This window comes from Ornithorhynchus anatinus, chromosome X1, assembly GCF_004115215.2.
Source record: "Ornithorhynchus anatinus isolate Pmale09 chromosome X1, mOrnAna1.pri.v4, whole genome shotgun sequence".
Lineage (NCBI taxonomy): Eukaryota > Metazoa > Chordata > Mammalia > Monotremata > Ornithorhynchidae > Ornithorhynchus > Ornithorhynchus anatinus.
In genome coordinates, this window is record NC_041749.1 from 96,145,178 (window position 1) to 96,619,628 (window position 474,451).

Genomic DNA, 474,451 nt, shown 5'->3' on the forward strand with positions numbered 1-474,451 from the left:
ATGTCTGTGTCTCACCTGCCTTAAACGAGGGGGGAAAGAACAGATTCTGGACAACCAGGTCCAATGGCTTCCCTCTGGAGAGGCGAAGAATGAAGAAGATCCCTACTTCAAATTCTTCAAAAGTCACTGCATGTGCTCCTATTCTGCTAATTTCCGAATGGCACCATAATCCACCATATCACAAGACACAAGTAATCCCCACGAGATGAGCTTGTAACCTCTAAACCAAATTTGAGATGCTTACCCAGCCTAATAACGTTCAGTTATGGTAGCAGGCCAAACAGATGGCTACGGGATAAATATCAGGGGTGAGGAGGGGGTCTCAATTACTTCAGTCTTGTTTTGGATACTAATATATCAGGAGGGCTTTAGGTTGGTTTCTCTTGCCGCTTTAATGGTGTTTTCTATAGAAATATTCTGGAACAGCTTTGATTAGACTCTTCTTTCACTCCCCAAAATAGGAAGCAATGAGCTTAACCAGCCCTGATCGGAGCAGAAATCTAGCTGGATTTCACAGGAAACCAGGATCCGGGAACCTTTATTTTTAGATCTGGTTCCTTTTATAAGGGAATAAGTGATCCCTCATGTGGCATGGGAGGAAATGAAATCCATTCTTTCTTTTTTTTCCCTTCTTTTCTTTTTTCTTCTCTTTTTTCCCTTTCCTTTCCTTTTTTTCCTTTCCTTTTTTTCTTATTTTCCGTCTTTTCTTTCCTTTCTTGTGCTTTCTTTTCTTTTTTCTCTTCTTTTCTTTTTTTTCTTTTCTTTCTATCAGACCCCTAGTCCTGATCTCGATAAATTCAGCCCCACCATCCAACAGGCGGCACACATACTTTTCCCTTGGTATCTGGGACCCTAGCCACTCTGGACCTCAGTGTCCCCATCTCCAAAACAGAGTCACCCTTGGGACCAGCTGAAAGTGTTGTGATGAGTTGCCAGTTCACTTTTCAATTTGAAAATAGAAAAACCTTATTTAATCAGCTCCAAACTGCCTTAATCCACTGTCCCCCCTCTACCTTTCAATTTCCTTCCCACTGGACTTTCTAATGTCATCCCATATTTCTTAGTGGGCTTCAAGGAGTTTGGTTGACAAGCCCTATTTATGGGTCGAAATGCTGCTGAAAGACTTGCTGTCGTGTTATCCCAAGGCTGTGCCAAGCCCTGCCTGGGGATCGGGTTTCTACTGAAAGGGTGCCAGGCACGTCTGCTTCCAGGAACCAGCAGCCGTATTTAGCCTCAGGCTGCACATGAAAGCCTGCAGTCGGAAACGTGACATTGTGTCAACATTTGAGGCAGGTCAGAGCTGGGTGAGACCATCAAAACAAGCCAAGGGAACTCAACACACCCTGTCTGAACAGTATGAGATCAGAAGCGTTGAGCAAGCCACCGCACTCACAGACTGATCCTGTTTAGTTGCAGCGTTCCCTTGACTCCTGGGAGGTTTTCTTTAGTCATTGCCAGGGTCTTTTTTTCTTTTCTAATCTCCCCATTGTAAGAAGCAGTCGAGCATGAATGTTGTAGCAACATTTCATGGAAACAAAGGGAATAAAGTACTTAATATTTGCAAGGTGTTGGCTATTGTTTAGGAGCTAACCCATACTACCCCCATCAGGCCAGTAGGAGTTGGTCATTCTCACATTCATTTTCCCGGGAGCCGTCCAAAGCCCACAGAGGTCATGTAACTTGCCTCCACGTACCTGGTCATACAGCAGCAGAGCTAGCATCACACTATAGATCTTCAGAGACCCATCCTTTGCTTAACCCCACAGAGCCATAGGGGTCACAAGAGTCATTTCATGGGTACATTTCCAAGGCAAATCATATCATCGAGGCACCCTGTATCTTGCCTAACAAGGAGAACAATTTATACTGGAAAAACTTCTTCCTATATTTTGTATTTTTACTTTAAGATGCACACACACACACACACACACACACCCCTCCGCCCCCCCCCCCCCCAGGATGCAATTCACCTCAACCATTAATTTCCATCAGTATTTTCTATGAGATAGTGATTTCTTTCAGAATATATTTCCGGTTCTATTGCACTGAGCCAAACCTGAATTTCTTGCACAGGTTCATCAGTACTCTGTAGAGGAAATAGGGAAGGTGATATTGGAAGGAAATAGTCATTACCGGTGCCTAGCAGTTGGTGTATTTTCCGAGCATTGGCTCACAAAGGCCGCTTTCCTTGCTTGGGATGTGACCTAGGAAAGTGCTTACTTTGGCAGGAGGCTTCATAAGCTGAACCGTGGCAACCAGAACACTGATGATCACCGTCTTGGAAAATATTTAGGGTTTTCTGATGGTTGGTGTGGCCTGAGATGCTGAAAGTCCAGACAAAAGAATGTTCCCCAGAACCGGGTTTTAAAACATTGTGGTCGCAGAAATTCGCATTACAGTCACTGAGCCAGTTTACTAAACGTACTTTCTTCATATCTCAAAAAAACAGAGCATGAGATTAAAGTACACCGATAGACCAGAGGTGTCCACCGTTGCTTCTGATCGCGGGGGCAGAAAAAATGTGAAGAGGTTTGGGGAAAGGAGGAATGGGCAGAATGGGACTTCTGAGACGCAAGAAGTTTTAGAAGAGCTAAAAGATTAGAAAGATATGATTTTGGAGGGGGAGGAGAGTGTCTCAGATCTTGGTGGAGACCTGGGATGAAGGGGATTGAGAGTCCAGCACGGAGTCCTGGGTGGCAAACACAGTGGTTTTGCCTCCACTGCAAGAAAATCACGGGGCCAGTGGTCCCTGTCGCTCCCAGGGTGTTGCACCTACACAATATGTATTTACACACTCAGGTTCTGGGTGTTCAGAAAGAATGAGAAAAAAAAAAAAACCCAACCACATAGAATATGTCCTCGTGCAGGGAGAGGAGGGGGATTTAAGAGGTGCATTTTTAGAGATGAGGCTTATAGAGGAAAGACGTAGTCTTCCCATTCTAAATTAATATTTCATAATCAGCTAGTATTTATTAAACCCCTACCGGGTCCACGGCACTGCATTACGTGCCACAGAATAATTTTCGGACTTGGGCCTTCTGGCCGTGCCAATGGACTAAGCAATAACTCACTTTTCCTTGATGTCAGGACAGACAACACAAATGAACAATACTGGCAATAGTTGATTGAAAAATGCTTACCTCTCCGGTCTATTAAACTCTTCCTAGCCGACCACGTGATCCAGACACTGAATTATAGTCTGAGAAGATAATCAGCTACAACCTTTTATTATATAGTTGTGACCTATTGATTAAATGGTAAAAGCAAAAGGAGACACCCTTATCTTCCACAGGAAAAGGATGATTTTTATTAAGTATTTTAAAACGACTACTTAACATTGACTCATAGATAAAAATATGTACAATTTTCCTCCTTCAGTAAGGTTCCAAAATATAAACACTGTACCTCTCCCTAGAGAAAATTATTCTCTTCAAAAACAGGAATACATTCATAGTTCTCACTTTTTGGATCAAGTTATTATACAAATAAACATCTGAAACATTTTACTTTTTAATATATTTATATATATAATATATATTTATAACAGTTTTACAAATAAAGGCAACAACTTTATACCAAAAAAGAAGTTAAAACACAATCTGCAATCAAGCATAGTGCATCTCAATAGCTGGTGCAGTGGTAGATGAACAATTCAGAAAACAATTACTCTGGACACAATATCTTTGAAAAATAAGGAGATAAAATGCTCTTTGTAGTTAAGATAGTCTCTTTAAGCCATTGGACATGACAATTATCACTGCAGAAACAATCTTGTTTTGCTAGGATGAACAGGCCTTGGGGAGCTAAGATTGGTTAATAGGCATTTTAGAAAAAAAAAATGAAACCATGTCCAACTTTGCTTAAATTAGCAGCAGCTCACTACTTTGATTTGTGAATTTATATGCTTCGCAAGTGGAAAAGCTGGCCACTTGGACTCAAGCAGGTCACACAACGTTGCTTTTCAGCTGTTCCAGGCTCGGGACACCTGTGCAGCTGGAGTAACAGAGGGCTACAATGAAGCATAGAAGAGGAGCATGAAGCTCTAAGGATCACCCTTCCCCCCCTCCTCGGCAGTCCAGCTTCTACACGAGACCCCATTTCAGTTCCTCAAATGAATTGACACCCTATAAAGCTTAAGCAGCAGCTATCCTCTTTGTTTTTTGTTTGCTTGAAATTTAGGCAGAGGAGTGGGAGAAACCCGTCTTTAACCTCCCTGAACCAATATTATGTGATGCCAATGACTGTTACTCTGCATCTCTTTAGTGGAGTTAATGCCACTGTTCAAACAGTCCTGCATGGGTGTGATGGGTGGAGTAGCATCAGTTCAGCTACAGCTTTTGGCAGGGAGCCATACTGTGAAAGTCCTCATAAGACGTACCATATTCTTGGATATTCCATGTATTCCTCCCACAGATGCCTGGCTAACTCAATAGTATTTCCTGCTTTTTGAAAAATCCATCTGATAGTTACTCACTTTCTGCACTCTAGGTGGGGATGATAAGCACAGGAGTTTTAGAAACTTCTAAAATGACTAAACTGGATCCATCCTTCATGTCTCTCCTAAGCTTTCTGGCAGTTGGAACAAAGAGGGCTTACATGTCCTACAAATACACGCACACGCACAGACAGACACACCCCACACGCCAACCCTAAACTGTACACTTCGGTTTATTGGAGAAACAAACTGAAACAGTCTCGCTCGACTTGAAACAAATAAGAAGGCGGGTGGGGGGGGGGGAAGGGCGGTCACATCGTGTTTAGTCTTTGGTTTCCAAGTTTAAAGGCGGAATATGCTTCAGCGCTTGCAGCAGAGCTGAGGAGTCGATGGAGGAATGCATTGGCAACGGAGACGGGAGTCTCTGGGGCATCAGCAACGGGGGAGAGATTTTATCTGGGTTCATCAACCCTGTCAGAGCTGCAGCAGAGGTGGAGAGCCCTGGGTACAACACCGGCACCGAGGTGGGGTACCAGCACTTCTCCAACATGGGCAGATAGGCTGTTGCAGAGGGTGGAATCAAATAAAAAGGCAGGCATAATGGAGGCTGGTGAGGGTGAGGACCCAGAAAGGGTGATCCGATCAGATCACTACTGAAATGGGCTTCGTCTTCTGATATTTCCATCCTGGTCCTTTTAGCCGGCGGATCTTCAGATTCTTGTTTGATAGAGTTAATTCTTTCGCCCACGGTACTACATTTACGATCATTATCATGTTTTAAATAGGGTTGATCAACTTTAGAGTCACTTTTCTCCGATTCCCCGCCGTAGCCGCTGTCGGTGTCTGTATCGCTGCCGCTCTGCTCGCCACTTGAATTTGCAAAAGTCCTCTGGATGACGGGCACGCAGTTTTTCCCATGCCCTTCGGGGGCCTTCGTCAGAGAACTGGGCTTTTCTTTGCAGTCCATGATTTTGGTGCCGGAATCTCCTGGCTTTCTGCCGGCTCCACCCTGAAGGACCTCAGAGACCATTCGGTGGAGGTGGTTGACGAGCGGTGAAGATTTCAGATCTCGGCCGTTCTCATGTTTCGCCAGGTACTGCAGCACCTCCCTGGCACAGGTCTGGAAGCCAGAGCGGAACATTTCCTGACCCGCTTCCAGGTTTCTGGACGACAGTTCACCTGAAAAAACACAGGCCAAAGTCAATTGCAGATGGGCTTAAGGGGTCTTTTATTTGCACCGGCCACACACCGTCTCAACCTTCTACAGGATAGTTAACCTTCCCTAATTCAATGCACGTCCACTCTGCCACAGGCACAGTTACTGAGTGGGCAATCATGAAGTATCAGGCCCAGATGAGTAAAGCGAGTTGATGTCCAGTGAGCTCCACATAATGTCATTTTTTAACTACAGAACAACCTGGCCGTCTCTGGGTCCTCACAAAGCCCCAGAAAGATAGATAAGGAAGCATCGCTGTTGCCAGTTTGCAATGGGATAGACTCAGGAAGACTGGTTAAGTGAAGCGCCTCAAATCATCGAGGAACTGGGTAAGTGAGTGGAGACTCAATCCTGGTTTCTAGTCCTGTAGCTAGGGCATTAGACAGTGCCTACAGATGACTAAAGGAAAAGAGCAAAGGAGTGGAGAGAAATTGGCTCATCAACCTTCAGAATGTTATTTGCAAGGGACCTTGCAGCTCCTGCTCTCTGAAAGCCAGTGAAAAGGGGATGATAAATTGTGGATGGTTTAATGAGGCTGGATAACTCGCCGATACGTCTAGTGGCTGTTCAGAGAGCGGCACGAAATACCTGGAAAATACTGGTATACAGTGCTCTGCACACAGTAAGCACTCAATAAATGCCAACGATCGATCACAACGCCAGGCCTGGGTGAGTCCCCCACACGATGACGAGACCTGGAAATCAGTGAAGAGCTATAGCTCTCCTTTATCGTTACGGGGGGCTGGAGCCGGGGTGGAGAAGGCTAAGGAGTCTGATGCAGATAAAGATAAATGTGGTATTGACACTAAACCCAAGCCGAGAACCCTGGGGCCCTAACGGAGAACAAGCGGCATCGAAATATTCCGCCCCCCCCACCCCGGCCGCCCGCCCGACATGTTCCTTCTAACTAGAGTATTACAATTTTCTAAGAAGAATACCCCTCTTTTAAATAGATGATTCCACCTCACAGATCAACGGCTCAAAAGTTGTTAAACGTGGAACGGTCTTAACCACGGATGTTGAAAGAAAAGCTCAGATCCCAAGGGAGGTCGGATACTCACCAGCTTGTAGACCGTTCTGTAAGGCAATTATTTTCTGTTGCTGCTGCTCGATTAGGTTGGTTAGTGCTTTCACATGCTTCAAGGTAAGTTCAAGAACCACTGCCTTTTCCAAATGACCCAAAGTCTGAAATAAAAGGAGTCCGGGTCAGCCATATGACAGATGTAATTGTAATCTAAGGCACCCAGTGAGCGACCGAAAGCGCTAGTACTTTATTTCCAAGTTCTCTCCGTACGATGAGTGCAATCGTCATCTAAGCCTATTGAGATGATCACCGACCACATTTTTCGCACGTATTTTTGAAAGAGAAGTTGGTGATGTTAGAGAGTGGGGGGGGGGGGTATATGGGGCGTAGCAGAATACTTCGAGGAAAGGATTTTATGGCTCTGTTCTGCCGTCCCTGATCAGACCCTGACCTTAACCCAGGGGAATCGGGCCACGAGACTTCTCTGCGGTGGTGTCAGAGAGAAGGGAAGCCTCCCGAAGGCCAGCCAGAAGTGCGTGCCTCTCCTTGCCGTTCCTCCCCCTGCCCGCCCCTCTTTTCTTTAAAAAGTTGCCAGCTCCTTCTTTTTAAAATTCTCGCTTTCTGCGGATCTGGCCGAGGGGAACGCTGCCGTTCTTCCCTGGCGGAAGGTGTCCCCCGAGCCCCCCGCAACGTGACGCGCGTAATAAAGGCTGCAGCGCGGGCGCCACTCATAGACGGATTTGCTCCTCAAACCCCCGAGCGGGCAGGCGGCCCGGTAAGCGATATCGATCGACTGTGGGCAGCAATCTGGCGACCGTTCTAAATGAATCTCCTCAACCCCTATTGCCATCCCTACTCCCGAAACGAAGCGTGCAGAGCACGGAATTGGGCCTGGGCTCCATCCACCCTCCCGATCTACGGGCGAACGGTCAAAAATTCGCCTTGCGGGGTCCCCGGGGAAGCCAACGTAGAAGGGGGACTTAAGGGGCCGACGACGGGGGGCTCCGGGCGAGCGGGCGGGCGACTGCGGGGACGGCCGCAGTCGCCTGCAGGTGGCGCGTTGGGCCACCCCACCGCAGCGCACGCACTAGGAGAGTTCGGAGAGGGGCCAGATTTGCACTTACTGTAAGTTTAAGATGCTCGGGCAAGAGATCTTTCAGCTGGGCGATGCACTCGTTAATGCGATCGCGTCTTTTCTTCTCGATCAGTCGGTGAGGCAGTTTATAGGTCTCCTGGAAGGCAAAAGGAGGCGGTGGGTTAGGCGGGGAGGAAAAAGGATGCTAAACGCCCTCCCCCCCTCGGAGGGGAGAGGGAGAACGGCGTTCGGGAGAGGGACAGCAGCGGAGAGGAGAGGAGAGCGCGGAGCGGTCAGGAGAGGAGAGGAGAGAGGACAACTAGTCGGAGGCTCCAGTCCCGACCCGGGGGCAGCCAGGGAGCTTAAACCGTAACGGAGTACGGTCTCCCTTTCCCCTCCCCAATCAGAGCTGACTGAAATGCTTCCCGCCCGCCCTCCCGGCGAGTCCTCCGGCTCGCTCTTCCTCATGCAGCCCCGGACCCCGCAGAGCGGGCCAACTTTTCATTGAAACTCCGGGGATGGGCAAAGCGCAGGCGGTTCTCACCCGGCAGCGCGGAGTCCCCGGCTGGGGCGGAGTGAGGAGCTCGCCTCGCCTTACCTTGTTATCCTCGCTCCTTTTTAACCCCCTTCTCGGCTTGTACACTTGGTACATATGAGTAAAATCCATCCTGCGAGAAGAGAAATGAAATGGCAGTGAAGCAAGGTGGTCCTAAACCCCAGCGCGAGAGCACACGCGCGGGCAACAGGCGGTGGTTTAAATTATCTAAAGTTGGAGGCGAGTCCGGCGAGGAACGGGGAGGGCGGGGAGGGCGGGGAGGCGCGGGCGGGCGCCGATGCAGTAGCTGCCGGGGGCACCGGAGATCCCCGGGCAATGGCCAGGGGCCGGCTGGCAGCGCAGCGGCGGGGCCCTTACCCTGCCATCTCGCTGGGCTCTAGCCCTGGCAGTTTGGCCAGGCAGGCGGGAGGGGGCTGGGCGCTGGTGATCCTTTCCATGGCAGGCTGATTTCGCTGCAAACTTATTTTTCTCTTTGGCTCACGGATCGGGAGCGGCACCCCCCCGCCAAGATCCGGACCCCCGGGAGTCTCTATGGCGATCGGATCCCCGAGCCCCCTTAATCCACTGGCGTCGAGGAGCGGCGCGGGGTGCGGGCGGGCGGGCGGGGGATCCCTGGCTGCGGCCGGATGGGCGAGGGCTAGATATTTAGTTCGAAGTTGGCATGCCCCTGTCGCTCGCCCTGGCTCTTCTCTGTCCGTCTCTTCGCACAGACTGTCTCTCGGTTCTCTCTGCGCCGTCTGGACCGTGCAAGCCAAGTGAATGAGCTGGTGGAGAGGGAGGGAGCGAGAGAAAGAGGGAGGAAGAAGGGGGTGGAGGTGGTGGTTGGGTGGGGGGGAAGGCTGAACTGAGGAGTAATTGGAAGGCTGCAGGCTGGGTTAAATGTGAGCGAGTGGGCGGATTGGAGCTTCGTGTTCCACCCTGTGACTCCAGGCACGTCTGGTGGCTGCCGGGGAGGGAAGGAGCGACCTGCCCTCCCCTCTCCGCCCTGCTCCCCCCGCCCCCCTCCTCCCCCCTTCTCCCCCCACCTCCATCACATGAGCCTCACGTGTTGGACAACGCTCCAGCTGCCGAAAGAGGCCTCCCCGGGCGCGCGCGCGCTCGCACACATGCACACACCTTCTCACTACTGCGCCCCCGTCCCCCCAGCCCCCCAAGGTGTCTGTGGCTTCTGCTTTCCCCAGACAAGAGGGGGGCTCCCTGGCCCGGGCCGGGAGCCCATGGGGAGAACAGGGAGGGGTGGGCGACGGCGTGGGCGAAGCTGCCCTCGGGAAAAACGGACACCGCCCGTCGCGAAGGGGAGGCGGACAGATCCGCCTGCGTCTGACTCAGCGGGGAGAGGAATATCCCCTCTGCCCAACCCTCTTCCTCCCCCTTGGAGGAACCCGCGCTGGAGAAACTCGGGCAGCCTCCATTCCCCAGAGGGATCGGTTTCTTTCCGTCCTTCTTTCACCCCCCCCCCCCTCCCCCTCGGCCGGCCGTTCCCTCCCCCGGCCAGGCATCGCCCGGCCGGGGGGGGGGGCGGGGCCGGGGGGCGGGGCCGATGTCACCCCATTGAACGGCCCAGCCCGGCTCGCCGAGCGGATGGCCGCGCTCCAGGGTCAAGGGCAGCGGAGGCAGCCAGCCGAACATGCCGGCTGCACCTGACGGCGGAGCGCGGCCTCGCAGCTCCCCGGCAAGCGGGGCGGGGGAGGAGGCGGGGAGGACTGGCGCATACCAGACACCGTCTGCCCTAATGCACCCGGTTGCATCATCCTTTTTTCCCCGTGCTTTTGGCTTCCCTTCCCTCTCCCCCTCTTCCCTTTCCCCCCACCACCCCCGCGGCTGCGGCTGGCAGGGGAGGAAGGGAAGGGGGGGAGGCGACGACGACGAGGGTTGGGGGCAGGAGGGGGGCCGAGCTGCCCTGCCCTCCCCAGCTCCGCCCTGGCCCGGTCCCAGAGGACAGAGGATAGCGTGGCCGCTCGGGGAAGGAAGTCTCCGCTCCCTTCCAGCCGAGGTGTTACACAACACTGGGCGGTGGGTGGAGGCTGCGGGAGCCCGTACGGCTGGCTGGTCACTGGGCCCTGGCCCGTGGGGACTGTTCACCGGCTAAAAGAGGAAGAGGGAGAAAGTCAAGGACCTCGGCCTTCTGTGACCAAAATTGACCCCGGCTCCTCTGCTGAAGCCAGATGGGCGTTTCAACGAGTCCTACTGGTGCAACTTTGGCCCCAGACTGATCCGCATTGGGTGCCCCGACCCCAAACCTACCTCTCACTGACGGCTCCTCCTCTCTCCCGACACCGACCTCTTGTTCATCCTTCGCCTTCGAAAGCCCCACTGCTACCCCCGTAGCTCTTCCCCCAGGTGGTCTTCCCAGCCTAATTTCGATTGAACTGGAGGAAGCGGCGTAACCTAATGGAAAGAACACAGGTCTGGGAGTCGGAGGACCTGGGTTCTAATCCCAGCTCTGCCACTTCCATTCATTCGATCTGTTAGATTGAGGAGTTTACTGTGTGCAGAGCACTGTACTAAGCGCTTGGGGGAGTACAATCTACCAACAGACACATCCCCCGCCCACAACGAGCTTACAGTCTAGAGGGGGAGATGCGGCACCACACACAGCATCACCTGTCTGCTGTGTGACCTTCATCAAATCACTTCATTTCTCTGTGTCTCAGTTTCCTCCTCTGAATCACAGGCACTAAATCCTACTCCCCCCTAGTGAGACCGTGAGCCCCATGTGGGACAGGGACTGTGTCCCACCTGATTATCTTGTATCTACCCTAGCGCTTAGTACAGTGCTTAGCACATAGTAAGCGCTTAATGCCATAATAACGATACTCTCCCAAGCGCTTGGTACCGTGCTTTACACACAGTAACCTCTCAGAAGATGCCATTAATTGATTCTATGAACCTATGTCCTCCACTTGACATTTCAGAACCTCTGTGCCACCTGAGCACTTAAATGCTCACAGCTCCCCATAGCACTTACGGTACATATCTTTATACTCTCTTACTTTCTCCTGTCTGTAATTCATTTCATTGCCTGACTCCCTTGCTAGATTTTCAACTCCTTGAGAGCAGGGTTCATGTCTATTAATTCTATTTGTAGTCTCCCGTGTCCTTAAAGGGGACACGTGAGTGACTGGAATCTTTAAAGATCTGGCTTCCTTGGTGATGGGGTTTTCACAGACATCTCTCCCTTTTCCCCTTCCCTTTTATCTGCCTCCTCCAATCAGTCGGTTACTCGGCCAATAGTATATATTGAGCACTTGCTGGGTGCAGAGCACTGTACCAAGCATTAGAGGGAGTACAATTGAGTTGGTAGGCACAAACTCAGACCTCGAGGAGTTAATAATCTAGGGGTGGAGGTAGGCGTTAAAATAAATAACAGGTAGGAGAAAGCAATATAATGTAAGGATATCTTTGTAAGTGATGGGGTGGGGCGTATTGGGGATATAGATCCAAGGACGTAGGCGATACAGAAGGCAGGGAGAATAGAGTGGGGAGATGAGAGAGTAGTTGGGGAAGGCTTTCTGGAGGAGATATGATTTTAGTAGGGCTTTAAAAATGGTGGTCTTTCAGATATGAAGTGGGGAGGGAGTGAGCAAGGGGTTGGCGGTGGGAGAGACGAGATCGTCGGTGCCGGAGGAGAGAAGTGTGCGATTGGGTTATAGCGCGAGATGATCAAGGTTAGGTAGGAAGGGGGATCCGATCGAATGCCTTAGAGCTGACAGTAAAGCGTTTCTGTTGGCTGCAGAGTTGGATGGGTAGCCATTGGAAGTTTATGAGGAGTGGAGAGATGTACACAGAACGATCTTTAGAAAAAGGATCAGGGCAGCAGAGCGGAGTAGAGACTGGAGCGGGGGAGAGTCTGGAGGCAGGGAGGTCAGCGGGGGGGCTGGAGCGGTAATCAAGGTGGGATAGAGGTTCTTGGTAGGGTGGTAGCAGTTTGGATGAGGAGGAAGGGGTGGATTCTAGATATGTTGTGGAGGCTGAACCGAGAGGAGGTGGCGACTGTCTGAAATATATGGGCTGAATGAGAGAGATGAGTCGAGGAGTCCCACCAAGGTTGCAGGCTTGTGAAACAGGGAGGATGGTGGTTTTGTCAACTGTGATGGGAAAATCAGAGGCAGGAGAGGATATGGGTGGGAAGACAAGCAGTTCTGTTTGGGACAGCATGCCCAGGAAGGTTTTGTTACAAGGATGAATGAAAAATTCCTGATAATATGGCCACTCTCAAATATACCCAACTTTTGAATATTGGGACTGATTATTTGGGCTATGGATCATCCAGGCCCTGTGTTTTGCCTCCTTTTTCCTCCCGCTGCTTGTCTTTTAATCACCTTACTGCTCATTATTAGTACTTCTGCCAAAGGGAGGGCAGGAACAGAGAGGTGAAAGTCCAGTCTGTTCTACATGATAAAGGCTTGATGGGGGAGAATCCATTGAAACCAATGACTAATTGAGGTTTCAGATTTCGTTTCTCCATGCCGCCCTCAGATAACTGTCTTCCAGTGTCCTTCGGTAGGAAGTTAATATCACTCGCCGAATAAAACCTGCCGCTGTGTGCTCAAGATACCCCTTTGGAAAGCTGTACATTGGGAGATGAGAAAAACCAAACCGGTATTGGTGATAGCATTCTCCAGTGCCTTTTCACCTTTCTCTGGTACCCTTCCTTTCTGTGTTGCCATTTTCATGTGGTCTAGGCCAGGTGTTGAACTTGATTATCTAGCTACTCCCTTCTCCTTTTTACTGCTGACAGTCAGAAAATTAGGATCCTTATACTGACCCAATTACATGACAACCTAAGTGAATATTCCTTAAGTTCTCTTTGACTACAAGGGTCAAACTCATTAGCAAGCATGACAAATGCTTCCTTCTTATTTAACTGGTTTGTTGCCTAACTCTAGAAAGTAGCAATCATTCCCTAGAGTTATTCATTCTAGAAAACAAATTTTCATGCTGTCTGAATCAGCTCTTCCTTTTAAAGTATCTAGAACTTCCTTCCCCAGGGAAGATAACTTGCTATTCCTTACTAAAAGAGACTACTGGTTCTACGATAGTTTCTTGTTTGTGTCCAAAACGTGCATTAGTTGCTGACTGAAATGTCCACTACAAGGGCAAAAATCTGTTTTAGTAGAGGTGTTATAAGAATGAAGAGATGTGTATGTGGGATGTCACCAAACTGAACCCTAAAAGGCAGAATGTAAGAAGGATGAGAAGCAGAGTGGCTTGATGGAAAGAGCCCGGGCTTGGGAGTCAGAGGACATGGGTTCTAATCTTGGCTCCACCACTCGTCTGCTGTGTGGCCTTGGGCAAGCCGCTTAACTTCTCTGTGCCTCAGTTACCTCATCTGTAAAATGGGGATTGAGACTGTGAGCCCCGGCAGGACAAACTGATTACCTTGTATCTACCTCAGTGCTCAGAACAGTGCTTGGCACATAGTAAGCGCTTAATAAATACCACAATTATTATTATTATATTATCTAGACTTGTGAGCAGGGAGTGGGTCTACCAATTCCACTGTATTATATTCTCCCAAGCGCTTAGGACAGTGTTCTGCACATAGTAATAAATACCATTGGTCGATTGATTGATCAGACTTTTTACACTGCAAGTCTGAGTTGGCGCATTTTCCATAGCTGGAAACTTAGTACACCCCAAATCTGAAGGAATCAGCAAGTCAGTGAAATTGACCACATTAGAAAGTCTGTGCTAGACGTCTAAATTTTTCTCCAGGATGGCAATTGCTTCTCCACGACTAGAGGGTGTAGGAGACTGGTGGTCTGCCATTTTCCCAACCCTCCCTGCCCCAGGCTCTGCTCATGCACCTGGATCAGCCTAACTCCAGTTCACTTGGCTTCTCTTACGCCAACCTACTGACTGTACCTTGATCTCATTTACTTCGCCAACCCCTCGCCCATGTCCTGCCTCTGGCCTGGAACTCCCTCTCCCTTCATATCCGACAGACCACCACTCTCCCCACCTTCAAAGCCTTATTAAAACCCCTCTCCTCCAAAAGGCTTTCCCCAACTTAAGCCCTCATCTCCCCTACACCCTCTCCCTTCTGCGGCACCCTTGCACGTGGAGTTGTACCCTTTATTCTCTCTACCCTCAGCCCCACAGCACGCATGTACATATCCCTAATTTATTGTAATATCTGTTTCCCCCTCTAGACTGTAAGCTCCATGTGGACAGGTAACAGGTCTACCAAATCAGTCATATTGCACTCTCCCAAGCACTCAGTACAGTGCTCTGCACACTGAAAGTGCTCCATAAACACAACTGACCGACCGATTGATTCTGAACAGACAGTCAAGAATCTGAACTGAACTAAGATTCTGGCTTTCTAGGCTGGGTACTTTCAGCTTGACAGTAAAGCAAATCTTCCAGTCACCACCACCACCAGAACTTTATAACTATGGTCTTGGCTATTTTAAGTACCAGTGAATGTATCACCTAGGGAACCATAGGTAGATACTTCTTCACCTCATCCATTAGGCCTGATAGTTCCAATTTCGGGCTCTTTCAGGCTGGAAGAAGCTAAAAGTGACAACTCATTGAGTTCACAAACCATTCAGGGTTGGATAACAAGGTTAGGAATGACTACGGGTCAGGATGCAGAAAAGGGCAGGAAATTGGCAGCAGAAGTCCGCTAAACAAGAAAGAACCTAGGCATCTCTCAGAAGCGAGGGCGACAACCAAAAGAAACCCTAACAGTCATCAGAGGTTGAACTGGGCACAAAGAATCCTTTTTTTTTTTTTTTGCACATAAATTGCTGATAACAGTTTGGTATGTGGCTTGCGTTTAGTAACAAGAAAATATTTTAAGTCGGGAGCTTCTTCTCTCATTCTGTGCTTGAACAAGGAGAGGGAGGTCTAAGATGGAACAAATTGGGTCAACGTTGCATACAGGCCCAGGGAAACACAATAGAGTTTTTGATTAATCTGGGATCCTTTGGATTTTTTGTTTTACTATTTTGTTAAAAGTTTCTAAAGAATGGAAAATAAAAACTATTCTGGATTAGTACTAGAGTTCTGAAGACAGGATGAGCTTGTTGTGGGCAGGGAACGTGTCTACCAACTTTGTTATATTCTATTCTCATAAGTGCTTGGTACAGTGTTCTGCAGTCAGTCAACTGTATTTAATGAGCATTTACTATGTGCAGAGCACTGTACTAAGCGCTTGGGAGAGTACAATATAATAATATAGCAGACACATTCCCTGCCACAACACGCTTACAGTCTAGAGGGGGCGACAGACATTGATATAAATAAATTAATTACAGATATGTACATAAGTGCTGGGAGGGGGGATGAACAAAGGGAGTAAGTCAAAGCGACACAGAAGGGAGTAGAAGAAAAGGAAAAGAGGGCTTTGTCAGGGAAGGCCTCTTGTAGGAGATGTGCCTTCAATAACACTTTCAAGTGGGGGAGAGTAATTGTCAGATATGAAGAGGGAGGGCGTTCCGGGCCAGAACCAGAACATGGGCGAGAGGTGGGTGGTGAGATAGACAAGATCTAGGTACAGTGAGAAGATTAGCATTAGAGGAGTGAAGTGTGAGGGCTGGGTTGCAGTAAGAGAGTAAGGTGACTGAGTGCTTTAAAGCCAATGGTAAGGAGTTTCTGTTGATGGGGAAGTGGATGGGCAACCCCTGGAGGTTATTGAGGAGTGGGGAAACATGGCCTGGACGTTTTTGTAGAAGAATTATCTGGACCGGAGTGGGGAGAGACAGCAGGGAGGCAGGGAGGTCAGCAAGGAGGCTGATATAGTAATCAGGGTGGGATAGGGTAAATGCTTGGATTAACGTGGCAGCAGTTTGGATGGAGAGAAAAGGGCGGGTTTTAGTGATGTGAAGGTCAAACCGACAGGACTTAGTGATGGATTGAATGAATCTGTGGGTTGAAGGAGAGAGAGGAGTCAAGGATAATGACGAGGTTATGGGCTTGTGAGACAGGAAGGATGGTGGTGCTGTCTACAGTGATGGGAAAGTCAGAGGAAGGACATGGTTTGGGTGGGAAGATAAGGAGTTCTGTTTTAGACATGTTGAGTTTGAGGTGACGATGAGACATCTAAATAGAGATGCCTTGAAAGCAGGAGGAAATATGAGACTGCAGAGAAGGAGAGCGAGACCAGGGCTAGAGATGTAGAGAGTACAGAGTAAATGATGAATAAGTACGAATGATTGATTAAAGGTGATCCCTTGAGATCCCTTCCAGCTCTGATGTTCTATCAGTGGCAAATGGCAGCCCCCATATTTGCTGATGTGGAGATTTAAAACAAAATGTTTTAAACGAAAACCATTCAAAACTGATTTTTCACACAGTGAATTGTACAAACACAGAAAATTTCAAGCTCATTAATATTACAGAATGGCAAGCAAAGCATGTTCCAATCACATAAATGCTGCACCTAAACGCCAAACCTGGGAAGGAACTCAAATGCAGCTCGACCGGTGCCGGCCCAGGCGTATCCAGCTGGGATTGCTTAGTCATGTCACGGGTTGGTTCAGCCACAGAACTCACCCACACAATGCCCCCACCCCCCACCCCCCACCCCCCAGGGCTGTTTGTTGGCAAATAAGAACATTTTTGGAATGTTGGCGCTATTTAAATGCCTTGTAGTTGAAAAAAGTTTAGGAAGAGAATTCAGAAATCTTTTGGTTTGGTGGTGCAATGCTAGCAAGTCCACAGCATTTGCCACTGTATTCTATGATTCTGTTTCCCAATGAAATGTGATTTGACATGTATCAATAACCCCTCTTAGCTGCAGAGATCTGGCCTATGGCCCAACTTCTCTTCCACCTCTATCCATCCCCTTTCCTCCTCCCACTCCAACCGTCTTTCACTGCCACCAATGTCTGCTTGAGCAGCAACAAACCCTAGGACGGGACTGGGGGTGGGGACGGTGCAGGGAGGGGCTGGGTGAGGAATGGAGAAAGACAGTGGGGAAGAGGTGTGTTCGTGGGAATGGTGAATTGCATCTCATCACCCTGAACAGGAACCCCTTCCTTCCTGGCTGCTGCCATAGAAGTTAGAGGCAACAGTGTCTGGATCAGAGGTATGCTGATCAGGGCAGGATCAATGCATAGCTTTAAGGACTGTAGCCTTAGTCTCTGGGATGAGGAAACCCCTGCCTCCCTCCCCACCCCCCTCACCAATCCCACAAAGCAGCCCCCAGCTGCATGAAATACTGCCACAGTCCCCACCCCTGCTGAAGCTGTTTGCAAATGTGGCCAGATGGAGCACACTCCCTCATCTCCCACCCACCGGCCCCCAACCCCTGGTGGAACTCCATCCCCTCCCTGCAACAGTTATGGGACCTAGGCCTGGCCCAGAATCACCTTCTCCTGACATCCAGGGAATGTGTCCGTTTATTGTTGTAGTGTACTCTCCCAAGTGCTTAGTACAGTGCTCTGCATGCAGTAACCGGGCCGGGGGAGAAAACCAGGTGGCCATGCAGAAAGTGGCACAGGAGTTGCTGACGAACCACCTGGCCTCTCCCCCACGCCCCCCCCCCCCGCGTCATGTCCTGGTCGACCCTGCCCCCGGCCGCCGGCCCCCTTGCTCATTCTCAGCAAGAAACCCCATCCTGAGCTGGCTAGCCTCGTCACTGCCGCCATCCACATGCTATTGGATGAGGAGGGACAGAGGAAGCTGGAAGAGCTGGCCAGAGAACCCAGTATTGGGAGGGCTCTCAAGAGTGGCTGCTTCCCTTCAGGAGCTGTTCCAGTGGTCCCTTGGTTACCCCGTGCCCTAGCCATCACGCGCCTGGCAGCACCACATGGGGTCCTGTTGGCCGGGCCCCTGAACTGTTCAGCCTGGCCTGGGGTTGTGGATAGCTCAATCAATCAATCAATCAATCATTGGTATTTACCGAGTGCTTACTGTGCAGAGAGCACTGTACTAAGTGTTTGGGGGAGTACGCTATAACAGAGTTGGTAGATACGCTCCCTGCCCACAACAAGTTTACAGTCTAGAGGAATTCCTGGGTACTTCAGGGGTCATTGGTTACTGCTTTCAAGTTGTAGTTGTTCTTCCTCCTCCTCTCCTCCTCCTCCTCTCCCTCCCCCTTTCCTCCCCACCTTATCTTCTGCCCCCCTTTTTGTCATCCTCCTCCTCCCTATTGCTACTGTCACTGCCTCTGCTCCACCCCACCACAGCCAGACTGACCCTAGAAGCTCACAACACCCTTCCCAGTTCAGGTGATGCGACAGGGTTGGGATGATTAGCGGGAGAGCCTGGAGGTGTCTGCTGGCATCCCCTGGCCTTTACTTCTTCCGCAATGCAGGGGCCTGAAGAGAGGTGGGGCCAAGTCAAGAGAGTGGCACAGGACAGGCAGCTTGGGGATGGGGGAGGTTCCTAGCTGGGTGCCACATGGCAGAAGAGTGACTTCGGGGTAGGGGACAGGATCAAAGTGAAGGCAGGGAAATGGCTTCAATCATATCGTACACAGAGTGATGTAATGATGTCATCACATTGTGTCACCTGGGGGAGTGCTTCACATAGTAAGCACTTGTATGGGCAGGGAACGTGTCTGCTAATTCTGTTTGGATTGTGCTCTCCCACGTGCTTAGTGCACATAGTAAGCACTCAATAAATACCATTGATTGATTAAGAAATATCATAAAAAATACATAAAACACACACATAGCACCTTAGCATATAACACCCATGATAAGAAGCACACTGACCACATCCTTAGCACAGAAATGACCAGGACATTTTCAACTTGAGCCCAACAAGTAAGGGCATTTATCTAATATTACCTAATTCATTCTGCAATACTGTGTTTCTTTTGATCAAGAAATAGCAATGATAAGAATTTGCTACAGAATTAGCCAAGACAAGAAGAGCCTTTGGTTTATTACTGTTCCAACACTTAGATTTCATGGACCACAATCATTTTAAGTTTGTGAGCAGAATGTATCCAAGAAAGATGGATGACCAAAACCTCTCATGGTTTCTTGTCTTAGCTCTTTAAGGCATTCTGAAAATGAGGGGACAATTAGAAACAAAGGCAGCCAAAGAGAGAACAATAGATCCATTTCTGGTACCTAAAATAAATTTGTTCGCCCCCCCCCCAAAAATCAGTCTACTAGCAAGTCAGATTTTGAACACATATTGCATTTTCAATATTCTTTCTGGTGCTGTACTACCACAGGTCTCTCTTGTCGAGTGCCTGTCACCCATCTACTGTCATTATCATCACACACCATTTACATTAACCTTAGAAATATGACATGCAACACATTTATCCTTCTGCACAATAATAATCCAACCATTCCTTATGAAATAAAGTAAATAAAATCTCATTTTTATTACTCACTCAGCATAAATCATTACTTGCTCTGGGAGATTGAATATTTATACAGCTATAGCTTTCTGTTAGCTACTCAGAATACTTTATAACCATCAGTGCCTTAATTCTGGCAGCAGATATCAGGCTGAGTGTATATATAGACAGGCCATCCCATACTTTTGTAGGCCATAATAGGCAGTTTCACAAAAATACGCAAATGTCGTGGACTTGAGACTGACCTGGCTAAACCGATCAGCCTAAACCAATCAGCCTTACTGCATCGATTGACAGCCGCTCTTGCTCACTCTAAGGGCTCAGGCTGTCACACCTACCCCGGAGCACTCGGGCTGTCACATCTACCCCAGCGCATGCTTGCTACATGCTCAGTTTAGGTCCTGTAGCATTCTGGGACTTGTAGTGCAGATGTGTCAGACCACTAAGAGGTTTAGTCCCACACTTAGCCCAAGAGTTGGTGCCTTAGTGCCCCAGTTTTTCACAATCATAGTCTGGTCAGCCTAAGTACAGAGGAGTGATTTGCTCAGGCAGTGTGGTCTAGTGGAATGAGCATTGGTCACGGAGTCACAGGGCCTAGGTTCTAATCCCAGCTCTGCCTGCTGTGTGAACTCAGGCAAGTCACCTAACCTCTCTTGGCCTCAGTTTCTTCCTTTATAAAATGGGGATAAACTATCTGCTCTCCCCGTTGGATTGTTGGACAGGAACTGTTGCCTAATTTGATTATTTGATATCTCGCCCTGTGCTTGGTACATAGTAAATGCCTAAGAAGTACCATTATTAGGAAGTTCAACATTGTACTTATAAGTTTGATGATGGTCATTACAAACGTTTATTAAGTGTTTACAATGTGTGAAGCCCAATATTAAACGTTGGGGTATACAGAAAATCATTAACATAATTGAAACCCTGTTTCTGGCCCACAGCGGGCTCACACGAGAAATGGGGATGGATAGATACACAGAACAATGAGAATATAATGTAAACCACCAAGAAAAGAAGTTATAATTCCAGCATCAAAAATACCACTAATAAAATGCAAGTTAAACAGTTACTTGGGCAGGGTACTCATCACTCCAGGAAAACAGTTACACACTTCCACAGCCCACCCTACCTTCCAAAGGTAGAAGCAGATTTCAGAGTGCTCAGGGAGTGGAGGGAGGCTACCTTTCAACTTGGGTGGGTCTCCTCCACGCCTCTCAGGTGTAGTATGGCTTTCCCCCCTTTTAATTCTTTCTCAAGCTGAGGTGTTAAAGCAAACTTCTAACATTTAATTGCAGTTAGGTTTAATATGAACAAAATTCAAGCATTGAGATGGTCTTTTGAGGGTAACTTCCGAGGGAAGGTGGCCATACAAGCCAGCACTTGAAAACTGTATGCAACCCTGGGTCCCATTGTTATGAAATACTGGTTCAGCTTGTCATGGTGGCTTGAGGATGCCAAAGGCCAAACCCAATATGGACTTAAGGGTTCCGGACTGTCCTAGAACTTCCTGGACCCCTGAAGTTCGTTTTATAGTCATTTAGAGTGTAAGCTCCTTGTGGGCTATTTCTTGCGCTTCTTTTGTTCTTCCCAACGGCCCAGTTCAATGTATGGCATTCAGTAGGCACTCCATAGATATCGTTACCTCAGCTACTTTAAAAACCGAAGGGTCTGGAATTCTAGTTCCTCCTGCCTGAGGGGATTCCCCGAGGGAGCCATCCTGACCCAGCCACCTCTGGAACTATTTCATGGCTGCAAATCATTTTGACACCCTACACACTTAAAGATTGCATTTCCTAGAACTGTTACATTTGCTGTTTGAAAGGCTTGGAGCCGTTTTTGCTTCTTTCTTATTATGGATTTCCTGAAGCCTCTGCTCAAGGAGGCTTCAAGGCCTTCCCTAGATCACCACAGGTCTATCTACTGAGGTGGTCCCCCAACAGTCTACTGCTATAGCACATGGTTTGAAGAATCATGGTTTAAAGAAATATCTTTAAAATATTTATTCTGCCCTCCCTGCTTGGGGGGTCATCCCACATTAGCTCAACAACAGCAGTTGCTTGGGTAACCAGCTCTTCTCCCCATTCTTCCCAAATCCTTCCTAGTGAAGATGGGTTGCAATATTGTGTTCAGGGCCTTGCTCTCCCTGAAATTTTGTGTGTCCTACTAAGCCAAGAAAGGTGAAGTTGCTCTGGTCTAAAGAAATAAATTACTAGTGTGGAAGGTAGGAGTAATGTAAGGTAAATTTTTTTACTGGCTTAAAATCATAATTTCTTTGAAGTGTAGTCTAATTTATTTCAGGCCCTGGATGTATACCTGTAGCAATTTGCTTGACTGTATTATGTCAAACAGTACCTGAATAATAACTGGGGAGGGATTTTTTATAATTTAATTGAAATGTATTAAATTAGGCTAGTGGAAAGAGACACTGCAAAAACTGTTCAGGTTTTGTCACAAACGTTTGAAAGTAAGGGAAGACTTCTTTTTGGGATATATTTGGACCCCTGTTCCAGGAAAAAAAAAGCATTTTTATTGCTTGTAATTAGTAATTTGCATGACTTCTTTCTTTGAAACATGTAGGTCACATTGAAAGGGCTGGGTCAGGCCTGAATCAGACATCTCTTCTTAGTAAAACAATTATTTCATAAATTTTTTTAAATGATCGGACATTAATCAGATTGTACAAGTTCACTGAAAAATTAGCATGAAAAGAACTGGATAAGGGCAGGCCTCTTTTGGTTCAGGAACATAAAGTGGGACTTTTACCTTTTTGCTGTATCCTGAAACCTTAGGCTCCCTCTCCTCAGGCCCTTCCTCCTAACTTATTGTTCATATACATCACAGAAACTATGCAGCGAATCAATGGAATAAGGATTTTAGGGAGATGACTAATCAGTGAAACTCACCCTCCCTTGATTTTGCAGAATGCGACTATGTTGGCAGAAGCTGTTCAATCATTCAGTAATAAGCTCTGATATTCATATAGCTCTTTCACCCAGGGCAAGATCTAAATTAGAGGCCAGAGATCAGTTATTCCATTTAAAAGCTCACAATAATCTGTTTTAACCATATTGTAAGAGAGTGAAGGATAACTCCAAAGTAATCTTCTGGGAAGCATATATTTTAAGGCCCCCATGAAGCAACGGAACTGAGTTTTCACAAAGAGGGAATAGGATAACATTCCCGAAATTTGAAAATGGAAGAAAAGGGAGGATGTTGAAGCACATTTTGTAGCCTAGTTCAATTCAAATGGGATTCCTGTTGTCCCTGAGTTGTGATTTAAAGTCCAAATGGAGAACCAAATTTCATTTCCTGAAAAGACTGACCAAAGATATTATTAGGCATTTTAAAGATACATAGATATGCAACTTACCACTTGTATTTCAGATGTTGAAATCTGGCTAGTAATAAAGAGTAAAGCTCAATATAGTATAAGGTTTTAACATATGAATTCAATTACTTTCTTCCTTCTGTGTCAGGAATTTTCTGTCCCCTCCCATTTATGGTTTTGGAATCTAATTGCATCATAGGCTTGAATTTCAGAATGGGAAGTAGATATCACATCTGGTTTCAGTTAGGGGTGCTTTTGTGTGATTCCTTCCCACTAATACCTCTGGTTTGCCTGTCTAGTATGTTAAGTTGGTCAAGAAACAGTAGCATTTAGAGAAATATCACTTCAAAATATTTCACCTATCAATCTTATTTATATGTGTATGAACACATATCTATATATGGATAGATAAATATAGATTCATGTTTGTAATTGTACCACCAGTTCTCCTATAATGTGGGAGGTGGCATTTTTGAAGTACTCCATGATAAGGAACACTTACACTGTAGTACTCACCCCGTTTGCCCAACGCCCCACACAAAGATACAACCATTTCTTCTGATCACATCGTGTTCAATCCAGGCAGATGTGTGTTGTCAGAAGGACATTCCCTCATCCCGCTGAGGTTTTTCTATCCCAAGGGTGGAGTGAAAACACATGCTCTGGCAGAACTGTGCCTCCCAACTCTGTTATACTGTACTCTCCCAAGCGTTTAGTTCAGTGCTCTGTATGCAGTGCGCGTTCAATAAATACCTATGATTGATCGATCAATTAACTGAGTGTATTTGCATATAGAGAGTGGGAGAAAGGGAGGTCTATCCTTCATGTTGAAAAATAACACCTCTGTCAGGGAGAATTTTATGAGGGCGAATGTGCCAGTAAGGCCAATGCATGATTGACAATCCCATCCACAGGGCGTGCAGGCACAGACTGCCCCTGCTAAGCGTTTGCAATTGTTACTCACAGTGGCAGGCCCATTCTCATTTCTCCTTTTGTGTCATGAGCTTCCCACAGCCTCTGTTCCAAGACTGTCACCCCATTTCTAGTTCAGATTGCTACACTCTATTGCCTCCCAACTGCCCATGACTATGCCACATTGTTTGAGGTTTTCCTTCATTGTGTCTTTAAAACATTCCTTCTGTCCTCCCTGCTACCATAGCAGAACTCCTTGGGCGAGTTGGCTATACGTGCTGTCTAAAATTCCTCTCCTCCAACTCTCTCCTTGACCCCCTCCAATCTGGCTTCCGTCCCTTTCACTTCACAGAAACCTCCCTCTCGAAGGTCACCAGTGCTCTCCTTCTTGCCAAATCCAATGAACTCTACTCCATTCTAATCCTCCTTGACCTCTCAGCTGCCTTCAACACTGTGGATCACCCCCTTCTCTTGGAAACTTTATCCACGCTCAGCTTCACTGACACTGTCCTCTCTGGTTCTCCTCTTATCTCTCTGGCCGTTCATTCTCAGTCTCCTTCACGGGCTCCTCCTCTACCTCCCACTCCCTAACTGTGGGGGTCCCTCAAGGTTCAGTTCTCGGTCCCATTCTATTCTCCCTCTTCACCCACTCCCTTGGAGGGTTCATTCTCTCACATGGCTTCACCTACCACCTCTGTGCAGATGATACCCAAATCTACATCTCCAGCCCTGATCTCTCTCCCTCTCTGCAGTCTCGCATCTCCTCCTGCCTTCAGCGTGAAGTAGTGGTGAGAGCATGGGCTTGGGAGTCAGAGGATGTGGGTTCTAATCCCAGCTCCGCCACTAGTCTGCTGTGTGACCTTGGGCAAATCACTTAACTTCTCTGTGCCTCAGTTCCCTCATCTATAAAATGATGATTAAGACTCTGAGCCCCATGTAGGACAACCTGATTACCTTGTATCTACCCCTGCGCTTAGAACAGTGGTTGGCACATAGTAAGTACTTAACAAATACCATCATTATTATTATTATCATTCAAGACATCTCTACTTGTATGTCCTCCCATCACCTCAAACTTAACATGTCCAAAACAGAGCTCCTTATCTTCCCACCCAAACCCTGTCCTCCCCCTGACTTTCCCATCACTGTAGATGGCACCACCATCCTTCCTCCCTCACAAGCATGTAAACTTGGCATTATCCTTGACTCCTCTCTCTCATTCAACCCACATATTCAATCCGTCAGCAAATCCTGTTGGTCCCACCTTCACAACATTGCTAAAATCCACCCTTTCCTCTCCATCCAACTGCTAAGCACGTTAATACAGTCACTCATAATAATGTTGGTATTTATTAAGTGCTTACTATGTGCAGAGCACTGTTCTAAGCGCTGGGATACAGGGTAATTAGGTTGTCCCACGTGAGTCTCACAGTTAATCCCCATTTTACAGATGAGGTAACTGAGGCACAGAGAAGTTAAGTGACTTGCCCACAGTCACACAGCTGACAAGTGGCAGAGCCGGGAGTTGAACCCATGACATCTGACTCTGAAGCCCAGGTGCTTTCCACTGAGCCACGCTGCTTCTGATCCCTGCATCATCCTATGCCACCTGGATTCCTGCATCAGCCTCCTTGCTGACCTCCCAGCCTCCTGTCTCTCCCCACTCCAGTCCATACTTCACTCTGCTGCCCGGATCATTTTTCCACAAAAACGTTCAGGACATGTCACCCCCCTCCTCAAAAAACTCCAGTGGTTGCCCATCCACCTCCATATCAAACAAAAACTCACCATTGACTTTAAAGCACTCCATCACCTTGCCCCCTCCTACCTCATCTCGCTTCTCTCCTTCTACAACTCAGGCCGCACACTTCACTCCTCTAGTGCTAACCTTCTCACTGTGCCTCGATCTCCCTGTCTCACCGCCGACCGCTAACCAAAGTCCTGCCTTTGGCCTGGAACACCTTCCCTCCGCAAATCCTACAGACAATTTCTCTCTCCCACCTCAAAAGACACAGCTCCTCCAAGAGGCCATCCCATACTAAGCCCCACTTTTCCTCATCTCCCACTCCCTTTTGCGTTGCCTTGACTTGCTCCCTTTGCTCTTCCCTCCTCCCAGCCCCACAGAACTTATGTAAATATCTGTAATTTTATTTATTTGTATTGATGTCTGTCTCCCCCACTCTAGACTGTAAGCTTATTGTGGGCAGAGAATGTCACTGCTTATTGTTGTAGTGTAGTAATAATAATAATAATAATAATAATAATAGTATTTGTTAAGCACTTACTATGTGCCAGGCACTGTACTAAGCACTAGGGTAGATACAAGTAAATCAGGTTGGACAAAGTCCCTGTCCCATGTGGGGCTCACAGTCTCAATTCCCATTTTACAGATGAGGTAACTGAGGCTCAAAGAAGTGAAGTGACTTGCCCAAGGTTGCACAGCAGACAAGTGGCAGAGCCGGGACTAGAACCCATGGACCTTCTGACTACCAGGCCTGTGCTCTATCCACTACACATACAGTGCTCTGCACACAGTAAGTGCTCAATAAATACAACTGAATGAAACAAATGAATGAACAAGGAAAATGCTCCCTTCTCTGCTACCCTTTTCTACCTCAGAATTTTCTGCCCCCAGACATTAATGGGGCAGTGTAGAGGAAAGTATATAGATAACAAAAAACCAAAGCAGCCCAGTGATCTGTTAGTCTAGATAAGGAAATTTAAATTAGGAAATCTCCCAAAAGTAAATCATCCAAACCTAAGCTTAAGTGCAATTAAATCTTGACTCCTGGCTCAAGCACTTAATAAGGAGCTGTTATTTAACATGATATTTTTGAGAAGTTAACAGTGCAAAGTGCAATTACAGAATAAGGATCATTTTATGATAATTTGGTTTTGGATAACAATTAGTTATTAAGGTAAGGTGGTCCCTAGGCATTTTGCAGAAGTCATAAACCAAAGGCTATTTCTTCAGAAACTGCTCCTAAGGGTGCTCCATTGATCCGAGTGTCCAGCTATACTGGCTGCCCTGTGATAGCTTTGCCTCAAAATTACGTAAGAGTAGAGCAATTTAAAAGAACTACCATCTCAAATAGAATTCAGTAGGGGTGCCCGTTAACAGTTGCCTTGCTTTGTTACCTAACTTCAGTGCTGGTAGACAGGCTGTTTCCTAGTCAAAGAAAAGCGGTTCATACTGAATTCAGATATTTTGCTTCTCCGATCATTCCTATCTAATCAGGTTTTGAATTCACTTTTAAAATGGGGTAGTTCAGATGCACGCTGTGTTTATCAGCTCAAATTCTGTGTGCTCTGTAATCCCGTCGCAGTGTTCAAACGGGAAGAAAAAGGAGGGTGAATACCTGGAGAGCTATAAGAAAAGGCTTTAGCTAAAGAGCAGAATGCTGGGTGTACGACAAGGTAGGAGTGAATGAACATGTCCGATCAGCTGCCTGAATTAGCTGCTCTTTCTCCGTCTTTTTTTTTCTTTGCACTTTAACCTGCTACTTCATTCTTTCAGTCTTTGCATCATTTCTTTGTTTGCTCAAGGAACGGTAAGACACATTTCTTTTTCAATCCAGGATAAGTGTGAGGATTTAGATCCTGCTGGAAACCGCAAGAGCCCAGCTTCTGATTTCCTTTAGTGCCGTGTCTTTTATATGTTTTTTCTCATTTACCTTAGCACAATTCCCCCATTAGATCCTTCCTTTTTGTGAGTGCTAGAGGAATGTATAGAGTATAGGTCCTGGCAAGAGGTTCCCATGGAATGAACAGCTTTTCAAGTGAATGAAACATCTGGGCCTTCTGAATCGGTATTCCTGGACACCCTGAAGGTGAACCTTTTAAGAATGCACCTCATCTATCATTGACAGTGGAAGCGATTGCAGCATTATAGGATTATTACTCTAATAACGTACAGTCAAATTGTTGGTTTCCAAAGTGTTCTCAGGGGTTTCATTTTAACACAACACAGCTTCCCTGCCATCCAAATATTTTAAAGACCAGCCCTTTAGGATGGAGAAAGAAAGGGAGTATAATGCAGTGATTAGAAAATAAAGAGATCCAAATTAGAAGGCACCGAAAGTAATAATTACCTCTATAGTAGAAGCATTGTAGATGACAGACATCATTTTATTCTTTACCAGTCACTGCAATCTGACTTAAGAGTTTGTCTTTAGTCCTTTGACGGTTTAAAAATACTTGGTTAGTATTGACTTCTGGGGAAAGTTCAATAGGTGGCTATCTATTCATTTTTTAAAAAAATTATTTCATTGCATACTTTCATTTTTTCATTTTTCCTGTGCTTTTAGCTGTGTTCATTTTTCATGTTTTCCATTTGGATCTGCCTGTTTCCCCTTAGAATTTTAAATTCCTTGAGGGCAGAGACAACATCTTTTACTTCTACTGTGTGCTCCCAAGCCCCTAATACAGTGCTCGATACACTTTAGACACTTAGTAAGTATTGATGAGGATGATGATGACACAACTCGGCCCCATGTCAATCCACCCAACTGCTGATTATTATGTGGAATAATCCCGGTGTGGAATAATCCCATTGTCAGTACTTCCCCTACCTTCTTCAGAGGCCCCCCCCCTCACCGCCCCCCTCACCCCCAATCTGTTTACAGTGTTCCCATTCAGGAAACACCAAGAAAATTCTGAAATGAGATGGACACCAGTCTAAGTGGGGGGAGCAAAGACTGAAGAAAGCATAACAATAAGACAAATCTTTGGAGCAGATGTAACAAGGGAAAAGAAAGTTGCTAAAACTGGGTAATAAAAAAGGAGAGAAGAGACTTCAGTAAGGAAGAGAGACTGATAATTACCTACTCCACTCTTTCATAGAGGCAAACAGCTACTAGAACACGAGTCAGAGGTATAGCATGTAATAGATCCTTCTCCTCACTCCTTCCCCTTCTGTACGCACTGCCTAAAATGAAGTTGAGAAGCTGAACATCACTTAACTCATCTTTTCTTTGGTCTGCGAAAGGTGTAATTACCTCATCTGTATGAAGCCAACAGCAGTGGTTGAAGAGTACAGGTGGATAGTCTGCAGTGCAACCTTGGGCAAGTCACTTAACTTCTCTGTGCCTCAGTTACCTCATCTGTAAAATGGGGATTTAAGACTGTGAGCCCCATGTGGGACAGGGACAGTGTCCAAGCTCATTATTTTCTATTTACCCATTGCCTAGTACCAAACCTGGAATATAGAAAGTGCTTAACAAATATTAAAAAAAAAAAGAAAGCCAAGTTGAAGTTGGGGGAAAAAAAAGGCCACAAAAACAGCAAACGAAGGCAAGAACAAGATGGGTGGAACTGAAAGTGGCCACCTTTCCTGGAAAACTTAAATCCTTCCTCCTTCAGCTCCAGGACCAGCCAGGGGAGACGAACAATAGGACTGCTAGCCTAACTTCTATACCCTTCTCCATTTTTAGCATTCTCATTTCACTTCACAGATCAGAGATAGAAACATCAAAGCTCTGGGCCCCTGGAAACACTTTTCCCCAGTTTTTCAGCAAGAAACCTGGCACAGCTCTGGGCCATTTTTTTTTAACAGTATTTGTTAAGTGCGTACTATGTGCCAGGCACTGCACTAAGCACTGGGGCAGATGCAAGCTAAGCAGGTTGGACCCAAACCATGTCGCATATGGGGATCACAGTCTTAATTCACATTTTACAGATGAGGTAATTGAGGCACAGAGAATTTAAGTGACTCTCCCAAGGTCCCACAGTAGATATGTGGTGGAGCTGGGATTAGAACCCAGATCCTTTGATTCCCAGGCCCATGTTCTTTCCACTAGGCCATGCTGCTTCTCATCTGGAGAAAGGGCAGAGAAAGGACCCAGGCATCCTGTATTTGGGAAATGGATCAGTCAATCAATCAATCCATTATATTTATTTAGCACTCCCTATGGGCAGAGCACCATGCTAAACACATGGGAGACTACAATACAACAGAGTTGGTAGACCCACTCCCTCCTCACAAGGAGCAGCCAAGAAGCAGTGTGGCTCAGTGGAAAGAGCATGGGCTTGGGAGTCAGAGGTCATGGGTTCGAATCCCAGCTCTGCCACTTGTTAGCTGTGTGACTGTGGGCAAGTCACTTTACTTCTCTGGGCCTCAGTCCCCTCATTTGTAAAATGGGGATTAAGACTGTGAGCCTGATTACCCTGTATCTACCCCAGTGCTTAGAACAGTGCTCTGCACATAGTACGTGCTTAACAAATACCAACATTATTATTATTAAGGAGCTTTCAGTCTCGAGGGAGAGACAGACGTTAATATAAATAAATAAATCAGCCAATATTTAAAACTTTAACTCCCCTGGAATGATTGTGTTTGAAATGTTGGGCAAGCTATTAAAAGCTAAGTTCAGAAATGTATTCAGAAACCTAATATAAATCATCTGGAAATATCTCTGCTATCAAACAGATACCTGAGAAGGCATTGTATATTTGCTTGCTGTGACCTTTCGTAATTCCAGCAGGCTCATAAGTGGAGACTCAGTATTTCAGCTTAGTACAGGAGGCTGAACTTAGCAAAAGTGAGCAGAAGAAGCTCAAGAGTAATTTGCGGCTAGGAGCAGACTAGACTGTAACAATAATATTCATTCATTCAATAGTATTTATTAAGCGCTTACTATGTGCAGAGCACTGTACTAAGCACTTGGAATGTACAAGTCGGCAACAGATAGAGACAGTCTCTGCCCTTTGACGGGCTTACAGTCTAATAGGGGGAGACAGGCAGACAAGAACAATGGCAATAAATAGAGTCAAGGGGAAGAACATCTCATAAAAACAATGGCAACTAAATAGAATCAGGGTGATGTACATCTCATTAAACAAAATAAATAGGGTGATGAAGTTATATACAGTTGAGCGGACGAGTACACTGCTGAGGGGGTGGGACAGGAGAGGGAGAGGAGGAGAGGGAAAGGGGGGAGAAGAGGGTTTAGCTGTGGAGAGGTGAAGGGGGGGTAGAGGGAGCAGAGGGAAAAAGGGGAGAGCTCAGTCTGGGAAGGCCTCTTGGAGGAGGTGAGCTTTAAGTAGGGATTTGAAGAAGGGAAGAGAATTAGATTGTCGGAGGTGAGGAGGGAGGGCATTCCAGGACTGCGGGAGGATGTGGCCCAGGGGTCGACGGCGGGATAGGCGAGACCGAGGGACAGTGAGGAGGTGGGCGGCAGAGGAGCGGAGCGTGCGGGGTGGGCAGTAGAAAGAGAGAAGGGAGGAGAGGTAGGAAGGGGCAAGGTGATGGAGAGCCTTGAAGTGAGGAGTGAGTGAGTGAGTGAGTGAGGAGTTTTTGCTTTGAGCGGAGGTTGATAGACTTAGTCATCACTTGGATGCATTGCTGGCCACCACCTGAGTGCACAATCATCCAGGACATATTACAATTTGGGCCTGTGAAGGTTAATGTCAGGGACCATGCCTGAAAACAGACGGATTAATTAACAGAGGTTCTTTCTTCGGCATCTTAGAATGTGGTCAAGAACACCGAAGGAAACAGATAGTCCTATTGATTTCCACCCCCACCCCCATCATGTAGTCAGTCAATCACATTTATTGAGCACTTACTGTGTGCAGAGCACTGCACTTAGGCGCTTGGGAGAGTACAACAATACAACAGACACATTCCCTGCCCACAGTGAGCTTACAATACAGAGGACTAATAATGGTACTTGTTAAGGACTTACTATGTGCCAAGCACTGTTCTAAGCACTGAGCACTATACCCTCCTCTATGTTCCATTTCCACCTTTCTCTAAAAGATAGTCACTCTGGCAGCAGTGCCACAAGGCTTGAAGTTTAATATCCAGGGTAGGGTGACAAGATATCCCGATTTGGGCAACTAGTCTTAACCTGTGGGGTTCTGTCCTCTCATCCAGTGGGTCTAATTTTAATTAACTAATTAATTTAATTAGTATTTACTAAGCACTTACTATGTGTCGAGCACTGTTCTGAGAGCTGGGGTAGATACAAGTTAATCAGGTTGGATACCATCCCTGTCCCACATGGGGCTCTCAGTCTAAGTTGGAGGGAGGAGTTAATCCTTATTTTATAAGATGAGGTAACTGAGGCACAGAGAAGTTAAGTGATTTGTCCAATGTCCCAAGGCAAGGAATGGCAGAACTGGGATTAGAACCCAGATCTTCCGACTCCCAGGCCCATCCTCTTCCCACTCAGCCATGCTGCTCCTCATGACGGAGAACCTATTAGGGAATCCCACTTTACACCAGGGGACAGGAAGGAACTCCTTATCCACAGTAGTGGTGTTGGTGGAAACTAATTGGGGAAAACTTCCAGGAAGAGTTGGACCTTAGAGGAGGGAGAGGATGGGGTAAGGCAGATAGGAGGAAGGATGTTATTTTGCGCATATCGGACCAATTTGAGCAAAGGCTCAGGTGGGAGAGAAAAGTGGTGGGTCAGAGCCACTTTGAGAAACAGCGTGGCCTAGTGAAAAGAACATGGAACCGTGGGTCAGAGGACTGGGTTCTAATCCCAGATCTGCCAATCGGTGGTGTGACCTTGGGCAAGTCACTTTCTTCTCGCTGCCTCAGTTTCCTCAGCTGCAAATGAGGATTCTCCCCTATATTCTGAGCCCCATGTGGGGACTGATTATCTCGTATCTACTACAGTGCTTGACACATAGCTTAATAAATAAATAAATTGCTTAATAAATACCATAGTATTATTATCATTATTTGATTGTAACTGAAGGGTGTGAGATCATGGAAGGCAACAGTGAAAAGTTGGGTTTTGAGCCAGAAGAAGATATGATGCCCCCGAAGGACTGCCAGTAGAGGAGGGATGTGGTTGAAGTGGCAGACCCAGAGAGCTTACATGTTGTTGAAATTTGCAGAAAAGCATTTGTTTGGGAAAGAAAAATATCACACGGTTTTGAAAAGGGTTAAGTAGGTTTTACATGTAGACTTAATGGGAAAGGTCAAAGTATGCACTATGCCAACTTGGCTGATGTCCCTTTAATTCATATGCCTGTCAGTGCTTTAAATTATCATGAGATTAATTAGAGTATGCAAAGTGTAGTCAAATGAATGAATAACACTTCTGAAAAAGTACATTTTATATCAAAGAAATTTGATTCCATAAGGGAAAATAGAGCAGTGACTTGGCTGATTTGTTTTCTTTCACTCAGTCACTCTTTTTCCTTAAAAATAGAATAAATATCATATTATATTTCCATGTTCCAAGGTAATACACAGAATAAAGTCTTTTTCATTTGCTTCTTGACTGCAAGCTTCCTAAAAAGTAGGATTCTGATAAGGTAGGACCTCAGAAAATAGATTAATTTTGGGTGGGAATGGAGAGAAAAGATAGGGAAATGTACCCCAGGCTTGAATGGGAGGCAGAGTTGTTCAAGTAGATATTCCCCTTGGGTTTAGAAGCTCTTTAGTTTAGAAGGGTGCCTTTGTGCGGACATAGGGAACATCATCTAGGTTTCAAAGATGCCTCAGTTTGGGGTGTCTAGGTTCAAACTAAACTGCCAACCAGGATCACCAACATGTCTTACTGAATATACAGACAACTAAAGAGGCTTGGGTAAGATATTGCTAATGAAAAGAGCTCTATTTCCAATTTATCTTCCCAGCTTCTTCTCAGAGGATACTGTTTTCTGGGCTTTCTTAGAGCCAAAGCAATGTTTATCCATAGATGTCAATTTGTAAAGACCACTAGTTCAGGCAGAGCAATAAACACTCACCTGTCACCTGGGGCGGCTATATTCTGATGGTGAATGAATGACTGGCATATTACCCCAGTTTTCTGACTTGGTTTTTTTAACAAATCAATTAATCAATCATATTTATTGAGCACTTACTGTGTGCAGAGCCCTGTACTAAGTGCTTGGGAGAGTACAGTATAACAGAGTTGGTAGACACGTTCCCTGCCCACAACAAGCTTATAGTCTAGAGGGGGAGATAGACATTAATATAAATAAAAAATGGATATGTACATGAGTGCTGTGGAGCTGAGAGAGAGGTGAATAAAGGGTGCAAATCCACATATAAGGGTGACACAGAAGGGAATGAGGTGCTATAGAAAATATTTAACTAGAGAGTGCAAAATAATGGAAACATTGAAGTAATTCAGGTGGGTCATGTGGGATTTAATAGCTTGAATTTGTAGAGCACTTTAAATTTTCCAAAATGCTTTCACACCAATTATCTTACTTAATGCTCTCATCATCTCTGTGCGGTAGGGAGGTGGGTATTATGAGCCCTATTTTACTTGTGAGAAAACTGAGGCACAGAATGGTTAAGTGATTTGTCCGAGGTCACACAAGCAGGTCAGTGGCAGATCTTGGCATCAACCTCGGGTCTCCTGACTCCCAGACCTGTACACTCTTTCCACCAGATCACACTGTCTGATTGATTCATTGTGGGCACTAGAGCTGTTTAATTTAATTAGATGACCTTCCATGAATACATGAAGTAGGAGTCTGAATTTTGTGATTTTTGTCATCTCTGGAAGTGCAAGTCTTAAATAATTCCCACATTTCTAGAGTTTAATTTAATGTCCTACTTGATGTACTTCGGGGGGTGAGGGGCAAGGGTCAAAATCGGCTCTGTTAGCCCCTACAGATCAGGAAAGTGCTACCTCTGTTCTAGGATGTTGGAGGTAAGAGGAAGATTGCTTTCCCCTTGTAGCTCCTTTAGGGCCATTGTAAAGCATTCAGATATGCAAAGTAAAGAAAGACTATGGATATCTTTTTTTTTCCCCCAAAGGTATTTGTTAAAATGCTTACTTTGCGTCAAGCACTGTTCTAAGCGCTGGGGTGGATATAATGCTAATCAGGTCAGACAGATTCCCTGTTCCTCATGGGGCTGACAGTCTAAGGGAGAGGGAGAACAGGGACTGAATTCTCATTTTACAGATAAGGAAATGGCAGCATTGAAGACGTTAAGTGACTTACCCAAAGTTCCACAGCAGGCAAGTAGCGGAGCTGGGATTAAAACTCAAGTTCTAATCTGAATTTAACTTCCACCTCCATATCTCTATTCAATCTTGTCAGGACCCCTTGGTTGTGTAGGTAGAGAAGACTACTAATGAAGTCATATCTGCTCATTTTGGGTTTGTGTGTTTGCAACTAATGCTCTCTATCTGATCCGATTATCACGTAAACCTGCCACTCTAACTTAGTATAGTGCTTGGCACATGATTAATACTGTAATCAACTGCTTTTATCATGTCTGACCCTACAAAAACTGATGCTTAATATAAGCCTTTGAAAAAGTGTGATCCATTGTTTTTCTGAAGTGGCATGATGAATGAAGAAACTGCACACTACATTCAGTGGGTGATAATAATAATAATAATAATAATGGTATTTGTTAAGTGCTTACTATGTGCCACACACTGTTCTAAGCGCTGGAGTAAATACAAGGTAATTGGGTTGTCCCACATGGGGCTCACAGTCTTAATCATGGGTTTGAATCCCGGCTCTGCCACTTGTCAGCTGCGGGCAAGTCACTTAACTTCTCTGTGCCTCAGTTACCTCATTAAGCATGTGAGCCTCACATGGGACAACCTGATTACCCTGTATCTACCCCAGCGCTTAGAACAGTGCTCTGCGCCTAGTAAGCGCTTAACAAATACCAACATTATTAACAATATTATTAATCCCCATTTTACAGATGAGGTAACTGAGGCACAGAGAAGTTAAGTGACTTACCCAAAATCACACAGCTAACAAGTGGCAGAGTTGGGATTAGAACACATGACCTCTGACTCCCCAGCCTGTGTGCTTTCCACTAAGCCCCATGCTGCTTCTCCTAAGCATATGGTAAGCATATGGAGTGTGCTGTCATGGGAAGTAGGCCAGGCAGAAAGTATCAGGTTCAAGAAGGGTTTGTATATTATGGACAGGAGGTCTATAATGGTTTACTAGTGAGAATGAAAAGGATGGAAAGGAAAAAACCCTGAGGTTAGATGTCAAAGAAGGCAACCGCCTCTCCATTTTTCCAAGCATCTTACTGCCATTACTCGCAGATAGAATACTGGCTGGACCACTGGTCTGATCCAATAATATCACTGTTGATATTATTTGCCACAAAGGAGGCTGTTTCATAAATAATTTAGGACCAAACTTCTGAGAAAGCTTTCATTCAGGTATTGAAATGGCAGGGTTTTTACAAAAGGATTCTATCTTGAACGGTCTTCTCCATTATATTGTAAGTTTCTGGAGGGCATGGAGCATGTCTTTCACTTTTAGTATACTCTCCCAAGTGCCTAGCAGAGCTCACTGCACACGATAAGCACTCAATAGATACTATGGATTGATTTTTAAGCTCCTAGAGGATATGGAGCCTTTCACTTTTAGTATATCAATCAATCAATCAAGTATGTTTAGTGTGCACTTAATGTGTGCCGAGCACTGCACTAACCATTTGGGAAGTACAGTTCAATAGAGTTGGTAGATGTGATTCCTGCCCACAGTATACTCTCCCAAATGCCTAGTAGAGTGTTAGTATTTGTTAAGCACTTACTATGTGCCAAGCACTGTTCTAAGCCCTGGGGTAGATACAAGGTAATCAGGTTGTCCCACGTAGGGCTCACAGACTTCATCCCCATTTTACAGATGAGGGAACTGAGGCACAGAGAAGTTAAGTGACTTGCCCAAGACCGCACAGCTGACAAGTGGCAGAGCCGCGATTGGAACTCATGACCTCTGACTCCCAAGCCCATGCTCTTTCCACTGAGCCACGCTGCTTCTCACTGCACTGCACACAATGGGTGCTCAATGAATATGATGATGATGATGAACATGTGGTGCTGAATTTAATCTGTTGGAAATTGGGGAAAGGAAGATTTCAATCTTTTCCCCCTAGATTTTCAGAGCAACACATATCCAAACATATTTCAGACAAATGGGCTCCCTCTAGACTGTTAAGCTCATTGTGGGCAGGTAATGTCACTGTTATTATTGGGTTGTACTTTCCCAGGTGCTTACTACAGTGCTCTGCACAAAGTATGTGCTTAATAAATACGATTGATTGAATGAATGAATGAATGAAGTTCTGGACCTCATGCAGGCACAGAGAACCTAGCCTTGTTATCACCAATATGGATTCTAAAATCTCACACAACTTTGTGAAGGCCAGAGGAGAGCAATCCATCCTGAAACAAAGTTTATGACATTTTTTTTGTTGTTGTTGTTTTTCTGGAGGCTTAGGGCTTCTTTCCAGAACTTAGTCCTGTACAGGATTTTAAAATTACACTCTAGCTCCTAAGTCTCCCTCTACGACCCCTTCCACAGACACGCTTCATAAAAACCTCATTCTGGCAGTTCCATTTGCAACACTCAACTGGATAAATGCAGAATTGTGACTTGTGTCACAAAAAATAATAACAACTGGTGATCAAGGTTAATCTGATATTTGATTTTCTAATCACGTTACTGCATTACAATACCTGGATTCAAAAAAGAATGTAAATAACCAATTCAGGCATGCAAACATTTTTCTGATCTCATTTCATATCTGTCATTTCAGATTATTCAAGACATCCACCAGTGGCTATTTAAACCTGTCCCATTTATTTGATTTTGTGCCTCTATCCACTTGCTTCTATCCATGCCTGTTCAGAGCCAATTTCTTGAATTATGATATTAAGACTCTCACAGTTCAGTTACATGGTGAGCATAATTTTTTTAATATACTAATTTATTTGATTTTTTTTTTGGAAACTGTAATTTCTGTGGTGAGACCCATGATTGAGAAGCTTTCAAATCTGGAGAAGGCATAACCATTGAAATCCAACCCTATGGTGATTTTCATCTTCCTCATAGAGCCCATTCATTTAACAAGACAGTCTGGGGACCTGGAAGGTGGCATAAAAACCCTCAACCACACCCTCCAAGATGTCTTTATTTGAGGGCATAGATGGGGAGAGTTTTGCTTTCTCTCCTGAAGGGATTCTAAGCAGAGGTCATGGAAGTAACTGCGCTGTGCACTGACGAGAGGAGGACATGGCTTCGGATGGAGTGGCGATGAGGCAGCAATTCTACTGCCTGCCTTAGCAACTCTCCTGGTCTCTCTGGAGGATGTACCTAGTCTCTCTGAACTTAGACAGGCATATAATGAAAATCATAATAACAATAATTATGGTACTTGTTAAGCGCTTACTGTGTGCCAAGCACTGTTCTAAGCCCTGGGGTAGATACAAGTTAATCAGGTTGGACACAGCCCCTGTCCCACATGGGGCTCACACTCTTAATCCCCATTTTACAGATGAGGTAACTGAGGCCCAGAGACCTTGGGCATGTCACACAGCAGAGATGTGTCAGAGCTGGGATTAGAACCCAGGTCCTTCTGACTCCCAGGGCCGTGTTCTATCCACTAATCGATGCTGCATGTGCCTGGTGAGAAGGGAAGACTGCATGGGGGAAAAGGCTTAGGGTGTCTTTTCTGCTCCCTAGGTCCCAGAGAACAAATAACTAATTTCTCCTTTGGTTCAAAGGAGAGAAAAGACCTCAATAGGTTTATTTTGAGAATAGCTAGGTTGTTCATTAATAATAATGATAATGGTATTTGTTAAGAGGTTACTATGTGCCAAATACTGTTCTAAGCTCTGGGGTTGATACAAGGAAATCAGGTTGTCCCACGTGGGGCTCACAGTCTCAATCCCCATTTTACAGATGAGGTAACTGAGGCACTAGAGAAGTTAAGTGACTTGCCCAAAGTCACACAGCTGACAAGTGGCGGAACTAGGATTAGAACCCATGACCGCTGACTCCCAAGCCCGTGCTCTTTCCACTAAGCCACACTGCTTTATGAATGAACTCTATCACCTAATAAGGGTGAGAGGGTGGGGAGGAATGGTTTGCCCCACTGTTGCAGTCCTGCATAGAGACTGTGGCTTCTCTGCATAATTCCATCATGGAATTGCTCAGGAAGGGGGAGGGCTGGTAGTTAAATACAGTCAGGGACATTGCTACTACCCAAGTAAGATTTTGCTTGGCAGGAAGCCATGTTGTTCCTTTAAGAAGGGCTCAGTTTGCTCACTTAAGGTCCAATTAGGAGCAGGTGGAGTGCAGAAGGAGTCCAACATGTTGTAGGCACCACAGGGATCCCTTGACCACTAGCTCCTGAGGTCTCTGGGTCTCCTTAATCGTGGACAAAATAGAGGTGTTGTACCTCCTTACATTAGTGGTCCCATACCACTCATGTGTAATGGCTAACAGAGAGATCACCAACTGTGAGAAGCGGTGTGGATAGAGCACAGGACTGGAAGTCAAAAGGACCTTGGTTCAATTCCTGACTCTGCCACATGTCTGCTGTGCGACCCTGGGCAAGTCACTTAACTTCTCTGGGCCTCAGTTACCTCATCTGGAAAATGGGGATTAAGACCGTGAGCCCCACGTGGGACAGGGCCTGTCTTCAACCTGATTAGCTTGTATCTACCCCAGTGCTTAGATCAGTGCTTGGCATATAGTAAGCATTTTAAAAGTATCATAATTATTATCAGTTATTATTGTAGGAGAAAATCTGGTGGAGAGTTGGCGGGAAAATCGTTTTCCCCTTCTGGCTGCGTAAGGGGAATTGGGCTCAGTGAGAAGCCAGGACTTTAGAGATTTGGTATCTTGTTCCACTCATTCCAATAATAATAATATCATTTGTTAAGCACTTACAGTCAATCAGTCCGTTGAATTTATTGAGCTCTTATTGTATGCAGAGCACTGTACTAAACGTTTGGGAGAGTACAACTATATCCCAAGCACTGTGCTAAGGGCTGGGATAGATACAGTACAATCAGATCAGACACGGTCCTTCTGCTACATGGGGCCTCATAGTCTGGGAGAGGGAGGGCAGGTTTTCAATCACCATCTTACAGATAAGGAAACTGAGACTCGGAGAAGTTAAGTGAGCTGCCCAAGGTCACCCAGCAGGCAAGTGGTAGATTAAAAACCCAGGTCTCCTACCTCCCATGCCTTTTCGCTACCCCCTGCTGACTACAGTAGGCTCGGCACTCCCCAGTCTCCTCGCCCTATCCTGCTATAGTCAATTCCATGGTAATAGAGACAGAAATGGTGTGCATAAATTACTCCTACAGATAATCCCAAATCTCTTTTTACCCTAGAGTTTCAACCTCCTCTCTCATCAAAATGCTTATTAGAGCTGCTTAAAAATGATCCAAATGGACTGATTTCAATTTTGTCTCCTTTTCACTCTCCAGCAGAGGTGCTAATGATAGGTGAGGTGACCAAAAAGAAGCAGCATGAAGGAAGAAGAAAAGAAGCAAAAATCAGGGACAATCCTCAGATTGGAAAATAAGAAGACTCTGCACCTGTTGAGTCCTTTTATTTTTCCAAAACACTTTCACAGCGATATCTCATTTTAACCTTACAATAGCTCTGCGCGGCTGAGGGACGGTTAACATTTTTCCCATTTTACAGATAAAGAAACGGGGCCCAGAGAGATTAGTGATTTTCCCAAAGGTCAACAGGTACCCATCCACCTCTGCATTAAACAGAAACTCCTTACCATCAGCTTTAAAGCACTCAACCACCTTGCCCTCTCCTACCTTACATTACTGTTTTCCTACAACCCAGCCCACACACTTCGCTCCTGTAATGCCAACTTACTCACTGAACCTCGATCTTGTCTATCTCACTGTTGACCCCTCGCCTACGTCCTGCCTCCAGCCTGAAATGCCCTCCCTCTTCAGATCTGACAATCACTCTCCCCCCCACTTCAAAGCCTTTTTAAGAGGCCTTTCCTCTTCTCCCACTCCCTTCTGCATCACCCTTGAACGTGGGACCCTTTAGTCACCCCTCCCTCAGCCCCACAGCACTTATGTATATATCTGTAATTTAAAATACCATAATTATCATTATATTATTAATTTCCATCTCCCCCTCTAGTCTGCAAGCTTGTTGTAGGCAGGGAACGTGTTTATCAACTTTGCTATATTGTACTCACCCAAGCGCTTAGTACAGTTCTCTGCACACAGTAAGCACTCAATAAACACCATTGATTGACTGATTAATTAAAAGAGGTAATATCCTACCGCCGAGGTGAAGATCATACCATAGGAGCAGGGGTGGCCACAGGTCTGCCTTCCCTTGACGTTCCCTTACACTTGATAATCACCCCACCCTCAGTCCCACAGCACATATGTACATATCCTTAATTTATTTTAATGTCTGCCTCCCCCTCTAGATTATAAACTTGTCGTGAGCAGGGAACATGCCTACCAACTCTGTTTTAGGGTATTCTCCAAGTGCTTAATACAGTGTTCTGCAGACAGTAAGAGGAGCCTGAAAAATGTTCTTTTTGGCAGCAATGTGTCACAGTACTTGTTTTTATTGTTTGGGCTTTTAGGGATTTATTGTTTTTGCTGTATTTATCTCATCATTTCTTTCCCCGTGTGTCTGTCGGCAAACCTCCCACGCCCCTTTCTTCTTTATAGACTGTGAGACCTCCGAGGGCAATAGACCGTGTCTGAAGTATTATCCTGGTTCCTTTCCTCAGCGTTTGGCATAAAGTACTTAACAAATATCATTTAAACAATCAATCAATGTTACTTCTTGAGCACTTACATGTGCAGATCACTGTAGCATGGCTTAGTGGAAAGAGCACAGGCTTGGGAGTCAGAGGTGGTGGGTTCTAATCCTGGCTCTGCCACTTGTCAGCTGTGTGATTTTGGGCAAGTCACTTAACCTCTCTGTGCCTCAGTTACCTCATCTGTAAAATAGGGATTAAGACTATGAGCCCCAAGTGGGACAACCTGATTACCTTGTATCAACCCCAGCGCTTAGAACAGTGCTTAGCAAGTGCTTAACAAATACTATCATTATTGTTGTTGTTATTATTATTATTATTGTTACTATGTGCTGTAGTAGATACAGCACAAGCCTGGGAGTGGTGTAGTGGACAGAGCACAGACCTGGGAGTCAGAAGGTGATGGGTTCTAATCCCAGCTGCGCCACTTGTCTGCTATGTGACCTCAGGCAAGTCACTTAACTTCTCTGGGCCTCAGTTACCTCATATGTAAAATGGAGATTGAGACTGTGAACCCCACATGGGGCAGGAACTGTGTCCAACCCAACTTCCTGGCATATAGTAAACGCATAACAAATACCACAATTATTATTATTACTGAGTACTTTGGAAAATACTACTACTAATAATAATGATGGCATTTGTTAAGCACTTACTATGTGCAAAATGTTGGTAGACCCGATCTGTGTCCACAAGGATTCTAGAGTCTACAGAAGGAGATAGGCATTAAAATAGATTAGAGATAAGGGAAACAGAAGAATATGAGAGTATTTGCTTTTTTTTGAACTTACGTGTGTGGCTGAGATATCAAAGTGCTTGAGGAGTACACAGCCAAGTTCATAATCGACACAGAGCAGAGGATGAATTGGGAAAATAAAGGGCTTATTCTGCAAAGGCCTCTTGGAGGAGATTCATTCATTCATTCAATCGAATTTATTGAGTGCTTACTGTGTGCAGAGAGGAGATGTGATTTTAGGAGGGTTTTGAAGGTGGGGAGCATGGTGGACTGTTGGCTATGAAGAAGGGAGAGGGAGTTCCAGGCCTGAGGGAGGACGTGGGCGAGGGGTTGGTGGTGGGAAAGTTGAGAACAAGGTACAGAGAGCAGGTTGGTATGGGAAGAGCTGAGATTGCAGGTTGGATTGTTGTAGGACATGAGTTAAGTAAGAGGGAGAGAGCTGATTGAGTCTCTTAAAACCAGTGGTAAGGAGTGTCTGATTCAGAGGTGGATGGGCAACCAGTGGAGATTTTTAAGCAGTGGGGAGATATGGGCTGAACGGGTTTTTCAGAAAAATGATCTGGACAGCAGAGTAAAGGTTAGACTGGAGAGAGGAGAGATAGGCTGCAGGGAGGCCAGTGAGGAGGCTGATGCCGAAGTCAGGGTGGGAAATGATCAATGCTTTGATGAGTGTGGTAGCTGTTTGGGTGGAGAGGAAAGGGCAGATTCTGGAAATGATAGAACTGACAGGATTTCATGACAGATTGAATTGTATGGGTTGAATGAAAGAGATGAGCCAAGGGTAAAGATAAGGTTATAGGCTTAGGAGACAGAGAGGATCTCCCTGACCTCCCAACCTCCTGCCTCTTCCCACTTCAGTCCATACTTCACTCCGTTGCCTGGATTATCTTTCTACAAAAACATCCAGGGCATGTCACCCCCCTCCTCAAAAATCTCCAGTAGTTACTTATCCACCTCCATATCAAAGAAAAACTCCTCCGTTAAAGGTCTCCATCACCTTGCCCCCTCCTACCTCACCTCCCTTCTTCTACATCCCAGCCCGCACACTCCGCTCCTCTAGTGCTGACCTTTCACTGTGCCTCCAACTCACCTGTCTCACCGCCGACCCCTGGCCCACATCCTACCTGTGGCCTGGAACACCCTCCCTCCACAAGTCCACCAGATAATCACTCTTCCCTCCTTCAAAGCTCTACTGAAGGTGCACCTCCTCCAAGAGGCCTTCCCAAACGAAACCCCACTTTTCCTCAGCTCCCACTCCCTTCCTCGTCACCATGACCCACTACCCTTGCTCTTCCCCCCTCTCCCCACCCCACAGCACTTATGGACATACGTATATATCTATAATTCTATTTATTTATATTGATGCCTGTTTTACTTGTATTGATGTCCGTTTCCCCCCCTCTAGACTGTGAGCCCATTGTGGGCAGGGATTGTCTCTCTTTATTGCCGTATTTTACTTTCCAACCGCTTAGTACAGTGCTCTGCACACAGTAAGCACTCAATAAATACAATTGAATGAATGAATGAATGGAGGATAGTGGTGCTGTCTACAGTGAAAGGAAAGTTGGGGGAGGACAGGGTTTGGGTAGAAATGTGAGGAGTTCTGTTTTGGACCCGTTAAGTATGAGATTTTAGCAGGACATCCAAATAGGGATGTCCAGGAGGCAGGAGGAAATGGGAGACTAGAGAGAAGGAGAGAGATCAGGGCTGGAGAGGTAGACTTGGGAATCATCCTCATAGAGATGGTAGTTGAAGCCATGGGAGCACATGAGTTCTCCCACGGAGAAAGTGTAGATGGAGAAGAGAAGGGGATCCCGAACCAAGCCTTAAAGGACTCCCACAGTTAGAGGGTGGGGGTCAGAGGACGACCCAGAGGAAGAGACTGAGAAGGAACGGGCTGAGTTCCCAAAGATGAATGCTTTCCTAAGCATTTCACTGTTAATGTTTCAAGCATTTAATGCTGCCTTGCAAAGAAGAATAAAAATTTTACAAGTTCACTTTTTTTTTTACCAGTGTGCTCTTCCCTGTGGCTAGACAATCTGTCATGTAAAATACATAAATGATTAAACACGTTTCTTTACTACTGGCACACTGGAGAGTGTTCCTGGCCTCAGGCATGCAATAGGTAACTAACTACAAGGCTGACTTAATGTTCATTGACTTTTTTTTAAAGTACAGAAAATAAATTACTACAAGAAATATGCTAAAATTATAAAAGTTATTTTCAGTGTATGGAAATATATGAAATATGATCCATATGCTACATGTTTCCATTATGAAAAAACATTTTCAGAGGTCTAACAATGTTCTGCAACGCAAGTGCTGAATTTGCAAATAGGCTCCTATTCATATTGAAAGGATATGCATATTCAGAGGCCTATTATTGAAAAACCATTTGGGTATAGTTAGACTATCTTGAGCTATCTTTATAGCTGATAAAGTGACTGGGAAACACAGTACAGGCTCATAGGTGTCAGAAGCCTCACCCTTCCGCTGCAGAAGGGAATTGCAAGTGAGAATGGCCTTGACCCTACTTCAAGATCAGAGATAGGACCCGGCATTCTGCGATCAGTTTAAATAAGATCCATTTGAGAGGTAGCTTTCTAGTTCTCTCTTCAACTTTCAGTTGAGAAAAACAAAATTGTAGATTTTTTTTTAATGACCAGGAAAGTCACTCAAGAAAAATGACTTTTACTTTCCCATGTCAGACATAACTTTTTGGACAATATGATAATAATAATGATGGCATTTGTTCAGCGTTTACTATGTGCCGAGCACTGTTCTAAGTGCTGGGGTAAATACGAGGTGATCAGGTTGTCCCACATGGGACTCACAGTCTTAATCCCCATTTTACAAATGAGGTAACTGAGGCACAGAGGAGTTAAGTGACTTGCCCAAAGTCACACAGCTAAGTGGCGGAGCCAGGATTAGAACCCACAACCTCTGACTCCCAAGCCCGGGCTCTTTGCACTAAGCCTCGCTGTTTCTCTACTAAGCATTCTCCTTCAAGCCCTCCCTAAAACTCACCTGTTTCTAAAACTGAAGTCTACTCAACCTACCATGTTTGGGTCTTACAATCCTCACAACATCCAAGGCAAATGAAGACAAAGAATTGGCCACCTTATAAACTCCTTATAATGTCTGTCCCCCCTGTAGACTGGAAGCTTCTTGTGAGCAGGTACCCAGGTCTGTTGTACTTTCCCAAACACCTTATAAACCAGTCATCCTCAGTCCTTCAGGAGATGCACTGGAAGTAACCTTAGTTAAATTAGCACTGACTACTAGTCAGCCTGGGTAAATAGCTTGTTTTTTGTTATTTATTAATGGTATTTGTTAAGCGCTTAGTATGTGCCAGGCACTGTACTAAGCACTGGGGTAGATAATAATAATAACAATAATGTTGGTATTTAAGCGCTTACTATGTGCAGAGCACTGTTCTAAGCGCTGAGGTAGATATAAGGTAATCAGTATGTCCCACGTGAGGTTCACAGTCTTCATCCCCATTTTACAGATGAGGTCACTGAGGCACAGAGAAGTCAAGTGACTTGCCCACAGTCACACAGCTGACAAGTGGCAGATCCTGGATTCGAACCCATGACCTCTGACTCCCAAGCCCGGGCTCTTTCCATTGAGCCACGCTGCTTCTCTATACAAGATAATCAGGTTGGTTACAGTCCATGTCCCAGGTAGGGCTCACAGTCTTAATCCCCATTTTACAGATGAGGTAATTGAGGCCCGGAAAAGTAAAGTGACTTGCCAAGGTGACAAGTGGCCAAACTGGGAGTAGAAGCCAGGTCCTTCTGACTCAGTCGATCGTATTTGAGTGCTTACTGTGTGCAGAGGTCGTGCTCTTTTCTACACTACAGTTCAGGAAGCAGCTATTTGCAAGGCTTTACTCTGCATTCAGTTTTCATTCAGAGACATTAGCTTTTAGGGGCAGAAATGTGTTTTAAGTATAAGCCCAACTGGTATGCAGTGGTACTATTTGTTAGTGGAGCACTGCTACAAATACAATCAATCAATCGATGGTCAGTATTGAGCACTTATTGGGTGCAGAGCACTGTACTAAGCATTTGGGAAAGTACCACAGACCTGGGTACCTGCTCACAAGAAGCTTCCAGTCTACAGGGGGAGACAGACATTAAAAAATAGATTAGGGATAAGAGAAATAGAAGAGTGGAAGAATATTTACATAAGTATTGTGGGGCCAGGGTGAGTATCAAAGTGCATAAGGAGTACGCAGCCAACTGCAGAGTGACGCAGAGGGGAGGGCAGATAGAGGCAATGAAGGGCTTAATCTGGGAAGGCCTCTTGGAGGGGATGTGATTTTAGGACAGTTTTGAAGGTAGGGGGAGTGGTGGACAGTACAAGTTTTTAAACTTTCGGTTTTTAAAATTTTCCAAGGTCCAGATTTCCCACTTAAGGATGCTACACACTTTGTGTCTGCAACAGAATGTTCACAACTCTCAACTCCTTCCCTAGTCAGAACCTGCTTTAGGGGTTCTTCTGACTGACATGAACTAGGAAATCTCCATCTTATGAGGCCAAATCTGCTCACAGAGAAAGCGTTTGTCAGAAATTTTGCTGCCCTTAGTAATTCACTGCCCCAAGCGATTTCATTTTTATTGTCCTAATGGAATCATTGTGTTCATTTGGGAGCAACTTATTTGTATTGGGTTAATAATGCTTCTTGGAAATCCAGAAGCTATTTCCCAAACTTGTTGAACAGTCAACTCGGCTTTTCTTTCACTAATTCTCCTTCCTAAACAAGTGGATCTGGAAGAAAATAGGTAAATTGTTAAAGAGCCTGAGCAAAATTCTCCACCCAACTTGCAGGGAGGCATTACTCACGGCAAACCTACAGTGACAGTCAGTGTGGGTTTACCCCAGAGGCGAACAGCTCTCCTATCCGTCCTGTGTATACCCAGTGAGTCCCTAGGTGACATGAAAGTAGGCAGGTCTAGGTCCCTACAGTGTTCTGCACACATTATTCACCCAATATATTCTATTGATCGATTCTCCTCTGGCCCAGGGCCAGAGAGGCGTGATCAGTCAATGGTATTTATTGAGCACTGACTGTGTGCAGAGCACAGTACTAAATGCTTGGGAGGGTATGATACAACAGAGGTGGTAGGCACATCCCATGCTCACAGTCAAAGTCACAGTCACAGTCACAGCTGACAGTCAAAGCAGTAATGGTCAGGGTATACCCTATATGGCTGGCTTCTGACCCGGCCCAAGGTTTTCTCATGTTCATAAAATGGGTGGACTGTTGTCGGTCACTTTGTAATCATAATAATAATAACTGTGGTATTTAAGTGCTTACCATGTGCCAGGCACTGTACAAAACGCTGGGGTGGATACATACAAATCGGGTTAGACACACTTCCTATCCCACGTGGGGCTCGCTGTCTCAATCCCTATTTTACAGATGAGGTAACTGAGGCCCAGAAAAGGAAAATGACCTGCCCAAGGCCACACAGCAGACAAGTGGCAGAGCCAGGATTAGAACCCATGACCTTCTGACTCCCAGGCCCGGGCTCTATCCACTGCGCAATGCTGCTTCTCTTTTTTTTTGCAGCTAGGGTGCTGTTTTAGCATCCCAAAAACCTGCTGCGCTGGAGAGAGGTTGCCCAGTCCTCATGCCCACTGGAACTCCCATCAGCCCCCTCTCCAGCTGGGCAGGATTGAGGAACCACCTGCCCTGTGAGGCCTTCTCCACTTTTAGAATGTTAGGAAGGCTGTGGTTGTGACTATTGTGACCCCGGACCGGAGCGTCAGAGGCCTGACACACGATCCCACCAGTCACATTGCCTAATTGCTCTTACTGCATTTATCATTGTCTTTGTCTTTTATGGTTTTTTTATTGTTTCATGTGTCTATGACCAATCCAATCCCTCCACCCACCTTATTCGTAAATTGCAATCCCCTCTGGGGTCAGGAATCATCTTTAATGACTGTCTGTTAATTTTTTTTTCAGTGTTTAGTACAGTGCCTTTGCACACACTAGGCTCTCATTAAATAATGCTATTGAACTGAATTGAATTTATCCAAAAATCTGAACGAAGTGGATACAAAGTGGGGATTGACCAGATGGAGAAGTTGACAAACAGGTCAGCCATTCACCTCCACTGATGAAAGTCTCAAATCATCTTAGAAAATAAAATGTCTGGATATAAAAACCAAAGAAATGCTAAATTGGGTCAAACTAATGGTTCATCAAGTCCAAGATTCTACCTTTTATAAAAGTGGTACCAAAAGATGTTTGGAAGAACAGTTTGATGATTGCCCAATTCTTTGTAGGATCCTTGAGAGCAGGGACCATGTCTTCTCATTTTATTGTACACTCCCAATACCTAGGTAATCAGTAAATACTCAATTGACTCTTTGACATCCACCTGCATGCTTAGGAGCCTTCTCACCTCCTCCCTTCTTCCTCTGATGTCTTGTCCTAACAATAATAGCAATAATAATAATAATAATCCTCTGTATCAAGCAAAAACTCCTCACTATTAGCTTCAAAGCCTCCATCACCTTGCCCCCTCCTACCTTACCTCCCTTCTCGCCTTCTACATCCCAGTCCGCACACTCCGCTCCCCTGGTGCTAACCTCACCTGTCCCATGTCCTACCTCTAACCTGGAATTCCCTCCCTCCCCAAATCCGTCAATCACACTTTCCCCCTTCAAAGCCCTACTGAAGGCTCACCTCCTCCAAGAGGCCTTCCCAGACTAAGCACCCCCTTTCCTCAGCTCTCCCTCCCCTCCCCATTGCCCCAACTCGCTCGCCTTGCTCAACCCCTCCTCCCCACAGCACTTCTATATATATATATATATATATATATATATATATATATATATATATATATATACATATCTATAATTCTATTTATTTATATTAAAGCCTGTTTACTTGTTTTGATGTCTGTCTCCCCCCTTCTAGACTGTAAGCCCATTGTGGGCAGAGAGTGTCTCTCTCTATTGCTGAAGTGTACTTTCCAAGTGCTTAGTATAGTGCTCTGCACACAGTAAGCGCTCAATAAATACAACCGAATGAATGAATACTGTACTGTACTGAATACTGGGGTAGGTACACCAAAATCAGGTTGGACACAGCCCCTGTCCCACATGGGATTCATAGTCCTAATTCTAATACTCATCTTGGTAACTAAACCATGAAAAAGATAAAGCAAAAACAAATAGTATCTTCTCATAAGGAAAGTAATGGAAAGAGGATAGCTGGAGATTCTTTGATTTGGAAAGTTGAATTAATTCAGTGTAATTTTACGGTGTGTCTTGTTTCCTGGTCTATAAAAAAACACTTTAAATAGCACTGACCCAAAATGACAGCTATACAAAGTATCGTGGGGTAATATTTTTTGAAAGTCGTAAGAAGGGATGATTTTTTTCCAATATATCTAATGAATAAATAAATAAAACTAGTGCATTAAAACCCATTTATTCCTAGCAACTTATGGGAATTTGGAAAAAAAAATTTCAGCTCAAATTTTCAAATATCTTAGACAGTCAGGATTTTCTTTCTAAAGTACTCTGGGTATATACCTCAAGGCATGTGGGGGGAGCTTCAACTCGAAGGAAATGAAACTAACCATTCCTCTAGACTGTAAGCTTCTTGTGGGAAGGGAATGTGTCTACCAACTCTGTTAATAGCGTACTCTCCCAAGCACTTAGTTCAGTGCTCTGCACACAGTAAGCGCTTAATAAATACTGTTGATGGATTAGAACATCTTATATGCAGGTTGTGAGGCACAAATGGGTTCTATCTGCCTAAGATACCACTTGTGACTTTTAGAGTAGTTTCACACTACTTATTTGTAATACAAGTGGCAAGATTCCCTTTTTAGGAATCCTTACTTCTGACTTTCTCAGCCTTTGGTTCTTTCTCATTCCCCACCGTACTGGGAGCCACATCCTTGAAGCAGCATGGTATAGTGGAAAAAGGATGGGCCTGGTAGTTAGGGCACCTGTGTTCTAATCCTGGCTCTGTCACAAGCCTGCTGCGTGACCTTGGGCAAGTCATCACTTAACATCTCTGCGTCTCGGTTTCCTCATTTGTGAAATGGGGATCTAATACTTGTTCTCCCTTCTACTTAGACAGTGAACCCCATGTGGGACAGGGATTGTGTCTGACTTGCTGATCTTATATCCACCCCAGTGCTTAGTACAGTGCTTGCCACACAGTAAAACGCTAAACCAATACCACAATTATCATTATTAGTCCACAGACCATGTGAGGAAAAGAGAAGGAAAACTGTTTCGAGGCAGTGGCCGCCACTGAATCAGTCAATCAATGAGTGGTATTTTTTGAACGCTTCCTGTGTGCACAGCAAGAACCCTGAGTTTGTGAAAAAAAGGTGGTGGAGGATGCAGTGGTGCAGAGAAAATTGCTTGGAATGGGGCAAGGAGGATAGGGAGGCTTGCCCTACATTTTCTCTCGCACGATAATGAAGTTGTAATTCCAACAACTCTCACTATAACCACGATTTTTCCTAGGTCAGCGGAACTGGACTGCACTGTTGTTTTCTCTCACTCTGGGCTGTACTTGTAAATCTCACCTGTCCACCGGTACCTGTTTAGCCTCATTAAAATGAGGATCTCATCCTACACCAGGAGCCGTGCTTGTTAGATTAAGGTTCCTTTGCAATTCTAATCCCTATCTGTCTGTTTTCTTCCTTCTCAATCTGTCATCTAGGTAATGAAAACTTCTGTTGGAAACCTTATGGCTTCTCAGTCAAAACTGAGAAAGAAATAGGACATAATTTGGCTTGGAATTATCATATACTTTCTATTCGCTCGTCCTAGGTACATTAAGCGGCTATTCATTCACTCCTTGGAGACTAATGAAATCATAACATGCCCTACAATACACAATTAAATTACCAAAATGTCAGATTTTTTCATATGTTCTATCTGTAAGGCAATGTCATCCTCAAAGTTTTTAGAAATTCAGGAACTGCAGCAAATTATCACCGATTCTGAGTCAACAGAGTACTCAGCTGGACTGTCTGAGGAAAGCAGACTGAAATATTAACTTGAGGTTTACTGAAACATTCCCCATGGCATTTTTCCCAAAAAGAGATTAAAACAAACAGCTGCTGATATGGAAACCAACTGTTTGAACTGTAACTCAGTTAAAAAAATGCTTGTAGTATCAAAGCTACCTAGTCTTGCAAACGTGATGCAGGAAATGACTAAACATTTAGTGCTGGTTATTTAGCACTATTCCTGGAGACTGGTACTGTGGTGTGGACAGCATGATGTGTGCACCGAGGTGCAATTTAGGTCAATGATTCTTTGAAAGGATCATTCTTTTTCTTCTCTCTGGAGTGGCAAGGCATTGTAAAGATTAACTTTTCCCAGATAGTGTTACATAGCAATCATTGACAGCACAAATGAAAATATTTTGAACCATCGAATAAAATGCATCAAACATATCAAAACATAGCAAAGTGTCTTAGCTATTTTTGTTCTTTAACTTCTTTTCAAACAGACGAAAATATAGACGAGGCTCCGTGAGTCAGAATTTACAGATCTTCAGTCAATAGAGTTTTACGATGAGGCTTGAACTATTCAATCTAGACACCTGCATCCACTCATGAACCCTTCAGATTTTCACTCTTGACTGTGTTCTGGTAAACTACAATTAGGGTATGATTTTCGTTGAAAGGAACAGAAAACATTTTAAAGCAATCAATAATTACAAAAATTATGCAATACAATTTGCATATTGATTACTCAGAATTCAAGTGAAACAGATGAAAAATATGGTCTGCTTACAAAATTCCCCATTTTTCAGCTGGAAACTCAGTTAACTATGTTAACAGTATAATGTTACCAATTCTTTAAACTAACCTTTCCTCATATATAAACTAGCTCTTTCTCAACTTATTTACAGAAACTGAGAAGAAAATGCAAAGTTTATAGTGTGAACAAATAAAAGCTGATTTTTGAAATGATTTTATTTTTCTGGGGAAAAGAAGTCCTCATTAAACTCTTCATGTAAGAAAGAATGGCTAGTGACTTTGAGTCACTGAATAGCACTACCCTATGGACTTGCCAAATAACCTCTTACTAGATAAAACATTGCAGAATTCAATCCATTTATCAAAAGTCTTGCAGTTCTTATTTTAAGGCAATTTAAACTCAGGAGATGCAGCAAAACTGGGTGAAATTTTGCCAACAATGCCAAGTTTAACTCTAAAGTTGCCACGGGCTCACTGATTTTCAGTAAATCACTTGGCTTCTTCCCATCCTCTACAAACTAAGGATGGAAAATACTTAGCTACCTCAAAGGAGTGTTATGAGAATTAATCCATAAATATCAAGAAAATAATTTGAAGACATGAAGTGTTAAGAAATCTGGAAAACCTTGAAAGAAATGGTTATTTTGTTTCAGGGTATTTCAGTAAAAAGTAACTCCACCCCCGATTTGGATGTTTATGGCACTACTGACCTACAAATGATAATAATAATAATAGTAATAACAATAATATTTAAGCCCTTTCTATGAGTCAAGCACTGCTCTAAACACTGGGTCTGTACTCTTTAAGCATTTGAAATGCACTCAACTTTCTGCCCCATGGCACTTATTTACACATCTATAATCTATTTTAATGTCTGTCTCCCCCCCCCCCACCAGGTTTTAAGCTCGCAAGTAATGGGTACCAACTCTATTGTATTGTACTCTCCCAAGCGCTTAGTAGAGTGCTCTGCACATAGTAAATGCTCAATAAATACCATTGACTGGCTGATTGAAGTGGCATGGCTTAGCGGATAGAGCACGGGCCTGGGAGTCAGAAGGTCATGGGTTCTAATCCCAGATCCGCCTCTTGTTGATGTGACTTTAGGCAAGTTGCTTCACTTCTCTGGGCCTCAGTTACCTCATCTCTAAAATGGGGATTAAGACTGTGAGCCCCACGTGGGACAGGGACTGTGTCCAACCCAATTTGCTTGTAGCCACCCTAGTGCTTAGTCCAGTGCCTGGCACATAATAAGCGCTTAACAAATACCATTATTACTATTATTATCATTATGTAAGTTCATCAGGTTGGACACAGTCCCTGTCCCACATGAGGCTTCCAGTCCAACAGGGTGGGTGAGCAGGCATTTAATCCCCATTTTACAGATGAGGAAACTGAGGCTCAGAGGAGTTAAATGACTTGCCCAAGGTCACTCAGCAGGCAGGTGGCAGAGCCGGGATAAGAATCCAGATCTTCGGACTCCCAGGCCTGTGTTCTTTCCACTAAGCCACACTGCTAAATGTTTATCCCCCCTGGACTAGTTGCTACTAGAGAACGCAGTGCCTCTAACTACCCTGAAAAATTCCCTCCTCGCCCTCCCTCCAATCTTTCTCAACACTGTGTTGGAATCATATGGCTTGGGGTGAGGAAATCTTTGTCAGGAGTATCCCTTGATTTTTATCAAGAAACACCACAGGAGGGTTTTTTTTTTTAACTCCCGCTAAGAATAAACAACAGGTATAGGCAGAAAGCAGGTCAATGTAATATTTTGTCTGAAGGACAGCACCTCTAAAACAACTATGCCCTGAATTTGACCCCACAGCTTATAGCAGAGGCTAGAGCATTACAAATGAGCCACAGCAATTACCAGACTGGACAAACAGAATTGGCTTTGACAACTATTGTTTACAGGGGAATGGGATTTTAACCTAAAGTTAACTGCCAAAGAGTTAACAATTTCTTTAGCTTCTTATACAAGAGATGTTTCTGAAGTTAATTTATAATTTCCACATGCACAGAGTTCTATTCCCCCCTTTCCTCACGATGAGATGCTAGTTATGTACCTGGTCCCAAGCTTCTGTGATCAGTGTCCCTTTTCACTGGAGTAGTCTGTGGTCCATAGCTTAACCTTAGTGGGATCACTCAGTCATTCTATCAGTGGTATTCCTTGGTGCAGAGCACTGTACAAAACCCTTGGGAGAGTACACTATAAGAGACCTGGTAGACACGTTACCTGCCCACAGCAAGCTTATAGTCTAAAGGAAGGAAGAGTTGCCACTGGGACGTTGTCAGTTCTGTCTTGCCTCTCTCCAATAGGCCTTTCCCTGAACCCCTATCCAAATGGCAGGCAAGGATGCCTTTGACCTTGGCCAACCAGCGCTACCCCAAGACCTCGAGGCGGGACAGAGCAGGTCTGACAGCGTGCTGCAGTGTCAATGAGAATCTGCCTCCCCATTCCCATGCACCAGCTGAGTGGAGGAATTGGCTTTAGTTTAAAAATATTACTGCCCAGAGGCAGTGGGATACTCAGGGACACAGGTCTTCCACTGCCCTTTTCCTGGAATGTGCTTTGGGCAATGGTGGGGAAAAGTCTACGATGAGAAGGTCAGAGGTCACAATAAAACTTATTCTCTTACCAAATTGGCAGCCTAGGCCTAGTGGAATCAGTTGTATTCACTGAGTTCTTATTGTGTGAAGAGCACTGTATTAAGTGCCTGGGAAGAGTACAGTATAACAGAGTTGGTAGACACACTCTCTGTCCATTTTTACTTTTCGCTTTATTAGGCATTCTTTATTGCATTTGGACATGCTAAACTAAAGCTAACATATGTGACACGAATTTCTGGGCCCCCAAATCCACCTCTTCCCAGGGGCAAAGAAGAGTGAGTACAGAATACTCACTAGCATGCGATTTCCTCCATTCAATCCCTTGCAGACACATATCAAAACATACCTGAACAGCACCTAGCAATACTGATTTCAGCTATCAGAATAAGAGGAAGGAGAAAGTTTGCTCCACAGTAAAAAAGACTATTCTGCAAAATCGCATGTTGTAAAAGCCAAGGAAAAGAAGCATTAAAATAGGCATTCAGAGAGGGAACCGTTGTTTTATCCTCGTCATTTAAAACAAGCAAAGGGAAATTTGGGGGCTTTCAGAATTGTTCTGAGGCAGAAGCCCATAAAAAGTTGAAGTTAAAATGAAAATTCTTAAAACATCTTTAACTAAATGAAGTAATAAGTCTGCTGGATGCCAAATGAAATTGCCTGTACATGAAGGCAAAAATGGGCAATGGATGCAAGATTGAAAATGGACAAGGAACTGCATTTAACCTCTCTATTCTAGATAAAATGCACCAATTTTGCTAAGTAGATAATAGTTGTAATTTGGTGCAGTCCCAAATAAGGCTAGTAGGAGAAAAAGAGCTCTTTCCTGATTTTAGACAGTAGAAATCACTTGATAATTCCTCTTGTCAAAGTTCCTTGATCCAGTTGCTTGATTACAGAAGAAGAAGGACCTCCTCAGTTTTTATTGACTTTCCCCAAAGCCCTCCTCATTCCTTCCTCTAATAGTGTTCCATAAATTGAACTCTAGACTCTTCAATCAATCAATCAATCAATAGTATTTATTGAACACTTACGGTGTGCAGAGCACAGTACTAAGTGCTTGGGAGAGTACAGTACAACAAAGTTGGTAGACATGTTTCCTGCCCACAAGGAGCATACCGTCTAGAGAGGGAAAAGCCCTTTTTTAGTTACCTTTCTTGACAAGGAACAAATCTATCAATGAGGCACCCAGGACAAGAGTCACTTGACCCTGATTGTCATTTTGGCCGTCTTTCCATCACTTCTTTCTCAGTCAAAGAAATTATGTTTTAGACCCACAGTGAGACTGTAAACGCTTTATGCCAGCACGCATTATTTCTTTCTTCAAATGGCCAAAATACTCAATTTCTACGCACATTTAAAAGGATAAATACTGCAATCACATAGATTATTTACTACTACAATACTGGGAAGGATATACTGCTCTTTACTGAATATCAAAAACATCCTAGTCATTGTTGATAGCATTTCTGTCCGAGGTTTTAATGCATGTTTATCAAAAATGTAATTTTCCATGTGGGTGTGAATTCCATCCTCCCGGTGATTTTTCTGTCCTAAACATATTGCTAGGCAACACTAAGCGACACATCCCACAGTCTCCTAATTCTGTTTGATGTTTCGCATGGACCTTCACTTCTATCTCTAAACCAGAATAACATCAGTGGGTTTAGGTTTTTGTTTTTGAAAATAATAGGTGTCAGCCCAGATCAAAGTCAAGAAAACACCATTAGATACTGCGAGAAAAGGGAAACTGGCATGAGGCACACAGGCGTATTTCTTTTTAAGACTTTAGCCGTTAATTCATTAGAGAAATCTAATGTGATTCATGCTATTCTCACTTACCAAAAGGCAGCAAGGACAGTGTGTTGGCTTCTTTCCAATGTGCTTCTGGCACCTGGAAGATAATTGTAGGTGAAATACTGGTAACATGGCAAACATATAATTTTCCAGTTGAAAATGATGCATATACTTTATCTATCACGAAGGAGATGTGTCTTAAGGTCAGCATCTCATTTTGGAGGATAAGAAGATGACTTCTGGAGGCCTGTCCATGAGAGAGAGGGCACTGGACTTCCTGTATGATTGTTGTTTTCAAGGAAAGAAACAGTGAGTGAGTCCAATGACTGTTGAGCAAGGAAGGGTAATGGCAGAATTGGATCTAAAGTGGGGACAAGAACTCATGCTACAGTTAGGATTGCCTGCTGTAGCAGGTCAAGCATCAGAGAACAGCAGAGAGTGAGGCAAATCAGTACTTTCTCCCAGTCACTGATCAATCGATCTATGGTACTGATCGAGAGCTTACAGTGTGCACGGCACTGTACTGTACTAAACGCTTTTTCAGCAGCTTGTGGGAAAAAGCACCATTGCCAAGATCAGCACCTCCATGACCATCTGCCTTCCTTGTCATCTGCCATGTCACAACAATGATCACACCAGAGCCCTTGAGCTGCACATTTGGGACAGAGAGCATCAGGGTGACGCAAGCAGGTAAGTTCCAAGCTACTGAAAATTGTGAGCTGGCAAGACAAACTTAATCAATCAACTGTATTTACTGAGCTCCTCCTATGTGCAGAGAATTATGCTCAGCACTTGGGAGAGTACAAGAGAGTTAGGAGACATGATCACTGCCCTCAAGGAGTTTACAATCTAGTCAGAGAGACATAGGCTAAAATAATTCACAAATAGGATGTGGGTAAAGTGGATAGACACATAAGTTAGTGCTTAAGTAGTAAGATAGGTAAGATATGAACAAAAGTGCTACATGTGGTCAGGAGTACATAAGTGCACAGCCAGCATACTTCAAAGAGCCCTGGGCTCTTGAGTGCTTTTGAGAGAGCACAATAACAGAGATACAATCCCTGCCCTCAGGTTGTTTATAATCATTAGGAAAGCCATACACACAACCCAAAATTTATATTGGCAACATAGAACTCAATGCTGTCACAGAATTCTGATACCAAGGCAGCACACTGATCGATGATCCAATGATAGACAGGGAAGTAGAAAACCTGATCAACCCTCCTTAATGGTTTGCACATAGTAAGTGCTTAATACCATAGTGAATTAGTACCGTAATTGAAATAGTCATCCATGGAACAGTAACTAGCTAGACATCATAAGTAGGCAATGGGGGAAGGCCAGGGGGTAATCTAATTATCTGCGGTTTGGATGGGTCGAGGGGGAGGACAGGCAATCACTGAGGTCTTTGCTTTTCCCGGAGGTCCCGCTGTCCCAGCTCCTTCCCTGACCAATCCAAAGCTTAGGGGGTTGGGTCACCTCTCTCCCCACAATGCTCCCTCCGGCCCACTTTCCCACACTGCCCCAGACCATGTTTGGAGGATCGTCATTCCAGAGGCAATGATTTTCTAAAACAGTTTTGAATACCTAGAAGTGAAAAAACTTTAACTTAATCAAAGTTTATATTTGGCTTGTCTCAAGGTCAAAACCAGTTGTGGCTTCCTCAGTGCTAGCAGAGAATCAGTGGAATCACTTAGAAATCAGGGCTCCCAAGCAACCCAAAAGGTGCTTCCTCCCACTCTCCCCCTACCCTGTCTCAATGCTAGTGTTGAGAAAGAGAAAGAGAGAAAGAGAGAGAGAGAGAGTGCACACAAGCAACTAAAATTGAAAGCCTCCCCAGCTCAGCTGGCCAGCTGCATGATGAAAATAGCACCTGGGCAGAGGACTAGCAGGCGTGAGAAAAGGGGCAAGTAGTCCCCCCTTCCCCCAACCAACTGTGATCTCCCTTCTCTCAGAGGTTTCTCCAAATTTGCTGTGGCCCCTTGTGCAGTAGTCACACCTCTGATATTAAGGCCAAACCCAAGTATTCTTCTGTTTAACTTGTAAATTTCACTCCTTTTAAAAATATGCTACTTATGCTAATTTGTTAAAGTTTAGTGCATAGCATGCTGCTCTGCGAATTTACTTTTCTTGGCAGTTCTAGAATATCCCGCTACAACACCCACTAAAAAATGTTTGATGGATTATGAAAATCTGGAAGCTAAAGATACAACTTGTGCAAACCATAAAACAGTTTGGGGTTACATTTTGAAACTGTGCTCAGGTCTACTGGAGAGGCAGGGTGGTGTTAGTGGAAAGGTCATGGTCTGAGAATTGGAGGATCTGGGTTCTAGTCTCAGCTCTGCCACTTAACTGCTGTGTGACTTGGGGCAAGTCACTGAACCTTTTCATGCCTCCGGTTCCTAATCTGTAAAATGGGGATGATATTACCTTTCCCTACCTCTCTGGGGGATTGGGAGGACAAAAACAACCTAAGTAATATGAAAGCACTTTGGAAATAAAGACACTCTATAAAATCAAGGCTATTATTCTCCCATTTCCTATTTAAGTATGTAGCTGGTTGCCCATAGCCGTGTGTGGCCAGTGGAATTCCCCTACAATTAAAGTGGAAATCTGCAAACAAGAGGATCACTCTCCACTCCAATTCTGAGTTCCAGAACACATAATAGTGGAGGCCTACAAGCACAGAGCCAATGTACTGCTGGCTGGTTCTGTGTTCAGTATTAAGAACCACCCCCTTCCCCCACCCCCGCAATCCCCTTTCTGAGCCAGAGAAAATGCAGTTCATTACTGCACTGCACGCATCCCTCTCTGCCTACAGACTGTAAAATCCCATATGATAAATACCTGCATTGGGCCCAATCTGAGGTCAGCCCTACCCCTGCAGTGCCCCTTCCCTGACCCTGACACGCCAGCTCCCAACTCCATCACTCTAGGAGCTGGTTTGAGCGATGTAGACAAAGTCACAATCCCATAGCTTGCTTGGGGATGTTGAATCATCATGAGTGTATGGGTGCTGGGCACAAGTCATGGCAGGGACAAGGGCAGTCTGGGATCAGAGATGATTCATGGCTAAAAAAACCAATGACTTGGGCACCCCCAGGCATCCCCCTAATAATAATAACAATGACAATAATTATAGTACTTGCTCAGCACATACTATGTGCCAAGCATTGTTCTAAGCTCTGGGGTAGATAGAGGTTATTCAGGTTGGACAGAGTCCCTGTCCCACAAGGGGCTCACACTCTTATCCCCATTTACAGATGAGATAATAATAACGAAGGTATTTGTTAAGCACTTACTACGTGCGAAGCATTGTTCTAAGCGTGGGGTAGGGGGGGAATACAAGGTGATCAGGTTGTCCCACAGTCTTAATCCCCATTTTACAGATGAGGTAACTGAGGCACAGAGAAGTGAAGTGACCTGCCCAAAGTCACACAGCAGACACGTGGTGGAGCTGGAATTAGAACCCAAGTCCTTTGGATTCCCAGGTCCGTGCTCTTATTCACTAAGTCATGCAAATGTCCCTGGAGGATCAGTCCCCTCACAGAGGACTTGGGCAGGACTGAACCTTTTGAGTACTTGCATGGAAGAATACAGTGAGCAATTGCCATCTGAGACGCAGTTTTAAGGTCTCTTAGGCCACAGAGGCGATCAAAAGCAACCTCTCCTCCACAAACGTCCCTGTTAATTCTGCAAGGAATTCTGCCAGTTCCCAGGGACGCAGAGCCCCCTGGCCCATTCCCAGCCAGGTTTGGGAGACATAGATTATACCCCTTGGAATCAGCTCTACATACCCTCTGAAGCAAAGAGCAGGAAACTAATACACAAGCCATGAGTCAAACTCATATTTTGTGGGAGAAAAATATCCTTTAGGTTACTTGTCTGTGCCCATGTCATGATCACAGGCAGGCCAAGGCTAGTTAGTTGCATGTACCTATTCTGAGCATCAGAGAACCATAAAGCTGGAAGGGATCCGAGAAATCATCTGGTCCAGGTCCTGGCCCCCATGCAGGTGCATGATTAAATCATGCAGGAGAGAGAAACCATGAGGAGCAACATTGCATAGTAGGTAGAGCACAGACCTGGGAGTCAGAAGGTTATGGGTTTTAATCCCGGCTCTGCCACGAGTTTGCTGTTTGACCTTGGGGTAAATTGCTTCACTTCTCTGGGCCTCAGTTACTTTACTTGTAATAAACAGGGATTAAGACGCTGAGCCCAATGCGGGGAAGGGACTACGGTCCAACCTGATTGACTTGTACTACCCCAGCGCTTAGGACAGTGCTTGGCACATAGTGAGCATTTAACGAGTACTATAATTATTATTATGATAGACCAGGGTTGGATAATCAATCATATTTATTGAGTGCTTACTGTGCACAGAGCACTGTAATAATAATAATGTTGGTATTTGTTAAGCACTAACTATGTGCAGAGCACTGTTCTAAGCACTGGGGTAGATACAGGGTAATCAGGTTGTCCCACATGAGGCTCACAGTCTTAATCCCCATTTTACAGATGAGGTAACAGTCACAGAGAAGTTAAGTGACTTGCCCACAGTCATACAACTGACAAGTGGCAGAGCCGGGATTCGAACCAATGACCTCTGACTCCCAAGCCCATGCTCTTTCCATTGAGCCATGCTGTTCTCATACTAAGCGCTTGGTAGAGTACAATATAACAGAGTTGGCAGACACGTTCACTCCACACAATGGGTTTACAGTCTACAGCGGTAGACAGACACTAAACTAGGTTAGGTATAGCGGAAATAGCAAAGTATAAAGATACGTACATCAATCTATCAGCTGTATTTATTGAGTGCTTACTGTGTGCAGAGAATAATAAGCACTTGAGAGAGTACAATATAACAAAGTTGGTAGTCACATTCTCTGCCCACAATGAGTTTAACAGTCTACAGGGGGAGACAGACATTAAACTAGATTAAAAGAGAGGGGAAATAATAGAGTATAAGAATATCAATCAATCAAATGTATTTATTGAGTGCTTACTGTGTGCAGAGTACTACACTAAGCACTTGGGAGAGTACAATGCAATAGAGTTGGCAAACATGATCTCTGCCCAAGAGGAGTTTACAGTCTTCCAGGGATCCTTGAGGCCTTGCACCGCCCCCACACCGATGTGATTATATCCAACAGATCGCCATCCTCTACATCTTCAAAGCCCTACTAAAATCACATCTCTTCCAGGAAGCTTTTCTCAACTGACCTCTCATCTCCCCAACCTATTCGCCCTCTCTTCTGCATCGTGGGCACTTGGATCTTGGACCCTAAGCATTTTTCTGGTCATCCCATCCTCACCCCCACAGCACTCATGTCCATTTCCGGAAACTCTGTTGCTTCCCCTACATGTCATTTATACCAGTGTCTGTCTCTGTCTCCCTCTTCGATTATAAGCTCAAGGACAGGGATAGTGTCTCCAAACTCTTATTACATTGTACTCTCTCATGCACTTAGTACAATGCTCTGCACACAGCACTCAAGAAGTAAGAGGAGCAGTGTGGCTCAGTGGAAAGAGCCCGGGCTTGGGAGTCAGAGGTCATGGGTTCGAATCCCCGCTCTGCTTCTTGTCAGCTGTGTGACTGTGGGCAAGTCACTTCACTTCTCTGTGCCTCAGTTCCCTCATCTGTAAAATGGGGATGAAGACTGTGAGCCCCACGTGGGGCAACCTGATTCCCCTGTATCTACCCCAGCGCTTAGAACAGTGCTCTGCACATAGTAAGCGCTTAACAAATACCAACATTATTATTATTACCACTGATTGCTTGCTATATCCAGAACACACAGAAACACACCATTCTGGTTGCCACGGAAATCCTTGGGACGGACCCACAAAGGGCCGATGCCGTAGGGATATGACAGATGCCTGGACCAGCAAGATGCCCATTTGGGTGGACAGTAAGGGACAGATCCTGAAAACGTTGTGGAGGAAGAACCAACAGTATCTGATGACCAGCTGAATGTGGAGGTTGAAAGTCAAGGAGAATACCAAGATTACAGGCTTCAGGATGGTGACAGTGCGGGGAAAATTGGGTAGAGGAGAGGATTCGCCTATACCATAGCAGTGACATTACCTCCCACAGCTCTCCACTAAATTCATGAATATACTGGGAGTGTTGGGAAGGGAGAAAAGAGATATTGGATTAAATGGGAAAATGGGTCCTAGTGTGAGCTCTCTCCAGGGTTCTTGGGACCAGTCCAAAAAGGAGGCGGCGGCATATCGAGGGATACAGCCATTCTTACAATTATCTTCCAATATTTTAAAAGTACACAGTTATCATAAGGTTAATTCATGTCCTAACGGCTGTGGGTGTCACAGGCTCACCTACAGCCTCATGGGAAATGAGGTACTTTCCCCATGATGACCGCCTACTGGAGGAGATCCACGACTAGACTCATACTTTATGGTTTCTTTTTTTTCCTGTCTCCTTTCCTTTGGTTTCTTTGGGACTATTTCACCTGCCACTGCTTTTCTACATTCTGATTTCCTTCTCCTCACTACGTCTATCCCTTATTCACTCTTCCCCCCTCGGTGGCTAAAATGAACAGATGTGTGCCACTGACAATAACACCCCCTCGGTCTCAGGTAGCAAGAAAGGGCTGAGTCAGGTAAACTATTTTTTGTTCCCAGAAAGAAAGGTCAGGACAGAAAAAAATACTGTATCTAGGAAACATCTCTAAAGTACACCTCTGTTCCTGCAATCATAAAGGCCAAAACTATAAAATTGGTTAGTAGTAATCCTTTTATCTGGCTTGACCTTGATCATTCTTTTCTGAACTCAGGTTGATGACGTGCAATTCTAAGCGTGTCTTGAGGACAGTGCATTCATCTCTGACCAAAATGTTTTGGGACTGAATCTGCCCAGAAAGTTCTTGATGTTCACTGTAGACATAAGTGGGAAGTCTATCTGTCTTCTCCTCCTGCAAACTATATGGCCGATCCATATTTGTTCTGTTTCATACACAGCTTGTTCTATATCTTCGTCTCCTGTATCATCCTGATTTCTTCATTTGGAAACGTTGTTTCATTTGAGCACTTGAAACATTATGCCCAACCTCCGTAGTCAAGTACATAAGTTTATTCAATTATTTTTGACCATTCTAGTTGGAAATATTTTTATGTTTGCCTCCCTTATCAGAGCATAAGTTCCTTGAAGGCAGGGAAGGTGTCATAGCTTTATTGGGTACTTCCCAACCACCTGGTTCAGTACACTACACAAAGTAGGCAGTCAATAAATACTCCTCCTCCTACTTCTGCATGCGCTACTCCATTGCTCTTTGAGTTGCAGCCATCTTCTCTTCCTTGGTGTGTGTTTTCAACCAACACGTGTCTATCTTTCATTTTGTATATCATCTCTAGACTGTAAACTCATTGTGGGAAGGGAATGTGTTGGTTTATTATTATACTGTACTCTCCCAAACATTTAGTACAGTGCTTTGTAAACAGTAAGCACTCAATAAATACGATCATATGAATGAATGGAGTCAATCAGTGGTACTTATTGACCACTTACTGTGTGCAGCACACTATACTTGGGAAAGTACACTACAATCAATGGTATATACTGAGCACTTACTGTTTGCAGACCACTTTAATGAGTGCTTTTTTAAATGGTATTTGTTAAGGGCTTGCTTGGGAGAGCACAATATAACAGAGTTGATAGGTTCCCTGGCCACAAGTCTAGAGGAGTTGGTAGATGTCGTCCTTGCCCACAAGGGGCTTCGTTTTGGAGCCAGTCCATAAGGGGAGAGAGACATTAAAGTAGATTAGGGAGAGGGAAAACAATAAGGTATAAGAATATTTGCACAGATACTGTGGGGCTGGAATGAGTGTCAAAGAGCTTAAATGGTACTGAGCCAAGTTCACAGTCGACAAAGGGAGAAGGGCGTGTAGGGGAAATAAAGGACTTCGTCTGGGAAGGGCTCTTGGAAGAGATGTGGTTTTAGGAGGGTTTTGAAGGTGGGGAGAGGGTGGACTGTCGGATACGAAGGGGTAGGGTGTTCCAGGCCCCAAAATGAATATTTCCTCCTGCCTTCAGGACATCTCTTTTTGGATGTGCGGCTAACACCTCAAACTAAACATGTCCACAGCAGAAATCATCATCTTCTCACCCAAACCCTTTCCTCCCTTTCTTTCCCATCACTGTTGACAACACCACTCTCATCCGTCTCCCAAGCCCATAACGTTGGCATTATTCTTGACTCATCTCTCTCATTCAACTCACGCATTCAATCTTTCACCAAACCCTGTCGGTTCTACCTTATCAACACTGTTAAAATCCACCCTTTCCTCTCCATCCAAACCGCTACCACCTTAATCCAAGCACTTATCATATCCTGCCTTGCCTACTGCATCAGCTTCCTCGCTGACCTCCCTGCCTCCTGTCTTTCCACACTCCAGTCCTTACTTCACCCTGCTGCCCAGATCTTTCTTCTAAAACATAAAAAGTGTTCTGTCCACATCTCCCCACTGCTCAAGAATCTCCAGTGGTTGCTCATCCACCTTTACGTCAGACAGAAACTCCTTACTGTCGCCTTTAAAGCACTCTAAACTCTGGCCCTCCTATCTCACCTTGCTGATTTCCTACTCCAACCCCAGCCTATACACTTTGCTCCTCCAATGCCTACCTACTCACTATACCTCAAGTTCATCTGTCTCACCACTGACCCCTTGCCCACATCCTTCCTCTGGCTTGGAATTCCCTCCCCCTTCATATATGACAAACCACCACTCTCCCCACCTTCGAAACCTTTAATAAATCATATCTCCTCCAACAGGCCTTCCCTAAGCCCTCATTTCCCCTACTCCCTCTTCCTTCCGCACTGTCTATGCACTTGGACCTGTGCCCTTTAAGCACTTGATATTCATCCCACTCTCAGTCCCACAGCACTTATGTACATACCTGAAATTTATTTTAATATCTGCCTCCCTTTCTAAACCATAAACTCCTTGGGGGCAAGGAACCTGTCTACCAACTCCGTTGTATTGTATGCACTCTCCTAAGTGCTTAGTAGAGTGCTCTGCACACAGTAAATGCTCTGTAAGCATAAAAAGCATTAGAAGCAGCCTGGCTCAGTGGAAAGAGCCCGGGCTTGGGAGTCAGAAGTCGTGGGTTCTAATCCCAGCTCTGCCACTTGTCAGCTGTGTGACTTTGGGCAAGTCACTTCACTTCTCTGAGCCTCAATCACCACATCTGTAAAATGGGGATGAAGACTGTGAGCCCCACCTGGGACACTCTGATTACCTTGTATCTACCCCAGCGCTTAGAACAGTGCTTGGCACATAGTAAGCGCTTAACAAATACCCTAATTATATAAATACCACTGATTGATCGATCAAAATACAAAGAAGAGGTTGGTGTTGGAGGCTCACAGTGTGCGGGTTGGGTGGCAGTAGGAGATCAGCAAGGTCAGGTAAGAGGCAGAGATTTGATAGAGTATCTCAAAGGTGAAGGTTAGAAGTTTCTGTTTGATGCAGAGATGGATAGGCATCTATTCCATTAATTGATCCAAACCCTTATTGAACCTGCTGATATTTTCTACCTCCCAATTTCATGTAAAAAGAAATTCCATATCTTTGTCATCCACAGGGAGAAGTATCTCCTTTTAATTTTACAAATCTTAATCCAAGTCTTTGTTTTGGAAGAATCCCAATCTCTCTGGTCTACCCGTGTTTGAAGTTGCTTCATTTTCCTGACCATATAGTTACCTTTCTCTGTACGTTTTCCAGATCTCTTATGGCCCTTTCAAAATGCCATTGCTAAGTATAATGGTATGATGGACAAGGTAGGCCTCTTGTTTTCAGTACTCCTCCCACCATTGCCCAGCAGTTTTTTGGCCTTTCAGGTTGTCCTTACGCCTTAATCCATCACTTAAAGGTTCGGCCGAAGACTCTGTAATCTTGTTACAGAGTCAAGACAGACAGCTATAACTGGCAGCCCCAAACCCACTAGCATGTTGTTGCAGTTTGGATGATTTTTCCCTTTGTTTTCATCACTGACATTTTTTAAGTGCGTAAATTGTTTGAGGCACTGTCCTTTGTAGGGCCTATAATAATACTGTTGGTATTTGTTAAGCATTTACTATGTGCAGAGCACTGTTCTAAGCGCTGGGGGAGATACAGGGGAATCAGGTCATCCCAGGTGAGGCTCACAGTTAATCTCCATTTTACAGATGAGGTAACTGAGGCACAGAGAAGTGAAGTGACTTGCTCACAGTCACACAGCTGACAAGTGGCAGAGCCGGGAGTCGAACCCATGACCTCTGACTCCAAAGCCCAGGCTCTTTCCACTGAGCCACGCTGCTTCCCCCATAAGTCCTCCTTGTCTCTTTCTCCCCCCCATGACTCTCTAGGTCTGGTGGAGTGGGGGCTCAGGGATACACAGTGCCCAACTTTCTTAGCTATATTACCGTTTACCTTCATAGGTTGAAGCTCAGCTGCAATCTTCTGCCCAATGACTCAGCATTATGAATCTTTACTGCAGTTATCCATTTTACCATCCAGAAAAGCTTAGTGTCATCCACTCACTTAGAGATTTGACTATGCACTCCAGTTTTCAGATCATTTATGAAGATGTTAATTAAAATCAAAGCTAGCATTGATCCCTGGAGGCCTTCACTATTTCTACTTCTCCATCCCGAAAAAAAGTAATTTATCCTGGCTCTTTGTTTGTTAACTTTTCAGTTTCTGATCCCTGACAGAACTTTCCCTTAAATTCATATCAGTTTTCTCACAGGCTTTTGATCTGGAACCCATTCAAAGTTTTGTGGCAATCTAAATATGATTCGCTCACTGGTTCCCCTATATCCACAAGTTTATTGATCTTTTCAAAGAACTTACACCTTGGGCAAGTCACTTTAAATTCTCTGTGCCTCAGTTTCCTCATCTGTAAAATGGGCATGCAATGCCTATTCTCCCACCTAGACTGTGAGCCCCATGTGGGATCCCCATCCTGATTAACTTGTACCTACCCCAGTGCTTAGAACAGTGCTTGATCTATAAGTAGGCACTTAACAAATATAATGATGATGATTATAATAATAATAGTGATAATGATAACTCCCATAGTTTGGTGAACCATGATTTCTCCTGATAGAAACCAGCATTTCCATGACCTTGTGAATATAGGGAAGCAGCATGGTGCAGTGGGTAGAGCATAGGCCTGGGAGTCAGAAGGTCAGGGGTTCTAATCCTGACTCCACCACTTGTCTGCTGTGTGACCTTGGGCAAGTCACTTCACTTGTCTGGCCCTTAGTTACCTCATCTGTAAAATGGAGATTGAGACTGTGAGCCCCACGTGAGACAAGGATTGTGTCCAACCCGATTTGGTTGTATCCACCCAGCACTTAGTACAGTGCCTGACACATAAAAAAAAAATGTTGGTATTTGTTAAGCGCTTACTATGTGCAGAGCACTGTTCTAAGCGCTGGGGTAGATACAGGGTAATCGGGTTGTCCCACATGAGGCTCACAGTTAATCCCCATTTTACAGATGAGGTAATTGAGGCACAGAGAAGTTGTGACTTACCCAAGGTCACACAACTGACAAGTGGCAGAGCTGGGATTCGAACCCATGACCTCTGACTCCCAAGCCCGGGCTCTTTCCACTGAACCATGGTGCTTTCCACTGAGCCACATAGTAAGCGCTTAACAAATACCAGAATTATTATTATTATATGTACATGAGGAATGCATGAGGGAGAGTCATAAGGACCATAGCTGTACCATTACCGAGTCAGATCAACGATCCATCCAGCCTGGTATTTTGTCTCCCATTGTTGGTAACGGGATGCTCGAGGAACTATGTGATTGACATCCTCCTTGATATCTTATCTTAATGATTATGTGTCATCTAACATCCCAACTCTGTGTCTCTACATCACTGGGTTTCTACCTAGTAATTCATCATGGACTTCTGCACAGATTTGCCCAGCACCTTCATGAACCTACTGATATATTTGGCCCCCACAAAATACACATAGGTACATACCTTGTTGTTTATGCCTATACATGTTGTTAGTGGGTAGGAGGTTCTGTGTTTGTGTGCATGTGGGTCCATTATATGTGTGAGAGGTGGGTGGAAGGGAGGTATGGGTGTATGGGAGGCTGTATTTATATGTTTGCCTCTATGTATGTGGAAACCCCATTTTTGTTCCAGTGGAAAGAGCACAGCTCTGGGAATTCAGGACATCTGATTTCTAGTCCTGGTTCTGCATGTAGGGGAATGTCTGCTGGGGCTATGTCATCGGTGAATAGCTGACTGAAGAATCACTTAGGGCATTCCACGAGGAGGCAGGCCCAACAGGAAGCCTGAAAAATAGCTGGCTAACGTGGGCGGCAAAGACGGCAGCAGCTTCCAAGGCAACTGCCTGCTGGGTTAGAGCTGCTTGAGGAAATCTAGATATCAGACCGACTTCATCCACTTCGAGTTTATCCTTGCATGCTTTAACTCTGCCCTCTCCTCTGCCAGGCAAAATTATTCTCCATCCTTACTGCCGCCCATGCCCATAGCCCTTGCCTGTTGTTCCAGATGTTTCACTCCCTCCTCAAACCCCCTGTTCCCTCTACCTTCCTCATCTCTTGTCTCTAATGACCTGGCTGTGTAATTTATTGAGAAAATTGACACTATCAGGTACGATCTCCCTAAAATCTCCCCTGCCTCTCCCCAGTCTCTCCCTCCTCTTTCCCCTTCTTCAATTCTCCCATCTTTCACAGCAATATCTCTAGAGATCTCCTGTCTTCTCTCAAAATCCACCCCTTTAACCTGCACATCCAACCCCATTCCTTCACACCTTATTAAAACACTCGCTGCTTGCTCTTCTTCACTCCCTAACTGCCATCTCCAACTGTTCACTCTCCAATGGCTTCTTCCCCATGGCTTTCAAACATGCTCATGTCTCCCCATCCTAAAAAAAAACCTCCCTTGACCATTCCCCCCATCTCCCTTCTACCATTCCTCTCCAAACTCCTTGAGTGAGTCATCTACACCTGCTGTCTCAGGTTCCTCTCCTCCAATTCTCTCCTTGACCCCCTCCAGTCTGGCTTCCATCCTCTTCACTCCACAGGAACTGCCCTCTCAAAGGTAACCAACTATCTCCTTCTTGCCAAATCCAACGGCCTCTACTCCATCTTAATCCTCCTCAAACTCTCATCTGCCTTCAACACTGTCGACCACTCCTTTCTTCTGAAAACATCATCCAACCTCGGCTGCACTGACAATGTCCTCTCCTGGTTTTCCTATCTCTCTGGCTGCTCATTCTCAGTATCTTTCACAGGCTCCTCCTCTGCCTCCCACTCCCTAAACTTGAGGGTCCTCAAGGTTCAGTTATGGGTCCTCTGCTTTTCTCCATCTCCATCCACCCCCTTGGAGAACTCATTCACTCACATGGCTTCATCTACCACCTCTATGCAGGTGGTACCCAAATCTACATCTCCAGCCCTGATCTCTCTCCCTCTCTGCAGGCTCACATTTCCTCCTGTCTTCAAGACATTTCTACTTGGATGTCTTCCCATCACCACAAACTTAATATGCCTAAAAAGGAACTTATCTTCCCACCCAAACGCTGTCCTTCCCTTGACTTTCCCATCACTGTAGATGGCACCGCCATCCTTCCTGTCTCACAAACCCATAGCCTTGGCATCATCCTTGACTCTTCTCTCTCATTCGATCCACCACTAAATCCTGTCAGTTCCACCTTCACAACATCACCAAAATCCGCCCTTTCCTCTCCATCCAAACTGCTACACATTAATCCAGTCATTAATCCTGTCCCAACTTGATTACTGTATCAGCCTCCTTGCTCATCTCCCTACCTCCTGTCTCTCCCCATTTTAGAGATCTGTTTCCCAGATCATTTTTCTACAGAGGTGTTCAGGCCTTGTCTCCCCACTCTTCAAGAATTTCCAGCAATTGCCCATCCACCTGTGCATCAAACAAAAGCTCCTCACATTGGTTTTAAAGCACTCAATCACCTTGCCCCCTCCTATCTCACCTCATTACTCTCCTATTACACCCAGCCCATCCACTTTGCTCCTCTAATGCTAACCTTCTCACTGTACCTCATTCTCCTTTATCTCAACTCCAACCTCTGGCCCATGTCCTGCGTCTGGCCTGGAATGCCCTCCCTCCTCATATCTGACAATTACTCTCCCCCGCTTCAAAGCCTTATTGAAGGCACATCTCCTCGAAGGGGCCTTCCCTGACTAAACTCTCCTTTCTTCTTCTCCCGCTCCCCTCTGCCTCGCCCTGACTTGCTCCCTTTATTCATCTCCACTTCCAGTCCCACAGTACTTAGGTATATATCTGTAATTTATTTATTTATATTACTGTCTGTCTCCCCCTGTAGACTGTAAGCTCATTGTGGGCAGGGAATGTGTCAGTTTATTGTTGTGTTGTACTCTCCCAAGTGCTTAGTACAGTGCTCCACGCACAGTAAGTGCTCCATAAATACAAGTGAATGAATGAATGAATTGAAGCAGAATCCCATAATGCTACAGTGGCTTTGGCAGTAAATGAGTCCTGTACTAAAAAACAAAACAAAAAACTGCACACCCTTCACCACGTGCAGCACCCATGTCTGTCTTGTCACTCGTTGCAGTCCGTGTCCCGGCAGGAATAGAGACAGGCAGGAAAGAGAGAGTCCAAGTGGCGCTGTGCAAACCACTTGCATTATAATCAATTCCTTCACACAGATTCTGTCCTGAAGTCCCAGAACCCAGGCTTACTAGGCATTCTCAAAGGGAGGCTCCAGGCGGGACTGCCAGAAATACTAGCCTAAGAGGAGAAAGTTGGCAGTAGCTTGGAGTGATGAAACAAAGGGAGTACCACTGCCACATGTCTGCTCTGTGGCCAGCCAAGAATGCATGGTGCATGTCAGTCAGTCAATTGTATTTATTGAGCGCTTACTGAGCGCACAGCACTGTACTAAGCGGTTGGGAGAGTACAATATAACAGTCACATTCCCTGCCCACAATGAACTTAGAGTCTAGAAGGGGTCACATTTTGCTGCAATTTCCCTGGAGCCCCACTGTTTCTAGTGAAGACGGAGGTGAGGGGAAAATGGAAGATCAATTAATTAAACCCGTCTTATTTATTGAGTGCTTACTGTGTGCAGAGCACTGTACTAAGCGTTTGGACGAGTGCAATACCCTAGAGTTGGTAGACACAATCCCTGCCCTCAAGAAGCTTACAATCTAGTGGGGGAGGGATGGCTAGCAGCTGTGGCATGGGAGTGCAATCCCTAGGCTTTCAGTTTAATAGGTCATGCCCAGAACAGTAGAGCTGGCCTCAAAACTAACCACATTTTGGGGGTCATGACAAAATGAAGTGGTGTCTTTGCTGCCAATTCCCCTGTTCTCAGGGCATGGTCGCCTTTCTATAGCCTTGATAGAGGCTGGCCCAGAAATCCAGCTGAGAAGCTTCAATTTCAAGCTGTCCTTGGACAGGTCTCGGCCTTAGCACTTCAGACACATCAGGACTGCATTCAGCCGGCTCCCACCCCTGGCTATTCAGTAGGCTGGGAACCAGAAACATAGGCAGTCACCCTTAGAGTCAGCTTAGAATTTTATATAAGGACCAGGGACAGCAGTGGCTTGGGACCCACAGAGAGATGATCAATCAATCGATGATATTTATTGGGCGCTTACTGGGTGCAGAGCACTGTACTAACATGCTTGGGAGAGTACAATACAGCAGAATTGGTAGACACGATCCCTGCTCATGAGGAGCAGTGTGGCCTGGTAGATAGAGCAGGGGCCTGGGAGTCAGAAGGACCTGGGTTCTAATCCTGACTCCGCCACTTGTCTGTGTGACCTTGGGCAAGTCACTTAACTTTTTGTGCCTCAGTTACCCCATCTGTAAAATGGGGAATATGACTCTGAGCCCCAACTGGGACATGGACTGTATCCAACCTGATTAGCTTGCATCTACCCCAGTACTTGGGAGAGTGTCTAGCACATAGGTAGCACAAAACAACAACAAACAAACAAAAATGGAGCTTACAGCCTAGACAGTCTACTGGTAGAGACAGACTATAAAAGAATTTACAGCTAGGGGAAATGGCAGACTACATAAAGATATGTACAAGCGTGGCTCAGTGGAAAGAGTCTGGGCTTGGGAGTCAGAGGTCATGGGTTTGAATCCCAGCTCTGCCACTTGTCAACTGTGTGACTGTGGGCAAGTCACTTTACTTCTCTGGGCCTCAGTTACCTCATCTGTAAAATGGGGATTAACTGTGAGCCTCATGTGGGACAACCCAATTACCCTGTATCCCCCCCCAGTGCTTAGAACAGTGCTCTGCACATAGTAAGCGCTTAACAAATACCAACATTATTATCTAAGGGCAGCTCCAAAGGATCTATCTGCACCCTGGATTTACAACTAATTAACTCTTTATTTGATTGCAATCTCCTAGAGTTCAGGGGCTGTGTCTGGTTCTTCCTCTCAGCTCCTCAAATGGCACGTTGTACCACAGTCAATAGTACAGTGCTCTGCACACAGTAAGTGCTCAGTAAATACGACTGAATGAATAAATCCATCAGTGGTACTTATTGAACACTTACTCTGTGCAGAGCACTGCAGTAAGTTCTTGGGAGAGGACAATAGAACAGAATTAGCAGACATGTTCCCTGCTCATAATGAGTTTACAGTCAATAGATGAGTTTATAGTCATTATGGCAACCATAAGTGCTGTCCGCATTCATTCGCTTCTGTAGAAAAGGTTCACAGCTATTTATTATTAGCAGAGGAAATGCCTATTATGCAGGGAGTCCATTAGAAGTAGACCATATCCATATGAGAGTTCTGACCAGAACCGGGATTTCAAAACGTAAAGGGCTGGAAGATGCCAAGAGTAAACACGGCAATGGCATGGCATGGCACAGCAGGGCAGAGCATGATTAGAACCCCAGGAGAGATGCTTCTGTGGGGGCCGGCATTGGACCAACATTCAAATTTCAAGGAGACATGCCTGCCTTTCCACCTCCAAAATAAGTGTAGAATTTAATCCTGATCTGAGGGAGAGGGAAATTGATAAGCAATGCCAATTGAGATTAACTTAAGCCCAACTTTATGCACCTGATGTGAAATGGAAACTCTGAGCAGTCAAATCCATACTTATAAAAGGAACATATTAGCTTCAAACTGATTAAAATGCTCACCAACGCTCAGTGGGTTTAGGCTTCTTGATCAATGAATGGTCACGAATCTTCCTAAGCAATGTGGTTTATGTTTAAGAAGCTGTAGCGTAAGGATAAACTGGTACAAAACATGCTCAAACTGAGTAAGTAGGAGAATCATGCAACTGATTACAAAGACGGCCTTGCAGTTCATTTAGTGTTTTAATGATAAAGTTAAACCGAACCTAATTACTTTGAGATTTCCTGCATAATATGCACTTTGAAAGGAGATGTTTAAAAATACATTTAATTAAAAATAAAATAAATGTTGCCAAACATCAGTTGTTGTTTTTTTCCAACACAATCTTATTGCAATTGCACTGGAGACAGTCCTAGAGACCTAAAATATTATGAAAACATGTCACAAAAATTGGGGAAGCAACAAACAATATACAGTACATCAACCATCCCTATGGATTTGAAAGGCTAAATGCATTTTAAAAGATTGAAAGAATTACTACAATATTTAAATCCAAAGAAGGCTTCAAAATGGAATTTTACTTTGCTATGGACATGCTACGGAAAAATATACCACATATACATAAACAGGGGCCTGGGAGTCAGGGGAACTGGGTTCTAACCCCAGCTCCATTACTTACCGGCTGTGTGACCTTGGGCAAGTCACTTCATTTCTCTTGGCCTCAGTTTCCTCATCTGTTCCCCCTCTGTCTTGGACTGTGAGCCCCACATGGAACAGTCTGTCTGACTTGATCATCCCAAATCTTCCAGCCCTTAGTACAGCATTTAGCACAAGGTGCTTAATAAATTTCGCAATTACTATTGTTATTCTGCTTGGGCTGGTACTTGGTGATAGAGAAAAACCCTTTTGTAAAAATTCACTTATAACGTTTTAGAGTATGACACATTCATATTTTTCTATATGCAGCTGTCCTTTACATTTGAAGAGGACACCAGTGACAGTGAAGTTGGCCTATGGGGAATGAAGGTGGCTGAAATGGCCAATGAAGGACTAACAGTCATGGCCACATCTCCTGCATGTAAAGATTGTCCCCTATTGTGTGGAGATGTATGCCGTAGTGCCTGATGATATTTGCATTTCTGCCTCTTGGTCTGATGATCTTCTTGAAGTTTCTGTTTAAAGAGAGCTGCTCCTTTCTTGATTGCTGTGCTGCGGGCTGGTCTGTCCGATGAATTTGTCTCGCACCATGCTGAATGACAGCATTCTGATCAGTATTAATGACTGCAGCATTTGTACAGCATTTACTATGTGCCAAGCACTGTACTAAGCACTGGTATTATTGAAGGAGAAATGCAGTTGTACGGTTTCCCTGGTGTAGACTGAACATCAGCTTGGATTTCTTAAGACTCCTTGTCAGGCCATAGTTCTGGGTAGGTTCTGTAAAATGGCTTACCATTGTTTGCCCGTGCGGGTATTTATAAGTCTCTAGGGTGCAGTCATCAGAGATTAGCAACTCCTGAATGACTGTCGCTGGGATGTTCGATGAGGTGGGTCATCTCCTGGGGGATCAGAAAAGTTTTCAAAACCTATCGTCCAAGTCCTTTATTGCCACCTCCTTCCCCGTGGAAGAGTAGCATTAGCTGAACACGAGCACGCCGACCTCTCACCCGTATCCTGCCTCTCCCCTGGCACTTCCTTCCCCTTCATATCTGACAGATCATCACTCTCCCTACATTCAAACCCTTATTAAAATTACAACTCCTCCAAGAGGCCTTCCCCGACGAAACCCTCATTTCCCCTACTCCCTTTCCCATCATCTATGCACTTGGATTTGCAATCTTTATTCACCCCACCCTCAGCTCCACAGCACCTTAATGAACATCCCCGTAACTGATTTATTTCTATTAATGACTGTTTCCCCCTCTAGACTATAAGCTCCTTATGGGCAGGGAACATCTCTACCAAATCTGGTATAATGTACTCTCCCAGGCACTTAGCACAGTGCTCTGCACACAGTAAGTGCTCTATAAATATGACTGATACCTACTCTGTGACCCTGGTTTATCCCACTGGCTGAGGGGAATTGATCAGACAAGGCACCTCCAGACATGCCGTTGAAGGGCAATCTCAAGATCTTAATGAACTGCTAATAATAATAATAATAATGTAGGTATTTGTTAAGCACTTACTATGTGCAGAGCACTGTTCTAAGCGCTGGGGTAATAGAGGGTAATCGGGTTGTCCCACGTGAGGCTCACAGTCTTAATCCCCATTTTTACAGATGAGGGAAATGAGGCAAAGAGAAGTTAAGTGGCATGTCCACAGTCACACAGCTGACAAGTGGCAGAGCGGGATTCGGACCCATGACCTCTGACTCCCAAGCCCGGGCTCTTGCCACTGAGCCATGCTGCTTCTCTAAGCAGCAAAGGGCAGCCAGAGTTCCCAACTAATTTCTGGAACCTAGATCTACTGGTGGTACACAAAGACTGTGAGAGCCACTTTTGTGGGCTCTCTGAAAACTGTAGAGAGGCCTTGGTGCTACTCCCTTCCATTTCTGCATATGACAGGCTTTGCAAATCTTGCCCACTCTGCCACATTGTGATTTAAAGCCACGTGGGGTTCTGGGAGTAGGGAGATATTCTTTAATAGTAGGGAGATATTCTTTAATAGCTGGCCCAAAGACATCTAGCTAGGAGTGCAGTGAGATGTCTCAATATGAATTGTTTAATCAATCATATTCATTGAGTGCTTCCTGTGAATGATTAAATACAATTGGATGAAGTGTGCAGAGCACTGTACTAAGCACTGGGGAGAGCACCATACAACATAGTCGGTAGACACATTCCCTGCCCACAAGGGGCTTACGGTCTAGAGGGGGAGACAGACATTGAAATAAATTATGGATATGGACCTAAGTGCTGTGGGGTTGAGGGTGGGGTGAATAAAGGGAGCAAAGAGTGGAAGGGAAATGCAGAAAGGAGAGGGAGTAGAGGAAATTACGGCTTTGTCGAGGAAGGCCTCTTGGAAGAGATGTGATTTTAAGAAGGCTTTGAAGGTGGGGAGAATGAACATCTGTCAGATATGAAGAGGCAGGACGGATGAGATCGAGGTAAAGCGAGTAGGTTGGCATTAGAGGAGCCAAGTGGACATGCTAGATTGTAGTAGGAAATTGGTGAGGTAAAATAGGAGGAGGAAAGGTGAGTGAGTGCTTTAAAACCAATGGTAAGGAATTTCAGTTTGATGCAGAGGTGTATGGGCAACCACTGGAGGTTCTTGAGGAGTGGGGAGACGTATGAAACTTTAAAAAAAGTGATCCAGACAGCAGAGTGAAGTTCGGACTGGAGTTGGGAGAGACAGGAGGCAGGAAAGTCGGCAAGGAGACATGCAGTAGTCAAGGCAGGATAATGCTTAGATCAGCAAAGTAGTAGTTTGGATGCAGAGGAAAGGGGTAGATTTTAGTGATGTTGTAAAGGTAGAACCAACAGTATTTGGGGACAATAGTTGCCATAATCTGATCTTTCATTTTTCCTTTTGAAGCTGGTGGTAATAGGGGCATTTTTTTGAGATCCCAAGGCATCTCTTAATGTTACAGATGTCGAGGAAAAGCTCAGGTCCGCCAACTAGTGTATCCCCTCTATATTTGTTTATCTCGGCAAGTATGGCAACCGATCCAGGTGGCTGTGTGGTGATTTCCTCAAAAGTTGAAAAGAGAGTAGGACGTGACGTGTCGGTAGGTTCTCTGTGCTTTTCAGTGCCTCATCTTCGAGAGTAGGTGTGTTTGAGAGATGATTCGAGTTATCAGAGCTACCATCTCTAAAGGATTCCCTTCTTGTCTGTGATGAAAGTGAAGCCATCTGCACACCTCACTGGTGCTGTAATAGTGAGTGTGAGCCCGCGTAACTTCTTTGGTGATGAATACCATGTTAATAGAATCACTCATCCTATCCCACCAAGATTATTGCATCAGCCTTCTTGCTGACCTCCCAACCTCCTGATTCTCCCCACTGCTCGGATCATCTTTCTACAAAACTGTTCGGGACATGTCACCGCCCTCCTCAAAAATCTTCAGTGGTTGCCTATCCACCTCTGTATCAAACAAAAACTCCTCACCATTGGCTTCAAAGCACTCCATCACCTTGCCCCCTCCTACTTCACCTCGTTTCTCTCCTTCTACAACCCAGCACGCATATTTCACTCCTCTAGTGCTAACCTTCTCACTGTGCCCCGATCTAGCCTGTCTCGCCACCAACCCCTAGCCCATGTCCTGCCTCTGGCCTGGAATACCCTCCCTCCTCAAATCCGAAAGACCGACAAACAATTACTGTCTCCCCTGCCCCCTTCAAAGTCTTCTTGAAGGCACATCTTCTCCAAGAGGCCTTCCCAGACTAAGCCCCGCTTTTCCTCATCTCCTACTCCCTTCTGTGTCACCCTGACTTGCTCTTTTTTCTCTCTCTCCACCCCCCGCCCAGCTCCACAGCACGTATGAATATACCTGTTATTTTCTTTATTTGTATTGATGTCTGTCTCCCCTGCTCTAGACTGTGAGCTCATTGTGGTCAGGGAATGTCACTGTTTGCTGTTGTATTATACTTTCCCAAGCACTTAGTATAGTGCTCTGCACACAGTAAGCAATTAATAAATACGATTACATGAATAAATAAAAGTCATTGGTTTGGTGCAGTCTGCATAGGCCTGGATTTCTCCAGCTTTGGCATACCACCACTTGTTGGATATGTCCCTTAACTCATGTTCTCTGGCATTTTGTTTTTTGGTATTTGTTTTGGTATTTGTTAAGCACTTACTCTGTGTCAGGCAGTGCACTAAGACCTGGGGTAGATACCAGCTAATTAGTTTGATCACAGTTCACGTCACACATGGGGCTCCCGGTCTCAATCCCCATTTGACAGATGAGGTAACAGGCACAGATAAGTGATGTGACTTGCCCAAGGTCATGCAGCAGACAAGTGGTGGAGCCTGGATTAGAACCCAGGTCCTTCTGACTCCCAGGCCTGTGCTCTATCCACTAGGCCAAGCTGCTTCGAGTTAGAGTCTTTAATGTTATTCAATGCAGGGGGTTTTAATTTAATTAGAAACAGCAGTAGACTGGTTATCTAATGTGATTAATTGCTGTATTAGAGTGGAAAAAATAAAGGGCATATTGGTCTTAAACATGGCCTTGCAAAGTCATGTGTAGGAGCAAATGTGGCAGACTGAAATGCAAGACTTATCTGTTTGATTATGTACTTTTCACAGAGTGGCAATTATCCCCTGTATAATTGAATCAGAGTAATGAGTAGATGAGGAGAAAAAAAAGTGATAGAATGAACACCTCTGAGACAATTGTATCTTATAAGTCAGTTGCAAACCATATCTAAAAATGAAGCATATAGGCTGCATCTGACACAGGGCTTGCTGTTATCTTAAATAAATCTTACCAAAATAGCCACATCAAGCAAGGTCTGATCTCAAAGCTTGAATCCAAATATGTATAACTTGGGGAGCAGCAAAACCAGTGGGCAAAAACCAAACAATAGAATATAAAGTGAAATGCTGCATCTTTGCTTATCTAGCCAAGTTGTTACTATATCTATGCCAAAATTTTAGTCAGTGGTTGCCTAGAATTATAAAATCAAATATCTGGGAACCCCCTGCAGAGCAGGTGAATGACAGGTAGTTGTCTATTCTTTTCTTAAAAGATCATAATTAATGGAGACCCCCCAGATGCCCACCACCGGCCTCTGGCCTGGAATACCCTCCCTCTTCATATCCGACAGACAATTACCCTTCCGCCCTCCAAAGCCTTCCTGAAAGCATATCTCCTCCGAGAGGCCTTCCCTGGCTAATCCCTCTTTTCCTTTTCTCCAACTCCCTTAGGCATCACCCTGACTATAGTGTAGTTTAAGTAAGGAGCTTACAGTCTAGAGAGGGAGACAGACATTAATACAAACGAATCAATTACAGATGGGTACATAAGTGCTGCGAGGCTTGGGGGGGGGGGGGTGCGGTGGGGATGAACAAAGGGAGTAAGTCAGGGCAACGCAGAGGGGAGTTGGAGAAGAGGAAAGGAGGGCTTACTTAGGGAAGGCCTCTTGGAGGAGATGTGCCTTCAGTGAGACTTTGAAGTAGGGGAGAATGATTGTCAGATATGAAGAGGCAGGATGTGGATGAGAGGACAGCGGCGAGATAGACGAGGTCTTAGGCAGGCTAACTTCTTTGGGCTTCAATTTTCTCATGTGTGAAATGGGAATTCAGTGCCTGTTCTCACTCCTACTTAGCCTGTGAGCCCCATGTGGTCCGAGAGTGTGTCTAACCTGATTATCTTGTATCTACCCCAGCACTTAGTACAGTGCTTGGCACATAGTAAAAGCTTAACGAATACCACAGTAATTATTAAGAGGTAGAAAGCCCTGAAATGTTATCTATCAATGAGCAGGATCCTTGTAAGGCAGACTTTAGGAAATCAGCTACTCAAATGTGGCTTCAAAATCCATACCCCTGTATACATGGTGTGTGATTCTTACATGGGATTTGCCTTGTGCAGATTTAAGCCCCCAAAAGAATTTTCCACCAGAAAACTCCTTGCAAAAAATGTTCCTGCTGAGTGCTGACATGGCCTGATACTTTTGAAAGTCTTATAGAGCCAGACAAAACAGTCCAAATTTCACACAAAGCTTCACCTTTTCTGTTCTTTCCATTAGCATTTCCTATGCAATCTCCTTGCAAAGGGTAGATAAAAACCAATATTATTCAATTCAGATCACAATAGCAGATGGTCTGGATTGTTGGCTTCCTCAAAAACTTCTGCCAATTACTCTGTTTTTTACAAACACTCCTGCCTCTACCAAAATAGTCTATCCAAAGTCCAAAAGAATACTGGGGATTCTATCAATCCTCTGACTTCTTAGTCCAGGACAGAATGGAAATTTGCCTGAATAGATACATCAGCCGCCCTTCACAAATGCTTCCTCTATATGATCTTGTTATACAAATTACTCCTGGATTTTCTCCTCTGGATAATTGTTGTATTTGTTAAGTGCTTACCCTGGGCTGGGCACTGTACTAAGCACTGGAGTAGTTGCAAGATAATCGGGTTGGACACAGTCCCTGTCCCACATGGGGCTCACAGTCTTAATCCCCATTTGACAGGCGAGGGAACTGAGGCACAGGGAAATTAAGTGACTTGCCCAAGGTCGCACAGCAGAGTCCAAGATTAGAACCCAGGTCCTCTGACTCCCAGGCCTGTGCTCTTTCCACTAGGCCACGCTGTTTCTCTCTCTGGACTTTCCAGTAAGGAGGCCCACAGGGTGGTAGAAAATGGCAGTGTCTTGGGCTTTCTGCCAAATCCTTTCCGACAAACTCCTTGCTACTTGATTCTGACATTCCTTCTCCTCCTCTGTATTTGGTTCTACAAGGTTAGGACTCCTCCTCCTCCTCCTCCTCAAATGTTTATCCAGTGGCCACTCTGTGCACTGTTCCCCCTGCTCAAAGTTACCAAGAGTATATTTTGCTTTCTATTTCTCTTGGGGAAAGGGAAAGGCTGCTTATCCGGCTTGCTTTTATCTGCTTTTCACTCCCAAATGGCAAGAATAACAGGACTTCAAAAAAGCCTCAGAAGGTCAAACTACCATGCTAAATCATTTTACAGCTCTGGTTCTTCTCACTCTTACTCCAGTCACCTCTTGATTATCTTTAGCCAATCATTTCAACCTTCTTCCTTTTATCGGGGCTGCTAAAGAGTAGGAAAATTGATTTTAGTGCAGCCTGATTTAATTTTCCCCTGCCCATCATCTGGTGAAGGTATTAATGGTCAGTGGAATGGCCTACGGGCAGAAAACAGAAGGGAAGAGAACAAACCAGTAGTGGGATAAGGGCACAAACTCAATAATCCACCCGGAGAATACCTGAGAAGAACTGTGTTTTTTCATCTCAAATTCTAGATAGGTCAAGCCGATAAGAAGGTAGTGCTCCTCTAGGGTGAATGCTGGCCCAAAGTGACATGCTGACAAAGTGACAGAGAAGCAGCATGGTGCAGTGGAAAGAGCATGCATGGGCTTTGGAGTCAGGGCTCATGAGTTCGAATCCCAGCTCTGCCACTTGTCAGCTGTGTGACTGTGGGCAAGTCACTTAACTTCTCTGTGCCTCAGTTCCCTCATCTGTAAAATGGGGATTAAGACTGTGAGCCCCACGTGGGACAACCTGATTCCCCTGTGTCTACCCCAGCGCTTAGAACAGTGCTCTGCACATAGTAAGCGCTTAACAAATACCAACATTATCATTATTATTATTACATGCTGCTCCGCTTAAAAATTGCTTGGGGAGAAGGGGTTCTGGTTAATAATCAACTGGAATTTGTAAAGAACAAATCTTATCACCATAATCCTTTATGACAGAGAGCCCTGTTAGATCAAGGAGAAGGTAAATATGCAATATATCTTGCCTTCAACAAGGCTTTTGATTCTGTCCCACACAATGTTCACTATGAACTGGGAAAATAAGGTCTAGACTATTAACCATTGTGCACAACTGGGTGAGAGAACATACATCGGGAGAGACTCTTAATAGAACAGTATTTAGTGGGGAGGGGAGCACCTAGGGAAGGTGGGGGGCAAGGGGAGAAACCAAAAACAATAATTCCCATGGGAACTGGCCCTATTGTTTCAGCCATGACATGGATGGGCTAGTTGCCCTGGGTTAGAGAGCATGTAGACATTTCTATGAAGTAACAAAGCTGAGTTAAACTTATTTCACGTGGGTATCTCAGGGAATCTGGCTTTTTTTTATGGGATTTGTTAAATGCTTACTATGTGCCAGGCTCCTACAAAACACTGGGGTAGATAAGATAATCGGCTTGATCACAGTTCCTGTCGCACATAGGGCTCACAGTCTTAATCCCCATTTTACAGATGAGGTCACTGAGGCCCAGAGAAGCGACTTGCCCAAGGTCACACAGCAGGCGAGTGGCAGATCCAGGATTAGAACCCAGTTCCTTTGACTTCCAGGCCTGTGCTCTTTCCAGTAGGCCATGCTGCTTCTGGATGGTAAATGAACCGTTACAGCTCCCGACAGGAATGCTCTGAGTTAACAGCTTCCCCAACCCTTTTAGTTTTCTTCCCCCGAAAAGTGCATAAAAGAATAAGCAGCCCCAGAGAGCCCTCACTACTCTGTCTATTCTCTTCTGTCACTTAGCCTTTCTGGTCATCTTCCTCTTAGGTATTCACGGCCCCAGAGTCCTTTTCCCCTTTCTCCCAGAACTGGTAAAAGACCACCAGTTGCCTCAGCCATCGCCTCTTAACCAAGCCACCTCAACATGATGTAGTCCTCTCAACCTCCTTTCTCCACTTGGTTTTGATGACTTCTCTGGACTCCTATTCCCCTCTAGACTGCAAGCTCACTCTAGAAGGGAACGTGTCTATCAACCCCCTCTCCCTCTGCTCCCCCACTCTTCCCTCTGTTCCTCCCCCTTCCCCTCCCCTCAGCACTGTGCTCATTTGTATATATTACCTTATTTATTTTCTTAATGAGGTGTACATCCCCTTGATTCTATTTATCTTGATGATGTCTTGTTTTTGTTTTGTTCTGTTTTGCTTTGCTGTCTCCCCCATTTAGACTGTGAGCCCGTCATTGGGCAGGGATTGTCTCTATCTGTTGCCGAATTGTACAGTCCAAGCACTTAGTACAGCACATAGTAAGCATTCAATAAATACTACTGAATGAACTCTATTGTACTGTACCCTCCCAAGTGCTTAGTACAGTGCTCTGCCCTCAGTAAGTGCTCAATAAATACCATTGACTGATTCTAGATCTGCTCCACCACAAAATCTCCAAGCCTCTCTAGACCAGACAGGATCTGTCCATTTCACAGGCTCTTCCCTTGTAAAGCGCAGAAGCTCCCCTCCCTAATGTCTGGTTTCCAACTCTCTCGGTACAGCAGGAAGGTAGCCCTAAGCCTTTGATAGTGGTTTTGTTAAACTAGGGCTTCCAAATCCAAGAACTCACAGTAATAGAAAATATAGAGCACTTGCAATATTTGTACAGGGCACTGAACTGGGGTGGGAGGTGGCCAGCACCACTCTGACCCTTCAATCAGTCCATACTATTTACTGAGTGCCTACTATGTGCAGAGCACTGAACTGAGTACTTGGGAGAGCAAAATAGAGTCAGTAAGCTTGATTCAATAGAACAATCGTATTTATTGAGTACTTACTGTGGGTAGAGCACTGTACTAAGTGCTTGGGAGAGTACAGTATAACAGAGTTGGTAGACACAGCTCCCTGACAAGCTTACAGCCTAGAAGACATTAATATAAATTACGGATATGTACATAAGTGCTGTGGGGCTGAGGGAGAGGTGAATAAAGGGAGCAAGCACAAGGGTGACACAGAAGTGAGTGGGAGAAGAGCACGGGCCTAGAAATAAGAGAATAGGGTTCTAATCCCGGCTCTGCCACTGGCCTGCTGTGTGGCCTTGGGCGAGTAGTCACAACCTCTCCTTGCCTCAGTTTCCTCATCTGCAAATGGGGATTCAATACCTGTTCTTCCTCCCCCTTCACTTTTGAGCCCCATGTGGGACAGGGATTGTGTCCCATTTGTTTGTATTGCCTCTTTTCCAGTGCTTAGTACAGTGCTTGACAATAAATTATGGATAGGGGGAATGGTAAGACATAACGATATGTGAGGCTGAGGGTGGGATGAATATCAAGTGCTTAAAAGTTACAGATCCAAGAGCATAGGCGGTACATAGGGGAAGGCAAAATAGGGAAATGAGGGCTTAGTCAGGGAAGGCCTCTTGGAGGAGATGTGATTTTTGGAGCGTTTTTGAATGTGAGGAGAGTGGTGGACTGCCAGTTATGAATGGGGAGAGTTTCAAGCCTGAGGGAGGACATGTGATATTTGTTAAGCACTTACTATGTGCTAAGCCCTGTACTAAGCACAGGGGTAGCATCATCTTCTTTAAACACTATTTGGAATGCCTAAGCATTTAGTACAGTGCTCCACACACAGTAAGTGCTCAATAAATATGATTGATTGATCACTGTTCCTTAAAAAATATCTAACTATCCACTTCTCTTTACATTAAACAAAATCTCCTAGCCATTGGATTCAAGTGTCTCTACCAGCTGAAACCCTACTACCTATATTCTTCCACTACATCCCAGCTCATATTCTTCACTCTTCCCATGCTCACTTCCTACCTCATTTGTGACTCCCTATTGTTCATGCCTTTCCTATTGCTTGTTACTCCCCCCCCCCCCCCGCCACCCTCAAATCAATCAGTCAGCGGTATTTGAACTCTCTGTGCACAGCACTGTACTCAAATGCACCAAACCCCACCCTCCCCACTTTTCAAGCCTCCTAAAATGTCACCTCCTCCAAGATGTCATTCCTTGGCTCTACTCCACCTCCTTGGGAATGTCATCCCTATCGGCCTTTTAAACACTTATGAGCATACCTACTTATTACTCTTGTCTTCATCCTCTGTATCCTCACACATATTTTAACCTAGCTCATGTTTGGTCATCTGTGTCCATTCCCCCAGTCTGTTCCCCCCACCCCGCTCCAAATTAGATGGAGGGAAAGGTCTATGTCTTTTCCTTCTATTATGTGCTCCCAATTCCTTAATCCAGTGCTCAACACCTTACTGGTGCTCAATGAGTGGTTTTGACGATGATGATTTCTGACAGTCTTTCCTCCATGCGACGGGAAGAATTGAGCTCAGTAGATCTAATCCCATGTTATGGCTAGTTGTTGCCAATACCTAAAAACAAATATCTAGTCAATAGAGATAAGCTGACAAAATAGACTTGGCACAGACCATAGCCAATCTATACCTCTATGAATGGAAGCAAACGACATAGTTCTTTTACGGATAGATTCTCATGACTCATCCACTCTGTCTCTTACTAGAAAACCAATTTAAATCTTGTACAAAAGTGAAATTTCTGGTTGGTGCGATGCCTCATTTTGACTGAAAATCCTGACCCAGCATTTCTCACGAAGAGACCTCACGCACCTAGGGAGGGAATCTGTGCAAAAAACCCAGCGAGAAAGCCATATGACACCCTAGAACACCAGAATAATTTCCTTCCGACAAGTCATTAGAGCCACTGCTGGGTGGGTCAGGTTGAGTTCCTTTCTGGGGCACACTAACATGAAGTACCAACCTAAAAGTAGCAGTAGCCAGGACTAATGCTTTCAGAGCCGTGTACTGCTTGCCCCTCACTGTGCCTCTCGGATTGTCCAGGGTGGCGCAGGCTCTTCCATTCTATTCTCCACCCCCCCGTGCCACCCTTGCCTTAAGGGAGACCCGAGAGCACAGACAGGCTGAGCGAGAGAAGACAGTTTCCCCAGCAAAGTTGGGGCATCAGATACTCACCTCGGAGCCTGGGAGCCTCGGAGCCACCACAGTTCATTTCCTGCCAGAAGGCAATCCTGCCCTCAGGCCTAAGAACTGTGTGTTGGCCTGGCCTCGGCCCCTACCTCTTTTGTAAGTCACTTACCGCCCTGCAAACCTCACTCCAGCTTGGCCTGGGGTCCCCTCTGGACTGTAAGCTCATTGTGGGCAGGGAGCGTGATTGTTATATTGTTGTGTTGGACTCTCCCGAGCACTTAGTACAGCGCTTGGCACACAGTAAGCACTCAATGAATACGACCAATTGACCGATCAACTGATTCCTGCTGGGACGCCACATTGCCTCTGGACCAGAAAACTGCCTGTTGTTTACCATCAGGAGAAACATTTCGATCCCGATTACTTTTTACATCAGCTGACGCGTACGATTTCTTTCGGTCTGTAGTTATACTGGCGAAATTGAATAGTTTAATAACTGGGAGTTTGGGCTCATGTTGAGAACATTGCCACATCTTCTGGGGACATTTGGTACTAAGTAAATGGAAAGAGCCAACCCAAGAGACTTTGTCCTAAAAGATAAGGATACCGGGCATTGTGATCAAATTGTATCTATTAACTTAGTTTGGCTGCATTAGATGTTTCAGCCACAGTTGATGCTTGACTTGAGGTGAATCTTGGCAAGCACGGTGCAACTACGCAGATACTGGCTAAATCAGATGGTAGACTTACTAGACTGTAAGTTCCCCGAAGGCAGGGAACATTATAATAATAATGGTATTTAAGCGCTTACTATGTGCCACACACTGTTATAAGTGCTGGGGTAGGTACAAGGTAATTAGATTGTCTCACGTGGGGCTCACAGTCTTAATCCCCATTTTACAGATGAGGTAACTGAGGCACCGAGAAGTTAAGTGGCTTGTCCAAGGTCACACAGCAGGCAAGTGGCAGAGCCGGGATTAGAACCCACGTCCTCTGACTCCCAAGCCCATGCTCTTTCCACTAAGCCATGCTGCTTCTTCCGACTCTGTTACACTGTATTCTCCCAAGCGCTTAGCAGAATCAATAATATTTATTGAGGGTTTACTGTGTACTAAGCATTCGTGAGAGTACAATGTAACAGAGTTGGGAGACACGTTCCCGGCCCACGATGAGCTTATAGTGCTCTGCCGCATAGTAAGTGCTCAATAAATACAATTGATTGACTCATTTAACGAAAGCCTTCTGAATGCGGAGTACTGTACACAATAGAGTTAGTAGACATGATCTCTGTCTTCAAGGAACTGGGGAGACACACTCTAAAATCAAATTCAGGTAAGGGAAGTAACAGAATTTAAAGATCTGCACAAGAAAGGGTTGTGGAGGGAGGAAGGGGAAGTTTCCAAGTGCCTGTGATACAAAAGTGGCAATTGGCCTGGGCGGGGGAGGGGGATAGAGGGTTCACTATTTTGACAGGTTGGTTATGGAAGGGAAGGAGTCAATCCTACTCATCCCAATTCCTGTGATATCCCTATCTGTAAAAAAACAGTTGTTGAAAATATTCCTGTTTTTCTAAAGTCACTAAGGGCTGCTCCCTGTAACTGTGCAACAAAAGATTCACCTGCACAGAAAGTTCCTTGCCCATAGGCTCGATATTGCCCAATGCTTCTGCCTAAAAAACTACTCTTAAAATGAAAGTTTCTGGGACTTTCACATAGTTGTGCACAGCTCTATTAAGTGATTACTTCTCTGGAGTTAAATCTATTTTAACTGATGAAAAGTTGGGATTGTCCCCTTGGGGCATCCATTCCCCTTTTGCTTGAAATATGAAACAAAATGTTCAACAAATAAGTTTTCTCACAACGAAGTTAAATTGGCATAAATAAAGATGACACTTGCAGAATCTGTTAACCACTTACTATATGCCAAGCATTGTGCTATGTGTTGGGGTAGATTCGATACAGTCAGATCAGGCACGTCTCTGCCCACACGGGCTCAGAGTCTAAAGGGAGGGGAGAATGGGGATTTAATCCTCATGTTACAGATGATGAAACTGAGGCACAGAGAAGTGACTTGCCCAAGGTCACACAGCAGGCAAGTGGAAGAGCCAGAATTAGAACTCAGGTTTCCTGACTCCCAGCTCTTTCTACAAAACTACTTAGTTTAGTAGAAACCCATCCCATGACACTACTGTGTAGTACAGTAATAGAACAGAAAGTTAGGTTTTGTTTTGGATCATCACAAATGAGTATCTGAATTATTTTCTAAGAGAAAACAGGAAAAATTAAAACTGAAAAGCAATGTTCACAAATTAGACACCTTTAGAGATTCTGAAATCCTTGCAGGCAGGGACAGGTTATTTGTTTTGTTCTGCTCAAGAGCTTAGTACAGAGCCTTGCATCCAGTGGGTACTCAATGACTATTATAATTCATTCATCGACTCAATTGTTTTAATTGAGTGCTTACCGTGTGCAGAGCACTGTATTAAGCACTTGGAAGTGTACAATACAACAATAAACAGTCACTTTCCTGCCCACGATGAGCTTACAGACTATGGTGGGGAGACAAACATCAATACAAATAAAGAAAATGACAGATATGTATATAAGTGTTATGGGGCTGGGACAGGGGTAAGAGCAAAGGGAGCAAGTCAGGTCAATGCAGAAGGGAGTGGGAGATGAGGAAAAGTGGGGCTTATTCTGGGAAGGCCTCTTGGAGGAGATGTGCCTTCAATAAGGCTTTGAGGGGCAGGAGAGTAATTGTCTGTCAGATTTGAGGAGGGAGGGCATTCCAAGTAACACTTGCCAACATGGGTGGGCCTATTCAGGCCTGTCCCCAGGGGAAGGCTGGAGACCAGACTGCGACAGCACACAGAGGAGGCAGAAAAGAGAGTCTCCCTCTGAGCTTCAAGCAATTCTTAAGAAATTCTTGGAGATGGGCCTTCAATAAGACTTTGAAGGGCAGGAGAGTAACTGTCTGTCGAATTTGAGGAGGGAGGGCATTCCAGGCCAGAGGCAGGGCATGGGCGAAGGGATTGGTGGTGACAGAGGCGAGATCGAGGCACCGTGAGAAGGTTAGCACTAGAGGAGCAAAGTGGGCGGGCTAGGTTATAGGAGAGAAGCGAGGTGAGGTAGGAGGGGGTGAGGTGGCAGAGTGATTTAAAGCCAATGGTGAGGGGTTGCCGTTCGATGCAGAGATGGATGGGCAAGCGCTGGAGTTTTTTGAGGAGCGGGGCCACATGTCCTGAATATTTTTGTAGAAAAATGATCCGGGCAGCAGAGTGAAGTGTGGACTGGAGTGGGGAGATCCAGGAGGCTGATGCAGTACTCCAGGTGGGACAGGATGAGTGACTGTACTAACGTGGTAGCAGTTTGGATAGAGGGGAAAGGGCAGCTTTTAGAGATGTTGTGAAAGTGGATTGAAAATGTGGGTTGAATGAGAAAGAGGAGTCAAGGATAACACCGAGGTTATGGGCTTCTGAGACAGGAAGGATGGTGGTGCCATCTAAGGTGATGGGAAAGTCACGGAGAGGACAGGGTTTGGGTGGGAAGATAAGAAGCTGTTTCGGGCATGTTAAGTTTGAGGTGACAGGAAGACATCCAGGTAGAGATGTCTTGAAGGCAGGAGGAGATGCAATTACTTCTGAAGATCTATAACTTGCTACTCAGAAAATCTTACTAAAGCATCGTGTAAAGTATTGCCCCCTCTCAGAATCACACCTGGAGAGTTTCCAGTACTTTACCGGTCTTGGCTACAGGTGGGAAAGTCAAACAGAGGCCTGTCCATTCCAATCCTAGCTTGGGCAGTGGCTAGCAAGCGGAAGGCACTCTGCTACAACTCAAAAACTCACCTGTGCTGGGCAGCAGCACTGTACTCATTACACTGTTCTACATGCAGTAAATGCTCAGTATATACCACTGTTTGCTTGACAGTGACACTGGGTGGGGCTTTTAAGTAGCTGTGAAACTTCCAGACAACATTTTTGAGAGAGAATTTCTACCAATGCAAGATTCAAAAGCAATAATTTACCAACTCTGTTGCACTCAACCCCCACAAATGCTTAGTACGATGCTCAGCACCCAGTAAGAGTTCAATAGATACCATTGATCGACTGCTTCAGAGGATTGAAATTCACAGAGAAAATACGATTCCCAAATTTCAAACCCTTATTCACCCAAACCTAACAGGCTGGTTTTCAGGTAACACTTGCCAACATGGGTGGGCCTATTCGGGCCTGTTCCCAGGGGAAGGCTGGAGACCAGACTGTGACAGCACACAGAGGAAGCAGAAAAGAGAGTCTCCCTCTGGGCTTCAAGCAATTCTCAAGAAATTCGAAATTCTGGAAGGCCTTGCTACTTCCTATTCCTGCCCAGCAAGTCACTCAATTTGATCTCTGGGAAATGTGCCCCAAATCTACAGAAAAATAACCTCTTGGCTTTATGAGAAATGTAGCCCAAGTTCCTTTGCCCTAGATATTCCTTTTGCCCCTCCTCCAAGGAGAGGTTTGAGTAGCTGTTTTGAAAGACAATGCAGTCCAAGGATACAGTACCTCTTTTGTCCCAAATGTGAAGTGGCAACTTAAGTCTGTTTTCTAAAATAAATCCCCAAAGTTGAACAGTTCTCTCTTTATTAGGAGTCCCACAACACATTTTCACAAGATAAATGCAACCAGATTTTTCTAGTGCTCAAACGGGGACAAGGCTTTCAAATGCAGATAATAACGTATGCTGATGAAGACTGATGAATGAGACCTGAGCGATATAATGAGACTTAAGATGCTGAATCAGCGGCAGCTTTTATTAAGCTCTATACTCACGTGCTTAGGAATATGCAGTACTAGCAAAAGACAGTCGGTCTCTGCCCTTGAGGAGTTTGCAATCTATTGGGGAAGAGAAGTAAACACAAACTGCAAACATACAAAATAGCAGTAATACGACTAATAGATGCTAAAGTAAGCAAAAATGAAAATATAAATGGACCGAGTAAACAAAAACAAGGAGTGCTATGGGTGGCTGATGGGATATGTCCAGACAAATAGGGATTATTTGAGGGGCAGCAAAGTCTAGTGAAAAGTGCACAGGCCTAGAAGTCAGCGAACATGGATTCTAATCCCGCCTCTGCCACTTTCCTGCTCTATGACTGTAGACAAGTCACTTCTCTGTGCCTCAGTTTCCTCAACTGTAAAATGGGGATTCAATACCTTGTTCTCCCTCTCCCTTAGTCTGTGAACTCTATGTGGGACCTGATTATCTTGCCTCTACCCCAGCATTTAGTACAATACCACAATTATTATTACTAGCATTATTAGGTAACTTATTAGGAAGGCTTTGTGATAGGGTGGGATTTAATATGGTGGATTTGATGGGGGAGGGAATTCCATGCAGGGGAAAGAAGTGTGCCATGGATCTAAGACCAGAGCCACAAGTGAGGTGCAGTTAGAAGATGTCTGGTTGCAGTAAAGGGAATAACTGGGGTATGGCGGGAGATGGGAGCAATTAAAGAAACTCCCCATTAAACTGTAAAGTCCTTGAGACTAGGCTACATATCTTTTGCTACTATTGTAGTCTCCCAAAGGTTCGGTACAGTGCTCGGCACACAGTAGGGGTTCAATCAATACTATTTACTGATTCGTAGGTAAGGAGAAGCCAGCTGGTAGAAAACCTTAGAGTCAATGAATGGTCAAGGGTTTTTTGTTTAACACAGGGATCAGTGGGCAGTAGCTGGAGGTTTTCGAGGAGGGGAATGAATACCAATAACTGTGTGCTCCTGTATGGAACATTCAAGAGTCGACATTTCAGGCAGGGCAAAATTAATGCACGTGTCAACAAAGTCCTTCCCCGTCAACACACAACTTCTCTCATCACCCCCTATTTAATTACTTGGTGAGACATGGTTAAAAATAACTTTTTAAAATATAAAAAAAAATTCTCAAACTGAATGCTAGTCACAAGCCCACTACAGATACCTACTGGGAATGCCTAGAATGATGAAATACGGCAGAATTCAAAGGACCCAGATACGCTAGAGCCAAATCGGGAAGAAAAATGGTATAACCCACTGTAACTTTCCTCTTTTGGGTACTCTTTGGGACTGGGCCATGAATGCTAGAGGGTGATGCTATCAATAGAGGTAATGAAATTACAGGAAACCCACTGTGTGCCATCCTGTGTGGCATATTTTTCACTAGCAGTTGTTATCTTCATCAATCCAGGAGGGGATTTTAGGACATTGCGAAATTCAAGACGGGGTACTTGAAATGTATTTTTGTTGCTAAGATCGCCTTAAGTGTGTTCATGTGGAGCTGGATTTTTTTCTGATGTCCATATTTTATTCATTACAGAAAAAACCTCATTCAACAGAACAGTTGGTTCCAGAGAGACAAAATGTGAAATGGACTATTTCTGAAATTTGAACATAGTTGATATTATGTTCTTTGAAATGGCTTAAGAGCTCTACCCAGTGCCCATCTGCTGGCACTTTTTGTCATTCCACTCGGACATTTTCTCTTCTTTAACGTACTTAGTAATTCATGAAAACGCATCACACAGGGTAGTAGCTAAGTTTGGCTCAAAATTTCTTTTGCAGCTACAAAATCAATAGTTTTCTCCACGTCTGACCACCCTGGAATCCATTTCAGCAAAACCCACTTTAAAATCTCAAGGTCTCTGAAGTGACCAGACCACCGACCAAAATACTATGGAGCTATTTCATAAAAAAAAAAATTTAACACCGTTCATTACTTCGGCCACTTCAACTAATTCACCCTTTTACGGTTTGCTTAAAAGCAACCTCGCTGAATGTGGCATCAACACATTTGATTTCTCATTTTGGGGGGCTTTTTTGTTGTTTTTTTTGTTTGGTAACTAGCTTTTCTTTTCAGTTGAGTGCTCCATACCCTTCTTCACAGCTGAAATGTTTTCGGCATCCATTTTTACGACGCTTTGTGCGAATGTGACCACTTGACTATGAGTAAAGCTAAGTCAGATTTCAGAAGATGGGTCTTTGCAAAAAAGATCCCAGTGTCAATAGGTATGTCTGTGTTAGCAAAATGTGATTTGGGGACAGGAAATCTTCAAATCTTCCCAAATGCAGGCATCTGTGTTCACCTTTGAGACATTCCAGACCCCATTCATTCTCTAAATCTGACACCAGAAAATGCAGAAAAGTGCTTTACTTTTTCTTCTCTAACGACATAGCTGGAGAAATGAGTAAATTCGACCTACAACAGCACCGCTCACCTCAGTTGGTAAAAGGGCTAGGGCAGTGAAAATTGCATTGTGCACAATGTGGTCAGCACATCCAACACCAATCAAACCTTGGCCTAAAACACATTTCGGTTTTGGAAAGTGTTATTAACACCCTGACGTGTGGCAACACCGAAATTGCTATTGGCGTTACCCACCAATGACAGAAACTGCATTGTTCCCAAGTTCATTCCCCCCGTCAAACTTCCAATCCTTCTCAGTGTTTGAAGTTTTCACCTGGTAGCAACTAAAAGTGGATCGGGTGAACCAGAACACCATTAGGAGGAGGAATATAACAATCACAGCTGGCAACAACTTCTCACTGTCATGATTGGATACATCGGTGAATAATGTCTAGAAATAAGATTCCTGCTCATCCTCTTTTCCACTCACTAAATGAAAAAGTGGGACAAACATTTGGAGCGATGCTTCCACTTTTGTCCTCCTGGCCCTGCATAATAATTCCCACATTAGGTTTGATGCACAATCATTAGAGTCAAAGCTGTGATTTTTCCCTCATGGGATGGCAGATGCACATAGATTCAGCAATGGCAATTTCCTAAACTTCTGACCCAGGTGCAGCCAAACTTTTCAAATAATCAGTGACTACTCCACAGGAACAGACTGGGCTCAGCAAATTTGTGTTTGCTTGACTTAAATGCTTTGTATTATCATTAGCCCTACTGTGAGCAAAACTGAATTCGTTCATTCATTCGATCGTATTTATTGAGTGCTTACTGTATGCAGAACACTGTATTAAGCACTTGGGAGAGCACCTTACAACAAAAAACAAACACGTTCCCTGAACATAATGAGCTTACAGTCTAGAGGAATACTACTCTGCACTCTGCACATCAAATGGCACCACTCTCCAGTGTTGTTTTCTTAACCAAAGGACATGTTCTCTGGATTTCCATGTGGATAGTGCATTTTCTTCTGGCTTTTACCCTAGAGAGAAGCAATAATAATAATAATAATGGTATTTGTTAAGTACTTAGTTTGTGCCAAGCACTGTTCTAAGTGCTGGGGTAGATACAAGGTAATCAGGTTGTCCCACGTGGGGCTCACAGTCTTAATCCCTATTTTACAGATGAGGTAACTGAGGCCCAGAGAAGTTAAGCGACTTGGCCAAGGCCACAAAGCAGACAAGTGGCAGAGCCTGGATTAGAACCCACATCCTCTGACTCCCAAGCCCGTGCTCTATCCACAAGGCCACGCCGTTTCTTCCATCACCCTCCTCTTTTCTCCAACCCCACTCACGGCCTGTTACTCATCTTCTTTCTCAAACTCACAGTGGCACTTAATTTCCCCATCCTATTTGACAACACCATCATCCCCCCTGTTCCCAAAGCCCACCACTTCATTGCCCTGGATGCCTCATTCTCAACTCCCACATTCACTCTCTAGCTAAATCTTGCTGGTTTTTTCCTCCACAACATTTCCTGGAGCCGCCCCCTTCCTCTCCACCCAAAAGGCCACCACCCTGCCCAGGCGCTTGTCACAGGCTAGCTGCATTACTATATCAACTTGCTCGCTGAACTCCCCGTCAACAGCCTCTCCCCTCTCCAGCCCTTGCTTCACTCTGCAGCAGGATCTTTTTTTGGAGAATACCATGTCTATGTACCTCAAGTCCTCGAAAACCTCCAATGGTTACCGCAAAAGGAACCTCTGAGGATTAACCTTTTAGAGAAGTTGGTCGGTCAGTCTTGAGCGCTTACTGTGTGCAGAGCACTGTAATTATAATAATAATTATAGTATTTGTGAAAGGCTTACAATGTGCCAGGCACTGTACTAAGCAAGAACTAAGCAAGCAAATCGGGTTGGACACAGTCCCTGTCCCAGGTGGGGTTCACGGTCTCAATCCCCATTTTCCAGATGAGATAACTGAGGCACAGAGAAGTGAAGTAACTTGCCCAAGGTCACACAGCAGACAAGTGGCGGAGACGGGAATAAAACCCATGACCTTCTGACTCCCAGGCCCGTGCTCTAGCCACTACGCCATGCTGCTTCCCTAAGTGCTTGGGAGAGTACAATACAACAAAAAACTGACACATTCCCTGCCCACAGTGAGCTTACATCTAGTGGATAGAGCACGGGCCTGGGAGTCAGAAGGATCTGGGTTCTAATCACGGCTCTGTCACGTGTCTCCTGTGTGACCTTGGGCAAGTCATTTCACTTCTCTGTGCCTCAATTACCTCATTTATAAAATGGGGATTAAGACTGTGAGCCCTATGTGGGACATGGACTATGTTCAACTTGATTATCTTATCTACTACAGCGCTTAGTACGAGCCTGGCATTTAGTAAGCGCTTAACAAATATAAAAAAAAAACCCACAAAAAAGCTTTAAGACCTTCTGTCATCAGCTCTCTCCCTTCAACTGATCCACCCCTCGGTATGCACTATTTTTTTTAATAGTATTCATTAAGCACTCAGGTACTCTGACTCCCTGGCCCACGCTCTTTCCACTAGGTCAGACTGCTTCTTTTTTGTAATGCTTCCTCCTCCCACACACCCCCACTGCCTCAGCCTGGCTTTTCTAGCTGCCAGAACCTTCTGGACAGCAGTCCAGGCTTTGGTTGACATAGGCCCCAGCCCATTTAAATGGGCAGTTGTGACCCTCACTCTTTAAGGACTACGACGACTACTTCTGACCCACCAGTGGTGAACCCTACCCGCTGTGTGGCTCCAGAGCCCGGCCCACATTAAGAGGGCCGAAGCCCCAGGCTGGGAGGTGGTCCCTTCAAGGTAGCAGTTCCTTCGTTCCAACCTGGTTTGGGCTCTGTGGATCGAGACTCTAAACCGCAGATTGGACTCACCCGCCGCCACCTCCTTTGCAGTCTTTTTCTTCAGAGCTTCTGGTTCTTCGGTCTTCCTCACTGGAGTCGCTCAAAAAATGTCCTCTTCTGCCGCGGTCTTGTTGCTCCTGGGGGATCCCAGGAAAGGCAGGCATATCAGGGAGGAGTGAGGGAGATTCTGGAGAGGCAAGATGCGTGACCTGCAGTGTGAGCCCACGTCATCCTCCTGCCACCACCACCCCTCCCATCAGCATGCACGTCTCATTCCTCCATTTTGCTCTCCCGGAAAGATGTGGCGATTTTGAGACAAGAACGTGTTTTGGAAAATCCTAACGTGGACAGAGAGAAGCAGCACTGTCTAGTGGAAAGAACGAGCCAGGAAGTCAGGAGAGCCAGGTCCTTATCCTAGTACTGCCATTTGCCTGCTGTGGGACCTTGAATGAGTCACTTAACTTCTCTGTGCTTCTGTTTCCACATCTGAAAAATGGGGATAAAATACCTGCTTCCCCTCCCCCTTAGACTGTGAGCCCTATATGGGACACGACTTGTGTCGGACATTATTGCACTGTATTTACACCAACACTTAGTACAGTGCTTTATTAGCATTATCATTAATAATAATAACACAAACACTTGCATTTAGGAACTGTCCTGCACCAACTGGGACAACTGGTCACCCTACTTTGGTGCACCAAATACTAAACCTCAACTTGAATGATTATATACTGCATATATACGATTCCCATTACAATTAAAGCTGCATACTGTATTCTTTAGCTGCTACCTGGGCATCAGCTAAAAAGCTACCTCATTCTTTATGTGTTACAGTCCTGCAATCTTAAAGTGAAAGCATACTTTTTCAAACCTAGAAATGTCTTTGGAGTAAAAGATGCTAAACCTATCAATACCTTCAAAGGATGGGAGGTAGGAAAGGTAGAAGAGGGTCATCACATAGCCCTGACTGGCTCTGGTGGCTCCCAAACCACCATCAGATGGAGGAATGGAGCCTGTGGGGAAGGAGGGAGAGAGATGGGCTTTGCACCCTGCTCTTTGGCCCACAACAGCCTCTCCTGTCTGTAGCAATCCCATGACCTAGGAAAGCAAGGCTGTAGCCATAAAGGCCCTGGAGAAAATCATTCCTTGCCCTCTCCCACCAGTCACCCTCTAGGTCACCTCTGTCACAGTCTTGACCCGCCCCGCCACCTCCCAAAGAAGAAGGAATGGGGCTGTGGCCAAGGAGGGTGGAATCAATCAATCAATCAGTGGAATTTATTGAGCACTTACTGTGTACAGAGCCCTGCACTAAGCACTTGGGAGAGTACACTGGAACAGAGTTGGTAGACACATCCCCATGAAAACGAGAGTCCTGCTTTGGGGAATAGTGATCATTTTGAAGATGCTGAGGAACTTCTGACTGCTTTGTCTCCTACATCACAACTCTACCCAGCCCTGCTTCTTCTGGTCCAGCATCACCTTCAGGTCCAGGCTTCAGCCCCACTTCCCCTAATAGCTCTGACCACACTCATTCGATCCTACTTACCGAGTGCTTACTCTGGGCGCCACACTGTAGTGAGCTCTTAGAAACAGTAGAGTTGGTGGACACGATCCCTACCCTCAAGGATCTTACAGTCTAGTGAGGGAGACAGACATGAAAATAAATTACAGGAAGGGGAAGCAGCCAAGTGTAAAGAATCGTACCTAAGTGTGATGGGGTAACCAAGTGCTTATGGGGATCAGACAAGCAACACAGACAGGAGGGAGAATAAAGCAGTGTGGCCTAGTGGAAAGATCACAGGCCTGGTAATAATAATAATGATGGTGTTTGTTAAGCACTTACTATGTGCCAAGCACTGTTCTAAGGGTTTTCCAATCCTAATTCTATTCCCAACACTGCCACTTGCCTGTTCTGGGAATCTGGACAAGTCAGTCAATCAACGGTACTTATTGAGTGCTTACTGTGTGCTGAGCATTTTACTAAGCACTTGGTACAATACAAGAGTTGGTAGGCTTGATCCCTGCCCAGAGGGAGTTTATGGTCTAAAGGGATGTCATCCCATCAACCACCATTAGCCTGCACATGTAGATATCCCATTTATTAATTCATTTTTGCTTACTGGAATGTGTCTACCAACCCTATGGCTCTGTACTCTCCCACGCGCTTAGTACAGTGCTCTGCACACAGTAAGCACTCAATACCTCTGATTGCTAAAATACAATTGATACTTTTACCGGTCGCATCTGTTACTTTCCTTCCCACTGAGTGTAACCCACTTACATCTGCAGGTCTCCCCCATTAGACTGTAAACTCCAGGGGGCAGAAACTATGTCTTGCACTTCAGTGCAGATTTCCAAGTGCCTAATACAACCCTCTGCACACACTAGTGGCTCAATAAATATTGATGATTGACTGGGGGTGGGGGTGGATGCATGAATACTTGACACTGTGCATGGGTGTGTACAGTTGACAGTGTGTGGGGGTAAACACGTGACTTTTTGGCAGTGTGGGGGACGCAGAGAGTGACTGACAGTGTATATGGGTGGGCTTGTGAGGCTGCAACTTTGTGTCCTGCTAGCTGACTTTATCCCCCTAACCCTATTTGGGTTAAATATAAAATTATTGGTGTCTATTCAGAACCTTAGATCAAAACACACAGTAGTTTCTATTCTTTAGAAGATGCTGCTGCCAGAAGCAGATAAATATAGAATCAATTCTATAATCTAATATAAAGATTTGCTTGAACTCTATCTGGCAAAAATATATTGTAGAAATACGTAGTTTTATAAGTTAGCATTATGTAACTGCAATGTTAACGTTATATATAGCTTTTCCCCAGTTCTAACCTAGATCCCTTGGGTTGAAGTGCAACCCAAAAGGCCTAATTTTTCACAAGAGAACTGGATTACTGCTGAGAAAAAAGTGTTACAAATCTAATATACATCTCAAAAGATACATTCAAGTTTAGTCGGCGATTTTTTTACATCAAATGCCTATCATACATGATACTCAGAAAGCTGACCCTGTTCTGATATACAATCACTCATCCTATCCCACCTGGATTATTGCATCAGCCTCCTTGCTGACCTCCCTGCCTCCTGCTTCTCCCCACGCCAGTCCATACTTCACTCTGCTGCCCGGGTCATTTTTCTACAAGGACATGTCACCCTGCGCCTCAAAACCACTCCAGTGGTTGCCCATCCACCTCCGCATCGAACAAAAACTCCTCACCATTGGCTTTAAAGCACTCCACCACCCTGCCCCCTCCTACCTCACCTCGCTACTCTCCTTCTACAACCCAGCCCGTACAGTTTGCTCCTCTAATGCTAACCTCACTGTGCCTAGATCTCGCCTGTCTCGCTGTGGACCCCCAGCCCAGGCCTTTCCTCTGGCCTGGAAAACCCTCCCTCCTCTAATCTGGCAATTACTTTCCCCCCAGCTCCTTCAAAGCCTTATTGCAGGCACCTCTACTCCAAGAGGCCTTCCCTGCCTAAGCCCTCCTTTCCTCTTCTAATAATAATAATAATGTTAGTATTCATTAAGCACTTACTATGTGCAGAGCGCTGTTCTAAGCGCTGGGGTAGATACAGGGTGATCAGGTTGTCCCACGTGGGGCTCACAGTTTTAATCCCCATTTTACAGGTGAGGTCAGAGGCATAGAGAAGTTAAGTGACTTGCCACCAGTCACACAGCTGACAAGTAGCTCCCATCCCCTTCTGCATTGCCCTGACTTGCTCCCTTTATTCTTCTCCCCTCCCAGCCCCACATCACTTATGGGCATATCTGTAATTTATTTGCATTGATGTCTGTTTCCCCCCGCCCCCACCCCCCCAAGACTGTAAGCTCATTGTGGGCAGGGAATGTGTCTATTGTTGTATTGCTATATTGTACTTTCCCGAGTGCTTAGTACAGTGCTTTGTACACAGTAAGCACTCAATAAATATGAATGAATATCATGCCTCTCTCAGACTTGATGAGCAGGTGGTTTTAGCTACATCCCTGCCATCTTCCACCTTAGTTTAGCATGGTTAAGATGCTGACTTAAGTGGTGAAGAATCCCATTCTCTCTCTAAATTCACATTCAGGATCCCACTATTCAAAAATCTCGATTCTTCTTTTTGTGGTGGGAAAAATTAAGGCCTAATACCCTTTCCCCTACCACCTTTCTTCCTCCACAGCCACTCGGTAGTGTTTTGGTCACTCCAGATTTGCAGTTGTACCAGTTAGTTCTTTTTTGGCAGGTGGGTGCAGGAGCAGAGAATACAGCCCCCTGAGGCGGGGAGGTAGGTGACAGGGGAAAGATGCCAGAATCAGGGGCAACGAATAATAATGATGGTATTGGTTAAGCACTATGTGTCTAGCACTGTTTCAAACACTGGGGTAGATCAGGGTTAATCAGGTCGGCCACAACAAATCTATAACATTTACTGAATGATTACTCTGTTCAGGGCACTCTGCTAAGCACTTGGAAGAATACAATAAACACACATGGAATTTATAAGGGGGGGGCGGGCACAGACACCAGAATAAATTACAGGAGGGGGGAAGCAACAGGGTTTTAAAACAGGCTCCTAAGTGCAACAGGGGCAGGGGTGGGGGAGGAGGAGATGGGGGGAGGGAGTACCCAAGTGCTTAGGTGTCAAGGAAGTGCTGAAGTAGCAGAAGGAGAGGAAACAGGGTGGGGAGAGGAGATATTAATCAAGGAAGACCTCCTGGATGTGATTCAGAAGAGCTTTAAAGAGGGGGAGAGCAGTAGTCTGCCGGATGTGAAGGGGGAGGGAGTTCCACATGGAGGGTGGGTGCAAGCAAGAGGTCAGTGGTGACAGAGAGAGAAGAAAAAGAGGCACAGAGAGAAGGTAGCCAGCAAACTGGGGTGAACTGGGAGAGGAGTGAGAGACCTGATTGAGTGCCTTAAAGCCAGTGGACAAGAATCTGAGGAGTGGGGAGACTTGCACAAAATGTTTTTGAAGAATGATCTGCACTGATCTGAACTGGAGAAGGGAGAGACTGGAGGCAGGGAGGTCAGTTCATAGCTAAGCCCAAAAGAAGCAATTGTGGTCCTGAAAAAAAGAAAAATGAAAACCTAGATGTGAAATTCTGAAGTGAATGTTTTTTTTCGTGGTTTTTTTTGGCCGACATGGTGCATGATTCACCTTCAGGGGAGTATGCTAGGCAAGGTTGGTGCATAGGGATCCCTACAATGGGGAATTACCGGGCAAATCTGCTTCAAAAAGGCTCAGGCTCTTTGTGATTTAGGGGCTGTGGGAGGGAATGAAACATTAGTGCTAGCTAAACAAAGGACACGAGAAGATCTGTGCACTGAGCCTACCTACGCTCCCCTAATCTCTTTGTATTCTGCTGCCAGAGGCTTTCCGGCTCAATTCAAACTAGATTACCCCCACCTTCCAAATACCATTCACTATGACTACAAGTGGAGTTGGGTTGAGGCTACCAGAAATCCGGGCACCTCCTGGGCCTAAGGGATTTCGGGGGAGAGGAAAGAGGGGATGGGGGAATGGGGAAGGAGAGGGTCAAGAGAGGCAGAAGGTTTAGAAGATGAGAGAGCGGAGATGGGGAGGAAGAAATTAGAAAATTGGAGGGGCGGGAGAGAAGAAAAATGGGTCTAGAGAGGGATAAAGGAGCAGGGGCAAAACTTACTTGTACCCATTGCCCCTTCTTCCTTCCCACGGTAGCTCAGCCCAAGAGAGGCCTATTCGGAGGGGGGTTATCTGGTCAGCCACCACTTATTTCAGTAACTGCAGTGGAACCTCTCCACAGCACGCAGGCAGTCTGGTTGCTGCCCACCTACTCCTCCTGCTGCCTCCATGACCCGCTCCCGTTTCTCCCACCACCACTCGCTGCTCTTTCCAGGCTTCGCTCTCCCCCGTTCCTCGTCCTATTTCCTGCCGCAACGACTGTGTTCGCTGCCCTTCCTCCGGGCTGCCGAGATTTCCCTTGCAGACGTTGATTCCCTTGGCGCCCAACCGCCCGTCACTGGTTAGGGATTGTCTCTATCTGTTGCCCAAGTGTCCATTCCAAGCGCTCAGTACAGTGTTCTGCACATTGCTCAATAAATACTATTGAATGAATCTTTAGAAACTCGGGGGGATTCACGGGGAGCAACCGATGGACCCCATTAGCCAAAGTGCTGAAAACCGTTCGGTAGAGCGCCCGCCCCGCCGCTTGCCAACCCTGGGATTCCAGTGCACCTGGCAACACGCCTCCTTCCCCCTTCCTAACTGCCCCGTTTTCCCGGTGTCCCATCTCCTCCCTCCCCCCCGCCGCCCCCTCGCGCACGCGGCCCGACAGAGCCCGGTTTCAACGTGCGGAGCCGCGTGCAGCCCCGGGGAGGGGGGAGGGGGGGGAGGCGGGAGCGCGCGGGGTCGCGCCAGGCAAAGTCCCGGGGGTGTTGGGGGAGAACGGGGGAATGGAGGTGCAGCGCGCTCCGGCCCCGACGGCGGGGGGGGAGAAGGAAGGAGACGCTCGTCGTCATTGGCTGCGGCCGGAGTTGCTGCGGCCACGCGGCGAGAAACGTGACCGGTAGAAGCCCGGCGCTTCCCAGCAGCCGCTCGGCTAGGGGTTGGGGAGCCTGACTAGGCGGCGTCCGGACCTTGGCGGCGGCGGCGGCTGGGAACCGACGACATGTGCCTGGCGCGGCGCCCTGCAGCTGGTGCGGGCGGAGCGCTGCTTCCCCGGAGCTACAGGGGTGGGTGGTAGAGGATGAACGGCAGGTGATGTGCCCGGTGCGCGAACCGGGGGCGGAGGCAGGAAGCGGCCGGGGAGAGACGTGCAGCTCCGCCTGACCCCGGGGAGGGGGGTGCGCGCGCGCACGCGTTCGCTCGCTCCCAAACCGTCCGTCCGTCCCTCCCTAGCTTCGTGCCTGCCGGCGCTGCGGCCCCAAGGCGGGGATTGGGCTCCGGTCCCCGGGGGTTCCAGGGCCTAGGGCCTTGACCTTAACCCGGCTGCGGGGAACGGCCTCGCCGAGGAGTCTCGGAAGGGGGACGCGGGCGAGCTGCACTTTAGAAAAGGCATAAACGTCCCCCACCTTGTGTTTGTCGTTGATAAGAATAAAAGCCCTTGGCGCAGACCAGGAGGGCAAAAGGTGGAAGCCTTTTCGCTACGAGACGATATATCTCTCTCGGAGCGCATCCATCTGACGTACCCTAAATTTTCTCTCTTCGTCCGCTTTCTGTGGCGTGGCGAACCGGCAGAAGGGGTTGGGGGGAGGAATCCCAGGCGCCTGTCTCCTTGAAAAATATAGTATTCCCCTTTCTAAAAATGAAACCCTAGCCGCGAGTGGTGCCATTAGGGGGTGTCCGGAGTGAGTGCCTTGTGATGACTGTCGGCCTCGACAGGTGGATGGAGCACGGGCCTGCAAGTCAGAAGGACCTGGGGTGTGATCCGACCCCGCCGCTTGTCTGCCGTGTGACCGTGGGCGAGTCGCTTCACTTCCCTGGGCCTCAGTTACCTCATCTGGAAAATGGAGAACTAGACCCCGAGACCCATATGAGGGACATCGACAGTGTCCAACCTGATGAGCTCGTAGCCACCCCACCGCTTAGCACAGTGCCTGGCACTTAATAGGCGCTTAAGAAATAATAATAATAATGTTGGTATTTGTTAAGCACTTACTATGTGCGGAGCAATGTTCTAAGCACTGGGGGATACAAGGTGATCAGGTTGTCCCACGTGGGGCTCACAGTTTTAATCCCCATTTTACAGATGAGGGAACTGAGGCAGAGAGAAGTTAAGTGACTTGCCCAAAGTCACACAGCTGGCAAGTGGCAGAACCAGGATTCAAACCCATGACCTCTGACTACCAAGCCCGGGCTCTTTCCACTGAGCCATGCTGCTTCTCTAGTACCATTAAAAAGCAACAACAAGCAAACCACTGGCCTCTGTCAGAGATCTCTTGCGACCGGCAGAGCTTTTAAAAATCAATGCTGATTATACCATTGGTCGGTGTTGCAGAAAAGACCTGCTCCAGAAATACGGAAGGGCTGTCCGTAGCCCATACTCTGACCTGGATCTCACCTTTCCGTACCAGTAACCGCTGAAAAATCGTGTTGCTGCAAGAGTTCGGAGAAAATCCATTCGTAATATTTATTTAGAAAAGACTGGCCACACCCTAACTCCTACAGAGAGTTGTGTAAATCCAACTACTGTTCTCTGTGCAAAAATCCTGGTGGTAAAATTAGGATTAGTTTTTTTTTTAAAAAAAAAAAAACAACAGGATTCTGTATGCTTATCAAATATGTGGTTTGCCAAGTCGTGATCGATTGGTCCCAGGAGCAATAATACTCTCTTGGGGCCCAGCATCTGAGCTGTATAAAAATGGATGGGTAGATTGGAACTGTACAGACTGGCAAATATTTTCAAAAGCTAATTAGATATTTATCTACTTATGGTGATCCAAACCCTAAATTGGTAGTTACGAAAGATGGTAAAGTTGTCATCTTATCAATTTTTTTTTAAAAATCAGCTGCTAGCATTTGTGAAAACATCAAGTGCCAAATGCTGAATATTATGGTTTTAAGAGTTTGAAATGACTCCTTGGAAGATCTTAAAGTAGGAAATAGTGCCAGGATGTGATTTTTTTAATACACTGCAATAATTCCAGGAAAAGATATATACATGTATAAAGTAGATGTTATATTTAGAGTTATGTACACATTTAAAATTCCAACTCTTTGAACAAGACCTCAAGATAAAGCATCATGATGTGATTGAGTGCATTACTGACTGCATAAATTGGAATGAACCTTGAGGGCTTCCGATCCAGCCCTATGGATTCAGACATATGAGTGACCAATCCATCCAAACTGGTTGCTTGTATATTCTTAAATAAATAAATAAATAAATAAATAAATAGAAATAACTCCAACTGCACCATCTCCTTTGGTAATCTCTTTTGTTATGAAAAAAGCCAAAATGGTACAGGGAATTTCAACATCGTGACATACAATAACTGGTATTCTTCATCATTATTTACGGTGCCTACAGTGTGCAGAACACGGTACTAGACCCTTGGGAACAGTCAATAAAGTAGAAGATCTGGTCCCTGCCCTTGAGGAACTTAATGTAATGTGTATTGAAGTAATGCTTCCTAGTATATTTTATCCAGTTTTGGGGTCACAACATTTTAAAAAGAATTAACAGAAATTGAAGAAGGTCCAGAAAGGAATAGCAAAAGTGATTGAAGGGATAAAAAAAAGTTTTAAAAAATTGATGGTTGGCATTATGTAACCTGGAGAAGACGAGGCTATGGGTGGACACTAACTGTCAAGTACAAGTCTTCATTCCTGAAGGGTTTTTCTTAGGAGGATGTCCAGCAGTTCTCCATGACTACAGCAGGCTGAACAAGAGGGAACAGGTTTATGTTGTAGCAGGAGGGAGTTTGGTTGATTATTAGGATGAACTCTACTCCCAGGGAGATAAAACACTGGAACAGACTACTGAGGGAGGTTTTGAAGTCTCTGTTCTTTCTCATCTGTACGAGGAGAGGAAAAAAAGCAACTCTACATCCTGGGAGACTTGCCACTTATTTGCTGCCAGGCAGGGGACTGGCCCTCTTGAGATCCCTATATGATTCTTTATCACCACCGTGATCCAATCAATAGTAGCAATACTAAAAAGAGAGCTGCTGGTTTTGTGGATGTGCAATGTCTTTTAGTTTGGCTAATCAAAAATGGTATTTATTGATCAGGGTTCTTTTATGGTATTTGAGTGCTTACTGTGTGCCAGACACTCTACTGAGCGCCGGGTTAGATAGAAACCAATCAGGTTGGACACAGTCCATGTCCCTCCTGGGGCTCACGGGCTTATTCACCATTTTACTGATGAGGTAACGGAGACACAGAGAAGTGAAGCGACTTGCTTAAGGTCACACAGCAGACAAGTGGCAGAGCTGGGATTAGAACCCAGGCCCTTCTGATTCCCAGGTCTGTGCTCCAGCAGAGCACCGTACTGAGTTAATTTGTTCATTCAGTCGTATTTGTTCAGCACTTACTGTGTGCAGAACACTGTACCAAGCACTTGGGAGAGTACAGTATAACAATAAACAGACACAATCCATGCCCACAACGAGGTTACAGTCTAGAAGTGGAGGCAGGGTGCTTGGGAGAAGATAATATAGTTGGTAGGGAAGGATTGAAGGGTTTTATTTGTGGAGCCCAGGTAGATATAGAAATAGTAAATTCTAAATATACCCGAGTTCTGAGACATCTCTGTCCCCTGAGGTACTACCCCAGGCATCCATAACCTGAATCGATCCATGCCCTCTTCTGAGTCTCTATATTTGGGTTTCCCAGGGCCTCCACCCTGTGGGAAGGGGAGTGGCAAGCTTTCCCTCATTGGGCACTTTGACCACGCTGTGTCCCTCTGCCCATTTCTCCCAAGATGAGTGACGTTCCAAATTACACAGCTTTTAATTGGAAGTTTGGGAGGAAATTTGCCCCTCTCTCTCTCTCTCTCTCTCTCTGGCAGTCCCCCAAATTGTTCATTGATGCCTCTTCTCAGTGGAGTGACCACTCAAATCCAGCTCCTTGTGGGCATGGGACACGTCTACCAACAGTGTTATATTGTACTCTCCCAAGCACTTAGTATGGTGTTCTGCACAGTAAGCTCTCAATAAATACCGTTGATTGATCGATCCACGCTCCTGTTGCAGTTTATTACTTTATATGAATTTAGGGATGAAGATAATTTTTTCTCAAGCTTGGAACAGATCCTGGCACTTACACATACCCCTTCTAGAGTTCTCTGAGCTTGCCGCTCCCTCCGCCCGGCTCAGGGCTGCCTTTCCCTGATACCCCTGGCTTTTGCATCAGTCAGTCAATCAATGGTATTTATTAAGCGCTTACTGTGTGTAGAGCGCTTGGGAGAGTATGCTACAGTAGAGTTGGTAGACACGATCCCAGGGTAGCTAGGTCTAGAGCGGGAGGAGGACTTTGGACTTTAGATCAGCTTTCTTGTTCTCTGATCTGGTCGTTTGGGTTGTAGGTGCCACGTTTGTTTGAAAATTGTACTCTTCGAAGTGCAGTACTGTGCTTTGCACACAGTAGGCACTCAATAGGTTCTAGTGATTGACTTACTGACCCTTGAAATGCACTAACTGGCTCCACCCTTCCCCCCCACGTCAGTGGGTTTATGTCTGTCCAGGGTTTGTTCGGCTGTACTAAAATAATTCACTGATCCCCTCTCCCTACCCTCGAATCTGAGCACTCAATCAATGGTACTTGTTGAGCGCTTACTGTGTGCAGAGCTCTGTATTAAGCGCTTGGGAGAGTACACTACAACGGAGTTGGTAGACATGTTCCCTGCCCACAGTGAGCTTATAGTCTAGAGGGTCCCTCACCTCACTCTCCAGAGTCTCAGCTAGTTCCCTGCAAACCTGGAGTTCGGCTTCCTGACTAGGGAAAACCCTTTTCCTGATCTCTGGTTGTTTCTCTGCCCACAGGTTCTTTCCTCTGCCCCATCCACTCCCCACTCTCCATGATCTAGGACCATCTCCTCTTTACCATCAAGAGACTGCGGCCCACAAGGTATTCCCAGGCCTTCCTTCTCATTGATGGGCCATCTCTGGCTGGGATGTAAGTGCTGGCCACCTCACTCCTGGGCTCGTGGTGTTCCTGTGGAGCCTGGGTCGCCTCAGGATTAGGGACTTAATTAACCAAGAGTTTCTTTTAACCTCTCTGGCCTCCTTTCTCCTGGTGTGGTGATCCTTGCACCAGTCTGGCTTTATGATTGGGGAGAGCCGTAGAATGACTTTCTCTTTCTCTCTTTCTCTCTTTCTCTCTCTCTCTCTCTCTCTCTCTCTCTCAGGAGCCAGAGAGAGCGTCTGTATGTGTGTGAGAGAGAGAGAGATCTGGGGGCCTGGATCCATGCTGTGAAGATTGCTCAGAGCCTTGTGGGGGTCAGCCTGCTGCTGACTGCATCTCCCCTACCACCCTCCCTTCCCCATCCCGGCTAGCGATGAGCTCATTCATTCATTTATTCGTATTTATTAAGCGCTTACTGGGTGCAGAGCACTGTACTAAGCTTTTGGGAAAGTACAATACAACAATAAAGAGTGACAATCCCTGCCCACAATGAGCTCACAGTATAGAGAGGGGAGCCCAGTGGTCTCACACCATGTGCTGCAGTTTTCAGCTGGGTTGAAGCTGAGGTGCTAAATGTGATAGGGGCACTATTTGTTGTAGGGAGTTTGTCACCCTGCCTCCTTAGCCCAGAGCCCAATTCAAGAGCCAGATATGGCTCTAGAACCACAGGTTGCAGACCCCCGTCCCAGCCTTACTCAACCTTAGAGGGTGGGAATTGGGGCTGGGAATAAACTGCTGTCATTTTCACCCCTTGTCGCCAACAATGTTATGAACCAACCACGCCTCTTGATACCTGATTGAGCAGCCTAGTGGAGAGAGCCCAGGCCCGGGGAGTCAGGGGACCTGGGTTTTAGTGCCAACTCTGCGGCTTGCCTGCTATGTGACCGTGGGTGAGTCATGTCACTTCTCTGTGCCTCCGTTTCCTCATATGGAAAATGGGGATTCAATACATGTTCTACCTCCCTCTTAGACAGTGAGCTTCGTGTGGGACATGGACTCATCTGACCTGTAGCTACTCCAGGACCTAGTATATAAGAAATGCCAATGTTGTTGTTCTTCTTCTTCTGTAGGTCATCCATTAAGTTGAGGAATAGCTTTGCCTATATTTATTTTTATATAGTTGGAATTGTCTCTATCTCTTGCCAAATTGTACATGCCAAGCGCTTAGTACAGTGCTCTGCACACAGTAAGCGCTCAATAAATATGATTGAATGATGGAATGAATTATATAAAGGAGCAGATCTTGATAGGGTGTAGGGTAAACAGACACATTTTGTAAAGCTGCAAACTGTTTTACCCATTCTTCAAATAAGACCACTTCTTTTCAAATCCAAACCTTACGACATCTGTCATGAACCCAGCATTAGACACAGTGCCCTCAGTTTATTCTGAACCCTCTTTGTCCTCTCTCGACCTAAATGTCTGCCCCGGCCCTCCCAGGTTTCGGTTTACTCCATACAGCCTGCTTCCTTGTCTCTGATTTACTGTGTTACCCTATGGCTTCCCAGGAACACTTTGAGATTCTAAATTAGTGGCAGAGCTGCATCTCAGGGAGTTAATGCAGATTAGAGTGTAAAGATAAGTACTGGTGTTTGTTAATGCTTACTAAGTGCCAAGTATTGTGCTAAGCACTGGGGGAGCTAGAATACAACCAGATCAGACCCAGGTCTTGTCTCATTTGGGGCTCACAGTCTAAGGGGGACGATGAACAGGCATTTAATTCATATTTCACAGATGAAGAAACTGAAGCACAGAAAAGTAATTTGCCCAAGGTCACACAACTGTCAAGTAGCAGAGCCAGGATGAGAACACAGGTCTCCTGACTTGCAGTCTGGTCCACTTTCGTTTGGCCACGCTGTCAAGTGTAAGCTCCTTGAAGACAGGGAACGTGTGACTGTGTTGTTTTTGTTTTGTATTTCCCAAGAACTTACTACAGTGCACTGGATTCAGTAGGAGACTGGGAGCCCGTCACTGGGCAGGGATTGTCTCTACCTGTTGCCAAATTGTACATTCCAAGTGCCTAGTACAGTGCTCTGCACATAGGAAGCACTCAAAAAATGTGATTGAATGAATGAATAAATGCTATTATTACTACTACAACTGGCCCAGTGGATGGAGCATTCAGTCACTGTACTAAGCTCTTGGAAGAGTCCAGTATAACAATAAACAAACACATTCCCTGCCCATAACACGCTAACAGTCTAGAGGGGGAGACAGGCATTAATATAAACAAATAAATTACAGGTACGTACATACGTACTGTGGAGGGGAGCTGGATAAAGAGAGCAAGTCAGGGTGACGCAGAAGGGAGTGGGAGAAGAGGAAAGGAGGGCTTAGACGGGGAAGGCCTCTTGGAGGAGATGTGCCTTCAGTAAGGCTGTGAAGTGCGTGGAGGGTAACTGTCCATCGGATTTGAGGAGGGAAGGCGTTCCAGGCCAGAGGCAGGAAGTGGGCGAGGGGTCGGTGAGATAGATGAGATCTAGGCACAGTGAGAAGGTTAGCACTTGAGGAGCAAAATGTGCAGGCTGGATTGTATTAGCAGAGTAATAATAATGATGGTATTTGTTAAGTGCTGGGGGGATACAAGGTGATCAGGTTGTCACACATGGGGCTCACAGTCTTAATCCCTATCTTACAGATGAGGTCACTGAGGCACAGAGAAGTGACTTGCCCAAGGTCACACAGCTGATAAGCGGCAGAGCTGGGATTAGAACCCATGACCTCTGACTCCCAAACCTGGGCTCTTTTCCCACTGAGCTATGCTGCTTCTCTAGCGAGGGAGGAGGGGGTGAGGTGACTGAGTTCTTTGAAGCCAATGGTGAGGAGTTTTTTGTTTGATGCGGAGATAGTTGGTCAACCAGTGGAGTTTGTTGAGGAGCGGGGAAACATGTCCTGAATGTTTCTGTAGAAAAATGATCCGGCCAGCAGGGTGAAGTACGGGCTAGAGTGGGGAGAGACAGGAGGCTGGGAGTCAGAACGACTTGGGTTCTAATTCTGGCTCTGCCACTTGACTGCTGGATGACCTTGGGCAAGTCATTTAACTTCTCTGTGCCTCAGTTACCTCACCTGTAAAATGGGGATTTAGACTTTGAGCCCCAAGTGGGAAAGGGACTGCTTCCAACCTTATTACCTTGTATCTAACCCAGTGCTTAGTACAAAAACAGCAAAAAACCTGAAAGATTAAGGGGAGTTCCTTTTCACCAGTTAAGACATGAAGGGGAATGTGAGAAAATGTAAAAATAACAAAATGGTCCATTGACCCCCACGGATTTCTCCAATTATTGCCCATCTCTCGCCTACCTTTCCTCTCTAACTCTTTGAATGAGTTGTCTACACCCACTGCCTCAAGTTCCTTTTCTTCAATTCTCTCCTTGCCCCCCTCCACTCTGGTTTCCATCTCCTTCACTCCACAGAAACCACTCTCAAAGGTCACAAATGATCTCCTTCTTGCCAAATCCAATAGCTTCTATTCCATCTTAATCTCCTCAACCTCTCAGCTACCTTCGACACTGTCGACCACACCCTTCTCCTGGAAACTGTATCCAACCTCAGCTTCACTGACACTGTCTTCTGGTTTTTCTCCTCTCTGACCGTTCACACTCTCTTTCGCGGGCTTCTCTTCGGCCTCCCATCCTCTAACTGTGGGAGTTCCTTAAGGCTCAGTTCTGCATCCCCTTCTATTCTCCATCTACGACCACTCCCTTAGAGAATTCATGAGAAGTAACGTGGCTTAGTGGCAAGAGCCCGGGCTTGGGAGTCAGAGGTCATGGGTTCTAATCCCGGCTCCACCACTTATTAGCTGTGTGACTTTGGACAAGTCACTTCACTTCTCTCTGCCTCAGTTCCCTCATCTAGAAAATGGGGACTAAGACTGTGTGCCCCACTTGGGACAACCTGATTAGGTTGTAGCTCCTCCAGCATTTAGAACAGTGCCTGGCACCTAGTAAGCGCTTAACAAATACCATTATTATTATTATTAGCTCATATGGCTTCAACTACCACCTCTATGCGCATGATTCCCAAATCTACACCTCCAGCCCTTCTCTCTCTCCTTCTCTGTAATCTCACGTTTCCTCCTGCCTTCAAGACATCTTTCCGTGGATGTCCCATCGATACCTCCAATTTAACATGTCCAAAAGAGAACTCCTTATCTTCTCACCCAAACCCTCTCTTCCCTCATTTTCCCATCACTGTAGACAGCACCACCATCCTTCCTGTCTCACAAGCCCATAACTTTGGCATTATCCTTGGCTCTTCTCTCATTCAACCCATATATCCAATCTATTACTAAATCCTTATGTTGCCACCTTCAAAACATCGCTAAAATCTGCCCTTACCTTTCCATCCCAGCTGCTACTATATTAATCCAAGCACTTATCCTATCCCACCTTGATTACTGTGTCAGCCTTCCCGCCTTCTGTCTCTCCCCACTCCAGTCTATACCTCACTCTGCTGGCCAGATCATTTTTCTACAAAAACATTCAGACCATGTTTCCCCACTCGTCATGAACCTCCAGTGGTTGCCCATTCACCTTTGTGTCAAACAGAAACTCCTTACCATTGGCTTTAAAGCACTTGGTCACCTTGCCTGCTCCTACCTCACCTCGCTGCTCTTTTATTACAATCTAGCCCGCACACTTCACTCCTCCATGGCCAGTCTACTCATTGCACCTAGATCTCGTCTATCTCACTTGGCCTCTCCCTTATGTCCTGCGTCTGGTCTGGAGCCCCCTCCCTCTTCATATCTGACGGGCAATTACTCTCTCCACCTTCAAAGCCTCATTGGAGGCACATCTCCTCCAAGAGGCTTTCCCTGACTAAGCTCTCATTTCCTCTTTTCCCACTCCCTTCGCATCACTCTAATATGTCCCCTTTATTCATCCCACCCCCACAGCCCTTATGTACATATCTGTTATTTATGTTAGTGTCTGTCTCCTCCTCTAGACTGTGAGCTCATTATAGGCAGGGAATGTGTCTACCAACCCTGTTATTTGGTACTTTTCCAAGTGCTTAGTACAGTGCTCTGCACACAGTAAGCATTTAATAAATATGATTGGTTGATTGTAAGACTTGTGCTCCAGCCAGAGTTTATTTTTTCACACAGTAGACTTAGTTTGGTTCACAGTTCATGTTCACTTCTGATACCATCTCCTCTCCTCTCAAGTGCTTTCCTATCAGAATCTCTTTAGACATTAGCTCACAGATGCTCATGACATCCATAGGCGATTATATTGGGCCAATGATTATCACCTCTTCTACCGTTGGGTAAGCTAACACAGTGTCACAAATGTTCTTTGAACCTACTTATTACCTTTGACCAATGCTACTCAGGAAATAAGGGACAGAACTAGAGCCCAGAACCAGAACCCTGCCTGGTCCCCAAGTCTAGCCAGCTGCCTACTCATCCACTCTTATGGATTTCTATCATTTTTCTTTTTTGGTATGGGAGCTATTTAGGAGATGTGTACAGATTCTGAGCTCCACAGTGTTTTGGGTCTCAAGGCCTAAACGATCTTGGGGGTTTTCTTAACCTTTGCATCACTCTTCTAGAGCGGGTCAGCTTTCTTTTTCTTTCCAGACTGGGTGGATGATGCAGTTTCACTTCTAGGTGTTTGGATTCTCTCTTTCACACTGGTTTGTCATGACCTTAAAACCAACTCTTTAGTTGCCATTTCTCTACACTTCACCTCAGGGAATAATTTTAATATGTGGTACATTAATGAGTAACAAAGCTTTGCTTTGTATGGAAATTATACAAATACTGTCCTAGGATATAGGCAACCTATCGTGTTGGTAAATGGCAGCTCCACGTATCACCATTTCATGTGTACTTCTCTGTTTTTCTAAATTCATCGCTGCATCACACTGTGACATTCAAACATATGAAAACAGGAGTTTAGGTTGCCAATTCAGGCAACTGTGGTATTATAATTGGCAAGGTGATCACCTGACCAGCATACTCAGGGTGGAAAGTTATTTATTACCGTAGAGTCTGCTTGTCATATTTGGAGATGTCATTACAGATCTCCCCTGTCAGATAATAACTGGGGAGGACTGACAGTCATTTTGAGATGCAGCCACCCTCAAAAACCACAGAGATGGCGCTTTACTCAAACCTTTAGTTTAACCACTACTTTGTGATGCAAAACTAGTGGAATTTTGGGTACTTTTTGTAAAAATGAAATCTTTATAGGGGTTTTCCAGCATTTTAGTTGGTTGCTGACAACAAATGATCATTTTAATGTAAAAACAAGTGTAATGTTAACTTACTAATGTAAGCATTGGACAACTTACACTGAACCAAGCCTATTTATTTTGGCAGCCTGAAACAGTATCCTATAAAACTTGAATTGAGACATTTCCAGAAATGTGTTGTCAGAGGGCTTTTGGGGCATTCGAATTGGACATTAGGGATTCCTAGAGATCAATCAATCAATTGTATTTATTGAGCACTTACTGTGTGCGGAGCACTGTACTAAGCACCTGGGAGAGTACAATATAACAGTGTAACAGACACATTCCCTGCCCACAGCGAGCTTCCAGCCTAGAGGGAGAAAGGTGTATTTGGTTTCTATACTAAGAACTGTTTGAAAGTACTTTGCATTTTCTTTACAAAGTACTAAGAACTGTTTGAAAATGGCAAAAATAAAAACAGGCAAGGAGGTGGGGAGAGGGACAGCATCTCGGGGCTTTAATCAGAAAAGGAGCTGACATCAGAATTCCCAAGGCCAGCCTGGAGGATGGGCTAGTCTGTATCCTGGTCCTACCTCAGTAGCATAGTCCAAGATCTCGTTAAGTTGGATGCTTCACATTAGCTCAGCCTAGGAAGATTCAGGCTCCAAACAGATCGTTAGAGTGAATTTCAAAAATGGCGTTCGCCAGTGGTCAGTGTCAGTTTTGTATCCAGCATGCATTTTGGTTGCAGTGTCAAAATGAATGGTAGACTCTCCTTAAGAAACCTTTTTTTTTTCCCTGTGCTTTGACATTAAAGAGTTATCAGGAGTGAAAGGTAGCACCTCTCCAGAATTCTTGCAAAAGATAAGGTGGTGAGTTTCAATATTAACCTGTGGATGACTTGTGTTTTTACTACTTCAGAATGCATAAATACAGTTGATTCATTGATTACCTTATGTTGCATTTGGAGTCCTGAGTTTGAAGAGTAGTATATTCCTTATTTGTTGACCGGGTCATGGAAACGATTTCCCTCATTCATCTCCATGCTAATAATAATAATAATAATAGTAATAATAATATCCTGTTCCTAATTCTACAGCAAAGAACAGACTATTTTGCAGATTAATATGCCCAATCAAAGAAGGCTACTCGCCCGGTTCAGTCTGAAAGTGCTAAGGCGCGTGAGTACCATAATCATCGTTTGCAGTTGAAGCCCATTTTCCAGAAAGTACAACTAAAGCAAGAAGCATGCTGAAGAGAACTGTGAGAACAATAAATAAGGAACACAAACTTGGAAGTAAACCAAGCAACAAGTTGAATCAAATTGTGAAAGAACAGGAGGAAAGGAAGTTACAAGGGAAAAATAGACAGTTCTAGGAAAAACTGAAGTGTCACTGAAACAGGATGGGCTATCAATCAAAGCCACGGGATTTAAGCAAAGAAGAACGGAAACTTAATCACTCCTCCCAAGTTAACCTCCCAACTGTATGCTTAGTTCTGCCATAACGCCTGCTTTCACTATGCCTTTTGGCTTGAATGCGGTTAGGGTATGAGGGAGTATTCTTCTGACAACAGGAGACTGGATACAACACAATGGGGACAATTTGAAATCTCTTAAGTAGAATTTTAAAGGAGCAGTCCAGGTCCCTATGGTTATAACAGATACTGGAGTTTGGGGAAAAAAAACTGCAGAAACCACATGGTGTGTGGGATTTGTGGGAGAAGTTCAGAATTAATATTTAAGCAAAGGAAAATTCTCACTGTTATATTGATTGTACAGAAATTTGATAATACTAATAGGATGTTTCAAAAACAAGAGAGAAAACAACACGTAATTCAGTTTGCCCGAAAAGGTGGTTTCCTGGCCTGCTAGCACTAGGTTTTGACCTTCGCTGGTAGCTTTGAAGAAAGGCCATGGTTGGACTTTGGTGTATGAAAGGAGAGGCAGCATGAGCTGGTGGATAGAGCACGGGCCTGGGAGTCAGAAGGACCTGGGTTTTAATCCTGGCTCCACCACTTGTCTGCTGTGTGACCTTGGGCAAGTCACTTAATCCCTCTGTGCCTCAGTTCCCTCATCTGTACAATGTAATCTCTGTGCCTCAGCTGTGAGCTCCATGTGGGATATGGACTGTGTCCAACTTGATTAGTTAGTTAGTACAGTGCCTGGCGCATTGTAAGCACTTAACGAATACCATTAAAAAAAATGCAGTAATTGAATTGAATTAGGAATTACTGAGCCGGAGATGAAAAGCAGTTGTCCAAAGCGGAAGCCGAATCAATGGTATTTATCGAATGCTCACTTTCTGCAGATTACTATTCTAAGCGCTCAGGAGAGTACGTTATAACAGAGTTGCTAGGTGCGATCTGTGCCCACAACGAGCATCTTGAATTGACCAAGGGGGCACAGCAAAGGATTCTGCAGTTTTCACTTGTGTGTAGACAACGTCACTGAGGTTAGCGGGCACACCCAGACTCCATGGGCAGAACCCAGGGCATTCAGGGCGGAGTAGCACTCCTATTTAATTTCACTTCTGCTGAAGCTAGCAAATCAAACAATGATTTACATCTCCAAGTGACAGGAGTCAAATGAAAGATGAGAAACCTTTGGAGGCTGCAACCTGAGCATGTCAATGCAGAACCTGCTGGTGAACTGGATGGGGCTTGGGAGAGAAATGACAAAAAACCACAAGTGCTGCCACAAGTTCACATTGTCTAGGTCTGCTGGCGAGAGGAAAGGGGTGAAAACCAAAGGTTAAGGGCAAGTCCCTGCTGGCTAAAGGCAGCAAGCTTGGTTCCGTACGTTTCATGTTTAGCAATAGGGCAATTGCTCTTTGTCTCCCTCTTAATAGGAACACACCTCACAGGTGTCTTCCAGTTGCCTTGATATAGAAATGTATTTTTCACATAGAAAGACTAATACTGAATTAACTGATTTTTGTTGCAGAAACAGTAGTCAGGAAAAAAAACAACAACCTGTTAAATTAACCGGGCATTGAGTGACTTAATTTCCAGGCCTGGGTGGCAACCCTTCCTGTTTAGCAGGGCACAGATAAAACTCTCCCAGAATAGCTCACAGGGTAAGGAGGCATTTGCCTGTTAGAATCTGTCTTCAATCTTGGGGAGTTGGCATCCTCTCGCGGGGGACTTCTGATCATATTTGTGCCAGATGCCCGCAACCGATGCCACATTCCAAGTGCTTAGTACAGTGCTCTGCACATAGTAAGCGCTCAATAAATACTATTGAATGAATGAATCAGAGCAATAGCCCATCCATTTCACTATTCCGTTTGTGGCAACAAAGCACGCGGAGGGACGGTATGATGGTTGTCCGCCTTGCCGTCCATCGTAATAGTTAGTAGATGTTACCATCACAGATTCTCACTTTTCATCCCTTATGGACTTAATGCTAATGCACCTACTTAACCCCTTGAACTAATCCGGCTCTTCCACTTGTCTGCTGTGTGTGAGCTTGGGCAAGTCACTCAACTTCTTGGAGCCTCAGTTCTTTCATCTGCAAAATGGGGGATGCAACACCTAGTCTCCCTTCTACTTAGACTGTGAGTCCCACCTGGGACCTGATTATCTTATATCTACCTCAGGGCTTAGTAGGGAGTCAGAGATCTTGGGTTCTAATCCTGACTCTCCTACTTATCAGCTGTGTGACTTGGGGCAAGTCACTTCTCGATGCCTCAGTTGCCTCATCTGTAGAATTGGGATTAAGACTGTGAGCCCCATGTGAGACAACCTGATTACCTTGCATCTATCCCAGTGCTTAGAATGATGCTTGGCATATAGTAAGTGCTTAACAAGTACCATCATCATCATCATATAGTAAGCACACAATGAATACCACTAGTATCATCATCATCATCATTATTATTTATGGTAGATTTCATGCTTACCTTGCCAGGCACTGTACTAAGCACTGGGGTAGATACAGGCTAATCAGGTTGGACACAGTCCATGTCCCACATGGTGCTCACAGTCTTAACCCCCATTTTACAGATGAGGTAACTGAGGCACAGGGAAGTGAAGTGACTTGCTCTCAAGGTCACACAGGAGACAAGTGGCAGAGTCAGGATTAGAACCCAGGTCCTTCTGACTCTCAGGCCCAGGCACTCTCCACTACACCCCAATGCTTCTATTTTATCATTAATGTTGTTATGCCTTTTATTTCCCCATAGGGTTCATGCCACTACTCTACCAACCAGGACCACCTCCCACAGTAGAATTTTTGGAATGCAGATGACAAAGAAGAGACTATCCAGTACCTGGAAGATTGTAGGAATAGTCAGAACACATGGCTGACTACATGCCATGGCTACAGTGACCACAAATCCTATCATGATTTTGGGGGGAATCTATCCTGCCACCTGAATTTCCCAATACAGAACTCATTAGGGGTGCCACTTTTGGTTGGAGTGTTGGAAAGGGAATCCTCTTCTCTCTCAAGTGGCAACAGCCACTGACTTGTTATTTGTTACTGGGGCTGTGCCCAAATAGAACTTTCCAGCTCAGCTGGACTTGGGAGGTTCTGGTTGAGTGGAAAGCCAGCCCTACCCACTAAAGGAGGAATGGATCTGAGATAAACGATGGAAAGACTCCCTGTAGGCAGGGATCACATCAACCAACTCTGTTGTATTGTACTTTCCCAACCAGTTAGTACAATGCCCTGCACACAGTAAGTGCTTCATAAATACCAGTGATTGATTAAGGCTTAGCTGTTTGTTACTAAGGACTGGGGCCTGGCCTGGAGTGGAGAGGTGTTCGAAGACTGTCCTTTCTAAGCAGTCTCCCTATTTACTGCTCTTATTTTTTAAAGTAATTGCCCTCACCCCCATTTAACTGATTCCGGTTTTCTATGTGTCCCCTCCATCGTTACTTAGATTGGGAACCCCTTGTGGGCCAGGGATTGTGTCTTACCTTTCGATTTTTTTTTGGTGCGCCTGCTACAGAATAAATGCCATAATCACCCTAGGCATTCCTATTCATTCGTGGCCCCTATGAAAGCTGATATAAGCAGAGCAGCTGACTATGCCACCACTTCTCCTCAGGTTCTGGCAGTGGCCTAAGTGAAATGGGCTGAGCTAGACCTTGCGGCCACCTGTGCCAAGTGATGCTAAGCTCACTGTGGGCAAGGAATGTGTGTCAGTTCATTGTTATATGGTACACTCCCAAGCACTTAGTACAGTGCTCTACACAGAGTAAGTGCTCAATAAATACAACTTAATGCCAAAGTTCAAAGGGGTGGAGATGTAGGTCAGGGAATGCTATTCCTTACTATTTACCCTCTATATATTTTCTCATTCCTATTTTCTCATGCACCCCCCCCCCCCAAATCTCTCCTCTCCCTGCAACAAGATTTTAGGCCACCTTACTTGGTTTTCCAATTAAGGTGATCCACGTAACCCACTTCCCCTATCAAGAATTTATTTTAATGTTCATTCAATTCAATTCCACTTCTTGAGTGCTTACTGTGTGCACAGCACTGTACTTAATGCTTGGGAGAGTACAATACAACAATAAATAGACATTTCCGGCCCACAAGGAGCTAACAGTCTAAAGGGGGAGACAGACATTAATATAAACAAATTAAAGATATTTACGTAAGTGTTGTGGGACTGGGAGGGGAGATGAATGTCTGTCTCCCCCTGTAGATTGTAAGCTCCTTGTGGGCAGGTACTGCACCAACGCTACTGTATTGTACATTCCCAAGAGCTTAGTAGAGTGCTCTGTACACAGTAAGTGCTCAATAAGTACCACTAATTGATTGGGAAACAGCTACTCCTGTCATCCGGGCAGAGAATCGCTGTTCTGGAAGACAGAAGATTGGGTTTAAAGTTTTGTAGTATTTCCTCCCAGGTTTTATTGTTCAAGGTAATTTCATCCCAGTAGGTAAAATAAGCTTCTCACTAGATTGAAAGGTCCTTGAGGGCTGCCAAGCATATGCTCGATAAATACCATTGATTTTTTCCCCTGTGGTGACTGAAATGTTGTAAAAAGTTACTTCCCCCAAACCCCAGTAACCTCCCTACCAAACCCCTTTGCCCTTCCCCCAAAAAACATTCCATCACAGAGTATTGTTCTACATCGTTTATTAAATATCTACTTTCATTTATGCATTTACAAACTTTAATAGTACTTATTTCATAACTCTGCTTCTAGGACATTTGAAAATGCTGTTTGCCAAGGAATTGCTTTTTGTAAAATGAGGTCCATGTACAAAACTAGGCAACATGTTAAAAAAAAAAGTTTCCTTTCATACTTTCAGCTGTCAAGAAAAAAAATGATCAAGTGAAAAAAGAAACAAAACCAAAAAACACTGTGGCTCTTTCATAACTAGTACATGTCAGTGCTCAACTACACGTCCTAATAGGATAGTTCATATTTCACTTGTTGCAATGACTATCTGCTTAAACCTCTTAGGCGGTATAGCATGTGGGTTATGAAGTAAGAAAAATAAATCTTGCTTTTGGCCTGGAGACTCTAGAAACCACCATTTGTCTCTCTACAACATGGCACAGAAAATCCCCTAGGATGAGCCAGCAATGCCCATTCATCCTCAATTTGCATTCAGAGTTCCCTTTAAGAAATTAGCCTCTTCACCAAACCAAAGGCTGAAGGTCTAATATGACCCTGACTCCTTTTATTTAAAGAAATGATCATCAAATTTTAACATTCATAGCATAGAAGCTTAAAAGAAATGTTTAAAACTAAACGTGAGGCCAATTTAACAGCAATATCACTGTGAGACAGGCACTAATGCCACTAGCAACAAGAAATGGCATCACCACAGGATAATTACATAGTTCAAAATGCCCAGGGGCCTGAAAGTCACTACTAATACAATTTGGCAGCAGCCTTATTTGCCTGCTATTTAACCATTTATTACATAGTATTAACACACCAGCTTCAAAGATGAGCTCTCCCTTTAGGACACTCAGGAGTTGCCAATATATTGTGATTACATAATTCATATTGCACAATTGTATAAAAACATAAATACTGGCTAGTCTAATTTTTAAATACAAAATACATGTCACATACTTTTAAATCTAGAATCCTGTTCAAGTGCAATTCAGGTGCTCTCTTTAGTCCTTCCAAGAAAGGGCATTTTGGATATTTTTGGCACAAGTGAAACCTTATGTGCCGACACTTCTAATTACAATACATATACCAGAACCTTTAGAGTAGCAATCATATACATACAGTATGTATAAAACTGGGTATTTACAAATTTACTAAACACACAGATGTAGCTTAGTGGTTGATCTGCACTCCTACATTGGCATTATCCACACTACTAAAAGATTAAACACGACCTACTCCCCCCACCCCCTTATTTCATTTATTAATTTATGCTGGTTGCTGTGGGTTAACATTCATGTGAGGAGGATGTCCTAGAAGACCAATTCTCTGTTTCTGCTTCCTCTGTTCTGTCATCTGGAAAGTTAAAAAGTTTTCTCATTAGACACAGACACTTCCTGTGTTTCAAATCATATAATGAACCATAGATGCACCTCTGTGGTTATGGTTTACACTGAAACCCACTTTCACAAATAACTCACTTCCACTATACCAACACAGATCAAAAAGCATCTCCCCGGGGCAGAATGGGGAATTTGGTCACCTTAATCACTTGAGGCAACATTCGAATAAGCTAATCACAGTTTGTTTCAGGAGGGGGAAAAAGAAATTGAGAGTGAAATCTCAGGGTTCCCCACTTGTTCAATTGCCCAGAGGTGATCCCTGCCTGGACCAAAATATCATGAGCTGCCAGCTCACCTGGCCTGAGCCTGGATTAACCCACTGACTCAGAACTGCAGCTTTTGAGACTGGCCAAAGTTCGAGGAGAAATGGAAGAGGGACGGCTTCGGGTAGGAGACTGAAGAGAGTCTAAGGCCCCAATATCAAGAGGTACTGCCAGGCATCCAAGGGACTTTCATGCCTGGGTGGCTATCCCGGGAACCTGCTGAAATTTGAAGATCCAAAAGGCCACTGGAACCCCCATTTTCAAAGTTCCACCTCTACCTCCATATGGTGGCACCCTAGGTGTCACCCTATTAGCCCCTCCCTTCCCCATCCCACCTCCTGGATCCCCCAAGAGAGAAAGCTGCAGGGCCATGGGGGAAATGCCCTTAACCCCTGCAAGGTCTCCAACTTAGCCAAACCACTTTTGGTAGCACTGAGGTTGAAATGTCATAAACATCATACAAATAAGAAGTCCACCATATTTCTGTTGAGAAGCTGACATTTAAGAAATCTGAACAATGAACCAAGTCAAAGATGCTGTATTTATTACCCTGCCAGGGCATTTTATTGAATGACTAAGGAGGATTAGGCAACCGATAGTAGTCAAGGAAATGCCTGTGGTCTACACAATTAATATTACCTAATATGCTCCATTTGCCTAAGGATTAGTTAACTTTTGGAATCAATGATGCACCAGTCCTTAAGCTTTCTGCTTTCCACCGATACTGAAGAATGATTTATCATTTGAATGCGATGGATAATGGAACTGGGGTTTAAGTGGCTCCGAGAAGGCAAAAGGGAGACTATGCATGCACTTGTGTTCCTATGTATATTTTTATTTATTTCTACATTCATTTAGCTGTTTCATCCTGATATATTTGTACTACTTTCAGCTAGATCCTTTTCCTCCTACTCCCACTATTTGTAAATAATTTTGTCTGCCTGCCTCCCCCATTAGGTTGTAAGCTCCTTAAGGGCAGGGAATATGTCTTATTTTTGTTGCACTCCCCCAAATCCTTAGCACTTAATAATAATAATAATAACGTTGGTATTTGTTAAGCGCTTACTAAGTGCAGAGCACTGTTCTAAGCACTGGGATACAGGGTAATCAGGTTGTCCCACATGAGGCTCACAATTAATCCCCATGTTACAGATGAAGTCACTGAGGCACAGAGAAGTTAAGTGACTTGCCCACAGTCACACAGCTGTCAAGTGGCAGAGCCGGGATTCGAACCCACGACCTCTGACTCCCAAGCCTGTGCCCTTCTTGCCACTAAGCCACGCTGCTTCCCTTAATAGGCAATAGGCACTTCAATAGGCACTTGATAAATATCATCGATTGATTTACTTGGTAAGTATACGAAGGTTGTCAATGAGTTAATCTCCATATCCACAGAGGACTGAACAAAAGTCAGTGATCTGAAATGATCGTGGCAGGATAAAAGTTTGGTCGGACATAAAAGTGGTGGACCCTAAATAGGTTATCAAGGAGAGTTTGGACTTTGCCATCCCTAGTGATCTTTAAAGAAAGAATAAAGAAGGGTGTGTCCTGGATGGCCTGAACCAGTTAATTCCACTAGACTGGCAACTTTCTTGAAGGCAGGGTTTGGGTCCTACCAAATCTATTGTATGGAACTCTTCCAAGATCTTAGTACAGAGCTCTGCATATAATCAGTGCTCAATAAATACTGCTGATTGATTGATCCCAGGGTCTCTTCCAACTCTTTTTTTTTTTAATGGTATTTGTTAAGAACTTACTATGTCCCAGGCACTATTCTAAGCACTGGGGTAGATACAAGCTAATCCGCCTGGACATGATCCCTGTCATTCATTCATTCAATCATATTTATTGGATGCAGAGCACTGTACTAAGTGCTACAGAAAGTACAATACAACAATAAACGGTCACATTCCCTGCCCACAACGAGTTTAAAGGTCGGGCTAGGTGGGGGGAGACAGGCAACAATACAAATAAATAAAATGACAGATATGTACATAAGTGCTGTGGGGGTGGGCTGGGGGGGAAGAGCAAACGGAGCCAGACAGGACAATGCAGAAGGAAGTGGGAGATGAGGAGATGAGTGGGAGATGTGCCTTCAATAAAGGCTTTGAAGGAGGCGGGGAGAGTAATTGTCTGTTGGATATGAGGAGGTAGAACATTCTGGGCTACAGGTAGGACATGGGCTAGGTGGTCAGCGACGAGACAGGTGAGATCGAGGCACAGTGAGAAGGTGGAAAGAAGCGAAGTGAGGTAAGAGCGGGCAAGGTGATTGATGGAGTACTTTAAAGCCAACGGTGAGGGGTTTTTGGTTGATACGGAGGTGGATGGGCAGCCACTGGAGTTTTTTGAAGGGGTGGGTGGCTGACATGTCCTGAACATTTTTATGGAAAAATGATCTGAGCAGCAGAGCGCTGTGCTACATGGGGCTCACAGTCTTAATCCCTATTTTACTGATGAGGTAACTGAAGGCCAGAGAAGTGAAGTGACTTGCCCAAGGTCCCAGCAGATACGTGGTGGAGCTGGAATTAGAATCCAGACCCTCACCCAGGTCCTTCTGACTCTCCCAGGCCTGAGCTCTATCCACTAAGCCATGCTGCTTCTCTATAATTACTAGACAGGGAAGAATTTCTGTCTGCTTATCTGAGCATGGGCAGCAGCATCAAAGGGGAATGGAGTAGTACCTTATTTCCATGGCACCATCCACCAGCCGCGATCATACAGTTACAAACTCTTAGCGCCTCGAAACTTTACCAGGGAAAACCACTAAACTCTCATTCTAGTACAGCTGCTCTGGTCACGGTGAGGAGCTTTGCTTCAGATGGTAATATCCTGGGAGTGTTTTGAAAGTTCAAATTGTAATAAATGGTAGTACCCTGTCATCATTTTTGTGGGCTCAAACAAAGTCAAGCCATCTAGGCTAAGAATCACAGTCACTGAGGGGACTGTTAGTTCGGCTCTAGGCACAAAACTGCAAAAGTTAATGTGCAGACCCTTCAAAGAAGGGTTTTCAGGGGGAAAAACATGGTATCCACATAGTTACTGAATAAATTCACAAAAAACTAGTTAAGATTCTGAGATCAGATTCTGGCTTCATCTTACAATGTCTATTAACCTCCTGAACAAGGTTGAATTCTATATTATAATCATAGAGTCTCTGCACCCAATAGGAACAAAACCCAGAGCTTGATTTCAAATGATTTTTAGGCCTGTACTTTTGACACTGTCAGGAGCACTGCTGATGAAAATTCGGGATTTCAGCCTATTAAAAAAAAACAAAAAACCAAAAACCTTTGGGTACCCGTGAAGAGGATTTCCCTCTGCCAGATAATTGGGCTATCAAAAATGTGTTTCTCTTCAGATGTCTAACCCACGGTTCATTTCCATGGTTTCAGCTTCCTCCGATTGTCAGACAGACAGAAGCCGAAGGCTGGAATGGAAAACTGGCACTTTAGTAGGTTTGCAGAAAGGAGAAGAAGCGCAAACAAATGCCAGAATAGTCAGCCCCAGGCTGAGGCCTCCGTCCAGTACTCCAATCGGAAGGGTGTGTGTGTCTGGAATTTTAGCCTGGAAATGTTACAGACCCAAACTCATACACGACGCTGTTTTGTTTATGGGAATCTTCAGCAGCAAGAAGCATCTCAGGCCAGGGCTACCAATGGAATACTTTTTGGCTCCTCAGTGCCTTTTCTCAAGACATTTCAACTAAATCTACAATCACCTCTTGGGAATACTCAGCAGCAAGAAACATCTCGGGCCAGGGTTACCGATTAAACCCTTTCGGGCTCCTTAGTGCATCTCCTCAAGACAATTCAACCAAATCTACAATCATCTCATCCTGTTTCGTGCCTCTTGAGATTTTTCTCTTTTCAATTAGTGTGCTATGTGGCATCAGTTCCAAAGAATAGAAGGCTACCTCCTTTGCACACAGGGGAGTTTCTCCTGTGTAGTCTCACACTGCTCTTTAGTTGAATTTCACTCAGACCAACCACTGATCACAAAGACACCACCCAAAAGTTGTCACATTTCAATCTTCTTAATTTAATCATATCTTTGTAGTCTCTTTAGCAAGCTATTAGTGCCTCAGAAGTAAAGGTCTAAGAAGTGATAATTTCCACAAGTGTGGTTTGCTAGAACCTAAAACTTGAAGCTCACACTGAAACAATACCCATTTCATCCTATACCCTTTCCTGCTCGTCAAATTTTGAAAATTACAGCTTTTCAAATATTCAGTTTGAACTCAATAGGAAGCAAGGCTGCCTTTTTAGGTCATCTACATCCACAGAGAAATCTGTAAGTCTAGCACTCAGTGTGGTTTGGCATTATTGAGTCGGACAACAAGCAACAACAGGATAATAGAACAGGTGTGGCTTTTCGAGTCATGGGCAGAAGAAATATTTGAGAAGAGCTTAATAAAATCTATATGCTTGGAGACAGGATGAGCAAATTTCAGTCATCTATTGTCAGGTTCTAAATAATTTAGTTAGGGCTCTGCACTGGAAGGAAGTCTGAACAATATTTTATGAATGCCACAATGTACCTACAATAGAATTCAATAGTCCTTGAAACAATGCTCCTTTTGTCTTTCATTAGCACTTTTTATGCAAGTTTTCTGTTCATGCAGGAGTTTTGCGAGTATTAACTCCTGCAATACAGTTTATCTACTGTCTTCCCCATAAGACTGTAAGCTTCTCAAGGGTAGGGCTTTACTTCTCTCATATGTTCTGCAAGTGCCCCACCAATGCTCCACACAGAGTAGTCACACAACAAACGGCATCACTGTGAACGTCTTGTGCAGCAGGCTAGTGTTATATCTGTTTCAGTATACTTTCCCCCCTGCCAACATACAGAGACAGAGAGCGCAATAGGATGCATGATTTTGCATCAGGCCAATAGCACAGCCAAGTGTGGGACAGAAAGATTGGTCTGCTGTAAACATACTTGACTCGCTTTGATCAAAAAAATCCTTAAGGACACAAGCTTCTTAATTAGCGCTCCATGGGTTAATAATGCGGAGATGCATTTAAGAAGCAGGAGCATTAGGTGGAATATGCGGTATGGAGAAGTGATTTGATCCATAATATAAGAGCTCTATTATACAAGATTACAGAGATTAGTAGCATGGTCTCCAGGAAAGAGCCCAGGACTGAGAGTCAGGAGACCTGGGATCTAATCCAGTTATTAATAACACTAATAGTAATAATGGCATTTGTTAAGTGCTTACTTTGTGCCAAGCACTGTTCTAAGCACTGGGGTAGATACAAGGTAATCAAGCTGTCCCACGTGGGGCTCACACTCTTAATCCCCATTTTACAGAGGAGGTAATTGAGGCACAGAGAAGTGAAGTGACTTGCCCAAAGTCACATAGCTGACAAGTGGAGCGGGATTAGAACCCAGGACCTCTGACTTCCAAGCCCGTGCTCTTTCCCCTAACCTACATTGCTTCTGCTTGCTTCTGCAGTTCTGCTACTTGCCTATGTGACAATGGGCAAGGCACTTAACTTCCCTGTGCCTCAGTTTCCTTGCCTGTAAAAAAGGGATGACAAACCTGTTCACCTTAGACCAGGGAGCCCCATTTGGGACAGGTACTGTGTCTGATCTGATTGTTTTGTGTCTACCCCAGTGCTCAGTGCACATTCCTTTTTAATTTGTATTTTTTTTGGTATTTGTTAAGCATTTACTATGTGCCAGGCATTGGACTAAGCTCTGGAATAGATAGTTGGGTTAGCCACAGTCCACGTCCCACATGGGACTCACCATCTTAATCCCCATTTTACAGATGAGGTAAGTGAGGCACCGAGAAGTTAAATGGCTTGCCCAAGGCACACAGCAAACAAGTGGCAGAGCTGGGATTAGAACCCAGATCCTCTGACTCCAGGGCCAATGCTCTTTCCCCTAATCAGTCATATCTATTGAGCGCTTAATATGTGCAGAGCACTGTACTAAGCGCTTGGGAGAGTACACTATAACAGAATTAGCTGACATGTTCCCTGCCCATAACGAGCTCACAGTCCAGAGGACTGTGTGAAACTAGATCACGCTGCTTCTCTATTGCTTGGAACATAGTAAGCGTTTGACAAATACCAAAAAGTTTATGAATTTCCTCATCTTCTCCCATTTCTGCTCCCCCAAATTATTTGACATGAGACTTTTAAGGTAATTGTGGTATTTGTTAGGTGCTCACTATGTGCCAGGCACTGTTCTAAGCACTGGGGTGGATATCAGCAAATAGGAATGGACACAGTCCCTGTCCCAGATGAGGTTCATAGTCTTAATCCCCACTTGTCAGATGAGGTATCTAAGGCACAGAGAAGTGAAGTGACTAGCCCACGGTCACACAGCAGACTCGTGGTGGAGCGGGATTTAGAACCCAGATCCTTCTGATCCCTAGGCCCATGCTTTATCCACTAGGCCAAGGTCTTCTAAGAACAACAACAACAAAAAAAAAATACTTTCGCTAACCAAGTTTTAATACCCAGAATGGGGGTTTACCAATTGGAATGTTAGAGAAAAGCCAAAAAAACAAAACCCCAAAACCTGAAAAAGACTGGAAACCAAATGCTCTCAAATTAAAATCAGTTATTGCTCCATTATAGTAAATTGTGGACCAACACATTCACAAGCTTTCCAAATGCTGGAGAAGTTTTTGTCTATGCCACCATAATGTGTCCGAGCGTGAAGCTCTATTTCTGAGTTCATGTTTTCTCCTCATTCGCTATTTGCCAAACTTCTTTCTATAGGGTGGTGAGAAGGCTGGGATTAACACAACTGCCATTTGAAAACAATATGTTTTTATCAAATTCTGCTAGTTTCTGAGGTGAATTCTTTTTGAAATGTCGAATAGTACGTATAATCTTTAAGATGGAAAATGAGAATTATATTTTTATGGAAACCGATGATTCCCAGAAGTCTATCCAGCGGGCTGATTCGCAAAGCAAATGCATAAAAAGACTCGCATTATGTAATCTGGAAATGTTAGTGATAACTTGCTCTGGAAATAGGTTTTTCCCCAATATGAACAGGCGATAGACTGAATACGTCACACTGTTAAAATATCTGATAACTTAAGCTAGAGGTGCCCCGGTCTGGAAATCATTCCTTTTCATCTACTGGCCCGCTGGATAACCTCAGGCAAGTCACAATCAATCAGTCATCTTTATTGAGGGCTTTCTGCATGCAGAGCACTGTACTAGGCGCTTGGAAGAGTAGACTATAACAGAGTTGGTAGACACATCCCCTGCCCTCAAGAAGCTCTCGGTCTAGAGGGGGAGGAAGACATTAAAATAAATCACAGATCCATCCGTAAGTGCTGTGGGGCTGTGGGTGAGGTGAATAAAGGGATCAAATCCAAATGCAAGGGCAACACAGGAGGGAGAGGGAGTAGGGGAAATGAGGGCTTAGTCAGGAACTGGGCCCCAGTTTTCTCATCTGTAAAATGGGGATAATAATACCTGCCTCTCCCTGCCTCCCGGGGCTGTGTGAGGATAAAATGAGATCACTGATGTGAAAACACATCAGAAAGAAAAATACATACTCTACAGAAATCAAGGTATTATTATTACTGTTATATTTTCTTGATAAAAGTATTCTGGAACTTGTAAGAGTCTTCCCATTAATCAACCTATTTATCTCTGCAGTTTTATTACATCTTAAGAACAAATTCATTCAATAGTATTTATTGAGCGCTTACTATGTGCAGAGCACTGTACTAAGCGCTTGGGATGAACAAGTCGGCAACAGATAGAGACAGTCCCTGCCGTTTGACGGGCTTACAGTCTAATCGGGGGAGACGGACAGACGAGAACAATGGCAATAAACAGAGTCAAGGGGAAGAACATCTCGTAAAAACAATGGCAACTAAATAGAATCAAGGCGATGTACAATTCATTAACAAAATAAATAGGGTAACGAAAATATATACAGTTGAGCGGACGAGTACGGTGCTGTGGGGATGGGAAGGGAGAGGTGGAGGAGCAGAGGGAAAAGGGGAAAATGAGGGTTTAGCTGCGGAGAGGTAAAGGGGGGATGGCAGAGGGAGTAGAGGGAGAAGAGGAGCTCAGTCTGGGAACGCCTCTTGGAGGAGGTGAGTTTTAAGTAGGGTTTTGAAGAGGGAAAGAGAATCAGTTTGGCGGAGGTAAGGAAGGAGGGCGTTCCAGGACCGCGGGAGGACGTGACCCAGGGGTCGACGGCGGGATAGGCGAGACCGAGGGACGGTGAGGAGGTGGGCGGCAGAGGAGCAGAGCGTGCGGGGTGGGCGGTAGAAAGAGAGAAGGGAGGAGAGGTAGGAAGGGGCAAGGTGATGGAGAGCCTTGAAGCCTAGAGTGAGGAGTTTTTGTTTGGAGCGGAGGTTGATAGGCAACCACTGGAGTTGTTTAAGAAGGGGAGTGACAGGCCCAGATCGTTTCTGCAGGAAGATGAGCTGGGCAGCGGAGTGAAGAATAGACTGGAGCAGGGCGAGAGAGGAGGAAGGGAGGTCAGAGAGAAGGCTGACACAGTAGTCTAGCCGGGATATAACGAGAGCCCGTCCACCTTGTTTTCATTCCCAGCAAGGAAACATTTGAAAACAGGGGCTGCTTGCCAGCTTTAAAAGTAGACGCTTAAAGAGAAGGGCAGAAGTCAAATCTTTTAGATGGAATTGGCTTCAAACAGAAGAGCCCTAGAATCTCTTAATAAATATCAAAGCCCATAGAAGACCCAGGACAATGCCTTTTTCTTGATGGAACTACAAGTTTGCCTTTAATGGAAACCCTCTGGCTTCTTCTAAGCGAATACTCATAATGTGATGAAGATGCTTCGTCTCTCTGTGCCCATGTGACCTAGCACTGCTCGCTTCTCCTTGAACATTGTGGATTAGCAAAGGAGAATGTAATGTAGAGACTGAAAGAGCATCCAGTGCTGGCCCGTACTTCCCTCCAAGACTGATCTCTCCAGAAGTGCAGAATAATTGGCAATAGGAAGACCAGTTGCGAGAGTGAGGTACCGTTCAAAGTCTCTCTGCTTGGCGGCACATCACCCCCAAGAAAGCTCATAACGAAGATTTGCTACAGGCAAACGTTTCAATCAGCTGCTCCCAGAATGCTAAAACCGTGCAAGTGTCTTGGAGTGGCAGAAACCTGCCCCATGGACCAAAATGCCCCCAATTGAGACCGATAACGAGAAAAGAACAGGCATAGTGGATTTTTGTTTGGCTGGCATTTACACCCTGCCTGAAGGGGCAGGAATGTCACAGTTCAGGAACGATTGATAGGAGAAACAATGGATAGGCTGGGCTGTTGTCTTTAGAGAATGGTACTGCATTCCACCAGGGGACAAACAATTCTTTTTCTTTGGTACAGAAGGTTTGGATTCCAGCATGGTTCTCCACAGGACTTTTAACACCTAAATTATAACATCTAATTTAACTGGCATTTCTAGAGCTAACTGCAAAAGGGAGAAGACGGTAACCACTGCATTAGTAGCTGCTGTAAGGAGTTTACCTCTCCTCGGGGGGGGGGGGGGGGGGGGGGGAGCAGCTGCAAAAAACGAACAGTTTAGTCCTGTGAAGCATTCAACGGATATTTCACAGCAGGAGTTAAAAGTTGATCAAAAATTAAGCAAAAATAATCTGGTTAGGTCTCCATTAGTTTTCCTTATTTAGATAATTACTACCAAATTTAGTGTGGAACACAGACTTCATAAATAAGGATTTATCCCCTTTTCACTGGATAACTTTATTTACATCTTTGTACATATGAAAGCAAATAACTTAAAGACTACTACTGTCTAGGGACAGGACTCGACTGAATTCTATTTCTGTTAAAACCAAATTAGAATTGGATTCATTCATCTGATATTTGCCTCAGCCCCACAGCACTTATGTTGCATGTCTATGAATTATTATAAATTATGTATTTGTGGTCTGTCTCCCCCTCTAGATTCTAAGCTCCTCGTGGGCATGAAATGTGTCTACCAACTCTGGTATTGTACTCTCCCAAGTGCTTAGTACAGTGCTCCGCATACAGTGAGTGCTCAATAAATACCACTGATGATGATGGTCATTAGAACCTTCTGTGGGCAGCCTCTGACAAGAGTGAATGCTGAGCATACCGCTAGGTTGGCAAAATTCACTTACATATATACATTAACAAGTAAATGGAGAGAATTTAATTAATTCACATATGCCTCCACACACTCTCAAGATTTTGGAGTCTTACAAGAAACCGCCAGTCTTGCACAAGCTGGGCATTTGTTACCACTGTGCAAAATTGATCATTTTGCTATGCAATTTCAAAAGTGCTACAAGGATGTTCTGCTACTGAAATAGTAATAACCCAAATCCCAGGTACACAGGCGTGCCATGCCAGGTCTGTAGCTCATCCACGATACCAAGCAGTCAGAAAATTTTATAAATCTCCCCGGCCTTCAGATTCAAGATGTCTGATATTTCAGTTCAAACTTCTTGAGCTTTATTCTTCCCATACCTAAGTACGAGAGCGTTTTTTCTTGGTACCAATACTCACTGACCCTTGCCCCCAGGCACTGGCTGGGAAGTGGACTACCCATTTTACAATGGGACACAAAAGATAAGAGAGGAGATTAAGTGAATCTGAAATCTGTGATTTAATTCCCTCCTTAGTCTGGGTAATACAACCAATCCCAGAGAAGGCCCAGGACCTCTGGGGAGATTCCCCTCCTTAGGTTGATGTCTCTCCCAGCGATGTGAAAATCTCAATGTATTTTTGATTGCTGGTTTCATTTTACCACTCATTTTATTTTATTTTTTGAGGAGGGGGTGGGGATGGATGGGGGAATATAAGGTAAGGGGAGGGGAGAAATACAATAAAACAGGGAAGCAGTGTGATCTAGTGGAAAGAGCTCAGGTCTGGCAGTCAGAGGACTTGGATTCTTACCCTGGCTCTGCCATTTGCCTGCTGTGTGACCTTGGGCAAGTCACTTAGCTTCTCTGTGTCCCAGTTTCCTCATCTGTAACATGGGGATTAAGACTGTGAGACAGGAACTGAGACGTAGGACAGGAACTCAGGGCTCATGAGTTCGAATCCCAGCTCTGCCACTTGGCTGTGTGACTGTGGGCAAGTCACTTAACTTCTCTGGGCCTCAGTTCCCTCATCTGTAAAATGGGGATTAAGACTGTGAGCCCCACGTGGGACAACCTGATTCCCCTATGTCTACCCCAGCGCTTAGAACAGTGCTCGGCACATAGTAAGCGCTTAACAAATACCAACATTATTATTATTAACTGTGTCCAACCCGACTGCCTTGCATCTATCCCAGCACTTAATACAATGCCTGGCACATAGTAAGCACTTAACAAAAAACACAATTCTTCTTCTTTTACATATTATTATTATTACCTGATCCTTCAGTTCTGACAGCTGACCAGAAAGATTGGTAACTAGCTTCATGGTAGACTCCAGCTTCTCCTGCAGATTCCTCAGCTCATTCTGTTCTCCTTCGGAGTCACTGCTCACCAGTGACATGGCTCGCATCCGAGGGAACCAATCCAGGTTTCTTTCCTAGGATTTACACCCAAAGGGAAAAAATAATTATTTCCAGTAGAAGACACAAAGACTCAAGGAAATGGCAGTGCAGACTATCAATTGTGCACCATAAAATATCCATCACCTCTGCAATCAGCTTGATGTCTACCACTGTTCAATATTTCCAACAGTCTCACTGAGTAATACTCTGCTAATGCACACTCCATGGCTATAAAAAGGGATTTAATATTACTAGTAGCTGACACTTGCTTGGTGCTAGATACTGCTGGAGAAAAAGGGATAAAGACCTTCATATTTTCGTTTATTTTGTTGCTCTACTACTTCATCCAAACTTTTCCATCCAAGAGCAGGTGCAACCTGAATAAATGAGCCCCGTTTGAGTGTCAGGAATACATTTTGTCTTGCAGGGGTGGTGGGGGGGAGGGAGAAGGGAGAGGTCTTAATTAGGGTGATAAGTGTGGTAGGAAATTGCAGTTTCGTTTCATTTCTTGTCCCATCACAATCCTCTTGACCTTGAATTCCAATGGTCTCCGGAAACTCAGGCATAGTTTTACAAATAAGGGGGAAGAGGAACATAATGCTGTTCCCTAAGAAACCAGGAGCACTGTAACTGACGGTGCTTCTTAACACACAGGACAAGAAGCACCTTTCAAAGCATCCAGTAAAAGAAAGTATTTTCAACAATTCTCCACAAGGCATTCAAATCAGAGTTAGACATGCTTACACCCGGAGGCTTGAAATGACATGGTTTATTACCACGGAAGCTGCAGAAGAGTTGAAAGCCAATAATAAGAGTGTAAGAATAAAACACACCACAGTCCTGACACTTTCTTCACACTGCTCTTAACTTAGGTCAGGTCACCGGCTTAATTGACAGAGCTCAGTGGGTGGTAATTGTGATCACTTCCATTTCCTGTACAGAATCTAACCCAGTCGTTCCTGAACTTTACTGAGTGGAGGCACCCTAAATTGTGTTTTCACGGTACCCCCCTCCTCCCACAGTACAATTGGGCGGCTCTATTAAACCAAAGATCTTTTCCCCGCTGGGACAGATTTTGATTAAGTACGGCTTTTATAGATTGAGATTCATTTCAAGTAATCGCGGAAACACTTTTAGCAAACATCAGAATAAGTGTTAGGAAAAGTCAATTTTCAGAATCGCTAATCAAAGAAAGTCAAATCACTGAAGATCAGTGAAAACCCTTTTTGGTCGTCTGTCTTACATGCAGCGAATGTATGTCCTTTAGCTGGACTCTCTACATTGTCTCTTAACTGTAGTCTCGCCCTCTTCAGATCTGAACAAACCAAAGAACAAACGACGACGACCCTAAATGTAAAAGCCAACCTCCCAGTCCCTGGCTGCCGGCCTGCCTACAGGTTAAGTAAGATGTAGGAGATTTGGGGGAACGTTGACATTTGCTTTAAAGGTCAAACAGATGGGCTTAAAAAACAGATCTGACAGTTTATGGGAATAAAAGTTTACATACATTCTGATCTAGCCCCACCACTCTGTCATCCTCTTAGTGGGTCCTGGCGTCCCCACTGGGAACTTCTGGTCTAACCCAACACTCAACTCCAACTGTTTAGGGATTGTAATGAGAAACACCAAAAGTGCAGTCTTTGAATTGATTGGTTGGGGATTCACTTTCCGAACGAAGGAAAGTGTTCCTTTAAATTCATCTTTGTGAAATGGACCATGAATTTAACACCACTTTGGGGGAAAAGAAGAATTCCCAATTTGAGATAGTGAAGATGGCTCATGGGGAAAGAACAAAAAAGGGTCATTCTTTCTTGGCAGTTCAAGTCCCCTGGTGTCTATCACTTACATGAGTTAACAAAGGATGGATTTTGGCACACCCCTATCGGAGCTAGGGAGATCAACTTTGAGAAGGTTGATCTACAATCAATCCCACGTTGGCTTTACTTCACCAGCCAGACGATCAGGAGGCTTTGGTATGTCGCATGTGCATGCACTAAGGAGATCACACCCTTACACTCCGATTCCAGCTCCTTCCCTGATTTGGCTCCCTCCCAAATGCCTTAATCCCCAGTCTATCATCACTCCCACCCTTTAACTACCACGCCTTTCATCAGACAGCTGCTACTGACGTGCACTTCCTCCTGCTGGAATGATCTACGGACCTGATCACGGGTGCTTAATCCAAGTTCAGATAATAATCTCTGTCCATCTGGGGAAGACTCAGTGTTCTGGCCTCAGTCTCCCAAAATGCTTTCAGGTTTGGGTGACAATTTCACTTGGGACAGTTTTGTAAATATTCATTTAGATGCAAGTCACCAGGAGAGTTATTATTCACCAGCTACCCTTGTCTCCCTGGGACCCTAACGTCTCCTCCAAGAGGCCTTCCCTGACTAAGCCCTCCTTTCCTCTTCTCCCACTCCCTTCTGCATCGCCCTGACTTGTTCCCTTTATTCATCACCCCTCTCAGCCCCACAGCATTCCTTCATTCATTCAATCATATTTATTGAGTGCTTACTGTGTGCAGAGCACTGTCCTAAGCCCTTGGGAGAGTACGATATAACGATAAACACATTCCCTGCCCACAGTGAGCTTACAGTGTAGAGGGAGAGAAAGACATTAATATAAATATAAATTAATATAAATATATATTAATATAAATATAATATATACATTAATATAAATGGATTAATGTGGTAGCTGTTTGGATGGAAAGGAAAGGGTGGATTACTTATTTATATTAATGACTTGCTGACTCCCCCCTAGACTGTAAGCTCGATGAGGGCAGTGAATGTGTCTGTTATATTGTATTATTGAATTCTCCCAAGTGCTTAGTACAGTGCTCTGCCCACAGGAAGTGCTCACTAAATACCATCAATTGACTGACTCTAAGGAATCTGACAAGGATATCTCCAGGAGAGTAAGGTCCCCAACAACACCCAGTACAGTCAGTTCTCCTCTAATGTGGTGTTTCATTCTTAAAGAACTCACATTAAGGAAAACTTGCTTTCCAGCATGTGTGACGTAGCCCGCATACGCACAGCCAATTCTGACGCCATCTTGCGCTCTGTTCAGACGCATATTGGCGGAAGAATGCTCCCTAGTTCCCTACTAATGCTCTATCCAAAATGCCCAGTGAAAGCATTCCTTACGGAAGAAGTGAATGGACTCTTGTCTGGTACTATGCCGTCGAGTCATTTTCAACCCATAGCTATGCCATGGACACATGTCTCCCAGAAGGCCCCACCTCCACCTGCAATCGTTCTGGTAGTGTATCCTTGGAATTTTCTTGGTAAAAATACAGAAGTGGTTTACCGTTGCCTCCTTCCACGTGGTAAACTTGGGTCTGTGCCTTTGATTCTCTACCATGCTGCTGCTGCCCAGCATAGGTGAGTTTTGACTTGTAGCAGATTGCCTTCCACTCGCTAGCCACTGCCGCCCAAGCTAGGAATGGAATGGATATGACTCTGCCTGACTTTCCCTCCTGTAGTCGAGACTGGTAGAGTACTGGGAACTCTCCAGGTGAGATCCTGAGAGGGGGAGTGGACTCTATTAGATGCTTAATAAAAACTAAAAATTTGCTTAGCACCAAATCTTACAGAAATGAACAAAGGGGGAAGTCCGTTTTTCAAAACCTAGGCCTCCTTCACCTGGTATCTTTATGTAGAAGTTCTTTAACTGCAAGTCAGACCAACGATGCTGGGGAAAACTGAGACTTCTGCATAAAAAACCACAGGTAATGAATTTCAATCAGTGAATTCTCAAGATACCCTAATTCCCTCACAATCTAGGACAAGGTGTATTGGACATCTCTGAACACAGAAAAGCAAAAGGCAGAGAAAAATTGAATCTTAATGTCATAAAATCACAAAAGAAGGTCTATTTAACTTTTCCTTTTTGCAGGCTGTGTTGCATCCAATAAATAAAAAATCTTGAAGAAACTCAATTTAAAAAAATGTTTTTCACAGAAAGGCAACCTGAAAAGTAATAAGAGCCTTGCAAAAACTGGGTACAGTCTAGGAAATGTTTCCTAAATTGCTTCACTAAGACCAGTAGAATTTAAGCAAACACAACAGCCTAGTGTACATCCGAGCAAGGCCTTTTCCTACTTAAATATCAGTTAACCAGAGGAAGAAAAAACCCTCACCTCAGAAAGCAACTGTAAAGTCATTCTTATTCTAGCTGTCGTTTGCTCTAAATACTCCCTCTCTCCAAACAGGTTCTTCCATTTTCCTCAGTTAACAAAACACCGACAATGCAGATGAGGAAAGACATTCTATAAAGCGCTTCCGATGGAAGCACATTTTTCAAGTTGTCTTCAATATTTGGCCTATGGAACTCTGAGAACCTTGGTATTCCAAGGGCTTAGCACATCGCTCCACATGCAGTAAGAATTCAATAATTAACCTTGTTTGATTGGTCATTACTGGATGCTTTGAGAAATCACATCATTACCGCTGAGGAGTCACTCCTCTCCCAGACTCCAGAAGACAGCAGAGAGGAGGCTAATATCACTGTGGACATCCTAGCCAAATAAATTTCTAGATTTACAGGGTAGAATCCCAGGGATTAAAACACAAGATTGGATATTGAAGATCATCCTCTGTGGAGTAATAAAGACCTTGGCCTTACAGTTAGTCCACTGGAAAGAGCACTACTCTAGGAATAAAGAGTCTCAGGTCTGCCTGAAGCTGGGTAATGTTGGTGAAGACATATGCTCTGTACACTCTGCTGCATTCTGTGCCCCAGCATGACTTGGGGTGGGGTGGGGGGGGAAGAGAGCACGCGTGGGGTTGTGCAAGCCACCCCACTACTATAATCAATTCCTCTGGGCAGGACGCTTATCTGTCGTTTCTGATGGGAAACTCCATGACCAATAAAGACCTGAAACCAATCCACCCAAAATGATTTCTTCACATGCCTAGGAAATACATAAATGTTAACCTTTGCTTTGAAGATCAAAATCATCAAGGAGAAAGCCTGAATCTTGGAAAGAAGGGGTTAAATTGAACTATGCAAATTGCCGGGCCTACATAAACTACTGGATTACTATGAGTATCAGCACAGCATGTCACAAATCTCTTTGTCATGTCACAATTTCCTAAGCTAAGTGGCCTTTGGCAGAATTGAATTCTCAGGGGCCTCACAACTTCTTTTCAAGGTCAAATAACAGGTCACAGTAACCTGGCTTTTTAAAAGTCGTCTCCATTAAAGAGAGAAAATTTCAGCTCTTACTAGTTTTGTTCACTTTTCCTGGGGCTTTCAGAGAAGCATTAAGTGGCCGGTTAACTGTATCTTTCACTCTTAATTTTTTTTTTAACTTTCTTTCTCGCTCCCCTCTACTTCTGGCATCTCACATACCAATGCCATTATGTACTGTCTGCCTTGGTTCTCTTACAAGCTGAAGCATCATGATCCAGCCTGTGCAGTCAGCTCCCTCTTCCCGTCACAGTGATAGCTTCCTCTGTCAGAGCAGACAAACTGACTAAAGCCACAGGCGGAAGCAGCCTAACCACAAGAGCTGAGTTTCTGGTTAGTTCTTTTCTAGGTAAAGTTGGAAAAGTCCCTGTAATGCAAACATTAAAGTCGCAGACACGGGGGAGGCAATGACCAGCCTCTTGAAATGTCCATTATTGGAAAGAGGGTGGGGGGAGGGAGGGAAAGAGAAGGAGGGGAGAGTGTTCTTTTCTTTTTTTTTTTAAAAAAAAAGGAAGTTGCATTGTGTGATGCAAATGCTACTCATTCTGAGAAGTGTTTGCTCTCCCCTGGTTCAATTGAAGTGGCTGTTCTAAGAAAGACTGCTGAGGTAACGTCCTCCTCAAAAAATGTTTTCTTGTAGTGGGCAGTGAAAGAAATGCCCTTTTTGGTAAATAACTTGCTGCAGTGCAGAATAATATTTCAAACCCATATAGAAAACATAAAAAGAAGTAGATTTGGAAGCACGCTGGCCTGGTGGCTAGAGCACAGGGTTGGAAGTCAGAGGACCTGGATTCTAATCCTGGCTCTGCCACTTGTCTGCTGTGTGACCTTGGACAAGTCACTTCACTTCTCTGTGCCTCAGTTACCTCATCTGTAAAATGGGGATTAAGATTGTGAGCCCCATGTGGGACATGGACCATGTCCAACCTCAGTGCTTAGAACAGTGCTTGACACATAGGAAGCACTTAGCACTTAAATACCATTAAAAAGCCAAACAAATCCAAAAAAGGTTTATTAATGACCTTGGTTATTATAAAGATGTAGAAAGAGCTGCTTTTAACAGGTTGATAAATACAAACAAATCAAAGTCTTTGCCTCTCTGCTCTCTCCCCTCCCCCCGCACCTTTCCAGACCTCTCCAAAACCTCCACAAAGCTCCTTCAAACAATAAATACATTCTACTTTTTGGGCCTCTCAGGTTGTAAACTCACACTTTGCATGACTACAAAGAACAAAAATTAATCTTTGAATTTTTCCTCAAAGGCCAGTGAGCATGCCACTTGTCAGCTGTGTGACTGTGGGCAAGTCACTTAACTTCTCTGTGCCTCAGTTCCCTCATCTGTAAAATGGGGATTAAGACTGTGAGCCTCACGTGGGACAACCTGATTACCCTGTATCTACCCCAGCACTTAGAACAGTGCTCTCCACATAATAAGCGCTTAACAAATACCAAATTATTATTATTATTATTTAGATGAAATGAAGCACAGCCAGAGAATGCAATTAACAGACTCGACTTCCTCCCTGGAAGGAAGACTATGTCTAGAGATGGCGCTGGATAAAGACCGTAATAAAGATGAACTTTTGGCCGTTAATAATAGGATCCCAAAGCACTTTGTAAGCTTTAAGTCCCCTCAGGGAGATAGAAAATGATCACTTTTATTTTCCCCAAATGCCAGATGAGAAACCAGCCAGCTGAGGCTTTAACCCTCCAAATGATTACACCAAAAACGGAACCCACTTCTCTAGCTACTAGAGAATGGGAATGGCAATAACTACTACTGTAAAAACACAAAAAAACCCAACAAAACAATTCAGTGAGATAAATTTGGGTATCTTAATTCCAGTTTCACAAAATATCTGGATTACCTAAAGATTTATTAAGTCTTTAACAAGTTTAGGCAGTATCCTGGTTCAAATTTTTAGTTTCTGAATAAAATTATGAACACCCAGCTGATTATATAATCCACAGCAGAGCAGAAGTTTACTTATTATTATTCCCAGATACAGTTAATAGTTGCTTTTGGATGATCGCGAAATCTTCCTAAGTGCCAGTGGTAATAAACCTCACCCATTTCTTGCGAAACCCCTAGAAAAAAAAATGAAGCACTCAATTGTTCTTTGAAGTCATTCAATATCTCAGGTGAAATGCTCTCTGGCCATCTGTTGACTTGTGGGAAGAAATGCTGATGATTCAGGAGGTGTCACTTTTTGTTCCCAGTTGATCTGGGGTTGGTGGAGTTCCATGTAAAGGGTAGTGGGGGAAAGGAATTGTATTGCATTGAACTGTATTGTATTGTATTCTCCTGAGCGCTTAGTACATACAGTGCTCTGCACACGGTAAGCACTCAATATATATGATTGAATGAATGTAAAGGAGTTGGAGCTAGTGCCTTACAGGACCCCATGTGTGGGACAGGGACTGGGTCCGACCTGATAACCTGGTACCCACCCCAGTGTTTAGCATAGGGTAAGTGCTTCACAAATACCCCAATTATTCTTAAAATCATGGGACAGCATAGAACTGAGGTCCTGGCTAACTGCGAGGGACCCCTTTAAGCTCCACTACAAATAGTTCCCAAGCCTGCACAGTACCAGAGAGGTGTTGGCTTTCGAAGCAGGTACTGGGTAATTACCTTCTGCCTACACCTTACCAGGTAGTTTCAATTAGTTAGAGATCCTCCTTCCTGCAACAGCAAAGCACCTTCAAGGACAAGAGACAGCCCTTAAATGAAGCTTTTCATTTTCATCTTCAAAGCACTTTACAGATTTGAACTAATTAAACCTGAGACCAAAGGTGAATCAGCTGCCCCATTTTTCCCTGGGGGCCGGGGGAGGTTGCCCTGGGAGGAGAAGTGATTCAGAAACAGATAAACAGCTTGGGATCATGGGGCTTTGAGTTCCTTCAAGATAAGAAAGGCTATAGAAAATTCGAATTTCTCTGGGCTCCTGGACTCCTGGATCAATCTGCAGTGGTGCCAACCTCCATCAGACTGCCCCAGACCTTTCCACATCTCTCGACTTGCCTGCCTTGTTGCATTCGACCCAAATGAATCCCTTTGGCACATCTCCCACTGTCCCAATTTCCCCCACTCTTGACTCAGGGCTCTCTCACATGCTACACACCCTCTTCCTCCCAAGGCTGCCAAGCACCTTTTTTCCCCTCCCTCTCCTCCTCCCTTCCTTCCACTGAATTGTGTCCCTTAATTAAGTACAAGGGAGGCATGAGCAATCTCTCTTTCCCAACTCCGACGATGCCCGTTGGAATAGAACTAGTGAAGATACCACCCCAAAGAACCTCTGTACGTGGCACATTTAACTATTGATTCTTCATTTCTTTTGCTGTATTCACAGTACACTCCTTTGGCTCCTGAGAAATTCTGTATGAGCTGTTTAACAACCAGATTAATTTGAATCTACCCCAGCACTCGGAACAATTCTTGACACTCAGAAAGCGCTTAACAAATACCATAACAACAATAACACTGTGAGAAGCAGCGTGACCTAGTAGAAAGGGCATGCGCCTGTGAGTAAGAGGGCATGGTTTTAAACTCAGCTCTGCCACTTGTCTACTGTGTGAACTTGGGCAGGTCACTTTACTTTTCTGTGCTTCATTTACCTCACCTATAAAATGGGGAGTAAATCCTCCTCCTCCCTACTTCGAGTGGGAGCCCTATGTGGGACAGGGATAGTGTCCAACCTGCTGATCGTGTATCTACCCCAATGCTTAGAACAGTGCCTGGCACATAGTAAGCGCTTAACCGATACCATTAAAACAATAATAATGTGAGTTCCTAGAGGGCAGAGTGTCTTCCACTTACAGTATCTTGAAAAACACCATCAGGATCAAAATGTGAGCTTTACAATTAAAAATATGACTTGGTGAGGCACATGAGTGAAGTATTAACTGCTGTGGTAAAGGAAAGCAAACTACCGTTCTGTTGGAAACAGTGGGGCACACACAAATGCCAGCAGAGACTCGGTACCCTCTAGAGGGCAGAACATATAAATTCTGGGTGGGTAAATTTAAAGTTAGCAATTGCTTCCCTCAACTCTTGTTACCGCGCCTGCACGCAGAGGGTGGAGAAGTAAGTTTAGCCAATTTGCTCTCAAGCTGAATCCTATGACACGGCCACACTGTTTCCCAGCCAGGGAGCCCATTCCAGATCTGAATCTGCCTCGGCCTCCCCTGAATCTAGTTAACTCTACAGGGGCTTTCTTTAACTTGAGAAAACACTTTGGGAAGAACATGAATATACAGGCATACAATGGCCTCTTTAGTACAGGAAAGGTTAAGTAATACAAAGAAGGCATTTTTCACTATTCTTCCCTCAGGATTGCACAGTAAAACTGTCAATGTACCACTACCCAGACAAATACCAATTTCCCAGGACTTTAACATTCATCAAGAGGCACTCCCTCACTCAGAGTTTATCATAAGAGTTCCAGACAAAGTTTCAACACACTATTGCATATCTGCACATGAGTACAGAAGTTGACAACTCTCTGGCTACTCTTCAATTGCTTGGTTTCTCCCTGCTTCTCACATTAGCATCTGGCAGCATTCAGCAGTCTTTCTGAACCACAGACTGGAGAAATTTGATTGTGCCTGAAATCTGCAGAGAAAGGTCCAAGCCATAGTCAAGTTGGAGACTTCGGGAAAGCTTCCTTCCTTTCTGTTACTCCTTCCTAAATGCCCTCCCACCCCAATTTATTTCTCCCTAGGACCACTGATAGTTGGCAATTATTTATATTAAATTTCCTTCTCTTTGATGGGCAGCAGGGCCCATCAACCAAAATTTCCTCTGTTTCTGTCTCCTCTGATTAGCCTGTACTTCTCCTCTTCCTCCTCCTCCTCTGGTAGCCCCAGATTCCTCACCCCCACCAAATCTTCTGTTCTTGAAGGTTCCTAAAGACCGTCGGTCTCTACTTTGGGAAATAATATTCTGCTTTTCATGAAGCCACTGCTCCCCTCCCTCTGGCAAGATGCCATAGAGCTCAATCCGTTCTTCGTTTGAATGTTATTCATTCCTCCCCACCCCCCTTCCAGCCTCACAGGACTTATGTACACATCTGTAATTTCTTTATTTCTATTAATGTCTGTCTCCCCCTCTAGACGGTAAACTCATTGTGGGCAGGAAATGTATGTTATATTGTACTCTCCCAAGCGCTTAGTACAGAGTGCTCTGCACACAGTAAGTGCTTGATAAATGCGACTGATTGAATGGCTCCTGAACCTGCTGAAGTCCCTATCTGGTGAACAAAACCTGAAAGCCCTCCTGATTCCATCAATCAAACATGAATTTTTTACGACTGAAAAGCTCTGTTTGGTTTAAACTGAGGCTCAGAACGTATTACCAGATTCTTAGGGGATTTTCCACAAGTACAAATTCCAGCAACACTTAGACTAACAGATTGGAGTGGCAATTCCCAGCACATAAGCCAGAAGGTGGCACACCCAGCCACCCTGCCTGGCAAGCGTGCCTTTGGCTGTGGCGTGGGCACCGACTTCTGGCCGCCACCTCCAGTCTGCCACAGAGCCTTCCTCCCTCAGCACTGCCATTCTGAATTCCATGTGGTTGACCAGACTTCCCTGCCCCCCAACCCTTTTACCTCCCTCTTTTTTTTTTTAATGGTATTTGATAAGTGCTTACTAACATCAAGTACTGTTCTAGGAACTGAGATAGATACAATATATTCAAGTTGGACACAGTCCCTGTTCCACATAGGGATCACAGCCTTAATCCTTATTATACAGATGTGGTAATGGAGGCACAGAGAAGCAAAATGATTTGCCCAAGGTCACACAGCAGACAAGTGGCAGATCCGGGATTAGAACTCAGGTCCTCTGATTCCCAAGCCTGTGCTTTATCCACGAGACCACTATACCTTCCCTGGTCCCCTGCTAGCACTCTCTTTTCTTCATCCTGCCACTGCTTGGGCACTGTAGAGGGAGGGGAAAGGAGGAGGAAAGAAAGGAGGAGAACGGGGGGAATGAGACAGCAGTGAGAAACATGGGGGTGGCAGCCCTGACTCCTCTGGGAGCTCAGCATTCACCCTATCGTCTTTCCTCTAGTGGCCCTGGGAATCAGCCTGGCAGCCAACAAACATTCCCTTCCAGTGTTGGCTAGAGATTGACTTGATGAGGAGAAAGTGCCATCCCTTCCTGAACTTCTCTCTTTCCACTATTTGAAATAAGTTTGCTCTTTGGTAAGATCCTTTATGACAGATTTCTGAAGAGACCAAGTGCACTAAAATGTGCTATCCGAGGCACTGAGAAGGCAGCGATACTTCAGGGAAAGAGTTATTGAAATGAACTAAGCCAATATTTAGTAAAGAGGCCTGGTCACCCTCTGTAAGAAAAAAAAAAGAGTACTCAAATAGCCCTACTCTTTCTAGGGCTGAGGGGCAATAGTAGATAATAAGTAGGGAGTGGCACCAAATTCAGATTAGTCACCTGGGTGTGGAAGTTCCTCCTCTGGCCAGGGTGATAGGTGAATCTCTCCTCCCCCTTTTACACACACATACACACATCATCTGATCTTCCTTGGTGACTGCAAAGCAATACATCCACCTACCCCTCATGCTTTGTTTCAGAAAAAGGCCATAACAACTAGGCTTTTTACCTCACTAGCTACATTAACCAGATGAGTGCCCCCAGAACATTACACTTTCCTCCATCCCTGTCTTCTACATGAACACCTGCAAGGCTGTAGCTAGCTCTATATGAGATGCCATACTGGTAGAGATTCTTGCGTTACTGAAAATGGAAATCTATTCAATACACTGCTCCATGTATAGTGACTGATGTAGAGTCTCTTCTGGACTGGATGCTCAATCCTGCCCGACAGAATCTCCCTCTTCCCTTTTCTGGGAGATGCCATTCTCTTCATGACTGCTGGCCCAGCAATACTGGGGAGAGGAAAAAACCCAGGAGGAATTCAGAGAAGCAGCGTGGCCTAGGATAAAGAGCACAAGCCCGAGAGTCAGAGGAGCTGGGTTCTAATTCCGACTCCACCACGTCTGCAGTATTACCTGGGGCAAGTTGCTTCACTTCTGGTACTCAAGTTTCCTCATCTATAAAATGGGGATTAAGACTGTGAGCTCTATGTGGGACAGGGACTGTGTCTAACCCAATTAACTTGTACCTACCCCAGTGCTTAGTACAGTGCCTGGCCAATAGTAAATGCTTAACAAATGCCACAATGATGATGATGATGATGATCTACAGCCAAAGACCAGGGGCAGTAAGCTTCCAGCAATTACAGTCTCTGATTTGTCACTGTCCATGCATGTGCAGACATGCACGAAGAAGTGCACCTGAGAGTAGGTGAATCCTTCCATAACTGTCTTTAGAATGCAAATCTTTGATGGGCAACCATCATGCCTTTTGCATGCCAACCTAAGGCACTACACATACAGCCGTTACTTTCAACAGCTCGAAATAGTCACAAAATTTCAAGCAGCTTTTGGAGAGGTGATGCTTCAGATGTAGCACTCAAGTTAACCATGTCGGGTTTGGGTGTAGGGTGGAAATAATCAATTGACATACCTAAGAACAGAAGGCAGATTGATAAGGCAAAAGGAGTAAACTCTGGGCAATGAGGAGCTCTATAAGCAGAGGTTTTCAACCTAGTGTTATCATCCAGTACCTTGGTGCAGAGGAGTTAGGGCATGGTTTTAAAAATCAAAATGCTTTCTGAACAAAGCCATAAGACAAAACTTGTTAAGTGTGTGCCACAGGTTGAAACCCATAGTCAGTCCGTAAAATAGATGGGCTTAATGTCATGGCATTGCCTTTTTTTGACATTTACCTTCCATCCTTATAATTATCTTAGATGAGCATAGTCCGCTTATTCACTTGAGACTTGACTTCCTTAGTAATTTGTCTTGAAAAATGTGAAGAAATATAATATGCTGGTACTTTGCTATATTTGATACAATTTTCTCAGGACTATACATACCACTATTCCACATATTAGCCTGAATTCCTTTAGGCTAAAATAGATTATCCCAAAAACTACTGTTTAGGGTCAAATATTGTGCAGCATGATTTCTATTTACAAAAAATCTACTCTGTGCCAAAAACTGCACTATGTGCTGGGGTAGTCACAAGACAATCATATCAGACGCAGTCCTGGCCCACTTGGGGCTTACAGACACTGCACCGAATATAAATTTAACATTGGAAATGCTGCAAAATCAAAATTTGCTTAAAAAACCAAATCACTTGAAAAAATAGCAGTTGACTCCTCATGTCAGCTGCAATGCCTTTGGCAGATAAAATCCTTTACAATATAGATAAAACTGAGAATCAAATTTTCTACTGACATGTGGTCAGTATTTATAAGTCAATGAAGTGCTGCAATTGTTCCTACTGAAAAAAAAACACCCAAAAACAAAAAAACAAAAATCGAGAATTTCCTACCGCTTTCTGTGTGGGGCTGTGATGAGGCATACTGTGGAGTCACAGTATATTTTAAAGCACATGTATGCTTCCTGTCCAAGTTGATTTAGATGTGAACATCTTTCTAGTACCAAGTGATACTTTAAAGCAAGCTCTAGAATGAGAAGTGTCACTACTGAAGCAGTTTCAGTGCCATGTTTAGAAGATTTACATGGACAAAAGGGCTTTTATAGTAATGCCTCTTTCACTATCCGATAATCTGAGGTTTATCTTAAAATACAAACTGTTTCCGCTACAAAGCTGCAAAGTGAAGCTGTGGTTCTGAGCAATGACGGTGGAGTTGGGGTGCAGCAATAATACTGGGGAGAGAAACCATAAGTACATATTGCTGTTCCATCAAATAGGGATAATGAGGCTAATCTTGCCACCCAGCCAGCTCCAAAGATAAGTCTGGAAAGACAGTACAGCTGCAGCCACCTTTTGCTGGAAATGGATTATGTCAAGTCAATTTGATAAACCTCCATTTACCCAATAGCTTGGGGTCAGGGTGGGCAGCCCCAGCCCTGGGGAGCTCATCTGGGGCTGCTCTACTCCACAGCATTAGAAGTGGGTAAAGCGGAGCTTCCTGTCTGTTTTCCTGACTGTTGCAGTCCCCGGTTGTTTCCTGGGCTTTCAAGAGGCCCAGGTGACACAAGGGGAACTCAACCTGACTCCTGTAGTAGAACTGCTATTTATTAAGAGGTGTGTGTGTGTGTGTGTGTGTGTGTGTGTAACTTTACATGTCTCAAACAGAATTTATCTTCCCACCCAAACCCTGTCCTCCCCCTCACTTTCCCATCACTGTAAACGGCACCACCATTCTTCCTGTCTCACAAGCCCGTAACCTTGGCGTTATCCTTGACTCCTCTCTCTCTCATTCAACTCACATATTCAATCCATCACTAAATCCTGTGGGCTCCACCTGCACAACATTGCTAAAATCCACTCTTTCCTCTCCATCCAAACTACTACCACGTTAATCCAATCGCTTATCCTATCCCACTTTGATTACTGTATCAGCCTCCTTGCTGACCTCCCAGCCTTCTGTCTCTCCCCACTCCCCAGTTATTCATTCATTCAATCATATTTAATGAGCGCTTACTGTGTGCAGAGCACTGTACTCAGTGCTTGGAAAGTACAATTCAGCGACAGAGACAATACCTGTGCGCAATGGGTTCAGAGTCTAGAAGGGGGGAGACAGGCATCAAAACAAGTAAACAGACATGAACAGCATCAATATAAATAAATAGAATTATAGATATATGAATTTCATTAAGATAAATAGAATTATAAATATGTACATATATACACAGGTCCTGGGGTGAGGGTGGTAAAAGCAAAAGAGAGCGAGTTGGGGTGATAGCGGTGGGGGGAGCAGAGAAAAAGGGGGGCCATACTTCACTCTGCTGCCAGGATCATTTTTCTACAAAAACATTCAAGCCATGTTTCCCCTCTCCTCAAGAACCTCCTGTGCTTGCCCATCCACCTCTGTATCAAACAGAAACTCCTCACAATTGGCTTTAGAGCATTCAATCACCTTGCCCCCTCCTACTTCACCCTCTTACTACAACCCAGCCCGCACACTTTGCTCCTCTAATGCTAACCTACTCACCGTACGTACCTCAATCTCGTCTACTTCACCGCCGACCTCTTGCCCATGTCCCGCCTCTGGCCTGGAATGCCCTCCCTACTCATATGCGACAGACAAATACTCTCCCCGCTCCTTCAAAGCCTTATTGAAGGCACATCTCCTCCAAGAGGCTTTCCCTGACTAAGCCCTCCTTTCCTCTTCTCTCACTCCCTTCCACATTGCCCTGACTTGCTCCCTGTAGTCACCCCCCAACCCTCCAGCCCCCCAGCACTTATGTACATTTTTGTAATTTATTCATTTATATTAATGTCTGTCTCCCCCTCTAGACTGTAAACTTCTTGGGGGCAGGGATTATGTCTGTAATAGTGTACTCTCCCAAGCACTTAGTACAGTGCTCTGCACAAAGTAAGCGCTCAATAAATACGACTGTGTGTGTGTCTGTATACATGAGCGCATGCAGAGCATCGTACTATACACTGGTAAAGAGTACATAGTTCAGAGGTTATATATGGTTCCTGGCCCTCCAGGGGCTCCCCATCTAAGAATACAGTGGGGAAGCTTTGGGTGACAGGCATATTAGGAAAGATAAAGTAAGATAAAATACAAAAACGACATAAAGGGCCAAGTTAGGAGTCTGACAAGTCCAGTGGTAAAAGGGACCGTTGGAGCCTCAGTGTGCAGCTGCCCGAACCATCGCGAGTCCAGTCCCAACAAAAGCTTTCTGATGGTCTAATAATTGGAAAGACTTAAATCCCCCCCTGCCCCATGGGCCCCAGACACCTCCAGAGCAAGGGCTGCGGATAGAAAGGCAGGAGGTAGGGGATTCTGGGGGTTTCTGTTCTCTCCTTAGAGACAAAACAAGGAAGTGGCCAAGAAATCTTCGGGGGTAGAATTGAGGAATTTTCTCCTCTAATTCACTCACTTCTCTGGGACTCAGGAAATGGAACCAGGATACTGACAAATCAGCTTGTCTGGGGCTGTAGGGATAGTATTTGGTTCTGAGTTCTCCCCTTAGGGCTCGTGCAAGGTTTTGAGGATCTGAAGGAGGAAGAGGATGTGGCTAAGGGGAGATGAAGAAAAGAACAAATCACCCTGGACTCCCAGGTGTTCCGCAGTCTAGGATGACCTGGGGTCTGCTGTCTTCTTGGGTCGGACAAGTTCCAATCTAAACCTGATGGTGTTGAGCAGAAATAGATTCTCTCTCTCTTTCCCCTCCTCTTTCCTCTCTCTGCCACCCACCAAAATCCAGGATAGAAATGGTAACCAAACATCCTTCAGCCATTTTTTCTGGCTCTTGGTCAGACACTAATCCTGGCTCCACCGCTTGTCAGCTGTGTGACTTTGGGCAAGTCACTTAACTTCTCTGTGCCTCAGGTACCTCATCTGTAAAATGGGGATTATGACTGTGAGGCTCCATGTGGGACAACTTGATCACCTTGTAATAATAATGTTGGTATTTGTTAAGTGCTTGCTATGTGCAGAGCACTGTTCTAAGTGCTGGGGTATACAAGGTAATTAGGTTGTCCCACATGAGGCTCACAATCTTAATCCCCATTTTACAGATGAGGTAACTGAGGCACAGAGAAGTTAGGTGACTTGCCCACAGTCACCCAGCTGACAGGTGGCAGAGCCGGGATTCGAACCCATGACCTCTGATTCCCAAGCCCGTGTTCTTTCCACTGAGCCACGCTGCTTCTCGCACTTAGAACACTGCTTTGCACATAGTAAGTACTTAATAAATGCCATCATTATTATTATTATCTTGAGCTCTGGGGCAAACAACCTCCTCACCCAGGGTACTTCATTCAAACTAAATTTAAACATGGTTTTACTGGAGACTCTCAGTTGCCAGAAAAAACTTTGGGAGCTGCCAAGAGATGTGCCAATGGGGTGGAAGAATTGCCAGACGTGTATGGCTACCACAATCAATCAATTGTCTTTACTGCATACTTACAGTGTGTGGAGCACCAAACTAAGCACTTGGGAGAGACCAACCCAACCGAGTTAGTAGACATGTTCCCTCCCCATAAATGGTGCTAACCAGTGCTCAGACTGTGGTTGGCACTTGACAAAGACACTATATAGTCTAAGTAGGGGGAATGTGCTTTTCAAACGGGGCAGAATTGTTCTGTGTTTAAAGTTCCAAATCGCCACTCTGATTAACACACTGTTTCTTGGTTTCCTGTTGGTGTTTTTTTATGGTATTTGTTAAGCACTTACTATGTGCTAAGCACTGTACTAAGCACTGGGGTAGATATAAGATAGGTTAAACACAGTCCATGTCCCAAATGGGGCTCACAGTTTTCATGCCCATTTTACTGCTAAGGTAACTGAGGCACAGAGAAGTCAAAAGCATGGTTAGACCCAAGTTCTTCTGAATCCCAGGATCATGCTCTATCCACTAGGCCACACTGCTTCTCGGGATATGCGGGTTCTTCAAACACTGCCTTGAATTGATCTATTCGAATGTGTATTTTTTCTTCTCTCTCAGGAAGTGGCAAGATCCTCTCTGGCAGTGCTAACTTCACAGTTACAACCGGTGCTGACAACTTTGCTCTTTACCTCACAGTAAAGGATTGTGCAAAATCAGGAGCTGATTTGGAAAGGTTGACTGCTCCTGGCCAAGTTTAGCTCAGCTTCAGTTGCTCCTCTTCTTTCAGGAGCTCTCAAACATCAGTAGATTTCAAGATCAACAGATTCTCCTACAGACTGTGAGCTGCTTGAGGCAGAGAGCATGTCTACCAACTCCATTATATTGTACTTTTCCAAGAGCCTAGTATAACGCTCTGCACACAGTAGGCACTCAATAAATACCATAGGCTGATTGATTAGTAGATGGCCAAGAAGCCAGAAAAGGAGTTTGCTTTCTTGAAAGCTAGCACACCTCATCCACAACAGTAGCACACACAGGTAACTTGGATGCCTCCTGAGTTAGGCAGATCCTCTCTTTTTACCTTAGATATTTCTTAATGTGATGTCAAATTAAGTTTCTGATTAATAAATGTCATTTATTGAGCACTTACTGTATGCAGAGCATATATTCCCTCTTCTTCAGGAAACCTTAGACCCTAATGTCCCTCGACAATTTCATAGGTGATCAATAGAGGTTATCAGGTTTTCTGGCTTTCAAACTCAAGTCATATTTTCAAGAGAGGTCAGAGGACACTCACAAGGAGATTTTTTTTTCTCTCACTATAAAGTGGAAGTGTCAAAAATTTCTCCTTTACTGAACTACTGGCTTGTGGGGCAGGGAGTACTTGAGGTGAGTAATTGTTCAGATACTCAGTGACATTTCTGTTCCCAAAAAAGGGCTAGACTTGTCCTGGGAGAGTCCTGGGTGAGGGGAGGAGGGGAAAAAAAAAGATGGAGGAATGGAGAGTTTGGGGGGAGGGGTGGTTTTGGGTGGGATACAGTCTCTTGGAAATTTGTGTGAAAGAAAAATCTGGGCGTACTTGCATGGAATCATATTTTTCCTTTTTTAAAAAAATCCACCCCAAATACTCACCATATATTATTATCATTGTTATGATTATTGTCACAATATTTTTATTTTCCTTTTCTTAAAAAAATTATTACAATATTTGCTAAGTTCTACTATGTGTCAAGCACTGCTCTAAGCAATGGGGGTAGATACAAGGTAATCAGATCAGATCCAGTCCCTATTCTACATGGGGCTCACAGTCTAAGGAAGAGGAAGAACAGGCCTTGACTCCCCATTTAACAGCTGAGAAAACTGAAGCCCAGAGACGATAAGTGACTTTCTCAAGTTCACACAGCAGGCAACTGGCAGGGCTGGGATTAGAACCCAGGGCCTCCAACTCCCAGGTCTGTGTTCTTTCCACTAGGCCACGCTGCTCCCCAATAGCACTTATCTCAATCACACTAGGGTATATGTAGGTTTCCATGTCAACACACTCCTGCCAAGTATGTTTTATATCCATTAGATTTTGCAAGAAATGAAGACCCTAAACCCACTCTTACTGTGGTCTATGGGAGATGCTCATATTGGAGAAACAGCCAGGCCTAATAATTGGCAACTGCTACAGTGCAAGTGCTCCTGAATGTGGAGCTTTGGGGAATCTTAAGTTTCATGCTACAGGAGAATTTGGTGTATGTGTATATAACATCTCTATATAAGTATGTACAAACAATTTGTATAGAGCAAAGTATATGGGTAGCAGTGCCATATTCATCTACCACCCCATCAAATTCCACCAATGTTAAGGTGTAGAAGTTCATCAGTATCACCAGATTTTCTCTACAGCATGGCAGGCTTGAGCTTCCTTTCCATGAGGAAAACAGGGATGCTTCACTATCTTTTTTTCTTTTTATGTTGGCTGTCCAGTGACTTCCTCTCCATATTTAAAATGGCAGTGAATGTATAAATCACCTAGACCGGAATCTCACCCAGCTGCACACCTGGCTTCAGGTAGAATTCCACAGCCAATCACCATTCATCTCTGCCAGTTCCCTTCACCGGCCTCTCCCTCAGGGGGATTCCTCCACAAGGATTTGCCTTCAGAATCAATTCCACCCAGCTCTCCAAACAATAGTCCTTTCTCCATCTTGGCTGATAATTAAAGGGGTGAAACTGGCAGATTTACTTCCCTTCTGAACCTCACCTACCTGTTCAAAACACCTGGTGTTTCTGACCAAGTCTGATATGCCTATTGAAGGTCTTTAGATACCATCATTTTTAGGCTCTCGGACACAGAAATGTGCAATGCGTGACTAATGTGGGATCCACGAGGGCTGAATTTCCTCTAGCGTGGTCAATCCAGGGGGCTAAGGAGCCTGAACAATACAATCGAGGAGGTTTTCAGGCAGCAGAGGTTGCGATTTGGAGCCTGCTAATCCCCTATCAGGTGACTGCTCACAAGACTTCTTTAAGCCCTCATTACTGAAACAGAGACACAGAACTAGGCCGGAGGTTTCAGTGACCCCAAAGTAACTCGGATAACTTCAAATCAACCTCAGGAGGATTTAGATCTGCACATTAAAGATGTTCTGTAACTTCAGTGGGGGGAAAAAGGGAAAATGTCTTAAAAGATTTATAGCCTAAGAAATAAAACCCCAGGCCACATCTTCCTTGAACTGAGCAACTTATGATTTGGAAGGTTAAAACTTATGTGTGCATTCTTTTTTGCATATTTTTGGTATATGCCTCACAAGGTACACCCCCAAAATATGAATCCTCTGAATCTAATACTGGCCCTTAAAATGTGAAAAATAGGGCAGTGATTTGTGAGTGTGTATATACATATATATATGTACGTGTGTGTGTGTGTGTGTGACATGTCAGGCAGAAATATCTCTGACAAAGCCCAGTCAGTACAGGATTTTGGAAGAATGTAACAGTTATAAATTCCCAACTGCAATCAAATAAACAATTTCAAACTGAAAGGCTGCATTTATTGCGGCAGTGACTTCCTCAGAAGCTTACACATACATAAGCAAGCCTGAGTTTAAGCTTGTTTACTTGAAATGCTTTCAAATTACAGCAGCAAAAATGGGAGCAATCATTTAGGATACCACACTATTGGACAGACTCCTCACAGACTTACTAACAGCCCCTTGCTAACCTGGGGTGTGTGGGGAGGGGAGGTGGGTGGGGGTGGGGGGTGGGGGGCACTGCATAACTTTCCAAACTGAATGGTTTCCCTTCCCTCAGAGTAGGCCAATTAAAACCATATAAAAAAAAAAAAAGCTACCTAGACTTTACAGTTCATACCTCCTAACCTTGCCACACACAAACACATGAACATTTTAATGAGGTTTAGAAACCACAGGTATGAAGCGGCAGATGGCTCGAACTCCCACAGCATAAATTCAGATCCTCCAAAAGGCCTCTTTTGCCAGCCTCATGGTGGTGAAATACGCTAAAAGGTTAGATTGTAATAATAATAATAATAATGTTGGTATTTGTTAAGCGCTTACTATGTGCCGAGCACTGTTCTAAGCGCTGGGGTATACATAGGGGAATCAGGTTGTCCCACATGGGGCTCACAGTCTTAATCCCCATTTTACAGATGAGGGAACTGAGGCACAGAGAAGTTAAGTGACTTGCCCACAGTCACACAGCCGACAAGTGGCAGAGCTGGGATTCGAACTCATGAGCCCTGACTCCAAAGCCCATGCTCTTTCCACTGAGCCACGCTGCTTCTCTAAGACAACACCACTCTCTTCTCTGTCTCCTGGGCCCAAAACCTTGCCTTCCTTTAATTTGGGATTCAAATATCTTTTTTCATAGGATACATACCTGACCTAAAGCAAAGAGTATCCCTAAAGCACTGAGCAAAGGTGAGCAAAATCACATTAGACTAAATCGTTCTGTTGCAGAGTGGTAACATATAAACTCACACCACAAACTCCTTTTAGAACTCCACAGCCCAAACCAAATGGCACATGAGAGAATTTTCACTCACCTTTATCATTTCAGCAACATAACTTTCTGGCCCTGTGTATTCAGTGGAATCCTTTACCTTCACCAAGACAATGAAGCATAAATAATGCCACATGTTGTGTTCCTCTTTAATATGTTCTTCAAAAGTGACTGTCTTGTTATCAAACTTATCTCGTTCCAAGCCTAAAAGGAGAAGTACACCATCCCTCTTTTAATTTTATGGTTTAGAAAAAAGTACCAACAGAATAGGTTTTATGGGAAAAAAAAGAAACATCTTAGGGCTTCATGTGTGACTTGGTAACGAATCAGAAAAGTAGTAATTTATGTAAACTTTAATACCTGTACCAACATACATGTTACTGTGCATAGGCTCAGTTCGCTCAAGCAAATTATATGAGGCCTCAGGTACGAGGATAAATTGGTTAAACAAAAAAGATAAATTTTTTAATATCAATAACCCATACTGTCAGAAGTAGTAACTGAGATGATAATTGTGTTATTTGTTAAGCGCTTACTCTATGCCAAGCACTGTACTAAGTGCTGGCGTAGATACAAGATAATCAGGTCCCACATGGGACTCGCAGTTTAAGTAGGAGGGGGAACAGGTATTGAATGCCCATTTTTACAGATGAGGGAACTGAAGCACAGACAAGTTAAGTTACCTGCCCAAAGTCACATGGCAGTAATGATAATAATAATAATAATGATAATTATGGCATTTGTTAAGTGTTACTATGTGCCAAGCACTGTTCTAAGCACTGAGGTAGATACAAGGTAATCAGGTTGGACACAGTCCCTGTCCCACATGGGGCTCACAGTCTCAACCCCCATTTTACAGGTGAGGTAACAATCCAAGTCCTCTGACTTCCAGGCCCATGCTCTTTCCACTAGGCCATGCTGCTTCCTAATTTTATCTAAATCTGTTTTAATCTGACAATTTCCTCTTGATTCCCAGAAGATGGTTTACACAATGTTTTAAATATGTTATCTAGAATCAAAACAATTTATTTGGCAGCTCGTGTTCCTCAGGATTCTTTTCATGATTGATTACTTGTTTTGCGAACAATGCTTTTCATTGAACACCGACCTCGCTGCATTTTGCAGGGCATATTTCAGAGATACTCAGGACCTGAATGCAAGATACTCCCGTCTATTCAGGCTTCAGAGTCTGTTGAATGTAAGGAGCGGGATCAGAGAGAAAGAGGAAATTGAAGAATGGTTCACATGAAATAAGCAGAGGGGCATCAATTATGAATACAGCATGGCCCAGTTCTAACATCTCTTCCTTTATCCATCTACTGTACCTTGTGGCCCCAGCATTCCTGTTCTAAATAAGGTAGAAAGAGAAGATGGTTTATACGATGCATTTTCAAACTCTGAGTACAGATGCTGCAGAGTTCTGACTAGGCCACTCCATACTTAGGAAACTCAGGGAGAGGTCTAGCAACGGTTATGGCTCAGATTTCTCTGAGTCTTCCAGCAGAAATGGCCTTCAGCTCTGCTTGGCTTTTAGGTGAGCCAGCTGGAGTTGGGCAGCAGACATTGCACTCACCACAAATGAAACACGTGGTCTTTAAAATCTCTTCTTTCTTCTGCTTTTCACTTCTCAAGTCTGCAAAAGTGTCAATAATGACCCCAAAAATCAGATTAAGGACAATAATGATCACCATGAAGAAGAACAAGAGGTCGTAAATCACTCTTGCAGCAAAGAGGGGCTCCTGTAAGAAAAGAAGCGTCTGAATTAATTCCAATTTTTTATCCTTATCACTTTGCTTCCCGACAGCTCAGTGGCAAAACAGTGTCAAGAAATCGCACTCAAAGATCTCAAACTAGACAGCTTTGCCATCGGCTGTCAGGGCATCCTGAAATATGCTAGTGGCCAGAAAAATCTTCCTCTCCCTATTTGCAGGAGTGAGTGAACACCAATGCTTTGTACAGCTGAACTGTACAACTGCAGTCACTTCTCTGATAAACACATGTGTTTATTCCACATTCCGGACAGAAGGCTATTTAGGAATCAGGGAACGTTCTCCCCACAGGATGTGCCTGTCTGAATACAGCACAAGGTTGTGTTCAGGCATGCAGCATCAAGCGAGGCCTTCCCCGACTAAGCCTTCATTTCCTCTATTCCATTTCCCTTCTGCATCACCCTTGCCCTTGGATTTGTAACCCCTATCCCCCCTACTCTCAGCCCCACAGCACTTGTGTCCATATCCAAAATTCATTTTAATGTCTGTCTCCCCCTCTAGACTGTAAGCTCCTTGTGGGCAGGCAACGTGTCTACCAGCTCTGTCGTACTGGACTCTCCCAACTGCTTAGTACAGTGCTCTGCACACAATAAGCATTTAGTAAATACAATTGATTGGTTGGGAACTCTAGTGCAGGTTTCCGGAAATATGGGATACTTTCCTCTTTAGAAAGCATTATACGTTGGTAGTTCTTGCCGTTTATGTGAAACAGTACTTGAACGTACACTTATGGGAGGTAGCAGGTTTGAAAATTTATTCAGTTATTCCCGATCACTTACGGAATGGAAAACAGAGGCCATTCGTTCTAGACTGCTACTAGTCAGCCATTAAGTGAACACGCTACAGTAGAGAAGCATTTTTTTATAAAGTAAATCCAGATACCCTTATTTTCTTGGCTATTTCTCCCCCTCCCTTTCCTCTTCAGTATATATTTAAACTCATTTGCGTAGCCCTAGCACACCCCCACCCCACCCTCTTTTCTCTTCCTTCCCCTTCAGTATGAATTTACCTCTTTGGATGGCTTTCTCAGTACATCTCCTACTCCACCCCCACTTCTCAGTCCATGACTCAGTACAGTAACAATGCACATCAGTAAAGTCTCGCACGTATGTTCTTTATCTTCTTCCTCAATTTCTTCTCCAGAAATTAATTCTATTAATACAGCAAATAATAATGGGTTTAAAATATGAGAAGATACAGATCATTACTTTTTCCCTGAATGGCATCCTACTGGGCGATTTTTTTTTCCAAGCACAAACAGAAATTCAAAAAATATCACAGGCAGGAGAGCCAAATACATTCATTCAAAATATACAGGCAGTATCAATTGAGCCTATTATTTTCAATCTGGATAGAAAATAACTCCAGTATGATTCTCTCTTTTATTTTCTTCTTTAAGGTGTTAAACAATTGTGTCAATGTTATCTTGCTTTTGCTAACCCATTTTCTGCCTCCCCATACACACTTTCCTTAATCCCTACATCTCCTTGCAAAAGTCAATGTTCATTTTGAAATCTCTCAGTCAAATTATGAACATTGTACTACAGGATGAAACCAAGCTGAATTTCATGTACGGTGCTGAAGTTCACAGTTACAGGTTCCTACCTTTTGTGGGGATAGGAGAAGAACAGTTTTCCCCATGACCCAACCTGCATACATCAGAATACAGGAACTCACTTGCCATGCTTTCGCCTGTATCTGTGTAATCAAGGAACACACCAAATGTAAGAACAAGTCTTTAACACCTTGCTAAAATGCTACATCACAAATTCATTCTCTAGGTAACTGTATTCATAAATCAATAAAACCAATTTCTCCTGCACTATAAATTCAATGTTGAGACTGGTTACGTCCCAATCATGTCGATATTGAAAAAAGATGAAAACAAATCCTTCAATTTCTGCATATTTTAACTAGAAATGCCACTTACTGCAACAAACATTTAAATTTTTCATGCTCCCCTGCACTTTTAAAGAAATTGAGTAGTTAAGAATTTAAAGTTACCCATGAAAGACACATGACTAAGATTTTTCAATCAGTGGTATGTATTGAGTGCTTATTGTGTAGAGCACCGTACTAGGTGCCTGGGAGAGTAAAATGGTGGTATTTGGTGGTATTTGTTAAGCGCTTACTATGTGCAAAGCACTGTTCTAAGCGCTGGGGGATACAAGGTAATCAGGTTGTCCCACGTGGGGCTCACAGTTTTAATCCCCATTTTTACAGATGAGGTAACTGAGGCACAGAGAAGTTAAGTGACTTGCCCAAAGTCACACAGCTGGCAAGTGGCAGAGCCGGGATTCAAACCCCTGAACTCTGACTCCCAAGCCCGCGCTCTTTCCACTGTACCACGCTGCTTCTCTGCAACAATACAACAATACAATACAATACATACAATACAATACAAAACAATACAACAATACAACAGAGTTGGTAGACACGATCTCGGAATCCAAGGAGCTTACAGTCTAGAGGGGGAGATAGACATTAAAATAAATTACAGATAGGGGAAATGGCAGAGTATTAAGATAGATACATGAGTGCTGTGGGGCTGAGGGCAAGGTGATTATCAAGAGCTTGGAGGGTACAGAACCCAGTACATAGGTAACAGAAGGGAGAGGGAGTAGCAGAAATGAGGACTTTGTTGGAGAAGGCCTCTTGGAGATGTGACTTTAGAATGACTTTGAAGGTGGAGAGAGTGGTGGTCTATCAGACTGATTGGGAGAGAGGGCAAGGAGTCATAGCAGGATGGAAGATATCAAGGTAGAACTAGTAAGTTGGCACTAGAGGAGCGAAGTGTTCAAGCTGGGCTCTAGTAGGAGCAGCATGGCTTAGTGGAAAGAGCACGGGCTTGGGAGTCGGAGGTCGTGGGCCACATGTCAGCTGTGTGACTTTGGGCAAGTCACTTAACTTCTCTGTGCCTCACTTACCTCATCTGTAAAATGGAGATTGAGAATGTGAGCCCCACGTGGAGCAACCTGATAACCTTGTATCTACCCCAGCACTTAGAACAGTGCTCGGCATATAGTAAGCACTAAGCAGATACCATCATTATTATTATCATAATTATTATTAGGAGATCCTTGAGGTAGGAGTAGAAGGGGAAATGAGTAGGAGGGGGAGAGCTGAAGGACTTGCTTCAGTAGCTTTCAATACAACATACTAAATAGAAGGGACTTTTAAGGTACATTATCAACAGTATTTATTGAGCACTCCAATCAATAGTATTTACTGAGCATCTGAGCATTTATTGAGAAGCCTCATGGTCTAGTGGAAAGATCCTGGGGCTGCGAATCACCACTCTTGGATTCTAATCTTGGCTCTGCCACCTGCCTGCTTTGTGACTTTGGGCAAGTCACTTAACTTCTCTGTGCCTCAGTTACCTCATCTGTAAAATGGGGATCAAATCCCTGCTCTCCCTCTTACTTATGAGAACCCCTTATAATAATAATAAAAATAACAATAACAATGTTATTTGTTAAGCGCTTACTATGAGCCAAGCAGTGCTCTAAGCACTGGGATAGACACAAGGTAATCAGGTTGCCCCACGTGGGGCTCACAGTCTTAATCCCCATTTTACAGATGAGGGAACTGTGGCACAGAGAAATTAAGTGACTCGTTCAAAGTCCCTCAGCTGACAAGCAGCGGAGCAGGGATTAGAACCCACAACCTCTGACTCCCAATCCTGGGCTCTTTCCACTATGGGACAAAGACTGTGTCTGATCTGATTATCCTATATCTACCCCAGCACTCAGAACAGTGCAGTGCTTGACACATAGTATAAATGCTTAACAACTTCTACAAATTATTATGATTTTCTGTGTGCAGAGCACTTCACGCCTGGAAGAGTAAAAAGTTACATGACATGGCCCCTGCCCTCAAGTAGCTCACAGAAAAAGATAGACACAAAATAATCCATATATAAGAGGATGTAAAAAAGTAGAACCATGAATTTGCGACTAGGTAAGGGCTTCGATAGTACAGGTTTCAAATCAATATAGCCATAAATGCTGAGATAGTACTTTGTGCTAAGCACTGTACTAGCTGCTTGGGAGGGGTGAAAGTAAATAAATGGTCTTACCTGTATCTCCATGACATGACAAGTTATTGCAAGCATGTAGTGAAACATGATGTCATGGGCTGGGCAAGATTAATGCATGGGGCAAAAATTAAAATGGGAGAGAAGGTGCTGGGTCTGGAGGCCAGGCACCCCAGCTCTTCCCTGGCCTCCCACCTGCTGGGCAGAGGAAAAAAATCCCCAGGCAAGAGTCCTCACCTTCTTCACTTTCTCCCCCCGTCCTGCCCCTCCATATGTGGAGCGCTCTTTTCCCACAGCCTGGTGGGAGTACAGCCTTCCTCTCGAACCCAAAGTTTGCCTCTGGGTGACCATGGTGGGGGGTGTGGAGTGCCGGCCTGGAGGGTCCCTCCCTCCTCCCCCCTCCAGGAAGCCCTCTGATTACCTCCTCCCTGGAACACCGCTTTGGCTTCCACCTAATTTTAACAGCAGTGGCAGGGCGAGGGAAGAAGGGAAGGAAGGAGGGAAGAAAGGATGGTAGGAAGGAAAGGAAGGGAAATAAGGAAAGGAAGGAAGAAAGGGGATATGGAGCTGGCCACTGCCTCCTTCTTCGGTCCAGAAGCCTCCCAATTGCCAGGCAAAGGGTAGGTACAGCAATGGGACAGGTACCATGAAGACTGGGCAGCTAAGCAGGGGCTGCTGAGGGATTGGGCTAAACAAGACCAGGCTGGGGAGGCGCCACACAGCAGAACCCTGCACTTCTCAAATATCAAACTTCCTGGCAATGCTCACTCCTATCTAGTCCCTCCTGTGGTGCAGAGCCACAGTGAAGCAGTAATAGCCCTACCGGAAGAAAGCAGCATGGCCAAATGGAAAGAGCATAGGTCTGGGAGGCAGAGAACCTGGGTTCTAATCCCAGCTCTGCCATTTGTCAGCTTCATGACCTTAGACAAGTCACTTCACTTCTCGGTGTCTCCGTTTCCTCATCTTTAAAATGGGGGTTCAATTTCTATTCTCTCTCCTCAGACTGCGAGTCCCATGTGGGACAGAGACTTTGCCCGACTGGATTACTGTATATGTACCCCAGTGCTTAGTACAGTGCATGACAAAGAGTAAGCGCTTAACAAATATATTACTGTCATCATTGTTATTATTACAGGCTGGCTATAGGTGCACAACAATGGCTAGGATACCCTCAGCTACCACTTACAGCTGCACTTGATATCCCCCTCCCAGGTCAGTGTGAAGTCTGGCTCTTAGTTTTTACTGAAACCACGTTTCTGAGTTACGGTTTACTTTCACCACAGGTGCTTAGAGAATTTAAAACATCTTTGCCCTCAGGGACCTTATAATCAAGTGGGGGAGACAAGAAGAAAGTGACACACCAGTTAGGCACAGGCCTTTCCTACTGGTAGTAGTGAAATCAAATTAGCTGACATGAGTGCAGTGAGGGGAGGAATCACAAAGATGAGTAAAATTCATAGTCCAAGATTTGAAAAAGAAAACAAGAGCCGCACACCTCAGCTAAAATAGCCAGGTCTTATTTCTCAGATTAGATCCTGCTGGGTACTATGAAAACCAGAAATATTTCAAGGAACCATTGACAAATATTTTCATTCTAGAAACAATCAGCTTGAGCCCACCCAAGGCAGATATGTGAGTGCTATAGTTAGGACAAAAAGAAAAGTCAAGGGAGTCAAAGAAGTGAAATCAATCTGTCAACATACATTGTTCACCTCAGCATTTCTTTTATAGAGCATCATTTACAACCACAAAAATCCTGCTACTATATTAACAAGAATTTTAAGCCATCTAGGTGACCTACCTGGAAATGCAGTGTCATTGGGAAGCTTATCTACTTCTAAGATAAAATCATCTTTGAAGAATAGGTAGCCCACTATGGAGAACAGGTAGACCAAGATCAGGGCCAGAACAGCAGTTAGAATGATCGAACGTCCATTCCGGGTGACACTTTTAATGACGTTAAGTAAGGTCTCTTCTCTGTACACCAAATCAAAAAGCTTAAAAAAGGGAGCAGAAGGAGGGTCAATAATTCCCAGAATTCAATTACTATAGTTTTCACAAGGAATGCTTATTTGATTTCTAAAGCACTTGAGGTAGTGTTTCAAACAATGAACATTTTAAAGGTTATAACAGTAAAAATTAGTAGGGCGAGTGGGAGCAATGAAAAGCGGATAGGAAGGGTAATTAAGGGAGGAAGTATATGAGCACAAAGGGGAAGGAGGAGTAGGAAGAAGGAAGCAAAAGCAACAACTTCAGATAATAATAGATAAAGTGAATGGCCTAATCACCTAGGCTTATCTGAAAGCCATGAGAGTGATTGAGGTGGCATCCGAGGGTGGGGTATGGAAAGGAGCTGGGAGGTCCCTTCCTGTTGGGGGGATCGTGGTCCAATATACCAGGTCATTCCAGCACCACGGACTCTGGGTCGGCCCCCAGCAGAAGAGAGGCTCTGGAGGAGAGTTCTGTCTGCCTAAATCCAGACTCAGCCAGGGCTGGCTACCACCCAGCTGACAAACTGTCTCTGTTTCAAGAAGGAGCTGTGGTGCTGGAGAACTGGAAGTGTCCAGCAGTCTACAAGATCCCTCTCTCCCCTGACAGAAACAGGTTTCCTTCCTCTTCTGGTGCAGTGGCAGTGCAGAGGTTCTGCCACGATGGGTACTGGCAGGCAGCATAGTTTAGTGATCTACTGTGCCTCAGTACAGTGCCTGGCACATAGTAAGTGCTTAACAAATACTATTAAAAAAAAGAGGGAGGGTATTGGTCTGGGAGTCAAGGCATGGCTTCTATTACCCGATCCTAGCACTTAATACAGAGCTTTGCACCCAACTAGTGCTCAATAACACCATCGACTGACGGATTAGTAGACAGTACTAGCACTTCCTCGCCTGCCATGTAACCTCGGCCCTCTACCAGGGGAATGGCAGCGACTGCTCCCTCCACACCCTCCTTGGGGGCAAGAGGTTTGGACAATGGGGTGGGCCCACTGGGGAGGGGGCTGTGGCCTGGAGCCGGCTGTGGAGTAAGGATGGGCATCGGGGTGGCACATATGGTTCCCGTGTAAGTGCGTTGTGGGCAGGGAATGTGTCTACCCACTCTGTTGTACTCTCCCAAGTGCATAGTACAGTGCTCTGCACAGAGTAAGTGCTCAATAAATACCACTGACTGATTGGCTGATTCCAGCGGGGGCAGGGTCTTCAGCCAGGATTCTCCAGTTGGCTCCAGAGGAGCAACAGGAGCCGCAGGCCACAGGAGTCTGTGGGTCCAATTCCCTCCCTCCCTCCCCTGGCAGCACAGATCAATTGATGCTGTTTGGGCTGGGTCAAGTGCTTAGTAGAGTGCTCTGCACACATCAGGCATGCAATAAATACTATGGATTGATTGACTAAATGAACATGAGATCATTTTTGAGAAGCACTTTGGAAAAATGAAAGCACTAAAAAATTTCAAGATAGTATTATCATTATCATTACTTAGCCAGATCAGAACAGTCAGGGGCAAGGACTTGGCTAAGTTGGGCTCCTGAACCGTTGTGGGCAGGGAACGTGTCTGTTACTCTGTTACAGTGTACTCTCCCACAAGCTTAGTACAGTGCTTTGCACACAGAAAGTGTTCAATAAATATGATTGATTGATTGATGTGTAAGCACTCTGGATCTTTCTGGTGGGCAGGAGGTTTCCACGCTGACAGGTTTCCCTACGGTCTGGCCCAGTATTAGTGCTGTGACACTTTTGATTTTTATTAACAGCCTTCTTTGCAACCTATCTTTTAGGAGCAGCCCAATTTCTTTTAGATCCCCAGTCAGTAAGCCTGGGCTAATTTGCATGTGAGTTTTAATGGTTTCTGTTTTAATGGTTTCAGATGCACAAAGACTGCTTTTCATTACCATAAAAAAGGACAGATGTACCTGAGGTCTCAGCCACATCAAGCCCAGGGAGTTAGTAAAAATTTTGGATAGGGCTGACAAAGGGGCGGGTAGAAGTTACCAACCAATTTCTTCTTCTTAAATGCTTCTACAAGCGAGTGGATCTAGGGTAAAATCTGTGGAATCTCTGAGCCTCTCATCTTCTCTCATTTCTAGATTATAGATTTGAAAGCATCAAAGTAAGCTGCACAATGTAAAGTGTTCATTAAAAGAAAAAAATAACTTTTCTTCAGTCCTCTAAGGAGAGAACTGAGGTGAGCTAGTAGCTAGGAAAATAAAATCTGTCAAAAGCCCACTGCCAGGTTAAAGCCCAAGAACTAGAGATTTCTCTGAAAGTAGCCTCTCCCCACCACACGATCCAGGGGGCAAATTGGCACTGGGACAATGAGGAATTAGGCTGATAAACACCCCCCCCCCCCTTCCCCAGCTTTGTGCAGGCTGAGCTGCTTTCAGAGGGCCCCAGTCTGAATTTACCCTTATGGCTTTTTGAGGACATGAGTTAGAATGCATTGTGCATTCTCAAGTGGGCCATATACAATGCACCTTTGGTTCTCGACCTACTCACAGATTTTGAGTGGTCTCTAAGGGGGATTGACAAATGTGCACAAAGAGGCTGAGACAAAGATGTACTCAGTGATGCAGCTCTGCATTTTCTAAGTGGGAAAGTCTCAAAGCCTCCCAGAAAACCCACTGCTTCACCAATGTATTGCTATGTGAACTGAAAAAGAAAAGAAAAGAATCCTCTCTGCTCTACCTGGTAACAGCCAACACCAAAGGACAAGCTAATCTTGAGAGGCCCGCCATCCTTGAAACCAAAAATTGAGGAAGAGTTTAGTTCACTTTAAAACATCTTGCCTAAGATTTTTTTTTTCCTTTTCTTTTCTGGATGGAATTTTGAAGCGAGAAAGTGTCTCAGGAAAGCCTGGACCAGGGCCATTACCCTTGCTCTGTCCTCTGCCAATTCTATCTCAAATGTTCATCTCACATTTATGTTTTTATATACTCATTTAGATTGTAAATCCCTTAATCAGTTTCTCTGATAGGTGTGTTTATGGATTAGCAGACTGCTATTTGTTTGATGTAGTTTCATGCTGGGAAAGGCGACATCTAGTCAGCTTCAAAATTTAGACTCCAAGACTCTGCATTCTAATCCAAACAACAAGGGAGTGAGCAGTTAATTGATTTTGTTATTAAAAATCTGCCCACCAGGAAGTGGACTGAACCAACTCAATTTACATAAACTACTAAGACATTAACTACCCAGCTTGGATTTGAACTAAATAACTTTTATCAAAGGTCTCCTGTCTCAGTGGGCTCACTGTGTTCCTTGTCCTGGACCTCTGAAGTTGGAAAATCATTACTATACAGCCACTAAATGTTTATGTCTGAATCACTGATCAAAGTCAAATACAGTGAGCCGGATCGTAACAGTCCAAAAATGTCTTCCAGTCAAAAGAGAAGCAGTGTGGCCTAGTGTGAAGAGCATAGGCCTGGGAGTCAGAAACTTGGGTTTTAATCTGGGCTCCACCACTTTTCTGCTGTGTGTGACCTTGGGCAAGTCACTTAACAAATACCATTAAAAAGAAAGTGCCCGGCATTGTTCTAAGCGCTGGGGTAGATACAAGCTAATCAATTTGGACACAGTCCATGTGGCTCACAGTCTTAATTCCCATTTTACAGATGAGGTAACTGAGGCCCAGAGAAGTTAAGTAACTTTCCTAAGGTCACACAGCAGACAAATGGCAGGGCCAGTATTGTGAGAAGCAGCATGGTGTAGTGAATAGAGTATTGGCCTGGGAGTCAGAAGGACATGAGTTCTAATCCTGGCTTCACCGCTTGTCTGCTGTGTGACCTTGGGCAAGTCACTTCACTGTGCTGCAGTTACCTGATCTGTAAAATGGGTATTGAGACTGTGAGCCCCACATGGAACAGGGACTGTCCCCAACTCGATCTGCTTGTATGCACCCCAGTGCTTAGTACAGTGCCTGGCATATAGTAAGCACATAACAAATACTATTACTATTATTATTGTTGTTGTTGTTATTAAAACCTAGGTTCTTCTGACTCCCAGGTCCATGGTCTATCCATGAAGCCACACTGCTTCTCTGTGCCTCAGTTTCCTCATCTGTAAAATGGGGATTAAGACTGTGAGCCCCGTGTGGGACATAGACTATGTCCAACTTGATTAGCTTTTATCCAACCCAGTCTTAATACAGTGCCTGACACATAGTGCTTCACAAAAATACCTCTAAAAATAGTAAATTGAGGGGAATTTTCTGTTATAAAGAATTGATTTTTCTAAAGGAAAGAAAGCACTAAAATACTAATTTTAAGAACAGCATTTAGAACAAAACAGTATCTTTCAGGGGGAGGCTTCCCTGCCTAATCCCTAGTCTAAGCATCTCCTCCTCACCTATTACCTGACCTATTTCCCTTCGTAACCCAAGCACTGTGTATGGCTGAGTTTCAACAAATTATACAGTATATAGTTTCCTTTATGTTAATGAGTGAAGGAAATATCTTCCACATAGAAAAGGTCATAGAATCCCACTGTAAGTTAATCAACCAATCAACCAATGGTATTTATTGCACGCTTACTGTATGCAGAGCACTTGTACTAAGGGTATGGCAGAGTACAATACAGTAGAGTTGTTAGACTCGATCCCTGCCCTCAAAGAGTTTACAGTCTAATCGAGGAGCTTTTCAACAGTTGCAGAGCTTCAAACCTGAACATATACCTACCAGTAAACTGTAGAAGAACTCATGAACAAAGAGCCCCATGGCACAAATCAGCAGGTATAACAGATGATAAAGAAATTCGACATCCAGAATCATAGCTCTGTATCCTCTTGTGAATGTTCCACAGTTACCCACAAAGCTCATGAGGAAAATGATTTTATTACAAACCTAAGAACAATCACAGGAAACATCAGATGAAAGTGGGTCTACCAAAACCTAAGGAAAATTTGAAAAGTCAGTGGTAAAATCCAAAATCAACACACATCAATGACTGCAGCAGTAACTGGTCGAGACTCAAAGTAATGCAGACATTTTACATAATTTGGGGCTGCTTATTTTGACTGCACAGAGCGTGTACTAATCTCCAAACATAATTTGGCTGCTTGCTGTGCAAAGAAAAATTTATATTTCTCAAAAGTCACCTAGTTATTTTGCCTAGTAGACACATCTGAACTACTACATTAACATGAAATGCTGCTATGAGTGCAAGTATGTATGGTGCTCATGAGAAAAACATTAATTTCTAACACTGTGATATGAACAAGTCAAACACAAAATCGGTCAAAAACTATCATCCGTAAGATCATTATTATCAAAAATATCTAATTAGTTTCTATTGTGCACATGGCACCTAAGATACAGAAGAATCGAGAACAGAAGATGTATTAATTTCCCTCGCTTCTTCCTTTAAAGTCTTTCTGGCCTTGGTTTCATGGATCCAGCTTTATCCTGTTTTTCATAAATGACCCCTCCCCTCTATCTCCCTTGTTGCTACCTTTTCCTCTCTCCTCACCCTGAAAACAGTGAGAGTCCCCCAGGATTCGATTCTGGGTCCTTTGATTGTCCTTTACATTCACCCTCTCAAAAAACCTATGTACTCATATGGTTTCAATTACCAATTCTGAGGTGCCCCTCAAATCTGCATCTACAACATGGACCGCTCACCTGTTCTCTAGACCCCCTCCCCTTCACCCCCAACAAAATTCTGGGATTATGGAGGATCCCAGAGACAGCTTCATGGCACTGTCATTGCTATCACGGCTGTTGTCAGCTCCCAGAGAAAGTCTCAGAAATGCTTGAGTGTACTTGGAGGGTATAGGGAGGAGGAGAAGGAGTAGGAGGAGGGAGTGGGTCGGGAGGGGGTGGAGAAGGGGAAGGAGATTCCACAGGGTCTTGCTGAAATGGACAGAGGCCTTTCCCACCCCTGATTCACTTTGGCCTAAAGGGGATGAATACACACTTACAGTGACCACCCTTCCTGCTGGTCTACTAATGCTGCTTAAAAAAGACCCCAAACATTTTCAACCCATTTTTACTCTGAATAATCCATACTTTTCATCTCCAAACAAATTTCGTGGGGACATAAATGAAGTTACACTGAAAGGTGGATCGCAGAAAAATGCCAATGAAACCGTTCTATACTTACATTGAAAGCACCAAGAAGAAACAACGTGGGCTGTAAACCTACTGAAAATATTAGCCGTAGAATCGTAGAAGCAATTAATGCGCGAATGCCATGGGGCTTAGGGAGGGCTATAACAATGGCCAAAGAGATCAACATAGCTGTCCACAGTAATCCTGATAAGTGCGGCTCTAGCGTACCTAGTAGGAACAAAGAACGGGTCCTTCAGATCAATCTTTTCACCTACTGTAAGCTGCAGACACAAAATTCATTTCCCCAACTTTTCTTAAATAACACCCCATTCTGTTTATTTGAATGCCATTTTTTCATATCCCACACTGAACAATTCAGCTTTAAAATCCCATTAACAGCCAAACTTGACCTCTTCCTTTACGCGAAAAGAGCCTGATGGAAAATTGAAAAGGGAGGAGGTGAAGCCTCTAGTGCCTGCATCAGTAACCCCAAAATGGGGGAAGACGACTGCATTTATCTTTAGCCTCACCCTACCCAGGGAGCCGTGTAGCAATGTGGGCTGTTGCCCACAGTGGGGCTGAGCGAGAGGATGTTGATGACTCAGTGGAACCTACTACCCCTAATGGAAAAACAAATTAAGTCCAGGTCCTGCTTTTGACATGCTCTCTCTTCCCTCAAGTCCTAAACTTAATAGGAGGCAGTCTGCCGAAGAACCAACTACGCCATTTTGGCAGCATCTTAGGTGTCTCGGCAGCCCCTTATTTAGAAATGCACTGCTCACTGCAATTGGCAAGGGGCTAGAAGGGACTCAAAAAAGTGCCCTACTTTCTTAAATGCACACAGTGTGGAAGAGATCCGCTTTTTCATCCACGCATCCACTTAGGGACAAAAGAGGAACAAGTCCTGTTGTCTTTGAATAGCAAGGTCAGAAATGTGTATGTATTTTAGAGAAGCCACATGGCCTAGTGGAAAGAGCATGGGCCTAGGAGTCAGAGGTCCTGGGTTCTAATCCCAGCTCTGCACGTATCCGCTGTGTGACTTTGGGCAAGTCACTTAATTTCTCTGTGCCTCAGTTACCTCATCTGTAAAATGGGGATTAAATCCTACTCCCCCCTACTTAGACTGTGAGCTCAGGTAGAACAGAGACTCTCTCCAACCGAATTAACTTGTATCCCTACTCCAGTGCTCAGAACAGTGCTTGGCCCATAGTAAGTGCTTAACAAGTACCATAAGCATCACCATAATTATTGTATCATACTTGCTGTCACAGAGCTTGTACCAGTTTTTGTCAACTCACTCTATTTCTATTTAGAGTATCCCTCGAGACGGTCTGGTTGTATAACATGAGGCATCATGGCTAAAAATATACTTCAGTTAAACAATCATAAAAAAACCCTCTAAAATGCTGTCACATTCCGTGTCTACTTCAAACGTAAACAAGTAGCACTTCACAATTAAGGCCTCTTATGTAAAAGAGTTTCACATCTTCAATCTCTTGGTATTGCAGCATGACCCAAGAGAAAGAGAGACAGAAGACACAAATTCCTTCTAACTTTAGAATCTGCAGTTTTGTCTACAAGAATGTGTTGGTGTTTTAGCTCAGATGGCACGGGACTACAAAATTAAGAGTGTCTTTCTCCTGAGCTTTTTTCTTGCAAGGATCCTTGAAAATGCGATTTCACTGGAACTGGGCAGAATAAAGCCCTGATTGAAAAGCTAACATATCCTTGACATTAGAATTCCAGGAAGTGTAATATCTTTTCACTACCAATAAAATAACATGAACAAAGTTTCCTAAAAGTAGTAAAACTCAGTTCCAGCAGGATAAGAAATATATGAAAGTACTATGTCATTCAAAAGAAAGAAAGTCACTTGAAAGAAGAAGGGGGAAAGAAAAACAGGGTTCCAATTGGTCACCCTGCTTAATAAAGGTTTTAACTTCCTGCTGTAAAAGCTTAGTACAGTGCCCAAGCGCTTAGTACAGTGTTCTGCACGCAGCAAGCGCTTCATAAATATGATTGAATGAATGAAAAATGGGACTATATTTTCTTCAATCATCATAGCAGGTCCAAAAATGCAACAGGAAATGAAAAAAAATCTGAAGTTGTCTACAGTCCAAGCTTTTGAAAGACCGCACTGTAGGTTATTCATCATCGGTAAAATAAGCAGAAAAATAGGATACTTTAGAAAGCAACTCTTAAGACCAGCTCGGTGGTCTAGCAGCAGTATGTTGCACTGTCTTATAAGGTGAGGTGAAAAACAGAAGGCCTCGATGCACATAAAATGTTAATCTAACATGCTCAAAAAAACCACCAGGAACCTTGTGGAAAGCAGCATATTCACGACAGGACTTAGGAAGGGCTCTGGGTCTAAAGATAAACTAGATTTGGGACAGATGATAATATCATATTCCCAGTCAGTACTAAGTTTAGTCCAAACCTGAAGGTTGTGGTTTCAGAGAGACAGAGATCAGAGAACAAGTGAAGAAATTTTCTGATCCATTCTGCATAATTTAGGTGTTGAGAAAAAAAATCTCAATAGGGCACAATTTAATGGATTGACTGCAAGCTACTATTCCCTCAGGTCAGATCTTCATTAGCTGGCTCGTAAAAGGGCTAATCACCTCTTGTGAGCAAATAAATCAAAATGAAGACCTGTAAAGTCAGATGTAAAAAAAAAAACAAACAGCAGGTCTACTCTTATCAGCCTTTCACAAAGGGAAAATTACTTAGAGTTTTGATTCAAAAATGACTAGTAGCATAAGTACTTAAAATTCATCGGTTCCTGAAAAGTATTAGGGAGTTTCCCTCATTTTCCCTCCAGTCAACAATTAGAAAATGTGGTGAATAAAACTTGCTATAAAATCATTTTTAATGAAAGCAGAAGGAAGAAAATCAAACAGTCATGCTGCAATGGTCAAAAGCTTTATTATCCTGGACAATGAAATGAGAACTTGCCAAATGCATCATTGTATTATCAAGTTCTCTACCAGAATGACAGAATGTTAACTATTGCACCAAGCTGTATTGATATGACAAATCATCCCTTACTTAATTTGCTTAATTATGAGCAAATTCCAATCACTGATGCATTCCAATCAAAGAAAAAAAAATCTTATTTCATTAGAGCACAGTTAGTGTTGGGAGCAGAGCTAGGGACAATGTTAATGATTGGTCTTGATGACATCTGGAAGGTCAATACTGATTATGACCACTGACCTGCCAATGATTGACATTAAGGCTATCCTGTTGTGAGGATAGACTGTAAGCTTGGTGTGGGCAGGGATCGTCTCTCTTTATTGCTGAATTGTGCTTTCCAAGTGCTTAGTACAGTGTTCTGCACACAGTAAATGCTCAATGAATACAACTGAATGAATGAATGAATAATACGACCCGCAATTTGCTTAGTTAAGACTTCACCTCTTTTCTAATGCTCAATGAATACAACTGAATGAATGAATGAATAATACGACCCGCAATTTGCTTAGTTAAGACTTCACCTCTTTTCTTGTTAATCGACGGGGCAATTTCATAGCTGGGCAGACATGCCACACATTTTAGATTTGAGGATCGAACAAATCAGCATATAATTGCACATGGCACGACTCTTCAAAATGAATCACTCCACTCTATTAGTTTCTGTGGTGGTATGTTTTGGTAATAACAATAATTGTGGTATTTGGCAGGCACTTACTATGCATTTAGCACTATACTAAGCAGTTGGGTAGATATAAGGTATTCAGGTTGCACAGAGTTCCTGATCCACATGGAGCTCACAGTCAGTAATGTTCCTACGTAGTTTTCTATGCCATCCGATCTCAAATTCCAGGAGCTTTCTTTTAATTTAAAACTTGGGTCAGGGAATCAATAGACATGTTTTAATGACTTTATTTAGTGCTGTAATAGCTTAGAAGCTGTTCTAGTCTAATGACTTCAAATATTAAGTAGGACTGATAATTCAGTCAGTGAAATAAGAAAGTCATTTCTAGCTTTTCATATCTCTCATTTTGGGCTCTTTTCTCATATCATGCAACCAACATTCACTCTAGGCAGGTGGAAATAGATGCAAGAGCCTCTACCAAAAATCCTCTGATGGAAAATTAAACTGAAAATAATATATCCCTGGAGGCGCATTAGGTGGCAGAAAATGAGACTGAAATAACGCTAGAGAGGTGCAGGCTTACAATACCTGCCATTGGAAATTCACCAATCCAAGGGCCATCGAAATGTAATTAAGCAATTTATAGGGGAGATGAAGGGGGACACAGAGCTGTGAAAGTGCCCACTGAATTAGTTTATCTTTCCTGGTAAAATACAGACAAGAGTGCTCACCACAGGGAGTTACAGAGAGATTTTTGGCATGTTGAAGACTAAGACTTATAAAGATTTTATTAGGTGCACAACTTTTAGGGAGGAAAAAAAAGTAAAAGGAACAGTGTTCTTCAGACACTATGAAATCTCCAATATGTAGAGTGAGACTTCCCTCAGATTCCTCAGACTTGAATGAATACCAGATCAGGGGTTTTTTTGGTATTTTTTTTTTTTGCTAATGCATCCTCATGCAACTTCTATACTGCTTTCTTTCTTTGTCCTTTTCCATATTTCAATTCCATTAGTAGCTTTATGAAAAGAGTGTATTAAACACTGGAGATTAAAAACAAAAATCCCAGTTTAATCAAGCGTTGCATGGATCGGGACTCCCAAAGCATACACAGAAGTGTACAAGTTAATCACTGCATTACATTTAAACTACAGAGAATAGTCATCCTAGTTCACTGTAATATTTTCATTTGAAATAAAAAAAAAGTCGGTACCTCCTCTGACTCCTTTAAATGGGTAGAAAAATGCCACGAGAAGATTCATCAGAACAGCCAAGTTAAAGGAAATACTGCTCCAAAAGGACATGTTGCGAGAACACCAGTACAAGACAGGTTGAGCTGCAGAAAGAGAGAAAAAGCTTATTCAAGCCATCATCGACAGTATTTACTGAGCACCTACTGAGTGGAAAGCATTGCGCTAAGCACTTGGGGGACATCCAGAAGACATAATTCTTGCCCTCAAGGAGCTAACACTCCACTCTGTGGGAAAATTCGGAGACTTTTGCCCCTTGAAGGACCCCTCCATGCACCTTCTTTCGGCTTCCTGAACAGAAATTAAAAAATTGATATTTGTTTCTAAATCAATTTAACGGATGTCCAGAAGTGTAGATTTTTTTCCTATGGTGTCTGTTAAGTGCTTACTATGTGCCGGGCACTGTGCTGACACTGGGGCAGATGCAAGCTAATCAGGTTGAACATAGTCCATGTTCCACAGGGGGTTCACAATCTTAATCCTCATTTTACAGATGAAGTACTTGAGGTCCAGAGAAGTGAAGTGACTTGCCCAAGGTCATACAGCAGAGAAGTGGCAGAGCTGGGATTAGAACCCTGGCCCTACTGACTCCCAGGCCCATGCTCTATCGATTAGACCACGCTGCTTCTCTAATCTTCAGTACTCGTACAATGACGATGATAATAATAATAATAATAGTAGTGACGATGACGATAGACAAAATGTTTTGGGAAAAATGCTCGAAAGACAACACAATGGCAGTGTCTGGCCTTGGTGGATCCTGGGTCTAAGAGCCACACCCCCTGCCCAATGCCTTTGGAAATCTCAACCTATCTTGCTGAAATGGGGCATGAGGAAGCTGTAGCAGCATTTAGAATGTATGACAGTTGTGACTGCTGTGGCCTAGCTGGACTAGGCTAAGCCCAATCCAGTCCACAACACTGCCAGAAACAGGACCTGGTGGTCTGGCCCAGCCTATGCAGGGTTCAGACCGTAGGGAAAAGTGGAGGGGTTGGAAAGGTCTCAAACTGCAAAGGATGAGTAGCAGATACTTTTGACTAGATCCTAAAATCATGACCTGTAACTGACACTCTACATAAAAAAAAGTTGCTTGCCACAGTTCAAGCATTAGACTGTATTTTCAACACAGTGTCACACTGCAGTCTTAACCAATAAAGTGATACTTTAGTTTAGCCTGCTGCATAAAAGTAGAGGGATGGTTAAAAAAAAATCTATTAGTTTCTGTGGAGGTGCCAGAAGTTGACTTTCCAAAAATATAGTCGCATATATATATTTTGCTTTACTCTGGATGCAGGTGTCACACAGACAAGAATTATTCTCTACCATATTATTTCAACAGAACGACCAATCTATCCATTATATTTATCGAGCATCTGGGTGTGCAAACCACTGCACTAAGCACTTGGGAGAGTACAATATAACAGAGTTGGTAGACACTTTCCCTTCATTAAGTGTAGGCAACAGCCAGACACCAATCAAATAAATGATCCTATTACCTATTCTACAGTGGGCCTACCTATTTAAAGTTTCCTCTCCAAAATAAACTCCAGCTAATTAATTACCAGGTAGTTTTTAGTTGCACTTAAGCATGTGCAACATTCCAATATATGAGAGTGATTTCATTTTCTAACCAAATTCAGGGTGAAAATGAACATCAAAAGTAATTAGGAACAGTCAACATTAACCATAAGAACACAACATAAAGGCAAGTTTACTCCCTATAAACCTTCAAGTGTACGCTAGAAGCTGAGGGACCTTTTTTTGCCTTTTGGCTGCTTCAGTTAGTTATTTTGGCAAATTAGAAAGGAGGAGGTATTTTCCTTGAAGACTAAGAAAGCTTCTGGTATGTTCCCCTAGGAAAAAATATCAGCCTTTTTTCTTTTCTTTTTTAAATGGTATTTGTTAAGCACTTACTATGTACCAGACACTGTACTAAGTTCTGGGGTAGATACGAGATAATCAGATTGGACCAGTCCATGTCCCACATGGGGCTCAGAGTCTTAATTCTCATTTTACAGATGAGGTAACTGAGACACAGAGAAGCTTAAGTGACTTGCTCAAGATCACACAGCACTCAAGTGGCAGAGCCGGGATTAGAACCCAGATCCTTCTGACACTTGGGACCGTGCTCTTTCCACTAGGCCATGCTACTTCTCAGATACTTGTCACCTGTCATCTGAGAGGCAATGTTTCCAAACAGAATGGTAGAACACAGAGAAAAGAGGTTAAGTGTAAATTAAAATAAGCAACCAGAAAAATATGACCCAATGTTCCAGGCCTTTATTTCCATCCCTAACAAAACCTAGTGAGCATACTTCCCTAGTACGCTCGTAACAGCAGGCATAGGATGAAATCAGTATAGATAACAGTAAATCCATTTGTGAACTACCCACTTCAAATCTCATTTGTATGAGATTTTCCATCCATTTAACAAGTTAGTATATATTATATATTATGAATTAATTTGTTGGTCTGGTACTGAAAAAATCTGAGACATGCTAAACAAGTCCCTGTAGGCTATTACATCTAGAAAGCCTGCTTTGTTTTTAATTGCACCCTCTACTTTGGATCTATTAAGAAAGTGGTGAAAATTTTCTGGATCTACTACACAATTTATTGAATTGTGAGTCACGCTTCTTCATAGTCTGAAATACAGATAGGCATTGGCCTGACTTTTTATAAATCCAAGACTTATATTTCTGAATTTACATTTTAATATGTGTGGTGACACAAGGCCCAGATTTGTTCGAGTATGTGGAGAGAGAAATTCTATGTTACAGATGAAAAACCAACTCCCCCGAAGATGTTTTGGGTATGCATCCAAATCCTAGATATTTATCAGGAAATGGTGATGAATACAATACCCTCAGAATATACAAAGGTAACCACCCAAAAATACCAGACAACCACTGTTCAGTGTACTTTCCCCTAGCTTTCTGTGTGGTGAACTTAAAATATTCTGAATGTGATATGGCAGTGTTTTACTTATCGCCATTTCCTAATACATAGCAAGGGTTTGGCTTTAACAATGTGTCCTCCTCCCAACCACTTTTCAATGTACCTGTTAAAAGAGGATATCTTTTGCCCCTTTCTTACTGACCAAAAATATGCAGAAATGCAATTATAATAAATGTTTTCATCTGATAACATTTTTTTCCTTTTCCTACCAATGTGAATATTTAAATAAATCATTAATTACAATTTTTCCTTATCTAACCAGAAGAGAGCCTTGAAGCCAATTAAAGTCAAGCAGCCGACTGTCTATAGTTACGATTTATCTCAATGGGTGTCATGAGGACCACGGGGAAAATGGCATTAGCTTCACCTCTACAGCTTTTTTTTTTTGGTGGGGGGAGTGGGGAGTTGCTTAGTTGGCCTACCCCACCCTCTGGAGTCAGGAAAGCATGAATTATTTATTCAATCATATTTATTTATATAAATATTTATTTATTTAATTAATCAATGGTATGTATTGAGTGCTCTCTGTGCAGAGCACTGTGCTAAGCAAATTGGAGAGAACAACAGAATTGAGAGTTCCACCTTGGCTCCACCTCTAGGACCCTACAGGCAGGAGGGGAAAGGTAATGAGAACATAGCAGCTGCATTTCTGGACCTCAAAGAACACCAGGAGTTGGATATGGGTCTTCACTGTACACGCAGGATCTGGGTGTGGGTGGCGATTAATGGGGAATGGGTGAGGGGTCAGAACTCTTGGACTGCGTGGCTGCTGTCGGACCAGCATTTACCACTGTGGCAACAAAAAATAAAACAAGGTTGTTTCTGTGGAGGCTGTGGTCACAGTTGGCTGTGACTGGCAGAACTTGGTCAGCTGCTTTTACCCCCAGTAGGCTACCGCTTGTATAGTCCCATAGGGCCCGTGCAGCCGGAGCTAAGGCAAGCATAAAGATGGGTTCAGGGTGAGGACACCTGCTCGTGACTGACCTTGGTTCCCAGTAAGGACCAGAGGGATGATGACAGTGACTACTACTTTGTTTTGTTTTGTTTTATTGTCTGTCTCCCCCATTTAGACTGTGAGCCCGTTGTTGCGCAGGGATTGTCTCTATCCGTTGCCGAATTGTACATTCCAAGCGCTAGTACAGTGCTCTGCACATAGTAAGCGCTCAATAAATACTACTGACTAAATGAGCGATGGATGGGGATCTTTGGGATCTTTTCCTTCTTGTTCCTTAGCCTCTTTCTCTCTCCCTCCCATCTTCTGCTCTCCACTTCCGTCCTCTTTTCCTCCCACATAACCTATGTCCAATTGCCCTGGGCCTTATTCTTTGACTTGGAAAGGAAGCAGCATGGCCCAGTGGAAAGAACATGGGCCTGGGAGTCAGAGAACCTGGGTTCTAATCCCAGCTCTATCATCTGTTGCTGTGTAACCCTGGGCAAGTCACTTCACTTCTCTGGGCTTCAGTTTCCTCACCTGTGAAATGGGGATTAAATCCTACTTCCTCCTTTTTAGGCTGTGAGCCTCAAGTGAGAGAGGGACTGTGTCAAACCGGATGATCTTGTACCTTCCCCAGCACTTAGTACAGTTCATGGCACATAGTAAGTGCTTACAAATAATTATAATTATATATGTTACATAATTATATAATAAAACATTATTATCATTATTGTAGCTCCCAAGACTTCTACCATGCTTTCTTAAAAGCTGCTGAAGGGAAAACAAATGCCATCTCTCCCTTATTCTCTGCTTATGTATTCAAGGGAAGAATCACTCTGGGTAATAGCAGTTTACACTTCCCCATCTCCTCAAGCCTCTTTCATGTGGATGGTTGGGAAGGGATCAAGGCCAGACCTCCACACTAACTGCAGAATAATAATGATAATAATATTTATTAAGCGCTTAATAGGTGCCAAGCACAGTACTAAGCGCTGGGATATATACAAAAGAATCAAGTTGACCACACAGTCCCTGTCCCTCTTGAGGCTCACAGTAAAAAAGGACCATCCAGCTTTTCCCCACCAAAGTCACTTAGCCATGGCTGCCATTGTGTCCTGCACTGCCAAATAGTTCTTCCTCCCACTAGTTAGTCCACAGAGAGAAGCCGGCATGGGCTTAAAACAACCTGTTCTCCGTGATTGAAATTGAGAGAATTGGACAGATTGTGTATAGGCTTCTCTGTTGCCATGATAAAGTTCTTTTAAAAGTTTGTATCAGACTTTGGTATCATTCAAAGCTCCAAAGCCTTTCAAAGGTAAAGTCTAGCAATGTGCTCCTGCTATACAATTGAGAGTCTGGGCAAAAATAGATCACAACAATGCTGGACTCTGAGCTCAAGACCTGGGATTCATGTTTTCAAATAAAAACTCAGATACTGACTAAGTCATACAAATAAAATGTGATACTTTTAGGTTTCTCCCAACAGTTGATACCAAGGTTTCAGTCAAAGCTCAAGGTTCACATGAAAGAACTAATGAAAACCCAGGGCTGAGAAACCCTCTGGGAAAGCCCTATAAAAGTGTTTGAAACATGTAATTTTAGTCTAATAAGTCAGGAGGTCTAAATGGGACTCATTTGTAAGCTATGACACAACTAATGCTGCAAGCAATTCCACTGCCTACCAAAGAACAGAGTTACTGAGGTTCACACAACTAAGGTATCCAGGATAAGGAATAACAAAATATCAAAAAATCCAGAGCAGGTGTCTATCTAGGATACAGACCTTAAAAAAATGCTAAAATCCAAAGCAGGTATGGAAGTAGTTAGAAATACACCTATCCAAGACTCTCTTCCAATGCACATTCATAAGATAAAGTACTTCCTTCGATTTCAAAATGTAGATATTAAAAACACAGAAAAGAAGCAGCGTGACCTAGTGGAAAAAGCCTGGGAGTCAAAGTAGCATGGCCTAGTGGATAGAGCTGGGAGTCAGAAAGACCTGGGTTCTAATCCCAGCTTGACCACTTATCTACTTTGTGATCTTGGGCAAGTCACTTAACTTGTCTGTGCCTCAGTTACCTCATCTGAAAAATGGGGATCGTGATTGTGAACTCCATGTGGTACAGGGACTATGTCCTACCTGATTAGCTTGTATCTACCCCAGCACTTAAAACAGTGCCTGGCACATAGAAAGCACTTAAGAAATACCATTAAAAAAAAACTACCTGGATTCTAATCCCAGCTTTGTTACTTGTCTGCTGGGTGACCTTGGGTAAGTCACTTAACTTCTCTGTGCCTCAGCTACCTCATCTGTAAAATGGGGATTAAAACTGAGCCTCATATGGGACATGGACCATGTCCAACCTGATTATTTTATATCTACCCCAGTGCTTAGTACATACCTGGCACTTAGTAAGTGCTTAACAAATACCATAAAAAAGAGAATCCTGTCAGGAAGCCTCTAGTGAAATCACCCAAAGGACAGCAGCATCTGTAAAGACCTCTTATTGAACAACACTGTCAATAATCATTCTGGCTCTTTGGGGCTGGAATTAATTTTCAATAAATTCATGCCTCTGAAGAAAAATGCCCCATACAGCCCAGTTTTAGTGCTTGTTGGCAGGGGGCAAAGTTCATGTCAGGTTGAAAATTGTTTCTCAATAGCTCTTATTATATGCTAACCATAGAGTGAGCTGCCAGTTGTGATGCTACATGATAGGTTGAAAACTGTCAGGTCCAAGTTAGGTATACAAGGTGATTGGAGGATGGAATTGAGTCTTTGGGTGGCCTCCCAATTGGCCCCTGGCTCCAGCTGATTTTCAGCTACTTACTGCCCAGAGGGGATGGAGGCCCTGTGCTTTCACCCTTCCTCGGCCAAGAGCCTGCTGGGCAGACAAGACTGATATGCTCTTGGTAACTCTGGTGAACTTGTTGATGTAGGCAGGGGTGAGGAAAGCAGGGCTAGTAGAACCAGCTTGAAAAACACTGCTCTTCTGTAAAGGGCATAATCCCTACAAATGCCTGGGTTTACCCTGAGAAAATTTCTAGTTGATTTGTTCACCATGGACATACCTAATGGAGAATTCAGACCCATAGTAAATTTTGAACTTGTTTGGCTTGTCTACATGGAATCAATTAATCAATCATAATTACTGAGTGCTTACTGTGTGCAGAGCATTGTACTAATTGCTTGGGAGAGTAATAATGATAATAATAATAATTGGGGTATTGGTTAAGTGCTTACTATGTGCCAGGCACTGTACTAAGCGCTGGGGTGGATACATGCAAATTGGGTTGGACATAGTCCCCGTCCAATTTGGGGCTCACAGTCTCAATCCTCATTTTACAGATGAGGTATCTGAGGCCCAAAGAACAGATGTGACTTGCCCCAGGTCACACAGCAGATAAGTGGCAGAGCTGGGATTAGAACCCATTACAAATCTGCCTCCCAGATCTGTGCTCTATCCATTATGTCATACTGCTTTAACAGAGCTGGTAAACACATTCCCTGCCCACAATGAGTTTACAGTTTAGAGGAGACAGGCATTAATATAAAGAAATTATGGGTATGCACATAAGTGCTGAGGGGCTGAGGAAGGGGTGTATAAAGGGTGCATGGAATAAGTCAACCAATTACTTAATCCTCCCCTTTGTTTATAGAGGGAAACAGTCAATGGTAGACCAATCAAACAATCATTAATCAATGGAATGTATTGAGTGCTTATTGTGTGCTGAGCACTGTACTAGGTGTTTGGGAGAGAATACCGAGTTGATTGTCACTTTCCTTGCCCACAAGGGGCTTACAGTCTAGAGGTAGAGACAGACAGTGAAATAACTGATAGGACAAATGGGAGGTTATAGGGGATTTGTACATAAATGTTGTGGGGTTGAAGGTGGGGTGAATAGCAAGTGCTTAAGGGGTGCAGATCCAACTGCATAGGTGATGCAGAAGGGAGGGCGAATAGGAGAAATGAGGCCTAGTCAGGAAAAGTCTCCTGGTAGATGTGTGCTTTATTTGAGGTTTGCCCCTTCCAGATTCCATCTAAAACCAGACTTTTCTTACTGAAAAATTATCTTAAAAGAAACATACATGCTCCTTGCAGACATGTCTCTCATCCTTCAAAGCCTTGGAATCAAATGCAAAGGTTTCAACTGATGAAAATGTTCGTCACCTACCTCTTAATTTCTTCTGCCAATTCATTTCATTGAAAAGATCTTCCGATCTCAAGAAAAAGTCATTGATTTTGCTCCCTTGCTCATCCCTCTCTGTGGTGTAGTATATCCGGAGTTTTGATTCCTTAGTGAGGAACTCACATATACTGGGCACTGGAAAGACTATTTGCTCCATTGTGCGGTCTAATCGAACGATCTAAAGGAGATAAATGACATTGAATGGTTATTTCCACTCCTGCCTTGGATCCTAAGAGTGTTGTACTTGAAAAACATCAGGAAGGAACTTTAAAAATTGGTTAAATTATTTCTTATAAGACTCAGATCAGTTTCATATGACTCTGAAATATCTTATTTTACACTCTAATGCCTTTATCACTTGATAGCGGGTTAATATTCCAATCATCCTAAATCTTCCATTCTGGAGAAAAATTAATGTTTTATGTCATGTACTAAGGAAATTCTAGGTTAGAGGATCTTATCAAGGATCTAATCCTTTTAAAACCATTTAAATTTACTTTAAAATGGTTCTATTTAGGATTTATCAAATCATAGGCAAAGAAATACAAAATTTTAAATTTCATATTCAGCAACATAGAAGCCCAGGAGAGAGTAAAATAAAACACTGTGCACTCTCAATTCTGTATCTTAACACATTTTGCTTTAACTGAAGTTTCTAAGATAGCCTCATGTTAGACAACTCAACAGAGAAGTACTGGACAGTAACATAATGATCTTGGATGTGAAATAGCTAGGCATAATAGACAGCACAGGAGGAAGTAATGGTCACATCTGCCTGAGGCAGATACTTTGGAAAGTAATATTCTGAGGCAAAACTAATGTCAAGTACCAGTATTTAATGATAATAATAATGATGATAATGATGCTAATGGTAATTGTGATATTTGTTAATCACTTAACATGTGCCAAGCAATATAATCAGGTGATACAGAGAGTCTGTCCTAAATGGGACCCCCAGTCTAAGGGGGTGCACAAAAGATTAATGCTTTGGCACTCCAAAAATAATCCTACCTTCAAACCCACCCAGAAGCCATGACATCAGCAGGTCCACCTAACTGTCATAGAGATTTTAGGGACTTTTCCACAACTCAATTTTGCTGCTCTTTCCCTTACTGTACTGCAAAGTCCTGGAAGCAACTGTCAAACATGACCCAGGACCAATAAATACAGAAGCAGGAGAGCAATGAGGGGGGTGGGGGGAAAAACAATCTGCACCATCTAAAACATGATGCCGTTGAGTCTTATTGGGATGAATAGAAACCAAGAAGTATCACTATCAAATCTCCCAAACGTCAGCTGCCTAACATATGCGAAAATGTGATGACCATTAAAAGCATATGCTGGGACGTCTGCCCCGTGCAGACACATCCAGCGTGTTAAGTTTCTATCCTCTGAAAAAGATAAAAACCAAGTTCCTTTTGACTAGTCAGCATGGAGAAACCTAGATCTGTGAAAAGGTAATATAAAGACTCATTGGAATTCTTCAAAAACTCAAGACCATCTATTTTTTCAAAAATCAGTGTTGCTTGAAAAATTCAATTCTGTTGTCAGGAGCTTGATGATAAGGAAGTCTTGAGTTCAAAAGCCCTGTTCCAACAATGATACCACGTTGAAGGTCATTTTATGTCTCTGGGTCCCACATTTCTCGGCAGTAAGCTTCAGAGAAGCTCCAAATTCTTTTATAGAGCTTCTGAAGTGGACAAGTTAATTTAAGTCAAATTCTCATTCCCCTTTCATTTCATTGCTTATCCTGTAACTGTCCTGAGTTCACTATACTTGTACCTCAATTTGAGCGGTGTGCTTGGCGTAGAATTCCAGAGCTTCATCTCCTTCTACCTGACCTCCAGGTTTCAGCATGTTCTGAAGTTCTTTGTTATGACGAGCCAACTGGAAGGCAAGAGTGGAAAAGAAATAGAAAAGACCCAATTTTTCTTGATTACTGGAAAAAAAAACTCATTTCTGAATTTTGGTATACATAAAAAAGTACATATGCCTGGCAAAGCTGTGAGTAGGAGGGCAAAGGTGACAGGAGGCTTGTTATATTCCAACTAGGTGCTATTTACACAACAGCTATTTTGGGAGCTAGTCAGAACATAGATTGGAACACTTATGCCCACACTGAATTCTCTACTGTTTTCTTTATCCAGGCAGAGGAAAGGACTTTCAGTATTTAGGCCTAACCTCATATACCCTCCCATCCTAAACTTCCAGAAACTCTATCAGCTGGCTGGATACTGGCAAAGGGGAAGAATGGCCATTTCATAATAGTGGAGACACATGTCCTGACTCATTAGGGGTACGTCAATGTTTTTGATTCAGTTTTAAAAGTTAAATAATGATTGTCTGCTATTTGCCTCAGGCAATATGCACAAAGAGAGTTACTGTGGTAAATACTTTGCCATTTAAGGGACTGCCAACCACATGTGCAATATTTTTATGATCTCGTATCCTAAGAACAACAAGAAGTGCCAAAACCCTAGGATAGCACATCTACTTGAACAACTCAAGTGAAAGGGATGAGGAAAGCAATTACCCAACAGAGGCACTGACTTGTGATATTCACAAAAAACACTGTGTGTGTTCACAAACATTGTACAGACATGCCTTAATTGGAAAAGGGGGAAGCTTCTAAAAACAAAAAAAGAAACATTCAAAAACCCTGAGAGTAGAACTGGGAATTATAGCTTCTTTGTGCCAGTGTACAGAGTATTATTACTTGCTCCCCAAATCAAATGAAATCAAGTTTTATTATCACACCTACAAACACATCACACCCTGATAATCTAGAAACAGAGATTATTCACTTGGAATAACTAGATTGAAATACATTCCTGTGAATATTTTATAGAAAACCCTAAAATCCTTTTAATGAGTTAATTCTCAACAACTTGTGACCATTGAGTATACCTTAGCATCGAATGCCTTAATCAAAATGGGATTTTTTTTAACCTTAACAACCAAAAACCATGAACTCTTTAGTACCCTAAATGTTTGGAACCCAAATCTATTTTAGTGGCTTAAATGTTTCAGATAATTGAGAAGGGATTCAACAGATGATTGAGTTATATTCCAACTAGGCACTATTTACACAATAGTTATTTGGGGGAGCTAGTCAGGGCAGGGATTGGAGCTCTTTCTGTTCCCAGGTGGGAATTTCCCTGGAGCCCAACTCCTGGTTCAGATCCAGGCATCCCCCCCACCCTTCCCACCTTCTCTCTGGGGTGAAGTCCAGGGCCCTGCATTCCACCCCAAGATCCTAAAAAGGATTCAGGCATCATTTTACCTGCCAACATATTTGAATTCAGAGAAAAGGCAGGCTAAAAATCTACCTTGGTTCTGAGTCAGTAACTACTGACCAGAGGAGGGATGCTTGGATTCCCTTTCTGATCTTGGGGTGGAACACAGGACCCTCATGAAGTCACACTCCATCAATTGGTTATTTAATTTCTCAGTCATCAGAAAAAAATGTTGGCTAACTGATCATTTGGATACTTAATATTTGTGAGTTTGCTAGGCTGTGAATGGAGTATTCCACATCATGACAAACCTTTATGAATCATAGCTGGTCAAGAGGGGCTTGAATTCCTACCAGAGTTAAAGTATTAAAGCCACATGAGGCAAACACTCAAAGTTTCTCCTCCCTTAGAATCTTAGCAAAGCAAATACAAGTTGCTTGAGGTCTTACCTGATGAGCTAATATATAGATATTGTGCCCCACATTTCTAGGAGATGCGGCGACATCCTCACCATTTTCTCCATCCTCAAATTCTACTTCCCCTTGCATATAGGCCTTTTTTATCACTTCCACCTGGAAGAGGTCAAGATCACACAAGAGAAATATTAACGTACAACCTACACACGTTTCTGTGATGGTATTTAGTTCCTTGCTTCCAATAAAGGTTATGCATTAGGTTTCTCAGGTGCCAGCTGACATGTTACTTCAATTTTCTTCAGATTTGTCATCAGTCCATAGCACCAGATTTTGCAAAACAGTGCATCATCATCTGAATAACCCCTTGGAATTGTGTCTCTAAGGTCATCAGAGCCAGGAACGTTATAAGAATAAAGTGCTTTACCGTTATCACCAAGTTAACTGCATTTGTAACTTGCTTAGAAGTTGAAGCAAAAGCCATGTTTTAACATTTTCTCCAATTCTTCATATCTCACATCCTTGATGGTGGAATTACATATTTGGAAATATGGGAAGTGCTCTTACCACCTATGCAAGATTCCCTCTCAAAAGTCAACATGGTTAATCAATAATTGGACTTGGATCTGCAATCTTTTGGACATTTGATATTCTCCACCCACCTCAGCCCCACAGAATTTATGTATATAGCTATACATTCTACATTATAAATTATTTATTGATATTAACATCTGTCTCCTCCCAGATTGTAAGCCTGAAGCAGATAATGTGACTACCACTGTTGTATTGTACTCTCCTACGCACTTAGTACAGTGTTCTGCACACCGTAAGTGCTCAATAAATACCACTGATGATGATGATGATCATGATGATGATTGTGCAGACCACTACCCTAAATGTTTGAGAAAGGACAATAGAGTATTTAGACATAATCCTTGCTCTTGAGAAGTTTAAAATCTAGCAGGGGAGACATATTAAAATAAATCACGGGCAAGGGAAGCAACCAAGCATAAAGATATGTATTGGTATTTTTTGTTAAGCGCTTACTATGTGCCGAGCACTGTTCTAAGTGCGGGGGTAGACATAGGGGAATCAGGTTGTCCCACGTGGGGCTCACAGTCTTAATCCCCATTTTACAGATGAGGGAACTGAGGCACAGAGAAGTGAAGTGACTTGCCCACAGTCACACAGCCGACAAGTGGCAGAGCTGGGATTCGAACTCATGAGCCCTGACTCCAAAGCCCATGCTCTTTCCACTGAGCCACGCTGCTTATGTACATCATAAGGACTTGGGGAATGGAGTTAGGACTTAGTGCAGAGGTGAGGCAGTAAGGAGGGAAAATAGAGCAGGAGTAATAATAATAATGATATGGTATTTAAGCTCTTACTATGGGTCAAGCACTGTTCTAAGTGCTGGGATAGATACAAGGTTATCAGGTTGTCCCACACGGGGCTCACAGTCTTAATCTTCATTTTACAGATGAGGTAACTGAGGTACAGAGAAGTGAAGTGACTTGCCCAAAGTCACACAGCTGATAAGTGGCAGAGTCGGGATTAGAACCCACGACCTCTGACTCCCAAGCCTGTGCTCTTTCCACTAAGCCACACTGAAAGCTCACTCAGTGGATGTTCCCTAAAACTGAACTCCTCATCCTCTATCCTAAACTCACTCCTCCACTTAACTCTGCCATCACAAATTAACACCACCTTTCTTCCTGTTCCAGAAGCCAATGATCTTGATCTCATCTTCAATTCCTCACTGTCTTTTAGCTCACATTCAGTCTGTTGGTAAACCCTACTGCTTTTTCCTTCAGACTATCTCCCAGATCCATCCCAATGGCCACCATCCTTATTCAAGCTCTGACTGTAGCCCAGTAAGACTACTATATCAGCCTTCTCACTAGTCTCCCTGCCTCTGAATCTCCCCCCTTCAGTTGATACTACATGCTGCGGCTCAGAACATTGCTCTAAAACATTTAGCACATATCTCTCCACTCCTCAAAAACCAATTTCCCACTTCTTTCAGCAACAACCAGAAAGTCCTGTCCATTAAAGGCTTTCCAGAATCTGCTTCTTTTCTCCAGCCAAACAGCCATCCCAATGGTCCAGGCACGTGTCATATTTTGGCTTGACTTATGCGTCGGTCTCCTGGCTGACCTCCCTGCCTCCAGTCCATACTTCACTCTGCTACCCAGATCATTTTTCTAAAACATATTTCCTCCCACATCTCCCCACTCCCCAAACACCTCAAATTATCTCCCCATCAAGTTGAAACTCCTAATGGCTTTAAGGCACTCAATCATATCTCTCCCTCCTACTTATGGACTCTCTTCTCCACTACATCCCAGCTTGCACTCTTCATTCTTCTCAAGTCAACCTAATCACTGGGCCTAATTCTCATCTCTTCCACCACTGACCTCTTGCTTATCCCCTCCCTCCTGCTTAGAATTCCCTCCCACTTCACATCTACCAGACCACAGTTCTCCCCATCTTCAAAGTCACTCCAAAATGTGCCTGTTATATTGTTCTACTGCACTCTCCCAAGTGCTTAGTACAGTACCCTGCATATAATAAACACACAATAAACACCACTGATTGAATATCACATCTCCACTCCAAAACCCGTAAATGCTCAATAAATCCTACTGATGCCAATGATGAGGCTTTCAGTCAATCAATGGTATTTATTGAGTGCTTACTCTGTGCAGAACACTATACTAAGTGCTTGGGAGAGTACAATTAAACAGAGTTAGCAGACATGTTCCCTGCTCGAAGCGAGCTTACAGTTTGGAGGGGGAGACACACATGAATATGAACAAATAAGTAATTTAATTTCTAATCTCCCGGTCTTACATCCCCCAACTTCCACTGCAACACTTCCACACTACCTAACCACTGACAACCTCCCCAGAACACATATCCTCATACTCTGTCACTTCCTCAGATCTGTAATTTATTTTAGTGTCTGTCTCCCTCAGCTAGACTGTAAAATCCATCATGGCAGAAATTGGGCCTTCCCAAGCACTTAGCAGAGTGCTCTATGCACAGTAGACTGTCAGCTCCTTGAAGGAGTGAATTGTGACTACTAACTCTACTGCACCTTTCCCAAGTGAATAGTATAATGATCTGCACACAGTAAGTGCCCAGTAAATACCATTGATTTATGAATGCTCAACAAATATTGATTGATTCTCTACCAACTCTCTCTCTCTTACATATCTGCTTGCTTCATTCACTACTCCCCCACTCACACTTTTTTCCCTGAAAGCTAACCTTTCTACTGTGCTTCAATCTCCACCCTCGTGAATCTTAACCTTTTTCACACTCTTCTTCCTGTCTGAACCTCACTCTCCTCTTCCAATTTTCCAACCCCCAGCTCTCCCCTATTTTCAAAGCTCTCTGAAGACCTGTCCCCTCCAAGAAGCTTTCCCCAGTTTATTTCCACCACCCCAGGTTGTGTTGACCCAACAGCCACCGATAGCGTCAGTGTTTGTACTATGTGTACTATGTATGTACACAACTTTTGTTTTCACACATTTATCAATTAATCTTTTCATATCCTGTTTCTGATATTTAAAAAAAAATATGCCTATCCCCCCGCTTAGACTGCTTGAGGGCATGGACTGTGTCTTTTTCTTGCATTGTACTCTCCCAAGTGCTTAATGTAATTCTCTGCACACAGCAGAAACACAGTATATACTATTGACTGATTTATCTGTGATGATTTTAATCGTGGTATTTGTAAAAGATTTACTATGTGTCAAGCATTGTTCTAAGCGCTACTGTAGATACAAGTTAATCAGTCCCTGTCCCACATGGGGGTCACAGTCTAAGGTAGCTTCTTTTCTTCATTAGTTCTGTGGTACTGTGGATGATGACATTTAGCATCTTTAATGAGTAAAAGTCCTTATGTTTGGTAGCAGCCAGCATATCCATTGATCACTTTATCCTTGGTATCCCACCACTCAGCTGGATCTACATATAACGGAGTTGTAGGACTTCCTTTTGTTATGATCATGAGAATTTGCCAGTTTGATGATGCATTTCTTTCCTTGCTGCAGGGAGTTTTACACTAAAATCATTTCCATCAAACCCATTTTTGTAGTGCTACCTGACCAAATGCAGTTTTGATGGCAATCTGGTTGACAGTGTCTTAGAGAAGAGACCCATTCATTGTTTGTATAGAATCAATGGTATTTGTTGAGCACTTCCTGTGTGCAGGGCACTGTACTAAATAAACACTTGGGAGATCCAATATAATAGAGTTGGTAGACATGTTCCCTGCTCGCAACAAGCTTAGAGTCCTTTCCCTTTTTAGAGTCCCTTCCCATCCCCACAGCACTGTACTCGTCCGCTCAACTGTATATATTTTCGTTACCCTATTTATTTTGTTAATGAATTGTACATCGCCTTGATTCTATTTAGTTGCCATTGTTTTTACGAGATGTTCCTCCCCTTGACTCTGTTTATTGCCATTGTTCTTGTCTGTCCGTCTCCCCCGATTAGACTGTAAGCCCGTCAAACGGCAGGGACTGTCTCTATCTGTTGCCGACTTGTTCATCCCAAGCGCTTAGTACAGTGCTCTGCACATAGTAAGCGCTCAATAAATACTATTGAATGAATGAATGAATGAATAGAGTCTAGAGGAGCTTATATATAGAAACTGGTAGCCACTGTCATTTGCTCCAGTAGACTTGCTGGGATATCGTCACAGTTCATCTCCAGTGTTTCCACTTTCCAGGAACTTTGGATGTATTTTTGATAAATCGCTTTCGACTTCCAGTTGGAAGCCACCAGCTGATAATCAGGCCAGTTCTCAGTACCTCTAATGGCTGCTGTGAGCAATGGCATCTTTCAAACCACGTTGTCAGCCAGTAATAATCACCGAGATGCCACTGTTCATAACTGGAGTGTACACATGGTGTGTGTCTCACTTTAGTGGCAGACATTGCTGTTGGTGATTATGAGCTGAAGTTAGGCACACAGTGTAGACTGTGCAGCCCAATGACCTCTTGCCCATAGGTACATGGAAATCCCCATGAAGATCAGATTTTGGTGTCACTGTAAGGAAACTGTGCAGATTCAGCATCTGTCTCATTAGGGTGTAATGCAATGCAGGAGAATGAATCTCTTGGTCTGACAGCTTCTTCACCAACTGAGGCAGAGGACTAACCGACATTTGCTTTTCCCTAATACCAGCCCATTTGACTTTCAGTTGGATCCACAAAGGTCAATGGCAAAGTTTTTCCATTCACCTTCTGAATTTAGCACTTTCCCAGTCAAATCAACACACTCCTGTTTGGGGAACAACCCAGTTCATGAAAGCATGCCAAATGGAAACAGCAAACAACTTACCAGTTCTTTGGGCCTCATATTATACAGTATTCTTTCTGCATTCTCACTGTCGTGTCTGCTTTCCATGATTGCCAGGAGCAGTTTAGAAGCATTGTTCTGGTGCAAAAAAAGAGAAAATACAATGGTTCTTCAGCGATAAAATGATGTAAAAACCATGTATTCAGTTCAAAACACTTAAGGCTTAGGACTGCGTGGTAATTTAGGTTCTACTTTAAATGAACAGGCAGAGTCATTTCCTAAATAAGCCTTGTTGAGACTGACTATATTTAATGGACCTTACCCACAACAAAATAGAGATAATAGTTGATTAGCGAAACAGTGTAGTCTAGTGGAAAGAGTATGAGTCTGTGAGTCAGAGGACCTGGGTTCTAATCCCTGGCTCCACCATGTACCTGCTGTATGACCTTACACACGTAACTTAACTTCTCTGTGCTTCAGTTCCCTCATTCTCAACATGGGGAATCAAATACCTATTCTCCCTCGTATTTAGACTATGAGCCCCCATGTGGGATCTGATTACCCTGTATCTACCCCAGTGCTTAGTACAGTGTTTAGTACATAAGCTCTAAACAAATACCACAATTATTATTAACTATTGAAAAACCATCTCTACAAGATAAAAATACCAATGCAAATCTATGAATCAAAAATTTGTGCAAAATGCCATATTTGAGTTAAATTCTACTCTTAGTTCATGTACAGTTTGTTCATGTAGTTTCTCAAGATCAATTTCATTTGAGCAATGGACCTGAAAAATGGAATAATAAACTATCATTCATTTTTCTGGCATCCTGTCATGCTCTAGAGTAATGCTATATGGGAAGCCATTCCTACTTAGCATCTCCCTGGCTTTGAAAATTAATAGGCTACCTGTAGAGACTGTCCAGTACATTTCTGGCTTAAACTTAACTTTAAAATTAAAAAAACAAGATAATCAAGCAATTTACAAGCTTGCAAAATACTTACTGACCTATCCAAACATTAGCTTGAGGCATGTGTGGTTTTTCATGAGGTTTTTGACAGTTTGCATGGAATACACCATGGAGAAAACACTGTTTTCAGAGCTACCATATGCCCCACTTTTGAGCCCCTGTTAGGAATCCTAATATCATCCTTTCCTGCCTGATTGACAGATCAGGGAGAGGACTTTTCCATGCCCTCCTGGCCTGAATGTCCTTAGGGTTACCCAAGGAGTTCATGTATGCTGGTGATATGGCCCTGAACAGCCAATGCAAGAATCCAAGCATTTGGTACTAGGTCAGATAGGACCCAAGCTGGAGCCAGAGAAAGACAAGCAAAGGATCCCAGCCCAGATTCAGATTTTTACAAGCTCCTGCCAGCAGAGCTATGCTGATGTGAGAACATGGCTCCTTTAAATGTTTGAACAATTCTTGCTGCATTTACAGTGTGAGGCAGGGTTCCATCTTTAGGGGCAGCAGCAGCAATCAATAGGAAGGTAAATACAGACATAAAAATTTCCCTTGGTTTGGCTTTTTGTGTCAGAGAGAGATAAAGCCAAATAAAGAATGGCTTCTAAAAATACGCATCTAGTCCCTTTCCTTCTCCTCCTTCTCCTCCTCCTCCATGGGACATGGTTAAAGGAAGAGGGGAAGATTGCTGGAGCCTTTTTCTCTCTTTTAAGCTCATTCTCTCTTTGCCTCAGTCATCCAGTGCTCCTTGGGTCCAAGTTTCCCAGCAAATGTATGCATGCTCTCTCGCTCTCTCTCTGACTAGGCTTCTCCACATACATGTACACTTGTGTGTTCTCCCAGATCATATATACATATTAATTTCCTCCCTTCTGAGTGCTTTCCAAAATTCACTCCTTTCTCTTTTTCTGTCCCTCAGAATGCTGAAGTCTTCTTGTACTCTCATTCTCTTTTTTGATCCCAGAACATGTACATTTGCTCTCTCCCTTCCTCACTCCCTCCAAACTCGAGTTACCAAATAACATGCTCTTGTGAGTCTTGTGATTACCACAGTGTCAAAAAAAACTTCTTCAATGACCTGTTTTACTTCTAAATCATACCCCCACACTGGAAAAATGGGCTAGCCTCTACCGTATACTGAGGTTCAGTTCTAAAACCTACTCATGGCTATCAGGAAATGTGTTCATTGGTGGAAATCAGAAAAGGGAAGTGGAACAATTTACAAGTTACCTAAACATATGCAACAATTAAATATGTAGTCCTAGCGGACTATACCTAGGATAAAGAAAATATATCTATGAAGATTGATGTGCATAATGTATGGCAAAATCAGTTGGCATAGGTTTCACATACCTATATGGAACCTAATACAGAGAGTCTCTGGTAAGACTATGGCCCAATATAGAGTGAAGGACAAATTTTGTTTTATTACAGTCTGTCATTGTTATTACAAACACCTAGTAAGCAACTAAAGTCTGCTAATTGTCTCAGAATATAGATGGGGAGCATTGTAGCCTAGTGGAAAGAGCTAGGGTCTGGGAGTCAGATGAACTGTGTTCTAATCCTGGATTCACCACTTGCCTACGGTGTGACCTTGGGCAAGTCACTTCACTGTGCCTCAGTTTCCTCAATTGGTAAAATGGGGACTCAATACCTGTCCTCTCTCCTACTTAGCCTAGGATCCCCATGTGGGACAGGGACTGTGTCCAACTTTCTTATCTCATCTCTACCCCAGTGCTTAGTTCAGTGTTTGGCACATGATAAGTGCTTAAACACCATAATTATTATTATTACTTTTAAACTTTTCACTTTTCCTAGACAAATGTGCAAGGGATAAACAGAAATACTGCATTTTGCTTCCACATCAACTTTTGGCTTCTTCATCAGTTATAAAAAACCAATACTGAATCCAACTACTTGTGAAAGTAATAGAATAATAATAATGATAATGATAACAATAATAATAATAATGGTATTTGTTAAGCATTTACTATGTGTCAGGCACTGTACTAAGCACTAGGGTGGATACACACTGAGTTAAACGCAATCCCTGTCCCATGAGGGGCTCACAGTCTCAATCCCCATTTTGCAGATGAGGTAGCTGAGGCACAGAGGAATGAAATGAGTTGCCCAGGGTCACACAGCAGACAAGAAGCATTGCTGGGATTAGAATTCACGACTTTCTGACTCCCAAGCGCATGCTCTATCCACTACAGCATGCTGCTTCTAGAAATGATCATATTAAGATATTTAAAAATTAAGTTCCCCCTCCACAAAAATAATTCCAATCTGGTTTTACTACCAATACTGCATATTCCACTGTAAGCATCAACTTGCCTTCAATTCTAAAACCAGGTCCATCCTCTTCTTGCCCAGAGGGTTGATATCATTGAGGATTAATGCTGTGATTATATCAATGCCATTTGATTCGTGGGTAGCTATGCAGTTCTGAGCACACAAAAACATTATAAATTAGATGTTAAAAGCAAACGAGCAAAACTGCTATTTCAACACAATGCTTGCCACCCCCAGCCAAAATCAACTGTCATCATTTTCTCATCATTTCCCCCAATAATGTCTCTGGGGGGAGAGTTGCAAATTTTCCGTTGAAGAAAGTGGTAAAAATATAAGACAGATGAAGATCTCTGGTTTCAAAATTAACAGTAAACAGTAGAATGATGTACAAAAGAGTCTGAGCAGAACCGAGGAAAGTCCCATGGTACTGTAACTGATGAATTGGCTATGTCCAAGCCAAACGGTTGAGGCTGCATTTGTGAAGGGAAAATACTGTGTTACTGAAACTGAAGCGTTGGTGCTGAATGTGAACGTTCTAAATTTCCTTAAAATAGACACCTTGCTTTCTACTTTTAACACTGTCTCTTAAATCTTGACAGTTTTGTTTCCAAAAGAATATCAAATATAACAATCAGCGAGCAGGTGACAATCCCATTGGCAGCCATTCCTCTTCAATCTTAAAATTTTTGGTCTGGACAGAGAAAACTTTGTTCTGAAGAGCAGTATACTGGCTTGTGCAGCAGAAATGAAATTTTCATGTTCTAGTGAAATTCACTCAGATTCACACAGCTGCACCCATCCCCCACAAAACATTATTTTAAAGTTTATTGGAAAACCTGAGTCGTGAGTTACTTGTTTTGATGGGTGTGTATATATATATATATATATATATATATATATATATACCTGTAATTCTATTTATATTGATGCCATTGATGTCTGTTTACTTGTTTTGATGTCTGTCTCCCCCCTTCTAGACTGTGAGCCCATTGTGGGCAGGGCTTGTCTCTTTTTGTTGCTGCATTGTACTTTCCAAGCGCTTAGTATGCTGCTCTGCACACAGTAAGTGCTCAATGAATATGACTGAATGAATGAGTTGAAGAAATAATAGCCATTTCCCTAATTTTATTCATTCTGACATCTCTTTTCTAATAGACATCTTACAAATGCTAATGAGATAAGAATTTGTGTTATAGGTGAGTTGAACGGTAAAGGAATTAGCAAATTGAAATATCAGACAAAAATGTAACTAACTACCCAGTAGACAGAAAGCAAAGCTGCAGGTTTTTGGGGTTTGTTTTTTTTTAACAGCTGTCACTTTGTTAAAGAAGAGAGGTTGAACAGTCATTGAATAGATGTTCTTGGAAGATTCGAATGTCCATCTTCTTCACTTGCAACACATTGTTTGGACACTTTAACAGCAATTCAATTCAACTACATGAATGGAAGAAGGTTCAGGTGAAGCAGTTTTCATCTCAGCATATGCAAATAAGTACAATCACATATAGAAACACACATCCCTAAATCCTTTCTTCCTTTTCCATGAGATCCTCTTCAAGCATGCAAGAGTGGCTGACAAGGCCAATATGGGACTGACCCACCCTCCTGCCTTGCTTACAATCCTGGCTTCTTTGCCTAGCAGTCATTATCGTCACAAATGAATGGTTGGTTTCAGCCCTTGACAATGAATTTGGTGAGGGGAAACAGGAGAGCAAAACTACTGCTGCAATTTCCCATTTAGAGAATGCTCTATGTTACAGTAATGATGGCAAGAAATCACTTCCAATTGCAGATAACCTTCATCGTCTGATTTGGTACCAGCACAACAGTCCAGACCTCAAACTGAAATTTCCAATCAGCTATTGGCTATTGCTTTCTAATAAAATATCTGATCTATTCCTGCCTCTTGGGTTAGTTTAGCCTTAGATATCTAGCTCTCAAAAATCAACTTCAATCCACTTATTTCCCAAGAATGATACCTTGCCTAAGCAATGAATTTCCAGAAAAAATCAATATGTTAAAGAAAAAGTATGGTTAGTCAGGGGTGCAAAAGTGATTCTTATTTACGAAGTATTCATTTTTGTATCTGCTTGCAAACAGGATCCTTATGTCAGAGCAACTGAGAAGCTGAATTACCTGGTTTTCATGGCAAGGTCCCTGACAGTACTCAGTCAAACTCTCCAAGGTCTGATTGATAAGGGCTACATTCTTCTCATTTATATACAGACCAAGCAGTCCAAGACCTCCAGTTGTACTTCCACAGATACAATCCAGAAATTGTAGTGTCTCACATACCAAGTTGTAGTTGGTCTTATTGTTTTGACAGCGAAGGAAATTCTGCAATTGGACACGTCCATTAAAAAAAATGGTGAGAGAAAATAAAATTCATCATCCTTTATGGTGCCATTTTACTTGGATCTCTGAGTCTGGTGTTCTACTTTCAGCAATTAGGATTTAATGACAGTGACTCAGCACTCCACCAAACAGAGAATGAAATGTGCTCCCCATAAGTATACTCACCACAGAATCGTGCTCCAAGCTATGGTGGTCACATAATAAATCGCTTTCAGAAAGAAATTTTTCTAACAAGCGAATGGAAGACCAGCATCCCTTTGACAACTGGCTTTGCACTCCCACTGTCTGTTTACATTTGCTCATCTCTCTGCCTGCTTCTTTCTTGCCCCCTCCATTTTACCTGCCAGGCATTCATCACAAACACTTTCTTCTCTCCAAACAGAAAGAAGGGAAGGATGTGGATTTGGTTAGCAGATGAGAGCATAATTTTGATGTTGCAATTGCTGTGGCCCCTGGGCCTCCCTCTGCAGCCAATGGCACCAATGATTCATCCCAATTGGAAGGGTAGAGAAGCTGGCATCAAACTATGGGGATAGGCCAGCATAGCACACTACCTGCTTCATGGGAAAAAGGAGTGTGTAAGTTCCTCTTCTAGACTGTAAGCTCCTTGTGAAGCATTGTGGCCTAGTGGAAAGAGCACCAGTCTGGGAGTCAGAGGACCTGAGTTCTAAATCCGGCTCTGCCACGTAAGTGTTGTGTGACCTTGGGCAACTCACTTCACTTCTCGGTGCTTCAGTTCCCTCATCTGCAAAGTACAGATTCAATACCTGTTCTCCTACTTAGACTGTGAGTCCCATGTGGGACCTGATTATCCCCCCCAAAAAAACACTCCAGTGAATGCCCATCCTCCTCCGTATCAAACAAAAACTCCTCAGCACTCCATCACCTTGTCCCCTCCTACCTCACCTCATTTCTCTCCTTCTACACCCAGTCCACACACTTCGCTCCTCTAGTGCTAACCTTCTCACTGTGCCTTGATCTTGCCTGTCTCACTGTCGACCCCTAGCCCACATCCTGTCTATGGCCTGGAACTCCCTACCTCCTAAAATCTGACAGACAATTACTCTCCCCGCCTTCAAAGCCTTATTGAAGGCACATCTCCTTCAAGAGGCCTTCCCAGACTAAGTCCTACTTTTCCTCATCTCCCACTCCCTTTTGCATCACCCTGAATTGCTCCTTCTGCTCTTCCCCCCTCCCAGCCCCACAGCACTTATGTATATATCTGTAATTTTATTTCTTTGAATTGATGTCTGTCTTCTCCCCTGCAACCCAGCCCCCCTCTAGACTGTAAGCTCATTGTGGGCAGGGAGTGTCACTGTTTATTGTTGTATTGTTCTTTCCAAAGCTTTTAGTACAGTGCTCTGCACACAGTAAGCGCTCAATAAATATGATTGAATGAACTCTGTTGTACTGTACTCTCCCAAGCACATAGTATTGTGCTCTGTACTCAGAAAGTGTTCAATACACACGCATGTCTGATTGTAAAAGCCACAGCTGATATTTAGTATGCCAATGAGTAACCAAGTAACCAAAACAAGGCAGAGGATTTGAAAAAAGTCCTTCACACTAAACCAGAAAAAGACAGTATACAAGGAGAATGCTTTGGTGTGAAAACCCTCCTAACAACAGTTTCCTCTCATCTTTACTGACACAGCTGGAGATTAAAATTCGGCACAGAATGTTCAAAATGTATGGCAACAAATGTGATGTTTCCTAAGGAAATCTTTAATTTTAAATCCGGATCCTAATGAAAATTGTTTACTCTGAGTCAGAGTATCCCTTGGTATCTGCTGCTCCAGCTTATTTCAATTCACCTCGACCTCCCTATTTGCTCTACCATGCAGTTTTGACAGTTTTAAAGGACTCCATGGGTTTCCAGTGGAACTACACCACAACACCTTCCCATGGACCTTTCATTCCATATTCTTATACTGTTGGATTCATTTCTGCCCTCAAGCTACAGCCTTTGGAAAACTAAGGTAACAAGAAAGGTGCTGGGCTAGCAGATACAGTGGAAAAAGGCAACCCTACCTCTTTCCTTTTTACAAAAATTTCAGAGAATATCCTTCCACTAGCTCTCAGGAGCTCCTAGACTAGAAGGGTCTTGAAGGGCCCCAAGTTCGCCCCTCTGTACCCAGGAAGGGCACATTCAAACAATTCCAGAAAGATGAGAATTTCTCCTACTTCCCAAGACCGCCAGGAGGAGATTGACCAACTCCTGTAAGTAACCAATTCCAATGTTTAGCAGCCTCCCTTATACCTAATCTAAATTACTTCATGCTGCAGCTTTACCACTAGCTGACAAATTGCTACTGTTCCTTTTGTCAATGATGGAACAGGATTTGTGAAAAATGTCAAATTTAATTGAGTGTGATAAACATATCTTCCATTTTCTGTTTCAAGAAAAGTTTACAGGAGAGAAGAAATTTCTCAAAAGCAATTTAGTAAATGACTCATGGAACATAAAAAATGCTATTACTGGGTCACATCAGTGGTCCAGCCAGCCCAGCATTTTGCTTCCAACCGTGGCAATATAAGATGCTTGGAAGAATGCTGCAATGATTCCGCTCTCCTTGAAAGCCATCCTCATGGCTACGTATCTGCCTTACACATATCCCTTCATAATCCGGAAAGAACCTCTCATCCATGAATTTAACCAAACCATTCTTGAAACTCAATTTTCAGCCTGCACGATTTCCTGTGGTAATCAATTCCATACGCTTTCCACCCACCTTGTGAAGAAGTGTTTCCTTTTGTTTTTTGCCTTGAACCAACCACCTTCAAGCTTTGACAGAACCCTCTAGTCCTGTTGTGGGATTTGGTGAACAATAATTCTACATTGGCCCTGCTTATCTCTTGGAAGATTTTGTCAATTCCAATCATGTCCCCCACCCTCAATCTTTGTCTTTCCAGACTGCAGCATCTGGAAAATGTCCAATTGGAAACTACCCTCTCAAGAGCAAGACCTTGAAGAAAAGGCTCAGCAGAACTTATTTCTGTAATGTTCAAGATGTCAGTATGACAACTGACCAACTAGACACCTTCAAATGGATTGCTCCATGTGGTTGCCAAGTCATCCACAAAAATATCAAAAGGAAAGGAATCACATATTCATATTTTTGTAACAAGAGGAGGAACTTTTTTCTAAACACTGGTGGGGTGGTGTCAACTCTTGTGGTTATAGCCACGTGATCACTTTCTTTTTTATGCATATAGACTGTGATGCTGTTACATTTTTGAAAAATCTGAACATGAAAGAAAAGCACTTAAATAATGTTTCACGGAAGAAAAAGGCATACCATTAAATAAACATATTTTGGTTAAAATTGCCTGAGCACTAAAAGAAGTACATTAGTGAAAAGGGGAAACATAGTTCACTCCACAGCCTAGCAAAATTCTTATAATCATAGGCTTGGAAAGGTTCTTGAGAGGCATTCAAGCCTCCAGGAAACACAGTACTCAAACCAGCCCAGATGGTTGTTAGCCACTTGCTTAAAAGCTTCCAAAAAAAGAAGTCGCCATAACCTTCCTTGGCAACAAAGTCCACTGTCTCAGCACTCTGACAGCTAGAAAGCCAGGAAGTATTTCCTAACATCTTTCCCAAATCTCACCCTGTTATAAAATTACATTGATTCCCTCTTGCACTATGCTCAGTTTAAACCGAGAACAGTTGTGTGTGTGTGTGTGTGTGTGTGTGTATATGTGTGTATATATATACATACACACACTCACCCCAGCCTTATGGAACCTATAGAAACATAATTGTTTAAGTTTTTCCTCATAAGGCCTTGTGAAATAAATAACTAAAGAAAATACCCCTTCCATAAGCTGTTCCACACTTAGGCTAACTAGCTGAATGTTAATACAACATGTTATATTAACATGAGGCAGTTAGAAAATCAAGACAACATGTGTGAAATAGTTAAAGCTCAGTTCAAATCAAGACTCAACCCTGCCAAATACCTTTCTGAAGGAAGATGAGGGATTTAGAAGCATTAATAATGGTATTTGTTAGGGGCTTACTATGTGCTAGGCACTGTTCTAAGCCCTGGTGTAGACACAAGCAAATCGGGTTGGACACAGTCCCTGTCCCACGTGGGGCTCCCAGTCTCAATCTCCATTTTACAGATGAGGTAACTGAGGCACAGAGAAGTGAAGAGACTTGTCCAAGGTCACATAGCAGACCAGTGGCAGAGCCAGGATTAGAACCCATGACCCTTTGACTCCCAGGCCGTGCTCTATCCACTATACCATGGGACTCCAGGTAGAACTGTACAAGGGGGAGACAGCTTCCACAGGAGCCAAAATGGCACCAGGTTGCTGGCACTAAAAGTTGAAAAGCTGTTAAAACTAAAAACCAGGGAAAGCCAGTGTGCATGAAAGAGCACAAGACACAGGCTGACATAACCTCTGAGGTGGGAAGGGACTCGCAGGTAAGGGGAGACAGGGGTGCTCAGAAAGTGTGGCTGCGGGGAGGAGGGAGGAGAGGGAATGAGCGGGCCAGGCTGGAGGGAATCCAATGGCATATTGAAGGCAAAGGAAGAAAGGCAAATTAGACTGCCCATCAAACAGAGAACTTGGCAACTGTGTAAGTCAGTAAGAAAGCCAGGCCAAAATGCACCAACATTTCTAACTCTAACATTTAAATCTCAACAGATCTTCCTCTAGACTATAAGCTTGTTGTGGGCAGGATATGTGTCTGCTAACTCTGTTGTACTGTATTCTCATGTGCGCTTAGTTCCATGCTCTGCACATTGTAAGTGCTCAATAAATACGACTGATGGATTGATTGATTGAACCAACACAATAAAATGGTCATTTTGAAAGGGGAAATCATGTCTTTCTGGAGTCCTTTGAAGGGACAATAATCTTATGGATAGAGGGGAACCAAGAGTCACAAGATAACCCAAGGGCCATTGAAAAGATTCTACACCTCAAGTTCTAAAAAAACAAAACCTGAGTAAATCATGGCACTGGAGGGAATGTTCCGCTGTGGACAGAAGATGGAGAGATGATTGGCTAAAGATTTCAGTTAAATGGCCATTTATCTGGTCAAAGAAGTGTAAGTAGTGGGGTCCTCAAAGGATAGGTCCTATGACCAGTTTTATATAATGTTTTCATAAATTATGTGAAAGAGTGTATAGTGAGATCTCCATATTCGTGGATTACACTAAACTCTTCCAGGTGGTAAAATATTAAGCTGATGAGTGAAAAACCAAAGGAAGATCTCAAAAGCAGCATTGGGGATAACACTGACAGATGGTATTAGAAAGAAGCAAGTGTAAAGCGACGCACAATCAATGGTATTTATTGACCCCGCACCATGTGCAGAGCACTGTATTAAGCATTTTTGGAGAGTACAGTACACTAGCATTGGTAGACTTGATTCCTGCCCTCAGGAGCTTACTGCATGATACTGGGCTCTGAACTTTCAATCAGTACTCAGGACAAAGAGTTAAAGTCACCATTCACTAGTTCCCTTAAATCATCAATCCAGTGCGCATCAACAATTAAAAGGCCAAGAAATGTTGGATATCATCAGTTTTGCCGTTAAAAAGAATCATGGCATATCTACACGTGGAAGACTATAAACAGTCTACTTCTTGTTTTGCTTTGTCGCCTGTCTTGCCCCTTCTAGACTGTGAGCCTGTTGTTGGCTAGGTATTGTCTCTATTTGTTGCCAATTTGTATTTTCCAGGCACTTAGTACAGTCCTCTGAATGCAGTAAGCGCCCAATGAATATGATTGAATGAATGAATGAGTGAATGAACATTCACGCTTCTTCAAGAGACCCCAAGAGATCCACTCCCCGTTTTGAATTTAAATTTGAAAATAGTGTTCACTGGTAGCTTACTCCATGGAAAGCTTGGAGTTTGAACGTCTGGTGACACAAACTAAACTTCAATTGACCTGCGGCTGTTCAGCCAGAGTCCATCGAGTTTAAGCATCCCATTATCAAAGCGGTTGAGTTCCACACTGTTACGGAGGAAGTCACCTTATAAATGGCAAAGCAAATCTTTTTTACTGCAATAATGATAAAAACAGTCAAGGATGCCAAATATGTAAGAACTGCTTACTAAAATCAAGCAGGTGCTAAACCTTGCTATTTTCTATGGCTGTGGGGGAGGAGAGTAGTAAGAGAGAGGCAGAGGAGAGAAATGAGAGAAATGTCAGGAACAAACTAAAATATAATTAACTACTAGATTTAGTTTCCTCAACCTCAAGAGGAGAATACCATGGGAGACCTGCTTCAAGATTCAGATGGTACGCTTTTGGCAATCCCTTCTCATCTGTAGACCTGTGACAATCTTATTTCTGCGGTTCTCCTATGCAGTCAAAGGTTAATCTTATATGGGAATGATGCAGAAGGTGCCAATGGATCCCCTACTGAAATATTTGGCATTACCGTCTCCTTTTTCTGCTGTCACCATTTTGGGTGCATTACGGGACAGGTTCTGAACCATGGGCTGCTTTCAGTTCATACGCGCCCCGCACCTCCTCCCCCTCACCTCCCCCTGACAGACCACAGCTCTTCCAACTTTCACTTCCCTCCTAAAATTCCACCTTCTCCAACAAGCTTTCTCTGATTAATTTTCCAGCACCCAGAGCTTTTCCAATCCCTTCAGCCAACTCTTGATGATGTTGTCTTGTTTTGTATTGTTCTGTTTTGCTTTGCTGTCTGTCACCCCCTTTTAGACTGTGAGCCCGTTACTGGGCAGGGATTGTCTCTATCTGTTGCCGAATTGTACAATCCAAGCGCTTAGTACAGTGCTCTGCACATAGTAAGAGCTCAATAAATACTATTGAATGAATGAATGAAGATGTTTACACCAGTCTTAGCACTCCTGTATATATCCACTTTATGTATTGTTGACCTCTCTAGTTTTACATACTTTCATGTCAGTCTCCCCCATTAGAGGGTAAGCTCCTTTTGAGCCACACCAATCCCTTCATCCAACTCTAAAAATAATAACGATGGTATTTGTTAAGCACTTACTATGTGCTGAACACTGTTCTAAGCACTGGGGTAGATACAAGTAATCAGCTTGTCCCATGTGGGGTTCACAGTCTTAATCCCCACTTTCCAGATGAGGGAACTGAGGCACAGAGAAGTGAAGTGAATTGCCTCAGGTCACACAGCAGACAAGTGGCGGAGCCGGCATTAGAACCCACGTCCTCTGACTCCCGAGCCCGGGTTCTTGCCACTAGGCCATGCTGCTTCCCAACTCTAGCGGCTGAGGGAGGGGTGAATATCAAGGGCACAAAAGATACAGATCCAAGTGTAAGAGTACAGATCCAAGTACACCGTGTGGGCACTCGATAAATGCTACTCTTACTATTACTGCATTGGCTGCATCAACGGCAACCCTGCTCCTGGTCATGGAAGTGGCACGACGAAACTAAGCTGCAGGAGCCAAAACACTGAAAAGTCACCCATTGCTTTCAGAAAAAACCAAGTTGCACCCAAATCTGAAAAGATGTTGTTTTCAGGGAAGGATTCTTTCCGCACAAATTAGATTTTAAATATTGCGGCTAACAGCACTTACAGTTCAGTGAACCTGATTTTCCCGGACTGAAAAATATTCATGCAACAGTTCACAATCCCCGTATATAGGCTGGTATCTTATGGTGAAGATATCCCTTTCTCTTTTAGCAATGATCTGGTGTGTTTTAACGTGTTACCCATAGCTTCTCCTGAATGTTTAAGTGGAAGCAATTTACAGTAGTAACAATGAACAATAATAATTAGAGCTGATTTGGGGACAATAATTTTGGCACATTTATACACCACCTGTGCAAATATTTAATGCTTCAATTCACCCTCGCTGGCTGCACGCCGAATTCAGGGCTGGTTCATATTTGTATTAAGTTTTAAGGATTAAGTATCAATGACAAAATAGTAGCAAACAATCTGTACTTGCATTAACAACTTTGCAAACAGACTCCTTCTCACTCACCCTCGCTCACATCTTCTCAGTACCCAGAGGAGAATGGAAGGGAAAATAAAGGATATCAACCCAGCCAGCAATCAGTGATGTGGTTACAAAGTGAGGCAATAAAGCCAGGTCTTGAACAGAGGACTGCTAAATGAGTCTAGTACAGATCACGTTGTTTTGCTCAAGGACTATACAAGCTAGACCATCTCTAGAATGATGTGAGGGTTTTTTTGTGGTTTTTTTTGGCAGGGGGGGTAGGGGGGAGGGAAACTAGGGGGTTAATTCCAGGCCTTGACCTTTACCCATCCCTATACTAATGTTTTTGCTGAGACAACCAGAAAGGAAGTTGATGTTCGTCCATTATTAGAACCAGTAAACATTCGGCCCTTCAAGGATCCCTTCCCCTACACTACAGCCCTGCCCTATCGCTGGATATCGTTGTTTATGTCCCTTTATCCTGAGGTAAGGCAGAATGGCGGAAATAAAAGGACTCATCCTAAAGGCACAGATGTGTACTGTTCTTCTGAAAACCCAGATCAGAAGGCACGCTGATACTCGAGCTTTCCTCTCTGGGCTAGGATTTGAGGAGCCCATGAAAGACAGTCTCACTCCAGTGCTTTAGAAATGGATAGAAGACAAGCGAACCGTGAAAGTTCAATCCCAGGGTAGACATCTGACCTACCTGCAGATCCCGGTTGTGGTTTTCACAGAGCAGCTGTAAGAAACGGAGGATGGGCTGCATTATTGTAATGACTGCACTCATTTCCAAGTCATCTTTGCCCTTGTCCGTCGTGGCTTGGGCTCCCTCTCCAGACGGGTAGTGGTCATCGGGATCTGCCTCTCGCCTATAGGTGGTGTAAGCTTTCCTGGTAGCAGTGGTGGCCTCAAGCAACTGATCCCGAACCTCTTCGGTAATCTGTGTAGTGGGCTCTTTGACTACAAAATAAGAGAAATAATCAGAATGGTCACTGGGGGAGTCAGACCAACTTGGGCAATCTGGTTGAGACCCATCTGTCCTTGTCAGTTTAGCATCTTAACCTTTTAGCCAGGTTATGCACTCCATTGTTTCCCCATTCCTCTCTAACGTTGGAGGGCTCTGAGAAGAACATTAAGAAACATGAAAGGGTTCAGAGCTGAGTCTCTGTCTCGAATCCCACATCACAACCAGTGAAGAGTCCTTGGCCCTAAGAATTTCTATCCGGGGAGGGTCAGAATTAACTCATTAAGTTTATGGACAGTGCGGAGGTCCCCCTTTCTGGAAGGTTTTTAGTACAGGTTGCCTCTTCAGTTGTTCCCCAGTCATATACTAATAATTGTCGTATTTATCATTTATGGTGCTTATTTATTTTACTCTACGAAATAGGCAGGAAATACTGTTGTTCTTATGAAAACCCTTTCAAAAGATACTAAGTGCCACTCTCTTCAAGGCGTAGCTTCAGGAGAAGTGAACTACAGAATTCTGGACACTATTGCCAACACTGCCCCACCAACAGTTTTGTGTTTTTTTTTTAAAGAAATACCAACTCTTAAAAGTACCAAAAATAAAAATCAGTAACTGCTTTCCCTAGGGTCACAGTGTTTGTGTTTCTGTCCATTCCTGGCAACAATCACAAGATTTAGGTTTTGAAACTGATAAGATGACCCATCTCTAGCTGAGAGCTGTGCAAGTAACACGCATACCATTAGGGGTTATAAGTCAGAGAGTTATAAGAACACATATTTAGAGGCTTTCTTCAGAACACTGCAGAACTCAAATATCTGCTGGGCAGGTTACCGGGTGGACCTCTGTCACCCTCTCTTGCTTCAGTACACCCCAGCCCAGGAGGACTGTAAATATGGGCACTGCTCCCTAGCCATGGACCTCAGCAGCTGGGTGTTTCAAAAAGAAAATAGACTGAAAGCTTCTCCCTCTAACCTGTGGGCAGGGAATGTGTCTACCAACTCAATTGCATTAAAGTAGCATGGCCGAGTGTATACAGCATGGGCCTGGGAGTCAGAAGGACCTGGGTTCCAATCCCGGCTCCACGACTTGTCTGCTGTGTGACCTTGGGCAAGTCACTTCACATCTCTGTGCCTCAGTTACCTCATCTGTAAAATGGGGAATGAGACTGTGAGCTCTGTGTGGGATAGGGACTGTGTCCGAACTGATTACCTTGTATCTACCTCAGTGCTTAGAACAGTGCTTGGCACATAGTAAGTGCTTTACAAATACCATAATCATTATTATTTATTATTACTACTCCCCAAGTGCTTAGCTCGGTGCTCCACTCCTCTGGTGCTAAACTTATCAATGTTCCTCATTCTCACCTGTCCCGCCATAGACCCCTGACTCACATCCTACCTCTGGTCTGGAATGCCCTCCCTCCTCAAATCCACCAAACATCATTCTTCCCCTCTTCAAAGCCCTACAGAAGGCTCACCTCCTCCAAGAGGCCTTCCAAGACTAAGCCCCCCTTTTCTCAGCTCTCCCTCCCTTCCATGTCACCCCGACATAATCCCTTCGCTCTACCCTCCCTCCCCACCCCACAGCACTTATGTCTATATGTAAATATCTATAATTCCATTTATTTATATTGATGCCTGTTTACTTGTTCTGATGTCTGTCTCCCTCCTTCTAGACTGTAAGCCTGGTGTGGGCAGGGATTGTCTCTCTCTATTGCTGAATTGTACTTTCTAACCGCTTAGTACAGTGCACTGCACACAGTAAGTGCTCAATAAATACGATTGCTCTGCATACTGAATACTGAATCCTCTGCACACCGTATGGGCTCAACAGCTACCACTGATTGACTGAATGGAGAAGCATCGTGGCTTAGTGGATAGAGCAGGGGCCTGGGAGTCAGAAGGTAATGGATTCTAGTCCTGGCTCCGCCATGAGGCTGCTGTGTGACCTTGGGTGAGTCACTTCACTTCTCTGGGCCTCAGTTACCTCATCTGTAAAATGGGGATTAAGATTATGAGCGCTATGTGGGACAGGGACTGTGTCCAATCTAACTTGAATCTACCCCAGCGCTTAGAAAAGTCCTTGGCACATAGTAAGTGCTTAACAAGTACCATAACTATCATTATTATTATTATTAATAAATACCAGACTTAAAGAGGTCTAGTCCTGAATTGGTACCAGCCAGGGCATTCACCAACCGGAACCCAGACTGTCTGGTATGAAACCGGACTAATGGCCACCTTATTTGGGAGGCCTGCTCCGAATGGCAGGCGTACAGGTGGGAATGGGCCTATTTGGTTGATTCCTCTGTTTAGGGTATGCCCTGGGAGATATCACGGTTCCTCTGAGGCCAACCCATGCCCCTACCAGGGGCTTAGGAGAGTTCTGACTCCTAGGATTACAGATGCTAGAACTGATCAAAGCAAGGGAATCACAGTATCTCACTTGAATTTCATTTTATATTCAAGAGCCTCACTTTATGGGCAACACCCCTCAAATATAATTTTAAAGTTATACTTTAAAGGAAAATAATGGAACTTTACCTCTCTTTCGGGCTGGTGCATCCTTCTCAGAATCATCATCTTTCTTTTTATTTCCCAAATCACTTGTGTTGACTGTGACTGTAGCCTTTATTTCTTGCTGTGCCACTTTCATGCGGTCATAGAAGACCTTAAAGAATTTTTCAGACTTCTTATCTTCTGTCAGTCGGCAGAAAAAGGAGTGCTATCAAGAAAACATTACAAATTTATTTGGGTCAGATCATAAGTATCCCTTTTCTCCCTTTAAAATTCAAGTAACTGGAAACTTAATCAGTTTTCAAGATGTGCAAATCCCTGGGAGAACAGACTTTACATCACATTTTAGCCTTCAGATTTCTCTTCCCCATGGATCACCTAAGCAAGGATTTCAGTCAATCGTGGGATATCGCCTTTACAGAGTTGTCAATTAATCCTTGCAGGTAGGAGGTCAGGGAGGGTTCTAGCAAATGAAGCAAGAACAGAGAAATGGAAAACTGGAATCGAGTGTCGTTTCGGAAGAGGTAATGTAATACCCATTTTTGACACTAGGGAATGATGACAATTCAACTGGTACCACAGTCTGTTAAGTTGCTTTTGGTTGCATTGGAAATGCACCTCAGGATTGATTTACAGACAAAATGCAACATAGTAGCTGGGCCTCACTTATGTGTCTGTTTTCTTGCTCTGAGCTGAATCACAAGCATCATGCATTAGAATTTATTGTCATGAAAATGTAGCAAACACACTAAAATGGAAAAAAGAAGCTTAGTATTCTGAATTCCAGGTCTGCTTTGCCATTCAAATTATCCTCCTCATTCCCTACCACCTAGGGTCCAAAGGATATGTCAGCCCAGATGCCACCAAAGGCAGAACTGTGAGTCATCATCATCATCACAGATACTTACTGAGAGTCCAGAAGGAAACTGGCATCATGAGATAGGCAGTTGTCATTCCTCCTAAACCCTTCCAGCTGCCCAAAGACTGACAGTGAGCTAACTGTAGTCAAATGAGAGGATCCCATGCCAAGTGGATTGAAACCTGGGTCCTCTGACTCCCAGGCCTATGCTCTTTCCACTGGGCCATACTGCTTCCCGGCACTCTGAGCTCCACTAGTCAGGAAAGAGGGCAGTCAAGAGAAAAGCAGTGAGGCCTGGGAGTTGGGGGACCTGAGTTCCAGTCCCAGCTTGGCCAATTGCTTGCTGTGTGACCTCGGGCAAGTAACTTGGCTTCTCTGTGCCTCCAGGGTTTCGTCGATGAAATTGGGATTCAATCATCCTCCCTCCAATTTAGACTGTGAGCTCCATGTGGGACAGGAATTGTGTCCAACCTGATTTACTTGAATCGTTTAGACTGTGAGCCCATTACTGGGCAGGGATTGTCTCTATCTGTTGCCAAATTGTACATTCCAAGTGCTTAGTACAGTGCTCTGCACATAGTAAGCGCTCAATAAATACTATTGAATGAATCTACCCTAGCTTAAAACAGTGCTTGACATGTTAGTTCTTAAAAAAAACCATTTAAAAAAATGGAACTGGAGAAGGACAGAAGACACTAGGAAGTCACTGAATCAACCCTTCTCCCTAAGGTTCTTGGGGCTAGGAATGACCCAGTGACTCAAGGTAGAGCAACAGACTTTTCAGTATTTGCCTAGCCCAGGCTGCTCTGGACCTGAACTTGTGGGGTTGGGCCAAAATCAGGTGGATCCTGGCCATGCAGTCAAACAAATAATCACCTACCAAAAATTGGCTTCCTATGCACGGCCTACACTGCCTTCTCTGTCCAACTTCTCCACCTCCAACAATGGTACCAACCATCCTGCCCATCTGTCAATTATGGAACTTGAGAATCATCTTTTAATCTTAAGGCCACCCAGTCTGTGGACAAAGTACGCCTCCTCCTTCCCACATAACATTGCTTGGGCTTGCCCTATTCCTTTCTCTTTCATTGTTAAATCTGGTGCCTAGATTCTGGTTGATTCTTGCCTCCACTACTGTGACGCGCTCCTTCTGGCCTCCCCCTTACCCTTCTTTCATGCTTCAATGCCATTCCCAAAGCTGACATCTCACACAACTTGGAGCACAATCATATTCTTGCACCCTCCCCGCAATGGGAGTGCTCCACCTTACCTATCAGGCTCAAACTCCCACGATCCCCTCTGGCCATCTCTCCTGACTCTAGTTAACCTCTCATCTGCAGCTGTACCCCTCCTGCCCTTATCGAGTCTAGACTGTAAGCTCGTCCCTCTAGACTGTAGTCTCGTTGTGGGTAGGGAATGGGTCAGTTTATTGTTATATGTACTCTCCCAAGCGCATAATACAGTGCTCTGCACAGTATGTGCTCAATAAATACGACAATTCTTTTTTTCATTTAATTGTATTTATTGGGTGCTTACTGTGTGCACAGCACTGTACTAAGTGCTTGGAAAGTACATTTCAACAAGTGAGAGACAATCCTTGCCCACAGCGGGCTTACTGAGAAGCAGCGTGGCTCAGTGGAAAGAGCATGGGCTTGGGAGTCAGAGGTCGTGGGTTCTAATCCTGGCTCTGCCACTTATCAGCTGTGTGACTTTGGGCAAGTCACTTAAATTCTCTGTGCCTCAGTTACCTCATCTGTAAAATGGGGATTAGAACTGGGAGCCCCACGTGGGACAGCCTAATTACCTTGTATCTACCCAGTGCTTAGAACAGTGCTTGGCACATAGTAAGCCCTTAACAAATACCAAAATTATTATTACAGTCTAGAAGGGGGGAGACAGACATCAAAATAAATAAATAGGTATCAATATAAATAAATAGAATTATAGATATGTACATATATACACAAGTGATGTGGGACAGAGGGGTGGTAGAGCAAAGGGAGCAAGTCGGGGCAATGTCGAGGGCGGCGGGTGGCGGCGGGGGGGCGGCAGTGGGACTGAGGAAAAGGGAGGCTGAGTCTGAATGAATGACCATTCTTAAGGACAATCTTTGGTTTGGTTTAACACCTTCCCCACAAACTGATGTTGCTCAGTCCCGCTTTACAACTTCTTTCCCCCTGATTTCAAAAGAGATCTACTCAGTCTTCTTGCATTGTTAGTTGCTCACGGAATTCAAGTAAGCAGGGCCCCACGTGTTCCTGGCAATGAATTCAAAGCTAGACACTCTAATAGTGCCGTCTATTGGCCCAGTATCTACATGTGTTGCACGTGTTTTAAGATGACAGATGGCACTCTTAAAAAGAATGTGTTTTGATTTTCTTGAATGACTGACTTGCCCTGAGATGTTTTTGAAAAGGCCTCTACAGTAAAAAGACGCTTGTGGGTTGCTAAGGCTAATTATCTAAAGCAGATGCTTTCTGATTGGTTCTCCAACTTCAGTTAACAATCTCTCCAAGAGTTCTGTTTCCGCTGAGTCTGTGTGGGTGGGATATTTTATATGGTTCTAATCTTCATGGTAGATTAATTCACTGTAATTAAGTGAATGTAAATTTGGTTTCTAATCTGCACACACCCAACTTTATGTTTTCTTCAAACTTGCTAGCAGTGTGTAAAGAAAAAATGTGACCTAAAATCAATCATTCAAACAACTGTATTTATTGAGCACTTACTGTGTGCAGAGCAGTCATTCATTCAATCGTATTTATTGAGTGCATACTGTGTGCAGAGCACTGTACTAATCGCTTGGGAAGTAAAGTTTGGCAACAGATAGAGACGATCCCTACCCGACAACGGGCTCACAGAGCACTGTACTAAGCGCTTGGGAAAATACCATATAACGGTGTTGGTAAACACGTTCCCTGCCCACAAAGGAGCTTACAGTCTAGAGGTTCTAAATTCTTTATATTTGGTCATCACCAAATTCCTTTAGAATAGAATGTGTTTTGATTCTTACTTCCTGGATGGTACAGTTTCCAACTGCAAGAATTGACCTAGAAGTTCCCATGCTAAAAGATGAGGCAGGATAATATAGACTTTTCTGACATCCTTCTTGCTCATTTTGTTTCTCCAATTTTACCCACACTCATTCGGTGACCACATTTCTGGATAAAAGAAAGTCATACACACACACACGCGCAAACCCCCCCCCACACACACAAAAGACACACACACACTCCTTATTCAATAAGGTGATGCAATTACTTGTCCATCTTTCAATTGTAATGATGGCTTTGGCTTGATTAATAATAATAATAATAATGTTGGTATTTGTTAAGCGCTTACTATGTGCAGAGCACTGTTCTAAGTGCTGGGGTAGACACAGGGGAATCGGGTTGTCCCACGTGGGGCTCACAGTCTTAATCCCCATTTTACAGATGAGGGAACTGAGGCACAGAGAAGTTAAGTGACTTGCCCACAGTTACACAGCTGACAAGTGGCAGTGCTGGGATTCGAACTCATGAGCCCTGACTCCAAAGCCCGTGCTCTTTCCACTGAGCCACGCTGCTTCCCCATTAATAGCATGGTCAGTTGATCAGCAGTTACCTGTCCTTTGTGCTGTCTTTTCAGCTGTATATGGTGCATGCTTTTCCTTAAACAGGAACTAAGATATAAAATGCTTGCATCATTTCCCACTAACATAGGCTGAGCATTTACAAAGCGCATGGCACTGTCATGGACTCGTTCTTGGTTAAGGGAATACACCAAAAATAGAGAAGCTTCATTCTCCTGCCCTTGGGGATCTAATCCAAGAATGAGTGCTGAACAGTCAACGTAGATAAATATACATAACGAGAAGTGTCGTATTCGTTAAGCACTCACTATGCACTACATGCTCTGGAAGATTCAAGATAACCAGGACAGATACAGTCCTCACCCTACATGGGACTCACAGTCTAGTTAAGATGGAGAGCCGGTACTGAATCCCCATTTTACAGATGAGAAAACTCAGGCACAGAGAAGTTAAGTGACTTGCCCAGGGTCACCTAGTTGGCAAATGGCAGAACCAGGATTAGAACTCAGGTCTGCTGAATCCTAGGCCCACTGACTCCCAAGCCCGTGCTTTTTACAGTGGGCCATGCTGCTTCTCATGATGTCTACTATATATATTTCCTAGGAAAGAGGAACTCTGGCGGGGTGTAGGACACTGCTTTCCTTAACCTACTTAGAAAGGCTTCGCAGAGGAGGACTGACTGTAAAAGAAGGCACAAAAACAATTTGACAGATGAGGAGAAGGAAGTCTTTTCACGTTAGAGGAGCAGAAAAGATGATGGTTTGGAGCTTGTAATATAGGGGACATTAAAGAAACCATAACATCTCAGCTCTAGAGAAGGATAAGGGATCATTCCAGGAAGAGGGTTACCTAATATTTATCAAAGAATAATCTATAGGCAATGTTTACTACATAAAAATGAAGATGGACAATGAATAATAATAACAATGGAGGTATTTGTTAAGTGCTTACTATGTGCCAGGCACTGTACTAAGCAATGGGGTAGAACAAGATAAACAGGTCCCACATGGGTCTCGCAGTCTAAGTAGAAGGGAGAACAAGTACTGAATTCCTCTTTTGCAGATGAGGGAATTGAGGCACAGAGAAGTTAAATCACTTGCCCAAGTTCATACAGCAGGTATACGGTGGAGTCGGGATTAGAATCTAGGCCCTCTGACTCCCAAGCTCATGCTCTTTCCATTGGTGTAGTGGATAGAGCACAGGCCTGGAAGTCAGAAAGTCATGGGTTCTAGTCCCAGATCTGTCACTAGTCTGCTGTTTGACCTTGGGCATGTCACTTCACTTCTCTGTGCCTCAGTTCCCTCATCCGTAAAATGGGGATTGCGTCTGTGAGCCCCACGTAGGGCAGGGACTGTGCCCAACCCAATTTGCTTGCATCCGCCCCAGCACTTAGTATGGTGTCTGGCATGTACTAAACGCTTAAATACCACAATTATTATTATTATTAGACCAAGCTGCATTTCACTAGAATATAAATGCTCATTTGCGAAAACATCAAGTTTTACTTTGATTTACTTTACTTGGCATCTTTGGCCTACTCTACCTTCCAGTCACACCATTCCTGAGTTAGAGGATCTCTTCATCAAAGACAAAGTTTTGAGATGAGATTGCACAGGAGATTGGAGTATTTTTTTTTCTGGATTGTAGACGGTAAGTGCTTCCTGTAGACTGTAAGCTCCTTATGGGCAGTATTTTACTTTCCCAAGCACTTGGGACAGTGTTCTACACAGAGTGGCATAATGGATAGAGCATGGGCCTGGGAGTCAGAAGGTCCAGGGTTCTATTCCCACCTCTGCCGCTTGTCTGCTGCGTGACCTTGAGCAAGTCACTTCACTTCTCTGGGCCTCAGTTACCTCATCTGTAAAATAGGGACTAAGACTGTGAACCCCTTGTGGGACAGGAACTGTGTCCAATCAGATTTGCTTGTATCCACCCCTGTGCTTAGTACAGTGCCTGGCACACAGTAAGTGCTTAACGAATACTATTATTATAAGCAATAATAGGATGCAGTCAAATACCACGGAATGATTGACTGATCAATTGTTCTTCCTCTCCTGACCTTACAAGACTGACGAGTGGAAAAAAATTAGTCTGAAATCAGAGTAGCTACAGAAACTATGCTTAAGTGGCCTTAAGTGAATGAGGTGGAGAAAAAGGAGGAAAACAAAGGCTTTCTTGGCAACCACAGAATGCAAATCTCAGAAGGTAATAAATTGTATTAGGTTTGAACCTGATGTCAATTTAAGAAACAATGTGATGTGACCAGCTAGAAATTAGCTACTGAATACATTCTGAACTAGCTGGGCAGAAGAAAGTAACATCTAGGGCAAATGGAAGAAAACAAAGAAGTCAAAGTAGCAGATAGTTGAATTAAAATTAGGGTGGAGATTTTAGCTGTATGCATTTGAGAAGCAGGGGTATGTTTTTGACCAGCTTTATGAGTGAGACAGATTTGCCTACTCAGTCTGTTAGCTTCACTTCTATCTAGAGGAGTGAGGTGAGTGACAGAAACATCCCGATTTTGAGAGCTGAGCAGGAGGGGGAGAAGTGAATTATGGCCACTATGCTATCTGGTCTCTGAGGAAGTTCAGGATGCCCCAAGAGATGAGGCCAGGCCTCCCTGCACTCCAGGGACATAGAGGCATAGCTACCCAGTCATTACAACTGCTCAGGACAAGAGATTCCAAAAGGGTTCAAATCAATGAAAGGAAGCACATCTTCACACAGTGAGTACTAAACTTTCATTCATTCATTCATTCATTCATTCATTCAATCGTGATTACTGAGCACTCAGTAAAGCATTGTACTAAGCACTTGGGAGAGTACAATATAACAATAAACATACACATTACCTGCCCACAGTGAGCTTACAGTCTAAACCAGGAATATGCTACCACATGAAGTTGAATGGGTAGAAAGCATCAATATAGTCAAGAGTGGTTTATATAAACTCATGGGTGAGTGGTCCACAAGAGATTACTTGAAGAAGAAGGGTTGGGTATTTGAGGGAAAGGTTAGAGTTCTTGAATGCTAAGGAAGGGGTGTAACCATCACGCTCGTCTTCCAAGTAGGGAAGCAGTGTGGCCTAGTGGATAGAGTAGGTTGGTATTAGAGGAGCAAAGTGTGTGGGCTGGATTGTAGTAGGAAAACAGAGTGGTAAGGTAGAAGGAGGAGAGCTGACTGAGTGCCTGAAATTGTTTCCATTTAATGCAGAGTTGGAATGGGAACCATTGGAGGTTTTTTGAGGAGTGGGGAGGAATGGACTGAATCATCTTTTTAAAGAAATGACCTGGGAAGCAGTGATCTGCACACAGTAGGTGCTCAATAAATACCATTGAGTGGCTGTTACTAAGGACTGATGACAAAACAGGGACTAATATGAGCATGTCCTTACCTCTACTGGAATAGTGGAAAGAGCCCAGGACTGATAATCAAGAGATCTGGGTTCTAATCCCAGCTCCAACACTTGCCTGTTTGTGACCTCAGGCAAATCGCTTAACTTCTCAGTTACCTCATCCGTAAAATGAGGGTTACATACCTGTTCTACCTTCCAGATATATGAGCCCCATATAGGTCGAGAACTGTGATTTGACTGCATTGTATCTACCCCAGTGTTCTGCACGGTGATTGGCACATAGTAAGTGCTTAACAAATACCACAATCATTATTATTATTAGATGAGCATGTATGAAATACACCTACTAAGCTATCAATAGTTCCTTCAGCATCGAGCTTACGGGCCATGCCAGAGAAATATTTAATTTGAGTGTCTTCTAGATCTGATTACACCCATTTCCCAATCCCTGGGCTGAACCAAGTCCCGTAAACTGAAGAGTTGCAAACCAGAAACATAATATGGCTGAGAGCCACTGATCCAAACATTCCTGTACCCAGAATGGTGAGCAGGAGTTCTGTAGGAGGGAACTGGAGGTGGTGGCGGTGAGTAGCGGTAGCAAACAAGAGACAACTGAGGCAGGGACCCCACACCAGCACAAGTCTACGGGGGCGGGGCTCCGCTCCCAGAAGGGCTGAGTGAGCAGCAGCATACTGCAGCCCACCGCCATGCTGAAAAACTTGTCATTTCTTTCTGGTGCTTCCTAATGCATAATTTGGTTCCTCGGGGACTTTCTTACAATTTGTGGATTACCCAAGACCCTGGATTTTCCCCCAGGACCTGTCTTTTGATAATTTTTCTGCTTGTTAGCCCCCTAGGGAGAGGGATTGGAAAGGAATCTCAAATTCTACAAACAATAAGAGCTCCCGTAATAAGCAGTTTGAGGGGTTAGATCCTAAACTCTGGAAACTCAAGGGCAGAGGCAGTATCTTTTACTTCCACTGCATGCTCCCAAATGGGAACATAGTTCAGGACACACAGCACGTGATCAATAATGATCAAATATGATTAAGGTTATCAATCGATAGCATTTACTGAATGCTTACTGTGTGCAGAGCGCTATACTAAGCACTTGGGAGAGTACAATATAACAGAGTTGGTAGATGCATTCCCCGCTGGTTGAAACCGATGGCCAAAATGATCGTCCAAGGATTACCAATCAATCAGTGGCATTCATTGAGCACTTACTGTGTGCAGAACACTGTCCTAAGCGTTTGGGAGAGTAAAATACAACAGAGTTGGTAGTCGCATTCCCTGCCCACAAGGTGCTTTACAATCTAGAGGCATTCCATGCTGCCCTGAGCCTCAAAGGAAGAAGGAATGGGTACTGGGTATTTACTTAGGCATCCATTCTGCTTTAAGGTGCTGTATCAATCAGCCAATCAATCAATACTCACAATTTACCCAATTCATTCATTCATTCCATTGTATTTATTGAGCGCTTACTGTGTGCAAGGCACTGTACTAAGCACTTGGAAGAGTATAATAGAACAATAATCCGACACATTCCCTGCCCACAACAAGCTTACAATCTAGAGGGAACTCACCTGCAGGTACTAATAATAATAACTGTGGTATTCGTTAAGCGCTTACTAGGTGCCAAGCACTGTACTAAGCACTGGGGTACATACAAGGTAATTGGCTCAGTCACAGCAGATTTAAAGAGCTGATTATTAAAAGATAGAAGCATTAACACACATACACACATTTAAAAAAAAAAACCAACAAAAAAACCTGGCCACCCTTTGGTGATAAATTCAAGTGAACTCTTTACATACTTTCCATTCTACGTCACAGGGCACTAACGAAATGAGCATTTCCTGTAAAGCATCTCTGTAGGTAACTTGTACGTATTCCATGGTTGTGTCAGAATGATTATGCTTCAGGCTAGGTCAAAAAGCTAACAGTTTCACACATATGAATCAACCACATTTCATCTATTAAAATACTGTATTTTTAAAAGTGTTTCTTGAGAGTTGTTCTCAAGAAGGTGGGCCGCAAGTGATAATTGTCCCAACCAAAATCTAATGGCATTAACGGCCTGGGTAAAATCAACTCGGTTTAAAAATGGGCCAGGCAATGCCAGTGAAATGGTGGCTTGACCAAATTATGCTGTACTCTCACAGGGTCAACACAGAGGCAAGAAGTAAAATGGGCTCTTGGTCACAGACTAACTCCAACTTTCAAGAGAAAAACAGATTCACAGCATCAGAGGAGATACTGAAAAAGATCCATCATACTTTCCAGTGCCTTTTACTACAGCCCTAACCTTGGCTAGCAGTCTTGCAGAATGTCCCCTGGCCAAACTGGACCTGGGTGACAGCGTCTCGATGGCTCAGCCCAGCCAATCACCACTAGTGAAGAAATCAATCCAACTGAGCCTCTCTCACGTGGCGTGCCCTGCTCATTCTGAATGGGAAAAGCATCTCTACAATTTGCCTGCCTCACCCAAACAGAATCTCCCAAGAACCACCTAACTTTCTAGTGCAAACACATCAACATTGAGGAAAAAACCAAAACCCAACACTACATAACGGTTTAAGGGCATGATCAAGAAATACCCCCAGGGGATAGCTGGGAAAGAGTGGCAGAAGACAGACTGGCTTGATGAGCGGTTATCAGAAATGAAAACTGATTCTATCCTCCATTCAATCACATTTATTGAGGGCTGTGTGCAGAGCACTGTACTAAGACCTTGGGATTCTCTCTGAACATACTCAGTTCCCCCGTGACATCGGCGTTGCACTCCGTCATTTCATGCTGAAAGACACGTATAGTTGGAAAGATGTGCCCTAACTCCTTAAGAGCCCCCTATCCAAAATACCGACTGAAAAGCTGTCTAGCTAATTTGTTTCCATGACATCGAGAGATGAAAATGGTGCTCAGTTCAGCCCGTAGCAAATGTAACAGTGTAGCTAAGGGACAATTTTTACCTCTACTTGATATGGAAGGTACAGCTGATCACACAGTACTGTTAGCTGTACTCTCACAAACAGATAAAATTTCACCATCAAAAAGTTCTCCAAGTGCTTAGTACAGGGCATACAATAAGTGCTACTGACTGAGTTGCCATTCACTCAGGAGGATTTATTGAGCACTGGTGAGCAAAGTAGTTTATTTATATTAATATCTGTCTCCCACTCTAGACTGTAAGCATCTTTGTGGGCATGTGTCTGTTTATTGCTATACTGTGCTCTGCACACAGTAAACGCTCAATAAATAAGATTGACTGACAAAGCACTGTTTCCATCTTTGAGCAATGAATGATATACTTCTAGAAGTGCACATATAGCAATTAATACTACTACTAACAATAATAACTGTGGTATTTGTTAAGCTCTATGTGTCAAGCACTGTTGTAAGCTCTGGGGCAGATACGAGTTAAATCAGGTTGGACACAGTCCCTGTCCGACATGGGGCTCACAGTCCAAGGAGAAGGGACAGCCGGTACTGTATCCCCATTTGACAGATGAGGAAACAGAGGCACAGAGAAGTTCAGTGACTTGCCCAAGATCACACAGTGGGCAACTGGAGGAGCTGGGATTAGTACCGAAGTCCCCTGACTCCCATGCTCCTGCTCTTTCCATGTTGCTTCCCCAAAATACATAAGCAATATAGCTAGTTATTAAATTAAAATTTTGAGATTTTTTTAAAAAATTGCCCCACAAAGGACATTCCAAAGCTTAGTAACCTAGAAGAGGTCCCTTCTGGTCCAGGTGCATGATACGCTGGCCAGGTGTGTTGGGATGATACTGACCCATTTCCTGCTCAATCCTTATTTGTAAAGGACAAAGGGATATGCTGTGGTTTCCAAGGGCAGGAACCTTACCTCATCATTAACGGGCACATCTCCCCACAGTTAAATCCCACCTCCCCCAACAACATTTTCTCAATTCATTTCGCCTTAAACTGAGCCAAATCTTCCCTTCATTCAATCTCTAATGTTCATTAATTCATTTACACCCTCCTTAGCCCTCGTGTATACATGCCTGCTCAGTGCATTTCTTCTGACTACTAGTTGGAATATATTTATGTTTGTCTCCACCATTATAAAGTCCTTGTGGGCAGGGAACATGTCGCTTTGTTATTCTGTACTTCCCAAGCACCTAAGACATTGAACTGCATCATGTGGGTGCTCAATAAATGCTGTTGCCGCTGCTGCTACTACCAGAGTGTTATACACCCTCCTCAGTACTTGCAGTCTGTTTCCATGCCCAGAATTCCCATTAACTTCAAAGACCCTTACCTACCAAGCAATTCAACTTGGTCAGATTCAAACTTCAGGTGTCAAAACACACACACACACACACACACACAGCTTTTATTCCTGTAAAACGTGACATTCTTCTCCGTGCACACCACAGTAATATGCTCAATGACAGTGTATTACCAAACCCGTGGGTTGATACAAGGGCAGCTGGTGACTTGCACAGATTTATTCACTCCATATTGTTTCATAATCAAGGTGTTTACCATGAAACCACAAGAAAAATAATTATGCCATGCCATGTTAGAGGGCGGGGCATTATTTTTACAAACATGGAAGTTAGCAAAACACCGCTTTCCTGAAACAGGACCTATTGTAATTTACAGTCCCCTAACTCATTTAAGTTAGCTGTGAGGTCACTGCCAAAATCTATGACTGAGCTTAACTGGTTCTGCTGGCAGGCAGGTCATTTTAAGATCAACCCAAAATGTCCAAATGTCACTACAAGCTTATTTTCATTCCATATTAGATCATTAAGTAGCCTCCATCCCAGCTGCACCCAAGCCTCAGAGACCTTTTGGAATCTGACAGTAAAAGTTCAGATCGCCAAAGGGATGAAAATCAGTGGGATGGAATTACAGTCCTAACAGCACCACATTTGTTTGTGCAAGTGCTTCTTAATATACTATGGCTCAGGCAGCAGCAATGGGTATCAAAGCAGGTTAGTTGACTGTTGAAGCCAACTCTCTGCCCTTTAAAGATGAAGGCAGTATTACCTTGACCTAGTAGATTATAAATTGGTTTACTGTTTGATGACTTGCTTTACGGCATGACCAGCAACTTCAAAATAGAGGATGAGATTCCAACAAAGAGAAAAAAGGCATGCAATCTCCACGATGAGAATCACAGCTCGATTGCCTGAAACTGGGAAAGGGGCACTATGTGAAAGTTGTCTCAGAATTGCCAAGGGGTGGGGGGGGAACCTAGAATGCCAGAGTCCAGCTAGCGGTCGCCTCACTTTTCAAAAGCTTATTGAGTTTTGCTCACATGCCTTCGTGTTGTAACAGTGTGCCCAGCTGCCCTTGCTGGGCTCCGGTTAATCTGTTCAGTTAAACTGTTAACCATCCTTGCCTGGCTTTGCACTGTTTGTTAAAAAAGAAACAGGAACCAAGTGTGTCTTCCCCCAATAGCTTGACTTCTTTTTCCAGCCTTGATAACTACAAGACCCTGCATCATCGACTGCGCTTACTTCTAAGGAGACAAATAAGGCAGATTTAGTAGATACTCTATGTGGGACCATTTGAAAAAAAAAATCTGCTCTTTGGTGGGTAATATAATTTTTTTAGAATATCTTTTCCAACTTGAATCCAAATAAGGGATGGGAATGTGAAGTACAGATACGTTCAAGGACCACATGCTCAAGCTTCTTGAACAGTTGCAAAAATACTTTTTAAACTGTAGCCAGGGAAAACTAGTAATAAGAGAATGAAAAATGACCTTTGGAAATGGGTGGCTCTTGGAAAAAAAAAGAATTACTATCCAGTTGCAACAATCAACTGGGTTTTGGGGGGGGGGGGATGAAGGGGGAGATGGGTTTGGGAGGGGTTTTATTTTCCCATATGTGATACTAAGCCACAGTTTCTTATGAGAAAATATCCTCAACGGTGAAGTTAACAGTGTTGGAAGCTTTCCAAAGGGAAAGTCCCTCCAGTTACTAAGAGAAAAAGATTACACACTGGGTCTGGAATTTGGGGATATTTTATGCACATGTCTCAGAAATAAGTTAATAAGGGGAAGTGAGCTTGTCTTTAATTACTGAAACAGGCTACTGTTATTGCACAACTCCTGTGTGAGAGTTTTAGGTTTTTTGGTTGGTCTTTTTTTGTTGTTTTAACAGTTTGCTCTCACCAGAACTGCTTGACATCTTACTTACCCTTTTCTACAGCCCATCTCCAAGAAAACTTCAACCACCCAACCCACTTCATTTGAATCCCCCTATCATGGTGGGAATGCTACTCTACATACCATCCCAGATGTCTCTTCAGCAACCCCAACAGTAGGGATGCAGGTGTGCATTATTGATGCTGCCCCCACAGAATAATTCTCAGAACTCAAAGTGTCGTTTCCCCACCACAAACTCAATCAAGAAGCCACTTTTATGTAGGTTGAGTCACTTCATAATAAATCTGAACAGCGGCATTCCCCTTCCCCCAGATGGGAGGGTTAAATCACTCTCTGTTCAGGAATTACCCTTGTTTTAAAGTCAAGTTCTCCCACTTCCAGAGCTCTGAAGCCATTTGTGGTTTAATTTGCAATGCACCAAGTGGGGAGAGGAACATGGATTAGGGTGTCTGGGAGCAAATAATGCCATGTCTGATGAACCAGTAGGCACAAACAGCAGCTATCCAAACCAATTTAGGCAGGGGAAGTAAGATTTCTTTAATGGGGAATTACTCAGGGGAAATGCCCTTTGAAATACAAATGGGGGTATGGGTCATCCCCTCGCAATAGGCACTCTGAGAATCCCACTGGGGTCATGTATCTCTGCAATTTAAAGCTTCCCTTGGCAAGGCCAAATATTCCACTTCCCTAAGGCAGCTGGAGAACCTGAGCAGGTGAGAGAAACCCTAGTTTTAAATACAGGCCAAAAGGAAAAAAAAAAGGAAAAAAGGAGTGTAGGAAAAGGAGAGGGAGATAGGGAAAAAAGTGATATCTTTGAGAGACAGGGGAATTAAAGAAAACCATAGCAACAACTCAGTCCACCTACCCTAACCACCCACCCACAGCCAGATTCATTTGCTGACGCACTTCAGAACAAGCTGGCTCCTACCAGCTCAGGAAGGTGAGCAAACCCTGAGAGCTCATTAAATTCCCTTCTCAGCTACTCTTGTATGCCTCCAGCTAGTGAGCAAGTAAGATATAAATAGAAGTTATATAACATCTCTTTGTTGATTCCTGTGCTCACAAAAAAAAATGCAGCATGACCTTGTTTTTCTGAATAGCTTGCCTCTGCCTGCTTGTTGATGACTTTAATACTGTTAGGGATCATCTTTAAAGTTTAAACAGGAGAATATAGCTTTTTAAAGGTAAAGGAATGTATGGTTAATGCTGAGGAAGAAACAAACAGTTTCAGTTCTCTCTTTATATATATTGTATTATGGTACGACATGCCCTAGTTCTCTTAATAGCATTATTATTGTAGATTGCTGCACTCACATGTATTTTACATGTGTGCTAAGTACATATATACAAATGCACAATAATAACGATGATAATAATAATGATTGTGGTATTTGTTAAGTGCTTACTATGGGGCAAGCTACTAAGTATTAAGTCCTGGGTTAGACACGAGATAATCAGGTCTCACATGGGGCTCAGAATCTAAATAGGAGGTAGAACAGGTATTGAATCCCCATTCTGCAGATGAGAGAACTGAGGCACAGAGAAGTTTAAGTGACTTGCCTCAAGGTCACATAGCAGGTGTGGTGGAGCCAGGATTAGAACCCAGGTTCTCTGACTCCCAGGCTCAGACTCTTTCCACTAGCCACACTGCAAATAATATAAATGTATATATATAGAGAGAGAGATAGACACACACACACATATTTATGCATGTATATATATACATGAATAGGGAAAAGGGGTGGGTAGGGAAGCAAAGAGAGAGGTTGAGAGAGGGATAGAGAGAACAGTGCATGCTATCCTTCATATTTGAAAAGGGTGATCCAGTGAGAATCTAATGGAAGTGGTGTGTCTGAAAATATTGTGTGCCTTTGTTATGCTGCTGATCCTTTTGCCACTTGCAGCACCCTTTACTGCTTTTAACACTGCCTTAGGTCTCCAGTATTCCAAAAATCCTTGCTCAAGGAAAAGTGATTTCCTTTCCTGCTTACTGCATGGCAAGCCGGTCTGTCGGCTGTGGGTAGAATAAATGTGGTAATTGTTAAGGCTCACCAGTCTTAATCTCCATTTTACAGATGAAGTAACCGAGGGCCAGAGAAGTGAAGTGACTTGCCCAAGTGTCAGAGCTGGGATTAGAACCCAGGTCCTTCTGACTCCCAGGCCAGTGCTCAGTTCACTTGGCCATGCTGTTTCTCATTAAGCCACGCTTATGTTTGCATCTCCAAAACACAGTCATCAGGTTAGAGTAGCTCCTGGATGACTGCATCAAAGACTTGCCATGATCCTTAAATGAAGTATTTAATGAGTCAAAAAGCACATTCTGTCATCGGCTCTCACCTCATCTTACAGCATGGTGGCACAGAATAACGATGGTGGAAGGATTGAAAAGGACACCTTCGACTGATGGGCTGGACATCCCATTTGAATGGAGATTCAAGGATATTGATCAATTCTATGGGCAGCAGAATTTCTTGAGCAATTGCCAAAGCCTAGGTGTGCTGTTGGCGTTAAATGTACATAGTCTACAAATCCAGTTTAAAAGTCGTGGTATTATTTCCTACACTTCTGAATTTGATTAAATCTGCTGTACTGCATTTTGGTCTGCAGCCACATTGAAATTCAGTAGTTTCTGTAGCCTGCCCAGAAGGGCTCTGGCTTGGATCTTGCCAGCAAAGGAGAGTGGTGAGAAACCCCAGTAGTTTCCAGAGTCATCTCTCTCACCTTTCTTCTGTGTTCCATATGTTAAGAAATAGCCCTTGTAGATGTCTAATCATTAATTTCCTTTTTTGCTTGTAGATATGTAGGGGAATGCTACCATCTCTGGGTGCTTTGCCATTTTTCACCTCTTTATTGTGACTTCCTCAAAAGTTTCTTCAAAGGCCATGGTGTCACATTTTCAATGGTCTTCTAGTTTTTGAGAAACCTCAATGAAGGACAGTGTTCAGAGGATGACTGGAAGTTTCCATTTTTTTTCAAATTACGGATCCTCAACAGCCTCAAAGAGTCATAATTAGTACCCCCCCTTTTTTTTTTTTAACAAATGAGGAAATTGAGGCTTGGAAGGCTTAAGGTCCATATATCTCCTAAGAAGAAAAGCAGTGTGGCTTAGTAGGGGAAAGAGCATGGACCTGGGAGTCAGGAGACCTCTATTCTAATTCTGGTTCCTTCACTTGCCACCACTGCTGTGTAACCTTGGGCAAGTTACTTAACTTCTCTGTGCCTCAGTTACTTCTTATATAAAATGGGGACTAAATATCTGGTACCCCTCTCCCTAAGACTGTGAGACAGAGACTGAGTCCAATTTGGATATATCACATCTAGCAAAGCACTCAATACACTGTTACGCACATAGTGAGTGCTTAACAAATGCCATCATTATAGTAGACGTTTAACAAATACCACAATTATTATTACTAGGTGGGTCTGAGACTAGAAGTCAGGACCCTAACAGACAACACCCCCACCTCCACTTCCTTTACAAGGATGCTACAGCAGTAACTGTAATCAGTTATTCTTCAAAGTTGGAGGAAATACTGAGTGACACTCACTGTTGCAAAGAACTAATTATTGTTGCATGATTTCTTGCAAATCAGAAGATAATATATATGATGCCAAGTACCAGGTTAACATTTTCCATGATACCCAAGCACCTCAAAAACGTATGACATTTTTGACATTAGACATATTTTAAAGAGTCACTTGATATCTCAAAAAATGGTGCTTCTAACAACTTAAACGATGCGATAGCAGTAGTCTTGTACTAATCTTTCCATGTGCAGAACAAGTTGAGTATAAAATGGCTTGCTAGAGCACCCCGTGAGATATCTGACAGGAGAAGAGGGGCACACTACATGAAATCTGCACACAGTAAGTGCTCAATAAATATGACTGAATGAATGAATGAAATCTCAAGGTGCTCCTCATCTTCTACAGTTCAGATTAACTTTATTGCCACAAACGTTGTTGTTGCATTGTACTCTCCCAAGGGCTTTGTACAGTCCTTTGCACACAGTAAGCACTCAATAAATATGGCTGAAAATGAATGAATGTTGGTTATAGTGTGGCTTTCTGAGGATCAGATCCTCTCCTCTTGCATTAGCGCCAAGCTGAAGTATAACTAGGATAAGCGACCTATCAAGATTCTTTCCCAGAAGCAGGAAATGGGATCCAAGAATCCCCTCATTTGTATCCTCATTCCCTGAGCTGCAGAATACTCTACACTATAGAGTATAGCTCTATAATACAGAGCTCAGAGAACTCTACAATATAATTCTGTGATACTGTACTCTCCCAAGCACTTAGGACAGTGCTCTGCACACAGTAAGAGCTCAATAAATATGACTACACAGGGAATTGAATAGTAGGGAGAAAGGGGGATATCTGACTCTACTTTCTGACTCAGGGGATGGGTCCAGGAAGACCCCCCTGAACCCTTTCCCAGGTTCCAAAAACAGGGAACACTATTCCCCAAGCAACAGTATTTTGTGCAAAGCACTGTACTAGGTATTTGGGAATATACAATGGAATTAGTAGAAAGGATCCCTGCCCTCTTAGGAGTTTACACTCTAGTTGGGGGAGATGAGACATTAAAATAAGTTACAGATAGGAAAAATAAGAGTACAAAGATATGCTCAATGAGTGCTACAGGAAATTGTGAGAAGCGCTGAAGTGGCAGCTGAGGATAATAATGTTGGTATTTGTTAAGCGCTTACTATGTGCCGAGCACTGTTCTAAGCTCTGGGGTAGACATAGGGGAATCAGGTTGTCCCACATGGGGCTCACAGTCTTAATCCCCATTTTACAGATGAGGGAACTGAGGCACAGAGAAGTTAAGTGACTTGCCCACAGTCACACAGCCGACAAGTGGCAGAGCTGGCATTCGAACTCATGAGCCCTGACTCCAAAGCCCATGATCTTTCCACTGAGCCACCCTGCTTCTCCAGAGGATATAAAGCAGGGAGACTAGAAATCACTCAGGGGAGGTCCCTCTCAGTATATCACCATTTGTCTTATTTCTGAGTGCAGAACAACAAAAAGTCTATTGTTCTTGCATACAACAATGCTACTTATGAGTGACTCAGGATGTCATCAAATTCAAAAGTACTGCATATGTAAAAAATAATTCCCCAAGCCCTCACTTTTCTAAATAAGACTTTTTTATGGCATTTCTTAAGCACTTACTATGTTTCAGGCACTGTACTAAGTGCTGGTGTAGATACAAGCTAATCAGGACAGATAAACTCCATGTCCCCCATGGGGCTCACAGTCTTAATTCCCATTTTACAGATGAGGTAATGAGGCACATAGCAATTCAGTGATTTGCCCAAGGTCAGGCAGCAAATAAGAACGGGTCTACCAACTCTGTTATATGGTACTCTCCCCCAAGCGCCTAGTCCAGTGCTCTGCTCAACAGATATGACTGATCAATTGAAGTAGCGGAACCAGGATTAGAACCCAGGTCCTTCTGACTCCTAGGCCTGTGCTCTATCCACTGGGCCACGCTGCTTCTCACTCTTAGGTTATCTTTTCCAACTCTCCACAAACTAGACTTCAGTAATAATAATCTCTGTATTTGTTAAGCTCTCAGGATGTGCCAAGCACTGTATTAAGCTCCGGGGCAAGATACCAGATAATCAGGTCAGATACATGGGGCTCACAATCTAAGTAGGAGGGAGAACAGGTATTGACTCCATTTCACAGAGGAGGAAACTGAGGCACAGAGAATTTAGGTGACTTGCCAAAGGTCACACAGCTGGCAATTGGCAGAATTGGGATTAGAACGCAGGTCCTTTGACTCCCAGTCCTGTACACTTTCCAGTAGGCCACACTGCTTCCCTATGAAATTCTCATTCTAGAAAATAAAAATCATTTTTATTTGACCTTACTATGAAAAGTAAAGATTAGGAAGAAGCTAACAATTCTCCATGTTCTAGTGCAGCCACGTTGCCAGGTAACAAGTGTAGAAATATACCCCCAAAATGGTATGTGAAAATATACAACCTCCGCTCTGCAGCTGATGACTGAGGGAGTGTTGAAACATCATGTTCTCTTAACACTTGGGCTTCGGGTGTGAAAAGAAAATTAAATGGGATATTTCCTGTCGTAAATGTAAGATATACATACAACTCACACGAGTCTCCTAATTGGGCGTAGTAAATGGGCCTGGACCTGTCTCGAGGTGCAGGCCCACTTTCCCCTAACGAGACTTTCAAAGAACCAAAAGAACGTGCAAAGATTGAGTGAGTTCCTGGTAAAGTGATTTCCCCTAGGAATTTCAGAACAAAGATCTAAACTAAAGGGAGGTTTGCTGTTTCCGTAGGTAGAGATGTGAAGTTGTCTAAAACCAGCTCTGCAGCCTCAGTAAAGTTGATTTTACTTAAGTAACCACTAAATACATAAGCTCACTTTTTTTTTAATAGGGGGAGATATGACAACTGGCAGGTATTTTACTACACTATTCGCTTGATTAATTTTATTAGCCAAGTCACTGAAGAGGTTACTCCAAGACAATGTCTACAAAAATGGCTAATAGGTATTTTAAAAATTTGTGGATTGAGCTTTAGCTAATCTTCTTGATACCCTCCGACATAAATTAAATTAGATACACACAATTTTTACTCCTTTCCCCACTCACCCTCATTTGAATAGGGTTCTGCTACAACACACTAACAGATATTTCATAGTTACTAAACAATCATCTTGCCCCCTCCTACCTCACCTCGCTACTCTCCTACTACAACCCAGCCGGCACACTTCGCTCCTCTAATGCTAACCTACTCAGTGTACCTTGATCTCGTCCACCTCGTCACCGACCTCTCACCCATGTCCTGTCTCTTGCCTGGAATGCCCTTCCTCTTCATATCTGACAGACAATTTACTCTCCCCTCCTTTAAAGTCTCAATGAAGGCACATCTCCTCGAAGAAGTCTTCCCTGATTAAACCCTCCTTTTCTTTTCTCCTACTCTCTTCTGCATCACCCTGACTTGTTTCCTTTATTCATCCCTCCTCCTATGCTCTCAGCACATATGTACATATTTGTAATTTCATTTATTTATATTAGAGTCTGTCTCCCCCTCTAGACTGTAAGCCTTGTTGTGAGCAGAGAATGTGTCTGTTATATTGCTATACTGTACTCTGCCAAGTGCTTAGCACAGTGCTCTGCATACTGAAAGCACTCAATAAATGTGATTGACTGAGTTGATGAACTCTTGGATTTTTTTTTTAATTTGGGAGTGACGTGGTCCAAGGGAAGAATATAGCTTATTTGGTCCAGAATGATGTAAGTTGTAACCTAATACCTGATTCTATAGAAGTCATTCTGATTCTCTACCATCTCGATCAACCTATTCACAAACAACCACTATCACTTTTGACATTTGTTCAAAACGTTCTTTGTGTGTAGCACAGTAGAAAGTTCTGGGGGAAGGGTACTGGGACACTGAATCAGACATGGTCCATATGCAATAGGACATATGCCTTTCTTGATACAGGAGAAAAAAAGCCATAGAAATATAATCTATAATACAGTTTTTTTTCAGAAAACTGCTAATTAGAGGAGCTGACCTCAACCTCCTTGGAGGGGTAGTGCTGCAAGGGAATTTACTCATTACCTTTTACAGAGTTGGGAAACCTGATAATCTTAAGGCGAAGCTGTGACTATGCAAGGATAATTTTTATTTGGCAAATGAGACTCCAGGGCTAAAGGAAACTCTTTATGACATCCTCTTGTCATTCATTTAGTGAATTTATTGTAACCCAAGCAAATATGCTATGTAGATGTTTAGATAGCAAACCAACTACCTTCTGATCTCCACTTACAGGAAAGTGGCCTTAAACACTCAGTTCGTCTTCAAAAAAAGAAAACAGAACAAGTTTCAAGTCAATCTTCCTGTGAGCTTGGATGAAGAAAATAAAGCAGCAGGCATATCAGAGAAACAAGGTTCTTGAGGAAGGATATGAAACATTTACTTGCCTGCAGAGCAAATGAAACATTATAGTACATCTGCACCTGCATAGCCCTAGGCTGGGTCTATACTAAGCAAATTACTCTGCTGTTTAAGCAAGTTGTATTAAAACTCACCAACAGTCCCGCTTTGTCAAACATCATTTGTTGGTGTTACTCAGGCAGGTCTTGGAAGGGTGATGAGTAAATACCTCGGGCTTAAGAGTAGCCATGCAAAACAAGTCAAGTGAGGGGCCCAAAACTGAAAGCTTGGTATAGTAAAAGCCCCAGATGCCTACCCATTACAAAGAGAAATAAAACTCCTTTTGTTAGCCAGAATAAAAATTAGTCCACTACTTGTCTCTAGCCTGGAAGCTCCTTCTAGACTCTAAGCTCTTTATGGGCAGGGAAGCTTGACTGCTAATTCTGTTGTATTGCACTCAGTATAGTGTTCTGTACACAGTAAGTGCTCAATAAATACAACTGATGGATTGAATACTTTAGGTCAATTTGTAATCTGTGCTGAACAAGCCAGAGATGGGGCTTGACAGTTTGAAAGTCTGGGATCTAATATCCTTAACACTCTGGAACCACTGCTGTAACTCCCAACAGGAATGACTCATCCATTCATCCTTCCAACTTAGACATACTGAGCGCTTGCAACTGACTGTGGGTATCTGTGTGGTGGTGGGGACATTCATTCCCTTAGATTGTAAACCCCCTGATGGTAGGGCCCATGCTTACTCTCTCCATTATATTCTCCTCCTCAATCCAGGGTATTTATTGAGTGTTTACTATGGACAGAGCACTGACCTATCAGCTTGGGGTCGTACAATACAACAGAGTTGGCAGATCCGTTCCCTGTCCACAAGGAGCTTGTGGTCGAGAGGGGGAGGCAGACATTGAAATAAATTATGGATATGGGCATAAGTGTTATGCTGCATAGTACAGTGCCCTTCCCAGGTGTATCCTTCATGTCTGAAGAAGTCAATCATAGTAAGATCTTATCCATCATCATCAATGGCATTTTTGGAACGTTTGCTGTGTGCAGAGCACTGTACTAAGTGCTTGGGAGAGTACGATACTGCCAGGCTGGCAGAAAAGACTAATGGGTGACTATGTTGATCTGATGACTTAGCTATTTCAAGTGCCCAGTCCTGTTTTTGATTCTGCCTCATCCTGAAGTCTTTTCTCTAAAGAGCACCTCATTCCTGAACATGATGCATCCTAATGATAACACTAAAGATAATAGTTAAGGCATTTATTATGAGCTTACTATGCATCGGGCACTGTACTGAGCACTGGGGTAGATATAAGATAATCAGGTTGAACACGGTCCCCATCCCACATGGGGCTCACAGTCCCTTCGGTCTTTTCTATGCACTATTGAGAATAGTGCTCTATTGGGTTCACTGTTGCAAGTGAAATCCCATCAGTTGCAGTCCTTCTGGTGATTGACTGATGAATTGATTAATTGTCCCTAGTTTTGAAGGATTAATTGTCCCAGGTTTGGTGTGAAGCAGGCAACTTTTCTATCCCCTTCCCCATTGAGGTGAGCCATGTATTGCTACAGTGGGCTGCCAAGATGTCCAAGGTGCCCATGTGGTGGCAACTCGGCTGTGTGACTGTGGGCAAGTCACTTCATTTCTCTGTCCCTCAGTTCCCTCATCTGTAAAATGGGGATTAAGACTGTGAGCCCCACGTGGGACAACCTAATTCCCCTATGTCTACCCCAGCGCTTAGAACAGTGCTCGGCACATAGTAAGCGCTTAACAAATACCAACATTATTAACTTCAGTGACAAACTGATCAAGATCCCGGATTGCCTGCTAATCTCAGATTTTTGTTGAGGGTAGGGAGTATTCAACTGGCAATTAGACAGGCAAATGATTTGTTTTTTCAGTAGCGGTGATGAACGGCACTAAAATCATCATCACTCATCATTGCTCTGCCCAATAACCTACATATTGAGGTTGCTGGCTGGGGTTAACAGTGCAGCCTGTGGCAATGGAACAGAATCACTTTATGCATCCTTAATGGCGGAAAAGGTTACAATTAATCTAGTCTCATCCTAGACCATCTGATTTTCATCTGATCTCTCCCCTGTCCATTCTGAAGGGGAGAAAGCATTTGCTGAGGGATTTCTGGTCTGAGTGTTGTCAGCGACCGCCCTAGCAGCACTTGCTACTGTGCCCTCCTCTGCTTCATATATTGTTGTTGAGAGTGGCATAAGTCTGCCAAATAAACTCTCAGAGACCTTGCTATTCATTGAATCTAGTGGAATGGAAAGCGACTTGGATGTCTAAACTGATCGATAGCACTATCATCGCAAGGATTTGGGAATCAATCAATCAATCAATCATATTTTTTGAGGGCTTTAAGGTCAGAAAAAAAGAGTAGACAAAAGGAGAAGTATATTCCTGCCGTTGTGCCTTGGCCCATCCCATGGTCAGGGAAAGATGAGTTCCTTGGGATGCCCTGGACGCCCACCCCCGTCACCTCCACACAACACACATACACATTTAGAGTACCTGGATTCTAATCTCAGCTCTCCCGCCTACCTGCTGCATGACCTTGGGCAAATCATTTAACCTCATTTAAGTGCATCAGTTTACACATCTGTAAAATGGGAATTGAATTCCTGTTCTCCCTCTCCCTTAAACTATAAGCTCCATGAGGGATGGGCATTGTTTCCAACCTGATTGTCTTGTAGCTATACCCCAGGGGCTTTGGTCCTTAAAAAATACCAGTTATTATTAACTCCCCCTTGATTTGTGTTTTCACATGTCAGTTTGGGACTGCTAGGCCTGGTCAAATCAAGAAGAGGTACCATACCCGGATCCTTCTCCCACACTTTTGGGCTTGGATTAGACCAGTTCAGGCTGGTTTTCAGCCATTTGGGCCAGGTCCCAGAATCTCAGTCTAGGCAGGACTCCAACCAGGCTCTTAAGTTACTATAAAATATTTCTTGTCAACTCCTATCATTCCGTCCTTGGGCCTTGGTGAAAGTCCGCATATGACTGTCGTGACTATTCCTTCAAGATAGTAATATGTGAGTCACACTGGGGAAATTTTAACTTCAAAAGAGGATAAATTAGAAATGCTGCCACATTTTGAAACTCACACTTAGGTCAAAGTGGAGTAGTTTCTTCACTGGCCTCTGATCACATTCTGTAAATTGAGAAATATCTAGGCTCTTCGCTGAGGGGATCTAAGAATTGCTTTCTCCTTAATGTTTAAAAGTTAGTATTCCATTATGGTTCTGAGATGCACGTTCTCCTGTCTTCTCAGATTTCTGGCACTCGTCTAGGTCTTGATCTGACTTATTTTACCTTCACTACTAAGCTCCCTTTCAGGTGAGAATATTTTTTCAGTGCTAAGTGATAGAGGCTCCACGGGTCTCTCCAAAATTATCAGTGTCCCCTAAATGCCCTCAAACTGAAATACCCAAATCATCTAATCGGGATGTATTTTATTTAAAATATGGACGGGCAAACACAATAGCTAAGAAACAATAAAAACACATCCATCGTAATTTTCATTCCTTGCAACATTTTCTCACATTAAGAGGTCGGGGAATTTTTTAGTACTTGCATCATCATTAATCAATCCACAGTTCACATTACAATTACAAAAGGATATTGCCTGTTCTCTGATTCATCTGTAATTCTTCTATGCCATCAGAAAATACAGCCACGAAACCCACCCAGCAAAGAAACTCTCTAAGTGGAATTATAAAATAGTATTGAGGGTTAATAAAATCAAGTAGCATGTTTTCCCATGAATTTCCTTAAGTGTGTCAAATGAGGAGAAGTTCCTTTGGAATAGAAACCCCAAAGCCCAGAAGCCTATTGCTTAATTTTTAAAATCTGATTTTTTTTGCTAGCCAAATCTTCAAGGTATTTTATTAAAGACAGCTCTTGATCTGAAATTTCCTGCATTCAAGATCAGGTTCATTAAACCAGAACACTTTCAACACTAACTATGAAAGGAGGTGGAGCACTAAAGAGGGTTGACTCTTAAATCTCTACTGAAACTAAGTTGTATCAGCAATGCTATTCCCGACATCGTTGCTTGAACATATGGATCTAGTCTCCCGCTTAATACACTTGGGAGTTGCCCAGGAAACTCCCATTTACTTTAATGGGAGCTGCGCACATAAATCCCGGCATGACAGTGAGAAAATGGACCTCTTACTTCATTGTTGGCTGAATTCATTTCCCACATGGAAGAAACCTGAGGTTAGAAAACACCACTTAGGAATGACTCACTTCTAACTTCCCTGCCAAAAAGCCACCCCTTTGTGTAACGTGCCTGTTCTCCACTCATTTCCCTCTCCTATGTGGCTGCTACATTTCTTGCAGGTTTACTCCATACAGGCCTTGCTCCTCTTAGCAAAGTAAAAAATCAATCCTCACTCATAGGCCTAAACCTTCATGTTCATTGCTGGCTGCACTTCCCTTGTCAACATTCCCAGGCCAATGAGCTTTCTATCTCCTTTCTCTGGAAAATAAAACATATTACAGCTAATTTATATCCAGTTAGGAGACACTTTAAAAAAATGACCGGCGGTTAAGGAGACAGGGACGGGGGAGACAGGAAGAGGGGCCAGGAGGGAGAGAGCCTTAAACCAGGAAGCTCCCAAATGGAGTTGGAATCCTAGCAGGAGATTTCACTCACAGGTCAGCTGAGAAAATTTTTTCATATTTTCCATCCGTAACTGCGTACGTGAGTGAAAGAGTTAGTTACTGGGTGTGTCTGCAGCCCAGTATTCTGTACGGTACTAGCTGTAGGCAGCAGTGAGCCACTTGGCACATAAAAAACTCATTGTACTTCTGCAACCAGAAATAATTAGTCAGAACTAAGAAACATCCACCCCCTTCAATTGATGCATGGCTTTTCTATGGCCATGGAGGCACAGCCCATATAGCTTACTGCCTTTAGATTCACTAAAAAGGATGGTTTGTTAAGGGCTCATTCTGCATAGATCCTACAGGAGGGGGAAAGTGTGAGTAGGGGAATTAGGGGAGGGAGGAGGTACAGAAAAAAAGCGGGAGCTATTCCGGCTCGCTGGAAGCATCATCTTAAAAGGAAAGAACATAGAAATTGGCAAGGATGTACAGGACGGATGTGAAAGTGCCATGAGGTTTGCTAAATCCTCTGTAAGCCAAAAATTAATTCATAAGCAAATGCTTATTTTACAATTTCCCACTTGCCACAAGACATCAAACGGAAACTAAAAAGATTTCTTTTTTCTGCAGGACTGGGGGGAGAAGGGGTGATTTTTTTCTTTCTTCTTTTTTTTTTTTTAAATAAGAGGGAAGAGCATTTCAAGCTCGATCCAGGGGTCAAAAATGCTCAGCTCACATTTCTTAAAGAACTTGAGGTCAACTGACAGCACAACCTGCCTCTCTGTTCAAGAAGGGGAATGACTGACAACTCCAACTATCCCTACAACTTTCCCAACTACCTAGGTGTCACATAGGTGTGAGCAACTCTCATTTGATTAGGAAACCAGAACAGCCTGAAAGCATGATAATGCAGAAAGGAAATGACTAATCACCTGGCTCCCACCAGGTTGAAGAACTGTTCGAACTTCAGCCTCCGGATATTTCAGATTTTGGATCAGTCTACAGATCTCTAGATCTAAGTTCTGAACTCTGATGGCTGAGAATTTATGAGAATCACAGAACGGGGCATGAGAATTTCAGGTTTTTCAAATTGTCTATTTCAGGAGTTCGGCTTAGTGGAAAGGGCACAGGCTTGGGAGTCAGAGGTCGTGAGTTCTAGTCCCGGCTCCGCCACTTATCAGCTGTGTGATTTTAGGCAAGTCACTTAACTTCTCTGTGCCTCAGTTACCTCATCTGTAAAATGAGGATTAGGACTGTGAGCCCCACGTGGAACACCCTGATTACCTTGTATCTACCCCAGCACTTAGAACAGTGCTTGGCACACAGTAAGCGCTTAAATGCCATTATCATCATTATTAGCATTACTCCCATGGGTCCTTGTACCTTTAATTGAAAGCCTCTGCTCCATTTGGATACCCTACAGTTTCAGTAATCCAGTGGTCTTCAATCACTCTGCAGGAGAAAATCTCAGTACCAGCTGACCTAATCTTTGCAATGAGAAACACTGATGTTTTAATGAGTCATAGAATAAGTAAAAGAATAGGGATTGGCCTGTCAGAATGAAGTTGACCTTTCAGTAAAGAGGTAGACACATTATGTTGTTCCCACCCAGGCAGGGAACATGTTGTTATAGTGTACTCTCCCAAGTGCTTAGTACAGTGCTCTGCACACAATAAGTGCTCAATTAATACAGTTGATTGATCACTCTACTCTCTGAGCCTTGGGCACTCAGTACTACACCACCAACCTGAAAGATAACTCTTGCAAGAGTTTTGTTTAGTCATTCATCTGCCCGAAGGTGGGGGCTGGGACAGTTGATCCCTCAGAGTTCTTTCCAATTCTAGTATCTTCTGTGATGCCTGTGGCCCATAAGCACATTCAGGATGCATAAAATGCTCCCATTATTCCTCATCAAGAAGCATCACTCTTTCATTCTATAACACCACGGATTTTTTTCCTGCCTCAGATACCTTCTCCACACTCAAAAGGTGCTCAGAAAATACTGATTATGATAATGGAATCATCTGTGCACATTTTCACTACTCCGTGAAGAAACAATAAGGGGGAATATAACCACTCAACTCATAAGAGCTCAAACACTCTCCTCCTCATAGGGCAGCTGGAATGATTAATGCCTTTGACACAATTTTCAAGTGTGTAATATTTCTCCTACTCCTCTGAGGAAAGGTGCTCTTTAAACATAAATGCCCATTATAAGTAATCCTGTATGGGAGATAGGAGGGCACTATTTATAGGGAGTGAAGAGTTATGGGATCATTTTGCACTACCCACTTTTCTACCACCTGTCCTTAGAAACTGTGAAGAGATACCTTTAAATCCATGAAAACCTGGAGGAGCACAGAGTACTTTCTCTCCCTGTTTTAGTGAAAGTGGAAAGAGATAATAGGGCAATGAGTCCACCATTAACGCTCAGATATTGGCTACCTGCTGCAGTCAAAGCCCTTAACAGTAAAAACCCATCATTTGCTTCATCACCAGAACCACACATTTCATTACAAATCTCTAACTCCCTATCAACCCATTTGCTAATGTAAATATCTTCCCAGCTGATTACAAATCTTTAACTCCCTTTTTTAACTCCCTGGCAACCCATTTGCTGATGTAAATATCTTCCAATCAATCAATGGTATTGATTAAGCGCTTACTGGGCACACAGTACTGTACTAAGTGCTTGGGAGAGGACAATGGAGTTGGTCGAAGTGATCTCTGCCCACGGATAGGGGAAATAGAATTCCAGATTCCGAACGCAGCTGGGGTTAAACTAGTCCAAAGTGTAGAAGTTGTGTGCGCCAGAATGGGTATATGCCATATATGCCCCAGGGGGCATTAGAAGTGTTATGGAAATAAACACTAGACCTCTCATGTGGAGTCACAGTGAATACATGAGTGAGAAGTGGGTCAAAACATTAAACTCCCCTTCACATAACCCAAAGGGAAAGAACTGAAGAAAACAAACTTCTACATTCCACACAATTATCAATTACCTGAATGACTTGGGTCAGACAGAAAATAAACTCAAAGCTTCCATAAAATGAAATTAGCATTCAAAAACATTTCAAATCATTATACAGTGCCCTCATAAAGAGATCGCATGTCACATTACTTATGATATACTTTCTATTTTAGAGGTGTTGTCAGAAATGCACAAGTCCAGGACACCTAAACACCGCACACCCTGATGCTGCAAAGGATGTGTAGTTCATCAGGCAACACACGGTCTATGATAATCAAAGCCCGTTAATAAGGTACATTCATGAGGGAACAAAACAGTGCAACTTTCCAACAAGAACGAGCATCTGTGTCCACATTCTATTGCACCCAAGGGATAAACTGTTCAAGAGGTCTCAATTGGCTCATTCATTAGGGACAGAGGAAAAAAATATTTTAAATACATCAAAAGGCACCTGACAGAGTTCAAGTAAAATCACCAGCAAATTAGGTTATTCTGGATGTAAAATAAAAATTAAATATTCAAATAGTGTGTGAATGCTCATGCATGTACACACGCACGGAGCTCTTTACAGTCATCATCATAATAATGGTCATCTTGGAGAAGCTCATTTTTAAAGACCTTGAACTTTTAGGAAACAATTCCTCTGCATTCTATCAGCATATCCTCTATTTTCAGAAGACATCCTTTCAGAGCAAATTTGGAAACATTACTAAAATGATCAAGACATAAATGGAAATCATCTTTCAGGATCAGTCAATCTGCCACATTGGATAAGCACAATGCATGCTTAAAATGATCTCTTCTCAGTTTAAGCCACGTTAATAACCACTATCTGATTGACGTAGGAAATGGATCACAGACACTGCTACGTGTCATGACTAGGGGACAACCAGTTCTCTTCCTACCTGAATGGTGGTATTGCCTCCTTCCAGGAGAGCAATAGCGAGCAAAATACTTTCATGAAAAACCCGATCACTAGATGCATTCATGATAAGATCTATGACCAGATTGGATGCACCTTCCTTATCCAGATGGCACTGGACATCTGCCAAACTCATTTCACCTCGACTCATCGTACTGGATCCAGAACTTCCCCCTAGAAAGGAGAGACATGACAAATGACCGGTCAATCAAACACGTCCAGAAAAGCACATAAATCCATCTATTCAAGAATCTCCCTTACAATTAGAAATGTACTGAGTTGTGACACAGAGACTGATTAGGAATTGATTTGAGACCATTTACAGTAAAAAAGAAAGTAACGGAAGACTGAAACTGGATATGCATCATATCAAACCTTCGGTCCCCAAAGACGAACACTGATGGGCAAAGTATATCTGTGCTTTCTACCTCCCAGCCAAACTCAATGGATATGTAAATGTTCTGACCTCTTTGTATCTGTTCTCTTCAAACAAGCCCCAATACCTACCTCTTTCCCTACCCCATCTATACTGCCAGCCTCTTCCTCTGTTTTTCTTTTAAAAGCTACCGTAAATGTGAAGGCATTTTAAAGAAGTGTTTAACCATCACCTAATGAATGGCAATCGTCCAGTATTCGCTAATGGCGGCTGTAAGATTTGGGCTTCTAATGACAGGCCACTGATGCCCCTAATGACATAAGTGGGCAGATTATACAGGGGTTAGGAGACTTTCAAGCATTGCCTCGGGGAGAAAAGAAAAGCATTGGTTTATTGGTAAGACGGGCTAGTGGGGTTGGTCTACATAACTTTATAGGGACAACCATTCTTCAGGGTTTGAAGGTAAGGCAACCTACAGGTGACATTTTTATCAGCATTTACTAGTGTGGCTGATAAGACGCCTGTGGCTGACAAGCCCTTCACACTGCACACATCTAAAGGCCCATATTGCTGTACTTTTGCGAGAAGCCGCATAGTGTAGTGGATAGAGCACGGGCCTGGGAGTCAGAAAGTCATGGGTTCTAATCCTGCTTCCGCCATTTGACTGCTGTGTGACCTTGGGTGAGTCACTTCACTGCTCTGGGCCTTGGTTCCCTCATCTGGAAAATGGGGATTGAGACTGTGAGCCACACGTGGGCCAGGGACTTGTTCTGATTTGCTTGTATCCACCCCAGAGCTTAGAGCAGTGCCTGGCACATAGTAAGTGCTTAACAAATACCGTATTTTTTTTTCTGTATTTGTTATCCCTGTTGCCTGGAAACATTTTGATTTCAGCTCTTGGTGTCTTGATCTAAGATTCAGATTCCACTTCTAATTGTTGCATGCCAGGGTATTCTGCTTCCTAGCTGTCCAAATCAGTGCCACATCACCTGGGTTTTGCTTCACTATGTCTCCAAAATGATGTTCCCGTCTTCCTTTCTTTCTAGTCCCTCATACTTCAGCCCACCAAAGAGCAGCTGCCAATCGATAGTATTTTTTGAAGCCTTACTTTGTGCAGAGTGCTGTACTTAGCACTTTTACAAATTCTGTTAATAGACACAATCTCAGCTCCCAAGGAGCCTATCACCTATCAGGGGAGATGAACATTACAAGAAATTACAGGTAGATCCAGAGATTGAAGATATATACATAAGTGCAACAGGAGATGGAGGCCGGGGGGTGAATTCCCAACTGCTAAGGTGGCAGTAGAGGGAGAAATAGGGTGAGGTGATGAGACACTAATCAGGGAGGGCCTCCTAGTAGAGATGTGATTTCAGAAAGGCTTTGAAGATGGGGAGATCAGTGGCCTGCCTTCCAGATGCAAAGGGGGAGGGAGTTCCAGGCAGGAGGGAAGAAGTAAGCAGGAGACTGGCAGTGAGTGAGACGAGAACAGGGCACAGTGGGTAGGCTGGCTTGAAAAGAATGAATCATGTGAGCTGGGGAGTAATGAGAGAGAGCTGATCGAGGGCTTTGAAGCCAATGATCTAATCCCTGCTCCACCACTTGTCTGCTGTATAGCATTGGGCGAGCCACTTAACTTCTCTGTGCCTCAGTTACCTCATCTGTAAAATGGGGATTAAGACTGTATGAGAGCCCTTTGTGGGATAGAAGCTGTGTCCAACCCGATTATCTTGTATCTTCCACAGTGCTTATTAGAATGACATGCACATAATAAGCACTTAAATACCACAAAAGTGCCCAGGGGTTCCTACCTGATGCAGAGAGAAATGGGCAACCATTGGAGGTTTTTGAAGAGTGGAGAGATTCATCAATCAATAAATTAATGGTATTTGAGTGCTTGCTGTACTAATATAATAGTGTATGTCGACACGATCCATGATCAAGGAGTTCAGTCCAGTGGGGGAAACAGACGTTAAAGTAAATTACAGAGGTGGGAGAAGTAGCAGAATATAAGGATATGTACTTAAGTTCTGTGGGGGTGGGGGGTAAGCAAAGTGTTTGTCTCCCCCTCTATACTGAAAACTCATAATGGGCAGGGACCATGTCTACCAACTCTATTATACTGCACTTGCCCATGCACTTAGTACAGTGCTCTGCACACAGTAAGCACTCAATAAATATGATTGATTGACTGCTTAGGGGGTATGAAATGGTGCACAGATGATAAAAAAGGGCAGGGAGAATAGGGAGATGTGAGCAGAAAGATGTTTTAGAAAAATGAACCAGGCAGCAGAGTGCAGTAGGGATTGGAGAGGGGAGAGCCAGTTGTAGTGAGTCTGCAAAGAGGTGGATGCAGTAGTCAGGTCTGGATAATGGCAACTTCTTGGACTAGCATAGTGGCAGTTTGGAGAGGGTGGGGCAGATTCTGGAGATATGTTGAAGAAAGAATCTTAGTTCCACTGACACCAGTGTCTTCAGGTTCTTCTCCTGCTTCTGTAGGCACTTCTCCTCTGCTTCCCCCCAATTAACTGTGAAGGTTCCTCAAGGCTCAGTTCTGGGTCTCCTATTTTCCTTCTATACCCAACTCCCTAGGAGAACTCATTCACTCCCTTGGCTTCAACTACCATCTCTATGTGGCTGAATCCCAAATCTACATCTCCAGTCCTGATCTCTCTCCTCTGCAATCTCGCATTTCCTTCTCCCTTCAGGACATAACTACTTGTCCAAAACTGAACTTGTCTTCCTACTCAAACTCTCTCCTCCTATTGACTTCCCCATTACTGCTGACACTATCACCAAGCTCCCTGTCTCAAGCCCACAACCTTGGAATTATTCTAGATTCGGTTCTCCTTCAACTTACAAATTTAGTCAGTCACAAAATCCCGTCGGTTCTATCTTCATAACATCTCTAGAATCCTCTACTTCTGCTCCATTACTCAAACTGCTACAACAGTGGGACAAGCACTTGTTATAACCCAAGGGCTTAGTACAGTGCTTTGCACACAGTAAGCACTCAAATACCAATGATCAGCCTCCTCACCTACCTCTCTGCCTCAAGCTTCTTCCCTCTCTGGTCTAAATTTCACTAAGATGCCCAGATTTTTTTTTTAATTATTCTGCACACATCTCCCCACTTCCCTTCAACTCCCACATCAAACAGAAACTCCTAACCATTGACTTTAAGGCACTCAATCAACTCTCTCCCTTCTTCCTAACCTCACTCCTCTCCTATTACAACCCAGCCTCCACACTCCATTTACTTAGACTATGAGCCCCATGTGGGACAGGGACTGTGTCCAACCTAATAAACTTTTATCTATGTCAGCGCTTAGTACAGTGCTTAGCACCTAATAAGCGCTTAACAAATATCATATTTATTATTGTCAACACCAACATATGTACCATGCCTCAATCTCATCACTCTTGCCATCAACCTCTTACTCACATCCTCCCTCCTGCCTGTAGCTTCGTCACCAGTTAAAGACCACCGATCTACCTATCCTCAAAGCCCTATGAAAATCATATCTCCTCCAAGAAGCCTTCTCTGAATAACCTCTCATCTCCCTACCCTATTCGCCCTCCCAAGTCACCTATGAACTTAAGTCCAAACCCTCTAAGCACTCTGATACTCACCTCATCCTTACAGCACTTGTGCATATATCCTTATACTCTGTTGCTTCCACAAGTAATTTTTTTAATGCCTGTCTCCCCTATTAGATTGCAAGTTCTTCGAGGGCAGGGACCAAGTCTGCCAACTCTATTAAGCTCTCCCAAGCGTTTAGTAGAGTGGTCTGCAAACATTAAGCACTCAATAGATATCATTGATTGATGGAAGAACCTAAAAGATTTGGTGACTGACTATGGGAGTTAAAAGAGGGAAAAGAGTAGAGGCTATTCATGAGATTGGGGGCTTGAAAGACCAGGAGAATGGTGATATTGTCCAAATTGATGGGGAATTTATGAAGAGGAGAGAATTTGAGAAGATAAGAAGTTCAGTTTGACACACTGACATTGTGGTGCCACCAGGACATTCATGTAGAAATATCCTTAAGGGAGGAGGAGAAGTGAGATTGCAGAGAAGATGATTCTGGAGAGCTCAGTTTCAGTGGAATGAAGTGGTAAAAGCCAAATTATAGAGGGTCTAGTATGGAGTTTGAGGAGAGAGAAGCAACATGGCCTAGTGGAAGTCAGAGGTCCTGGGTTCTAATCCTACCTCTACCATTTGCCTGCTGTGTGACCTTGGGCAAGTCACTTTTTTGTGACTCAGTTTCCTATTTTGTAAAATGGGGATTAGAAAACCTGTTCTCCATCCCCACTGGATTGTGCCCCATCTGATTATCTGCTGTCTACCCCAGTGCTTAGTACATAGCATGCACTTAACATATGTCACAATTGTTATTATACATGGAGGCAGTGGGTATAAACAGCCTGCTCAAGGAATATGGACAGGAACGGTAGGAAGGAGACGAGGCAATAGATAATAATGGTGGTATTTGTTAAGCTCTTACTATGTGCCAAGCACTGTTCTAAGCGCTGGATGGTGAAGAAGGGTCAGTAGAGGTTCTTTATTAGGAAAGGGGACACCTGGGCATGTTTGAAAGCAGAGGGAAAGGAGACATCAGAGAGTGAGTGGATGAAGATGGCAATCAGGGAAGGAAGAAGAGAAGGTATGAAAGGATGGGGTCAGAGGTGCAGGTGGAGGGGGTAGATTTCAAAAGCAGGAGGGAGAGCTAATATAAGTAATGACAATTGTGGTATTTGTTAAGTGCTTACAGTGAGCCAGGCATTGTACTAAGCACTGGGGTAGATACAAAATAATCAGGTAGGATACAGTCCCTGTCCCACATGAGGCTTACAGCCAAAGTGGGAGGGAGAGCAAGAATTTAAGCTCCATTTTACAGATGAGGATATTGAGGCACAGAGAAGTTAAATGACTTGTCCAAGGTCACACAGCAGGCAAGCAGTAGGGCTGGGATTAGAACCCAGGTATTCTGGCTTCTTAGGCCCATGCTTTTTCCATTAAGCTATGCTGCTTCTCCTTTTGAGAGATGAGAGGGAAGAATGGGAGTGGATGGGAAGAGGGACCTGGGGAGGTGAGCGAGAGATTTTGAGGAGTTTAACACCTGATGGCTTTGATACTGTCACCAAAATAGTTGGCAAAGCCATTGGGGCAAGAGAGGGGGAAGGTGGGGACACTGGAGGATTTAAGAGGAGAGTTAAAAGTCTGGAAAAGTTGCAGGGCATGGGAGTTGATATGGGAGGAGAGGGCAGAATTAGAGCAAGTGAAGATGAATTTGAGATGGACATCATCATCCTGATGCATAGATTTCCACCCACAGCACTCCACAGCCCAAACACACCAGCGGAGGAAGCATACTGAGATTCAAGGTTGAGGATTGGTGGAGTGAGAGTGACAGAGAAACAGGGATTCAGAGAGTTAAATTTGGCAGAGAGGGTGCAAAGGGGTCAAGTGACAAGTATTACTTTGCCGCTAGTGATCAATCGATGGTATTTATTGAGGACTTACTGTGTGCAGAGCACTGTATTAAGTGCTTGGTAGAGTACAATACAACAGAGTTGGTAAAAACACTCCCCGCCCACAAGGCGCTTACAGTTTAAAGGGGGAAACAGACACTAATATAAATGAATTACAGATACGTATTTAAGTGTTGTGGGGCTGAGGGTGGGGAAGACTTTCAAGTGCTTAAAGGATACGGAACCCAGTACATTGGCATCACAGACATGAGAGAGAGGAGGGGAAATGAGGGCCTTTTGAAGGAAGTGTGATTTTGATAGGGCTTTGAGGGTGGGGAGACTGGTGGTCTGTTGAATACAGAGGGGGAGGGAGTTCCAGGCCAGAGGGAGGACGTGGGTAAAGGGTCGGTGGTGAGAACGAGGAACGGTCAGGAGATTGGCAATGGAGGAGCAAATTGTGTGGAGATGATTGTAGTAGGAAATCAGTGAGGTAAGAAAGAAGGGGGTGAGCCAACCGAGTGCGTTAAAGCCAATGCTAAGGGGTTTCTGTGTGATGCAAATGTTGATGGGCAACCACTGGAGGTTCCTGAGGAGTGGGGAAACACGAACTGAACATTTTTGTAGAGAAATGATCTGGGCAGCCGAGTGAAGTATGGACTAGAGCGGGAGAGACAGGAGGCAGGGAGATCAGCGAGGAGGAGAGATGCAGTAGTGAAGGTGGGATAGGATAAGTGCTTGGCTCAGTGTGGTAGCAGTTTGGCTGGAGAGGAAAGGGCAGATTTTAGATACTTTATGAAGGTAGACCCAACAGGATTTGGGGACAGATTGAATATGTGGGTTGAATGAGAGAGATGAGTGAAGGATACGCCCAAGTTACGGGCTTGTGAGAGAGTGATCTGACCGAGTTTCAGGATCTTGTTTGTGATACTGTGTCGCCATTTGACGTTGCATGTGGCTTGTAGCTGGCATTGATGGAACCGCTCCAGGAGCAGAATCTGAAGCCTGTGATAAATCCGGGTCTCAGAGCCACAGAGACTGGACACAGCAATTGCTGTGCACACCTTCAGCTTGGTCTGAAGAATGGTGCCATGTTAGAGCCACAGTGCCACTCTCTCAAAGACCACCTTCACTTTCTTGATTCAGGTTTCCATCTCTGTCGCTCCTTGCGTCAGTTCACAATCTACTGTCTAGATAGCAAAATTCAGGAACACAGGCAGAGATCTTTGGCTGTTGGCAGGGTTTGCCAAGTGCAGCCTGGCAAATGACTTCAGGGGTAATCAATATACTTGCGATTCCCAGCACTTCGGTGATTCTGAAAAGTGGTTCTTTAATGTATACCAGAAACAATCTCTGGGCAAAAATATCAACATTTTTAAAAAAGGAATAAGGAGCGAGTCAGGAGTCTGACAATAAGAGCAGCAAAGAAAGAGCTTTGGATGGAAATTTTTAGCAGTAAAAGTCACCTGCAGTTCAATGTCCATTATAAACTGAAGTTTGCTATTAAATGGAACACTATTAACTAAGGATGTTGAAAGGCTTACATCAACTGGGATGAGGCTCCGCAAATGTTATATTTAATAATGAGCTGGATTCTTCCAGAGCCCAAGACGCACCCCTAAAGTAAGGGCTTCTGAATGCTGCATTAATGATTTAAGATCACCAGTGGCCTGAAATCATTTAGTGGCCTGAGGCAGTAGCTAACTTACTGGTAGCCTAGTGGGGAAAACATGCAGCTTCCAAGAGATAACTAACTTACTCTTAAGGGAGTAACTAGGAGAAACTAGAGACATCTAGGGGTTGGGGGGGGGGGAGTGAGAAATACTTGGAAAAGCCTATGTTTAGGACCAAATTGAGAAGCAGCGTGGCTCAGTGGAAAGAGCCCGGGCTTGGGAGTCCGAGGTCATAGGTTCTAATCCCGGCTCCGCCGCTTGTCAGCTGTGTGACCTTGGGCAACTTCTCTGTGCCTCAGTGACCTCATCTGTAAAATGGGGGTGAAGACTGTGAGCCCTACTTGGGACAACCTGATTACCTTGTATCTACCTAGGCGCTTAGAAAAGTGCTTGGCACATAGTAAGTGCTTAACAAATGCCAACATTATTATTATTATTATGAATAATTTCAAATCACAGTGTTGTTCTTTACAAGTATCAGAGTCCAGGCCATCAGTAGACATGTGGTGTTTCAATTTCCTCATCTGAAAAAACCACAGGTAGTAAATCGGCTTCACCTTATGAGTAGAAGCAGCATGGCCTAGTGAACAGACTACAGGCCTGGGACTCAGAAGGACCTGGGTTCTAATCCTAAATCTGCAACTTGTCTGCTGTGTGACCTTAGACAAGTCATTTAACTTTTCTGTGTCTCAGTTTCTCTTCTTTAAAATGGGGATTGAGACTGGGAGTCCCAGATTAACTTTTATCTACCACAATGCTTAGTACAGTGCCTGGCACACAGTAAGCGCTGAAATACCACAATTATTATTATTGTTATTATTATTATGGTTACGGAGATAAACTAGGTCCGCTTCTCCCATACACATTTACAGCTCCTATGAATGCTTGGAAAACACTGTTGTAGGACAAGGAGCTAAAATGACCAGACCATTTCAACTATTAAGTAATACTAATTTGTCCTGTGACTAAATTAAACCCAGCTCTTGTCCCTCTGAAATTTACAACAGGGCTATGCTGATTAGTGTAGAGTCATTTAATTGAGTTTGCCATATTTCTCACATAAGCATTCGGGTTTAAAAGGCCAGAATGCCAAGTTCAAGTTAGTGAAGAAGGACATATACGTCTGATTTTAGTTCACTTCTGACTCCTTTCCTATGCCCTCCCCCTCCATATATATGCCAGACCACCACTCTCCCCAGTTTCAAAGCCTTATTAAAGGTCATGCTCCTCAAGATGCCTCCCCTGATTAAGCCTGCTTTTCCCCAACTCATGCTTCCTTCTACATTGCCTACGCACTTGGATCTGTACCCTTTACGCACTTGGTATTCTCCCCACCCTGAGCATTTATGTACATATCCTTAATTGACTTTACATTAATATCTGTCTTCCCCTCTAGACTGAGTGCTCCTTGTAGGCAGGGAATGTGTCTACCAACTCTGTTGTGTTATATTCTCCCAGGCACTTAGTCCAGTGATCTGCACACAGCAAATGCCACTGATTGATTACAGTTGACACAGCCAACAGAAATTTCAAGGGGCTCAGAGACTGGCTCCTGTTAGGGCAGGACCTTGCCACATAAGCAAGCAAAGCTCCAACAATTAATCATATATAATGGAAATGAACACCACTGGAAAAGGAGAAAAACACTCACTCCTTCCTAATCCCATTGTGGATGGATGGAAAGAAGCTATTCTGCATGAAAATATTTACGGGCTTATTTTCATGGACCGCACTACAGAAATAATAAAATGCTAAAAAAAGGAAAGTCACCTGTTAAACATTCAATCTGTTATGAAGAAACATGAAGATACACTATGGCAAGCTAAATTCACACATATTGCTAATTAGCACATTGAATATCCTACCTCCTCCCCCAGCTTTGCTAGGTCCTCCTGGAGATAGCGGGCCATTGCCAAAGCTTGTAAGGCTCTCTCGTCTTCCTGCAGGTCTGATGTTTCCATAGTAACGGTTGACCAAAATTTGCCTGAGTGCCTCACCCTTAATTCAAACAGGATAATGAAATCAGGTTCTGAATTAATGTATAAAGATACTAATTGTCAATAAATTCCATAATTGGCCTAGTTTTGCTGGGGAAAGATACCAAGATGATTACAAATTTCATACTTTATGACACAATTTATGTCACAAAACAGTGTAGAGAAAAACATGTTTAGGAAACTGATTGTGATTATATTCTTCCTTCAGACATTAGAAATATTAGTTACAAACTTAGTTTAATAGACACATATATGGACAATTAGTTCAACTCAAAAAATGTGGGAAAATGTGCAAAAAGCAAACATAAAAAAAGCCTTCCTCGAATAAATAGAAGTAACTAACTTGGGTGAAATGAAAATAGCCTCCATTCAGCCCGGAAAGAGAGTACTCCAAACATGGTAGATAATCAATGTGTTAAAAAGCTGAACCATTAGAGAGACCAGAGGACATGCTTGATCATACTTGAGGCTTGATGACAACCTCTCCTCACAATAACCTTGTCCATTTCCATTTATCAATCTTGACGTATAAAAGAAGCTATCATGAAAAAGATTAGCAGGACATGCTGAATTCTCCGGACATTAGAATCAATGCCATCCCAGATAACTGTGAATAAATCACTGCTTCCCAGATCTCCTCTCCAATCTAGAGAAAGCAGTCTATTGTGTCTGCAGTCACTGATTTGGCTGTTTTCATCAGCCGGCACAATGGGAGACAATTGTTTCCTCATAACTGCATCACACAAGAGCTTTTAGCAACCCTTGACTCTCTGAAACTACCTGAATCTGTAGGTTGCTAAAAGGACCTTACAAATTTTCCACTGAGCCATTTTGGAGTTGAATGTAGTAAGTCTTGGAGTTATGATGTGTACCAAAAGCAGTAACTGATAAGTCTAGCAAGAGAGAAGAGGTGCTGAGGCATAGCAAGTTTCTAAATTGATCCCCAAGAGCTTGCTTTTGAAGAGACCTGCATAACACATCTCAAAAGAATTTCAAGTGATTTTTCATAAGCTTTGGAGACGAGGTCTGAGGTTCTTACATTTGCCAAAAGAGTGGTGGAAAAATATAAGCTTTCAATTGTCCAGATTTTCCAAAGACCCAGGTCCACTTCAAAAAAATAAAAAATAAAAAAATTCATCCACCAAGTTATGTTACATGGCTATTCAGGGACTCTACAAAGAACTAACCGACTAACCAGCTGATGGAATTGGAAATTAAAGGAATAGGGCAAAGGCCCTGCTGTACACACGTTTTCTCTTTAAAATATAAGTTCAATTTTTTTATTTTAAAAAAAGAGAGGCAGAGCCCCTGGAGCCTAGCAAAAGAGAAGAGGACATTTATAACTATGGAAAAGAGGCTCTCTCTATACCTTTGACCAATTGAGAGTAGAAAATCATTACATTGTCTGAAATGACTGCGTTAAATTCTGGTAGTATACATTCTCCTTTAACAAAATGTCTCTGATGGAGGAGAAAAACTCCTTGAAGGCTGTTTTTGAATAATTTGTAACTTCTCACTTCACAGAAAATCCAGGTAGTCCTAGTAATAAAGTTTAAGAGTACTAGATACCATTAAATACCAGCATTACAAAGAAAACATCTGTTCACCCAAGGTTTTCATTGGTAATGTAGATGCTCAATAAAATAGCTTTTCAAGAGGGATAATTTTCAGGAAAAGCTTGAGAGCCTGCTCAAAAGGCAGCCTTGTTACTTCCATATTGAAGGAAGTATGAGATCGCATAGTTTTAAATGGTCAGTAAAATATATTCCATTTTCTAATTAAGAAAGAAGGCACAATCAATAAATTAACCCTTCCATGAAACAATTGAATTAGATAACTACATTGCCCATTTTTTGCACGCACCTATGACAGATTTCTGCTGTCAGTTTTGCAAGTAAAGAGTACACAGTGTAATAAGGTCAAATCAAAGAAAAGGTGAAAAAAAGAGAACACACGCAATTTTGCAACATGTGTACTCAAGTGTGAGTGCAATATTTATGCATCGTCTATGCCAAAGTTACAATGGGATTTTACATTACCATTTTCCCTTCTCTTCAACAGAAAACCCCAGCAGTTGCCATAGCAACTGATGCATCAAATGGTACCTTTACTTTCTATAAGAGAACATTGTGAAATACATTTAATATAGAAAAATATACATATCCCCCATGCTTTTTTTTTTCTCCTGGGTTCTAATCATCAATGAATGCCCTCGGGATTTTAGCTCTTTTTTCATGCTTATAAAAGGTTAGCTGTCACAATATCCTTCTTAAAAAACAAAATCCAAGTGGGATTTTAACAACATCAGGAAAAGACACATTTTTGATTGTATAGAAATGGATAAAATGTGGAGAGAATTTCATTAAGAGAAGAAAATATGAAATTAAAGGAAGTGAGAGCCGTTTTGCCATTCTGAGAATTTCTGGTTAAAAACCACTCATGAATACTGGAGTGGATTTTAGGAATACTTTGTTTTCATAGCTAATGCTTTGAGCCATGAAATTTTAAAAACTGTGAGGAAAGGACTTCGTGATCACCTTGATCAAAAAATTACTAAGCTGATCAAAATACACTTGACTGAGGACTCTTAAATCAACAAAGCAAGAGAAAATATGACTTCCCAAAAAACGTCATTTCTTCAGCTTTAAACAGTTGGCTGTGAAACATTTCTTTAAAAATAATGCTAGTATTTTCCAGCAGTTTAACACCTACAGTATGCAAACAAATATCAGATGTTTGACTGCAGTAAGGAATACAACAAACGTTACCTAGGAAAAAAAATGTTAAGCAACAGTCTCATTAGGATTAACCATCAAATTAGAGTATCGGTAGTAGATTAGTGGTGTGAGAAAATTTGTAAGACCTAATTTTGTATCTGCTTAGGAAATTAATTAATTCCATTTATCTCTTTCAAACTGGCATCTGCAGAAGATCAATAGACGTCCACGCAGGTAGGGAACTAAGGCTTTCATTTTAGTCATCTTCAACAGCAAGGAGGGAAGTTGGCCTGAATGCTTCATGGACTCAGCCTCGTATTGGTGATTTCCCAAGAAGTGGGATGGAGGGAGGAGAAAATCAGATCATACACACACATCAGGAAAGATTGCTGTCTATTGAAAAACCCCATGCAATCTGCCTAAAATTACACGCTTCAAGTTCACGCATATCTCTTCCCCTTACATTCTTCCACCAACATGCTACGGACGAAAACGGAGCATGCTGAGGAGAAAGCAGGTGCTGCTGTCGGCAGTACCCCAGCCCTCCATCCCCACACCCAGTGAATCCTTACTCCCTTTTCCCCTCTCCTACCTACACACACACACACACACACCCCTCACAGTGTGCCTCTAGACTGTAAGTTCACTGTGGGTAGGGAATATCTGTTAATTGTTATACTGCAATCTCGCAAGCGCTTAGTACAGTGCTCTGCACACAGTAAGCACTCCATAAACATGACTGAATGAATGGTGCCTGCTCCTGCCTCACCTACTTAGCTCGTGTTTCCCACGTGGGACAGGGACTGTGTCCAACCTATCTTGTATCTACTCCAGTGCTTAGAACAGTGCTTGGCACAGAGTAAGCTCTTAACAAGTATTATTATCTTGAACAGACTAGTTTCAAGGGAAAGAGCATGGGTAAGAGAGCACTATAGGACCTGCAGGACAACGGAAGGAGGGCTCTAAAGAAGCTACCCTCCTTCTAGAGCCAGGACCAATAGTTGGCAACAGGCTCCTGATTTCCCCATTCTCTTTGACTAACCACACCTGTGGATCTGCCTCCCCCTCCCCAGGCAGCTGCGGGTAGAGACCATGTGATGATGAAGGAAGCATCACACTCCTCCCTGGCTGGGCCAAGGTCCTGAGGGAAAGGGCAGATTCAGTGTCTGACAGTGGGGATTGCTTGTGGTGGCAGAACACAGGAGAACCAAACCCAGAAGCTTTCACCCTTCTGATGGCTAGTGTTTTTCCGCACACACTTTATGCTGCATGTTAGGCGAGACGTTTTTCAAAAGCACAATTATTGACCATATACAAATAAGACTATGGAAAGAAAAAGAGGTGCTAGTATCTATTCATGATGGTTATTTTGGAATAAGTTTGGTATGAAAAGGACGTTTCTATCTCTGATTAGACAAAGACGATGTTATTTTTCATTCGATCAGCTTCATTTACATAAAGGTCTGCGATTAGTTCTAATCCAGTAAATGTTTAACAAAACATGAACTACATTCTGTAAATCACAATGAGAGTTGACAGAGATGTTATGATTATTAGCTCCAAATATTGGGGACTACATACCCTTTTATGGTCTTCCAGTTGCCTCAGTGGTAGACTTTGATCAAGTTCCTGCTGAGCAGGCAGAGAGTCCATTTTAAGTATGATACTAAAGAAACACTACTATCTTTAGCATCTATAACTAATAGAAAAGTTGAGAGCTATTCATACAGCTGAGAGCAATGTGAAAAGAAAAAACCATCTTATCAGACAATACAGGTGCTCATCTATTTCAGATAGTGCTTAACCATTGGTCTGCATATGTCGTCTTTAGAATTATGTAGGCCATGCAGTTTTGGACAACGTTCTCGCAGAGGTTTATGGAAAAAAGGTCTGTAGACTTTCATCTCCTCTATCAGTAATTTGTCATTCAACACTGCAAAAGCACACAGTGCCAAGTCCTTGGCAACTCATGCATGCATCAACGCTTAGAACAGTGCTTGGCACATAGTAAGCGCTTAACAAATGCCATCATCATTACTGTTATTATTAAATAATCTTCAGTCCATGCATAAGTACCTACATACATACATCCACACACACACATATCCACACATACACACATCAGCTCTGAGTAAAGTGCAGTTATTCTTAAGTCAGTATTAATTCCATCTTTATTAGAGTATCCAAAAGAAATCAGTATTTAAACTCACTTTCATGCATCATAACTATGTGTGTTTTTCATTTTATATAAGGCCTTTACCATGGTCCTCCAAAATAAACTCCATTAGAACTTGGTCAGTATGGATTTGCATCTATTTTGAAAATGGAGATTTTATTACCCCTTTGGAAAAGGAAATACAAACCTCCCACAGATCAGATGCAACTTAATATACTCCAAGCCATCATTTGGTATAAGCCCTTATAAACTGTGATATAAGTCCTATAGGTTCACCCACGACCTTCTTTTTCATGTTTTATTCCAAGTAGGAATTTAAAATTCAAGACGTCCAAGAGGCTCTTAATTTTCCACTCCAAGGTTAAGACAGTCCCAAACAGGAACTTTGAAACTGCACTTTTCTCAGCATGCATTTGAAGAGACTTCTATTTCTCCTAGAGGAATGGAAAGTCTCCTCATCTTACTGTTGGAAGGATTCAAATTTCCTAAATTGAAAAAATACATCAAAACTTTCAAAGGACTCTAGAGACCTATACCCATATTTTAAATGATACCTCTTTTTAATTGACCCAAGGAATTCCTTCATGTTTGCCTTCAAGGCATGAGAAGGTAACTTTTGCCCTGAGACAACACAGGATTTTAAGTAGTAAAAAAAAGTTCCAACATAGCTGCTGGGCTTCTCTCAGTCCACTCAATATAACGCTCCTGATAGGTCAAAGCAGTGAAGACACTCAATCGGGACAACTTTGAAACACCCATATTTGTGGGCATGACAAATATAGGTGGACAACACACCTCTACAGAGTTTTCCATTTCTGGAGATTGCGGCAGCTAGTTGAAGGTAAAATGTACATCGTTAATTAGTAAAAGAGTTTTTTAGCCACACAGAAGTTGAATAATCAAAACTTATGGACAGTATACGTGATAAAGAACAAAGACTTCGCTGAAGTGGGATATAAGGAAAACAAATACAGTGAAGTGAAAATATTTAAATTACACATAAAAAATAATTCTACTGCACACTAGACACAATTGGACAGAAATGGAGAAATCTACCACCAACAAACAAGTCAAACAAGGGGGAAATGCATCTAAAGGCATCAAAGATGATCCATTTATGGCATGGGGCTTTTGAGCATCACACACAGCAAAGTAGTTTCAGATTACCACAAACTGTGACCCACATGGCTGGTTCTGCAATAAAACTCACCTAGAGGAGTGAAGGTTTGAACAGTTATTCAGTTGATTTGCTCCAGATGGATTAAGGAATGATCCGTCTACAAGTCACCTGAATAATTGTTCAACCCTGCACCTCAGTCGTGTTTTACAGACCAGTCACTAAAAGTGGATGGATACTGATGCCCAAAATAGCAACAGAAAATTATTCTCTGGTGTTTTCTGCTTCTTTGACACATTAAATTCCCAAAGTAAATGCATTTGTTTCAGGGCTCAGTAAACACAGGTACATAGCTACGGTAAAGATGACTTATGCTGAATAAATTTCCGGCCACTACGGAACCCATATTAATCCATATGACACTGAAATTTCTGAAAGAGCTAACAGACCTCCCCATGCTCCTGACTTTCAATAAGTATGTTTCTTAGTTACCTGTTCCTTTCAGCCCAGTGTATTTAAGAGGTGGTGCACAAATGACATCTGTGTGTCTAAAAAGGAATACTTTTTTCTCTGCTTATAATATCTGGAATTCATATATCTGGAATTTATTTATATTAACGTCTGTATATATGTAATTTATTTATTTATATTAATGATTATATGTCTGTCTCTCCCCACCCCCAGACTGTAAGCTCGCCGTAGGCAGGGAATGTGACTGTTTATTGTTTTAATATACTCTCCCAAGTGCTTAGTAAAGTGCTCTGCATACAGTAAACGCTCAATAAATACCACTGAATGAATGAATACAACTGAATGAATGAATGCTTGTACTTTTAATGCCACTAACAGAATTCTGCTAACATGGAAACTCCCTAAAGGTGTAGTTAGGCCATTAATGTGTACTCAAAACTAAAGAAACTTAATTGTGTACTTTAAAATAATTCTGTTCAAACTATTGCAACTTTTTTACCAATTATAATAAATTATTAGGAGGTCAACAAAATTTTATTTGGTCCCACTCACATTTACCAACGTCACCCCCACTGCCTTATCAATAGACCAATCAATCAATCATATATTTACTGAGCACTTACCAGGTGCACAGCACTGTACTAAGCACTTTGGCGAGTACAATAGAAGAGAGTGGGGAGGACACATTTCCTGCCTGCAAGAAGCTTACTGTCTAGAGGAAGGAGCTTACAGGACAGTGCTTTCTATTGTTTTCCCAAATTATTAGACACAAGCATTTGCCAGCAGAAAATATACCCAGAGTTCTTCCACAGTTACCCTACAGAGTAGGGCTCTATATGTGTGGGGTGATTCCCGGCTCAAGCAGCTGTTCCCTCAGGATGTTTGGAATTGTGATCCCAACAATCCACAGCAACAACCAACTGGGAAAGCAGGTGTGAAAACAGCAGGACAGATGTCAGTTTGTAAGCTCCCTGAGGGCAGAGATCATGGGTACCAAAAACTGCATTGTAGTCTCCCATTTGGTGCTCTGCAAACAGAAAACACTCAATAATAGATTGGTAGTATTAATAGATTGATTGACAGACTGCCAGCATGCCTCAGCCTTCCAGCTCATATTGACCCAACACCTGAAGAAGCAGCATGGCTTAGTGGATCATGGGCCTGAGAGTCAGAAGGACCTGGGTTTTAAAACCAGCTCTGCCACATGTCTGCTGTGTGACTTGGGGCAAATCACTTAACTTCTCTCGGCCTCGATTCCCTCATCTGTAAAAATGGGGATTAAGAATGTGAGCCCCGTGTGGGACAGGGACTATGTCCAACTTGATTAACTTGCATCTACCCCAATGTTTAGAACAGTGCTTAGCACATAGTAAGCACCTAACAAGTACCCTAATTAATATTATTATTAACGGGGTGGGGGTTAAAAGGAGAAGAAAGAGGGGTGGATGCACTGACTGCCCTTGGGTTGAGTCAGAGGGCTAGAGACAGATAGGCAAAGCCAAGCAAGGTGATTCTTCTGAAAACCAAGGGAAGAGAGAGAGAGGGGGAGAGAGAGAGAGAGAGAGAGAGAGAGAGATGGTTTGTAGGCAGGGAACGTGTCTGTTTATTGCACTGTACTCTCCCAAGCACTGAATACAGTGTTCTGCACACAATAAGCCCTCAATAAATACGATTGAATGAATGAATGAATAGTATATTAAATTGCTTCAGGGCCACCTGCCTCATTTACTTTAGGACCAGCCTAAGACATTGATTTCATTTAGGCACAGAGCTCAGTCAATGGCATTTATTATGAATAATAACAATAACAGTACTTGTTAAGCATTTTCTATGTGCCAAGCACTGTTCTAAGCACTGGAATAGATACAAGCTAATCAGGTTGGACATAGTCCCTCTGCCCCACACGGGGCTCATACTCTTAATCTCCAGTTTACAGATGAGGTAACTGAGGCCCAGAGAAGTTAAGTGACTTAAGTTCACACAGTAGACTCGTGGAGGAGCCGACATATGAATCCAGGTTCTTTTGACTTGCAGGCCCGTGCTCTATCCATTAAGCCACGCTGCAACTCTCTCATGAGTAGGCACTCATTTATTGGGTAACTACTGTGTACAGAGCAATCGATCAATGGTATTTATTGAGCGCTCACTGGATCCAGAGCACTTAGGAGAATACGATGCAATAGAGTTGGCAGGCATGATCCCTGCCCTCAAGAAGCTAACAATCTAGTGGAGGAGTTTACAATCTAGCTCCTGATTATATGCTTATTTTCATGGCTGCTTAATCACTTCCATGTTTTTTTCTGGATAATGTAATAGGCTGGAGTGATGCTATTACACTCAGTCCAGAAGGACTGCTGTGTAGTTGAGCCCTGCCTGTGTCAGAATTTCGTGGCCTGATCCGTTTGTCTCTCGCCCAACCGGGATTAATCCCTGGGACAGTAGTGCCCGGGTCCAGTCCAGGTCTGATCAGAAATGGAAAGAAGTTGGAGGTACTCTATGTACGTTGTGTACATGTGCTGTGATCTCCCAGGGGATCCTGGGGCTTGAGGTTCCATAGGGTCAAGGGACCCACCACCTACATACCAAATCACTCTTCTATGCCACTCTATGGTTCTACCCAGCCTGAAGAGGACCCCAAACAGAGGATTGTAGGAGTGACTGGAATGTTTGAGTCTGGCCCAAATCCTACACCTGTCACCCACAGTATCCACAGGCGGTTCCAAGTTCTTGCAGGCCTCTACCAAATGGATACTTTTACAGCACCATCTTCCTCAAATTCAGAATTAATTGATTCCCCAAATTTCAATCATCTTAAACATGTGAAGGGAATTTCCAGCAGAGAATGCCAAATTATGCACGCAATGGTTTTAGTGAATCAACAACCATGTTAATGGAGTCTTCACTGTTGCAACCAGTTTATGCTGATTGATAGCCTCCTGCAAATATTTTTTGCTATCAGAAATGTCTTTCTATTTGAAAGAGACAAAACACAATTTTCATGACTGCTTGGGAAAATTAAGTCAAACAATTAGCGAACTGAAATTGTGCCCGTGGTCCTCCAAGATTGTGTGTCTCTATTTCCAAAAGATGCACTCCTACTGAAAAGAAGGAACGGGCTAGTGATTGTTCTTTAAAACAACAAGTCCAACCACAGACTTCTTCAGGTTTGCATTTCCTGTGTTTGAGGCAAAGCTTTAAGTTTGGTACATAACATACAACAGTGAAAATGTCATGAATCCTCACCTCTTGATGAAAGCCCATCCCTCACCCTGAATCTTCCCATCATTTTCCTGATGAAATGACTCTCTGCCTTCCAACCACAAAACCAGGATAAAAAAGAGTTATGAATTTAATTCAGTTATGGCTATGTAATTTTACAGCTAGTCATCAACACATCACAAAAGGAATTCACTTCAGCCAATCCCTTTGAATCAGTTTTCAGTTCTCTTTTCACCCACTCATAACCTCAAAAGATGAGAAAAAAGCCAGTGAATGGGTTTGCAGATACGTTTTTTTTTTCCTACGTCCTGCTTTTCATCAGCTTTGGAAAACCCACAAAGAAAATAAAGCTCTTTTTTAAAAAAAACTGAACTTTTAAAATCAAGGTAATCTGCCATTGCTGTAAAAAGAGCCTTAAATTCCCCCATTTCCTGCATTTAGGAAGCCTTTTTCTAAATGTATATGTATGAAGGAAGAAGGTAAGAGGTCTATATGAAATTGCCAAAAAATTAAAGGAATGATTCTAAGAAGATATACGAAGACTCCGAGGAGAAATAAATACGCAGTTCCTCAGCCTCTGTTTTTAAAATCACCAGTAGGTTTCTTAGAATTCAGTTATAAAATGCAAATAGCAAAAAACAAATCTGACTGGAATAAATTATATAGATTCAGTAGTTGTGGAATAATGATTTTAGGATGAAAAACACTATTCAGGCCCTGCAACCGTCCCTGTATTCTCACAGTTCAGTCTTCTCTGTGGTTGCCAGTATCTAACAGTAAACAGCTCCACCACATTTATTGGCAATTACTGCTGAAGGTCACACATCAGCAGTGAGCCTAAATTCCAGGAAAAAAAGCAGCTCTTATGTAACTGCTGCTTGAATGTTGGCAGGTACCCAACTGAGCAGTTCACTGCAATGTAAAAAAGTAGGACATCTCTCACTTATATTCCATGTCATGAGAACGCCCCCTTACGGAGAAGTTTAATACTGGTTTTACCCCCGCCGTACTCCTGCAGTGTCCCTCTTCCCTGTATTTCTACATTTATTTTTCCAGGGTTTAGAAAACCCCTTGTCGGTCTCATGACTTTCTCTGCAGTGGAGTTTCAAGACAAGAGGACTCATTGCTTGAATCTTGCAATAACTTACACAGCAGGGAAACTTGGAGGCAGGTGTGCTTGGCCCTAAGCAACTATGGATTGCAATTTGCTTAGCTTCCTTTCCCCAGCACAGAGAATCAAAACGGTTAGTGAGCACCTAGTGATTACCTTTGTAGTGAAGCTTTGGAACTAATGACTGAAAAGATAGCACTGGGTGAAATAAGATGGTGGAAACTGGGAAGAATCTTCATCATCTAAGTGGAAAGGCTGTACCTGGGGCAAGACTTGTGGATCTACCAAGAAATATTTCTAGGTAATGTTACAAGAAGGCTCCACTTAAGGCTTCACCCACCCCTGCTTACTGCCCACTCCTCCCCCCAGTTTCCTTGTTTCCAAGGACATTCACATAAAAACAAGATTGCTGTCTAGCAAGCCCATCTGTTGCTGTCTTTATCCCCGCAAGTCATACCCTCACCTCCCAACATCAAGTTATTGCTATGGAAATGACTGCAATGTCAGCAGATGATTAGAGGAAAGGAATAGAAAATGGGAGCAAATTTTACAAACTCAGGTCAGATACATTTTCAGTCAACTATCCTTAGAAATGAACAAATACGGACTAAGGAAATAAAATAAGTGACAAGGAAAAACATAGTTAAGAAAAAAGAACTGTCCTTCAAATTTCTTAATGGAGATGTCTGCCCCTCGGTGTATTTGACTGATTGTACTTTCTCATCATCAACCCTAAAGGGGTTAGAGGAGTGTCATTCTGGCCTAAATGAACTTGGAGCCATACCGGGCCAGAAAAAAATTTTCTGCTTAGGACGATTAACTATGATTTTTTTAAAAGAAATTCTGGACATTAGATTTAGTACTCCTTCGAACTCCCTGATTTTCCACTGACAGAATAGGAAAAAACAATCACTGAACACTGATTTTCTGTGGAGCCTAACAGGGAAGATTTCTTTTCTTTTTCTTTTCTTTTCTTTTCTTTTTTTTTTTTTTTTTTTTTACCAAGGCCACATTTGCTGCTTTGAAAGTCTGACACCACTCGTTTTAACAGAAGTTTCTCTGTCATTCCTGGTTGAAGCTGACTCTAGGGCTGCATTTGGGGTTGCAGAAATTCTGCTGCTGTGTCCTTAATTCACCCCGTTGTCCCAGAGCATTATAAAGTAAGGCTTAGAACAGTGAGTATCCCCCAAGTCATTCAATGCACATCTCTTCCAGGACGGCTTGGCACAAGGGAGTGGCAACTTTCCTTAAGCATTTACTATTGAGAATCGAACCAGTCCCTGGCCTGCCGATGCCTCTTACTAGATTGGGTGCTTGGGGGATGATTTTTAAAAGTCTGTATTTGGAAGATGTGTTTGCAATTTAGGGCTTGTTCCTAGCCTGGACCATTCTTAACTCATTAGTCTTCCGAAGAAGACAAATTGTGGGATGGGTTGCGTGAGCACAAGAGAAGGGAAAAAAGCCCAGAGAAGGAAGTGTTCTAGTCCTCAGAGCAGGCGTAGGTGGGGAAGGCCAGTTCTGACATCTCCGACAAAGCCAGACAAATATAAAGCCTGAAAACATCTTCCGTGCCCCTACACTTTGACAGTTGCTAGTAGTAACAATGAAAAGGGAGCCACCACTGCTTCCTCTGGGAATTTTCAAAGAATCCAAGCCACCACCAGAACACTCTTTTAATAAACAGACTGTATTCCATTTCCTTTGGTGTATTTTTAAACACACCTGCTCCAACCATAAGGGAGCAATAAGCCTCTTACTCATAGCCAGGAGACCGAGTCCTACATACGGCAAGAAAACACTTCAGCTGGTGCAAAACAGCATGCTATAGACCAAGACTAAAGGTGTCTTCTAACTGCATTCATAATTCGACCACGGACAAAACAAGCTGAACTTGCAGCAACTGAAAGAATACCCTCAAAAGCATTTGAGTGCACGGCATGAAAATGGGATCCAAAAGCAGGCAACTTGTAAATTAATTTTTCTAAACAGATCCTGTTTGTGAGGCCCAGGCCCTGTAAGATGAACACCTCACCAGTTAAAAACAACGACCGTAGTCATGAATATAAATCAACTAACTCCACTGACAAGTTTCTGAGCTCCTCATGCATGCATTTTATACCTAGTTCATCTGTCTGATCAATGGGCCTCCTAAAATCACATCTCCTCCAGGAGGCCTTCCCTGATTGATCTTTCTTCTCCACACTCTGTTTCCCCACTTGAGCACTTCATTGTCCAACACTTGGGGACTCACCGCCTCCTCACCCCTGTAGCATTTATATACACTGAGCTCTAGGGATGAAAATGGGATATAAAAATCAATTTTCCTAAACAGAACCTGCTGTGAAGACCAGTCCCTGAAAAAAGAGAGAAAATTAAACCATCATTTGCAGCTTTGTTGCTTCCCCTACCTGGAATTAATTTTAGTGTCTGTTTCCCCCCTCTAGACTGTAAGTTCCTTAAGGGCAGGGATCGTGACTACTTTATGGCCTTGACTGGAGCAGTTAGGGGCCTGAGGACTATTCCCTGCCATCAGAAATGTACTGCTGCTTTTCCTGTTATTACTACTGTAATGGGTTGGGTTTTTTTACTGGATTTCCAAAGTTAAATCTTCCCCAGTGTGCTTGTTTTCCCCCTATTTCTTAGATTGGGATTCTCCCATAGGGTAGGTTCGGCACTGTTTGCTCCACCCAACCAGCTTCGAGGCCTTCTACCAACTTGTCCCATTTCATCTATCAGCTTTCTTCACCTGCCATTCCTCAGCTCAAATTTTCCATTTCTCTCCATCAATCAATCTATCATAGGAAGGAGCATGGCTCAGTGGAAAGAGCCTGGGCTTGGGAGTCAGAGGTCATGGGTTCTAATCCTGGCTCCACCACTTGCCAGCTGTGTGACCTTGGGCAAGTCACTTAACTTCTCTGTCCCTCAGTTACCTCATCTGCAAAATGGGGATGAAGACTGTGAGCTCTACATGGGACAACCTGATTACCTTGTATCTACCCCAATGCTTAGAATAGTGCTTGGCACGTAGTAATCGCTTAACAAATACCAACATTACTATTATTAAAGACATTTATTGAGCATTTACTGGGTGCAGAGCTAACCTATCTGCACCTGCCTCCATCACCTCGCTCATGCTGTTACCCGGGCCTGGAGCTCTCTTCCCCTGTGCAATCAGGCAGACTACAATTCTCCACACATTAAAAGCCCTCCTAAAATCCCACCTCCTCCAACAAGCTTTCTCTGATTAATCCCAACATCCTGAGTCAGATCAACTTTTTAGCCACAGCTAGGACTTACATCTTTATTTTCACCCTTCCTCAGCTCTTGTGTATAAGTACATAATCAATGGTAGGGTCAATTATTTACTCTCATCACCCTCACTGTGAATAGTTTTGCCTTCCCCTTTAGAGTGAAATCTCCTGTGGACAGGGAACACATCTCGAGCTTCTACTGTATTTTCCCAAGTGCTTAGTACAGAGCGCTACACCCAGGGGGTGCTAATATATACGATTACTACAACATCTGATTCAATATCTTGTACCTTTCCAGCCACTTAGAACAATGCTTGGCACATAGTAAGCGCTTAACAAATATCATAATTATTATTATTACTTAGTACAGTGCTTGGCACAAAATAGGGGCAAAAATGAAAAAAAGTAATAATGATAATTAGAAATTAAATGTAGATTGAGAAGGTGGTACCCCTAAGCTAAAGTGATCATTTCTCGTTACCACATTTCTTGAAAATGTGATGATGTGGGCATTATAGACCCAGTAGACACCAACAGCAAGATCTACAGTTTCTGTAGGTAAGAGCAGACTAAAAAGGAGTATTTGACAGGGAGAAATGGGGACACACACGCAGGCATCCAAACTCTCATTGAGATACCCGCATTTGTACAGACCAATGTACTAAATCACTCAACCGTCCTTGGCACGAGACAGACAATGCAGCAGCAACAGAGGAAAGCAAATGAAACAAAAGCTGCTCTAGTCACTGCCATTGCCACTGCTAGTTTGCTGAAATTCAAATCAAGTCATAGGAACTTGTGGGGAGAGAAAACTGGCTAGCCAGGAATAGGGGCAGCAGCTGAAGTGGCTTTTGTTTCATGTACTTTCTTTTACTACCATTGCGCCAGTCTGCTCCCTGCCAAGGACAACTGTGTGTGCATCTGTGTATATATACAGTGGGAGGGGGAAAAACTGAGCAGCCCCCTTCACCACCAGGTGGAAATGGGGGCTGGCAGAAAAAAGGAAATTGAGGGGGGAGGGTGCCCTCAAAGCTATTTTTGCTGCATTTGCACTCCTAGAGGAGCCAATAAAGAAGCAGTGTGGCTCAGTGGAAAGAGCCCCGGCTTGGGAGTCAGAAGTCCTGGGTTCTAATCCCGGCTCTGCCACTTGTCAGCTGCGTGACCTTGGGCAAGTCACTTCTCTGTGCCTCAGTGACCTCATCTGTAAAATGGGGATGAAGACTGTGAGCCCTTCATGGGAAACCTGACTACCTTGTATCTATCCAGCGCTTAAAACAGTGCTTGCCACATAGTAAGCACTTAACAAATACCAACAAATACCAACATTATTAATCCCATTTGGGGATCACAATCTAAGTAGGAGTAGGAATTAATACCCATTTTACAGACAGGGAAACCAAGGCAAGAGAAGTTACATGAGTTACCCCAGGTCACACGGCAAGTAAGTGGCGGGGCCAGGATTAGAACCCAGGTCCATGTTCTTTCCACTAGGCCACGCAGAGAGCAGCAGGTGATTCCTGGGGCATGGGGAACACTAGTTGGTGTGTGGGAGGCAGGTTTAGCATATCAGAGCCCGGGACCATCTCTCAGTTAATGGGAGCACTGTGATAGTGGCATTCCCAATTTTGTATATATATATATGTCATATTCTACTGGCAGTTAAATTTCTACCTTTTTTTCACTAAATTAGATTTCATGAAAAAGGAATACTCTATATTTAGTAATAAGGTAGATTTCCAAATCAGTAACTTCTCCAAAAGCTTCAGACAAATAGAAGTTTGCAGAATTCCACTCCCAGCCTGCTAATATGCTTTAAAACTATTGTTTAATTCTCAAAGGGCACATTTCTCTAGCATCATTAAACTAGCATTTTATAATAATAAAAAAAACACTTAGTTCTGCCTTAGCACATGCTTTCACTATGTCTTTTGCCTAGAATGCTGTTAGGAAATTAGGAAGTTGTTCATCCAACAACTTGAGCTTGTGTGACTATAGGGCAACATGGTGTCGGAAGAAACGGTCTGTGCAAATGCATGCATGTGGGTACTCTTGGACACAGTGAGTACTATAATGTGGGTTTTTGCCAGAATCCAACCTCCAGGTTATGAGAGAACTGGGCATACTTTGAATCTGTATCATACTATTTTTCCAAAGCTCGTGCATAACAACTACCTTTCTTGGACCTCACAACATCCCTTTGAAGTAGGGAATGTCTGAAATTATTCTTCCCATTTTCCAGATGAGATTAAAGTGATTTGCCTGAGGTCACCCAACAGACTAATGGCAGAGCTGGGATAAGAAGCCGGGTCTCCTGACTCCCAGACCCATGCCCTTTCACTAGACTATACTGCTTCCCATCCCAGTGATTGAGGGAAAAAAATGGCCATTTGAACAAATATTCAGATGCAGTGGGGTAAAAACTGTTGATCGTCTATATTAAAACCACACTCAACTACTGCATAATCTCCAATAATATTCCATTATCCTGGGTTACAAAATAATGTGCTTCAAGATCTTGGAATTTTTTCAGCTCTGAAACCTACAGTTTGTTTTCTTTTCTTTTTTCAAGAAAAGACAGCTACTGAAATTATACTCCAAATCCCACAGATGATATCAGAGGTTCAATTATCGTTCTCATCAGACTTGGATCTCTGCTATGCTTGGATTTGAGTCTAACCTTATGTATTTTGCCTGGCCCACCCAGAAGGCAACAGCTGGTCACAACCACAATCTCCTCTTAATGATCCTTCTTTATTAATAAGCAAAACTTACAAAGTTTCTTCTCTCTGAACTCCAAGACAACTTGGAGAAGAGTTAGTACACTGTGTCAATATATACAAATACTATGTTTGGGGTTTTATGCATGGGGAGAGCAATTGTACCAGCCTCTCAAAAACAGACCAGGACTTTCTGTTCCATAAATGTACGATCAATATCACCAACACATTCAGTTCCATTCCTACAGAGTAGATGAAGCAAGTGTGGCATTGGGTAAATACAGTTTGGAAAACTGTATCTACATAGAGCCATAAATGACTTCGTTACAAATAATGAACTAGTTATGAGAAATGCTCAGACACAACACGGCAGGTTGCACTCACTAGTATGGATACAGCACTGAAAATCAAATGTTAAACATTTGAAAACTATAGGACAGATCACAATGCTACTTGTAAAAACATCATGGAAACACTACCATGGAACATTAAAAGAGAGAAAAATTAAGACCTCAGCATTATCCAATTCATCAATGGTTATCAGCTGGAAAAGAAAAAGGGGGGAAAAAAAAGAAGAGGTTCAGAGCCAACAATAAGAAATAAAGCATAAGTTGGTAAGTGTAGGGAATTTCTCTATACTATCATTTGCTACTTGAGGCCTAGAGGATAGTAGTGTAACAGTCACAGTTGGCAAAAAGTCCTTATGCCAGGCTTCAGGTCACTATCACATTACCGGCATACATCCGCTCTGCTAGAAACATTCTGCTGTAGAACTAAACAGACAGGATGCAATCATGCTTTGTTCACATGCCACATGTCAAACCACACAGATCACCTAAACAAGTTCCAAGAACTCCACCCTTGGGTTTATGAGTAGGCACTAAAATTTGACAGGGTTATAAGCAAGATAGAATCTCCAATTTAATCATTATAGTGGGAAAGAGTAGCAGGTTGGGAGGAAGAATCAATTCAACTCGTATGAAAGAATTCCATTTTTTCTTGTGTCTACAGCTTGATGGTGAGTCAACGGCAAGTTGAGGATAAGACTGAATGATGTCTCAAACCTGGGAGGAAAACTGGATACCAGGGGGTGTAAATATATACGGATCAACTTGGGAATTTTGAAGCCTGTAATGCATCTCAAGTATATTTCTGCATGACTCTGAAGTTGAACCCAGATAAACTCTTAATGTCAACAGGCATTTAATTGATAAAGAAAAAATGCTCAGTGCTACTGACCACAGTATTCTAAACATGTGATTTATCAAAAAAATGAAAGGTTTTATGGTGGAATTCCAAATGTCTTTCCACCGACACGCAGCCCAATGGAAGATTAATTATGACTAAATGCTAGATTCGACCCGTGGTGGGGTTCGCTCACCAAAAATTGGGGAAAAGTTCTTTTCAACAAAGATTACTTTTGATAAATAAAACATTTATGTTTTATGTTAAAATCAGCCACAGTGGTAGCATGAAATACAATGCTTTATCAAATGTAGGCAAGGAAGAATTATGAGATAAAAGCTGACTGAAAAATTGGATAACAAGACCAAACACTTCCTCATTTAATGCATATTGCTCGTTAGTCAAAACAGTCCAAGAGGAGACGTGGATTTAAGGTGATCCAAGATACTAATAATAATAATAATGTTGGTATTTGTTAAGTGCTTACTATGCGCAGAGCACTGTTCTAAGCGCTGGGGTAAACACAGGGGAATCAGGTTGTCCCATGTGGGGCTCACAGTCAATCCCCATTTTACAGATGAGGGAACTGAGGCACAGAGAAGTTAAGTGACTTGCCCACAGTCACACAGCTGACAAGTGGCAGAGCCGGGATTCAAACTCATGACCTCTGACTCCAAAGCCCGTGCTCTTTCCACTGAGCCAGATACTACTCTTTCTGATGATTTGCATCCCCCATTTTACCTTCTGAAAAAGCACTCTCATGTGCTGGTAAAATCTATGATTTAGTATTCTGGACAAATGTCCAAGAACTAGTTGGCAGTGAGGAGGCCTTGCACCCTGAGCACTTTATCAGTATTCCACAACTGGCATGGTTCACGGCAGTCTCGGAGGAGGATTCTGAGCGAGAGGGAAAAGAGACAATCTAGGCAGGCCATAATGGCTCTTCGTGGCAGGGTGGGAGGGTTTCACTTCCCCCATCCCTCCAGTTCCAATGGACTAGATTGAAAAGCTCTTGTGGGAGGGAATGTGTCTACCAACTCTGTTATATTGTACTCTCCCAAGTGCTTAGTACAGTGCTCTGCACAAAATAAATGCTTGGAACTGCTTCAGTCAATCAATGGTATTTACTGAGTGCATACTGTGTGCAGAGCACTGTCCTGGGCACTTGGGAGAGTACAATACAGCAATTCTTCTATTGAGATCCCCCTAATCAGATCCCCTTATGTCACCTCAAGCCCCTGTGGTGCCAGATATCTGCAAGCTGCTTTACAGTTTGGGTGCTGACAGTAGGGTCATAGATTAACCGGCTGAGTCCTAGACTGCTGGAAACTTAGGCCAGCAGTGCAGCTGGAGGAAATGACATTCTGCAGTTCATAATGCAGCTTTCTGGACTGCATGAGAGTGAACACTAAAACAGTCATCTTCAGTTGCATTGTCCCATGTAAACTCTTAAAACAATGTCCATAAATCTGAATGTTTCCTGTTGATTGCAAAAAAACGACTGGCCTAGTTTAAGAGATTTTGATTTCAGTTATAGAACAGGGTTTGTTTGGTTTAAGGGCTTCTTTTGTTGTTGAGGCTGAGCCCAATTCTCTTAATGTCTAAGCTTACTCCCTAGTAAAATCTTTCATGCCGTGTTGTACATGGATTACACATACATTGTACAATATGCTCTGTTTAGCACTATTCAGGCTCCCGGAGTTTGCAAGTATTATTGTTCCTCCCAAAGTGCCAAATACCAGGGAGTATATTTGGGCTCAATGAGAAGTAGACTTATTCTTCCTTTTGGGCTCTGTAGTTGTAAAAGCAGGGTGTGGTTTCAGCTGACAAGATTTCTAACGATTACTTCATCGAGGAATGAAGCGAGCTACCAGCAAGAATTCCTACAAATGACAGTGATAATCAGTCTGACAACAGTATATCTACAAAGGAATTTGGGGAATTAAGGAAATCCGAGAGCAATTCTACTACATGCCCACTGGCTCTGGCTTTGGCCTTGTCTTCACTGAGGTATGGGACAATGTAGCTAAATCAGGTAAAACTACTAAGAACAGCTGTGAAACATACATTCAATGAGAAGAGTTGTTGCTTAGAAATCAAAGGCTGGAATACATGCCCAAGCATGGCAGTCATGGATGAAAACCTTAGTGAAGTGGAGGCGAAAGAGTGCAGTCTGTCAGCCAGGACTGTTCTGACTCAGCCTAGAGGAGTGTACAGTCCTTGGCCAACATCAAGACAAGGGGCTGGTTGATGGGAAAATTGGAGTGGAAGGACGGACATGGCAATCAATGAAAATTCTTCAGAGTTTTGTCTTTTATCATCTAAGCAAGGAGGCATGACTGGAGGAAGCTGGAGGTGTGATTGGTGATTATATCCTGCAAGCCAAGCTACCACAATCAAAAGGTGACTCAGAATGAATGAGCTATTGGAAGTGCTAGGCTTATCAAGCTTTAGCTAGAGTGGACAGTTAATACTAAATATAAAGACAAAGATGAAATAATATAAAAAATGGACAATGCCTGTTGCCTATTGCTCTATTTTATTCAAGGTCTTTATCAGTGTCAGAAAAACAACAACATTATTTGGGGGATTGGTGAGATCATCTGGTAAAGTTTCTCTGCACTACTGTCATGTGGCTGACGTGGATGAATTTTCTTCTTCATAAGAAGTTCCTCCCTTTTACCAATTTTTTTAGGCAACAGTGATTTCCTGGTATCCTACCCCACTGTTGCTAACGTATTCAACGAGAGGGGATTCGTAATCTTTATTCAATGTGGCTGAATGTAGTTTTGTCTCCATTTAGAGTCCTTTCAATACCTCCTGTATAAGACTTGCAATCCATAGTAGGACTAACATAAATCACCTTTCTGTGGGATTTTAAAAATCATCTGGCTTTTACAGCAATGACTGTGTCTTGGGGGGCCAGACCTGGGCTGTTCAAAATAGGGATCATGGGGATCTTCCAATAATGCATGGAAAATTTGACAATCACAAAGTATATAATCTGCACTCATTTTAAGTGTAGCTGTACCCTATTTAAAAAGAATCACAGTACTGAATTATAGGATATTGGGTAAAGTAATAGCAGTCACAGATCTCAATGTTGTAGCTGCTAATAAATCTTCCAAGAAAAATGATTAAGACAATAAGGAAGAATTGCTTCAAGTGAAGGGTTCAGCAGTGAGAATTGGGCAGGTTTTAGTTGGGGATAGATAAAATCCCAACAGACAATTGCTGCTTTGGAGAGGTGTTTTTAAGTCTGTACGTCAACACATTAAGAATGCTTATAAAATCTTAGATGATATGGAGAGTGTTTAGCCCCAGAGCCTACATTTATAAGGGCATTTGTCTAGTTCAGAATGGAATCTTATTCTTAATAAACTAAAGGAAACGTATAAACACTAACAGGGAGTTTCTGGAGAACGCGTGAGTATGACAAAACTGGCTTTTTGGAAAGAAACACGCATACATGCACTTTCACACGTACACACTTATCCAGGTCTTATCTAGAAATTGAGTGGAAGCCAATGAGAAGCTACACATGCAACAGGTTAACCCAAATGTATTTGGTTTACAGGTATGAGTGAAGGAAGACCAACATTAGACTTTTTAAAGGCCAGAATGGAATGATACCCAACAAAGCATGCTGCAAGCTAATATATGATTTAAACTGAAATCTAGAGATTCTGATCATTCAATTAATTTGGGGGTAAGAGGAAGTAGGACCTTTTATGAATCCACCTCCAACATATAAGAAGTCTGTGTTTTAAAACTGAATAATTTCCTGCTCCCTTCCTGAATTTCATATTACGAATGGTATTAAAAAGCAACAAAAATAACAAAAATCAAATACCTTTTCTCCATAGCCTCTATCTTTGGTCATCATTTCCCTGAGTGTTTGTAAGACTTTAATACACAGTTTCTCTTCATTCTCCTCCAGCAGCTGCTTAGTATGTTTTATTAACCTGAAGAAAAGGGAATATGGCAACATTTACTTTTCTCTTACAGCCTCTCTGTCAAATTCACAGAAAGTTATTGCAATCAATTACTGGACTCCATCAGCAAAACTACATCTCAAAAGTGACATCTGCTGGCAGACCAGGAGCAGCTAAAGCTAAACATGAGGCTCGGATGTCTTTTGGAAGCAGGCTATCTTCATCATCATCATCATCATCATCAGCGTGGCTCAGTGGAAAGAGCCCGGGCTTGGGAGTCAGAGGTCACGGGTTTGAATACTGGCTCTGCCACTTGGCAGCTGTGTGACTGTGGGCAAGTCACTTCACTTCTCTGTGCCTCAGTTACCTCATCTGTAAAATGGGGATTAACTGTGAGCCTCACGTGGGACAACCTGATGACCCTGTATCTACCCCAGCACTTAGAATAGTGCTCTGAACATAGAAAGTGCTTAACAAATACCAACATTATTATCATCAAAATTTACTGAAGACCAGCTGTGTAGAGATCACTGAACAAGGCTTGGTAGCATATAATGGAAGTGGGACACGTGGTCCTACCCTTGAGAAGTTTGCCATCAAATGGGGAAACAGGCAGACGGAGAGCACATATTCAACAGGATCAAGAAGCAAAGCAGAGACACAACTGCTAACAGCAAAAGTAAGCAAAAATTCCAAAATAAGTGGAAGATATAAACCAATACAGACATAAGGGCGAAAGTTGGCTCAGGGATAATAATGATGATAATAATGTTATAATAATAAAACAATAGTGGAATCTGTTAAGCACTGACTATATGACAAGCACTACACTCAGTGCTGGGATCTTGTCTTGTCTTATGCCGTCGAGTTGTTTCCGACCCATAGCGACACCACGGACAGATACAAGACAATCAGTTCCAGACACAGAGTCTAAGGGAGAACAGGTATTTAAGCCCCATTTTACAGATGAGGAAACTGAGGCACAGAGAAGTTAATGACTTGCTCAAGGTCATACAGGAGTTTGCACCTGATCAGGCAGATGCCCTCGTGGTGGAGGTCGCTTTATAGAAGGGTGCTAAAGGTGGGCAGAGAACTAGAGAGGAAAACCAAACCTCCAACTTCCATTCAAACGGTATGATTTATAGAGCACAACTATTCACAAGCTTAGTGCCGCTCCATATGGGTGGAAATAAGGAAGCTGAGTAAGAAGCCTCAAGAAAAACGTATAGATGGGAGAGCACCCATTAATCCCTTATCTGCCATTATGACGTGAAGGGAAAAGAGAACTATGTAGGGAGGATTTGGCATCTGGAGGCAAATTCATAAAGGGTGGATCCTAAAAATATACACCCAGATCCTGTATTGGGCATAAATGGCCAGCAGCCTTACAGCTACATTTGTGGGATTTGAAAGTGATCGAGAAGAAAAAAAAACCATAATGCAGATAGCCTGAGAAAGGTGAGGGTCACTAAAAATTAGAATTGGTTAAGGGCCAAAAATAGTCTCAACTTGCATTAGTCATTCCTGAGCCTCTTTGAGGTCTCCAAAACTTGTTTCGGGACGGCAAGTCCATTACATGTCAGCGAGAGATACAAATCTCTAAGCTCCTCAAAGGTTGGGACCACATCTTTCCTTCCTCTGTTACTTCCTGCAGTACAGAGATCTGCACACAGTGGGTGCTCAATAAATGTTGTTGACTGACATAGGAAACAGCTGCTCATTTACCCTTTGAAAGACTGCTTACTTGCATATGAAGCCACCACTTTCACATTTCCGTCTGGCGTCAGTGTTCTCTGGAAAAAGCAGCTCTGGTCTATGGAGAACATCCACAAGCACGGATAACTCGGCTTGGACAAGGGGGCGTAAACGATCCTCCAGTGCCGACACGATATCCTGAAATACAGTCACACTCATAGTCAATAGCTAAACCAGGGCAGAGTAAGAAAATGAGTTTGGGTTAAAATTTATACTTTTTGTAATGGATTAAAATATCTCAACTCTCACACCAATCCTGAGATGATTTTTAAAAAATTTCAATATTCTGGGAGTCAGTAGCCGAGTGAAAAAGGAGGCTTCCCACCCCTCCCCTCCCCCATCGCTTTGAGCTTAAATCTGTATTACAACTAAAAACAAACATTCCAGGACACAAGTGCATGACACAAACAAATGAACATGCTAAAATCAACATGCTAAATAGATGTACCCTGATAGCATGATGATCTTCAAATACAAAACACAGAGCTGTAGGAAAGGAAAATAAGAAAAAAAAAGTCACCTCAGTCAAAACAACAAAGACTAGAGGAGAGGCAGGTGGCAGAAAGGGAAAGAAATGTAATCTGGAGAGGCAAATGTTTTGTGCTCTAAAACATATTGACCTAGATTTCATGCTTTTAGCTTAGTTTTAAGACGAGACAATGGTAGCATAACACCAAAAATCATAGGCCTGTTTTTTATAGAAAAGATACAATCAAAGATACTGAGTTCTACTCCACATTTGAAGGAAAGCATGCAGCTATTGTCTGATAATGAATCGATCAGATCACATGGCACTTTTCCTGGGGAAAAAAACAACTACTTCTAAAACCTCCCTGCATCTTCTGATCCAATTGTTCTCTTGCCAGAGAGAGCAGTACAGCTGCTGCTTCCGTATGGGCATACCAAGTTAATGGGTCAGTCGCCCCTGACCCTACCACCATCCCAGTGTTCACCCAAGGAATCAGGTGGGGGTCACCCACAGCCCCATCTGTTAGTTAGGACACTTGGATGATAGGACTGTAGCCATAACAGTTTGGTTGAAAGGTAGGCATTTCATGAGGAGAGAGAGTAATAGTAGGAAAAATAAAGGTATTTAGTAAGTGCCCACCGGGTGCAATGCACACTATATTAAGCACCCAGGAAACTACAAGAGAACCACGAGCCCCATTCCCTGCCCACAGAGAGCTTACACTCTAATTGGTAGGGTACTGGAAGTAAGGTGCTTCCAAAATGTCAAATTTACAACTTGGAACCTACTTAAGCACCGCAAGACTCTGACTCAGACTCAAAACTTTTCCAGTGAGGGTTCCTGTTTAATGTCTACGTTAACAAACAAGCTTGCATGGGGGTGGTAGTGACAAGATGATCTACAAGTCCAGGTTTGAAGAACCCTTCATTATTGTTCCCTACCAAAGACAAAAAGGCCATCCTCTCGAAATAGGGATCCCTCTGAAATAACACTTGAACTACCAGGGCTGCTTATAATCTTCGTAGGTTAATTCAACCTCCTTTTTGCAATTTACACTAGCGTTCCTCTCTTCAGTGTTCTTAAACATTTGTCCCATATTGAGGACCCACTCTCAAACTTCAATTCCCCATGTCCTTCTGATTGAATCATTTGAAGGGAAGTTGGGATGATCTTTGTGTGATTTACCTGCAACCTTTCGATAATGTTTCGATAATCTCTGGATGCAGCTAAGACTGAGTCCCGGCGGGCAGCATTCCTCGCAGACAGCCTCCAGTTCATGGCAGTCTTCTGCACTATGTTATGCGACTTCAGAAACAGGTTGTTGACCTGGCTGTCCAAGTCTACAGGGATGGCAATCGCTCGGCTTTTGGCTGTAGCAGATCAAGACAAAAAAGCATGAGCATGGACCTTCTTCATCAATTACCAAAACTTTCATTATGGGGAGAAAAATGGGATAGAAAAGCCCTGTGTGACCCAAGATTTATTGGGATGCTCAGCAGTGGAGGGATAATAATAAATAATAATACTGGTATTTGTTAGGTACTTACTATGTACCAAGCTCTGCACTAGGCACCGAAGTAGATACAAGATAGTCTGGTTAGAGCCAGTCCCCTCTCCCACACGGGGCTCATGGTCTAAGTAGGATTTAATTACTAATTGGCAGATGAGGAAGTGGAGGCGCAGAGAACTGAAGTGACTTGCCCAAGGTCCTACAGCAGACAAATGGCCTGGCTGGGATTAGAACCCAGGCTCTCTGACTCCCAGGCCCATGCTCTTTCCACATGTCCTAAGGGACCAAAGGCCTCATTTTCCCAGTGCCTAAATCTTATTTTAAAAGAATGGCATTTGTTAGGCACTTACTAATTGCCAGACACTTACTATACACAGAGGTAGCTACAAGATACCCTCCATGTCCCATATGGGGCTCACAGTCTTAATCCCCATTTTAGAGATGAGGTAACTGAGGTACAGAGAAGTGAAGTGGCTTGCCCAAGGTCACACAGCAGACAAATGGTCGAGTTGGGATTAGAACGTAGGTCCTTCTGACTCCCAGGGCTCTGCTCTCTCCACTAGGCCATGCTGCTTCTCCAAGTTCTCTCCCTGAGGTGAAACAGGTCCTTTGGCAGGAGTGTTTAGTCTTTCAAACCTTTACGGGACCTTTAAGTGTATTAAAGCCACATATCCCCAAAGCTGAATAGCTATCAGAGTAGTATATACAGAGCTAAAAAGGGACCCTCCACCCCATTTTGACTTAGTCTTTTGAAATCAATGTAGGAATATTTGTGGAGCGCTAAAAGCTTTCAGGTTGGGGGGGAAGAATGGAAATGGGGAATATGGTGATGGTGAAGAAGAGCGAACCCCAAGCCACTTGGAGTGGGGATGCTGTTCCAGGAGGAATGTACAAAGGAGTTGAGAAAGACAGTAAGGAGGTAGGTGGTAGGGAGGGAGGGAGGGAGAGGAATGAGGAATGCGCTCTAACCATCATCCCCCATCTGTGTCCTTTCCCCCATTCCCCACCCACAACGTGTATTTCCCCAGGCACACATACTTGAATCACTGACCCTGCCCATGGCGGACTCCACAAATGCCTGCTCATCTTACCTAATGGTTTCTGCCATACACTGCGTATTTCAGTCTGGATGAGAACCTTTTACCCTCCTACAGCAATCAACCAATCAACCAATCAATCAATCACAATAGTGAGTCCAATTATGGGAAGGAATGCTCCAGTGTAAATGCATAAAAATGTGGATGCCTTAAACAAGAAAGGACATCCTCCTATACTCATTGAGTCTCCACTTAGGTTGTGGGGAATTTGAACCATCTGAGCTCTGCAACTGAAAGGGTAAGGGTGATTCAAGTAGAGAATATACAATCACCCAAAATGGACTTAGGCCTAGACTTGGAGGTTAAGGAGTTCTGCAGTACATGCCTCCTTTTCATAAATGCAGAACAAGCAGTAACCACCTCTTTTGCAATCGACCCCCATCCTTGGTTTTTACATCTTACAGTTTTCATACTGCACTTATTATTGGCAAGTCAGAAGGCTTACCAACTCAAAGTTCTAGCTGAAAACTCTTAAACAACCAACCTCCTGCAAGGACCTGAGCCACAAAAAAAAAAAAAGAAGAGAGCATTGATTTTTTTCTTGACTGTGCATATATATATGCCTTTTACATCTCGTTATCCTGCCATGATGAAAACAGACCACTTGCATGTATGGAATTGCTCTCATAACTGAAGCCATGATTTTCAGATATTGTATGTATGTATAATATGGCAGAATCTTTTCAAATTGGTTTTCTAAATTTGAAAGCATGTATTTTACATCAGTTCGAGTATGAGGGAAATCAGGCAGAAGACGCAAGGAAAAATATACCTTGCCTCTAATCCTCTTTATCAAAAAATATTTAATAATAATAATAATGTTGGTATTTGTTAAGCGCTTACTATGTGCCGAGCACTGTTCTAAGCGCTGGGGTAGACATAGGGGAATCAGGTTGTCCCACGTTGGGCTCACAGTCTTAATCCCCATTTTACAGATGAGGGAACTGAGGCACAGAGAAGTTAAGTGACTTGCCCACAATCACACAGCCGACAAGTGGCAGAGCTGGGATTCGAACTCATGAGCCCTGACTCCAAAGCCCGTGCTCTTTCCACTGAGCCACGCTGCTTCTCAGCAGCCACCCCTTTCTATTTCCATGCTGTTTGTTTCTCATAAGAATCCATGTTTGCAGGAGAATTCTGAGTGAGTATAATATAGGCAGGTCCTTGTATTCCCTTAACTTAATGTCATGGGGAGAAATAGGAGTAAATGGAGTTGGCTGGGAAAGTGGATGGTATATTAGTAAATACAGGTGGAGTCAATGGAAATTTTATGAGAGAAAAAAAATTTGGGAAGCTGAATTGTTTTTGAAAACTATATTATTGGAAAAATACAAACAGCAATATCTTCTGTGGAGAAAGGAATTGATTTATCCCTTCTCTGATTGTCAGATATAATTTGATGGCATGAAATACCAAGTCAACCTGATTTCTTACCTACATCGGAGAGCACCCTTATACAGCTCTCCACAGAGGCTTTTTGGCTAGGCATTAGCCAGTTGCAGTGGTACACTCTGAATACTCCCTGCAGCAGCTGTACGAAGACAGGCTGACGAGTCTAAAGAAACGGAAACAAAAACAAAAAGGGAAGGTTCAAGTTTGCGTTCATTTCCTTCAGTCCTATTTTTAGTGAAAAATCCCACAGTCGTGTCAAGTGCATTCGGCAAACAGAGCAAGCAAGTGGAGGTAACAAGATGGTGTCTAGAATTCTGAATTCACTAAATTTCAGAAGAAGAGAAACATGGAACCAATGGGTCAAAGAAGAAGAGCGAACTAGGCAGTGCCGAAGATATCTAGGATGAACCAGAAGGGGCCTCTGAAGCCAAGAGGTATAACTTCATAAGCACACCTTGGTTGAAAGAACTTCCTAGTTGACCATTACCCAAAATGTTTAAATGCTGCACAACAATTTATCATTTGTTTGTAGTCTGAAGAGGCAACAGGGTCTGTGAATGGATTTTTTTTTTTTTTGATGATCTACAAGTTAGATTGATTTCCACTAGAGGTAGGCAAAATGACATTAGTGTGTGGCAAATCCCACAGTTCTAAAAATCAAGCCACATAATTACTCAAGAAGATTAAATACTGTATTTTATTAGCCTTGGCCCAAATAATAAAGTGTTCATTGCTGTATTAAATACTGTATTTTATTAGCCTTGGCCCAAATAATAAAGTGTTCGTTGCTGTAGCACTCTTTTGGATACCCATGACATTTCATAGGAAAGATGCCTACCGATAGTGTGACATAACCTCTATAAGCCTACACCCTCTACCACTGGGAAAGAACTGAAATTACCACACCTCAGTGCACAACAACGAGGATGTAGGTAAAAATACCTTTATTCTGATCAAAAATGAAGTCTGTTATGAAAAAAGGAAAACTAAGGTTAGTAATAGAGAATTAATCTTTTGAAAATGTAAGGTGAACTAAAATCTATCTCCCTTTTACTGCTTACCTTGGGTTGACCTTCTTTGACAAATGGGCCTTTCGATTATGCTTGTATTAGAATGCACAGCCTCAGCGTTCCCAATCTGAGCTTTGTTTCTGAATCACTTTTTACTGGGCAAGAACCCAGTCACTTAATACAAATGGAAAGGGGCCCTAGTCAAAGGTAGGACTGACTTGCAGAGCATCCATCCATACACACATACATCTACACATATCCTTCACATTCTAAGCTGATACTACTGGTGATGAGGTCCTATCCAGCAAGTGAATGTGGCTGACAAGACCTAGGAAGTATAAGGGTATATTTAGACTCTAAGGTTCTATTGTAAACACTGCACTGATACTCTACAAATTCAAAATTACCTAGCCATTTTCCCCACTCCATTCATCTTTAAAGGTTCATTTCTTTGATAACTTCAAAGATAGTCTATTTGCCTAACTAGGGCGGTATATCAAACTCCAACCCTTGAAGCTCTCTAGGCAGAGAAGAAAGAAATGGGCAGACTAGTGATAGGATGAAAAAAGCTAAAATAAATATAACAAGGCACAGAGTGATATGCGTCAGTTTTCCTTTCACAAAGAGACTCCATTTGTTTTGAAATACGGTTCCACAATGTATATAGAAATTGGCATTATCACAGAGATTGTCACTTTCCACCACAATAAAGGCTATTCACTCATGCCAAGAAGCAGTTGATATTAGCCTTAATACCTAGTCATTCAACTGAAAATTTTAGTAGCAAAATCAGGGATCTAAAAAGAAATATCATTTGGATCCTAATATGTTTGTATTTACCATCTGCTCTACAGTCAAGGCAGAGTAGTCACATTTTAAGAGTACTATTGGAAATAAACACATATCTAGATAATGTACCCTCTCAGGGTCACCCCTGGAGAGTTCCCAGTACTCTACCAGTCTCGACTACAAGAGGGAGAGTCAGGCAGAGGCATATCCATTCCATTCCTAGATTGGGCAGTGGTTAGCGAGTGAAAGGCAATCTGCTACAAGTCAAAACTCACCTGTGATGGGCAGCAGCGGCATGGGAGAGAATCAAGGGCGAAAGCTCAAGTTTACTGTGCGGAAGGAGGCAGTGGTAAACCACTTCCATACTTTTACCAAGAAAACTCTATGGATACACTACCAGAACGACTGCAGGTGGAGGTGGGGCATTCTGGGAGAGATGTGGCCATGGTGTCACTATGGGTCAAAGATGACTCAACAGCATAAGATAAGGCGAGTAAAATGTAACACTGTACAACTGGTCTCAGAATAGATGCTGGTTCAATTCAGAACAGCATGGGCCTGGGAGTCAGGGGACCTGGATTCTATTCCCCCTCCAGACTGTAAGCTCACTGTGGGCAGGAAACGTGTCTACCAACTCTGTTGTGTTGTACTCTCCCAAGCCATTAGAACAGTGCTCTGCATACAGGAAGCATTCAATAAATACCATTGATTGCTGTGTGACCTTGGGCAAGTCACTTCACTGCTCTGTGCCTCAGGTTTAAATTCCTCTTTGCTCACCCACTTAGATTGATATCCATAATTTAGATATGTACCTCCCTCTGTAGACTGTAAATTCCTTGTGGACAAGGAAGGTGTATTATAATACAACTCGATTGTATTATACTCTCCCAAGCACTTAGTACAGTGCTCTGCACACAGTAAGCATTGGATAAATACCACTGATTGATTCCTGAATCTTTGAAAGAGGAATGAAGAGGATGTTCTAAAATGGGGAACCTGGGAGACAACGTAAGTAAATGTTCTCTTGCTCTCCCATTTCCCAGTGGGCACTTTGCTACTGGTCCCTAAGCTCAAAAACAAAACCAAATCCATTGAGCCTTTCTGCTTTCCAGGGCTGTATTCCAGGAACCTTCCCTCTGTAATATATTTTCCCTTCTTGCAAACCTGGAATAAATTTACACATAAGCAACACAGCCTAATTGAAAGAGCACAGGCCTGGGAGTTGGAGGACATGAGCTCTAATTACAGCTCCACCACTTCTCTGCTTTGTGACCTTGGGCAAGTCACTTCACTTCACTTCTCTGTGACTCAGTTACCTCATCTGTAAAATCTATCACTCCTTGCCTCCGCCAACCTCCTGCTCCACCTCTCCTCGCCCACTCACCAATTTGGTCACACTCTCGATCTTATCATCTCTAACTGCTGCACAATCTCCACCCTCACCAGCTCTGAAATCCTGCTCTCTGACCATACCTTCTCACCTGCCTCCTCTTTCATACTCCCCCTCCCCATAAATCTGTATTACTCCCCCACAGAGACTTCCGCTCTCTCGACCCCATCCATCTCTCTCAGCGCATCACACCGCACCTAGCCTCCCTTCCCACTTTACCCACTCCTGATGACCAAATAGATGCTCTCAACTCCACCCTCTCTACTCAACTCAACTCACTCACTCCCCATCCCTTCGTCAGTCTTGCACCACTAACCCACAGCCCTGGATCACCACCACTGTCCACCTCCTTCCCCCTTATGCTCGAGCTGCTGAATGCTGCTGGCAGAAATCTAAACACCAGGCCAACCTTGTTCACGGTAAATTTATCCTTTCTTGCCTTAACTCTGCCCTCTCCTCTGCCAGGCAAAACTATTTTTCTTCCCTTATTGACACCCCTTCCCATCACCCTTGTCAGCTGTTCTGGACATTTAACGTCCTCCTCAAGCCCCCTGTTCCTCCCCCTCCCTCTGTTCCTCTCCCTCCTCCTTCCCTCACCTCCAATGATCTGGCCACCTACTTCATTAGGAAAATAAACACCATCAGGTCTGAGCTCCCCAAAGTCACCCCTTCCCCATCCTCCCCGCAAGCCCCTCCTCTACTTTCCTATCCTTCCCAGCAGTATCTTCAGAGGAGATCTCTTCCTTCTTTGCAAGTGCCACCCCCTCCACTTGTGCTTCTGATCCCATTCCTCTCACCTTTTAAAAAAAACCTCTCACCCCTTCCCACCTTCCCTCCTTAACTTTCATCTTCAACTGCTCATTCTCCAATGGTTTCTTCCCCTCTGCCTTCAAACATAACCATGTCTCCCCCATCCTAAAAAAACCCTTCCCTTTACCCTACAGCCCCTTCCAGTTATCTCCCCATCTCCCTCCTACCCTTCCTTTCCAAACTCCTGGAGCGAGTCGCCTACACTCGCTACCTCAAATTCCTCTCCTCCAACTCTCTCCTGGACCCCCTCCCATCTGGCCTCCATCCCCTCCACTCTGCCAAAATCACCCTCTCAAAAGGTCATAAGTGACCTTTGAGAGGTCATTTGACCTTGCCAAATCCAACGGCTCCCACTCTATCTTAATCCTCTTCTACCTCTCAGTTGCCTTTGACACTGTTGATCATCCCCTTCTCAACAAGTTATCCAACCTTGGCTTCATGGACTCCATCCTCTCCTGGTTCTCTTATCTCGCTGGACGCTCTTTCTCAGTCTTCTTCGCGAGCTTCTCCTCCTCCTCCCATCCCCTAACTGTAGGGATCCCACAAGGGTCAGTTCTTGGTCCCCTTCTGTTTTCCATCTATACTCACTCCCTTGGTGAACTCATTCGATCCTATGGCTCACAGCTTCAACTATTATCGCTGTGCAGATGAAACCCAAATCTACTTCTCCCCCCACACCTCCCCAGGCTTGCACCTCCTCCTGCCTTGAGGACATCTCCACCTGGATGTCCTCCCGCCATCTAAAACTCAACATGTCCAAGACAGAGCTCCTTATCTTCCCTCCCAAACCATGTCCACTCCCTGACTTTCCCATCACTGTGGACAGCACTACCATCCTTCCCATCTCAAAAGCCCGCAACCTTGGTGTCATCCTTTACTCCTCTCTCTCATTCACCCCATATATACAATCTGTCACCAAAACCTGCCTATCTCACCTTCACAACATCACCAAGATCCGCCCTTTCCTCTCCATCCAAGCCACTACCTTGTTAGTACAATCACTCATCATATCCCAACTGGATTACGGCATCAGCATTCTTTCTGATCTCCCAACCTCCTGTCTCTCCCCCCTTCAGTCTATACTTCACTCTGCTGCCTGGATTATCTTTCTGCAGAAACACTCTGGGCTTGTCACCCCACTCCTCAAAAATCTCCAGTGGCTGCCTATCAACCTTCATATCAACCAAAAACTCCTCACTGTTGGCTTCAAAACTCTCCATCACCTTGCCCTCTCCTACCTCACCTCCCTTCTCTACTTCTTCAGCCCAGCCCACACATTCTGCTCCTCTGCTGCTAATCTTCTCACTGTGTCTCGTTCTTGACTGTCCCACTGTCGACCCCTGGCCTTCGCCCTACCTCTGGCCTGGAATGCCCTCCCTCCTCACATCTGCCAAACTAGCACACTTCCCCCCTTCAAAGCCCTACTGAGAGCTCACCTCCTCCAGGAGGCCTTCCCAGACTAAGGCCCCCTTTTTCCTCTACTCCTCACCTCCCCATCACCCCGACTCCTCTCTGCTTTACAGCGTGACTTAGTAGAAAGAGCATGGGCTTGGGAGTCAGAGACTATGGGTTCTAATCCCAACTCTGCCACTTGTCAGCTGTGTCACTTTGGGCAAGTCATTTAACTTCTCTGTGCCTCAATTACCTCATCTGTAAAATGGGATTAAGACTGTGAGCCCCATGTGGGACAACCTGATAAGTTTGAATCTACCCCAGCGCTTAGAACAGTGCTTGGTACATAGTAAGCATTTAACAAATACCATCATTATTATTACCCCTCTCCCCGCTCCACAGCACTTGTGTATATATGTACACATTCATTATTCTATTTATTTTATTAATTATGTGTATATATCTATAATTCTATTTATTTATACTGATGCTACTGATGCCTGTTTACTTGCTTTGTTTAGCTTTGTTGTCTGTCTCCTCTCTTCTAGACTGCGAGCCCGTTGTTGGGTAGGGATTGTCTCTGTTGCCGAATTGTACTTTCCAAGCACTTAGTACAGTGCTCTGCACACAGTCAGTGCTCAATAAATATGATTAAATGAATAATTGAATGAATAAAATGAGTATTAACATTGTGGGCCCCATGTGGGACATGGACTGTGTTCAACCTGATTAGTCTGTATCTACCCCAGTGCTTAGTGCAGTGCCTGGCACATAGCAGGCACCTAACATATGCATAGGAAAAGAAAAACCTTTCATACTATTCACATTTGGGCAATTACCCAGTTGCCCACTTTAGCATCAGAAAATAGGGACAAGAGAGCCAAAAGAGCACCACACTACACCAAGAACAAGAAAGCAGTGATGCATTAAGTCAGTGCTATCCTCAGAAAGCTCTTCATTCTTGCCCTCTGAACAGCTTAATCAAATTAGAGATGCATAGAGCCTGAAGGGATCTCAAGAGATCCCAAAGCCCAGGCCCCCACCTCCAGGCAGATGAGTAAGTAAATCAACAAGAATAAATGAGGGTCCATTCTTTCCTTAAAAGAGCTCTAACTACACAGAATCCACAAATTCCCTTGGTAAACCTGTTCCAGGGTAATGACACCCTGAACATAATCATGCTATTTATTAAATGCTTATTGTGTGCTAAGCATGGGGTAGATACAAGATAATCAGTCCTATCCCTGTCCCTGTCCCATATGGGACCCACAATCTGACAGCCTCAATGTTAAGCTAACCTACAAGGGACCAGAGACCAGCTAAAAATAACTGCCCCTGCTCCGACTCCAGGGCTGCAGGCTACCCCAGATTCATTCATTCATTCATTCATTCAATTGTCTTTATTGCTTACTGTGTGCAGAACACTGTACTAAGCATTTAGGAGAGTACACTACAACAATAAACAGACACAATCCCTGCCCACAACGAGTTTACAATCTAGAGGTAAGGAGACAGACATCAGTAAAAATAAAGAAAATTACAGATATGTACACTGTGAAGGTGGGGATTTCTTTTGGACCAAGGGGTAGGGTCCAGAAGCTCCCACACTAGGAGGTTCCATAACCAGAAGGACTACAACTTTTGATTAGAAAGGTGATACAGACAATATTACCAGCCTCACCATCAGAGATCACAACTTGATGTTTTGAGAGTGACTCTGGCATGAAGAGCCAAGTCGTATTTTGGAAATATATGTATATACTCCAAAATGCATTTACCCTACCAACACAATTCCAATTCCAATAACTAATAGAAAAAAATTCCAGGATAGAGGATAAATGGCAAGTGAAGACCCAGAGATTAGAGCAACCATGAAAATTACAAAGAAAAAAACATAGCCATCTCTCAAGGAAATTGATGTGAAACCAAAATGGTTCAGTCTATTCGCTTCATGTGGAACAGTAGTGTTTAGTTTACTTCAAATTGTTTTTCTGTCAAACACGCAGCATTCTGGAAACTTCCAGGGGCTCAGGCTATTCCTCGGACTGGGATGGGTGGGTTAGAAAACAAACAAAAACTCAAAAATAACGGAGCTCGAAGAAACCCAGATTCAGCAATGGATTTGTGTGAAAGATTTGGATTTTAACTGAAAATGGTGGTGTGCCTAACGGTGCATGCTGGGTGTGAATCCTAGGATTGTGGCAGGTCATAGACATGGGAGAAGCACTAGTTGTATTCTACCTATGCATAGACATTTTGTGCTCTCATGTGTTCCCAAATGGCGTTCAGAAAGGCAATTAAAAGAGGCTAAACCCCAAACTTTTTTCAGACTGGGTCAGGTCAGGCTAGGCTCCAATCAGAATGCATCGAGCTGGAAAATTTAGACCCATACAGAGCTTTATTTCCCTGAAGAGGGATGAATTAGCCATGATGCTAAAACAAAAAACCTTATCACTACATCTGTAAACAACAGATTTTCTATCATTAAGCCAATAGCTTTCTCTGTTCATCAAAGGGAATTTAGTGTCCCTTACACAGGCCCTAAGGAAATGCCAAACAAACTAGAGCTTAGCACAGAAAAGCCTCACCTAAGCTTACTAAAATCCAAAAGACTCTCTTCATCCCAACCACAGTTGATCCCCATATATTTTCCTAATGGTTTATATCAATAACCTTCCTCCACGACCCCACCACTTACCTGCAAAGTGGTGCTCTGATCAGAGAATGGTGAACTGAAGAAAGTAGTCACAATACTCATCACAATCTCAGTGACATATTTCTCCAAAATTGAGTCAGCATGTTTTCTGTCGCTTGTGTTGTTACACGCCTAGAAAACAACATGATTTCTTCAAAAACAATATTTAGATTTGCATCTTCATGTCAAAACAAATGAAATTGTCACACCCCCTGGTAATTTCTATGTCTTAAAAGTATCTAGTAACCTGCAGTTAGGTCTTTAACAACTTGCAAAATAGCAAAAATAGGTAAATCAACTGACCTCCCCATTTAACTCAGTACCATGACCTGAGACTGCTCCAGGAGCTGCTGAAGAATAACATAAGTACTAATAAATACTCTTGAATACCACTGATTGAAGTGCTCAATAAATACCATTATTACCCCTAGACTGTAAACTCATAGTGTGGAGGGAACAGATCTATCAACTCTGTTGTACTATACTCTCCCAAGCATTTAGTACAATGCTCTGCAGCATGGTCAAGTAGATAAAGCATGGGCCTGGGAGTCAGAAGGGGTTGGGTTCTAATCCCAGTTCTGCCACTTGTCTGTTGTGTGACTTTGGACATATCACTTAACTTCTCTGTGCCTCTGGTACATCATCTTTAAATGGGGATTAAAACTGAGCCCCATGTGGGACATGGACCGTGTCCAACCTGATTTGCTTCTATCCACCCCAGCGCTTAGTACAGTGCCTTCCACACAGTAAGCGATCATAATTGTCTCCTCGGTTATGTGGTTACCAAGAAAATTTAAGTATATAGTAACATAGAATCTGATGATCATTTCTCTTGGCTATTTAGACTAAACGAAGGGTCCACTGCAAATAGATAAGCATCACAGCTGAAACAGGTAGCCATTTATCAAATGACACCCTTCAACATTGCAGGGACACTTTATGTCAGCCATCTTGAAGGCCAGTAAACCTCTACAGCCAATTACCCCAGAATGCATGCTTTCACTTTGTACTTTGGATAGAGCACAGTTGAGGAATTAGCGAGACTCTTCCGATAGTGTACATCTGTCTGGATATAATTACAGGATGGTGTTGGAAAAAGCAGTTGTGTGCATGCACTCACAGAATCAGTCAAGGCATAAGTACTAGAGCATGATTTCTCCTTAACATGAGGTTCTTCAAGAACTCTACTCCCATCTACGAGAAGGGCCTGCTCTACTCAAAGAATAGGGAAAGGATGAGAGAAGCCCAGAATTTCAGAGAGAAGCAGTCTTGGTAACACTGAAATCCCCAGGAGTGAAATTCTGGAAAACTCATGAAGGAACACAAGGAAAAAACATCACCTGGCGGCTTTGACAAACCCAATTCCCAATGGATAAAGCCAAAGAAGTACAGAAAAACTCATGAACTGCCAAGGTAGCAAAGTGGTGGACAGAAGACACTAAGGGATTACAGACATAAAGGCAAGAAATAGGATATCTAACACGAGAAAGAAATTTCCTAATTGGGAACGATGGTGATTATGAGTGGCAAAGAAGCCATAAATTTTGGTTTGAGATGTATGCCAACTGTGCCTTCAGAAAACAATGTAAAGCAATCCAAAAGAATCAGAAGAATAGATAAGGCCAATTAAAACAATCAAAAAGCACAAATAACCCCTAAAATATGAAGGAGTACAGCCCTCCCTACCTATACTTAAATTGGTAAAATACAAGTAATGTTTCTCTACTGCTCAACAATGAAATCACAGTTTTCAAACCTTATTTTATCTTTAACTTTTGAATTATGAAAAATCTCACCCTACAGATGTCAATGAGAAAATTCTCAAACAATTTCCACATGTGGTTACTGGTGTAAATTTCCTTCATTTCCACTTCAGTGTCCACATAGCAGTGGTTCAAGAAGTTAATATATGCAATTTTAACCTGTAAGAGGGGAAAAGCGGCATTGTTCAAAACAAATGTATATAAACTAGAGGTCCGTTATAATGGATTTAAATTAGCTGGTTAACAAGCTTGCCTTAAATTAATCAGGTTTGATTGATTAAGCGCTCTAGATTCTGAGCCCCTTTGGGTAAGGAATGTGTCTACCAACTCTGTGATACTGTACACTCCCAAATACTTGAAACAGTGCTCTGCATACAGCAGAGAATGTGTCTGTTTATTGTTACATAGCACTCTTCCAAGTGATCAGTACAGTGCTCTGCACATAGTAAGTGCTCAATAAATACTATTGAATGAATGAAGTGCTCAAGAACCATTGATTGAGGTGCTCAGTCAATACCATTATTACCCCTCTAGACTGTGAACTCATTGTGTGAAGGAAATAGGTCTATCAATTCTGTTATATTGTACTCTCCCAAGCATTTAGTACAATGCTCTGCAGCACTGTCTAGTAGAAAAAGCATGAGCCTGGGAGCCAGAAGGGCTTGGGTTCCAATCCCAGCTCCACCACTTGTCTGTTGTGTGACCGTGGGCACATCACTTAACTTCTCTGTGCCTCTGGTACCTCATCATAAAATGGGGATTAAAACTGTGAGCCCCATGTAGGACAGGGGCTGTGTCCAATCTGATTTGCTTCTACCCAACCCAGTGCTTAGAGCAGTGCCTGGCACATAGCGCTTAATTAATGCCACCATCACAGAGTAAGCGCTCAATAAATACTACTGTTGATGATGACCACTACTAATCGGCCAAAGACTGATCATGATAGATACATAGCCCATTATACTTTTAAAATATCGGGTCAAATACCTATTATAAAAGTTCTCCTTACGGAAATTCAAATGCACTAATTCAGTAAAGTCAGACCTCACCTCAGGGATGCAATCCTCATGAGTGACTACTCTGACGATGTCATCTAGGGGAAGGAGGGAGTTGCATTTGATTTCAGTGTACACATTTTTGCCCTCTGTGCACACTGCTAGGAGCTCTACCAAATGGATATGGTACATAAGAGGGCTGTTCTCATCCATCCGGTCCCGTTCCGATCTCATCATCTGGATTAAAGTCTGGAAAGATGCTCTGTCATTGTAGAACACGAGGACGTCTTCTCCTGAATTCACCAGCTATAAGAAGAATATTTTTTTCAACTGTGTCATAATTTGGTCTCAGAAACCAGTGTCATAAGCCTAGCAATGATGTGTGCTTTGTTTTTTCTAATGACAGACTAAGATGGCTACTTACCCACCATTAACAAATCAAATTATATCTGTACTACAATTCTAGTTGACAGATGTAGTAACCCTAAATGGCCAGAATGAATGTCCATCATTAAAGAGATTCCATTTCAGAAGGATGATGCAAAAAAACCTGACCTCAGCTCTGAGAATCCTACTTTTCCTACCACTCATTCTTGACTACATTGGTTTTATAGAGAAGCTATCATCCATTCTAAGCTACTTAGAATCAGCTGAATCTTACTTTGGCTGGAGCCAACAAAACAGACTTGAGAGGATAAACTATAAAATGGGGATTAAGACTGTGAGCCCCATATGGGACAACCACATTACCCTGTAAGCCCCCCTGCCCCCGCAGTGCTTAGAACAGTGCTTGGCACATAGTAAGCACTTAACAAATGCCATCATTATTATTATTATAAACCACTGACCCCTTGCTCAAACCCTCCCTCCTGCATAGAGCTCCCTCCCCATTTCAAATCACCCAGCCCACACCTCTCCCCATCTTCAAAGCCCTTCTGAAACCCCACCTCCTCCAAAAGGTTTTTTCCAATTAATTTTTCTTATAATAACAATAGTGGTAATTGTTCAGTGCTTACTGGGTGCCAGGCACTGGGATGGATACAGGCTTATTGGGTTGGACACAGTCCCTATCCCACATGGGGCTCACAGTTTCGATCCCCATTCTACAGATGAGTTAACTGAGGCACAGAGAAGTGAAGTGACTTGCCCAAGGTTAAACAGCAGACAAGTGGCATAGCTGGGATTAGAACTCCTGAGCTTCTGACTCCCAGGCCCGTGCTCTATCCACTACGCCATGCTGCTTGTCACATCCTCCCAAATACCACCTTGGAACTTCTGTACTACTTCTGCATTTATGTACTCATAGCCACCCACAGCACTTTTGTACAGATTTAGACATTCATTTTCCTTCTCACTGTAAATTATTTTGTGTCTCCTTCCTTCTCCTCTCTCCCCGCATTACACTGTAAGATCTTCAAAGGCATGGATGAGTCTTCCACTGGTATTGTACTTTTCCAAGTAGGGCAGTTCTCTACATACATTTAGCATTCAAATACTATACATTGATAAATATTTTACAAAGGGAAAAAGTAGTCCTTTTCTGCTCTTCCCCAAAATGATTTGTGGCTACTAATTTTTTTTTCCACACTCACACTTGCAGTTGGCCAAGTTCTTGTCAGCCAAAGGTATTCATTGGCAAATTTATACTTCGCACCAGCTGTGGGTTTATAAAAATATGCAGCTCTCACCTCAGCCATGACCATGTCTTGGCACTTCTTAATAAACTTTCCTTCTGCCTTGACAATGGTCTGTAAGAATTTTATGTACTGGACGTTTCTGCCATGAGTTTCAATACAATGAACGAAGTGCTGGACAACACGCTCATTAATTTCACTGCAAAGCTGGAAATTATTCATGAATATATGCTGCATTGTCACTGCCTCCAGGATCTAACAGAGGAGGGGGAAAATTTAAGGAAATACATTCAAGATTATTTCAAGTTATTTAAAAAGAAAGCTACTACTCAACATGGAAGACGTATATTCTTTATGAGAGAGAGACATTTTCAAACATTACTACCTCACCTTCCCATTTTGACCTGACTACCATCTCTTCCACCTCTATACATTACTCTTTTCTATTTCCATTTCATGGCTGTCAGTATTGGCGGGTTTTAGAATGAAAATGAACCATTATCCCTTCAAACCAGTCTTGCTTTGGGACGGAGCACCAGAAATCACCAAATCCAAAGGAAAAGTGTTTCTTTCCTCCCCCACCCCCACCTTCCTTTAATCACAACACTATAAAATTAACTTGAGCACTTCTTACCCCAGGGTTAAGGAACAGGTTTATATGTTTGTGCAACAATGCCTGATTCTGCTGGTTTCCGGCACAGAAGTTCTGCAGAAACTCATGAGCGAGTTTCATTATTTCCTGCATCCGGGTATCTTCTGCCTTTTCAAGGACAAGATTGAAAAATGGGTTAGGAAGATTTGGAAGCTTATGGTAAATTACACTCATCAAATCTTCCAAAGGCCTAAGGGAGACATAGCCCTGCAAAATTGCATCTGGTTTCCTTGGTTCAAGTAAATCTCATTTAGAAAGAAAAAATACAAACGACGTCATATTGCTCTATGCTTCAAATTTCATTAGAAAAAACACCTGGATCCCAAGCTTTGCCCATGTGACCCTTTGGATTGACTTCTTAAGGAAAGGGCAGAGCAAAGAATACAGTTATCACAATAGCGGTGATTACTGAAATGGTTTTTGAGCAATTATTGATAATGAAGTCATTCCTGGCCAGCTTTCAACCTGGCTATTACCACATTATGTGTAGCTATGGAGGTGGAAGGCATCAAATCTTCCCTGTCAAATTTCCTTAGTACCCACTGCTAAATGACAGAGGCATTTCACTCAGTTCTGATAAAAGGGGTAGAAAGAAGAGAGATGGTGCAAAAATAACTAACAGGTCCCAAGAGAGGATGGATTTTGCTGGACCTTGGCAGAAGGTCCTGGCTACTTGTTTTACCTTTGTTATAAAGCACAAGAGCAGACCTAAGAATTCTCCTCAGTCAGCCTTTATTTTCACAGGGGCAATTCATCTCACTAAATGAAACTCATAGGTCCTGGTTAATATGGCACTTATTCCTGGAGGGAGAAGCAGCCTCAGAAACATTTCTGCCCAACATCATTCTTCTATCAAAACACTTTCATTTACTGGTCTGGACAACAGCTTTAATATCCTTTCTGCCATGAAACAAGAGGATTTAAAAAAACACAACACAACAGACCCCAAGGTTGATATATCTGATTTAAACAAGTGAGTTTATCTGTTTAAGCGTACTAAAGACCTTTAAACAACGGTTTGGGGAGTTCCACAAAACAATCTAGCATATATTAAAATGTAAGGGTTTTCATAGAGAAAGCTTCACTTGATATGTCCACTCCTAACATGATCTGACCTCCTTAGAGTCATTCGCATATGGCTTATACAAAGGCTTTGCTTTTGCTTAGGAAACAGATTGAGTTCTACCTTGTGGCCTGGATCAAAAAAAAAGAAATTAGTCATCATATATAGTTTACATAAATAAGTTATAATCAGGAAGACTGCCCCTGTTCCAGATGTAGGTCAATTATTCTGATGCTGAATATACTAATCTTGTTTTCAACTGATTTAAGCTTGCTTTCCATTACCAGATTGTTTTAATAAGTGCTTCATTGAGAGCTGGATGTACATTTAGTTTTTGAAAGTTCCTGCACCTGCTCTAAATTCTAATGACCACGAACTTATTTCTAAAGCTTATTAAGCATGTTTAAAAGATTTCATTTTTCCTCTTAAAAAGGAACTCATTGAACTCTATAGCTGTAACACTTTCTGATTTTCTTAAACATTTCACTGTCCATTGTCTCCTAATGCCGTTTCCATCACTGAGGATTTCACCCAGAAAAGGGAAATTTAGTGCTACAAAGTTGAACTTCCATCTTTAAAACTAGACTACTTGTCTGAAACTCTGGGCAATGAAGCTGACTGTGTGCTCTGACAATTAGCATTTCATTTCAATAGGCTTTCAAATTGAGAAGCAGCATGGTGGAAAGAGCACAGGCCTGGGACCCAGGCCTGCCACAAATCTGCCATGTGAGTTTAGGCAAGTCATTTGACTCCTCTGTGCCCCAGTTGCCCCATCTGTAAAATGGGGATTCAATCCTACTCCGACTATGAACCCCGTGTGGGACAGGGACTGGGTTCAACCTGATTGACTTCTATCTACCCCTGTGCTTAGAACATAATAAGTGCTTAACAAGTACCAGAAAAATAATTTAAAAATAACCAATAACAAACGATAAATTGCTCCTTTTCATTTCAAGTTCCTTTTTTCAAAAAAAACAAAACTGCTCAACAGGGAGTTTTATTCCTTTACCATTTGCATCCAAAATGATAGGATAGTACAGGATGCTTGCTTAAGTAGTTTGGGAAGGACTCCAACAGTGACAGCACATGGCCGTAGCACACCAGATCACTGTGCCACCCTCCCAATGCATCATCCCAGGGACCTGCTGCAGGCATGCCTTGCCTGAACAGGGAGGGAAGGATTCAAGTAGCGGCAGCAGCGCCTCCATAAATTTTAGAGTGATGGGAAGGCTCTGGATGTTGCGATCACTGAACAGGCCCTGCCTGGGCAATCAGTCAATCAATCAATCGCTTGCGTGACAGAGCACTACACTAAGCAGCCAAATAACTGCTTCACTTCAAATGCAAGGTTCTGGAGCTCTTCTTTTGCTTATCGCTGTCTTTGTGTTATAATCATGGTACTTTTTAAGCGCCGACTTCTAGGTGCTGGGGCAGATGCAAGTTAACTGGATCAGACACAGTCCTCATCCCACATGGGGCTTATAGTCTAAGTAAGGGAGATAAAAGGGATTGAATCCCCACTTTACAGTTGAAGAAACTGAGGCATAGAGAAGTTAAGAGACAGGCCCAAGGACACACAGCAGGCAAGTGGCAGAGCTGGGATTAGATCCCAGAACCTCTGACTCCCAGGCCCAAGCTCTGTCCACTAGACCACGCTGTTTCCCTGTTATCTTATTAGTAGTATTTGGAAAGTACAGATGAATGAAATGACATGTTCCCCACCCACAAGTTTACATGGCATCTTTGTGAATTTAATCTCTACTCATGTGTCAGTCACCAACCTCTCAGCCTCCCTATTAGAATGAGCATGCCCTGACGTCCAGAAACTGCATCTTATGCAACCTTTATTGCATTTCTTCCTCAGTGCTTTCTTCAATGCTCTGTACTCAGGCACTCAAGAAATATCATGAAATGAAGGAAGATCTAAATAGAAATAGCAGTGCCTAATTTACATTTCAGTATGTTGGATGTCTAACTTACCTTCTCATATGGAATCTGCAACAGCTCCAGGACGACAGTATGTGCTCCCATGTTCCGTAGCAATCTCTGCTGCTGTTTTCTACTCTTCCTGACTGAAGCGTTCTCTTGAACACAGAGCTTGCTAAGTCGTATCAAAATCTGGAAGAAAAAACACCTGCTTTAAACCCTTTAAGGCCATTAGGCTGCTGAGTAGGCAATGAGGAAGAAAAACTAATTTAAATAAAATCATCCAATACAGACACGTTAAGCATTTTACTATTTGCTACTAACAAATGGTCAATGTCTAGCCCATGATAACATAAACAACTAACTTTGGACAGGACAATAAATAGCATGACCCCAAGGACCAGAAATGAATGTGGACACTAATTCTCAACTCTCAGCACCAGGCAACGTATAAATGTTATTTCGCCATTGCTAAAGTTACTACATTCTATTCTCAGTATAGTATTCCGATGATATAGCGTGTCAAAATACCCTTATGTGGAATATGTATCTAATACTGATGACTTTAATTTTGGATTCATCTCCATTAATTCCATAAATGACGGCTGCTTAAGGTGTTAAAATTTCTTTTGTGTTCCACACGATTATGATGGGGGAAATAAAAAAGACTTTACCTCTTTTACCACCCGGTAGTTGTAGCTGCTGGTACTTTCATGTTTCCGTGACTTGCTATGACCTTCCTAAAGACCAAGGTGCATAAAATTCTAGTTATTGGATCATTCATAGTTTTGACTGTTTAGGCTAATTATTATTAAATAGCCAAAGCAGGGGAAAGTTGTTCAATGTATGGTAATGGACTATTTTTCTTTTCGAAGAACTATTACCCATCTTTCAGATAATAGGTTACAACAAGCTATAGGGTTCCTTATGCCAAAGAATACAATCCAATTGACTTATAAGAAAGAATGATATTTGTCAAACATGCAGGGGGTTTTTATATCCCTTCTTTTATATCCCTAGCTGTTCTTTTTAGAGACATACATGAAAAATGGTGCACAATGTGAGTAAAGTGGAGAATTCATTTCTGACTGCCCACCCAAATTCTCACTTTAAGTCTCCATCAGATCCCTATTTGTTTAGAATTTTCAACCCAACAATCAGCATACTTAAATCTAGAACTTTGGTGAAGCTCAGATACACTGTGACGAAGCTCAGAAACACTCTGGTTTATGCAGACTTCAACATCTACCAGAAAGTTAAAGAGAACCAAGCCACTTGAATATCAGATATCTCTTTTCGGCCCCCAGACCTGACACAAACCAGTTGAAGACAATCTTGAAGTCATTCAGACGAGGATTGCCTAGATTGGCACTGGAGAATTTTAGGAAGGCAATAAACCTCCTTCAGTTAGGCATCTACATCCACTAGCTCCATTTCCTCTCCTTCAATTCTCTCCTTGATCGTCACCAATCTGGCTTCCACTCTCTTCACTCCAAGAACATGGGCCTTCGCTAAAGTCACCAATGACCTCCTCTTTGCCAAATTCAATGGCCTCTACTCCATCCTAATCCTCTTCACCCTCTCCTCTGCCTTTTGACATTGTGGATCATCCCCTTCTTCTGGAAACGCTATCTAACCTTGGGTACACTGACTGTCCTCTTCTGGTTGTCCTTTCTCTTTGGCCACCTCTTCTCAGTCTCTTTTGTGGGCTCCTCTTCTACCTCCCACCCTCTACCTGTGGGGTGGACCTTCAGGGCTCAGTTCTGGTTCCCCTTCTATTCTCCATCTACACCCACTTCCTTGGAGAGCTCATTCTTTCCCACGGCCTCAACCACCACCTATATGCAGAAGATACCCCAATCTACCTCTCCAGCCCCAAGTGCTCTCTTCTCTGCAGTCTCACATTTCCTCCTGCCTTCAGGACATCTCTAACTTGGATGTGCCACTGACACCTCAAATTTAACATGTTCAAAACAGAACCCCTCATCTTCCCACCCAAACCCTGCCAATCCCCTCACCCCCACAATTTTCCCCCTAGACTAAGCTCATTATGGGCAGGGAGTGTGTCTACCAACTCTGTTATATTGTACTCTTCCAAGCATTTAGTACAGGGCTGTACACATAGTAAGTGCTCAATGAATACAATTGATTTCCTATCACTGTAGACCACACCACCATCCTTCCTGTCTCATAAACCCATAACCTTGGCATTATCCTCAAGTCATCTCTCTCATTAAACCCACATATTCAATCCGTCACCAAATCCTGTTGGTTCTCTCTTCACATCTCTAAAATCTGCCTTTTCCTCTCTATCCAAACTATCGTGCTGGTCCAAGCACTTACCCTACCCTGCCTTAACTACTGCATCAGCAGTTGACCACCGTACAACCTGTCTCTCCCCACTCCACCCCACTTCACTTTGCTGCCCGAATCATTTTTTCTAAAAAAGATTCAGTCCATTTCTTACCCCATCCTCAAGAACTTCCAGCACTTGCCCATCCACCGCCACATGAAACAGAAATTCCTTACCTTTGGCTTTAAGGCACCCAATCAGCTCACCCCCTCCTACCTTACCTTGCTGATCTACTACAACCCAGCCCGCACACTTCACAACTCTAATGCTGACCCATTCTCTGTACCATGATCTTGCCTATCCCGCCACCGACCCCTTGCCCATGACTGCCCTTTCCCCCTTTCCTAACCAACATTCCATTCTCCCCACTTTCTAAGTCCTAATCCCTCATTTCCCCAACTCATCCTCCCCTCTGCATCACCCTACACTCACATCTGTATCCTCCTAAGCCCCACGGCACTTACGTGCATCTCCTTACATTCTGCCATTTCCTTATCTGTAATTTATTTAATGTCTGGTTTTCCATCTAGACTGTAAGCTCCTAGTGAGCAGGGATTGTGCCTACCAACTTCCCCAAGCACTTAGCACAGTGCTCTGCACATAGTAAGCACTCAATAAATACCATGGATTGACAGACAGCTCACCTCTGTCTTCTTGTGCTCATTTTCACCAGAAGCCCCATCCATCGTTTCATCAGGGCCCTGGCCTTTGTATACCCAAAGTTCTGACTTTTCCACAATAGATCTCAGTTGGTCCAAATCTTGTTTGATCTGCTTGTAGTTGTCAACATCTTGGCTGGTAACTAGTAGTTGTACCTTACATAAATGTAATACATTAGTAGCACAAAGCACCCTTGTTGACATACAATGCGTGCATCAGAAAGAGCCAAAAATAACCAAACTTACCTGTTTGAATGCCTGAAGGACTTCTTGCCTTTGACTGAAGTGCCTGAACAGCAGCTGCAGGGCTCCAGACACCAAAGGCGGATAGTCATGCATGGTTAAATGGAGCAGGACTCTGAGAAATGTTCTCCCTCCATGGTCATCCAAATCTAAGGGTGTGTTTTCCTCACTAAAAGAAAAAGGAAACAAAAGGAATAAATTAGCATACATATGCCCACCTCCAGCGAGAAGTTTGAACTCTTACAGATACATATATTGCACTTTCAATGGTCATAAGCCAACACACTACTTTGTAAATACTGAAATCCAGGCTCTGTCACTGGCCTGCTGCGTAATCTTGGGCAAGTCGCCTAACTTCTCTGTGCCCGGTTTCCTTATCAGTAAACTGGGGATTCAATACCTGTTCTCCCTCGTACTTAGAATATGAACCTTGGTTGGGGCAGGGATTGTGTTCGGCCTAAATTCCTTCTATCTATCCAGCGCTTAGTACAGTGCTTGGCACATAGAAAGCTCTTAGCAAATACCACAATTATTATTATTACTATCTAGCCTTTCCTCAGACACTACAGAAGTATCTAAGGCTCTGGTTTCCCTTCAAAGAGAAAGACCCTGCTATGTCCAGTATCTGAAAAACTTTACCAAGCATGTGCATTCTATTTTAAATAGCTCATCCCCTGGTGTCCACTATATGACTATATTGTCCTCTCCCAAGCGCTCTAGTGCAGTGCTTTGCACACATTAAGCGCTCGATACATACAATCAAATGAATGAATGAATGTGATATGACAACCGAGTTGGAGGGTAAATTCTCTTTCATTTTGAGTGAAAAAGGCCTGGAGATAGAAATGACAGAGCTTCATTCTTAAAACACATACAGCCCCAAACCTTTCCAACATTCACAACCTACTACTGAAAATAGACTTTCCTTCCTCCAAAGATCCCCTCAGCTTGCTCTTCAATATGTTCAAAGTCCAGGGCTCCTGGAAAATTGAGAGAACACACAGAAATTCATGAAATTAAAACTTTTCAGCCGGGTAATATGAGAGCTTAAAAGCACACTGCTATTCATGGTGGCATAAAAACAGCCAGATGAACATCAAATCAGAAAATGTTTAGGGGAAAAAGGCAAGCTGGGAGATTAGTCCACTAGGTATAAGGTTTCTAGCAATACCCAGTATTCATCAACTGAAACTGCATCTCTCTTTAAAAGAAATATATATGACCGCCTATCCTCCCTGAGTTTCCACATCCCCAAGTTATAATTGAGATCACTACCTCACAGGGTGGGTGTTTCCTGCAGACTGATGTCTACTTTCATCGGTAATCAACTCCTCCACAAACCAGTCAGTAATCCTCAGGAAATCCCATGAGATTCAACTGTTAAAAAAGCACTAGGAAGCTAACCAACTGCTGGATGCCAGTAATCCCTCACTTTCTCTCTCACCTCCAAGTCTTATATAAAACACTTCTCCACTTATCAGGTACCTAAGCAAAAGATCCTCTGTCAAAAACGGGGAGTTGGGAGGTAATTTTATGTCAGTAAATAACTCCTGTTCTAGGCAATTTCCTACCCTTAATTGTATTACTGCTGCACTCCCATTTCAGTTGATCCCTTACTAATACTGAGAAAGGAGAGAGTCCTCATCTAAGAGAAGGAGCCTGGCTTAGTGGAAAGAGCAAGGGCTTGGGAGTCGGGGGTCATGGGTTCTAATTCTGGCTCTGCCACTTGTCAGTTGTGTGACATTAGGCAAATCATTTCTCTTCTCTGTGCCTCAGTTACCTCATCTGTAAAATTGGGATTAAGACTATGAGCCCCACGTGGGACAACCTGATCACCCTGTCTCTATCCCACAGCTAAGAATAGTGCTTGGTACATAGTAAGCACTTACCAAATACCATTATTATTATTATCTAAAATGACTGTGATTACTTCTCTTCATTTGGGCCTCCACACCTCTCTTCAGCAGTGAATCAACTTTCATTACAAAAAATAGGTTTGCATGTACTCCTCCATGAGGCAGCCAGCGTGGCAGTTGGAAAAGAATGAAAGGAAAGCCAACAGATCCAGCCTGTTTCCTAATAGCATAAATATTGGCAGCCTTCGTTCCAAGTTAAGAAAAAAGGGATTGGTAACATTTTTTTCATTGCAATTTAGTCCAGTTTGCCAGATGCTGCTGAGCTTGAAATTGTGAGGGCTATAGGTTCATGTCATTGCTTCCTTGTGTTCACCTCTTTGTTGGCTCGGGAGTCTACACAAGTCTAACAGTATGGGGACCCTCTGCAGCAATCCATTGTACAGTGCTCTGCAAATAGTAAGCGTTCAATAAATACTAACTGAATGAATCCCCTGCCTGCATTTTGTGAACTACCCAGAACCTAAGGTGGGGAGATAGGAATGGGAGAGCAGAAAAGCAGATCTGATGAGGTCAGTATTCCTGGGGTGGATTCAGAGGTGGATCAGCGCTGTGTGCCTTTCTAATGTTTGCTTTTGCAGACACGGCCCAAGAGCTGATTAAAGCTAAGAACCATTCTAGATTCGGCCCTTGTGTAGATTCTCCCATTAATCTGAAGGATGTGTATCTTGTACACACACACATAAATCATGACTGGATTTTAGCTTGGGCAATACCTCCAATGCTTGAACACTCACGCCCTGTAAATTGTAGTGGAAATTGAGCTCATTATTTTAAAAGAAAAATATCCCTTTCTAAACCTGCTTAACTATCTCATCATCTGCAGCCTTTGAGTATTTGGTAGTCACCCCACCCTTTTTATGCACATATCTGTAAAGTATTTATGTTAATGCCCAACTCCCCTCCTGGACAGCAATCTCATTGGGGGCAGGGAAAGTGTTTACCAACTCTGCTGCATTGTACTTTCCCAAAGCATTCAGTAAAGTGCTCTGCACACAGTAAGCACTTAATAAATATCGTTGATTATCATTCATGTCTACCGACTCTAATAATAATAATAATAGTATTTGTTAAGCGCTTACTATGTGCCAAGCACTGTTCTAAGCACTGGGGTAGAAACAAGGTAATCAGATTGTCCCACGTGGGGCTCACAGTCTTAATCCCTATTTTACAGATGAGGTAACTGAGGCACAGAGAAGTTAAGTGACTCACCCAAGGTCACACAGCAGACAAGTGGCAGAGTCGGTATTAGAACCCACAACCTCTGACGCCCAAGCCCTTGCTCATTCCACTAAGCCACACTGCTTCTCTACTGCATTGTACTTTTTCAAGTGCTTCTTACACTGCTCTGCACACAGTAAGCACTTGACAAATGCCATTGATTGAATGACTGATTGAGATACCTTATTCAGACATGACCATTAAGTCACCTTGGAAAGCTGGAGCCCAGTCAGAGCCAGTAACCATTACCCAGACCAGAATTCATTGCTGCAAAACTAAGGTCACCCCCCAAGACATTCCTAGAATGATGGGAACCCGATCTTCCTCGAAATGGAAACCATCTCCTCTTCCCTTAAGCTTCCGGGGAGTGACATAATGGAAATACCAGACAAACAAGTGAGAAGAGATCTCAAGGTGGAAACCCACAACCCTCATCCCGCATCCTATTTCCAGGGTAGCCGAAAAAATTCCATCACAGTTCCTCATTTCTGGAAATTTACAGTCAGCCCAGAACACAGTTATCTCTTGAAAATTTCCTCCTGAAATATCTAACCTGGTACATTGCTTGGTCCTTCTTGGCTGCTGCTTCCTGAAGATGGTTCCGAAGTCTGAGCATTGCTTTCATCAAATTCCCGCTTAAATATACACAGGAGGCACGAGATCCTATAATCCAACCTCACATTCAAAATAAACTACAGAATCAGAAAGAAATAGAAACAGGCTGGTTACGAAAGCATACTCCCTTTCAATGCTCACTAGAGCTATAGCATTCTACCTTGGTCTGGGATTAACCACCTCAATTACTGAATCGAGTATTTGGTTTATTTTTAAACAGACATACGAATAGCAATACACTGCAAAGTAAGATATATTATTTTGTTTTCTTCCACATAAGGCAGTGCTACATTCATATTTTCATTGCTAATGAAAAGTCAAGAGCTCAAAAATGTCACCGTATTGGAGGAATTCACTGGGAAGGCAATAGGCCCTCGTTAATAAATGATTTACTGTCTTAGGAACTTGGCCGCATTGTTGAATACTTCTGATTTAGGACCCGTTCCCTCTACCCTAGTCTAGCTGCCACATTCTAATCGTAGGTAAGTGTCCATTTGCTCTGCTCTGACAGACAAAAAATGAGAAGAGGAGGGTGAAAACTCCTCTCTGGCCTTCCTAAATCCACTGAGGCTATGAAACTCCAGATTATTATAAAGGGAACCTGGGCAACTAGGCTTGCAGGTCTAGCTTAGAACTGGGGTTGGTGCACTTTGATGGCTGGTGCTTCAGAGGCTTTGGCCATCTCTTTGAAAAGCTCCGCTTTCTATATTTCCAGTTCGAGTGACCCAAGTCACAGAATTATTATTACCATTATTATTATGGTATTTGTTAGGCATGCACTAAGTGTCAAACACTGTTATAAGCTCTGGCTAGATACAAAATAATCGAGTTGGACACAGTCCCTCTCCTGCCAAGGGCTCACAGTCTAAGTAGGAGGGAGAGCAGGTATTTAATCCCCATTTTGCAGTTGTGGAAACTGAGGTACAGAGGAGTTAAGTGACTTGCCCAAGGTTACAGAGCAAGCAATTGGCAGAGCTGGGATTAGATCCCAGGTCCTCTGACTTCTTAGGCCTGTGGTCTTTCCACTAGGCCATGCTGCTTCTCTAGACCATGATGCTTCTTCCAATGTCTAAATCGCTCCCTTACTGCACTCTTGAAAATTCCCAGGCATGAAATCGGGAAGTACCTTAGACAATACGAGAGTCTATGTTTTTCCTTATATAGCTGTCCCTTGGAGAGAAGCAGCTCATTAGCAAAATGCTTAATCACCATGATGCACTATAAGTTCCTCAAGACTGATGTGCTGAGGGTTCAGTTGAGAGTTCCACAGAGCAGACAATTCTCCACCAGTTGCCTTCTAGGGTAAGGTGGTCAAAAACTCTCCTGAGGGCATTTTATGATTTAAATAGTCCCCTCATCATTAAAAAGGGATAATGACCTACACCTCTGCTTCATAGTGATAGATTTTAAAGACAAACATCAGGTAAATGCTGTGAAAGGACTTTGGAAAATAAAGTCCTTGAGCCATTCAAGGTAATACTAATCAGAATTTTAATGGCCAGGTTCCCCGTCTAAATTCTCTTCAGAACTCAGAATATTCAACTGTTTGAGAGCAATAAGGAAAGGGTCCTTAGGTCCAAATCCAATTTCTCCTCAAGTAATTTCTGTCATGAAACAGAATGAACCAATTTTCAGGCAGTCATCTTTTAATCCATAATCTGGATGGTGATGCTACAACCATCCTGCCATGGTATCATTGGCTACAAATTACCTGAAGAATTTCAATGATCTTCAACTTGGTGTCCATGACCATGATGTCTTCTTTCTCTGGCTCAGCTTGTTTAACGTTCCCTTCAGGGGCAGCGGCAAGGGGAGCCATAGGCAAAAAGCCCCCTCCCCTAAGCACAACCTGAGTCATCAACTCCCCAACGCCATGGATAGATCGCATCACATTACTTCCTGCAAAAAGCAAAAGGGCAGTAATGCTAAATATTTCAAGTCTCAGAGGAGTGGATAGCATAAGTGTGGTCAAATAGTTGATCATAGTTATTGAGTGCTTACTGTGTTCAGAGCACTGTACTAAGCACTTGGAAGAGGACAACGGAACAATAGAACAGACACATTCCCTGCCCGCAATGAGTTTACAGTTAAAATAATGGGGGCTACTTTCTGAAGACGACAAGGTAGGCCACTGGGAGAGGCAAATAGCTATTTAAATCATTTAGTAAATTATCACTCCCAAATTCCTGTCTTGGAGCCACTGACCAGTTAAATAATAATGATGGCATTTGTTAAGCGCTTACTATGTGCCAAGTACTGTTCTAACTAGTGGGGTAGATACAAGGTAGTCAGGTTCTCCCACGTGGGGCTCAAAGTCTTAATCTCCATTTTACAGATGAGGTAACTGTGGCACAGAGAAATTAAGTGACTTGCCCAAAGTCACACTCCTGACAAGTGGCACAGCTGGGACTAGAATCCATGACCTCTGACTCCCAAGTCCATGCTCTTTCCACTAAACCATGGTCAGCAAGTAGTTACTGAGCACCCAAAGGGAGCAACGCAGCAAACAGAAAGAGTGAATTCCCAATCCAGGTTTCTAATTTATTCCCTATTAATTCACTAATTAATGGAAAGGGTCTTTTCAATTAGTAGCACTACCAGTTTACATGGCTAGCTAGCTTTTTGATTCCAGGTGATATGAGGCTATAAATGTCCTAAACACTAATAATGTCAAAAATGTTTCAACTTCCAAACCTCCCTCTCACATTACCTTTATTTTCTTCTCCTTTGGCCATTTTGCTAATTGGAAAAATAGTAGTCACATGTACACAGTCCAAAATAGCCAAGAGGATCTTGGTCAATCGTAGAAGGTCGCAGAAATTGTAGAAGCCAAAATATATAAGATTTCTGGCTAAATTTACAACCTATTTTAAAAAAAGGGAAATTAAAAACTCTAAAAACAAAGGGCCAAAAAAGTTTTAACACTCCATATTCATCGCTTCACAAACTTTAATTCAGGATTTACAAACTTTCTGAAGACAGAAGAAATTCTATCTACAATACATATATGTTGACCATTAATATTTTAATATTTTTGAAATTAACACTATGTTTTCCAAGAAATGATAGATATTTCCAGGAAAGACAACTGGGGCAACAACTAAGTTGGTTTGACTATATATGTTAATACAGAATAAGAATGTGTCAACCTAATTAAGAGGTTGTTTGCTTTCCACTCTATCTAGTTGCTCAGGAAAGCTAGCAGAAGTTTCTGGAGATGGCAGGCCAACAGTATATAGATCCTATTATTCTTTAAAATGCATAATAACTTTAGTACTAGATATCTGGACAGTATAGGATTTGTAAACGTAACTTAAAGCAATGAAGTACATGAAGCTACTTCTGGAAGCAAACATTTTATACAACTGGGAAAATAATCCTATTCCTTCTTTTTGTATTGAGTCATGAATGACACACTGGTTTTGTTTCCTTCTGCTCCCTTAATAGAAGATAATTCTTTTAGTACCTTTTTTTTGGCACTTTAAGTTAATTTGATGAGTTTAGGAGTTTTAAGCCTGCCAGTAGTCCAAATCTTTGAAACTGGGGTTTACCAATACCAAAACTGGGGTTTCTCTATTAGAAAAAAATTGTAGCAATGTTTTCCAGCTCACCTCACACTAGAAATGTTCATCTAAAGAAAGCGCAAGCACAGAGAAACTTTCATGCTATTGTCTGAGTTACCTCAAATGTGAGTTTGTTTTTCTCTTTATCGGAGAATGGAAATCTCTGGCAGACCACATCTCTCAAATACTCCTCCACAAATTCCATGGTCTGAGCAAACCGTTCCTTAATTTCATCTTTGGAAGTTCCACTGCTGTCATAGCTGAAAGAATGGGACATAAGGAGATGAAGAAGGGATTGTAATCAATCAGTCGTAGTTACTGAGTGCTTACTGTGTGCAGAGCACTGTACTATATGCTTGGGAGGGGAATTTAAGAAAAACCCTCTGGATTTCTAAGTGAGCTTAATTTTACCAAGTGATGAATGATAACTCAAGAAAATCATGACTGGTAAGAAATTTTCTTTCAAATTAAAGAAGTTTTTCTGTTGTTGTTAAAAGGCACATATTTCTTTTCCCATGTTCCCAAGCCCCACTTTTCCCCTGACTTTTTGGAAGCTTCAAACTGAAAATCTTCCCCAAAGTGCCTCATATATGTGCATTAGGTTAAAAGCATCAAAGAATGGTAGACACGTTCCCTGCCCACAATGAGTTTACAATCTAGAGGGGAGACAGACATTAATACTAATAACAATAAGCCTTATAAATCTTAGTATTTAAATCCAAAAGAAAATGGAGTCTTTTTAAGCAATGCCATGTTTGAAATGATGAGGTCAGGAATAGAAATGAATTTCCACCTAATAGAGAAATCTACAGAAAATTAATTTGGGCTTGAACAAAAAGGCTTTTCACAACCCTGAAATCGTCTTCTTGGGCACGACGACAAGTTGGGTGCCAGAGTGCTTTATCTGGGGAAGAATAAGAAATACTGTTACTCACTCATCAATTGCAATTTCTGAAGGTATTTCAGACCAGAGGCGGGCATATTTCACAGGAGTAACTTGTTCCTGCGGGTCCCGGTCCACATGCATGTGAAGCATCAGTCGACAGAAAGATGCTCTCAGGTCATAAGGTAGGTTTTCATCAGACATACAACGAAGGATAAGATCGACATCCAATTGACCAGATATTTCATTGATAGCCAAATACTGACGATCCAAGCACATTCTGGCAAAGAGGTTCAACTGATACCTTTGAAAAAGAGAAATCGCCATTCACTGATCCCAATGTTACTTTAGCTATACAAATATAACAATACACCTATGCACGTTGGCATATTATCCAGAATTGGTAAGGAAATTAAGATTTTCTAGTGAAAATAAATTCTAAAACAATGTTGGTGTTTTAATCCTTTTTGAGGGGAATTTAAGAAAACCCCCCTGGATTTCTAAGTGAGCTTAATTTTACCAAATGACGATTGATAGCTCAAGAAAATCATAAGACTGGAAAGAAATTTTCTTTCAACTTAAAAAAAAGTTTTTCTGCTGTTGTTAAAAGGCACATACTTCTTTTCCCATGTTCCCAGGCCCCACCTTTCCCCTGACTTTTTGGAAGCTTCAAACTGAAAATCTTCCCCAAAGTGCCTCATACATGTGCATTAGGTTAAAAGCATCAAAGAATGGCAATGCGTCATTTGTCTTGGGAACTTTTAACAAAAGTACCCTGAAATTTGTAAACAATTCAATTAGACTCGGTTCTTCCATAACATGTGTTTTTACTATATTTAGGATAGAAGGTTGTTAGGGAATTAGGGTACATTCGCCCAACAACACACTAACTGGAGAGAACACTATCATTCATTCTTTCAGTCAATCGTACTTATTGAGTGCTTACTATGTGCACAGCATTGCTCTAAGCACTTGGGAGAGTACACTATAACGATAAGGAGACATATTCCCTGCCCACAACAAGCTTACAGTCTAGAGGGGGAGACAGGCATTAATATAAATAAATTACAGATATGTACGTAAGTGCTGCGGGGCTGGTAGGGGGGATGAATAAAGGGAGGAAGTCAGGGCGATGCAGAAGGGAGTGGGAGAAGAGGAAAGGGGGGCTTAGTCAGGGAAGGCCTCTTGGAAGAGATGTGCCTTCGGTAAAGCTCTGAAGAGGGGGAGGGTACCTGCCTGTCGGATAAGAGGAAGGAGGCTGTTCCAGGCCAGAGGCAGAATGTGGGCAAGAGGTCAGCAGCAAGATAGACAAGATGAAGGTACAGTGAGAAGGTTAGCATTAGAGGAGTGAAGTGTGCGGGCTAGGTTGTAGTAGGAGGGTAGCAAGGTTAGGTAGGACGGGGCAAGGGGATGTGATGTTGGAAGAAACGTTTACACTCACATACGGTAGTGTGGGTTTTCCTTAGCACAGGGTTTGTCATATATAAACCCTACGTTACAGGATGAATGACTGTACTACTAATATATTTCAAACTTTAAAAGTTAAAACCGGCATATTCTGAAACTGCATATTAAGTCAAAAAATCCCAAAAAACAAACAAAAAAACTCCAACATTTCCTGCTGTTCTAATTCAGTGCAGATGCACTGTCTCTACCTTGTAGAGACAGCAAATGCTGCAGAAAGCAATGAGCTTCAGTTGGAATAGGAGTGACACTGCCTACACAGAGATAGCCAAGGGCCTGTCAGACTCTTTCCAGAGCTTTATAACCCAGACATAGGAATTCAGACTGGGCGAGAGTCTTAGTAACTACATGCCTGTCAGGTCAGCTGGAAACTTCAACAAACCTAAACTAATGGTTCATCTAAAATAACTGCATGAATTCCAACCCAAACTTCTCAATGGATTTTAGAAGTATTTTAATCCTCAGAACCATTCAGAAGAAAAATTAACGGAGGTACAGTATTATAGCAAAATATTAAAATAGCAAAATCCTTAAAAAAAAGCCAGAATTTAGCTCAAATAGAAGGTACTTCATGTTATATAGCATCAGACACTCAGTAGCTATGTATAACATCTGCCAGAAATTAAAGCCAGAGAGAAGATGTTTTCTCCAATTTGTATGTCTGGCCATGGCCAATAGTGCAATAAAACTAATAATAAACCTCTGAAAGTGATGAATCAAAACCTACTGTGGTCATCATTCAATGTTTCTGAAATGGAAACCAACTGGAAACTTTTCCTTCCTTACTTCAACTATGTTTCCACCATTTGATTTAGCACATCCCTACTATGAGAATGCCCATATTTTGCTTTAAATTACTGAAATGCGAAGCACCCATGTTGCTTTGCTCTTACATTTAAGTAATTTTAAGAACAGTCAGTAATTAGCTTGTATTTGCATATAAAACTCAGGAAACAATAATAATGTCTGAACACAACCCTTTTACGATGCTTTTTCTGAATCAAATATCACATTCTGATTAACCTGTAGTAACTGAGAACATCCCGATCTTCTTTTTGCCCTTCTTTAGCATCCTGAGCCAGCTCCCGGACACTTTTACTGCGAATTTCTTTGTTGCTGTCTCTCCAAAATAACCAAACCTCTTCTTCATCTTCCCCAACTTCCAAATGGTTTTCACCTGTGGAGACCCCTTCAAATTCAAAACGAGAAAGCACCAACCTAGATAAAGAGGAGAGAAATCATTAGCTTACATTCTGTAACAACTGAGAAACTTTAGAGATGGTAAGAGTTCCATGAGTAGTAAGGTAGCAGAACCATACTCTCGATCTCTATACGGCGAAGGCCACAGAACAGAAGAGAGTGTAAGCATTATAAGCCCAAAAGGCGGTCACAGTTGATGGTAAGCAGTGAACAGTGAGAATTTGAATGCAAGTGAAAAATATCACTCCTGGTACCAGAATTCTTGAAGTCATCAATGCTAGCTGTGAAATTCACCAGAATCGGTGTGTCTAGGTGCTTTGGAAAATGTTGTGGGCTAAGCGATAGTTTTGTAGGAAAGCAAATTCAAGATACTCTCTGAAGGCTGGCTCAAACAAATATTACATGTAAATTGGCTTCTCTCTTACCTTAAGAAGACAATTCTATTTATGAAAGTTTTAAAGCTTAGGAAATTTATGCAAAATAATTTAATTTTTCATTTTCATTATTTCTCATGCATTGATACCCATCATCACTGCTTATTGTACAAGGGCTTGGGAGAGTACCACAGGAGAAGAATGAATCAATCACATTTATTGAGCACTTACTATGTGCAGAGCACTGTACTAAGCGCTTCAGAGAGTACAATACAACAGAATTAGCAGACATGTTCCCTGCCCATGACGAGCTCACAGTCTAAAGTCATGGTTCCTGCCCTCAGGGAGGTTAAAACTCTAATGGAGAGACAAAATAATTTTCAGATAGTAGGAAGAAGTGCTTAAAGAGTTGAATATGCAAACTATGTGCTAACTGCCACAGGAGGTTCTAAGTGCCAGAAACAGGAGATCGACAGGGAAGCAGTGTGGTCTAGTGGAAAGAGAACAGGCCTGGGAGTTACAGGACCTGTAACTCCCAGGACCTGGGTCCCAATCCCAGCTTTGAAAATTGTTTGTTGTGTGACCTTGGGCAAGTCACTTAACTGTGCCTCAGTTTTCTCAACTGTAAAATGGATAGCAAATCCTACTCCCTCCTATTTGGGCCATGAGTCCCATGTGGGACAGAGACTATGTCCAACCTGATAAAGTTTAGGTCGCCAAGAGCTTAAAACAGTGCTTGGCACATAGTAAGTGCTTAACAAATACCATTAAAAAAACTAAAAACAAACCAAACCTCAGCAAGGTTGCCCAATAGAGAACAGCCTTGATAAGTGCTTACTATGTGTCGAGCACTCTACTAAGCACTGGGGTAATTACAAGATAATCAGGTCAGACAAAGTTCTAGAGCCTCATGGTCTATTGAATCCCCATTTTACAGGTATGGAAACTGAGGCACAGAGAAGTTAAGTGATTTAACCAAAATCACACAGCAGGCAAGTGGCAGAGCCGGAATTAGAAGCTAGGTCCCCTGACTCCCAAGCCCGTGCTCTTTCCATTAGGCTAGAGTACTGACACGGGTCTCAAAGGACTGCAGAGGAGCCTGTGGCTTTTGCCCTGGTTACTCAGTCCCTGAAGAAAGCATTTCTAAAGGAAGCATTTAACTTTAGCTTGGTAGTTCTACTTCAGATCCTGAACCCCTGCCTTCCATGATTCCTGAGTGATTTTGACCATTTGCTCACAACTGCCATGCAACATTCATCAACTGAACAACATGGATGTTTGCCGCTTCCAGACCCCACATCTTTAAATCACTTAAATCTCAACTCACTTGGTTTCAATCAGTATGTCAGCATTTGTGGGATTCAAAACTGCTTTACAGATCAGTTCCTGTGTCACTGGAATTGACTTGTTCATCGACACACACAGGTCTGAGAGATAATCCAAGAACCTACAGGGAAACAAAATGACCAAGTGTTCTCTTCAGAAAATGATTCTAAATGTTGGCTTTCAATCTTTAGCTGTCCTTTCTGCCCAACTACTTCAATCCAACATAGTTTATAAATTTTAGTTCAATCCTAAATGAAATAAATGTTGAAGAGCCTCAGTTCCCTAGCCTTAGGTGACTTACAGGGAAATGTACCTGCAACCCTCAACTTCAGTTACTCTCACCTGGGCTCTCGGTTTTTTCTCACAAGGCTGACAAAGGTGTCTATCTCAGCAGCAGTGATGTGCTTTTCTAGAAGTTTGCGATTGTTGTGAAGCAGAGCAGTAATGGTGTCCTCTGCCAATACATCATAGCCAATCTGCTTTTGCATGAAGCCAAACTGCTTAGCTATGTATTCCTTTAAAATAGAGAAAAAAAGAGTATTAAGGAACAAGGGGGAATATTTAATGTCTTTTATCTGAGGAAAAGATATCAATGTAACTACGAGAGCAGGATTTAAAAATGATATCCACAATTCTGCTATGACAATAATATACCTATCGAGCAGTAACTAAATATTCCCATATCCCATGTTAATAAAAATCCTACCAACCAATACAATTAAGCAAAATACTACATAATGCATTCAGGTGAGTGTTTCATTTCAATGCCTAATTTGAATTTAAACTACTGACATTTGAAAAGGTCAGATCTTGTTTATTAGCTCTGAATTTATTACTAATTCAAGAGGCCTAACTGTGAACCCTTGGTCTACGTATACCTAGGAATTATACACTAATCCTACTTGAACCTTTAGAACAGTTCTGCCCCCATTTTTCTCCTTTCAAGGACTCACTGGGTAAATTAAATACATTTCAGGAAACACGCTTATTTTTATCATCATCTCCATGTACTGCAACTGGACCTTTTTTGTTTTGTCATTCAATGTCCTAGATTTCTTTTCCACTTAACTATAAGTGCCTGATATTTCTCCCCCTCCTGGGGCAGTTCTGACCTTGCGGACTCCAGCACAAACAGTTTCAGAGATCGGCATGCCAGGATCAATTCTAATTTGCTTAACCCTGGGAAATGGTATGCCTACACAAGATGTAGTTCTGGTTTGCTTGAACTATATGGTAGAATTTAATGACACTTTCTTTACCAATTGCCCAATTTTGTAACTGTCGCAGAACTAACATGAGGACATTGATCATTTTTTAGCGTACGCACAAACACACACACACACACACACACACACACACAAACACTCAGTTTTGCAAGAAAGCATGCATTTGGAATAAAACGTTCTTGGGGAATTAGGGAATGTTCTACCCACAGTTTGTGACTACACATGTAGAATATAGTACTATGTCCAAAAAAATAGTTTTGTGCACATGTATACTATAAAATTAATTTTTCTAAACCTGGGGTTAGTCAGGAAAGTAAATCCCAAGTTATAGATGAACTGAGTATGCTTAATACAAATGCAGCAAGACAGATTATACTGAGGGATGGAATTGTCTTCAAGGGCAGGAATATCATTGATTGGCAGTGAAAACATGTGCTCTGTCAACTGAGAGCAACAGACCAAGATAATCATTTTAAAACTACTGCAGAGGGATTTTGGTTAAACATCAAGAACTCCCCGTATCTTTAGGATGTGAGACACTGAACTGGTATCCAATCAATCAATCAATCATATTATTGAGTGCTTACTATGTGTAGAGCATGGTACTTAAGTGCTTGGGAGAGCACAATACAACAGACCCGTTCCCTGCCCACAACAAGCTTACAGTCTAGAGGGGGAGACAGACATTAATATGAATACTTTATAATATACAATTTAAAGACATGTACATAAGTGTCATGGGGTTGGGGCGAATATCAAATGTCCATAGGTCACAGATCCGAGTGCATAGATGCAGAAGGGAGATCAAGCTGGGGAAAAGAGGGCTTAATTGGGGAAGGCCTCTTGGAGGATTTGTGACCTTAGTAATGCCTTGAAGGTTGGGAGAGTGGTGGTGTGGCATATATGGAGAGGGAGGGAGTTCCAGGCTACGGGGAGGACATGGGAAAGGGGTCGGCGGTGAGACAGACAAAAATGGGGCACAGTGAGTAAGCTGGTGCTAGAGGAGAGGAGTGTATGGGCTGGGCTGTAGAAGGAGATTAGTGAGGTGAGGTAGGATGGGGCAAGCTGAGTGCTTTAATGCCAATGGTAAGGAGTTTCTGTTTGATGCGGAGTGGATGGGCAGTCATTGGAGGTTCTTGAGAAGTAGGGAGACACGAACTGAACGTTGTTGTTGATAAATGATTCGTGTGGCAGAGTGAAGAATGAAATGGAGTTGGGAGAGACAGGAGGCTGGGAGGTCAACGAAGAAGCAGATGTAGAAGTCAAGGTGTCATCCACAGCTGCAGAGAAATCCACTAGTAGCGGCATCTATTGAGCACCCTCTTAGTGTGGTGAACTGTACAAGGCGCTTGGGAAATACAGAATAAAGAAGTGGCACGTTCTCTGCCCACAAGGAACTTACAATCTAATGGGGGTGGGGGTGGGGGGAGGGAGTGTGTGGGGAGAGACAAACATAAAGAGGGGTACATCAACCGACTCAGGTTTGTATGGGTTGGGATGGCGTTTTTTTCCTCCCAGTGTACTGCCTCCCTGACCCCACTTCCAAGCATCCACTCTGCCACCTCACCCAATAAAGCATCAGTGAGCCCTGGTCCCCACCCTGACTTTTCTCATTGCCATGGAACAGAATCTGTGAATCACAGTGGGAGAAAAGAACAGAGGAGGAGCTGATGATATATCACAGAACTATCCGGACAACCTTCAAGGCCAGCTCTTGAGATACTGATACCCTAAAAAGCAGTTCAAAGTCCTTAATGAAGTTCTGAGGTGGCTATGGAAAAATTAAGTTAGCACTGAGAAATGAGCAAGTCTAAACTTCACCCTTCCTCCCCACTGAAACAAAAGGGTAAATTGAACTTTATTCTGCAACCTCTTTATCTGGTAACTAACTGCACCATTAGTTGCCAAACTGAGCCATAATCCACTCTTTACCTGGTTCTTTCGGTAATCTTGCTGCGAGTGTCTTAAAACCCTGTAACAGAGCCGGCAGATGTGTCGGAAAGGAGCATGTCGCTGGTCTCCAAGTTCCTCCAGCCTCAGCATCGGTCCATCGCCACAGTCTGTAAATGGGGCCTGTAACAGTTTGAAAATCTGGAGGGGTTTGAGAAAATTAAAGATGAGAAATGGCGGAACACAATAGCATATTTGAAAATGTATGCTTTATTTAGATGTCTGTCTAAATGGTACATACGTAGAAAACTGGCTTTCAGAAAGCCAATCAATAGCATTTATTAAGGATCTTTGGTATCGTGGGGAGGTAAAAGGAAAAAGAAGACACAGTCCCCGTTCTTGAAGAGATTACATTCTAATTGGTTTTAGTCTTTGAACATCATGCTCCATTGAGAGCAAAAGAGAGAAGACACGCGTGTGAGCTCACGCTGTCCTTCAAATTCAAAGGCAATGCTACTAGCTGCGATTGCATCCCCAAATCGTGCCTGAGCAACACTATTTAGGATTTCATGGCTCCCTCTGATTAGGGAAAGGGCCAGAAAAGGTGACCCCACAATACTTCAAAAGTTATCTGAATTTCAATTTGGGGGAAGCTAGTTTTTTGAAGGTTGGTTTCCTTAAGTGAACAGGTAACGGAACCGAGGATAGTTTAAATAATCCTCACATAAAGCTCAGATAGCTGAACAAAATTGGGTGTGCCCATGCCACCATTTCCCCTAAGACATTTCTGAGTCTCTGATACATAGAAGAGCCACCTGCTAAGAAGTTACTGATAAATCATGCCCCAAAGCCCTAACAATCAATCGTATTTATTGAGCACTTACAGTGTGCAGAGCACCATACTAAGTGCTTGGGAGAGTGTGACGTAACAATATAACTGACACACTCCCTGCCCTCAAGAGAATCCAACCCCACAGTTCTATTACTTCAGTCACCCGTGCCGGAAATAACAGCTGAGAGGAGCATCTCTAGCTGTCAACTTTACAAATGGGCCTATAAGTTTGAATACTCACATCACACACACACCCGTCATGCCCCCCTCCCCCTCCTTCCCTCACCCCATAAATCCATTGCCAGCTGTAGGCTAAGTCATCAGGCATTAGGCACCCCAGGACTTTAGTGAGCCTTAGGTGATGGTATGACAACACATTTCACCAAGTTACTCAGCTAACTTGGAGTCCAGGCAGATGGGGACTCAGCCAGCCCCTGGACCACGCCTCCCACCCACCCTCTTCCCCGGCACACCTCCATCCTTGTGGAAGCCTAGTGATACCCTGATACCACCATGGGGCAGTGAATCAGAGCACGAAACATGCCTCAGGGAGGTTGTGGAGAGAATTTAGACCATACTCCCCGACTCGAGTTTCTGGTTCGTGAACCCCCACGGGGGGCTGAGACGCTTTTAGCATTCCCTCAGGATGACTCTGAGAGTTTTCAATAGGCTTGACAGGCTCCCATAAAGGGGGTGGAGGGGAAGCTATTCCAAAATGGGATTCCCCTCTTCCACACCTGAAAAGAAATGTTGGGCAGATCCCGGACAACCCTCAAACTGTGAGCAGATTACAAAATGGATGCGAATACTGGGCAGTCCTGGGGTATTCATCAGTGATAGTGAAAAGTGAAATAAAGGTAGAGACTGACCAGTCATCCGAACCCTGCTGCATGGGAATAATGCAATTATTTCTGAAGAATCTACTCATCCCATTTGCTCCTTACAAAGTCTTAACCACGTTACATAATCCCGCTGACCTGCTTGAGGATATTTTGTTCTCTCATCAGCTTCTGTCGTTCCCTATTGGGTTTAGAGAAAACCACTTCTAGTACATCTTGACCTGAATTTGTTCCACCAGTAACAAAATAGACTAAATCTTCTAGGAGCTTGGTTACAGACCTACAGAGGAAAACAAACTATTAGAAAACCTTCAATGTCAAATATAGAACAGTCTCAAAATTCAATGTGTGAGGCTTTGAAAGCCTTAAGCAAGACAGTCTAATGACCAACAATTACAGAAGAGAAGCAGCCATGTTCAAAGTGGGAAATTTGGGACTAGTTTCCCTGCTTTATGAAATACGTTACAAAGAGGTACAGGAAACAAAATGCACTTATGATACCCATAGTCAACCTGCTAGTATATCATAAGTAATGATTTTAGAGCAAAAAGAGCTGGGCTAAAGATAGTCTCTAGCTCAAATGATAAACAGCTATATTCCTCTAGTCAAAAGAGGTGCATTCTGATCCCCCTGTGGCCTATCCACATTTGTGAGAATGCTCAGGATCTGACTGATACAACTGAGAACACTGCCAGAAACAGGAAAGAAACATACTCCTGCTTGAACATCATATCTTTCCCATTGGAGTATGATCTTTTGGGAGGACAGCTAGGCATAGGCAGGATTTGTATCTCATCTAGAGAGCCAATTTATCCTGGAAATGGTTCTTAATTGCTGAGGAATGCACCTCTGACATGCCACATTTCTGAATAGTCATACCTTCACTAGCCTGAGAGAGTTACTGGTATGATGAATAGTCATACCTTCTCTAGCCTGCAATATTTACCTGCATAATGACCCCTACTCTATTCTATTATTCTTCCATGAGTTTAGCACAGTGCTCTACACACAATAAATGCTCAAGAAATACCACTGATTGCTTTGTACCAGTAAAATCTGATTAATACAAATGAGAGGACCTGAAACTCTGTACTTCGTATTTACCCTGTCCAGGTCACAGCTTTGTGGCCTCTGGGCATGATGGATATGCCATGCTGCCTCCCTGATACCACCATGCAGTGTCCCACTTCATGTGAAATTTAATCACTATGGTATTTGTTAAGCACTTACTACGTTTCAAGCACTGTTTGAATGCTGGGGTAGATTCAAGTTAATCAGGTTGGACACAGTCTCGATCCCACTTGGGGTTCACATTCTAAGTTGCTGTCCCTTCAAGGAGGAAACCAGCATGTAATCGAAGAAGGGTGGAAAACTAAAGCCTGCAACTCATTGATCTGTCTTGTTGAAGCCCTCACTACCAGAGTCAGGTGATATATTTAGGGAGCAGCAGAATGAGTTTTGCTATTTCTGCTCAGTGGGAGAGTTTCTGAGCCAGATTCCTAAAGAAATCAAGCATTAAATAAAAATTCAAAGGGCTGACACTAACCTGACAGTGGTATCCCTAAGGATTTTTTGGGATGCAGAATTATAATGTCCTAGTTGTGCTGGGTACCTAGCCCCCGACTGTACGAGATAGAAGATCTTACTTAGGGAGATCTTTTATAGAAGACTGACCTCCCTCAGGTCCAGAATGAACCTTAACCCACTAATTTTCAGGGTACAAGGGTAAAGCAAATATAGAAGCACTTATTTCCTTTCTGGACACAGCTCTCTTCTTTAGCAAGATCCTCTCTTCCATTTGGATGGTACAGGCAACGCTTTTGTGATAGAGTCGCCTGGTGGTCTGTCCACTGATTTGCTCTTGTTGGAACATTATGTCTTTGCCGTTAGATTGTGATCTTTTAGGGAGGACAGGTAGGCCCAGGCAGAACTTGTACCTCACCTTGAGAACTGATACCATAGAGCTCTTCGAGTACCTGAGGTGTCAAAAGGTTCCTAAATCTAGCCCACTTTTATGCTTGAGCGAACAGGGAATGTGTTGGTCGGGGTGGGGGACTTCAGCCAGGAGATTTTGCTTTGACCCCCAGTCTTTGTTAGAATAGGGATTAAATAGGCCAGGCAATAGGAGACTTTGACCTCTTGCATTTGGCATGGTTCCCTGCAGTGCAGAGACTGGTCTACAGCTTTAGTCAGAAAGTTGAGCCCTGAAATTAGAGACTGAGGGTTAGATTTCCATTTGCTCTACACTGAGTCTTTGACAAATCTGGTGTTTTCAGAAACTTCATTGAATCCTGTAGCTAGGATATGGCTTATCTCGACCTTTAGAGAGAGCTGGAGATGTTATGTTTCTCAAATGCTGTCATGTAAGACTAACTCATGTTGAGAGGGTCTGGAGTCACCAGCTTGGGGATTTGGGAAGGATGTCAGATTCCTGCTTCCTAGCTTCGGTGAAGAGGTAGCTTCTTGAGGGCTCCCTCTTAAGGAAAGAACATATGTTATGCCATTACTGGATCAGACCGATGGTCAATCCAGCCCAGCACTCTGTCTCCTTCCGTGGTCATTTACTTAATTGCCTATATTTGCTAAAAAGCATTTCTATCTGTACTTGCACTCTTTGACCTGTTTGTATGTTTTGTATTTGTAGCCATTTGCCTCCCCCATTAGATTATAAACTCTTCAAGGGTAAAAACCATGTCTTCTACTTCTTTTGTATCTTCTCCAACACCCAGCACGGTGCTTGGTACTTATTAGGTGCTCAATAAAGACAGCTGCTGATGGTGGCAAGACGATGCAAGGAGGAGTAATGTAACAGTCGCCCTTCTTGAGATCCAATTCCCTCCATCCTTCTCCAGGATCTCCACAAAGATAGCCTGCTCATGTGTGTTCCTCTCCAATTTGTTGCTTGTTGGGGGAAGAAATTCTGGATTAATCCCTGGAAGATGGAGTGTCCTTTCTGTATCTCTTGTGGCATGATGTTCCAGAGGATGTGGTGATCTTCCATGACTTGGGGCTCCACATATCCCACTTGAAGGAACACAGAAAGCTGAAAGCAGTAGAGGAACTGGAGGCTGTTGCAGTGCCATTGTGGAAATTAAGTCCTCAAAGTGGTTCCACCAACTGATGGACCAGGGATCAGTGCCAGTGCGGGGAAGTTCGCTGAAGTACTGCAAGTAGAGATTATGGGTAGGGCCAGGTGGGGGGGGACCTGGAGTGGATTCAGTTGGTGCTGTGGTTGTTGTAGAGCAGCTTATTTCAACTGGGGTTCCCACTGGTGGTAGGGTACTTTAGAGTCCAGCAGAGTGGCATGGTTTATGTGACGCTTGCCCTGCTTTACCTGTTCCTTGGAAAGCTTTGAGCCGCATGGCAGGTATTGGCAAGCATCAGGCTTGTGGGCTGAAGCCATGGCACCTATGAGCAGGAGGAGGCCAGCTGCCAGTTCACGGAAAAGCTGGCCTTTGGCCCCTCACTTGGGCAGGTAGGCAGCTAGTAGACAGGAAGAGGGAGAGCCAGCAAGGAGGCTATTCCCCAGAGAATCCTCTCCACAAAAGACCCTGTCCCCCAGATCCCAAGGTGAAGGGAAGCCTTTCCCACGACCCACTTTCTCAGAGTGTCCACTTGCAGTCCTGCCTAGATGCAAAGAAATAGCAGGAGAAGGAAAATGACTGCTGTGCCTGCTGCCACGGAAAAAAAAAGGAAAGCACTGGCCGTAACTGAAAGCCATAAGACCTTTTCCCCAGCTGGACCAGTTATTGGGTAGCAAGACAAAGCAAGAGACTCTCACCTCGACAAACAGAAACCAAAATCTGTCAAGTGGTCAGCTGTGCGGGTTAGGGGGAGGATGATGTGAAGTAGGGTGATAGCTAAAGGAAGGTGACTCGAGCTCAAGACTCCCTCAGTTGGAGGGAATCAGTCTGCCAGCACGCAGCTTATACCACTTCAGAGGACAGACTCCAGCAGTGAAGAGTCCTTCCAAAGGGCCAAGGGCCACAAAATGGAGAGGGAGTCAGGAGAGACCCTGACCCAAGGAGACAGGGGTCGGAGCTTGATGGGGAACTTTTGGTAAACCGATGGCTCCCCTTCCCCAACCCCGCTAGCTGAGTGGGAGACCAAGAGATAGAGTTTAGAGGCTTGTAGTACCCTTGAAGGCTGATCAAAGGGGTGTGAATACGCCATCTCTTATGGTGGGGAGAGAAGGGGATGATTATGTCCAACCTCTACCTTGGGTTGAAGGATGGACTTACCTCATTAGGAGTGCTTTTTTTGAGGTTCTCCGCAGCACCTTCAGATTGCTGCTTTGTCTCCCCTTGGGGAGAGAGGAAATCAGGAGAGGGACGGTCACACCCTTTGGAGACTCCTTTCAGTGTGAGAGGCAGAGCCTGGAACCCCTGGGTCCAAGGTCTTCTAGAAGACCATCCCTGAAGCATTTTATAGCAGCTCTAATTCCTCAGGCAACCTGGAGAGGGTGCCTAATGATGAGTTGACAAGGCTCATACTTCTAATCCTTGAGAGAATGGCACTTTTAACTGAGAGGCATTGCATCTTGGCAATTCTTCCTTTCATTTTGCAGATCTGCTTTAGCAAGGTCATTTTCTCAAAAACAACTTGCCTCCTAACCTCTTTTCATCTCCCATCTTGTCATAGCATTCCTAGTGTAGTGCTGTTATACTGTGGAGCATCATATGAAGCATTGCAGAGATGTTGGGAAAACACAGCTTCAGGCACTAGCTGCGGAAAATTATTTCTCAGGGGGGTTCGGGGGAGGGGAGGGAGCCACCTGGTTGAAAGCAGCCACAGTGGCTGCTAGAACAACCTTATCTACGATCTGGTTCCTTTACTTGCCTGCCCTATTTGGAATTTGGGGCAGTGGAAGAACTGGAAAATTACACAGGTATAGGGAGAAGAGAATTTCTGTGGCTCTGTTTTATGGCAGGATTTAGGGACTGCTCACAAGGAAGCTGGAAGCTCACATGTTCCAGTTGAGCAGGCGCCCTCCCAATCAGCACGTCTGGGTGAAAAGAAATGAAGCAATATCTAAGCAAGAGAAACATGTTGTAGCACTTGGCTTTCCAATCCTTACCTTCTTTCATTCTGGGTAATCGTCCCTTTTTCCAGTTTTCCGGCAATGGAGCCCAAAACTTTGCTCGCATCATTGGCAAAATCCAAGTCCCGGACTTCCGCGGGAGAAACTGGTACTATAGCAAAAGCTTCCTTGTCCTCTTTCACGGGAGAGGTGCCAATCTGAAAGTTAAGATATTCAAAATTAGCATGTGTAGACATGAGAATAAAGTTGCAGCCAATCGGTAAACTTTAAGGTACAGCAAAACAAAATCCAAAAAAGAAAAGTAAATCACAATCCTGGGTGATATTTTTCAAGTCAAAATTCACTAAAAACTTGGCTCCAACTGCAAATTTATATAATCAAATATCTCCACTGGTCAATCCATTTTTCAGCAGGCCATCAAACCCCAAAGAATTGTTCCCAAATCTTCAGAACAGGGAAGATGGGATTAAACTGAATGATCTCATTACATCAGGAGCCCCTGTTTCATTTCAAGTCTCTCTTGCTGCTGCAATCACATTCCATATTGCAGCAAAAACGTGATGAATTGTACTTTCCTACTTTAAACAATGAAACACATTCATTAGAGAACATAAAAAGTCCAGCGAGCCAAGTTCCAGGACTTACTTTAAGCATCACAGGTTTCTCTTCTTCCTTGTCAATGGGAATATTGGTACTATGGACCCAAGTATTAGTACACAGGTGTCTAAGCCGGACATAGGAATTCCTAAAGAAAATGAAAAAGGTTAAGAGTGGGAATGCTTTCATGGCACGTGACTTGTCTGTAATCTTAGGCTTTCGGAACATTCCAACTGCCAAGAGGAATGAGTCGCGAAAGGGTATATGTCCTTCTGTTTTAGACAACAAACATCACAGCAGGCCTACTGGAACAAGGAATCCCAGGTACACGTACCAATGTGAAGAGAGAGTAGCTGTTCCTTCGAAACCCAATCACACAGCCATAAAGACTTTGAGTATGACAAGGAGATGCACCAAGACTGGTTCAATGAAAGTGACTCAAGAGATTAAAAACACCAACCCAGCAAAACAAGAAGTGCATCACTTTGGAATGCATCATGATAGACTGTAAGCCCGTCAAACGGCAGGGACTGTCTCTTATCTGTTGCTGACTTGTTCATCCCAAGCACTTAGTACAGTGCTCTGCACTTAGTAAGCGCTCAATAAATACTATTGAATGAATTTCAACCAAAAGGAAGCCTACAAAAACCACTGAGAAGACATGCAAAGCAAACTAAGAAGCATGTGCAACCAGTGGTAACAAAGCTCCACCAAATTTTTATTCGTCACTGAACTATATAACCCCAAGAACACTACGACACCACCGCTGAATGAAACTAGCGCAAAGAGGAAATCCTACACAAATAACAACACTACAATCAATGATCCTCTGATCATGCCTTATTGTTGAGGAGGAGGCCATCTGAATCATGGAAAACCAGCCAAGATGGAATGGCTTACTGCCAACATCAGTTTAGGCAAAAGCAATGACTGAGGTCAAAGCCATGACAATTGGTAAAGCACCTGAATCAGATAGCATTCCTGCAAAAATCTAGAAGAGAATGTAATCCTCAGACATTTGTACAAGTTTTTCTTCGATCAACCACCCTAGGGAACACCTAAAAAAATAACTCAGGACTTCAAAAAATAGCTACCCTGATCATCATCTTCAAAAAGAAAAATGAAATAGCTAACTAGAGATACTAGCAGGGCATCTCATAGCTTTCCATCACAGGCAAGAGTTTAGCCAAAATACTTACAGGCAGGCTAATGAAGAATACACTCCAAAACGCACTACCTGAATCATAATCCGGCTTCGGACCACAATGCAGTAAGCATAGCAGACGTATGCTTTGCGGCCCAGCAGATTCGGAAAAAAAGGCCACAGGGAGAGCAACACTAAGACCGCTGTACTGTTTTCATAAACCTCAAGATGAAGCATATGGCATCACTGAAAAACCAGGGTTCTGACAAATCTAGCAAAATTGGCTGTCCTGAGAAATTCATCAAAATCCTTAGGCAGTTTGGTCACCCAAGTCAGAGATGAAGGAGCACATTTTGATTCTTTTTCCATCACTGCTGGAGTGAAGCGGGGTGCCATGGTAGGCCCAGGACTATTTAAATATTCTATGGCTCCATGCTTGATACAATGATGGATCTGGAAACTGGAGTTAGAATATGTTTCCAATCCACCAGGGAACTCTTAAAACCCAACAGGGTAAAAAACATCATCAAAGGTCTTTGAGATGGCCATCCAGGAATTTCCGTATGCTAGTGACTACTCTGGAGGTACATACACAAGATGACATGCAAATGAAAGGGAATGCCTTTACAGAATCAACACATGGCTAATGGATTGACAAGAAGCCTGAAAACAGCTGAGTTTAGGTACCAGCCTGCAACAAAGACGTCCTACACACGACCAAAGATTTTCATCAGCAAAACAACTCCAAGCTGCCATCAAATTCTGTTACACGCACAATGCACTATCCAATAGTGCACAAGTAAATAAATTAGAGAACAGGAAAAAAAAATGCGAGTAAGGTTGTTGGAAGATTGCAAGATTTTAATGGCAATGAGACATCAAACTTCATACCAAGTTGAAGGTCTATGAAGTTGTAGTGGTGTCCAACCTTCTACATAGTTGTGAAACTCGAACTTACTAAAGACGATACATTCAGCCTCTTGAACAGTTTTATCAGTTTCAATGAAGAGCCTTACCCAACATCAAACGGCACCCAAAATTACCAGTGAGATCCTGGAACAAAATCAGGGCACCAGCCCTGAAGCAATCAATGCTCAGAGAACTATGGCTTCGCTGGGTGGGGCACATGAGGAGAATGGAGAGTAGCAGGATACCCAAGCACCTGCTTTTTGGTGAACTGAAAGGGGTTACATGCAAGCAAGGGGAAGCGAACAAACTTTTAAAAGATAGAGTGAAACACAACCTTAAGTGACGTAATAGTGAAGTGGACTTCCGTGACATCACTGCAACTGACAGTCCAGCCTGTCAGGCAGCAATCGGGAGAGGGATTGCTATCCTTGAGCGGAGGTTTCACAAAGATGGGGATTCCAATACACAGTCTCGAAAACAGAGACAGGCCCTGTATGCAGCAAATACATCAGTGCCGCAAGGGACTATTTTTATGTGCACATGATGTGGAACCGGCAATCGGTCAAACAGTGGTCTTTGCAGCCACACCCACACGCATGGATAGGATTTCACCGTCAGTAGCATCATCATCTTTGAAAACGAGGACAGCTCTCTCTATATGTATATATATACAGATGGTGTATATCAAGCAATGGTATTCATTGAGCACTTACTGTGTGCAGAGCACTGCACTGAGCACTTGGGAGAGGACAACGGAGTTGGTATGTGAAAGAAAATAGAACCTAATGTGTCTGTGGTTAATTGCTCACAAGATAATTAGGCAACTCACTTGACTCAGATTACTATACTTCAAAACAGCATCCAGTACATTGCTCTTCTCCCGGTGGACATTCAATAAACACCGCTGATTGAATGATAAATCTCACGAATGGATTAAATTTCCCCCTCAACCACATCAAGCCGTATTTTGAAAACATCACCAGTTCCACAGATCTTCTACACTCCTCAACCGGCAGTCAGATCATGTAACTGGGTCTGCAGAAAGACCCCTGTGCCTTCTGGTAATAAGAATTAGCTTCATAAACAAGGTTTATTCTAGGTTTTTGGGGGTTTTTTTTTGGGGGGGGCGTTCTGCACAACAAGATATTCAATATAAGCTTGAAAAGATTTCTTCTGGGTCATTTAGGTTCATTTCATAATCTCCAAAGCAGTTAAGGCCTGGAGGTCTCTTTTTAAATGAATGGTCATCCAAGAGAGAACTGGCTCAAATTCCAATTAAATCAAAAGGGACGAGGGATTTGGGTGGCTCAGTTAAATCCCTAGTCCACATCGCTACATACTGCAATTGGAGAAGAGCGGTCTGGAGAAGTTCACAAAGCATTTGCTTAATGAATCTATTCTATGTGAGCAACAATTTCTATTCCTTGTTTATTTTATCTGGACATTTGGGATTATCCATGTCATTTCAGCCTTATTGAGCAATTTAATTTCTAAGTGCCTATTACAAAAAAGACTCTCGCTATTTACAATTTAAGGGTGTTTACAAGTTCTCCACTTGGCTAGTTTTCCTCAATGTCAGCACTTTTTCTCATGGGAACCAACGTGAGAGAGAAGGAGCAATGACATAATTACCCAGGTAGTTAATTAATGTTAACTTCCAGGGACTGGCAAACATGATTTTGAACCACTGGTTCTTTACAACAACCTTCCTGCTTTCAGCTAATCAATCAATCGAGCATATTTTTTGAGCACTTACTCTGTGCAGAGCACTGTACTAAGTGCTTGGGAGAATACACTACAGCAGATTTGGTAGACATGTTTGTTCCCTGCCCACAAGGAGCTCACACTTTAAGAGGACAGCCAGGACAAACAAGCTGAAAGATATTCTTGTGAAACCACTCGGCCAGTGATAGGTTTCCTAATAACTCCTAGTACAAGCAGTGAATTAACAACCAGTTGGATAATCCAGGAAATATTTCCCACAAAGAACCTCCATTGGACACAGAAGCTCAAAATCTCCACCTGCTGCACAGGTCTCAGACATAAGAAAGGGTAGCTCATCATCAATTCAATACAGAACTTGATTGATCTAATAAGTTCACTAGATGTTGATCAAGTAAGCATTTTACAGTTTTAAAAAGCCAACCCTGCCTAGCTCTTCTCATCTGGGAGCAAAACCTTGCTGAGAATATATCCTTACTATATACCCTTGGGGGTATGTCATGGCACTCACCTTTGCTTCTGAGTAGAGGAGGGGAAAAGTGCATGTGAAGAAGAGTGTGAGTGGCAGGGGGCACAGGCACTTATCACAGTAGGCCCCCTCCTTTTCATCCACCCCATACCAGTGTCACCACCGTCCCTCACATGAGAGTCACAGTGGCAGTGGTCACAAGAGAGGGGGACTCGTGTCCAGGAACACAAATCTGACAGCAATGTCAAAAAGGGCCCAAGCACAGATCTCTCAGGGGCATCATCCAACTCACTTCAGAAAACAATGAAAGCACAGGGGAAAGTTGCCCAAAACTAGTCTCACTACAGAGATTCTACTTCTCCCTACTGACTTCATCACGATGCCAATGACAGCAGATAAGCAGAGAATTGGGAAAGCAACCAGGGACCACCTGCCCAAGGCACATGAGGATCTGTCCTTTAGGAGAAGTATATCATATACCATAACAGTACTACGGATTCAATATACCAATGTGCAACAAAGGCTCTCTACAGATTTCTCAAAGATGGGCAACAGAAACTGGATTTTTAAAAAAATCTAAACTTTCCTTTTCAATTCAGAATGGAGGAAATCTTTCTCTTTTGAAAACATTTTTCCAGGTTTAGTGCCCAAGGAAAGCCTGGATAGCACTTAGGACAATCAGGTGTGGGGATTTTTGCTTCTCTAATACCTCAAATGCACATTCAATCCCAACATCCAATACCACCTCATTTCCAGATAAGAGGTTTTGCACAGGTTGAAAATAGCAACTGGGTCAAGTTGTGAGGTGAAAGTTAAACCTAGGATTGCTGAGTCTGTTTAGGAGATAGTTCTAAATCCACGAGATAGTAACTCGACACATGGAGAACTATCGAAAAGGTGAAAGGTCTATGAATTACCCATCTGAATCATCCAGATGAGAAACTGAAGAATTAGAAGAGATGGATTTTTTTTTTAACCAAGAAAAGTAGAGCTGTTAGGGCCAATATTTCCAACACCCTAGCTACTTCCCCGAGAGGCTTTTTTTAGTTGGCAACAAGAGTAATCAGTGTACAATAAAGTAGCAACATGCAGTTGGTTAATTCTTCCATCTTCATCTGCCATCTGGCAGTCTGAAATGCCATTTGAACATTTCTGAGATGACTCCTTTTCCATTCTTCCTTGACTTTTCCAACAATATCTCTCGGGGGAGAGGCAAGTAAGAAGACAATGCTGAAGACCGGAAAGATTAGGACAGTTCAACTTAATGGAGTTTCATTTGTTTGCCCACAGGAAATTCCCCAAAGCTGTGAAGAAATAACCTGGTTTGGATAGTCTCTCACTCACTCACACACACACACACACACACACACGTATATACATAAAGAGAGAGAGAGAGCTGTCCTTTCCATTTGAAGATGACGCTGTTGACGGTGAGATAGCATCCGTGTGTAAGTGCCATTGAGAGAGAATCTCTTCCACACTGGGCCCAGGAAATATTAGAGGGCATATTTTCTGGCCCTTTGCCATTGCATCCCTAAGCCCTCAACAGGGCTGCTCAGACCCCAAGGGTGTTGTCAAATGGCACTATTGTCTCTTTGTCAACAAGAGACTAGAATGGGGCTGGCTATTTTATAAATAGGACTTTATTGTTGGTGGAGGGAAAGAGTATATCCTACTGGCAGCAGGACACGCACTTGATTTGTTTTTCCTTTAGTGATGATGGGTTGCACTGAGCCATCCTCACTTTATGGCCCGTTCCCCTCTGAAGCCAACAGCACGCACTGCGAGAAGGCTGGCAGGGGTAGCAGGTGCAGTCTGTGGCCGTGGATCGGAATATCTCTGTGAGACCTCACACTCCTATTTAAATGAGGCATCTAAGGTGTAGGCTCAGGGCCCACGGATCTTCCTCTAGGTGAGAAGACCAATCTGACACCTTTCCTGGGCTCCTAAGTAACCGCACTGATGGTTTCAGAGTAGCTTTATTAGGCTACTTAACTATCTAAAGGCCACAATCCAGGACTCACCCTCAAGAAGAATGTTTTCATGTCATACCTTGGGACAAGGCTATCACCCCCACGCAAAGTGGTGGGATCCAGCTCAAAGATGGAGGAGATATCGTTTCCTTCAGGCACAGATACCAGAGAGTACACCATCTTCTCCTGTGCATTTCGCAACCTGCTTCTGGACGCATCCTGATCGGAATCCATCTGAGGAGGAAAATCCATCACAGAGTCAAAGAAATCGTTTGCCAAGTGCTACATTCAATAAATGCATTCCAAAGTGTATGGGCAAAAAGAGAAGTTATTTCAAATGTCAAGAACCGCCAGAAACTATGCTTCTGGTTCGGAACAGTCATAAAACCGACAATTAGCCCCTTAAGCCAAGAAAATGTCTGCATCTGCCTGACGATGCCACAACTGAAGCAACTTTGAATTACAGCAATATTATTTCCACAAAAATATTTCCACAGTGCTTTCACGGCTGCAACAGTGAATGATAAAGTAACGTATAAACGTAGCCCCACAGACCAGAAAAAATAATCCAGAAACCAGGAAAATCTAATCAATAGGAGGCCTTTGCTATAAGTGGCTAAGTACCTCGCCATACTGAACCTGCCGGAGCAGGTGTGGTATTATGTTGGTTCAGCTATGCCAGGGGCCTCATTCGGTATAGCTGAATTGGGACCCAATTTCTGGAGCTAAGGGTTTATCAAACTCCATGCAGTTTGCAATTATTTTTAGTGTGCCACTAGCCAGCTGGGCTGAGGGAGTGCACTAAGAAAAGCCTTGGTGAGGGACCACATGAAGCAAAGCAGTAGTTACCTGGGGGAAGAAGGTAAAGCTACAACTTGCAGAGACCCAAGCGATGTACCAGGAAGAAACTCAAAATGGACTTATTTCTCTGGCATCCCTGAAAGGGGAAAGTACCTGACACGCTTCTGAACTGAGGAGTCTGAATTCCACCTATGCACATTTAGACTAGAAGTGCCAGAACCTGATATTGACTACACCTCTCACAGTCACTGGATTCACAATCATTCCCCTCAAACTCCTTCCACCTCAACCAATCTTCTACACCCATGCTTTTCAATGATACTGGAGCCCACAGGTGGGAATTTAGCACTGGGATTTAAAAGCAAGTTATTCCACCCCTATTCTGCTTTAAGAAAGAAGAAACAACCTTAAGTCAAGGTTTTTACCAGGACTAACGCACTGAGTGGCTGAAAGAGATCATCAGGTTTGTGAACTGAAATAATATAAATTGAGAAAGTCAGGCATTGGAGGCAGTAGCTGATTTTTCCATTAGGCCAACAAGGTGTGGGCCTAAGACAATCAACTTTGTGGTTGCCCCCTCAGACTAGTCACCCCCCTGGACAGTCCATTATTCTTGACTCCAGGAGTGCCCCACACAAAGTCAGTCAGAAAGGTGTAGACAACGCCACCCGGAGACTCTGCTTCAACTCCTGACTCCGGTTGCTCTCACTGCTCCTGAGATGAGATGTCGGGATAGGGTGGCCTCCTCTGGTCTAGACGTGATAAATGTCTATGTCTGTTATTGATTAGAAGGAAAAAAATTCTCAAGAGAAGTGACCATCTCCAGGAAGGACAGAATCAGATGCAACCAACTTCAACTCTAACATGAAAGATCTGGGGTTAGAAAGGAAGAAGGACTTTCTGCCAGTGAGATATTAAACACTCGGACTGGTAAACAAGAGACGTTGTGAAAACTCCTTCCTGGAAGAGCTTAGAAGGCAAAGGTCCATCTGTCCTAAAGGTAGGGGCTGGACTAGATGACCTAAGATTTTAAGTGAAGTGGTGTTTTTGATGGCAGTCGAGGCAGGAAGCAGAACATCTTAATCGTGGGCAAGAAAATCAACCTACGCCTAAGCACAATGGATTTTAACAACTGGAAGCCCACAGACAACTAAAATAACCATTTCAAGGATGTGATTGGACTCCTAAAATCAAAGCAATTTGCAGTGTTCCTCACATCAAAGAACAATAACTGAGGAATAGGGCAATAAACACAGAGTTTTTAACTAAAACTTCCAAAAGAAATGTAGAAAGTCCAGAGAATGATTCCTACTGCAGTAGGCAATGGGTATAGGTCTGGATATACTTGTGCGGCACAAATAAAATCATCTTTATTTTTAAGGTTACATGACTGAGCCAATGGAATGCTCTTCTTTGATATGCAGTCTACTCTTGCCACCTGGTGGTGAAATAGTAAAGAAAAACACTGAGACTGAAACTAGTAATCCCCTCAGGGTTTTCTTTTTCTTCTTTTAACAGGTGGATGACAAGTGCCCCTAGTGCTTAACTGTAAGTAATCACTACAGCAAAATTAATAAGGCCTATCCTTCAGCGTTCAACTCGAGAGTCTCTGACAGGGGAAAGCAATGATCGATGAGTGAATAATTTCAAAGTATTGCCAGAATTCTTGGGAAAACAAAAGGAAACCCAAACCTCACCTAATTTTATTATCTCTCTATATTACCAAACTTATAGACTATATTGTTCTCTCATGAAGGTGGCTAACAGCTGCTATGTAGAAAGAAGAAAGAGGCATAACATTAGGAGGAAAGACATTCTCTTTGTTTCTAAGTAATGTACGCATCTCCCTTGATTCCATTCTTGGTGAAAAATACCCACTAAGGACATTTGAACCACAGAAGCCTGTATGTGCCTTCATAGAGGGAAATGCAAACTGCAGTGAAAGCAAACTGTCAAATTGCATTTCACTTGACTTCAAAGAATTATGCAACAAAGAATTATTGCTGAGAAGAGGGAACTCAAAGCAACACCACTGCACTCAAAGTGACCCTACAAGTTTTATGACATCTAAATACAATCAATCTTGCACTCTTTGAATCCTGTTAAGCACCAATAATAGGCTGAAAACAAACTCACCTGGATGATAAATCAGGCTAGTTTTTCCCCTGACTAGCAGCGATTGCAATGAGTCATAGTTCAAGTGCAACTTTTCCCTCCAGAGGAATAACTCAGACAGTCTAATCAACAAGGATTTTTTTCAGTATCCTTCATCAGTCAGTATCTTCAGCACCAGAGATGCTAATTCAAGACAGCATGATCAAAACCTGCTTTGACTAGTCTGCACTCACTTTCTTCCACCTCTGCTAACTCTATTGCTGCAGCTTCTTCATCAGACTCCAAAGTTCATGGTCAGGCCCTCTGGATGAAGGTTAATAGTCACTCTGCCCCTCATTATCTAAAAAATAAAATGCCCCAATCTTCAGAGTCACTGTTTACCTTAATGAAATAGGACCACTAGGAAAGAAAAAAGTATCCAGTACTATGTTGGTTACATGATCTTTTGCAGAAGGCCTCAAAACCTTTAAATATTTCCCCAGAATGAGTTTACTTTCCTGAACAAAGTCAGCACATCACAGCTGCACCACATATTACCATTTACTCATTTCAAATAACACAGCTCTAGTGTTTGGACCACAGGAACAATTAATCAACTTTCAAAAGGATACTGGCTCCAAGGAAGTCAATATAAATGATCAGAAAGTCACTATGGAAAGATTTACTAAAATTTACAGCATAATACTCTTACAAGAGCTATTTTATAGTAACATTCATCTTATCAACTATAGAAATTAACAGCAGTTTTCAACAGGCTAGCTAGTTGCCCAATTTCCTAGGGCTGAATTTGAAATTTCAAAGTAGATATCTCCTTCTTGGTGTTTCAGAATTGGCTGGTTACACAAATGTCAGCTGTCCTAGATTGTTAGGAAGATTTACGATTTAAAATTCAACAGTCCTTAGGTTAGTACTGACTCAACCTTTCACCACCCTGAAGATCTTGGAGAAATTTTATGATGATACAAGGATAAATACAGGGATAAATCTTTTGATGCAGTGAGTAGAATAACAACTGGTACATTGTTGCACCAGTAGATAAGAATAAAACTCAACATTTGTCACAGGAGTGCTCTGTTGGTACAGAAATTGAAAAGCAAATACCTTCAATTCTTTGCAAGTAAAATTTTCATTTTCCAAGATCTTTTTCCTGTCCTCCAAGACAGAGCTTTCTTCCTCAAATTTGACTTGAAAACCCAACCTATTTTCATGGTAGTGGGCAAACTTACTCAATTTTCTTATTCATAGGGAAAATTCTGAGCTCACTCCAAGCCATTATCTATCATTTCAAAATACAGTAAAAGCTTTATTATCTGGCGAAAGCGGGACTGGGAGATGGCCTTAAATTGAGGCTGATTATCCAAATACTCAGGGGTGCCCAGCAGGGGGCTGTGCAGAATCACACCAAGGACTGAAGCAAAGTTCCTCTGGAATCCGCTGCAGATCTCAGGGGGTACAGAACCTGGTTTTACTTACATTCCAAGAACTGTTTGCTAATCAGGTTAGGAAATAGTTTTCTCCCTTTAACAAGGAGTTGCTAATCGATTAGCAGAATACTGCAGCATACATCTGCAACCCCAGGGAACAGAGGCCACTGGGCAAAGACTTTTTTGTTGTTGTTATGGTATTCGTTATGTGTCAAACACTGTTCTAAGCATTGGGATAGATATAAGTTAATTAGATGGACAGAGTCCCTTTCCCAGAATTGACTGCTTTACCTAAAAGCTAAGGCAGAATGAACAGAGATCTATGCCAATATTCAGCAAGAGCTGCCATTCAAGGAGAGGCATCAAACAATGATCCCTTGTGAGGAAGCAGTTTACAATCAGTTAAGATGACCTTGGTATGGAGGTCAGCTGAAGTTCCAATTGGTAGAGCACAGTTTTTTACTGACCTTTTTCCAAGGGTACAATTCTTCTCATGAACCAATACTTACTTTTCAATGACCTCATTTGTTACAGTCATAGAATTTAGGGCACAAGATGATCCCACCCTCCATCCGAATACAGCCAACTTCCGATGGCCAACCAGTGAATGACCCCAACAAATGACGGGGCTTGGTACAAATGAGTGGCCGGAAAGAATGGAAAGGAAGATGGTGGGAGGAGGAAGGGTTATCACCGGAGCTGTGGCAGCAGAAGATGAATGGTACTGCAGTAGGGAAGCGGTGGCCAGGCAGGTGATTAAAGGAGATATGGGGAGGCAGAAGTAACCACAGAGTGGGCAGCAGCAGAGAAAGGAAGCTTAGGGGGAGCTGGGCATAAGGAAAGGCAGGGTGGCTGGTGAGAGAACCAGCCTGTTAGCACCCTCCAATCTCTCCCCAAATCCCCATGGCTAGGTCTCTCTTCAGCCCCGCAGGCCTCTCTTATCAAAGCTTCTGGAGTTAGGCTCCCTTCCTGGTTCAGAGCAGCAGCAAGCAGATGGGTCCCAAAATTCTTAAGCATGCAGCGCTCCTGTTAACCAACCAAGCAACATCTCTGATGTGTTAATAATAATACTACTACTAATAATAATATTTGTTAAGTGCTTATGATGTGCCAAGCCTGTACTTACTGCTGGGGTAGACATAAAATCATCAGGCCAGAAACAGTCCCTGTCCCACACGGGGCTCCCAGTTTAAGTAGGAAGGAGAACATGACAATATGATATTATGTTAATTCGATAGATGCTAACAGAGGAAGATACAGAAAGGATAAATGAAATATACCCACGTCCCCAAATCCTCACTCTAGTCATTAGTTCTTAACTTTTTACTTCATCAGAGTTTGACAAGAGCTGAATGTTAAGAAGCTAAAACTAATCTGTGTTCTTCCCCTTCATCCTTCTCCCCCAGGTCTTCTGGTGAAGTGACTGAAAGCCAAGCTGCAAGATGAAGTGAGCAGAATAAGGAACAGGCAAAGATAAAGCAAAAACTGAATCATTAGTTCCCAGATGATCTAAAATGGGATTGTGTTAGATAAGCAACCAAGAGAGTTCAAAGAATAGGGGAGGTAAAGAAGAGAAGTGAAAAGGAGAAATTTGGGAACTCTTTCCATACACCTTACCTCTGCTGCCAAATAATGCCCAGTAGCAAGGTGTTTGAAACGAAAGAGGCTATTCCAATATCCTGCTCCACCCCGGCAAGGATCATGTTGAACTACCTGGAACAAGTAATGATACAAAGTCAGAGTTAATGGGGCTGCATTTCTATAAGTACAACTAATCTGAGACATTGCTCCGGAAGTCTAATTAAGTAGAATACAGTAATATTAAAATAATTACCATCTTTAAACAAGCATCTAGAAAATTCACAAACTCCAAGGAAAAGGAAAGAATGGTTACGAATTGATTAGCTGAGGCCAGTGATTGACACCCACAATCTCCTCCCACCCAACTTGGTAAAATTCACTATAAAGAGCAGAGTTCCTACGCTTAATACAGAGTGTTGCACAAAGTGGACACTCAGTATTGTTGAAGTTGATAAAGATCATTATGGATTTGTGAAGGAAACTGATTTGTGACTGACCTACAAGTATAGTGAACTTTGGGAAGTTTTAAACATCAGGGAAAATTTACTGTAATTAAAAGTAGTATCTTGAACAGCTGAGATTCTAGGGTACTGTAATAGCTAAGGAAAATAAAACAGAAGGTTAAAAACTGTACATAGTATCCAGGAGAAAGAATTAGCCTCCTAAAGGAAACTGAAATTTAGACAGCTTTCTCTTCTCAGAAAGACTGAAAGTGCTGCAAAGGGAGATTGAAAAAACTCATCCTTTGGAAGGCCGAATGGAGGAAAAAATATTTCAGAGGACTTCTTTGACGAACTTTAAGGTATTTGATATTTATCAATCAAAATAATATTCTCACTTCTAATAATTGAAAAGTACCACCTCCTACCTCACGTCACTGCTCTCCCACTACAACCCAACCCGCACACTTGGCTCCTCTAATGAATGCCAACCTACTCCCTGTACCTTGAGCTTGTCTGTCTAGCTGCTGACCACTCCCTACATCCTGCCTCTGGCCTGGAACAACTCTCCCTCTTCAGATCTGACAATGACTCTCCCCACCTTCAAAGCCTTATTGAAGGCATATCTCCTCCAAGAGGCCTTCCCTGATTAGGCCCTCATTTCCTTTTCTCCCATGTCCTTTTGCATTGCCTTGATTTGTTTCCTTTAGCCACCTTCCTCCCGCCCCCTCAGCCCCAAAGCACTTATGTATATATCCATAAATTTATTTATTTATATTAATGTCCGTCCCCTCCTCTAGGCTCTAAGCTGGTTGTGGGCAAGGAATTTGTCTACTATGTTGTTATATTGTATTCTCCCAAGTGCACAGTACAGGGCTCTGCACACAGTAAGCACTCAATAAATTTGACTGATTGAATGAATGCCTTAAGCATGCAACTCTAACAAGCCAGCTTATGACTTACACATATCCTCAGTGTAAGTCATGTATCCCAAAGAGGTGGGCTCTATTGGGGATGAATAGGCCTAAGTTCTCCCCTCTTTTACTTCTCTTTTCCTGAGCAAGAGCAATCTCGATTTAGCACCTCTTCTAAATCGACCTTGACCTGTGAGCCCTTATTAGGATCGGTAAAATATACTGGAAAAGAAAAACGTCTCTGAGGGTTGGAGAGGGGAAAAGGAAAGACTCAGAGAGAGGGGTTGATTCACATTTCTTGCTTCTGTTTTCAGCAGTTTTGTAAGTTGGGTTTTGTGTGTGTTTTTGAACATCCGGGATTGTATTAACCATCTTTACCTCGACCTCCCACAGAGCTTTGGAACTAGTTGCAGAAGTGGCTGATTGCCTGCCAGTTGTTCTCAAGAAAACATGCTGCTTCTTTCTGTGTTCATCACAAGTCAGAAACTTCTCCTGCTCTGCATGGAATAATCTCACCACATCACCCTAATGATTAACAAACACACAATAAAAAGGCAAAGTGAAGCACACAGCACAAGGATAATGCCAGTTCTTGCTAACCCAATAAAATGCAGTCAAACTTACCCCTTTCAGTATGTCATCTTTATTATCACTCCACTTCATAAAAAGTACTATTTTCCAGCTTGTGTTACAGTTGACAGAGTTGACCTGAAAAACAAAATTGTAAGACTCAGAAATGATTTCTTAGATGGGTCAAACACCACCCCCAAGAACTGCTTAGCCTCGTCCAATGACTGTCCCATCTATTATAATAAGATATAACACTCTGGCCTGCCGTGTGACCTTAGCCAAGTTATCTTTACCTCTATGGACCTCAATTTCCTCATCTGTAAAATGGGACTTGTAAGACCTACATCACAGGAATGTTGTGAGGATAAAAGAAAATGTAATCGATGTCAAATACAAAGCATGACTGCAACATGTAAAACCAAAATACATGCAGAAATAGGGTGATAATACATTGGTTATAAGGGTGGTATGTGGCAATAATGTTGATTTTTGTCTAAACAGCCAGTACAGATAAGCTTTATCTGATCCAAATTGCTTCAATCTGGTAACTGGTATTTTCTCTTTCTAAAGCAATTTTTCTTCCCTGCCAATCACCCAACCTATGTGTTGCTCTCCATTTATTTCAGCGACCTTTCTATAACACATTGGATTTCAAATGGGCCAAACTGCCTAGGTTTGTATTTAACACCTTCAGACTAATTTCCAATTTAGAGGAAGTGGGCTCTGACTACTGAGATGCCTTTTAAAAAAGATTACAGATCTTACCTCATTGCAACCTGGATTATCCACTAGCTGGTGACTGCTGGCATGAAGAGGCTGTCCAGCATTGACAGGGTTCAGAACTACCTTGTCCCCAATGACAACCTGGAAGATGACATATTTTCTGTCACAATGAGTTTGGAGTTCAGTTTCCAGATATGCAGTACACCTTCACTAAGCTATCACTTTGAGCAAAACCCTTGCTTATAAAAAGTAGTTCTAAATGCCCTGCAAATCATCAAGTCTTTTAGTCCTAACATGCAGAACAAATTAATGTGATGTGGTTACTACTGCTTTTGATGGGGTTTTCTTTCACAACAGCTAAACCTATCCAATCATGAAGATTTCAAGACCAAGAACCTGTGTGAAGGAACTGATTACAGCACTAGTGGTTTGCAAAGTCTTGCTGACACTCTTCCCTGCCAGTTGTGTTTATGCTGGGCCACTGAGTGCAGAAAGTGAGGAAGTGAGCAAGAAAGCAGCATGCTTAAGTGCAGACAAGAATTTTATCAACTAAGCATTTTTATATAGTCATTACTGGAAGAGAAGCAACATGGCCTACTGGATAGAGCACAAGCCTGGGAGTCAGAAGGACCTGGGTTCTAATCCCGGCTCCACCACTTGTCTATGTTATCTTGGTCAAGTCACTTAACTTCTCTGTGCCTCAGTTATCTCATCTGTAAAATGAGGGTTCAGACTGTGAGCTCCATGCGGAAAATGTACTGTGTACCATCTGATTAGCTTATATCTTCCCCAGTGCTTAGTACAGTGCCTGGCACATAGTAAATGCTTAACAAATGCCATAAAAAAAGGACACTCAGTTCTCCTAAACTGTGGGAATTACATTCTTGACATATCCCACATTAAGGACAACTCCCATTATAGTACACACAACTTAACTGATGCTGCGCACATACTTGCAATTATTTCTGCTGACCGGATAGATGCCCATTATCAAAAGAACATTCCCTAACAGTGTAGGGAAAACATGGGTTATGAAAGAACTGAATGTTTGTGTATATTCATTCATTCAATTGCATTTATTGAGCACTTACCATGGGCAAAGCTCACAGTCTATGACTATGACATACTTTAGAACACTTCATACAATGTTTACTCTGGCCTTTCTGTCCAGTACTGGCTGAGGCCACATCACTGTGCTACATCCATGCAAGCTCCAGGCCAAATATCAGTATCAGATTACAGTCTCTCAAACACTTAATACAGCATTTTACAGACAGTAAGAGCTCAGTAAATATCACTGATTGGAGGAATGAAGAGAGCAGTTCGCAACAGTCCTCGCTCATTCAGTCAGCTTTCATTTCAGCTGGCAACAAGTTTTCCACCTCCTTGTATTTCTCTTTTTTTAAAATGGTATTTGTCAAGCGCTTACTAGAGAAGCAGCATGACTCAGTGGAAAGACCCCAGGCTTGGGAGTCAGAGGTCATGGGTTCAAATCCCGGCTCTGCCACTTGTCAGCTGTGTGACTGTGGGCAAGTCACTTAACGTCTCTGTGCCTCAGTTACCTCATCTGTAAAATGGGGATTAAGACTGTGAGCCTCATGTGGGACAACCTGATTACCCTCTATCTACACCAGTGCTTAGAACAGTGCTCTGCATGTAGTAAGGGCTTAACAAATATCAACATTATTATTATAATTAGTTGCCAAACACTGTAGTAAGTGCTGGGGTAGATACAAGATAATTAGTTCAGACATAGTCCCTATCCTGTCCCACCTGGGGCTTTCAGTAAAGGTTCCCACTGCCCTGAACTAGTTCCCACTGTATATGAGTTATGGCTGGAACACCCAACTCCTCGGACATTCAGAGCCAGCATCACTAAGGAAGCTGCAGCAGGTTCAGAATGTTCCATATTATGAGCCTTTTTTTTCCCCTTTGTATTTGTTAAGCACTTTCTATGTGCCAGGCACTGTACTAAGCACTGGGGCAGATACAAGCTAATCAGGTTGGACACAGTCCATGTCCTACATGGGGTTTGCAGTACTAATCCCCTTCACAGATGAGCTAACTGAGCAACAAAGAGGCAAAGTGATTTGCCCAAAGTCACACGGCAGACAAGTAGAGGACCTGGGATTAGAATCCAAGTCCTTCTGACTCCCAGGCCTGTGCTCTTTCCACTAGGCCATGCTGCATTCCCCACAACATGCTTATTTACATAACCTTCTCTTTTCCTCTGCTCTAGCATTATGCCCCAGTTTTCTCTATCCCTAAATGGGTGAAGATTTGGTAAAATAAGCTCATTGTGGGCAAGGAATGTGACTGTTTACTGTTGTATTTTACTCTCCCAAGTGCTTAATACAGTGCTCTGCAAACAGTAAGCACTCAATAAATATGATTGAATGGATATAGACTTTGTTTATTAACGTACTATGGTAATAGCAATTACAATTGGTACTCTCAGTACACAACAATTCCTCCTTATTACAAACTGTAAATTCTAACATCAACTCACATTTGTATTATTGAAGTTTTTATGTAAATGGGGAGTACGCAAGTTGCATTTTCAAAATCCAAATAGTTCAGAGAGATTTCATTCATGAAACATGGCAAAGGTAAAGTTTCTAAGTTGAATTCAATTCTTTCAGAAGTAGGGCTGGATTATTAAAAAAAGACTTGCATCTCTTGTGCTGAGATCAGCTGAGACACTTCTATCCATAGCCCCTAACTTTGAATTTCAGAAGCTTCCAAGTAGGATCTTTTCTAAGGAAAGCCTTTATCATCTTCTCTTGAAAGAACAAAGCTATATATTTTTTTCAAAAATCACCCTATGGGAAATGGTTCAAAGCCTATCTTTACAGTAAGATTGCATCGATGACTTTCAGAAAAAAAAAAAATCCTGCTTTTCTGTGAACACAGAAGCTCTGGGGCAATGACGGCTTAACCAGAAGACTAACATTTATTAGCCTGAATTTGGAGTTTAATGTTTTCTTTTCATTTTAAGAGACAGGCTCCTCCCCCTCACTGCCCAGTAGATGCACACATAAGTTTAAAATAATTTTCTTCAGAACAAAGAACCTGCCCACTTAAATACGAAGGGCAACAAACTCTAAAGACCTCAATTTTGAGGGTCAAAAAATTTTGGAATGTAGTTTTCTTTTTCCATTTACAGTTTAAATGTCTACACAATTCTTAAGTGTCTTTTTCCAAAAAAAAAAAAAAAAGCCTCTAGGGATTTTTCAACATTTTTACCATTTGGCATCAGATTACTACACTTAAGAGCCACTGAAAATAAAAACAAAAATACTTCAGTATCTTAAAGGGGTCAGAGTTGAGTTTAAGGCATGTGGTGGTTTAAGAAAACTAGAGTGAAAACAGTTACTGTGGGCAAGTCACTTAACTTCTCTGTGCCTCAGTTCCCTCATCTGTAAAATGGGGATGAAGACTGTGAGCCCCACGTGGGACAACCTGATTCCCCTGTGTTTACCCCAGCGCTTAGAACAGTGCTCTGCACATAGTAAGCGCTTAACAAATACCAACATTATTATTATTATTATTAGGTACTAAATCCAATAAACCTGCTCTAGCATATTAGTATTCCTCAAAAAGAACAATGAGGAAATGAGGCAAAGGATAAAAAGCACTTTCTCTAGCCTCTCATATGATAATTAAAACTTGCAATTTAACTCAGAATAAAATTGTTGGGCAAGAGCAAGATCTATTTCCTCATCTATCCCCTCGAACTCTCACCAAACAATATATTTTGTGAGTTCATTCCAGGCATCTGCAAATGAGTGTTTCCAGTTCATTACAGATCTACAATTAAAGCTTTGAGATCTATGACATAATAGATTATTGTCTTTGTTTTTCACAAAAATGAATACAAACAGTGAGATAATTGAATGTGCAGAGCATTTTTAAAAGTCACTATAGGAAGAAATAGCTTCTGGTTTCAGAAATCATAATCCACTCCAATTTTGTTCCTTTCCCCACCCTCGGAATGCCACCTTGCACCTTCTGATGTAATTACAGCTGTTCTTCATTTAGCCAATGACGAAGTTTGCCTATGGGGGAGAGTGTTGCTGAAAAAGCCACTGGGAGACTGACAGTCCCAAGGATACCAAGTATACATGAAAATGTTCCCATAATAAATGACATGATTTGTTGTTTGCAACAACTAGTGTTGCTTTCAGTTTGGCCTCAGTCTTCCAAACCTCTGGAAGAATCTGCTTGAAAAGAGCAGCTCCTTTCCTAATTGCAGCACCCCTGATATGCAGGTCTGTCTGCCTCACTTGTTTCCCAGGATTCAGTTGTGATGCTGCATTGTGTGCACCTGTGTTTTACAGCAGCCTTAGAAATTTCTTCTGTGCCCCTTCCTTTTGGTTCTTCTATTTCAGTTCATTACACAGAAGCTGTTGTGGTCATCCATTCTCAGCACGTGCACCACAGCAGTGCTGAGTTAGATAAGCTTAGTGTCAAAGCTAGGAGTTTGACAATAGCAAGATTTCACTGTTTGTGATCCTTCTCACCTCTTGATGTTGAATATGGCCCTTATGTCATGTTGATGAGATTGCTCAAGGAGTCAGAAGCAGAGGGTCCAGGTCTCATAACCATATCCAAGCCATCCTCAACTTACTACATTTCAAGTCCTGACAAATGGCACTTGCAACATTTCTAACTTTACAGCCTATTTGGGGTTCAAAACGAATGGGTTTCAATTTTACAACAGCAGCCTCCCAGTGGTGAGGGGAGGGGGAATGTGTATGCAGGAACCACAAGGGGTAGAGGAAACAATTTTTAAAACCATGATGAGTGGTGTGAGGGCCAAGGTTTAAAGAGGGAGGTGGAGAAAGGTGATGTTGGGGTAGGAGAAATCGAGGACTGGTGGAAATTATCTTATTGCCAGGTGGAGTCACCAGGTAGGGTTCAACATGTCCATTTTACTTCAGATGAACTATAAATTGGCCATCCTAACATGAAAACTCTCTGATTCAATATAAATACATTATTGAAGCTATTTTACCTATAACTGATTTAGTACATGATTCTTCTGGTTAATTTTGGTAAAAAAAACAGGGTTTTTGACTAACATCGTTCCTACGAGAAACCTGATGTCAACTTTTAACATTTTGACCTAAGGCATGGTTTTAAGGAACTGATTGTACCCAAAGTCCTGGGACTGCCTGGAGAAGATTGGACAGCATTAACACTCTGTAAACCTTGGCCTGAGCCTTGATGCCACGTTGCCGCAATAATCCCCCGAAGAATATGCTGTCCTTCTAGATTCTTTTTTCCACTTCCTTACCTATCTTTGAATCATTGCACAATGTGCTGCCAAGATAATGGGATTCTGCAGCAGCATCCAGTTCTAGATTGCTGAAGAAAGTCTTCAATGCTGTTTGGGTTTCCTGGGTGCATTACTTTGGTTTTAATCCCCACTCATGGGGGGGAAGACTAGATTAGCAGATTTGACAGGGGAGAGAATTCCTTGCAGGAGAAAGAGAGGGCATGCAAAGACTCAGAGATGGGAGAATCAAGAGCCAGGTCCAATTGGGAGGAACAGAGAGTGCGATCTGGGGTGTAGTAAGAAGGGATTGAGGAGAGAGAAGGAGACATTGGGTAGACAGTTGTGAATTTAGTGGTCAAGAGTTTCTGTTTGAAGCAGCACCTTAAAGCTAACCATTAGGAATTTGTTTAGAGTCCAGACCCTAATACTTTAGCTCCATCCATCAATCCTATAACTTTGAAATCTGCACTTACGCTGTCTCCTATGGAACGCAGTTTGTAGAACGGCTGAATATAAAACCAGGATCCCTCATTGCCAGCCTCATCCAGGGTCACCCTCATAGCATTCTTCTCCAGCAGGGCTGGAAGCCTCTTATTAACCGTAAGGTATTTGTTACTTTTCAAATGCAGAAGCTGAAACCAAGGGTTAAAAGAGGGATATCAGCAAGTTTCAAGATTTGTTCTTCATTTCTCTCTCAACGGTATCCAAAATGTAAAAAAAAGCCAGTGGGGGAAATCACTGTCTATAGGAAAGAAGACTTCCCCCATCCCCACTACTAGTCACAAGTAGAGCGGCCTTGTGTCGGGGGGAGGGGAGGGTACTCTGGTCATGCCCAGCTTCAGCAGGAATCACTGAAAGGGCCATGGCCAGTGTGTGACCAGCCGTTTCTGAAATGGCAACCAAAAGGTGCTTTGTCAGAATCCACTTGTCTCCTTGAGGCATCCCAAGGGGCATCTAGACATTGCCTTCCGGTTCCCAGAACAGAATCTGGCTGATTATTATCTTGGACAGAGTGTATTGCTTTCAATAAGCCATCTGTAGTCAATTTACAGAAAATAAGCAACATGGATGTTTGTCTGTTTACCCTGACACAGACAATCAGAAGGAAAAGTAAAGGCCAGGAAAAGGTACCCTCGGCAAAGGAAAATGAATGTGCGAGGATGGTCTCATTCTAAACACCCTTCCTGAAGTCATATCCCATTGACTCAGCTCATTTTCAAATTGAGTTTTGCTCTAACATGGTAGGGGACTGGGTAGTATTTTTTTTTCATTTGGAACACTAACCAGAAAAATACCTCCAACATACCTGGATGACATTGCCATATTGGATAACTGTTCCCAGGAGCTTCCTGTTTTCAGTCTCATTCTGTTTCTTTTCCAAATCTGCAGCATGCTGAAAGTAAAGGAGATAGTGGTAAACTCAAAATCTGCAGATTTCCATGGCTATGCCCTCGTATTTTGTCTAACAAACACTACTATTCAATTTAATAAACATGGCAGCAGCGCCATTTATCACGTGCCCATGTTCTAAAGGCAACAGGCCCAAGAGAAATTAAAATGAACTCTACTTCTCCTTCTACAATATTACTTTTTAAATAAAGTTTCCAAGAGAATCTTTGTTTATGTCATTTGCTACAAATACATACTTGTGTTCTCTCAGCCCAGTGATACAGAGAGAGGAGTCGGTGGGGACAGAAATGAGAAGGTTTCAGTAAATGCGGATGAAGCCAACACAAAGTTTGCAGGCAGATGAAAATGTTTACAAGCATCAAGATCTACTAGGCTGATTTATACTGAGTTCTCTTCCTTTTTTGCCAAAATGCCATTGTTTTTCATCACATCCTTGAAAAATGGGTCAAGGGGATTGCTCCCACTTTATTGAATGAGCAACTGCATCACAAGTAAATTGGGTGCTCTGTCCATTTCTACCCAGAATTTAGTATTCAAGTCTGCCTCCAAGCCCTGTATACAGAGTTAGAAAAAAGAGAGCTCAGTATCTAATCTGGTAGTTAAAACCAGGGTTTCCCATACCATATTTTTCAAAGGCTCACAGTGTCCTTTTTCCTGAAACTTTAAGAGGATACCAGAATTAGATACTACTCAACTTCCTGTTTCTCAGTGTTGTGGCCAAGATTAGTGCTCATGAATAGCAAGGGGCAAAAGCAATGATTTCTGCCAGCTAAATGTCATTTTCTTCAAATAGCTGTGCCCCTGCAAAAAATATCCTAAATCTGCAAGACTGGCCATACCCATCTCAGGCTTAAGGCATATCACTAACCATTTTTTTTGAAGGGCTGGCTGCAGCTAGATTTAAATATGATTTCCAGGGATGAACGTTTAAGGAATGAATACATTTACAAAGGCTATGGTGAGCAGGTAGCAAATTTACTTTTACAAAAGCCTTCCTGCCCTGAACTTTTATTTGTAAATAAACATTCATGTTCAGAATCTACATGATTACTCCTTTTCTCTTACAAAAAAAATTTGGTTTTCTTGAGAAATCATTTAGCTGATCAGCCCTTCTCTCCCTCCTCCCCCACCCATCCCCTGCCCAGCCCCCACATCCTAAATGATTTGACTTTCTTAAAACATAAAAGCAAATGAGTTGCTGTCTTAGAGCCAGGGAGGGAGAAAGGGGGAAGTACTAGACTTAGAATGCTATCATCGGATATCTTCCATGACTGAAATGTTCTTTTTCCTTCACTTCAAAAGGCCAACATGCCAAAAGGCTTCCTCCTACAAGAACCAGAAATGTACCTCTTCCTACATGCACTTTGAAGTCGTTTACAAGCTGTAGAAAAGTGGACCCTGGATTGTAAACTGTCAGAAAACAAATGCAGTAAAGATTTGAACTGAGCATTAGTAACCACAAGGAAAATCAAAAAGGTACTGACACTGTATTGAAATAACTAGTAGGTCACAAACAAATTTGGAATATTGCATAGATGGCATCTCAAAATGTCCTCTTCATTTCAAATCCGGTGCTCTGTGCACAGCAGGTGTTCAAAAACTGCAGATGTCAAAGGTAAAGCATACTAAACAGATCCAAGTGAACACTTGGACTGAGTCAATCTTCACACACATCCTTTTCTTGACTTAACATTAAATTCAGTTCACTAGAGTGAATGAACACTTTCCTACTAAGCTCCTTTCTTCAAGCACTCTGCAAAGTGTTCCTGTTCCTCAACATGGATCTTAAAACATTTACTTAAAATTTTGGCTCTTAAGATCTCATTCAACCAATTTTTGGCCACCCAAAACCATCAATATTACGCCTGTATTTTCTTTGTTGTTCAACAGAAGGCTTAACATAATGGGAAAATGTCTACCAACTCGGTTGTATTGTACTCTCCCAACTGTTCAATACAGTGCTCTGCACACAAGAAGCTCTCAATAAATACCACTGATAATGAAAATTGAGAGTAAGGGGCCTCAATTAGGTTTCCAACTTGATTAATATGCTCCAAAACTCTTTAAACTAGCAGAGATAAGCATATTACTTATCAGATATCTGTAGATTATGCCAAAATCTTGGAAAATCCTCCACAGTGTCTGGGAAGTATAAAGCACCAAGCCATCTAATCTCTCGATTCCTCAGTCTCCTCATGTGTTTAATAATAATGAAAATAATAATAATAGTAGCATTTTTAAGCACTTACTATGTGCCAAGCACTGCCTTAAGTGCTGGGGTGGATAGATAATCAGATCAGACATAAGAAAACTATACATTTAAACAAAAATTACAATCATTGACTCCAATTGCTTTTGAGCTTGCTGTGCAATGAAGACCTGCTCTTCAATTTGTGAAGTTAGAAGATGACTAAAGGGTTTTGAGCTTCTCAGAAAATGGGATCTATACACAGCATTGTTATCATTTACAACACTGAGGCCAAAGAGTTCCTTTATATTTAGTTATGGGACATTATACTTTACCTGGGGTCATCTGTTCTTTATTACAGAAATAGAAAAAATATTATTGAATTTCCTAATTCTTTATGGTCCACAATTTTAGAATTACATAATATTGTAATTGTATTGAATTTCTGATAAGTAACCTAGTGGATGACTTGGTCTTTAGTAGACAATACTGAGCAGTCACTATTACAATTCCATTGAAGATGACAAAATGTAAGGCTTAAATTAAAGGATTGATCATTTCTTAAAACTAAACAATTGGGGATCTGTTTCAAGTGAACAGGTCTATCACTGTCAAGAAGCAGCTAGATAAAATTCCACTGTTGGGGGAAGATTAGGTTTGGAGAAGAAACTTAATGAAAGTAAGAAAAAACGTGAGCCCCACGTGGGACAATCTGATTACCCTGTATCTACCCCAGCGCTTAGAACAGTGCTCAGCACATAGTAAGCGCTTAACAAATACCATAATTATTATTATTATTATTAAGACCAAAATGTCCACCACAGGTTACTTTCAGTAGAAGAATGAAGACATTGAAACTACTCACCACTAGATGTCAGCTTCTTTTAAATCAGTGTTGATTCTTGATACTAGTCAAAGAAAGTCAAGTGTCCCAGATTCCTAAATCCCTTAAATGGCATTAACTTAAAATAACCTGACCTTTATATTGGGTGCCGCAGATTAAAAAAAAAACACACCACCAACAAACAAACAAAAACCCCACCCCACCAGGGGACAGGCACATGCCGAAGAAGACAAGTGATTATAAGTGAAACTCAGGTCTTAAATTTCAATGATGAAGGCAACTTCCAAACATGTTCAGTGCATAAAAAGGTATCGGGGTAGAAAATCACATTAATGGACAGGAAAAAGAGAAAAAAAGAACAGATGGAAAATAGACTATGCAGATTAATGGGCATGCGAATGCTCCAAGAAGTAATTTTGTTTTATTTTTGGAGAAGACATATTAATAGGCTATATCCTCAACAATCATCATTAGAGATGGGTTTTATTAAATATATTACATTAATTAGCCTTCTTTCATAGGTAAACTCTCAAAGAATACTTGAAGCATTTGCCAGAGGCAAATACTGAATTATGATGCTTTGCATGTGGCAACACTGAGGAACAAAGGGGTTAAATGTCTTGGTTCTGAGTGCAAGCAGGCCTTGATACAGCATAAAACTCAGCTCTCCTGACTCCAATTCAGGGCTCTCTTCTAGGTATGTTACAAGCTCGTGGAGGCAGGGAATGTGTCTGTTAGGCACATCTCCAAGTGGCCTTCCCAGACTAAGCCCCACTTTTTCTCATCTCCCACTCCCTTCTGTGTCACCCTGACTTGCTCCCTTTGCTCTTCCCCCCTCTCCCAGCCCCACAGCAATTATGTATATATCTGTATTTTATTTATTTGTATTGATGTCTGTCTCCCCGCCTCTAGACTGTGAGCCCATTGTGGGCAGGGATTGTCACTCTTTATTGTTGTACTGTACTTTCCCAAGTACTTAATACAGTGCTCTGCATTCAGTAAGAGCTTAATATGATTGAATGAATGAACGTTATATGGTACTCTCCCAAGAGCTTAGTACAGTGCTCTGCACACAGTAAGCGCTCAATAAATACTGACACAACTATAGACTCAGACAGCACAACCCTGTTTCCCACCTTTATTTCCTTACTTTCCACTTAAACACTGCCCTGAGTCAATAAAAGATTAAATGAAAATGGCCAGAGTGAGCACTAGTGTTAACCTTGTCTTAATGGTTGCAAAGAGAATTGATTTTAAGCCTAAAATGTCATTCATGAACCACTGAGTTCATAAATATTAGATTATGCAAATGCAATTTTAGGGTGGAAATAAAATATCTACACTGTTTCAGAAGTTGGGCCTCCTGAAAATCTTAATATGGGGCTTTTATGCTGTGACAAGCCCCACCCAAATGTCACTGTGCCAGGATTTTAGGATCAGTTGTCTTCATGAAAGACTCAAAAAAAGAAGTGTGCTCATGGTCTTGCCCAAAACTCTAATGGTGGGCAGACTCAAGGGAACTGGAGGGGAGGGTGGAGGGTTTGGTTACCACACATAGCATTACATGGAATTAACATAGAGAAGAAAAGAAAGAAGAGAACATTTTGGGCCACCTCTGTCTTGGAAAACGGTCAGTAGGTCCCCAAATTTCATAGATGCCTGGAGGCAAGGACAAGGATGGATTACAAGAGTGCAGCTAACACACATTAACAGTACTGTTGCCACCAGAACACCAGCAGCCAACACCATACTACGTGCTTGGGAAAGTACAATGGACTAGAGTTGGTAGAAGCAATTCCCGTCTAAGCCTTAAAACAAAGAGTTGGGCTCAAAAATCCCTTGAATTTCTCTGGTGCTCTCCTTCTGAAAAGCTCAAAGAGATTACACCTGTCTCACTGATTCAACTAATACATCCTTAAAGGCTTCTTTTCTGGGCTACATGGGACATAGAATTCCTGGACACGGTGGTGACTTGGGCTCCCTGGGCTATCTACAGGTGCTTCTGCCAGGAATTTGACCCAGACCAGCCTTAGATGTTGGAGTCGGGAATACCGCAGAGAGGCAGGCATGGTTCTTTAAATCAGTCACAGCTCCCTGGGACTGTTCAACAGAGCCACCTCTTGCAGGGCCTACGAAGCAAAGAGCTGGACTGGGCCAGATTTCCACAGGGGGACTGGCAGACTGTAGAGGCTGTTCTGAACCCCTGGGTCTTGGGGATACTACATACCCAAGAGGTCCAGAGACCTCTCTGAAGCAATATGGTCAACTTAGGTCTGCACTGCAATGGAGCACTCCTTTTGGCTCGTGAGTCGGCTACCAAATTAGGGTGGAAAAAGGCTGTATTCCCAACAACAACCCCAAGGGGTGAATTGCTGCACCCCCAAATCAATCAAGCCATGGTATTTGAGTGCTTACTATATGCAGAACCCTCTACTGAGTGCTTGAGAAAGTACAATATACTAGAGTGGGTAAAAGCGAGTCCTACCCAAGTCTTCATACAAAGAGTTGAGCTCAAAAATCCCTTGGATTTCTCCAGTGCTCTCCTTTTGAAGAGCTCAGAGGGATTACATCTGTCTCACTGATGCAACCTCCCCATGAGGTGAAGCGATCCATGGGGAGAAACTGACAGGATCAGTGACTTATGCAAATTCACGTAATGAGTAACAGTTTCAGAGACAGGGCTAGAATCCAGGTCTCCTGACTTCCAGGCCAGGGGTCTTTATCCATTTTTTCTACACTTGGGAACGCAAAGGCAGAGAGAGCTAAGGGAACCTGCTCTCCAACTGCACAGTGGAGAGGGCAATTCACTGTAAGCCATAGAAGTGAAGGCAGGGGTGAGCTCTCTGTTCAGAGCCCGGGCACCATTTTCCTTTCTTCCTCCACTTGCCAAAAGAACACTAAAATGAAAGGTGAAATCCACCCGCTGCCAGGAATTTCCTTTCACTCTAACATGAAGCTGGCAGTGCAAGATGTCAGAGAAACTGTGGCCCAATAACCCTCAATACATACGTGCAGTTTGTTGAGGAGCACTGCATCTGTTGTACTGTTGGCTCCTGGTTTGGCTGCTTTCCAAAACTGCTTCTGGGCAGAGTAGCGATTCATAGGACAGAGCTTAAACAGGCAATCTAGAAATTAAATGACAGACAATAAAATAGTTTTAAGCATGTGGGGTAAAGTAGGTGCAACTTTTCTCACCAGTAGGCCTATTATAAAGTGCACATATATGGGTGAAGATAAGAAAAATAAGCAAGGAGAAACAAGGAGGAAAAAGAGAAAATGGTGCCAGGCACTGCAACTCTTAAATGTAACACCAGAACAAAGGACAGCATTTTTGTGTGCACCAAGTGGCTGGGACTATGGGCCCCATATGGCTCTCACAGCCATACATGCTCTCACAGATCAATTTCACCATCGTGGTGTCTTCCTCAAAAACAAAGGACAACTAAACCGGCAATAACCATTTAGAAATAGAGTATTCATTCAATAGTATTTATTGAGCACTTACTACGTGCAGAGCACTGTACTAAGCGCTTGGAATGAACAAGTCAACAACAGATTTGACGGGCTTACAGTCTAATCGGGGGAGACGGACAGACAAGAACAATGGCAATAAATAGAGTCAAGGAGAAGAACATCTCGTAAAAACAATGGCAACTAAATAGAATCAAGGTGATGTACATTTCATTAACAAAATAAATAGGGTAATGAAAATATATACAGTTGAGCAGATGAGTACAGTGCTGAGGGGATGGGAAGGTAGAGAGGGAGGAGCGGAGGGAAATGGGGGGAAAAGAGGGTTAAGCTGTGGAGAGGTGAAGGGGGGGCAGTAGAGGGAGTAGAGGGAGAAGGGGAGCTCAGTCTGGGAAGGCCTCTTGGAGGAGGTGAGTTTTAAGTAGGGTTTTGAAGAGGGGAAGAGAATTAGTTTGGCGGAGGTGAGGAGGGAGGGCATTCCAGGACCGAGGGAGGTCGTGGCCCAGGGGTCGACGGCGGGACAGGCGAGACCGAGCGACGGTGAGGAGGTGGGCAGCAGAGGAGCGGAGCGTGTGGGGTGGGCAGTAGAAAGAGAGAAGGGAGGAGAGGTAGGAAGGGGCAAGGTAATGTACAGCCTTGAAGCCTAGAGTGAGGAGTTTTTGTTTGGAGCGGAGGTTGATAGGCAACCACTGGAGGTGTTTAAGAAGGGGAGTGACATGCCCAGATCGTTTCTGCAGGAAGATGAGCCGGGCAGCGGAGTGAAGAATAGACTGGAGCGGGGCAAGAGAGGAGGAAGGGAGGTCAGAGAGAAGGCTGACACAGTAGTCTAGCCGGGATATAACGAGAGCCTGTAGCAGTAAGGTAGCCGTTTGGGTGGAGAGGAAAGGGCGGATCTTGGCGATATTGTAAAGGTGAAACCGGCAGGTCTTGGTAACAGATAGGATGTGTGGAGTGAACAAGAGAGACGAGTCAAGGATGACACCGAGATTGCGGGCCTGAGAGACAGGAAGGATGGTCGTGCCATCCACGGTGATAGGGAAGTCTGGGAGAGGACCGGGCTTGGGAGGGAAGATGAGGAGCTCAGTCTTGCTCATGTTGAGTTTTAGGTGGCGGGCCGACATCCAGGTGGAGACATCCTGGAGGCAGGAGGAGATGCGAGCCTGAAGGGAGGGGGAGAAGACAGGGGCAGAGATGTAGATCTGCGTGTCATCTGCGTAGAGATGGTAGTCAAAGCCGTGAGAGCGAATGAGTTCACCGAGGGAGTGAGTGTAAATGGAGAACAGAAGAGGGCCAAGAACTGACCCTTGAGGAACTCCAACAGTTAAAGGATGGGAGGGGGAGGAGGCGCCTGCGAAAGAGACCAAGAATGACCGGCCAGAGAGATAAGAGGAGAACCAGGAGAGGACGGAGTCCGTGAAGCCAAGGTGAGATAGGTATGGAGGAGGAGGGGATGGTCGACAGTTTCAAAGGCAGCAGAGAGGTCAAGGAGGATTAGAATGGAGTAGGAGCCATTGGATTTGGCAAGAAGGAGGTCATGGGTGACCTTAGAGAGAGCAGTCTCGGTAGAGTGGAGGGGACGGAAGCCAGATTGGAGGAGGTCCAGGAGAGAATGGGAGTTAAGGAATTCTAAGCAGCGATTGTAGATGACTCGTTCTAGGATTTTGGAAAGGAAGTGTAGTAGGGAGATAGGGCGATAACTGGAAGGGGAAGTGGGGTCGAGAGCGAGTTTTTTTAGGATGGGGGAGACGTGGGCATGTTTGAAGGCAGATGGGAAGGAGCCATTGGAGATTGAGTAGTTAAAAATAGAAGTTAAGGAAGGGAGGAGGGCAGGGGCGATGTTTTTAATAAGGTGAGAGGGAATGAGGTCTGAGCTAGCTTTTCTGGAAAATTATTTTTCAGATTTTTATCATCTTCCCACCAAAGAATTGTATTGGACTATGAGCAATTTTACAAAGGCCATAAAGAAAAGCCCAGGCAAGACTTTTCTTGAACATCTGTGACATAATCTGGATTCAATTACTGCTTTAGGTGAACGACACAGTCCATGTTTCTCTCAGAATCCAAGACAACACAGCCGAGAGGAAGCACCAACAATACAATGTCATGATCACCCCTGAAGAATAATATTTACAAAATGATGGAAATGGAAACCCAGAAATAGCTGAATAATCAAAGAAAGGAAATAACCTACCCAACTGGCCTGCTGTCAAAAGGGACTGAATTTGTCACACCTCTTCCCCCATCCCTCATCTAGTTTAATGTCAGTCGTTCCCCCCCCCCACGTAGACTGTAAGATCCTTAGGGCCAGGGATCGTGTCTACCAAGTCTGTTGTGATGTACTTTCCCAAGTGCTTAGTTCTTGCCAAATTGTACATTCCAAGCGCTTAGTACAGTGCTCTGCACACGGTAAATGCTCAATAAATACGACTGAATGAATGAATGCTCCTGCACACAGTAAATGCTCAGTGAATACCACTGATTGATGACCTAATTAGACTAGGAAATCCACTTGGATCAGTGGGATTTGCTCTGATCATTGATACTTTAGGTTGTTTGATGTCAACTTCTGTAAAGATGCAGTCTCTTTTATAAATTAAATTTTGGATGTACAGAAAGTGAAACAAATTAAAACTGGATGTAACTACAACATCCCTGGACAATAATTACAAATAGAAAGAGAATAATCTATTTTGGAAACTTCCAAAATAGCACTTTTAAACTGGTTCTTTGCCCTCTGACACTCGGTGACTCCTGAAGGGCAAAATGATGATAACATAGAAAAATTGTAAAAGGTCACTTTGCTTGAGGTCAAATCAAGTTCCATCAATTTTTTTTTAATGATCAGAGGATATTTTAGTCTTTGTTGAATCATTATACAGTACTTTCAAACAGATAATAATTGTGCGTTTGTTAAGCGCTTACTATGTGCCACGCACTGCACTGTGGAAGATACAGGATAATCAGGTCAGACACAGTCTGTGTCCCTCAAAGGGCTCACAATTTTTTTTTTTAATTGTATCTGTTAAGCATTTACTATATGCCAGGCACTGCACTACATACCAGATAATCAGGTTAGGCAAAGTCCATGTCCCACATGAGGCTCACAGTTTTAATCCCCATTTTACAGATGAGGTAACTGAGGCACAGAGAAGTTAAGTGACTTGCCCAAGGTCACACAGCAGGCACATGGAGGAGTTGGAACTTGAACCCAGGTCCTCTGACTCCCAGGCCTATGCTCTTTCCACTGGGTCATTCTGCTTCTCTGCAGTATCAGGTGAAATACTAGTTTACAACCACTGGTAATTCGACAAGCATCCAAGGTGAGGGTGGATATTAAACAGCAATAGCTATTGCCAGAATCATAATCGCAGATGACATACCAACAATTCTTCTTTGCGCAAAATTCAGCATTACAACAGATTAAATGTATAATAACCAAATGTCTATGTAAATATATGAGACGCTAAGTTATTAGTAACAGAACAAAATTAGCTTTGCTGGTTTTGTCGTCTCAGTTACTTAGCAACTGACATCGAGGCAAGAATTAAATTAAGCTATTAAAACAGGGTACTTAAAAGTAATCTTCTGAAGTTTAGCAGGACAGCTGCTCCACATTGTCCTTTGGCAATTGGGAGATAATAATACAAATCAAAGTTCGGTTGTGTGTATCATTTTGCTGTTGTATGCCCAGAGAAGTAGTAAATCCAGCAGATAACTATTTAAAGCGAAACATACATTACTCCTTTTTCTGTACCCCTACAGAGGCCATCTGGAAAAGCTTTGAGTGGGGTTAAGGGACAGAGAGGCATAAACTTTCCAAACAACTTTGGATTTTCTAAAACTTCACCATACGTCACACTTTGTTAGAACAGTATTTACTGAATACCTACTGAGTACTGTACTAAGTGCTTGGAAAATACTATAGAAACCTCAAGAATAAAAATCAAGGCAGACAGGTTGGACAAAGAATTTAGTATGCCACAGGTAATGTCAAATCTATTATACCAGGTAGGCACGAATTGTCTTTTGAATAAGGAACTTTTAAAGAGAAGAAAAAGTGACGGAAGAGAAAGGCCACATTTCAGGTGGAGAAGCAGCACGTGAGTGGCCACGGAGATAAAATGTGGAATGATATCTGTGGGATCAAGAGTTGTTGGAGTACTTCGGATGAAAGGCAACATTTAAGAAGTAAGAGACTCATTGGAGAAGTTTGGCAGAATGAGCAGTTGGCATGCAAACACCCATGGGAAGATAGTGTTTGTACATCACAGCTTAATCACATTGTTTTAAGACATGACAGTTGCATTTGGAAGTGAAGTGGAATTTTCAGTGGGAACTGTCCCCATCTCATTTTGACTTTGGACTCTAAGCTGTAGACTGAAAGCTCCTTGTGGGCAGGGAACGTTCTACCAACTCTATTCTACTGTACTCCCCCCAGCGCTTAGTACAATGCTCTGCCCACATTAGCGCTCAATGAATGCCACTGATGGATAATAATAATAATGATGAGCATTCGTTAAGTGCTTACTATATTCCAAGCACTGTACTAGGCACTGGGGTAGATAAAGGGATAATCAGGTTCCACATGAGGCTCAGAGTAAGTACCAGGGAGATCAGGTTTTGAATCCCCACTAGAGATGAGCGAACTCAGGCACAGAGAAGATGAATGACTTGCCCAAAATCATGCAGCAGTAAGTGACAGACCCAGGATTAGAAACCATGGCCTCTGACTCACAGGCCTGTGCTCACTAGGCCATGCTGCTTCCCTAGTTTCTGGTAAAATGAGAAATCTTCACCTGAGAGGTGGGAAAGAAAATCATTCAATCATATTTACTGAGTGCTTACTGTGTGCAGAGCACAGTACTAAGCACCTGGGAAAGTACAATATAACAGAGTTGGTTAGACATGTTCCCTACCCACAATGAGCAGTAAAATGCCTGTTTACTTATACCTGTTTTATTTTGTTGTCCATCTCCCCTCTTCTAGACTGGGAGCCCTTTGTTGGGTAGGGATTGTCTCTGTTGCTGAATTGTACTTTCTAAGTGCTTAGCACAGTGCTCTGCACACAGTAAGTGCTCAATAAATACAGCGTAGGGGTGGAGAGAAGCACCCCCTGGAAGCACCCTCTTCTGAAGTTCATTCTGCTATCGAACCCCTAATCTGAACACATACCTACAGAACATACATTGCTGTTCTCCACAGAGCTTGTTTGTCAATATTTCTAGGAGTCAAATAGGCAGAATCACATTTTACAGCCTATCATCAATCAATATGCTAAACCTTCATGTACATGTAATTCGTATTTACTGAGCACTTATTGTGTGCAGGGCACTATACTAAGTGCTATATTTGCTATGGTTATTGAATATGGTTCACAATTAACACTTGAACAAAAACAACTAGCTGGAAGGAGAGGCAGACCAGCAGAAAACCTAACACATTGGATCAGATGCTTTCAAATATATAGATCAGTTTTAACAAGATAAAAATTTCACTAGCTGAGAGCAGGTCCACAGAAGTTACAAATAGAATACTACTTTATCCAGCAAGGAAGTGGATTAGCAAAGGGCTTAACAACTGATGAGCTGAGGCTATGTCAGTTAATACAAATTTGGTCAAATCCTGCATTCACTCAAATCAGAGATCAAGATTTGGTGCATGGTTTTGAGATTCCAAGAATGGAAGGCTATTTTGATGGATCTGTGTGTGCATGTGTCTAAATAGAAATCACCAACACTCCCTATTTGGCCCTTTATTTCTGTTGAGTAACCCGCAAAGAACTATGATGTAATTTCCATTCCTTGGCTCCCAGCCTGAAGCCCTTCAGGGGATTTCCACAGCAGGACATGAGGAAGGTGAGGAGACTGGAGGAAATGGGGCAAAGAAGAGGGGAAAAAATATATACGGATGGCCCTGTTTGTGCCAGTGGAGCTATTAGAAATTTACTGAACTGGTGAAATGAAAACAAAATTCTAAGCACCTATTTACTTTGTTTTAAGATTAAAAGAAGACTTTTACCTTTATTCTTCCTCTGCCACTGTGTAGGCCGTGCAACATTCATTCATTCAGCCGTATTTATTGAGTGCTTACTATGTGCAGAGCACTGTACTAAGCGCTTGGAATGTACATTTCGGCAACAGATGGAGACAATCCCTGCCCAACAACGGGCTCACAGTCTAAACGATGAACTGCTTAGTGTGAGAACCCTGTTAGCTCTCTGGGTGCACAGATAGCAATTTATGCATCTTCTGAAATGTCTCCCAAGTGATCGGCATGCAAGAAGTGCTCAACTATTACATCTGACCAAGCCTATCGCAACCAACAGTGGCCTCAAGCAACCTCCACTGCTATTTTCTTTTTTTATGATATTTTGTTAAGTCCTTGCTATGTGTCAAACACTGTTCTAAGCGCTGGAGTAGAAACAAGTTAATTAGGTTGGACACAGTCCCTGTCCTGCATGGGGCTGCAGTCTAAGTAGGAGAGAAAACAGGAGAACTGAGGGATAGAGAAGTTAAGTGACTTGCCCAAAGTCACACAGCAAGCAATTGGCAGAGCTGGGATTAGAACCCAGGTCCTCTAACTCCCAGGCCCATGCTGCTTCTCCACACTGAGGAAAGATGGCATTCCCAAACCTCCCTCCCTCCTGGTATGTCACCTATCCTCAAGGGCCAACCCACGGCATAGTGGCTGGAGCACGGGGCTGGGAGTCAGAACGACCTGGGTTCTAATCCCAGCTCTGTCCCTTGTCTTCTGTGTGATCTTGGGCAAGTCAGTGCACTTCTCTGTGCCTCAGTTGCCTCATCTGTAAAATGGGGATTAAGACTGTGAGCCTCATGTGGGATGGTGACTGTGTCCAATTTGATCACCTTGTATCTACCCCAGCATTTAGAAGTGCTGAGACATATAGTAAGCACTTTACAAATACCATCAGCATCTCTCCAGGGGCCTTCCCTCCTCCCCTTCCTCTTACACTGCACACTACATTAGACCAGACCCCAGCTGATCCACAAGGGCACTAGCCCACAGAGATATTTTCTAGGCACCATGGCAGACCAATCACACGCAAAATATCCCAATGGACCGGTGCCCTCAGGGGTCAATCAATAATGTGCCTATTTATAGTAGACTCACGTATCCTTATTGACTGCATCCACAACATTGCAAAGATGAGTTGGGGGTACAGAGCTGCCAGTGGCAGGGGCAATCATGGGGCTACATGAGCAGCAGGTGGAAGAAGCGGAGCTTCCCTACTGAAAAACCCCTCCCCCACCACAAGCTGGAGCACATGCTTGGAAAAAGATGAACCAGGGCCAGTCGATCCAGTGATTTCCCAGTAGTGTCTTCTGAGTTAATCTGGCCCTGTATGGGACTCAGTCGTATTTTTATATGGCAATTCTTGCTTATGAAAGAAATTTAAGTTAAGAAATGAAGCTTTGTTATAACTATTACCTGAGCCCCAAACTGGCATTTAAAACCTGAAGGGATGGCCGATAACTTCAGGGGCCTAAGTCAGGAAAGGGGTGGAGAATTTTCTCCATGAAAGCATAACAACTCCAGTAACTTTCTCTCGCACAGATTTCTGGCCTCATCAAGAGATGGAAAATTTTGTGTGTTCAAAGTTAATTTAATGTTGGTATTTATTAAGCGCTTACTATGTGCCGAGCACTGTTCTAAGCGCTGGAGCATAATTTAGTCACTACATGCCAAGAAAAGGTTTCTCAGCTTTGTTACAATGTGTGTGCACAGGGGATAGAGATAATCATCTGTCCTGGATGTTTTAGCCAATTCACCTGCCCAGGCACAGGGACCAAGCTGAACTCTCAAAGTCACCCTCAGCTGTATATGTCTCCTACTCTAGGAAACATCTCATGGGAGTTGGCACACAGTTTCCCACAGGGAAGACTTGCAGGGACCAAGTCAGGAAGGGCATTCTCCCGGAAAGGGAGCTGAATTATCAGGGATGGTAGGGAAAGCAGCATGGCCTAGTGGAAAGAGCAGGGGCATGGGAGTGAGAGGACCTGGGTTCTAATCTCTGCTCTGCCAAATGCTTGTCTTGTGACCTCGGGCAAGTCACTTAACTTCTCTATGACTCAGTTCTGTTCTCCCTCCTATTCAGACAGTGAGCCCCATGCAAGGCGGGGACTGTGTCCAACCTAATTCACTTGTATCTACCCCAGCACTTAGAAACCTATTTGACACACAATAAGTGCTTAACAGCATAAAAAAAAAGACCGACACAGGAACCCTCTAAGATATACCCTCAGGTGACCTTAAAAGGAAACAAATCCATTCATATATGGTAGATGTCCTAGTCATTCCTTCACAAGCCTTAGTGTCGTCAGATACAGAGAACATCTGCTTCAGAACATTGGTAAATTCAGTCCCAACAGTCTGGAAGGGATTTATTTCAGGCTCCACTAGGTCCTGCCCAATGAGCCAATTCTGGTTTACTTTTTTTAATCAACCTGTCAAATAAGGATAGGGACTTGGAAGATAAAGTACACTTTAGCTTCGGCTGCAGGGGAACAAAAATGTAGATGATGAAAAGGAATCCAAGAAATACGAAAAGCAAGGTTTTCTCTTAGCAAACTGCCATGCCCAGAAAAAGTACAAGAAGGGAAGGAAAAAAAAAAGGGGGTTGGGGAAGGAGAAGGAGACTCGAATTTTAAAAGAATCGCCTGACACAAATACCAACCTGACCCTGTGAGAGGTTAAACAATGTTGTATAAGTTATAACTGTCCGTTTGTTTGATAAAGGTGATAAAAATCAGATGAACCTCATGGGAAATGCAGATCAAGGCAAAATAAAATGTAAAATTTTAAATTTTTCTATTGTAGTTTGTATCTCCAGTAACTTCTTTGTTTAGATGACTTTAATAACATCTAAGCATAACAAATCCAGAGGCCACTATTCCTTTGCTTTATTCTGAAAAAGTGTTTTAAGAAGGCACATCTCCTCCAAGAAACCTGCCCTAAGCCCTCCTCTTCTCCCATTCATTCCATCATATTTACTGAGCGCTTCCTGTGTGCAGAGCACTGTACCATTCACTTAGAGAGTGCAATTTGGCAACAAAGACAATCCCCACCCAACAAGTCACCCTGACTTGCTCCCTTCATTCATCCTCCCTCCCAGCCCCACAGCACATATGTATATATCTGTAATTTATTTATTCATTTATGTACATTAATGTCTGTCTCCCCATCTAGAATGTGAACTCATTGTGGACACAGGAAATGTGTCAGTTTGTTGTTGTATTATACTCTCCCAAGCACTTAGTACAGTGCTTTGCACACAGTAAGCACTCAAATATGACTGAATGAATGAAGACGCTGGGGGAGGACTCTGAATGAGATTATATGGTAGACAAAAATGCCCATCCTAAAATGAAATAGAAAGGCTAACTGTATGACACAATTACCATCAATGGTATTTAATGAGAGCTCATTGTGTTCAGAGCACTGTACTAAGCGATTATAACAAAAGGTATATTTTGGCAATTTCTGAAAGAGACTCAATTGTGCAGAGTACCAAGGTTCCCCAAAGTAGGAGCCCTTTCATGCTCAAAATTCAATGAGATTTCATTTAAGCAAAGGAAGCATCATATTTCCATATCACAAAACATGAAAGCCTTGAACTAACCTTAAATTTTATACAAAAGACTCTCAGGAGGTTCTGAGTCCCTTTGATGAAAAGGGTTACATAAGAAGAAAAACAACAAAAAAGGGCACTTTTAAGGATCCTCATGAAAAAGTGCTTCTACCCTTATGGACTACAGTTACACTATATAAGGAAAAATGTTGCTCCGTCTGGGTAGATTCCAACTTTATGACTGTAAACATACTGTTCTCCACAAAGGGATGTCATTTTTTTTCCGTTTTTTTTCCCTGGAGATCAACTATTTCAGAGGCGGTTTTTAAAAAGAAATAAAATACTGGTTGGGTATATATAGCCCATATTTTACCAATATGTTTACATTTGGTCTTCATTTTTTGAAGACTATGCTCCTGATGGTGAGATTCTAACCATGCATGCAGGGGTAGCTGAACAGGTTATTCCATACAGTGAGCACGAAATGAGAGTTCCTTGATGTACTCCTTGTATGTGATACACTGTCCTAGACTTAGGCAAGTATAGCAGAACCAAAGAGCATGTTTCCTGTCCTCAAGGACCTTACGATCTAATTGAGTAGCTCTGCAAGTGGCCGGGTGCTGTTTTCAAGATGGCAGGGGTGCCAGGCTGTTCACAAAAAAAACAAAACTGAGGGCCAGGGAGGTGAACCTGCCGATACACAGAGACAGCCAGGGAGGTGGACACAAGTATACACAAGCACTCACAAAAACACACACGGGATCAAGCAGTTGAGCATGTAACACACGCAGACACACATGCACAGTACAAGAAGGGGGAAATGCAGACCCATAGTGAGTTAAGAGGGCACACTGGGAAAATGGTTGGATCATAGCATGGAGCCCACTCCTGGTTCAAAGTCGGAGAGACAGGAGAGAGCTGGGGCTAGGAGCTCTATGGTGGCTCCAGCTTTTTTTTAATGGTATTTGTTAAGCATTTACTATATACCAGGCACTGTTTTAGGTGCTGGGGTAGATAAAAAGAGAAGCAGCATGATTAGGGGACAGAGCACAGGCCTGGGAATTAGGAGGTCATGGGTCCTAATCTTAGCTCTGCCACTTGTCTGCTGTGTGACCTTGGGCAAGTCACTTCACTAGAAGTAGCATGGCTTAATGGAAAGAGCACGGGCTTGGGATTCAGAGGTCATGAGTTCTAATCCCGGCTCCACCACTTGTCTGCTGTGTGACCTTGGGCAAGTCACTTAACTTCTCTGTGCCTCAGTTACCTCATCTGTAAAAATGGGGATTAAAAAATGTGAGCCCCACGTGGGACAATCTGATTACCCTGTATCTACCCCAGCACTTAGAACAGTGCTCAGCACATAGTAAGCACTTAACAAATACCATAATTATTATTACTCTCTGGGCCTCAGTTTCCTCATCTGTAAAATGGTGATTGAGACTGTGAGCCCCACGTGGACCGGGGACTGTGTCCAACCCAATTTGCTTGTATCCACCCCAGCACTTAGTAAAGTGCCTTGCCCATAGTAAGTACTTAAAACAAACACAATTATTATTATCATTATTATAAAAGCTAATTAGATTGGACAGTCTATTTCCCACATGGGGCTCACAGTCTTAATCCCCATTTCACAGGTGATGTAACTGAGCCCCAGAGAAGTTAAGTGATTTGCCCAAGGCCACACAGCAGACAGGTAGAGGAACTGGGATTAGAACTCAGGTCCTTCTGACTCCCAGGCCCGTGATCTATCCATTAATCCACTCTGCTTCCCTGGGTGGCTTCCGATCAGTCCCCGTCTTATTGAGAGGGGCAGGGCGGGCAGCCCAGAAAGCTAAGGGGCTAAAGCTAAGGATTTTGCCCCCATAGTCCCAATTCTGTGGGGATGATGGCCTCCACCCCCCCCTTATTGCCAAGGTTGATTAATTCTTTCAATCATATTTATTGAGTGCTTACTGTGTGCAGAGCGCTGTACTAAGCACTCGAAAAGTACAAAACATCAGTACGAAGTACAATACAAGAGTTGTTGCTCCTTTCCCATGGCATTCTGGTCTTCCAAAACCTTTGCTCCAGGAGAAAGAAGTCTCTCCTGATCGCTACAAGCCAGGCTGGTCTGTCTTCTACTGTTGTCCCCTACCGTATCCCATTGTTCGAGTCTGTACTTCATCATTCTCTAAAGAGTGTGGCTTGCCCTACTTGCTTGCATGTACCCCACAGCACTATTTTAACTTCTCTGTGCCTGGATGAAAACCCTATTCAAATGTATTTGCCCAATACCTTTACAGTGCTGCGCATCCAGTGAGACAATGAATCAATGTTGAATTTTTCAATTATCTCTTTCTCATTGTATTGTATGCTCCCTGGCACAGTGCTCAATAAATACCACTGATCGATTCAATTGCCCAGAGAGCTCTTGCTCATTGGAAAAATGGGAATATTGGGATGGGAATTAAAGAAGGCTGGAACAGGAACACTTATTTTGAGGGAAGCACAGGGCAGGTAGACACCAGTAGACAAGAGGCCCTAGCCCCTGTCTATGACAGCAAAACTGGACAAGGGGAGGAACCATATCAGAAACCCAGCTCTACAAACGGTGGAATTTTTTAAGGGCTTACAATGTTCCGACCCTCATTGGGCTCCCAGTCTACGGAGGAGAGAGAACAGGTATGTAATCCCCATTTTGCAGATGAGGAAACTGAGGCACCAAAAAGTTGACTCGCCCAAGGTCACAAAGCAGGCAAGTGACAGAGCTGAGAGAAACATGCACACACAAAAAATAGGTCTTTGTTCACACTTCACTCCTCGAGCGGGGGGGGGGGGGGGGCAGAGTTAATCCTCCAGCATTACTCTGCAAAATGGAATTCTCCTAAAGATCAAAGAATGATTTTATGAACAGGGTCTCAAGGTGTTTGTTATTTCAGCAGTTCTAGACTTTATTCCAAATTCCTGAAGGGAACAAGTTCTTGCTGTTTTCCTCTCTGGGGTACTTAATATTGTAAATGTTTTCTTTCTGGAATAATAATTATGGTATTTACTAAGTGTTTTCTAAGTCCCAATCACTGATTAATCCTGAGATGGGTACAAGATAATCCGATCAAACACAGACTCTATCCTACATAGGGTTCAGAATCTAAGTGGTAGGAAAAGCCGGTATCTTATCCCCATTTTACAGATGAAGAAATGGAGGCCCCAGGGAGGTTAAGTAACCTGCCCAAGGTGACAGCACTTGAGTGGCAGACCTGGGATTATAACCCAGGTCTCCTGACACCCAACACTTTTCTCTTTCCACTACACAACTTTAGCAACTTCCTTTTTTCAAACTGTTAACCTATTAAGGAGGGAAATATACTATTACCGGAAAGAGATATGATAGTCCAAGAATAAGTGACCTAGCAAAGAAAACACCCGAGTGTGAATAGAGTACAATAGAGTTGATAGATACAGTCCAAGTTCTCAAGGACCTTACAGTCTCATGGGTGAGACAGACATTAAAATAAATTTACATATAGAGGAAGCAACTGAGTATATGTTTACAAGTGGGAGTGGGTATAGGAGGAGAGTACCTAAGTGCTTAGGGGGTGGGACTCAGTGCATGGGAGAAGCAGAAGGGAGGAAAAATAGGATGGGGGATGGATAGCTTAGTCCGGGAAAGTTTCCTGGAGGAAATATGATGTCAGAAATAATAATAAATGATTATAGTAATTGTTAAGCGCTTATTATGTGCCGGGCATTATAATAAACGCTGGGGTGGATATGAGCAAATCGGGTTGGACACAGTCCCCTTGTCCATGTGGGGCTCACAGTTTCAATTCCCATTTTACAGATGAGGTAACTGAGGCACAGAGAAGTGAAATGACTTGCCCAAGGTCACAGAGCAGAGAAGTGGCGGGGCTGGGATTAGATCCCATGACCTCCTGACTCCCAGGCCCATGCTCTATCCACTACGCCATGCTGTTTTCGGCTTTGAAGATGGGAAGAGCAACTGGTCTGTGGGATATGTAGCAAGGTTATGTAACAGACGGAATCATGGATGATTCCCAAATCTACCTCTCCAGCCCTGAGCTCTCTCCTTCTCTGCAGTCTCACATTTCCTCCTGCCTTCAGGACACCTCTACCTACATGCCCCTCCAACTCCTCAAACTTAACATGTCCAAAACAGAACTCCTCATCCTTCTGCCAAAACCTTGTCCTCCTCCTGTCTTTCCCATCATTGTAGAGATCCTCCCACTATCCTCCCTGTCTCCCATGCCTGTAACCTTGGCATTATCCTTGACTCATTTCCACATATTCAATCTGCCCCCAAATCCTGTCGCAGCATGGGCTGGTGGAAAGGGCACAGGCTTGGGAGTCAGAGGATGTGGGTTCTAATCCCAGCTCTGCCACTTGTCTGCTGTGTGACCTTAGGCAAGCAGCTTAACTTCTCTGTGCCTCAATTACCTCATCTGTAAAATGGGGATTAAGACTGTGAGCTCCATGTGGGACGACCTGTTTACCTTGTATCTACCTCAGTGCTTAGAATAGTGCTTGGTGCCTAGTAAGCAATTAAATACCATCATTATTATTGCTACCTTGACAACATCACCAAAATCCACCCTTTCTTCTCCAACCAAATTGCTACTACGTTGATCCAAGCACTTATCCTATCCTGCCTAGACTACTGCATCAGCCTCCTCACTAACCACCTTGAATCCTGTCTCTCCCTACTCCAGTCCAAACTTCACTCTCTTGCCCAGATCACTGTCTAAAGGACTATTCAGTTCACATGCCCCCACTCCTCCAAAACCTCCAAAGAATGCCCATCCACCTTAGCATCAGACAAAAACTCCTTACCATTGTCTTTAAGACACTCAATCAGCTCTCCCCCTCCTACCTTACCTCACTGATTTTTTTTCCTAGAATCCAGTATCTACACGGCACTCCTCCAATGCCAGCCTACTCACTGTACCTTGATCTCATCTATCTCGCTGACAACCCCTTGCTCATGTCCTGCCTCTGGCCTTGAACTACCTCCCCCTTCATATGACAGGCCACTACTCTCCCCACCTTCAAAGCCTTATTAAAGTTATATCTCCTCCAAGAGGCCTCCCCAACTAAACCCTCAATTCCCCTAATCCTTCTCTCTTCTGTGTCACCCATTACTTGAATCCATACCCTTTAAGCACTTTATATTCACCCCACCCTCAACATGACAGCACTTTATCTGTCCTCTATTTTAATGTATGTCTGTCTCCCGCTCTAGACTAAGTTCCTGGTGGGCAGGGAATGTGTCCACCAACTCTGTTGTGGCACAGTGCTCTGCCCATAGGAAGTGCTCAATAAATACCACTGTTTGATTGATATAGGGGTGGGAGTTCCAGGCACGTTTCAAATCCTTCAACCATGTCTGTAGCAAAGACATGTAATAGAAGCTGGCCCAGGGCAGATCTCTCAATTGATATTTATTTATTCATTGATTGATGTGGGACAGGGGCTGAGTACAACCCAATTTGCTTGTATCCACCCCATCACTTAGTATAGTGTCTGGCACATAGTAAGCACTTAATAAATGTCACAATAATTATTATTATTGAACATCTAAGTATTGAGTACTAAGTTCTGTACTAAGCACTTGGGAGAGCATAACAAGCGGGACACATGTTCCTTACCCTCAAAGAGTTTTCAATCTAATGGATGAGAGATAAAAATGATGAATGAGAGTAGTAGGAAATACATGATATACCAGACACTTTTACTCTTATGTCCCTATGGGACATCACTTAAAATATCCACCCGGGGTGGCACCAAGACTCTGATGTAACTCTCATCATGAGGGTAGGAATCAGAAGTCTTCTTGAAGTTTTGGTATGTGATTTCTTTTTTTTTTCTTCTCCCTTGTCTATTTGACCAGTCCTTAATGTGAGAAGATTATTAAATTTGTCTGCCATGACTTGTCATATAACCATGTTGGTAGTTTGTCACCCTTCTTGCCTTCCTCTGCACTTGTATAATTTGTTCCTGAGCTTGCAGAATCATCTTTTTGAAGAACACCCAGCTTCCTTGGATTTAATTGCTTCAGCCTTTCTTCCCAATAGGTCCTTTCTTCTAGTCTTATTAAAATTTGCCTTCCTAAAGGTCATTTTCTTCATCTTACTGACTATTTCTCCCTTCCCTTTAGTACTCTGAATAAAGTCAATTTGTTCATTTTTGAGTCCACCAAATTTCCACTTTCCTATGAGAAGGAAATCTGCTCTAGTCGACTAACTTTCTACGCTAGGAAACTGTTCCGATACATTCCAAAATCCCATGTGATTGTCTGTGGCTCCCTGAATGCTCTTCCAGCAGATACCTGGGAAATAAGTCATCATCACCACCAAATTCTGACTTGAAGACACTTTGGTGAGATGACCCCAAAACCATAACCACAACCATCTGTTCCCATTCTCAACTCTCCCACCTTCAAACTCTTATTAACATCACATTTTAATGCACTTACCCCGGTTAATGCCCTTCCTCCTGCCTGGAACTCCTTCCCCCTTCAAATCTAGCAACTTCGGTTCTTCCCATCTTTAAAGCCCTTTTGAAATCCCATCTCTTCCAGGAAGCTTTACACAGTTAATTCTTCTCCCCAGGTAACATTCACCAGGGTACAGCTCAGCACCATCTCAAATATGTGGACTCACAACCACCTCAATCAAAGGTATTTATTGAGCATTTATTTTCTGAGCATTTATGCTCATTTACTTAGCATTTATTATTTATGAGCACTTTATTTAAAAGGCATTTATTTACTGTCTACTGTACTAAGCACTTGGGAAAGTACGATACAACAGAGTTGGTAAACACATTTCATGCCCACAATGAGCTCACAGTCTAGACTGATTTACATACTTTATTTAAGCACTTCTTCCTAGCAGAAGGCAACACACGCCCATCTCTGCAGTTGGACTGTAATAATAATAATAATTGTGGTATTCATTTACCCCTTACTATGTGCTAAGCGCTGGGGTGCATACAAACAAATCGGGTTGGACACAGACCCTGTCCTTTCTAGGGCTCACAATCTCGATCCCCATTTTACAGATAAGGAAACTGAGGCACAGAGAAGTAAAGCGACTTGCCCCAGGTCACAAGGCAGACGAGTGGCAGAGCCGTGATTAGAATCCATGACCTTGTAGCAGAGGGACTGGGTCTCTCACATCTACTGTATCATCCCAAGCGCTTAGTACACTGCCCTGCACAGAGTAGGTGCTCAATAAATACTACTGATTGGTCAATTATTTTTCCTGGTTTGAAGGTATATAATAGAGTCTTACCAGAACATTGCCACCTTATGTTTTTCTTTTCACTTTAACCCAGACGCTCATCTTTGTCAGTGTGTACAAAATGCAATCCCTGTCTCAGAGTGGTTTAAGCACCTAATGAAGAAAGCTGGTAATCATTTGGGAGACTGACAGGCACTCATTTCAGGATTTTTAAAATTCCAATCATAACCCCTTTGGGGCCTTCATCACTCCTGACTGAAGATGTGTCCTTCTTTTAAATGTGGGGACCAGAACTCGTTGTAGCATTCCAGTTATGGAAGTCCCACGATTGTTACACTGAAACATACTGGTCCCACAGTATGGAATGGTTTACCAGTTTTACAGTGTTCTTTTCAGCCACACCCACAAGCGCAAATAGGACCTTTTAACCTGTTCTCTCTTTCCTTTTCCCTTCAGACAAACAGCAAACCAACAGCAAACAGTCCTCTCCACTGTTTTGGTGGGTCTCCTTGCTGGGGTTCCAATTTGAGTCACTTCCACTCAAAGTGGCTAGGTACCTATTTTCAAACTTGTGGGAAGCCAATAAAAATTCATGTTGTTCCTATTCGAACAGCCTAAGTCAGTGTGAACTAACCATGAGTCGCTTATAGCAGTTTAGTTTCTGACATGAAGTATTTCCAAAAATAGCACTGGTAGCATCTGCGTGCCCCTCTCCCCACACTCAAAGAAGGACAAGCCCACACACATCCTCATTGTCCTTTCTGGAACCAGTCGGGGGTTGACAGAAGTTCAGCCAGTGAAATGTGAAACTTCCACCCCGCAACGTAAAAATTGCAATCAAAGGATCAGTGACTCCAACTCCCAATTGTGGATCATTACCCTTCTTCTCCTCAGCCCCCTCACCATTGGTCAATCAGCCTAATCTAAGAAAGATGGCTCCCTGTCTAACTGTGGACCTGCAAAACTGAATCCAGAGTGATCATTTATTGGGAGGGGGAATCCTCCTCCCCATCAAGAAGCTTTAAAAAGATTATCCACCACTATCTAACCGGCCATATCTTGCCCACAATTTATGGAAGTCCTTTAAAGGTTTCTCTCTCAGTACTCTGAAATTCTAAAGCGGATCTTCAACATTGAAAACATTCATTTTTTTTTTTTAAGTGTGACAAACTCCATTGCTATAAAGTGTCATGGTGAAGAAGAAAATCTGGAAGAATCATTTGCAGAACTAATTCCTTGGCTGTCAAGACTCTAATTAAAAACATCAGGCTTTTTACAAAAATTGGAGACAGTTACCCAACTCTCTCCCGGCTGTCCCCACCAGGCCCCCAACTATTTTCCTTCATATCTTCACTTCTTTTTATTAGGTACAAATCCAGTCCACTTCTAAACAAAAGCATCCCAAACACACAGGCTGTAAACTCGTTGTGGGCAGGGAATGTAGGTGTTACGTTGTTGTAATGTACTCTCCCAAGTGCTTGGTACAGTGCTCTACAGTGCTCTTGGTATGTGCTCAATAAATATGATTGATTGCTACAAAGTGTAGCATAACCCAGTGGAAAGACCACAGGCCTGAGAGTCAGAGGACCTGGGTTCTAATCTCAGCTCTGCCACTTGTCTGCTGCGTGACCTTGGACAAGTCACTTCACTTCTCTATAGCTCAGTTTCCTCATCTGTAAGATGAGAATTAAATACCAGTTCTCCCTCTGCCTTTAGACTGTGAGAACCCAATGCGGGACATGGTCTGTATCCAACCTGATTATCTTATCTCTATCCCAGTACAGTTCTTGGTACATAGTAAGTACTTAAATACTACACTTATTAAGAAAGAACAAGGGGCAGGTCTTTCCACATAACATAAACACTGCTATTCTGCGTTAAACCACCAGTCCAACCAGCCCAATAGTCTGTCCCCGACATATACACCAAAAGATGCTTGGGGAAACGTTATGAGCGTTGCCCACTTTGACATTCAGACGGAAAATACTTGATTATAGTGAGATAGGCGGCAAGTCAGAAGAAATGCACCTCCTATACACCCCTCCTTATTCTTTTCTTCCTTTACTCTACCCAGACACCTGGTCTTAACCCAGAAGGGTGAACACAAGTCAGTGGATCACAAGGAAACACTGTCCACATCAGGAATCAAGTCAGAACCTAAATGAGAGAGGTTTGTCATGTGCGGCCCTGAGCAGAGAAAAAAATCACATCTGATACTTTTAGATGCCTCAGGTGCAAGATGTACTCCTTTCTTCACAGGAAGCTGCTTATGTGGCATTAAATGTCTTAGCTCTGGGAGTATAGACTGACACTGACATGCACACTCTTAGGGGTAATTGTGATGTCATTTTGGGGGGCATAGGGGCCTAAAAGGGCAGCGGATTATGAGCCAAAAGGACAGGGATCATACATGCTACATACTACAGTGGGGCAGTGTGCATGGATCTGGGTCGGGAGAGGCGGGGAGGGTGGTCCCTTGTAGGGACATGCACAAAGTACACAGCTGACAGAAGGCAGATATTGACAATACACACCACATTAGAGGTGGTACAGAGAAGGGTAGCTAAGATGATTAGGGAGATAGAAACACTTGTGTAAGAAGATAGATTGAAAAGATTAGATCTCTGCGATCTGGAAACATGAAGGCTGAAAAGGGATAGAATCGAGGTTTACAAATCAACAAGGGTATAGCAGAGCAAACTTGGAATTGTTCTTCTAATCCCACGACAGGAAACGGAGCAAGAAACTTAAAGATGGCAGGTTCCACTGGAATAAAAAGAAACACTTCATCCACTGAGTGCCAAGCATATATAATTAATTACCACAGGAAAGTTGTACAGGAAGACAATTTCAGTGGATTCATGAAAAAGTTAGAAAACTTATTGGATAATAAGAGGTTTTGAAGTAGGTTACTAGAAGTAGCATAAGCAGCATGACCAAGTGGATAGAGCATGGGCCTGGGAGTCAGAAGGACCTGGGTTCTAATCCCAGCTCCACCACTTGTCTGTTGTGTGACCTTGGGCAAATCACTTCACTTCCCTGGGCTTTGGTTACCTCATCTGTAAAATGGGGATTAAAAATGTGAGCCCCAGGTGGGACATGGACTGTGTCAAACTTTGTATTTCCCCAGCACTTAGAACATTGTCTGTCACAAAGTAAGCATTTAACAAATACCATTTTTTTAAAAAGTGCAGTTTAGGAATTTTGATGGTGTATTCTTAACCATTAGTACAACTGTTGGGTAGGACAACCCCGAAGAATCCTCTTGGCAATGTCAGAGACCAAAGTGAGCTGGGATAGACCATTGGCCAAATCCAGTAATGCACGGCTAACAGGTTCTACCCACTTCAAATCTGTCAGACCACAGCTCTCCCTATCTTCAAAGCCCTTCTAAAAGCCCACTCCCTCCAGGAAGAATTCCCAGATTAGTTTCCACCACCCCAAGATGTGTCATTCAACAATCAACCTTGGTTTGTATGTTTGTATCTGTACCCATTCTGCTGTGTGACCTTGGATAAATCACTTCACTTCTCTGTGCCTCAGCTCCCTCATCTGCAAAATGGGGTCTTGATACCTGTTCTCCCTCCTACTTGAGCTGTGGTCAAGTGGGACCTGATCATCTTGTTTCTGCTCCAGGGCTTAGCCCATAGTAAGACCCTAATAAATGCCACAGTTCTTCTTCTTCTTCTAAGCACTTAGGTATACTTCAACCATCCTTAGCAATTATGTATCTATTCCTTACGTACAGATTGCTGCTATAATTTGTGTCTACCCATCTCCCTTTTTGGATTGTAGGCCCCTCAAGGGCCAGGACCATACCTTTTCTTTCTATTGTGCTTCCCCAAGAGCTTAGTACATTGCTCAGTAAAGGTCACTGATTGATCGGTCATTACAAAAAGGCCAGACTAGCTCTGTGGCTTAGAACCTTGTGACCCCAGTAAACATTCACACTGGTCTGGAGCCAAAGGAGGTCCAAAACTGGTGATCAGCTTAAGGCCAGGAACCTCAGGGAGGATAGGTCTACTAGGCACCATGGAACCCATTTTGCTTCAGCTCCCAAGAAACTCAAGTCCTGCATCACCCTTCTTGCTGATCTTCCTGTCTCCAGCCTCTCCCTCTCAAGTCCATACTTCACTCTGCTTCCTGGATCATTTTTCTAGAACATAATTCTGACCCCATCTCCCCACTCCTCAAAAACCTCCAATGGTTGCCCGTCCATCTCAGCATCGAACAGACACTCCTGACCATTGACCTTAAGGCATTCAATCAGCTCTCCCCTCTATTTAAACTCAATCCTCTCCCACTACACCCCACGTGCTCATGTTTTGCTCCTCTCAAGCCAACCTACTTACTGTACCACTTTCTCATCACTCCCACTGCCGAGCTCTTGCTTATGCCACCCCTCCTGCCTGGAATTCCCTCCCCCTTCACGTCTGACTGACCGCTTCTCTCTACATCTTCAAAGTCCTTCTGAAAACACATCTCTTCCAGGATGGCTTCCCTGACTGATTTCTAATCTCCCGACTGTGTTGTAAGCACTTAACATATCTTCACATTCTCTGGCTTTCTCTTGGAGGTAATTTATTTTAGGGTCTGTCTCTCCCACTAGATTATAAGATCCTAATTCTAGTGTACCCTCCCAAGTATTAGTGCCATGCTGTGCATGTAAGGGGTACTAAAAATTTAGAATTGACTGATTGACGCTCCCCTTGAAGATCAGAATCTTGGGCTACCCTCCTCAGGGGCCCTTGACCCAAGCCATCCCCCAACGGAACTGTTATGTCTAATAATCGTGGCATTTGTTAAGCGTTTACTATGTGCCAAGCACATTCTAAGTGCTAGAGTAGATATGAGGGAGAAGGCTCTGCATCGGTGTGGGTCCCTTGAAACTAAACAGGTTTGCATCTACATTCACAGGGCAATCCTTGGACTCTGAGGTTTGGGAGTACTCAAGCATGCACATGACCAATTTTTGTTCCAACATTTGCCAGAACAAAAATCAGTAGCCTTCTTTTGCTGTTGTTCTTAAATCCACTGAAAGGGGCAGAGATGAATCAAACTTACTCCAACTTAGAACAACTTTTTATGAGACCTGCTACCCTGCTTGATGTATAGCCTAGTCCCTCTAGACTGTAAGCTCCTTGTGGGCAGTGAACGTATCTACCAAATCTGTTATATTTTGCTCTCCCAGGCGTTTAGTTCAATGGTCTGCACATAGTAAGTGCTCAATAAATATGATTCAGTTATCATCCATTTATTAACTATTTAACCATGCTTAATAACAACTCCTGCATCAGAATGACTGATGTCTCACATTTCCTCATTTCAAGGCAGTTATGTGAAGATCAAGAGCTTAGTTCACTGCTTTGAAAATAGTCAGATGTGAGGCTGTTCTGTCCTCGCTCCCATTGTGCATACTCATATCAGCCAGCAGAAAAACAACAGAAAGAACATGGCAGGCCAAAAACCCCCCCCCAAAAAAACCCCCACACACCAGGAAATTGACAGCAAAACAGATCACCAACTTAATTGGAATTCTTAATCAAACATGCTCTAGCATTATTCTGTTCCCTTAAAGAACTCCAGATGGTGCTCTCATCATCTTTAGGGAGAATCTGGGTTGAACCTTTTAAAAATTAAAGTACAAAAAAAAAAATAGAGTCCTAATTCTCCATTTCAATGTACCTAAGAATCTTACAGTCTTCCCTCTAAACTGTAAGCTCATTATGGGCAGGCAACGTGCCTACCAACTCTGTTGTACAGAACTCTTGCAAGCACTTAGTTCAGCACTCTGCAATAGTAAGCACTCAATAAGTACCATTGATTGATTGATTTACTTGTATGGAAATTTCAAATCCAGAAGATCTTTGGTCTAACAGCATGAGCCGGTGTGAGGGGAAAACTGCAGATTATGTCTAAAGTAGACATTAGCAAAAATTAAAATAAAGCCTCAATGTTTCTGGGAGTGGCACATTTCTGCCCTCAAACAGGTGAAATGCCTTTTCTTCATCCGTCTCAATATTCAACATCTCTAGTAAACAACTTTCTCCCATTTAAATCTACCAGCATGCTTAGTGGAAAGAGCACAGAGGACATGGGTTCTAATCCCAGCTCTGCCACTTGTCTGCTGCGTAACCTTGGGCAAATAACACTTCACTTCTTTGGGCCTCAGTACCCTAATCTATAAAATGGGGATTGAGACTGTGAGCCCCACTTGGGTCAGGGACTATGACCAACCCGATTTGCTTATATCTACCTCAGTGCTTAGTACAGTGTCCGGCAGATAGTAAGCGCTTAATGAAGGCCATAATTATTATTATTCTCCAGGCCTCAGTTACCTCTCTGTAAAATGGGGATTAAGACTGTAAGCCCCAAGTGGGACAACTTGATTACCTGGTAACTACCCCAGTGCTTAGAACAGTGTTTGGCACATAGTAGGAACATAATAATAGTAATAATAATAATGATGGTATTTGTTAACACTGTCTTGACAGAGAATAAGGGACACTTTGCCCAGTGTCCACTCATATACATCCCTTAGTCGCTCCTGCAGAGGGTCGAAAAGCTTCTTTTTTTCACTAATAGCCAATCCAAGGACATGAGCTCCATAGCATTTATGTATATATCCTTATACTATACTATTTCCCCTACCTCTAATCTACTTTAATGTCTGTCCCCCCCCTTAGGCTATAAACTCCTTGTGGGCAGGAACCACATCTATGAATCAATCACATTTATTGAGCACTTACTGTGTGCAGACCACTATATTAAGCACCTGGAAGAGTACAATATAACAGAGTTGGCAGACACGTTTCCTGCCCACTAGTTTACAGTCTCCCAGCTCCACTGTACCACAGTGTTCTGCCCACAGCAAGTGCTCAATAAATATCACTGACTGATTCAGCTATACTCACCAATTTCATAGCTGGGTAGTCTCGGCCTTTGCTACTTTGAAAGCTGAATATTGTACTGTCTATGGAAATGAAGGCAAGACTGTAGAAACAGGGAGATTCTGGATTATTTTGTGCCAGGGTCCCACCCCAGCAGGTTTCTTTAGGCCCCACCCTTGAGGGTTTGGAGGAGATTGTGAGAGAATCTAAGCACAGGTCCGGGGTGGGAAGGGAGGGGAAGTACCACAGTCCTTAGAGCTCCAGAAGTTGTGGCAAAACTAAATTTTTATGTTAACCCTCAGGGACAAGCACAACCATGAATGCACCAGTCAACATGGTGACTTCACCTCCCATTCTCTTTCTTCTCATAATAATAATAATTGTGGCATTTGTTAAGCACTTACTGTGTGCCAAGCTTTGTACTAAGCTCTGAAGTAGATACAAGATAATTAGGTCCCACAAGGGGCTCAGAGTCTAAGTAAGAGATATTGAATCCTCATTTTGCAGATGAGGGAATTGAGGCACAGAAAAGTTAAGTGGCTTACCCAGAGTCACACAGCAGGTAAGTGGTGGAGCCAGGATTAGAACCCAAAGCCTCTGACTCCCAGGACCGTGCTCTTTCCACTAGGTTACACTGCTTCTCCAAAGTCCAAGAGTCTCAGTTGGGTCCAGTAGGAAACAAAATGGAAATTGGTCAGGAACAGCCCTGTATTCAGTGGTTTGGGGAGGGAAAGTAGCATGGCTTAGTGGAAAGAGCAAGGACCCAGGTTCTAATTCCAGCTCTTCCACTTACCTACTGTGTGACCTTGGACAAATCACAACTTCTCTATGCCTCCATTTCCTCATCTGTAAAATCGGGATTCAATACCTGTTCTTCCTCTTACTTAGACTTGGAGCCCAATAAGGAACCAGGACTGTGTCCAACCTGATTATCTTGTATTTACCCGAGCCCACAGTAAGCACTTACATACCACAAAGAGATGACCAAGAACATGGAAGTCTGGTCAGTGCTTGCACACAGCAGAGTTCTTAAAGTGTACCTGAAAGGGGAAAAGATGACAATCTCTTCACTTGGGATGAGGTGAGAAAAGCAGCGGAAAGAAAGGAACATACAAAGATTTGTCATGTAGAGGAGAAGCCCATTCCGCCCGGGCCCACAACAGAGCCCTGAAAATACTGGAGGTCATGCTGCCCAAGGTGAGCTTCGCTTTTAGTCACCAGTCCAGAATCTGACAGTTCCCACAATCCCCAGTGCCGCAGGACTCCTTTCCCTCCCTCAACACTGGCAGTCCTGGGGCTGGGTGGAGGTAACAGGACCTTGCCGCACCAGAGATAAAAGAAGATTACGTGGCTGGATTAGTACTAGGAGAAGGAACAAAGTAAAGTAGTCTTCTTCATACCCTGATGTTCCTTTACCTCTCTTTCCCCCTTGTAACTGTGAGCTCTTTTAAGGCAGGGAACACGTGTCTTGTTGCAAGCACTTAGTGTTACCTGGGCAGATAGTTTCACCCTACCTGAGATTGAGGGTGGTGGTGGCCTAGCACTTGGATTTGAACCCTTTATTCAGCCCATCCTCAGCCCTACAGCACTTATGTACACATCCGTAATTTGTGCATTTATATTAACGTCTGCCTCCCTTTCTAGGCTGTAAACTCATTGTGGGCAGGCAACATGTCTACCGATTTAGTTACGCTGTACTCTCCAAAATGCTTAGTTCAGTGCTCTGCACGTAGTAAGTGCTCAATCAATGCTATTGACCGATTTATTGGAATGAGTCTGCAGTGGCGGGGGGAGAGGGAAAGGGAGGGGTGGAAAGTCCCAGATTTCCCATGATATGGGTGAGCGGCATCCATGGCGGGAAAGGGAGGGCTCGAGGGCTCAATTCCCCTGGCATCCAGGAGGCAGGCAAGTGGAGTGCACGGCAGGGGAAGGGGAGGGATTCCCTGGGTCAAGGATGTGAGCGACAGCAAGTGCGGATAGGCGCGCCATCCAGAGAACTCCGACTGCCAAGGGGCCGGCATCCCCTTTCTCCCTCCTTGGAGATTGAACCTCTGGTTCCAGCCCCCTTCAACCTCTTCTCCTCCGCCCCATACGTTCAGGAGTCGAGAAGCAAATGGAGCTCGGCCTAACCTTCCCCGAGTGTCTCCTTCCCCTCGCGCTCCCCAGCTCTCAGCCCCACGGCGGTGAGGATCCAGACTCCTACCCCACCCCGCGCATGCAGGAGTCTGGCAGAGGGTCCAATCCCAGCTTCTCACCTCCACTCAGCGTTCGAGCCTCGGAGCCCGGCTGGCCACGGGCTAGCGGAAAGCCCAAGATGGCACATCCCGGTGGGCCCCCTGTAGGAGGAGTACAATCTGATGGCTTTGACCACCAACTGGCTATGGGAACATATCGATGACCCAGCAACCAACGGAAGGCCCCAGAACATTGGTGCCAGCTTAACTGGTGGATAGAATACATAAATGGCGAAAGCCATAAAAGGCCAGATTTGTAGGTTACACGTGCTCAGGACCTGAACCTGCAGACATGTGTTGAGGCCTCCCAAGAGGGAGTAGGAATAAAGGTGCTTGAACTGGAATGAGCTGCTGCTTCTCCAGGGAGCGGTAGCACTCTGTATCATGCTTTGCCCTCAGTAAGCATTCAATAATACTCCGGGTCGATGGACTGATACCCCTTGGCCCCAAAACAGCCCGCTGCTAACCAGCCACCACCCCAACACGGCCCGGACTCCTTTCTCTCTCCAATAGCACTAAAGGTCAGGAGAGGGAATGAGCTGCAGCAGGAACAGGGGGACAAATAGGCGGTCAGGTTCCTTCCTCCAATCACTGGAGCTGTCAGTGACCGGCCCCATGTCACCCTCTCCCTACCTCCACACCGGCCCTGCCAGAGTTGGTGAGGTCCAGCAGCAACAGGATCATGAGAGGGAACCCAAACCCAGTTCCCTCTCCTGATCCCAGGTACTTTCAGGGAGGGAACATGGTCTGAGTGTCTGGCAGCCCCCAACCCCATATCCCAGACCCTTCCCTAGCAACTCCCAACCTACCAGCCCCAACCCTCCAGAGTCAGAAGCTCCCTGGCTGCAACCCCTAGGTCCTTGCCCACCGATCCCCTTTCCTTCGGCGAGCCAGGCCCCAAGGGTTGGAGACCCACCCCCATTAGTTACTGCCCCCCTCAGTTGAGGTCATAAAAGTGGCCATTGGTTAACTCTGAGGCCACTTGGCCAGTCATACCAAGAGCCCCCCAGCATTCTCACTGGCTACCCAATTAATAGCACCCTATTGGCATGTTCCCGTTCCACTTAAATCCACCACTTTCTTCATCCCAAGAGTCAAAATTAAATTTCTGTTCAAAAGCATACATTGTAAACATCCCATGTTCAGGCCCTTGAGAATGTTAGAAAAAAGAATCACCCATAACAACCTACATTTGCAATCCCCACAGTTTAAACTGAGGGTTAAACCTGCAAATAAGTTCTAGTTCTCAGCTCACCAACTCCACTCAAGTGGGAAATAGTCCTTGAAACTGGTTAAACAGCCCTTTCCAGGAACTGCTAAACAGCACAGCTTTACCAAATAAGGCAAGTGAAAGCTAAAAGCCAAAGAGGAGCAGGCCCAGGCTGTATCTTTCCCAAAATCAGCCAGCTGGATAATAGAAATATGAATATCCAGTTTTACTAGTGTGGATCACAAATGGGAAAAACAAATGGTAAAAAAAAAACTACAAACGGAAGAGAGGTCTGCCAAGGAGTGGTCTGTGATGCATTTATCCTAGTCTGTTACAGCTACACGAAGTTTTTTTTTTACCAAATATGCTTTCCAAAAGATTGCAACTAAAAACCTAACCTAAATGACGTAAGTTAGGCCTTGTGCACTGAAATACAAGTCACTGGAATCTGGGTATATTTACAGCAAATTTTTTTTTCTGCCACAGACTGACATATACGTGAGTATTAGCAAGAGAATATTTCTTCTTTGAGATTAGAAAAATTTAAATAATCCTTCCTGGATTAAATTGTTTTGCTTTTGTTTTCTTTAAACAGTGTGCTGTATTTATTTTAACCTCATTTCCTCTGTTCTTTAAGGAAGAGTTCTAAGTACTGTTTTAACTTCCTGTTTTAGTACAATCTTTCCTAAGGGAAAATTGGCTTGGAAATATATCTTTTACATTGGGGGGTGGGGAAGGTCATACGACCTTATTTTATATTTCAAGATTAATTTAAGAAAAGTGTTATGTTTTTGGAGTTCCAAAATACGGGCTGAAAATGACTGGCCAGTTTCATCTTCAGCTTCATCTACCTTCTCCACCCACTTCCCTAAGTTTCAAGAGCTGCATTAATTTCAAAAAATTTTGCCATTTCACATCCGAGTAACCCACTGCAGCATGACAACGACCAATAATAAGCTTCCACCAAGGGAGGAAAAAAGGAAGATAAAGCATTCCCAGAGGACTTCCTGCAAATTAGAACATAAATTGCAGTGCCTGGGCCATTTGGTTCTGAAGTCAAAATCACAGGAAAACAAGCTCCGGCCAGATGGTAAAACATTAAAAAACCCATCAAAAGGCACAGCATTTAAAGAATTAAGAAAGTGAGAGAGTCCGGGATTCAGTCATCTAGCTTATAGATAGATCCCTTTGGTCCCATGTTTATCATCATGTTTATCTCCCCCATTGCCCTTTCCCCTCCCCAAGCCAGACGATGCCCAAAAGCAGAAAGTGTACAAACTCTGGGGTTTCTATAGAAATATATGAACACTAGAGTCTGATTTGGCCTAAGGAGGGTGAAGGTGTACAATTAGGATTTGAGCAAATTTCCCTAGCATACATATCAAAGCTGGTGGCAAGTATTTTTTCCTACGGAAACAGAACATTGTCGAATGACATTAAATTAAGCAGCTGTTCTTGTGGCTTCTTCTTCTAAATCTTGATCACCACCCAGTTTGTTTTTTTTTCCCAAGGAGAAAAAAACTGGATTCTTGATAAACACAGGCATACCCTGATCTTTTAATTAAGAGCTTGGTGTGTGTGCGTGCGTATGTGTGCACACGTGCATGTTTTACTACTGCTTTACACAATATTAGGAACTCATTTCCTAGCTATAAGACTGCCGTCAGCAGCCACATAATTTGACATTTAAAAACAAGTAACAGTATCAAGAACCATGGTGAAAGTTTTAACAGCATAACTGTTGGTTTTTTTCCTACTCTTCTTAGCTTTCATCATTTTTTACCAAGTTCTGTTGTAACGCAGCCTGGATTCTCTAATAGATTCAGATATCTTCAGAAAGGAATAAAAACTTAAATCAGGCTACTGAGGTGCTGAAGCTGTTGTCTTTTAATGGGCAACATGGCATCTGCTTTGAGGCTTTGCCAACACCAGAAAATGGCAACTTCTGCTCTACTCTCCTCCCCTCCACAGCACTTGTGCATATATGTACATATTTATTATTCTATTTATTTTATTCATGATGCTTATATATCTATAATTCTATTTTTTGATATTGATGCTATTGATGTCTGTTTACTTGTTTTGATGTGGGTCTCCCCGCTTCTAGACTGTGAGCCCGTTGTTGGGTAGGGATTGTCTCTATTTGTTGCTGAACTGTACTTTCCAAGAGCTTAGTACAATGCTCTGCACACAGTAAGCACTCAATAAATACAATTGAATGAATGAATGAATGATACCAGAAGATCGACAGAGGTGACCAAGTCAAAAAATACTGTTGTGGGTTTTTTTAAAAAATATCTGGCCTTTCAATCAGTCAGTGGTATTTATTGAGCACTTACTGTGTGCAGAGCACATACTAAGCACTTGGAAGAATACAACAGAACCTGTAATAATAATAATAATAATGTTGGTATTTGTTAAGCGTTTACTATGTGCCGAGCACTGTTCTAAGCACTGGGGTAGACATAGGGGAATCAGGTTGTCCCACGTGGGGCTCACAGTCTTAATCCCCATTTTACAGATGAGGGAACTGAGGCACAGAGAAGTTAAGTGACTTGCCCACAGTCACACAGCCGACAAGTGGCAGAGCTGGGATTCGAACTCATGAGCCCTGACTCCAAAGCCCGTGCTCTTTCCACTGAGCCACGCTGCTCCTCCCTGCCCACAGGGAATTTACATTCTAGAGGGAGAGTAAAACATTATAGTAAATTACAGATATGGTAAATGGGAGAGTGTAAAGATGCTTAGAACAGTGCTCTGCACATAGTAAGTGCTCGATAAATGTCACTGATAGATATGTACATGAGTGCTGAGGGGCTGTCGGGGTGGGGCGAATATCAAGTGCTTAAGGGATACAGATTCAAGTGCTTAGGCGACGCAGAAGAGAGTGCCAGGACGTAGGCACTACAGTGAGGACATAGTTGGAAGGCCTCTTGGAGGAGATGTGACTTGAGTAGGGTTTGGAAGGTGGGGAGAGCGGTGGTCTGTGGTATATCAAAGGGGACGGAGTTCCAGGTCAGAAGGAGAATGTGGGCAAGGGGTCGGCAGCGTGATAGGTGAGATCAAGATACAGAGAATAGGTTGGCATTAAAGGAGCAAAGTGTGCGGGCAGATCAGCGAGTGAACATGGGACGAGGAGAGCTGATCGAGTGCCTTAAAGCCAATGGCAAGGAGTTTCTACTTGATGTGAAGATGGATGGACAGCCACTGGAGGTTCTTAAGAAGGTGGGGACTTAACTTTTTTGTAGAAAAATGTTCCGGGCAGCAGAGTTAAGTATGGACTGGAGAGGGGAGAGAAAGGAGGCGGAGAGGTCAGCATATGGCTGCTCCTACAGTCATTTTTATATCACAAATGGTTTCTGAGCATTCTCCTATTTTTTAGTCCTTATATAGTGAAGTCCACATAAGGCAAAAATAAAGGTCATGTAAATTTCTAAAGAGTGAGTGCTGTTTACTTTATCTCCACATTAATTACTTTGACTGTGAGCCCCACAGTCTGATTACCTTATATTTACCACAATATTTAGTACAGTGCTTGACACATAGTAAGTGCTTAACAAATACCATTATTATACTTTTGTAGGCACAATTCCTAATGTAGTTCATTACAGCCACCAATTTTTTCTTAAAACAGTTTATACAGAGTAAGCACGCTAATTTATATTAAAAAAGAAAAATAAGAAAACCGTATGAAGTCAGGGGGCCGGGGGGAGAGGAACGACAAAAAAGTCAAAAAATAAAAGCAACTGTTTCCAGAAGATTTAACCCTACATTACAAGGGGTTGTTGTTTTTTTTTTATCATCTTTAAGATGGAGAAGGGGTCTTATAACCATTTTTACCAACGTGCACAATTTCCTCATTCAGCTTCCACTCATTTTAGAAATCTTGTGCTTTGTCTCAAGACATTCGTACTGCTCCTAATCTTTCTTGCCTCCACATGAATCACATTTTCAACTGCATTTAATCTCCATAGGTGCCAGTTTTCTATTTTTAGTGTGGAGATGAAAATGGAGAAGGGATTTTAGGGTGTGGCTTCACTCACCCAGCTGGAAACCCATGGGAGCTATTGCCTCAATTTCCCTATGTACCTTTGCTTCTCACCTTCCCAGATAGGCAGTGATGACAGTCATTATACAGATGTGTGACTGTCCTTCCTACTCAAAGAAGACACTCCTGTGACTGTGACATCCAACCATGGGTACATGCGGAGCGGCATGATTTGCTGGATAGAGCACAGTCCTGGGAGTCAGAAGGACCTGGGTTCTAATCTCAGTTCTGCCACTTGTCTACTGTGTGACCTTGGGCCAGTTACTTAACTTCCCTGTACCTCAGTTACCTCATCTGTAAAATGGGGATTACTAATAATAATAATAATAATAACGGTATTTAAGCACTTACTATGTGCGAAGCACTGTTCTAAGTGCTGGGGGGATACAAAATGATCAGGTTGTCCCATGTGGGTTTCACAGTCTTAATCCCCATTTTCCGGATGAGGTAACTGAGGCACAGAGCAGTGAAGTGACTTGCCCAAAGTCACACAGCTGACAAATGGTGGAGCCGGCATTAGAACCCATGACCTCTGACTCCCAAGCCCATGCTCTTTCCACTGAGCCACACTGCTTCTCTAAGACAGAGAGCAACCTGATTAGCTTGTATTGACCCCAGTCCTTACTTAGTACAGTGCCTGGCACATAGTAAAGCACTTAACAAATACCATTAAAAAAAAAGTATGACTGAAAAGCCTGATGTGGAAGTCACAGTTCCAGCTATATTTCGCATACACCAAGCTTCACCCTTGTATGTTACTCATAGCATGAGGTGCTGTTTTCATTTTGGCTTCCTGGTTTCATGATGCTCATGGAGCTTCCGCTCTAAAAAAACCAACTCCTTTTAGGACTGGAGTGTGCCGTGATGGGGTCTCTTGTGATAACTGGCTCACAGCTGTCAGCTCATTTTACTGTATCAATTAATCATAAATGAAAGCTTACTGTGTTCATCGCACTATACTAACCACTTGGGAGAGTACAATACATTAGAGTTGGTAGACACGCTCCCTACCCAGAACAAGCTTACAGTCTCCTTAAATCATTTCCTCAGGCTTCCTTATTTGGTTTCCCAATACACTAGTCTCTTTTCCCATACCCTTTAAGTCTGTAAACTCCTTGTGGGCAAAGAATGGTTCTACCAACTCTGCTGCACTGTACAATGCTTAGTACAGTGTCTAGAGCAGTGGCATTGTCTCTCATTCAACCCACATATTCAATCTGTCACTAAATCCCGTCGGTTCAACCTTCAGAACATTGCTAAAAGCTGCCCTTTCCTCCCCACCCAAACTGCTACCATATTCATCCAAGCGTTTATCCTATCAGCCTCCTTGTTGACTTCCCTCCCTTCTGTCTCTCCCCACTCCAGTCCATACTTCGCTCTGCTCCCCGGATCATTTTTCTACAGAAACATCCAGTCCATCTTTCCCCACTCCTCAAGAAATTCCAGTAGTTGCCCATCCTCCTCCGCAAGCAGAAACTCCTTACCATCGGCTTTAAAACCCTCAATCACCTTCCCCCCCTCCTACCTTTCCTCCCTGATTTCCTACTACAATCCAGCCCACACACTTGGCTCCTCTAATGCCAACCTAACTCACTGTACCTCAATCTCATCCATCTCACCACTGACCTCTTACCCCTGTCCTGCCTCTGGCCTGAAATGCCCTCCCTCCTCATTCACCCCACCTTCAAAGCCTTTATTGAGAGGCACATCTCCTCCCAGAGGCCTTCTCAATTAGGCCCTCATTTCCTATTCTCCCATGACCTTCTGAGTCATCTTTGCACTTGGATTTGCACCTTTTATTCACCCCTCCCTCAGTCCCACAGCACTTAATGTACAAATCCATAATTTAATTAATATTCATGTCTGTCTTCCACTCTAGAATGTAAGCTCATTGTGTGCAGGGAACATGTATAACAACTCTGTTATACTATACTCTACTAAATGCTTACTACAGTGCTATACACACAGTAAGTGCTCAATAAATACTATTGACTGATTGCCTGGGACATAGTAAATCCTTAACAACTACCATTAAAAACTTAATACACTGCTCTGCACACAATGAGCTCTCAATAAATACCACTGATTGATGGACTACACACACATCTCTAAATGACTTGTCCTTCATGCTCTAAGATGACGCCACAGTGGAGATCACCTACAGATATCATCTAGGATGAGCCAACCCAACCACACTGTGCAGACAAAAACAGGGTCCCTGTTTATGCAGTCATGTTTTCTAGTTTTGGCAGGGGGGCGATGGTTTATGGTATTTGTTAAGCGCTTACTATGTGCCAGGAACTGTACCAAGTGCTGGGGTAGCTACAATCATCATGGGTTCGAATCCCGGCTCCGCCACTTGCCAGCTGTGTGACTTTGGGCAAGTCACTTGACTTCTCTGTGCCTCAGTTCCCTCATCTGTAAAATGGGGATGACGACTGTGAGCCCCACATGGGACAACCTGATCACCTTGTATTCCCCCCAGCGCTTAGAACAGTGCTTTGCACATTGTAAGCGCTTAACAAATGCCACCATTATGATTACAAGTTAAGCAGGTTGGATATAGTCTCTGTCCCACACGGGGCTCACAGCCTTAATCCCTATTTTACAGGGCCTGACCTTGTTTTTGCTCTTGCCTCCTTGTCTCACAGTCCTTACAAAGCCTCTGCTTCAAAAGAGCTATTTCATTTTTGATTGCAGTGCGCCGCTTCCTTCTATAACCCTGATCAACTTCATTTTCCTCAATACGATTAACAAGGATCATAGCGCAGACCTTGAAGGCAGCTAAGTAGTTTTATAATCTCAAAAGGGAAATTATGACCAATTAGCCAAAAGAGAATATCCTTAAAATCTGTAGAAAGGAAGGGAGAAGCACCAATAAGAAAAAGAAAAAACTGATTTTCTTTGAAACTCAACTTCAGAAAAACCTACAAAACTCTCCTTCTTTCTAAGTATTTCTTGTACATCTAGTGAAAGTTCACCAGCACTACATCAATGCTGACATTTGATATATCATTTCACCTGAGATGACAATTTCTGTTCTTTATCATGAAAAAAATAATTAGCTCTTGGCATAACTAGAACCATAAATGCCACCATCCGTTGTTCAATCATCTTCAGAGAAGACCCAAGACAATGATATAAAGTTTCTACTTGAAAGAAAAGTATCAAGGTTGGAAGATCTAATGCTTGACCAACATTCTATGCCTTTTAGATTACTGTCTGGGATCATGATTAGGCTTTTAATTTTATCCACAACCTAGCAACTTTAGGCACACTTCACAACACAGCCCTTCATATATGGGATAAGTAGGGTTAAAATACCTGTTCTCCCTCCCCCTCCTAATGTGAGCCCCAGGAGGGCTGGCTGACTTGATTATCTGACTTGATTATCTCATATCTACACCAGTGCTTAGTACAGTGCTTGGCAAATAGTATTATTCACTGGTATTTACTGAAGTCTTACTGTGTGAAGAAAACCATCCTAAGAGCTTAGGAGAGTACAGGACAGTAAAGTCAGCAGACACTAACCCTTAACCTCAAGGAGTTTAAAATCCTAGTGGGGAGACAGACATTAAAATAAATTACAGAGAAGCAGCTAAGTAAAGGATGTGTTCACAGGGCTGTGGGAGTGGGGAGGGTGATTATCAAAGTGCTTAATGGGTACATATCCAAGTGCATAAGTGATGCAGAAGTGAGGGAAAACAGGGTGGGAAAAAAGAATGAGAGGTTAGTTGAGGAAGCCTTCTTGGAGGAAATATGATTTCAGTAGGGTTTTGAAGATTGGAAGAGTGGTGGTCTGTCAGATATGAAGGTGGAGGGAGGAGGGAAGATCTGAACAACGAGTTGATGGTGAAAGAGGTGAGAACATGGCACAGTGAGTAGGTTGGTGCTAGAGAAGCGAAGTGTGCACACTGGGTTGTAATGGGAGAGAGTAAGCGCTTAACAAGAAGCCCCATTATTATTACAACGATTATATAGAAAGAGAAAATTTTATGTACCTAGCTTCTTGCAAGTATCCATTAAGCAAACCCTTCTAAACCTTGACAGAATGGAAAAATTACAGCTACGATCTCTAAAAACCATTATCGATCTCTAATTAAACCTTTAAAATGTGATGTAAAGCCACTTGCATCCATTTGCAACATATGAGAAACATCGAATAGGAATAGGTACACACGACAATTGCTTCAGTATAAAGAGTATTTGCATTTACCTGTAGCAACACAGTGCACAAGCTGTTTCTGCCACTGAAGAGGTTGGTTTTGGCTAACTACTCATGGCTTAGTACAGTGCTCTGCACATAGTAAGTGCTCAATAAATATCACTGAATGACTGATAACTTACAGGCAAGGTTTATGAGTCAGTAGAAGTGAAACATAAACATATAGTGAGGCGGGGAGGAGGAGTCATAATGGTACTTACTAAGCGCAAAGCACCATGTTAAGCACTTGGGAAAGTACAATAGAAGTAAAGAGACATGTTCCCTGCCCACAAGCTTACATCCTAATGGGGGACAGTGAAAGAGGGGTGATCAGATAGACAGTAGAATGACTATGTCAGGATGAATAACTGAATGTACATATATACATAAGTGCTGTGGTGGGTTAAATACAGGGGAAAAAAAAATGTTGGTATTTGTTAAGCGCTTACTATGTGCCGAGCACTGTTCTAAGCGCTGGAATAGACACAGGGTAATCAAGTTGTCCCACGTGGGGCTCACAGTCTTAATCCCCATTTTACATACAGATGAGGTAACTGAGGCACCGAGAAGTCAAGTGACTTGCCCAAAGTCACACAGCTGACGAGTGGCCGAGCCGGGATTCAAACCCATGATCTCTGACTCCCAAGCCCATGCTCCTTCCACTGAGCCACGCTGCTTCTCAAAGGAAATCACAGGAGTGATTCGGGGTGTTGGAAATTCACTGGAAAGGGCTTCTTGAAGGAGGTGGGATTTTAGGAGGGTTCTAAAAATGGGAGAGAAATCATCTGTATCTGTTGGATTTGCAGGGGCGGACGAGAGGAGGAAGTTTCAGGCCTTGGATAGCAGCCAGTTTACCAGGATATGGTGGCCAATTTTTTATTTTTTTTGGTAACTACTCTTATCTGCTTTATGAATCAAGAACAACAGATAGAGATAAGAGTGACTTCCCTTCATTGCAACTTTCACGTCACCAACTATTGCAAATGAGTTTATATCTATTTGACTACTTACTATTTTCTTCTCACAGATTAGTTCCTGGTGCTAGCCGGCTGTACTGTGCCTTCTTGTTCTACACTCATCTATTTCCCTTGCCTGATATTCTGGATGAGATGCACTGTAGTGAGTGTGATTGGAGGCAGGACTGCTGATTCCCTTCCAAACACTAAGAATCTTATTAAAATCCAACTAAACTGTAAGTTCCTGATGGGCAGAAAACACGTCTCCCAACTCTGTTTTATCATACTCTCCCCCAAGCACTATGAACAGTTTTCTGCCATAGTAAGTGCTCAATAAATACCACTGATTGATCAACTGAATAAGGATGAGTTATCAAGCCATGCAAATGGTCAAATGGAAACAAAGGGATGTTCAGTTCTCTTTTAGGAAGAAAGTTAAGCCTGGGGTATTAAAAAAGAATATTACCAAATTCACCTTCTTAACGGACCTTTATATTGGAATTATCCAGAGGTTCGATTGAATTGTGACTCTTCAGAGACCCTACCCACAGGATTTGTTGTGATAAGTCCTCATTTTGTTCGCTGGCAGAAGAGCATGGGAGGCAAGCCAAGCAAGAAGGCTAAAGAAATTGAACCAAACTGTTACTTCCCACGATTTACCCATTCTAAGCACAGATTATTTTATATTCTCTGGTGCTGTCACTCAGAAAACTAAAATCACTTCAGAAACAAAAGTGGCAGAGAAAATCTGTTTTCTGTAGAATCTGATGCAATTATGTAATTAAGTTTTTAACCTCATATGAAATAATTTTTAAAAGGAACAAACCTACGCGATAGCTGAATTTATACACTTATGACCTTTGTGACAACCCTGGTGTTAAGAATAAAACCAATCTGAAAGTAATAATTTTTCTCTTTCGGCTTCCTAGATGCAAAATATGACACTAAGTAGAAAAGTTGAAATTCTAAAATGCCTAAGGCTAATCAAATAGACTCTGGTTTCCCAAAGAAATCAATCCTGACCTTCTTTAAAAGCTATCTTTTTCTTGTACAAAATCACATTCTAACCTAGTGTTTTTCAAAAGAGTATGTGGCCAAAGAGACCGAAAGAAGCCGACAAAATCAGACTACAAAAGACAATAAGTGTATTTTAGAATAGTGTAAACGATATTCTATTTTCATCATTAACCCAGTTTTTAAAACCCAAGGCTATAAATATGTTGTAAACTACTGTTCCAAACTGACATGTAACTGAGAAGAAGAAAACAATGCAGCCAGTGTAAAACAGAGTTACTCCAAGAATTATTTCCCATCAGATATCCTGTACTAAGTGCTTAATACAGCCTTTTGCAGAAAACGAGCACTTGACAAATACCAATGATTGATTGATTCTTGATTCTATTTAGTCTTGATTCTATTTAGTCTTGATTCTATTTAGTCTTGATTCTATTTAGTTGCCATTGTTTTTATGAGATGTTCTTCCCCTTGACTCTATTTATTGCCATTGTTCTTGTCTGTCCATCTCCCCCGATTAGACTGTAAGCCTGTCAAACGGCAGGGACTGTCTCTATCTGTTGCCGACTTGTTCATCCCAAGCGCTTAGTACAGTGCTCTGCACATAGTAAGCGCTCAATAAATACTATTGAATGAATGAATTGATACGTTTAAAAATTACTGCCCATGGTCATCTTTGGCCTTTTCAAATTTCTTTCTAAAAATTACACATGCGTATTTTCATCAAATGAAATATGACTTGTCAGATGCTTTCTGTCTATGCTGGTGTGTGCAGTTTTTGGTTTAACTTTGTTTCATGTCTCAACTCACTAGCTGGTTAATCTGGGTCCTGAGTTGAAATATCCCAGCTCAACCACGTGTCTGCTGCATGAACTTGGGCAAATCACTTAACTTTGCTGTGCCTCAGTTACCTCATCTGTAAAATGGGAACTAAATCCTGCTCTCTCCTACTTAGACTGAAAGCCTCATGTGGGACAGGGACTGTGTCCAACCTGATTGATTCCATCTACCCCATTGCATAATATAGTGCTTAGCACATAATAAGTGCTTAACAAGTACCACAGTTATTATTCCTTTGCTGCTGTGCTTGTAATTTTCTGTGGGATACTCTCCTCATGATTTGTCACAGATGGATGCAGCCTTGGAGTGAAAAATCAATCAACGGTATTTATTGAGCACTTACTGTGTGCAGAGCACTGAACTAAATGCTTAGGAGAATACAACACAATAATTTAACAGACACATTCCTTGCCCATAACAAGGTTACAGTCTAGAAAGCATAGGACTTTCTTTTTGAAATCTTGAAAAGGAAAAATAATGTCCTCTAAAATTGACTTACTTTTAATCCATAAATCTACTGCTACTTAACACCTATGGCAAATAGAGGAAAATCAACCTGCTGGGGCGAGTAAAAGGACAATATGTATCTTTATTTGAAATATCATTTGTGTTTAGAAAAATTAAGGGGTAATATCCTCATTCTCATTGAAAAGGGAGATTACAGCAAAAGAACTCAATTTCTCCATTATTTTAATCCATAGTATTGATTGAGCCATTACTGTGCATAAAACACTGCACTAAGCACTTGGGAGAGTGCATTTTAGCTTTCATTGGTTGATGTTATGCCTCACCTTGTTTCAGTGAATAAACATACGGAGTAGACAGGCTGAAACACCTATTAAAGGAGAGCCAGACACGTAACTAGCACGTGAGAATTCTCTAAATTAAATTTCAACTGGATGCTTAGGGAGGCCCTCAGAACAGCAATATCTGAAATAACGTCTTCATTGCTGTTTACCTTGGAAAAAAAAAAAACAACAGCAGGTGCACACAAACCAGTGGAAAGAGCCAGTGTAAATGATTTCAGATTTAAGGCTGCCAGGCACATCCGAAACAGCTCTGGAAGAAAAGCACATTGTTTTAGAGATGTCAATCACCCCTGCAGAGAGGAGAAAGAAATGGGGATGTGCTGTTATACAATCTGTGAGGCACTGCCTACTCCTCTGTACTGACACTGTCATACAGTTCCCCCCAACCCCCTCCTAATCACAGGACAGAGAATTCCAATTATAAGAAAGAAATTCAAAGGAACAGACATTGTCAGGCATCAAAATACAGCACAGGGTGATTAGAAGTAATTAGTCTGACTAAATGAAAGCCATAGATACCCCAAAACCCATTTTAACTCCTCTCTTTTCCCCCATCCTTCTTCTAATGGTGGCATTAATGACTACAGAAACAGCCAAAACTCAAACAGCATGAGGGAAAACAATAGCCAAAGGATCTGGATGCCACAGACTGGATTAAAAATGTAAATATGGCTATGGCTTCACAGATATTTTTGAGCCACGACAGGAACGCTAGATCCTATATCATGCCAAAAAAATTACCAATGCCACCTCCCCCACAGAAGGACAGAAGAAATGTAAATACCATCACTATTATTATTATTATCATCATTAATTCCATCAGAATAAAATGGCAACATACTGGACAAAGTGTCTGTCTGCCAGGCTGTTTCACTCACAGGCTCATTTCTAAATGAAATGACTACAAATTGCTAGAACTCCAATTTAGATTAGCACCATTTATCATTCCTGCACCCCCAAAAAACTGTGCTCATAGGCAGCACTGACTTTGAATATCAGAGTTAGTTGTAAGCGTAGTGGCTGGAATAATCAAATGGTGAATAAGCTTAAATTAATATTTCTATGGAATACATCAATGAGGCTCTAGAACATGAAAGAGGAGATTTTCTTTTAAACCTCATCGTCGGGAAACCAAGGAAAATATTAATTTCCCTGTTAGGTTTTGGAATGCGACGTATCTCATAAGATAATGTGTAGAAATTGAATTAGTAACAGTGAAAGATTGCACAGCAAAACATGACATTTGTATTAAACATTGTGTTTAGCAGAGTCCTAGAAAGAATAGCTGTAATTTCAAAATAAACCTGAGCAGACACATTCATAGGACATATCTTTGCAAGAGAATCAGTAAATATCTCTCATCAATCAACAGTTTAAAAAAAAAATTAAACCCACACACAAAATCTATTCCTTGATCAGGAATGTAATTTTCTTCAGATCTTTTACAGCTATAAAAAGACAATTAAGTATGCCTGAATGCATTCAACAGCTGCTCTTCAGAAAAATCAAAACTTCACTCTTGTTGAACTATCACTAAATATTTTGTGCTAAAAATGCTCAGCCCCCAAATGACGATCCAAGCCCTAAGCATAAAAGAGTCTATCACCTGAGAACATTAATGTTATAGGTTCCATTTCAACAAACATTTGGGAAATGACTGCAGAGTTATATACTGGCAGAACCCACAGTGAAAATTGGATTTTATTTATTTGAAGTTGTAAATTATGTGAGCATTAAAATAATAATAATAATAATGTTGGTATTTGTTAAGTGCTTACTATGTGCCGAGCACTGTTCTAAGCACTGGGGTAGACACAGGGGAATCAGGTTGTCCCACGTGGGGCTCACAGTCTTAATCCCCATTTTACAGATGAGGTAACTGAGGCACCGAGAAGTTAAGTGACTTGCCCAAAGTCACACAGCTGACAAGTGGTAGAGTCGGGGTTCGAACCCATGACCTCTGACTCCAAAGCCCGTGCTCTTTCCAGTGTGAGCCACACTGCTTCCAATACAGAAGGTTGCTGCAGAAACGTATGATCCCATACTTTGTGGTATATTATCATTAAGAAAAGATTATATTTGTATAAACTTGAAGATCAGGGTATCTATCCTAAGCACTGGCAACACCCAGAACACCCTACAAAGGGTGACACAGCAGATGAAATATCAAGCTTAACTGCTGTTTCTGCTGTCATTTCCGGATTTCTAGCTGCCACTCCAGGATTTCATGCAGTAATCTTGGTCCCCTACCTGCCAACCTTGGGTTGCCCTGTTTGGGACAGCAGCATTAGATTCAGAAGCCATAACAAGAATCAGAACAGGCTTCCTTCTCCAAGCCTGACCTCTCAGTAGATGAGCTTAGCAGTTATTTTTGGCTGCTATGCCTGTTCTATCTTATGCAAAATTCGCCTCAGTTCCCTCTAAATTGTAAGCTCCTTGTGGGCAGGGATCATGTTTATCACCTCTATTGTATTATACTCTTCCAACTGCTTAGTAGAGTGGTCTGCACACAGTAAGCACTCAATAAATACCAATGATTGATTGATGAATTAATTGCCCTGGTCCCAGGTTGCTACTCCTCCCTGGCTTCCCAACATCCTTTCCTGCTCTGATACCTTCTCAGTTCTTAGCTTGGCTTCTAGTTAGACTGACTAATGATGGCACTCAAGAATACCTGACCATACGTGTACACACACACACGATGGAATTGCCCATTAAGAACCATGGCTCATATGTCCCTGCAACATAATTTCCTATTTTCAGATCTTCCTCTTGACACTCTCAATCTTCCCAAGTCTCTGCTACACTAGAACAACACCTCTCCTATCTACCATGCCAGCCTGATCCATCTAATGTGGCTGTCTCCCAACAGCCTTCTGCTATACCTCATTGGTAGAGGCTGTGATGCTCATTTTCAGCTCAACTTACTGCAGTTATGTGAATACCCTGTTATTTTCCACCCACCTAGAAAAGTCTGTATTGCTCTAAGGATTGCCTCGAAGCAGGTGAACTGACTGTCTTACAGGACTTCACTGCTTGTGATTCTATCTTGCCCTATGAGGTGGCTATTGCTCATAGATGACACCAATGAAACTTATATAACTCAAAAAGTCCCAAGTTTACCTCAGCAGGTAGAATACATGTGTTAGGACAATCCAATTCATGGGGTAGAATAATCAATAGGGTATGAACCTAAGGGTCAAAGGGCAAATCTGTGTTCTTCAACAAGGGGGCAAAGCCCATTAAATCCATCCATCGATCACATTTATTCAGTGCTTGCTTTGTGCAGAGCACTGTATAAGTGCTTGGGAGAGAACAATATAACAGACACATTCTCTGCCCACAACGATCTTACAGTCTGGGAGGGGGGAGAAGACATTAATATAAATTATGGATATGTACATAAGTGCTGTGGGATTGAGGGAGGGGTAAATAAAGGGTGCAAATCCAAAGGCCAACACAGAAGGGAGTGGGAAAAGAGGAAATGAGGGTCTAGTCAGGGAAGTCTTCTTGGAGGTGATGTGTCTTCAATAAGGCTTAGCAAGTGGGGAAAGTGATCATCTGTCAGATAAGAAGAGGAAGGGCATTGCAGGCCAGAGTTAGGATGTAGGTGAAAGGGTGGCAATGAAATAGATGGGATCCAGGTACAGTGAGTTCGTTGGCATTAGAGGAGTGAAGTATGCAGGCTGGATTGTAGTAGGAAATTAGGGGAATAAGGTAGAAGGGGGCAAGGTGATTGAGTGCTTTGAAATTGTCAGCCTAGAGTTTCTGTTTGATGCAGACGTGATTGGGAAACCACTGGAGCCCCTTGAGGAGTGGAAAAACATGGACTAAGTGTTTTTGTAGAAAAATGATCCGGGCAGAAGAGGGAAGTGGATTGGAGTGGGGCGAAACAGGAGGCAGGGAGGTCAGCAAGGAGGCTGATGCAGTAACCAAGGTGGGATAGTATAAATGCTTGGATTAATGTGGCAGCAGTTTGGATGGAGAGGAAAGGGTGAATTTTAGCGATGTTGTGAAGGTTGAACCGGCAAGAATTTGGTGACAGATTGAATGTGCGAGTTAAAAGAGAGATGAGTCGAGGATAACGCCAAGGTTACGGGCTTGTGAGACATACTCCCTATCTCCCTCTTGTCTCCAACATTCCCTCTAAATTTATCAAGGTTGAACTGTAGGCAATTTATTTTCAACCACATCCCACTGGTTGCTATATTCTTTCTTTCTTTTATTTGCTTCTTAATTATAGTTGTCAAAAGGAACACAAAAAAAGGACGGTTCCACAGAACGAGACCCAATCTCCATGTTTTCAAAAATGACTACAGACACTGGATTTAGTTTTATTCCCCAAACTTATTGACATTCATTTCGTCCCTTTTAAAGGCTCACGGGAATTGGAGATTGGCTCTGGTCATGATTTTGGGGGATGCAGGAGAAGGCACTGTGCCTTTCCAAAGTAAACTTTTCCCATGTCATTCAAGGAGCAAAAGCAAGTTTGACTATTAAGACTCCAAAGACTGAAAAGTAATTCTTGCTTTAGTACAAGGTTGTGTCTTGAGACTGTCACTTTTCAAGTTATTTGATGTTCAGCCAACCTTTGCCATCACACTTAACCACTGTATAATTTTCTGGGAAGTAAAATGTAAATTCTCTGCTGATAGGCCTATCATATTTCTATTTAGGAGACAGGTAACTGTTCAATAATATCCAGAACTCGATCTCAAGCGTAATACAAAGCTGTTAGCCATTCAGACTTTTCCCTTGGGTAGGTAATAAATATAGCTTGATAACTGTGTGAATACAGTATATACCAGATTGCTGCTATGGAGATGTTTTGACCTCAGGCTGCAAAGGCAAAGAAATAGTTTATTTCTTGGCACCAGGAGGTAAATTTTAATATTACTTAGTACTCACACAGTGTTTTTCATCTTCAAAGTGCTTTACAAATATTAAGTAATTAATCTTTACAATGCTGCTGAGTAGGACTATAAGCACCATAAGAACATTCAAAGGAAGAAAAAAAAATTGTGGTTAGTGAATGGGCCCAGGTACAAGTTGTCACAATGTCAATGTTAATAACAATACCTGTTTTCCTTCCTACTTAGACTGTGAGCCCCATGCAGGACAGGAACTGATTAACTTCTATCTCCCCCAGCACCTAGAACAATGCTTCACACAGAGTAAGCGCTTAAATACCACACATTTTTTAATTACTTTTCCGATCCATCTTAAAGGTACTTATTCCTATGAGCAGGGAACACATCTACCAACTCTAGTTCACTGTAGTTTCCCAAGCACTTAGTACAGTGCTCTGCACAAAGTAAACACTCAATAAATAACACTGATTGACTCTATTGGTCTTCAAGTTTCCAAGGAAACTCTCTGGGATTCTACCTGCATTAGAAAATCTTTAGGAAAAATAATTGCAATCCGTGAACAGTAATGAATTAGAAAGCAATGATTTCTATACAATAATGGCAAAGATGTAAAATTCTGATGCAGTAATAGGCAAGAAAGTCAAAAACCAAATCAAAGCAGCCAGCACAATCTTTGGGAGACTGTTCAGAGCTTGGCTGCAATGCAGCATTATGTTTTAGACTAAACTGAAGGTCTACAGAGCTGGAGAACTGATTTAAGATCTGTACTCACTACAGGCATCACATCTGACTTTTTAAGTCATCTAGACCTGTCACTTCTCAGCCATATTCAACATCAGGTGGAAAGACGGGATCGCAAACAATAAAGTCCTGAAACGAAATCAGTTTACCAGCCCTAAGGCCGGGCCCATTTCAATCCAGCTTCAGGGAATGGAACATGTATCTGTGGGACAGCGAGTCACCTGCCAAATAAGCTGAAACGGGGCCACTGTAGGCAAGGGAGAGCAGATGAAACACTTTAGGGATGCAGTAAAGTGCAGACTTAGACAATGTAACATCATAGCTGCAAGTCAGAAAATTACTGTGAGAAACAAACCAGCCTGGCATGCTGCAGTCAAGTAAGGAGTGGCTCCTTTCAAGAAACAGCTTCAAGTGGATTATGACACAAACAGACAAAAATGTGAAAACAGCACCTGGTGCTGCAAGCAAATAACACATCAACACAACAGAGAACATTCTTTACATATGTGTGGTAAGGATGGTCAGAACTACCTAAATCTTTTTCGGGGACAAACACACACACACATACACACACACACACACACATCTTCTCCCCCATGGCTTCTGGGTAACTGAGAAGATGTATAACAGACTTTATTTTATCCATTTTCAAAGCCCTTCATTTTTCCATTTAAGTGATGGGGGATTGGTATACAATAAACATTTATAAATGATAAAATTTATAAACAGCATATATCTTGAATCAAGCCAATCATACTTTACAGATTTCCATTCATCTGCCAAGTTCCACTGGACAGATAAAATAGGGAGAAACCAATTTTGTCCCTAGATAATCTAAAGAAACAGTCATTCATTCTTCATTTCCATTTCAGTTGCTCTGGCTGATATTTGCAATATATGGCAAGGCCTGCATTCTGTTACTGTGTTTACCTAAGACTGTTAGCATTTAGGTTTAAATCTGATTCACTTACATGCTGAAAAATTAGAGAAGGGACTAAGTAAGCACAGTAGCTTAAACATTCTTTCAACCTTTTCTAAGGGATAACAATATGAAAAAATGGCCATGTAAAAAAAAATGAATTATGAATCTGGACCTAACCTTTACAGCTTATGAAACAAGTGGTTTTTCAGTTTATACACTCAAATTATTATTGGCAGCTCAAGAGAATCTGTTTGCTGACTAAATTCAAATTTGTCAGTTTATTCTGGCCTAGATATAGATTTTATTACCCATTATCAAAAAAAGCATATGAAATGCCTCCAGGCAAATTTGGACTGACCAAAAACTACCTTTTGGGTAATTCCCAAACTAGGCCAAGTTCAGAAGTGGCAAGGAGAATTCCCTTAGCAAAAGAAGCAGTAATAGTAGTAAAGAATTTATTTTGCTCCTACTGGGTACAATGTCTGGGAATAGTATTTCTAGGAATAGCATTTCTGGATTTCTGGGTTTTCTAAGTACCCTTAATATTTGGTTAATAGTCACCATCTTTGTGTGTGTCCAGAAGAGCAGTGCTTTGGTTTTGTGTGTGGCTTTGTGGTTTTGTTTTTGGATTTTTTTAATATTATTTGCTAAGCACTTACTATATGTCAAGCACTTAGAATAGTGCTTGGCACATAGTAAGCACTGAACAAATACCATCATCATCATCACTGTATTAAGCACTGGGGTAGATACAAGTTTATCAGGTCAGACACAGTGCCTGTCCCACATGGGGCTCACAGCCTAAATAGGATGGAGAACAGGTATTGAATCCCCATTTGGCAGATGAGGGAACTGAGGAACAGAGAAGTCAAGTGACTTGCCCAAGGTGACATGGCAGGCAAGTGGTGAAGCTGGGATGAGAACCCCGGTCCTTTGGATCCCAAGCCCATGCTTTATGCACTAGGCCACACTACTTCCCTAAAGCAGCTGTTTTTGAATCCAAAGCCCTCCCTGAAAATCAATATTTGACTTGGGCAGTTACCAAATAAAACACATAAAGAACTGGGTCTGCAGACAAAGTGACATCTTAAAACTCGATGATGTTTAAACGGGAATAGGGACCTACCCAGGTTGCCATTTTGTAAACACTTCTACTCTTTAGTGCAGCAAGGATGATATTCGGTTGTCAGGAGTGCTTTGACCAAACATCCGTCCAGCTTCTGCCCCTGAGAAGTGCCAAGAAGATTGGAAAGAGAGCTGGCCCTGAGGGACTCAGGGAGGAGGAAGGGAGGAGTCAGAGGGACAGCCGCTCAGGGAGAGAAGACTACCTGGATTCCCATAGCTGTGCTCTCACTCCCATCTTCTTCCAAAAGCTCCCCTTGGCTGGCACTCTCCAGTCACCATTCCTGCTGCCCACCCTGCACCCTCAACATCAGTACCCACCCCCTCCACCCCACCCACCAAAATCATTTAATGAGGTCTTTATAATGAGGACCTTAGGCTAAAAGTGGAATAATTAGACATGGCAATCAGAATTTCTTTTCAAGTGGCATGTGTGTCAAGAAGCACTCATTCTCTGGCAATAGTTGTCACCACCTTTGATTTTTCTACTCATGTGCAGGTACATCGTCAAGCTTGAAAGTTCACCCACATGGAGAAATTAATGATAATGAGGTGGTGAAATTTCAGGGCCAGCACCTTCGGAAGCTTCTTAGTTTGCTACCTACTGACAGGGATGTCATGAGAATTAACAGGATGTTTGCCAGTTGCTCTACTCTCATTGGAAAAGGTATTTCTAAACACAGATGATTATCATCTTTTTTACTTTCATCCTAGGAATAAGAGCTACAAAAAATGGAAAGATTTGATTATAGTAAACAGGCATGTGTGCTTTAAAAAAAAAAAATCAACTCTGAAAGTCCCTCACATCTGGAAATCTACATCTTTGCCTTCCTCTCCACGATCTCAGTTGACAAGCCTCAGGAGTTCTTTGGCCATCACTACTCAAGTTTCAGCTTTCCACTACCAAGATAATAATACTAATAACGGTAATTAAATGCTTACTATGTGCGAAGCACTGTTCTAAGAGCTGGGGTAGACACAAGTTAGTCAAGTTGGACACAGTCCCTGTCACAAATGGAGCTCACACTCTTAATCCCCATTTTACAGATGAGAAATGAGACCCAGAGAAGTGAAGTGATTTGCCCAAGGTCACAGAGCAGGCATGTGGTGGAGCTGGGATAAGAACACATGACCTTCTGACTCCCAGGTTCGTGCTCTTTCCATTAAGCCATGCTGCTTTTCCACCTTTTGGCTCCACTCCTATGGTAGATCTAATGAAATAAGTCTCAATCAATGGCATTAACTGAACACTCACTGTGTGCAGTATACTGAACTAAGCGCTTGGTGGAGTACAATACATAAGAGTTGGTAGACATTATCCCTGCCCACAAGAAACTTACACATTAGAGGGGAGAGACAGATATTAAAATAAATTTCACATAGGGGAAATGGCAGAGTGTAAGAGTATACACCTAAGTGCCATGGGGCTGGGGATGGGGTGAATATCACAGTTCTTAAGGGATACAGAACTGACTGCATAGGAGATACAAAAAGGACAGTGAATGGGGAAGTGAGGACTTAGTCAACAAAGGCCTCTTGGATATGATTTTAGGAGCACTATGAAGATGGGGAGTGTGATCTGCACACAGTAAGTGCTCAAAAAAATATGATCGATTGATTGAAGCTTCCTCACTGGTCTCCCTGCATTCTGTCTCTCTGTCTCCAGTTCACTCCACTGCCCAGATCATTTTTCTACAAAACCATTCATGTCCATGTCTCCTCACGCCTCAAAAACCTCCAATGGTTGCCCATCCATCTCCACATCAAACAGAAATTCCTTACCATAGGCTTTAAATCCCTAAACCAGCTATTACCCACCTACCTAACCTCACTGATCTATCACAAGCCAACATTCCACTCTCCTAACACCAATATACTCACTATACACCCTCCTATCATCAAAGCTCCTCCAGGAGATCTACCCAGACCTAGCCTTTAATTTCCCTACCCACCCTCTGTATCAGCTATGTGCGTGGCTGTGTACCCACTCCTTAAGCACTTTGATACTCACCCCAGCCTTAAAGTACTTATATATTCTTATAGCCTACTATTTCCCCTATCTGTAATCTATTTTAATGTCTGTCTCCCCCTGTACACCATAAGCTCCTTGTGGGCAGAAACTGCAGCTACCAACTCCATTGTATTGTACTTTCCCAAGTATGTAGTGTAGTGCTCTGCACATAGTAAATGTTCAATAAATATTATTTAATAATCAAATGATATAAAGTGGGAGGGTATTCTAGGACAGAAGGAAGATGTGGGCAAGAGGTTAGAGGAGAGACGGATGAGACTGAGGCACAGTGAGTAGGTTTCTGCTAAAGGAGCAAAGTGTGCAGGTTGAGATGTAGTAGGACAACAGTGAGGTAATAATAATAATAATAATGGTATTTGTTAAGTGCTTACTATGTGCCAAACACCATTCTAAGCATTGAAGTGGGTACAAGCAAATCAAGTTGGACACAGTTCCTATCCCATGTGGGGCTCACAGCCTCAACCCCCATTTTACAGATGAGATAACTGAGGCACAGAGAAGTGAACTGACTTGCCCAAGGTCCCACAGCAGACAAGTGGTGGAGCCGGGATTAGAATCATGACCGAGTAAGACAGGAGAGGCAAGGTGATTGACTGAATTATAGCCAATCATAAGGAGTTTCTGTTTTCTGTGAAGATGGACGGGTAACTACTGGAGGCTTTTGAGGAGTGGGAAGGCATGGACTGATCAGTTTTTTTTTGACAAAGTGATCCGGGCAGAAGAGTGAAATAAAGGCTGGAGGAGGGAGAGACAGGAGGCAGGGAGATCAAAGAGGAGTCTGATGCAGTAGTCAAGGCAGGATATAAATTCTTGGATCAGCACGATAGCAGTTTGGATGGAAAGGAAAGGGCAGATTCCAGGAAGGTTATGAAGCTACAACTGAAAGAATTTGGTGACAGACTAAATACACAGGTTGAATGAGAGAGATGAGTCAAGGACAATGCAAAGGTTATGGATTTATGAGACACGGAGGATGGTGATGGTGCCTGTAGTGATGGGGAAGGCTGGGTAAGGATGGGGTTTGGGTGGGAAGATGAGTTCTATTTAAGACATGTTAAGTTTGAGTTGTCAATGGGACATCCAAGAAGAGATGTCCGGAAAGCAGGAGGAAATGAGGGAGTGCAGAGGAGAGAGGTAGATGTGGGAATCATGCACTTAGAGAGGGTAGTTGAAACTGTGGGAGCAAATGAGTTATCCAAGTGAGTGGGTGTAGGTGAAGAACAGAAGGGGACCCAGAACTGAGGGACTCCGACAGTTAGAGGCAGAGGAGGAGCTGGTGAAAAACACTAAGAAGCAGCAGCCAGAGAGATAGAAGGAAAACTAGGAGAGGTCAGGGTCAGTGAAACCAAGGTTAGATAGTGTTTACACGGAAGAGTCCAGTTAAGTGGTCAAGTTGACTCCAGAGGTTAAAGTTGTTTTTTTCCCCACCTAGGGTTTAGTGTAGGTTGTGTCTCTGATTTTAATCCAATATTTTTATTGAAGGAATATCTCCCTTACAAGATATTCAGACTTTATTTCTCCCACTACATCTATACAGAGTTTTTGAATTGTGAAAATTAAATAAATCAGTGGAAGCACACTGGTGAGAAAAGAAGATATGGTAATTTAACAAAAGGGAACCTACAGAACCCAAGTACACTGTGAGACCCAATTGTGATTGTTTCCCTGACTGAACTTCAGGGAAATGGATACACCCTTAAATGGAACTGTGAAGAGAGAGCAAACAAGCACCAAGACCAGTTTCTGTATAACTCAGGAGACAAATATTAAAAGTTCCTTCAAAGAGATGGAAAAAATATATATACTCAAAACCTGGAAGCTAAAAGCATTTTAGTTTATTTGTTATCCAAGTTGGAAAACCAATTCTAGCCCACATATAAATCCAGTCAGCAGAAAACTCGAGCCCCAAAGTGATCCAATAGAATTTTGATGCACAAGTATGTACCACAGGTGAATCATGCAAATGACTGTAAGAAACTGTGAATATTCTTCAAGTTTATAAGGTGTGCATAACCAGTCATTAAGAAAGCAAGTTTCTCAACTCCTTTAGAGGGAGTAATTTTGTGAGATGGCAGAAAAACCTTAAGGAAAAAGTATTAAAACAAGCACTATGAACTTGTAAACACTGGGAAATTTGCATTCTAGTGGGGTTTCAGTGGTGATGGAATATCCCAATGCAAATGATGGACAAGCCTCGATCCAGTCCCAAATTATAGCAGCTGGTGTCCCGAAAGCAAGGAAAAAAAAACAGATTCGCTTTCTACCGCAATTAGCATGCATGTGAACTTTCAAACAGCATAAACTATAGCAAACCAAAGCTAGATCACCACCTAGATATTGCATTCCTTCCCACTCTTTTTATTCTTTTGCAACCCAGAATGAGGAGTTTTTTTCTTTCTTTGTTTTGATATTTTACTTAGAGCCTTACCATTTAAAAGGTCAGCTTGATTTTTCTCCCCGCTTCTCAATCAATCATATTTATTGAGCATTTACTGTGTGCAAAGTACCATCCTAGCAGTTGGGAGAGTACAATATAACAGAGTTGGTAGACATGTTCTCGGCCCACAGGAGGCTTCCAGCTTAACATATTCTGTGAACGGACAATGACCTTGAATATGACCAAAATCATGTCCCATTCTGCACGAGGGAATCCCTGCACACATCTTAAGATTTACCAGCACTACAGACCTTAGAAGCTATCCCCAAATTCTGCTAACTAGGCAATAAATTATCTAAATATGCCCACATAGATAAAGTAGAAAACTAAAATCAATAAGACCTGAAAACAGGGATTCGATAGCTTTTTTCCCTCGTACTTGGACCGTGAATCCCACGTAGGGCAGAGACTGTGTCCAACCTGATTATCTTGTATCTACCCCAGTGTTTACTACAGGGCTTGGCACAGAATAAGGCACTTATATACCACAATTGTCATTTTTATTAAAACCAGTAGGTCCTTTGGGAGACTGACTTGCCAAGTTTGATGACAATGGGGCATCACATTAAAGGTCTACAAAAGCTACAGTAGTGCCCAACCACCTAGGTTGTAAAATGTGGATTTACCACAGGAAGAATACATGGGGATCCTAGTAGTAGTAAAGGCATTTTAGAGTGCTCATCAGAGGAAATGCACTGTTCTCAATACTTGAGAAAGTACAACAGAAGCAGGCGACGCATTCCCAGGTCATAAGGAGCTTACAATAATGGCTTCTCAAGCGATTTCATCAAAATCAACTAAGAGCTATGGTCAACATTAAAGGTAATATTAAAGGAAACATAATATCACCAACACTGAGGCCCTGAAATGCAGTCAGTTCACCAGCACTGAGCCTTAAAATGGTTTTTGTGTAGAGAATGGATAACAGTAATAATAATGTAATACTTGTTAAGTGCTTACTATGTGACAGGCACTGTACTAAGGACTGTGGTGGAATCATTCATTCATTCAATAGTATTTATCGAGTGCTTACTATGTGCAGAGCACTGTACGAAGTGCTTGGAATGTACAATTTGGCAACAGAGACAATCCCTGCCCAATGACGGGCTCACAGTCTAAACGGGGGAGACAGACAGCTGAGCAAAACAGAACAAAACAAAACAACATCATCAAGATAAATAGAATCAAGGAGATATACACCTCATTAACAAAATAAATAGGATAATAAATAGTATATATAAATGAGCACAGTGCTGAGGGAAAGGGGGAAGAGCAGAGGGTGGGGGGGAGGGGAGGAGGAGCCGAGGGAAAGGGGGGACTCAGTCTGGGAAGGCCTCTTGGAGAAGGTGAGCTCTCAGTAGAGCTTTGAAGAGGGGAAGAGAGTTAGTTTGGCAGATGTGAGGAGGGAGGGCATTCCAGGCCAGAGGTAGGACGTGGGCCAGGGGCCGATGGCAGGATAGGCATGAATGGGGGATCGTGAGGAGAAAAGCGGAAGAGGAGTGGAGTGTACGGGGTGGTCAGTAGAAAGAGAGAAGGGAGGTGAGGTAGGAGGGGGCAAGGTGATGAAGAGCTTTGAAGCCAAGAGTGAGGAGTTTCTCTTTCGTGTGAAGGTTGATAGGCAACCACTGGAGGTTTTTGAGGAGGGGAGTGACATGCCCAGAGCATTTCTATAGGAAAATGATCCAGGCAGCGGAATGAAGATTAGACTGGAGTGGGGAGAGACGGGAGGAAGGGAGATCAGAGAGGAGGCTGACACAATAACCTAGTCAGGATATTATGAGAGCTTGTACCAGCAAGATAGCACTTTGGATGAAGAGGAAAGGGTGGATCTTGGCGATATTGTGAAGATGAGACCAGCAGGTGTTGGTGATGGATTGGATGTGTGGGGTGAATGACAGAGCTGAGTCAAGGACGACACCAAGGTTGCAGGCACATGAGACGGGAAGGATGGTCATGCCGTCCACAGTGACAGGGAAGTCAGGGAGAGGACAGGGTTTGGGAGAGACGATAAGGAGCTCAGTTTTAGACATGTTGAGTTTTAGGTGGCAGGCAGACATCCAGGTAGAGACGTCCTGGAGGCAGGAGGAGATACCAGCCTGGAGGGAGGGGGAGAGAACCAAGGAGATGTAGATTTGGGTGTCATCTGCATAGAGATGATAGTTGAAGCCGTGGGAGCGAATGAGTTCACTAAAGGAGTAAGTATAGATGGAGAACAGAAGAGGGCCAAGAACTGACCCTTGCAAGTAGATAAGGTTGGACACAGTCCCTGCCCCACAAGGGACTCACAATCTCAATCCCCATTTTCCAGATGAGGGAACTGAGGCACAGAGAAGTGAAGTGACTTGGCCAAGGTCATACAGCAGACAAGTGGCAGAGCCGGGATTAGAACCCATTACTTTCTGACTCCCAATAGAATATAGACTAGACTGTAAGCTCACTGTGGGCAGGGAACGTGAATACCAACTGTTACACTGTTCTGTCCCGAGTACTTAGTGCAGTAGATTTGATTGGGGAAAAAAAAAAGATACCCAAGCAACAGCTGTATGGTGGACTGACATGAGGCATATGCAAGCAGAGAGGGCAGAACAAACAATTAAAGACTTTTAGTGAAACAGTGTCTCACAATGTGGTAATAGCAATGGACTGTTGAGAGAGAGAAAAAGAGGGAGAGAGAAAGAGAGAGCGAGAGAGGAAAAGCAAACAGCATGGAGCTGTCAGTAGAGGGTATATGCTCTCTTTAAGCAGAAGTTACCAAAAAAAAAAAAAAAAATCAGGAAACCGAAAGGTAGACTATCTCACCAAGAAAAATGATCACTGAATATCCTTCAATTAATCAATTATAGTTATTGAGCACTGTACTAAAGTACTTGGGAAAGTACTATAGAGATAGTAGGTATGATCCCTGCCCTCGGGGAGAGTTTATGTATATCTCCTGTATGAAAAGAAAGATTACTACAAGTTACAGTCTCACCATCACAAGCCATGTTTAATTTAGGAGTCAGTCTGATCAGTGATTTTTGGTGGTGAATTATTTTCAAGGGTCTTTCTTTAGTAGCTCTCATGCTTTCAACCCCCTTGATGTAAAAGAAACAAAATCCCACTACTAAAGGCATTCATTCACTCATTCAATGATATTTATTGAGCACTTACTGTGTGCAGAGCACTGTACTAAGTACTTGGGAGAGTACAATACAACAATAAACGGACACAGTCCCTGCCCACAATGAGCTTACAGTTTAGAGAGGAGGGAATTAATGCATAAACACTAACACTCACTGAGTATTTATCATAAACCCAGAGTAAGTAATTTGTTTTTCTACAGAATTGCTCCAAAATTTTACATCTGAAGATTTCAGGTCCAAATGTGAGTGAACACTGTGTCTAAAGAAAGCTTCCATCACCTACCTAACAAGTGCACAAATTATACCATTCTAATTTTCCCAGTCCTTCCCCATTATTTTCCTTTCGAAAACACCAGATGGTCCTTACTACATTAAGGCAAAGGCAGATATGGATCAGAACTACACCAATAAAACACATGTTGTAGAAATGTTTCTTCTCTCCAGCCCTGTCACTTGGGCCTTCATACCCCCAACAAGAGAGACTACAGCTGTCTGCTCTTCCTCCAATAACCACCCCCTCACATATACACAGAGCTATTTCAAAATAGCTGGTTTTGAATACAGCTAGTTCAGATACTGCTCTCCAGAGTCATTTATTAAATGTCCGTATATTGAAAACCTGCCTTAATCTCTAGTCCATTACTCTCCCATTCTCATTAATCAGATTCTATCTTCACCGCAGCAGGGGTCTGGTACTTGCTTTCAAAGTCCTGTATCACCTTGGCAAAGGCGCTCCCCTAGCAATATGGATGAAATCTAATTTAAAGGAGAAGATGTATTATAATTGAGCTATTAGAGATAACTTCTAATGGCAATTATCTCAACATTCCCAGAACATTGGCTTGCTTTTTGCACATGTCAACTTGTCAGCAGACTCAATGGTAAGTGAATGTTCTATCTATAAAAGTGAGTGAAATACACAGGAAATGCTTAAAACATTCTTGCTTAAAACAGCAACATGTTCTTCCAAAAAAAACATGGGTATTAGAGCAAGAGTCTTCCCAGAAAAAAGGGAACCTAACAGGTTTAACTTTTCAGTCAACTAGTTATTAAGGGCTAATTAACTAGGGTATAGATCGTCCATACTTTCTGCTTCTTTATTTCCTCTATCCCATTCATTCATTCATTCAATAGTATTTATTGAGCGCTTACTATGTGCAGAGCACTGTACTAAGCGCTTGGGATGAACAAGTCGGCAACAGATAGAGACAGTCCCTGCCGTTTGACGGGCTTACAGTCTAATCGGGGGAGACGGACAGACAAGAACAATGGCACTAAACAGCGTCAAGGGGAAGAACATCTCGTAAAAACAATGGCAACTAAATAGAATCAAGGCGATGTACAATTCATTAACAAAATAAATAGGGTAACGAAAATATATACAGTTGAGCGGACGGGTACAGTGCTGTGGGGATGGGAAGGGAGAGGTGGAGGAGCAGAGGGAAAAGGGGAAAATGAGGCTTTAGCTGCGGAGAGGTAAAGGGGGGATGGCAGAGGGAGTAGAGGGGGAAGAGGAGCTCAGTCTGGGAAGGCCTCTTGGAGGAGGTGATTTTTAAGTAAGGTTTTGAAGAGGGAAAGAGAATCAGTTTGGCGGAGGTGAGGAGGGAGGGCGTTCCAGGACCGCGGGAGGACGTGACCCAGGGGTCGACGGCGGGATAGGCGAGACCGAGGACGGCGAGGAGGTGGGCGGCAGAGGAGCGGAGCGTGCGGGGTGGGCGGTAGAAAGAGAGAAGGGAGGAGAGGTAGGAAGGGGCAAGGTGATGGAGAGCCTTGAAGCCTAGAGTGAGGAGTTTTTGTTTGGAGCGGAGGTCGATAGGCAACCACTGGAGTTGTTTAAGAAGGGGAGTGACATGCCCAGATCGTTTCTGCAGGAAGATGAGCCGGGCAGCGGAGTGAAGAATAGACCAGAGCGGGGCGAGAGAGGAGGAAGGGAGGTCAGAGAGAAGGCTGACACAGTAGTCTAGCCGGGATATAACGAGAGCCCGTAATAGTAAGGTAGCCGTTTGGGTGGAGAGGAAAGGGCGGATCTTGGCGATATTGTAGAGGTGAAACCGGCAGGTCTTGGTAACGGATAGGATGTGTGGGGTGAACGAGAGGGACGAGTCAAGGATGACACCGAGATTGCGGGCCTGCGGGACGGGAAGGATGGTCGTGCCATCCACGGTGATGGAGAAGTCTGGGAGCGGACCGGGCTTGGGAGGGAAGATGAGGAGCTCAGTCTTGCTCATGTTGAGTTTTAGGTGGCGGGCCGACATCCAGGTGGAGACGTCCCGGAGGCAGGAGGAGATGCGAGCCTGAAGGGAGGGGGAGAGGACAGGGGCGGAGATGTAGATCTGCGTGTCATCTGCGTAGAGATGGTAGTCAAAGCCGTGAGAGCGGATGAGTTCACCGAGGGAGTGAGTGTAAATGCAGAACAGAAGAGGGCCAAGAACTGACCCTTGAGGAACTCCAACAGTTAAAGGATGGGAGGGGGAGGAGGCTCCAGCGTAGGAGACCGAGAATGATCGGCCAGAGAGGTAAGAGGAGAACCAGGAGAGGACAGAGTCCGTGAAGCCAAGGTGAGATAAGGTATGGAGGAGGAGGGGATGGTCGACAGTGTCAAAGGCAGCAGAGAGGTCAAGGAGGATCAGAATGGAGTAGGAGCCATTGGATTTGGCAAGAAGGAGGTCATGGGTGACCTTAGAGAGAGCAGTCTCGGTAGAGTGGAGGGGACGGAAGCCAGATTGGAGGGGGTCTAGGAGAGAATGGGAGTTAAGGAATTCTAGGCATCGATTGTAGACGACTCGTTCTAAGATTTTGGAAAGGAAGTGTAGTAGGGAGATAGGACGATAACTGGAGGGGGAAGTGGGGTCAAGAGCGGGTTTTTTAGGATGGGGGAGACGTGGGCGTGTTTGAAGGCAGAGGGGAAGGAGCCCTTGGAGATTGAGTGGTTAAAAATAGAAGTTAAGGAAGGGAGGAGGGCAGGGGCGATGGTTTTAAGAAGGTGAGACGGAATGGGGTCCAAGGCGCAGGTGGAGGGGGTGGCACTTGCGAGGAGGGAGGAGATCTCCTCTGAGGATACTGCAGGGAAGGATGGGAAAGTAGGGGAGGGGGTTGTTGGGGGGGAGGGGAGAGGCGGAGGGGTGACTTTGGGGAGCTCAGACCTGATCGTGTTGATTTTCGTGAGGAAATAGGTGGCCAGATCATTAGGGGTGAGAGATGGGGGAGGGGGAAGAACAGGGGGCCTAAGGAGAGAGTTAAAGGTCCGGAACAATCGGCAGGGGTGACGGGCATGGGTGTCGATGAGGGAGGAGAAGAAGCTTTGCCTGGCGGAGGAGAGGGCAGAGTTAAGGCAGGAAAGGATAAATTTGAAGTGTGTGAGGTCGGCTTGGTGCTTGGACTTTCGCCAGCAGCGCTCAGCAGCTCGAGCATAGGAGCGTAGGAGGTGGACGGAGGAGGTGATCCAGGGCTGTGGGTTAGTGGCGCGAGAGCGGCGGAGGGAAAGGGGGGCGAGAGAGTCGAGATGAGTAGAGAGGGTGGAGTTGAGAGCGGAGACCCGCTCGTCGAGAGTGGGAAGAGAGGACAGGGCGGCAAGGTGAGGAGAGATGCTATTGGAAAGACGGATGGGATCGAGAGAGCGGAGGTCTCTGTGGGGCAGTAGCGAAGATTTGCAGGGGGAGGGAGTGTGAGAGATGAGGCAGGTGAGAAGGTTATGGTCCGAGAGAGGGATTTCAGAGTTGGTGAGTGAGGAGATAGTGCAGCGGTAGGAGATGACAAGATCGAGGGTGTGACCGAGTCGGTGAGTGGGCGCGGTATGGTGGAGGAGGAGGTCGGCAGAGTCGAGGAGGGATAGCAGGCGGGCGGCAGAGGAGTCGTCGGGTACATCCGTATGGATGTTGAAGTCTCCAAGGATCAGAGTGGGCAGAAAGAAGGAGAGAAGGAAGGTGAGAAAGGGGTCAAGGTGGTTGAAGAAGTCGGAGGTGGGACCGGGAGGGCGGTAGATGACGGCGACAAGTAACTGGAGTGGGTGGTAGAGGCGAATGATATGGGCTTCGAAGGAGGGGAAGGAGAGGGAGGGGGGAGGAGGGATAGTGCGGAAGCGGCATCGGGGCGAGAGGAGGAAGCCGACGCCTCCTCCCTTACCGGTGAGTCTGGGGGAGTGGGAGAAGGAGAGGCCTCCGCTGGAGAGAGCGGCGGCGGAGACCGTGTCTTCGGGAGAGAGCCACGTTTCCGAAAGGGCGAGGAGGAGGAGAGAGCAGGAGAGGAAAAGGTCATGGATGAAAGGTAGCTTGCCTGTAACAGAGCGGGGGTTCCAGAGGCCACACTTGAAAGTAGCTGTGGGTGCAAGGGGAGGAGGGGGGGAAGGGCGGGGGGAGGGGAGGGTTTGGATGGGAAGGAGGTGGCGGGGCCCTGGACGAGGAGAGGGGGATGAGGGGTGGCGGTGGGACAAGAGGACTGGGATGGGGCATGGGTGGGGAAGAGAGAAGGGGGGAGGGGGTGAAGAGGGGGTTAGGTGGGGGGAAGAGTAGGGGGAGGGGGAAGAGGGGTAGCGCTGGTAAAGTGGGGTTCTAGGGCGGGAGAGAGGAGGGGGGGAGGAGACAGAGGAGAGAGCGGGAAAGAGCTGAGCGAGAGAGGGGAAGGGGAAGGGGAGGATAGGAAGGGGCGGGAGGGGGGAGGGGGGGAGGAGGGACATGGCGAGGCCAGAGAGGTGGGTGGCAGCACTGACAACAACAAACAGTAATAAACGAAATCGGTAATATAGCAACATGATACAATATGATACAATACAGTGGTGCTAATATAGCAACATGATACAGTATGATACAATATAGTCGTGTTAATAAAAGGGGTGATGACCAGGGTCGGGGGTAGACTCGATTAAGGGGCGACCTGATCAAATTCAAAATCTGACGACAATAAACAATAAAAAGCGAGATCGCAAATATAGCAACATGCTACAGTAAGGCACACTACAATAGTGTTAATAAGCAGGCGATGACCAGGGTCGGGGGACGAGCCGACCCTACCCGATCAGACTCAAAGTCAAGCGGCCAGCGGCCGAGAGTGTCCCAGAGCGCATGACCAAATAACCCTGTGGCGGCGGGGGGGCCCTGAGGTTGTCCGGGGTGGGTGGCGGCCGTAGGCGGCGGCTAAGGCAAGGTAACATGGTGAGAACAAGGACGTCGTCGCCCGGGGCGGGGGCGGGAGGGATGAATCACCTCAAGAGGGAAGAGGGAGTGAGGCCTTCCCAAAATGGCCGCCTCAGGCAGAGTGGGGGCTTCCTAAAATGGCCGCCTCGGGCGGAGTGGGGGAGCGGTTGGGGAGCACAATGTCCCCGGGCCCGAGCAGGGGGACACAATGTCCCACCAACTGAGCATCAAGAGGAAAGCTAGAGAAATTAAGCATCAAAAGGCAGACAACTGCTTGTCAATCTATCAATAGTATTTATTGAGTGCCTTCTGTGTCCAGAGCACTGTACTGAGAGCGAAGGGTGAATCGGGAAAGTACAATATGACCGAGTTGGTAGATTCCATCCCTGCTCATGAGAAACTTATAGTCCACTGGAGGAGATGGATATTAAAGTAGATTGTGGATAGGGGAATTAGTAGAATAGAAAGATATTTACATAAGTGCTGTGGGACTGGGGCGAGTATCCAAGTGTTTAAGAAGTACACAGTCAAGTTCATAGTACATGCAGAAGTGAGGGTGGAGAGGCAAAATGAAGCGCTTAGTCTGGGAAGGCCCCCTCGGAGAAGATGTGGTTTAGGAAGGCTATGAAGGTTGGGGGAGTCGTCTCGTCTTGTCAGACGCTCTGGTCAAAAGCTTTGGTGAGGAAATGGAAGTGAATCACCAGTGAAATTTCTGGATTATGGATAGATTTCATTGATTAACATCATCTTTACTTCCCACTGACATGGATGATCAAAAGTAGCCGGAATTTCTCTTAGCAGCATCATTTCTCCCCAGGTGGGGAGCAAACGCAGGGGCTGGGAAGTGGGCTATGGAGTGACCAACCTTACATATCCCCACCCGATTCACCCTTCTTTCTGCATCATCTAAGCACAGCTGTACCCTTTAAGCACTTTGTTACTCACCCCACCCCAGAGCATTTGTGTACATCTCCTTATACTCTGCAATTTATTTAATATCTCTCCCTGCCACTAAACTGTAAATTCCTTGAGGGCAGGGATCAATTCTACCAATTCTATTGTACTGTACATTCTTAAGTGCTTGTACAGTAAGCTCTAAATAAATACCATTGATTGGTTGATCAATTGGGAAACTATGTGGCTTGGGGTTTTTTTGTTTGTTTTTGTTAGCATGCATGTTGTTTTTCAGTGATTCTTCCCTCCCCATGGAAATATGCATGGGACAGGCAGTAGTCCTACAAAGAAAATCCCTGAGAATACACTTTCTATGCTTCTTTTGTGAAAGGCATGGTTTAGTACTGTACTTTCCTGCATCGTACTCAGCCATATAAATCAGACTTTAAACAGGAAGATCAGGCCCAGAGTAGTGTCTAGATATACAAAGAATATATCAAAATCTTAAGCCTGCAGTTTCACAGCTGTGACCTAATTCCTGTCCAAACGAAAGAGATTTCCATCCCCCTCATCATGGCTGGCTTAATCAAGACCAGAAGGATGATGACAATGGAGCGCCCGTCCTAAACAACGAAGTGGTTTTACATTTCTCTATCAGTTTGTCCTCGCCCTCCCTGGGAGGTAAGGAGAGGTATTATTCCCATTTTCTGGATGAGAAAAATGAGGCATAAAACGTTTACAGTCCCCAAGCAAGCCCGTGGTACAGTCGGCACTGAAACCCAGATCTCTTGACTCCCAGACCTGAATTCTTTTCACTAAGCCACGTTGCCACCCACTTGAGGCTTATATACCATATTCCCCATCTTCCTCATACGTAGAAGTGTTCTGAATTTCAGTCACTGAACACCTTTGCCGGTCTCCTCATCTCTGAAAAAGGTACAATTGCTTCCATTGCCTCTTTTCCCACTCCCTTCTGCACTGCCCTGATTTGCTCCCTTTATTCACCCCTCCCTCAGCCCCACCATACGGATGTACATATCTCTAATTTATTTATTTATATTAATGTCTGTCTCCCCGACTAGACTGGACTCGTCATGGGCAGGGAATGCGTCCACCAACTCTGTTGTATTGTACTCCCCCAAGTGCTTAGTCTAGTGCTCTGCACACAGTAAGCACTCAATATGATCGATTGCTTTACTTACAACTATGGTATAAGAATTCAGCATTTTTAAGAGGCTTTCAAAATAAATTACAGGTAGAATTTCCCCATAGTTTAAACTACTATATAGAATTTTGACTTGGTCATCCAAGCACTGACACACTTTGGATAAGTTACTTGACCTCAAATTTTCTCCTAAAAGTAAAGAATTGTGATTGACAATTGTCTTTCTTATAGGGACATAGTGAAAAGTTGGTAACTTTCAGTGGAAATTCCTTTTAAATACAGCTGTTACAAAACATTTCAAATGAGGAAAGAGTTTACCTGTTATTAAATAGGCTTATTAGATTGTAAAATCCCCACCACCCACTCTCTCCTAAAATCAAAAGCACTGTAACAACACGAATGATGTTCTTCCAGCTTTTTAGACAGTTATATTTTGGCTTTATTTATTCTCTAAGGAGCACTAGAAAAAATCGCTATGCTTTACTTTATAATGCTATTTCTGATCTATCTTGCTATTGAGATGGGAGAAGGGCCCAGATTTTTCTACAAATTATCAGAGGAAGATTTCAAAGTGGTAAATAGCAACATCCATAAGCACATCAGGGGTTGACACTTCATGACCTAAACAAAAGAATAGATTACAGTGTTTGTGCTGAGCAAAGAATCACTCACAAGGTCTCACCCCTGCCCTTCATGTTCCGGCTGGGAAGCAAAGTGCAAGGAGGCTGGGATGCGGGTGGTAGCACATCCCAAAGTCCTTTGGGACTTTGCACGTGGGGCCTATTTAACTCCTAAGTGACCCCTGGCAGCAAGGCTGTGCCATTGTGCAAATGCTATAACACAAGCCAGCAGGGGGTTGCTTTGGTAGCTACTGAAGTCTTCACCACCTACATCTCATCTCTCTGCTCTACCTGTTCAATCTCACAGATATCTCGGGTGGCTCTTTGGTCAAATACCTTTTCCACTAATTGCAGAGGTCCAGCAAGCATTCCCCTAGTAGCAGAGATGGGACTAGAAACCAGGCTACACTAACTGATAGCTGGGCTGTCCAGCATCCAGCGCTTAGAACAGAGCTTGGCACCCAGTAAGTGCTTAACAAATGCCATTATTATTATTATTATTATTAACACTTGGCAAGGATTGTCTCTATCTGTTGCCGAATTGTACATTCCAAGCGCTTAGTAAGTGCTCTGCACACAGTAAGCGCTCAATAAATATGATTGAATGAATGAATGAATTTGAAAAGCCCTTTTATTTAACTTTCTGTAGCGCTCAAAGTTTATATATCTCAGTGGCCTGTTAGGAAAATAACTAACAGCTAAGGCAGATCGATAAATGAATCAATGGCATTTATTGAGCGGATTTTAATGGCAATTTGTTAAGTGCTGTTCTGTGTGCTGGAGTAGACACAAGATAATCAGGTTGGACACACTCCCTGTCCCAAACAGGGCTCAAAGTCTTAATCCCCATTTTACAGATGAGGTACCTGAGGCACAGAGAAGTTCAAGTGATTTGCCCAAGGTCACACAACAGACAAGTGGCAGAGTCGGAATTGGAACCTAGGTCCTTTTGACTCCCAGGTCCATGCTCTATCCACCAGGCCATGCTGCTTCTCAGCGTGTGCAGAGTAAGTACATAAGAGTACAAAAGAGTTGGTAGGGCAACTCAAGGAGATTACAATCTAGTGGGGGAGGCGGACAATAAAATAAATTACAGATATGTGAAGCAGCAGAGTATAAGCCCTTTGTGGGACAACCTGATTACCTTCTACTTACCCCCGTGCTTAGAACAGTGCTTGGCACATAGTAAGTGCTTAAATACCATCATAAGTATTATTATTATCATTATTATTATTATAAGAATATACACATAAGTGTTGTGGGATGTTGGAGGGGTGAGTATCAAAGTGCATAGGGAGTAGAGATACAAGAGCAAAGGCAATGGAGAAGGGAAGGAGAAGAATAGGATGGGGAGAGGAGAGGTTATTCAAAGAAAGCTTCCTGAAGGAGATGTGCTTTTAGTATGGCTTTGAAGATGGGGTAGTGATGGTCCGCTGGGTATGAAGGGGAAGGGAGTTCCAGGAAAGAGGGAGAATGTGAGCAAGGCTTTGATGGTGAGAGAAATGAAATCAGAGGCCCGTAAGTAATCTGGTGTTAGAGGAGCTTTCTCTCCCCCTTCAAAGCCCTACTGAGAGCTCATCTCCTCCAGGAGGCCATCCCAAACTGAGCCCCTCTTTTCCTCTGCTCCTCCTCCCCTTCCCAAAGCCTCTACTCCCTCCCTCTGCTCTACCCCCTTCCCTGCCCCACAGCACTTGTGTATATTTGTACATATTTTTTATTTATTTTATTAATGTGTATATATCTATAATTCTATTTATCTATTTTGATGCTATTGATGCCTGTCTACTTGTTTTGTTTAGTTGTCTGTCTCCCCCTTCTAGACTGTGAGCCTGCTGTTGGGTAGAGATTTTCTCTACCTGTTGCCAAACTGTACTTTCCAAGCGCTTAGTACAGTGCTCTGTATACAGTAAACACTCAATAACTATGATTGAAGGAATGAATGGAACAAAGAGTATGTGTTGAGTTGTAGGAAGGGATCAGTGAGATATGGTAGGAGGGGGAGAGCTGACTGGGTGCCTTAAAACCAATGGTAATTCTGCTTGATACAGAAATGTATGAGCAACCACTGGAGGCTTCTGAATAGAAAAATGAGCACGGTACAATTTTTTAGAAAAATGATTTGGGTAGTAGAGTGAAGTATGACTGAAGAGGGGAGAGGCTGGAGGCAGGCAGGTCAGTGAGGAGGTTGATGCAGTAATGGGATATGACAATGTTTGGACAAGTGTGGTGGAAGCTTGGATGGAGAGGAAGGGGAGGATTCTAGAGATGCCATAATGGTAGTACTGACAGGATTTGGTTACTGACTGAATATGTGAGCTGAATGAGAGGGATGAGCAAGGATAACACCCAGGTTCCGGGCTTGGCATGCAGAGAGGATTGTGGTCTTGTCAAGAGTAATGGAAAAGTCAGTGGGAGGACAGGATGTGAGTGGGGCAATAAGGAGTTGCCTCCTTGAGGGCAGGAATCACAATTAGCAAGTGTACTGTACTCTCCCAAGTGCTTAGTATAGGGCTGTGCACAAAGTAAGCACTTAATAAATACCACTGAGTGACTGACAGGCTAAGTTTGAGATGTTGGCAGGATTTGGAAGTCATCCATGTTGGGAGAGTACTTGTGAGGCCATAGGAATGAATGGAAAATAGGGAGTGGGTGGAAGGAGACCTGAAGAGGATCTAGAACTGAGCCTTGAGGGAACCCCATAGTTTGGGGGTGTGAGCCAGAGGAGGAGCCAGTAAAAGAAACGGAGAATGAGGAACCAGAGAGATAAGAAAAGAACCAAGAGAGGACAGTGTCAATGAAACCAAGGTTAGACAGTGTTTCCAGGAGATGGAGGTGGTCCACAGTATCAAAGGCAGCTGAGAGGTCAAGAAGGATTAAGGTGGAGTAGAATTTGTTGGATTTAGCAAGAATGAGCTTATTGGTGACCTAAGAGACGAGGGTTTCCGTGAAGTGTGAGGGGGAGAGGAGGTGTCAAGGAGAAAGGAGAAAAATGGAGAAGTGGGCAGTAAGGGTAAACAACTCACTGTGAACAGTTTGGATAGGAACGGTAGGAGGGAGATGGGGCGATAACTGAAAGGTGCCATGGGGTCAAGGGAGGGTATGTTAGGATAGGGAGCATTTGGGCATGTTTGAAAGCAGTGGAGGAACCATTGGAGAATGATAATTTGAAGATGGCAATTGGGGAGCAAAGAAAGGAAGGGGCAAGGGTTTTAATCAAGTGTAAAGGGATAGGGTCAGAGGTGCAGGTGGGAGGGTCAATTCTGAGATGCTGCTGGAAAGAATGGAAGTCAATGGGGGCATGAGGATGGAACTGGAGAGGTGCAGGGGGGATTTTAGGAAGTTCACTCCTGATAGCTTTAACTTCCATCAATGAAAGAGAAGGCAATTTATCTCCCCTCTGCTTCATCTATGCACCTCTAAGTCACTTTGGTACTTACCCCATCCCTACCCCCAAGCACTTATATACATATCCTTACACTCTGCTGCTTTGCCTTTCAGTAATTTACTTTCATGTTCATCTCTCCCCGTAAGCTCCCTGTGGTCAGGGATCGTGTCTACCAACTCTACAACAGTATTTTCCCAAAAATGCTTAGTACAGTGCCTTCCGCATAGTAAAGTCTCAATAAAAATAACTGACTGGTTGATTAGGGGTGCAAGATGGGGGCGGGAGGCAGGGGGTTTAAGGAGAGAGTTAATCTAAAACACCTGAGGCAGGCAATGGACACAGGAGTCAATAAGAAAAGAGAAGTATTGCTGCTGGGCAGAGGAGAGGAGAGACTTAACAATGTGTATTTATTGCAGCCCTCAGGTGTTGAAAATCAAACTCATATGCTTGAACTTGAGCCATGGATCGGTCTTCAGGTAAAATACATTCATTTCACCTTGCAAAACCAGATGTCCAAGAGAAGAAGGGTTGGCCATAGTACCAGTACATAGGAGAAAGAAGTTATTAGGTAAAGTGTGTATGTATTTAATGAAGTCTGGGGGGGTTCGATAATGGCCATTTTCTGCATGAGGAAAATTAAACCTTCGCTAATTTTTAAAAACCAAATTAAAATACTTCAAAATTCGAGAAGAGAAAAATCACTATTTTCTACTTTTAAAAAAGAGACAGTCACCTGGGAAAAGAGAATCTAAACTTCACAAATAACTGTAGTTAGGAGTCAAAATTGCCACTGCTCTGGAGTTTTTAATATATTAAAAAATTATTCAGGTGAAGTGTTGAAGATAAGCAGCATTACTGGGTCTAGTGTGTGAGCAAAACACGAAATCTAAATTAAAGAACTAAATTCAATTTCATGGGTTTAATTCAGCCACAATTTAATCTTGGAGGACTGCTTTACATACAAAGTAAGAGTCAGACTGATCTTAACTTCATACACTGGTGGAATACAACTTTACCTACCTTTTAGAGAAATAGCAAATTATATTTGCTAATGATATCTTGCCACACACAAGGGCTCTACAGAATATTCAACTCCAATCCATGCTCCCATGAAGAGTAGTAATCCAAATCTAGCACAGCCAATCTGAGATTCTCAGGCCAACATATTTTGTACCAAATCAAACGCGCGTGGGCCTCCAAATACTTACTTCTGTAATATTTAGCTTAATACACTTAGGTCCTAAGGACGGGACATTTGGTCTGTAAATAAGGACTTACATGGAGTTGTGAGGAATTGGTGGACTCTCTCCCCTCCAAGACCAATTCTTTAAATTGCCTTGATGCTGTTATTTTGGCTTATTGACTTTGTTGCACGCTGGTACCACCGTCTTTAACTACCAACTCTGGATTGTGAGTCCCTTTTGGGACAGGGGCCATGTTGGACCTGTTAAGTTTCAATCTACCCTATAGCTTAGCACAATGCTTGAGACATAAACACGTAATAAATACCGTCACTCATGAACACCCTCCAAAAAAGCATTCTTTAGTTAAAAATGTATACGCATGGCTGGTCCAGAGGCACAGATATAGGTGCTAACTTGTCATTTAACATTAAAAGTGAATGGAAACAACTGCTTCCGGATTATATATCATTTCATCTCTTCCAGTTGGCTAAAAACAGGACACCTTGAGCTCAGTTTCTGTATATGGGGTTTTTTTTGTTTTTTAAAGTGACATATAAATAAGTGAGAGAAGTACTAATTTGGCATTGAAAAGCAATGAGAAGTAACATGGCCTAATAGAAAGAGCATGGGCTTGGGAATCAGGCTCCACCACTGGTCTGTGTATCCTTGGGCAAGTCCCTTAATTTCTCTGTGCCCCAGTTACCTCATCTGGAAAATGAGGATTAAATCCTCCTCCCTCTGACTCAGACTGTGAGCCCTATGTGGGACAGGGATGGTGCCCAACCTGATTATCTTATATTTTCCCCAGCATCTAGAACAGTACCTGACACATAATAAGTGCTTAACAAATACCATCAAAAAAATAGATTCAAGCACAGAAAACGGTGCCAAGCAAATCAGCCTGGTTGCTAGGGGCAGTGGGGTGGTTGGAAGAGAAGAAAACATTTTCTGACCGCTTTCAAAGAAGAGATACTTCCCTATTTAGACATCCAGAGTGGGAAAGGGAACCAAAAAAACAAAAAACCTTGAAGTCTGGCTTAAAAATAAATCTTTTCCTTTACTTTGGGCCTTTCTTCTGACACTCTGACCTCTTTGAAGAGGAAAATAATGAAATGAAGAGTTTTGGAGGTTGGGTAATTGGTGTCAAATAAGTTACTGGCTCTTCAGAAGTCATATCCAGTGAAAGAAAACCTAAAGGCAAATGGGTAGAATGGCTCCTTGATATCCCCATCACACAAGATTTATGAACTGATACACATAACATTTAATGCTGAATGCCTATTTTAGGAGAACTGTCAAAAAAAATCTAGACCAATGTAGTCAGCGTGGCGCAGTGGAAAGAGCACGGGCTTTGGAGTCAGGGCTCATGAGTTCGAATCCCAGCTCTGCCACTTGTCAGCTGTGTGACTGTGGGCAAGTCACTTAACTTCTCTGTGCCTCAGTTCCCTCATCTGTAAAATGGGGATTAAGACTGTGAGCCCCACGTGGGACGACCTGATTCCCCTGTGTTTACCCCAGCGCTTAGAACAGTGCTCTGCACATAGTAAGCGCTTAACAAGTACCAACATTATTATTAGTCTCCAATCTCTCCACCTCAAAAAGTTATACTTTCAATTACTTCCATTAATCAGTCTACACCAAGAAATCACAAACTTAAAACAGAAACACAACCTCAGAAATCATCTTGAGAAGCAGCATGGCCTAGTGGAAATAGCACAGGCCCAAGAGTCAGAGGACTTAGTTTCTAGTCCCAGCTCTGCCATTTGCCTGCTGTGTGACCCTGGACAGGTCATGTAACACTTCTTTCTCTTGGTTTACTCATCTGTAAAATGGGAATTTTAATACCTGTTCTCCTTCCTTCCTAGATTGTCAGCCCCATGTGGAACAGGGACCGTGGCCCAACTATTTCGTACCTCCCCTTGCGCTTGGCACATAGTAAGCACTTAAATAGCACAGTAGTTATTATTGTTTGTATTTGAATTGCAAACTCAGGCCCAGGATCCCCCAGCCCCCACCACTGCATTTGATCATCTCATCCAAAATGGGTGTGAGGAAGTAGCTGCTGCTTGATTGTACATTTTGGACAAAGTTTGATTACTGATTCAACTTCCTTGCTGACCTCCCTGCCTCCTGTCTCTCGCCACTCGAATCCATACTTCACTCTGCTACCCGGATCATTTTTCTACAAAAACGTTCAGGCCATGTTTCCCCACTCCTCAAGAACTTCCTGTAGTTGCCCATCCACCTCTGTAGCAAACAAAAATCCTCGACATTGCCTTTAAAGTGCTCAATCAGCTTGCCCACTCCTATCTCATCTCACTTCTCTCAACCCAGCCTACACACTTTGGTCCTCTAGTGCTAACCTTATCGCTGTTCCTCGATCTCACCTGTCTCACTGCCGACCCCCAGTCCACATCCTGCCTCTGGCCTAGAATGCCCTCCCTCCTCAAATCTGACAGGGAATTACTCCCCCAGCTTCAAAGCCTTATTGAAGGCACATCTCCAAAAGGCCTTCCCAGACTAAGCCCCATTTTTCCATATCTCCCACTCCCTTCCGCATCACCATGACTTGCTCCCTTTGCTCTTCCCCCACCCCTTGCAGCCCCACAGCACTTATGTACCTATCTGCAATTTTATTTATCTGTATTGATGCCTGTCTCCCCCCGCCTAGACTGTAAGCTCGTTGTGGGCAGGGAGTATCACTGTTTATTGTTGTATTATACTTTCCCAAGTGCTTAGTACAGTGCTCTGCACACAGTAAGCACTCAATAAATATGACTGATTGATTAAACCAGCCAGGGAAACTACTACCATTATGCCATTTCATGCTACCATTCTCCAAAAAGACCGGGAGGGTAAAACTGTACATCACCAAAATTCCAGTCACTGAAGCAAACGGCCAAATCGTAAGACTGTCTTGGCCCAACTGGGCTACCTAGAATAATCTGTTTTATATGGTTTACTCACTGTAATGGCTTCTGCATTTTTACTGAATACGCACTGTGTCAGTAAGTAGCTGATGTGACTCTCGCCCCACCCCCTTCCTCCCCTGCACCTCACCGCCTAGACTTAATGAATACAATGGACATAATCACATGGGTAAAGTTTGTTGGCAAACACAATGAACCCATATTGGAGAAGTACAGATACAGTGGGCACTATAAACACAGAGAATACTGCCAATAGAAAATGCTTCTTGACAACAAGAGAACTTCGGGTTTTTCCAGTTAGATTCTAATTAAGATGCTCACAACAGCGCATACTCTGAAAACTTTTCTATGTGGTGTTCCCATGTGGAGAATTACAGTAAACTTGGGGAAACTGGTGAGAAGCAGCATGGGCTGGTGGAAAGAGCATGGACCTGGGTTCTAATCCTGGCGCGGCCAATTGCCTGCTCTGAGACCTTGGGCAAATCACTTCACTTCTCTGTGCCTTAGTTTTCTCACCTGTAAAATGGGAATTAAACACCTGTTCTCCCTCTCCCTTAGACTGTGAATCCCATGTGGGATAGGGACTGTGTCTGACTTGATATTTTTTATCTACCCCTGAACTTAGTACAATACTTGGTACATAGAAGAGATTAATAATTATTGGGGCATTTGTTATTAAACTGCTAACCACAGACTTCAAGATCACATATTCAGACGTAACAAAAGCTGGGAGTCAACAGTCATGAATCATGTGGTGTCTACAGAAAGGCTAATAGGAAATAAAATCTGTGGCCTATAAGGAATGGATTGTTTTAATGGTCTAGAACACAGGAATTGGCATCATTCCCTTAGTTCGCTAAAGGAGACCTGAGTTAAATCCTCCAAGGAGAATATTTGCTTTCAATCTTCCCACCTTACTTCTCATTTACATGAACACAACATTAAGCTGTTATGAAAAATAATTTTTAATTTACAAAATAAGATACATTGACTGCATGTCATACTATCATGTTTATATCTGCTGACCTGCAGATTAGTTTTTCCAAACTAGGTTGCAGAGCCATTATATGGCAAGGAACACATCTACCAACTCTATCACATTACAGTCTCCCAAGCACGTAGTACAGTGCTCTACACACAGTAAATGCTCAATAAGGTGATTTGATTACTATATGTATAGTATGTGTGCGTGTGTGTACATGTATATATATATATATATACATATATATTTAGCTGAGAAGCAGCATGGCCTAGTGGATAGAGCATGAGCCTGGGAGCCAGAAGGACCTGGGCTCTAATTCCAGCTCTGCCACCTATCTCTATGATCTTGGGCAAGTCACTTAACTTCTCCATTCCTCAGTTATCTCATCTGTAAAATGGAGATTGAGACTGTGAGCCTTATGTGGGATAGAGACTGTGTCCAACCTGATTAGCTTGTATCTACCTCAGTGCTTAGTACAGTGCCTGGCACATAGTTAGCGCTTAACAAATACCATTTAAAAAATATATTTTACTATAATTTCTATGATAAACTACTACCCCCTTCATCAAGTTTGGCTGCTCAAATTTTAATCACTGATGGACAAATCAAAACACCTCCAGGACAGGCACCTAATCCGCAGGGGCACCATTCATTTAAGAAATCCCCAAATATATGGTATATCTTTATGATGTCATCTAAAGGAATACCTAGACTTTTCTACCTGTTGCTACTATTGTTGAAGGGTTTAGTGGACTATATCTGTCAATCAGTGGTATTTGATTGAGCACTTACTGTGTGCAGTGTCCTGTACTAAGCGCTTGGGAGAGTACCATGTAACTGAATTGTTATATTCTCTGTCCACAAGATGCTTACGGTCTTCAGGGAGGGACAGGTATTAAAATAAGTTATGGCCATGTACATAAGTGCCATTGGGTGAATATCAAGTGATTAAAGGGTACAGATCCAAATGTCCATAAGGCTGCGTGATTCTGTTCCCCAAGTGCATTCTGTTTCCCCCACGCCCCAATACCCTGGAAAATGGGCAGGAAATTGAGGGCATTGTTCAAGCTGAAGCCCACACGATCCTTGCCCCCAACAACAATGCCTAGTCCATTACAGGGTGCCAGCTGACCAGCCTTCTGCCCCCCGCCCCCAGTTTATAAAACCCCCATCCTCTCCAGGGAGGCTTAGCATTGCCCCTCTGTACGGATACTGAAAGAGAAGCCCAGTGGGGTGCATTCACTTGCCCAACAGCTGGCTGCCCGCAGCCAAGATTAGTGTTCCTAGGCCAGTCCTATGAGGCCTCACCAAAACAAGTTAGGGATCTCACTGATGGCTAAGCACACTGCTCTTTGTGGAAATGGAAGGTGCTTGGGCCAAGCTTACCACATTAAGGTGTGAGGCCTTAGTAAGGCCTGTTGTGCTGAATTAAATCAGCGATCCATTCAGTCAGTTATATCTTCTCTGGTTGGTATCAATCCATCAGTGGTATTTATTGAGTGCTTACTGTGTGCAGAGCACTGAACTAAGCTCTTGGGAGAGTACAGTACACAGTTGTTAGACCAATCCCATTACTTTATAAATTCCTTGTTAACAGTACATTAAATATCTTTGGACAGATAGCATTAAGATAAGGCCAGTATAAAATTATGGAAAAACATGATCACAGCTTTTATGGAACTTATCGTCTAAATGGATAGCACAGATGTGAACTTTACATAAAATCCATGATTTTGAGAAATACTAAAGATAGATATTTTCCCAAGAAGGAAAAAAAACCCTTAATTTTGCTCTTTTGGTTGTTGTTCTTTCCCCCTGTGAATTTTCCTGAATCCTCCTGAAACTGAATGAAGGCCCAAGGAAAATGGAAGAGGGAAGGGTAGGCAGCAGTGAGGAAAGGACTAGAGGAAGAGAGAAACTTTTAAACTGCCCCTGCTAACCCAGCCAAAGGATTAACTCGAAGTCATGCAGATGATTAATAATCAAGGGCAGTTTCCCCAAACTGAAATTCCATATTAGAATCACCCACCACTCTATTTCAATGGTAAATGGTGGGAAACTCAATCCCCATGTCAAAGGAAATAGTTTCTTTCCTTGAGGAAAGGTATGTTCCCTATCTAACTGTACCCTTTAATGTCTGGGAGAGGAGGAATCTGTCAATTTCATGTTTCTGATCCCTCATACTTCAAACCCTGAGAATTGAGAGCTAACAACTGCCTAAATGCAAATCACAACCCCCAACCCTCAACTTAGATACTTCCTGGCAATTTCAACCTAAAGACTTCCTGTTGAGTCAGTCTCTTTCAAAGGAACATTCTGAGATGCTGAATGTTCACAAGTTTCTCAAAGTATCCCACCTAATCACTCTTAAAGGAGAACTGTCAGAAACAAAAGCTGATTGCTGGAGTCAAAAAATTATTGAACTTCATAAGCCACAGGACACAGAAGGCGCACACACACACACAAACACACACACCCTCCCTCCCCTCCCCCCACCCCATTCATCAAGGCATTTCATTCCCTTGGGCTCTTGTAACTAAGTACAATATTTAATTAAATATCCTGTTCTTACTGGCTTATGTACGAGAGAACACTAATTTTAGAAAACTGATTAGCCAGTTCTTTCTAACTCTATGCAGTTGTAGCTAAGGTCAGATTTTTCTCTGAAACTATGGCAACAAAACCACAGAAGACTTTGTCTATAAGGCTGAGTGATACTGTTGTCCTTGATACCTAAACTTGGGTAATTCCTCCCTCAATTAGAGGGAGTATATTTTTTATATGATGTGGGGAAGGAAAGTCGAAGTAAGTTTCCATACAAATGTCTTCACTGGGTAACAGTGAAATTTTTTTTGAGACAAACCTTTAAAAGCACAAAACTTTCAGACACCAGAGAAGCACAGATTCAAAGATGGCTGTTCTGAGGAAATCTCAGTCCAATAGCAGGTTCAGTAAACAAGAAATTGGAGCAGTTCATTTTCCTTATCTTCCCAGCACCTCCACCAAATCCTAAATTTCCTCCGACAAAACAAAAGGAGGAGGAAAAAGGTGCAATTTTTTTTTAAAAGAAGCAACTACTTTCTCTCCCTGGTCCTGCTTATTCTGCAACTCAATTTCAAACACATTGTTTGGCCACCTTTAAAGGGTTGTGATGATGCTCTCCCCCTCCAGGGAGGGTTAACACCATTTTAATGCATTAGGAGGTTTTCCTGGAGTGAGAGCCACAAAAACTAGGCTGGACACATCCATCCCATTGATATGCCAAAGCTCAACTGGCCTGAAAAACAAGGTACAGAATGTAGCTCCCAAACAGTGGTGACCAGAAATCCCAGGGACTCCATTAGGACAAGGCTGGCTTGCTGTAAAAAGCAAAATGACACAATCTCTCCTTTCTGTTTGAGAAGACAATTCCAATGGCCAGCAACTCCAATCCAAGACAAAGAATGCCATCTATCATCCCTGGGCCCCCGCACAAGCTCATACAAAAAGGCCGGCTAAAAGCTCCATCATACTCTGGTTAAGAAACAAGAGAGCCCACAACACAGGGTCATTACCCAATGCAGAACAGGAAGAGACCAAACTTTTAACAATTTCAGAGTCTCAAACCCAGCTCCTGATCCCCCAGAGGAAAATAGATTCCTTAATTTGAGGAGATTCCTTCCTTCTCATCTATCTCTGTCCTCCCGCCATGCATTCCAGATGAAAGACCTTCCACAGGAAGCAAAACAGCAGGAGCTGTTGGATTGTTTAGTGAGGAAATATTTGGAGCCCCAAGTTTTTAAACTTCAAGTAGCAGGGTCTCTTGTGAGTCAGCTTTTTCATCCAAGTGAAAAACTCCAGGCTTAAAACTAACAAATCTGGCCAAAAAAAAAAAAAAAAAAGTTAGGGGGTGAGGAGGGGAGGCCTTCAAAGGGATTATAGGTTCTGGCATTAAGAATTTATCTTGTTCTGAAGTAAAAATAAATAAATAAAACGTTTAATTATTTATCACATTTCAGATGGGTTAACATCAAAACTATCCTTTGAATGTTACCCATCTGATCAAATTATAACTAACAGTTTTTATTCAGCACAAAAATGATGTAGTATAGTGGACTTGACTGGAAAGCACAGGCTAAAACTGATAATTCTAGCTGGGCCACTTACTGTGTGACCTTGATCAGATTGCTTAACCTCTCTGTGCTGCAATTTTCTCTCTGCAAAAGAGGATCATTTAAGGATTATTGCCAAACTCACTGAAACATCATCTACCCCCATCAGGGCTGTAGAGCTAAAGAATGTGATTACATATAGCACTTTTTTTAAAAGGACATCTACCACCAATATTTACTGCTCTTCTTGAATGATCACTCCTGCAGCTGTGGACTCGCATAAACCAGCTCACAAATTTCAATAGCTTCATGTAAAAACCAACTAACTATCCCTCAACATTACACAGGTTTTCCTCCTGGTTAGTAGTCTAACTTTTTCACGTAATTCTACTGCAATAAATTTCTTGTTCGTGGTCATCATGCTTCACTTAATTGCTGAATTACAGGCCTTGCTGGGTCACAGGCCTATTGCCCCTTAAAGTGGGAGGTAACAGATTTTCCCTAGGGCCAGAGTCTCTAGCCTGGGCTTGGCTGGGTTCCACACAATCAGAGCTTCTCACCTCTCCTTAGAAAATGCCTGGCCATTCACAAATTTGCCAACTGTGGTGGTTTACAGGAATGCAAATCCCTCCCGCAGCAAGGTATACCTGAATTATTGTAACCTGAGAATCCAAAGGCGTTTAGATCTGAGCTCCCACATTTAATGAATGAGTGTGAAACGCTAGAATACAGTAAAGATCAAAGAAGCAGCTTAGATTTCTCCCAAGTCTATCACCCAAAAGGTATATTACTGCATACACACATAAAAACGGGAACACTTTCATCCCAAATATTCTGCAATATCTGGAGATCCGGATCTAAAAAGAGAGTGCCACACTGACCTAAACAGTATCTAAAATGGAGGGCGAGGAGAAGGAAGGAGGGAATCGAAAGACCAGAATCTTAATGTATTAATCTCAATATCTCAAGCATGCAGGGAGAAACCCTGGGATACATTAGAGTTAGTGGGAATACAGCACAATCAAGCAGCATATGCACAGTCCCTGTGGTTACATAATACTCTCCAAATGTTATATGTTGCCCTGGGAAAAGTACCAAATTACAGTTTTGTTCTTTCTAAATGGAGTCTTTTGGTGCAAGATTGAGGTTAACTGGTAAGTCTAAAGTAAAGACTGTAAACACATTAATCTTTTTATTAAAAATGAACTGATTTAACGGAACATGGAGAACACTGCTAAAGACTATCAGTACAAATTTTCTCCCTATGCCCCAAGGCACAAACATAACACACACCTCAAACTGACTCATATATATTGCATTACCTTCCGTAGGTCTAGATAAGTGCAAATCATATTTTTTTTCCATGATGAAGCTGTCACATTATGGATTAGGATCAAAAGAACAAACAAAATTTAAGCTACTACTCCCAATGTGGGTATTTTTAAATCTAAATAAGATATGGGTTCATTCTTTCCATGTCTTGCCAAAAAAAGGGAATAATGTTGCCGAGCAACAACTGAAAACAATGGGTCTGTGAAAATGGTTCGTAGAAAACTGAGCATGTTAATTTAGCATTGCAATGGAGAAACTCTCTGAACCAGATTTCTAGTCCCATGAAGGTGTGAAGTCACATGGTATGCCTAGGATGCTCAAGATAGTGTTCCCCCAACCCCCAGGACTGTCCTAATTTGGACTGCTCCTATCCTATGGAAAAATAAACTTTTCAGGCAGCTGAGTTGGTCCTAGATGAGGCCTAAAGGTAGCTTGAATCCAGCCAGGTTTGGCTTTATGCCATCAAGTCCTAGTTCCATAGAGTTGGGGCCCATTCTAAGTGACACCACACTAACTTTAACTCTTTTCTCCATTTTCCCCTTGTTGAGAAACATAGCCTGCTTGTTCCTTGCCAAGACACACATAGGACCTGGAAAGTTCACTAGGTAGCTCTGAGAGGCTCTCTCATAATGTAGTATTCTGAGTGCCAGATTATGGAATACGGTAAAATGAGGAGAATGAACATGGGCTAAATTTACATGGCTCATATCTGGGTACCCTGTAAAAATTATTGGGAAGCCCACAGCTATAAGTAGGCTTCCACCTCTGGGACAAGAGAATGTTCATCATAGAGCCCTGAAGAGGCCTCCATGGAAAGACTGGCTTGCCCACCATCAGAAAGAGCAATGCAGGAGAGGGCCATAGCCCCTCTATTTCTAGTCTTCTTGGGTCTCTATAGGCAAGCTTCTTTCTATGCTCACTGGGGCTTGAAATTCATTCAATCGTATTTATTGAGCACTAACTGTGTGCAGAACACTGTACTAAGCACTTGGAAAGTACAATTCAACAATAGAGACAATCCCGGCCCACACAGGGCTTACAGTCTAGCACACGTGAGCATTTGAGCATGAGTGAGACCCTATACAAGCCCCCCACACACATGCCGAAGGTTGGGGTGGGCCGAGTCATGTGTCCACCAGACCCAAGCACCACAGTCCTTAGACTTGGCTCAAACTGGACCAGACCCTTCTCCTGATTTTATCTTCCATTAAATCATGTACACTTGGCTAGTACAAGAGTCTTTAGGAACAGCCCTGAGTGGTGAGGACCCTGAAAAGGGTTCCTTCAACCACAGAGTTCGGGAGCTCTTATTGTGCTTGTCGTTGTCCTTATGGAGTCATTTTTTCCTGCTCATGCACTCTCTGTCAGCATCCCAGCCCTTCTTTTAGAGGGTGAGCCCCTGAGGACCAGAGATCCTTATTTACGATTCTTCACGATATTCTTCCCCAGCTCTTAGTACAGTGCTTGGCCCAGGGCAGGCACTCAAATGCCACTGAATGACTGAAACACAACTAATACAGCTCTCAGATCAACACATTTCACCAGTTTCTTTCTTCGCAGGGGAAGTAAGGAGTACTCTCCGACTGATATCAAGTACTGTCGATTCCCAGGCTAAGTATATCTGATTACCCTTTAATATGATGGTTGTATTCTTGCTGAGGATATGGTAAAACAAAAACTCACACAATGCTCCATCCCAGCTGAAAACTGAATCAACTGCTGAGGATAGACCAGCATGACATCCTGCTATCAAAAAAGGAGAGGTTCTTATGGAGCAAAAGCTTTGTAAGGAATGAGAAATGAGACAAAAGAGAAAACAGCACTAAGCACTGCAGACGGTAAGCATGACAATATGAGGGCCAGGCCTTTCCTGTGCACAATGTGGTCACACACACAAACTCACACTCCTAGGTCAATTTCATCATCAATGGAATCTCTTCTTCGAATATGAAGGACAACGGTATATGTGCTATTGCAAAGCCCCTGTTCCGAGCTAGGTGCATATGCACAAATTTTTCCTCCATCATTACCTCACGATGCATCCAAAACTCTGTGCACAATACTGTACTAAGCGTTTGGGAGAGTGCAACAGCTAGCAGACCCGATTCCTGCCTTCAAGGAGCTTACAATCTGGGTGGGAAGAAGCAGTGACAGTATGAGGCCTTTTCAAATTTTCAGCCTGCTGGGAGGACTGTGACTGCTTCTGAGCCAGGAGGAGCTCCCAACTCTGTTTCCTCTCACGGTGCTGTCCATCCCTCTTGTTGCATAGATCACTGACCTTCTCTTTTATATCATTTTTGTTGTTTCATCCTTCCTTATGTGTTTTTTGCCCACCTCCTCTACCCTTCCCTATTTTTAGATTGTGAGGGAATGTGTCTAATTTTTACCTCTGTATTTCCTAGTGTTTTTCCTAGTGCAGTGATTCGTAAATACCACAATTCCTAGATCCTTAACTCTGCACGAGTAAAGATCGGGTAGGTCAGTATATCTTCTAAGACAATAATCACTGCAATGTTCCCATCTTTTCTCTTCAATTCTCTTCCCACTGCCACCATATCCTGGAGCTTGGAAATCTCAGTTCATTTTTTTTTTTACGATACTTGGTAAGCATTATTATGTGTCGGGCACTGTTCTAAGCTCTGAGGTAGATACAAGGTAATCAGGTTGGACACAGTCTATGTCCCACCTGGGGCTCACAGTCTTAATCCCCACTTTACAGGTGAGGGAACTGAGGCACAGAGAAGTGAAGTGACTTGCCCAAGGTCACACAACAGACAAGTGGCAGAGCTAGGACCAGGACCCTGGTCCCTCTGACTCCCAGGCCTGCTTTATCCACTAGACCACACTCCCTTCTCCTCTTCTCTCCATTATCATTGTCTCCACAGCCTCAGAATGCTTTCAACCCACTCTCTATACCCCACCTCACTCTCTCCTTCAGAACTCCTTTTCAAGCCCTACTCGTGGGCCAGTGGAAAGAACATAGCTCTAGGAGCCAAGAGACCTGGATTCTAGTTCTGGTTCTGAAGGTTTAGATCCAAAGGACCACCTAGGGCATTCCCCCAAGGAGGACAGAGCCAGAAGGAATCCTGAAAATAGCTGGCTCGTGTGGGTGGCAAAGTGCACACAGAAGCTACCAAGGAAACCGCCTATTGGGTTGTGGCACTGAGGCACAGCACTGGCATAATGCTGCAGTCACTCATTTATCACTCTAGAAGCCTCAGTGGAACATGACTGGCAGGAATGAGAAAGAGAGCATGAGTGGTACTGCGCGAACCAATCGCACTATAAAAAAATTCCTCCACGCAGATTCTCGGCCCCAAGTCTCATCTGTCGTACCCAATGTGAGACTCAAAGTACCATCAAAGAACTCTCTCACCTCACCCAGTACTCAGAACAAATCAACTGGGCAAAGGTGGAAATGCTTGCAAAAGAAAACAAAATGCAAGGTTAGGTCTGCCCTCTGTCTTTCAGGAAAAAAAAACCAACACTATTATATTTGTGTCTATTTTATCACGCAATCCCTTATCTTCTCTGTGTTTGTCCATGTCGATGGGTCTATCTTGCAATGTAAGGCACATGACGGTAGCAGTCTCCATGGTCCTAATACAGTGGCAGACACGCAATTGATGGTATTTATTGAGCACTTACTGTGTGCAGAGCACTGTCCTAAGCACTTGGGAGAGTGCAGTAGAGAAAGAAGCTCAAGGAGCTTACAGTCTAGCAGGATGTTAGCGAATGATGAGAATATACATTCACAGATCTCTTCTTTCCTCATCCCCTATTCCCTCTCCCATTTCTCATAAGCCCAGTTCCACAAGTTTCTCTCCCTCTAAGACAACCTCCATCCCTGAACAAAGGGGTTACTCCTGGGTCAGTAAACCTCCACCAACAAAAACTTATCCTAAACCCAGAATTTAGCCCTAAGCCTTTTATGCAGTTGGCATGTTTCAAGAATAGCACTTTGTTCTGGACGTCAAAATCGAGGAGTAGGAGACAACCTCACTTCCTCCTGAATCTAATGAAAAAGATTAGCACACACCACCCACTGCATAATGACGTGTCCCGCTCCTACCATCTCAATTTATACTAAGACCAAAACAAACCTATAGGTTAAAGTTTGGAGAGGGAAGACTGTTAAAATCAAAGTGAAATGCCAGTTGGATCTGACACTGAGAAAACAAAACCTACTCCACACAATCTGCTTCCCGCATCCAGTTAAGGAAGTCACTTTCTTGCAATAAAACCCATTTAATAAGAAAAAGCACTGTTGTTACATAAGCTTCAGTGGCAATTTGCACCTAGCAATCTTACCACTTTCAAACAAAAATGATGGTGGTAATTGGGTTACAAAACAGCCCCGTTCTTCTGAATCACTTCAAAGGGGATAATGTTACTGTCCAAAATTAATTCAGATAACGCAATGGATTTGGCTGATGTGCAACAGATGTGGAGCCAATGTTTCATTCCTGCAGATGTAGTTGGGAGAGAATATATTCTCACAGCATAAAATAGCAATTTATTTCAGGATTTTAGTTTTAAACATCAGAGAAATGCCAATGCTCCCATGGGTTAACTCTTTGCTAGCATATCTGAACATGTAATAACAAGCTATTTTGGTTCTGTACTGAGGTTTCACTTGAGGAGGAGGATGTCACTTGGAATGTCAGATTAGAAACTTCTCATAGCAATGCTCATTTTGAAATGGAAAAATAAAAAATCCTACATGGAAACAAAGAGCAACATAGAAAAAAAATCTTCAAAACCTGATTTTAATGAATCCTGGGTTACAAATGAAATCCACTTATCAGTGAAAGGCTTTCACATTCATTTAAGAATAAATGGTAGTAATCTTCATTACATAAAACAATATGGCAAGCAAACAATGATGTACCAAAAAAATCAAAAGGACAATGCAGCTTTGCTCTGCTTAAGATATAAAAATCTCTTCTATTCAGATGTTCTCCAGTTTACTTCTTTTTCAAATGTATATATTGAATCCAGTGTGAACTGGTGACAGCAGGAAATACAGATTAGAAATAATTATGGATTACTGAACTGTACTCCACACAATGAAATTATTGTACAAACACATCAAGTTCAAATGCGCACGTATTTGTAAAGGCAGTGATGCCTTTCAAAAGACAGGCCTATAAAATTAGCCCTGAAAAATACGAACTGGAAAATTCATTCTGCATCACAGTGCAGTCTTCTGAAAGACTTAGAAAATTTACCTCTAGTTGAAGTGAACATCTTGCCTTTCACTTGGAGAAAAGATCAACTATCAAAGGAAATCTACCAGTACTGTGCACCTTTAACTATCTCCATTTTAAGTGGATTTTAAGTAGTAACTGACCTACATTTGCCAGGTTTTAAGCACTGTTCATTTGAAATCAGTTTTCTTCACAAATGTAAAGCAGCATACAATTTTAAAGAATAACCTCTTTGAGAATACTGTCAACCAATCAAGTTACTGCCACAACTCGTGTTTTCACTACTCATTTTGATTAGGAAAATTAGAAAACGTTTATGCGGCAATGCATGCCTGTTTTGATAGTGAGTGTTGTGATACTGGAAGAAATAGTTTGTGTGCAGGTGTGTGACACTGGCTGAACTATTATGTGAAATCTCCTTAGCGCGGGACTTAGCAACAATGCAACCCCCTTGCTATTGGAGAACTGGACATAGCTTTCTTTTTTCCTTTTCATTACTTTTCATATTGGCAAAATCTGCTAAAATACCTTTTAGCTCCTGAAAATATAACACTACGCCATTAATGATATCTCCTTGAACTGGTTTAGGCAGAGGGTACCTTCAGCCAAATCAGCCCCCTCCCCTCTTCAGGTGATTACAATGCTCTACAATGCTACTACTTTGGACTGCAAATTTTCTTTCTTCCCCAGACCTCAGAGTTATTTCGCTCTGTTATCTCACTTCAGACAAACAACATTCCTGTAATAGACAGTCAATCCTACTTTAAAGATGGCAAAACTAAGGTTCAACAAGTTTAAGTGATCTGACCAAGGTCATTAAGTCGGTAGCAATCATTCAATCATATTTATTGAGTGCTTACTGTGTGCAGAGCACAGTACTAAGTGCTTGGGAGAGTACAATATAAGAGAGTTGGTAGACATGTTCCCTGTCCACAAGGATCTTACAGTCTAGAGGGGAAGAAAGATGTTTAAATAAATTAACGATGTGTACTTGAGTGCTGGGCGGTAAATAAAGGGTATGATCAAAGTTCAAGGGCAATGCAGAAGTGAGAGGGAGTAAGGGGAAATGAAGGCCTCTTGGTCTAGCATGCAAAAACTAGAAGCACATTCACTAATGCTTTTACCACTAGATCCTGCTTCTTTCCAAAACAGTTGAAACTAATCAGTCCTTTTTAAAGTAATGCCTCCACTCCCAACAAAACACTAGACTGCTACTTCATCGAATCCCGGCTCCACCACTTGTCTGTTGTGTGACCTTGGGCAAATCACTTCACTGTGCCTCAGTTACCTCATCTGTAAAACGAGGATTGAGACTGTGAACCCCTTGTAGGATGCTTGTAACCACCCCAGTGCTTAGTACAGCACCTGGCACATAGTAAGCGCTTAACAAATACCACAGTTATTATGATGATGTGGTATTTGAATTTTATTAATATCAAATAAACAGAAATCTCCTCACTGTTGTTTCTCCTACTCCTCTGACTCCCAAACTCTTCTGGGAAAGCCGGAGTTTATCTTCTCTAGAAAACCTTGCTGTTGGGCTTTGCACATGTATAGTGAAATTCCCCTGCAGCGCTGACCTCTAGGTCTGGAAGATATCATCTCTAGCCATACCTCAGGAGCTTCTGGGCCAGGCACAGAAATGAACAGTCCTAGGGAAAGCCAGGTCCAGATACTCCTGTCTATATATATATTTAATTCTTACTTCAAGGATGTAAAATGAGGGAAGAAATAAAGCAAAAAGCCACTTCATATCCAGAAACCCAGGCCAAAGCCTGTGGCAAAATTAACCAAACAGTAAAATGGTGCCCAGAGCCAAGTAAAAATATTTCCTTGAGATACTCCTGTACCAACTCCATGAAGCATGGAGCCAAATTTCCTTCCTAGTTTCAGCTTCTGCCTCCTTCTCTATATGGTCTCCCCCGAAAATCAAAGTTCCCCTAGCTTCCTCACAATAAAGTACTATACTTCTCACTCCACCTTCTAAAAAACTTGTGTTCTTTCAGACTAAGACTCTCAGGAATACACTATCCTACTAAGACAACTAAAAGGACAGCATGACTTGTCATTCAAGTGGCCACCCTAAGTATGATTTTTATGCCTTCTTAAAAATTTTACTTGAAGAGTTAAGAAAAAAATTGGAGAGTTGATGCAAAGTTGTAGAAGAAATCCAAGTATAGGTAGTCAAACTGCCCAGCTCTCTCTTCTCTAACTGCCAAAAATGAAATCATTAAGAAGTCATTTCCTGTGTTCTTCATAACCAAAGATATCAATGAAGAAATGGTTCATCAGGCATAGGAAGTTCTGCTGAAGTAAACGCTCCATGGGATCTAATCCATACTCCTATTACTGTAACTGCAGAGAACTACAACTTTAAACTTAAATAGTGCTTGGTAAAAAATCAGAGACAGCCAATCAAAGTCTTCAAGAAGCAATCCACTGAATATCTTAATTTGCCTGGCATTTAACATTTTTCTCCCAAAAACTACATTTTCAGGCAAAAAGTAAACTGAAAAGTAAATTCTTACTTTGAAATGAAGTAGTCCCATTTCAATAGAGAAGTAAACTATCATTAAAATCACAAGCGCTCTTTAAGGATTCTTAAGTCTTTCAAAGTGTTGATATGGAACAGGTCACTGCAGCACAATTCAGTTACCTCACCTCTGAACTTTTTGGGTGGGTTGTTAAGATCTCCTGCTTCTGGTTGCACGACACATCGATCGTCCACAAGGCTGCAAAGGAAGAAAGCATCAGTTACATATTCAGCCAGTTCAGGAAATGAGAACCAGTATGGCCTAGTGGAATGAGACAGGCCTGGGAGCCAGAGGACCCGGATTCTCATTCCGGCTCTGCCACTTATCTGCTGGGTGACCTTGGGCAAGTCACTTAATTTCTCTGTGCCTCAGTTACCTCATCTGTAAAATGGGAATTCAATACCTGTTCTCCCTCCTCCTACACTGTGAATCCCATGTGGCACAGGGACTACGTCCAATCTGATTAACCTGTGTCTACCCCCAACACTTAGTACAGTGCTGGGCACATTAATCAATGGTATTTACTTAACACTGACTGCGTGTGCATTGAAAAAACTTAACGAATACCATAATTGTTATTACTGGAATCCTCGACGTGATATAAAATAAAAAGATCTAGTCCTTTACTCTACCCAATGCCATATCAATACCAACTCCCAGGAATCAACCCATGCCAACATCTTTAAATAGTTCCCAGAGCTAAATCAATGACAACCGCCAGCTCTGCTCCTACAGTTGAAATCACAGTTATCTGGGTATGTTCTCTATGGTTTTCTCCCATCCACTAACTGCGTAAAGGATGTCATACTATTCTCTGATGTAAAGAAGACCATTAGGTCACAGATGCTGTAACCAGAAGCAGATGCACTGCCTTCTGTAGCCCAGCTGATATCTATGTCGTCCTTTCCCACCCATCCACCCATACCAGGTCACGGTCAGTGATCAGGAGGCTAATGGTGAAAATGATCGATTGGAAGAGAACCTTAAAAGTCACCCCAAACCTTCCTCCCTGGTTCCCCTTCTGCAGAGTAAGAAAGATAAGGCTATAGATAGAAAAAGTGAAGTGTCAGTAAGTGGGCAGGGATTGTCTCTATCTGTTGCCGAATTGTACATTCCAAGTGCTTAGTACAGTGCTCTGCACACAGTAAGTGCTCAATAAATAAAATTGAACAAAAAAGAGAGACTATAGATGGCCACGAGTGATCATAAGATGTCAGTTTGAAGCACATTTGATGAAACGCATCAGTTTAAGGATAAGCAAACAAATATGGCAGATTCACCCACTCAGCCCAAAACCTATACAGCAGTCCTAGGAAAAATACCTGGCCTGCATGTGAGTTCAAAAAGGGAAGAAGCAGCTTGACCTGGCGGACAGAGCCTGTGACCTTGGACAAGTCATTAAGTTTTCTGTGCCTCAGTTATCTCATCAGTAAACTGGGGCTAAAGATTGTGAACCCCATGTGGGATGGACTGTGTACAACCTAATTACCTTGTATCTACCCCAGCACTTGGTCCAGGGCCTGGCACAAGGTAAGCACTTAAATTCCATAGAGGGGGGGAAAAAAAAAAGAGAGAGAGAGAGAGATGTGCAGGTAGAAAAAGAGCAGCTGTTCCACTAATGCAACCTGAGCAGAAAAGCCCAGGAAGGTCAGAGTTCCACATCTGCTGCCACTGCAGGGCGTCTGTTATGATGGCCCTGCCGCGAGCCACCATGGAGGTGGGGAAAGCAGAAAGATTTGATCCACACATCTGGGGTTCACATGGCAAGGGGTCCCTGCAGCGAGCACTCAACTGTACCAAACTGCTAGCACGGAAATGTTGCTCAAGGAAAAGCCACCTTATTCATCCAACACAGCACCTTGCAGGACACAACAGCTAATCAAGGTAGGGGTGTGGGGGGGACGGGGGTGTGTGTGTGTATGAATTCAGCCTCCCATCAGCTCCCAGATACAGTGGTGCCACTTATGAGTGGAGATAAGCACCGAGAGGCAGAAAGAGGCATATGTGCCTTAATTTGAAATGAAGACAAAACACTCTTTGGAAATAGATGTGCCCTTATCCTCCCAACATGAGCATGTATTGGGGCTGTTCATATTACTAGCATTTATTAATCACTTACTCTGTGCAGAGCACTGCACTAAGCACTGGAAGAGAAGACACAGGTGATGATTAGATGTGGTCCCTGTCCCTCAAGGGGTTCACAATCAAACAGTCTGGGTGAAGAACTGACAGTGTTTCCAGGATCATCATCATTAAGTACCTCAGCATAGGCAATAGGGTGTCAGGTTGTTATTTACTGCTGGAGTAGCTGGAAACTGTGTACCATGGAATTTTAATAGCAGTTTTTATAATGATTTCAGTAATCCAATGAAATGGTATACTAAGAATCAGTATCTGTGCTGAGTAGTGTTGACTGTTCATGTGTTAGGCAACAGCATGGCCTAGTGGAAAGAACACGGGCCTGGGAATCAGAAGCCCTGGGTTCTAATCCCGACTCCATCACGTACCTGCTGTGAGACTTTGGGCAAATCACTTAACTGTGACTAAGTTCTCTCACTGGCAACATGGGGATTCAATACCTGCCCTCCCTCCTATTTAGACTGTGAGGTCCATGTGGGACCTGATTATATTGTATCTACCCCAGTGTTTTGTACAGTGCTTGGCACATAGCAAGCATATAAATATGACAATTATTATTTTTTATTTCATTATTATTTGTGTTCAAATTCAGTGGGGAACAAATGGCATTCACTGAATGCTTACTGTGTGCAGAGCACTGTACTAAGCACTCGGGAGAGCCACTGTATCTGCAAGGACTAATATTTTTCAATTCTATTGTGAATTTGAATTTACAGGACAATATATTTTCTGAGACATATATACACTGACTGTCTAGGAAAGAACCTCAACACTAAAAACGTACTTGGGTTTGATCTAGCACATTGGTAGAAATGTGAAAGAAGCAGCATGGCCTAGTGGCAAGAATGGGAGTCAAAGGTCGTGGGTTCTAATCCTGGCTCCACCACGTTGTATGCTGTGTAACCTTGGGCAAGTCACTTAACTTCTCTGTGCCTCAATTACCTCATCAGTAAAATGGGGATTGAGACTATGAGCCCCGTATAGGACGGGGACCCGATTACCTTGTATCTAACCCAGTGCTTAGAACCGTGCTTGGCATATAGTAAGCTCTTAACAAATACCATAATAATTATTATTATTTTCTAGCCAGGTGATTCAGTGTTATTCCCTTAGATTTTTTTAGGTACATTAACATTTTCAGGTCACCTGAAGCCCTAATTTAATAAATGACTTAAAGCATTAAGATGCAAAAAAATTACCAAAAATCCACCAGCTCTAAGGAAAATTCCTAAAATCCAAGGGCTGGTTTACTCACTCAGGTCAATTGGACTAGTGATCTATTTAAAAGCACAGTCAATATTAGACCCCAGGCCTTTTCTAAGGTCCCCCAGGCAGGCTATATTTGTCAGAGCAGGGAGGTGGGGGGTGGGTGGAGGAGGGGTGGAATATAAAGTAAAACTACTTCTGAGTTCTTTGCTTCACATAGAAATCAAGAACTGCATATAAAATCCACTGCATTAGAAGTGAGCACTCAGAAGTTGGAATTTATAACTACTAGGGAGATATTACTTTTGAATTGTCAGAAAGGAGACTGAAAATAAGGGTTCTTAATGAGAATCTTGCAGCTGAACTCTGTTTCATCAATTTTTAAACCCCTTCTGCCAAATTAAAATGAATGGAGCATTTTTAAAATGAGTGTCCAGGCTTCCCTGTAATTTTACATAGCACTATTTATATTACCGAAGAAACCCTCATGTCAAAAGCACAAGATATCTTGCAAAGGCATCTTTCAGCAGCGAAGCTAAGGAAATAAATGATCTTAACATGAAGAAAGCAATAGATTTAAGGTTAAAAGTTATCTTGACTTTAAAAAAAGCAGACCTATTAAATAGTCTCCTCGGTGATTTATATGACCACAAAGAGCAGTAAGTCTGTGTTTAGAAAACAACACGAGGAAGTGGCAGTAAAGCAAAGAAGATACATCTTATAGAAATATGAAGCAGAGATTTTTTTAAAAAAAAACTAGAGGTTTGTTTTTAAAGCAGGGAAATGAACAGCAAAGCTGTTTCATCCTTTACCCCACCATCATTCCCCTCTTATTATGTCCTGCCAGGACTAAAGAGATTCCTTATCTGGAATTTTCTGACTTTCTTCAGGTCAAATACCAAATTCATTCTAAAATGAACTAATTTAGAGATGGCGTGTTAACATGGAAACATAGTTCATGTTTAAAGCACCAATGAGGTTTCTATTTCAAAGCACAAGGGTGCCACCATCTTGTGATGCCACTGACTGAGAATGTTTTATTCCCTGATTACTTCCAATACAGATGAAAACACAAGGCTGTAAGAAATGCTTGGAATCTGAAATGGCCCAGAGTGACCGGCTGACCTATCTACAAACTCCCTGGGGACCTATCTCCTGATCTACGAAGCAGTAGTGTAAACAATTTAATGAAAAGCCTAGAGTGAATCCCAGAGAAAGAGGAAGAGGGAAATAAGTCAGGAAGCATGGGGTTAATAGCTCTGGGCACCAACATGAAGACACTGTTTGCTTTGGACTGCCGCTTCTGAAGGTCAGGAAACATATAATCAGATCAACTAATTGATTTTTTTATCATCTCTGACAAATTCCTTCTAGATGTCTCACTAAATGACAGCCAGGAAATAATAATAGGTATGAATAAAGAGCCCAACTCACTGCAGTATCCTTTAAACAGATATGATTGAAAGACGGGCTCTTGTGCCAAAATGACTGTCTCAGTAGAGCTTTCAAGCTCCCCTCTCCCATCTATTTTTAGAATAACTTGTACCTAAGTTAGCATTGTAAATAACTGCAGCAGCAAATCTGTGATTATCCAGTTTGGGGAAATATCCAGATCCTACTTCTGGTGCTTCCACCTCAGAGTGTGGACAGAGCAAAGAATGGAGAGGGAGAGAGAGAGAGTGTATGTGTGTGTGAGGGGGGAAGACAACCAGTACATTCCACTGGTTTTCATTCTTGTAAGAAGGCTTCATGGGGGACACAAGCTTAATGCTAAAGGTTTTGTATTATTTGAGGGATTTCAATTCTCCTCACTATCCTGGTCCCCATTACAGTTTGTCTGAACCAGACTAAAAGCTTTCTGTGTGGGCAGAAATAGGGATTGACTGATGATTTGTCTTCTCCTTCCTTCACTGTGCCATATATCTTTGTAATCTGACCCAGATCCTGAACTTGTTTTCTCTTAAAACCATCTGCAGAGGGTATATTGTGTTAGTGTTCCACTTTAGCTTTTAGCAGAATTCTGATGAGCTAAATAAACAAGGCCACCTAAACATTCTAAGTTCAACTAGAAATATTGGCTGACTCCCCATATGGAATAGGGGGGTCAGAGAACTTTCTACACCTGACTAAGTCTTAAATACTTAGTCCCAGCATGCCCTAGAGCTATGAAAACCCACCCTAGTTGGTTCAAATTGCTCTTACCCCAAGGTGCTGATAAATCCATTCGTCGATCCCTCTGCATATAGAGAACAAATGTCCCCAATATGTAGGAAACTAGACATCTTGTCAGACATGTCTTCCTTGATGATCTAAACAAGAGAAATGTGAAAGACTATTAGAACAAAAGAGACGATGAACCACCAACTCAAAAAACAAATCCTTAAATCGTTTCTACATCATTTTTGAGAGACCTCAAAATCAGACACAAATAGGATTTTGACAGGCAAGACATTTTCAAGGACATAAGAACCTGAGTAGTAAAAAAAAATTATTTGTTTAAATGCATTTCAGAATGTCTGAACAGAGATGAAGACCTTTCAGCTGCAACTGCATCTGTTGTACCACATACAGCTTTATGATTCCTCAGAAGTGCAAATACATTTTGAATGGGAAGGCTGGAAGGAGCTCGGTAAGAACTCAGAAAAGAGACTTTGGATGATTAAGGAGTTGGTGAAAATGATGTATGAATGGGATGAGCATATATAGAGTTTGCTTGAGGGAATATTGACTGAAAAAAAAGTGACTGGCATAAAAATGATGTACTGTGCACATTTCAAAGTATCAGAAGAACGGAATTAAATTTTAATAGAGAAAAAGTAAAGTTAGCTACCAACAAATTAGTTCTGAGAGGAGATTTTGCTAAGGAAATTATTCTAAATTCTTTTCCAGCACCATATTCTCTAGGAAAGGCAAAGCAGCAACCCCACTGTAGTGAGGCAAAATTCCCTTCACAGAATGCTGATACTCTTTCTCCTCCACTCTGTGGTCTTTTTTCACTCACAAATATATCAATCATATATATATATATATATATATATATATATATATATAAAGGAGAATGGAGCACCATGTATCCAAAAAAATCCACAGTTGGGCTGGGGGTATTGTCCCCAAAACTGTTAATGTTTCTAATTCAGTCTTATAAACCCCTGTTATAACATTTCAGTTTAACAGAGGGAAAAAAAAATAGACATGGTTTCCTCTTCATCTCCTTTGCAGAAGAGGAGCATTGGGTTTAATACAAGTCATTGAACATGAGACACCAACAATTTCAAAAGAAGTGTGCTCTCTGGAGAGGCCAAAATTTATGCAGATATGATAAACTATATAAGGGGAACATAGGAATCCCATATATGGGTGCAAACCTTTTAAGTTAATTCAGCATTTACCCAAACCAGATTCTCATAAGGCATTAAGGTCACCAAACTAACTTGAAGTCAATCAATGGTATTTATTGAGCGTTTACGGTGTGCAAAGCACTGTATTAAGTGTGTGGGAGAGTCCGGTACAAGAGTTGATAAACACACTGAAGTCTGTTGGATTATACGTTCTACATCTTATTAGGCTCAGTAGGTCTTTTTCTGCTGTGAAAGGGCTCAGCACCAAAGCCTACTTAGGAATAATGGGAACTAATAACTAGACTTTGAAACCGAGCAGATAAAAATTAAACTTTCAGTCTGGACTAGATTTTCCTGAAATAAATTTCAACCTGGTTAAAAAAAAAAGTTCCACAGCTGGTTCAGACCAGTGGTTCAATCTGGTTGGGCATTCTTTTTCCGACAGTGACAACAGAACACCTGAAGGAATGGTAGAGGATGGTAACCCCTGCAACGGTAAAGTTCCCTCTTGTCCAGGAATGTATCTAAACCCTTCTTGAACCTACTGATAGGTTCAGGCTGCACAACTTCCTTTGGGCTCCCGGGAACAAATTCCATCTGTTTACCATTAGCAGAAAGTTCAGGAGTCAGAGGACCTGGGTTCTAATCCTACTCTGCCTCTTGCTTGCTGTGGGAACTTGGGCAAGTCACTTGACTTCTTTGTGCCTCAGTTACTTTATCTCTAAAGTGGGGATACAATACCTGTTCTTCCCTCACACTGTGAGCCCCATGTGGGACAGGGGCTGTGCCTGATCTGCTTATATTTTAGCTGCAGTGCTTTGCACATAGTGAGCACCTAAATACCACAATTATCATTATTAAGATTACCATGTGAAGAAGTGTTCCTTCTGTTTTGAACCTACCACCTTCAGGCTTCAATAGGTGGATACTTTTCCTGCTGTTGTGGAATTGGCAAACAACTATTTCATGTTCTCTCTGTCCACGTATTTTACGATTTTGCATTCTCAATTAGACTCCCCCTCAGCCTCCATCTTTCCAGACTGACAAATTCCAAACTTTTCAGCCTATCCTCCATCCCTCCTCTCATGTTGGTTACCCTCAACTGCACAGTTTCCAACTCTATTTCATTCACAAAATGTGGAAACCAGAACTGCACCTTACAGACATACAATGATTTTATATAGTGACAAAGCTATATCTTTGTCTTATTTTCTATCACGTTCCTGATATGTCCAGCATCCAGCATTCGATTGGTCTTTTTGGTCCCTGACTTTACTAGGAAGTTACCTACAACATCACCATCCTCCTTCCTGTCCCACAAGCTCACAATCTTGGTGTCATCTTTGACCCCGGTGTCGCATTTACCTCCCACAATCAGACTCCAATTCTTTCTCTACATTTTTTAATGGTATTTGTTAAGCACTTACTATGTGCCAGGTGCTACACAAAGCACTGAGGTAGATACAATCTAATTGGGTTGGACACAGTTCATGTCCCATATGGGGCTCCCCATATGTACTCCCCATTTTACAGGTGAGGGAACTGAGGCTCATAGAGCTAAGTGACTTGTCCAAGGTCACACAGCAGTCAAGTGGCAGAGTCAGGATTAGAACCCAGGTCCCCTGACCCCCAGGCCTACGTTTTATCCAGTAGGCCACGGTGCTTCTCCTAATACACGATTTCAAGGATCCATTGCCTCATATGTTAGAACAAAAATAAATAATGACAACTCTGAGCCCATATCACCTCCCAGCTGGACTAGTTCCTTCTAGACTGTGAGCTCGTTGTGGGGAGGAAATGTCACTGTTTATTGTTGTATTTTCCCAACCGTTTAGTACAGTGCTCGGCACACAATAAGCACTTAATAAATACGATTGAATGAATGAATGGACTGTCCTATCAGTCTCCTTATTGATCTCCCTCCCTCCTTCTAGCCTTCTTCAGTTACAAATACAACTGCAAGTAACATCTTTCTGAAATGATGACTGGAGCACATCACTTGCTTCTAAAAAAAATATTTAATGGCTCCCCACTACTTTCCATCTAAAACCATAACAATTGAATGCCTCGTATTTGTAGATTTCTTTCATTCTCCCCCGACTCTCCTACGTACCCTTCCTCTCTGCTGCTTCTTTTATCGGTAATTTATTTTCATGTCTGTCTCCCTCACTAGATTGTAAACTCCTAAAGGACAGGGAGTCTGTAAACCTCCCCTGCCTATTCTCCCAAGTGCTTCACATTCATTCAATCATATTTATTGAGCGCTTACTGTGTGCAGAGCACTGTACTAGTGCTTGGAAAGTACAATTCAGCAACAAAAAAATAGAGACAATCCCTCCCCACAATGGGCTCACAGTCTAGAAAGGGGGAGGTAGACATCAAACAAGTAAACAGGCATCAATAAATACATTCCATTGATCCATCCCTTCCCCCCACCCTACTCAGTCTATTTCTCCATGCTCTTCCTTCAAAACTGTTCTAGAAACTCTTCTCCTCCAAGTAGTATTTTGGTCCCCTCAGCCACTGCAGACTGTATTCTCCTTGTGGCCAGGGAACGTGTCTACCAACTCTGTTGTACTGTACTCTCCCAAGTGCTCTGTACAAGTACAGTGCCCTGAATACAGTAAGCGCTCAATAAATGCCATTGATTACAACACTTTTATATCTTTATTTTTCCCTTGTTATCAATTTAACCATCTCTTCTCACATTTTTTAAACTCCTGTAGACTTCTCCATTCAAATCTGCTGGTCTTCCGCAGGCCCGTAACCAGGTCTGAAACTTTTTCGCACCTAGTAAAATGCTCTGCATACACTAGGCACTCAATACTGATATTCTGGGATACCATCTGCATTACCGCTAAAGTTTTCCACTTACTACTGATGAGGTCTGAAGGACCTTGAAGTGTGCTGTCTTACCCATTTTATTGTTTGGCTCACCATTATTTATTTTTGTTCTAACATATGAGGCAATAGAGGATTTATCTTCCTGCTAAGGAAAGAGAGATGTCTGTTGGTGTTGACAGTAACTTCAAGATAAAGCTCTAGGCCGGAACGGGCCAGAACTTGGCTCTGGTATAAACAAAAGGCCCAGAACCACCACTCCAGTTATGGAAATTCTTTGGCGGCGGCAACCCTTTTGGCTAGTGGGCAGTATTCCGTGGGCAGTATTCCCGGGGGGCCGGGGAGGGGGTCTGCAGCTCACAGCCCCACCACCTGCCCCCACTGTCTACTGGTCACCAGTAGGTGGAGCCAGAAACCAGGCTCCCGGTGGGGGTCGGTCAGTCAGTCAATCAATCGATCGTATTTACTGAGGGAATACTGTGTGCAGGGCACTGTACTAATCGCTTGGGAGAGAACAATACAACAATAAAGAGACACATTTTCTACCCACAACGAGCGTACAGTCTACAGGGGGTCTACAATCGATTGGGCATGGAGAAAAACCACCCAACCTCACCCCTCCCTTGCCCAGAGACGGAAGGAAGAAGCATCGAAGGAGGTGGCCGAAGACGATGCCACTAAGAGTGCAAGGCCATGATAATAATAATAATGTTGGCATTTGTTAAGCGCTTACTATGTGCAGAGCACTGTTCTTAGCGCTGGGGTAGACACAGGGGAATCAGGTTGTCCCACGTGGGGCTCACAGTCTTCATCCCCATTTTACAGATGAGGTAACTGAGGCACAGAGAAGTGAAGTGACTTGCCCACAGTCACACAGCTGACAAGTGGCAGAGCGGGGATTCGAACCCATGACCTCTGACTCCAAAGCCCGTGCTCTTTCCACTGAGCCACACTGCTTCTGATGTGTGATGATGTGTGGCACTTCCCCGTCCCCCAAGGTACCCACTGCTGCACCTCGATCCCTGCTCTGTTTCCAGGATGAAGGAGGCAACGGTGGCCCATTCGCTCATGCCCCCTCTACCCCAACCTTCTACCCTTCCTCTTACCCTCCCACCACACTTCCCACACCATTGCCTTTGCCACTAATAATAATAATTGCGGCATTTGTTAAGCGCTTACTATGTGTCAAGCACTGTTCTAAGTGCTGGGGTGGACAGAGGGTAATCAGGTTGTCCCACTCACGTGGGGCTCACACTTTTAATCCCCATTTTACAGATAAGGTAGCTGAGGCACAGAGGAGTTAAGTGACTTGCCCAAGGTCACTCAGCAGACAAGTGGCAGAGTCGGGATCAGAGCCCACGTCTTCTGACTCCCAAGACTGTGCTCTTTCCACTAAGCCACGCTGCTTCACTAGGATACTTGGGGCTGAGTGGGAAGGGATAACCCAACCCTATAGTCCTTGGGTGACCCAAACTGTAGGCCTGAATTCCCACAGGGCTGTGGGGAGAACTGCTTTAGCTACAGATACACTCACTCTAGCCCCCCAGCACTCACACGCCCTTATACTCGACTATTTCTTCCCCTGCCTGTAATTTATTTTAATGTCGGTCTCCTCCTCTAGGCTGCAAGCTCCTGGTGGGCAGGATTCTTGTCTACCCCCTCGGTTCCCAAGGACTTAGTATTCATTCATTCAATGGTATTTATTAAGCACTTATTGTGTGCAAAGCACTGTACTAAGTGCTTGGGAAAATACAGTACAACAATAAACAGTGACATTCCCTGCCCACAACGAGCTCAAAGTCTAGAGGTGGGGGAGACAGACATCAATACATATAAATAAAATTACAGATATATACATATGTGCTCTGGGGCTGGGAGTGGGGGATGGGGGGCAGAGCAAAGGGACAAAGTCAGGGAGATGCAGAAGGGATGGGAGATGAAGAAAAGTGGGGCTTAGTCTCAGAAGGCCTCTTGAAGGAGATGTGCCTTCAATAAGGCTATGGAAAGGGGCAGGGGGAGTAACTGTCTTTCATATTTGAGGAGGGAGGGCATTCCATGCCAGAGACAGGACGTGGGCCAGGGGTTGGCTGCGAGATCGAGGCAGTAAGAAGGCTGGCATTAGAGGAGCCAAGTATGTGGGCTGGGTAGTAGGAGAGAAGTGAGGTGAGGTAAGAGGGAGCAAGGTGAAGGAGTACTTTAAAACCAATGGTGAGGAGTTTTTGTTTGATACAGAGGTGGATAGGCAACCGATGGAGATTTTTGAGGAGGGGGGTGACAGTGCCCTGCATACAGTAAGTGCTCAATAAATACCATTGATTGGGATAAAGGGGAGAGAAGGGAAATAGCCCCTTTCTGAGGGTTTCTGGTCCCTGTTCAACAGGTTGGGGGTGACAACACACAAGGGATCTGGTCTTCTTATGCTGCACGCCCGGCATTAGATGTCTGATGCAATCGGCATTCCGATTAGAATTTTTTTTTCCTTTTTTAACTTCAGCCCTGCTTCCAGGATTCTGTTACCTTTGCAACAAGGCTTTACACCCACAAATCTCCATGCTGGTGATTCTCCGACTCACACAATCAACATCTACAAAGGAATGTCTACTCCCAACCCCAAAATCCAAACAAACAAAATGTGGGCTAGAGGGCAGAGGGCCTCAACAAAACCAACCTATTACAATCAGTTCTAGGATTTCGCCCCCACTGTATTTGCACACACTAAAATCTGCAAGATATTCAACATTAACAAAAATATTGAGATGACTCATCTCACAATTTTTATCAGGACAGTCAATATTTAGGAGTGGCTGCTTTGCTATAATGAATATATTGATTTTTTTAAAAAAACACAGTTAAGTGGGAAACAGGAGCTGATTTAATACAGTGCTCCACACCCAGTAAGTATTCAATAAATACTATTATTTGATCGATTTTCAAACATTACCTCAAGGACTCAGGAATTGATTGCTAAAATAAGCTTGTTGTGGGCAGGGAATAGGTCTATCAAAGCAGCGTGGCCTGGCGGATAGAGCATGGGCCTGGGAGTCAGAAGGACCTGGGCTCTCATCCCAGCTCTGCCACTTGGGGATTTAATATCTGTTCTCTCTCCTTCTTAGACTGTGAGCCCCATCTGGGACAGGGACAGGGTCAACCTGACAACCCTTTATCTGTCCCAGAGCATAGTATAGTGCCCAGCACACAATAAGTGTTTAACAAATACCATTAAAAAAGTGTAAAAACATTCACTTCCGGAATGAATTCCAATATTCCAAATTTCTTGCTACAGGGAACTATGTTCTGATAAGTTTATGAACCTAATTTTGGAGTATTCAGGCTATGGAACACTGAGTCTTTTGCCCCATCTTCAGAACGTGGCAATTTTATAGGCAACTACTCAGTCAAGTATTCCTGTGGCCTGCTAGGAAAAAACAAAAAATTAAGAAAACACTATTTCTTCAAAAATACCAGTCTGATAATGCAAGAAGAGTAAACAACATTTCACTGAACATTAACTAATTTAAATAGAAAGGTAGGCACTAGGCACTGAGTGGGCAAGAAATGTGTCTGTTTATTGTTATATTGTATCCTCCCAAGGGTTTAGTAGTGTTCTGCATACAGTAAGTGCTCAATAAATATGATTAACTGAACAATAGAGCCAACATTAAAAAGCCAATTATGGCCAAAATAAGATAGATAAAAATAATATGCAGAAGTGCCAGTTTACAACATTTTGGGCCTTTAAATGGCATGTTATCATAATTCCTTCACCTGGATTTTTAATATCTTGATGACGATGATGGTATTTGTTAAACCCTTACTGTGGTAGTTAAAATATAACCAGGTCAGACACTGTCCTTGTCCTACATGGGGCAAACGGCCTAAGTAGGAGACGGAACAGGCATTGAATTCCCATTTTACAGATGATGGAACTGAGGCACAAAGTAGTCAAGTGACTTGCCCAAGGTCACCCAGCAGGCAAGTGGCAGAGTCTGGATTAGACCCAGGTAATCTGACTCCCAGGGCTGTGCTCTTTCCACTAGGCCATATTGCTCCCCACATGATGGTTTAAAAGCTACATCAAAATAACCTACATTCTATTTATGGCTATTATAAATTTCTCTCAAAGGTTTGTTGTTTAGGGTCAATTACTGGAATTTTTAAAAAGAAAGCCCAAGCTATGGTTTCATGGTATTTCACAGGTCAAGCCACGTGGAATGGAAAAGACTCAGCTCCTCTTAGTTTTAGCATTTTCCCTCCGAAGACTGTAAAGCCCAAATGATTTAAGCGAGCTTTGGCCAGTAAACACCAAAAGTCAGCTGCTTCCCACGAAAGCATTTATCACCACTATTATCAAAGATCTGCTGCTGCTATAACTGAGTTAACTATCTTGAAAGATGTGCTTCTCAATGACAGAAGTGCTACGGTTCACTGCTGCTTCATTCTTGATCAGCCAATGGCACAAATTTTGAGGCCCAACTGCACATTTGAGTGAAAGTATCATTTTGCATTTACTTTACCTATTTATTCAAATTAATGTCTGCCCCCCCCCCACCTAGACTGTAAGTTCATTAAGGGCAGGGAACGTGTCTGCTAATTCTGTTGTACTGTCCTCTCCCGAGCGCTTACTACAGTGTTCTGCCCACAGTAAGTGCTCGATAAAGACCATTGATTAATTCATATTTAAAAAAATAATTATCTAGGAGTCCACATGGGCTGAACATTTAGAAGGGGGTCAAACAAATTTCCATTCATGTTCATTTTTCCCTATTCTATATTTTATTTTCAAAACAAGAGCAACCCAGTCACAGGGTAATATACAACCCCATGGGTCATCCTAAACCCAATTTATACCTGAATATCACTGATTGAGCAAACCAGGCATAGCTAAAGACTCAAGGAACACACCAGTCTCCATGGGGGGCAGGGGAAGGGGGGTCTCTTGTAGAAATACACTCAGAAAAGATTAGCCTAAAAGCTCCCTGGACCAGCCTTGATGTTTCTAAAGATTTTCCACATTAATTAAGCATTGGTGACTTGGCAAATATTTGCTGCAATTACTATGGTTATCCTGAAAGGAAATAAAGAGCAGTCAAGTCGACATACAAGGGCATCTAGAAAAAAAAATGAACTGGACTTCCAGCCAACAGTCATCTGGAAAGTTTCTGTTAGAATGAAAAACAATCTCTTTGAGAGGAAATAGTAGAAAGCATGCAGGCCTCTCCTTCACTACAGAGAACCCTGCATGAACACCCCATTTTCTATCCATTTAGTCCCTGGAAAAGGCTTCTGGCTTCTTTGTACCACTGAAGACCAGCTTAGAGGAAAACCACTTGCACCTATCTGCTGAGAGCTGGAAAACTCAATTCTCAAAACCTCTGAGCCTCTGGGATTTTCAAGTGACCAAATTCCTTGAACATCAGATGTCTCCTGCAGATTGCAGCTAATCTTCACTCGGGGACTTTCACCTCTTCCATAAATTAACACACTAGAGGATGCTAAACACTTCAAAATATATACCCACAAAAGGTCAACATTTCCATTAGTAATAAGCAATATTTTGTACAGTATTTGTTAAGCACTGACTATGTGCCAGGCACTGTTCTAAGCGCTGAGGTAGACCCAAGCCAATCAGGTTGCACAGTTCACAATCCAAGTCCCACTTGGGGTTCACAGTCTTGCGGGCAGGGACCGTGTCTACCAACTCTGTTAATATTGTACCTTCCCAAGTGGCTAGTATAGTACTCTGCACACAGTAAGTGCTCAACAAATATGATTGAGTGATGAGGTAACTGAGGCCCAGAGAAGTGCAGTGACTTGCCCTAGGTCACACAGCAGATAAGTAGTGGAACTGGAATCAGATCCCAGGTCCCTCTGACTCCCAGGCCTGTGCTCTACCCACTAGGCCACGCTGCTTTTCGTGTATTGTATTTCAGAGGAAGGAGTTCTCTTGATAAAGGCTCTAGACATAATGAAATCCCCCAGAAGAAAAAAAAAAAATCTAAAAAACTGACCAAACCTTCCTGTCTACTGCCAACAGTAGATTCTATTGACAATTCATCACACAAACACTATACACATTCTATCCCTCATTAAGCTGTGTGCTTCTCAAGAGCAGACTCAATCTTTCACTTCTTTTAGAAGTTCCCAAGTGCCTAATACAGTGTTGTGCCCCACTAGGTGATCAAATCCTGCTGATGCTAAAAAACTGAGGCATTCTTGAATTTCAAGTGAATCAAATTTACAGGTATGTGGTGTCAAATCTGCAATCAACTGCATAGCTATTCTGTTTATTAATAATGATGATGGTATTTGTTAAGCACTTACTATGTGCCAAGCACTGTTCTAAGCACTGGGGTAGATACAAGGTAATCAGGTTGCCCCACGCGGAGCTCACAGTCTTAGTTCCCATTTTACAGATGAGGTAACTGAGGCACAGAGAAGTTAAGTGACTTGTCCAAAGTCACACAGCTAAGTGGCAGAGCTGGGATTCAAACCCATGACCTCTGACTCCCAAGCCCGTGCTCTTTCCACAGTTAACACAAGGCTCCTCTGCTCTTGTAGGTCCTGAAGAGCCCTGGGGATTCCTTGGTGAGCAGAGAAGAAGAAAAAGAAGCATCCAAACTTCAAAATAAAATCACACTAGGCTTTAAGTACTACTACTACTTTTTATACGACTCTAGGGAACTCTTCCCTAGTTAGCTGAAAGTGGGGAAAGGACAAGGACAGTGAAAGCTTGCTATCACATTCTAAAGAATTAGGTTGAAAATTCTGGAGGAAAAAAATAGTTTGAAAAGGTTTTCTTTGCTTTTTTTTTTTTTTTAAGTATTACTATTTGGTAATCAGAAAGCCCATCAGCGGAGAGCTACCCAAAGTGAATCGAGATAAATACTAAAAAGTAAATCATTTTCAACATGGTTCCTCACATTGCTAACACGTTTTTCTGTGCCGTAAAAAACACCTACAATATTTGAACTGAAACATTCAACTTTCGGAAACCTTTTCCCCATTGTTCATTTGTTTAGGGCTTCCTTGGCCTGTATTCTAGTCTTCTAGGCTCAGACTCCCAGTCTTAGAATGGATTTTGTAAACCGCATAAGAAAAAAACAAAACCTAGTCTGAAAAAATCCTGGGAATTAAAAAAGGTTGGCACCTTGGTCACATAGATTAATACAATCATTGTTCTAGGGTACTTGACTACACAATACCTGGGTGGCTGACCCAAACAGCAAAAAAAAAAAAAAAACCTGAGGAGAACTTTCTGTTCTCCCTGGAATGTCAGTGTAGGTCCTTCTTATTATGCCTCTCATAGAAACCTTTACAGCAACAGCTGGATACCGAGTCTCTACTTTCACTGAAAAATGTGCTCATTTCATTCTATAGAGCTAAGAATGGGTTTTCACAGAAACACTGAACCACTTATAGCAATTTTTCTAAGGAACATACTGCATTAATTGTATTAAATTCATTTTCCAAAAAAAAAATCCACCTTTTCCTCCCCCACAGAATTCAGATTCAAAAGTTAGCAATCCCTGAAACTACAGCTAACTCTGAAATATACTTATATTAACCCAAAGATGGTGTATCAGCAGGGTGAGGAGGAAAAAAGCAGCATTTGATGCCTATTTCTTGATCTTGAGTTTGGGAAGACGATGTGAACTTCTTAGGGCTAAAATATTATTAGTTTATTTTTGATGAAACCACGTGACTGTTGATCAGTTTGACTTGCAGCAACCAGACCCCCATAAATGCCCTAACCTAAAATAGGCAATTCTAATCATCACTGTCCAGAGCTGAATGGTCCCTGCTAGTCTGGCACCCCAATGCTCCATTTATTTCATTCTAACCATGTTCTCAGTGTGTTTTACTGCTCAATTAACTTGCAATTGGCAATTTTATATGCACCACCACTGAAGGAGAGGAAACATTTCACTGAGTGCTTTTCGGTCTCTTTTACCTTTCATAACAATTAAGCTACCTAAGGTTAGGTTTCTAAACTGTGCCTAATTGCTTGGATACGACAGCAGAAAACAATTAAGGTGAAAGTTTGTGAGCAAGCCTAATTTCTACTTCAGGGCACTGGTATTTGCTACCAAAAAGACTGGCAAGGAGAAACCATAGCTGCAGCAAAAAGCATGGCCTCATGGCTATGGCACTAGTGGCATGAAGAAAATGGCTTCTTTTAAAACCAGGTTCTCAGACATTTATAGGAACTTTGGGTTCATTACATTTTTCCACACAGTCATTCAATGGCATTTACTGAGCACTTACTAAGTGAGCTGCTCACACTCTAAAGAGAGAGAAAGGCAAAAAGAGGTAAATAAAATTTGGCTTCTTGGTGAGACAGTAAAATAAGGAAAATCATATTTTACGTCAGTTTTCCCGTTTTTCATTTCCTACCACAAAACTCAAAAATGAACAGCTTCATTTGGGGATTTGAAGCCTGTCGTGTTGGAGGGTGGGTAGGATTTATTTTAACATTTCTTTCAGAGCCGAGCCCATATTCAGCAAAATGTGCCTGAAGATGTTTGGAATGCTTGATTTCAACCTTTCATGCAAGCCAACAATCCTTCACTCTCCAGTTTCCTCAAGACATACAGCCAGTCCTGCACCCCTCTGACAGAGGGAAGGGACAGAACGGGGGGACCTCCTCAGGCTCAAGAGGCCTCTCTGATTATACTGTACCCACTCCAGTGGCTTAGAGATACTTGACACTCAGTACGCACAATTATCATTATTATTCTTTTCCCCCTGCCCTCTCTCCCTTTTCAACCCCTTCCCCCTCCCTTTGTGACCTAACCCATCAACTGAAATCTCAGCTGACTTTTTTTAAACCTCTAAATGTTTTGGAATACAAATATATCCCAAAGAATCTACCAAGGAGAAGCCGGGATGGGCACGGAAAAATGTAGGGACTATCCTACCTAAATCAGCCCTTCTGGTCACATTACTCTAATTCACCTTTACTTGAACCAATTCCATTTGGTCATTTGATTACTGTTCTATATATGCAATTATACAGGCAGTGTAAAACTTGAAAGCCAACAAACTACTAAGTCATGGATTATGGAACTATTTGCCTACCATCTTAACTGACAATTATTTTGGAGTAGTTTGGAGATTCTAATAAATCTAACTATAACACCAGTGCTTCCTGTGACTATAGGGAGCTTGAATACTCCAAGCCCACACTGTGAGACCAGTTAATTACATGATGAGAAGGATTTGCTTGAACATCTAATTGCTAAGACAGTTAAGAATATTTATAATAATAATAATAATGTTGGTATTTGTTAAGCGCTTACTATGTGCAGAGCACCGTTCTAAGCGCTGGGGTAGACACAGGGGAATCAGGTTGTCCCACGTGGGGCTCACAGTCTTCATCCCCATTTTACAGATGAGGTAACTGAGGCACAGAGAAGTGAAGTGACTTGCCCACAGTCACACAGCTGACAAGTGGCAGAGCCGGAATTTGAACCCATGACCTCTGACTCCCAAGCCCGGGCTCTTTCCACTGAGCCATGCTGCTTCTCTATTTATACTTACATACTATCATCAATGAATTTGTTCAGCATTTACTCCGTGTCAAGCACTGTTCTGAGCACTATAGTAGATACAAGTTTATCAGGTTGGACATAGTTCCTGTCCCACATGGGGTTCAGTCTAAGTAGAAGCTGGAACAGGTATTGAATCCTCATTTTACAGCTGAGGAAACTGAGGTACAGAGAATTTAAGTGACTTGTCCAAGGTCACACAGCAAACAATTGGTAGAGTCAGGATTAGAACCCAGGTCTTCTGACTCCCAGGCCCATGCTCCTTCACTAAGCCATGCTACTTCCTTCTCTGCATAAGTATAGTAGAAGTATATATACTCATATTAATTAATAGTATAACATCTTATCTCAAAAATTTGGCTCCTAAAGACAAAAGGAAAAAAGTTTCATCATAATATTACCTTTATTTCTAGTGAGTTCCTTTCAGACCCTAAATGTTATTGTCCAATTGAATATTTTTAAAAACCTACAATCCCAGTGCTAAATATTGGTGTCAGGTTTTCAACATCCAATCAATTAGTGACTAATGAGACTTTTCTCTTTGTTTTACCTCAACTTGTATAGACGACTCTATCATCCAACATTCTAGGACACAAATCACTTGCCAAGCTAAGCTAGAGCTGATCTTCCAGCTCCAAGATCTATTTTGAGGTCATTAGAAAATATGTGGGGTTTTTTTGTTTTGTTTTTTTTAAAAAAAAAAAGACCAAAAATCTCCTTACCTTTAGAGTTAGGTACCAATTAAAATCAGTTATCCATCACATTCATGCATTTTTAATAAGCCGTAGGGAGAACTAAGTCTCCAATTCTGCCAGAAATGTAGATTAACACACTTTGCTGCCTATAATATTCATGACCAAATGGAGTGAGACCCTTTGCCTTAAAGGCAAGATCGGGAAGCTGTGTGATGATGAGGGCAGAGCAAGACAAACCATAACATTTTATGAGGAAAAGCCAAAAAAAATACGCCAGAAAACAAAAATTTGCCAGAGGAGGATCAATTTACTGACATTTAACCAAAGAAGAATTTCCTTAAAAAAGAAATAAATTAAAATTATTTAACCCAGGCAAATATGATTATAAAATAGGAAAACAGCCAGTGCGGTTCTAAACCCTTTACAATTGGATATTTTTTAGAAAAAACTATCTCTCTGCTCAACCAGTTTACTCTTCTTATATTACAGCACTGAATGTTCCTGGTTTAAGTTTCAGAACTTCCTTTAAGCAAAGAAAGATACTTTAAGATACAATCTTTAGTTGTGAAATGAGTATTAGCAACAAAACATATGTGAATGTACACTTTTGAGCTGTGCCAAGAAATGTTAAATTAATTATGGCTTTGCAACACACACACACACACACCAATGTTTGATAGTTAGTGATGGTTTCCAAGAAGCTCCACAGATTAGCAAGGTGTTTTTCGAATGCGGGTATGTGTCCCTGCCCATCAACACCATTTTAAGTAAGGAAGCAGGCTGACTTCACTGCCAATTGTTTGTGGTCCCATCAAAATCATCCAGGATTGGCAATGGTTATAATGATAAAGCACTTCAGCCTCTCCACACCACAGTAATTGCAGATTTGTAGCAATACTAGAGTGAAAAGCAGTGAGTTGCCTAACCCTAAGAGGAGAAAAAGAAAGTGAGGGGAAGAAGGAGTGGGGTGATGAGTGAGGTTTTAAGCCGAGGAAGGTTTGGTTTGGGGTTTTTTTTGGGGGGGGGGACATCTTGACGATGGGAAAAAAAAGGGTAAAAAAGGCAAGGTAGGCGGTCTGCAATGCCTTTTGTTCCACTCAAGTGGTCCATGTCCTAAAAATGTCTGAGAAACACTGACCTAAAGGAATACTCTAAAAGCTTCTAGTTAATTAATGTGATGGCTTGCTCTAAAAGTTTGGTGAAATTCAGAGTCCCTTCATTTCATGCAATCACCTTTTTATTCTGATTACCTCCCTCAGAGCAAGAGAAACTTTTGTCTGCTTTCTGTTTTTACTTGGTCCATAATGATTTGAAAAGTTTTAATTTTCTGTACACTGCTGGCCATTTTGGTGTGGCTATAAAATGGAATAACTGCTAAGTAATTCAGCTCACTTTTTAAGGACAATTTTTACACCACCCCAAGAAAATCGGCTCCGTTTTATTATGTATATGCCCACTTAATGAAGCTTGAAATATTCACATATTAAAATAGATTTAGATAGAAAATATGAAGTGAATCTCTTATTAAAACAACATAGAGTTATAGCCTCTTCCAGATACACTACCTTCAACTACAATGCACTGCTTAGCAAAGCCTCCAAAACCTAATCAAATAAGTTTTCCGCAGCCCTCAAGAGCCACAGTAAATCTTCTAAGAGGTCCTGGAAGCAACAATAAAAGACCAATCTGGGTTAATACTTTCCTATGGGAAAAAAAAAGAGTTAAAAGAGGAAAAAAAACCTCGCCTGGCTAAAGCCATACTAATACTTAACACTTGCATAGTGTTTAAAGTTTTCAAAACCCTTCACTAATGCTGCCATGACATCTGTCAAGGCTGACTGGAGACAGATATTTTTATATGCACTCTCCAGAAGAGGAAATGGACACACAGATGTTATGGTTTGTCTCCGCCCAGGGAACAAGTCAATGACTACACTCTGAACTCATTTCTCTCATATCTTTAAGGCAACGGTATCTCTTTGTTCCAGATTTTGCCACATTCTCTGAATTTTACTCCCGTTCCCTTTTATTATTAACTTTGAATAATTCCCATACATTAGGTACTCAAGAGGTCCTGTGATATTAATAAGAGTATGAATTTGGGGTTTGAAAAATTCAGGGGGTAATTTGGGGATTTTACTTTTTGTTTCCATTTTAGATAAAAAATCTAGTTGAATTTTTTTTTAATCGTACATTTTTTAGATTTCTTTTTTAAATGGTTCCCCTGTCCAGGAAATCCCTGCAAAAGAAGGCAAGGGAGGGTACCGCACCAATGCCACTTACCCAAAGTAGGAGATGCTGGTAGGGCTGAAGTGGTAGTGCCAGGAGCTGATTGGCACTGGGACTCTCCCAGCCTGGAGCCTCAGTAGGGGTACTGAGTGGAAAGCCATGCACTTTGCATCCAAGCAACGGCACAGCAGGTCTGCCTCTGTTCCCCTGGCTCCCCCACCTTCCCAAGGGGGAGGGTTTGCTCCTATTGGTTCATTCTTTAAGGTGGGAGGAGAATTGGAGCAAGAGGGATGGAGGAGGGGGCAAGTGTCTCAGAATGGCAGGATTGAGGGGGAGGAGATTCAGAGACACAAAATCTGGGGTTTTATGGAGGGTGGGGAGGTCTAGTCCAAATTTTTCAGGGGTTAGGAATTGCGGTGAATCCCCCCCAAAATACCCTAATAATAAACCCAAATTCTAGTAGGTGAAATAGCATTTAATTCTTTCTTCATAGTTGGATGTCGCCATCTCCCAGCTTGCAAGATGTTATGCAGGTGAATAACTTTTCGACTGAATAATTGACGCTTTTATACATATGACATCTATAAGTCCCTGTCATCCCATGCAAATAGAAACTTCACCACATGGCACCAGACACCCCTAAGTAACTGTCCCTGGAAGCTATTTTGAACTACAGGGAAGGAACTGGCGCTATAATGCCATGACTCTGCTCATTCGCAGTCCTACCCCTAAAATCCACCCCCATCAGTTGGTTCTAGAGGCCCTGGGCCATTACGTAAACCCAAGTAGAGCCCTCCATGGGTTGAGGTTTTCCAACCCTAGCAAAGTTCTAATCCTCACCAAGTCTTAGTATAGACACAACACCAAAATTGGGCTCAGAACCTTGATCTAAATGGAGTCATTATACGTGCAGGGTGTTTTTGAACACGTCCAATCATCACACCCGTGACAACCAACCACTCACGAGCAAATGCTCCATGAATGTAGAACTGTGTCCCACATGTCTTCTGCAAACCCCTTCCCTGATCTACCTTAACACTCAAGGAGAGGGACTGAAGGCACATGGAAATGTGAACCTGACCTAATCTGGCCCATGAGCTCAGGATCCATGAGGCCACGCAGGGCTCTAAACATGGGCCCGGGTCAGTAAGGGCACCCGAAGCCTGGGCACATGAACTCCAAAGACGATAGTAGTCACCTGCCACCAACTCACTTCTGACCTGGTGTTAGTCACACAGCTTCAGCCTACCATTCTGTCTCTCCAAACGTAAAACAAGGATCGTACTCTTTTCAAATGATTCCTTATCTGATAACTGTCGTGAACCATAATGAGAAAGCTGGTAAATGCTTGCAGACCAGTTACAACTGCTGAAGAATAAAATATCTCCAGAGAAACGGTAACCACAAACACAGTCAACCTGAAATAAATTCTCTTCATCCTTCTTACCACACTAGGCCTGCAAGGCCATGTCTACATCAGAAAGCCTTAAAAGCCAAACATCTAAAATGGAGTTGGAGCATCTTATTTTAGTTAACCACATGAGGAATGTTTTGGCACGGCAAACTATGCCAATCCCAAATTTAGGTCTGGGAAATAGAAACCGGGTCAGAAACACAAAATAGTAATTAAATCACACAACAACGAACTTTGGCTGAGATGCCCTGTATTTCTTAACAAAACTAATAGCGAATAAAATGGAATATTTACCTAGTGCAGGTAAACCTTAAAATGTCTGTCCAAGTATGGTTTGAAATAGAAATTTAATTCCAGCATACATTTAAATTTAATTTATCCAATGCCTATTCAATGTTGAGTTTTTAAAACCCTTCCCCTAAGCCAACTTAAAAAAAAAACACCTAAAAAACAAAACAAAAAAATGGCTTTGTAGGAGCCAGCCGGACCATGAGACCATTTTACAGCTGGGCTAAAAGATAGAGATTTTTAATACTCTCTTCAAACAACAACAGATACTTTGTTAACTAGTTTCTACTTTTTTACCCTAATCTTCACAGATTTCCTCGCTTAATATGGGCACAAACTTCACTACCCACTCGCAAGTTTTCTCTGCTTTTCTATTAAGCTACAGCTCTTTTAAGGGAACATCAACATCCAGAATTGCTCGTCAAACCAAACAGCTGTTCTATGAGTTTCAACAGAGGTCAGAGGAACTCAACTGGGGTTAACTATTGTTGATGTCACATTTACATCATGTTGACAAGAGAAACAACACTTCAGATACACAATTCTGAATATGAAGAACTTTCCTGATCACTAAATAAAAGGTAGTTGCAGAGTACTGCAAACTTTGACAATGTTTCTTCATCTACATCACATTGGAGTCATGTAAAAGTCAGTTTTTATTTCTAAACGGGAAAGTTTTATGGGCAGTGGACAACAAAATGAGAAGCAGTGTGGTTTGGTGCAAAAGGCGTTGACGGCGGCGATCTAATCCCGGATCTGCCACTTGTCTGCTGGTGTGACCTTGGGCAAGTCACTTAACTTCTCCCTGCCTCAGTTATCTCATCAGCAAAACAGGGATTAAGACTGTGAGCCCTTTGTAGGATAGGGACTGTTTCCAACCCAAGAACCTTGTATTTAACCCAGCATTTATTTAAGTACATAGTAACTGCTTAACAAATACCTTTTTTCAAAAAATGATGTGAGGGTTAGGAGATACACCTTGAATGAAAATTTTTCACTCTTACATGGAGTAGTGCCTATTATTTCAGAGAGGAATGGTTTTGCTTTTCTACTATTATACATTTTTGCTCTGATAGTATGCACTTCTGTTCTCCTGTCAGTTTCTTTTCACCTCGACTAGCTGTTATCCACAAATGCAAAGCACAGCCTAATAACCAAAGTTACACAAAGCTAGCTCTAGCTTAGCTTTTCTACCCGAAGGGTATACACAAAAACGTCATAAAGAGCCCATAATATTTCCTCCTAATGACATCCTGAGCTATTCCATTACTATTAACCCAGTCCACCTCTCCATTAATACTGATAAATGATCTAGCAGTAACAATATCTACATATTCCCCACCCTACTATGACTCCTGACGATTTTATCAACAGGAAACAAACCCCCACACCTCTATAATGAAGTGTCTGATTTTTTTTTTTAATTAAAAAGTCCTAAGATTGTAGCCCAGGGAACAACTAAATATTTAGACTGTTAATGTTAGGTTCCAAGACCCTCAGAAACACACACCCACTGTTGCCCAGTTTTTGACCATTTAAGAAGAAAAACATTCCCAGCCAAGCCTGCAGCAGCGTGAGCATGTGTACACAATACGAACCTCCCCAAACTGCAGTATTATGAGACGAAGAATGTAAAAAGCTGGCCAGCTTGTGTTTACAGCAGAAACTCAAGCCCTAACTCCCATCACACATAAGACTCTGAATCAGCACCAACATCTTCGAATTTCTTGGCATTTGGGTGGCTTCGAGCCAGGTTCTGAGCGCTACTTTTACATTTCTGGATTTTTTTCTCCCCCTTTTTGAAGTATTTTAAACTGTCTCAGTTAACTAAGGGTAAATTCACCTCTTCAAGCCAACTGGCTCTGAAAAACATTCTGCAACACACCTAAAGTGATTGTTTTTAAGATAGCTCTTGTCATGTCATTTACTTCGGTTTGGCAGATAAAAAGCCTGAAAGAGCTTTCGGGAGGGAGAGCAATTTTCATTACATACGCAACCCAGCTTGAACTCGATATACCTCCCCTCTTGCCCTAGTGAATGTTGCTTTACCTTCCCTAGGCATTACAGGGCTGCAAGTCTGACTCCAGGTCAGACAGGACCTTCACCCCTCCACTGCTCTCTGGAAATGTGTAGCAGTATGGGAGCAAATCCTAAGGATCGAACCGCAAGTTACCAAAGTTCTTCTCACTCGGATCTTGCTGGGACCTCTAAAGGGGGAATGGAAAACTTTATAAATGGCATTCATTAGCCGGTACAGCTGTCAAGCTTCCGCACTTACCTATCCCAGGCTAATCACTCCGCCTCCCCCAGCACTCCCAAACTGGGGTGCTGATAACCTGAATGGCTTAATCTTCCCGGTCCAGTGGGTCAGCACCTATGTATTTTTTAAAGAAAAAAAAAGTTAGTTATTGCAGGGGACCCCCCGCCCGTGTAGTCCAATGAGAGTCCCCACTTTATTTTCGAAACCCCAATAAAAAATAAACTAACAACGTTTCGGGAACATGTAGCATGTGCAGCTGATCTGTCACTGCCTCTTCAACTAACGGGCTCCTTACCGAATTGGTTCAAACTTCAATTCTAAAGGTTAGCCACTTCCCCCTCCGCAAAAGTCTAATTGATTAGGGAAAGGCTAACTAAAAGGGGGCAAGTGTCTACAGCCTGCATCCTTAGACGCACGCTCTTTGCAACGGTAAATCTCATCCCTTACCCCACTTCTTTTTCCCCTTTTCCTTCCTTCGCCTCCATCCGATCCCTGTCTAGATACCGACCGGCTCCTTCTACTTACATACATCAGTGAGAGAGAAAGAGGGCTACGTTTTTAAAAAGAGTTTCCTTAGGAGGTTCACATATTACAGCCCCTCCGCCCCCTTTCCCCTCCCCCCGTCACCTCTACCCCAAACTATTTCCTGCTGCAGGCCAGTTCCAAACTTGGGTGCTTGCTATTTGATCCGTTATTTGCATTTCCCCCGCGGTCTCCCACCCAAACCTATCGCTTCGTCAGAGAGATCAGAAAGAAAAAAAAAAAAGCCCTAGCTAAAAAAAAAAAAAAAACAAAAACCAGAGTGAACTGACAACGAAATGCCAAGTGTGCACAGGCTACACACAAACGCACCCTAGAGTTGATTGGGCTCGGAGTAAAAACAAACAAACAACAACAAAAAAAAATTCTGCTTCTTCTGGCTCTGTCACTTTACCTTATTGCCCAAAGGCTCTCCCTGCCTGGGCGCTAGGCAGGAAGAGGGTCAACAGCCGTTTTGTAATCCCATGTCCCCGAAGAAGGGCTCGCACCTCGATTCCGTTAGGATTAGAGGCGGAACACTGCCAGCACCACCTTCTTTCTTTCTTTCTCTCTCTCTCTCTCTCTCTCTCTCTCTCTCTCTCTCTCTCTCTCTCTCTGTCTCCTTTCCACCTTTCCTTTCAAACCTCTTCCACCCCTCCTCCTCCTCTCCTTTCTTCCCCTCCTGATCCTGGTCTTCGTCCTCCTCCTCCTCCCTCCCCAGTTAGTTTCAAGAGACAGCTCAGCAGCACATCCACATGGTTACTGCACTTTAACGGTGCCTCTCCCGGCCTTATATAAATCGGGTAGCTCCCTGGGCAATGTAGTCCAAGCTGGGGATTCGCGGCCAACCAGCGCCCGGGGGCAGGACTACAAAACCCAAAATCCATCGCGACTGGGTCTCGGCTTCCAAATAGATTCGTTGCGCCGTGGGAAAAGCGTTACCGGGGGGATCAGACCCCCCCAAGACCCCTCTCTTGGGTTTCGTGGCGGGACCGGAACGGTTTCTGGAATCGTCATTGGCCGGCCTGGCCAAGAGCGTGAGCTTCGAAGGCAGATTTGCCTCGGAGCTAAGGGGCTGCAAATTGCCTTCTGCCAATGTCCCTCTTTGGAGTGCATTGTTCGTTGCACCCATTTAGCAGAGGTTGCCGCACAAGGATTCCTGCTTGGGAAATTGTTTTGTTGTTGTTTTTTTTTTTATGAGCTGTCAGCTCTCATTTGAGCTTCTCGCATCAGCCAAGAATTTCAAAAATTCAAGACATTAAAAAAAACAAACCTCCAGTACTGTGGCAGAGGATTAAGGCACAAGGTTGTATTTAAAATCTCCAAGCCTCTGCCCGGAACGCTCATTAGAGTTTAAAGAAGAAAAAGTCTGTAGCAACCGTCTACACAACAAGGGAATAACAGAAACCCCGCCACCCCTCCCGCTTCGTCTTCGTCTTAAAAACCCTTTCTCAACCCGAACTTCCTAAGCCTCCCCACGCAGCAGGAGACGAGGACATGTTATTACCCCCTGTTGACAAATAAAGGAGCGGTGTTGTGACTTGTCAGCCAGAGGATTAGCAGGCAGACCCCTCAGGTCTTAACGCCGGGGCTGGAACCAGAAAAGCTGACCCTTCTACCCTTGATAAATTGGTGTTAGACGAGCAGACCATAACAGAAAAATAAGGAACTTTGAGAGAGCTACAGCGGCAGTGTAATCCAGCAACCAAAAGTGACAGTCCTGAGCCCCCCACTTCGGGGGGTAAAACGGGAGTGACTCGTTCTCCCTCACAAACTGCGAGAGATGGCTGTTTCAGCACCGCATTTTTGGCGACTGTGATGCAAAGTGGGCCACACAGAGGGAAGAACGGCTCTTGGGTTAGCTGTCCCTAAGACCCCAGCCTCGAGGAGGCCACATGGGAAGGGGAGATCCCTCTCCTAGGCTGCTCTCTGAGAGGTGGAAGAAAGGAAAGGCAGTCGCAAAGGTGGCAGAAACAGCAGTATATTGTTGTTGACCTTCTTCTCGCCAAATCCGACAGCCTCTACTCCATCCTAATCCTCCTGGACCTCTTGGCCGTCTTTGACACTGCACATCACCCCCTTCTCCTTGAACCTCTATCCAACCTTGGATTCACGGACACTCTCCTCTTTTGGCTCCCCTCCTAGCTCTCTGACCACTCGTCCGTTTCTTTTACTGGCTCCTCCTCTGCCTCCCACCCTCTGACAGTAGGGGTCTCTCAAGGCTCAGTTCCAAGTCTCCTTCTATTCTCCATCTTCACCCACTCCCTTGGAGAACTCATTCACTCCCATGGCTTCGATTCCCATGGCATCTCTATGTGAGTGATTCCCCAACCCACGTCTCCAGCCCTGACCTCTCTCCTTCCCTACAATCTCACATTTCCTTCTGCCTTCAAGTCATCTCTATTTGGATGGCCCACCTCAAATTAAACACTTCCAAAACAGAACTCATAGTCCCACCCAAACCCCATCCTCCCCCTGACTTTCCCAATCAGTCAATCGTATTCACTGCGTGCTTACGGTGTGCCGAACACGGTATTAAACACTTGACAACACTGTAGACAATACCACGTTCCACCCTACCTCACGAGCTCATAACATTAGCATTGTCCTCGACTCCTCTTTCTCATTCCAGTCACATATTCAATCTTTTACCAACTCCTGTCTGTTCTACCTTCACAACTTTGCTAAAATCCTCCTCACCTCTCCTTTCCTCTCCATCCAAACTGCTACCATACTGATCCAAGCACTTATCCTATCCCACCTGGACTACTACATCAACCTCCTCACTGATCTCCTGGCCTCCTGACTCTCCCCACTCCAATCCATACCGCACTCTGCTGCAAGGATCATTTATCAACAAAAACGTTCAGTGTCTTCCCACTCCTCAAGAACCTCCAGGGGTTGTCCAGCCACCTCCGCATCAAACAGAAACTCCTTACCATTGGCTTTAAAGCACTCAATCAGCTCACCCCACACTACTTCACCTCACGAATTGCCTACTAAAACCCAGGCTGCATGCTCCTCTCCTTTAGCGTCAGCACTGTATCCCGATCAAATCTATCTCACAACGGACCCCTTTCCCATGTTATCCCTCCCCTTCCATATCGGCTAGACCACCACTCTCTCCACCTTCAAAGCATTACTAAGGTCACATCTCCTCCAAGAGGCCTTCCTTGATTAAGGTCTTTTCCCTGGCTTGCTCTCCCCTCTGTATCATCTTTGCACATCCATCTGTGACTTTTGGGCATTTGATATTTGTCCCACCTCCAACCCCACAGCACTTGTCTCCCCTGATTAGACTGTAAGCCCGTCAGTGGGCAGGGACTGTCTCTATCTGTTGCCGAGTACATTCCAAGCGCTTAGTACAGTGCTCTGCACATAGTAAGCGCTCAATAAATACTATTGAATGAATGAAATCTTTAAATTATGTATTATAAATTACATATTTGTTCATATTAATGCCTGTCTACCCTGCTAATTCTGTTTTACTCTCCCAAGCACTTAGTACAGTGATCTGCACATAGTAAGTGCTGAGGAAATACCACTGAATACCATAAAATACCATTGAATACCAGTGTAGCAGTGGAGCAGAGTCAGAGCAAACCTCTGCTTCTCCTACAGCTACCAAGCCCAGCCAGGGGAGACTGAGCAGACATAGGGCCACTGGCCTGTGCTTCAGGACTCCTAATTCTACTTCAAGGTCAACTACTTTTCCTGGAGTTACACTCACAGGCTTTCATTGCCCATGTGGACTTGAAAAAAACCTGCTCGTGGCTCTAGGATGGGATTGAGGGTATTTGATAAGTCATTTCTTCTCTGTGTCGCAGTTACCCCTTAAAATATGGATGACAAAGATGATCAAACAACTTCACATTGTGAATTGTACACTTTTGAAATTGCTGGGTGGATTTAAATTTGATATTTATGGTGCGGCAGATATAAGGGAAATAGAGGGAACAGCATTAAGACTTTCTTACATCATAAGCCCCTTGGAGGGACATGAATTGGTTTTAATTCTCACTACTCTATTTTTCCCACTGCAGTGCTTTGCACACTGAAGGCACTTGATTCATATGATTACTACTACTACTATTTATCAAAGTTATTTTCATCAACCTTATCTTGAGTGTTTGACACCATTAGGGGACCTTGATTCACGCAGCTTCTAAGATAATTCGGCTGCTCTGAGACGTTCCCCATATGGTCAAGCATCTCACTGTAGCACAACCAACACTCTCTTGCTTCATTTGCACAGAAAGATAGACTCCTGCTGCATTATTTGGTTTTTCCCAAATAGGGCCTGTCTCTCTTTTCAAGGCTGGTCTGGCATCCCAGTCTTCACAAAACCTTTGCTCTAAGAGAAGAACTCCTCCCTTGACTGCTGCCCTCCAGATTGGTCGGTTCACTGCGGTGGCCTCCCAGAAGTCCACCACTACGTCGCAGTATTTGAGACCGGGCATCTCTGTGTCTCTAAATCACATTTTCTGCCCTCCTAGCTTGCAGATTCCTCATTTCAGTTCACCATACGACTGGCGCTCGAAGTATCCCACTGTCACTCATTCTCCTCACATGTTCTGCCTAGCAAAGTTGTGCCGCCGTGTGGCTTCAGTGCTCATGAGCTGACCGTATTCCTCGACTCTTTATTGGTTATCTAGTCCCGCCGTTTGATGTTGACTTTGGTTCTGAGATGACAGCGGTGAATTTGCTCAAGAAGCTGGAGGTGTCTTCTGTAATAGGTCCAGCTCCCACAGCCATCTGGACTTTCGACTTGGAGTGAAATTTAAGACCCCATTGTCACTACTCTCTGTCTGTCAGTCTGCTGAAAACCATGTTGGCCTTTTAGATTTTGTTTTCTTCCTCTTTATCTGCCCATCATTAGACAGCAGCAAAGTTCAGAAATAGCTTTAAGTTGTGTGTTGCTGATGAAAATCTTTGATTATGCAGTTTCCTGGGTGTGGGCTAGTACCTAACATCAATTTTCTTTAGACACAGTCTTCATCGACATCAATGACTGAGTGCTCACTGTGTGCAGAGCACTGCACTAAGCTCTTGTGGGAGTACAATATAACAGAGCTGGTATGGGATGCAGCGTGGCATAGTGGATAGAGCACAGACCTGGGAGTCAGACAGTCATGGGTTCTAATCCCAGCTCCACCACTTGTCTGCTCTATGACCTTGGGCAAGTCACTTCACTTCTCTGGGCCTCAGTTATCTCATCTGTAAAATGGGGATTAAAACTGTGAGCCCCAGCCTCATGTGGGACATGGACTGTATCCAACACGTTTAGCTTTTACCTACCTCATTGCTTTGATCAGTGCCTGGCACATAGTAAGCTTTAACAAATACCAATGAAAAAAAAGCATAGCAGCCCAGAATAGTTGAATCAGATTGACTCTACCACATAACCCTGCTCCACTCTGATGGTGATAGGGAAAGGGACAAAAGGGGCATCATTAATTCTGACTTGACTAAACTTACCATCGTGGAATAGCCTAAGGATCTGGGTGAGTTTCTCAGTGCAGTTCAATTCTTACTAATTCCCAGAGCCTTGGCCTATTCATGCTATCAAATAATAATAATGGTATTTATTAAATGCTTACTATGAGTCAAGCACTGTTTGAAGCACTGGGGTAGATACAAGTTAATCGGGTTGGACACAGTCCCTGTCCCACGTGGGGCTCACAGGCTAAGTAGGAGGGAGAACAGGTATTGAATCCCTATTTTACAGATGAGGAACCTGAGGTACAGAGAAGTGACTTGACTTGCCCACAGTTATACAGCAGACAGGTGGCAGAGCCAGAATTAGAATCCAGGTCTTCTGACTATCGGGGCCGGTCTCTTTCCACTAGACCATGCTACTTCTTGTTGTTGCTCTCTGCACTTTTCCTATATCTGCCCTGTTGCCAAGATCGTATCTACTGCGCTGAGTTCTGGTCTGAAGCCACATTGTGATTCAGATAATGTGAAGTTGATTATGTTATCCAGTAGCCTTCTCAGAGGGATCCTGGCTATAATCTTGCCTGCCAAGGACAAGCAGTGAGAGTCTCCAGTAGTTTCCACCATTGGCTCTCTCTCCCATTTCTTTTCCAAAAATATGATTTCAGGCACATCTTTAAAGTCTTGTTGCATCTCCTCCGTGTTTCACATGTTGAAGAAAAACTCGTACAGATGTTTGAGGATTAGGTTGCCCTCCTTGCTTGTAGATTCTGGCAACAGTGCCATCAGAGCTGTATGCTTTACCCCTTCTCATAGCTTTGACTGTGGTGGTTACTTCCTCAAAAGTCAGAGCTCAGGTTTCGCCTTCCCAGGTTGGCTAACTTTCTGTGCTCTTTGAGGACCTTCCCCTCGAAGGTGGAAGCCATGCTCAGGGGTTCAATGTAGGAGGATTCTCGCGGTCTGTGAGGGCTCCCCTGTTTGTCTGAGAGGAGGGTGGTTCCATCCATGCTCTTCGGCGTGGCCATCGACCTGTGTCTGGGGCCCTGGAGCTTCTTTAGTGCCCCACATAGTACCCTCGTGCAACTCCCGAGCTCTCTCTTTTTGCCCTGATCTGACAATGTCTACTTGATCTCCTTGATGGCAGGGACCGTGTCTACCAACCCTGTTGTATTGTACTCTCCCAAGTGCTTAGTATGGTGCGGTGCACACAGTAAGAGCTCAATAAATACCACCGATTGATTGATCTTCAGAGAGTATTTCAGACAGTCTCAATCCCTCAGTTATGTTTTCTCATCCCACTGTTGGCCCAGGTGATCCCAGGACAACCCTCAGAGCCGAAATAGGTTTAGGGCCGGGCCATCAACACCTCTGGGCAGTAGATGGCAGGCAGGAAGCATACACAATCCCACAACGATTCCTTCCTAGCTCTACTAACTAAACCTAACATGTTCTAGTCCTGATACATTGTGTGGGGGGAGGAAATAATAATAGGTGTCAACCCTCCTTCTCCTACCTGAAACCTACTTTAATGTCTTTCTCTCTGACTAGATAGTAAATTCCTTGAGGGTAGGGAACATGCCTACTGACTCTATTGTACTGTACTCTCTCAAGCATTTAGCACAGTGCTCTGCACAGACTAAGGACTCAGTAAATACCACTGATGGATTGATTAGCTACCGAAAAAGTCAAGTCATATTATGCCACGTAAAAATGAGAGGAATTCATAAATGTTTTTCAACCTGGCTTAGTGGAAAGAGCTCATACTTGGGAATCAGAGGATGTGGGTTCTAATCCCAGCTCAGCCACTTGTCTGCTGTGTGACCTTGGGCAAGTCACTTAACTTCTCTGTGCCTCAGTTACCTCAGCTGTAAAATGAGGATTGAGACTGTGAGCCCCACGTGGGACAGCCTGATTACCTTGTATCTACCCCAGCGCTTGCTTAGAACAGTGGCTGACACATAGTAAGTGCTTAACAAATACCATAATTATTATTATTATTATGATCCCGGGCCAACATAAGCAAAGAGTTACACTCATTTTTTAAAACTGTGGTTCAACTTTCTTGGTCAAAAAGCAAGTTAAGGTTCTTCTGTTGCTTACCCCACTCAAAATAATAATTAACATTGTATTTGTTAAGCACTTACTATGTGCCAGGCCCTAAAGTGCCAGGCCCTGATCTAAGCACTGGGGTGAATACAAGCAAATCAGGTTGGACCCAGTCCCTGTCTCTTGTGGGGCTCACAGTCTCAATCCCCATTTTACAGATGAGGTAACTGAGGCCCAGAGAAGCAAAGTGACTTGCCCAAGGTCACACAGCAGACAAGTGCCAGAGGTGGGATAAGAACACAAGACCTTCTGACTCCCAGGCCCGTGCTCCATCCACTACGCCATGAATGATCTGCAGAATCTTTTCAATCTTTAGAAATCTTCAAACCAAATAAAAGGAGAAGGGACTTCCAAACTATTTCAACTTTAACTACCCGTTGCCTAGCTAAGCTTTTGTTCCAGAAGTCAAGTACAGTGAAAGAACTGTGCCTAAAGGGAAAAATACCCCAGTTGCATAGTACCTCAGCTTTGTTCACTCCCCAACTAAGCCCAAGCTCTTGTGGTTTCCTATTGTAACAATGTCGAATAATAGAGAGTGGCTAAGGAAAAAAGAGAAGTCAATCATGCTATCAGCATTATTTCCTAGATTGTGAGCCCCAGGTAGGACAAGGGAGTATGTCTGATCAGATTAGCTTGTATTTACTTCAGTGCTTAATGGAGTGCTTGGCATACGGTGAATGCTTAATAGATACCATAATTACAAATGATTTCAAAACATACATACGCTTCCCCCGTGCAAAGATATGGCACCGACTGTTGGGGGAAGTCATTGCGGCATTCGGAGTCATGAAAAATGACAAGAAACCGGAACCAGATGGCTTACCTGCTAAAATCTACAAGCACGGGGGGGATGCACCGCACTTAAGCACTGTACGAACTTTTCGTCAACATACGGAAGAGTGAGGAAATGCCACAGATCTGGAAGATGCCACCATCATCGCCATCTTCAAGAAAAAAGATGGAACAGCAGATCGAGTCAACTATCGAGGCATCTCAATCAGCTTGCCCCCTCCTACCTGACCTTGCCGATTTCCTACTACAACCCAGCCCGCACACTTTGCTCCTCTGATGCCAACCTACTCACTGTACCTCGATCTCATCTATCTCGCCGCCCACCCCTCACCCACATCCCATCTCTGGTCTGGAACTCCCTCCTCCTTCATGTACAACAGAGCACCACTCTCCCCACCTTCAAAGTCCCCCTGAAATGACACCTCCTTTAAGAGATCTTCCAAGCACTCAAAAAATAAATATCATTGAAATTGATTCACTGATAGACAGATTTCTATTGTCAGCAAAATTCAAGCCAGAATGCTCCTGGATCGTCTACTGATGAATATCATCAACCGGACAGTCTCTGGATCACAATGCAGCTTCCGATCACACAGCAGACATGACCTTTAGAGTGCATCAGATTCAGAAAAGTACAGAGAAGAGCACCGAGACATCTATGTAGTTTTATTAGACCTGGCAAAAGTATCTGTCGGTAAGAGTAGACTTGGACTCTGGAAATTGCTAAGCAAATTTGGCTGTCCTGAAAAGTTCATTCAGGTTCTCAGACTACTTCTTGATGGCATGGCTGAACAGGTCAAAGCTGAGGAGGTCCGACCTTATTCATCTTCCATCACCAATGGGGTAAGGCAAGGATGTGTGTAGTGGGGCTGGGCCCGTTTAAATTATTCTAGGTGGCCATGCTCGAGGAAGCAACGAGAGACCTGAATGCAGGTATTAGACTCTACTTCCACACTGCTGAGAAACTCTTCCAACTCAACAGACTTTAAGCATCATCCAAAGTCTTAAAGACGGTTGTTCAAGAATTGCTGTATGCAGAAGACGGTGCCCTATCCATCAATCGATCAATCCATCGATGGTGTTTACTGAATGCTTACTATGTGTGGAGCACTGTTCTAAGAGCTTAGTGGCCAGACCCCCCAAAAGACGTGCAAATCATTGTAAACCGCTCCATTGACTCAACCAGACATTTTAGGCTGACAAGTCTAAAAAAATCAAGGTGCTGTATCGGCCTGCACCAGAGAAAGCCACACACAGAAAACAAAAATTTGCACTGGCAACACAAAACTAAATGCTGTCACAACATGCTGTTACCCAGGCAGCCCGCTGAAGGCCAGCCCATGTTCTGGGAGATTTTGGTGGCAATGGGGGTCTCAGGCTCCAGACCAAAGTGCAGGTCAGCCAACCTGTAGTGGTGTCCAACCTCCCCTATAGTTGTGAGACCTGGATCTCACATAAATACCGGATTCAACTCCTTGAGCAGTTCTATCACCGCCATTTATCAACCACACGCAACATCAGATGGAAAAACCGGGTCACAGACAATGAAGATTTAAAATGAACTCAATCCCCTGAGGAGAATAAACAGCTGCAGGATATTTAAACAGCTGCAGCAGGGTGAGCTAAAGTTAAAAAACCAAATTCAAAGAGGAAAAGGAAATATTTTGAGGTACAGTAAAACAAAGCTTCAGGCAGTACTGTATTCCAGGTGAAAAGTAGGAGTGAACTGCCACGGACAAACCAACATGGCGCCCAGCTACTCAGAAAGCTTCTTGTTCTAGAGCAGACGCATAAGGATTGATAAATGAAGGGTATAAAAATGAAAACAGAGCCAGGTGCTGCAGTGATCAAACATGATAGCCCAACAACAAACAACCTTTGTGTTTACTCAGTGCAGCCAGGACTCCAGGCCCTGCATTGACCTTTCCAGTCATCCATACACCCAAAGGTGAATTTCACTGTGAGCAGTGTCTTCTTCAAGTAGGAAGGACAACTGCCTACAGTTATTTTGTTGAGCATCTACTATGTGCAGAGCACTTTACTAAATGCTCTGGAAGTGCAATAGAGTGAAAATAGAGAGGTCTCTGCCCTCAAGTCTAAAGGGAGAGAGGCACAAAATAATTAACAGTTAGGAGGGAAGAAGGGTTTAAATAGTAGAATATGTAAATTGTCCTGTGTTATTAAGTGCTACGGGGGTTGGTAAGTGTTTATTTGCTGAGGTAGAGCAAAAGTCTGTTTAAAGACTTAAGTCTAATTGACTAGCTCAAAATAGACAGGGAGAAATTGGCTGTCTTTTGGAGTATCCAGACCAGGATTTGATTCACACTGTAGATTCCTCGTTTCGGTCTATCATGGTCTATGATATTTAAGCCCTTACTATGTGCCGAGCACCGCACCATACTCTGTACAATATAGCAGAGTTGGTCAGCACGTGCCCTCCCCGAACTGTGTTTTGTGCTGAATAGATACCGATACCATCGAGAATGAAGAAAAGCATTCAAATCCAAAAGCGAACAGAACGGCAAAGAATTTTGTTTTGTGTTTTCTGTGATTCTTTTTTTTTTTTAAGTTGAACGTTTTGTTTCCTAAGTAGTCGCAACGTATGAGGGGTAGGAACAAGATTGTTTCAGGATAGAAAAGGGGGGCAAAATAGTAGTAAAGACCAACTCACCAAATCATATTCAAATTTCAAAGAAAACTCATTTCTTCATTGCATAACCCTTTTTCCTCAATCCATGCATTACTTTATTAAAGTAAACTAGACTGTTCAACTTGTGTTTGAACTTCATTAACCAGTATTTGATGTTCACAAGGTGCTGGAAAATGAGAGCGGGATGGTGAGTGAGATGAGAGGTTTGCTGTGGGTAAATCTTTTTGTTGAACTTATTTTTAAAAATGGAATATCGGTACATTCTGACCCCAAAAACAGTGGAGGAAACTAGGTCTTATAATTAACTTTCTCTTCATTTTCCTTCCACTCAATTGCTTTTCAAACTAAATCACAGGGGACAAAAGTGCAATATAAAAAAAGAATGGAATCAAAGACTTTGAAAAGTGTTACAAGCACTCTCATTTTACTGCCTGGGGTACTTTCTGGCCAGAGAATCACATCTGGTAATGTTTCAGTTTAACTTAAAGATTAAAAGAAAAAATATTCCTCTGGTGTTTTAAGGGGCTGCCACACAGTAGCAAGTGTAAATTAACCTTGACTAATTGCAACCATTAAATGATGAATTTTGTTATTAGCGTCAAAATTTACTTTAGGGTAGCATAGTGTTTTCTATGAAAAGAAGCAAGCAAAAGCATCTTGTTTGGCCATCTAAATAGGGAACACACTTAAAATTCATTGGATCAACAAGGTTAACTCGTGAAATATGTTTTCTCTCGATTTTTCAATCAGTATGTAGTTGATCACTTCCTCAAATCTTTTCCTTTTGAAGGCAGCAGAGGTGACCAAAAAAATGTGCCCATAGAAGTGGTCACCTTATCCAACCAGGACCATGCAAAAATAGAGATCTGGGAATTATCTGCTCTGAATTTAGAATGCATAGATAGCTAGTTTGCTTCAGTCAGGACACGGACTTGTTTAAAGCTACCCGAGATTTAATCGACACAAGTTTTACAACTGTAAACGTCTCTTCCTATGTCACGATTAACCTGTTTTCTAGCATAACCTGATAATAAATTTGCACTAGATGAAGTTCAAGCACCAGTTTAAAAATTGAGGATCAAAAGACAGGGGAGATGGATGGAGCAGTGTGGGTGGAAGTGGGAGGAAGGGACTGAGTTTATCTACATAGCTTGAATTCACCAGATAATTGCCATTTCTACCCTTCACTTAATGTTCTGAAATCTTTCCTTAAACAGCAAATCCGAGAACTTCCTGGGATTTCCGATCGAAGTCGTTTTTCCCAGGTCATTTTAACCTAGAAGTCACTCTCGGCTTCTTATTCCCAAAGTAATTTGGTTATTCCCTATAGTTTGTTTTTGTTTTTCACATAATGGTAACACATTCCCTTGGAAGGATAAATCTTTCCTTAAGGATTTCCTCCTGGAATCAGAAGGGTAATGTTCATTTTTTTCCTTGCAATTATCTGAAAATTCATTTAATCCTGGCCCACTTTGATATCATTCATTTCTAAAGCAATTGCATCATACCACAAATGAGTTTCCTCCTTCTATTGTTACAACATCTTCACAAAATATGCTTAAAAACTTGCTGCTTCCTCTTCATTCTGTCTTGTGGGGAAATGTTTTATTCAAACTCTTCCCTCCGGGGATTTTTTTTTCTTTTTGGTTCCAATCAATGTTGTGACATTTGGGGGCAGGGGAGCATTGTTTGAGGAATTTATGAATGTCGAGAAGGGATTTGGACTCATTTATTTGAATGTGCTTAGTACCTAGCATAGGGGCATTTAGGAAATGGTGAAAATAATAACATTAATAATCATCCTTAAGTGCTCTGGTGGGCATAAGGCAACCACACTCCCGTGAACCAGATTCCACCGGCACGTTGAGATAAAAGGGGAAGTAACATCTGAATCCCCAAGAGGTCTGTGGTCTGTCAACATTTGGTCATGGGACCCAGTCAAATGGAGTCAAAATGTCATATTTTGAGTGGGTATCTGACAATCCCATCACTAACTTGAGTCACGGTTGGGAGTTGAGAGTAGGAGCAGAAGTGGCCCGGTTCCTCTTTGATGCTTTCCTCTTATCTCAGAGTCCAACTTTCTCGTCGGTTTTCTCGGAGCCCACCCCAGCGAGCTGCTCTTTTTGTCGGAAGGAGAAGACGTTAGAGGAGCAGAACTTAAAGGAGGATGGCTGGGGGTAGGGTAAGCTGTGGTGAAAGTAAAATGGAACTCCCTGGAACAGGGTTCCAATTCAAAAATGAGAGTCGGGATGGGCGTGCCAAGATGAATTACTTGGAAGCTCTGAACCTCGAATTGCTGCAGCTGCATCATACCTCACACTGATCCAGGAGGGGAATGAAAAGCGTAGGTTCCGGGTGTCGGCCGCAGAGGATGCGGGTGTTGCAGTGGTCCCGCAGTGCCATCTGCCCTTGCCCTCACCTGGCATGGCTGGTTTTAGGTAGGGGTTTTTGGGGGGATGGGGGTGTGTGCTGGGGGGCGGGGTACCACTGCAATCTCTGGGCTGAAGCGTGGCCTAGTGGAAAGAGCATGGTCCTGGGAGCCAGAGGACCTGGGTTCTAATCCCAGATCCTCCACTTGCCTGCTGTAGGACCTTGGGCGGGTCACAACTTCTCAGTGCCTCGGTTGCCTCAACTGCAAAATGGGGATTCAGTATCTGTGCTTTCTCCTACTTAGACAATGAGCCCCATGTGGGACAGGGACATGTATCCAGTCTGATTAACTTGCATCTACCCCAGCACTTAGAACAGTGCCAGACACCTAGAAGGTACCTAAGGGATATCACAAAAAAGCCAACAAATAAAAAACCTTGTGGGGACTGGCAAGGTGTGAGCATTCTTGGGGAAGGCGGGCTGGAAGTCATGTTCGAGGAGTGTGAGGTTGCATCATGCACTGTCCAGCACTGTCTGATTCAGCCCAGTCCCTCTGCCCCTCAGTTTACCTCGCTGTCCACCCGGTCCAGTGCCATTCCTCAATTCCGACCTGGTCCCGAGCCCCACGACTGTGCTGCTTCGGGGGGCAGGGGGAAGGAGGCAAGCAACATGAACCCAAACCCTCCCTCCTTCCACTGCTGCTGTCGCCACCACTGAATTGCTCCGTTAGAGATCCGGGAGTGTGTTCCAGGACTGAGGAGATTGAAGATCGAGAAGCAGCGTGGCGCAGTGGAAAGAGCACGGGCTTTGGAGTCAGGGCTCATGAGTTCAAATCCCAGCTCTGCCACTTGTCAGCTGTGTGACTGTGGGCAAGTCACTTAACTTCTCTGTGCCTCAGTTCCCTCATCTGTAAAATGGGGATTAAGACTGTGAGCCCCACGTAGGACAACCTGATTCCCCTGTGTTTACCCCAGCGCTTAGAACAGTGCTCGGCACATAGTAAGCGCTTAACAAATACCAACATTATTATTATTATTAAGAGCTTCCTCGGGGGTCGGGGGGGTGGGGGAAGTGGAGAAAGGAAGAAGGGGTGGCACTCGACGACCTTCGCTTCAGTAGCTCATAAGTAGACTTTGGGTCCAAGCGGGAGGGGCCAGCCCAGCTCCTGTAGCCCCTTATACGAGCCAAACCGTGGCTTTATTTATACATGGGAAACAGCTGCCTCAGCTCGGGCCTTAGTCGCATCCTGCGCCAGTACTCCCACTGGAGATGGAAGGGGACACAAAGGTAGAGAGAGAGAGAGAGAGAGAGAGAGGGGCCGCTTCCTGAGGTTTTCTGTCGCCTGCTCAACAGATGGGAGGCCGGGGAGGGGCCGGCTTACCCGCTCCTTCCACCATCCCCTGTCTCACCTGGTGCTCAGCCCCAGCACACCCTTTCCCATTTTGATTTTCGCCCCTCGTTAATCTAACAGAACACATGCGTTGTCATTGGCCTACATGCGGTGTCTTGGCGTACATTGTTTTTCCTTCCCGCCTGCTGGGATGGAGATGTAAGAAGAATGGACTACAGCAGGACCCTTAAGCAGTTGTTGGATGGTGATCTGAGAGGGGGCACGCACGCCCAGAGGACAGAATCAAGAGTTTAAAGAAATAGTGAAGTCCAGTCTTCAGCCATGGGACTTAGGAGGGAACCATTAGGAGATCACTGCAGCACACAAATTAGCCCGGAGGGCGGCACCTGGAGAGAGAAGGCTCTCCTAGAGCAGAAGAATGAGATATCAAAGGGCCTGCTCAAAACCAGAGAGGAAAACCACTAGCCTAGCAAGGATCTACGGGGCAGGGGGTGTCGGTCTTTGTTAAACGCTTACTATGTGTCAAGCACTGTTCTAAACACTGGGGTGGATATAAATCAATCAGGTCGGACATAATAGGGCTCACAGTCTAAATAGGAGGGAGAAGAGGTATCGAATCCCCATTTTACAGTCGAGGAAGCTGACAAGCCGAGTGACCCGCCCAAGGTGATGCAGCAGACGAGTGGTAGAGCCGGAATTAGGACCCAGGACCTCTGACTCCAAGGCCCGTGCTCTTTCCACTAGGCCACACTGCTTCCCTGTCTTGCGGGCAGGGATCGTGTCTACCAGCTCTACTGTGTCGAACTCTCTCAAGGACGTTGTACAGTGCTCTGCACACGGTAAGCACTAGATAAATATGATTGAACGAATGAGTGAATATAGGGCCAAGGGAGCTGCCCTTTCTGCTTAACGGTTAAAAGAAACCCTCTGTGCATCTAACAGCTAAAACAAGGCGTTTCGACCTTTTTGGGGGAGTTTTACTTTTAAAGAATATTTTTAGATTACTCCCAATAGTTGGGGTTGGAACAGTTGGGTGTGTATTCATTCACTTTGAAAGGGAGAGGTTAGAGGATTTTCCCTTCAGATATCAGATTGTCTCTGTTGCCCAATTGTACTTTCCAAGTGCTTAGTACAGTGTTATGCACACAGTAAGTGCTCGATAAATACGATTGAATGAATGAATGAACTAGTAGGACACTGTGGGAAGGTTATAACTGTTGGACTAGGTGGGGATGGATGGCCTTGCTAGGATAATAATGATGATAATAATAATAGCATTTGTTCATTTATTCATTCATTCTATCGTATTTATTGAGCACTTACTGTGTGCAGAGCACTGTACTAAGCACTTTGTTAAATGCTTACTTTGTATCAGTCACCATACTAAGCACTGGGGTAGATTCAAGATTAACAGGTGAGATGCAGTCCCTGTCTCACATGGTGCTCACAGCATAAGGGGGAGGAAGTATAGATATTAAATCCCCATTTTACAGGTGAGAAAACTGAGGTCCAAAGAACTTAAGTAATTCACCCAAGGTCACTTAGAAGGCAAGTGCAAGGAATGAGTCTACCAACTCTTTTCTGTCATACTCTCCCCAATTCTTAGTACGGTGCTCTGCACACAGTAAGCACTCAATAATTACTACTGATTGATCGATTGATCGGTAAGCGGCAGGCAGAGCTGGGATTAGAACGCATATCCTTTAACTCTCAAACCCATGCTCTGTCCATTAGGCCACACTGCTTCTCAGCCAAGAAGGACCGAAAACTGTTTCTTTCGGTGTGCATTTATTCATTCTGTAGCATCTTTTGATTATTCGCTGTGAGGAGAGCACGTAGACATGGTCCTGGCCCTTGAGGAATTTACAATTCAATGATCAGTAGTGTACTTCAGCTTTCATTGCTTTTATTGTTATTGTGGCTTTATTGTTTTTGAAGCATTTATCCTATTACTTCTTTCCCTGTTCTGTCATCGGTTTCCCCATTTTTACATCGGGAGCCTCCTGAGGGCCAGGAAATAGCACGGAGCGCATCTACTGACTACAGAGTACTACATTAGGCTCTTGGCATACACAGAACCAATCAGTTAATCAAGTGACTGATTGATTGATTCCTGGGGTGCTGAGGCAGAAGAGAGGGGGTATGTAGGATGGAGAGAGCTGATTGGCTGCCTTAAGGTTTCTGCTTGATATGGAGAGGAATGGGCAACATATGCAGATAATATTGATGCTTCATTTCCCAAAATGCCATCTGCTGGAACTATCCAAGTGATTTAAGTCAAAAGTGTATCTGGGGACTGAATTATACAGATTATTTGCTCATAAAAGCAGTAGTACTTATTTAGTGCCTATTTCACACAACATTCTGAGCCAGGCACTGGGAGAATTACAAGGGACATTCAGTACAAGACAGAATCGAATAAGGGAGTCAAACACGCTCCGTGAACTATACACATAATCTTACGGATACATAAAAAAAGAGCTTAGGACAACAGCGTGAATGGTGTGACAAGAATATCTGAGGATTAGTTAGGAGAGGCTTTGTGTAGGAGGTGGAGTTGAGTAGAATTTTAAATGACTTGGTATGTTTCCCAGTTGAAAGAAGTTCCATTTTAGTCATGATTCCATATGGGGAAAGCCTGTCACTTTGCACACAAAACTTCTGCTGTTTGGCTGGCTGTGATAATGTAAGGAGGCACACGCTAGTTCTAGCTTCAAGCTCACTCCCAAGAATCCTAACATTACCAATCACCCTGTTACTCTTCCCCCCTTCAAAGCCTTATTGAAAGCACATCTCCTCCAAGAGGCCTTCCCTGACTAAGCCCTCCCTTTCCTCTTCTCCCACTCCCTTCTGCATCACCCTGACTCTCTCCCTCTGTTCTCTTCCTGCCACCCCCAAGCCCCACAGCACTTACGGACATATCTGCGATTTATTTATATTAAAGTCTGTCTCCCCCACCTCTACACTGTGAGCTGGTTGTGGGCAGGGAATGTGTCTGTTTATTGTTGCAGTGTACTCTCCCAAGCGCTTAGTACAGTGCTCTGCGCACGGTAAGCGCTCAATAAATACAACTGAATGAATGAATGTTGGACAGAGCACTGCAGGCTTTTCCAACCCTTCCCATCTTTATCCACCATCCCCACCTTCCAACCACCCACGGAAGCCCACTTATCAGCTTAGGCGGCTTTATATTCAAAGCTGAGGTAGGATTGGGATTGAAGTCTTTCTGTCAATCAGGTAGGGTCCTGTGTCAATGAGGAAGCACTGATGAGAAAGCATGCCAGTCAGCCAAACATAGATGTATATTAAGCACCCACCGTATGTAGAGCATTGCTTGAGACTGTAGGGAGAATACCCCGAAAGTACCATCCCTGCCCTCTGAGGAGCTTTCGATTCAATGGGGGAGATGCACAGGCACCGATTATATGTCTAGAATGGGGACAGGAGGAAAAACATGTACAAAAAGCATAAGCAGAACACGACTGAATGAATAAAGAAGTGGAAAAAAAGTAACTGACATGCAAATAAGTGCGTAGGGATAGCTAATGAGTTGACATGACTAGGTTGTTGGGGATGAGTCGGGGAAAGCCTACTGGAAAAAGTGACTTTTTAGGAGGGCTTTGAAGGTGGGGAGTAATGTGGTTCCAAGGAGTTCCAAGGAAGAAGAAGGGCACACGCAGTGAGTCAAAGATAGAAGAGTCACGAGTGAGGTACTGTTAAGAGGTTAGTTTGGGGGAAGGGAAGAGTGTGCGAGATGATGTGCAAAGTGAGAAGAGAACAGAGAGGTAAAGAGGCAGGTTCTCTAGAACCCCGAATCAAATGGTCAGGAGTTCCTGTTCGATATGGAGAGAAATGGGAGGATGGGAAATCGATCTGGGCAACAGGGTATCGGATAACCTGAAGAGGGGAGGGGGGAGAAGCAGGGAAACCAGTAGGGAAGTTGATATGACAGTGCAGTCGGGAGGTTTAGATCAAGGTGGCAGCTGTAAGGGTAGAGAAGAAGGGGTAGATATGGGAAAGCTGGCAGGATTTAGATGCAGATGGAATGTGGGAGGTGAAAGACAGAGGAGTATAAGATAACATGAA

At 43.3% G+C, this 474,451-nt stretch overlaps 2 protein-coding genes, 2 long non-coding RNA genes and 3 other non-coding genes across 15 annotated transcripts; 4 read left to right on the forward strand and 3 right to left on the reverse strand.

Annotated features, from left to right (window-relative positions):
• Positions 1 to 3,279: 3,279 nt before the first annotated feature.
• Positions 3,280 to 9,228, reverse strand: BHLHE40 (basic helix-loop-helix family member e40). Its single transcript, XM_001507276.5, has 5 exons — positions 8,664 to 9,228; positions 8,349 to 8,418; positions 7,800 to 7,907; positions 6,713 to 6,836; positions 3,280 to 5,614 (listed from the first exon to the last, which is right to left on the reverse strand). Exons 1-5 carry the CDS (start codon positions 8,741 to 8,743, stop codon positions 4,758 to 4,760), a joined length of 1,239 nt encoding a protein of 412 aa, XP_001507326.2. The 5' UTR covers positions 8,744 to 9,228; the 3' UTR covers positions 3,280 to 4,757.
• Positions 9,229 to 37,328: 28,100 nt separating this feature from the next.
• On the forward strand, positions 37,329 to 40,117 carry LOC120638077. Its single transcript, XR_005659551.1, has 2 exons — positions 37,329 to 37,465; positions 40,006 to 40,117. It is a non-coding gene; the product is annotated as an uncharacterized LOC120638077 (long non-coding RNA).
• Positions 40,118 to 89,365: 49,248 nt separating this feature from the next.
• LOC114806761 lies at positions 89,366 to 89,503 on the forward strand. Its single transcript, XR_003754823.1, has one exon. It is a non-coding gene; the product is annotated as a small nucleolar RNA SNORA7 (small nucleolar RNA).
• A 17,574-nt stretch (positions 89,504 to 107,077) lies between these two features.
• LOC114806317 lies at positions 107,078 to 118,451 on the forward strand. The gene is made up of 2 exons (XR_003754343.2): positions 107,078 to 107,243; positions 117,659 to 118,451. It is a non-coding gene; the product is annotated as an uncharacterized LOC114806317 (long non-coding RNA).
• Positions 118,452 to 119,552: 1,101 nt separating this feature from the next.
• Positions 119,553 to 456,271, reverse strand: ITPR1 (inositol 1,4,5-trisphosphate receptor type 1). 9 transcript variants are annotated; one of them, XM_029050125.1, is made up of 62 exons: positions 456,076 to 456,271; positions 455,160 to 455,255; positions 434,731 to 434,837; positions 429,311 to 429,381; positions 344,987 to 345,102; positions 339,567 to 339,605; positions 338,842 to 338,928; positions 338,009 to 338,167; positions 332,297 to 332,395; positions 331,586 to 331,669; positions 331,340 to 331,486; positions 329,644 to 329,739; positions 323,766 to 323,920; positions 317,518 to 317,617; positions 316,909 to 317,069; positions 311,970 to 312,111; positions 310,203 to 310,361; positions 307,387 to 307,559; positions 307,046 to 307,165; positions 305,168 to 305,362; positions 302,733 to 302,984; positions 301,916 to 302,057; positions 300,945 to 301,098; positions 299,946 to 300,133; positions 298,173 to 298,311; positions 295,411 to 295,465; positions 294,489 to 294,654; positions 294,228 to 294,398; positions 291,905 to 291,970; positions 291,285 to 291,422; positions 288,224 to 288,349; positions 287,644 to 287,844; positions 286,010 to 286,261; positions 284,994 to 285,119; positions 283,201 to 283,329; positions 275,154 to 275,274; positions 272,298 to 272,482; positions 270,633 to 270,781; positions 268,807 to 268,918; positions 264,280 to 264,312; positions 252,678 to 252,713; positions 251,288 to 251,335; positions 246,858 to 246,990; positions 237,455 to 237,645; positions 207,097 to 207,277; positions 204,293 to 204,546; positions 195,455 to 195,655; positions 193,361 to 193,471; positions 190,095 to 190,190; positions 184,776 to 184,898; positions 182,873 to 182,977; positions 181,076 to 181,268; positions 172,971 to 173,093; positions 168,209 to 168,384; positions 166,786 to 166,950; positions 161,923 to 162,118; positions 157,691 to 157,783; positions 157,095 to 157,237; positions 155,890 to 156,055; positions 154,360 to 154,520; positions 132,576 to 132,737; positions 119,553 to 120,917 (listed from the first exon to the last, which is right to left on the reverse strand). In XM_029050125.1, the coding sequence occupies exons 3-62, from the start codon at positions 434,820 to 434,822 to the stop codon at positions 120,831 to 120,833; spliced, it is 8,244 nt and encodes a 2,747-aa protein (XP_028905958.1). In that variant the 5' UTR covers positions 434,823 to 434,837; positions 455,160 to 455,255; positions 456,076 to 456,271; the 3' UTR covers positions 119,553 to 120,830. The 9 variants fall into 9 exon arrangements, with proteins under 9 accessions (XP_028905958.1, XP_028905955.1, XP_028905964.1 ...); XM_029050122.1 differs by having other exon boundaries at positions 251,288 to 251,338; XM_029050131.1 differs by lacking the exon at positions 339,567 to 339,605.
• Positions 136,099 to 136,239, reverse strand: LOC114806842. The gene has a single exon (XR_003754900.1). It is a non-coding gene; the product is annotated as a small nucleolar RNA SNORA7 (small nucleolar RNA).
• On the forward strand, positions 277,038 to 277,175 carry LOC114807081. Its single transcript, XR_003755134.1, has one exon. It is a non-coding gene; the product is annotated as a small nucleolar RNA SNORA7 (small nucleolar RNA).
• Positions 456,272 to 474,451: the final 18,180 nt, after the last annotated feature.

Bases quoted from the DNA above. Each gene is read 5' to 3' on its own strand.
- BHLHE40 (XM_001507276.5), bottom strand. From the start codon at position 8,743: ATGGAAAGGATCACCAGCGCCCAGCCCCCTCCCGCCTGCCTGGCCAAA. The intron at 8,419-8,663 runs GTAAGGGCCCCG...CTCTTCTCGCAG, and splicing joins GAGCCCAGCGAGATGGCAGG to GATGGATTTTACTCATATGT. The intron at 5,615-6,712 runs GTGAGTATCCGA...GTGTTTTTTCAG, and splicing joins ACAGAACGGTCTACAAGCTG to GTGAACTGTCGTCCAGAAAC.
- ITPR1 (XM_029050122.1), bottom strand. From the start codon at position 434,822: ATGTCTGACAAGATGTCTAGTTTCCTACATATTGGGGACATTTGTTCT. The intron at 332,396-338,008 runs GTAAGTGCAGAT...GTCATCTTCCAG, and splicing joins TGCGTTCCATAGGAGACAGC to GTTGTCATTGGGGACAAGGT. The intron at 237,646-246,857 runs GTAGGATATTCA...TCTCCTTTCTAG, and splicing joins TAGCAAAGCTGGGGGAGGAG to GGGGAAGTTCTGGATCCAGT.